The sequence below is a fragment of the Orcinus orca genome, chromosome 1 (assembly GCF_937001465.1).
Source record: "Orcinus orca chromosome 1, mOrcOrc1.1, whole genome shotgun sequence".
Classification (NCBI taxonomy): domain Eukaryota; kingdom Metazoa; phylum Chordata; class Mammalia; order Artiodactyla; family Delphinidae; genus Orcinus; species Orcinus orca.
This window is the reverse complement of record NC_064559.1, coordinates 137,036,037-137,612,752: the sequence shown is the minus strand read 5'-3', so window position 1 is coordinate 137,612,752 and position 576,716 is coordinate 137,036,037. Positions and strand designations below refer to the sequence as shown.

Sequence of the window (576,716 nt, the reverse complement as noted above, 5' to 3'; positions counted from 1 at the left end):
ATCGGCAAAGGGCCTAAGAAAAGAGATGTAGCTAATGTATTCCATCTGTTTGTTTGCTTTCTTGTGCCCTAAGACTCAGGACAAAATACCAGTTTGGCAAAGGAATTGTATATACAGGGCAGGAACAAGGTACCAACAGGGCAAAGCTGGACACACTGTCCAACCTGGGTTGGCCACGTATGAACTTGAAATCCCAAACTTCAAATCAGTCCCCAACCTCACTCCCACCACTAGCCTGGCAATGACAGGAGTATCTATTCCCAGAATGAGTTGTTAAACAGCAGAACCAATCTGCATGTTCATGTGGGCCAGTCATCGCTGCCCTGATTGGCTCAGGAGGCAACACGCAGGACTGCATTCTTGTGGTTTGCCCTTCCAGAAAGGCCTTTCCCGAGCACCACATGCTGCCTGCACTGGGTCCAGCAGAAGAGGGGGGAGGCAAAGACGTGCCCTACGGCAGACTCTGTTTTACCAGAATAATACTGTGCTTCTTGCTTTGGCTGAAGTCATTCATTTTCCCCACATGGGCCTTCTCGCGCAAGGCTTCACTGCAGGAGCTCCAGAAGACCTCTTCTCTATTTACCTGCCAGCCCGTAACAAATAATTATAGTGGCTGCCGGGTATCCTTCCAAACTGGTCGTGATCTCATTCAGTTATTTTAGCAGCAAAAAAAGTTACAGAAAACCCAAGATAATCCCAAAATCATCTGCCAGCTTTCAGTTAGGATGTGGAAAGAGAGAAAAGGAAGAAAGGATAAGCATAGGAAAAGAAGAGCAAAGAGCTCGTGGGAGAAGTTGAAAATAAGTCTTCTCCAAGTCCAGAAAGAATATTCCATTTAAGTGCTATATAAAGGTTTTCTTTGATGAGTAGTAGAGTACTGTATAAGGTGTGTTACTTTCTAGTGGCTTTTCAACCTTGTATGTATTGAAAGGTGTTTGATACCCATTGCAGACAAGGGGAAAGGGTGCACGCACTCCCACAGCGGGTCAGGGATGGGAAGGGTCTGCCAAGGCCATTGCCAACTCTCAGGTCGTATCACTGGGGGCTGCTACTTCTCTGGCCCAGGAGCCTATGGAGGCTAGTCCTGGATACATACCACCCTGTTTGGCGCTATTCCACGGAATTATATCACAGTCCTTCCTGGAAACGTCTTTAAAAAGAGAATGCAGATGAGAAATGCCCACAGGGAACATTTTCATAGCGGTCCACAATCTCAACTGGCTGGAATCTGAAGAAGGCAAAAAAAAAAAAAAAAGAAAATGGAATGTTTACCCAAATGATTGAACAGAAGATAAGCAAACATCGGGTGACAGAACAAACACACAGGAAATATGACCTACCTACCTTGGGAAGGGCTGTAGTTCTTGAATTCGTCTTGAAATGGGAGGTGGTTCTCACTGACTCTGGGGTTTTGAACCCAAGTCTGAGCAAAAGCTTCAGTCTTGATTCCTGGAAGGGCAGTATAGAGTGCAAGGGCCAAGGGCTTTTAGAGCTGGTGGAGTCTGAGAATCAGGCTCATGTCAATAGAAGTTCCAAGAACCAACAGTAGCTGGCAGCAGATAACCTCTCCAGGCTGGAGGATAGCCGAACCCTTGACTGTTAGTGCAAGAAGGTTAGAGATGGCCCAAGCCCCAGTCCTTCACTTTACAGATGAGGAAGCCTAGGTCCAGAAAGGGTAAAATCTCGTCCCAGGTCCCATAGCTGGGTAATGGCACAGCTTCGAACAGCGTGAAGGTGAGCTAGCTTTCATTCCCATCCCTCAGCCAACGTGTGACCCGAGAGCAAAGTAGTCGGGGGCAGAAGGAAGAGGAAAATTTATGGGTTTTGAGTCATTAGTAACCCTATCATTAGATACACAGTTGACATCATTAGCCAGCTAACTCTGCTAATGTCCCACGTCCTCAGTGAAAGAGGCAGTATCTGTCTGACTAAGGAGGGGACTGTTATCATTAGCCATTTGTGGCAGCCCTTCAAGGGGCTGAGAAACTAGAACGCCAGGTTGTGGGAGGATATAGACTTTTTTTCTCATTGTTTTCTAATGTAGGTTAGTTAGAACATCTAGAATACTGAAAGACCTCTTGTTTTCTATTGAAGGTAGACGAATGACAGTTATAGTCACTTAGGTCTAGAAGGACCTCAGAAATCACCTAATCCAGCATCTTCATTTTCCAGATCAGAAAACAGAGCCCCAGATAGATCCAGTAATTTAATCAAGGTTAGCACAAGCTCTCACTGTTTTGCCAACCTCTACTGTGTGTATTGGAGAAGAGTGAGGGTGGGGAAGACAGCATTCCAACAGGTCTGTGAACCTCTCAAAATGTAAGCCAGACAAAAAGTGTATGTAGCGTACTCCCCTGGCAGATTTCAATCTACATGAATTAACTCGAAGATTTAAAAATGTTAAAATTATAATCATTACCCAGCCCTCTAAAAGTGTTCAGGTGTGAATACTTTGGAGAATGGTTTTCTGTTTTCTCAGGGGTGCTGGAGCCTATGAGGGGCTAGATGACTGCTGACAACATGGAGTGGCAGGGCGGGGGAATTGGAGCCAGACCCCGAGAGGCCTCTCCTGGCAAGTGTCACCAGCTTGCCTCGATGAGCCACCCTCGTTGTTTGCAGCAGACCACCTTTCAATTCCTTTGGCTGCTGAAGTCTATACTTTTCAGTGATGGTCCAGTCTGATGACAATTGTCCACAAAACCAAGGTTAGCCAGCACTGAACCTCCTTGGCTTCCCCCAAACGCTCTAAGCCTCAAAGCCCCAGAGGTAGTTTGATGAATGAGCCCACACCCTTGGAGCTTAATAGGACTGCTATCACCACTCCACAAGGATGCCTACCATTTATTGAGCACTTACTGTATACAGTGCTCAAGACCTGTTATCGTGTTTCCTCTCCACATCAGCAACGCGAGGTAGAGGTAATGGCTCCCTGATTCAGAGATGAGGAAAGCAGAAGTTAGCCAAGGCTTAGTAACTCACCCAAGTAACTCACACGGCTAGTAAGTGGCAGAACTGGTTAAATTCTTGACTCTCAGACTCCAAAACCTCTGCCTCCTGGGTCAGAACCCATGCAGGTAGAGCAGCATCCGTGCACCCACGTTCCAGATTTCAAGCTATTGTCAAAAGCCCTCTTAGTTCTAATTTGTTTGGAACCCTGTCCTCTGAGACTTCATGTTTGTCATGCATACATATGACTTCCTTAGATTTCTCTGCAAATTTCTACCAAATAAAACCATATGCACTTCCATAGCAACACTGCAACACAAATATGGTGTGTAATCTTTGCCCACTGAAGTACACAGCTTGAAAAGTTAAAAAAAAACAACAATTACATCTGTGTACAGTTGAACTGAGCCCCATGGCAACAAATACAAACACAAACTAGGGTTCTTCTCTTTAAGACTTTTCTTCTCTTTGCAGGAAATAATGTTAGAACATCAGAAACTGGGTTGTAACACTTGTGACTAAGCAGGGCCCCAGTTCGGTGACCGATGAGCCGCCAGGGCGGGGCAGGCCCTCCCGCGGGACAATGGCCCCTGCCGGCAGCGCGCGCGTCAGACCCGGCCTGGGAGCCCTGGCCACCGGCGCTTGACGTACGCGAAGCCCCCGGGGCAGTGGCCCGGGCCTCGTGGAACCCGAGAGCCGCTTGAGCGACGGAGCCGGGTCAGCTCCACGCTGGAGGCTGGGCGCGACCTGATCCGCAGGAGCGCGGGTGGCGGTAGGGGAGGGACCGGGGATGCGGGGACGTCCTTTCCTGCAGTCGCCGCGCGCTGCCTCCGCACCCCATTCATCCTCCCCACGACCGTCCCAGGGCGGTGTTGCTTTCAGCCACTTTTCCAAACGAAATCCTCCAGCCTCACGGAGGAGAGCAACTTGCCCAAGCAGACTCCGCTGGAAAGGAGCGGGGCAGGGATTTGAATCCAGGACTTTTTTTTTTTTTTTTTTTTTCCGCCCTATTTCGCGTGGCTCCCGAATCCTAGGGCGCCAAGGAAGGTAATTTGCGCCCCTTCGCGCCCCGGGTTGTGATTCTTCTGCGAGCAGCCGCCGGGTGCACCTCCTGGGGAGCTCTGTGGGTGGAGGCATCGGCTGCGCTGAGTGACGCAGGTAAAGGCGGGTCTGTCTGTCTGAGGTCCCTGCTTCTCTTCTCTTATTCTCCCTCCTCCCAGTGCCCCAGCTGTTTAAGACTTTCTACGTCTTGACAAATGGAGATGCCACCGACATGAAGACAACCCCAAGCAAACTCTAGGCAACTGGGGTTGTGCAGTGATTTGCTCACGTTTCCCCAGGGAAGGGTCCAGCACTCACCAGCTGATGGGGGTCGGGGGTGGATTTCACAGAGTAAACGCTGTTCTCTGTGTTTCACATTCATGAACCAGAGAAACTTGTTAGGATCAGCTGCTAAAACCTGAACGCTCCTTGGCTGCTTCCTCACTGGACTTGTGCTGAGGTATCCAATTGACTACTGAGGGGACGGGGGTGGGTAGGTTGAGGGACATCCAAGTGGTGATAACAAGAAAACCTCCCATTTCTGGAATACTTACTAGGTGACAGGTGCTCTGAGAAGCTCTTGATAACATTTCATCCTCACAAATCCAGGGAGGCAGATAGTATTATTTATCGTCATTTAACATAGGAGAGTTCCAGAGCTCTAAGGGGTCGTCTGTTCTGTCCAAGATCCTGCAGTGGCAGAGCCGGTTCTGCCCAGGGCTTCGGACTCCAGAGCCTGACCAGGAGTGATTTCCCCATAGAAGGGGGTGGAGGCCACTCAACAAAGACACACACAAGATTGTGCCACGAGAGACCGCATTATTCCTCAGACTCAGGCGGACTTGAACCAGCTTTACAATATGGTGGGGGTGGGGAGGGGGAGAGGGGTAGGAACATCCCCGCTTCTTGTCCAGATCCAAAGAGGGGATCCAAGGTTCAGTCAGGAAGGCTCCTTTTTTAATCAACTGTTTTTTGTTTTCAGAACTAAAGTGAAAATGACCCAGTGAGGAAGGAAAATGAGCACGGCCTGCACTGGTCCCACAATTAAAACATATACGCTGGCCAAAGGTACATCACTCCTCCACCCATCTTCAGAGAGAGAAGGGCCCTTTTTGACCTGGAAGTCTACTAAAGCATTCCACTGGGGAATTCTCTGCCCCTACTGGAGAGACACTGTGAGAAACCCTTGTTCTTTAGAACGCAGCCGCACAAAGGGTTTTGTGCAAATACCAAGCCATGATTCTATCTATAAATGCAAAGAAGCATTAGGGATGATATGTGAACAAAAGCTGGACAGAGGATGCATGCCCAGATGCTGTCTTGGCCAGGTTGCAATTTGAATGATCTAATGCTTTCTGGCTCCTTCTTGCTTTGCTTTTCCAATTTGGTTTGAATATTTGCATTGCTGTATTATTTTTCCCTGTACAACTGCTGTTGTCTGTACACAATTAGGTCATTTTCATAGTTGGGTGAGGAGATATGGCAGACTCAAGATGAGCTGCAGCTGGTAGCTGGTTCCCTCCTGGGATGTGTATTTAGATCCCCATCCCTTTGGTCCCAAAGACACTACCTGCACCCAGCATCTAAACGTTTTAATGTAAGTCATCCAACCAAGTGGAAAGAACCACGACATCCACTGTAATGGATGGGTAAGCACATCTTGTTTCTATAAGTTGTGGGTTGATTTGCTGATCTAATCATACTGTTCCTTGGGCCAAATCTAACCCTGTATTGCTATGCTCCAGACAAAAGAAAGGACTGTTTCCTGGCGGCCTGTGGCTTCTTGGTCTGTGGAAGGTCTGCTGAGGTAGACCCTGGGCAAGGGAGAAGGAAAGGACATTAACAGGGTGAGGAGGAAGGACCAGCTGCCCCCAGAGGTGAACCTAGAAATGCATGTAGATGCTCAGGCCATTACAGAGGCTGGACTTTGAACTAGGACTCTGAAGAGTGAGAGAAAGGGGATCCCAAAGGAACGGAGGCTTATTTGGCAGATGAAAGTTGATCAGGGCCATGTTCACAAAGTGTTCTGCAATCCCTCAGTGGTGTAAACTCTCACTGATAACACGCTGCACTGATAGAGCTTTCTCAACTCACAGGAGTTTGTGGCCCGTTGGGCAAGGCCAGGACTAAAGTTTATGTCCGTGCTACCTTTGAAATAAGGTTGGGCTAAACAAATGGAAAGGACAGTCTGTGATTATGGTCACTGGGGAAGCCCCCTGACTCTTAAAGTGCTTCATAATCAGACATGACTGTACCCAGCTTACTGAATGGACGGGACAATCTCTCTGGTTTAGCCTTCTCACTGTTTTCTGCTTGTTTCCTCTCTCTGTACCTTAGATCTGAATCTGTGACATTGGCCTTGTTTCTCCTCTCTTCTTTCTTCTTTTTATCTAAACCACTCATTCACCACTCATTTACTAGATATTTGATCACCTTCGATGTGTCAGACATGTGCTAGGTGCTGCGGTTACAAGTGAGTAAGGAGCCTCTGCTCTCACGGAGTCTGCGGTCTAATGAGGGACACCCCCCATGAAGTATGATGGGTGTCATGTGAAGGGAAACCCACACTCAGGTGCTGAGTGATGGCTGAATGATGAGGCAGCCAACTCTGAGAGATGGGACACCTTACCCAAGCTCTCATAGAGGGCCAATGACAGGGCTGGAGCTAAAGAGCTCATTCGGGAGTAGAAGCCTGGCCTCTTGCCACCACCTCCTTCCAGAGCCACACTCAGAATCTTCTCCTCTGGTTCTTTCTCATCCAGTTGCACGTGCGTCATACTCACCCTTTTCCCAAGACTGAGCTATTCCCGCCTCAGTAAAATTCACATTTGTCACTAAAGCCAGATGTCCATTCCATCTCTAAGAACTGACGTGCTGATAACTTGAGCTGATAGACATAAAAGTACTTTGAGAACTAAACCACAACACAAACCGAAGTACCAAAACTACTATCTAACGTATTAATTCAATCAATGAATCAGTCAAGGGATCAATCATCAATCAATACTAGGTTCTGTGGGGGTGGGACATGTCTTCATGTACAGTATGGCCCCATCCCTAAAGGAATTTGTGGATAAGTTGGTGGTAGAGGGTTAAAGAGGGAAGAAAGTCGGCATTTATTGAGTGCTTATTTTGTAGTATGCCCTGTGCTACCTGCTTTTCCTTACAGTATTTCAGATAATCCTCACAACAATCTAGGAGGTCAGAATGATTTTTCTTAAGGTATGGATGGAATGCCCTCCCCCAATCCCTGTCTGTTCAAGCACAATGTAGCATAATAGCTAAAAGCCTTGGAACAGGACTCAAAACTCCTTGAATTCGTATCCAGGCAGTGTCAATTACTTTCTGTATGACTGAGCATATTACTCAAATTCTCTGTGCTTCAGGTATAAAGTTGGGGTGATAAGAATGGTGGCAATTTTACGCTTTGTTGTAAGGATAAGGTGACCATACATGGGAAGTACTTGCCATAGTGCCCTGGTCCAGAGTAAGCACTAGATAAAAATTAGGTATTCTTATTATTATCCAGCTCCAATCCCCCCCCTTTTTTTTTTTTTTTTTTTTTTTTTTTTTTGCGGTATGCGGGCCTCTCACTGTTGTGGCCTCTCCTGTTGCGGAGCACAGGCTCCAGACGCGCAGGCTCAGCGGCCATGGCTCACAGGCCCAGCCGCTCCGCGGCATGTGGGATCTTCCTGGACCGGGGCACAAACCCGTGTCCCCTGCATCGGCAGGCGGACTCTCAACCACTGCGCCACCAGGGAAGCCCCATTGGAAGGTTTTAAGCACAAGAGTGATGTGTTCTGTCACCCTGAATACTGGTGTGGTAATAGATTGTAGTGCTATCAAGAATGGAGAGCAGGGATCCCAGTCAGTGATTTTAGTCATTCAGGCAAGAGATGACAGCAGCTTGGACCAGCTTGCTGGCCATGAGTATGGAGAAAAGTGGAGGGATTTAGATATATTTTGGAAGTAGAAACAGGGTACTTGGAGTAGATATAAAAGGTGAAGGAAAGGGGAGGTGGGATCAAGCATGATTCCTAAGTTTTGGGATTGAGCAGCTGGGTGAACAGTGGTACCATTTTCCAGATGGAGAAGAGTAGAAGAGTAGCCCTGGGAGGGTGTGGGGTGGGAACACGAAGCAGGAGTTCTGTTTTGCACATGTTAAGCTTGAGATTACTGTTAGACATCTAAGCAGATAGATGTATATGAGAATATGGAGGAGCTCAGGAAAACGAGCCCCAAGCCAAGGGATGTTCCTATTTTGAGGCTTATGTTTCCTTCAGGATCTTCCTATAATGTAGGCTTGGACAGGGGTACATGTAGGGGACTGACCACTTCTAGCTACACACTCTGTGGGAACAGGGTCGATGTAGCTCTGGAGTTCAGGAGACTCTTCCTGGCCCATTTCCCAACTCAGCAGTGGAGTCTACAGTCTTCCAGGCCCACCTAACCCTCATGCTTTGGTAGCTGCTGTAGTTTTAAGCCAATGTGCTTTTTGAGGGAATGCCAAAAGACTGAGTACAGAAACAACTCAGTGACAAACTCAGGCGGTTCTTATGTGGGGAAGGGTGGAGAAGTCATCATATAATCTGGCTCCCACCAGCTCCCGCCCACTACCTCAGAGCATTATATCTCAGAGATCCAAAGGAGTAGAGTGTCAAGAATATGACGCATCAGAGATACAATGGAAAAGGAGAACCCAGCACGAGGTAATGACCAAAAAATGCCATAGTCCATTACATAAGCGAAAGCGAAACCTCTGAGGAACAAATAAACAAAGGGTATCATATTGATATAAAAATACAAGAAGCTCACTCTGTGGTTGCTGACATACATCATTGTGGAAATAAACTCATGTCCAAAGTGACTACAGTTAAACTTGGAACCACATGACAGGAGCTTTAGGAAGTTCCAAAATAATCAAGGATAACTTGAACAAAGTAGCTTTCTTCCCCAGGCTTATGGCTTTGGCAGAAAGGACAAGCATCCCTCTCTGGAGAGGAGGGACCACAATTCAAGGGGACCAAGTGACTCAAGAAGGAAACTACCACTGCCTTGGAAAAGGACTGTAAGTTGACTGACATTAGTTAGGATTCAGCTCTCAAACCCATGAGACTGTAGTAGAATACTTTTCTTCTCATCTACGTATATATTCATACTTGCTAAGAAATTTTTCTCCTTTCATTTCTCAGGAAAACCAAGACTGTCACTTGATCCTGTACCTGATCATGTCACTCTGCCAACTAGGAAACTCAGTTGTGGAAGGAACTCAGTTGAGGAAACTCAGTTGTGGCCCACCCTTAACTTGTAAGTACATAAAACTTTAGGTAATATGTAGCTTGTGTGACCACCTCATTGTTGGCTTAATTTTGTTTTTATACCCTTATTTTTCTTTCCCCCATTTTATGACTTAAAAAAAACCAGTATATTTAACACACCAGGTGTTTTGGAATGAAGTAGAATACAAGAAAATAAATAAACTTTCTGCCCAAACAGGCAGCATGAAAAACAGGTACCTGGTGGTGTTATGATATCTCAATGAACCAAACAGGTTCTAACTGCTGTCTGTTAGACATCAGGTAGACAGGAATCTTGCTGCAGCTATAACACGATGGCACATTAAACGTTCATGAACAAAAGAGAAGGTATTCAAGATTAGATGGGCAGAGCCAATAAAAACGATCAGCTATGCAATTCCAACTCCTTTAGGGGCTAATTTCCACCCAGCCTGGGAAAGCCTTCCAGGAGGAGCTCCTTTGGCCTGTCTAGGTGGTTCTCTTACAGAAACTTGGTTGTACCCTGGGCACGGCTAGTCCCTCAGCTTCCACCTACTGGGATCGACCAGACTCTTGCCCAGACAAGTGGGTCAGAACCCACCCTTGACCTCTGGAAAGGTTACTCTGCCTGCGATCTGATTATTCACATTTTACTAGTTTTATTCCTTTTTTCTGTTTTTAAAAAATTACAAAAGTAATACAAAGGCAATAAAAATTCAAATGATACCAAAATATGTAAAATATAAAATCAAACCTCCCCTTCTTTTCCTCTCTTCTCCCATTCTAACGCTCCTCCCCATTCATCAAAAGTAACCACCAATAACTATGGTATGAATACGTCTGGATCTTTTCTATACACATTCAGACATATTTACATACACATACATGTGCTTCTAAAGTCTGTGTATAGCTTTATTTTTTTAAAAATAATTTTTCTATTCACATTACTCTGTAACTTGCTTTTTGCAGTCAGTAAAACATTGTGGACTCTACTTCTGTTACAGACGTATCAACCACATTCTTTATAATGGCTACTGAATGAATCATGAAACTATACCATAACGTATTCAGCCTATTAAGGGACATTTAGGTTGTTTCCAATATTTTGGTAGGACAAATTAATGCTGCATCGAACATTCTTACACCTGTAACCTTTTACTTTTTTTATTCTTAAGAGCAGAACCGCTGGGTCAAAGGGTATGCATATGTATTGAATTTTGATTGGTACTGCCAAACTGCCTTCCAGAAAGACTGACCAATTTACACTTCTACTAACTATGAAAGGGTGGCCTTTGTTCACATTCTCATCAACAATGGATATTGCCGGGGTTTTTTGTTTTTGTTTTTTTAATTTTGGCAGAACTGATTGGCAAGAGCATGGTAATTATTTTAGTTTGTATTTTCCTGATCAGTAGTAAGCGTGATCATTTTTAGTCTTTTGCTATGGCTACAATGAAAGACAAACCTGAAGGAGTGGTTTTGGTTTATTTCTTTTAGATACAGATGACCAATCCAAACAGTGATATTTTCCGCTACTGATCGCTAAGAAGGTCCATGTTGGAATGTTATACACTTCCATGTTAGGAAAGTCAGTCGTAATTGAACTCCCGCGGTCAAATTGCACATGATGTTTATTCTGGGATTCACATAATGGCTTTGGCCCAAAACAATTAAAAGATGTCAGAACTATACTCTGATAATATTCCCTTGTATCAACATTATCATACTAGCATTTACAAGTAACAGAAACAACTCTGACCAAGTTATGGATAATAAGTTGATTCTACAATGGTTGGGAGCCCATGATTGGGCTAATTAATGGGATGACTGGCCCCCAGGAACCACCATGGTGGTCTCATAGCAGGCATGGTATGGCTGGGAGGTCACCTCCACACAGCAAATGTTTTAAGTTTCTTGATCTCTGTGCTCAAGAATCTACTTCTAGGGAGAAAGCATCTATTGGCTTAACTTGGGCCCCAGGAGAAGGCAGGCTCTTAATTACAGTCCCAACAGACTGAATCCAACAGGAAGAGATCCTTCTTCAGAAGGAAATTGGGGTATTGTTAGGAAGTGAAGTGGATGCTAGTCAGACAAAAACAAAACAAAAGAAACAAAACTATCCCCTACACTAATCTTTCCAACTGCCATTTCTTCTCTTTACGTTGTAAACCTTTCAGTTCCCACTGTCATCACAGACAATCTGACAGACAGCATAGCAAGCTGCTCTCACATCCCGAATGGGGACCTCATGGGGCAGAATAACAGAGACCATCTTATTCCTTGCATTTTGTGCTATGCTTGCTCAAGTACTTTCTACTATTCTGGGCCTGGGATCAAAACGCTTAAGTCTTAGAATAAGAACCATTTTCCTGAGAGGTTATAATATTGGCTTTTTCTCACTCTCCATTCTCTTTGGTTATCCTTGAATGCACAGAAATTCTGTGTATTCATTAATTCATTCATTCACCCATGTAACTACTATTTATAGAAAGCAACCTTGTGCTAGACATTGTTCTAGGTGCTGAGGGAACAGCAATGAAATGGAAAGACAAGGTCTCTGTCCTGGTAACAGATGAGACTGGAAGGAGTAAGCAAGGTTGGAATTTGTACTTTGGATTTTACCTGAAAAGCAATAGAAAGCTATTCCAAGGTTTTGGTCAGGTAAGAAATATGATCAGATTATATTTTAGATACGTTGTTCGAATTGTAGATAGATTGTAGATAGATTCTTGTTCGAATTGTAGATAGAATTGTAGATAGATTCCTGTCTACCTGATGTAGAGAATGGACGATAAGGCGATAAGAGAGGCCAAGAGACTAGTCAGAGGACAAATGTAGTAGCTGGATGAGAAAAGATGTTAACTTGGACTAGTTTGGTGGCCAAAGAGAGAAAGAGATGTGGACAGAATAAAAAGATATTTAGGAGGTAGAATGAACAGGATCCTGTAGGTGGTGGGAGTGTTAGAGAAAAGGAAAGAGTCAAAGATAACTCTGACATTTCTGGCATGAGCAACTGGTTGAATAGTGACAACAATGGGTAACCCAGGAGGAGCTGGTTAGGGACAAGTGGAGTAAAGGATGAACTAGCTGTGGGTCACACTGAGTACATGTGTGACTGTCGTGTCAGGTAAGCAGTTGGGGCAGGTCTGAAGGTCAGGAGAGAGATTCAGAATGTGGAGTTATGGGTGGTCACTAAGCCAAGGAGTTAGAAGACAGTGTCCAAGGGGAGGGTGTAGACTGAACAGAAGGGTCACCAACGTAGAACTCATACCTTCAATGAAGGAACTCTGGAATAGTTTGCGTCAGGAACGGTAACTTCTATATTCTGTGGAGCCCCACCTTAATTCTTCTCTGCTACAGTTGTCTACAGTCTCCAATACCAGCCGGCCCCTTCATTTAAGGAGGTTAATAACTTAAGCAACATTAATGGTGGACCCACCATTTGGCCCAGACCATAGAAAGATTCTCAGCTAGTTCTGTTCAGTTCCGTCTTGTTTGGAGGGAGACGTGTTCCTCGTCATGCCCACATCCTCACACAAATTGTCCAGGTAAGTCTCTCACCTTTGGTTCAAGGGCTTCCAGGTTTCCGGGGCCACTGGACACAGGGCTACACAGGCTATGGGTTGGTGTTGGTGGGATGCTGGGGTCTACCCTTGAGGATATCCCAGCCCCGAGTCCCTTCTACTCTGTTCCTTGGTCTTCATGGCAAATTTGAGGATCCTCTTCCCTTCAGACAGTCCTCTCTGGTGCCACTTGCCCCACTCATCTCCCTTCCTCACACCAGCGTTAGGATATCTAGTCATATGGAAAGACTGTACATTCAGTGGATCCTTTGGGTCTTTGTTTCTGTTTCCATCTGAAGTGCCCTTAGGTACCACGGAGAGAGAAGAAGGGGAAGGAAATACACAGGAAGCCCATTAATTGTCTGAGAACGCTGCCACACTTTCAGATGACAGGTTCACCTACAAATGTTTCAGGAATCAGCTAAGCTTCTGAAGTTCTTAATACTGCCAGGAGTAACTCAGAAGGCTGGGAGTATGGGTGGAAACATCAGGCACACAAGCTGTTGAAAACCACAGTTTTGGTAAATATATGCACCGTTGTAAAAAACGTATTTGCAAAAATCTAGGTGTTTCCAGTCCAGCCCTCCCTATTAATCAAAGGATTTTCTTGAGCTCCATGGCCCGGCCTGCGATCCCAGCTCTGACCACTGCTGCCCATGCAAGTCTCAATGAATTCCTCTCAGAGCCGCCAGACTCCCTTGGCTGGCGACTTGTTCCTCTTGGGACAGTGTTTGCCTGAGCTGAGCAGCCGGGCCCCCAGCTGTGCAGGGCCCTCTCTCCGGTAAGAGGAAACCCTTTCAGCTTAGTCCATTAACACAAACATTCAAAAGCAAACATTCAAAAGCCACAGATCGTGTTCACATAAATAAAATAGGATTGAGAAAAGCTTCACCCCCAGAAACCAAAGGGGTGTTTTAAAAAACTGCCCCTCTGCCGTCCAAGTAGGCAGGCAGCAAAGCCACACCGATTCCAAAGGCTTGTGTGCTTGGTAGAGCTGGGTGGCTGAGGCCACAGGCCTTTGAAGAGGAAATGCCATCCCTGGGACAGGCAGGCAGCCAGCCCGAGTCTTGAAAGGACCAGAGAGAAGCAGAAAGCAGTGAAAGGGAAGGGGGAGCACAGCTGGGAAGTGAAAAATGGGAGGAAGGTGCAGGGAAAATAAATGGGGAGATTCTTCCCAACTGTGCTCCCCACACCCAGACCAAAGAGTCACTAGACAGAGCAATTCACTGTGCCCCTGAGACGGAGCGGAGGCGTGGAGAGTCCTGGTCAGCGGGCACAGCTCAGAGTGACTAAGGCTCCGAGGAGGGGTGTGTGTCCTCGCCGAGGGGTGGAGATGGGTGGTGGTGTCTGGGCTGAGAGATGCCTTTAGTTTGAAAGCTTCGGAGGAAATTAACTTTACAAGGTGCCTCCCTGTCTCCCAGAGTTATTAAAAGAAAGGAGGGAGCAAAGAAGAAATGGAAAAATGGTAATACCTCAGGAAGGGCTGAGTGATCCCAAATGAAGGAAATGGGAGGCAGATTAAGTGATGAATGTGCAACCTCCCCTCAGGGAGGAAGAGCTCCGAGTGTGACCTTGTGCAAATGGGGAAAAACACACACACACACACACAAAGCACAACAATCAGTGTGGCCAAGGACAAAACACACAGAAACACATACAACCTCTGAATATCTAGGATGAATGACTAATTAAATATCCTAAGAACTTCCACGTAAAAAGTCTGTTGGTACTTCTGTCTCAACAGGGCAGCACTGAACGCTAAAGGAATGGCAGCGAGTAAGAGACGTGCTGTAAATCATGGGGTCCCGAGAAGGTACAAATCTGGGAGCCTTTGCGAGTCCTAACAATGGGGGCCATAGATGGATATCTAGACATCAATTGCTCTTCTGGTGACGAAGAGAAAAAAAAAAGCACTAGATCTAAACACTCTGCCAAAAAAAAAAAAAAAAAAAAAACAAAGTCCACTGAAGTAATCCATTTCACAGGCTAGGAAGCCAGGTGTCTTCCTATTTGTTAAAAATCTAGGATTTAAATTTTTAAAACCCTCCTGCCTGACAATAATCCTCAGATCAATCCTCGCCCAACTCTGGCAAGCCCTGTCAGTGTTTGAAAGCACCATGCCTAGAAGCTTGTGCCTGCCCAGACACGTGCACCACAACTGCCTTACATTCAAAGTTGTGTTCAGGTGGGATAGCAAATCGCAGGGTTGGGAAAAATACAGCGGGAGACAAACAGCCCACTTACGGCACCTCTTCGGTCTCTTCACTTCTAAGCCCTCTGGTCCCCTAAGCCCCTTTGGATGGCAAAGCTAGGACCTTAATGCCTCTGGAGGTGACTCAGAGTGAGTGGCCTCCTAGTGGAGGGGCACGTTTGTGCTTCCAGACAGTGCTGAGTTTGCCTGGTGGTGCAGGAAACATCTCCAGCTGGTTTCTGCTGGCTCCTTCATCAAAGCTGCTCTCTGAACTTCTCTACAGGGGAAGCCCTTGGAGGCTTAGAGTTTTCTTTACCAATTTAACAGAGTATCCTGACTGAATTACTTCAGGACAGACGGTGACCAACCAAAGTACATGAGGTCATGATGGACAGCTCCAGTCTCCCGGGGCTAATTTTTATTTTCAACTTTCTAATTATTTTGTGTGTGTATCAATAGACTTACAAACAATCAGCCACAGCATATTGAGTGTTTACCACGTGCTAGATGCTTTATATATACTACTTTATGTAATTTTTAGGCTGAGACAGGCACCATATTATTTCCTGGGTTAACTGAGGCTCGGAGAGGATGTACAGCTCGCAAGAGGATATATGACTAGAAAATCATCAGGATTTGAACTCAGTTCTATTTCACTCACAAACATGTTCCTTCAATCCGTATATTGGATTGGCTCCTGGGACCAAAGACGGATTTATTTCTGCAGCAGGGAGAAATTGGTAAGAAATCCGATGCTGAGCTGAACCTTTAACCAGTATAACTCGATGCTCTGCCTCTGACATCGACCAGCAGGAACATTAGAGAGGCAAGGTTAGGACACTGTATTTAAAAAGTTGAATAATTTCCTAAATATCTCCTAATCTCTCATTGACATATGTTGAGCCCATTAATATTTTCAGTCTACATCAATCTCTTGAATACTAGGTTCCATATGTTTATTATTTTCTACATTTATTACATTTTTATGTATCCTGAAATTACATTTACGTTTCAAGGGACGCCCTCACTCTCTATTACTCCTGCATTTAATAAATTGGTTGATGGAATCAAGATCCAAAACAAAAACAAAAACAAAAACCCTCAACTGACTGAAATGAAAGAATGAAAATAAGTAAGAATAAATGACAAGTCATGAACTGAGGTTCAGTTAGTCAGCCAACTGACTACAGAATGATGGTGAAAAAAGATGGATACTGTCACTCAATGGTCAGCCATAGATGTGGTGATCTCAGGCTGCCCAAATAGAAACATAGGGCCTAGGACAAAGGGTGGGAGAGCTCTAGTTTAGTCTACGCTGTATATATATTAAGGCATGTTCTAGACACACAGCTTTAATAGCAACAAATCAAAAAAGAATGATGAGAATGATGAGAAAACCACATTTTATGAAAAGAGACCTCTGTGTGTGTGTGTGTGTGTGTGTGTGTGTGTGTGTTGAGAGAGAAGTGGAATTAACTGTCTTGAAACATTTGAAGTTGGTGGAGCGGCTTCAGAGGGAAGAACTGGAACCAAACGGAAAGCAATTTCAAGCGGCTCAGTGTAAGGGAGAATTTTCTATCAGAACTGCCAAAACAGAATGCGCTGCCTCAAATGGTGATAAGCCTTCCATCCTTGGAGATATTCAAAAAGAGGCTGGATGACCACTTGTGAGAGATGCTTTGGAGGGAATTTTGACATTGGAGGTGGGTGAGGCTGGGGAGGTGACTCCATGACCTCTAGGCTCCCTTCCAGTTATGATTCCCTATTTAATATCTCTCACCCTTCATTCACCATCTGGGCAATCCCTAAAAAAGCCAGTAATCTCCCAAAGCTTCCATTTCCCCTTTGGTAAAACAATTACATAAAACCTGTGAAATCACAAGTTTGATGTGAAAAATGCTAGTTATATTTCACTAGGTTTCATAATTACATATTTTTTTAAATAAAAAATATTCATGAATCACATAAAAATCCCCTTGCTTAACCCCCTGAGTCACCTTTGGAGGCCCTGGACTAGTTGATCTCTATGATCCTTTTGGTTCTGAGATCCTAAGATTCTGTGGTTCTGCGGATTTCAATCATATACTTTGAAGGTCGTGACCAGGGGAAAGCTGTTTGGAAAGATGACAAGACCACTAAAAGGAGATGCTCATTTGAATTTCCTCACATTCTCTATGTCACTTGGGAAATTTTGTCATTGCTGCAACTGAGGGAAAAGCCCTATAGAATGACTGCAAAATGAAAGCAAAAAGTTTTAACTAGGATCCATCTCTCAGCTCTGCTTCTAGCGTGATTCTCAGGCTCGTTCCCCTGGTGGCACCAAAAATGGTCACAGCAGTTCTAAAGCTCACATCCCCACGTGAGTTAGCCCGGTGAGAAAGAGAGATGGAGTTCTATCATTCCTAGCGAAAATCGGAGGCTCCCTCTAGTATGGATTTCCATGCCCATTCTTGAACCAATGACTGTGGCTGAGATGGCAGAATGGGGAGGGGGGCATCAATCCCAACTAGACCATACAGCTGAGGATGTGGGGAAGTGGCTCTCAAAGGAAATGTGGAGTACCACATAGAAGGACTCAGCAACATTGGCTAGTCCAGTCTTTGGCTGCCTAACATCAACCCACAGGTTCCACACATACAGGTCACATTCCTTCCCTAAAGGGACTTCATGTGAAATCTTTTTATTACTAAATCTAGATCCAAGTCCAGTATTTCACATCAGTGTGCAAATTATGTCAAGTGACTCTTCATGGTTCAGTGATCTGTGGGTAAATAGTAAGTTCAGCCACATCCTATATATAATAGGAGAGAGAAAAGAGAACTGCAATAAAAATTCCAAACTGCAAAGAGGAGAATGTAGAACATCCAGTGGCTATCAGTCCTCACACATATTACAACCTTTTTGGACAGAAATGGCAGACTCCTCTATCTTGCAGTGAAGTGGAGGTCTGGGGCTGCCTCAGTTTCACTCTCCAAGAGGATCCCCCTTGTTTATTATTTCTGCGCAAGAGCCTCTTCATAGGACGGGACAGCTTTAAATGCCGTTACTCTTTGGTATAAATGGGAATGTATATTTGGTGGAGGAAGGGGTCCCAAGGACTGCTTTCAGGGTTGGGCAACTGTGGAGTATTTTTCGTCAGTTGAAGGTTCCTCTGTAGTATAAATCCCTCATGACTTCAGTTGGCTCCCATCTATGTGCTTCTGGTTGTGATGGTTAATTTTATGTATCAACTAGACTGGGCTACGGGGTACCCAGATATTTGGTAAAACATTATTCTGGATGTTTCTGTAAGGATATTTTGGAATGAGATTAACATTTAAATCAGAAGACTGAGTAAAGCAGACTGCTCTCCCTGATGTGGGTGGGCCTCATCCAATCAGTTGAAGGCCTGAATAGAACCAAATGGCTGACCATCCCCTGAGTAAGAGAGAATTCCTCTTGCCTGACCACCTTTGAACTGGGACATTCCTTCAGACTCAGACTGAAACACCTGCTCTTCTGGGTCTCAGTTCGAGCACTCACCCTGCAGATCTTGGGACTTGCCAGACTCCATAATCACATGGGCCAATTCCTGACAAATCTATTTCTCTCTCTACATGTATACCTTCTATTGGTTCTGTTTTCCTGGAGAATGCTGATAATACACTGGTCAATTCCATGGGTTAGTAATAAAAGTAGAGATCTAGCTGATTGATACCTTCATTTAGAACACAGGTTTGGGAAGGCTGTAAATTAATGGCTTCTGCATCTATACTGGCCTCTTTTTGGGGACAATACAATGCAATGACCTGGAGAAGGGAGGAACAGCTACTCTCCCTTTGCTGGAAAGCTGCACACCAGCTGCATCTTTTCAAGAGGCATGGATGTCCCTTTTGACAGGTTGAGGGGGGTTATAACAAGAGGATTCTAGAAGAGGCCTGGGAGATCACACTTATTCTAGGTCATAATCTTTCTTTATTGTACTTTTCCCTTCTTCCTTCTTTTGCTCAAACTAACTTAACTTTATGCAGGAATCTGGCTTTTCCATTCAGTCAAGGATCCAGACGGCTGCACTCAGTTGACTTGGATTGAAGGTCACAGGCAGAAATTGTTTCTTGTAGCAAAGCCCTATTTCATTCCTTCTTGTTTTCAGAGGCATATGCTTCAAAGAAAACCTCTTTTTCTTGTAAAAATTTACAAGGGCTTCAACCTGTAACCAATACGTTCCTACAACCTAAACTTTCTGTCCAAGTCCCTTAATGCTGCAGCCCAGGGAGACATATGGGCTGAAGGTCCCAGTATACATTAGCCAATGGAGTAACCCACTGTTACAGTACCACAAGAATTGCCAATGACCAGCTGTGTTAAAGACTGTTACTTGTCCCAATACCCACTTAATCCTCCTCCTTAGTAAGAAGAGCCATATTTTTTAATTAGGCACATTGCCAACCTGAAAAAAGACTTCTTCCCATTCCCTCGAAAGCAGATGTGGCTACATGGCCAAGTTCTGCATATGGGATGTCAACAGAAGTGCTGTGTGCAACTTCTAGAAACTGTCCTTAAAGGGCCAGTTAAGATTATTTTTCCTTTTACAGACCAATCTAATCCTTACTAACACCCTAGCCTAGGATACAGAGGGTTTCCTATCTTGATTCATCCAATTTTATAATCCAGGGGCTGTAACTTGCCACCCTTCATTTCCTGGTGTCAAATTCTGACACAGTTGACAGAAAATCTAACTTACACAAACTTGATTAAGAAAAAAAAAAAAAAAGGACGTATTGGCTAATATAACTGAACACTCCAGAGGGATAAATGGGCTTGGCTTAATCTAAACCCAATCAGCCTCCTCTGAGTTGTCACCAGTCTCAGGCAGGCTCCCCTTACAGTAGAAAAACAGGCTAACCCACCTTTAACCTTACATCTTTATAGCAGGACAGAGTCTATCTGCCTGTCCTGTAGGTCCCTCAGATTGTACCAGTTTAGGTCACCTGCACAGTTCTGAACCAAACACAAGATCACAGGAGTGGGATACTCTGATCTGTTGAGCCTGATGAAAACCCACCCTGGAGCTAGGGTTGGGCTTAATCCCATCCAAACCAGATGGCTGTGAACAGGAAGGAGCTGGTAGTTTCCCAAAGGAACTCAAGTAGGGTTACAAGAAGGGGGATGCATGTTGAGTAGCAAACAGCAGATTTTTACCATACCCTTCAATATAATTTATACTTGTACCATCACTTGGCCTAAGCTTTACAGATTCATTACTACCCTTTGGAGAAATACTAAACAAGACTATAGGAGATTACAAAATATTATAAAGTACTTTTGGGTAGACTAAGTTACAGGATTTCAAATAAAGTATTTTTTGATGGGCGAAGAAATAACTTGCTTTTCTTCTCACTTCTAAGGGGTACACATGTTTGGTAGGGGAAAGGAGGAGTTGATTGCTTAGGAAAGAAAAAAATCAAACCAAACCTCACAACTCGTCTCCTTGGCATTCAGGAAAGTGAGAAAAGAACATCTGGATCATACTCTCCCTTCGACTGTCCACACAGGTCAGCCACAAACAGTAGCTTCCTTCTTACCGAGTTGCATGAATTCATTACCTGGAAGATTGGATGCCTGCTCTCACTTGGCTTTCCTGGCCACCTCAAGTTTTTCCATTTCCAATGCATAGAAGATTTGTTTGTGAGGGTCCAAATGCTGCAGAAACTATTTACAGGCTTCTAAGCTGCACTTGCTGCGTAGGCCAAGGGTGCTGGCTGAACAACTGACCAACCTTTCCAGGGAGAGATCTGAAGAAGGTAATTTGAAAAAACACCTTCCAATCCGTCAGGAACATGGAAAAACTTGCTGTCTCTTCTATGTTGGCAGAAGCTCCAAAGCACAGCATCACAGCATCTGGTTAACCGACCACTGAAACTTCAAAACACAGAGATCAGACTCTGCTCTAGGAAAAATAAGAAGTTACTGGGCTTTAGGACTGTCTTTGCACCACAGATTCATACCATATGGACTTAAACTAGAATCAACTGTTCAGGAGCCAAAAGAAAGCATGATACCAAGAGGTGATGTGTGACAATCTCTCCTCACAGTAAAAATAACCTAGAGTGCTTAGCAGAAACCTGGGAGAAGGAAAACTTTTCTGAAATAAAAAGTGAAACCATTATTTGATAGTCCCTTCATTACCTACACCTGAGGGGGATGGACATTTCCCTTTTAAAAATCACGAGGCTTAGTTTACTTCTCCTTGGTTATACAGTTCAGAGCACCTGCTTCCATGAAATTAAGATTTAAGACTCACATTTCACTGTTTACAATGCCTTTCATTTGTCTTTTCATGGATTTTCTCCAACCATCCCATTTCCACTTCTGAAGCCATTCCCAAGATTTCCTACAGGTTCTGAGATTATACGTCCTCTCCCACGATTGTCCTAGCTCCCCCAAGCCTGTCCTGTCCAGAGGCAATGCCCGGCAGCTCTCAGTTGGATTCACCACTGTACCAAGAATATGTTCCTTCCGCAGCTCAACATAAGGTCAACTCGACAATCATTAACAGCTATCTTTGTGTCCTTATGTCCTTTCCACATGGGTCCCCTTCACAATATAGTCCTGGACAGCCATGTTCCCTGAGGTCTGCTGTAACAGCTTTGAGCAGTGTTTAACTTAGCAGCGCACAATTCATAATGCACAATGAAACAGACTTGATGCTATTATGTTGGAATCCACTGAAAGAAACTGGTGCTAGCATTAACAGCTGGTTTCAAACTAACCGAAGTGATTGAAGTCTTTATACCCAAACCAGCAAAATATGTGAGTAACATGGATGAAAGACTCAAGAGAAGAACTAAACATGCTAGAAGAAATAGCCTGCTGTCCATCAACAAAGAGAAACCTCCAAGAAAAGCGGCTTCACAAACCATGAAAAAACTGTCCTACTTTTTCAAAAAATTCATTAAAGTAGCCGATTAAAATAATTATCCATTTTTAAGTGGCAGTAAACTGTAATATTCTCTCTAAATTATCATGAAACATAGGATGACTTCAGGATGGCTTGGTGACCTGGGCAGAGCCCACCTAGGAGGCCAATTAGCCTAATGGTTAAGGAAATGACCTCTGAAGCCCGCTTGCCGTGGTTTAAATCATGGCTCGCCTAGTTACTTACATGTGACCCACCTGGTTTGGACCTTAATTTCCTTTCCCACATAAAATGGGGATGATGGTACTGTATTTTATTGACTCTAGAGCTCACATTTTAACATTCTTGATATCTTTAGGGTCTTAAAAAGGCTAGTGGCCAGGCCACAGTCATGATGTACCTGTCATTCATTGCTTGTGCATATGTGGGCTTAGTGGCTGATTCTGGTGGCACAAGTCAACATCAGCAACCCTTCAATATTGCATTCCACAGACCACCGTCCTAATAACCGTCCTAATAACAGTATAGTATTAGCATCAGCCAATCAGGAGATACACGCAGTGTGAACATAACTATGGGTTCTACATGGGAGGATCATAGCAATTACTGGTCAAGCTGGGTCTCAAAGGAGAGGGAGAGTATGCTCACGTGGAGAATATGAACAAGGAGAAAGGCACTTCAGGGGGAAAAAGGCTGGGACGTATATATGGTAACCTTTTTGTTGTTTTACAATACTGAAGTAAAGGGTGGAGATGAAAGAAAGAAATGGCTGCAATATTAGCTTGGGGCCAAGTCATGAAGAGTAAGCATTTGGTACTTTATTCAGTAAGAAAATAAAACCGGCAACAGCAGAGCTGTGTAGTAGCTCATCAAAGGCTAAAGGATGCATTCGGTTACGAAGTTCAAAATGAGTGCAGCCCACCACACTCCAATATGGAAAATGTTTACATTTTAGTTCATTTTAAAAAACATATGCACAGATACTTTACATAGCTTCCAGTTGACCAAAGTTGAAAGAAAATACTTTGTAATGAAGTACAGATCCCCAAAGGTTTATTTAAGGGTCTATTTTTATTTAAATAGTCTTTTTTTTTTTTTTTTTTTTTTGCAGCACGCGGGCCTCTCACTGTTGTGGTCTCTCCCGTTGCGGAGCACAGGCTCCGGACGCGCAGGCTCAGCGGCCATGGCTCACAGGCCCAGCCGCTCCGCGGCATGTGGGATCCTCCCGGACCGGGGCACGAACTTGTGTCCCCTGCATCGGCAGGCAGACTCTCAACCACTACACCACCAGGGAAGCCCTGGTCTTCATTTTTTGAAGCATTGTCCTCCAGTACAACTCTAATTTCAAAATCAGTATTTCTCAAATGTTCATCAAACTGGAAATTTCCAAATCCATGATGGAAACAGATTGGTGCTCTGTGCATCTGATAAAACCAGTAGCAACATAATGTCTAACACAAATGGGAAGCATTAAAAAAAAATAAAAGCCCGTAATGGCAACTCAAAGCAGTAGTGGCATCAAATAGGAACTGAAATCTCTAGTTAAAGCCAATGAAGGTTTGCAGGTTAATTTTGAATTTTACTCCTTATGCTATTTCAAATCAGAAACGTCTTGCTACTCAAATTCAAGTAAGTGTGCAGTGTACATCTGTTTGTTACTTTTGTATTCTCAGGAACAACCTTTCGTCACCTGCTCCCTACACCTTCCCCTTTTCTGATAATTTTCCCTTCCTCTGGGGGAACTCCACATCAGCTCAGGAATGGAATGTGATCCAATCTGGGCAAAATAAAAGTTCTTACTCCTAATTTTACATAACTTGCTGCCAAGCTTTGGTTATGATGATGTAAGCTGAAACTGTCAACAGCTGTCACCTACCATCCTCACCTCACTGCTTCCCACCTCAAAGAGGGCATCCCCAAACAGAAAGTTTGCCTGGAAGAGAAAACCAATCCAGGAAAAAAAAATCAGGGTCAAGTATGGGGGCTGGAAAGATGGCCTCTTTGGTTCTTTGGATCCAACCATGCCTGAATTTCCCAGTGTAGGAGCCAGTAAACTGCCCTTCATGCTGACACTAGTTTGAGTTGAGTTTCTGACACTTGCAATTGAAAGATGATTGGCTAATAATCAAAAGTATACAATATCTACCTGAAAATAAACAACACACTTTAATACAGTAATTTATGATTAAATAAAAGCAGAGTAGGCATCTTTACTTAATATTTAATGACTGATATGAAATCAGGTACAACACACTGTATATGCCAACCAAATTAAACAAAATGTATAAAGGAAATTGTTGGCCTCATAGTTATGTGTTTAACATTTTACTATACATTGTGAAATCTGAATCCCATCACTTGCTACAGAGAAACAAATTGGCTCAACTACACTTAGGAATCTTAAATAGTCTAGTAACTCTCTTTAATTCTTATTTATAATATGAACAGGTGCAAGTTTTGTTTACTGTAAATTTATGGTTATTAATCCCATATGTAATCATTAGCAATTACGAAAGGCCTACCTTCCCTTTGAAATCATTGTTTAAAAGATAAAGAAGGCCAGGTGGAACTTTTCTCCTTTTAAAATGTGGTTCGTGAACAAAATGCAGGATGTTGAACTTAACATGGGTCAGGGAGTTTGTTTATGCATCAGAATTTGTCAGGAATCCAAAATGGTGAAGGCCTCTAAAAAAGAAATTGGGTTGTAATACTACAAACTTCTAGGGCTCTCAGTGAATTATTCCAATTCACCCCCTCCAAGCAGTTGACATGGTTATTCACTAAAACACATGTTTATTGTAAATCCTGTGGGAATAAATGTGCATATTAATCAAATGAGTTGATAGTTATGTCAAGGGAACTCTGCTAGTTAAATTCTTTCCTAAGGAATAGACTATAATAATTTAAAGTCTAATAGAATTCTAGACAATAGGGATGGTAAAGATGCATTAGATCATGTAGGGGTTTTTCCCTTTCTTTTTCCACCTGGGTGGGGGGAGGGAAAGTACAGGATAAATCCTTTGATTTTTGTCCAGTTTTCAATTTAAATTCTAAACGGGATGGAACTCAACACTTTTCTTGGAAATGAGACTACATCATAACAGATTTCACTGTCAGGAAATTCCTCTCCACCCTGATATTCAGATCACATGTTCTTTTTGTGTTCTTTATCCCACTTTTCCCAATAACAATTCTATGACACATTTGATTCAATTCATTCTCTTTCTTGCCTGTCTCAAGAAGACAAACTTCACTGTTAAATTTTGAATTCCCATGTCATCGTCTCTCCAGTAATACTGTGCAAAACATAATTCTACACAAAGTTTTTGCTATATGAGGAGAAGATTCCTGAAGCTGCTTTAGGAAGTATATATATTTCTCAAATGGCAATGCCTTACTGTCTATGAATCACATTTCCACTATCACTTTTATACCAAGGGTCTTTGTGCCACTATTGTCTTTAGAGGCTCTTCTCATATATATGTACACCAAGTTACATATATCTGTGTTCTAAAAGTTTCTCTTATGCTCATGTTCTCATTATCTTTTCATATTTCTAATCTTTCCAATTCTCTTTAATACCTCTGGTTTCCTTTTGGTCTAAAACTTATTCTAATTGTAAACTAAAAACGAATTTGACTAATGTCCAATTTTGTCATTGTTTTTTTAACCATTAAGTGCACAGATGCAATACAGATGTAATAATCTTTTACAGTCATATTGCAATTTCATAACTGTATAAATTCCAATAAAACTAGGAAACTTTAATTTTAATATGTGAGATCATAATGTATAAAGAGCTGTCATAAGGTATAAATTAAGTCATGTATATACATAAATACACACATACATTCCAGTAACACTTTGATGAGTTCCAAGTGTTTTTTCTTTAGTTATTGCTAGATGTTTCAAAACACAGCATAAAACTGCTCATCACAACACCCTGTGTGGTAATGACAAGAGTAGAGTGGGAATGGGATGAAAGGCACAGAATTCATAGTAAGACACAGCTCACTGTGTGAACAAGTAAAGCCAAATTCATGAGCACTGATGGTTCAAACAATGTGGAGCCACTGATTTTCTGAAATGAATATAAGAAATAGCAGTTCATAGTATTTAGACACCCTTTTACAAAGGACATCATACTGGGTGCTACCCAAGTATAAAAGACTCATCCAGCTGTCTCAAGAGGTTAAGTTACATATAATCTCAAAGACAAGAATAGGCAAATGATGGACCAGTCCTCCTGTGGCTAGATGGTCTGCCACATGGCCTTTCTGTTTAGTGAGGTTCCACTAAAGAGAATGCCAACTTTGTGGCTGACACAGGTGATCCTTGGGTTTGGTGTTGCATCAAACTAACAAATAAAAAAAATTTCGGCCTACAGAATGAAGCATATTAAAGCCTGTGCCTTACGAGTCAATTCAAGAGACTAGAAAATACATTAAATTTTTTTTTTCAAGACTGTTTAATTATTTTTCAGAGAAACAAAAAATTCCAACCACCAAGCGACAATACCCCCAAATCTTCCAACAAGGTCCTCTGCAATTTTCTGGGAATTTTCGTGTTCTTCCTCCAAAAGAAGTGCTCAATTTTAATTGCCAATGTTCTTAGTAGATTCACCTTTCACTGAAAAAAATAAGTAAACATACAGTCAAGTGTTTATGCTGTTTCTGTTTAGCCTGTTCTGTTTTCCCCTCTTCTCTCCTCCCTTCTGATGCATACCAACAGCACCGCTCATGGTGACAGACAAACCATGTCATGTCCCAGGCAGCTGGGATATACAATTCTGGCCACAATAAATAGAGAAATGATGTCTGAAAGTGGCAATTATATTTTGTGAGGTAACATCCTTCCTGACTCTGTGGAAGACTTGGGAATGGTCACTTCTCAGTGTGGGTAGGATCCAATACTTTTGCCACTGAATAGACCACTATTATCACAGAGGCTGGCCAAGTGTGGTTGGAATAAATTTTTTCCATGATTTTTTTTAAACTTAAAATTGAGGGTCAGTATATGTTGAGTGAATGTGGGCTGACAGAAGACTAGCTAATCTCCATCTCCTTCTTTTCACAGGAAAGAAGACTCAGAGCAGAAATGGAACTCCTTTAAAGGAGCTGCCTTGCCTACAGCAAGACTATGATTCACTAACTAAACTGAGAGTTCCTTGAGGATAGACACTGGACCTTTCTTTCCTATATCTATCCCCGCCAGGGTAGCATGTATGCTGAATCAATATAACTGTAAGTTACACCAAATTTTAGGTTTCTTTTTTCAATTTGAAAAATGAGAAGCAGGGTAACCGCACCACTTACTTCACTGTATAGTGAAGCTAAAAGGAAATAACACATAAACACTTTGAAAATTGTTAAGGTTAAAATAGAGATCATTTTGCTTGAGGCTTATAGCCCTTTATCTCCATTGTGTAGATAAAGAAAATAGAGCTCAGAGAAGCAGAGTGAATGCCAAGGACCCAGCTAATAAGAGCTGATGCCAGAACCATAAACTTGGATCTTGCCTCATATTCCAGTTGCCAAGTTCCTTGGGGTACGCCGATGGTACCTAGATGTACAATTGTACCAGCAACCAAACTGGTGTCCATTGAGTCCTTTTTATGAGGAAGGTACTGAAATAGGTTCTATCCAAGATATGGTCCTGATCCTTGTGGAATTTCATAAACTCTAGCAGAGTCCTTCAAGTATCTCCACGATATTACAAGTTAGTTGTTTTCTCCTCTGGCTTTCTCTGCACTGAAACCATGATAGAACCTATTGCACTGTGGCATTTACATGTGCGTTCTTGTGCCTAAACTCCATCCCCATCCCACTGCCACACACACACACACACACACACACACACACACACACACACACACTGAAAGAGAAAGGAAGAAAAAGAGGGGGTAAGCAGGAGTGAGGGAGGAGAGAGGAAGAATGGATGAAAGGATTTATTGGCCCAAGAAGAGACTGAAGTGGGAATTCCCTGGCAGTCCAGTGGTTAGGACTCCATGCTCTCACTGCCAAGGGCCCGGGTTCGATCCCTGGTCAGGGAACTAAAATCCCACAAGCTGCATGGAGTGGCCAAAATCAAAAAAAGTTAAAAAAGAAGAGACTGATATGTAAGTAACTGCTATGCTACTATTTTCACTAATTCAAGTAATCATTTTTGGGTTGGACTCCTCAAAAGACAGAGATATTTTCTAATTTTGAGTTATATTAGAATAACGGAGACAAATATTTTGCTGGTATTTTTAAGTTAATGGGCTTTGTGCTGTTTGGCACTGCAGTTTGGGAAACACCTTTTCCTTTCGCGGCTTACTGAAGTTGCCCAGTTTTCTTCTTTTGATGGAACTCCATTCTTTTTTCCTTAGACTGAAATGTAGGATGCTTTTATTGTGTCATTTAAATCTACTAGCTAACTTTGGCAAACAAGGACCTGTGAGACAAGTAACACCATTCTGAGCACCTCCCACTGGATTGATACAAGGTGGGTGAGCAGCTCTCTACACTCTACACCTAGTGGGCTACCTTAACTGCTTAACCTTTTCCAGTCAACCCTTTTCATTCTGTAAAAAGCAAAAAGCAAGCAAACAAAACTTGTCTATTGCCCATCAGAAAAGGCAGACTTTTGAAAAAATAAACTATGGCAATCTAGACTTATAACAAACATTATAATAATCATCAAGTGTGAAAAACAACTGAATCCCAGTCCAGAAACACATTTTTCCCAAACTAGAAGAGAGACACCTTTGCTATGAACTCAAGATCAAAATCCAACATTTTTGCCTCTGGAGAGAGAAAGAATTTCAAGGCTTTCCAAAGAAAATGCCCTGTTCTTATATAACCCTCCCCCTGCATTAAGGGACCACCCTGCAGAACATCCAACGCTGTGGGAATGTACAAAGAAACAGACAACTTGAAGTGCTTACACAAAGAAAAGCATCTACAGGAAGGCCTGGCATTATTTTTAAAGTGTGTGTATTTATGTGACAACACTGATATGGTCCTTAAAATCCTGCTAGATCCTCTTTGGTTCTTTGCTTCAGCAGCCCTAAATGATCTTCTATACTGAAAGCACGAGTCACTTGAGCTTCCTGTAAATAAGCCAAACATCGTATACCCACCAAAAAATAGCAAATTTTACTTCATAAGGTTCCAAGTACACTACAAAAGTAGCCTTTTCTTTTTGCTTCATGACAGGAAGCCTTACTTCAATGTGCATTCCTAAACAAGGTGAAAGAGGAACTGTGTGTGCTGTGGTTATTTACACAGACAATGTTTGCTCTGGCTAGTAACCCACATTACTAAACAACTTTCCCTGAAACCAACATTGAGAGAGAGAGAGCTATGTGAATTATATTAAGGAAAAAGTAAGGTTTTACACAGCTTTAAAAACAAGTGAAATTGGTCATTTAGAACTGAAATTTCTAACTTAATTTGAGAAAATAAAAATGGATGTTCTCAAATTTTAAAAAATATAAAGTCAAGAATTAACCTAGGCTTCCCTGGTGGCACAGTGGTTAAGAATCTGTCTGCCAATGCAAGGGACACAGGTTTGAGCCCTGGCCCGGGAAGATCCCACATGCCGCGGAGCAACTAAGCCCGTGCTCCACAACTACTGAGCCTGAGCTCTAGCGCCCGCAAGCCACAACTACTGAGCCCACGTGCCACAACCACTGAAGCCTGTGCACCTAGAGCCCGTGCTCCGCAACAAGAGAAGCCACAACGAGAAGCCCGCGTACTGCAATGAAGAGTAGCCCCCGCTCACCGCAACTAGAGAAAGCCCATGCGCAGCAATGAAGACCCAACACAGCCAAAAAAAAATCAATTGATTCTAAATGTTTAAAAAAAAAAAAAAAAAGAATTAACCTAAAGATTTAGAGACATATAATTGATTATTAGAAACTTTGTGTGTGCCAATTAAAAATCTGGTTTCACATTGTGGCACTGACAAAATTTTGGCCACTTAGGGAAAAAAAGTAATTCTCCTATTAACTTTCACAAAGAAAAAAAGCTATCATACACACATACAGAGAAGACCTTACAATAAAGGTTACTGCCTATTACAGTCCATAATGATGGTATAACAATAAAACCTGAACCACATATTTCAAAAGATATTTTAAAAAATAGAGTTCAATCCAATCCAAGGATTCTATGGCCCTCTGGTGTTTGTTACAATGAAACTTGTCCTGTACCTATAACTCTTAGCTGAAAGTGCTATCTAATGGTTTTGAATTAAGTAAGTAGCTCTCTCTCTTTTTAGAAGTAATTTTAAAATTTTATTCATCCTCTAGAATTTACATACTGAAACATGATTAACTTAATCAGTAAATGCAGATATGGGTAAGTCACTTTATACACTAACATTTTACATATACCGTTTCTGGTTTTAATAAATTCTCCCAATTCCACTACTCACCAAAGAGGGGAAAGTATCTACTTTTAAGGAATCACTAAAATGCCAAGGAATATAGCCAAGGAAACAAAATCAGAGAAAGTAAAACCAGTCGGTTTAAAAGAAAAGGAGATAAAGGGTCAAGGCAATGGCACCAGCTTATTCTAAATGCAGTCCAAATTTTAAACACAATGTCCCTTGAAACATTTCCCTTTTCTATAAGGCAGAACACTAAAAATGTTTGTAATCTCTCATTTTAGGAATCTCTAAAGAGTTTTAATTAGGGAGTAAATTTATCTGATCATAGGCAGACTGTTACTTGAAGACTATTACCTTAAAAAAAGACAAAAACACACAAAACTCCCTAAAGGCGAAGTATATCCTTTTACAGCCAGACATTCAAACCGATTCATTCATTTTAAGTTGATAAAAGCTTACATGCTCTGAAACAGAATAGAAGCAACAGCTCAATCATATGGTTCTTTACAGTATTATCTGTAGTTACAGAGTAAATTCAGTTAGGTGTGTAAGTACAGTGGGAAAATATATAAAGACAATAATGTAATTGCTTCAGTTCACTAGAGTTATTTAAGCATTACAGGAACAAATTTACACTTACCTTGGTGAAGAACTTCCATGTCATTACTGTATTCTTTTAATACCACATGTAATGTTGGGTACTCAATGATCACTTTGTTCCTCAAATTGTCAAGGAGACTTTTGTCAGGATCCATTTCATAATATCTTATAGTAAAAAAGCAAAACCAAAAAATACCATTTTATTTGAAATTACTTGTAAATAAAATATGAGTCCCTTACATTAAAAAATTTAAATGGTGATGACATTAATTCAACAGTTATTTCCTTATAATATAGTAACTTTACCAAAATAATCAGGTAAAAGAGCTATTATTATAGAGGTCCTAAAGCTAAATCAAAAGTATATGAAATAATTTGACATTAGGAAAGCTCTAGAACAAGTCATTCATTTTCATATCAATAAGGGATAAAGGCTAACTTTTATAAAATATCTATATTTGATGTGTCATGAATTTTTCTTGGATAAAATATTGACTAGCTAAAAATTCAAATTCCTCAAATACATTTAGTTTGAGTCTTAAAAGAAAACCAAACAACTATCCCATGATAGTTCCTAGTAATATATGGTGCTAAAATGGCTACAAAATACTTTTGTAAAAACTTAATTCTAAATTATAAATACTTTCTGGAAATATATATTACCATATAATTAAATTTTGCTTTCCTTTATTTTGAAATTAAAAAAAACAGGTTTGAATTTATGAATGAGGTAAAAGCACAAAATTTAAGAAATATGGAGTTCATTTGTCATGGTATCATGACATAACCAGTAAATGTGTCACAGGTAATTAGATGGTAATACTCCTTAAAGTATGAAATTCTCAAGTCATTACTTAAAAAAATTTTTTTTTTTTTAGTTGATTAAAGTTGCATGCCCCTAGCATTCTCCCTTGCTTGTTTTCTGAGGTAGGAATAAAGGGGTGGAATTTCAGCTAGCTCACTAGGAGCTGCATAAGGGAATGTGTTGGCAAGTGACTATCATGTCACGACAAAGAGGAGAAAGTAGAGAACACCTTCACCAGTGTAGTGCAGTTCTCCAACTTTTTTTCTCCATCTCCACCAATGACAGATGATATTCACATACAAAACATACATCCCAAGGGATACCAGGCCTGACAGCTGGAACTCCATCCCTTCCCCTTCCACTCAAGAAAGTACACTGGAATACCAGTCAGTGATCAAGAGTGAGGTTACCATCGGGATACATTTGAATCTGCTGTAATTTTAAGAGTAAATCATACAAACTTTGATATTTCTTAATTAGTGACAAATTATTTGCACCATACCTTGCAGCTGACTCAGACATGCAGCACACTTACTAAGAACTCTTGGTATAGTGATTTCTCTGTGTTCTAAGTCTGTCCTGTGCAATATTTTTCCAATAAGGGAAAGCAGAAGTGCTTAACAAAGTGCAAAGCCGAGCCCATTATAAAAACTGATTTCTTTTTAAGAAGTGGGTGACAAGTGAGAGGACTTGTAAAACCAAAACTTTACTCCTGTTTGCCTGACCACATGCTCCACTCCTGGAATTAAATTCTTCATTTTAGAATCACAGAATATTTTTTATGTGGAAAAGAAACTTGAAATGCAAAATATTCAGTTTTCCTAAACCAGCCACCCTCGTGCCCATAGGCCACAGAGTGCATACATTCTTTTCCCTGTGTAATATAATACAGATGTGCTTACAATACTTTAAAAGTGTTCTTCCAGCATTCAAGGATTAAATGCATCACATTTTTTACACATTATTTCCCTTTGAAAGAAGCAGTGTTTTTTAAAAAGTTAGCAGTGATTATACAAAAAAGAGAGGCTGAATTAGATATAAAAGTATAAAATTAACTTATAAAGTAAAATATAAAGTGGATATAACTAAATTTTTCTTAAGAGAAAGCAAGACTTGAATTTTCAAATAGGAACTTTTCAAGTGGTATCCTACAAACACTTGTAGCAACTTATCTTCTGTGCATTTTAACTGAATCATAAGGCTTCTATTAAGAGACATTTCCCAAATCAGGGAATGTTTTCTATCAACACTTATTTCATTTTTTTCGTAAATAATTTTCAGTATATACCTAATGTTTTAGTCATTTTATTTCTTTTTAAAATATTAAATCTTCGTTAAGCTTCTCTAGATTTCCAAAGCTGAAACAATTAAAAAAAAAAAAAAAGAATTCTTCAAAAGCCACATGGTAATCAGAACCTAATATTAATGCTGATATAATACAAAATATGATCCCAGCAGAGGAACATTCAGAGATTCTTAAAAATTACCATGTAATAAGTTATACATTATTTCAATCTTAAAACTATAATTAATTACACTTGTTTTATTAATAAAATTGGTCCCTATTTTATGTGCCATGCAGGCTCTGTACAAAGTATTTAGAATGTAAAGATTTATGTAAGAATTTATAATGAATTACTTTAAAATATTTCACTCAAATGCAGTGAAAATCTGGTATGTTGTGTGGTTTTAATGGGAACCACTGAATTTTATTTAGTGTTTACCCGAAGATGTTGTAAACTTCTAATCACAGCAATATTGCTATTGAGTGTCAATAAGCTTCAAGGCCTCAGCTTTCCAGTCTGTCACTTAAAACAGGTCAGACTTCACTAGATAATTTTTATATGAAATTCTGAATTTCTTTTTCTACTAGGAGTGGTTACTCTTAGGCTACCATTAATATTTGCCAGTAATTAAGAAGTAAATTATGTAAACTGTTTTATAAAGAAAGGCTATTAAACACAGATGGGGTAACATTGTGTGGACATGGGGTTTAGTTAAAGGAAGCAGTAACTTTTAGTGGTTGCTTGGGTTTGGAGTCTAACACCGAGTTAAAGTCCTGGCTCCATCACTTACTGGTCTGTGATTCTGGACAAGTTACTTAACTTCTCTAGTTCCTAGTTTCCATGCTTGAAAGTGGAGATAACAGCAGTATCATTTCAGAGAGTTATTATGAGAGCTAAATGATAAAACACAGAAACTGTTAGCTCATTTACTTAAGCCATGAACACAGTTTTACAGTTGTATTTACCTAAAATAACAACGCATTCTTACAGAAACTTTAGTTCAGGACAAAGTCACTGAACTTCTTCAGTAACAAAGAATGGCACTTCTTATGTAAGCACTGAAACACTTATTTGCCTTTTTATGCATTTTGCATTTTAAACGTAGCCTTACAACTTTCCATATAACTTTCATTTTTTTATTATTTTATATTAGTTTATATTACATTTACTTCCAAGAGGCTACAACTACGTTGAATCCTCCTTGTTTCCATTATCTTGAGGCAAGGTGTAGAGTCCAGCTTGGCACTGCCCAAAACATTTAGGTGTTAGCTCCTCTGCAAGTCATTAAGTCACTGAATCCTAAGGGGCAGCTTCATCTATTTTTGAAATTTTCAGGAACTCTGGTGTTCCCATTAGTAAAAGGGCTCTGCTACCACAAGACAAACTACTTGGGTTTGAAAGAATTAAGATACCAACATTTGTCTTTTATTTTACCCTTAGGGACCCTCTCAGACATTTCCTCGTGTTATTTCACTTGCTTTACTCTCACAGGCTCACTAGCTGACCCTGCTCCAGGCAGCTTCACAGGGGCATTGTAAGGGCAGCATAGCTCAGTAGGCTAAACAGGTGTTTACAGTGTTTGACATCATACAAATAAAAGTTGTCTTGATACTCAAGGGTATGCTTTTAATCTTGGCTCTGTTACTAACTTTCAAAGAAACTGGCCAAGTTCTTGAACTTCTTTCTCTGCACTTCATTAGCAAATTAGGATTTATTTTTTAACTTCCCATAACTCAAAAGGAGACAGAGAATAATAAAAAAAAAAGGAGTCACAAACCATTCTATTTCCCACCTGATCACTGGCACCCCTTAGATCATCTCCCCTTCTATCCCCTAATAAAATACTTAAACTAAATTTGAATTTTCTCCAAATTTAACAATCTAATAGCAATCCGTAGGCCACAGAATTTTTTCCACTATAAAATAAGGTCATCTGATGAGGTGATCATCAAGATCCCTCCAGCTCTAAAATTGTACAAGTTTTGATATTTGTCTGCCAAAGGCAGCACTTAACCAATATTCCTAATAGTCATTTGTATTTATTTCTTAACTTAGGTTTCTAGGTTAAAAGTGCAACTAACTGATTCCAAACGTACACAGTTGAATCTCTTGCTGTTTAAAAAACTTAACCTTAATATAAATCAGTTTACTGTTATTCGATAGCTAAACATTTATAAAGTATGGCTCATCTTGGTATTAACTGAATTCAGTAAGGTTCCTGAATGTATTATAAACTACATGTTTTAGATTCATACTTATCAAATTCCTTTAAAATAAGTAATTTAAAAGTACTAAACTTATTTTAATAGAGCAGAAAGAGAACAGATTAAGTGAACAAACTAGCTTTTAAAATCCAAATGAAAAGGAAGAAAGAAACCAGATTGTTAATGAAGACCCAGAATAGGAGAAAAAAGATACATACATTCAAATTAAAACATATAAAACCAAACTAAGTACAGGGGTCAGAGAGTTTTTTAACTCTTCTGTTTACAAGTAAAAGGTATTATTTAAAATTTCTCCAAATACTCCTGTGTGACAATTTTTGCAACTCAGACTGTCCACGTCACATTAGAAGTAGATTGTGTCAAAGTTAAATTTTTTCTTACCTAATTTCTCTAGTTTTCATATTAAAAAGATAACAGTAGCTGAATTAGTGGTTTGCTGCACTTTGTTTTGGGACTTTTACGTAATTTATGTAAATGTGTAAACGAGGGCTCCACATACTTGACGTGGGGCACCAGTCATGAGGGGGGTAGCACAGACACATGCCTCCATTCAGAAAGCTCTACGGTCAGAAATGTGCTGGCAGATCATCCCGTCTATTGATGACAAAAGGTATGGGATGCAGTGAAATAAAGTGACTAATTACACATTTTAAAACATGCTTTAAAGAGGGCCTTACAAGGCTTTTGTTCTAGGTGCTATTTGTTCAGGCTTTCCTTATCTTCACTAGTAAGCTCAATTACTTTTAAATCCAGAAGGCTTGGGTTCCAATCTTATCACAGGTCCTTAGAAGCTGTGACTCCTCAAGGGTACTCAGTTTTCCTCATCAGTATAATGATGGAAAGGTTATCTACTCATCAGCTAGCTTGTAAAGATTAAATGTAACAGGTGAAAATGTTTCTAAAGTGTAACTTGCCAAACTGATATTAGTAATAAGACTTTATACTTCAAAGGTAATTTAGCACCTTTAGCAGGGAAATAACATACTTATCAGGGATTATCTTCATGATCTATATGATTGGCTAGTTAGTAGAAAAAGCATGAACTTTGAAGCCAAAAAGACCTGAGTCCAAATCCAGGCTTTGTAACTGTAGCTTGGTTTCTTTGGGCTAAGTCAATTTCTCAGAGCCTAAGATTCCTATCTTGTAAAGTAGAGATATAGTATGTACTTCATTAGAATTAATGCATGTGAAAATGTGAACAGTGCCTAGCTTCATTAATCAATCAATTCCTCAAATATTTATTTAGTGTCTACCATTACAGATAGTCTGCTAGGTAATGGAAGTTCATAGAAATAAACCCCACATTTTATTGGGAGTGCCAGTCAACAAACAAACTATCACATTTCATTGGGATAAGTGTCAGGACAGAAATCTAAAGCTAAGTAGATACTCAATAAACTTTCTTTCTTGTCCCTTATTCACCTCCAAATGTTCTTTCAAATATTACAGTGCCTATAATATCTAGGCACTTCATTTGCTAACTCTAGCTCTCCTCCTCCTTAATTGGTTCTTAAAATCCCTCCTCCTCCATGGATTTTCTCCTAATTAACATAGGAAATTTTAATTAGCCTTACTCTTGTTAACAAAACATATGCTTCCTCTGGTGCTAGACTAAATGCAGGAGTCTGATCAGTACAGACTCTTACATTTTCAATCTTTATTAGGAAGTATATCACTTTGGAAAATATGATCACGTTCCTCAGAAAAACTTTTGCTTAAATGTTAGTTAAATAGTTCATGAATTAACTACACCATAGAATTATATTATTTTAGAGTTACAAAGAACTTAATCTACTTTTTTTTGTCTTCCAGGTGAGGGCACTGAAGCCCTGAGGAGTATCTTACTCAGGGTTGCTCAAGGAGATGCAGAGTTAGAACTGTAAAGCCAATCTTTTGAGTTCTTCACTCAACTCTTTGCTTGTTTGCTTATTCCTCGCTCAACACATATTTACTGAGGGAGGTCTACCATGTACCAGATGCTGTTCTAGGAACTGGGAATACAATGGTGAACTATTAGGTATTCACTAGAGATGAAAAGATGAAGGATTTCTAGGAAGAAAGTACCTATACAAGGTAGAGGATAAGGGAATACACATAGAATTCATACAGTTTTGGTACGTATAAATTTCAGTGAGAGGTCTGCTTGAAAAGGTGAAGCACTTTGGCTAAAATGAAGTATCTGAATCACCTAGAAATTTCAATTAATTATGTCATTACTCTCTCTGAAGAGTATATAAAGTTAGATATAAATTATTATGTAACATAACTAGAATGGATAAATCTAGTGGATTAAGTTGAGGGTTAAAATTTATTTTCCAAGTTTTTAGAGAAAACTCTCATTTTATATTTTACATAATTCCCTTAATCAATGATCAAAATAGTACATATTTGAAATGAGATCATTACTATGGAAATTGTAGTCTTTATAATCTGTTAAGAATTTGACCATCATATCACTTTGGATCTATTTTTCAGTACAGCCTCTCAAATTAAATTTCTCAAGTTCACAGCAGCTGAAACTTCACTCACCCAACTCACTCTACTGCCAACTAGTAGAGCTTCAGCTTCCCTAGAGCTACCTAAGAGTAAACTTCCCTAGAGCTAAGTTTACAAGTCTTATCATAAAACTGCCTCAAGCAGAATGCCACATATGAAACCCATTCCATCACTGGACGTGTCATCTCTGAGATGATAAAAGTATTTAGCACCCTGTGCTACATATTTTCTTTATGTGTGTGGACATTCTTCAGGTTGATTCTAACATTTTCTAGTCCTTAAATGATCCCTTGCTTCTGCTGTTCTAGAGTCTATGTCCAAAATGTGGCCAAAGGTTAAGACCATTTTGAGCATGTACTCTTCCTGATCTTGATTCTCACTTTGGAAAACAATCAATAATCCCAAAGAGGGATAACAAAGAACTGGGGCTGGGTTCCACATAATCTAAGAACGTGCACTGTGGTCATTTATGGCGCTGAGAGGCATGTGCTATATTGCAAAGGCTTTGGAGACAGGTGGGCCTAGGTCTGGATCTAGGTTTCACCAGTTAGTGGTTACAAAGCTGCAGTCAGGGCTCTCCGTGCAACTAAACATATTCATAATGCATAATGTATGTACAGTGTAACATAATTATAGTGTATATAAAATGCTTAACAAAGTACCTAAAATACAGTAGGAGACACTCAATAAGAGGGTGTCATTAGGACTTCCCTGGTGGCACAGTGGTTAAGAATCTGCTTGCCAAGGCAGGGGACACGGGTTCGAGCCCTGGTCCGGGAAGATCCCACGTGCCGTGGAGCAACTAAGCCCGCGTGCCACAACTACAGAGCCTGAGCTCTAGAGCCCATGAGACACAACTACTGAGCCTGCATGCTGCAACTACTGAAGCCCGTGTGCCTAGAGCCTGTGCTCCGTGACAAGAGAAGCCACCGCAGCGAGGAGCCTGCACACCACAACGAAGAAAGCCCGTGCACAGCAACGAAGACCCAACACAGCCAAAAACAAATAAATATATTAAATATATATATATATTAAAAAAAAAGAGAGTGTCATTAATACTTATTATGTTCCATAAAGACATTCATCAGCCTCTAGATTTAACCCCGATTTTAAATCACCCTTGCAGCAAACGTTTTTTTGTGCGTGTATTTGGCAAAACTTATTCAGGTTCTTCACACTTTCCTGCTTATATCTAACCTAAAATAATTTCAGAAAACAATGACACTTTTGTAGATTTTAAAACAGACATCTGAAATTTCATTTAATTTCTTTACTCACAAGTTAAAATAGATATAAAGAACGTAATTTATGGTGTAGTGTAAATATTGATCGTTTAGAATGAAAATGTTACATCACTCTTATAAAAATTCACTAGAATCTAAGTAAAATGGGAATGGTACCAGTATCATCAATTTAAAAACTGCATGAACAAATTCTTCCTTAATAGTTAGAAATCTTATATAGTTTCCTTTTCTCCTTGATTGTATTTCCATTCCAATTCTCCACAGGATTTTATCTTAAATACTGATACATTTATGCTTGAAAATCTTTTACTTATAGCCCAATCACACTTCTCTGTAACAAAAATGTGTATGTAAGCTAAAAATTTAATTTTATTACCTATGACCTTAAGGCTTTAAATGTTAAAATTTCTTCTGGATTGAATAATTATTATTAGTACAAAACTGATCAAAACACAAATATATTACAAACATTTATAGTAAAACTTTACTGGAAATGCATTTCTTAATGTGATGGGTGAGTGCTGATGATGGCATCTTCTACTACATGCAAGGCTGTTTACAACTGACTCTTAGATTAAGTGATTTCCCCCATTTATCTCTGCAGAACTCATTGCTAGAATTAAATTCCAGAAGGAAAACAAAAGGAAGTTTAAGTAATCTCATCTAGAGAGCACACTGCTGTTATTCACTAACCCTTCCTTCATCACAGTTATTTTCAAGGGATCTAACTAAAAGGCAGAAATGGTCTCTGGCTATTTACATAAGACAAGGCATCTGAAAGTAGTTAATGCTGTTCTTAGAAATTCTGGAATTCCTTTAATGTTCTCTGACATATATTTAATTCTGTACCATTATTATCAAAATAATCTTAACTTCCAAGGTCTTCAGTTCTAATGGCAGGATATTTTTTTAAAAATCCTAACTTTTAACATATATATTATACATTTCCTATTTAGAGTATCTTTAAATATACTTTTCAATCATTCTCTGTAAGCCTGAAATAAGACTTAATTTTCTACTTCCAGTTCAATTAGGCAAAGGGTACAGACTAGTATCTTTAAGGATGTAGAAATTTGACTTCAAAAATTCATCCTAATATTAAATGACATATTTCTTTACACAACTTCAACAACTCAACTGAATAAACATCTACCAAATATTTATTATATAGAAAACATGCTAGACACTTGTATGGAATTCAAAAATGTCCTCAAGGATTTTATTATCCTCGGCAGTGTTTCTCAAAGTGTGGTCCCAGGGATAACTTATATCAGGGTCCCTCAGGAGGCAGAGACTTTAACAAATGCAGGTTTCTGGGTACTAGGTAAGATTGACTAAACCAAAAACTCTGAGGGTGGGCTGAAAATTGACATTTTCATCTGTCCTAGATAATTATGATGGACACTAAAATCTGAGAAGCAATGTTCTGAGAAAAGAAATACTGGTTAAATGATCAGTTGAAGAGATGCTTATGGTAAGGTAGCAAAATTGGCCAGTAGGGGTATGGGCTAGGTGAAAAGCAAGGAGGGACCTGGCAGGACTACGAGGTGAGGCAGGCAAGAGACTAGACTCTTCGAATCAACAAAGTCTGAGAGGTGGTATCTTGCAGGCAGAGTTGAGACTCTAGGAAGTCAGAATCTGAGCAAGTAATGTGAACTGGGAGGTCACTCTGCTTTAAGGTAGAAGGGGGTCTTTGCTTGCTGGTGGGTGGGTGTTAGCAAAAGTCAAAAAGACGTCAGGTGGGTCTTACTTGAGGCCTTTAGAGAGAAACCAATTTCTCTAAAAGGGCGTAGGAAAAAGTGTCTTACCTCTTAACTTCAGAGTGAATGATTTTTAAATATTTCATGTTACAGATCCAAAGAAAGTAAAGTAACCTCAGTTTTTTATTTAAAAAAAATCCTCTCAGCACGGAAATAAAATCATCCAAGAGAAATAGCTCATTCTTTTGCTGGTTGCCTTTTATAAAAAAAGAAAAAAGTGTTCCAAAATGATTAACTACAACCAGCACAGCAGGAAACAACTAATAGAATCTGCACGTACAATAGGGTAGTCCCCCCAAAAAGAGTAATAATCTTCTGTGACGTGCATGAAATCAAAGCTTAGATAAAGCTTTAATTTGGCTTGGGTTTAAAGTCTCAACTCTTGGCTCTATATGCCGATTTTGGGAAGCAGAGTAAAGGCAACTGGTTTGTGCATCAATCAAAAACTGACATGCAAAGATGCCCGTGTTTTCCACTGGTCACCTGCTATGCCATATGTATTAAACACATATCTACTGTAACATTACCACACACCTATCTCCCCTCCTTGACTGTGAGCATCTTGAGTGCTAGTCTTTTAGATGTCTATGTGTTCCTAGTGCTTAGTGCTGTGCTGGCACATGGAAGGTGCCCAATGAATATTATCTGAATAAATGAAAAATAAAGACTTCATCTTTTTTTTTTTGGAATTTTGGAATTTTATTTATTTTTTATACAGCAGGTTCAAGACTTGATCAATCTTAACCCATTGATACTTTAGGTCAAGGTTACATATCAGAAAGCCTGTTCTCTGAACAGGTGCTACTGTTTCTGAAGAAACTTTAATTAATTAATTAATTTATTTTAATGGACTGCGAAGACTTTTATTTTTATTTATTTTTAACTTTTTATTTTATATTGGAATATAGCCGATTACCAATGTTGTGATAGTTTCAGGTGCAGAGCAAAGCGACTCAGCCATACATATACATGTATCCATGAAGAAACTTTAAATTATACTTGGTAGTTTTAACAATCTCTCTCTCTCTTTCATTTTACATATTGAGAATTGAAGCCTGCAGGAATTGGCAAACTATGGTCAGCAGGCCAAATCCTGCCCATTGTATGTTTTTGTAAATAAAGTCTTACAGTCATGCCCATTCATTTATGTATTGACTATAGCTGTTTATGTGCTACAATGGTGGATTGACAACTACAACTGTATGGCCCACAAGTCCAAAAATATTTACTGTCTGGCCGTTTGCAAAAAAGCTGTCCAAACCCTGCTTTAGAGTATTAAAGTGGTATCAACACCTAGCACATAGCAGGCACACATATATTTAAGTGCATTAGTACACTACTTATTAAAAAAATTAAAACTGAATTCCTATTATGGGAAAGTCACTGACTCAGCACTGCAGGAAATATAAAGATGAAGATGCCTAAGGCAGCCACTGTCTTCAAAAGGGAGTTTATCATCATATGGGATGTTTTATTGGGATAAAATATAAGACAGGATTGCAGGAACCTATGAGAAGTTTTTGAGGCTCAAAGGATAAGGATTACATCCAGTTGGGGGGAAGGGATAGGCTCCACTGTAGACACTGATAAACAATAATCTTCTCAAAAGAATGGAGAGAACATACAGAAGGCTCATATGGAGGCCTACCACGTAAGGCAGGGTGGTGAGGGAGAAGTGAAAGATGGCTCTAAGGTCATATGCCTTGCTTACAAGAAGAATGACAGTGCCAATAACAAGGAATGACTGTCAACATTTATTGACTGTTTACTAGATGTCAGGTACATCAGCAGTCCATTTAATCCTCATTTAAAACAACACACACAGAAACACACACTAGGAACAAATGGATGTGGTGTGATGAGATCTAAACATGTTGAGTTTAAGATTTAATGAGATGTGTAAGTGAAGATACATGCAAACTAACATTTGAAGTCTGGGAGAAAGGTTGAAAATATCTCCAGATTTGGGAGTCATTTGTACAGAGATAACAGTTGATGACATCTTAAATAAAGTAGCCCCTGAAGCTTCATATTCTTCCAATGCTATTTATGTCAAAAGAAATGTAAACTAACATGATTGGGTATCTGCCCCCTTGTGGTTAGTGGTGAGTGACCTGTTGGGAGCATAGCTAATATTGAACTTAGAGTACTTCCCAGAAGTATAAGAAATCATTTGGCTGAAAGAAGCCATTATTTTTCAAAAAGTAATACGTAAGTCAACTGCCAGCCACACAGAACTTTTTTTTAAAAACAGATTTCCTCCTTTTATTGATACTAAGAAAAGTAATTTCTAGGATTAAAACAACAAAAACTCTTACATTCATTGAGTCAACTCAGCAAGATGTTGACCTAAATGCTGCAACTTGTAATACATGAATAATACATATTTACTGAGACTGATTTGCTATGTGCCTGGCACCATACTAAGTAGCTGACATGCATTATCTGGAAGCAATCTTCACAACAGTGCAATACCTTTGTTTTGATGCCCTCTTTCAGATGGGAAAACAGAAACTTAGTAACTTTCCAAGGTCTGCATCAAATTTATAACATTATTTCAAATTTATAGAAAATCTACTTTGATGTAGGTTTTTGGATAAGAGCAAAAAGGTTATTTTGGAACATCTCATAATTTGTGTTAGGTTTGAGAAGTAGTGATTTAATAAATTTAGTATTTGTAATGGTAAAACTTTTGGTCTACAAAGTCTAACCTGGAACCTCTTAAAGTAAAATAAGGTCTACTTCTCCACAGATTATGTATTCTGGAAGGAGTTACTATTTCTTGTTGGAATGCGATATAATCTTACTCTGAAGGGAGCTTAGTAATAAGGGATTAGTATAGAAAGGCCATTCTTTTTGAAAATAACATTCGAGAAAATGATGCCACTTCTACTTGAAACTCAATGTGCCCTAAGCCTCTCCAGGCCTTACCTCCATCTCTCAGAAGACAGATCCATGCCAGGTACCCCAGTCACCTTTACTTCATGTCTGTTTTCTCTGCTACAACAGAACTGTACCCTACTCAGTCTTGTATAAACCCCAATTTTTATTTATATGCCTAGGAGAGTAAATGTGCTTAATTAATGGCTTTTGAGTAAATCTGGAAAGAATCATCCCACAATAGCTTAAATCACATCTTTATCAAAATCAGGATCTTATATAAATATCAAAGCAGCAAAGTAAACACAAAAAATAGAAAATGTATCTGAATTTCTTCATGAAAGATAAATGATTCTATTAATAAGTAAAATATAGGTCTAAAATTCAATAGATTTGAAAAATTACAATTAAATGGACAGTATCAAAGCTGGGAGTATTCTAACTTGTCAGTAATAACTTAAGTTAGCAGCAATACAATGGCTGCCTCTGATGGTGCCTGGTGTTACCAACATAGGCTTTTCTGCCTCAAAACACTCATTTACTTTCTGAGAACAGAAAGCTGGTGAGAAATGATGTGGCAAGAGGGTACCTTACATGAATTCTCCTCCACTGGGAATGTAAGCTCCACAGAGACAGGAACGGTTTTGCTTGCTGCTATCAGCCTAATGTCTTGAACAACACCTGGACCACAATGGGTACTAAGTGTTTGCTGAATGAATGAATGGATTTACTTAAGAAGACATATTTACTTTTATAAGAAGATACAAATTCAAACCCTGTGTATTCTGGGAAGAAAACTCTGAAATAGATCAGCAACAAATTCTTTAGAGTTAGACATACATTCTATGATCACCTAAACCTAAAAATAAAAGTTGTATATGGCAAAGCTAAAGCCTGGGAAACATTTAAGATTGCTCTAAGCTGATCAGGTATATCATGGGACAATTGTCATAAACTCTTCAAGAATGGAAAACACAACCACTGGAAATTGGCAATACCAAGTATTTGGTAGAAAGACTCTACTCTGAATTTACTGGAATGCTATAAATCATATGATACATTTAAAATCAGAAAGCCACAAGGAAAATACATGGTTCTACCTTCTAAGTACTTTTCAGGAAATAATAAAATCCTCCTTATCTTAAATTAGAAGCCCACATTTTATAACCTATAATAATCTTACTTAGATGTTCTCTGAATGTACTTCCCTTTAATGATATAACTGTGATTAAGCATACAATCAAATGTGAATGCTCATCTTAGCCTATCTATGAATGTACTATCTGGTGAACACTGGTTAAAAAATCTTTAATTAAAAAAAATCTATTTCTAAATGTATCTCCATAGTATCTACTTGCATTATTCATGATTAGAAAATCCTAATAAAACTAGGAAGTTTTGTAGAAATTAGGATAACTATACCTTAAGGCTGACTGAACAGTCAGAAACATAAGGATGTACCTTACTCCAACTTAGGTCCACCTTCATGATAAAAGCTACCTCAATTGGAGTTTCTAACATTATTATTGCCTTAAAGTGATAATATCACTAGTCAAAGTTAAATAGGGTGGCAATTTTTAAATACAAAATTCTTAGATCTTGGTTGTAAACTTCTGCTTCCTCTTCTTTGATGGTATTTTCATATATCCTTGAGTTCAAGTAAACAACTCAAATGGGGAAATCTGGAAGACATGTTTTCTACATAGATAAGGTAAAGTCAGAGTACTTTTCATGTTACTAAGTTTGGCTCAGGTTTAGGAACAAAACAGCCTATTCTAGGTATTCCTTAAAGTCAATACCACTTATCTTTTACTTTATTAATCTATCATTCCCTCCCCTTTGGGGATTAAGAAGGTTAACCCAAGGCCCAACCAAAGTCCTTTTTGGGTTCCTAAAGAAGGAAAGTCATAAAATAAGAGAAAGTAAAGGACCTTAAAGGGACATGAAGCCCAGAGAAGTTGAGTGTCTAGAATTAGGTCATCTGATCTCACTGCAGTACGCTCCTTTAACCTTTTTTTTTGGTGAAGGTTTATCCTCTTTGGTTCTTTGTTAAAATAAAACCTACCAGTCTTATTAGTATCCTCCTGTGTTCTGGTCTTTCTATGTTCTCATTTCCTTCTATGCAACTGCCCAAAACAGTTTTACCAAATGCTCCCCTCTGGGTCATGTCATGCTGCATGCATTTCTGTCACTCTCCTAGAAAACCCTGTCTCCTAGGACAAGCTGAGATCGCCATTCCCTTTCCCTCTTCGGAGATTTACAGTACATATTTCCAAGTCAAAAATGAATGCTATCTGGGCCTATGCAGTCTGCCCTATATTATAAACTTTAAAATATTCTGTATCCTACATTTACCTTTTATCACATACAACTTTGGTTTCCTTGAATTTTAGAAGATGTTTTTTAAGAATCCATTTATCTTCTGTAGTAGTAATAGTAATAGTAGAAATAATAAAAGCATGCACTTACCATGTGCTAAATAATCATCTTAATCTCTCATGATAATCTGATTATCATCACCTCCAGTTTAGAGATGAGGAAACGAAGGCAAGTTAGGCTATGTAATTTACTCAAGTTAACATAACTGGAAGCAGGCACAGCTGGGATTCAAACCCAGATCTGCTTTCACAGCCTGGATGCTTACATCTCTAAGCTCTACTAGCAGATGAGACCAATCCTATCTAGTCTGAACTGGATCTAGTAGTTTTGTTAATGAAACGATGGAAGACAGAGAAAGCATCACAGACATTAATTAAAGATCAGGGTTTTGCAATTCAATGTAATGACACATAACTGCAGACACTGAAGGGACTCTCAGAGATCTTTTAGTGTAGTCTCCTTCATCATTCCATTAATGAAGGAACAGGGAGCCCAGTGATATTAAAACTCTCAAATCACATAGTTTCTTAGAACCTGGCTTTCTTCCATTTCTATGTAGAGTTCTTTTCACTGTGATATATACAATGGGCAGTTCATCACAGGAATTTTTTATTTCCAAAAGCAAAAACCTGAACTTTGGAACTCTGTTGTACAGAATATTTCTTAAAATAAGTTAAAATGGGATTTAAAAATCTTTCCGTTGCACATGATGTTACTTTAAAATATTCTAACCAGGGTGATTTTTCAATTGAATTTATCCTGTATTATGATAAGTGTGATTATTTAAAAATTTTAATTTGAAGGTCATTTTTAAAAGCCTAGGCTTTGTTGATTGCCAGATAATTAGCATAATAACTAGCCACTTAAGCTAAGCAAGCTACTTAATTATATTACAGAATTAGAAAACATTTAAAGAAATGGAGAGGGAAGCAATTTTACCTTACTAAATTTTGCTGCATATTTTCTGCCTTCATTAAAATTCGGACCCCAGTCTGAGAGTGAATGTAGGCTTTCAACCTGAAATAAAAATGTCATATTAAAGGAAGCAAAACTGATTTTTAGTGTATTTTAAAACTGTGCCTATGGAAACTAAGCATCTATGAGTAGTTATTAATAATACTTAAAATTTATCTATCCAAGCACAGAAACGGTGTTAAAGATATTTTTCAACCAAGGATCTGTTTTAAAAATTACCTTTCTTCTCTCTGTACAGATTAATCTTGCTAATTTACTTATTTTTTAAAAATGTATCCAATTTGGTGGCAGGTATTTTGTCTTATTGTTAAATATATGACCAGCAATAACAATTAGATTATCGGTAATAAGAGGAAAAGAAACTCAACTCTGGTAGCGGTCCCAGAGACACCGCTTGATATGTGACATGGACTTGTTTGAGTCTGGGCACCACTTTCTATGAAAAGTAGAAGATGAGATTTAACTAGAACTGAATCAGACACTTCAGAATCCACTCAGTTTCAAATTTTAACCAAAACAAGTATTCATAACTTAAGCAGGTATCACCCGGTGAAAAGAAATTCCTGCTCAGAAGCATGAATAATTCACATATTAATAGTTTCCTTTTTTGAGTGCTGCTTACTACGTGCTAGACTCTGTACTAGAACTGTATATATGTAATTTTTTACAAGCTTCGTAACAACTCCATCTAGTAAACATCATCATTCTCATTTTACTGATGGAAAAAATTAAGGTGCGGAAGTAAGTTGGTTCCTGGTCACATAGCTAATAAGGGACAGAATCAGCTATTCTAACCCAGATAGTCATAACTGAATCTTTCCACTATGCTATGTTAACCATTTTTGTCCATGGTGTGTTTCTGGACAGGAGGCAGAGTGTGTATTACTCAGTTTTATGAAGACTTGGCTGAAATAGGATTTCCTGTCTTTCACTACTTGGAAACTCAATTTTCAGAGTTTTTAGTTCAACTGTGAAAGGCAGTTTAGTTTAAGGGGTAAGAGTACAGACTCTGACTCCAGACCACCTGGATTTGAATCCTAGCTTCCCTACTTATTAGCCATGTGAAGTCACTTAACCACTTTAAGGCTCAGTTTCCCCATCTGTAAAATAGATATAACGGCAATAATCTACCTTAAAGGGTTATTGTGAGGATTAAATGAATTAATACATTTATTATTATAAGCTTCAAAGAGTAGTCTGGAATGCAGCAAACAGTGTTAAGTACTGCTGTTATTACTATAACCAAAATCCTCACCCAGAGCATCATCTCTGACTGACAAAGCCTTGAGTACACACCAAGGAAATGGGACAGAAAGTAAACAGTACAGAAACATTATACTCTAATAAAGACATGGCTTTATTTAATAAATATGCATATAGTAAATACCTCAACATTTTTAATAATTTCAGAAAGTTACAAGATTTTTATAACATACCTTTGACGAATTACAGGATCAGACTTTTCAGGATCAATGTAAGGTCTTAGGATTTCATTAATAGTTTTATCATCTGGTACTCTTCTCAACAAAAACAAAAACAAAACTTATTACTTATAATTTTCTATTAAAGGTGTTAATTTAGAATTACTAAATATTGTGGCTTTAAAAAAATAACTGAACACGGACCTTTTATTTTAGTCTTGGCAAAATATAATATCCTTTTAAGCAAAAATTACTTAGGAAAAAAGCTCAAAAACACTTCTTGGACACATTTAACAAGTCTTAAAAATAATATTTTTAGAAGTCCCCTATAAATCAATTATAAAAATACAAAGCCTCATTTAACACACTCCTGTGTTCAAAGTTGAAAAGAAAGATACCACAGTGAAGTAGATTTGAAAGTTGCAGAAATCAAAAATCTGAAAAAAAGGTTTCAGATGATGCTAGTTTCAGTGCATGTTCAAAGTTATTTATTCTAAATCATAAGACCAGGTTAAAAAATTGATACTACTCTCCCTGGAAACAAAGCATTTTAGGTTTACCAAATTTCCTGTATGTATGTATGCATATTGTTTTATACTATAAAGCTGTAGAAACAAAATTAAGACACTGTTTTGAACTAGCGATTTTCCTTAATCATTTATACATATTCATATACACTACTGTGCTACATACCCCACCTGTAAAATATGAGTCCTTTCCCTGTCTTTAGTCTGGTATGCAACCTTAAATAAGAAAGTTCTTCCCTAAAATCCATATGACAATTACAAAGAGAGGACATTTATGCATAATGTGAATATATGCTAAAGATATTATTTAAAAAGCAACTTAAAATTTTCCTAACCCAAGGAATCAAATAGTATATCACCATTCAAATTTTTAAATGACATTTGAAATGCTCATAATATGAAAAAAGTAGGATAAAAAACTGTTACGCAAATTACTTCCAATTATGAATACACATATATACATGTCTAAAATCATGTATTTTCTGAGAACACACTATGATGTTAATAGCAGCAATTTTATCATAGCAGAATTTTGGCTTATTTTTCATTTCCTATATAACCACCTTGCTTAAGATTCTTCCTCTTGATTCAGCCCTCTTGATTCTCCCTGCATCGCTCTCCTTAACATCTGTCCCCATGCTGAAGTAAACACCATCATGATTTCTGTGCTAATCATTTCCCTTAGAGCTCTACCACCACTAAAAGTATTCCTAAAAAGTATACTTTCATTTTTTTCACATTTACATATGAAAATCATACTCTGCATTCTTAACTTGTTTTTCTCATTCAACATTATGTTTGAGATTCATCCACATTGATATGTGTAGATGTAGTTCATTCATTTTCAGTGGTGTGTAGCATTGCATTGTATGAATATACCACACTTAGTTATCCAGCCTACTATTGACATCACGTTTAAGTTAACAGTTTATTTCAAATATGGAGACAAAATGAAAACAAGTGAGTTCTTAACAGACAGTCGTGATACTATACCTTTTTTCTACATACACAGCTTGACTCTGAGGAAACTGGAGCTTCACATGCCAACAGAACTGTCGTTTTCTAAGACAGAAAATAATCATGTGGAGATCAAGGCAGACAATAAAAGTCTGAACAGAAAACTGATTTCTTGAATTTTTGTTTTCAGATAATAATTCTAAAAGTATTCTTAGAATTTAACGTATTTTTTCTGCTAAAAAGTATTTTACGTGGGCCTCTCACTGTTGTGGCCTCTCCCGTTGCAGAGCACAGGCTCCGGACGCGCACGCTCAGCGGTCATGGCTCACAGGCCCAGCCGCTCCACAGCATGTGGGATCTTCCCGGACCAGGGCACGAACCCCCGTCCCCTGCATCGGCAGGCGGACCCTCAACCACTGTGCCACCAGGGAAGCCCTAGAGGCTATGTTTTTTTTTTTTTTTTTTTTTTTTTTTTTTGCGGTACACGGGCCTCTCCCACTGTTGTGGCCTCTCCCGTTGTGGAGCACAGGCTCTGGACGCGCAGGCTCACCGGCCATGGCTCACGGGCCCAGCCGCTCCACGGCATGTGGGATCTTCCCGGACCGGGGCACGAACCTGCGTCCCCTGCATCGGCAGGCGGACTCTCAACCACTGCGCCACCAGGGAAGCCCGAGGCTATGTTTTTTAAAACAATATACTTGCAAGAGATTTTAAGAGGAAAAAACATTAGGCAGAGCAGTTCGAAATTCCAAGGACTTCGCATTCTTGAATTAGAAGGCAATTTCTCATAGTTCAGGGGCTTCTGAGATCACTTTTGCTACTGCTTGAAGTTTACAAATAAATTTCCTCGTGACTAAAAATAATGAGCTGATGTCTCTGCCTGACTAGTCTGGAAATTAGGTGAATGAAGTATTGTCTGGTTGAGACCAGCTGGCTGCAGATACACTTCTGAGCCATGAGTACTTGCATTCAGTAGCAAAACAGGAGACAAGTTGGTTGCTAAGCAGAATGCACTCTGAGTTAGTCCCTTCGCTTTCAGTCTAAACTTTGGTTTGATAACAGGATCAACAGTAATAATTCACTAAATGTGTGATTTTAGAAAAATAGCCATATGCTCTATTTAACATATCTAAATTTGGTGACACTAGACACCATTCCTTTTTTAAAAAATTTAATGCTCAAAATAGTCAATCCATTACAGAAATTTAAACGTCTTCATTACATGATCGTTTTACACATTCTCCTTACTTAGAAGAAATTTCTAACAACCCACTGGCAAGTTAATTGCCAGCTGTATATCCAAGCAATGGCTAGCATCTCCTATAAAACTGTCCCTTAGCAGCACGAGCCCAAAATCTAAAATAATTTTCTTTTAATACAATCTAGCAGAGTATCTCCCACCTAACATTTATATGATTTAAGCAAATTTTTGTCTGAGGACAACTAGCATAAAATCAAGTAAAAATCCTTCTATTAGGTTAAGTAATCACAGATTTGGTTAATAACAAGACAGTTTTGAGCACTAGTTAGAGAAAAATATGCTTGATTACGCTTATGTTGATAGTGCCACTTATCACACAAGAAACAAGCATGTTAAGTTTAATATTTTTTTGGATAGAATAAAGTTGTAAAGCACCCCTTACTAATTTAAAGGTCAGATGTCTAAAATCTCAGAGGAAAAAACTTAAAAAAAAAAATCTGAATGCAAACCACAAAGTTACTGGTTTTAAACAAAGAAGTCTTCTAAAATGAAACACCTTGCAATATTTGTTATCTGTGAAACAGGCATCGCGTAGTATCACTATCAAGAGGCTGAGAGATACCACATTTCTCTCTTACTATGAAATGAACTGATTTTTTAATCTTAATGTACAATATGGTTTCTTTCTAAATATATTTGATAAGTTACATGGGGAAGAAAAAAGTTGACCAACTTGTCATCTTGTGGAACTGTAAATCATACTCAATTACCCCAACCATTGCTTGAGTAACTTCAAGAATCATTCACCTTTCTTAACGTTCAGTAGACCCTAAATACCTTCAGAAAGTACTTAACATTCCAAAAACAAAGAGAGAAAAGCCCTTGAAAATAATTTTATTTGCTGTAGTTAGTTGTGGTTATAAGGAAATCATTCATTACTTTTATTATATATACATTGCTAAATTATGACTATTATAAAAATCTTTCTGTATTTGGCCTCAGTTCAAATATGAACAAATCTGAAAAGTACATTTAGTTTTAAAAAAATATGATGTTGCAATATTTCAAAAACAAAAAGAGAATAAAAACATTTAATGTAACCATAGTCAGATTTAACCAACTTGTATATTGCCATATTTATATGCTTGAGATACTTTTCTTCTAAGAGATATAAGATTATTAATATGGTTGATGAGTCTTTTTACTGTTCCTTGATCCAATTCTCTTCTCATCATCAGAGGTAACTACTATCCTGAGGTTGGGTGTTTATTTTTGTCATCCATGATTTTATACATATATATATGTATATGTATATATATATACACATATCTATAAATAATACAGTATTTTGTGTGATATCAACATTTATTTCAGTGTTATACTCTAAATATCTTATGCTTTGCTTTTCATTTACATTATGCTTTGGAGATTTACGAATATACACGTAAATTAATTCATTAATTTTAACTGCTACATTGTATTCCATTGCATGAAGAATGCTAAAATCTATTTATCTACTCTTTACTGATAGACATTTATGATTGCTTCCAATTTTTTTACCATTTGTTCTTGTTCTTCCATATTAAATCACAGTAAAGAAAAAAATAAAAGAATATCCCCAGGGATGGGACCATCATTTACCTTTAACTGGTACACAGAACTAAAAGTTAACTTCATTGAAAAACTGCCTGTACTTTTTTACTCTATGGTAGTATAAGAGGCATTTGAGAACAGTAATGCAGAGTATAAGATTTAAGTAAGAGTGGACAAAGAGGTTGAAGGGTGTTGTATAAACAATTCCTGAAATGAGTGAGTTAATTATCTCTAAAGTAGTTCTTTAGTTTTCCTGAAATTGATGTGGTCCTGACACAGGCAACTAAATCTCTTCCTGAGTCTGAAAGAATTGAGTTTGTTTCTCATTTTTCATAAGTATATATAGTGATATATGTCCCACTTAAAAAAATACACATACATCAAAATCCCAACAACATTACTTATGAGGGGAACTCTGAGTCCCCCTCTTTTTTGCTTATAAGTTTTCTGAAAGGACAGATTTTGTAAAGGAAAAAATTAAAGAATGCTTCGGTGAGTATCTTTAGGCATATACATAACTGTTGCTGTATTTTGGATTATTTTCTAAAGATAGATTCCAAGAAATAGAATCATTAGGATAAAGCTGGGTTTCTCAACTTCAGCAGTGCTGACATTTTGGACCAGATAATTCTATTATGGTTTGAGGGGTGGACGTACGTTGTCTTGTGCATTGCAAGATGCTCAGCAGCATCCCAGGCCTCTAACCATGAGATGCCACTAGCAACACCCACTCCCTTAGTTGTGACAACCAAAAATGCTCCCAAATATTGCAAATGTCCTCCGGGAGGCAAAATCACTATTTTTGAGAACCACTGGGACAGAGGTTTAAACATTTATTATTATTCTTAATGCATTAGGACTATTATTCCCTAAATTCAATAAAATGCTTTCAACTGTAATAATGTCATTGTGTCCTTGTCGTATTTATCAACATTCTCAAGAACAGAAATACGGTACCCAGAATATTCTCGGTCACTTAGGCACTCCAAGGCACTATGTTTAGAGTTTGATAATAGACTGGTGAAGTAATGGTGGTAATCATTAAACCTAATGTTCCCTTCTGGACAACCTGATAAAGTAACAGAAAAACTGACCCCTTCTCTCTGAGTGCCACGAAACTGAAGTAACTATTCATGCACAGCAAAGCCTTTTCTCCTCCTCCCCCAAATATCAACACACACACACACACACACACACACATTCTCTCTCACAGACACACATACCCCATGCATTCTCAACGGGGGCAGCATCACCCAAAAGAGGCTGAAAACTGGTTCTTAGGAGGGTAAAAAAAATCTTAGATAGTATAATGGTTTGTGGCCCTTTAGAGGGCGCCTGTACATAAACAGATATATAGAGTATAACTGTGGTATCAAAATATCGGGGGGGGTGCAATTTAAGGGAAAATGTTTAAAAAGCCTCCTTGGGAGGCAATAATGAAAAAAAAGTTGAGAAATAGTTATATATATAAGTATTAAATGATGAAAATAAATATTTTTTATACTTGATTTTAATGAGTTAATATAGGACACTTATTTAACAACTCTTGCTTACTAGAAACTATTAAGTAAGGATCATTTTCTCCCACAGTTTCAAGAAACTAATATGTGGATGAAGACACAAATCTGGGGGGGAAGTACTATACCTACATACTCAATTATTCTTCTGACTTCATGACTTTGTATTTACAAGTATGAAGGATATGCCCCAAGCTTTTAACTACGGTTATTTCTTAACATTGTGAAAGGACTTAATTCTTACTTTATGTGTCTGTATTAAATAAATTGTTGACATAATGACTGACTAGTAGTTTTTATAATCAGAAAAATCAAAGATGTTTTCATGGGGAAGTGCAGGATGGTAGTCACAGAAAGGACAGGAATAATTTTAATATTCTTTTTAAACTTAAAAACATTTTATTATTAGAAGTGTTATTTTAAGGTGTTTCCTTTTTATCTCAGAAATTATTATCCAACCAGAACTGTCAAATGATTACTTATCTAATTATTTGACAGCTTCAAAGCTATCTTCCTCAAGAAATATGCTACGACTAAGAGTTACACATGGAGGCTGAATTCTGAGAACTAAGATTTCTAATATAAAATTTAAATGAGCATGAATATTTTTGTTCCTAAAAAAAAAAAAAAGTCACCAATTCTCATTCCACTCCATCACTGATTAACAAACATTTACTCAAAAAACACTTCTAAGGGCTCGCTAGGCATTAGGGATGCAAAGAGACTGAGGGGATGAGCCCAAAGCAGACCTCTTTTTAGGGCAGTGAGGCAACCACCAATCCACTGTGTTTTTCTTCCAAATCACTGTGAGAAGCTTATAGAGTTTCACATAAAAGAACCCTGTTCTTTATTGACACTGTACACGGAAAGGATATCCAATATACTGTAATGCCCAGAGGTAGGAGAGGGCAGAGATTAAGTGGACTCTGTTTGAAACCTACTCTTAACAAAATTTATTACTTCATGTGATCTTGAGCAAGAGACACATCTCTGTGCCTCAGGGTTCTCACAGTAAAATGGGGAGAACAGTATTTATATCATAGGATTAAATGAATACATACACGTCAAGAGCTCAGAACATAGTAATCAAAAATGCTAGTTACTATTTTTACCATTGTTATAATTTTACATTCAGTTTAATGTCCTGTGAGTTATGAAGCTCAGAACAGAAATACTGATGGGGCCTTTAACTTAGAATATTGCGCCATGAATTTATAACCAAACTCTACTTACATGGAATTCAGTGTTTATGAAACTGGACATGTGGGCTAATGCCAGATTATAAAGGGCTCTGAATGTTCTGCCAAACAATATGGATTTCATTCTGTGGTTAGTGCACTACCAACAAAGGTTTTTAAAGAAGGGGGAAATGAGGGGCTTAGAAGGAGATCTCTCATCCTACTATTTAACTCTAATAACTGTTTCTAGAGTATATTCAGGACATTAACTTTTTAGCTCTTGTTTGTAGTTATTAAGGAAAGTATTTCCTACTACTTTTGAGAAGTTCACTGACATAGTGCAGTTTAAATATGCCTGAAATTTTTACTTATGATTTTTAAATACAGGTGACTCCACGAGGTAAGCTAAAGCTAGATTTTCCACAAGTCTGATCTTCAGAGTACTATACCACTTATTAAGTTAGAAAAGCCTACAGGTTATGAAGACTACCAGTAGATCCTTTTACCAGAGAGCACTAGCAAGTAGCAATGACAATAGTTATCCCCTGGTATCCCGGGGGAATTGGTTCAGTCCTTCCCCACACTCCACTGCACAGATACTAAAATTGAAGATGCTCAAGTCCTTTATATAAAATGGTGTAGTATTTGCATATAACCTACACACACCCTTACATATACTTTATTTAAAAAAATTTTTATTTTATAAAATATTTGATTAATTAATTAATTAATTAATTAATATAGGCTGTGCCATGTGGGATCTTTTAGCCACACGCAGACTTCTTAGTTGCGGCATGTGAACTCCTAGTTGCAGCATGCATGTGGGATCTAGTTCCCCAACCAGGGATCGAACCCGGGCGCCCTGCACTGGGAGTGCAGAGTCTTACCCACTCGACCACCAGGGAAGTCCCCTCACATATACTTTAAATCATCTCTAGATTGCTTATAATACCTAATACAACATAAATGCTATGTAAACAGTTGCTGGTGTGCAGCAAATTCAAGTTTTGCTTTTTGGAACCTTCTGGAGATTTTTTCCCCCCAAATATTTTCAATCTGTGGTTGACAGAATCTGTAGATGCAGAACCTGCAGATACAGAGGGCTGACTAGTTTATTAAGTGCCTTTTGAATGTCATGCATTGTTCTAAATGTTTTATATATGTTAATTTATTTCATTCTTGTAATTCTGTGGGATAAGTGCTATTATTTACAGGTGAGAACACTAAGGTAGAGAGAAGTAAGTCACTCCTCCAACACGATTATTCAGCTGGAAGGTGGCAGAGCTGGGATTTGAACCCAGGCAGCACATTAACTCCAGAGTCTATGCTCCAATCTAGTATACTATTATGAACTTTCCAGAAATGAAAGTTCAGTAACAAGCCATGTATTTTTCTGTACTGGTAATTCAAATGGATCTCAATTATATTTTATTTTAAATATTTGCCTCCATATTTTAAAATCACTTTTAAGAGTTATAGTGGACATTTTGTCTCCTTGGCAACCCTTATCACCATCCTCGTTCCTAATCCATAACCATATTTTGATGAATGGATCCCATCCCTACCTCCAGGACTATACACTTAACTGTCTGGCTTAAGAAAATCACATCGTATGTCCTCCTGGACACAATGGTTCAGGATTGGGCAGATGACCTAGGCGGTCCACTCATGGTGAATTTCAGGTTTCCTGTTCAGTTATGCTGGGAAAGAAGCATTCCTAAATATTTACCTAAACTGTTACAAGGATTCAGCTGACACCATAGAAGATACAATGGAGAATCAGCAATAAACTGGGTCCTTGAAGATACAATTGAGTCATTGTACCTATTCACCCTGAAATCCATCCAACCTCAGAACATTTAGTTATGAGAGCCAATAATACACCCTATTTATAGCTTAAACCAGTTGGAACTGAATATTTTATTTCATGAAAAATAAAGCATCCTAACTGTTTGATACAAGGGATTAAATTTTTCTTTCTAGATGTCATCTTGCATTTCTAAGCAACGGAAAAGATAGACTAATCTGTATATTGTCAACTGTTATAAAATTTGGACACAGCAAATAATACCTGATGGAATTTCAGGAAAAAGGCATTTTGTTCCACTATGGGTTACGAAATCTTATTTTAACTTAAAGCAGAAGGAAAATCTACAAAAATGTGAAACCCTTCAAGAAAAAACAAATGTACAAAATATCTACATAATTCTTCACTCATAGGCATTTTATCTTTTTGAAATGTATTTCAAGATCAAAATTTAAAGCTTCAAACATAAACGTAACTATACTTCATAAAAATAATCCATCTATTTTATTAGGATTGGTACCATAGTAAGTGTTTTTGGAAGAGTGAATACAAAGGATCTGTGTAGTTACTTAGCATGGATTAAAATTACTGGAACTGGGGAGAATGAAAACCATAATTTTATGTCTCACATCATTACGAAAATACTTTGAAAAGTTCCAGTTATATATTATATTTTGCTCTTTTAAAAATCAGTTTCACTACTACATGATAATAGGAAACAGGTTAAGTATGTGGTACTGGCTTCAGTAGACAGTATATTAAGAAAATGGATATAGTAGGTAAAGATAGAAATGAAAAGTACATTTTGCTTCAAATAACTGTAAATACTTGAGCACTTAATAATGCAGTTCTCATTTGGAAGTGGCTAGGCAGTTTTGATTGTTCCAAGGCTGGGAAGCACTTTAGGCATATAGCAGGCGGGGACCAGAAATGCTAACCTTCCTGTAATGCACGGGACAGTCCCACACAACAAAAATTGTCCTGTTCAAAATGCCAATAGAGCCCCTACTAAGAAACACCAGAACACAGAAAGGATAGCAGATATGTGCATAACAAAAACTGAATACCAGCACTAAATGCCAGCATCTGTTTCGCATTAACTTTGGAGAAAATATGTACTATAGGAACTCTGGCAAAGGAGAAATAATGGAGAAGATGAACTACCATGTGTACTTTCACAGATGTCTAGGAAATAGGAAAGGGGAAGACATTCAAGGATTAAGAATATAACCAGCCTGGGTACATTTAGTTGAATACATTAGGAAATACATATACATACAATATAATATATAACTGGAACTTTTCAAAGTATTTTCATAATGATGTGAGACATAGAATTATGGTTTTCATTCTCCCCAGTTTCAGGTGGGGACAACTATGAAGATCCACTATTTGGTATGGATCCCTTAGAGGAACAGGAACGTATTCTGCTTAAAGTATGACTCTATCTCAACTACCTGGCATGGCAATATAAGGTCCTGCAAGGCCCAGCCCCAGTGGGGCTCTCTCCAGTCTTATCCCCTACCACTTCCCAACTCCCACCCTAGTTTCTAGATATACCAGACTACTTACATTGTCTTCAATTTGCTACTCTTTTTGCATCTGATATTCTCACCATAGACTATCTTTCCCTCTGTCTGGATAAAACCCTAGACTTAAAAACTCCTCCTTGTCCTTCAATAATTTGCTCAAATTCTATCTTCTCTTGGGAGGACTTTCCAGTCCCCAGCTCTTGAGGAATAACACTTCCCCAAGGCTGGGGCACTGAGCCCTCCTTTGTGCTCCCACAACGCTCCATGTATCTTCCATCAGAGCATTCACCACACTACGTTATGAGTTTGCTGTCTTGTCTTCCCACTGAACTACTTGAGAAGAAGGACAGTGACTTACTGGCATATAAGTCAGTGGTTTTCAGGTAGAGATAAACATCAGAATCACCTAGTGCCTTTTTTTTTTTAAATTAAAGACAAATTATTTTAGAGCCCTTTAGGTGCACAGCAAAATCAAGAGGAAGGTACAGATTTCCCATATATCCTCTGCCCCTACATATGCACAGCCTCTTCTGGTTCTTTTATAATGTAAAGATACCTAAGCTCTACCCTAGGCTCAATGACTTAGGAATTCTGTTGGTTGGGCCAACAGAAATTTGCATTTTGAAATTATCCCAGTTAATTCTGATGTATATTCTAGATTGAAAACCACAAAACTGGCACATTATTGTCCGCATCTTACAAATAAGGCAATGGGCACAGAGAGGTAAATAACTTGCCAAGAAAACTCCCTTACACATAAAAATTAAATTAAATTTTGTCATGTTTAATACAAAATAAACATTTGAAAATTATTAAATATATTATTGTTCCTCTTTTAAAAAGTAAAGACACTGAGGAAGACCCTTCATTATTTTGGGTAATGAGAAATACTTGAAAGAGATGTTTCCAACTGCCTGAAAAGTAGCAATTTCAAATGGCGGGGGGATAAAGAAAGGAAGGTAATTTTAGGTCATGGAATAGAGTACAACACTTGAGAGCTTCAGGCAGTCTATCCAAAGCCACATGAGACGACAGATTTCACCTACTGGCAGTTCTGCCTGTGACCAGTGAAGGTATCTCTGAGTTAATGACTCCTGTGGGTACAAGAAGCATTAAAAGATTCTGAGCAGGTGACCATCATACTAAAAACATGCTTTAGGAAGATGTATCTGGCATCATCAATGTGTAAGAGTGACTGAGGTGAGAAGACACTGAAGACAGGGAGAGCTCTCAGAAGTTCCCCAATAGTCCCAGGTGAGACAAGTTGGGCCTGCATGGGAGAAGACAGCTGATAGTTGCTGCGGTGAAGGAAGTGGAAAGGGACTCATTACTGAGGCATATCATGAAGAAGCAGACTCGGTGACTGAGGAGGGACTTCCCTAACTGAACCAGTATGGGGACCCTGATATGATCAAGAATGTTTGGTTTCCATTTGTATGAATGCTGGCTAACTGTTGCTGTGGAAGGATATACCCTCTGTGATGCTGTGGCATAAGAACCTCCTTCTTACCACTGTCTACATGGCCCCAGTAAGGGAATACCTGATTGACTGAGGAACCATTAGAAAACCAGTGTGAAAGAATAGAAGTGATAAGTCCTTGCTGTTGCTTTGAAATTTTTTCATCAGACTGTATCAAAGCAGTTATTGGAGAGAAACCATAGAGCTAATCATTTTAAATTAGTTAACAAGTTTGTACTGAGCACCTATTATGTAATCCCCCCAAATCAACCTCTCTCACCATGACAACTGCTAAATCCATTTCATTTTCCTTTGCTCTTTTCTAAAGTTAGTTTGCAACAAAGTACAAACCTATACTACTTATAAGACACCATACCCCCCCAAAAAAAACAAACCCACAAAAACAAAACCAAAAAACCTGTGCTTTAAGAAATGTATTGCCACATAATCGTTTAAAGAAAAAAGTGCTACTGACATTAATACAGAGGTGGATAGGTATATCATCGCAATAAAATTTGAATGCTGTAATTTTATCCAAAGAACAAAAAGTAATTAAAAAAATTTTTTTTATTTAAGTAGAGTTGATTTACAATGCTGTGCCGATCTCTGCTGTACAGCAAAGTGACTCAGTTACACACATACAGACATTCTTACAAAAAGTAATTTTAAGAATCTATAAAAGGTTATTTCTTTACAAGAGAGACATCTAGTGGCTAGCTTCTAAAATAGGACTGGAGCTCAAATAGCAATTCACACTGTTGTTTAATAACGGGCACACTTCCACTATCTTAATACTCTAAGTTTAAGAGAGACCCCTAGACAGAGAGCCTAAGAACTCTGGGCCGAAAGGAAGATAGCAACTCAGTTCTAAGCTGACAGTTGTAAAGGAATGAAGAAGGACTGGGCTGCTTCGAAATGAGGGTCGAGGTCATGTGGAGACAAACTGCCAGAAGACAAAGGTCAAAAGTTGGGTCCATTCCTAGGGAATGGGAGGTTAGACCACACAAGAGAGTACATGCCTGGAGTTAAGCTAAAGATATTATTGGGGAGGAGTCTCTCAATCTAATTCTTTTTTCCAAATGACAAGTCAAAATATATTCCCCCTCACTGCTGAATCCTCAGGTCCAAATAGCCAGGAAAATAAAACGAGAGACTTAGGCAACCAAACGAGATGTGATATTCAAACACAACCAAGATAATCTCCAGGTTTGCTATCCATGGCTTTCTGTAGCAAAACACTAAAACACAACTGAAAAGATGCAGCCATGGATAAAAACATGGAATTTTATATGACAGTATCAGAATACTTTTCAAAGACTATTGAATATATTTACAACTCAAAATGTATAATGGTCCTGCCCACATCCATCAATGTCTTTTAAAATTATTATTTAAAAAATTCATTTATTTATTCTTAAAATAAGTATTACATGCACATGGTCTAAAATTCAAAAAAGGTACAAAAGGGCACGTAATTCCCATCCCTGTCCCCCTCTACCCAATTTCCCTCCCTTAAGATAACTACTATTAATAGTTTAATATAAGTATATACGGATATAACCTTTACTTTTCACACAATGGTAGCACACAATGAACAGAGTTCTGTATCTATCTTTATTCACTTAGTATTTCTGGCAACCATTCCAATATTCATACATTTAGAGCTGCTGAATTTTTTCCCCATTTTAAAGGCGTACCATAATTTATTTAACCAGTCCACTATTGATGGATATTTAGATTCATACTACTCTTTTGCTATTACAAACAATGTTGCACCATATGTATGGTTATATATATCAGATAAATTCCTAAAAGTAGAATTGTTAGGTGAACAAGTAATTATCATGCCTTCCTGATCCATCTATCTTCGACAACTGACCTTCCCTTTGTTTGGGGCCACTACTTATTTTAGGCAATTAGGGCAACTTGGCGGAGAAGATCATCTGAAAACTCTCTCAAGGCACACAATAAGAAATCCTGGAGAAATACAGCAAACATACTGAGCTCATCAAAAAGTATGAAAAATTTTCAGGGGCCAAAAGGAAGCAGGAACTAAAAACCATAGTGGAATGTGGAAGCTATACCTGCTCTGGAGGCCTTTGCTTCCAAGTAATCAAGAGGATTGGTAACCAAAAGGCTTATGTTTCAACAGCCACTGCGGGACATGAGACAAGATACTGATCTCACATAAGCTGGAGACCTCAAACTGAGATCACTGCATAAAACTACGCAGTGAAGAGTGAACCAGAAAAATTCTGCCAACCAGCAAAGGGAGACAATGAGGAAACCTGTCCACCTCAGCTTGAGGTCTAAGGAGAGAGAAAGGTATAGGAGGTGGGGGAAAGGTTTCAATTGAGAATGAATAAGTATGGACTCCTCAAATAGGTTTGGGGTTCAAATTATTATCAGTAGTCTGATAAACTTCAGACTAAGAAATTAAAGAGGGTCCTGGATTGGTGCGATGGGTATCTGGCATAAGCAAATGCATACCACCTCCTACATGAACTTGAGTTCATAATTACATTTTAGAAAAAAACAAGGAAACAAGCCATCAAAATGAAGTCAGCAGAAACAGTAGACAGCAGTAACAAATTTCCAAGAAATTCAGACAGAATTATTTACACAAATAACAAATGCACTAAATTACTGAATAAAAAGGGAGGTTAAAACATGAGAAAGGAATACATTCTACCTAAAAGACCAGGCAGATTTGGGAAAGGAACAGAACTTCAAGAAATGAAAAGTGTAACTGAAACACAAACAAAAAGTCCACTCAGTACATGGGCTAAATATCAGATTAATTAGACACAGCTAAGGAGGGAAAGTGACTTGGTTGATACACCTGAATGAATTACCCAGAATGTAGGTAAGACCGACAAAGAAATAAAAAATTAAGATAATGTATTAGAATTTTCCAGAATTATGCAGAAAGCACAGCAAATCCAAAGGAAGATAAATCACCCCAAAGACAAAAGTGAAGAACTTAAAAGCAATTGACATAGAAAGATTGTATAAAACATCAGTGTCTCAATAATGGCAAAAGAAGTAAGAAAACAGTGGAATAAATAAACTGAAGTACTAAAATAAATGTCAACTTGAGATACTTCATATTCAGCTAAACTATCATTCAAAAGTAAGGGTGACCTATATGATTCATATATATGAAATTTTAAAACAGGCAAAATTCATCTTCAGGGTGAAAATTAGAATAGGTTATCTGAGGAGGAGAGGAGATAACTAGGAAAAACCTTTCTTGGGTGATGGTAATATTTTATATATTTACAGGGACTGGGTTATACTGGTATATGCATTTGTCAAAACTCAACAAATATACACTTAAGATTTGTGCATTTTATTGTCTGTAAATTTTATGTCAATAGGAAACGTGAGTTTCATATCTTTCAGACAACTATTTAAACTCCAACATTATTTTTTAACTGAACATACTCAATATCATGGATGTCATTCCATGACAATACATCTGTATCTAACTGTGTTTGTTTAATGGTTGCATAGAATTCCACTGTATGAAGGCATCATTAACTTAGCTCAGCCCAGGGCTACTGAGGGCTACTCGAAGCTGTTGCCAGTTTTTACACTATTAAAAACAATGTTGCAATAGATATACATGTACATATATTTCTGTGAACTGTACTAATACATTTGAGGCTAAATTCCTTGAGTAGGCAGGTATAACATTTTTAGAAAAATTGTCTTCTAAAATGACACCTAAGTTTTACTCTCAAGAACAGTGGAAGAAGAAAATGGTCTGGCTAGCTCATACCTTCATTATATCAGATATTGTTAATATATGCTTGTCAGACACATATTGTGTGTGTATGTATATGTATACATCTTTCTATGACCATCTATTCTTATCCTTTGCCCCTTTTCCTAATTAGTTACTAGTCTTTTTTATTAATGCGTAAGCACTGTCATATATGTTTAAACATTTTTTTGGAAGCGGGTCTGGTAGTCTTGATTTTATTATGGTCTTTTTTGGCCAATATTTTTTAAAAAAATATGTAAATTTAGTTTTTCTCTTTTATGGCTTTGGATGGGATGTTCCTCTCATCAAAATTATGAAAATATTCCCATATTTTTAATTTCATTTTAAGTTTAAGATTTTACTAACATAATGTTGTAGGTCACTTATTCTTCAAAAATAAACTTATTCATAGAAAAAGAGATCAGATTTCTGGTTACCAGAGGGGGGGGGGGAGGGGGAATTGGACAAACGTAGTCAAAAGGTACAAACTTCCAGTTATAAGACAAATAAATACTAGGGATGTAATATACAACATGGTAAATATGATCAAGATTGTTGTGTGTTATGTATGAAAGTTGTTCAAAGAGTAAATCCCAAGCACTCTCATCACAAGAAAAAAATTTTTTTTCTATTTCTTTAATTTTGTATCTACGAGATGACGGATGTTCATGAAATTTATTGTGATAATCACTTCATGATATATGTAAATCAAACGACTATGCTGTACACCTTACACTTATATAGTGCTGTATGTCAATTATATCTCAATAAAACGGGAAGAAAAAGATTTTAATTCCACCTGGAAGTTCCAGTAAAAAAACTGTCAAATGGCAAACAGTCTCAACCCCATTTATTGAATAAGTCATTCTCTGTATTAATTTGAAATACTATCTGATCATATACTAGAGTGCCAAATAGCCTCATGTCTATTCTCTGTTATCTGAACTGTTCATTTCTACATCAACACCGTAAAACTTTATTAAAATTTCATACATTTTAATGAGTCCAGCCTTATTACTTTCTTTTCCCAGGTTCTCCTGGTGCTTCTCCCATGTTTACTCTTCCAAATGAACTTAAGTCATTTTTATCATGAATCCCTTCCTTCTCCAAAAAAAAAATTAAAAAATCCGAAATCAAAACCAAACAAAATCCCACTAATATTTTCATTGGGATCATATCAGATTTAAAGATCATTCATTTAAGAAACAAATGTTATTTCTATAATATTGAGTCTCTTAACAACATGGTCCTTTCCCCCCATTTGTTCAACTCTTTTAAGCCATTCAGTAGAATTTAAGTTTTCTTCATAGAGATCTTTCATATTTCTTTCAATAGTTTTTGATTAGCATTGGGTGAAAGTAAACATCAAGTTACATGCCCCACGTAAGAGATGAGGCAGAGAAGTTACCTTTGAAAGAATCACAATTTAAAAGAAGTAGTTTGGGATCTGCTATAAAATAAGTAGGGGAGCCTTATATTGCACACATTTCCTTACTAAGCTCCTCTATTTTTAACAGAGAATGTCTTTTCCGTATTGGCTCAACTTATTCTTAATATAAGCATCCCTTAACTTTTCTTTGTTCATTAAAGTTATCTATTACGACATTCCAGCAAATTCACCACTCCTCTAAAATTTGTTGCTACTGATATTAAATACACTTTTGACATCACAGGCTGGTTAGTGTTATATCCCACTTTGACTATAAAATGAAAATTATGGTTCCTAGTCTTAGAAAAATTCACATATCACATAATTTTGCATATTATTTTAAGAGATTTGAAGTCATACTGGTCAAAAACTCCTACCATAAAGGATGCCTGGCTTAAAATGAACCTATGATTCTAAGGTACCTAATGCACTTGCTACCACATAACCTGCTGTTAGTCCTACAGAGGTAATTCAAGCAGAATGTGCTTTAGTCACACTTCATATGGGGCTATTTAATTGTTTTTAAAAAACGTTTTATTTTCAAGTAATTTCAAACTTTACAGAAAAGTTACAAAAACACCACAAAGAATTCTTCACTCAGAATGCTCAAAAGTTACCACTGGAACATTTAATTTTTTTTAACATCTTTATTGGAGTATAATTGCTTTATAATGTTGTGTTAGTTTCTGCTGTATAACAAAGTGAATCAGCTGTATGTATACATATATCCCCATATCTCCTCCCTCTTGCGTCTCCCTCCCACCCTCCCCCTATCCCACCCCTCTAGGTGGTCACAAAGCACTGAGCTGATCTCCCTGTGCAATGCAGCTGCTTCCCACTAGCTATCTACTTTACATTTAGTAGTGTATATATGTCAGTGCTACTCTCTCACTTCGTCCCACTTCCCCTTCCCCGTGTCCTCAAGTCCATTCTCTAGGTCTGCGTCTTTATTCCTGTCCTGCCCCTAGGTTCATCAGAACCATTTTTTCTTTTTTTCTTTTTTTTTTAGGTTCCATATATATGTGTTAGCATACGGTATTTGTTTTTCTCTTTCCGACTTACTTCACTCTGTATGACAGACTGTAGGTCCGTCCACCTCACTACAAATAACTCAATTTCATTTCTTTTTATGGCTGAGTAATATTCCATTGCATATATGTGCCACATCTTCTTTATCCATTCATCTGTCGATGGACACCTAGGTTGCTTCCATGTCCTGGCTATTGTAAATAGTGCTGCAATGAACATTGTGGAACATTTAATTTTTAAGAACTTCAATTTGTGTTTTTGTGTATACTGTAGCTCAAGCTGCTTAAACAAAGGAATAATTTAATACCTAGGGAGTAATTATCTTAGTACAGGACCAAGATTGCATACGAACAATTCCAAACCCTGAATCTCTGAAACTGAAAAATTTTCATAACTCCTCCAGCAGCAGAAACCTGACTGAGCTCATTTACAGTCATTATTTTCCCATTAAAATGTAAACATTTGTAGGTTTCACTGCAGAAATAGTATTGTTTGATCATATAATGCTGCCCCAGACCTACTAGGGATGAATATAATATAGTAAACATAACATATCCTCAAAGATTTCCAGTAAGAGAATGCAGATCGTTTATTATCATTGCACATTATCTACTAAGTGCCAGGTATTAATTTAGGTATTATTTCATTTACTCCCCTCAACAACCCAGTAAATTCGCTCTTGCCTGAGGTCACCTAACGTGAACCATATGTAGAGGCAATATTCAAATTCAGGTTTATCTCAGTCAAAACCTTAACCACTTTTGAAAGTTTAAAAAAGCATTGAAAAGAAGTCTCTTAAAAACACAATACTGGCGATGTGGGAGGTAAAAATAATTCTTTGATAAGATGTAGCATCCTCTTCTTCCCTCCTTCCAGCAAATAACACTACGATCATCTAAAATTTTTATCGTTTTCACATGAATGTCTGAGAAAACACAGATATCACAAAAAAGGTACTTCTAAATGCCTTTCTTCACTTTCCCCCCCTAAGAGTTAAGTACAGGACCATATATATTTATCTTGCTACTTATAGATCACCTTTTAGCAATCAAAATTTTCTGCAATCCTGATCTTGCCAAACATCAAGTTCAATAAGTATGTCTTCCGTATTCATCTAAATCAGTGGCTCTCAAATTTTGCCTCTCCCCACTGCCCCCATCCCAGGGGATGTGTGTGTGTGTGTGTGTGTGTGTGTGTGTGTGTGTTACCAAAATCTAGTCAGTAGAAGCCAGGGATGCTGCTAAACATCCTATAATACACACGCCAGCCACTCACGACAAAGAACTCTGTGGCTCAAAACATCACAGTGCCAAGATAACAAATCATGGAAAATGCTGAACAAGAATGAACAAAATATAGGAACACACTAAAGAGATTTCCAAGCTATCAACCAACTAAGCAGAATATTCTAAGTATGGCTATCAACTAACAGGGAATTCACCTTAATGCTTTACTATTCATCAAACATCCAAACACAGACATTTTAAATTCAGTTCGTGGCATTTTCCATTTATAAATAATAATGGGCAATTTAACAAAGAACAAATAGAAAAATTCGGTTCCATAGATTTCTATTATTTATTTCACCAAATTATTTTGAATTATTTATTTCACCAAAATAGTTATAAGAATGAAAGATCATCTTACTACCACAGATTGGATTAAGTCAAACTTCACTCTTGAATTTTAAGATATTATTCTGAAACATGTGGCCAAATATTCCATATCTAAGTAGCAATTAAATAAAATCAAATTAAAACAAAATATCATTTCCACTTTCCAAAATAGCAACAAAATTTTTTTAAAAAAGAGACAACTCAGTGCTAGTGAGATGTTTAAACAGGTATTCTCATTTACTACAAATGGAAATGAAAACTGGCTTATCCCTAGTTTATTATTACTAGCCCTACTTTATAGATGAGGAAACTGAAGCACAAAAAGTTAGGTGGCTTAGCTTAATATCACATGGCTAGGAAGCAGCTGGTTAGAAATCTGAACCCAGGCAGCCTAGCTCCAGTTTGTGCTCTTAACCACTCCATTTTACTGTCTCTATGTTTTATAGAATTTTTTTTACAACTCTTTAAAATGCATCAAAAATGACTGGAAGACAAAATTAAGGGTGAAAAGACTGGTGAAAACATTTACAATGCATGGGACAGATCAAGATGAGATATAAGCAGGCACATTAAATGAAAAAATTCAACTGTTCAACCTCTAATCAGATATGCAAAAAAGTCTAATAATATTCAATTAAAGTGCAGTATAACTAAAATAGGCACTCATACATTTTTGTGGAAGGTACAAAGTGGTACTTTTTTGGGGAGGACAATTTGGAGTTTCCTTCAAAAGTATAAATGCATGTAGTCTCTGACCCAGTAATTCCACTCTCTAGGAATTGATCATACAGAAAAAGTCACATAAGCACACAAAACAATTTATTCAAGGATGTTTATAACAGCATTATTTGTAATAATTAAAATCTAGAAATTAGCTAAAAATGTTCATGAATATAGGAATAAATAAATTAGGATATAGTCATAGTTGAAATATACTACTTAAACAAAGTGAGGTAGATTTGCATTAACAAGTAAGATGTCCATAATATATTGTTAAATAGAAAAAAGCTAGCTGTAGAAAAAAGCGTGTGCCTTTATTCACATAGATGAATAATGTTTAACTTGAGAGTCATGTAACTTTTTATACTTTTATATAAGCATTTAATATTATGTTTTACTTTATTAATTGAAAAAAGGACACATGATTAGAAGAAAACATAAAATATTATCAGTGGTTGTCTCTGCGTAGTGGAATTAAAGGTGCTATTTTTCCTTTAATTTTTTTTATGATGAGGATGTATTACTTTTTTTGTTTTAATTTTTTTTTGAGGATGTATTACTTTTACAATTGCTACTATATGCTGATTCCTTCCTACACTCCAGTGAGTGTCTAGATAAATTAATACACTAAGGTCACAACTACACAGTAGCTATCATTAGCTCCATTTTACAGATGTGAAAGCAGCTAAGAAATTGACTCTAAAGTCTACTGTGTACTATGTTGCTAAGCTCCGCATGGGAAGACACTAAAAATATAAGAAAATCAAGCCCAAATCACTGTAAATTCATGAGTAAAAGGCATAATGCAAGAAGAGTCCAATTTGCCATTTCAGAGATCTGAGGTGTTCCAAAATAACAGTATAAATTTGTGTTCTGAGCCCAGAAAATACACCGAATGTAGTATTCTTGGAAAAAACTTCCCACATACATTCATGTGTCTAAAGACCCCAAAATTAAAATTTTGAGGCTATATTAGTAGTAGTAAAACCATTCTGAATGGTTTCTTTCATAAAACAGGAATACATTTTATATTTCAGACGGCACAAACCAGTTATCTTAAATTTCAAACAAATTATGTCTATTTCTAAATATGTCAGTTTCAAAATACACAAAAGAATCATCTCATATTTGATAAATGCAAAGTATTACTTTACTCCTAGAAACCAACCAAAAAAAGGGAAAACCACCTTTACAAATATTTGTCTTGAAACATATAAAATAAGTGGATAACACCATTCTCTAATAATATAATATCTTCTGAAAAGATGGAAGGTTTATTAGAATAATTCTGATCATTCTGTCTCTTCAATTTATGTAGTAAAATTGTGAGGGAACCTTACAGTTTACCTAGTACAACCCCTACCATTATGCCGATGGAGCCCGGAGAAAAGAAGTAATTTGCTCAAGGCCTCACAGTTACTAAGAGGCTGAAGTGGGGAGGACTCACTCAGGTTTTTTGACTCTAAATCCAGAATGTTGACTTTTGAAAGGTATTATCCAATAATTTAGTGGGCTACTTATAGTACTTTGGGATCCTGTTCTTTTCTGTACTACTGGGGCCTTTTTGAACCAGCACTTTCAGAGAGCAGGAAACTCATCTCTAATGTATTATCTGTATTCACAGATTCACTACAGACTAAATGTTTTCCAAGTTCCCCTTCTTCTCCATCACTGGCTCTCAAATGAAATTCTATTTGGAATCCCAAAGTAAAAGGATTATAAAAGCCAAGCTGCTCTGGTTAAAAATATGCAGGAATTCTGCTTTGACTTATTGCTTTGTACTTGAAGCTTCTGAAATATTTTCACGGTATCTTAGGTCTCAGAGAGAAGGACAGACACGTACACACACTCTCTTCTCTCTCTCTCCATCTCTCACCACACACACACACACACACACACACACACACACACACACACACACACACACAGCAAACCCAAACTGTTATTAAAGTCACATGACATAAAATTAGCATAAGTTCCTAAATGTTTATTTCCAATTTGTGCAGTCATCTTGTCCTGTACCAATAACAAACACCTCACAGACCACACTTTGAGTAGCAATGTTCTATAGTAAACCAAACCTTAAAAGATGTTCCTAATCAAATCAGAACATCTGATATACTAAGAAAGAAGTCAGACACTTACTTCTTATCAAAAAATGTTGAATTTTCTTTCCTTTTGGTGAATCCATTGGGTAGAAGTTTTAAGTTAATAGCTTGCTTTCGAGCACGATTTTTCATAAAGTACATCTAACAACCAGAAACAAATAGGCAAATTAATATTAAAATGCCTTAAATTCCAAAAGCACGTAAAACAATGTTCAAAACGTAATAGATAAGATTTATTGAGTACTTATGTTTCACAAACTGCCCTAAACAGCAATGTCTCATTTAATCCTCACAATACTATGAGGCAGGTACTATTATTACTCCCATTTCTGCTATTTCTGAGATGTAAAGCCTACATTCAAATCCAGGTCTGTCTAATTCCAGAGCCTGTGATTTTAACCATATACTCTATAAGCCAAAAGAAGAATTTTATGGGGATTTAAAAAATACAGGTTTTAGCAATCACAGGGATTACCCATACAGTTCTTTCTTTTTTTACTGATGGTTTCATACCATAGTTAGCTATATATATATATGCCTGTTTCTATTACTAGTCAGGTAGCTTCATTCAGGGAGGAACTATGGCACTGCCTAGTACAAGGCTTAACTTAAAGTAGCCACTGATGTAGGATGTACAAAATGGGATATGAGAATTCTAGCTCTGACATGTGTTCTCCATGGATCATGTGGGTTCGTTGAGCCCATGCTAGCCCATGAAATGATTTGCCTTGCTTGTTTGGTTAACACAGTCTTAAACCTTCAACTTGGTTTACGATAGTCCAGATCTGCAATGTTCTTAGGTACCTGGTAGAATAAAGGAAGGCCTGTTTCTTCTAACTTTCAAAAAATTCCCACAAATAATATTTAAAGGAAAAAAAAAAAAGCAGTACTCAACAAAAAACAAAAAAGTATAAACAATATAAGAAAACAAGGCTCAGTGTACTGGAACCAAAAGAGAAAAAAGATGTAGCTGAGAGAGCTCCCTATATATTCAGACACTAAAAAAATCATACACAGATTACAGAACTGCTCTGCAAAATTTAAAGGAATAAAAGAAAGCCTGAAAATATGTGCAGTGAAGAGAAACTATAAAAAGTGACTCAGCAGATTTTTAAATAAGCCAAACTAAAATTTTGCATTAGAGATAAAAAAGATGACAAAATCAGGAGAGGTTAAGGGGTAAGTGTGATATAGGGAGAAGGCCTAAGCCACATTTAATGGTAGTTTTAGAAGAAGAGAGAATGAATAAAGCACAAGTAATATTTTAATAGAAATGAGCTGATAATTTCCCATAATTGATGAAAGACACTCCACTGATTCAATAAATCTAATAATTCTCAAGTAAGATAAATAAAAAGAAAGGTGCATTTTCACAGTATAGTAAAAAATGCAGAAGACCAACAATAAAAAGAATGCATTCAGAGAAAATATATTTCAAAGGCAGTTAAAAATGACAAATGACTTTACAACAATAAAAATGGAAGCCATAGACAATGGAAGAGTAATTCTGAACCCAGAATTCTATAGACAAAAATCATTTAAGAGTGATTTAAATGCCAATAATCTAAGAGGTGGCAACCAGCAAACTCTCTCTAAAGGACATTCTAAAAGATCTACTTGAGGTAGAAAGTGATCTCTCAGACAGAAAGTCTAAGATGATGGCAGAAAAAATAAAGAGCAAAGAAAGTGGGAAATATGAAGATAAACCAAAACAAACACTGACTGGATAAAACAGTAATTATTGTATGGAGACTGAAACAAAAAAGACAATTTAAATACCTGAAAACAATACGAAAAGTCAGTAGAGTGTTAAACGGAATTTAAGTGTTCTAAGGTAACTGCTGGCAAACTAGGGCCAAATCCTGCCTGCTGCCTATTTTTATAAACAAATTTTGTTGGAATACAGCCCTGTGCATTTGTTTATGTATTATTCATGGCTGCTTTTTTGCTACAGTGGCAGAGTTGAGTAGTTGTGACAGAAACCATAAGGTTTGAAAAAAAGGTTTACTATCTGACTCTTTACAGAAGAAGTTTGCCAACTCCTGTTCTAAGGTCATTGCATTGTTTAAGTACTGGCTTAAGGTACTGATTAACTTTAGATACTGATAAATGAAGTATGCATGCAATGTCTAGCCTAACCAATGAAAGGATAGAAAAAGGATGTATAAGTTCTAAACTGATAAAAATTCAAATGATAAGAAATTACTCAATTAGTCCAAAAGACAAGAAGAAAAAGAACAAAACAAAACAAAGCAAGTGGACAAATAGTACAAGTAAGGTGACACATTTAAAGTCAAATATATAGGTAATTTTATTAAAAAGTAAATGAATTTGATGATTCAGTTAAAAGTTCCAGATTGTCAGAATGGAGAAAAACTGGAACCCAATTATATGGTACTTTGAAAAGGTACACCCAGAACATAAAGATACAAAAAGGCCTAAAGTAAAAGTAAGGGACAAAATACACCATGCAAATACCAACCAAAGGACTGAAATAGTTCAATACCAGATAAAGTACACAAAAAGCTTGAGACAAAAAGGGTCACATCATAATGCCAGAGGTTAAATACACCAAGAATTTCCTGAAGTATGCATCTAATAATTTAGCCTTAAAGCATATGAAGCAAAGCTAACTGAACCACAAGGAGAAACATACAAATCCTTTTGATTTTATCTATTGGGAAATGTTAACACACCTCTCTCAGTAACTGATAGAAAAACAGACAAAAAACAAAAAAAACCCCAGTAGCACTATAAATAATTTGAACAACATAATTAACAAATCTGACCTAAAAGGAATATATTTAGAATACTAGATTTAGCAAATGCAGAATAATTTTTCTTTCCCAAGCAAACAGAGAACATTACAAAATCTGACCACATGCTGGGCCATAAACACAAGTCTTAACGTATTTTAAAAGAATGAACTCAGAAAAAATATGTTCTCTGACCACAATGCAATTAAGCTAAAAATATAAAAGGATATAACAAAAGTCAAGAGGACACATTAACAAAATAGAAAAGGAATCCACAATAGCAACTGATCTAGAAAAGAAGAGGACACAAATAAGGATTATCACAAATGATAATACAACTTCTACAGACATGTAAAAGAAAATATGAAGAACTTTATGCCAATGCATTTGAAAATTTAGGTAAAATGGAAAAATTCTTAGAAAAATGTAGTCTACTAACAATGACTCAAAAAGACAGAGAAAACCTAAATAGTCCAATAAACAGTAAAGAATAAACTTCAGAAGCCCATTAATAAATTTTACCAAACTCCCATGGAAGAAATAATCCCAATGTTAGTTAATGTATCCAGGACCAAAATGGGAGCATTCCCAAATAATTTTATGAAACTAAAATCACAATGATATAGAAACCTAAAAATACCAAAAAGGAAAATCAGAAGTCATTTCACTCATGGACAGAAATGCAAAAATGAATGAATGGATAATGTGTACATATACATAATACAACTGAATTCTGCAAAGTACAAAAAGCAGGGTATGATAATAATATACCATGCAAGTTTAACTTACAATAGAAAATTGATTAAAGGATTATTATTCATACTAGAATATTATATATTAAAAGAAGAAATAATCAAATACAGAAAAAGCATTTGATAAAATATAACCACCATTCATGTTAACATCTGTTAGCAAACTAGGAACAGACCTTCTTTAATCTAAATATCAAACTGTATCTACAAAAAATTTAAAAGCAAACATCATGGTGAAATCTTGAAACTTTTCCCTCTATGATCAGGAGTTATGAAACAAAGATGTACAGAACAGTTAATATACCAGGCCTGAGACTGTTATCCTTAGAAAGTTCTGTTGGCAAGATTGGCTCTTGGCTGGTGTCTGGGAACTTGACTGACTGGTAAATGGACCCTACACTGACATAAAACTTTTCCTAAAATGATAAGAGTGGTTCACTGTGCTGAAATTGCACAAAAATGTGGTTTTATCTGCTTCCCTTCTGGGAGTATGGAATTTGGCAAGTGCTAGGGCGAGGGTGTTTCTGCGATCAGCCCCCAATAAAAACCTTGGGCAGTGAGTTTCCCTGGTAGACAATAACTTCAAACATTAATTATCATAACCCATTGCCCGAGGAATTAACTGCGTACGATGTGACTCCAATAGAAGAGGACTTTGGGAAGCTTGTGGCTGGATTCCTACAGACTTTGCCCCATATACTTTTTCCTTTTGCTAATTTTGCTCTGTATCCTTTCACTGTAATAAATTTTAGCCATGAGTACAACTGTATGTTGCATCCTGTGAATCCTTTCAGCAAATCATCAAACCTAGGGATGCACTTCTACTTACAACATAAATATCTACTATCATCAGCACTATTTGACATTCTTGCAAGTCCTAGCTATACCTAATAAGGCAAGAAAAAGAGATAAAAGAACAAGGACAGAAGGATAGAAACAAATTGTGATGAACTGTTTATAGAGAAAATCTCAAAGAATCTATAGATAAGGTATTGGGACAGACTTTAATATGGTTACTACTATAAAATAGACAACAAAAATATCTCATTCCTAAATACCAGCAAAGAGATAATAAAACATTAAAAAGAAAACACTACTTAAAATAGTATGAAAAAATAAAATGCCCAAGAATAAATCTAATAAGAAATATACAAGACCTTCACTGAGAAAGTTATAGAGATGTAAGAACCAAATAAATGCAGAGATACAACAGTCAAGGATTTAAACATTCAATGCTGTAAAATCCAATCACTCAAGTAACTCTACAAAATAAATGCAACCCCAGTCAAAATTCCCAGGTGGGGAAGGTAGGACTGTACAATCAATAGGCTGATTTTTCATATTTGTATAAAATTACAAACAGCCTCAGCCATATTTTAGAAAATACTCCAGAAAATATTCTAGAAAAATGGCTATATTCTAAAAAATGAATGAAGTGGGAGGACTTACTTTTTCAGTGAGTTTCAGTAAAAGACTACAATAGTTTAGAGTATTGACCATTGGTGTGGATAGATAAGAGGACCACCAGAATGAACAGACAGGCCAGAAACTGACCCAAGCATATATGGATGCTTGATATATGACAAAGATGGTCCTGCAGTACAGTAGGGAAAGGATGAATTTTTTCAATAAATGATGCTAGAAAAAGTAGATTATCCATGTGGAAAATTACATAGGACCTCCACTTGACATGCTAGACAAAAATCAATTCCATGTTTACAGACATAAATGGGAGATGCAACACTGTAAAGCTTTTAGAGAAGTTACAGGAGAATAGCTTCATAACAAGGTAGGGAAGGATTTCTTTATAAACTCATAAAACTATTAACTATAAAGGAAACATACAACAATTTTTACTACATGAAAATTAGGAACATCTGTTTACCATAAAACACTAAAGAGAGTAAAAAGACAAGCCACAGAATGAAAGAAGGAATTTACAACACATACAACCAACTAACAACTAGCATCTAAAAATACAAAGAATTACTACAAACCAGTAAGAAAAAACAACTGACGAATGAAAAGATGAACAAAAGACTTAACAGGCATACCACAAAGAAGAATATCCAATTGGCCAATAAAATATTTGAAAGGTGCTCAATCTCTTTAAGAATCAGACTACAAATTAAAAATCATAATAAAATAACACAGCCATCAAATTGACAAAAACTCAGAAACTCTGACCAAGTCAAGTATTGGAGAGGATGTGACAACAGGTACACTTAAACACTACTGTGAGTATAAACTGGTATCACCACTTTGGAAAATGTTTTGGTAACGTATAGTCAAATTGAAGATATGCATAAGCCACAACAAAGCAATTCAGCTTCTAGGTATAAACCCCAGAAAAACATATGTATAAGCAAACCACAATTCCTAAACAGAAGTGTTCACTGTTTCTAAAATTTAGAAAACCCAGAGTCCATTTATTACAGAAAATCCAGAAATAAGAATGGTTCAGGAAAGGGCATAAGCTGGTGGCAGGAACTTTTGAGAAGCTGGTAATGTTCTATTTTTGACCTAGGTGGTAGTTACATGGATGTTTACTGCATAATTATTCATTAAATTGTGTATTTCTGGACCTCCCTGGTGGCGCAGTGGTTAAGAATCCACCTGCCAATGCAGGGAACACAGGTTCGAGCCCTGGTCTGGGAAGATCCCACATGCTGCGGAGCAATTAAGCCTGTGTGCCACAACTACTGAACTTGCTCTCTAGAGCCCGTGAGCCACAACTACTGAGCCCGTGCACCACAACTACCGAAGCCCATGCGCCTAGAGCCTGTGCTCCGCAACAAGAGATGCCACCACAATGAGAAGCCCATGCACCGCAATGAAGATTAGCCCCTGCTCGCCGCAACTAGAGAAAGCCCACGTGCAGCAATGAAGATCCAACGTAACCAAAAAAAAAAAAAAAAGGTGTATTTCTATTTTATGCTTTTTTATATGCATGTCATATTTCACAAAAAAAATTTTAAAAAGTAATTTATCTTTTAAGTAGAATTTAATTATGTCTAATTAAGCTTGAGGGGAAAAAAAGACTTGGTGCATGGTAATTTTTCTTTCAGATGTGGGTAATGTCATGTCCGTACCAAAAACACCAATAAAATAAACTGTTTAAAAGGTACTAAAATTCTGCAACTCCAATACCAAAATGGTATTGAAAAATGAACATAATTCCATGATGTGATTTAATAATATTATTTTAGAACAATGGCTGTTGCAAAATACTTCAAATATGTAAGTTTTTAATTTTGCATAGTGCATAAGGAATGAAAAAGGGATGAAAGTATGAAAAGTATGAAAATTAAGTATATTAAAACAAGTCCTGTTAGCTCTTCCTTCAAAATTCAATTGGGAATTTTGAAGGAATTGGGAAGTGTAATCACTTCCCAATAATTCTAACAGCATCCTCTCTGACTAGAACCACAACAACAGCCTTATAACTGGTCTCTCAGCTTCCAATCTTCCACTCTTGCCTACTCAAGTCCACTTTCCAGAGAGCAGCAAGAGGGATCTTTCAAAAAGCAAACAGGCTCAATGTCCACCCATGGCTTCCATTTTTACTTCGAATACATTAGGAGCCCTCACTAGTTTCTTTAACCTCACATTCTACATGCTCCTCACTCAACTACGCTTGTCACCTTGCCCCTGTTTTAACTCCTCAAACACCCTAACTTCATCCCTGACTTTCTTCTTTTTTTGCGGTACGCAGGCCTCTCACTGCTGTGGCCTCTCCCGTCGCGGAGCACAGGCTCTGGACCCGCAGGCCCAGCGGCCATGGCTCACGGGCCCAGCCGCTCCACGGCACGTGGGATCCTCCAGGACCGGGGCACGAACCCGTGTCCCCTGCATCGGCAGGCGGACTCCCAACCACTGCGCCACCAGGGAAGCCCCTGACTCATTCTTTACTTTTGTCTCTACCTGGAAAGTCTTTTTCCAAACCTTCACATGACTGCCTCTTTCTCATCATTCAGACTGCTGCTTAAATGTCATCTTTCAGAGAAGCCTTTCCTGACTACTGTATGGAAAATAGTACCCTTATAACACCCTCCTCCCCCAGCAAACAAACACCATTTTCATTTTCTTTAATTTCCTGTGTCCTATCTTCCAGATGCACTTAACGTTACCTGAAATTATATTTGTTCCTCTACTCATCTCCTGTCTCTCCTGCTACAATACAAGCTGCATGAGGAGAAGGACTTTGTTTTGGTCACTGCTGTATCCCTAGTAACTTAATATATTTGATGAGTGAAAAAAAAAAAGAATCTAATTCATTAGAAGAAATTCTAACTGGAAGGGTGTAGAAGAAATACTTACATGTTTATTGCTTATTGGTCTTTTTAAGAAAGCATCTCTAGAAATATGGTCTGCTGTTCTTGCCACATCTTCCAAAAATCGATAATCTACAAATATCGAAATAGAAAAATAAACAAATGATATATGCCAATGGCCAGGAAGCATCAATCGGCTATGCAGAAGATGGCTTACCACTTAGGAGATTCATTTCAGAAAACTGTTGCATTGAAACATATGCAGTTTTATCTCGAACTCCATTACATGTCAGTTCTGCTTTGTGTTTCTTTACACAGGGCAAACTGAAGAGACAAAAGAGGAGGTACTTTTACACTTTGAGGTAAAAAGGATACAGGCAGAGATAACAGGGTAGGAAATGACATACATACCTGCAGGAATAGCGCATACAACGTGGACATCTGTACTTTGCTTCTTCTGTACCACAAGTTTCACATCTACAAAAGCCCACATGAAACTTGATAAGTTATCAAATATTAATTTTACATGTTTATTTATAAACTTTTAATGCTGAGTCAATTACTCATCACAATCAATTTACAGACATGTAATCATAGTGAATAAAGTAGATGCAAGTAACTCTTATGAAATACTTGATAACTGTCAAACATCATTAGAAAATTCTCCTCTAGGAAATGACAACTACATTTACAACGTTGTTACTGATATGTAATTCAAGAAAACACGTATTAAATTAAAAAAAATCATCTCACTTTGACTTCCTTTCCTACTATAATCTGAGAATGAGATCATTCAATATTTTAACTTTTAACTATTGACACTGTTAACAATTGTGTGCGTGCACATACCCAGAAGTCCAATCCATGAGCTGTTTATTTATGTCAAAGGCAGACACACCAGAAAAAGATATAAGACCCAGGCAAATTTAGAGAGTAGCAGTTGAATCTTTCTTTCTCAACTCCTCACCCAACCTAGAATGGGCGTCAAAATAATCTAGAAATGCTATTATCCAGCATCTGTCTTCAACTGTTCTTTTAGGATCTTGGGATACTGACAATCAAACTACAGCTACTTCTGTTTTAATATGTTCGAGACAGTGATAATCCCAAGAAACTGACTACTCTTATTTCCTATGCTGCCTCATTATCACACTATAAGGAAATTAAATCAAAAGCAATAAATGTTCATAGTACCCATAGAGAAACTAGACAGTTGGGTGAGTTCAAGTGTATTTTGTCTAATTTTAACTTACTCCACTTTATCCTTGTTGGTTTTATTAGACTTTTCCTCACACCTATCCTCTCTCAAAAGAATACTGAGCCAAGAGCATATTAAGTCAAGCGAGATTCTGGTACAAGGGCTTTCTGGCCCCAAGAATTTTCACTTCCTAACTTGGCCACTGGACACTAGTACCAACCTCACATATTTTCACTGAATTTATTGTCATCTGACAAAACCCTCCCTTCCCAATCGCCCTCCCCCCCATCATTCAGGCTCCAGTGACCCAAACTGGCACTTATTTATCATTATTCCACACCCTTCTGGTAGTGTAATTTCTTTCAGTCTAGACAACAGAGAATTCCACAGCTTTATTCCCCCAATGGAAATCTCCTTGCCCTACCTTGACATGGCCAGTTTCCGCTTGGAGCCCACTGGGGGATTTATCTGAGGCTCTTCTTTCACCTTTGTATCATCCATCACTTCTTCTTTAGGGAAATACTTCTCTTCTTTTACACACACTTCATCCATTATTTCCTCCTTCTTTACGTTCTGATCAAGAAACATCTCCTCCCCTTTAATCTTCAAGCTATCTTTCTTCTCTTCCTTCACTTCCAGCCAGTCTATCACTTCTTCCTTCACCTTCACTTTCTCTTCCTTTAGCTCTGGTTCTTCCACTTTCTCTTCTTTTAGCATCAAACTACTATCCGTCTCCTGCTTCACCTCCAACGTGCCTGGTTTTTCCTCTTTCACCTCAGGCCCATCCTCCACCTCCTGCTTTACCCACTGGTCATTCCGCATACCTTCTTCCATTTCTGACCAGTCCATTACTTCTTGCTTCACAACTGCTAGGTCCACTCGCATCTCCTCTGCCCTTGGTCCATTTCCTTCTTCCCCTTCCCCTGTCTTCCCCATTCCGGTCGGTCCATTCCCCGCCTCTCCACTGCCGGCCTCCTCGGTCCCTACTGTGCCCCTGGCTCTCTCTCCATCTGACTCGAGACTTAGCCGCGCCCCTTCAGCTCCACTCTGGAGACCTCCTCCCGACGTCTCCTCATTTTCAGCAGCAAAATCCATCAGCTCAAGATCCTTGACCTCCGTTGCCACTCTGTCCTTCAATATGGCTGGTCCACGCCAATAGGAATGAACTTCTGCCTACAACACCGACAGCGGCCCACGTGTGGATCAGAGAAGCAGCAAGCAGAAAACGCCGATCCGGCGCGTCTGTCCAAACAGTCGTAAAGCAACGCTTCCGCACATTGCCGCTTCACGACTCGTGGAGCTCTTTACGGCTTGCTGCAGTCCGGCACAGATCCTACGGGATCCGCGTGAGGCTACGCCCACTGTCATCCCGCCTTCGGGGCGGGGTTTCGCCACACCCTTCCCTTGGGGAGGCCGCGCCCTATGCACGTGGCCACACGCTTCCGCTTAAAGAGAGCGTCTCCGCGCCGGGGGGCGGAGAAGCGGGACCCTCACAGCTTTGTAATTGGAAGGCCACCCTAATCTGTTCTGAACTTGCATGAAAATGGAAGAAACACCTGATATTACGCCTCTCCACGCTTCAGTTTCTTCAGCAGTACTCCAGAGACGATGGTATTACAAATCTTTTGGTTTATTTTGATGATTAAGTGTAATCATGCATGGAAATAAGCTAGCAGTGATGAAACTCAACATATGGTCGCTATTATTACTGGGAATCCTGATAGGTTTCAGGTAGGAAAGAGGGCATTAACTTTAATTCTTTCACTTCTTTGTCCGTAACAGCCGGCATCAGCCAGTTCCCCATTTACAGCATCTTACTGGATTCTCTCTAAGAGAGAGAATATATATATAGAGAGAGAGAGAGAGAGAGAGAGAGAGAGAGAGAGAGAGAGAGAGATGTTAAAGAACCAAATAAATGCAGAGATACAACAGTCAAGGATTATATATGTATATATGTGTATATATATATATATATATATATATATATCACATATTTAAAGACTGGGCCAAAAATTCAACCCCCAGGACTAGAACATCTTTAAAAAAACCCAAAACACAGAAAACAAAAACTAGCCTGGCATCCGTTTCAGTTACTTTTGAAAATTAATATTACATACTGAGCATTAGGCATTTTCACCTAATCTTTACATAATGTCTGTGAGATTCCTATTTTTCTCTCTGCATAAGGAGACTTCAAAGAAATGGATTTTTAGCTGTGGGCTGCTTTGTGCCAATCCCTCAAATCCTGTTATGGTTTGCAGGGCATTTAACTGTTATCACTCATTCACATGTTCATCAGGGAATGGGAATTTTGATGGGTGAGCAGAATGAGGAAATTTTGAAACCTTAGTTGGGGCTCCACTGATACTGTAGCGCTGGAAGGAGCATTGAAGTAAGTTGGGAAAGTTTCGTAAAATTTTTTTATGGGTTATGAGGAAGAGGCTTGCAAAGGAGTCATATGGACAGTGTTTTGTCAGTATACTTAGAGGTGCCAGCTACCCATGGAGTCAAAAAGAGCCTGACTGGTAACCCTGTTACCGACCAGGATTCTTGGATTCCTTAATCAATAGAAATTGATAGAGGCCAGATAAGAAAATCAGGCAAGAGTTTATTGGGACTAGTGCTGCAGCACAAGGGAGCGAAAACAAATAACAGGTGCCTTTGTTGGCCCTTGGGGTGGGGGTGGGGCAGGAGGGAGCTGGTTCCTTTACATGCGGTGAGGATAGGGGTGGGTCAGGGGTCCATCTGAGGGGTGGCTTAGGTGGTCTGCCTATCTCCTTGGTGGTGCTGTGTGCAGGGTGCAAGTGCAGTACCCTGCTTTTGCTGCAGACTCCTGAGAAGTGGCAGTTGGGTTTTTGGTCTTTTTGTATCTTGTTGTTTTTAATTTGCCCCACCTGCACCTGCACACAGTTATTTTTAGTCCCTTATAGTTTCTTTGTATTCTGTTACTCTTTGTCCAGGTGCAAGCACTGCAGCAAAGGGTCCCAGGTTCCACCTGTCTCAGATTTGCAGGCCAGATTACATGTTTATACTAGGAATAGGGGCTAAATGACAGAAAGAATCCATGTGGCTTTGCTAAAGACAACATTTGGGGCACGAGAACAAGAGGAAGTGTTTATTCCCATGAGAATAACGGATGTCTATTTAAAATCACAGAGAAAGTTGTGAAACTACAAATCAGACACCAGAAGCAAAAACGCTTTGGGGTATTTTGGATATTTGTCATTTTCCTACATTTGTTCTTGTAATCTGTGTGTTTTTTTCACACTCACTGGAGGGAATATCGTTAAATCAGTAAGGATTCTTGAGAGTATCACAGCTAGTCACTTAACTAAGTTAAACAATCAACACTTTAGGACTGTAGTTTTGATGGAGGTATCAGATGTTGTGGTGATGTTGTTAAATGGCAGTTTTGAAGGAAAAAGGGAACTTGAGTGGTCCTGCCGGAGAGAACTTTGGGTTTTTGGAGTATAGAGCAAGGGTATTGCCTGCAGGGACAGACATGGCAGGGACGGGGGGATGGAGTTATTTGTGGGGCTATCGTTGAATTCCTATCCAGTTCCTCAAACCCCTTTCCCTCCCTTTTCTACCTCAATGGAGTAGAGGGACAAGCCCAGCTCCTGCAGTATAGGATTGAACCTTCATGCCATCCTCTATCATCTCTGTCTCCCAGCCCTGCACCAGGCATCCATGGTGCAGCTCTCCTACTCACTTTGGGAGCTGGCCCTTTGCCGAAATCATAGTTAAGTTCAATTTAACAGCTAGAAAGCTGGGGATACTTTCTAGGAAAGCATCTAAGCTAAGACTGAAATACCATGAGAGAGTGTATGTTACGGACGGTTAAAACCATTTTGGTGGCTCAGCAGGCAGTGTGTAATCAGCTGTCTGGTTGACTATAGGGTAAAGATTAGGAGGGCCTTTTCTGATCACTTAATGGACAGGTAAGAAAGTGAAGACCCAGAGAAATAAAATGATTTGCTCAAGATTACGTGGCTACTAATGGCAGTACTCTAACAGAAAATTAATGATCTGGTCTAAGCCTTTGTTCGCACCTGAGCCTGGTTAAAATAAAGGCTGGAAAGTGGAAGTGCAGCTGGGCCCACACAAGAGGCAGGAACCAGACAGCCTGGAAGCCTGAATTTTACATCTTGTGGGCATGTGTTGTGATGGGTTGCATGTTGGGTTACTGAGAAACAGATGCTGATAGGAGTTATTAGGGTTCAATGCCTGTGAAAGGAAGGAGGAGGAAGCAGGATAGGTCAAAGAGAGAATTTAAGATGTGATGCAGGTCTGACAAATCCTTGGCCAACTTGCCGGGTAGCTCTGGAGAAAGCGTTTTCTTTCGAGTGTCCTGCATCAGGCGGAACTGCTCCATGCTTTATATCTGACCCCACTCAGTCACCTGATGCAGGCTGCCCCAGAAAGGGCGTGATCTTGGGCAGTAGGCTTCTCTGCAGCCGGAGCTGACAGCTGGAGGCTGATGACTGCACTTCTTGTGGCTGCGTATCAAGCTCTTTGAAGGGGGATCTCGGTGGCACCTCTCCATGGCTACCACAGTGTGAATGTGTGTTTGCCTCGGTGGCCACAGGGCCTTTTGTCACTGAATCAGCTTCGTTCTTCTTTCTTTAAGGCCAGTTGTCTCTCTTTTCCATGTACCTTGTTAAGAAATACAGCCACTCCACAACCCCCGGGTTTATATATCCTCAATGCGTGTAGTCATGGAGACTCACTATTGTCCAATTCCAAATGTCTGGGCAAGAGTCTGATTGGATAAGCAAAGTAAAGGGGGTAGGATCTCTTAGTGTAAACATGATTGTGGAGTTGTCAAGGAAGACCAGTTTGATCTGGGCAGTGTTCTCTGATGACAATGGGAAAAGTACTGGGTTTAAGTCTCCAAGCTACGTGCTACTAGCTATTAGTAGCCACTAGTTGTGTGACCACGCCACATCTAATTTGGTTTCTTCATTTGTAAAATGGAAATAGTTATACCTATTTAACAGAGCTGTTTTGAGAATTAAATGAGAAAATGTATGTGAGCTTTTAAACAGTAAAGCATTTTATAATTATAAGTATTATTTTCCTCATTCTACTAGTAATTTTGAAAGCTTCACTGGTGACAGCTTGTTTTCTCTTTCAGACTGTGGAGGACAAAGCTGAGATAATCACATTACCCAGTTCTCGGCACATTCTCACCATGTGCAACAATCCTTTCTTTAATGTTTTCGTCATTTGTCCATCTCCACTCTCATTACCCTCCCCCTCACTCTCATGCATTTGATATGGTTCCTTATGTAAACACGTCTTTGTGAAATACATAGTGTTGTTTTATTGTGTGTTATTTGTAACAGCTTCCTTGAGGTATAATTCACATAAAAATACACCTATTAAAAAGATACACCTATTATAAACTTACCTAACTTTAAATTTATGGAGTTGTGCAACCATCACAACAGTCCAGTTTTAGAACATTTCCATCTTCGCCCCAAATTCCATTGTTTCCATTTGCAGTCAATCTCTGTTCCCAGGCAACCATTGATCTGTTTTCTTTCTGTATAGATTTGCCTTTCTTGGAAGTGTCATATGAAATCATACAATATGTGGTCTTTTGAGTTTGGCTTCTTTCATTTAGCATAAAGTTTTTGAAGCTTACCCATGTTGTAGCATGTATTGGTAGTTTGTTCCCTTTTTATTTCTGCATAATATTCCATTGTATAGATATATCACATTTTGTTCATTCCTTTACTAGCTGATGGACATTTGGGTTGCTTCCAGGTTTGGTATTATGAATAATTCTGCTTCCACATTCACATATAAGTCTTTGTGTATACATATATATTCATTTCCCTTGAGTAGATAGGTACTTGGGAGTGGAATTTCTGGGCCATGTAGAAAGTTTATGTTTAATTTTTTAAGGAATAGTCAAACTGTTTCCCAAAATAGCTATTCCATTTTACATTCCCACTGGCAAAGTATTAGGGTTCCAGTTTCTCTGCATTTCTTGCCCGAATTTGGTATGGTCAGTCTTTTTGATTATGGGTATATAGTGGTATCTCATTGTGAATTTAATTTGCATTTTCTTAATAACTAGTAATGATGTTGAGTATCTTTTCATGTGCTTACTGGTCATTTGTATGTGAAATGTTTATTAGTGAAATGTTTATTCAAATCTTTTGCCTATTTTTTCTTATGTTATCTTTTACTTTTTAAGTTTAAAAAATTTTAAAAATGTAATACAATTTTACAAGGTTATTTTCCATTTAGTTATTACACAGCATTGGCTGTATTCCCTGTGTTGGTACAATACATCCTTGAGCCTGTTTGTACCTCGCACTCCCCAACTCTTATATTGCCCCTCCTGCCCCCGCCAACCCAAGTGGCTACCAGTAGCTTGTTCTCTATATCTGTGAGTCTTCTTTTGTGTTATGTAATAGCGGCGGGGCGAGTGCACAGCTATTAGCCCACGACCGTTAGTGCTTGGCGGGTTAGAGGTCCCACTCTGCCAACAGTCTTCATGCAGTGTTCCTCAGGGCAGAGAGTGCCGTGAGAGGCGGATCTTGGCCTTCTCCTCGGGGCCCTCCAGGCTCCCTGGCCTTGGGCCGGCGGGTGAGCTGGGGAGCCGGGGACAGGCTGAGTGCTGTGTCCTGCAGGGCTCCAGAGCCCTCACCACAGCCACCCACTGGCCGGACCCAGGCCTTGAAGCAGCAGCGACCCTCTCCCCCATCCCCACCTCTGCGACCTAACGGTGGCAGGCGTGACCATGGGTCGCAGTCCGGGAAATCCGGCACCCGTTTGGGTGGCCTGAGGAGCCTGAGGGCCAGTTGAGTCCTGGGCACTTTGCTCCCTCACTGGTGATGGCTGGGCAGGGTCTGGGACTTGGCCCTGAGGGTGCCACCAACTGAGATCTGCCTCCCCAGCTGCATCTGGGCACTGGTGGGAGGACCCAGACTGGGTACTGGACGAAGGCTCCTGGGCAGGGTAACCAGACCGCGAAGGGACCCCTTCCTTTTAGACAGGGCTTGGACCTCGGAGATCAAAAGTTGAACCTTGGGTCCTTGCCCTTTCTCGTCAGAACAGAGAATAACCTTTGTTTCAGTGGAGGTTTACAGGAACATCATGACCTATGACCTGACCTCAAAAACGAAGGATCTGACACCAAGAAGTTTGCAACAACTAACCACGCCCCTCCCTCACCTTTCCTATAAAAGGCTTTGCTAGAAGCTTTCGGGGAGTTTGGGGTTTTTAAGGCCTGAGCCATCCGTCTCCTTGCATGGCCCTGCTTTCTCTGCTCCAGACTCCAACATTTTGATATTGTTTGGCTTCACTGTGTGTTGGGCACATGGACTTGGATTGAGTAACAGTTATATTCACTAGTTTGTTGTATTTTATAGATTCCACATATAAGTGATATCATGCATTATCTGTCTTATTTCACTTAGCATAATGCCCTCCAAGTTCATCCATGTTCCTGCAAATGGCAAAATTTCGTTCTTTTTTATGGCTGAGTAGTATTCCATTGTAAAGACATACCGCCTCCTCTTTACCTGTTCATCTGTTGATGGACCCTTAGGTTGCTTCCATATCTTGGCAATTGTAAATAATGCTGCTATGAACATTGGGATGCATGTGTCCTTTCAAATTAGTGTTTTTGTTTTCTGCAGATATATACCCAGGAGTGGAATTGCTGGGTCATATAGTACTTCTATTTTTAGTTTTTTGAGAAACCTCCATACTGTTTTCCACAGTGACTGTGTGAATTCATATTCCCACCAACAGTGTACATAGGTTTGTTTGTTTTTTGTTGTTTTTGAATTGCTTAGTTTTAATTGAATGAATTCAGAATTGGGAGACTTTTTCCAAAAAATATGTGAAACTTACGCCTAAAATTCAAGGCTTTTTAGAGCCTTAGAGTTATGGTTTTTCTTTTCTCATTCTCAATGTGTCCCTCTCTCTCTCTCTCTCTTTTTTTCTGTCTCTCTGATTCTGGATTTTTTACATAACCATTTATGCATAAAGTTTTGAGCCAGGAGAAGGTAAAAAACGTTGTGGAATTCTTGGAGGTCCTTAGAATGCTATGGGTTGCTAGAGTTCAAAGTAGTTGTCTCTACTGAAATGGACAAAGTGAGACTAATTCTTTTGGCTTATCCGGAGGGTATGCATGGATTAAGTGTGATCATAGTATAGTAAAACTGTTTATTTTTAGATACATCTAAATGAATATTACCCTTCTGAGTAGTCAACTAGGGATTGCATATACTTATTTTTCTTGATGCTGTTGTTTAAAAATAGGTTTTATAACTTTTTTCTTAGATTTATCTTCTGGAATAGTTTGAATCAAGATAAAGCTTGTTTCACATATTGTTTTTGATATTTTTTTAACGTTTTTATTTTATATTGGAGTAGAGTTGATTTACAATGTTGTGTCAGTTTTAGGTGTACAGCAAAATGATTCAGTTATACATATATGTATAATTCTCTTTTTCAGATTCTTTTCCCATATATATTATTAAAGAATATTGAGTAGAGTTCCCTGTGCTATACAGTAGGTCCTTGTTGAGCATGTATTTCATATATAGTAGTGTGTATATGTTAATCCCAAACTCTTAATTTATCCCTCCCCCCACCTTTCCCCTTTGGTAAACGTGTTTGTTTTCTATGTCTGTGAGTCTGCTTCTGTTGTGTAATTAAGTTATTTTGTATCTTTTTTTTTTAAGATTCTACATATAAGTGCTATTATATGATATTTGTCTTTCTCTGTCTGACTTGCATAACTATAATAATCTCTAAGTCCATCCATATTGCTGCAAATGGCATTATTTCATTCTTTTTTATGTCTGAGTAATAGTCCATTGTATATATGTACCACATCTTCTTTATGCATTCCTCTGTCAATGGACACTCAGGTTGCTTCCATGTCTTGGCTATTATAAATAGTGCTGCAATGAATATTGGGGTGCATATATTTTTTCAAAGCATGATTTTCTCCGGATGTATGCCCAGAAGTGGGATTGCTGGATCGTATGGCAACTGTGTTTTTAGTTTTTGAAGGAACCTCCATACTGTTCTCCATAGTGGCTCTACCAATTTACATTTCCACCAACAGTGTAGAAGGGTTCCCTTTTCTCCACACCCTGTCCAGCTTTTATTGCTTGTAGACTTTTTGATGATGACCATTCTGACTGGTGTGAGGTGATACCTCATTGTAGTTTTGATTTGCATTTCTCTAATAAGTAGTGATGTTGAGCATCTTTTCATGTGCTTTCTGGCCATCTGTATGTCTTCTTTGGGCAAATATCTATTTAGATCTTTCACCCATTTTTTGATTGGGTTTTTTTTGTTTTTTTGATATTGGGCTGCATGAGCTATTTGTATATTTTGGAGATTAATCTCTTGTCAGTTGCTTCATTTGTAAGTATTTTCTCCCATTCCATGGGTTGTCTTTTTGTTCTGTTTATAATTTCCATTGCTATGCAAAAGCTTTTAAGTTTAATTAGGTCCCATTGGTTTATTTTTGTTTTTATTTTCATTACTCTAGGAGGTAAATCCAAAAAGATATTGCTGCAATTTATGTCAAAGAGTGTTCTGCCTATGTTTTCCTCTAAGAGATTTACAGTATCTGGCCTTACATTTAGGTCTTTAATCCATTTTGAGTTTATTTTTGTGTATGGTGTTAGAGAATGTTCTAATTTCTTTCTTTTACATGTAGCTGTCCAGTTTTCCCAGTACCACTTATTGAAGAGACTGTCTTTTCTCCATTGTATAGTCTTGCCTCCTTTGTTGTAGATTAATTGACCATAGGTACATGAGTTTATTTCTGGGCTTTGTATTCTGTTCCTTTGATCTATAAGTCTGTTTTTGTGCCAGTACCATACTGTCTTGAATACTGTAGCTTTATAGTATAGTCTGAAGTCAGGGAACCTGATTCCTCCAGCTCCATTTTTCTCTCTCAAGATTGCTTTGGCTATTTGGGCTCTTTTGTGTTTCCATACAAATTTTAAGATATTTTCTTTAGATCTGCATAAAATGCCATTGGTAATCTGATAGGGATTGCATTGAATCTGTAGATTGCCTTGGGTAGTATAGTCATTTTGACAATATGAATTATTCCAATCCAGGATCATGGTATACCTTTCCATCTGTTTGTGTAATCTTCGATTTCTTTCATCAGTATCTGAGTACAGGTCTTTTGCTTCCTTAGGTAGGTTTATTCCTAGGTACTTTATTCTTTTTGATGTGATGGTATAAGGGATTGTTTCCTTAATTTCTCTTTCTGATCTTTTGTTGTTAGTTATAGAAATGTAACAGATTTCTGTGTATTAATTTTGTATCCTGCAGCTTTACCAAATTCATTGATGAGCTCCAGTAGTTTTCTGGTGGCATCTTTAGGATTTTCTATGTGTAGTATCATGTCATCTACAAACAGTGACTGTTTTACTTGTTTTCCAATTTGGATTCCCTTTGTTTCTTTTTCTTCTCTGATTGCCATGGTTAGGACTTCCAAAACCAGGTTGAATAAAAGTGGCAAGACTGGCATCCTTGTCTTGCTCCTGATCTGAGAGGAAATGCTTTCATTTTTTCACCATTATGTTAGCTGTAGGTTTGTCATATACGGCCTTTATTATGTTGTTGGTATGTTCCCTCTGTGCCCACTTTCTGGAGAGTTTTTATCATAAATGGGTATTGAATTTTGTCAAAAGCTTTTTCTGCATCTATTGAGATGATCATATGTTTTTTATTCTTTAGTTTGTTGATGTGGTGTGTCATACTGTTTAATGTGCAGTTGTTGAAAAATCCTTGAATGCCTGGGATAAATGCCACTTGATCATGGTGTATGATTGTTTTAACGTATTGTTGGATTCAGTTTTCTAGTATTTTGTTGAGGATTTTTGTGTTGTGTTCATCAGTGATATTAGCCTGTAATTTTGTGTGTTTGGTATCTTTGGTGTTGATATCAGGGTGATGGTGGCCTCATAGAATGAATTTGGAGTGTTCCTTCCTCTGCAATTTTTGGGAATATTTTTAGAAGGGTATGTTAATTCTTCTCTAAAAGTTTGATAGAATTCGCCTGTGAAGCCATCTGGTCCTGGACTTTTGTTTGTTGGAAGTTTTCAAATCATAGTTTCAATTTCAGTATTTGTGATTGGTCTCTTCATATTTTCTATTTTTTCCTGTTTCAGTCTTGGGAGAGTCTACCTTTCTAAAAATTTGTCCTTTTCTTCTAGGTTGTCCATTTTATTGGCATATAGTTGCTTGTAGTAGTCTCTTATAATCCTCTGTATTTCTGTGGTGCCTGCTGTAACTTCTCTTTTTTCATTTCTAAGTTTATTGATTTGAGACCTCTCCCTTTTTTTCCTTGGTGAGTCTAACTAAAGGTTTAAGAATTTTTTTTTTATCTTTTTGGAGAACCAACTTTTAGTTTCATTGATCTTTTCTGTTGTTTTCTTCATCTCTATTTCGTTTATTTCTGCTCTGATCGTTATGATTTCTTTCCTTATACTAACTTTGGAATTTTTGTTCTTTTTTTCTCTAGTTCCTTTAAGTGTAAGGTTAGGTTGTTTACTTGAGATTTTTCTTGTTTCCTGAGGTAAGACTGTATTGCTATAAATATCCCTTTTAGAACTGCTTTTGCTGCGTCCCATAGGTTTTGGATCGTTGTATTTTCATTTTCATTTGTCTCTAGATACTTTTTGATTTCCGCTTTGATATCTTCAGTGTTCCATTGGTTCTTTAGCAGCATATTGTTTAGCCTCCACGTGTTTGTTTTTTATGGTCTTTTCTTTGTAGTTGATTTCTAATCTCATAGCATTGTGGTCGGAAAAGATGCTTGATAAGATTTCAGTTTTCTTAAATTTACTGAAACTTGCTTTACGACCAAGCATGTGATCTATCCTGGAGAACGTTTCATCTGCACTTGAAAAGAGTGTGTGCTCTGCTGCTTTTGCATGGAATGCTATATAAATAATAATTTAGTCCATCTCGTCTAATGTGTCACTTAAGGCCTGTGTTTCCTTATTGATTCTTTGGATCATTTGACCATTGATATAAGTGAGGTGTTGAAGTCCCCCACTATTATTTTGTTACTGTCGATTTCTCCTTTTATGGCTGTTAGCATTTACCTTATATATTGAGGTGTTCCTATGTTGGGTGCATATATATTTATAATTATTACATTTTCTTCTTGAATCGATCCCTTGATCATTATGTAGTGTTATCTGTGTTTCTTATGACAGTCTTTATTTTAGAGTTATTTTGTCTGATACGAGTATTGCTACCCCAGCTTTCTTTTGATTTCCATTTGCATAGAATACCTTTTTTCATCCCCTCACTTTGAGTTTGTGTGTGTCCCTCGATCTGAAGTGGGTCTCTTGTAGATAGCGTATATATGGGTCTTTGTTTTTGTATCCATTTAGCCAGTGTGTCTTTTGGTTGGAGTGTTTATTCCATTTATATTTCAGGTAATTACCAATATGTATGTTCTTATTGCCATTTTGTTAATTGTTTTGGATTTGTTTCTGTAGATCTTCTTCTTCCCTTCCTCTTTTGTTCTCTTCTCTTCTTCTTTGGTGACGCTGTTTAGTGTTGTGTTTGGATTCCTATTTCTTTTTTGTGTGTATATCTATTGTAGATTTTTGGTTTGTGGTTACTGTGAGGTTTTTATATAGCAGTACATATATATACAAGACTGTTTTAAAGTTGCTGGTCTCTTAATTTCCAAATGTATCCCTAGTATCCTGCATTTGTACTTTCCTCTTCTCACGATTGCTTGTTTTGATATCATAACTTGTTTGTGGATGATTTCCTACCTTTACTGTATGTTTGCCTTTATTAGTGAGCTTTCCCATTTGTAATTTTCTTGTTTCTAGTTGTGGCCTTTTCTTTTCTGCCTAGAGAAGTTCCTTTAGCATTTGTTGTAAAGATGGTTTGGTGGTGCTGAATTCTCTTAGCTTTTGCTTGTCTGTAAAGCTTTTGATTTCTCTTTCGAATCTGAATGAGAGCCTTGCTGGGTAGAGTATTCTTAGTTGTAAGTTTTTCCCTTTTTTCACTTTAAATATATCATGCCACTCCCTTCTGGCCTGCAGAGTTTCTGCTGAAAAATCAGCTGATAACGTTATGGGGACTCCCTTGTATGTTATTTGTTGCTTTTCCCTTGTTGCTTTTAATATTTTCTCTGTTTTCAATTCTTGTCTATTTGATTAATATATGTCTCGGTGTCTTCCTCCTCGGGTTTATCCTGTATGGGACTTCCTGTGCTTCCTGGACTTGGGTGACTGTTTCCTTTCCCATGTTAGAGAATTTTTCAGCTATTATCTCTTCACATATTTTCTCAGGCTCTTCCTCTCTCTCTTCCCTTTCTGAGACCCCTATAATGCGAATGTTGGTGCATTTAATGTTGTCCCAGAGGTCTCTTAAACTGTCCTCATTTCTTTTCATTCTTTTTTCTTTATTCTCTTCTGCAGCAGTGATTTCCACCATTCCGTCTTCCAGGTCATTTATAAATTCTTCTGCCTCAGATATTTTGCTATTGATTCCTTCTAGTGTATTTTTTATTTTAGTTATTGTACTGTTCAACTCTGTTTGTTTATTCTTTAAATCTTCTAGGTCTTTGGTAAACATTTCTTATATTTTGGTCTGTGCCTCCATTCTTTTTCAGAGATTTGGATCATCTTTACTGTCATTACTGTGAATTCTTTTTCTGGTAGATTGCTTATCTCCCCTTCACTTAGTTGTTTTTCTGGGGTTTTATCTTGTTCCTTCATCTGGAGCATATTCCTCTGACGTCTCATTTTGTCTAACTTTCTGTGTTTGTAGCCTCCATTCTGCAGGCTGCAGGATTCTGCTTCCTCTTGCTTCTGGTGTCTGCCCCGTCATGGGTGAGGCTGGTCTAGAGGCTTGAGCAAGCTTACTGGTAGGAAGGACTGGTACCTGCCCACTGGTGGGTGGAGCTGGGTCTTATCCCAGCTGTAGGCTCTAGGCTCAGGAAGACTTTAGGCAACCTGTCTGCTGATGGGTGGGACTGTGTTCCCGCCCTGTTGGTGGTTTGGCCTGAGGTATCCCAGCACTGGAGCCTACGGGCTATTGTGTGGGGCCAGGTCTTGGTGTCAAAATGGCAGCCTCCAGGAGAGCACACACCTATGAATAATCCCTGGTACCTTCGCCACCAGTGTCCCTGTGCCCACAGTGAACCACAGCTGCCCCCCTGCCTCTCCAGGAGACCCTCCAATACCAGCAGGTAGGTCTGGCCTAAGCTCCTATGAAGTTACTGCTTTTTTGCTGCGTCCTGATGCACATGAGACCTTGATGCGTGCCTTCTAAGGGTGGAGTTTCTGTTTCCCCTAGTCCTGTGGAGTTCCTGTGATCAAGTCCCGCTGGCTTTTAAAGCCAAATGCTCTGGGGGCTTCTCCTCCTGATGCCTGACTCCCAGACAGGGGAGCCTGATGTGGAGCTCAGAACTCTCACTCCTGTGGGAGAACCTCTGCAATATAATTATTTTCCAGCATTGGGGTCGCCTACCTGGCAAGTTTGGGATTTGATTGTATCATGAATGTGCCCCTCCTACCATCTTGTGTGGCTTCTTCTCTGTCTTTGGATGTAGAATATCTTTTTTGGTAGGTTCCTGTCTTTTTTGTCGATGGTTGTTCAGCAGTTATTTGTGATTTTGGTGTTTTCGTGAGAGGAGGTGAACTCAAGTCCTTCTGCTCAGCCATCTTGTCTCGCCATTTATCTATTTCTGTTCTTTTTGATGATATCCATTCTGACAGGTATGAGATGATACATCTCACTGTGGTTTTGATTTGTATTTCCCTGATGATTAGTGATGTTGAGCATCTTTTCATGTGTTTGTTGGCCATCTGCATTTTCTCTTTGGAAAAATGTCTTTTCAGTTCTTTTGCCCATTTTTATGTTTGTTTCTCTTTCTTTTAATTTTATTTTATTGAAGTATAGTTAATTTACAACGTTGTGTTAGTTTCAGGTGTACAGCAAAGTGATTCAGTTATACATAAAATTCATATACTGTTTTTCAGTTTCTTTTTCATTATAGGTTATTACAAGATACTGAGTGTAGTTTCCTGTGCTATACAGTAGTATTTCTTATTTATTTTATGTGTAGTACTGTGTATATATTAATTCCAAACTCCTAATTTATATCTTCCCTTACCTGCTATCCCCTTTGGTAACCATAAGTTTGTTTTCGATGTCTGTGAGTCTGTTTCTGTTTTGTAAATAAGTTAATTTATATCTTTTTTTAGATTCCACACATTAGTGATATCATATGATATTTGTCTTTCTCTGTGTGACTTACGTCACTTAATACGATAATTTCTAGGTCCATCCATGTTATTGCAAATGGCATTATTTCATTCTTTTTTATGGCTGAGTAATATTCCATTGTATATATGTACCACATCTTCCTTATGCATTCCTCTGTTGATGGACATTCAGGTTGCTTCTATGTTTTGGCTATTGTAAATACATTAAGTCCCCTACATGTGAGCGAGTTCCATTCCAAGAGCATCTACGTAAGTCCTGTTTGTTCGTAAGTCCAACAAAGTTAGCCTAGGTACCGAACTAATACAATCACCTCTATAGTATTGTACTGTAATAGGTTTATAATAGTTTTCACACAAATAATACATTAAAAAAAACCCAAAATAAACATTTTTAACCTTACAGTACAGTACCTTGAAAAGTACAGTAGTACAGTACAACAGCTGGTATACAGGGGCTGGCATCAAGTGAAGGCAAGAAGAGTTACTGACTAGAGAAGGTAGAGGAGGTGGGAGGTGGTAGAGCTGAAGGATCATCAGCAATAGGAGAAGGAGGGAAAGCTGCATTTTCACTCACAGGCACAGGTTCTGGTTCCTTGCCAGATTCAATTCTATCTACCCTCTTGAAAAAACGATCCAGTGATGTCTGGGTAGTAGCTCTTATTTTCTTGTCATAGATGACACAGTAGCACTGGATTGTATTCTGGACGGCTGCTGCAACCTTCGTGTACATTCTACGTTTGGGTCCTGTGCCTCAAAAACTAATAGTGCCTCCTCAGATAAAGAAAATCCTGTTGCCACTTCCTGCATTGTGAATGCCTTCAGTTCTTCAGTTACTTCTTCTTCCTCTTGTCTCTCTTCGTCATTTTTCTGGACCTCCAATTCCTGGTGCTTCTTAGCAGTACCAGCTACATCACTGCTGCTTTTATGCTTGCTTCTGGACATCCTGGGCTTGAAATAAAGATACTGTACTACTGTACCCTATACAGTACTGTACAGTAAAGTACACAAAAGCACAACCACTTGTAGAGGATGCACACACATGATGATGTACGCCAGACACTTGAACTAACTTATGTAAATTAGTTCATGATTGGACATGTGAACACACATTTGCATCTTTGATGGCCATTCTGACTGGTGTGAGGTGATACGTTATTGTAGTTTTGATTTTCATTTCTGTAATAATTAGTGGTGTTGAGCATCTTTTCATGTGCCTATTAGCCATCTGTATGTCTCTTTGGAGAAATGTCTATTTAGGTCTTCTACCCATTTTTTGATTGTTTTTTTTTTTTATATTGAGCTGTATGAGCTGTTTGTATATTTTGGAGATTAATTCTTTGTCAGTCATATCTTGAGAAAGAAGAACAGAGCTTGAGGAATCATGCTTCCTGACTTCAGACTATCCTGTGAACTTACAGTAGTCAAACTACTATGGTACCGGCATGAAAACAGACACATAGATCAATGGAACAGGATAGAGAACCCAGAAATAAACCCATGCACTTATGATCAATTAATCTACAACAAAGGAAGCAAGACTATACAATGGAGAAAAGACAGTCTCTTCAATAAATGGTACTGGGGAAACTGGACAGCTACATGTAAAAGAAAGAAATCAGAACATTCTCTAACACCATGCACAAAAATAAACTCAAAATGGATTAAAGACCTAAACATAAGGCCAGATACTATAAAACTCCTAGAGAAAAACATAGGCAGAACACTCTTGACATAAATTGCAGCAATATTTTTTTTGATCTGTCTCCTAAAGTAAAGGAAATAAAAGCTAAAATAAAAAAATGGGACCTAGTTAAAATTAAAAGCTTTTGCACAGCAAAGGAAACCACTGACAAAATGAAGACAATCTTTTGCCTATTTTTGTTATTTGTCTTTTTATTATCAAATTGTAGTAGTTCTTCATATATTATGGATAAAAGTCTTTGTTATATAGTTACCAAGGTGTTCCCCAATAATCTCCAGCTCTGTCATTCATACCGATGTGTAGAACCTTTCCAAATTGTCCCAGGATGGGTCTGTATTACCAATTGTGTGCAGCAGAAGTAATATGTTGCTCCTGAGGTTAGGTTTGAAAAAAGGCTGTGTTTTCTGTCTCAGGCAATTGCTCTCTTACTCTCTTTCCTAGATCACTCACTCTGGGGGAGATAAGCTGCCATGTTGTGAGTAGCCCTACAGGGAGGGCCATGTGTCAGGGAACTGAAGTCTCTGACCGTTCTGGGCTGAATTATGTTCTTCCCAAATTCAAATGTTGAAGCCCTAACCCCTAGGACCTCAAAATGCGGCTGTTTGGAGATAGGGCCTTTAAAGAGGTGATTAAATTAAAATGAGGCCGTTCAGGTGGGCCCTAATCCAATTCTTTTAAGAAGAGGAAATTTAGACACAAAAGGAGACATCAGGGATGTGTGCACACAGAGAAAAGCCATGCGAAGACACAGCAAGAAGGTCATCTACAACCCAAAGAGGCCTCAGAAGGAACAAAACCTGCTGACACTGTGATCTTGGACTTCTAGCCTCCAGAACTTTTGGAAAATAAGTTTGTGTTATTTAAGCCACTCAATTTGTGCTATTTTGTTATAGCAGCCCTATCAGACTAATACACTGGGTAACAAACAGCAAGGAACTGAGGCTTGATAACAGGCATGTGAGTGAGCTTGGAAGCAAATTCTCTAGTCCTAATCGAGTCTTGACATGACTGCAGCTCTGACTGACAGCTGCACTCAGATTCTTCAGAGTCAAAAATTGTGTGAGATAATAAATATTTGTTGTTTTAAACTACTAACTTTTGGGCCAATTGCTACACAGCAGTAGATAATTAATGACAAGTCCTTGTATGGTTTGCAAATATTTTCCCCCAGACTTATTTTTAACTTTCCTAATTGTGTCTTTTAAAGAGCAAAAGTTTTACATTTCAGTGAAGTTCACTTTATCAATTTTTAAAATGAATTGTGCTTTTTGTGTCACACTAATAAATTTTTGCCTAGACCAAAGTCCCAAAGATATTTTCCTATATTTTCTAGAAGCTTTATAGGTTTAGTTCATACATTTAGGTCTATGATCCATTTTGAGTTGTTCTTTAATATATACTACAAAGTAATGGTTTGAGTTCTTTTTTGCATATGGATATGTTATTGTTCTACCATCATTTGTTAAAATTATTATTCTTCACTTTTGAATTGCCTTGACATTTTGTAAAAAATCAAGTAACCATAAATGTAAGAATTTATTTCTGGAATTTCTATCCTATTTCATTGAACTATAGGTCTATCTTTGTACCAATACCACACTCTCTTGATTATCATTACTTTATATTAAGTTCTAAAATCAGATAATTAAGTCCTTCTAATTTTACAAAAATGTGTTAGCTATTCTAGGTCATTTGCATATCCATATAAATTTTAGGATCAGTTTACCAATTTTTACAAAAGATCTTGCTAGGATTTTGACAAGGATTGTATAGAATTGATAGATTTATTGGTAGAAAACTGGCACCTTAATGGTAGTGTGTTTTACAGTCCATGAAAATGTCATGTCACTCATTTACTTAGATTGTCTTTAATTTCACTTAACAGTGCTTTGTAGTTTTCATTGTAAAAGTTTTTTTGCATATCGTGCTATATATATTTCTAAGTATTTTATTCTTTTTGAAGTGATTTTGAAAGGGATTATTTAATTTAATTTTTGGATTTTTCATTGCTAGCTTATAGAAATACAATTGATTTTTCTATATGTTGATTTTGTATCCTGCAACCTTTCTAAATTCATTTATTTTATTACACGTTATATATTATATATATATATATATGTCTGATTCAATTAGCTAGTATTTTGTTCCTACGTTTTTATGAATGTTAATGAAGGATATTAGCTCTCTTTTCTTATAATGTTGTCAGGTTTTATCAGGGTTCTCTCCAAATCCTTTAACTTTTTTTTTTTATCCTTTAACTTTTATGTTTCCCATCTCTTCATTGCTTCTAGATACATTATGGGAGAGATCCCCAACGAATTTCTATCTTACTAATTTGTTATCTGATGGTGTCTAGTCGGTCAGCCAACTCATCCACTGAGTTCATTTCAATCCCCATATTTTTCATAACCAGTATCTCCAGCTTATTATTGCTTCATATTGCTAATATTCTCCCTTATCTCTTTGGTGGCATTTCTTTTACTCACTTAAAATTTCTCAATTTTTTTGGGTCCATTAATTCTACTCCTCTAGCACAAATTGTCTAGTTTTCTAAAAAAATTTCTTTTGTGGAGTTATACCCCTCAGATGCTGTAATATTTTCCTCTGTGATCTCTTATTCCCTTGGGAGTGTCAGCAACTTCAGCTGTAATTCATACTTGAGAGGGAGGATCAAAAGCCTGAGACTAGGATTGTGATTCTTCTTGTGATTTTTTTTTTTTTCAGAGGGTTCGCTAAAGGGGAGCATGGATGAACCTCAGGGTGAAAAGCCTCTTGTGTTACAGCCTGGGTTCTGCTAGTTCCATTTTGCCCTTTCAGGAAGAGAACATGCCTGTAGGTTATTTCCCAGTTCCCCTGCATTTGCCATCCCTTTTCCAAGAGCTACTGTATCCTCTGCTACTTCCTAGACCCCAGGGTGGAAGGAAGTAAAGGAGAGAACTGTTGCAAGCCAACCTGTATGCATAGTTATCAGCTTCCCCATGTTATTCTGCCTCCTTGGGCAGGTGCTGGGCTGGACCTGCTGTTTTCATGTCCACCTCGAGTTGGCGTGGGCTGTGATCCACCCAGGGTAATGTGGTTAGAAGAAGGCACAATCAGGGAGCCCATCTCTCCATTCTATTCCTTACCTCCATCAGTGTTCATCTATGACCCTAGGCTTTCCTTTTCCCACCACAATGGTACCCAACTCCCTTTCATCTCCCAGGGGTTTGTCAGTGTTTCTGAGTTAGTCTCTAAGATCCATCATTATCCTGTCACTTACATGACATCTTCAGGATTAGACCTGGGGACTCCAGGAGGTAGTAGTATTGTTAGTTTGCTATCTTTTCAGGAACTGAATTCTACAGATTGAACTTTTAAGAAGCAGTGATGGCAATGAATTTCTGAAATTACTTCAAGGGTGTCTCAAATATCTTTCCTACTGGGCTTCTCATGACATTGCTCAAATTTTCCAAGGGTGCAAGATGTTTCATTATATTCACAAAGGTTTTGTTATATTCCCAACTTTGAGGCAATGCAGTAATTCCCATATGCTGGTCCATGGACTGTTACATCACCATCACTTGGTGTACTTGATCAGAACCAGATTTCTGGGTCTCTTCCTAGAGACCAATCAAAATGGAGAGAGCTTAATAAAAATGGAGAGAGCTATTGGGAAATCTTTTTAACAAATGTCTTTGTGTATACTTCTGATGTATAATCAGGTTTGGAAACCACTTGGGGAAGGCATTACAACTGCACTGTCCACTGTCCACTGGTACCACTGGCCACAGTGGCTGTTAAGCACTTGATATGTGGTGATCCAAATAGATATGTACTGTAAATGTAAAATACTTACACTGGATTACAAAGATTAGTACAAAATTTAATAACATTTTTATATTGATTACATGTTAAAATAGTATTTTAGATACAGTGGGTTATGTATAATACATAATTAAAATTTTCACCTGTTTCATTTTACTTTTTAAAATGTAGGTAGTATAAAATTTTAAATTACTTATGTGACTCATGTTAAATTTCCATTGGACAATGCTACACTAGAAGATATTATTAAAATTTAAATTCTAATTAGATGGGCCTAACATAATGTGAATAATCAAGAATTAGCTAAGCAGGTTAGTTATTAATTTGTTAATGCGGTCAATAAATATTTGTTTCTTCAATTCACTTTCCAAACTGCTGCCTGAGCATCTTTGCAAATCACACGTCTGATAATGTCAGTCAGCTCCTTAAAATCCTTCAATGCCTAATGTTGCTCTAAGGACAAAAGAACTAAATCCTTGTTATGACCTTGCAAAGATCCCTCATATTCTGGCCCATTTCTTCTCAGCCTCATCTCTAATTACTCATCCTCTGGATGGCCAGTAAGCACTGCTTTCCTAGGGGAGCCTTCCTTAGCCACTCCTCCTCCCTCCTGCTCCAGCCTAGGTAGGAGTGTGTGTGTGTGTGTGTGTGTGTGTGTGTGTGTGTGTGTGTGTGTGTGTCTTTGTCTTTCAGAGCACTTATTTCAAATTGTAATGATATATTCATAAATATTATCATTTGATTAACATCAGTTTCTCTCCCAGATAGTTAGCTCATTGAGCACAGGGACCTTGCCTTTTTGCTCATTTTGAATTGCCAACTTGGGTCACAGTGTCTGGTTCACAACACACAAGAAGACATGAAGACATGAAGGACTTGAGCACCTATTTGTGTCATGCACTGTGCTATTCTGTGTGATTATAAACATTAAAATCTATACTCTGCCTTCAGGGAAGTCATCGTTAAGGGAGACAAATATGTGAAGAGCAATAAAAACATAGTGAAGCAAGTGTAGAAGATAGAATGTGATCTCAAGAGGAAACAGCATGCATTCCTTTGTGGGGAAATTAGAGAAGCCTTCCCGAGGAGCTAACTTGAAGAATGAGTAGGAGTTGGTCAGGAGGTCAAGGTGGGAAAGCTTTCCAGACAGAGGAATGAAAAAGTGTAGTATGTTCAGGAAACAGCAGATTAGTTAGGTATGACTGGAGTATAATGACTGATGAGAAAAGAGGGAGAGAAGGTTGACAGGTAGTCAGAGGCCAGGTCATCAAGGCCTAATAGGCTTTGCAGAGCAGCTTGCATGTCTTCATCCCATGGGTAATCAGGAACCAGATTCATTTTCTGAGCTTGCATTCAGAGGTTGGGACACAGAAGTAAGTGGTCAGGGAAGAAACCACTGGTTGATTCTGGGTATGATTATTCTTCAGCAGGGGAGCATGACATACTGTGATTTGGATGGACTTATTATTACAACACAAGTAACTGTTCCCAAAGAATTGGCTGGATCTTTTATTGGCAAAAGCATGATTAGGATCAAATAAATAAATCATGATTCAGGAGGTTCAATCATAATTGATGAGCCTTTAGAAGGATCCAACAATTAGGTCATTGCTATTAGACGAATCCAGGACCTAATACAGAAGGCATACAGTTTGCTGCAAAGAAGTACGTAGAATAGATTCCTAAAACGATTTTAGAAAAAAAATTTCTGAAAAAAAATTATAAAAATGTTTATTTTTACCTTTTAAATACCTGAAGTCTGAAAGCAGCAATTTTTACTAGCTAGACTAATAGTTATGAAAGCAAACTAAAAAAATTCTGATTGTTTTAATTTCTCACTTCCAACTATTAAACCAAAACTTGTGTTTACTAATTAAGTTTTGTACAAAGTTTTTAAGTTTTTCATTGTAGGAAGACTTGAAAGAAAAATACATAGTATTTTTCTGTGGTATATTGAATCATGTAGGAAATACTAAGAAACAATTAAAAATTATTTTAACTGAATATTTTGTATAGCATCTTGGCATTTGTATTGGTTATTAAATGGCTTAACCTCTTACAAATCAAAAACATGTCTGTGAGAAAAACTGAATATAATATCAATAAAGTTAAAGTTTTCCTTTTTTACTGAAATACTCCTTTTAATGCAAATATTTATAGTAATATTTTGAAAAAAATATTCACACCAATTACATGACAGCAAATTGAAATAGAAAAAAATGGAGCTATTTTCTGGGTTTTTTAATTAATGCAAACTATTTACAGAATAATAATGGAACATACATGGAAGAAATAAGTTATCCTGGTTACAGAGGAAGGTCAGTGAAATCATAGGGAGCTAGGTTAGAATTGTGTCTCTGCAACTTTTTTGCCATTTGACCTTGGGCAAAATCTCAGTTCTTCATATGTCAGTTTGTCTAGGATTAAATGCATTAAAGCATTTAGTACAGTTCCTCACATAAAGAAAATACCTAATATATGTAAGTAAATCATTAATATAATGATTATTATTGTTTTTCTTAGTTTTCTGTTCACTTCATTTTTTTTTTTTAATTGTATTGAAGTATAGTTGATTTACAATCTGGTGTTAATTTCTCCTGTACAGCAAAGCAACTCAGTCATATATATGAGTATGAATATGAATATATATACTCATATATATATATATATATAGAATATGAAAAAGATACATATACTCAGTTATATATAAATATATTTTTTTCCATTATGGTTTGTCACAGGATATTGACTATATTACCTGTGCTATACAGTAGGACTTTATTGTTTATCCATTCTATATATAATAGTTTGTATCTGCTAATTCCAAATTCCCAGTCCTTCCCTCCTGCACCCCTTGGCAACCAGAAGTCTGTTCTCTATGTCTGTGAGTCTGTTTTTGTTTCATAGATATGTTCATTTGTGTTGTAGTTTATATTCCACGTATAAGTGATATCATATGGTATTTGTCTTTCTCTTTCTGACTCACTTCACTTTGTATGATAATCTCTTTGCATCCATGTTGCTGCAGATGGCATTGTTTTGTTGTTTTTTATGGCTGAGTAATATTCCATTGTGTATACATACCGCATCTTCTTTATCCATTCATCTGTCAGTGTACATTTAGATTGTTTCCATGTCTTGGCTATTGTGAATAGTGCTGCTATGAACATAGGGCTGCATGTATCTTTTTGAATTATGTTATTTTTCTGGGTATATGCTGAGGAGTGGGATTGCTGGATCATATGGCAACTCTAATTTTAGTTTCTTGAGGAATCTCTGTACAATTTTCCATAGTGGCTGCACCAATTTACATTCCCACCAGCAGTGTAAGAGGGTTCCCTTTTCTCCACACCCTCTCCAGCATTTGTTACTCATAGACTTTTTAATGACTGCCATTCTGACTGGTGTGAGGTGGTACCTCACTGTAGTTTTGATTTGCATTTCTCTAATAATTAGCAGTGATGAGCATCTTTTCATGTGCTTAACAAGCCATCTGTATGACTCCTTTGGAGAAATTTCAATTTAGGTCTTTTGCCCACTTTTTAATTGTTTTTTGTTTGTTGTTTGTTTTTTGTTTTGTTTGTTATTGAATTGTATGAGCTGTTTGTATATTTTGGAAATTAAGCCCTTGTTGGTAGCATCGTTTGCAAATATTTTCTCCCAATATGTAGGTTGTCTTTTCGTTTTGTTTATGGCTTCCTTTGCTGTACCAAAGAGTGTGAGTTTGATTAGTCCCCATTTGTTTATTTTTGCTTTTATTTCTGTTGCCTTGGGAGACTGACCTAAGAAAACATTGGTACGATTTATGTCAGAGAATGTTTTGCTATGTTCTCTTCTAGGAGTTTAATGGTGTCTTGTATTATATTTAAGTCTTTAAGCCATTTTGAGTTTATTTTTGTGCATGGTGTGAGGGTGTCTTCTAACTTAATTTATTTACATGCAGCTGTTTAATTTCCCCAGCACCACTTGCTGAAGAGACTGTCTTTTTTCCCCATTGTATATTCTTGCCTCCTTTGTCAAAGGTTAATTGTCCGTAGGAGTTGTGTTTATTTCTGGGCTCTCAATTTTGTTCCGTTGATCTGATTGTCTGTTTTTGTGCCAGTACCACAGTGTTTTGAATACTGTAGCTTTGTAGTATTGTCTGAAGTCTAGGAGAGTTATGCCTCCTGCATTGTTCTTTTTTCTCAGGATTGCTGTAGCAATTCTTTTTTTTTTTTTTATGGTTCCATATAAGTTTTAGGATTATTTGGTCTAGTTCTGAGAAAAATATCATGGGTAGGGCTTCCCTGGTGGCGCAGTGGTTGAGAGTCCGCCTGCCGATGCAGGGGACAGGGGTTCGTGCCCTGGTCCGGGAAGATCGCACATGCCACGGAGCAGCTGGGCCCGTGAGCCATGGCCGCTGAGCCTGTGTTTCCGGAGCCTGTGCTCCGCAACGGGAGAGGCCACAACAGTGGGAGGCCTGCGTACTGCCAAAAAAAAAAGAAAAAAAAATATGGGTAATTTGATAGAGTTCGCATTAAATCTGTAGATTGCTTTGGGTAGTATTGCCTTTTTTTTTTTTTTTTTTTGTGGTACACGGGCCTCTCACTGTTGTGGCCTCTCCTGTTGCGGAGCACAGGCTCTGGACGCGCAGGCTCTGCGGCCATGGCTCACGGGCCCAGCCGCTCCGCGGCATGTGGGATCCTCCTGGACCGGGGCACGAACCCGTGTCCCCTGCATCGGCAGGCGGACTCTCAGCCACTGCGCCACCAGGGAAGCCAGTATTGCCATTTTAACAACATTAATTCTTGCAATCCAAGAGCATGAGATATCTTTCCATTTCTTTGAATCATCTTCAATTTCCTTTATTAATGTTTTGTAGTTCTCAACATGTAAGGCTTTCACCTCCTTGGTGAGGTTTATTCTTAAGTATTTTTTTTTGATGCTATTTTAAAGGGGATTGTTTGTTTACACTTGCTTTCAGCTATTTCATTTAGTGTAAAGAAATGCAACTGATTTCTGTATGTTCATCTTGTATCTTTCTACCTTGCTGAATTCATTTATCAGTTCTAGTAGTTTTTGTGTGGAGTCTCTGGGGTTTTCTATATATAGTATCATGTCATCTGCATATAGTGACAATTTTACCTCTTACCTACTGATTTGGATACCATTTATTTGTTTTTCTTGTCTGATTACTGTGGCTAGGACTTCCAATACTATGTTGAAGAGAAGTGGTGAGAGTGCATTCCTTGTCTTATTCCAGATTTTAGTGGGAAGGCTTTCACTTTTTCACTGCTGAGTTTTATATTGGCTGTGGGTTTGCAAAAGCTTCATAAATAGATTTTATAATGTTGAGATTGTTCCCTCTTTACCCACTTTGTTCAGAGTTTTTAACATGAATGGATGTTGAATTTTATCGAATGCTTATTCTGCATTTATTGTGATGGTCATGTGGTTTTGTCTTTTCTTTTGTTGATGTGGTGTATCACATTGATTGATTCGCATATTTTTAACTATCTTTGTGACCCTGGGATGCATCCAACTTGGGCATGATGTATGATCTTGTTTTTTTTAATCATCTTTATTGGGGTGTAATTGCTTTACAATGCTGTGTTAGTTTCTGCTGTATAACAAAGTGAATCAGCTATATGTATACATATATCCCCATATCCCCTTCCCATTTGTTTGTTTTTATTTCTGTTCCTCTAGGAGGTGGGTCAAAAAGGATCTTGCTTTGATTTATGTCAAAGAGTGTTCTTCCTATGTTTTCCTCTAAGAGTTTTATAGTGACTGGCCTTACATTTAGATCTTTAATCCATTTTGAGTTTATGTTTGTATATGGTGTTAGGAAGTATTCTAATTTCATTTACATGTAGCTGTCTAGTTTTCCCAGCACCACTTACTGCAGAGACTGTCTTTTCTCCATTGTATATTCTTGCCTCCTTTATCAAAGATAAGGTGACTATATGTGTGTGGGTTTATCTCTGTGCTTTCTATCCTGTTCCATTGATGTATAATTCTGTTTTGTGCCAGTGCCATACTGTCTTGATTACTGTAGCTTTGTGGTATAGTCTGAAGTCAGGGAGCCTGATTCCTCCAGCTCCGTTTTTCTTTCTCATGATTGCTTTGGCTCTTCGGGGTCTTTTGTGTTTCCATACAAATTATGAAGTTTTTTGTTCTAGTTCTGTGAAAAATGCCATTGGTAGTTTGATACAGATTACACTGAATCTGTAGATTGCTTTTGGTAGTATAGTCATTTTCACAATGTTGATTCTTCCAATCCAAAAACATGGTATATCTATCCATCTGTTTGTATCATCTTTAATTTCTTTCATCACTGTCTTATACTTTTCTGCATACAGGTCTTTTGTCTTCTTAGGTAGGTTTATTCCTAGGTATTTTATTCTTTTTGTTGCAATGGTAAATGGGAGTGTTTCCTTAATTTCACTTTCAGATTTTTCACCATTAGTGTATAGAAATGCAAGAGATTTCTGTGCATTAATCTTGTATCCTGCTACTTCACCAAATTCATTGACTAACTCTAGTAGTCTTCTAGTAACTTCTTTAGGATTCCCTATGTATAGTATCACATCATCTGCAAACAGTGACAGGTTTACTTCTTCTTTGCTGAAGTGGATTGCATTTATTTCTTTTCCTTCTCTGATTGCTGTGGCTAAAACTTCCAAAACTATGTTGAATAATAGTGGTGAGAGTGGGCAACCTTGTCTTGTTCCTGATCTTAGAGGAAATGGTTTCAGTTTTTGATCATTGAGAATGATGCTGGCTGTGGGTTTGTCACATATGGCCTTTATTACGTTGAGGTAAGTTCCCTCTGTGCCTACTTTCTGCAGAGTTTGTATCATAAATGGATGTTTAATTTTTTCGAAAGCTTTTTCTGTATCTATTGAGATTATCATATGGTTTTTGTCCTTCAGTTTGTTAATATGGTGTATCACATTGATTGATTTGTGTATACTGAAGAATCCTTGCATTCCTGGGACAAACCCCACTTGATCATGGTGTATGATCCTTTTCATGTGCTGTTGGATTCTGTTTGCTAATATTTTGTTGAGGATTTTTGCATCTATGTTCATCAGTGATATTGGCCTGTAGTTTTCTTTTTTGTGACATCTTTGCCTGGTTTTGGTATCAGGGTGGCCTCGTAGAATGGGTTTGGGAGTGTGTCTTGCTTTGCTGTATCTTGTAAGATTTTCAGAAGGATAGGTATTAGCTCTCCTCTAAATGTTTGATAGAATTTGCCTGTGAAGCCATCTGGTCCTGGGCTTTTGTTTGTTGGAAGATTTTTAATCACAGTTTCAATTTCACTGCTTGTGATTGGTCTGTTTATATTTTCTGTTTCTTCCTGGTTCAGTCTGGGAAGGTTGTGCTTTTCTGAGAATTTGTCCATTTCTTACAGGTTGTCCATTTTGTTGGCATATAGTTGCTTGTAGTAATCTCTCATGATCCTTTGTGTTTCTGCAGTGTCAGTTGTTACTTCTCCTTTTTCATTTCTAATTCTATTGATTTGAGTCTTATCCCTTTTTTTCTTGATGAGTCTGGCTAGTGGTTTATTAATTTGTTTGTCCAAGAACCAGGTTTTAGTTTTATTGAGCTTTGCTGTTGTTTCCTTCATTTCTCTTTCATTTATTTCTGATCTGATATTTATGATTTCTTTCTTTCTGTTAACTTTGGGGTTTTTTTGTTCTTCTTTCTCTAATTCCTTTAGGTGTAATTTTAGGTTGTTGTTTTTTGAGGTAGGATTCTATTGCTATAAACTTCCCTCTTAGAACTGCTTTTGCTTCATCCCATAGGTTTTGGGTCATTGTGTTTTCATTGTCTTTTTTTTCTAGGTATTTTTTGATTTCCTCTTTGATTTCTTCAGTGATCTCTTCGTTATTTAGTAATGTATTGCTTAGCCTCCGTTTGTTTGTATTTTTTACAGTGTTCTTTCTGTAATTAATATCTAGTCACATAGCACTGTGGTCAGAACACATACTTGATACGATTTCAATTTTCTTAAATTTACCGAGGCTTGATTTGTGACCCAAATATGATCTATCCTGGAGAATGTTGCATGAGCACTTGAGAAGAAAGTGTATTCTGTTTTTTTTGGATAGAATGTCCTATAAATATTAATTAAATCCATCTTGTTTAATGTATCATTTAAAGCTTGTGTTTCCTTATTTATTTAAATTTTGGTTGATCTGTCCATTTGTGAACGTGGTGTGTTAAAGTCCCCTACTCTTATTGTGTTAATGTCAATTTCTCCTTTTATGGCTGTTAGCACTTGCCTTATGTATTGAGGTGCTACTATGTTGGGTGCATAAATATTTACTATTGTTATATCTTCTTCTTGGATTGATCCCTTGATCATTATGTAGCATCCTTCTTTGTCTCTTGTAATAGTCTTTATTTTAAAGTCTATTTTATCTGTTATGAGAATTGCTACTCCAGGTTTCTTTTGATTGCTATTTGCATGGAATATCTTTTTCCATCCCCTCACTTTCAGTCTGTATGTGTCCCTAGGTCTGAAGTGGGTCTCTTATAGACAGCATATATACAGGTCTTGTTTTTGTATTCATTCAGCCAGTCTATGTCTTTTGGTTGGAGCTTTTAATCCATTTACGTTTAAGATAATTATTGATATGTATGTTCCTGTTACCATTTTCTTAATTGTTTTGGGTTTGTTATTACAGGTCTTTTCCTTCTCTTGTGTTTCCTGCCTACAGAAGTTCCTTTAGCATTTGTTGTAAAGCTGGTTTGGTGGTGCTGAATTCTCTTAACTTTTGCTTGTCTGTAAAGGTTTTTTTTTTTTTTTTCATTTTAACATCTTTATTGGAGTATAATTGCTTTACAATGGTATGTTAGTTTCAGCTTCACAACAAAATGAATCAGTTATATATATACATATGTTCCCATATCTCTTCCCGCTTGCATCTCCCTCCCTCCCATCCTCGCTATCCCACCCCTCCAGGCAGTCACAAAGCACTGAGCTGATCTCCCTGTGCTATGCGGCTGCTTCCCACTAGCTATCTACCTTACGTTTGGTAGTGTATATATGTCCATGCCTCTCTCTCGCTTTGTCACCGTTTACCCTTCCCCCTCCCCATAGCCTCAAGTCCATTCTCTAGTAAGTCTGTGTCTTTATTCCTGTTTCACCCCTAGGTTTTTCGTGACATTTTTTTTTCTTAAATTCCATATATATGTGTTAGCATACGGTATTTGTCTCTCTCTTTCTGACTTACTTCACTCTGTATGGCAGACTCTAGGTCTATCCACCTCATTACAAATCGCTCAATTTCGTTTCTTTTAATGGCTGAGTAATATTCCATTGTATATATGTGCCACATCTTCTTTATCCATTCATCTGATGATGGACACTTAGGTTGTTTCCATCTCTGGGCTATTGTAAATAGAGCTGCAATGAACATGTTGGTACATGACTCTTTTTGAATTATGGTTTTCTCAGGGTATATGCCCAGTAGTGGGATTGCTGGGTCATATGGTAGTTCTATTTGTAGCTTTTTAAGGAACCTCCATACTGTTCTCCACAGTGGCTGTATCAATTTACATTCCCACCAACAGTGTAAGAGGGTTCCCTTTTCTCCACACCCTCTCCAGCATTTATTGTTTCTAGATTTTTTGATGATGGCCATTCTGACTGGTGTGAGACGATATCTCATTGTAGTTTTGATTTGCATTTCTCTAATGATTAGTGATGTTGAGCATTCTTTCGTGTGTTTGTTGGCACTCTGTATATCTTCTTTGGAGAACTGTCTATTTAGGTCTTCTGCCCATTTTTGGATTGGGTTGTTTGTTTTTTTGTTATTAAGCTGCATGAGCTGCTTATAAATTTTGGAGATTAATCCTTTGTCAGTTGCTTCATTTGCAAATATTTTCTCCCATTCTGAGGGTTGTCTTTTGGTCTTCTTTATGGTTTCCTTTGCTGCGCAAAAGCTTTTAAGTTTCATTAGGTCCCATTTGTTTACTTTTGTTTTTATTTCCATTTCTCTAGGAGGTGGGTCAAAAAGGACCTTGCTGTGATTTATGTCATAGAGTGTCCTGCCTATGTTTTCCTCTAAGAGTTTGATAGTTTCTGGCGTTACATTTAGGTCTTTAATCCATTTTGAGCTTATTTTTGTGTATGGTGTTAGGGAGTGATCTAATCTCATACTTTTACATGTAGCTGTCCAGTTTTCCCAGCACCACTTACTGAAGAGGCTGTCCTTTCTCCACTGTACATTCCTGCCTCCTTTGTCAAAGATAAGGTGACCATATGTGCGTGGGTTTATCTCTGGGCTTTCTATCCTGTTCCATTGATCTATCTTTCTGTTTTTGTGCCAGTACCATACTGTCTTGATTACTGTAGCTTTGTAGTATAGTCTGAAGTCAGGAAGCCTGATTCCTCCAGCTCCGTTTTTCGTTCTCAAGATTGCTTTGGCTATTCGGGGTCTTTTGTGTTTCCATACAAATTGTGAAATTTTTTGTTCTAGTTCTGTGAAAAATGCCAGTGGTAGTTTGATAGGGATTGCATTGTATCTATAGATTGCTTTGGGTAGTAGAGTCATTTTCACAATGTTGATTCTTCCAATCCAAGAACATGGTATATCTCTCCATCTATTTGTATCATCTTTAATTTCTTTCATCAGTGTCTTATAATTTTCTGCATACAGGTCTTTTGTCTCCTTAGGTAGGTTTATTCCTAGATATTTTATTCTTTTTGTTGCAATGGTAAATGGGAGTGTTTTCTTGATTTCACTTTCAGATTTTTCATCCTTAGTGTATAGGAATGCCAGAGATTTCTGTGCATTAATTTTGTATCCTGCTACTTTACCAAATTCATTGATTAGCTCTAGTAGTTTTCTGGTAGCATCTTTAGGATTCTCTATGTATAGGATCATGTCATCTGCAAACAGTGACAGCTTTACTTCTTCTTTTCCTATTTGGATTCCTTTTATTTCCTTTTCTTCTCTGATTGCTGTGGCTAAAACTTCCAAAACTATGTTGAATAAGAGTGGTGAGAGTGGGCAACCTTGTCTTGTTCCTGATCTTAGTGAAAATGCTTTCAGTTTTTCACCATTGAGGATGATGTTGGCTGTGGGTTTGTCATATATGGCCTTTATTATGTTGAGGAAAGTTCCCTCTATGCCTACTTTCTGCAGGTTTTTATCATAAATGGGTGTTGAATTTTGTCAAAAGCTTTCTCTGCATCTATTGAGATGATCATATGGTTTTTCTCCTTCAATTTGTTAATATGGTGTATCACGTTGATTGATTTGCATATATTGAAGAATCCTTGCATTCCTGGAATAAACCCCACTTGATCATGGTGTATGATCCATTTAATGTGCTGTTGGATTCTGTTTAAAGGTTTTAATTTCTCTGTTGAATTTGAATGAGATCCTTGCTGGGTAGAGTGATCTTGGTTGTAGGTTTTTCCCTTTCATCACTTTAAATATGTCCTGCCACTGTCTTCTGGCTTGTAGAGTTTCTGCTGAAAGATCAGCTCTTAGCCTTATGGGGATTCCCTTGTACGTTATTTGTTGCTTTTCCCTTGTTGCTTTTAATATTTTTTCTTTGTATTTAATTTTTGATAGTTTGATTAGTATGTGTCTTGACGTGTTTCTCGTTGGATTTATCCTGTATGCAACTCTTTGCGCTTCCTGGACTATTTCCTTCCCTGTATTAGGAAGTTTTCAACTACAATCTCTTCACATATTTTCTCAGTCCCTTTCTTTTTCTCTTCTTCTTCTGGGACCCCTATAATTCGGATGTTGGTACGTTTAATGTTGTCCCAGAAGTCTCTGAGACTGTCCTCAATTCTTTTCATTCTTTTTTCTTTATTCTGCTCTGTGGTAGTTATTTCCACTATTTTATCTTCCAGGTCACTTATCCGTTCTTCTGCCTCAGTTATTCTGCTATTGATTCCTTGTAGAGAATTTTTAATTTCATTTATTGTGTTGTTCATTGTTGTTTTTTTGCTCTTTAGTTTTTCTGGGTCCTTGTTAAACATTTCTTGTATTTTCTCCATTCTATTTCCAAGATTTTGGATCATCTTTCCTATCATTACTCTGAATTCTTTTTCAGGTAGTAGGTAGACAGCCTTTTTCCTTTTCGTCTGTTTGGTCTGGTGGGTTTTTACCTTCTTCATCTCCTGCATATTTCTTTGTCTTCTCATTTTGCTTAACTTACTGTTTTGGGGGTCTCCCTTTTGCAGTGTGCAGGTTCGTAGTTCCTGTTGTTTTTGGTGTCTGCCTCCTACTTGTGAGGTTGGTTTAGTGCTTTGTGTAGGCTTCCTGGTGGAGGGTATTGGTGCTTGTGTTCTGGTGGGTGGGATGCATCTTGTCTTTCTGGTGGGCAGGGCTACATCCAGTGGTGTGTTTTGGGGTGTCTGTGAACTTAGTATGATTTTAGGCAGCCTCTCTGCTAATGGGTGGGGTTGTGTTCCTATCTTGCTAGTTGTTTGGCATGGGGCTTCTAGCACTGGAACTTGCTGGCCTTTGGGTGGAGCTGGGTCTTAGCGTTGATACGGAGATCTCTGGGAGAGCTCTTGCTGATTGTTATTATGTGGGGCCAGGGGGTCTCTGATGGTCCAGTGTTCTGAACTCGGCTCTCCCACCTCAGAGGCTCAGGCCTGACACCAGGCCGGAGCACCAAGACCCGTCAGTCACATGGCTCAGAGGAAAACGGAGAAAAAACAAAAGAAACATAATTATTAAAATAAAAAAAATTATTAATGTAAAAAACCAGAAAAGTAATAATAAAAAAGGAGAGCAAACAAACCAATAAACAAATCGACCAACGATAACAAGCACTAAAAACGATGCTAAGATAAACATAAAAATCAGAAAGAAGTCAGTCACAGCAAACCCGAAGTCTGCACTTGTCAGTTGTTCCCAAAGTTCACTGCCTTAATTTTGGGTTGATTCGTTGTCTATTCAGGTATTCCACAGATTCAGGGTACATCAAGTTGATTGTGGGGATTTAATCCGCTGCTCCAGAGGCTGCACAGAGAAATTTCCCTTTCTCTTCTTTGTTCACACAGCTCCTGGGGTTCAGCTTTGGTTTTGGCCCCACCTCTGTGTGTAGGTCACTCTCAGGCATCTTTTGGGAGGTCTGAGGTCTTCTTCCAGCATTCAGTAGGTGTTCTGTAGGAGTTGTTCCACGTGTAGAGGTAGTTTTAATGTATTTGTGGGTAGGAAGGTGATCTCCATGTCTTACTCCTCCACCATCTTGAAGCTGTATGATCTTTTTTATGTGTTGTTGGATTCAGTTTGTTAGTAGTTTGTTGCGAATTTTGCATCTATGGTCATCAAATATATAGGGCTCTAATTTTGTTTGTTTTTTTTGGTTGGGTACGCGGGCCTCTCACTGTTGTGGCCTCTTCCATTGCGGAGCACAGGCTCTGGATGTGCAGGCTCAGTGGCCATGGCTCACAGGCCCAGCCGCTCCGCGGCATGTGGGATCTTCCCGGACCGGGGCACGAACCCGTGTCCCCTGTATCGGCAGGTGGACTCTCAACCACTGCACCACCAGGGAAGCCCTAATTTTGTTTTTTGGTGGTATTTTTGTTTGGTTCTGGTATCAGGGTGATGGTGGTGTCATAGAATGTCTTTGGGATTGTTCTTTACTTTTCAACCTTTTTGGAAGATTTTGAGAAGGATCAGTGTAGGTTCTTCTTTGTATGTTTGGTAGAATTTGCCTCTGAGGACATCTGGTCCTGTACTTTTGTTTGTAGGGAGATTTATTTTTTTGTCTTTTATTACAGATTCTATTTTACTTCTAGTGATCAGTCTGTTTATGTTATCCACTTCTTCTTGATTCATTTTTGGTAGGATGTATATTTCTAGAAAGTTGTCTATTCTAGGTTGTCGAATTCTTTGGCATATAATTTTTCATAGTATTCTCTTATTTTTTTTGTATTTCTGTGGTATTAGTTGTGATTTCTCCTCTTTCATTTCTTAGTTTGTTTATTTGGGTTCTCTCTCTTTTCTTCTGGTGAGCCTGGCCAGAGGTTTGTCAATTTGGCTTACCCTTTCAAAGAACCACCTCTTGGTTTTACTGATTTTTTTTTTCTATTTTTAATCTCTATTTTGTATTATTTTCTCTCTGATCTTCATTATTTCCTTTCTTTTGCTGACTTTAGGTTTTGTTTGTTCTTTTTCTAATTCTTTTGGGTGGCAGGTTAGGTTATTTGAGATTTTTCTTGTTTTTTGAGCAAGGCCTATATAACTATGAACTTCCCACCAAGAATTGCTTTTGCTGCATCCCATAGATTTTTGTAAGGTTGTGTTTTCATGTCATTTGTCTCAAGGTATTTTAAAATTTTCTCTTTGATTTCATTGTTGACCCATTGGTAGTTTAGTAGCATGTTGTTTAGTCTCCATGTAAGTTTTTTTTTTCTTGTTTCCTTTTCTGTGGTTGATTTCTAATTTCATGTTTTTATGGGCAGAGAAGGTGCTTGAAGTAATTTCTGTATTCTTAAATTTGTTGGGTTTTGTTTTGTGCCCTAGGTTATGTGGTTAGTCTTAGAGAATGTTCCATGTGCACTTGAAAAGAATGTGTATTCTGTTTTTTGGGGATATAATGTCCTGAAAATATCAATTAAGTCTAACTTTCTATTGCATCATTTAGGATCTCTGTTGCCTCATTGATTTTCTGTCTTGAAGATTTGTCCATTGACATGAGTGGGGTTAAAGTCTCCCGCTATTATTGTATTCCCATCAGTTTTTCCCTTTCTGTCTGTTAGAATTTATGTGTTAGGTGCTCCTATACTAGGCACATGTATATTGAGTGTAGAATCCTCTTCTTGTATTGATCCTTTTATCATTATATAGTGTTCTTCTTTATCTTTCTTTATAGCCTTTGTTTTAAAGTTTAGTTTGTCTGATATGTGTATGGTGACCCCCACTTTCTTGTCATTTCTGTTTGCATGAAATATCTTTTTCTGTCCCCTCACTTTCAATCTATGTGTATCCTTTGCACTAAAGTGGGTCTCTTGTAGGCAGCATATTGTAGGCTCTTGTTTTTTTATCCAGTCTCACACTCTGTGTCTTTTGATTGGAGCATTTAGTCCATTGACATTTAATGTAATTATTGATAGATATTTATTTATTGCCATTTTAAACCTTGTTTTCCAGTTGATTATATGTTTCTTTGTTTCTTTTTCTTTTTTGGTTTGATAATTTCCTTTTATGCTTCTGTTTTCTTCTTTTTGATTTTTGTGAATCTATTGTATGTTTTCAGTTTGTGGTTACCCTGTTTTTCAAGTATGTTAACCCCTACCTATATCTACGTGCTTTAGATTGATAGTCATGTAGGCTGAAACACATTCTAAAAAAAGGAATCTACATTTTCTTACTCTTCTACCCCACGTTTTATGATTTTGATGTCCTCTTTTACATTTTCATGTTTACTTTGCTATTCCTTGTGTTTATCATTGCTTTCACAGAGGTTTTTTTCTTTTTGATCTGTATAGTGGCTTAATTAAGTGATTTACTTTCCAGTTGTGATTTTCTCTTTCCTATATCTTCTTGCTTCTTTTCTATGTAGAGAAGACCTTTCAATATTTCTTTTAGGATAGGTTTAGTATTGCTGTATTCTTTTGTAGTTCTTCCTTGTCTGAGAAATTCTTTCTCTCTCCTGTTCTAAGTGATAATCTTGCTGGATAGAGTATTCTAAGTTGCAGATTTTTCCCTTTCAAGATTTTGAATATATTTTGCCACTCCCTTCTGGCCTGCAGCATTTCTGTAGAGAAATCAGCTGATAGCTTTATTGGGGTTCTCTTGTAATTAACTCTTTGTTTCTCTCTTGCTGCCTTTAGAATTCTCTCTTTAACTTTTGCCATTTTTCTTATAATATGTCTTGGTGTAGGTCTGTTTGGGTTTATCTTGTTTGGGACCCTCTATGCTTCTTGTATCTGGATATCTGTTTCTTTCTTTAGGTTTGGCAAGTATTCAGACATCATTTATTCAAATACATTTTCAATCCCCTGTTCTCTTTCTTCTTCTTCTGGAATCCCTCTTATGTGTGTACTGGCACACTTTTTATTATCCCATAGGTCTCTTATGTTGCTTTCATTTTTTTTTCATTTGGCTTTCTGTCTACTGTTCTGATCTGGTGACTTCCATTATTCTGTCTTTCCGATCACTTATTTGTTCTTTTGCATTATTTATTCTGTTATTCACTGTTGTTATCTCAGCTTTCATCTTGGCAGATGAATTCTATGTTTTCTTGGCTCCTCCTTATAGGTTCTAGTTACTTTTTACAGTAATCTGCATTTTTGTCAATAGCCTTTCTTAATTCCTTCAGTATTTTCATTACCTCCTTTTTGAACTCTGTGTCTGTTTGAATGAAGAGGTCTGTTTCATTGTTTGTTCCTTCAGGGGAATTCTCTAAGTCTTTTAATTGGGAATGGTTCCTGTGCTTCTCCATTTTACTTACATTTCTTTTCCTCTGTGAGTTTAGGAGAAACAATTATCTACTGTAGTCTTGGAAGGCTGTGTATATGTGGAGGTGTCCCTGCATAGCTTGTGTAGGTTTAATATCTTTGGCTGCTTTTATTATGGATGCTTGCTGCCTCTTTCTTCACCGTGTGCTGGCTGTTATCCCCTTGATAACGGCCAGGGACCCGTGCCAATGGGGGCAGCGATTGGCACTGCTCTTGGGTCTCTCGGTGGCGGCAGCGGGTAGTGCGAGCTCCCAGGGCCCATGCTGGGCAGGGGCAGCAATTGGCGCCTGTTTGTGTGTCTTTCAGCAGCAGCCCGTGGGTGCTCCCAGGATGGTGGGGGCAGCGAATGGTGCCTGCTCCTGGTTCTCTCAGAAGCGGCAGTGGCCTGCTTCTGTCTCTGGAGCCTGCGATGGCAGTGTTAGCTCACGCCCACCCCCAGAGCTCACGCTGGTGTTGGTAGTGTCCTTTTGCCTGAGAGCACACGCAGGGAAAGAACCTCCTGTGGCGGTCCCGCCCCTCTCCTCCTGTGCCCCCCAACAATGGCGCCTTGCCTCTCTGTTTGGCTTAGGCTTCTTCCGCATACACCCCCAGTTGCCACAGTCTAGCCCCTTCAGGCTGTCTCCACGCAGCCAACCCCAGTCCTCTCCCCTCGTCTGATCTCTGAAGCCCAAGCTTTAGTATCCAGCCCCCACCCACACCAGTGGACAAGCATCTCAGGCTGGGGAGTGCAGGGCGTTGGTACCAATCATCTGTGCAGGTCACTCTCTGTTTTGTCTTCTGCAGACCGGTTGCTGCATTCTCCTCCAAGGCTCTGAAGCTCCCCCTCTGTCCAGGCTCATCTCCCTGCCAGTGAGGGGACCTCCCAGGGTGCAGGAACCTTTCCTCTTTCATAGCTCCCTCCCTAGGGTACAAGTCCTGTCTTGATTCCTTTCTCTTTTTTTTTGCTTTGCTTTTGTCCTTCCCAGTTACATGGAGATTTCTTTGCCCTTTTAGAAGTCTGAGGTCTTCTGCCAGTGTTCAGTAGGTGTTCTTTGTGAATTGTTCCACATGTTGATGTATTTTTGATGTATTTGCAGGAGGAGGTGAGCTCCATGCCCTACTCTTTCACCATCTGGATTGCTGTCCTTTAATGTTTGCCATTTAAATTATGGTATGTCTTGATGTAGGTCTGTTTGGGTTTATCTTGTTTGGGACCCTCTGTGCTTCCTGTACCTGGATATCTGTTTCTTTCTTTAGATTTGGGAAGTTTTTTTTTTTTTTTTTTTTTTTGCGATACGCGGGCCTTTCACTGTGTGGCCTCTCCTGTTGCGGAGCACAGGCTCCAGACGCGCAGGCTCAGTGGCCATGGCTCACGGGATCCTCCCGGAACAGGGCACGAACCCGCATCCCCTGCATCGGCAGGCAGACTCTCAACCACTGTGCCACCAGGGAAGCCCTAGATTTGGGAAGTTTTTGCCATAGTTTCTTCAAATATATCTTCAGTCCCTTTTTCTCTTTCTTCTACTTCTAGGATCCCTATTATGTGTTGACTGGCATGCTTTATATTATCCCAGAGGTTTCTCATATTACTTTCATTTTTTTTTTTTCATTTGGGTTTCTTTCTGCCGTTCTCATTGGGTGATTTCCATTGTTCTGTCTTCCATGTCACTTATTTGTTCTGCATTATTCATTCTGCTATTCATTGCCTTTAGTTTAGTTTTCGTCTCTGCAAATGAATTTTATAATTTTTCTTGGCTCCACCTTATAGCTTCTAGTTACTTTTTTTTTTTCTTCATTATAAAAAGAATGTAATTTTATTGCAGAACATTTGTAATATGCAGAAAAGTAGAAAGAAGGAAAATCATGTGTACTACTCAAACACATCTACTTTGTTTTCTCAAATACATATTTTTTACATGACTCTTATACTGTCTCGACTGTGTATCTTCCTTTATTTTCCAACTGAACATCATAGCAAACATTCCTCCATGTTATTAAAACTATCTCAAAGCACCATTAACATTTTTAAACTTGCATTTATCTTATGACAAAATTAATACCTATTTATTATAGAAAGATTAAAACACACAAAGAAAAAAGAGGATAAAATCCATAATCCTACCATCCCAAAATCACATTGTACTATGATGTATCACTGTCTCGATTTTTTGGCATATTTATATAGATTTATTTTTAAAACAAAACATGATCATACAGTTTGAATTGTTTTATAATCTATTTATATTTACTATATTGTAAATATTTTTATGTTAACAAATAATGCATAACATAAAAGTTACTATATAAATTCCTCACAACACTGGTTAGTAGCATTTCTTTTATTATCTCCAATTTAAAAATAGTCTCAAATACTGCTTTTCTCATGTTATTCTATGTCCTGTTAACATCCCTATTGTTGGGCTTAGGACTATTTCTAGTTCTTTGCTATTACAAATTACTTTATATTGAATATTCTTGTGACTCATTGTTAGGCTGTCACCCTGGTAAGTCTGTAGAATAGTTTTCTAAAAGTAAGATTGCAGGTCATATGAATACATATTATAAATGTTGTCAAATCACCATCTAAAAGGTGATACCAATTTACAGTCTTACGAATAAAGTACTGAAGGGCCTGCTTCTAATCATGATCACCAACACCAGATGTTGTCAATTTGTAATTACCAATCTGATAGGCCACAAATGATATATATTTTTTTAAATTTGCATTTTCCATATTTATAATGCTGCACTTTCTTTCACATGCTAATTGGTCATTTGTCCATGTTCTTCCAGTAGCCTGTTGATACCTGCTGTCTCAGACCATGTGGGCTGCTATAGTTAGTTACCACAGACTGGGTGGCTTATAAACAGCATACATTTATTTCTCACAGTTCTGGAAGCTGGGAAGTCCAAGATCAAGGTGCCAGCAGATTTATTGTCTGGTGAGGAGCTGCTTCCTAGTTGTAGACACTCTCTTCTTCCTGTGTTCTGACATCGCAGAGGGGCAAGAGAGCTCTCTGGGGTCTCTCATAAAGGCAGAGCCCTCATGACCTAATCGCTGCCCCAAAGCCCCACCTCCTAAGACCAACACACTGGGGATTAGATTTTGTCATATGAATTTGCCGGGGCGGGGGGGCACAAGCATTCAGTCTATAGCATTTTCCATCATCAAATATTTTTTCTTTTCTTTTTTTTTTTTTTTTAACATCTTTATTGGGGCACAATTGCCCCACAATGGTGTGTTAGTTTCTGCTTCACAACAAAGTGAATCAGCTATACACATACATATGTTCCCATATCTCTTCCCTCTTGCGTCTCCCTCCCTCCCACCCTCCCTATCCCACCCCTCCAGGCTGTCACAAAGCACCAAGCCAATATCCCTGTGCCATGTGGCTGCTTCCAACTAGCTATCCACCTCACTACGCTTGTTAGTGTGTACATGTCCATGACTCTCTCTCGCCCTGTCACAGCTCACCCCTCCCCCTCCCCATAACCTCAAGTCTGTTCTCTAGGAGGTCTGCGTCTTCACTCCTGCCTTACCCCTAGGTTCTTCATGACATTTTTTTTTTCTTAAATTCCATATATATGTGTTAGCATACGGTATTTGTCTTTTTCTTTCTGACTTACTTCACTCTGTATGACAGACTCTAGGTCTATCCACCTCATTACAAATAGCTCAATTTCGTTTCTTTTTATGGCTGAGTAATATTCCATTGTATATATGTGCCACATCTTCTTTATCCATTCATCCGATGATGGGCACTTAGGTTGTTTCCATCTCCGGGCTATTGTAAATAGAGCTGCAATGAACACTTTGGTACATGACTCTTTTTGAATTTCAGTTTTCTCAGGGTATATGCCCAGTAGTGGGATTGCTGGGTCATATGGTAGTTCTATTTGTAGCTTTTTAAGGAACCTCCATACTGTTCTCCATAGTGGCTGAACCAATTCACATTCCCACCAGCAGTGCAAGAGGGTTCCCTTTTCTCCACACCCTCTCCAGCATTTATTGTTTCTAGATTTTCTGATGATGGCCATTCTGACTGGTGTGAGATGATATCTCATTGTAGTTTTGATTTGCATTTCTCTAATGATTAATGATGTTGAGCATTCTTTCATGTGTTTGTTGGCACTCTGTATATCTTCTTTGGAGAACTGTCTATTTAGGCCTTCTGCCCATTTTTGGATTGGGTTGTTTGTTTTTTTGTTGTTGAGCTGCATGAGCTGCTTGTAAATTTTGGAGATTAATCCTTTGTCGGTTACTTCATTTGCAAATATTTTCTCCCATTCTGAGGGTTGTCTTTTGGTCTTGTTTATGGTTTCCTTTGCTGTGGAAAAGCTTTTAAGTTTCATTAGGTCCCATTTGTTTATTTTTGTTTTTATTTCCATTACTCTAGGAGGTGGGTCAGAAAGGATCTTGCTGTGATTTATGTCATAGAGTGTTCTGCCTATGTTTTCCTCTAAGAGTTTGATAGTTTCTGGCCTTATATTTAGGTCCACTTATTGAAGAGGCTGTCCTTTCTCCACTGTACATTCCTGCCACCTTTATCAAAGATAAGGTGTCCATATGTGCATGGGTTTATCTCTGGGCTTTCTATCCTGTTCCATTGATCTATCTTTCTGTTTTTGTGCCAGTACCATACTGTCTTGATAACTGTAGCTTTGTAGTATAGTCTGAAGTCAGGGAGCCTGATTCCTCCAGTTCCTTTTTTCGTTCTCAAGATTGCTTTGGCTATTCGGGGTCTTTTGTGTTTCCATACAAATTGCAAAATTTTTTGTTCTAGTTCTGTGAAAAATGCCAGTGGTAGTTTGATAGGGATTGCATTGTATCTATAGATTGCTTTGGGTAGTAGAGTCATTTTCACAATGTTGATTCTTCCAATCCAAGAACATGGTATATCTCTCCATCTATTTGTATCATCTTTAATTTCTTTCATCAGTGTCTTATAATTTTCTGCATACAGGTCTTTTGTCTCCTTAGGTAGGTTTATTCCTAGATATTTTATTCTTTTTGTTGCAATGGTAAATGGGAGTGTTTTCTTGATTTCACTTTCAGATTTTTCATCATTAGTATATAGGAATGCCAGAGATTTCTGTGCATTAATTTTGTATCCTGCCACTTTACCAAATTCATTGATTAGCTCTAGTAGTTTTCTGGTAGCATCTTTAGGATTCTCTATGTATAGGATCATGTCATCTGCAAACAGTGACAGCTTTACTTCTTCTTTTCCGATTTGGATTCCTTTTATTTCATTTTCTTCTCTGATTGCTGTGGCTAAAACTTCCAAAACTATGTTGAATAATAGTGGTGAGAGTGGGCAACCTTGTCTTGTTCCTGATCTTAGTGGAAATGCTTTCAGTTTTTCACCATTGAGGATGATGTTTGCTGTGGGCTTGTCATATATGGCCTTTATTATGTTGAGGAAAGTTCCCTCTATGCCTACTTTCTGCAGGGTTTTTATCATAAATGGGTGTTGAATTTTGTCAAAAGCTTTCTCTGCATCTATTGAGATGATCATATGGTTTTTCTCCTTCAATTTGTTAATATGGTTTATCACATTGATAGATTTGCGTATATTGAAGAATCCTTGCATTCCTGGAATAAACCCCACTTGATCATGGTGTATGATCCTTTTAATATGCTGTTGGATTCTGTTTGCTAGTATTTTGTTGAGGATTTTTGCATCTATCTTCATCAGTGATATTGGCCTGTAGTTTTCTTTCTTTGTGACATCCTTGTCTGGTTTTGGTATCAAGGTGATGGTGGCCTCGTAGAAGGAGTTTGGGAGTGTTCCTCCCTCTGCTATATTTTGGAAGAGTTTGAGAAGGATAGGTGTTAGCTCTTCTCTAAATGTTTGATAGAATTCGCCTGTGAAGCCATCTGGTCCTGGGCTTTTCTTTGTTGGAAGATTTTTAATCACAGTTTCAATTTCAGTGCTTGTGATTGGTCTGTTCATATTTTCTATTTCTTCCTGATTCAGTCTTGGCAGGTTGTGCATTTCTAAGAATTTGTCCATTTCTTCCAGATTGTCCATATTATTGGCATAGAGTTGCTTGTAGTAATCTCTCATGATCTCTTTTATTTCTGCAGTGTCAGTTGTTACTTCTCCTTTTTCATTTCTAATTCTATTGATTTGAGTCTTCTCCCTTTTTTTCTTGATGAGTCTGGCTAGTGGTTTATCTATTTTGTTTATCTTCTCAAAGAACCAGCTTTTAGTTTTATTGATCTTTGCTATTGTTTCCTTCATTTCTTTTTCATTTATTTCTGATCTGATTTTTATGATTTCTTTCCTTCTGCTAGCTTTGGGGTTTTTTTGTTCTTCTTTCTCTAATTGCTTGAGGTGCAAGGTTAGGTTGTTTATTCTAGATGTTTCCTGCTTCTTAAGGTGGGCTTGTATTGCTATAAACTTCCCCCTTAGAATTGCTTTTGCTGCATCCCACAAGTTTTGGGTCATTGTGTCTCCATTGTCATTTGTTTCTAGGTATTTTTTGATTTCCTCTTTGATTTCTTCAGTGATCACTTCATTATTAAGTAGTGTATTGTTTAGCCTCCATGTGTTTGTATTTTTTACAGATCTTTTCCTGTAATTGATATCTAGTCTCATGGCATTGTGGTCAGAAAAGATACTTGATACAATTTCAATTTTCTTAAATTTACCAAGGCTTGATTTGTGACCCAAGATATGATCTATCCTGGAGAATGTTCCATGAGCACTTGAGAAAAATGTGTATTCTGTTGTTTTTGGATGGAGTGTCCTATAAATATCAATTAAGTCCATCTTGTTTAATGTATCATTTAAAGCTTGTGTTTCCTTATTTATTTTCATTTTGGATGATCTGTCCATGGGTGAAATTGGAGTGTTTAACTCCCCTACTATGAATGTATTACTGTCGATTTCCCCTTTTATGGCTGTTAGTATTTGCCTTATGTATTGAGGTGCTCCTATGTTGGGTGCATAAATATTTACAATTGTTATATCTTCTTCTTGGATCGATCCCTTGATCATTATGTAGTGTCCTTCTTTGTCTCTTTTAATAGTCCTTATTTTAAAGTCTATTTTGTCTGATATGAGAATTGCTACTCCAGCTTTCTTTTGGTTTCCATTTGCATGGAATATCTTTTTCCATCCCCTTACTTTCAGTCTGTATGTGTCTCTAGGTCTGAAGTGGGTCTCTTGTAGACAGCATATATAAGGGTCTTGTTTTTGTATCCATTCAGCTAATCTGTGTCTTTTGGTGGGAGCATTTAGTCCATTTACATTTAAGGTAATTATCGATATGTATGTTCCTATTCCCATTTTCTAAATTGTTTTGGGTTCGTTATTATAGGTCTTTTCCTTCTCTTGTGTTTCTTGCCTAGAGAAGATCCTTTAGCATTTGTTGTAAAGCTGGTTTGGTGGTGCTGAACTCTCTCAGCTTTTGCTTGTCTGTAAAGGTTTTAATTTCTCCATCAAATCTGAATGAGATCCTTGCTGGGTAGAGTAGTCTTGGCTGCAGGTTTTTCTCCTTCATCACTTTCAGTATGTCCTGCCACTCCCTTCTGGCTTGTAGGGTTTCTGCTGAGAGATCAGCTGTTAACCTTATGGGGATTCCCTTATGTGTTATTTGTTGTTTTTCCCTTGCTGCTTTTAATATGCTTTCTTTGTATTTAATTTTTGACAGTTTGATTAATATGTGTCTTGGCGTATTTCTCCTTGTATTTATCCTGTATGGGACTCTTTGTGCTTCCTGGACTTGATTAACTATTTCCTTTCCCATATTAGGGAAGTTTTCAACTATAATCTCTTCAAATATCTTCTCAGTCCCTTTCTTTTTCTCTTCTTCTTCTGGAACCCCTATAATTCGAATGTTGGTGCGTTTAATGTTGTCCCAGAGGTCTCTGAGACTGTTCTCAGTTCTTTTCATTCTTTTTTCTTTATTCTGCTCTGCAGTAGTTATTTCCACTATTTTATCTTCCAGGTCACTTATCCGTTCTTCTGCCTCAGTTATTCTGCTATTGATCCCATCTAGAGTATTTTTAATTTCATTTATTGTGTTGTTCATCGTTGCTTGTTTCATCTTTAGTTCTTCTAGGTCCTTGTTAACTGATTCTTGCATTTTGTCCATTCTATTGTCCATTCTATCTCCAAGATTTCGGATCATCCTTACTATCATTATTCTGAATTCTTTTTCAGGTAAGCTGCCTATTTCCTCTTCATTTGTTAGGTCTGGTGCATTTTTATCTTGCTCCTTTATCTGCTGTGTGTTTTTCTGTCTTCTCATTTTGCTTATCCTACTGTGTTTGGGGTCTCCTTTTTGCAGGCTGCAGGTTCGTAGTTCCTGCTGTTTTTGATGTCTGTCCCCAGTGGCTAAGGTTGGTTCAGTGGGTTGTGTAGGTTTCCTGGTGGAGGGGACTAGTGCCTGTGTTGTGGTGGATGAGGCTGGATCTTGTCTCTCTAGTGGGCAGGTTCACGTCTGGTGGTGTGTTTGGGGTGTCTGTGGCCTTATTATTATTTTAGGCAGCCTCTCTGCTAATGGGTGGGGTTGTGTTCCTGTCTTGCTAGTTGTTTGGCATAGGTTGTCCAGCACTGTGGCTTGCTGGGTGCTGGTGTTAAGATGGAGGTCTCTGGGAGATTTTCGCCGTTTGATATTATGTGGATCTGGGAGGTCTCTTGTTGACCAGTGTCCTGAAGTTGGCTCTCCTACCTCAGAGGCAGAGCCCTGACTCCTAGGCTGGAGCACCAAGAGCTTTTCATCCACACGGCTCAGAATAAAAGGGAGAAAAAGTAGAGGGAATTAGTAGAAGTATGAGGAAAGAAAGAAGGAAAGGAGGGAAGGAAGGGAGGAAGAAAGAAAGAAAGAAGCAAAGAAGGAAATAAGGCAAGAAGGAAAGAAAGGAGGGAGGGAGGGAGGAAGGAAGGAAGGAGGGAAAGAAGGAAAAAAGACAGAAAGAAAGAAGATACAGTAAAAATAAAATAAAGTATAATAAAATTATTGAATTAAAAAATTCTTATTTAGAGAAAAAAAAAAAGGGACGGATAGAACCTTAGGACAAATGTTGGAAGCAAAGCTATACAGACAAAATCTTACACAGAAGCATACACATACACCCTCACTAAAAGAGGTAAAGGGAAAAATCATAAATCTTGCTGTCAGAGACCACCTCCTCAATTTGGGATGATTCGTTGTCTAAAGGAGGGAAGGAAGGAAGGAAAGAAAGAAAGAACGAAGGTAAAGTATAATAACGTTATTAAAATTAAAATTATTAAGAAAAAAAATTTTTTTAAAAAAACCATGGACGGATAGAACCCTAGGACAAATGGTGGAAGCAAGACTATTCAGACAAGATCTCACACAGAAGCATACACATATACATTCACAAAAAGAGGAAAAGGGAAAAAAATCATAGATCTTGCTCCTAAAGTCCACTTCCTTAATTTGGGATGATTGGTTGTCTATTCAGGTATTCCACAGATGCAGGGTATATCAAGTTGATTGTGGAGCTTTAATCCGCTGCTTCTGAGGCTGCTGGGAGAGATTTCCCTTTCTCTTCTTTGTTCTCACAGCTCCCAGGGGCTCAGCTTTGGATTTGGCCCTGCCTCTGCGTGTAGGTCGCTGGAGGGCGTCTGTTTTTTGCTCAGACAGGGCGGGGTTAAAAGAGCCGCTGATTCGGGGGCTCTGGCGCACTCAGGCCGGCGGGGAGGGAGGGGCACGGAGTGCGGGGCGGGGCTGCGGCGGCAAAGGCCGGCGTGACTTTGCACCAGCCGAGGCCCGCTGTGTGTTCTCCCGGGGAAGTTGTCCCTGGATCCCGGGAACCTGGCAGTGGCGGGCTGCACAGGCTCCGCGGAAGAGGGGTGTGGAGAGTGACCTGTGCTCGCACACAGGCCCCTCGGTGGCGGCAGCAGCAGCCTTATCGTCTCCCGCCCGTCTCTGGGGTCCGCGCTTTCAGCCGCGGCTCGCGCCCGTCTCTGGGGTCCGCGCTTTCAGCCGCGGCTCGCGCCCGTCTCTGGGGTCCGCGCTTTCAGCCGCGGCTCGCGCCCGTCTCTGGGGTCCGCGCTTTCAGCCGCGGCTCGCGCCCGTCTCTGGGGTCCGCGCTTTCAGCCGCGGCTCACGCCCGTCTCTGGAGCTCCTTTAAGCAGCGTTCTTAAACCCCTCTCCTCACGCACCAGGAAACAAAGAGGGAAGAAAAAGTCTCTTGCCTCTTCGGCAGGTGCAGAGTTTTCCCCGCACTCCCAGCTAGCCGTGGTGCACTAACCCCTTCAGGCTATGTTCAAGCCGCCAACCCCAGTCCTCTCCCTGCATTCCGTCCGAAACCTAAACCCGGGCCTCAGAGCCTCAGCTCGCAGCCCCGCCCGCCCCGGCGGGTGAGCATACAAGCCTCTCGGGCTGGTGAGTGCCGGTCGGCACCGATCCTCTGTGCGGGAATCTCCCCGCTTTGCCCTCCGCACCCGTTGCTGTGCACTCCTCCGCGGCTCCAAAGCTCCCCCCTCCGCCCCTCGCAGTCTCCGCCCGCGAAGGGGCTTCCTAGTGTGTGGAAACTTTTCCTCCTTCACAGCTCCCTCCCACTGGTGCAGGTGCCGTCCCTATTCTTTTGTCTCTGTTTTTTCTTTTTTTTTCTTTTGCCCTACCCAGGTACGTGGGGAGTTTCTTGCCTTTTGGGAGGTCTGAGGTCTTCTGCCAGCGTTCAGTAGGTGTTCTGTAGGAGTTGTTCCATGTGTAGATGTATTTCTGGTGTATCTGTGGGGAGGAAGGTGATCTCTGCGTCTTACTCTTCCGCCATCTTCAAGGTCCCCTCTAGTTACTTTTTACAGTAATCTGCATTTCTGTTGATGGCCTTCCTTAATTCCTTCAGTATTTTCATTATCTCCTTTTTGAACTCTGCGTCTGTTAGACTGAAGAGGTCTGTTTCATTGTTCTTTCAGGGGAATTCTCTTGATCTTTTAATTGGGAGTGGTTCATCTGCTTCTTAGAAGGATATAAATATTTAGATTTCTCTTGCACTATGAGTTTAGGAGAAACACTTATCTGCTGTGGTCTTGGAGGGCTGTTTTATGTGGCATCGTCCCCGTGTAGCCAGTGTGGGTTGACTATTTTTTTGTGTGTGAGGACTGTTTTTCGTATGAATGCTGCTGCCTCTTTCCTCAGTGTATGCTGGTCGTTATCCCCTGGATAAGAAGTGTGACTGGCGTTGTGATGACTAGAGCCTGCACTGGATATTGAGTGGGACCTCCTGTTGGCTCTGTGGTTGTCACTGCCCTGTCAGGGGCAGGGTCTGCTCCCTAGTTGTTGGAGTAGAAGCCCCCAGATACATTTCTGAGCTGTATTTTTGATCTGCAGTGTGAGGTAGGTGGGATTAGAGTACTCCCACTAAGAGAAGCTGCTGAGTATTCCTCCGCCAGAGCTGTTCACCAGTGAGTATCCTCTGCTGTGTCACCTTTCACCTATTGTGTGGGCTCACAGAGGACACTGTTGTTGGACTGCCATTGGCCCTGCCTCAACTGTGGAAATTCTGGCAATCAGCCCTGGGTGTCTTTCAGGCGTTGTTTTCACAAGGCCACCAGCACAGATTCACTGAAGTCAGGTCCCAGGACTGCAGTAGTTGTGCACCTGGACCTGCTCTGGGAGCTATGGAGGCAGCTGAGACCCTGGCCTGGCCCAGCCCCCGTGTGCACATGCCCACAAAGCCCACAGCTGTGAAGGCCAGACCTGTCCCAGCTGCGGGAGCACCCATTGTCTGTTCAGGTGTCTCACAGGTGCTGAATTTACAAAGCTGGCGGCAGAGGTGTAAATCCATGGCTCATGCAGCCACAGGAAGAGATTTCAGCCCTGCATCCTAAGTTGCATGGCTCAGCTCTAGTTTCAGCTTCACGTCTGCATATGGGGAACCTGCTGGTGTCTGCTCCCAGGGCCTGCTGAGGCAGCGCGTGGCGTGGGAGCCGGCTGAGGTGGTGGCTGGGGCGCACTTCCTTGGAGCCCACGGAGGCGGGAGCCCGCGCATAGAGAAGGAGGCTGTAATGGCAGCCCCGCCCCTCCCTTTGCATGCCACTTAACAATGGCGCTTTGCTTCTGTGGCAGGCCTGTGCTTCTTACGTGAACACTCCCAGTTGCGGCTGTACCACACTCCAGACCCTTCAGGCTGTCTCAGTGCAGCCAGCAGCCAGCCCCTCCCCGTGTCTATCCTCTAAATCCCGAGTTCCAGCACCCGCCCCCGCCCATACTAGCAGCTGCGTGTCTCAGACTGGGGCATTCAGGGCAGTGGCACGGACTTGTCTGTGTAGGTCTGTAGGCCTCTCTTTCTTCTGCCTACCACAAACTGGTTGTTGCGGCCTCCTCTGAGCCTCTGAAGTTTCTTTTCTGTCGCGGCTGATCTCCCCGCTGGTGAGGGGCCTTCCTAGGGTGTGGGAACTTCTCTCCTTTCAGCTCCCTCCCAGGGGCACAGGTCCCATCTCGCTTCCTCTTTTTTTTTTTTTCCTTTTGTCCTTCCCAGTTACCTGGAGCTCTTTCTTGTCCTTCCAGGTGTTTGAGGTCTTCTGCTCGTGTTCACTAGGTGTTCTTTGAGAATTGTTACCTTTGTAGATGTATTTTTGATGTATTTGTGGGAGGAGGTGAGTTCCCTGTCCTACTACTCCACCATCTTGAGCCCCTAAAGTTTTTTCTTTTCTAATGGATGAGGGAGATCTTTATCCCTTAATGAAGAATGTCTTTTTCATGAAACTGGATTTCCAGTGTTTGCTTCAAGAAGTGAGAAGTTTTCTTGATTCCAACTCTAAATTTGTCCTCAACTAGATACCCAGCAAAATCAAATTATTTTTAGTGGATTGTCAGTGAGATTATTTTTTGTACTTGTGTGCAGTCCTAAAATTTCCCCGCTAGGTACAGCCAAGATGATAGTTTGGACTCCCTGCCAGTTGCTCTTCTCTACAGAGGTGCCATTTGTCTAATCTGGCTTAGAATTATACCAGGACTCTGAATCCAAAGCACACAGATTGCATAATTGTGTACCTAGGCTTAGGTGACAATGACTTCATCGTACTTACCATAGCCAATTACTGTGTAGGTCAGAGTGAAAAGTTATGCTTTAATAGGACAGAGCACTATACATTGAAGGCTTAGCTTAACACTTATTTTTGAAACTGCTAGTCTTGTGTGAGAGGGCCAAACTCATACATTTTGGTCAGAAAGTGAGGTTTGCCAGAGTGCCTGCTTCCAAACACGTGTTCCTACTGCTCAAATCATTTCTTTGCCATTAGTGGCATTCGCTCTCTTTGCTTATTGCAAAGTTACCAAATGAGAAAACCACCTTTTTGCTTCCTACAGAAAGAACTACATTTCTGTTTCATTCCAGGTAAGATAGTGTGATGGTTCATTTTATGTGTCAGTTTGACTGGTCACAGGGTGACCAGGTTAAAATTTATTTCTGGGTGTGTCTGACAGGGTGTTTCTGGATGGGAGTAGGATTTCAACCAGTAGATTTGGTAAAGTAAAATGCTGCCTCCATGTGTGTGGGCATTACCCAGTCCGTGGAGGGCCTGAGTAGAAATGGCAAAGGAAGGAGGAATTTGCCCCTCTTTGCTTTCTGTCTGCATGCTTGAGTTGGGACATCTCATCTTCTGTAGCCCCCAGACTGGGTTTTAAACCATTGGTTCTCAGCCCTTCAGACTTAAATGCATTACCCCACTGGCTTTCCTGGGTTTCTAGCTTGCAGGTTGTGGGACATCTCAGCTTCCAGAATCATGTGAGCCAATTCATCATAATAAATCTCCATATAATATATATAATTAATATATTATTAATATATTAACTTTAATATAATTTTAATTACAATTTAAGTATTTAATATATTCATATTAAATATAGTATATATTTAAAACATGTTTTATTATGTAATGTTATATGTATATTATATATATTAAATCTATATCTTTATATCTGTCTAGTCATCTCTCATCAATTTATCTGTTATCTGTCATTTGTCTATCTCTCCTACTGTTTCTATTTCTCTGGAGAACCCCTAACTAATATAGATTTTTACTTTTATTGTCCCCATTTTACAGTGAAGAAACTGGGGCAATGAAGAATATATAATACACGCAAAGTCACATAGCTTACCCTCAGAGTACTCTTAAAACACCAGACTATACTGCATATAAATAAGTTGATTAAAATTTGCTTTAAGTTTAATATTTCAGGAACAAAACAAACACAAAGTAAGGAATTTCTGTTTTATATATATTTCCTAAATGATACCTAGGATACCTAGGAAATTCATTTATGTCTGTGATATAAGTTTTTTTTGGGGGGGAGGGTAAACAGAAGGTACAGCATATGAACTGAAACTAGAGTATAAACTATGGGTTCTTTCATTTAGAATCAGTCTTGGCTCCTTTTAAAAAACATTTGTGTTTCTCAAGCAGGAAATCAGACATCTTTGCCATAGCTCCATTTAAAAAATTGTGGTAAAGTATACAGCATAAAATTGGTCATTTTAATCATTTTAAGTGTACAATTCAGTTGCAGTAAGCGTATTCAAATTGATGTGCAACCATCATTACCACCCATCTCCAGAACTTTGTAATCATTCCAAACAGAAACTCTATATTCATTAAAAAACAACAATTCCTCATTCCTACCCCACTCAGCCTCTGGTAGCCTCTATTGTATTTTTGGTTTATGAATTTGTCTGTTCTTGGTACTTCCTATAAGTGGAATCATACAGTATTTTCCCTTTTGGTCTGGCTTATTTCACATAGCATAACGTTTTCAAGGTACATCAATGTTGGAGCATATATCAGAATTTCATTCCTTTTTAAGGTTGAATAATAGTCCACTGTATGTACCTACCATATTTTATCATATCATCTGTTGATGCACATTGGGGTTGTTTCTACCTTTTGGCTCTTCTGAATAATACCTCTGTGAACACTGGTATACAAGTATCTGTTTGAGTCCCTTCTTTCAATTCTTTTGGGTATATATGTGAAGTAGACTTACTGGGTCATATATGGTAATTCTATCTTTAACTTTTGAGGAGCTGCCAAACTATTTTCCACAGTGGCTATACCATAATACATTCCCACCAGCAATGTATAAGGGTTCCAATTTCTCCATATCTTCACCAGCGCTTGTTATTTTCCTCTTTTGGGGGGGATGGTAATAGCCGTCTTAATGGGTACAAAGTGGTATCTAACTATGGTTTTGATTTGTACCTAATGACTAGTGATGTTGAGCATCTTTTCATTTGTTGGCCATTGTATATCTTCTTCAGAGAAATGTCTGTTAAGTCTTTTGCCCATTTTTATTTATTTATAATTTTGGCTGCACCGGGTCTTAGTTGTGGCACACGGGATCTTCGTTGCAGCATGCGGACTCTTAGTTGTGGCATGTATGTGGGATCTAGTTCCCTGACCAGGTATTGAACCCAGGCCCCCTGCATTGGGAGCATGGAGTCTTACCTGTGGGACCACCAGGGAAGGACCACCAGGGAAGTCCCTTGCCCATTTTTAAATTGGGTTGCTTGGGGTTTTTTTTTGTTTTTTGTGTGGGGTTTTAAGAGTTCTTCATATATTTTGGATATTAATCCCTTATCGAACATAAAATATGCAAATATTTTCTCCCATTCAGTGTGATGTCTTTTCACTCTCTTGATAGTGTCCCTTTGATGCACAGAAGTTTTAAATTTTGCTGTAGTCCAATTTATTGTTTTCATTTGTTGAATGTCCTTTTGGTGTCAGCTCCAAGAAATCATTGCCAAATCTAATGTCATGAAGCCTTTCACCTAAGTTTTCTTTTAAGAGTTTTATCTCTTACATTTAGGACTTTGATCCATTTTAAGTGTTTTTTTAAATTTTTGATATTATTCCAAATGTGGGTTACAGTAATAGTTTTCATCATTTTGAGTCAGTTTTTGTGTATGATGTAAGATAAGGGTCCAACTTCATTCTTTTGCATGTGGATATCCAGTTTTCCCAGAACTATTTGTTGAAAAAACTGTACTTTTTCCACTGAATGGTCTTGGCACCCTTGTTGGAAATCAGTTGACCATATATGAGAGAGTTTATTTCTGTGCCATGACCTCATTTTGTACAAGTAGGAAATAGGCCCTATAATCCTTTTATAGGTATGCAGTAGGTACTTTCTGGTAATGTAATATATATAGTACAGAAGGTCTATGCCAGAAGGGCTATCATATATAATAAAAGGATATGGTAAAAAAAAGAAGAAAAGCAAATACCACCAAAAAAGATTTTAAAGCACATTTTTATTATAGATAGGCAAGTGTGGTTTGCTGTGGCTAATAGTATGTTTATAATGGATGTACATGCTTTTCTATATACCAAAAGGTATAATATTTTTCTTTTAATACTTAACTAACACTTCTCTGACAACAAGGAAAGTCTGAACTTGCTGAGCCTATTTTAAATAGCAAAGGACTGTTTTTGTTTTCCTGAATGTTACTTTAAAGACTGGTAAATTGAATTCTTTTAGGTCCCAACACATTAAATTTAAGAACAGTGAAAGAAAATCAATGAATAATTACAAAAACATGTAATTTCTATGAAGCAGAAATATAAAGTTTTTATAATTTAAAACATCAGCAATTTCAAAAGATTTGCTGAATTAATTAGAACTTTACAAAATATATATACACAAAATATCATCCCAGATGATCATGGATTTTTAAAAATAGTATATCACAACCCCTAAACTCTAACCCAAACCTACTACTGGATGTAGCTGGCCTACAATTTTTTACAGCAATTTAAAAATAAAACAGTTAAAAAAAACCCTCCCAATTCTCTTGTGCTTAAGCACCGGTTACAGTGTGCTGGCTTTGATTCTAATATCCACAAAGAGAATTTTAAAATAAAACAAGGACTTCACATAAATAATGTTTCACTTGTTATTATTAAGTATGTGACCAAACAAATTAAAATAAGTACTAACAACCAAAATATATCTTGATGTAACCAGTACATACACTCTTAAAGAATGACAAAGACGAATAAAGAAATAGTCTATGAAAGCCACAAGCACCTTGTTTTAGAAAGAGCATCAAGCAACACAAAAAGGCAACATGTAAGAGGTAGTGTATCATCACCGGCTAAGATGTATATGCCCACTGGGGACCTGAATACAGCTTAGTATTTGGGAAAATAAGACATATCAGACTGTGGCTTGCAATTTTTAGACAGAAGCATCGCACGTTTGGGAGCATTAGCCAGTATTGCTCCATAGTGCTTTGCGTCTCCAGCTGTCTAATGGGTACTTTGCTCTCAGACAGTCAAAAAATACAGAATATCCTGAAGAATTCCATGTTTATAAATGTTCAGTTCTAGGGAATTCTCTAAGAAAGCTCAGATCAATATAATTTTTTAAAGAATTAAATACTTATAGTCCTTTAAAAAATGCCTCGTCTCCTTCTTAGGAGGAAGTCTTTTCTTCCTGAGATTCTTTAAGATTTAGCCAATGCTTTATTCCATGCATTTCATAATATCCAATAGTACCTTTCTGTCTATATTTTTCCCTCTGCAGCAATTACCTGGCCAACAGCATGAATTCTGAACTAATTCAGAGACTTTAGAGAAAGCATACAGAACTGCTTTCAATGTAGTACTTCCGTTCAGTTTTGAGATGAGGAAGTTTTTGTACTTCAATTACTGGAAGTTGATTAGGGTCCTGGGTGTGAAAAAGGAATTTTGCTTTATGCCAGCTGCCATCTTGAATCTGTAAAATAAGAATGAAATGCTTTAATCTGTAATTGTTTCATTAGCAGCAGACAGTGTCCTTCATAGACAATGTAGACTTATTTTAAGGATTAGAAATAATGAACAGAAAGTGCCTAGAACAATGCCTGGCACAGAGTAAATGCTCAAAAAACGGTAACAATTACTATGAATAATTGAAAATATGTGCTTATTCCTTTCTCTAAATGGCATTGTGTGTTCTGATTTTTCTTTTGAGGGTTTCTGCTTCTGTTGTCTGTGGATCATTGGACCAGATATGAATTTAAAAACTGCACTATTCCTAATATGAGTAATACCCATCTGTTTTGTGTTCCTTTATTTGGGAGTGATGTTTCAGGATGGGCATTTTTCTTGGATGAAAGGGAATGAGCTAGCTCAACCTCTCTGTACTTTAGGCAGGAAATAAGCAGAATCACTTCAGTAGAAGTAAATTATAATTACATTGAATCATCTTTTAGGTTTCTTTTTTTCCATTCTGTGGTTACTGTTTATATAGTTTCTTTCATTCCTCTCTTCCTTTCCTTCTAGGCCTTTCTGTTTCTCTTTATTACTGTATGCTCTTTTGTTTCTGGTAAATTCTGTTATGGATCAAAAACTGTTACATGATTAAGATTCAAGACGACAAAATAGAGAAACACAGTTGACTAGTTTTGTGAAGCTTTTTAAACAGGAGTTTATTCATTTACTCATTCACAGAATTATCATGGTATAAATTTTAAAGTTTGAAGGAGCTTTAGAAATTATCTAAACTATAAATTCCATTTTATGTTAAGGCAATTGAAGCTCACAGAAGATAAATTACCAAAGTCACAAGCTTGGTATAATAACTAGAATAGAGTTCCCTGTGTAAGACACTGTCAGATTAACTTCATTAAATCTCAAACAATATGTGTTGAACACTAAGTACATTTGGCACAGTTGAATAAGATGTAATCCTTCATTTCCTTACAGTGCTTGGAAAATATAAAGATGAATAAATTAGTTCTGGCTTCTGAATTCTAGCAACTTATAAATTTAGTTGGGGAGAGGAGAAACAGCCATAATATAAGACTGTATATGATAAATGCAACATAAATAATGTTGACAATGAGTGCTAAGTCCCTCATTTCCAACTGGAAGTGTCAGGGAAAGCTTTGTGAATTCAGAATTTAAGATGGGCCTTAAAGTTTGCCTACAATTTCCACTTGGTTAGAGGGGTAGAGAACGGCACTTCAGAGAAAGGGAATGACCTGAATAGAAAAAAACAAAAAGTTGGAAAAGTAGAATGTGGTTGTGAAAATAAGCCTAGCATGGGGTTTAAGTGCACAGATTTTGACTTGGAACAGATTTTGATAGAAACCCAAGTAGAGCTATTCTCTTCACATATAAAATGGGAAGAATAAAAACCTACCTCACAGTATTGTGTGGATTAAATGAGTCTTCAGTTAAAAGTCCCTAGCAGTGTAGCATGGCATTGACTTTGGAACTGTACACACCTGGGGTTGATTTCTTGCTCCTCTGCTAATTAGCTGTATGACCTTGAACAAGTTACTTAACCTCTGTGCCTTCACTTTCTTACCTATAAAATGATACTAATAGGAACTTCTTCACAAAGCTGTTATAATTAAATAATGTATGCAGTACATGGTACCTATCATCTAATAAGTCTCCAATAATTAGTAGTAGGAATTGTTGTTTTTGTTATTATAAATAGATCAGGTGGACCACACTTTAGGGTACACAGTCAGTGAAAGGTAGAAAGGTAGGTTTGGGGCCTGACTATTCTAACTGCTGAATAAAGAGCTGATGAGTTTTGATTGTGTCTCAGAGATAGTCGTGAGTCACTAAAAGTTTCAGGACAAAATTGTGAAAGTTAAATTAATTTGTTGGTAATACTGATCTCTTCACCTATAGAGAGTGAGCTGTATACTTCTGTTTGCTTATGATTTTTCAAATACCCAAGAGCTGTTTATCTGAAAATGAAATGTGAAAAAGTAAAGCACCCTAGAAATGGTAAGAGATCCTAAATCATGGGCTTCATAGTACACCAGAACAGGAAACCGAGCTACTTAAAGAAATTAGGATGTATGTAAAGTGGACAACCCTATACTATATAACAGGAGTCAGCAAACTCTTCTGTAAAGGGTTAGATAATAAATGTTTTAGGTTTTGTGGGCCATACAGTCTCTGTCACACTTGCTCAACTCAGCCATTGTAGTGTGATAACAGCCCTAGATAATAAACAAACGAATGAGTGTGGCTGTGTTCCAGTCGCATATATGTATGAAGACGAGTGCTGGGCTAGATTTGGTCTGTGGATTATAGTTTGCGACACCTACTCCACAACGTAATGTTTTAAAATTATAGACTCTTCACTATTATTTAATTTTAATAGGAAAAATGGGCTGTGATTCAAATACAGATTTGTAGGGTCAGTCAATCTGCCATTATGCCCATTATTTGGTATCAGGTATAGGGACTGACAAAATGAAATAAAGCTGACTTGCCTCTATAACCTGCCTTCCATGATGTAATGAGATGCAGAATCACAGTGCTAAAAATATAGGAAAGAAATCATTTGTCTATATGCCCTATCTGCCATCTGTCTATCTATCCATCCATCCATCGATCTATGATATAATTATTTCATATGGGGAATAAAAATTAAATTTATGTATTAACACCTGTTTTGCATATAAAACTTCACGGATGAACAATGGGTGTGACAAAAGTTGATATGATATAAGCAAATAATTGACTCTGAAAAATGTACGGTTATTACACATCAGGCACGTTAAAACTTACTACCCTTCTGTATCTGTGGTTTGCAATTAAAGTCTTACTCATTATATTAATTTTATATAGTTTTATCAATTTTACGTTAGTTATATTGAACAATTCTAAAAGTGCCATTCCCTTACCTTGCAGTCATCTGAAAGCACTTTAGGTTCAAGTAGAGTGTTTTCTTCGAAAATCTGGCTATTCCATCCCTTGAAACCAATAGTCAATCCTGAGCCACTTGTCTGAGCACTTGTCCACACTGGAGTGTTTAGACAATGAATGGTGATGATATGGGTGGCTTCTGAGCTCAGTAAATGAAGGAAGTTCATCTGGACTTTTCCAACTCCAAACTCCAACTAATGTCATTGAAACAATATGCAAGTTATAAGATATGGCAATCGAAAGCCTTACAGTTTGGGGAAACCTGAAGAAAGTCTTTGACAGGCCAGGGGTGGGGCAGGGGGGAATCCCTGATTTATAGCATTTTCTGATTTCCACCCCTATGGTGGGAGTTGTAAATACTCCCACCGTGGCTGGTTTTAGGCTATCAAGGTAGTGTCATTAAACATGGAGTTCACAAGAGACATTAATAATAGGCTCTCCTGAGCAGTATGAGCTGGCTTTAGCATACTACTAGGCTACTAGATATGAACAACAAAAAAAAAGGAGATACTTTGCATAATGTTATTTAAGATGCATTAATAATTTGTTGTTGATTATTGCTTAAAATTTTTTCATAAAAATCTGAAATTCTGTCTATACTTTCATTTGAAGATTTATTTTTGAGTTTCCAAAGATAAGTTAAAAGTTGTATTAATAAATTGATTAATTTTAACTATGAGAGCCTTTACAGACAAAGACAGAATCTTAGTCTTCGTGTTGCCAGCCCCTAATGCAGTTCCAGTCATACAGTGAGTCATCAGTAAATGTTTATTGCATGAATGAATGAATGCGTGAGCAAGTATTTACTAATAAAGTGAACGATATAGGGCAACACTGGAGCAAGGAAGTATGACTGCACGTTTTCTAGGCTTGAACAAGGAAACAGATTTTTCTATAGCTTTAGACATCATCATCATCACCATCATTATTATTTTAGCATTATTCAAGCATGGGAATGGTCATAACATAAATGAATAGAAGTAGTTCCTACTGAGGAATTTATGTTAATCTCCAAACACAAAATCAGAGAAATATCAGTTATGAGGTAACAGAGAAGGAAAAAAAATAAAATGACAACAAAAAAGCAAAACTTCAGGGAAAGAAAGGAAAGGCAAAGGAAGAGTATAAAGATGAAAACATGGAAGGATCATCATGAGGAATATTAGAGCTGAAGTAATTCAAATTCCTTCATTTTGCAGATGAGAACCACAAACCTGTGACGTATGTAGCCTTTCTGAGCTTTAGTTTCTTTGTTGGTAAAGCTGGGTATAACCCCGACATGACAGGGTTGTTATGAGGATGTGAGGTGCCCACTGTCATTTAGCTAGCACAGCACCTGGCACAGAGTGGGCTCTCTGGTGGCTCACAGCATCATTCCCCAGGTTTGTAGGGGAAAAGAAATTAGAATCCAGGTTCCAGATTGCAAGTCTGCTGTTCTTTCCACTACCTGCGCAGTCTTTCTCAGGTTGCGTTTATGGATAGGAGAGATGGGAGAATTGATTCAGCCAAGGAAAGAACTGGAGTGCAGCTCCTTCATTTGATCCTGTCTTCTTTGCACACCAGTCTCTTTTCTTCCACGATAATCCAAATAAAAATCCTGCGCTGGGGCTTCCCTGGTGGCGCAGTGGTTGAGAGTCCGCCTGCCGATGCAGGGGACACGGGTGCGTGCCCTGGTCTAGGAAGATCCCACATGCTGCAGAGTGGTTAGGCCCGTGAGCCATGGCCGCTGAGCCTGCGTGTCCGGAGCCTGTGCTCCGCAACGGGAGAGGCCACAACAGTGAGAGGCCCACGTACCGCAAAAAAAAAAAAAAAAAATCCTGGGCTAAACCCAGGGGAGTGAGGATGATCGTGCATAGTTTGGAAGCAGGACGATCATGCTGCTCCTCATTAGTTCCACAGATCCCATAGGAACATAAGAATCCGCCCCTCCTCTGCTTTGGGTAACAGTGGTGAATGGCTATTGAGATGAGCTGGTGAAACACCCTAGTTAACGAAGGGGAGCGTTTTAGGAGGAGAGGGCAGTCTAATGATAAGCAGCTGGGAGGGACTGACACACTGCATATTTTAGCTGCTGCCTTTCTGTGGTGGACAAAACACACAATAGGTCCGTGTATCAGTTCTTTGTCAATGAGAAAAGTTCTTGGGAAGGCCAAGGTAGTTTAACCAGAAAAAGAAAGAAATGCAGTTTTAGTTTCTTCAGTACATGTTGTAGGTAGAACTAAGCTTTAGGGTTTAGAAATGCTTGTTATAATATCCAGTGTTACATACCAAACTAACTTTCATTCATTCTAAACATTTGGTTTATAGAATTATGCTTGTAAGAAATTTTAAATAATATCCAGTGGATGTTTAGGAGCGGTTATTTTTGTGCCCAGTCACCAAAAATAGCAAGCTTTGTGGTGAAATTCCTCTTTTAATCACGATGATGTCTTTTTCAGTAAAACTTAAGGTAACTGATTACTGAGTACAAACACTGCAGCTGTTTGGGAATTTTCTAATGAATGCATGTGCATAAAAACATATGTTTTACATTTTTAAAAGGAATTTAAAAAGCATAGTCAGTAGAGTAAGCCAAGCTAAGCCAGTCATAAAAATACATAATCAAAATGTCAAGATTTAACAGGATTATTTTTTAAAAACAAAAAATTTCTTCCTCATATATGGTAGAGAATATCTTGCTTCCATTCATAAAACTCGTAATTATTTAAAATGAAAGAATTTTTAAAATCACTGTTTACTGATAGTGGGCAAGTACTAAATTCAAAACATACCTTTGTCACAGAGACAGGAGATAAACATGTCTGACCACCAGCACTGAAATTGCAGAAAACCTCAATGGCATCTGAAGGGCATCCAAGATTTGGATCAATCCAGTATTTTCCTATTAATTTATTGTAAAACATAAAGATATTTAAATGCCATGCTAAAATATATTTGAACTATCCTTACAGATTATCATGATACTTTCAATATATTTTTTCACACTTTTTCCTTTTAAAAAACTTAGATTATAAAGATATTTACATTTAGTCAAAGAATGAAAGCGGCAAGCATTATGTAAAACCAATACTGAAAATACTGTATTTTTCACATACCTATCAATTTAAGGGCATTTTATAATTTTAATAAAAAATAACCGAATGGCTGAATCTGTTGCTTCATTCTATAGATAAGCGCAGCAACTTTAAGTGAATTGTCTAAAGTTACATAGTTAATAGAAAAGTTGAAATTAATATAGGATATGTGTGTATTTTTGTTCTATGTCATTACAGAGCTTAAAAATGAATATATATATTTAAAAACAGAAACAACTTCTTCAGTCTCCCTGAGGAAAAACATATCTTTATGTGTAATATTGATAATTAAAATAAAAGGAATAAACATTTTTTTGTTTCCAGAAGAGAAATGTGCAATTAAATGGTTATTTTTGTGCTTTCTTTTCAGATCTGTTAAGTGGAAAAAACTGAAATCTCTACAGCCAGTGTAAGCCTGCCAACCTTTGCCTCCATTGAGTGCCCAGGAGAATCAAATGGTGTGTAAAAGACTTCAAGACATATTCAGACTGAAAAGTACTGGGCTAGCGTCTTAATTCCGGAATAGCAGCCTCAGAATACTGAAATAGCACCTTATTCTAAACGCAAAGGGCAGGAATTTTTGAATGAGATGGCCCTGCCTTCTTGCATTAAAAAGGCAAGACAATCAAACAGTCTTTGTAAAATGTCATTTTCTATAATAGGTAGAAATCCTTGTTTGTTCCATTCCTATCCCACAGCAAAGATTCCTCCAGCTCATCCTGGGCTTCACCTGGTGTATCATTTTAGACTTCCACAACATCCTCGACTATTCTCCCCTCTACTATTCTACTAATTCTTCAAAGGGAAGACTTGTTGAATTGGTACTTCCAAGAGTAGGGGACTGTCACAGACAGTCCAGATAGCTGGACTCCATCCCAAGAGTTGCTGAATCATTAAATCTGGGATGGGGCTTGAGAATCTGCATCTAATTCTGGTCCACGGACTGTATTTGGAGAATCACTGATCTATTGAAATATGGAAGAAAGGGGTGAAAAAGATCCTAATACCACCTCCATCCTGTTTTTTCCCATTTCCTCAGAATGTTGAACATTTTGTAGTTTGTAGAAATTATAGCTGGGTTTTTGGTTTTTTTTTAAACCAGGATCTGATCCAGGCTTACAGTCATATCTTGATTCATCATCTCTTCTCTTTCAAGAAATAGTTTCCTACTACTATGTGAGTGAATATATTCTTTATAAAACGTTTTCCTTCAAGCAAGGTCTCATTGTTACATGGGGTGGAATGCTTTGAATGTACAATGGTGAACTGGTAGGGGCTTCATATTTTTTTCAGGGTATGCTGAGCTACAGATAAAGCACTATACCATAATACGTCTTTTATAGGCCTAAATGCTCTAACTCCAAATTGGCTCTCTTCTGAGAACACTGCTTCCCCTGCAGCTCTTTCAAGTTCTGCCACAGCCTCTGTAGCATTGTGCCTGGGTGGGGAAGGGATCTTTCTTGCTCCTCGTTGCCCCTTTCAGACCGTTCTCCCCACTTTCTCCCTAAAAACACTCCGTGGTAAAATTGCTGTCATTGCACTATGTCACCTGTTACCTCTTCCTGTTGCTATCACCAAATTTATTTCTTTGATGATTCTAGCTATCACTTTCAGAAAATCTATTTATAACCGAATTCTTCGTGATTTTCACATCCACATGGTTGATATTTGCAATACCGACTTCTCAGTGCCTCGAACTCTCTCCCACCAACGTTTTTGTACCCTTCTCCTGTCCTGTTTACTTTAATCATTAACTTATAAGGCCATACCCTAGTTTTTATTACCTACAGCTAGATCTCCTCCATGATTTCACCTCTTTTCTCATTCCAGCTCATTCCCTCTAGTGTTCTGACCCTAATAATTCTTTGATCTCATTAGGACCTACTATCCATTGACGCTACCACTTTTTCATTGTCCTTCATAATCATGTGTTCACTTCTCTTCCTGCCTAGCTTAAAACCCACAGTCCTTTGCTATGATCATTTCCTTAGAGACTTCCTTAACATTCTTGCCCTGCCTCACTTCATTGTGCTTGTCTTATAAAATCCCAGTCCTGCATAAATCCAGTTTTGTGCCTAATCTGTGCCTGTACCTGCACAACTAAATGTGCCTAGAGAAAAACACAACTCTGCTGACTGGCCTCACTTTAAATTTAAATGTTTGAAAGGCTGCCAGACAGTACTACTATGTTTCCCTAGTTCATTTCCTCTGTCACTTTCATAGTTAACCATTTGAAACCTCTTCCTATCCTCTCAAGTTAACTATACCTTTCCTTCATTCTTATTCTTGACTGATAACCTTTCAGTTTCACTGAGACAACTAAAGCAAACTGAAGGAAACTTACATAAGCTCCCTTTATGACCTTTACCCATCTATCCGTACTTGCACACATATATTCTGCCTTCTCTCTTATTATTGTGAATAAACCGTGTTCCTAAATAAGGTTTACCTTGTCCGTTAAACCTTCCATTTCAAATTTTTCCTCTCTTATTTTTTCTTTCGAGTCAGCTTCTGTTGTCTGCTGTTTCTGCCAGTTCTCATTCGTGGTGTTTTGTCAACTTGTGTGCTTAGTTATCATTGATTGTGTGCTGGGCACTATATTTGAAAAATTATTTGTGGAAATAATTTGAGCCCTAGGATGATATTATCTTTCATAGAAGAGTTTTGTTTGTTTCTATCAGGTATGAGGGGCTACTAGCAGTCTGGAATCATCTTAATCCAAGTTCACAGTTTGAGATTTTCTGAGCCATCTTGACGATGTGAAGCTAGGCTGCAATCTGTACGAATATCTTTTCTTTCCGTTTACTTTTACTCTTAAAGTGGAGCCCTTTGAAAGCCTAAGTCCCCACCTTTTGTGGACTTCAGATTCCAACCTTTGACCAAAAGCACTACTCAGTTTCTGAACACACCCAGGGCAAAAGTAGCTCTAAGTATGTGTTCATCTCTCTGCTGTCTTTTTCAGAATATTGGCTTGAAAGTCCCTCACTACTTTGTCAGTATTTGATGCTTTTAACTTAATTTTCAAAAAGTTTCGTCAGGCAAATTGAATTACCTGCTTCATTAATGGGAGTGGAAACTCTCCAGCTCCACCATTTTCTCTGAAAACCTGATACAGTTTTGACTGCTACCATTCCTCTAAACCGCTCTTGCGAATATCATCAAAGACCTTCCCGTTACTAAATCTAGTAGCCTTTCTCAGTCTTCACCTAACTTGACATCGACCCAGTAGATCCCCTGCTCCTCAGGCAAACATTTTCTTCACTCCACATTCATCTAGTTCTCCTCTTATCTCAGTGATAGCTTCTTCTTAGTCTTCTTCGCTAGTTCCCCCTCAACTCCCTGACCTCTGTAAACATTGGAGAGCTCTAAGGCATAGTTTTTAGAACTCTTTTCTTTATCTGTTCTTTAGATAGCCTTAAACAGTCTCAGGGCATTGGGTACTGTTTATATGCAAGTGACTTCATAAATTTTACCCCTAGCCAGGACCTCACACTCCTGAGTAGCCAATGACCTACTTGACATCCTTACTTGAATGCCTAACAGACATCTCAAATTAAATACATCCAAAACCGAACTCCTGATCTTGTCTCCAAACTTGCTTCTCTATCTCTTTTGACAGCAATTCCACTCTTCTAGTCCCTTAGTCAAAAATCTTAGAGTCATCCTTTATCATTCTATTTCTCTCATAACCCACATCCGAATTACCAACAAAAAACTGCTGGCTCTACCTTAAAACATATCCAAAGATTTGACCATTTCTTATCACTTCCCCACCACCAACTCTAGTCCAAGCCATCATCATCTCTTACTGGATTATTTCAATAGTCTTCTCAATGTCTCCTTCTACCCTGTCCTCATATTTGCAGTACAACACCCAGAGTAACATTTTAAAAATTTAAGTCAAGTCACGTCATTCCTTTGCTCAGAATCTTCCCGAGGCTTCCCATCTTATTCAGTAAAAGCTGGAGTCTTTTGAGTAATCTATAAGATCCTGTATAATCTGGTTTCTTGACATCTTTCTGACTTCATTTCCTACCATTCTTCCCCTTATGCACTTTCTTCCAGTCACGTTGGCCTTCTTGCTAATAGTAGAACATGCTAAGTACACGCTCAGGTTCAAGGGCCTTGCGTTTGTTCTTTCTTCCTGGAAAGCTCTTTCCCCAGATTTCCTGTGGCTTGTTCCCTCACCTCCTTCTGATATTGCTCAAATGTCACTTTCTCAGAGATGCTTCATCTACCTACTCTGTTTACCACTTCACCCCCCACCCTACTTTCTGTCATATCCCCTCTTCCCTGCTGTTTTGTGTTTCTCTACTGCACTTACAATCTCCTAGTGATGAAAGTATTTTTGGGCATAAAGACCTTTCTGATACCTTACAAGCCATACCACTTAGCTATTTCTCCTATGAGGAAGGCAGACCTTGAATTAGATTTCAGTAATTTGTATGTCCTGTAGTGTCTTTGTTCCTTTCAGTTCTATAGAATTGCATTTTTATACCCTCAAATATGGGAAAGAATCAAATTTGAATTATTGTAGGCAGCTATAACTGTAAATATTATTTGTTTTTGTGATAATCTAGGGCAGGAAATATCTATAGAAGTTAAGCATTTTATTAATATAAATAAAATGAATATTTTCACTATACTTTATTCTAGAATGGAAGATGTTTTTGGACAAACATGTATTTATACATATATATGTATATGTGTATGTGTATAAAATAAAATATGGACTACTATTCATCCTGCAGAATTAAATAACTTAGTTATTTTCAAATCAGCGTATATGTCATTGTGTGTTAAGACTAGAGTTTTTACCAAAAAATGATAACTACTAATATTGATTGTACAGCTGACCAGGTAGACCCAATAGAAATTAAAATTAAATGACATGTTGTAGCAGACAGGGTTTCCCCTACTTATCATCAGATAGTGATGGTTCTTCCACTTGCTTTAAACCTTTCCTTGATGGTTCTGTTTTTGCACCTCTGGCTAATGGATTTGGGGTATCAATGTGAGGATGAGAAAATTCCAAGAATGACAAGCCACTCCATCTTTATAGTCACTGATACTGAAATGAGGCACTTAAATTCCATTTTATGTAAAAACTAATTATAGAGGGTGTGGGAGAGAGGGCTCTATGACCTCTTCATGTTGCCATAAGTCAGGCTGTGCAGTGGAAAACCTTTTGTAAAGTGAACCCTTGAAAAAGGATACTTTGACCTCAGAAACATGTTTGCCTCTTTGAGTACGTATTTGGTTCTTGATGTTAAAATGCCTCTGCCAGGGATTTATCAAAAATGATAAGGTTTGGAATAAATACACCGCAAATCTCAAACACACTGAAACGATGAAGCAAAATTAGATATCAGAGTTTAAGGAAACCAGTAACTTACCATCTGATACTTTGTGTTCACAGTTAAGCAAATCTTTGCAGATTCGTGCTGGGTTATCTCGTGTGCCAAGAGGATTCTTGATGCTGTGCAGTAAATTGCTAAGGTAGTTCAAGGTTTCGAATATCTCTGCACTGTGGTCAATTAAGGTCACTTCAGTATTCTGGTAGCTCTGCCAAGTCATTGTGAGAATCATATTAGCAAAGAAGCTTGGAGTAGTCATTACCAGCATGTAACCCAAATGATCAACACGGAGCAAGGCAGAAGAAAAATGTACTCCTGTTGTGTGCAAGGAGTTGGGAGTAGGATGTAAAGAACAGTTTATATTTAACTATAGGCATATTTGTATGTTTTATTAATCTTGATCCTAATAAAAGCTTAAATTCACACTCAAAAGTCTAGTTTTCAAGCTGACATAAAACTTAATTACTATGCCTACTGCATAATTTGAAAAAAACCTATATTATGAATAAATAGAGCTTAAATAGGAAAAATGAGTAGTGATGATAGATAGATCCCATTTTAAGAAATGGCTAACTTCATTTAACTGTTTCTTCTATAGTACCAAATTCTTATTTTAAAAAATCCTTTAACAATATTATATTTTTGTTTTAAATGTTTTCCTTAAAAAACATCTGATGCATATATTTCTGTTTATTAAAATTGCTTACTTTGTCCTTAAAATTTTTTTCATTACTTTTAATCTCTTTTAAATACAGGCTTTGAGATAAAGTCACATTTGGGCCTCTGAAAAAAATTTCTGTTTAATTTGTAGATTGAGAGTGCTAGTGTAAATAAAGCCAGATATATTACCTCCATCTGTAGGGCAGTATGTGATTCAATCAGGGCTTGAATAGCAGCATTGATATCCATTTGTTTCTGTGTAAAACAAAACCATTTGAGATCAGCAATAAGATCAACACTGAGTGCTCTAAAGTAAAGCCTATAAATTCTGAAAGCACTGCTGTTAAAGTATACTAGACTTATTATCTAAAAGGGGTTTGTAACTCTTATGGTTAGACAGATCTTGCAAGTATTGCCTGACTATCCGAAAGGACAATATGCTGCTTTCATCCAAATCTCAAAAGTCTCCTAATTAAAACAGGACCAAAGTCTAGAGTTCTCAAATGAAAAACTATTTGTCTCTGCTGCATGAAAACACACAAAAAAGTTACTCACATGGAAGAAGAATGAAATATGATCCCCTCAGTTAATAAATTGTAAAGTGAAGAATAAATAACTGTAGTAATTTTTAACAGTTACATTCTTGGAAGGAAAATAGAATAAAATATTACTGTCCTGAGGTAGTCACCACATTAGTTTAATCTGATACTTCTGCGGTCTTAAAAACAATTTCTGAAGTTGGAAAAAGTATCATTAGTCCCAAAAGAAATAATACATCATGAATCCAATCTCCTCCTGCATTTAATAAAATATATTTTTAGAGAAAGACCCAACCTAACCATTAGTAAAAAGTCTTTTCGTATTTTATTTTTTAAAAAGCTTGGAAACTAAGAAGCATGAGTTGGGAGAAAGTTCTGTGAAATGGCATCTGTGTGAGCAAATCAAGCGATCTAATTTCTTTCAGAATCATTGTACTGCTGAGATATCTTTTTACTTGGCAGCCCATACAATAGAAACTCTTTTCAACAGATCTCTCATAACTCATGGTTGGTAATTTGAAAAACTATTTAAAATGATGGGACAATCAACAAAATGTACTCATCTTTGCCTCAACATGTGGTTTTCATATTGGAAAATACTTGACTCATTCTGCATATGTACACTGCCAAACACATATTGAGGAAAAAATGGTAAGCAAACAATACAAAACAAAACAACCTTGCCCTTGTAGAGCTAAAGTTTAGAGGTCGATAAAGGCATTAATCAATCTCAAAAATACACATTTACAAATTGTGATACGTGCTATAAAAGAAAAGTGCATGGACCTATGAGAGAAATTACGGAGTATGAAATCTGGGGGATATAAGAGATTTGGAAGGACTAGATCAGCATAGGCTTCCCTGAGGTGGTGATATTTGAGCTGAGATCTGAAGAATAAATATGAATTGTTAGGAGAAGGGCTGGGAGAGCTTTCCAGGCAGAGGTAACAACTTTGCACAAAGGCAGTGAGATGATAGAAAAGCATGGCCTATTCAAGAAGAAGAAAGGCTTAGCATAAAATGTTCTCTGCAGATTAAATAATTCTGACCATCATTCTTATGAGAATTGGCAGACTTTGGACATGGGTCACAAAAATATATTGGGACTAAATATGGGCAACTGAATTAAGTAGTAAACAATAGCCACCTTTATATTTTCCAGTTTGTGGTTAGGGCTTTGATCTTAGAAAAACTAGCAATAAGCAGTTCTCAGGCGCTTCAGACTCAGGACCCTTTTGTACTTTTAAATATTATCAAGGGCTTTAAAGAACTTATATTTATGTGCATTACAGCTTTTGATATTTAACATAGTAGGAATTAAAATATAAATTTTAAAACTATGTGTTAATTGCCTTAAAACAATAAATCCATTATATGTTAATATAAATAAACATTTTTTTAATGAAAAATAACTATTTTCCAAACAAAAAATTAGTGAGAAGAGCGGTACTGTTTTACACTTTTGTACATCTCTTTAATGTCTGGATTAATAGGAGATAGCTAGATTCTCATATTTGCTTCTATGTTCAGTCTATTAAAGTGTTAGTTTAGCTGAACTGTATGAAGAAAATCCAGCCTTAAAAAGATATGTTGTTGGAAAAAAGATTATTTTAGTATCCTTTTCAGATAATTGTGGATATTCTTCTTTGATATTCTACCAGAACTTGATAAGTGGTAGTTTCTTGAAGGTTAGCTGAAATGTGAAATCTGAAACCATATCTACAATGTATCTATTTTATATTCTTTTATATTAAAATCTATTGATCTAAAACTTTGAAAGAATCATTTACCAATGCATGATTTTAGTAAAAATCATGATTTTGGTTAAAATCATGCATTGATCATTGGAAAATAACGGTTCATGAAATAATGCAGATTTTCCAAAGACTGACACATTTCGTTATGTCATATCAAAAGATTACATTCGTTAACATCATCACCAATCTCATCAGAAAAATGTAAGTACTGGTAAGTTGTCAAACTTGTAATAGATACAAGCATTCCTCAATTGTTATTGTTGCTTGAAAGTTTGAAATTTACCATTGGTATCAAATTGTCAGTTGTTTTCCTTGAAATGACAGGCTCACTTCATTCATTTTCAAGAAAATATCTGCCAAATACTCATGTCTGAATAACATTATCATTCTGTCAAATAAAAATGGTGTTCCATGAAAAAAGCAGCTAGTTCAGTTTGCAACTGAAACAATTCTACAAGTGCTTGTATTTGAGGCAACCATTGTACTTCAATATGCAGAAATGCTTTATATGTTCTTCCATTTCATCACACAGAATATTAAAAAGATGTGTACTAAAGATTAGAGACCTAGGAGACAGCAAAATGGTGGCATAATGACCTCCCAGAATTCTCTCTTCTATAAAAGCAATGAGAAAACTGGAAAAAAAGTGTAAGAATGAAGTTTTTCAGAATTATAGAAATTAACAAAATGCTTGCAGCAACCTGGGGAGCATTTATGAAAAATAGCTTAATTTCAGTAAGGGCAGTGAGCTTTGTAAAGCTTTAATCTGTCCTATTCCCATGCCTCTCTTTCCAGCTCTGTGGTAGCCTTGAAAACCAACAGCCTGCAATCGCAGTGAAAACAAGAAGCCTGGAAACCACAGGAGGGAGCAGAATGGGGCTGGAGTTGCTTCAAAGCCTTATTTCCAGCGAAATGTCATTATTTGACCTTTCTGGTGGTTCCCTTAAAGACTTGCAGGACTGTCTTTATTTTACCTGACTCAGAGCTCACTCAGTGCAAAAAGTCTTTCCCAAGGAACATTAAAAAAAAATTTTAGATGGAATTGTTTAACTTTGTGGCTACTGGAAACATTAGAAAACAGTCGGGGCAAACAATAGGCTAAGAAAAGCTAGGGAATGAGATGTCCATAGAGATTCTAAAAAACTCTGACATATTCCTGGGAATCTAGAAGTCCATGTACATGCATAGGGCTGTGCACATGATCAGGAAAAACATAAGAAGGCCCTAAGTTCTGTCTTCTGGCTGACCTTCAGGCTCTGTGAAAATAGGAAATTAAAACTCGGGTATAGTTGTCAGTTGCCTGGCTGAGCACTGAAGGAATGCTCCAACATGCTCACAGAGACCCTTGGCAAAAACTGGGAGACTTCCTGGTTCTGGCATTTAAGGAAATCTCTCTCCAATCCTTAGCTGACCACTAAGCTAACTGAGTAGAGACTTTAGTGGTCACATATGTCAAAGAATACAGACTTTATACCTTTCGGAAAAGTCACTAAACAAACAACAAAAACAACAAGTAGCAACAATAAACACTGAGGTTGGGGTGAAGAATTTGACTTCCAGAGATGCCATTTTATATTATTCAAAATGTCCAGTTTTCAAGAAAAAAATGACAAGACATGCTGAGTAACATTAAAGTATGACCCCTATACATGGGAAAAAGCCAAGCAATCAGTAGAAATAGAAATTGTCCCTGAGGAAGCCCAGATGTTGAACTTAGTAGACAAAACTTTAGCTATTTTAGGTATGTTCAAAGAACTAAAGTAAACCATGTCTACAGAACTAAAGGAAAGTATGAAAAAGATGTCTTACCAAATAAAAAATAGAAATTATAGAAAAGAACCAAGTAGAAGAAGTTTTGTAGTTGAATAATAACTGAAATCAAAATTTACTACAGAGGCTCAACTGTAGATTTCAGTAGATAGAAGAAAGAATCAGTGAACCTGAAAACAGTTTATTGAGATTATCCAGTCAGAGTCATATAAAGAAAAATGAAGCAGAAAATGAACAGGCTCAGAGATGTACAGGACATCATAAAACATACCAATGCATGAATGATGGGAGCCTCAGAAGAGAAGAAGAGAGAAATAGGGGTAGAAAGAATATTTCAAAAAATAATGGCTGAAAATGTGCCAAATTTGATGAAAAACATTAATCTCCACATCCAAGAAGCTCAATGAATTCCCCTAGACACATCATAATCAAACTGTTGAAAGCTAAAGACAAAGAGAGAATCCTGAATGCAAAGAGAAGAGCGAATCCTGAATGCAAAGAGAAGAGACTCATCATATCCAAGGGATGAGATTTTTCATCAAAAACCATAAAGGTGAGAGGCAGTAGGATGACATATTCAGAGTGCTGAAGGAAAAAGACTATCAACCAAAAATTCTATATCCAATAAAACTATCCTTCAAAAAGGAGGAAAAAAGATATTCCCAGATAAACAAAAGCTGAGGCAATTTATCATTAGCAAACTTCCCTAGAAAAATAATAAAGGGAGTCCTTTGGACTGAAATAAAGGATACTAGGCAGAAACTTGAATCCACATGAAGAAATAAAGAGCACTGGTAAAGATAACTATACAGGTAACTATAAAAGAGAGTATAGATCCCAAACAGCCAAACAATCTTGAAAAAGGACAACAAACTTGGAGGTCTCACACTTCACTTTCAAAACTTACTACAAAGCTACAGTAATCAAAACAGTGTGGTACTGGCATACAGACAGACACATAGACCAATGGAATAGAGTGCAGGAATAAACCCTCACATATATGGTTAAATAATTTTTGAGAAGGGTGCCAAGGCCATTCCCTAAGGAAGGAATAGTGCTGGGAAAATTTGATATCCACATGCAAAAGAATGAAGTTAGACTCCTGCCTACATCATAAACAAAAATTAACTCAAAATGGATCAGATAATTAACTGTAAGACCTAAAACTATAAAACTCTTGAAGAAAATATATGGGAAATGCTTCATGACATTGGATTTGGCACTGATTTCTTGGAGATGAAACCAAAAGCAAGGTAAAACAACAACAACAAAACCCTGATAAATTGGACTACATCAAAAACTTCTGTGCAAAAATCAACAGCGTGAACAGGCAGCCAAAGGAATGGGAGAAAATATTTGCAAATCATATATATGATGAGGGATTAACATTTAGAATGCATAAAGAACTCCTATAACTCAACAACGCAACAAAAATAAGCAACCCAATTCAAAAATGGGCAAAAGACATTTTTCCGAAGAAGATATGTAAGCCAGTTTCGCCAAAGAAGATACATATAAGCCAATGAGCACATGAAAAGATGCTTAACATCTGTAATCATTAAGGAAATGCAAGTCAAAACACAGTTATCTGCCACTTCACACCCCTTAGGATGGCTGGTATCAAACAAGCAGAATATAACAAATGTGAGGGAGGATTTGGAGAAATTGGAACCCTGTGTACTATTGGTGGGAATGTGAAATGGTGTACTTGCTATGGAAAACAGTATAGCAATTCCTCATAAAGTTAAACATAAAATTACCATATGATCCAGCAGTTTCACTTCTGGGTATATATGGAAATGAATTAAAGGCAGGGACTCTTTAATCCATATGGAGTTAATTTTTGTGTATGGTGTTAGGTAGTGTCCTAATTTCAGTTTTTTACATATAGCTGTCCAGTTTTCCCAGCACCACTTATTGAAGAGGCTGTCTTTTCTCCATTGTATGTTCTTGCCTTGTCATAAATTAGGTGGCCATTACGTGCGTGGGTTTATCTCTGGGCTTTCTATCCTGTACCACTGACATATGTTTTTGTGCCAGTACCATACTGTCTTTTTTTTTTTTTTTTGGCTGCGTTGGGTCTTCATTGCTGCATGCGGGCTTTCTCTAGTTGCGGCAAGCGTGAGCTACTCTTTGTTGTGGTGCTTGGGCTTCTCATTGCGGTGGATTTTCTTATTGTGGAGCATGGCCTCTAGGCCCACGGGCTTCAGTAGTTGTGGCACGCAGGCTCAGTAGTTGTGGCTCATGGGCTCTAGAGCGCAGGCTCAGTAGTTGTGGTGCACGGGCTTAGTGGTTCCATGGCGTGTGGGATCTTCCCAGACCAGGGCTCAACCCCCTGTCCCCTGCATTGGCAGGAGGATTCTTAACCACTGTGCCACCAGGGAAGCCCCATACTGTCTTGATTACTATAGCTTTGTAGTATAGTTTGAAGTCAGGGAGTCTGATTTCTCCAGCTCCGTTTTTCTTTCTCAAGATTGCTTTGGCTATTCAGGGTCTTTTGTGTTTCCATACAAATTGTAAAATTTTTTGTTCTAATTATGTGAAGAATGCCTTTGTTAATTTGATAGGGATTGCACTGAATCTGTAGATTGCTTTGGGTAGTATAGTCATTTTCACAATGTTGATTCTTCCAATCCAAGAACATGGTATATTTCCCCATCTGTTTATGTCATCTTTGATTTCTTTGATCAGTGTTTTATAGTTTTCTGAGTACGAGTCCTGTGCCAAATGTAAAATAGTTAGCTGGTGGGAAGCAGCAGCGTAGCACAGGGAGATCAGCTCGGTGCTTTGCCACGACCTAGAGGGGTGGGATAGGGAGGGTGGGAGGAGGGCTCAAGAGGGAGGGGATATGTGGATGTATATATGCATATGGCTGATTCATTTTGTTGTGCAACAGGGTCTAGCTCAGTATTGTGACGCAGTTATACTCCAATAAAGATATATTTTTTAAAAAAGGCAGGGGCTCAAACAGATATTTGTACACCTATGTTTATAGCAGCATTATTCACAGTAGAAAAAGGTGGAAGCAACCCAAGTGGTTATCTGGATAAACAAAATGTGGTATATACATACAATGGAAATTATTCAGCCTTAAAAAGGAAAGAAATTCTGACATGCTACAACATGGATTAACCTTGAAGACATTATGCTAAGTGAAGAAAGCCAGACAAAAATGTTCAAATACTATATGCTTCCACTTATAGGAGGTATCTAGAGTAGTCAAATTGATAGAGAGATAGAAAGTAGAATGGTAGGTTTTTAGGGACTGGGGAAGGGAGGAGTGGGGAATTACTGTTTAATGGATCAGAGTTTCAGTCTTAGATGATGAAAAAAGTTCTAGAGATGACTGGTGGTGATAGTTGCACAGCGGTGTGAATGTACTTAATGCTACTGAAGAGTACACTTAAAGATGGTTAAAATGATACATTTTATGTATATTTTACCACAATTAAAAATAATAAGTAAATAAGTATGCTCATTATCCCTTACAGCTAACCATCCCACTTCTGGGAACAGGTCTTAGAGATATTCCACAAAATATGTATATGGACAAGACATGCATACTGTTTGTATTAGGAAAAAGATTGGAAACAACACCACCCATGAATAGAGGACTGGATGGATGAATAAACTGTAGGATATTCTTAATTGAAATGACCATGGTTCGTTTTCTTTGAGAATGTGGCAATGAAGAATACAGTGACTTTTAGTAGATTAGTAGTGTAGCATTTGGTACTAGATTCAAGCTAAGGTACTAGCAATTTTAACCACCAACAGTACAAATGTCAACTCAATGAAAAAGGCAGGGTTTTTTCCCCCACAATAGGCATTAGAAAGAAAAGAATGTCATAAAACTCGGCTACTCATAAAATTTTTAATTCCTATAATGCCAGTGTATTCCCAAATCCTAGCTCATGCCTGGCACATAGTAGGCATTCAATTTGCTGAATTTATTTTTTCCCAAGGATAGCCTTTAGGGAGGGCAGGCCCATAGAGATGGTATTAAGATGATTTGCCTGGGAAGTCATTCAGCAACATCTAAGTGTCCCCACCTAAGTGTGAAACTCTCATTAGGTCCAATAAGGGAATCCAAAAGAAATACCTTCCTCCATGTACTCTAGTTAGAACATATTCTCACATGAAAATCGCTTAAGGTTTATAAAAACGTGCACCAAGAATAAGGAGTTACCAGGATTAGTGGGACAAATGAAAGAAATTAGGAGGATTCATTATACCTTGAGGGGACGTAATATTCACAGTTCCTTTCCAATTTATTTGAGTAAAATGCAGATCTAGTCTGGGCACCCCAGTACTTTAAGAAGTGTTATTTTCCAGCCATCTAAAATTTTAAGATCACTCGATGGTGAAAACATTTATGGGGTGGGAACTGATTTCAGGTCATGCACCTCTCCATGGTAGAGGAAATTGCTTGTTCTAGGGAACTAGGATGATACCCGCAGCTGCTGCAACCTCTCAATTCACTAATCCAGGTTTCACAGCTGACCCATTAACTGGTATCATTAAGTTGAAAATTCCTTATCTCATTTAATGATTTTCAATTTTTACTATTTCCACTCCACACACACACACACACACACACACACACACACACACACACACACACACACACACACACACACACACACCCATACACCCATCCTTTATCCCACCAACCATTTGTGGTTAACTTTGACATCCTGTTGTAATTTTTTTTTGGTCAGTTTCTAAATATCTTACCATGTGCACTGAGGTCTGGTCATCACCCTGATAATATCCTCAAATTCAAAAGCACCATCAATATATATTCCTTTTCCTGAAACATTGCTTTTTAGCTATTCTACTTTAGGAACTTGAGCAAGTTACTTATAGGTCTTAAAAAGAGGGGGCTGGACTAGGTTAGAGGTTTTCAAACTTTTTTTATCTTGACCCATAGTAATAAATACATTTTTATATCATGATAAGGTTCACACAAACATATATTTAACTGAAAACGTTTACAAAACATATTTTTCCCTACTAGTGGTGATATACTTATTATGTTTTTTTTAAATTGAAGTATAGTTGATTTACAATGTGTTAGTTTCAGATGTATAGCAAAGTGATTGTTATACATATTATAATCTATATCTCTATTTATATCTCTATTTATCTATTATTTTTCAGATTCTTTTCCATTGTAGGTTATTACAAGATATTGAATATAGTTCTCTGTGCTGTACAGTAGGTCCTAGGGTGTTCTTTTTTTGTGCTTTTCTTAAAAATTGAGTAAAATTCACATAACATAAAATTCACCATTTTAGTCATTTTAAAGTATCCAGTTTATTGCTCTGGTAGATTCACTGTGTTGTGCAACCATTACCACTATTTAATTTCACAACATTTTCATCACCTCTAAAAGAAACCCTATACCCGTTAAACAGTCACTCCCCACATTTTTCTGTTTTAATTTCATTTCAAAAGAATGCTGAGACTCACCATGTTGATCTTATGATCCACCAACTAATGAGTGACAATTCAGTCTAAAATAATTACTAAATAATTACTAAGAAGACTTCTATCTCTAATTCTAATATGATCCTATTCCATTCTAGACATTATTTCCCTCCAAGTGAAGTCTTCTGGCTTGGAGGATTCCCACTGAAATTTTCTAAGAGTTGCAACTTGCCTGTTTGCATTTATTCATTCATTCAGTAGACACTTCTTAAGGGCTTGAATGGAAAAGAGATACAGAACACATTGCTTACCTTCAGAGAGTTCACAGTCTAATACATGGAAATGGGCATGAAAATAAATGAGTATGAATGAAGAAGGGGAAGTGATCAGTTCTATCTTGCAGTGCAACGAGGGGATGGAATTAAGAAGAGTTTCACAGAAGATATGATCATAGTTTGAGTTTAGAAGGAATATGTAGGTATTTTCTTATTGGCATGTAAACTTCTACTCTGAAAGTCTTTTTTTCAAGGCTACACTGCCACTTTCCTACAGTGGTCTCTGCAAGTCCCAGAAAGACAGTATAAAGAAACTGGGTTTCATACTGGCCAGGAACAAGGAAGACAGAAAGGAGAGAAAGGGAAGAAGGAAACAAAGAAACTAATGTTAGCTGAGTACCTATAATGTGTCAAGCACATATACTTTTTCATTTAATCCTCCTAATAATTCCTCAAAATATATATTCTTATCCACATTTTTCTCAGAGCAGAAACCTCTCACATGTCCTAATTCATTTTGGCTGTAGAGGAACACATACAAACATTTTTCAAGTGAGAGAGGGATGCGGTGCCCCAAAATTTGGCACTTCAATGTGAAAGTTTTCACTAAACACCTCTAATTTGCCAATGATATATGACCTTTTAGAACTAGTTCTTTATTAGGAAAGCAGCTATGATATATCAAAGTCATTATAAGGTGAGAAGGCAACTGATGAGGGTTTTTCTAACCCATGCATTGTGAGGATCCAGGAGGAAAGGAAGAACAGAGAAGCGGAGAATAATCTAAAGATTTAAAAAAGGACATGCCCACTGATGTTCATGCCAGGGAAGGTTTCAATCCCCATCAGTCAGATGGCCAGAAAGGGGGAGTAATTTTTAAAAAATCATAGAGAAATAGGTGTCTTGTTTCCAAGGAGACCATCTTCCTGTGGCACTTTGCTTGAAAGTTACTCCTTGCCCTGATGAAAAGCTGAGGGGAATGAAGAGTTCCTGACCTGCTGGGAGTGGACCGCAGTGATCCACCAGGTAGAACTTTCAAAGATCCAAATGATACCAGAGAAGCATGTGGAAATAAGTAAGGCTTGGAAGGCATAGGACTGGCCATCTGTTTGGACAGTGTAGCCAACAGCGGATTTCCTTTAAGCAGGAAATCTGACCAAGGACCACTGCATTTGACCAGGATTCTGATTCTGCAGGAATGGGGCATGGGTGAGGTTGAAGATAGAAGAAGACCTTTTGTAGAAAGTAGGAAAACAAAGATATTACTGAGTAGCAGAGTGGATACAACGCATGAGAGAAACCAGTCTTGGAACATTGAGGCCAGGAGATGATAGCTGATAATGAAGTAACGGAAGTATCACCTCAAAGATAGCAGTAGCAAGTTTTGGGTTGTGATTGGTCACGAGCAAATACATGAGAAGTTCCAGGGCTTCTATGGCCAGCAGCAAGTGAGAAGAGTTCATGTAAAGGCTAAAAAATGTATAACTCTGGTTGGCAAAAAAGAACATTTGAAAAAGGAGAGCTAGGACCCAGAAACAGGAAGAAATGGAGGGAGTTAGTATTTTGGAGCATTAATTATGTCAGACATTGTGCTGAGTACTTTACTTCTTATTTAAAACTCAAATCCACCCAAGAAAGTAAGAGATACCATCCTCATTTTATAGACAAGAACTCTGAGGCTTGGATTTCAAGTGTTATTATAGTTGGGAAGATTCTATATCAGATTAACAAAAGGAACAGAGGTAGGCAATAGGGATACCTTTTAACAGGGAGTTAATAGAAGAAGCTTTAAAAAATTACCTTTTTTTTTTTTTTTTTTTTTTTGTGGTACACGGGCCTCTCACTGTTGTGGCCTCTCCCGTTGCAGAGCACAGGCTCCGGACGCGCAGGCTCAGCGGCCATGGCTCACGGGCCCAGCCGCTCCGCGGCACGTGGGATCTTCCCGGACTGGGGCACAAACCCATGTCCCCTGCATCGGCAGGCGGACTCTCAACCACTGTGCCACCAGGGAAGCCCTAAAAAATTATCTTATACTAAGATAAAATAAACAAAACCAAGAAAACTTACTCTTGGGCCTGATGCTCCAGGTGGACCCTATAACATAAAAAGATTTTTAAAGTATTTATTAAGTAGATATCTCAAACCAAGCAGGCATATAAGCATCAATGGTAAACAGATATAAATGTAAATAAACTCACTGGAGGCCCTGGTTGACCTCTCGGTCCTTGGGGACCCTAGAAGAAATGGAGACAAAGCACAATATGTATATACAATGCTTTTGGTTTGGTATAAACAAGATGACTAAGATTCAGCTGCTATCATTGCCTTTTCATATGAGGCAAGTGATAGGATTCAAAGTTATTTTAGTATTTTGAAGTAATATGTTCTTGAACTCAGCTGTCACCCACATTCATCAACAAGCTGAATATATACTCTCATGTTTTGTTGATATTACTAGAAACTAAATTTATTCATTTTAATAAACTTATAAATGTAACATTTAACAATGTTAATTCTATTTTTCCTGTTATTTCTATCTACCATACAACTAATTGTAAAAAATGGAAACTTCAGTGTCCTTAGACATCTCCTTCTCCTTCAACATCCACCTATAATTTGGTTACCCACTACTGTTGATTTGACCTCCAAATCTTCCCAAAATACTACTACTCCATCCTCACAGCAACTCTCTTAGTTTAGTGCTGATCATGTGCTATGGACTAAATGTTTGTGTCCCCTCCTACATGCATATATTGAAGCCCTAATCTCCAGTGTGATGATATTTAGAGGTGGGGTCTTTGGGAGCTAATTAAATCATTGGAGCCTTTGTGAGTGGTAGTGCCCTTATAAGAAGAGACACGAGAGAGATGCTCTCTCTCTACCATGTGAGGTTATAGCAAGAAGGCAGCTAGCTATCTGCAAACCAGGCAGAGGACCCTCATTATATATATGGAATCTGTGAGCACCTTAACCTTGGATTTCCCAGTCTCCAGTACTATGAAAAATAAATATTTTTTTTTGCCCACAGCAATTTGTTATAGGAGCCCCAGCTAAGATATCATGCTGTGCCTGGACTCCTAATTTGACTTACTGACTTTCTTCTCTCTACTATGCTAACTACATTCTACTTATAAAATGGAAATCTAATCATATCATTATTTAATTAAAATCATTCAATGGCTTTTTACTGTTTAGTGGATAAAGTATAAACTTCTTTTCAGTGACAGATACCATTTACTGAGAGCTCACTATGTGTCAAGCTGTGTGCTCATTTATTAGAACTCACTGTATGCCAAGTTGTATGCTATATTTCTACTTCACAGTTAAGAAAATGGAATGGCTAAGTAACCAGCAAGTAAAGGGCAGAGATAGGATTAAAATCCAAGTCAGTTAAATACAAAAGTATATGTTCTTAGTCAATATGCACCCCTGCCTCTTCTTCAAGGTCTGGGCCTTATTTCCACTTACTCTCCCCAACCCATCCTACACTCCCATCTATAACCAACCACTTGCAGATCTCTGAATCGTCCACATTCTTTCACACATGAATTCTCCCGCATGTGCTATTTCCTCGACCAGGAATGCTTCTCCTTACCTTTTCTGTCTATTCAATTCCCATTCCTCTTCCAATACTTCTTTAAAACTATATACCCACCTTGCCACCTTCTTCTTCAACTAACCACTTCTGCATTCCATAGTACATAACAAATAGGAAAGTCCCTACAGACCTTTAAAAGTGTCTTAGTCATCCTCTCATTTTCTGGAACAGGAATAGTGCCTAATACATAGTAGGTGTTCAAAGATTGGTAACGAATGAATGAATAATGTTTAAATTAACTAGTACTGATTTAGAAATTAGAATAGTTGAAAGGTATATAGTAAAATGTGAAAAGTTATGCTGACATTTTTCAAAACGAAACAACAGTAATCACTGTTAAGAATGCTCAAAATTTAACTTACTGGATGGTCAATTGAATGTTAAGACTACACCGAGTCAAATTCAGATTATGGTTAAAAGACGGCAAAGCAAAATTTATCTTCAACTGAGTTTTGAATAATGTTAATGCTATGCTTGACTTAAGTATCTTTTATTGCCAAAGCTGTTGATTCTAAATATACTGTGACAATAAGAACAAACAACACATAGTAACTTGAAAAGGCTAGAGTACTCCAACACCATGCCTGCTGGACATTTCTTAGTTTGCATGGTTTATGATTATAGGTTAAAGCAGAAAATGCATCAGACTTTTACCTCAGAAGTGGCATGGTAAGTTAGGGAGATTTCATGTTGGAGAGAGCCTTTTAAATATACAGAGGCTCGGTCTTCCCTGGTGGCGCAGTGGTTGAGAATCTGCCTGCCAATGCAGGGGATACGGGTTCGAGCCCTGGTCTGGGAAGATCCCACATGCCGCGGAACAACTGGGCCCGTGAGCCACAATTACTGAGCCTGCGCGTCTGGAGCCTGTGCTCCGCAACAAGAGAGGCCGCGACAGTGAGAGGCCCGCACACCGCGATGAAGAGTGGCCCCCCGCTTGCCACAACTAGAGAAGGCCCTCGCACAGAAACGAAGACCCAACACAGCCAAAAATAAATAAATAAATTTAAATATACAGAGGCTCAGGAGTGAAATTGGCTGAGTAAGTTTCTCCATTTTGGATCAGCATTGTAAAAATAAACAGTTGACATTTTACTCTACTGAGCATATTTCTGACATTCGCAAAATCTCACTGAAGGTTCAGTACAAAATATCTACCTTATCTTTGACTGTGAAAAAGCATTTTGTCATAGAAAGAAGAAACTATTTTTACTGAGTTCACTTCAGCTTGTTACCCAGAACGAGTCAGATCATCACAAATATGATAAAATGAAATACTTCAACCCAAACAAGACAGGACAGGACAACCCCAATGAAGCAAATGCATAGAATAAGGCCAAGTAAAACAAAATATTATTCCAACAATATAGTATTTATTCTTTTTTATTCTTCTACCTAACCCACCACTAAGGAAAAGTGATTCACTCTCTCTAGATATTATATAAACAAGTATATAAAGAAGGTTATCATACAGTTTATAATAAGACTGCAATTGTCTATGTTAATTTCCTATGGGGGAACCAAATTAATGTGAATGGCTATAGTGGTTATTTGGCTGTAGTGAAAGCACTACCTTTGAAAATAGACTGTCTCTCCATTTAATCCCACAATTCCCATATGATCCTTCAAAAGTAACATATTTTTTTCATTAAATTTGAAAAATACTGGTAAGTGTATGTCCTTAAACCTGACTGTGTTAGACTTTGCCTTTACATAAATGCAATCTTTAGTTTCAGGATATTTACTTTAGGCTGGCTTATGTACAGAGAGCTTCCCTTTCCTCATTCTTAAACTGAGAAGCTTGCACGGTAGATGCTTAGCAGCGTCCCTGGTCTCTGCACACTAGATGCCACTAGCAACCTTTCCCTTTTCTCCAGTTGTGACAACCAAAAATGTCTCCACACATTGCCAAATGTCTCCTGGGAGGGGGAGCAAAATGGCTCCTGGTTGAGAACCACTGGTTTAGAGGGTTTAATTGGGAGTTTAGTAATATTAAATAAGATTTATTACTAGACAGTAATGTGATTAAGATGGAATGAGTGAATTCATGAGTTATGCCCTATAAGCCCTAGGGGATAACTGCGTATCAGGAATCCATTCATGTGGAATCTGTATGTGGGCTGCTCTTAAAGTAGGTGAAGGATGTGTACATACCATCTTCCTTACCCAAGCTGCTCCTAACCCTTATTTTCTGAGAGGTACTATGATTAATAGAAAAGCACAGTAGCCTGGGATTTGGAAGATCTGGGCTCTGGTCTTATCTCTGTACCTAATTAGCTGCATGTCCTTGAGGGAGCTGCTGCACATTTGGATCTCAGATATCTCGAGTGTAACATAATAGGTGTGGTGAAGATAATCTCCAAGATTCACTTTAGAACTGTGATTTTCAAGCCTTTTATCATTTTTCTTCTTAATGTTTTGTATCTGGAGAAAGAAGGTCACATACGTGTACAAATAGGGAATTTTTTTCACATGAAATGCTTGTGACAGCCATTGTCATAGGCACTCGAGGTTTCCTATCTTGATGGAGCTTACGTTCTAGCCACAGTACTTGGAGAGGATAGGTCAGGGAGGCAGTTGGAGACAGGTATGGAATATGGGTTAATTCCAAGCCTCCCTATTTTTTCTTTTCCCTTTCCACTTCTGCGGGAGCGGGGGGTGGGGGGGTGGGGGCATATAGCTTCACTGTGTGCAAACATCCTTGCTTCCTGTTAAGTAAGTCTGCTGAGAAAATATAAGGGACACATTGCTGCAAATTAAACACATCTATTTTAATACCCTTTGAGGATTCTTAGGCTATCTGAAATCACATAAATTTCCTTCCTCAGCAAACTAATATAACTATAATTTACTTACTCTGAGCCCCAAGCTTACCCTATGGTGAAAAGCAAAGATCTCAGCTGTCACTATATAATATCATGACCTTTTAAGCAAGACTTTAATGCTATCTTCAAGTTTATTCCTATATGCCTTCTATATTTGGTTTCAGTACCCCTCATTTCACTCCATGCATGCCCTCTGTTTATGACTGCTGCTTTAATAAGTTCTGCTGGGACAGTGGCCCCTTTACAAAATATCTTCTTTAACTTGGAAGAATTGACATCCAAGAAAAATAGGAAATAGTGCCAGTGTAAGCCATTTAGTCCTGAAAATGCTGTGTACCTTTTGCCCATCCTCTCACCATTGTTTCCAGTTGGCTGAAATATACAACTAATGATTTGCTTCTGCTTTGCAGCCCTCTTGGGTGCTGACTGGATCTAGTGGTATATATCTAAAGTGACTTGACAGTCCTCCTGTTCTGGCACCGGTGAAGAAGGCTCACACCTCCTCTCCTGATGCCTGAGAAGGCAAATATTCAACTTCACACAGTGATTTGGAAAGAATGTGACTGACAGATTCTTCAACATGTTTAGGGCTTATCAGGTTTCACTGCAATATACCATATAGGTTAGTTCTACATATAGGTTAGTTTTCTTCCTGAAAACTGTAATTTTATTTTCATTCCACAAGTATCAGGGACATAATAATGAAAAAATCAAAAAAGGTCCTTGTTTTCATAGAGCTTATAACCTAGTGACCAGTGATACTATTACCACAAATTTAGTTAAACTTACAGTTTCACCTCTAAAGCCTTTTTCACCTCTGGGTCCCTGAAAGAAAAAAAAAAATGTTAGTTTAGTGTTGTTGATAGTTATTTATCAAATGTAATTGAGGCTGTATCCAGAAACATGATAATTTCTGTTGGGTTTTTTCCTATCTAGCAAGACCTGTTTAGTTAAAGTTATATAAATTCTGATTTTCCTAAGTTAAAGCAAAACAAATACAATCTACTGACTCACCATGTCTGTTTTGCTATGCCTAGTTCCACCTTAAAGTGAGGGTTATGCTACTTATTCATTCAGTTAAGTCAAAACAGCTGATCTGACAATCAAAGGCAAAATAATTTAGAAAGAAAATTAAGAAAGTTAAATTCTTCTAATATTTGTTTCTCTCAGCCTTTGAAAAACCCTGCTTCCAGGGTGGTTTCCTCCTTCTCTTTTATCTTCTTTTTTTAAATTTCTCCTTCTGAGCTATATCCCATAAATTTTGATACGTTGTGTATACAGTTTCAGTCAATTCAAAATATTTTCTAACTTTCTTTGAGACACTCTGGTCCTTGAATTATTTAGAAGTGTGAGGTTTAATTTTCAAGTGTTTGGGGATTTTCCTATTATCTTTCTAGTTTACTGATTCTTAGTTTAATTCTGTTATGGCCAGAGAATATACCTTACATGACTTCTGTTATTTTAAGTTTAGTAAAATTTGTTTTATGATCTAAAATATGGTTTATTTCAGTGAATGTTTCATGTGCACTTGAAGACAATGTGAACTCTGCTGTTGCTGGATGTCACTACTGTTATTCCTGTTAATATTTTCATGTTCCTTGTGGAAATTGTGTATTTATTAAAAAATGAGATAACACTACTCATCTTTTCTGTAACCTGAATTTGCACCTTCAAAATATTAATGCTTTTCTATATCAATCTACAATTCCCACCTAACCATAATGCTTACCAGTATTTTAAAAAGTATGATATTTTAAATGAATTGCCTATTAAATTTTTTTCCAATTTTTGTCATGATAAACAGCACTGTGATAAATATCCTTGCACTCTTAAAAATTTTTGATAAAAATTGTCCTCCAGAAAGTTTGTTTGAAATTGCATTCACACTTGCAATATATGGGAGTGCATGTTTCTTCTGATACATGCTATGATGTACTATCACTTTTTGTTAATCTTGCAGGCTAAAAATACTGTTTCATTATTATTCACTATATTACTTCTTTTGTGTTTCCTATCTTGTCCTTAATTCATTTCAAACTACTATATCAACTTTAAAAAGCTGAGTTTTAAGATATCTTTACAGAACTTTTTTTATGCCCTCCTCCACCTCCAATCCAGTATTAACAACGTGGTACATATCGCTTCATACTTTTTTTCTAATCAGATATTGACACGTGTATTTACATGTGTATGGGGTGATTGGTCATTTTTTATAATGTTAATATCATATACTCTTCTATGCATCATATTTTTCACGCTTAATAATACATCATGAAACAACTGCAAGTCAGCCAAACTAGATACAAATAATTATTTTTAATAGTTGCATTAATATCCCACAAAGTGGATAGATCAGAGTTTACTCAACCATTCCTCTACAGATGAGCATTCATGTGATTTCATACTTTTTTTTTTTTTTTTTTGCCATTACAAACAGTGCTGTGAAAAAAAGCTTTGTAAAATTTCCCTAGTGTATTGGGTACTTTTATTTATATGGGACAAATTCCTCAAAGTGGAACTGCTTGGTCATAGGGTATAGGTACATATATTTTAACAAATACCTTTCCATAAAGGCTGTAATTCACATTTCTATTAGTGATAAACAAAAATACCTTTCTTCCTACAGCCCTTTCTGAGAGGTTAGATGTAATATCTCATTATTACCTTAATTTGCATTTCTCTGACTAAAAGTTAGGAGACTGGTTTTTCAAATAATTACTGACCTTTTGGATTTATTCTTCAATTCTCTACTAAATTTTCTTTTTTCATACCAATTTGTAAAGCTCTTTATATTACCCATTATATGGTATATGCTTTGCAATTACTTTTTCTCAATTATATTAGTTTTACTTATGGAATCTTTTGCCATAAAAATTAAAAATTTTCAAGCATTCAAATATGTCTTCTGTTCTTTTATAGTTTTCACATTTCCTATCTTATATAAAAGGTCTCCCCAACCCTTAAGCTATACTTTAGTTTCCTAGATGATTTTTCTGAGATTTTTAATTGCTTCTTTTCTTTCTTTTTTTTTTTTAACAAAGTCTTTGAAAGTTCATCTGAGATTTTTAAAAAATTGGGTGAAATAGGGTTACAATTTCTTATAGCAGTAGTAAGACTAAAAGGAATTTCGTCTCCCTTCCCTATCACTGTTATAGGAATGGGTGTGTGGCTGATTAATAGACGTGAGGGAAAAAAATGTAAATGGAGACTTATAGAAAAAGTTTTATTTTTCCCAAGACAAGGGATACAGTTCACTTTTTCACTTTGGATAATCGTATCTAGATGTGATTCCTGAGAAATTGTAGTCATTTGCCCTAAGCCTAATTATAAAGATAGCATTCAGGATGGCAGAGCAGATGTATGGAAATAGTCTTGGATAACATGATTAAGTCGCCAAATTAACCAAATCTGAAGCCCTTCCTAACTCTGGGATTCCCATAATGAGATAGACGTTTCCTTATTGTTAATGCCAGTTTGATTCAGGGTTCCTATTACTTGCAGTCCAAATCATCCAATGAAAATATACCATTTTCATTGTAGTTAAATTCCTATTTAGTCTGAGATCTAATTCTGGGCTCTAGCCTGTTACAATGATCTATTCTTTGTACTAACACATAGTGTCATTTACAAAGACTCTGAAGTAATGTTTTCCTTTTTGGAAAAGCAAGTCCTCCATCCCCCACCACTATTTTTTTCCACAGTGTGTTTTGGCCATTCTCAAATTCTTATTCTTTCATAGTGAGCTTTCCTTAGAAGTTTCTTCTTAGAATAGAAAAAATAGATGGAAAAAATTTGATGTACATGCTGAGCATTATAAGGGCCTTTAAGAACTATCTGTAAACAAAGCACAGTAAGATATTTTAACTGAGCCATTTCTTTATCATATTTTCCTTAACCAATTAATATTTCACATTTTTGACAGAGGAGAACAATCATTCCATAATCAGAACAGTATGTGTTCCTTAGCTTGCTGAAGAACCAACCACCCACTGAAATATGAGATTTCTCCCACTTATAACCTCCCACTTAGACTATATAGCTCTGAGTGGTAAATGCTGCAAATCTAGAGAAATACTGAGTTACACATTTCATTTTTTTAAATTAAAAAGCCAGAAACTTTGGTGGTGAATTCTTCTCTAAATTTATCAATGAGAACAGTGATACTTAATATTTGAAACATTCTCTTTTATATTTTAAAACTCTGTGTCTATAGACACAACACTTTCAAATGATTCAAAATACTGATTCCCTGCAGAGAATGAATCTTTCCTTTCCAAGCCTCAGTTTTCCTCTTGTATGTTTATACTACTGTTAGTATTGTAAAACCCTCCTGTGACCACCTCACTGTCTTATTTCTGTTTTATTTCATAGCAAGATTCCCTAAGGCCCTGGCATATGTTAACTCTCTCAGTTTCCTCTCCAGACATAGCTTGAATGGAGTGGAAAGAGCACTGCTCTTGAAGTAGGAAATATCATCTATATGATTCACTACCTGTATTATCTTAAATAACTAGGTGAACTACTATAAATGTCATCTGTTTCCTTATGTCTTGAATGCAAATAATCATACCTACTCCAAAAGTTTGAGAAAAGTTATTAAATATTTTTATTTACTTCCTTCCTCACTGAAAGCTGTACTCCGTCTTCCACTGCAATGTATTCTCTTAAAGATCACGGTTAGCTACTCCTTTCTCGAAACTGAGCTTAACCTTGTGCTTTTCTGGTTTTCCTGCTCTTCCCACCAACTATTTCATCCCTTTATTGTGGGCACTTCCAAAGACTCAAATCTTGGCTGCATGCGTACCTTTTCTTATTCTCCCTCTTTCAGAAAATGGATTCTTTCTGTTGCTTTAGTGATCACCCCTGTGCTTATAATGCTCAACCCCTCCTCCTCCACCCAGTGCTACTTTCCTTTCTCAACTCCAGTTTTAAGTGCCTACCTCACTCTGTACACCTTTTCATTACATTAGATTTCTAAGTTCTCAAGAATAACCTTCCAGATGAAAATGTACATCTGTTTTTATCCTTGCTTCTCAAATACCCAGGGTGATCCCTTGTGGATTACTCTAGAATAGGATTAAGTAAAAAAAAAAAAAAAAAAAAAAAAAAAAAAATATATATATATATATATATATATATATATAAAAAAGGAAAAAAAAAAACCTGTATTGTGACAAACTTACAGTTCTACCTGTTGGGCCCATTATACCTTCTCTGCCAAGGGGGCCAGTGTTTCCCTGTTGGGGTTAAAAAAAAAAAAGAAAACAGTCAGTCTCAATGCCAGTATAATTCAGGAAAATTCTAGAAAATTTCTTGCACAATGGCAAAATAGTCCATGTCCACATAATTCCAGTTTTTATTACAAAATCTTATGTTATTGGCAGAAATCATAGTAATTTTGATTTGATGCAATTCTGCATATTATTATGGTTTCCCATGAGGAGAATTAATCTCTAATTTCTAACAAACTGATAAATCAGCATTACAATTTTTATGTGGTGATAGCTTCAGTGGTGCCATTTTATATATGTGTCATTGCATAACAAATGCAATTACTTTATGTAACAAAGACTATGTAGAGTCATGGACAAAATTTTGAATAAATTTATTTATAAATGTTGAACAAGCAGATATTTGAGTGACATGTAGCATGGAATTGAGAGAAATGGGAAAGAACCAGAGGGCATCATTTGTGACCAGTTAAACTTCTGGCTTCTTCATCAGTAAAATAAGAATGCCTACTTCACAGGGCCATTGTGAGAACTAAATGTGAAAAACAATTTTGAAAGTGTAAGCTGCTATTTGATTATGAAGGTAACCTTGAATAAGCTGGATCTCTGGTCAACTCCTCCCAAACTAAAAATGGAGCCTATCATTTCTTAATGAATACAAAATACATGTTTTAGTTATTTTCCTTCAACCTCCACCCCCGCTACCACTAGCTTCAAATTTCAATGTTTCTAGCTCCACTTAACGTGGCATATATAAATGTGGCTATCTAACAGGATTTCTCTTTGTCCAGCTCCTGCCAAGATACAGAAAATACTCAGTGGAGATAATTATAATGCCATTCAGTCTATTGACAAATAGCTTTAAGATTAAGTTGGCTTAGAATGAGAGAAATTACCTGATACTCTAAAAAGTAAATCTAATGAAAGCACTTTTAAATATGAAGATCTACTTTAAGTGATAATTTTTAAATATGGTTCCCAAATCACAAAGGTCCACAATCAAGAGGCTTGATTTCTTATCCTAATCAAATATATCCTCTAGATGGGCTTATTACTGGGAAAAAAAAAAAAAAAGCCAAGAAAGTGTCAATCTAATAAATGTGACCATGATCTAACTCTCTGAAATAATGATTTGTACATATTATTCAGTCAATCAGATGTGGATTCAAATTCCAGCTCCTCTACATACTAGCCACATATGACTTTCAGCAAATTGCCTTTCAGAGATTTAGTTTCCCTACCAGCAAAATGGGGATAAAAGCATCTCTCACAGGATTTTTATGAGGAGTAAATGATATAGGGACATAAACTGAACGCCAGTACCTGGTACATAATAGTTTTTTGCTAAATATTAACCTAGCAAGACTTTTCACTTGTCTCTACAATGACTTAATAGGAATAGCTGCACTTATAAATTAGTATTTGTGAACTAGTTACCATAACCTTACTATTGGAGAGCTGATAAAATTTCTGGAGCTGCAAAGCAGTATAGGTTCAGATCCTGGCTTATAGAGACACAGCACCTCATATGACTTTGCTTAGGACAGAGGCTAGGCAGGCAGCCAACTTCTCTTTGACAATATAAAGAAAGGATTTAATTAATTGAGAACTTAATAAAATCAGAATGAATGAATTTAATTACTGGGGAACTTTATGTAAGAACTTAAAACCAATATTTATTACAGAGAAGCCTATCCATACATAACCCACCTGTGGATGATAAAGAATTGGACTTTACCTAAAAGCACAAGCTTTCCATGGTTCTTCAGAAATCATAAAAATAACTAATACATTTGCACCTGGAGAAATGTCGAGACGGGTCTTTAAATAAACATTTCCCATGATAACACTGCTCTTTGTATTATAGGAAATAATTTATTGTAAGAGTTAGGGAAGTGGCGTAGGATTTTAAATATTTGACTTTTCATTTAATATTTCCACAAGATAGTGGTTTTCAGTTTTAAAATTCTTCTTCAAGACTCAGTTCTCCTCTATCTGAACTGCTCTCCTTCCTCTCAGCTCTCTCCACTCTTGCCTTAGCAGCTGCTGTTAGCCGTAGAGGTGCTACTACCACAGTCAAACCAGTGCTTGGCTTTTATTTTTAACCTTTTTTCTCTTTAGTTTTATAGATCATCTCATCAGTTAGGAGAGTGTGGTTAATAAAAAAGCAAACAAACAAACAAAAACAATAACCAGTTACTGCTGGTGACTTATCTATCCTATTTACGTTCTCTACAGTTTGCAATTTCAGGCACTAAACAGCTAACTGGAGTTCTTCAGAGCCCTGACCTTTCCAACTCTTTAAGGAGTTTCTCGTTACTCTCTGGGGATACCCACCCCTGAGCAGAGGAAACACAGCTATTGGGAAACATTTTTCAAAGTGTGGTCTGAGAAGCTCTGGTCATAGACAAGCCTCCTCCAGGTGGTACATGGGGGTGGTCTCTAGTCCCTGGTTATATTAATGCTTATAACATGAAACTGCTTTATGTTTTTTATAATATATTAACTGGTATGAGTTAATAAATATATTATCCAGTAGTTACATTAATTATTTTTTTTTAAAGTAAGAACTGGGCAGTACAGGTGGTCTGTGAGGTCTTTTGCTCAAACTAACAAATGAACTGAAAAAGGTTGAGAATGTCTGCATGTGCTCTAATGAGTTTCTGTTTTAAGAGTCATTTTTTAAAGTTATTAATTTGGAGTATATTTATTTTAGAGTTCTTAACCCTAATTCCTGTAGTCAACAAAGAATCACAATATCTGGGAAGGCAGAACGACTTCATACTTACCCTCTGTCCAATAGGACCTTTAGGACCTGATATTCCAACAATGCCAGCATCTCCCTCAGGACCCTAGAAACACAATTTTAAAAAAGCCAAAATATGAACATTTAGTACATGAAATAACCTTGTACCAACGTATTAAGAATTGGCTCTTAAAAATGGAACTTGATAGTTAATGAAGTACAGGCTTAAGTATTTTGGAGGAATTGTACTGAGGTCTACAATTTACTTCAAAATACATCAAAAATGGTTGGAGAGAGGAGGAGGTATAAATAGATGGGTAGGTACATAGTCAAGCAAGTAGAGTAAAATGTTTTGGTAGAATTTAGGTAATAGGTATATAGGTGTTTACTCATTCTCTCAACTTTATGTTTGAAATTTTTCAAATAAAATGTTTGGGAAAACAGAATGAGAAGAGACAAAAGCTAATTATTCCATAAAATTGCTAGGAAAATATATAGTTACATAAGTCAAAATTAACATATTCAAACCTCAAATATATTACTCTGTACCAACTGAAATTTTGCGATTAAAAAAACAAAAGCTCAAGTCAGAGATTAAATATTGGTATTTCAACATCTGTTTTTTGAACAGATGTTGAACATTGGTATTTCAACATTGGTATTTCAACATAGCCAGAAATGAGCAGAAAATATGTAAACATACTTTGGGGCCTGGGAATCCTTGGAAACCTGTCAAACCTTGAATACCATGTTCTCCCTGCAATGTGAATAGATATGATAACCATTATTGTACGATGTTGGCCTGGTCTGTAGAATAAGTGCTTAGTGAATTTCTGAGTTGTCACCTACAGACTGCCCTTTCATGCCAGGCTCTCCACATGGTCCTTGATCACCTTGTGCTCCTCGGTGACCTCTTTTACCTGGAATTCCAGGTTGACCAGGTAGCCCTTGTTCACCCTGCGGACAAAAAAATAAAAGAAAGGTTATCTTGACTTTAGAACCTATAAACATATTGGCTTTTAAATGAAATCTAAATACTGGCCCATCCTCATGTGTACAAGGCACTAGAGAAGTCAAAATCTGCATGATCATTCTCCCCACCAATAGTTTCCATATACATAATATTTGATTACAATGAACGAGAAGTGTGGCAGCAGGGAAATAGAATTCCAGAGATTGTGGTCATGACTGTGGAAAGAGGAGGGAAGAGGGGGCCTGCAAAAGTAGGAGGAGGATAGTGGGGCTACAGAGAGAATAGTGAGGGTGTAGGATGTGTGGAGGCATTTGTATGTGATGGAACTGTTATTTTATTTGAATTGAAATTATTTTGCTGTGTTTTTCTTACAGAGATGATTCAGCTATCTGATATCAGAAACAGAGCAGAATCTCTTGAAGTGTGAACCCTGGTTTTTGCCATGAGTATCTTTTCAATTCCATCATTAAGAAATTTCAATTATCTGTTTCCCAAGATTCCTTTGATACCAGTCCTCTTTATCCCCTAAAAGTTCACTTTTAAGACATACTTTATTATCATTATTTTATTTTAAAAAGTCAAGTCCTTTTAAAATTTATTTTTATTTTGTTTTTGAAGTGAGGGTTGCAATAGCTTTTACCATTTCTAAAAATAAACAAGAATCATGTGGAGTTTATAGATAAGGTAATGAAAAATGATGCTTGGTAGACTTTGACCAAAGCTTTAAGATTAGCAAATTATCCTTCACTGTATTGAGATAAAGATACAGCTTTGGGACTTGACAAACTGGATCTTTTTTTTTTTTTTTTTTTTTTTTTGCAGATTCACGCATAAAAGGTAGGGATCTTTCTTATTTATTTTCCTAGGTTTAGCATTTGGTCAGCTATCTTGTATTTCAGTGGAAAGGGATATTCATGGTATAAACATTAACAGAACTCAAACTTTAAACAGTAAGCTGCTGGGTCATCATTTTCAGTTTACCCATATGGGTCAGAATACCTAGAAATTCTTTATAAGTGGAACTCTGAAAATCAAATTAAGAGGTAATAGTGATGAGGGTGCCAATGTCTTAATCCTAGTCTTTTATGAAATAGCATTAGATACGGGACTAGTCTCTTGGTTGTCTGGGTCAAATCTGCACTGAGATATTTCTAAGAGAGGTTTTGTATGGAAAGCCTATTGCCATGTGGCAATACTCCTGGCAATGAATGTTAAGGCAAGACAATTACTATCACTTTGACTTTAAGAAATAATCTGTACTCCTATCAGATTTATTAATTGGTTGGTTAGGTTCAGAAGTAGGGGAACAGGAAGTATAACTGAGAAAGTATGCAACTGGAAGTAAATAAGATTTTTCTGTTTTGGCAGAGAAGGTGGATGACAGAAAGGAAAGAAGAACCAAAATGAGTCAAAGAACATTTTTTAAAGCATCACCAGTCCTGGGTTTATGAGTAGTTTTGGCAAATGACATGCACTGTGGCTATCACGGGAGATGGCTGTGTCAAGGCCACACACTTTCGTTTTTTCCTAATGTGTTTTCATGTTAGCCAAATTTTATTAAAAGCTATGAGTCTTACCATCCTGTGATCTAGCCAGTAAACTCAGGGCCAGGAAGGATGGTCAATACTGCTCATCCATCAGAACAAACATGAAAGTACCTTCGGGCCTAGAACTCCTGGGCTTCCTGGAAGGCCCGATGAACCCTTTGCTCCTTGAGGACCTGGAGACCCAGCCAGTCCCATTCTTCCTGGGCTGCCTCTGATGCCCTAAATAACACAGATAAGAAATGAAGGCTGGTGCAGCTCCCAGAAAATCCATCCAGACCCTCAATAAATGAAGGAGGGGTTGGTGTTCTGAAAGCCTACTGTTGATACACTGCCCAGGTTTGGGAGTTATCCTGGGCTTCTTTCCCAAATAAGTGAAATGTTTAAATGATGTTTTGGCTCACCTAAAATCTCTAATTATAGTTAATGTAATGGTCTTGGGTTTTTAAAATAAAAATACTGAGGCAGCACAAAGTCCACCTTTGTACTATCCACCAAAGTCAGTATCTTCTGACTAAGTAGCCTAGATGTGAAGTATGTTTGTCACATTCTAACTTTTTGTGTTATACTCCTGTGTGCATGACAACTCTAATGAACATACCCTTAAGAAGAATATTCTTCTTATTGTGGTCATTGTTTCTCAATATATACAAATACCAAATCACTACATTGTACACTTGAAACTTATATGATGTTATATTGATTATATCTCAGTAAAAAAGAATATTCTAGTTTTCAATCACACATGACTCCAGAAAATTTGCTTCAAATAGCTTAATTGGGAATAAAGTTAAGTAAGAAAACAGTATTTCCTCAAAGCCAAATCCTAAAACAAAGTTGGTAAACTATGGTTTGCAAGCCAAACCCAATCCATCCCCTCTTTTTGTAGAGCTTGTGAGCGAAGAATAGTTATTACATTTTCATATGTTGAAAAAATCAAAAGAAGAATAATATTTCAAGATGTGGAAATTACACGAAATTAGAGTTTCAGAATCTGTAAATAAAGTTTTATTGGAAAACAGTCATGCTCATTCATTTATATATTGTCTGTGACTGCTTTGTGCTATAATGTCGTTGTGGCAGAGACTAAAAGGCACTCATTGCTTCCCACTACTGCTTGTTGCATTGCAAATTACAGTGATGCAATTATAACTTGACAGTGTTTTGAGAGGAACATATATTGACTCATTGTGAGATTTTATTATCAGTGCATATCTGTTGTATCAAAACAAGAAAAGAAGAAAACAGTGGGCTTTGAATGTTGTATTTTTAAGGCACAGTGGAATGTGGATTATTTTGTGATCAAATTAGATGTGAAAGCTTTATTTATTATGCAATGACACTATAGTTTTGCTAAAAAAAGTACAATATACATCAACATTATCATACCAAGCACTTGACACAATATTCCCACCTCACAGAAGTGTAACAGTTAGAAAAATTAGGAAACCTAAAATGGAGTATCTTATCACAATAAAAATTCTTCACAAAAATTTGAAAATGAAGTTGCAACTAAAGTTTCTGAGTGGCTCATTTGTTAGTCCAACAAAGTTGCTTATTGATAGATTTAATTAAATCGTGCAGCAAAAATAAACTCGTTTCTTAGCATTTTGGCAAGAACAGTTGCTTAAAATGTCAAGGACACTGGAGCAGCATCAATAGTCAATTGAAAAATAAGGCAAATGCTTTCAAGTGGTTTTCCTTGCCTCTTGATTAATCGACAGATGTTAGTAATACTACTCAGCTGTTTATTTGAGGAGTCATTGCTGAGTTTGAAGTGCCTGAAGCATTAACCTATATGAATAGTTTGTGGAGTGACTATAGGTAAGAATATTTTCAAGTAAGTTAAAACATTAAGTCAGTTCAACCTGAAGTGGTATCTGCTAAATATTTTCAAGTAAGTTAAAACATTAAGTCAGTTCAACCTGAAGTGGTATCTGCTAAAATGTGATAAAACTGATGGCAATGGATTAGCAATGGATAAGAGAAAGACTAACTAGACGAATTAACAAAACTTGTTAAAATGTTAAGATATTTAGAGCTATGTTTATTTATTGTATTATTCACTATCAGGTACTCTGAGGAAAATACTTGAATCTAGCATATGTTATCATTGACTCTTGTAAATTTAACCTTCCGTGGTTCTGTGAATTTTTTTTGTCAAAATAGAAACTGAATATCCTGACTTTCTCTAACATGTAGCAGTTTGATGGCTTAGTAGGGATAAAGTTTTATTGAGATTTTTGAGACTATGATTGAAGTTTTTTTGAATGAGAAGAACTGCCCTCAACCTCTATTATGGAATGATAAATGGCTTTAGAAATTAGATTTTGCTGCAGACTCATTTAATGCTTATCTATGAATTCAACCAAAAATTGCAGGGCAAAACAATGCTCACATGTGAAACATACTGTGATAAAGTCATTTTGATGACAACTAATGTTTGAATCACAAGTAATGTCAAACAGCTTTATACACTTCCTGTGCTGTCAAAAATTAAAACAAGAAGTGAGATCTCCATTTCCACACAAATTTGCGGTGGGTAGATTTTCTGAGCTCAAACACTTTCAGCCTTTGAAAGTGAAAAGCGTTTTCACTTTCAAAAGCATTTCTAAAGCATTTTTCAGACCTGGATGCAAGAAATTTCTATATTCAAAATCCATTTAACTGTTCACTTGAGGAGTTCAACCTATAACTTCAATTGGAAATGACTAATGTACAATATAATGACATTCTAAAAGGCAACTACCAAGAGAAGAATCTAACAGAATTTTATAAATTCCTTCCAAGCAATGAATATGCTCAATTAAAATCATATGCTCATGAACTGCAGTATTTGGCAGTACATATCTGTGTGAAAAGAATTTTCAAAGATGAAATATGTAAAACATGCAAAATCTCATTCTAAGTCACATTAACAAATGAAATTTTGATGATAGGAAACTGTAATAAGCTAAATGTTATCCTCCTTGCAAAAGAATTCTGTTTTTCTCATTAGTAGACTTGTATCACAAAAAATTATACTACATTAATATATTTTAAATTTCATAAATAAAAATTTTGTGAAAACTTATTTTCTTTCTTGTTACATAAGTTCTTAAGTAATATCCTTGATTTTGCCTCTTGCCTTCTAAACTCAAAAACAGTTATTAATATTTACAGAAAAATTTTGCTGACCCCTGTTCTAGGAGGTGATTGCTACTTTCTGAGTTGATTCCTGGGATAATAAATTGGGTCGTGTAATAGTTGTTCCATGCATTCAACAATATTTGTTGAATACCATCTATGTGTAAAGAAGGTATCATGAGAAGCCCTGTGGAGAATACAAATATAAATAAGATATGGTTTTTATTTTTAAGAAGCTTAAAATTAAGTTAAATAGACTGTAACATAAATAGTTATAATAAAGGCAGAAATGTAAAAAAAAAAAAAAAGACCAGATGAGAAAAGAGATATAAATACTAGAAAGGTGCTGAAGAGGGGAAGTTACCTTTGGTGCTAATTAGAAAAGAAATTACTGAGAAGGTAGGGTTAACTGGATCATAAGGTAAAGCTGTTTCCCTTAGAGTTATAAATGTGGTAGGAGAGATAACTGACTCCAGATACGCTAGACTCATTTCTGTGGAAGGCCTGCTTGGGAGAATAGGATTCAAAAGGTAAAGCCAATTTTGAATTTAATGCTAAAGCACTTTTCCTCTTTTTAAAAAATGTTTCCTCCAAATTATCACATATCTTTTTATTCTCTTACTAGTGGTAAAAAAATAGTTCAATATATTAAAAAATTACCTTTTCTAAGCAGATTTTCTTCATGATCACAAAACTCACTAAAATAATGAATAAAATCATTTTTTCTATCACTATCACTAGGTGCCATGTACTATGCTCAGTGCTTAGGACACAGGCTCACATTCCTTAGCTTGACCTTCAAATCTTTTTTTGTCCCAATCTACATCAACCATTTTATCTCTCACCATTTATCTATATTAGTGGCTCTCAATATTTGTAAGGAACCATTATGAGGGCAAAATCTATATAGGGAGGGAGGAAGGGAGGGGGGCATGACAGAGGGAGGGAGAGGCAAGGGAGAGCGAGAGAGATCCACATTGTGGATTTAGGATTCAGCTGGTGTGGTTCTTCCACATTGCTTGCACCTTATCCTAAGTCATTAACCTATGCTAGTTCTTTCCCTTTGCTTCTTGCTATGTGTTTTACATTGATTTGATTTAATTTGGTCTGGGAGCCTTTTGGTTCCATATCTCTGGGATAGATTATCTGGTAGTGTATTTTCCATATGAACTGTGAGAACCCTGGAGACATGAGATGGTGCCATTGTAGAGCTCATCAATACAAATGAAAGCAAATCCAGTCATAGTCATTTGAGACTGTGGGATACAGAATTTCAAAAATGTTCAGGGAAGGGACTTCCCTGGCGGTCCAGTGGTTAAGACTTCACCTTCCAATGCAGGGGGTGTGGGTTCGATCCCTGGTCGGGGAGCTAAGATCCCACATGCCTCAGGGCCAATAAACCAAAATATAAAACAGAAGCAGTATTGTAACAAATTCAGTAAAAACTTAAAAAAATGTTCAGGAAAGATATAAGTGTTATACCAATGGCCAGGATTCTAATGGGAATATGACTATAGGAAAGGCAAGTTTTAAAAACAAAATTCAGATGAATAGTGCCCTTCCCAATAAAAACAAAAAGAGGCTGAAAAACCTGAAGAAACCAGTGGCCTAAAGAGAAAGCAGATTTTACAAGGTCATAAATAAAAGATGGAAGGAAGGACATGTAAGCCAGGAGGAAAACAAATAGACCAACAAAGTCGCTCCAGAATTAAACTAGGTGAAAGTTTATAAAATACGAATGAGTGTAGAATTTAAAAAAGTAATAATGGGTTGTCTTTCAAGACTGAGCGTATCCTGTGTCTGGCTGTATTAGACAACTAGTGATGCCAATTGGAGAGGAGATGTATCACGTGAAAGATCACCCTAGATGACTTTAGGACACCTCAACATTCCGGAGTTCTAAAATAGTACCACTTTACCTCACTTTACTTGTAAGTTTAGGTATTTTTAAAAATCTTTATTCTCCAACAGAAAAAAAATGTATCTTTTGGGTGATACATGAACAATGGACATGCAAAGACTGCTGAACATTCCTGAGGTCAATAAGTATTTTTAGTGAGAATAATAAAGACCATATGACTAGTCCTTAGGGTTAACTGTACACGAGAAACTTCATTTTACTTGCAGCGCTATCAGACATTGTAACACAGCACGATAAATATGTTCCAAATCATTTACTGTTCACATTGGTTTCTTAGAGAGAAATTTGAGGAAAGTAGCAGAGTGTTCTGTACAAAGTTCCAAGCAATGTTTCATACAAGTAGAGAACAAACATTTCTTATGAATATACAGATGGATGAGTAATTCTGCTTTCAAGAGAAACAGATGCTAATCCCTAGGAATTCTTTCCAGTGTTTTCTAAATGATTTGTCTAAAACCAATCAGCAAAGCGTAAGTCACTGCGAGCAAATTTTAAAAAGTAAATAAAGTCAGCATTACCATTAATTTGTTCAGAGATGCTGAGACCAATCAATAGTTTACCTGAGTCTTAAAAAAGTTAGTAAAATGATAAGGGTACATGATGACTCATGGCCAAAATCTTTCATTATCCTCAGATAGAAGGCAGTCTCCCTGCTGAAATTGGGTTTGACTCTGTAAGAAAGTGTCAGTTTTTACAGGACTGAAGCTGATGGCTGCTTAAGCCTTGGGTTTCTAAGGAAACAAGTACTTGGATCAGTAATGACAATAATGTCAACCACAACGACAAGAGTTACTTTTTATTGCTTACTTTTTATTGCGTGTCTTCTATGTATAAGAAACTGTAATGGCAATATGGTTGTGTTGTTTTATTTAATCTGATGTCAGTTAAGGAAAGAAAAGGAAGTTGCTTTCCATTTTGACTTCCCTGTGCAGAAAGGAAGGAATAGTTTTAAGTCTGCCTTCATCCTGGAACTAAATGGAAAGATCTGGTAAGGAAAATGGGGCTAACTACACATATTAGAGGACAGACACAGAGACAAATTTTGGAACAATGATGACTGGTTTGCATTTAATAGTGAAACATACCAAAGAGAACGTTATACTGTTTGTTATTCCCCAGGCCCCTTGGTGTAGCTGTCTTATTCTCATTAGAATTAAAACAAATATATTAAGAACTAGAATGTGCTAAATAAAGGCAACAATAGAAATCCACATTTTAAAGAGGATTAGCAAAGGAATACTATCTTTAAAGTTTTAAGTAAAATGAAATTTTTTAATGTGAATTTCACGGATTTTTCAATAGTAGATTGATAAATTTAAAACTACACTGAACTTAAATTAGTTGATGTTTTAATCTAAAATAAAATTACTAGGAAAACAGTTTTTTCCTTTCCCTACAGCCAAGCACCCTCCTCTGTGCTCATAGCTTATGTTTATATAGTTACTTGCTGTATGAGAAAATAGTAATTAAAACTAATTTACTTTCTGTAGTATAAAAAATAAATGCGACGACCTAATTTTTTTTGCATAATATTAGGCAACGTAAGTACAGTATTTTTAAAGCCAGCAAACCAGTGGATTATAAAAGTAATACTTTGCTTCCTTTACTCCAAGCAACTAAAAACACTTCTGTTTAAGTAGGAATTTCTCATTTTATTTGGCTTACTAAATATATCCCTCCTAGGAAAGAATTGGCTATTTAAAAATATGTGGGGTAGTAATTATTAGGTGATTATATGCAAGGCTACATTATAATAAATACTGTAGCATTCTTAACATTTTCCTGTAGGGGCAATCATAAATAATGTGGCCAAAATGTGAGAAATAAGATTTATGAATGAGCTGTGTACCAAACTTAGGAGGTAACTTTAGCTTTGAATCACTAAACATGTTAATGCCTATGGAACTTGGAGTGGGATTGAATTGAGGCAAGTCTTAAGGTAGTGAAGGTAGGTCTGCTTGACTCAAGTCCATTCCCAAGAGCATACACAACTAACTCTTGTTCAGTTTCAATGGATACAGGCATTTCAACATTGTAATACCTCACAGAAATTACTCATTTTCATAGAACAATTGGTCGTTTATCATTCTTGCAAAATGGACAGTTTCAAATGCCATTATAATACTGGACAAAATAAGTGTAGCCTATGAAATCTCCTTTACCCAGGCCTCAGCCTATAATCACGGGACTAACAGGGAGTGAAGGACGATATTTCATCTATTCTTTGACTCTAAGCATGACTAGGCATTCATACCACCATGAAGAAATGAATGTCCATCCTTTTTTCAAAAATAACAAATCCGTACCCATACTATCTTGCTTGATCCTCGGCTAATCCTATTATCATGCCAAACTTTTTCCTGCCTGCAGGTCTTTTCATTTTGGGTTTTTCACATGGCAAGTTCTTCCCTCATTCTTAAGTACTTGGGTCAGTCTTACCTTCAGTCCTTAGCTCAAGTGTAAGCCTTCTCAGTGAGGCTGCTATAGTCTCTTCCATCTATAAGCTATTTCGCATTACACTTTATCTCAAAATCTATTTGCCATTATGCGTTCTTTCATAGCACTTCCACAATTTAGAATTACTTGATTTGTTTATAGACTACTACCCAATTATTAGGTTGATTCATATTAAATTGTGACTTTTTTTAACGTCAAAAATGGTCAAATGTCAGCAATTTCCTGCTGTTGCACGTATATTCCATGAGGGCTTTTCTTTGCCCATCTTGTTCACTGCTGTCTTCCCTAACTCCGGGCTCATATTGTAACTGAGCAGGACTCTATGGGGCCTTCCCGGGACAGACCCATCCCCCATAGCCTCTGCTTTAGCTCCCCTCTGAAGTATCTAGATTATAGTATCTGATGCACATTTCCTGAGTTGCTTTACAGATACTAAAAGCTCCACTAAATGGAAGAAATTAACTACTTGATGACCATGAGCACATAGCCCCCAGTCCCACGGGTGCCTAAGCATTGATAATGTTAACTCCTCTGACACACCACCCTGTAACCTCACCATCAACCAGAGAAGTTTTTATGAGCTAATCACATATCCTGTGACACCCCTCCCTCACCTCGCCTTTAAAAATGCTTTGCTGAAACCCATCCGGGAGTTTGGGCTTTTTGAGCACTAGCTGACCAGGACTCCTTGTATGGTGCCTTACAATAAATGTTGCACTTTCCTTCACCACAACGTGGTGTCAGTAGATTGGCTTTACTGTGTGCAGGCCAGTGGATCCAAGTTTCATTCAATAACACTGTTACGTACTAAACAAATATTTGTTCGCTGAATGTCAGACTAGCCATGAAAATTATTATGAAAAGATAGTAACTCAATAAGTGCATGCACCGTACTGAGCACTTCACATACAAGATCTCATTTGGTTCTCATAAAAACCATATGAATTAGATATTATTGTACTAATTTTATAGATGATTCTTAAGATAAGTAGCGAACACATCTTAATTTTAAACTCAGTTCCCAAAGTCATAGTTATTATGCAAAGGACATTTATTCTTCAGATATTTATTGAGCTTCTTCTAAATGGGACTGACACTATGCTAAGTGCTAGGGATACAAAGACAAATAAAACAGAATCCACCTTCTATAGAAGTTTACAAATGCCTGGGGGAGAACGACGTGAAGATCAGTAATTAGAACCCATATGAGCCATGCTCTGATGGAATCAATGTACAGAGTGTACAGAAGTTCAAGCAGGCATGCTTAACTTTGACTGGAGAGTCCAAGGAAGAGATAACAGTTCAATTGAGTCCTGAAAGATCAAAAAGTTGTTCCTCCTAGGGAAAGATGGAAGAGTCTTCCAAGCAGAGGGAATAAATTACACATACAAAGCCATGAAAGTGAGGGAAATACACAGAATTTGGGGCAATGTCTAAGAAATTAAGCATACTTGAAAAAAGTATAGCACAGTGGTTAAAACACAGGCTCTGAATCTAGATTGTGTGATTCTGAATTCTGGCTCTATTATTTGTTGTCTGTGTGACCTTGGGCGAGTTACTGTGAGTCTCAGGTTCCTTTTCTGTAAACTGAAGATAATAGCTATACCTATGTCATGGGATTTTGGTGAGAATTAAACAACATCATATATATTCAGCACCTGGAATAGTGCATGGCACATATTATTATTATTATTTTTTTTTGGCACATATTATTAAAAAAATTTTTTTTGCACGTTTTACCATCTTTATTGGAGTATAATTGCTATACAATGTTATGTTAGTTTCTGCTTTATAACAAAGTGAATCAGCTGTATGCATACATATATCCCCATATCTCCTCCCTCTTGCGTCTCCCTCTCACCCTCCCTGTCCCACCCCTCTAGGTGGTCACAAAGCACGGAGCTGATCTCCCCATCCTGGCACATATTATTTAATAATGGTTTAATAACTGTTAGACTAAAATACACAGCACATGTGAATAGCAAGGTAGAATGTATGACTGGAAATGTAAACAGGCCAGATCCTAAAGGAACAATATTCCACAAAGAGTATGAACTTTATTGGATTCGGAGTCACTGAAGCGGCAACTAGGAAGGTTACTTCCTTTAGCGAACCTTTCATTTTGTTGCTAATAAGCAGCCAGACAGGCTGAGTTCTGTCTGCTCTGGAACAGTTCCTAATGAGCAGTAAACGGGCCAAAACAAGCAGAGGGTGGAGAAGAGAGAGAAAGTAGCAATCAGGATAAACCCTAACTGGATAATCAACCCCTTAATAATCAAGAGGTGACAGGATTTGATGAATGTAGATCTGGCTGATGCCGGTATGTTTCTTCCTCCAAAATACTAAGAAATATATCTTCCTGGAAACAGAAGTTTCTTTAGGGTGACCAGCTCATAAACTAGAGAACACACAACCCAGAGGGGTGCCAGGGCTGCTGGTGTTCCTAACAGAGGCTTCTACAGTGGTCCTGCTACTCTATGCTTGGATCATGAGTGGGCTGATGAAGTGTGTTTTTCCTTCTTAGACTGGACACAATTCACAAGTGGAAAATGCAAGAATTTCAACGTTCTTTTAGGACAAGCATCTCATTTTAGACAACACTTCAGCCTGTGTTCACCTGAGAAAGTGCATAGTCAAGACTGAAAGGCCTTGGGCTTCCCTGGTGGCGCAGTGGTTGAGAGTCCGCCTGCCGATGCAGGGGACACAGGTTCATGCCCCAGTCCAGGAAGATCCCACGTGCTGCGGAGCGGCTGGGCCCGTGAGCCATGGCCACTGAGCCTGCGCGTCTGGAGCCTGTGCTCCGCAACGGGAGAGGCCACAACAGTGAGAGGCCCGCGTACCGCAAAAAAAAAAAAAAAAAAAAAAAAAAAGATTGAAAGGCCTTGATTTGTCCTAAGTCAAGCTGTTAGTTTTGTTTCTTTCCCTTTTTTCCAATAACCAATTTTATAGTTGCAGCAGTGAAAAATAAAAAAAATGGGTAAGGCTTCATTTTGATGACAAATAGATTTATGATCTTTGCAGGGAAAAGTTGTTTTCCTTTTTCATAAATGAAAACAGCATGGTAGACTCATTTACTACAGATGTGCTAAGTTGCCTAGTCTCAAAACACTCATTTATACAGAAGGAAATTCACACAGTCAACTGTGAGCCTCCCCAATACTATCCTTCAGTTATAGTCACATGACTTTAAAAAAACACTGAAACTGCAGTGTGAATGTGCCAGGAATACGTTAACTCCTTTGGCCACATCAAAAAAAAGAAAGAACATTGTTTAGGAAAATCAGGCAGTTGCATAATGCTAGAAATCCCAGAATAAATATTTTTCTCAGTGGAAAAATCAGCAGTCTTTAAAGGTAAGCCAAAAAGCACCACGGTGCCATGATTTGAAAAAAAGAAAAAACAACAACAACAAAAAAGACCAATGGAAAGATGTCCTTATCCTTGTTGAAAATATTCCAGGGAATTTGCTAGTATTACTTTCTCTTAAGCAATTTTTCTATTACCATAGTAGGTTTCAGAAATAATTATCTTAGAAATCACTTTTCCTAATGACCAGTTTAGCCACTGTACCTAATTTCACTGAACAGACTTGTCCCTTATAAAGCTTTATAACTAATTTCATATCAGATGTTCTACAGGGAGCAGAAACATTTGTGGAAAGTATTTCCGTATTCATAAATACCAATATCATGTGTAAACCTTGGGGTTGAAAGGGGATTCTTCAAGGGAAAGTTATTTTGTTTTTATTTCAATGGTTACAAAATGCTTCAATACTTATGACATCCTGATTTCTAAGTATGCATGTAAATCTTTTCTAACATTCTTTGAAAATGCTAAAAAGTAGGAGACAATGAGTTACGATCTGATACCTAATTGCTTACTAATGGAAATACCAGATGCCACTCAACTTCATGGCCCTGTGAGGTATACTGCAGCAGTATTCAACATTATTGTAATTCATTTCAATTTTTTCACCACAGAATTCAATGAGCTTTTTATACTAGTCATATATAAAGGGATATGTGGCTCAGAATCTGTTTTTTTTAATGACCTCCAATTAGAAGTAGAATAACTTACTAAGTGGAGTTAGAATATGCATGTTTTGTTATCTGACCAATTCATACTCAGATTCTTTTTTCCCTTGATTTTAAGTCTTCAGTCTCTCCATCTCTACTAAGTCCCTCTAGCATTTAAATATGGTTAAGGCTCGCTCATTTAAAAATAACTTTCTACCTTAGCCTCAGTTTCTTCTCCAGTTATTGCCCTACTTTCTCCTTCAGAGCCAACTTTCTCCATTGGATTGTCTGCATATCTTGATTTCCTCATACCCTCTCACTCCTGAAGCACTCCAATCCTTTCTGACCCCACTAATCAAATCAAATACTCGCTAAAGTTACCAATGACCTCCATATACTAAAATACAATGATGATAATTTTATCTTGTTAGATTTCTGTATTAGGTGGGGGGGTCCTTATGTGCAAACATCAGAAACCAATTAAGCAAAAAATTAACTGAAAAGATATTGAGTAGCTCATATAATCACACATAAATCTAGAAAACCAGGTTTGGAAAATGGGTAGAATTAAAAGAAGACTAGGCAGCCAGAATTTAGACACTGTAGTGACCACCGGACCAGCTGCTGGACATTGACCGCAGTCATCCTTGGACACTGAGTGCCACTAAAAGTTACTGCAACTGCCACCAGAACGGAATCTCCATTATCGCTGCTTCTGTCTTACTAACTCTGCAATGGAAGGTGTGGGTGAATATAACTGATTTCTTAGGCCTGGGTCATAGGCCTACATTCTTGTTTCAAAGAGGGAGTGGAAGGTAAGAGTCTAGATTTTTTGACTTCAGTAGTAGAAGGTGGCTTGCCATCAAGACTCAAAAAAGAAAGGAAACATAAAAATTTTTGAACATAAAAATGGGGTCAAGATGCTGAGTAGCCAAAAAACAAAACCAAAAACAGAATAAAACACATGTCCAACAAACTCTCTCATGATGATTAGACACAGTCGATGACTTTCTCCTTGATATATTCTTAAGCTCCCACGACATTACATTCTTTTTCTCCTATCTATTATGGCGACTCCGTCTCAGACTCCTTTGTCATGTCCTCTTCCTTCTTTACCTGACTTCTAAATGTTAGAATTCCTCACCACTTGGTTCTGGACCTTCTTTCCACTGTTTATCTAATATTTGTGTGTGTTTTTCTTCATTTGCTCCCTATGTCCATTCACTGCCCCTTCTCTATGTTGCTATTTGTATTGAGTCTTCTGATCCATGAACATAGTGTATACACCATTTAACATCTGGGTCTTCTTTAATTTCTGTCAGCAATGTTTTACAGTTTTCAGTATCAAGTTTGCACATTTTTGGGGGGTCAGATTATCCCATTTTGATACTACAGTAAGTACTGCTTTTTAAATGTCAATTTCTGATTGTTCGTTGAGTATAGAGAAATACAATTCTTTTTTTTTTTTTTGGTGGTACGCGGGCCTCTCACTGTTGTGGCCTCTCCCGCCGTGGAGCACAGGCTCCGGACGCGCAGGCTCAACAGCCATGGCTCACGGGCCCAGCTGCTCCGCGGCATGTGGGATCTTCCCAGACCGGGTCATGAACCCGTGTCCCCTGCATCGGCAGGCGGACTCTCAACCACTGCCACCAGGGAAGCCCCTACAATTCATTTTTGTATATTGATATTGTATCCTGCAATCTTGCTAAATTCAATTATTAGTGGGTTTTTTTTGGTAGATTCTGAAGGATTTTCTACGTAGATGATCGTGTTGTCTGTGAATAAAGACAGTTTTATTTCTTCCATTCCAATCTGGGTGGCTTTTATTTATTTTTCTTTTACTGACTAGAACCATTAGTAGAAGCTCCAGTACAGTGCTGAATGTATCATATAAATGTAAGAGGATAATAAAGATATCTGCTGGCATATGAGGCCTTGGAAGGTTTATCTCACAAACACCTACATTGAAAATACTTTTTGGAGGAAGTACTCAAATAATAATAAAAATAAATTCAGGAGGTTCTATAAGGAATACTGAAAGTAATAGTGACTAAATAGCTTAATTAAGTTTACTACTATGTTAAAAAAAGAAACAAAGGAAATAAAAAGAGAAAGTAGGTCAGAATGGCTATCATCAAAAAATCTACAAACAACAAATGCTGGAGAGGGTGTGGAGAAAATGGAACCTTCCTACACTGTTGGTGGGAACGTAAATTGGTACAGCCACTATGGAAAACAGTTTGGAGGTTCCTTAAAAAACTAAAAATAGAACTACCATATGATCCAGCAATCCCACTCCTGGGCATATATCTGGAGAAAACCATAATTCAAAAAGATACATGCACCCCAACGTTCACTGCAGCACTATTTACAATAGCCAGGACATAGAAGCAACCTAAATGTGCAGCAACAGATGAATGGATAAAGAAGATGTGGTACATATATACAATGGAATATTACTCAGCCATAAAAAACAACGAAATACTGCCATTTGCAGCAAGATGGATGGACCGAGAGATTGTAATACTGAGTGAAGTAAGTCAGACAGAGAAAGACAAATACCATATGATATCGCTTATATGTGGAATCTAAAGAAAGGGTACAAATGAACTTATCTACAAAACAGAAACAGAGTTACACACGTAGAAGAAAAACTTACAGTTACCAGTGGGAAAGGGGGGAGGGATAAATTGGGAGATGGGGACTGACATATACACATTACTATATATAAAACAAATAACTAATAAGGACCTATTGTATAGCATAGGGAACTCTACTTAATACTTGTAACAGCCTATATGGGAAAAGAATCTAAAAAAGAATGGATATATGTATATGTATAAATGATTCACTTTCCTGTACACCTGAAACTAACACAACATTGTAAATCAATTATACTCAAATAAAACAATTTTTTTTTTTTTGCAGTACGCGGGCTTCTCACTGTTGCGGCCTCTCCCATTGTGGAGCACAGGCTCCGGGCGCGCAGGCTCAGCGGCCATGGCTCATGGGCCCAGCCGCTCCACGGCATGTGGGATCCTCCCGGACCGGGTCACGAACCCATGTCCCCTGCATCGGCAGGCGGACTCTCAACCACGGTGCCACCAGGGAAGCCCCAACCAATACAAATTTTTTTAAAAATCAGAATAAGTTAAAAAAAAAGAGAATGTAAATGCATGAGAATTATAAGTCAAGATTCAAGGTAATATCAAAAAATGATGAAGGGAAAGAGTGGTTTATAGAAACAGAAGGACATGAGAACAAACACAAGTACTTGTTAGAGGGAAGATACAGTTACTGATTTATTAAACAAATCACTAGAGTTAAACAAGGACATATTTGGTTCTTAAATTTGGGGCAGCTGCCACAAGAACATCAACTGAAAGAGAATAGGTAACTTTTAAACTTGCAGAAGAGAATTCAATCTATCCAATGGAAATCAGAAAATAAGAAAAAAGAAACAAAAACCCCCAAAGATAGTATAGGACAAGGAAAATACAGAATTAACATGGCAAAATATTCTTAATAGAGGAATTTTAGATGCATTCTCTCTAAGATTTCAAGCAGTAGAAGGAGGTCTGCTATTACTGCTACTGTTTAAGATAGTATTGAGGGTCCCTATCCACCTATGTGGAAAGAAAAAAAATGAGTTTAAGAAAAGAGTTAAAGCTGCCATTGTTTGAAGATATTACCTACCTAAAAATCCAATAGGATCACAATAGCAAATTATTAGAAATAAAAAAATCCAGTTGTATAGAATGTAATCTAAATCAGTAACATTTAAGTAAGTAATAAGTAACTAGAAAATAAAATAAAAAATAAGAATACATAAGGCCTTTATTGAGGGGCCATATTGCATATTGATAAGAACAAAGAATATGGAGTTAGACTGCCTTTGTAGCTATGTGACTATGAAAGTGACAATTTTTTTTTGTATAAAATAAGGATGATAATTGTATCTATAATATTGTAAAGATTAAATGAGTTAATACAGTAAAACATTTATCATGGTACCTGGCACATACTAAGTATTATATAACTTTTTACCATTATTATTATGGAGAAAATCTATTATACGATCTTATATTGATAAGATGACAAGAATATTTTATCTCAGATAATTAAAAGGTTAAGATATTAATTTTCCCCAAATAAATCTAAGGCAAACCCAGTGATAATTCAAGTTTATGTTCTGTTTTTAAAGAAACTCAAATCTAACCTCAAATATATGTGGTAGAAGTGTAAAGAAGGGGCCTTGCCCTACTAAATCTGGGGACATAAGACAAAGCCATAGTAATAAAAACGATGTGATAATACAAACAGACCAGAGATCAGCCAACTTGTTCTGTAAAAAGGCTGGATAGTAGATATTTTAGCCCATGTGGGCCACTGGTCTCTGTTGCAACTACTCAACTCTGTCATGTAGTGCAAAAGCAGCTATCTGTAAACAAATGACCGTGGCTGTGTGCCAATAAATTTATGAATACTGAAATCTGAATTTCATGTAATTTTCATGTGCCACAATACAATATTCTTTTTATTTTTTTCTACCATTAAAAATGTAAAAACCATTTAGCTCACTGGCCATAGGAAAGTAGGCTGATTTGGTTTACCAGGTGTAGTTTTTTGACACAGGGAACAGATTGCTGATGTACACCATGTATAGAGAGAACTTAAATAGTGTTGCCTGGATATTTTCTGTTTGCCTTTTGAGATCTGCCCTTTTCCAGCCTGATCTGTGACCCAGCAGGTTCCCTTACTTGTGAGTGACATACCAAGGGCACGTGGATGGGAGGGAGCCCCCCCTTGGTGAAGGCAGTAAGGGAATGCATTGTTGGTAGTGAATTTTTTTTGGGGGGGGTGGTATTTTTTTTTAATTGGGGTATAGTTGCTTTACAATGTTGTGTCAGTTTCTGCTGTACAGCAAAGTGAATCAGCCATATGTATACATATATCCCCTCTTTTTTTAAAATTTTTTATTTTTTGCGGTATGCGGGCCTCTCACTGCTGTGGCCTCTCCCATTGCGGAGCACAGGCTCTGGACACGCAGGCTCAGCGGCCATGGCTCACGGGCCCAGCCACTCCGCGGCATGTGGGATCTTCCCAGACCGGGGCACAAACCCGTGTCCCCTGCATCGGCAGGCGGACTCTCAACCACTGCGCCACCAGGGAAGCCCTATCCCCTCTTTTTTTGGATTTTCTTCACTTTAGGTCACCACAGAGCACTGAGTAGAGTTTCCTGTGCTATACAGCAGGTTCTCATTAGGATGAACTGGGAGATTGGGACTGACATATATACACTAATATGTATAAGGTAGTGAATTTTTAAAATAATTTTTAAAATTGCTTTTGTTTTCACCATCACAGACTAGCAATTCTAAACCATGTCAGTGACAAAACAGGCCTCCCTGCCAGGGCAGATTGTTCCTATTATCACTCTTACTTGATTGAGTTTGGCTAACAGGGTGTACTGTTAGGGGACTGGAAGACAGGAGGAGACTGAAATACTTATTCCCCTGGCTCTCCCTTTGCTGAGTTGCAGTGGATTGGCTGAATCCTTCTATTGAAGGTCTCAACTCCTGCTAAATGGCTCTCTCCTATGGCAATAACTACTTTCTCTATAATTTTGTTCCCCTTTCCTTTGTCTCTTCAGGCCTATGGATTGTAATGATGCGCCATTGTTGCTATCGCTCGGGTGCTTCAGCATCTCTTCTTGGTTTTCCTTAGCCCTGCTCACATTTCTGTAAGTAGTCCCTTTATTAAACCTTCCTCAGTTGCCCCACAGTTTTTAGCTAGACTGTGATATGTAATTGGTAATAAGAGTGAAGTCAGGAAACTAACCCCACAAATGGGATTCTGAGATTGGTTTGCTCATAATCAAGGAATGCTCAGATAACTTCCTTGTTGCGGATAAACGGACACTACTAATCCGTGGTATGCAGTGGCATCATGATTATTCAAATTAGCACTGGCCATGACATTAGATTAAGTGCTGCTGGAGGGCAAAGTGTCAGAAGATCATGTGGCCTTGGCATGTATTCACTATGGTGAACATAGTGACTATAAAGACTGCGTGATCAGAGGGCAGTCTCTTGAGTGATCTAGAAAGAATACAGAGAAAGGGACAAAATAAAGGTCTTGCACGCTCAACTTAGAACATAATGAAAAATCAGAAAATCCCCACGGCAGCTTGAAGGAGTCTTTCATCTCCTATAGTCCAAGGCAGATGTGGCTGAGGACCCAAACTACTGTAAGATTTGCAGAATGTGTATACAAATACATCTTCAACTAACCAGACATCTTATGCTAAATAAGGGCACTGGGTGGAGAAAGAGTAGAACTCTAAGACAAGGGATGGGGATATTTGAGCAGATATGGGCAAGACTAAGAACTGTGAAGCTCAACTCCCTCTTAGTCTTCCTTGCTTGTGGAGATAGCCACCTGCTCAAGCATCTGGGAGCACCATTAATAGTCTGATGGATTGGCAATTTGAAGCCTTGACTCAACTACGGCCTACAGTTAATGAGGTTGAACGCTATAACTCCCCTAGAATACTGCGTAGGAAGGGGTTCAAATGCTCAGGAAGATAGAAGTGTGGAGACAGATTTATCACGTGCAATCTGATCAACCACCCTCTAACCATGGCCCCTGAAAGGGATCAAAGAACACTTCTTACCAAGGTGTTAAGAAATGTCATAAGGATAAAGTTCCCTTATTTAAATAGGAATATTGGACTCTGAGTGGTAGATTCTAGGTGACAGTGCTTTACTATCAGAGAAAAGGTAGAAGCAATTATCACACTAAGCCATAAGATGTTTTGACTAGATGTTTTGACCTGCAGAGATCTGTGCTGATGGTGAGTTGATCAGAGATCCATAGGAATTAAATATACCATATGCTAATATATTGATGTATAGGTAGAAAAATTCTAGGTCTGATGGGTATAATCCTAATTAAAGTCACTGTACTTGGGATTCATGGCCTCTCGCTCAGTTCCCAGACTCAAGCCAGTTCCTACATCAGAATCCCTTGACTGAGGGGGAGGCACGTTCTCTTTGAGGAAGAACCCTGCAATGTGGTCATAGGTGTACACAGTGACTTCTGCCCTAAGCCTTCTGCAGAGGGACATGTGGTCATTTACCAGGTGACTGAACACTGGGGAAACAGAAACTCTCAGCCTTTCTGGGGGCTGTTAGATATTGGATTTGAACTGATAATAAACCCTGGAAATCCAAAATATCATCACGGCACTCTGGTCAGAGTGTAAGTTTATGAAGGCCAAGGGATAAATAATGATAAATGCAGATTTGGCTCAATTTTTTTTCCCAAGTGGGTCCAGTAGGACTGTAAGCCCAGTTTTTGTTTTTGTATTTTCTCCAATCTCAGAGAATAGTAACAATCCCTCACTTATAAAGTAAATGCTACTGTGGTAGGAAGGGAAGAGACATGTGGAAGCCCCTGCAACTATCTCTTCCTGCCCCCTTCCCCACAATGTATACCTAAGGTAACACCACACCCCTGTAGAAAACTGTTCATATTAACCACCACATCCCTGTGGAAAATTGTATATACTATGGCCAAAAGACCTGAAAGATGCAAAAGCAGTGATCCTACCATATCCCATATCCATTTTACTCATCTGTTTCGTGCACACACCAGATAACTCCAAGACTTAAACTTACAAACTCAATTGTGTGTTGATGCCAATCACAGCTGCAGTTTCTGATATGGTGTCTTTACTAAACAGTACAGCAATTAGCAACAGCAGTTACTGACCTAGTAAAAATACTTCCTACCAACATTCCTATCAGTGAAGATGATCAGAGGCAGTTTGCTTGCCTTCACAAGGCAGAAAGAGCTGTATCACTTCAATGCCTTATCTCAGTGCTGTGTCAGCTCAATTTTCCTCTCTGTCATAAAATAGACCAGAGTGATATCTTTATAGTCTTGACATCTCACAAAATATCAGGCAGGTCCATTAAACTGAGGCCACTATGCTAACTGGACCTGGAGAGTGGAAGAGAACAAGCACCCTAAAGCTACACCAGAGGATAGGATTAAAAAGTTCATGGGAATGCTAAATGGAAGAAGTTCCTAGGGGTAGTGGTTTGGGGGTATATCAGGATATCCTCTCTAAAGTAGAGACAAGTTGTTGCACTTTGCATTGATCATCACAATAAAAGAGGCACAATGCTTGGTGAGCCTCTCTGGACTTTGGAGTCAATCTATACCACCTTTGGGTATGCTGCTACAACCCATTTACCCACTTACTGGGTAGCCTGTAAAGTTGCTAGGTTTTTATTGCAGTCAAATATATATAACATAAACTTACCATTTTAACCATTTTTAGATGTATAGTTCAGTGGCATTAAGTACATTCACATTGTTGTGCCACCATCACCACCATCCATCTCCAGAAATTTTTTTTTTTTTTTTTTTTGTGGTACGCGGGCCTCTCACTGTTGCGGCCTCTCCCATTGCGGAGCACAGGCTCCGGACGCGCAGGCTCAGCGGCCATAGCTCACGGGCCCAGCCGCTCCGCGGCATGTGAGATCTTCCCGGACCAGGGCACGAACCCGCGTCCCCTGCATCGGCAGGCGGACTCCCAACCACTGCGCCACCAGGGAAGCCCCAGAAATTTTTATGTTCCAAACTGAAACTCTGTACCCATTAAACAATAACTTCTCCAAATCCTCCTCCTCCCAGTCTCTGGCAACCTCCATTCTATTTTCTGTCTATGCATTTGACCACTCTAGGTACCTCATATAAGTGGAATCATATACTATTTGTACTTTTGTGTCTGGCTTAGTTCACTTAGCATGTCTCCAAGGTTTATCCATGTGGTAACGTGTGTCAGAATTTCCTTCCTTTTTAAGACTGAATAATATTCCACTGTATGTATATACCACATTTGGTTTATCTGTTTCCCTGCTGACAGCCACGTGGGTTGTTTCCACCTACTGGTTACTGTGAATGATGTTGTTATGAACATTTGGAAAATTTTTGTTCAAGTTTCTGCTTTCATTTCTTTTGGATATACACCCAGGAGGCGAGTTGCTGGATCATACGGTAATTCTGTATTTAATTTTTCAAGACCTGTCATACTGTTTTCCACAGCGGCTGCATCATCTTACATTCCCATTAGCAATACACAGGGTGCCTGTTTCTTCACACACTTACCACACTTGTAATTTTCTGTCTCTCTTTCAATTTTTTATTTTTTTGGATAATAGCCACCCTAGCGGTTGTAAAAGTGGTATCTAATTGTGGTTTTGATTTGCATTTTCCTAATGATTAGTGAGGCTGGGCACCTTTCCATGTGATTATTGGTCACTCGTGTATCTTCTCTGGAGAAAGTCCAGTTCTTTGCCAGCTTGCTAGTTTTGGGCGGCCCCCAACGAAAATGCTCGGCAGCAGATTCAGGATGCTGTGTAAGCTACCTTGCTATGACTAAGCAGATCCAATAATATCAGAAGGGTCTGTGGCTGGTAGAGATGCTATATGGACCCTTTGATAACCCCCACAAGAGAATCACAGCTTATACCCATAAGGTTTTGGACATAAGCAATGCCTTCTTTGTCAAATGTAATTTCCCATTTGGAAAGCAGTTCTGGGCTTGCTGTGGTTGAAGCTGAATAACCGACCCTGAGACATCAAATGACTATGTGTCCTGAACTGACCATTATGATCTGAGTGATATTTGATGCACTAAATCATAAAATTGGCTGGGCACAGCAGCGTTCACTCCTAAATGGAAATGGTGTATATCGAGACTGGGTCCTAACAGGTCCAGAAATCACAAACAAAATATGCAGGCAAGCAACTGAGACTTCCATGATACTTGTTCTACTGCTTTACCACTGCTCCTTCAGCCTTCCTAGAGAATTCCCCTTACCAGTTAGTAGAGGAGAAAAAAGTTCAGGCCTGATTTATGGATAGATCTGCATTGAATGTCAACATCTGCTAGAAGTGGATTGCCGCTGCATTTAAGCCTGAAAGATATCAGTGAAGGAGACTCTTCCCAGTGGGCAGAACTTGGGGCAATCTGTATACATAGGCAATCCACATAGCCATGTTTGGTTGTTTGCAACCAAAGAGCCCTTTTGATATAACCCAGAGGTCTAACTGGGTCTTGGAATAGCCCTGAGTGTGCAAATGGCTTCAGCATCTGGCTTTAAGTCCTCTTCATTCTTTTTTATTCTATGTGGAACCAGTGATTTGGTTTTATGCATGAGCCTTCACCCACACAGCCAATCAAAACCGTGTGGCAGATTCTAGAATGCAACTTAGACAGAATTAAAGTGAAATCAGTATCTTATTTGCATCTACCATTTTCTGTATTGGCTTTCTCTTAGCCATTATATTACTGTCCTTTAAGTATTACCCCATTAAAGAAGGATGTAGAGTTGTTAGAAAATGTCTGTTTTCTTTCTGGAAACTAGCAGCAGATAACAATCACTTGCCACATTGCTGTTTTTATGTAAGAGAAAATGGTTCATATTTTTTTAGTCTGAATCAATGTTTTCCTTTTATTTTCCAATTTTCAGTCCTTTCCAGGAAGACCTTCAGGTGTCACATACTGCCAGAAAGAAGTTGTTTGCCACAATGAAGTATTAAGTGACTTGGTGTAAAAAATGTGGATGACTTTGACCTGTCACTAGTGTCTGATGAATATCTTATATGCTAAATGTCTGAAATTCTTATTAAACATGTATATATATAAGATCCTGATTTGTATTATCCATATCTGGAATAAGTACCTGGATTAGTATTATTTTAGTCAGAAAACAAATGAATCCCTCTTCCCAGTAATTAAACAAATCTATTTGCTGTTATTAGTATTTACAATTCAGTTTCTAGCCTTATCGACTACTGGACACATCCACATACATACCACCTCCATGACTAAACCTGTGTTCACAGCAAGAAATATGACATATTTTGAAATGTGGTTTTCCTTGTTTCAGCTCTCAAAATCTTACTCAAAGCAGTAAGATTCACTCTAACATTTCCCAGTAAAACTTAAGTACAGACTCTCAGACCAATTCAAAGTGTTTTACTGTTGTATTTTTAAAACCCCACAACCTCATTTTAAGACTCTTATATGGTGAGCCTAGAGTGCAGCATCTACATGAAGGTTCAGGGCGCGAGCTCCCTTTAAGACTGGGATCTCAAATGGAAGTCCTCTTTTAACCAGACTGATGTTAATGGCAGAAGTTTAGAAAACATATATTTTAATCAAAATATCAGCCTGGCTGTCAAATTTCTCTAGGGCTTACACCCTGATGCTCTGATGTTCAGATATACTGTCCCCAAAGCAAAGAGAAACCATACTAAGCCTCCTTAAAAATATTCACCTTTCCAAATAGAATATGGCCAGATATTTATTTCTGAAATAATTAAATTGGCTGGGTCATAATTTGATACTTATTTTTAAAGAAATGAGATAATTCATCATAGTGAAAGAATAATATTAATTTGGGCTTGAGCTTTGCTACAGTCCCATGCTACATGTGAATAAACAACAAGGATTGATTCATTTAAGAAAGGAAAAACAGGTCAATAGATAATCATATCCAAAAATAGTGGAAATGTCAAAGGATAAATTTTACTGGATTACTGAAATATGCAATTAATTATTCTTGTATTTCAAATGGAAACATAACATGAGATAACAAAAAATATCTGGATTATGACGACCTTGGGAAGGAAAGAGGGAAAATGGCTAAATGAAGACAAAAATATCATTTTAAAATTTCTGATCAAATAAATAAGATAGAAATCTGCATAAAAATAATAATCTACATCACTGCGCATTGCATCACCACTAGATGAACATAGAGAAAATGTTCACACAATTTCTGTAAAATAGTGAGGCTATAAAAGTAAAGGGAAAATGATTTTGGCAGAACTTACCTTGAGTTATTGCCAAGCCTGAAATGTTCCAAAGGTGGCTTAAGACATTTGATGAACTCAAAACACAGGTTGTGTAGCCCTTAAAGTTGTTTTTTTTTTTTTCCTTTTTTTTTTTTTTTTTTTGTGGTTCGTGGGCCTCTCCCATTGCAGAGCACAGGCTCCGGACGCGCAGGCTCAGCGGCCATGGCTCACGGGCCCAGCTGCTCCGTGGCATGCGGGACACTCCCGGACCAGGGCACGAACCCACGTCCCCTGCATCGGCAGGCGGACTCTCCACCACTGCACCACCAGGGAAGCCCCCTTAAAGTTTTACTTCTTTATTGTTCCTATGTACCAGCTTTTATATGTGTAAAAATAATATAAATTATTAATAATATGGGTTATTAGTTATAAAACATCCAACATGTACTCATTGACATTCCCTGGAAATCATAAACACAATATGAACCAATGTCAATGTTAAGAAAGACAGCCAAAGTATCTATGGTTTTAGTAAAGAGACACTTATGCATAAGAAATAAAGAGCAAAGAATATTCAATCTACTCACAGGAAGTCCCTGTTTTCCTGGTAGCCCAACTTTACCAGGGTTTCCTGAAATGCCTTCTGCTCCAGGGTATCCTTGCATGCCTTTTGGCCCAGGTAGGCCTGGAAGTCCCTTGGTAATTAAAAATTACTTGGATTATAGATAGATGCTGTACAGATGTTTAAATGACAAACACTTTTATACTTATTGGGGGGTGGGAGGTTACATTCTTAAAACCCTGTCCCAGGAAAATTTTTCCTGTTTCCTGGATTCCTTAATAATTTACTATTTGGATACAACAGATCAGGTAACTGTTCCCTAAACTGAAATGCCAAGCTAATCAGCAATTTATTGTGTAACCTTTTCCGCTTTACTGTAATTTCCTGGTATTTCTCATTGTACCAGCCCATGCTCTATCCAGCTGTGGAGAAAAGATCAGCTATGTGCACCTGTCAGTTTAGGATATAGGCTGACACTCACCATCTCTAAAACTCTGTATTGTATTATTTTCCCAAGAAATAAATTACGGCTCTTTTAGTTGCCACTTTGAATTAGATAATTATATGACTGAGTAAAGGTCTGAACATTTTGTTTGTACTCTTGGGCAACTGGATTTAATCTGTAGGGAATCTCTGATCTCAATGGGCTCATAATTTATGTTCACTTTTCTTTACTTTTTTTGAACCAACACAACACAGGCCACCCAAAGCAGGCTGTTGGCTAGGGGAGACCAGCAGGAAGTCTTTGCTAATAAGCTAGTCTACACATATTTGCCTGGCCAAAGAGGAAACGGATGGCTAAGGTAAAATTAATCTTTGTTCTGTGATGAAAAGATTCAAAGCTTTTTTCTAAGACTTTCTGTTCTATTTCCCAGGAAAATGAGAGGCCGAGTTCTTCAATTAAAATCCAGCTCATGTCTTTTCAATTATGCTTGAAAATCTCTGACCTCTGTCACCATTCATTTAGTCATGACTGCAAGTTGCCTGTTTTTTAGTGGTTCACCATCAAAGAATAGTAGCACAAATCCACAGAGAGATCTCCCTGCACTGGAAAATAACAACCTTCAGTTGCAGTGACTTCCGTTTCAACACCAAGCTTGGTTTTGAACTAATGGTCATATTTTGTTCCCTCTGTGTTCCGGCATGGGTTTAAACATTTTTTTGAAGACAATCTGATTTATCCAACACGTCATAATTGGCCCCAAACTTTTCTGCTTGCTAAAGTTCTATTTAGAAAAACAATAAAGATGAAAAAGGCCTGTTACTTACAGGAATCCCAGGTTTCCCAGAAGGGCCAGGAGCTCTTTTTTTCCCCTTAGGACCCTAAAAATGTGAAGCACAGTTGTCAACTCATTGCTATAAAGTTAATTAAACTGAAGGCATAGAAAAGAACTCTGAGACCTGAAGGCTACAGCAAGTCCTACCACTAACTAGCTGTTTATCATTGGGATTGCCATTTAACTTTCCTGAGAGTCATTTTCTTCATCTGTAAATGAAAGAATTTGACTATATAATCTATGAATTTCCACCTGGCTCCAAATTCTATGATTTAAGAATTTAAATTATAGTTCTAAAAAGGAACTGAATAGATTATTTAAATAAAAGTCCCCACTTCAGGCAAGGCCTTTGTCTCCCTACTGAAAGTGGTTAAGTACTTATTTAATTAATTCAGTAAACATTTCTTGACTATTAGGTATCAGGAATTCTGTTATGTGCTGGAGATGCAAAATCAAAACTCTTGTTCACAAGGCACTTACAGTGTAGTAAGGGACATAAACCGATAACCTAAAATGTGCTTATCTGGAAGCACAGAGAAGAACATACTTGTAAATCAAAGAAAAGATCTTTATTTCCCACATAACTGCTTGTTTTTCCATGTGTGAGATATTTTAAATCATGATTGATTCAGCAGTAACGGTCTACCAGGATAGTTAGAAATTTGCCCTTGCAAATCATGCCATTATTCTGATGATATCCTAAAATTATTTTAAGAAGAAAAAGGTGTTAAAGAGTGACCTAGTTCACAAATAAGAAAAAGAAGCATATTGCCATTACCAGAAACATTTCTCAGAAATCATCAAAAGTTCTCAGAAACAGGATAATTCCACCAAAATGAGATGTTAAGTTACTCAAATCTGAACACAGTTGTACTAAAGATTCAATTTGACAACAATGACAAAATAAACAATTTCAGAAGATGTTACATCTTCTGAAAATGAGCTTAAATGTTTTAAGAAGAAATAGCGTATATAATCAGAGAGAAAAAGGGCATTTTCTGTAAGAGATAAAAATCCAATTTTGTTAGAATTCGATGATAGGGAGCTACATGGATCAAGGGTTCTACCTCCAAGTTCAAAAACTCTTTTACTTGCTTTAAAAAGTCACTAATGTAAATTCTTCCTAAGGGTAAGGAAACCAGAAAAGGGGATAGTTGGTGAACTGGGTTTAGTTGAAGTAAATACAATTTCTGGAACATATGATTCCTATAATAGATGTATCTTTTAGAATACAATAAAGAAGTAAAATAGACAAATAAAGACTGTTTTAAATATTGAAAACAATTCTGATTTCAGTTGTTTTGAATAGCACTAATTAAACAGTACATGAATTGTGATAATATTCAAATATGTTAACTGGCATGTGTTTTCTTTCACAGTATTTCTTTTTATGTAAAGCAAGAGATTTGTTCTAAACTTTTGATTTTCAAAATAGACTTTTTTAGCTTAAGAATTTCAAAACAGTCCTCTGAAACGCACGGTGGGGGAATAGTTTGAAAAGAATATATTTTTAAATACAAAAGCCTGATTTTTAAATATTAAAAGTCCATCATTGAACATAAAAAAACAAGGTAATAAAGGATTCAAGTCATAAAATTTATATCATAAAGAACATATTTAGAAGAATTATAATAATGTAAGAGAAAGTTTTTTCTACCTAAGGGGATATAAAAAATCTTCAAGTTGGATAAAGGTAAAAAAGAAGGAAAACTGTTAAGACACTGATGGGTATCTATGAGAAGAGACCTTGACACCAATCTGCCGTCAAGTTCTGGGGTGGGTAGAAACAATAATACCTGCAGAGGATACAAAATTGATACAAAGAAATCTCTTGCATTCCTATACACTAACATTGAAAGATCAGAAAGAGAGACTAAGGAAATAATCCCATTTACCATCACATCAAAAAGAATAAAATACCTAGGGATAAACCTACCTAAGGAGGCAAAAGACCTGTACTGAGAAAAGTATATGATACTGATGAAAAAAATCAAAGATGACACAAACAGATGGAGAGATATACCATGTTCCTGGATTGCAAGAATCAATATTGTGAAAATGACTATACACCCAAAACAATCTACAGATTCAGTGCAACCCCTACCCAATTACCAATGGCATTTTTCACAGAACTAGAACAAAACATTTTACACTTTGTATGGAAACACAAAAGACCCCGAATAATGAAAGTCATCTTGAGAAAGAAGAACAGAGCTGGAGGAATCAGACTCCCTGACTTCAGACTATACTACAAAGCTACAGTAATCAAAACAGTATGGTACTGCCACAAAAACAGAAATATAGATCAGTGGAACAGGGTAGAAAGTCCAGAGATAAACCCAAGCACCTATGGCTACCTAATCTATGACAAAGGAGGCAAGAATATACAATGGAGAAAAGACAGTCTGTTCAATAAGTGGTGCTGAGAAAATTGGACAGCCACATGTAAAAGAATGAAATTAGAACACTCCCTAACACCATACACAAAATAAACCCAAAATGGATTAAAGACCTAAATGTAAGGCCAGATACTATAAAACTCTTAGAGGAAAATATAGACAGAACACTGTGACATAAATCACAGCAAGATCTTTTTCAACCCACTGCCTAAAGTAATGAAAAAGAAAACAAAAATAAACAAATGGAACCTAATTAAACTTAAAACCTTTTGTACAGCAAAGGAAACCATAAATAAAATGAAAAGACAACCCTCAGAATGGGAGAAAATATTTGCAAACAAAGCAACTGACAAGGGATTAATCTCCGAAATATATAAGCAGCTCATGCAGCTCAATATTAAAAAAACAAACAACCCAATCAAAAAATGGGTGGAAGGCCTAAACAGACATTCCTCCAAAGAAGACATACAAATGGCCAACAAACACATGAAAAGATGCTCAACATCACTAATTATTAGAGAAATGCAAACCAAAACTACAATGAGGTATAACCTCATACTAGTCAGAATGGCCATCATCAAAAATTCTACAAACAATAAATGCTGGAGAGGGTGTGGAAAAAAGGGAACGCTCCTACACTGTTGGTGGGAATGTAAATTGGTACAGCCACTATGGAGAACAGTTTGGAGGTTCCTTAAAAAACTAAAAATAGAGCTACCATATGACCCAGCAATCCACTCCTAGGCATATATCTGGAGAAAACTGTAATTCGAAAGGATGCATGCACGATGATGTTCATTGCAGCACTAGTTACAATAGCCAGGATATGGTAGCAACCTAAATGTCCATCGACAGAGGAATGTATAAAGAAGAAACGGTACATATATACAATGGAATATTACTCCGCCATAAAAAGGAACAAAATAGTGACATCTGCAGAGACATGGATGGACCTAGAGACTGTCATACAGAGTGAAGTAAGTCAGAAAGAGAAAAACAAGTATCATATAATATTGCTTATATGTGGAGTCTAGAAAAATGGTAGAGATGAGCTTATCTGCAAAGCAGAAATAGAGTCACAAATGTAGAGAACAAACTTACGGTTACCAAGGGCGGAAGGAGGGGGGTTGGGATGAATTGGGAGGTTGGGACTGACTTATATACACTACTATGTATAAAATAGATAACTAATGAGAACCTACTGTATAGCACAGGGAACTCTACTCAATGCTCTGTGGTGACCTAAATGGGAAGTGAGTCTAAAAAAGAGTGCATATATGTATACGTATGCCTGATTCACTTTGTGGTACAGCAAGAAACTAACACAACATTTTAAAGCAACTATATTTGAATAAAACTTAATAAACTAAACAAAACAAAACAATAATACCTGCAGATAAGTGTGGGGATTTGGGCACAGAGATGATGGCTAGAGAGACTAAAGGCCTCACTGAGATGAACGCTAAGTTGCACTGAGTGCAGCAATAGAGTTGAAATTTCTGCATGAGATGTCTAGGCCAGGGGGCCTGAGGAAGTCTGAGTCCCTCAAGCACCTGGCATGGTATGGGGAGCAGTAGAATGTTATTTCCATGTGGCCAAGAACAGAAGCATATGGCCCTTAGAGTCTTATCTAAGGAGATCTTGCACCTGAGTTGAGAAAATAGCTGTACAAGCCAACAGGGATCAAAGAACTTTTGTCCGGAGGGCCAAGGTAGATGCCAACATGGTGGGATGATGGCAGATGGGGGCCAAAAGGGATGACGTACATTTCAGTGGATGCTAGTATGAACAGATGATGGCTAAAGATCAATCTCACTTCCTATTCCCCTTCCCTAACATTGCCACCCAGAATGTAACAGCAGACTTGAAAAGAGGATAAATGGGAAAAACTCTAAATCAAATGCAGGATATCTGAGTGGACAGAGTTAAAGGCAATCAATTGACTAGATTTCTATCAATTAGGTTTCTACCACCAGGCAGGATGGGTACTCAGGACAGAAGTTAAGTTCCATTACAAAGAACATAAACAAAATTATACTTTTTGTATACTTGAGTTTATGGCTTAAGGTTCAGATATGCTATACATGTATGTGCATGTTTTATTCCAAACATTCAAATACAAAATAAAAACAAAAAGAGTCTCATATCACAAATCAGTTACATTTTAGGGTGACCATTATGTTGGGATTATTTCAGAACAGTTAAATACTGCTCTAAAACCTAGATACATGGGTCTATCATTGTGAAAACTAGAATGTTATTAATACTCGGATGGGCATCAGGAAGCAGCTTCCAACAGAATAACACTAAAGGAAAATTATGACTATGAAAATTATTTTTAATGTATATTTTGCTATTTGTAATGGTACAATTGTGACAAAATCTCCTTATTAAATACAAAAAGCGTAGAGTAAATAACAAAACAGTCTCTGCTGTTTTTAGATGTCAATTCAGGAAAGATTTCCTTATGACAATTATTGTCACCATAACTAAAAGGAAGTAGGCTAGTTAGAGAAACGACAGACTTGCAATGGAGGTTTAAAATACATAAAGATCAACAAAGTGTAGAAGATTGGTATTTTTTTGAATTTGTGCATTAAAAAAAATCTTGCAGTTGGAATTGCTGGGTAGTGTTGTAACTAAATTAAGAGCCAAACATTACTCAATATTAATCCTACACAGAGATGGTCTGTTCAGTAGGAAATTAAAGATTGGGCCAAAGACAAAGAAAGTATGTTGTCATCTAAGGTGTTTGTAGATGATTAATTGAGTTGGTATCATAAAAAGGAAAAAAAAAATCACTCTTCCACCAATGCCCAGAGTTCAAATATAATAAAGCTAGAAGCATTCTATGCTATTTTCAAAATTAACTTACTCATATTATTTTATGTAAATATAAGTACCTCATAAGTCAACAGACTTCCTGTTCTCATAATAGGAAAGGCGAATGAATTTCATATTTATTCTTTAGAGTATATGTAAAATTGTGCTTTCTCTTTTGTCTGGCTAGCTTTGAAAAAATAGAACAGCCCACTTGAAATCAGATCCATTTAAAACAACGAATTCCATTCATTGGGATTGTACCACTTCATAGACTACAAGAGAAGGTAATCTAATTCTTTAGATAACAGAAAATTTTAAGTGCCATTATAGTCCAAACACTCATTTGTTTTTTATTCAAATGAAGCTGAAGGACAGTCATCACAATACTTTGTTAGTTCTAACTTTGTTAGAGAGGGTAGCTTTAAAGTACAAACACAGATTTAGAGAGTTAAGTCTTTTTTTTTTTTTTTTAACAAAGAAATTTAAATTCACTAAAATCTGGAATTTTGCTTTGGGAGGAAAGTAAGATTTTGGCTTGAGTCTCTGTATTTGAAAGCCATTATGGGACAGTTCACTACATTTGCATTATAAAAGTCTCTAAAAAAATGTAGTGGTTTGCAACTGGTTTTAACTTGACTTGCTCCAACTTTTTCTTTAGAGTTTCCATAGTTTCATGTCTGAGAGACCAATTAATGAATTAGCTGGTTAAGTAAAATTAATATTTAACTTAATTTATAAAAGACTTCAAAGTAATAGAAGGCTTTTGTATAATAATGGGAGTCAGGAAATAAAGTTTCTAGTGTTGGTTCTGTTGCTAACTAGTTCTGTGATCTTAGGTAACTCATAATCCCTCTGGGACCTAAATTTCTTCGTCTGAAAAATGAGAGGGTTGTCCAAACGATTTTAAAGGGCATTTCCAAATCTAAAAAACAAATTTAAAGCTTTGCAAAAACAAGATGAGGGCAATTCCGTAGGATCCACCTGGCCATTCAAAGTGTCCCTAGTGAGTAACACATAGTCAGTGATTTTTCTTGTAGCAATCATTACTATCTGAAATTCAAAGAGGCTTTTTAATGTAACCTCGGACTGTACACCAGCATTGCCCAAAGTGGGAAAAGAACTAATTCTCGTGGATTATACAGAATTTAAACCATGGCTCCTCAAGACCTTTCAGCTCCAATACCCAGGAAGAGCTGACCATATAGGCTGGAGCTGCAGCTGTCCAGTAAGAATATTTTATTTTCGTTGGCATAATTTTAACAGATACTAAGAAACATAAAAAAAATTTCTTCTTCCTGAGATACATCAAAAAAGGAAAAAGAAAACATTGAGAATATGAAAGTACTAATTGTAAAGGATTAGAAATATTAGGATCAAACCTTGGGAGAGCATTTGCATCCTTAGGCACTTAATGCAAGTATAAGGAAGTCACATGAAAGTAGTAGTAGTGTTCTAGGTTCGTGGCTTTTTCCACTACTTTTTCCAATTTGGGTATTAAAAATTCTAAGCAAATGAGACAACTGTATACTTTCTTTGAATTTCTTTTTAAAAATAAGGCTTGCCTTCAATGGGATTTTTTTTTTTAATAAATTTATTTATTTATTTTTGGCTGCATTGGGTCTTTGTTGCTGTGCACAGGCTTTCTCTAGTTGTGGAGAGCGGGGGTTACTCTTCGTAGCAGTGTGCGGGTTTCTCACTGCGGTGGCTTCTCTTGTGGAGCACAGGCTCTAGGGCACACGGGCTTCAGTAGTTGTGGCACACGGGCTCAGTAGTTGTGGCTCACAGGCTTAGCTGCTCCCGGAACAGGGCTCGAACCCCTGTCCCCTGCATTGGCAGGTGGATTTTTAACCACTGTGCCACCAGGTAAGTCCCAATGGGATATTTTTATTTATTAGTCTTATTTATTAAGGAGCCTGACAGTAAGTTACTAGGTGGTTGCCAAGACTATTTAAAATGGCTTTTGTGTGAATGAAAACCTATGTAATATCCGACTCAACTCAATTTTATTACTAACTCCCACAAATGGGAAACACAAGTATGGGTGAAGGCCGCTTAACAAATTAGGAGAAACATGGTCTCAAATTCATGACTTTTTATCAATCCTCACCTAATTTATTATTAAAATACAGTACATTTTCTAAAGAATTTAATTTTAAATCAGTAGCAGGTAAAGTCAGAATGCCATGAAAAGTAGGGCAGCAATGAAGTGATGGTACAAATTACAAATCCAGTTGTTACATAAGATTGAGGCAACGTTTATTGGTATATAGGGAAAGAGGTGGCTAAATTAAATAACTCAACAGATTTTTAGTTCGCCTGATAACAAATAATTGACTTGTGTTATGGAAAACAAATCTTTTAAACCAATTGTGAGTCTGTGTCATATAGTTAAACTATTTCTACCCCTACCTTACTACAGCAACTAAATAGGTATGACTGCTAAAATTTTGCTCTGCAGTGCTGGTTTTAAGGCTAGTTGATATTTCTGCCTGAAACCCTAAGGAAGGACAATTAGTCTGGGACAACTCTAGGCAATTTTCTCAAAGCCAGAGTAGTCTGCTGGTGAAGGGAACTTTGGATGGCAGTCGAAACACACGAATTAATCAATAATGATGTTTTAGCATAATTATTGACAAACACCCTGTTTAGAGGCCTGTGGTGATTCTTGCTCTGAAAGAATGAATGATCATTTAAGTTACAATGAACAGCAACTCCTTGTGCCCCTGTTTTCTCAAGCCAGCAATAAGTTACAAATTGTCTTAAATGATTTCAACTTACTTCAGATCCTCTCTCTCCTTTTAGTCCTTGTTCACCCCGGTCACCTGGCTCACCCTTTAATAGGAGCCAAAACAGAAATCACATATAAAGCAGACACCAAATAAGATATGTTAACATTAATGTTTTTAAATGCCAGAATTACAAAGAATGCTTTCAAAACATACTGGGGGCCCTTGTTGTCCAGTGGCACCTCTTGGTCCTGGTATACCCATGTGACCCTATGAATAAAAAAGGTTATATTATTAGAATAAATAAAGACATGTGACTTAGAGAATAGAGTAGTATCACTTAAAGTGGTAGCAAAATGTTGCAAAATTCAATTTAAATATTATAGAGATTATGCGTCTCTCTTGGAAAGAGTATAGAACATAATAGCCACTGGATATAATGATGACTGAGAAAGAGTGTAGAGTTTTTGTTTGTTTTTTTCCCATATAGGTTGAATGGTGGCCCATCAAAAGATGTCTATGCCCTAATCCTCAGAAACTGTGAATGTGATCTTATTTGGAGAAAAGGGTCTTTGCAAATATCATTAAATTAAGGATCTTAGAAGGAGATTATCTTGGATTATCCATGTGGGCCCTAAAGGAGTGATGCAGCCACAAGGGAGGTTGTTAGCCACCAGAAGCTGGAAGAAGCAAGAAAGGATTCTTCCCTAGAGCCTACGGTGGGCGCACAGCCCTGCTGATATCTTGCTTTTGGATTTCTGGCCTCCATAACCGTGAGAGAATAAATTTCTGTTGTTTTAAGCCACCTGGTCTATGGTAATTTGTTATGGCAGGCTCAGGAAGCTAATAGAGCACATAACGAATGAATAAAGAGTTTGAGAACAAATTTCTTTTATCAACCCTTTTCCAGTGTACTATGGTCTCCATTTTTACAAACTAAGGTCACAGCCATTTAGATAGTAGATTTACTGGGCTTAAGACTGGTAGTCGTTACTGCATATGCCAAGACATCAAGTGATTCTGACTTCGGGGATCTGTCATCACCCCAGTTCTCCTAGGAAGGAATGCTGGCCTACCACATTTTTACACCTTTCAAGTGTGTAAACAGAAACTAGCAACAAACTAGGGGCATCTCAGGTGAGAGTTATGTAGGAAGAATTCCACACGTAATCTCTTTTATCCCCTTCCCTACTGTCCTCTTCACTTCAGATTCCTTTCTTCCCGTGTATTACAGAAAGAATGCCATAGGAAGGACAGTTATTAGGCTCATCTCCTTTTTCTGGGCTAGGAGAAGAAGGGATTACATACTTAAGGCTAACAATATTTATTCTCACAGAAAGATCAGTTGAAGCCTTCTTTGTTTGCATTCTGTGAGGCAAATGTTCATGGTTTTAAGATTCAACTTCCTGATAAAGTAAATGAATCCTGTTTAAGGGAGAGAACAGTTGCAAGACAGAAAGGTTATTTTGGAAAGCTTTCTATATAGCACACAGCCATAACTAAAGAGAAGACGATTACTACACATGACCTTTACCAACAGAACATGAACAGAGTCAGCAAAAGTAACAGAATCAGGTCAATCAAGAGGGAGCTTTGTTCAAGTAAATATGATTATTGTAGGTCACTTATTAACCCAGCTCAGGAGAGAAGCAATTGGTGAAAAGCTGGGGTTACAAAGTGAAGTGAGAGTAAGCATACTGAGTAAACTACAAAACTTAAAACCATCATGGCCTATTATGGTTTTGCCACCACTCTATCTGTAGTTTTACAGAGACCTTTTTAGAATGATCATAGAATAGCCAACTGCCTCTCTTGGCTTTGTGATGTTTGGATACAAATCTTACGAAAACCAAACTTGTTTTCTAGGAGCTTCACTATAATTCCTTTGGTCCTTTCCACCCCAATAAAAATTGACAGACTGTTTTTCTGCAGTGGTAAAAATTATAAATATTAGGTCTTTTATAATATTATTATAAAGCTACGTGGGCAAGATTACAGGAAGTGACTGATTTTTCCTGATGATATTAGTGGTGAGATGAGTTGGATGGCCAAGGGGAGCTTGGAGAGGATTTTATATGGGAAGTGATAATAAGCTGAATTTTAAAGGATGAGTGTTCCAGGCAGTAAAGTAAAAGGAAGGCGTTCTGCAGAGGAAACAGCATAGGAGAATAAATGGAGGTTGATGTAACACAACATGTTACATGGAGAATGGATTTGAGAGGGCTATGACTGGGGATAGGGAGTCTAGTTAGTAAGCTACTAAAATAATTCAGGCAAAAAACGATGAAAGCCTAAACTAAAGTAGGGCAAAGTGGATCGACTCCAGAGGTATTTAAGAGGTCAAATGAAGTGGCCAATTGAAGTTGAGAAATGAGAGGATAGAGAAAGGAGAGAAAGAGGAGGGAGAGGAGGGAGGAAAGAGAAAGCAAGAGAGACAGAGGGAGATAGAAAGAGGGAAGATTCATTTACTAGACATCCGGATGTCTGGTGGTACTATTCACTGAACTAAGGACATAAAAAGAGGAGGATCAGATTTGGACAGGATGATGATACTACGGTTTGGGACATGCTGTGTTTTCTGTGATGATGTCCAATAGCTATTTGGATATGTATGTCTGATGCTAAGGAATGAAGGCCAAGTGAGGATTTAGTTGTTATTTTATTGTATGCAAAAAATTCTATGACCTTTGCCAAACCAAAGTAAAAAGGAATTTAAGACAGTACATAACTTATTCAGTGTATTTCTAGGGCTTTAGCTCAGTACATAATTTATTCAGTGTATTTCTAGGGTTGGCTCACATTAGTTTAGCCTGACTTAATCTGTGTGTTTCTGCTCATATCTTTAAAAAGTGAATGTTGACATTATAGTATTCTTATTCATACCATGTCCTCTGACTCTCTCTCAAGCCTCAAGTGAATTTATCTTGACCTATGTGATGTATAGTTTTCTGGATGACAGCGATTTCACTATATCTACTTTTATACTGACTAAATATTCTTATCTTGTGTATGTGATGTCCATGGAGTCAGGGACTGTGTCTTGGGTGTCCCGTGTTACATTCATAGCTCCCAATCCATAGTAGATACTAAAATGTATGCTGAAGGGACCAGAGATTTAATTATATGTAACACATAAAATGTGTCATATACAATGATGCCTAATAATGATTTTCTGATGATAATGAGCAAGACACTTTTGTGATTTTCACTTTCTTCAAGAGGAAAAAAGAACACAGGATGGTGGGAAGGATTACAAAATGTCTTTCAATTGTTCATAGCCAAATGGGAACAAAATTTTCATTACCCGTTCCATTTTTTTTTTTCTGCAAGAGGATAATCATTCACCACAAGAGTTTCACCACAACGGTAAGAATATTTGTGAACATAAAAGTGTTTTTAAAAGCTTGGTGATTATTCAACCATAAAAAGGAATGAAGAATTGATACATTCTACAACATAGATGAACCTTCAAAACATTATAAAGTGAAAGAAGCCAGACACAAAAGGTTATACATTGTATGATTCCATTTATATGAAATATACAGAATAGGTAAATCAATAGAGAGAGAAAGAAGAGTAGTGGTTGTCAGAGGTTGGGAGAAGGAAAGTAACTTTAATGGGCATGGGGCTTCCTCTTCAGGGTGATGAAAATGTTCTGGAATTAGGCAGTGTGTGATGGTTGTACAATATTGCCAATATGCAACACTAAGTGTCTCTGAATTGTACAATTTAAAATGGTTAAAATGGTAAAATTTTATGTTATGTGCATTTTAGCACAATTAAAAAAAGATTGACAATAATTCTGACCATCAGTTTACTAGAGTGAAATGATAGTGTCTACAATGCCCATATAGAAAAGCAAACATTTAACAATATCACCTAAAGCTACAACAGAATAATCTAACTCTAAATAAAGCATGGTTCCCCTGTATGAATCAAACTTGTGCTTGGAAAAACATGGAAGGGGACAAGTGTAGGTATTTCGTGACTTTGAGATGTCTAAGCAATAAAGTTACTGTGATTGTCTGGCACTAGATGGCTTTTTAAAATAGATCTATCAACAAATGATAAAATGACTCCTAAAGCCTAAGGAATAGGATGGAATAAGACAGAAAGGAAAATGTGGCTCACACTAGCTCATGAAACATCCACAATTGAAGACTTAATCAGGACTATTTATGGAATGAAGAAGGAAAAACAGATTCCATAACGAGCCTAGGGAAAAGTTTTCCTCTGATGAAGGATTTCTGAAGAATGTATGACTATCTAGAAAAATGGGGGCAGGATTTTTCTTTTCCTAGCCAGGTGAAGAGATTCTTTTCTTCTCCCAATAGAATAGTTAGTTGTTTGTTTGCCAATAGATTCGCTGATGTAGCTACTGACTGTAGTTGGTAGAGGCCAAAAGAAGATATTATTAGAACCTGATTTTCCTGAGACTGTGTGGAGAAGTTATGCACAGAAAAAGTTAAAGAAGTTTAAGAAACTTCTCAAATTATGCTGGAAGCAGTGGGTTGGTTTCTCAACCCCAAGAAAAGCTAATTTCAAGTAAATCTATTTGGATTCCTTGCATTAGGAAACATTGTAGATACAAATGTTATGTAAATTGGAGACAGAACATATAAAACCTTCTATAAAATGTTCCTCTGAAAATAGAAAAAAATATAAGATGGCCATACCCAGAATTTCACAAACATTTAGAACCACCTTCAACATTTGTTTCAAAGACAAATGAAAGTGAAAATTGGGAAGTGAAAATTGATTTTTCAGATTTCAGGCCTGAGATAAATCAGTGTATTAATGATAATTATCTACCTACCAGCTTGTCCCTTCAATCTGGCAACCTAAGTCTTCATTGCAGACATGATCACAGAAATTTTACATAGAAAGGTATATATTGGATCAAATAACCCATCAATTCATTGTTAAAAATGAATTATGTTTACATACATATTATGTACTATTATGTACAGGGCTCAAAACAAGACACTGTACAAGAAGGAAAGAAGTCATATTCAGGACTTGCCTGGTGGCACAGCGGTTTAGAATCTGCCTGCCAATGCAGGGGACACGGGTTCGAGCCCTGGTTCGGGAAGATCCCACATGCTGTGGAGCAAATAAGCCCGTGTGCCACAACTACCGAGCCTGCACTCTAGAGCCCGGGAGCCACAACTACTGAGCCTGAGCGCCTAGAGCCCCTGCTCTGCAACAAGAGAAGCCATGGCAATGAGAAGCCCGTGCACCGCAATGAAGAGTAGCCCCCGCTCGCTGCAACTAGAGAAAGCCCGCGCACAGCAACGAAGACCCAATGCAGCCAAAAATAAAGTAAATTAATTAATTAATTTTTAAAAAGTCATATTCAAATTGAGAATCTAAGATATCTTCACATTAAAAATAATTAGCAAAAACTATAGTAGCAGAAGATTGTAAAATATTTGTACCGAACAACTTCCATCAACAATAAATACTATAGGACTACAGAAGAGGGAAAGATTGCTGTTAGTGTAGACAGGGGAAAAGGGAGTTTGAATTAGATTATAAACGACAGACAGGATTTATGTAAGTAAAGATTAGATAATTTTTTGAGCAGGAAGAGAATGTTGTGAGTGAAGGAATAAGACAAGAACTATAGGGAGAGAGTTAGCAAATGACCATTTTGTTTAGCACATGACATTATAAACAGAAAGGGACGAGATATAGGGCAGGAATACAGAATACGCTCAACACAAATATGCTAATAAATAATGACACTGAATAAATTCTATACATAGCCTAATATAATTTGAGCTGATAAAGCTGGTCTCTTAAAATCCTAAGAATCGAAGAGGATAAGAATTGACATAAGAATATAATGGCATTTATCCATCCATTTGACAACTCTTTTAATGAATTTCTATTATATACCAGGAACTCTGTGTTCTAGAAACTGGGGATATAATGATGAAAAAGACAAGAGTCTTATTCTCATGGATCTTATATTTTGTTGGGGGAATATAGATGACAAAAAAACCCCAAGTGTATAAAAAGGTGGTAAGATAGCATTAAATGTCATAAAGTAAATAGAGTAATGAGATATAAAGTGACAGACAGAAAGGACAGTTAGAGAAGGCCTCTCAGAAAGTAACATTTCGGTTGAGAGCTGAATGATGAGAAGAAGCAGCAGTGGAAGGAGATGACGGTAATTTTAGAAAGAAGGAACAGAAAATACAAAGGGCTTCTTCTGGGATCCAAAACGTAAGACATTACTAATTATCTCAATGATGCTTATTTTCATTTGCAACTGAGCAGAACCACAGAGAACCCTATTCAAATTTAGAAGCAAGGTGTGAAATTTACAGTAATTACCTTATATCCCTCTGCTCCAGGCTCTCCTCTCTCTCCTTGTTCCCCCATTGGACCCTACAGAGACCACAGGCAAAAACAATCAATGGGTCTAAGTATTTGTGAATGCAGATGATACAGTTAATGTGGAATATTTTTTCCCTAAAAATATGAAACCAAATGTACAACAGTTTGTTTAGTTCCACTAAATAATTTCAAAGGATTGTATTTTAGTGACACCAAGAACTTCATAAGCACTGAATTATTTAAAGAGAATCTCATAATGATCCTGCTAGAAAAAATATTGAAAAAATGAAGTCCAAACAATGTGAATTTTCAGATGAGTAAAGTATGTTATATAAGATATCAAAATAACTTGCATTTTTACTTAATGTTAAAATGATTGAAAAAAATTTAAGCAGGACCAGTCACTTAATTAATTCCATTAATTAGAAAATATTACATTTAATCATCTTTTAAAAAGTATCTAATAGCTAATCTTACTTTACCATTCTTCATTAGAAATTATATTATTTATTCTTTACTCTGTGAAATTCTAATTATTAAGATATAAATTAACCTAAAAGAAATTATATTTATTCATTTTAATCCTTAAGGCAGAAACTAATAAACTTCTACTTTTAACTTTTTCTAAACATTCCTAATATAAAATCTTTGATATGATAAGATGTTCAAATTATCTACTCTAAAATGTGCTTGAAAAATCAATTATCACATATTAGGACCTACTGTTTGAAAAGAAACTTAAATTGAAATTATTAGCAAAATCCTAAAATTTATTATGGACCATTAATGGATAAATTTTAACTTACTCCTGTGTGGATAAAGATATTAGACATAATGTAAAGACAATAACCTCTGACTCTGCTTTAATTATTTAGAATACTCTTGGATTAATTTTCACACCTACTAGATAAAATGACCGTTGTTATACTAGACTTTTAATACATTTATTATATTTCAGTGACATTCTTTGACCCTGGAATACCGGAATCTGGGGAAAACAAGCACTACTATGCTTCACTTGCCCACATTTGACCATTTACTTAAAAAAAAAAAATTTACTGGAGTATAGTTGATTTACAATGTTGTTTTAATTTCTGCTGTACAGCAAAGTGACTCAGTTATACATATATATATATCCACTCTTTTTTAGATTCTTTTCTCATACAGGTCATTACAGAGTATTGAGAAAAGTTCCCTGTGCCGTACAGTCCTTATTAGTTATATCTGTTTTATATACAGTGGTGTGTACATGTCAATCTCAGTCTCCCAATTTATCTGCCCCCCTCCCCCTGCTTTCCTCCCTGGTAATCATAAGTTTGTTTTCTACATCTGTGACTCTATTTCTGTTTTGTAAATAAGTTCATTTGTATCATTTTTTTTAAGATTCCACATATAAGTGATATCATATATTTGTCTTTATCTGAATTACTTCACTCAGTATCACAATCTCTAGGTCCATTCATGTTGCTGCAAATGGCATTATTTCATTCTGTTTTATGGCTGAGTTAATATTCCATTGTATATTTCTGCACAATTTCCATATTTTTGTCTCTCAGAGGTTTAGAGAGACTAGAATACATTTGATAAAGAATTTAAAAAGTATCATTCCATCTCTTAATGATTTATTTCCTAAATTTACATAAGTTTTGGGGTAACTTGGAATTCTTTACATAAGTTTTGGGGTAACTTGGAATTCTTTTTCTTCAACTGAGGTATACTTGATATGCAATATTATGTAAGTTTCAGGTGTACAACATAGTGATTCACAATTTTTAAAGGTTATATTCCATTTATAGTAATTATAAAATGTTGGCTATATTCCCTGTGTCATACAATATATCCTTGTAGCTTATTTATTTTATACATGGCAGTTTGTACCTTTTAATCCCCTAAACCTATCTTGCCTCTCCCCACTCCTCCCTCCCCACTGGTAACCCCTAGTTTGCTCTTTATATCTGTGAGTCTGCTTCTTTTTTGTTGTATTCTATTCACTATTTTGTTTCATTTTTAGATTCCACATATAAGTGATGTCATACAGCATTTGTCTTTCTCTGTCTGATTTATTTCACTTACCACAATAATCTCCACATACTACATATATACACACATACACTATATATATACACACACACATGCTACATCTTCTTTATCAGTTCATCTGTTGATGGACACTTAGGTTGCTTTCATTATCTTGGTAATTGTAAACATTGCTGCTATGGACATTGGGGTGCACATATCTTTCCTGATTAGAGTTTCTATTTTTTTTCCGGATATATACCCAGGAATGGAATTGCTGGCTCATATGGTAGTGCTATTTTTAGTTTTTTGAGAAACCACCATACTGTTTGCACAGTGGCTGCACCAATTTACATTCCCACCAATAGTGCACAAGGTTCCCTTTTCTCCACATCCTCACCAACATTTGTAATTTGTGGTCTTTTTGATGATAGCCATTCTGACAGGTGTGAGGTGATATCTCACTGTGGTTTTGATTTGCATTTCCCTGATGATTAGTGATGTTGAGCAACATTTCATGTGCCTGTTGGCCATCTGTATGTCTTCTTTGGAAAAATGTCTATTCAGGTCTTCTGCTCATTTTTTAATTGGGTTGTTTGTTTTTTTGCTGTTGAGCTATATGAAATGCTTATATATTTTGGATATTAGCCCCTTATTGGTTATATTATTTGAAAGTATTTTCTTTATTCAGAAGGTGTCTTTTCATTTTGTTGATCGTTTCTGATAAAGAATTTTATATATTCTTATTAGATGAGTTTGCCTCTATATATTGGCTTGATTTTATCAGAAAAACTCTAGAATCTTTCCTGTTTCTAAAACAAAGTATACCTTTCAACCATCTCCAAAGAGTCAGATCAAAATATCAGGAGCGACTATATATTTTGATTCTTCTGTTTTAGGATTCTTTTATCCTATATTATATCATGTGAAATATGGAAAATTTAACCAATTATATTTATTTCTGTGAACTAGGCATTTTTGTTTTACCCATTTAATTTACATATAGCCTTTAAGATTGTTTTAATCAAACATGAACAGAGAGACAGTTATTCAGATAATCAAAGATAAAATAGCTACTTTAAAAAAATCATGGTTACAGCTAGTCTTTACAATGTTTATTAGAAGACTATAGACTGATAATCTTTAAAGAACAGTGGCTCTAATAACTGGTTAGATGAGTTTTGAAATCATTTGGTAACTGTGTATAAACTACTATAGGAAAGGATACAGATCAGATTTTTAAAAATCCGTTAGAAATAAATCTGAATTTGATGTATAAAGAAGTATCTGCCCTAAATGTCTAGAGTATGTGATTTTTTGATAATCTCTGTAAAAAAGTTGTTATCATGCATTTAATGCCGCAAATTAGATTTGGAAAGTTACTGTTTTAAACTTCTATACTATGCTAAGGATCTTGACCTGAATATAAAGTTTTTATATTTAGATAATAAAATTGATTATATATTTAGATTATAAAATTGCAGATTACTGCAAATAGTGCTCTTGTATAAAACCATGTTATAAAAGTAACTAAATAAAACTCCTTGAAAAGATGTAATTGGTGTTGTGAATCTATTGTAGTAACTGTGTTTTATCTTAAAACATCAAAATAATTTTAGGAAAAACCTACTGGTTCACCTCGAGGCCCAGGTGGTCCTAGGACTGTGTTATCTTCTCCTGGATAACCCTATGATGAAGATGATTTATAAACAAAACTAAATTAATAAAATAAACTTTGAAATATGAAGCCTATTATTTCCTAATATGTTATAAAATATGCAATCTGGTTTTATCTTTTTTAAATGAAGAACTTTTATCTACAAAACTTAGCACACGATAATTTATACACGGTTGTAATTCATACATGGTTCTCTTTGGAAGTGTCATTCTGCTTTAATTACATAAAAAGCACTTTACTAATTTTCTCAAAGTGTCTGTTTTCCAATGATACTACAAACCAAGAAGAGTACTGCTGCAGTTATTCTTAATTCATAAAAAATTTTACTATAAATGTATATAGTCATTTAATCTATAGTCTCACAATCACTTTCAGTAATTAATATTAGTTTTACAAACTTTTACAGATTGCAAAGTACTATAACATATATCATTTCACCTCAATCTTGAAACAACCTATCAAAGACTTTTTAATAATTTGTTTAAGTTTTTGCCCCTTGATATTTATTTTGCTTCTAGAATTTATAATACTTCCCAAGTTTAAAGTGCTTTTTTTATTCTTTGAAAATGTTTCCATACATACTTTCAGAAAGAACACATGAATTCAATGTTTAATTTTATGATAAATAAGTCAATATATTCATACACACCTTTTCTCCTTTAGGTCCTGGCAACCCAGAAAGTCCTGGTTGACCTTCATGGCCCTAACAGAAGGACAAGTAAGTAGACAGTCTCCATATCATTTGTATGTGCTCTACCTAATACCATCATGGCCACACTATTAGATATTGCACTATTCTGAAAGAAGAACAGGATTCACTCTACAGGGGCATGAGACCTAAATATGTTAGAAAGGTTTATCAGGAAATTTCATCTGAGTTTGTATATTTGGGATGACATCTTCATGGAATGTTTTATAAAAATATACACTTCTTATTTCCAATTAGAAATGCTTACCCTATATCCTGGAATTCCTGGTTCTCCAGAAGGTCCCATCAATCCTAAATGTCCCTAAAAACAAAGTAAACGTTAGAAAGAAAACAGACAATTGTTTAAATCATTAACCTTGTATTCCTATTATTTAAAATTTAGATTTTTAAGGTATGATATTTTACCTAGTCTGAAATGGGAAAACAAAACATAATTCTCCAACTTTCATCTTATTTTACTTCTGAACCACGTAAGTTCCACAAAAATATGTTTCTTTGGTTTACTTCTGGTATGAACATCCTTAATCATATTAAGATAAATACTTTCAGTTGCCAGACTGCTGTAGGCTTCCAGCAAATTCTTGGAAATATAGTTTGTATCTGTCAAAGTTTGTGGTAAACATGCATCGCTAAATACTAGAGAGTGAATTCTGATAGTTTTTAGTATTGTTATGATAGGATCAAGAACTCTGTACTCACTGCTAGTTTCAGATGCTTTGATGAACACAGTTTCAGCTCTGGTCAAAGTTGTTAAAATAGAATTGGTTGACAACTTATGTATAATATTTACCCTATTAATTACTCTTATTATCAATATCACACAGATGAGGAAACATGTAAGTTAAAGGCAAATCTGTAAATGTTCCTAAACTACTGAAAAGATAACTCAGACAACTGAAAAAAGCAAAAATAACACTCTTAAAAATGTCCTATCTTTCATATTATCAAAGTTTCCCTATCAACTCTCCTATTTGAGTCCCAAAATAAATAGGAGATAAGGAAGTTAAGGCACAGAATAAGTATGTGACTAGCCAAATACCACACTAACCAGAAGTTCTAATCAATGTAATAAGTAAGGATAATAAATATGAGGAGATGATACGATTATTTACCTAAAGAACACTGAGAATCATCAAAATTCATTCAAATGAATATAAAGTTTTAAAAAAAGGTATTTTACACAGCATGATTAGAAGATGTAATAGAAAAAGGATTACCTTAAAAACAACAAAATCTATAAGAAGCTAACAATGAACCTAATAAGATAGATGTTAAGAACAGAGATAAAGGAAATAACAAAACTTTATTGAAGGATATACAAGATATAAGTAAATAAAAAGACACATGGTGTTTCTACAGTGAATGATTCAATATTAAAGGAACTCGCTAAGTTGATTCTGAAGTTCACATGAAAGAGGAAAAAGATCATAGTAAGAGCCAAACTTTTCAGAAATATAAATTATGAAGTATTTTCCCTAATAGATCTCAAATGATACTGTAATGATACAGTTATTTAAATGGTGTGGTACTGACCTAGGAACACACTAAAAAATCGAGAAAAGAAGTGAAAACAGACCATTATTTAAGAGTAGCTTACAGTAAGGGTAGCATTTCAGAAAAGTGGGAAATAGATTGTTTATTAAATAGTATTGGGGCTTCCCTGGTGGCACAGTGGTTAAGAATCCACCTGCCAATGCAGGGGACATGGGTTCCAGCCCTGGTCCGGGAAGATCGCACAGGCTGTGGAACAACTAAGCCTGTGTGCCACAACTACTGAGCCTGTGTGCCACAACTACTGAAGCCCGCACACCTAGAGCCCGTGCTCTGCAGCAAGAGAAGCCACCACAATGAGAAGTCCGTGCACCACAACAAAGAGTAGCCTCCGCTCACCGCAACTAGAAAAAGCTGCGCACAGCAACGAAGGCCCAAAGCAGCCATAAATTAATAGATAAATAAATAAATAAATAAATTTAAATAAATAAATTTAAATAAATAGTATTGCGACAACTGGCTAAGAATTTGGGAAAAAGAAAAATTAGTCCTTTACAACTTATATCATAGCAAACAAAATAAAACAAAAACTCTGTATGCTTTAAAAGGGTTAAGGGTAAAAATAAAGCTATAAAAATATTAGAAGAAGGATATGGAAGAATATTTTTATGCACTTTATGTAGGGAAGTCATTTCTAATGAACAAATAAAACCTAGAATGTAAACAAAAAGACTGACAAATTTGACTGTAATAATTAAAACCTCTGTCCAGTGAAAGATACTATAAACAATATTAAAAGATAAATGACAGAAAGGGAAATATATTTGTAATATATTAGCAACACTTTAACAAAAGTATATTATCCAAATTATGTAAGGTATTAATGAAATTAAGAAAAAGACAACAACCTAATAGAAAAACATGTAAAGTGCATATGAACAGGTAATTTCTAGAGAAAAAAATACAAATTACTTAGTTGCAATCAGAAAGAAAGAAAATGAGACACACTTTTTCATTTATCAGATTGGCAAACATCAAAAGGATTAATATGAAGTATTCCTGGTGGTGGGCATGTAAATTTGGTGAAACCTCTTGGGAAGGCAGTTTGGAAACGTGTCAAAATTTAAAAAGTGACTATTCTTTTTAGAGAAAATCCAAAGTAGGAGCCTACTTTGAAGACAGTACTCTTTGGATCAATTCATTCTCAAGTTTATTAAAAGTTAATTACATTATCTCAACATAATAAAGCCCACATATTACAAGCCCACAGCTAACATCATACTCAATGGTGAAAAGCTGAAAGTATTTCCTCCAAGATCAGGAACAAGACAAGGATGCCCACTCTCACCACTTTTATTATAAATCTAACTAACGAGGTAAAAGACCTGTACTCAGAAAACTATAAGACACTGAAGAAAAGAAACTGAAAACAACACAAACAGATGGGAAGATATACTGTGTTCATGGACTGGAAGAATTAATATTGTTGAAATGATCATACTACCCAGGGCAGTCTACAGATTTGATGCAATATCTATCAAAATACCAGTGACATTCTTCACAGAACTAGAACACACAATTTAAAAATTTGTATGGAAACACAAAAGACCCCGAATAGCCAAAACTGATGTTTTTTTCAAGATTTTCAATCAGTTTCAAGATTGCTTGAGAAAGAAAAACAAGGCTGGAGGTATCACACTCCCTGATTTCAAACAATACTATACAAAGCTACAGTAATCAAAACAGTATGGTACAGGCACAAAAACAGACACATAGATCAATGGAACAAAATAGAGAGTCCAGAAATGAACCCATACTTCTATGGGCAATTAATCTATGACCAAGGACTCAAGAATACACAATGGGAAAAGACAGCCTCTTCAATAAATGGTGCTGAGAAAACTGGACAGCTACATACAAAAGAATCAAACTGGACTACTGTCACACCATGCACAAAAATACATTCATTAAAGACCTGAAGACCTGAAATGTAAATGTAAACGTAAGACCTGAAGCCATAGACTTCTAGAAGAAAACATATGCAGTGTGTTCTTTAACATTGGTCTTAGTAATATTTTTTTTGGATATGTATCCTCAGGCAAAATAAACAAAAGCAAAAATAAACAAATAGACAATATCAAACAAAAAAGCTTCTGTGCAGCCAAGGAAACTATCAATAAAACAAAAAGGCCACCTACTGAATGGGAGAAGTAGCAAACAATAAATCTGATAGGGGGTTAATATCCAAAATATACAAAGAACTCATACAACTCAATATCAAAAAAACAAACAACCCAATTTAAAAATGGGCAGAGGATCTAAACAGACATTTTTCCAAAGAAGACATACAGATAACCTACAGACACATGAAAAGATGCTCAACATCACTAGTCATCAGGGAAATGCAAATCAAAATCACAATGATATCTCACCTCACACCTGTCAGAATGGCTATTATCAAAAAGACAACAAATAACACGTGTTGGTGAGGATGTGGAGAAAAGGGAACCCTTGTGCACTGTTGGTAGGAATATAAATTGGTGCAGCCACTATGGAAAACAGTATGGAGGCTCCTCAAAAAATTAAAATTAAAAATAGAACTACCATATAATCCAGCAATTCTACTCCCAAGTATTTATCCAAAGAAAATGAAAACACTAATTAGAAAAGATATAAGCACCTCTATGTTCATTGCAGCACTGTTTACAATAGCCAAGATATGGAAGCAACCTAAGTGCCCATCAATAGATGAATGGATAAAGAAGATATGGTAAAAATATACTATGGCATATTACTCAGCCATAAAAAGAATGAAATCGTGATATTTGTGACAACATGGATGGACCTAGAGGTAATTATGCTAAGTGAAATAAATCAAACAAGTACAGTGTGCTATAACTTATATGTAGAATCTAAAAAACAAAACAAATGACAAACAGAAAACAAAAACAGAGTTATAGATACAGAGAACAAGTAGGTGGTTGCCAGAAGGCAGGATGATGGCAGGAGGAAAGACATAGGTAAGGGAGACTATTTTCCAGTTGCAAGATAAATGAGTCACAGTTATGAAATGTACGGTGTGGAGAATACAGTCAATAAATATGTGACATTTTTGTATGTGCAATATTGTAACTAGACATAACTAGACATTGTGGTGACTGTTTTGAAATGTATAGAAATATTGAACACTATGTTGTGTGAAAGGAACTACTCTAGGGTTGTAAGTCAATTATACTTCAAAAAAAAAAACCCAACTCATAGAAAAAGAGATCAGATTTGTGGTTAACAGAGCTGGAGGGTAGGGGATGGGAAACGGGATGAAGACAGTCAAAAGGGACAAACTTCTAGTTCTAAGATAAATAAGTACTCAGGATATATGTACAACATGATAAGCATAATTATCACTACTACATGTTATATATGAAACTTAAGAGAGTAAATCCCAAGAGTTCTCATCACAAAGAAAAAGATGTATTTTTTCTATTGAATTTTATATCTGTATGAGATGATGGATATTCACTAAACGTATTGTGATAATCATTTCATGATGTATGTAAATCAAAGCATTATGCCGTACACTTTAAACTTATACATGCTATATGTCAATTATATCTCAATAAAACTGGAAAAATATTTAAAAATCAATCACATTATATAATGTTTTTGAATACATAAGCCAAAGATAGGAAAATATTAGTAATTAAAATAAAAGAAAGTAAGAATGACCTGGAATAGTAAGATGGCAGTAAGGAATGGAACACTTAAAATGAGCCTGAGGGAAATGTTCCTCAGACAACAGATGGATTATGCAATGCTCTCCAGAAGGCCTTTGTGAAAAGTCACTTGTGACATTAAAATGGAGATAGTGAATACATACGCATTTTGCAAATAAGTTTATGAAATAGTCAAAAGACTAAATTGGATAATCTCTTAAATATTTTGCAACTCTTCTGCTGTGACTTTCTGAACAGGTCCAAATATATTAGCAATATAATTTTGCTATTACAGGTTCAAAAGCATCATGCTACCTTGTTTCCAACATCATGTAGAATTCATACAAAAGATTAAAAATTAGTAGATGTTTTGGAGACTTATCACAGCTGGTTAGAAAAATAATCTCCAGATAAGCATGTGGAGTCCAAGCATATAAAGAAAACCCATTTTCAAGTAATTTTCAAAGCAATTTGTCAACCATGACAGCATAATTTTATACAGATATTAAATCCTGATTTCAAGTACAAGGCATATATACTTTCCTACTTAGGAGTTATAATCTGATTTTTTAAAACCTTATTTCATATTTTATTTCCATTTTGAGAATTTTTTCCCTCTTTCCTCTTTCATGTCCAGAAACCACTAAGCCATTTAAGTACTGTGGAATGCTTACAATTCTCCACATCCCATGGAGGTAGATTCTTTTCAATGGAACTATTGCTTTCTCTGTAAAATTAATCAAGGGACAGAGCCTTTAGGACACGGATACATTTCTTTTCCATCCACAGTGAACTCAGTTCTGGAGACAAATCAAATACTGACCACAGCACCTCTAGTTCCTCTGGCACCTTTAGGACCACTTTCCCCAATTTGTCCAGGAGCACCTCTGCTTCCAATTTCTCCTGTGGGCCCCATTTGTCCTTTGTCACCCTGTGGATGCCATTAGTAAGAGAGAAAAGTAAGAAAAAAACAAACTTATACTCAGATTAATTAACTATATCATATACCTGAATGGCTCCAGAGGATATTCTGTAAGCAAAATTCTATAAATCGTAACTTTGCTTTAACTTAATAGTACTACAGACCACCACTGACAATAATAACATACCATCGCTACCTAGCTTACCTTAAAGATATAACTAAAAGTAATTTTGGAAAAAAGAATATTAAAAATTTTGGCCAAACAAGCAGGGAAGATACGGTGCTCATGTTGAGTTACAAATAAACCAAGTTTATTATTTTGAAATTTGTTATGCATTTATGTACGAATGCATGCATGCGTGTATTTATTCCTGACCTGAGAAAACACAGGCCCTATGAGAAACCTGTTTCTACAGAGAATTTCAATGCCCCAAAGATCTTTCTAATGCAAAAAGGCTCTAGTGTGCAGTTCTGTATACTCAGTATCATCACTTACTTGGCTGGAGTTTGTGTTTAAAAATCTGTAACGTTTTTGTATGATTTTACATCCTTCTGAAAACTAGTTACCTTCTGTTTTCCAATAGGCTAACTAATCATTCTCTAATACCAAAGTACAGCAGCTTTTAAACATTAAATGTTATAATTCATTTTCTGCATGTTGGAACCAACCTGTTCTATTATTGATAATCAAGTAGATACAAAGAAAAATTAAACAGTGATCACAGTCAGGAAATTTTTGGTTATTCATAATAATTCACAGGCTTTCCCAAAGACACAAGCTGTTGTAAGGACCTGTACTGTCCTTCTTGTAAAATCATTTAGACATAACATTATGTTTGATGAAAAGACACTTCAATATTGGGCTTATTTTCATGGGTAAGAATGGCAACTAAAATTTACCTCATTCACTTTTATCTTTTATTATCTTATACTGCCCCCAAATTATGAAAAAGATGGACTAGGTGCATATTCACAGAAATGACAGATCTGATTTTGGGAACTAGAATATGGTGTAATTTGTAGTTAATTATAGTAAATATATTCAAAACTGTTGTAGTACAATGTGAAAATCATTTTTATGTCTCACCAATACTTGAACAAATTATTGACTCTATCCAAGGATGAATTATTCATTATATTGTGCTAAATTCTACAAAGGCATCACGTTTTCTTAGTAAAATGTAAAGGAAGCAAATAAAACATATTGTTTTGTGTTTCTTTGTTAATGTATAGGAAAGATAAAATCAATCATTAACCTTTTCAATTTGGAAAAGTACAATTAAAACAAACCCAAAAACAATTCTAATATTTCTCTCCCCTAAATATTTTACTAATGTTGTTACTAAATAGCACAAATGGTATATAGTATTTTTCTTTTCTCTCTTTTCCTGTCCATGGTCTACTAAGGTAAACAGGAGAAGAAAAGGCAAAGATCTTTTCAGAAACTACAAAGTAGAAAATTTGACTTCAGATAATAAGTAATAAGGTAATAAGCACTCCTAAGTGGAATTAAATATTAATTTATACAAATGTGCCTTTTAAGCCAAATTTATCGTTCTTTATTGTTTTACCTCCAGTGCAAATGAAAACACCACAGTATGCTATGGAGCTCTGGGCACGTCAGAAGAAAGAAAACCAGCATAAAAAGACGTAAAAAAAAATTACCTTCTTCCCTGGACGACCTCTTTGTCCTGGCAGTCCCACTGTTCCTTCAGGTCCCTGAATATCGAGTATGAAAAAGGAAATACATTGTTAAAGATAGGACTAGAAAGAATGTTTAAATACTTATATCACATAATCACTGAATTGAACACTAAGTAAAAACAAGGGTTACTTCTTAACAATATTATGTTTGTATAATTATTTTAAAAGAGGTCATGATGATTTAGAAGCCCAGCTGTTACTAGCGAGTAAAGTTCATATAAACAAACTGGCCAAGAGAGACCAAATTAAACTGTTCTTAACTACAGAGGGAAAACAACTTGGTTTTAGTACACCCATTGAATTAATGATAATGTAATTAAAGTTAACCCAAATGCATCCATTTCAGCAGTTCTATGAGCTAGTATGGGTTCAACATCTTGTTGAATGTATAATATTATAACGTATATCTAACATACTGTCAAGGAGAATTTTAAAACCTCGATGAAGTGTAAGATTAAGCAAATATTATTTGATCTGTGGAAAAAAAAGGAGAGAGGGGAAATACATGGAGAGAAAAGAGACAGTCATATCAAACTGTTTAAAACAATATTTTCACTTCAATTTGTATTTTGTTTAGACAAAAGTAGACTAAAAGTTTTCAATAAACACTTTATTAAAGTAAGAAGTGGCTAAAATATTTTAAATGTCATGTGAATTTGCAGGTCAACAATGGTTAGGCTTAAATGAGATCCATAGTAAGCCAGACTGCAAGTTCTAAAATAGCTAATAATTAATCATAGCATTCCTTGCATTAGTTGGAAATGAAAATTTCAAATTTGTGTCCCAAAGCTTGGCAAACTGCAAAAATGATGCAGACAAGAAATAAATTGTGGTTTACCACTGTGCTGCAGAGGCTCTTGATAAATATTTGTTGAACGAATAAACAGATACCTAAGGAAATGAGTCATGCCCTGTGCTCCTGAGCAAATGTTCTTCTAGCTTCAGAAAGTCCGCTGAATTTAGAGGCCAAAGTGGTTAAGTTCTACTGCTGTAGTTCTAGCTGCATCCAGAGGTTGAAATGATAGTTGCACTAACATGAGACTTCTTTGTGGTTAACGTGGACTTTTTAAGAGAGGCTGATTAACATTCATAGAGGTTAACGATATGAGCATTTAAGTCAGACAGCTGTACTTTCATGTTCTGGCTCTGTCACCTAACGGCTATATGACCATAAGTAGACTGTTTGACTTCTAAAGTCCTCAGTTTCCTGTTATATAGCAGGGATATATTAATACTTCTTCAAAGGGTTACTAAGATTGAATGAGATAATGCATTCAAAGCTTAGAAAGGAATAGACATACTGAAGAGCTCAATAAATGTCAGTCCTCACTAATTTCTGTTGTCTTTTTAAAGTGCATTATGTAATATTTAAATATATATAAATATAAATATATATAGAAGATATTAAAAGGTATAATGAGCACCCATGTACCTACCACCCACTTTAAGAAACAGAAGCTACACACACACACACACACACACACACACATACAACTGTTAGCAGACACATCACCTTCCCCCCTCACTCAGGTGCAACAATTGTCCTCAATTTGTTTATCATTCACATGCATTTCTTTATACTTTCACTCCATTTGTATATATTCCCAAATATTATATGGTTATTTTGCATCTTTTCAAGCTTTCAATAAGCTGTATCACACTTTATATATTCTTTTGAAATTTTTTGAACACAACATTTTGTTTTTGAAATTATTCAGTGTCTCTACTTTACTTACACTTTTTTTCACTCCTACAGGATTACATTTTGTTATCAAACCACAACTTATTCAACCATTTTCCTAGTGAAGAATTTTTGGTAGTTTTTTTGTTTTTTCTGTTACAGATAATGCTGCAATAAACACTCTTGTACATATCACTATGTGCCCATCTCAAGAGTTTTTTGGGCGAGGGTATATACCCTGGAGTTGAATTGCTGGCTTGTAGGATATATGCACCTTTCAGTATACAAGATTTTGCCAACTTGTTCTCCAGAGTGCTTTTGCCAATTTATATTCCCAAAGCAACGTTTAATAGTTCCAATTACTCCAAATCTTCCATAATGCTTGGTACTATCAGACTTAAAATTTGTCTGTCTCAAGGGAGCAAAATGATGTATTATTTGGGATTTCAATTCACATGTCCCTGATTATTAAGGAGGAATGAATATCTATTCATACAGTAATTCAACATCTATATGTGAATCTCTAGTTCCCATCTTCTGTCCAGTATTCTACTGGGCTGTCCTTAATGTCCTGATACTTGTATTTCATTCATTCTGTATATCACAAATCTCTTTTCCCAGCCTGGAGCTTATTTTCTCACTTTGTCCACTATAATTTTTCACTAACAGAAATTTGAAGTTTTAATGTAGTCAAATTCATCAATATTTTCTTCTTGTTTTATTTTTTTAGTGTTTAAGAGATCCTTACTGCTTCCCCTTCCTCCATGAGGTCATAAAATATTCTCCAATTTAAAATTTTGATTTTTATAATTAGGTCTTTAATCTAATTGGGATTTCATTCTTTTGTGTGTTTGTACTTTGATGTGAAGGAGAGATTTGTTTTTTTCCATTTGGATAACCAATTGTACCAGTACCATTTACTGAATATTTCATCCTTTCCTTATAAATCTGCAATGCATAATCAATTTATTAAACTTTAAGTTTCAAAATATACTTAGATCTGCGTCTACATTCTATTTCCATTGGTCCATTTGTCTATCTGTGAATGAATGACACTGACTAAATGACTAGCTTCAATAATAAGTTACAACATCAGGTAGGGCAAGTTCTCCCTTTCAAATACCACTCCCCACCAACATCAACAACCTGTTCTTGAAAACTGTCTTGATATTGGACCTTTGATCTTCCACACACATTTTAAAACCACTTTTCATCAATCCAGTTATATAAAAAAATCCTGTAGAGATTGTGACTGAAACTGTACTGAACTTATAAGGAGGGTTAAATTTTTTTGATATTGAGTTTTCCTATCCATGAAATATCTCTCCATTTATTTAGATCTTTGTTAATAAACTACTACACACTTTTTTTTCAATAAAATTTTGCAAATCTTTTGTTAGATTTATTCCTAGGTACTTAATTTTTGCTGATTGTATTGGATTTTATTTTTAAATTGTATTTTTAAAAGTTTTCTGTTTCTTGCTGGTAGAAAAGAATGGAATCTTTTTTTGGTATATTAATTTTATATATAGCATCTTGCTAAACTCTCATGAATTCTAATAATCTGTCTGTAGATTACTTCTCTCATTTTACTCTACTGGCTAGGAATCTGAGTAAATGGGGAATAGAAATGGTAAATAGTAGTGACCTTTGCTCATTTCTTTTAAGTTTCACCATTAAGTATCATAGTCAATGTATGGAAGTTAAATTTTACTACATGCATTTTTTTTTTTTTTTTTTTTTTTCCGTTACGCGGGCCTCTCACTGTTGTGGCCTCTCCCGTTGCGGAGCACAGGCTCTGGACGCTCAGGCTCAGCGGCCATGGCTCACGGGCCCAGCCGCTCCGCGGCATGTGGGATCTTCCCGGACTGGGGCACGAACCCGTGTTCCCTGCATCGGCAGGCAGACTCTCAACCACTGTGCCACCAGGGAAGCCCACTAAATGCTCTTTGTTTCATCTATTGAGATGATAGTTTTTCTTCAATTTGTAAATATGCGACTTAATTTTATAATTAAAAAAATATGTTAGACCTTTGTTGCAATACTAACAGGGAATTCATAAATCCCTTTATCCTGTCAGTACTCCAAAATGGTACTGAATTCAAATACTCAGGTATCAGCTGAAAACCATGGCATGGCAATGCTACCTGCCAACCAACAATTTAGTTTAGGCATCACTGTAAGTTATATATTTAAATATCATATATTTAATATTTAAACATTATATATTTAAATATTAAGAAAAATTTGTGGATAATGCAAAAATAACAGCTCTGACATAAGTGACAAGCATAAGTAAGTTTCACAAATGTGTATAATTGAGACATTTGTTATTATTCTGAAAGATGACTTACACATTCATCTCTATCTTCAAACCTCCATTCCCTCCTCATTTTCAAGTTAATAACCTTGCTTCATATCTGAGAGATTGTAGCAATTAAACAAGAGCCATCTCCTCTTCCCAACACCCAACTTTCCAATACACTTACTTATGCACCCACATATTCTGCTTCTCTTCTCTTACAAAAGAAGTGTCTCTGTTTCTGCCTGAGGCCAGCTCCTCACTTACACGTATAAGAAGCCTATGTCCTCTCACCTATTCAAGGCTCTCACATCCCCCTTTCACTTGCACTATTAATTTTTCTCTCTTGACTGGATCATTTCCAATAGTATTCAAATATGCTAAATATTACTCATTAAAAAAATCCTTCCTTGATCTCATGTTCTTCCCTTCCTTCCTACCTTCCTTTTGTCTTTTCCATTCTCTCATTCAATTTCTCATGTACTTTTCTAGCAACATTTTCTGCTCCCCCTTCACAGAAAAACTTTTGAAAGACTTGTTTATGCTCATTGTCACCATTTCCTTACTCTCGTTCTCTCTTCATTTGGGCTTTTGTTCTTACCACACCTCTGAAATTGCTCTTTTTCAGGTCACCAACTGACTTCCATATAGCCATCTCCAATGGCTGGTAATCCAACTCATTTTATCGGAAACTTCTTTTTCATTCTTGAAACTTTTTTAAACCTTTGTTTTTATGGCAGCACACTTCCCCGATTTTCCACTTACTTATATCTCCTTATATGCTGGCTCCTTCTCTGCCCAAGCATCTAATGTTGGAGTGCCCTCTTCTCTTTTCTCTTTTTAGGTGATCTCATCCTGTCCCTGTGGCTTTAAAGACCATCTACATTCTAATGTTTCCTAAAATTATATCACCTGTCCTGACTGCACCACTGACGTTCTGATCTACCTTCAACATCTCTTCTTGAATTTCTAATGGGCATCTTAAACTTTGTGTGTCCCAAACTGAACTCTTGGAATTCCCTCCTTGAACCCCTAAACTGCTTCTCAGTTTTCCCCATCTCCTTTGTTAACAGGGCAATATTTTGAAAATTATTAAAATACTTTTCTATTTTGCCTTTTTGATTACATGGACTTCATCCTATTTAGCCCAAGGGATTCATATGTACAGGGGCTGAATATATTAAGAGATGATGTTTCTATTTTCTTTGTTTCTAACTTTAACATTTCACAAGCTGAGCCTGGGGCACCCAGCACACAAGGCTGTCTTAAACTGTAGAGAAGACACACTTTCCATTTATCATAGTAGAACTCTAAGGATCTTACTAGATGGTAGAAGGACGAGGATATGACATAGGGGAAGTAAAGAGAAAGCTTAAGACTTTTTCTTTGCCCCCAGGAGAATCTGGGAAGGCAAAGAGGGAGACAGAGAGACATTGGTGTTCAGATTTCCCTCATTCTGAGTTTTGGCAGAAAGAGACCCTTGTTCCCTACTACTCATTCAGGATTCAGAAAAGGTAGCTTTTCTCTAGCTATCACATGGTTTATGGCTATATCAATTTGGTTGCTCAGCAAAGTCAAAATGAGGAAGACCATATTGTTATATTTTCCTGAGCTACTCCTTGATTCCTATATGATGTAGAAGGGAACTAAGAAACACCTGGGGAGCTTGCATGTGTGTTTCGGTGGCCATTACTCTAGGAAGATGTGGCTCTGTAGTAAGGGCTGAAGAGCAGACTGCTTGGGCTAGAGCTGAATGAAAATCACAGCAGACCTCAGAGGGATCTAATGATTAGCAGAGGCTGACAGGCTATTTAAGCAAGGGAACACCCCCCAAAAAGAAATGAAAATTACCAGTTTAGAGACATCATCATCAAAGGCCACGAGGGTGGGCAGTAAGCAAACTGACAAGGGACATTATCACGTCCCAATCAGTGTGAATAATACCTGCCTCTAGATCTAAGGCCTCCTCGTCTCTGTCACCACAGCAAACACAGACTCAATATTAGAAAGGAGTAAAAGAGGGAGGTGGAAGATGGGTACATCTGAGAGACTAAGCATCATAAGAGTCTGAGCACTACCTAAAGAGACGACTAAATTACAGGAACAGATTAAGCTTTCAATTGAATTGGATATAAAAATTTTCTCTCTGTCTCCCCCAATTCCCCAACCACTCCTCACTAATCAGTAAGTTAGGGCTTGTGAGGAAAACCATATGAACCTGAAATAAAGAAATTACATATTTGCAAATGTGTAAGTACCAACTTGTAACCCTATTACACACTTAATGGTATGATCAACCACTCCGTTGCTCTGCCTAAAAACCAGGATTTATTCTTTATTATATTGTCCCTCTTTCTCAACATCTAAACCATGAGCAAATCCAGTCAACTCTATCTCCAAGATGTCTTGAATCTGATCATTATTTACTCTCTCTATTGCTCCCCTGCATTCCAAACCACCCTATCATTTTTTCATCTACACGACTGCCACAGACTTCTAAGTGGTTTGGTCCACTTTTACCCTTACATTCCATTTCTTCGAAATAACACAAATGATCACCAACAATGTTAATCAAGCATCTCTCCCTGTGTAAAACCTTCCAGATGGCTGTCCATTGCAAGTAGAGTAATCTTCAAACCTCTCATCATGGTCTATAATCCCCTACATGATCTGCCTCCCTCCTATTTCTCTGACATTGTGTTTCCCAGTTATTTACTATACTCTGGCTACTTGACCACCACCACCCTTTTTTTAAATAGGGCATTTAATAAATGCCCTTTCTACCTTGCAGCATTTGCATTAGGTGTTTCCTCTGCCTAGAAAGCTTTTTTTCAGATATTCACATGACTGGCTTCTTATCCTTAGGCATCTGGCTCAATGTAACCTCATGTAATCCTTCTGTGGCCATCCCAATTAAAGTAGCCCCTTTATCAGGACATTCTCTATCCCATTACTATGTTTTATTTTCTTCATAGCACTTATCACTATCAGAAATTATTATTCTTGTTCACACTGCCTTTCCACACTACATGTTGCATGACAGCAGAGACCTTGTCTGTTTAGTTCATTGTTGTAACATTAGTGCCCAGAACTGTGTCCAGCATGTAACTGATGCTTAATAAATATTTAATAAATGAATGATAGAATGCATGCCCAAAGTAGAAAATATTTAGCCTTAATCAGACAGTAGCTAGTCTGCTAGGTATTTATTTGTAAATAAATAACACCTTAAAGAACATTTACTATCTGTTGGAAGTAAAACCAAAGTTCGTGAATAAAAGGCAAAGGGTAGTGGCAGATTTTTATACTAACTTTTAGCTTCTAGGAAATAGAACATATGGATCTACTAGGAACCTTTTGCACAGTAAACTTTCGTACATATTTGAAGAGCTCATTATGTGTGAGAAAAGGGGTTACCTGTGCTCTAAGCTGCATTTTCTTCTGTCATTATAATCAGAAAGATCTCCCCTGGTTCTTCTGTTCACTTTTTTCCTCTTTAAAGATAGTTTGTTTTTCTTTTGGGGAGTGGTAAACCTCCATTGATATTAGGCTGGTTTATTTTCGTGCTTGTTCTGAAATGTGTAAGTAATATTTTGCTCCAAAATGTTGGGTTTTAAAAGTTTAACAAGACGCACTGCAACCCATTTGTATAATTAGAGGCTTGCAGAAGAGACTGGAAAAAAAAGCAGCAGTTTCTACAATGTGCATGTTTTAATAGATTTCTTCAATGATTAAAGAAATAAGAATGCTTTTAAATAAATGTCATGTTGACAGATAATAGTTGGCTTGATGTTCAGCCTACTTATAACACAGAGGAAGCATTTGGGATTCCCTACTGATTATTTTAAACTTTGTTGAGAGTAGCTGTATTGTCTCAGAAGTAACACATCACATATATTTTTTAAACAATTTTATTGAGATATAATTCACATACCATATTATAAATCCATTTAAAGTGTACAGGTTATGGTTTTTAGTATATTCACAGAGTTGTGCAACCATCACCACAATCAATTTTAGAATCAATTTCCATCATCCCAAAAAGAAACCCTGTACCCACTAGCGGTCACTACCAGTTTCCTCCCAACCTCCCCAGCCCTAGGCAACCACTAATTCACTACCTGTCTCTAGAGATTTGCCTATTTGGGACATTTCATATAATATGTGGTCTCTCATGACTGGCTGCTAGGCATAATGTTTTCAAGGTTCATCAATGTTGTGGCATGGATCAGTATATTACTTCTTTTTCTTCCAAATAATATTCCATTGTGTGAACATACTACATTAACTAATAGACATTTGTTAATTGATGACCATTTGTGTTGTTTCTACTTTTTGGCTATCATAAATAATGCTGCTATGAACATTCATGTAAATGTTTTTGTTTGAATCCTGTTTTCAGTTCTCTTGGGTATATACCAAGAATTGATGGGTCAAATGGTAACTCTGTTTTTAACATTTTGAGAGACTGCCAAACTGATTTACAAAATGGCTGCACAATTTTACACCCCACCAATGATGTATAAGGATTCCAATTTCTTTACATTCTCATCAACACTTGTTATTTTCTGTTTTCTTTTCCTTATTATAACCACCCTAGTGGATGTGAAGCAGTATCTCATTGTAGCTTTATTTGCATTTTCCTAACAGCTAATGATGTTGAGCATCTTTTCATGTGCTTATTTGCCAACTGTATATTTTCTTTGGAGAAATATCTGTTTAAAGACTGCTCATTTTTCAGTTGGGTTGTCTTTTTATTATTGAGTTGTAAGAGTTCTTTATATATTTTGGATACCAGTACCTTATCATATACAATTTGCAAATAATATTTTCTCCCATTCTATGGGAGTCTTTTCACTTTCTTGATGGTGCTCTTTGATGCATAAAACTTTTAATTTTAATGGAGTACAATTTATCTATTTTTCCTTTTATTACTTGTAATTCTGGTGTTATCTAAGAAGGCTTTGCATAATCCAGGGTCATGAAGGTTTACTCCTATGGTGTCTTCCAAGACATTTATAGTTTTATCTCTTACATTTAGGTCTATGACACAGTTTGAGTTAATTTCTGTGTATAATATAAGGGAGGATCCAACTTAATTATTTTGTGTGCGGATATCCAGTAGTTCGAGCATCATTTGTTGAAAAGACCATTCTTTCCCTCATTTAATTGTCTTGGTACATCACATGCTTTGGTAATTCAAATTTATTTTATCTATTTCTTTTTCTTGGAATTTATTTTATCCCTTGCGATAGCCAATAACACTAGACATTGTTAAGCAAAGTTTGGAAGTTATAGAGAGTGCTCCCATCAGAGACAATGTTTTTCTTCTGCTTGAAACCTTTCAGTGGCTTCTTACTACACTTTAAATAAAACCCAAATTTTTACCATGGTTTAAAAGGTCCTTCATGATCTGCTTTCTACCTATTTCCTCAAGCTTATCCAAACAACTTTTCACTATTCACTATGCTATAATAGCTTCCTTTAACTTTTCCAAAAATACCTAGATCATTCTCACCTCCACATCTTGGCCCTTGCTATTCTATCTACCCTGAAGGATCTCCCAAAGTTCTCTGCATGACTGGCTCCTTTTCACTCCTCAGGTCTCAATTCAATCCTCCCCTATCTAGAGAAGACGTTCCTCACTGCCCTGGTGTAAATAGTTTCTCTATCCATACTAGCTTCCCCCTTCCCTTAACCAGTTGTTCTTTATCATCAGCCTGTTTATTTTCATCATTGCATTTATCACAACCTTCAATGATCTTGTCTAATGTCAGTTTTCTCCATGATATTATCAAATCTGAGATCAGGAACCTTGCTCCTCTCATTCCCCATGGTGTCCCTAAGGCTTAGCAGAGTTCTTGGCAGAGTTCTCTCATTGAAAGAACTCATAAACTTCACTGAATTAGTGAATGGACAAATACATTTTAGAGAGTCACAGTTTGTAAGGCTAACATAAATTTAGAAACATCCAAGCTAATGCTTTTTTAAGGCTAAGCTTTCTGTCTCAAAAAAGCCTATATAGAAGCTACTATGTTAAATAGCCATGCAAGGATCTTTTCTGATTCAAGCAGGAAAAGAAGGAGCAAAGTCCTACCAGCTCAGCATCTTCCCTGGCACAGTCTTCTTGGGGTGTTCTGCATAGTTCCAACCCCTTTATTATGTGTAATGTGTAAACCAAGAAACCAAAGAATGACTCACCCAACAATGTACAGCTCTTTAGTGACAGAGCAGGGGTTTCAACAATTCTTGCACAGTGGTCAGTGCAGGGTTGTTTCTATTATGTGCTGTTTTGCAACACAACAGTTCAGAACAAACAAGTCTAACACCAGAGTCATATGAATCATTCAGAAGATAAGGATTTAGATAATCCTTTACTCCTTAACGCCACTGACCTCAAATTTCCAACATGATTATTTTTCAGGGCTACCAAGGAAACTGTCTTAGAAAGAAGAGTCAGGTATACTTCATTCTTTTCTAGCTGCTGATATTCATTCCTCTCATCTTTCTGACTTCATTTTTAAGAGTCTATCGGAAAAGCCTCTTAGAAAAGCGTGCATTATTTTATTTTAGCTTTTCTTAAGATATTCACCTCAACCTAATATCATACCACCCTAGACAGATGGGAAAATTAACACTTCAATAAATCCAATCAAGTTTTGTTGTAAAGGAATAAAACGAGATAACTTCATTTATATATACTCAGTTTTGGAGTGCACAGCTTCACCTCTGTTTAGATCTTAGATAACAGAATGATAGACTTTTTAAGAAATGAATGAAGGACCATAAGTCAGGCAGATGTTTCTTCTGAGAAACTTCCAAACTATTTTCCTCATATAGAGTTATACATTTAGACAACTGAATATTTTAGAACAGAACTCAAGCATAAAATACAAAATATTTTCCTTTGTTCAAAGAGTCTACATCTTGGATTTGGGAATTTGTTACTAACGTTTCTCTTGCCTTATTTTTCAAACCAGATATCATTTTCCAATCTTTTAGAAAGAAGAACATCTCTTTCTTATTTATTTTTTAAAGAATTTTTAAGGTAGCATCTTTGTGACATTGCCTAAGGAAGAATTTTTCTGAAGTGCAAAAATAAATCCAACATCAGGCCGTCTGATTAAGCAATAGTTCCTTGGATCAGAAAATTCTTTTGAAAAAATATGCTGTGGTATTTTTATTAAGTTTATGAGCTGAAAGGCATTTAAAATTCCAAGGAAACAACAAAAAGAATAAAAAAGAAACACACATGTGTTGTTACTAAAAAAGGCACCAAAGATGTGTTCAAGAGGATTATTCCTGGAAAAATTATGAAGCAGATGAAATCTGTGTTTATCATTTTTCCATGTTTTGTTTTGATCCCCTTTTTCATCTCTGCTCTGTCCATCACCATTTGTCATACTGTGTCATCCCTCTCTGGGATTTCTGCCTGTGTTGTCCTATGGCATGGTTAGGCCTTTCTTTTTTTTAAGTTCTGTGTCCCCCCCACCTCCCCCCATCAACTTTAGCGTTCTCTTAGGGAACTAAGCTAGTTGACTGAAAAATAAATCCATGCTAAAACATTAATAACTGTTTATAACTTTCTTATATAAAAACAAATTTGATAAAAATTCTCAGGACGATAACTGTACTTTCTTGGCACTTGCTACTTGGCTTCTCTGTGGGTCCAGTCCTGATGAATCCTCTAAAATAATGAAAACTACCATGAACCTTAGAAAGGCAAAAGATATGCCCAAATCTCTAGAAGTATGGCTTAGAACCTGAGGGTGAGGCTGAAGCATGTCCTTGAACCACAGAGACTGAGAAGAACATTAGAAGGGTAAGAGGAGAGGTTTCATTTGGATTGCACTGTATTTCCCCCAGGCACAGCACCACACAGAGTGATCCCCTTGGCCTATAGTTTCTCTGTGGGAAAAGGAGAACCCAAAGTGGATATTCAGCTCCCCTACTGTTGCGGGATGCTTCCAGGGTTGCCCCGTCAGGTCTTCATGAGGATCATTTGGGGAACCTGGGGGCTTGACCACTGGGGATCAGATAGAGATGGGGAAAGGGGGCATGGCTTATAGCAACCAGCACTCAAATGTTGGTGGACTGCATTCCTGCTTGTAGTAGCACCTGAGCAGAGATCCTAGCCAGGGATCTGCAGACCTTAGCTGGTGGCTCTGTCTGGCCAGGGAGCTTGGTTGGCAGTTCTGAATGATTTGTGTCCCCCCAAAAGTAGTCATACACACTCTTGAGCCTGTCATATGGCCCTGCCTGGGCAAGGGAGTAAATCTGCAACCCTGCTCAATAGCTAAGCATAGACTCCCATCCTGCTCGACCAGAAAGACTGGCCAGAGAACTTAGGCGGCTGTGGAGTCTATACTACAGCCTTGCTCAGGCAGAGAGCCAAGCCAGCAGCCCTGTCCAACTGTTGAGCATAGCCTCTGGCCTGTCATGACCAGGGAACCTGAACAGTAACCCTGTGCAGGCTTGGAGCCCAGTCTAAGGTACTTCACAGTTATGGGGCCCAGCTAACAGCCCTACCGAGCAGCAGAGTTTCACCTACGGCCTTGTCCAATTACTAAACACAGCCTGTAACCTCGCCCAGGCAAGGTAACCCCATCTTACCATGAAGCATTATCTGTGAGATGCAGCTGCAGGCCCCACTTGACCAGACAGCCTGGCAAGTGACCTCATCCAACAAAGGAGCACATCCAGTACCCAAACTGATCACAAAGCATAGTCTGCAACTCTGCCCAAACTTGGGGCACAGCCTGTAACTCCATTCAACAGTGAAACCATGTCAGTGGCCCCACCAGAACATGGAGTCCTGCCAGGGCCACATCCGGTTAGAGAGTACAACATGAGGCCTTGCCCAACTGCAGAATCCAACAAGTGCTACTGTCCTTCCAGGGAACACAGCCTGAGACCATATCCTACCAGAGGTAACTACAGAACCCAGCTAATGGCCCCATCTGACTGTGAAGTCCAGCCAGCACCCCTACCCAACGAGGGTGCCTAGTTAGTGGTCCCACTACAATGTGGAGCCTAGCCAGCTGGCCAACCCAACTGCAGAGGCCAGCCAGTGGCAACTCTCCCCTTGCCTCAGAACATGGGTAGGAACCTCACCAAACTGGAGACCTCAATAGCAAGCTGTGTATGCCCACAAACGCTACAAGCTGATCCATCCAGTTCCCCCTAAGCAAAGCCGACTGGTGAAGGCCTTTCCCTGCCAAAACAAACCTGTAAAGTCTGGTAGAGGAGACCACTTATTCAAATGTGTAAATACCAATGCAAAGATACTATGAGCATAAAGAATCAGGTAAACATGACAAGACCAAAAGAAACTAATAAAGCTTCAATAACTGACACTAAAGAAATGGAAATCTATGAACTACCTAACAAAGAATTCAGAATAATCCTCTTAAAGAAGTTCAGTGAACTTCAAGAACACACAGGTAACTAAATGAAATTAGAAAAACAATGCATGAACAAAACGAGAAGTTCAACAAAGAAACAGAAACCATGTGAATAAATAAAACAAAAATACTAGAGATAAAGATTGAACTGAAGAACTCAACAGAGTTTCAAAAGCAGACTTGACCAAGCAGAAGAATCAGTGAACTCAAAGATAAGTCATTTGAAATTATCCCAAGGAACAAAAAGAAAAAAGGATGAAAAAGAATGAAGAAAAGACTATGATACTTAAGGGACTGTGTGAAATAAAACAATATTGTGTGAATACTGGGAGAATAAAAAGAGAAAAGAGCAGAAAGACTACTTAAAGATATAATGGCTGAAAATGTCCTAAACTTGGGGAGAGAAATAGACGTCCAGATTTTTGAGGCTCAAAAATCCCAAACAGGTTAAACCCAAAAAAGGTCACTTTGAGACACATTATAGTCAGCCCTCAGTATCTGCGGGTTCCACAACTGCAGAGTCAAACAACTGTGGATCAAAAATATTACAAAAAAAATTCCAGAAAGTTCCAAAACAAAACATGAATTTGCCATGAACTGACACTGGTTTACACAGCATTTATACTGTATTTAAAACTATTTACATAGCATTTATATTATATTAAGATTGTAAGTAATCTAGAGGTGATTTAAAGTATATGAGAGAATGTATGTAGGTTATATGCAAATACTATGCCATTTTATGTCAGGGACTTAAGCATGTGCAGATTTTGGTACCTGTGGGGGTCCTGCAACCAATCCCCTATGGATACTGAGGGATGACAGTAACTATATTGTCAAAACAAAGAGATAATTTTAAAAGTAGTAAGAGAAATGTGACTCATTACATAACGGAGCCTAAATAATACTATAAGTAGGTTTCTCAGCAGAAATTCTTCAGACCAGGAGAGAATGGAATAACATCTTCAAAATATGGAAAGGAAAAAAAAGAACCTGTTAACCAAGAACACTATACCCAGAAAAGTGTCCTTCAGGAATAAAGGCATGATAAACACTTTTCCAAACAAACAAAAGCTGAAGGTTTATCACCACTAAATCTGCCTTACAAAAAATGCTAAAGGGCATTTTTGAAGCTGAAATATAACAATATAACATTGTAAAAACATATAAATGTGTGAAACTCCCCACTAAAGGTAAATATATATTCAAAGCCAGATTCTCTAATATTGTAATGGTGGTACATAAATCACTTACAATTCTAGTTAAAAAGTTAAAAAACAAGTTTATTAAAAATAACCATAACGGGATTGGTTCAAGATGGTGGAGTAGAAGGACGTGTTCTCACTCCTTCTTGTGAGAACACTGGAATCACAACCAACTGCTGAACAGTCATCAACAGGAAGACACTGGAACTCAGCAAAAAAGATATCCCACATCCAAAGACAAAGGAGAAGTCACAATGAGATGGTAGGAGGGGCACAATCACAATAAAATCAAATACCATAACTTCTGTGTGGGTGACTCACAAACTGGAGAACACTTATACCACAGAAGTCCACCCACTGGAGTGAAGGTTCTGAGCCCCACGTCAGGCGTCCGAACCTGGGGGTCCGGTAACCGGAGTCGGAATTCCTAGAGAATCAGATTTGAAGGCTAGCAGGATTTGATTGCAGGACTTAGGACAGGGGGAAACAGACTCCACTCTTGGATGGCACACACAAAGTAGTGTGCACATCGGGACCCAGGGGAAGGAGCAGTGATCCCCCCACAGAGACTGAACCAGACCTACCTGCTTGTGTTGGAGGGTCTCCTGCAGAGGTGGGGGGCGCCTGTGGCTCACCGCAAAGACAAGGACACTGGTAGCAGAAGTTCTAGGAAGTATTCCTTGGCATGAGCCCTCCCAGAGTCCATCATTAGCCCCACCACAGAGCCTGGGTAGGTGTAGTGTTGGGTTGCCTCAGGCCAAACAACCAACAGGGAGGGGACCAAGCCCCACCCATCAGCAGACAAGTGGATTAAAGTTTTACTGAGCTCTGACCACCAGAGCAACAGCCAGCACCTCATCTACCAGAGGGTAGATGCAGAAGCAAAAAGAACTACAATCCTGCAGCCTGTGGAACAAAAAACACATTCATAGAAAGATAGACAAGATGAAAAGGCAGAGGGCTATGTACCAGATGAAGGAACAAGATAAAACCCCAGAAAAACAACTAAATGAAGTGGAGATAGGCAACCTACCAGAAAAACAATCCAGAATAATGATAGTGCAGATGATCCAGGACCTCGGAAAAAGAATGGAGGCAAAGATCAAGAAGATGCAAGAAATATTTAACAAAGATCTAGAAGAATTAAAGAACAAACAAACAGAGATGAACAATACAATAACTGAAGTGAAAAATACACTAGAAGGAATCAATAGCAGAATAACTAAGGCAGAAGTGACCTGGAAGACAGAATGGTGGAATTCACTGCTGTGGAACAGAATAAAGAAAAAAGAATGAAAAGAAATGAAGACAGCCTAAGAGGCTTCTGGGACAACATTAAATGCAACAATATTTGCATTATACGGGTCCCAGAAGGAGAAGAGAGAGAGAAAGGACCCAAGAAAATATTTGAAGAGATTATAGTCGAAAACTTCCCTAACATGGGAAAGGAAATAGCCACCCAAGTCCAGGAAGCGCAGAGAATCCCATACAGGATAAACCCAAGGAGAAACATGCCTAGACACACAGTAATCAAATTGGCAAAAATTAAAGAAAAAGAAAAATTATTGAAAGCAGCAAGGGAAAAATAACAAATAACATACAAGGGAGCTCCCATAAGGTTAACAGCTGATTTCTCAGCAGAAACTCTACAAGCCAGAAGGGAGTGGCATGATACACTTAAAGTGATGAAAGGGAAGAACCTAAAACCAAGATTACTCTACACAGCAAGGATCTCATTCAGATTCGATGGAGAAATCAAAAGCTTTACAGACAGGCAAAGGCTAACAGAATTCAGCACCAGTAAACCAGCTCTAAAACAAATGCTAAAGGAACTTGTCTAAGTGGGAAACACAAGAGAAGAAAAGGACCTACAAAAACAAACCCAAAACAATTAAGAAAATGGTAACAGGAACATACATATGGATAATTACCTTAAACGTGAATGGATTAAATGCTCCAACCAAAAGACACAGGCTTGCTGAATGGATACAAAAACAAGACCTATATATACATGCTATCTACAAGAGACCCACTTCAGACCTAGGGACACATACAGACTGAAAGTGAGGGGATGGAAAAAGATATTCCATGCAAATGGAAATCAAAAGAAAGCTGGAGTAGCAATACTCATATCAGATAAAATAGACTTTAAAATGTTACAAGAGACAAGGAAGGACACTATATAATGATCAAGGGATCAATCCAAGAAGAAGATATAACAATTATAAATATATATGCACCCAACATAGGAGCACCTCAATACATAAGGCAACAGCTAACATCTCTAAAAGAGGAAATCGACAATAACACAATAATAGTGGGGGACTTTAACACCTCACTCAAACCAATGGACAGATCATCCAAACAGAAAATTAATAAGGAAACACAAGCGTTAAATGACACAACAGACCAGAGAAATTTAATTGATATTTATAAGACATTCCATCCAAAAACAGCAGATTACACTTTCTTCTCAAGTCTGCACAGATCATTCTCCAGGATAGATCACATCTTGGGTCATAAATCAAGCCTCAGTAAATTTAAGAAAGTTGAAATCATATCAAGCATCTTTTCTGACCACAAGGCTATGAGAATACAAATCAATTACGGGAGAAGATCTGTAAAAAATACAAACACATGGAAGCTAAACAATATATTACTAAACCAAGAGATAACTGAAGAAATCAAAAAATACCTAGAGACAAATGACAATAAAACACGATGATCCAAAACCTCTGGGATGTGGCAAAAGCAGTTCTAAGAGGGAAGTTTATAGCTATACAAGCCTACCTCAAGAAACAAGAAAAATCTCAAATAAACAATCTAACCTTACTCATAAAGGAACTAGAGAAATAAGAACAAACAAAACCCAAAGTTAGCAGAAGGAAAGAAATCATAAAGATCAGAGCAGAAATAAATGAAATAGAAACAAAGAAAACAAAAGCAAAGATCAGTAGAACTTAAACCCGGTTCTTTGTGAAGATAAACAAAATTGATAAACCATTAGCCAGACTCAAGAAGAATAAGAGGGAGAGGACTCAAATCAATAAAATTGAAATGAAAAAGGAGAAGTTTAAACAGACCGCAGAAATACAAAGCATCCTAAGAGACTACTACAATCAACACTCTGCCAATAAAATAGACAACTTGGAAGATATGGGCAGATTCTTAGAAAGATATAACCTTCCAAGACTGAGCAAGGAAGAAATAGAAAATATGAACAGACCAATCACAAGGCATGAAATTGAAACTGTGATTAAGAATCTTCCAACAAACAAAAGTCCAGGACCAGATGGCCTCACACGTGAATTCTATCAAACGTTTAGAGAAGAGCTAACACCCATCCTTCTCAAACTCTTCCAAAAATTTGCAGAGGAAGGAACACTCCCAAACTCATTCTATGAGGCCACCATCACCCTGATACCAAAACCAGACAAAGATACTACAAAAAAAGAAAATTACACAACAATATCACTGATGAATATAGAGGCAAGAATCCTCAAGAAAATACTAGCAAACAGAATCCAACAACACATTAAAAGGATCATACATCATGATCGAGGGGGGTTTACCCCAGGCATGCAAGGATTTTTCAATCTACGCAAATCAATCAATGTGATACACCATATTAACAAACTGAAGAAGGAAAACCATATGATCATCTCAGTAGATGCAGAAAAAGCTTTTGACAAAATTCAATACCCATTTATGATAAAAATTCTCATATTTGGGTATAGAGGGAATCTAGCTCAACATAATAAAGGCTATATATGACAAACTCATAGCAAACATCATTCTCAATGGTGAAACACTGAAAGCATTTCCTCTAAGATCAGGAACAAGACAAGGATGTCCACTCTCACCCCTACTGTTCAACATAGTTTTGCAAGTCCTAGCCATGGCAATCAGAGAAGAAAAAGAAATAAAATGGATACAAATTGGAAAAGAAGAAGTAAAACTGTCACTGTTTGCAGATGACATGATACTATAGAGAGAGAATCCTAAAGATGCCACCAGAAAACTACTAGAGCTAATCAATGCATTTGGTAAAGTTGCAGGATACAAAATTAATGCACAGAAATCTCTTGCATTCCTATACACTAATGATGAAAAATCTGAAAGAGAAATTAAGGAAACACTCCCATTTAACACTGCAACAAAAAGAATAAAATACCTAGGAATAAACTTACCTAGGGAGACAAAAGACCTGTATGCAGAAAACTATGACACTAATGAAAGAAATTAAAGATGATACCAACAGATGGAGAGATATACCAGGTTCTTGGATGGGAAGAATCAATATTGTGAAAGTGACTATACTACCCAAAGCAATCTAAAGATTCAATGCAATCCCTATTAAATTACCAATGGCATTTTTTACGGAACTAGAACAAAAAATCTTAAAATCTGTATGGAGACATAAAAGACCCCAAATAGCTAAAGCAGTCTTGAGTGAAAAAAACGGAGCTGGAGGAATCCGACTCCCTGATTTCAGACTATACTACAGAGCTACAGTAATCAAGACAATAAGGTACTGGCACAAAAACAGAAATATAGATCAATGGAACAAGATAGAAAGCCCAGAGATAAACCCACGCACCTATGGTCAACTAATCTGTGACAAAGGAGGCAAGGATATACAATGGAGGAAAGACAGTCTCTTCAACAAGTGGTGCTGGGAAAACTGGACAGAACACTCCTTATCACCATACACAAAAATAAACTCAAAATGGATTAGAGACCTAAATGTAAGACCAGACACATAAAACTCTTAGAGGAAAACATAGGAAGAACACTCTTTGACATAAGTCACCACAAGATCTTTTTTGATCCACCTCCTAGAGTAATGGAAATAAAAAGAAAAATAAAGAAATGGGACCTATTGAAACTTCAAAGCTGTTGCACAGCAAAGGAAACCATAAACAAGATGAAAAAACAACCCTCAAAATGGGAGAAAATATTTGCAAACGAATCAACAGACAAAGGATTAATCTCCAAAATATATAAACAGCTCATGCTGCTCAATATTAAAAAAACAAACAACCCAATCCAAAAATGGGCAGCAGACCTAAACAGACATTTCTCCAAAGAAGACATACAGATGGCCAAGAAGCACATGAAGAGCTGCTCAGCATCACTAATTATTAGAGAAATGCAGATGAAAACTACAATGAGGTATCACCTCACACCAGTTAGAATGGGCATCATCAGAAAATCTACAAACAACAAATACTGGAGAGGGTGTGGGGAAAAGGGAACCCTCTTGCACTGTTGGGAATATAAATTGATACAGCCACTATGGAGAACAGTATGGAGGTTCCTTAAAGAACTAAAAATAGAACTACCATATGATCCAGCAATCTCACTACTGGACATATACCCTAGGAAAACCATAATTCAAAAAGACACATGTGAAAAGCAGCGGGGGTGGGGGGTTGTGGTATGATGAATTGGGAGATTGGGATTGACATGTATACACTGATGTGTATAAAATGGATGACTAATAATAATCTGTATAAAAAAAATTAAATTAAAATAAAAAGACACATGCACCCCAATGTTCATTGCGGCACTATTTACAATAGCCAGGTCATGGCAACAACCTAAATGCCCATCGACAGACGAATGGATAAAGAAGATGTGGTACATATATACGATGGAATATTATTCAGCCATAAAAAGGAACAAAATTGGGTCATTTGTAGAGACATGGATGGATCTAGAGACTGTCATACAGAGTGAAGTAAGTCAGAAAGAGAAAAACAAATATTGTATATTAATGCATATATGTGGAACCTAGAAAACTGGTACAGGTGAGCCGGTTGCAGGGCAGAAATTGAGACACAGATATAGAAAACATATGTATGGACACCAAGGGGGGAAAGCGGCCGGGGGTGGGTTGTAAAAAAAAAAAAAGAAAGAAAGAAAGAATTCTTTTTTACACTTCAAAAAGTTAATCATAGTCCAGAATAGGAAAATCTACAGAGACAGAGAGTAAATTAGTCGTTGCCAGAGGGTAGGGGAAGGGGAGAATGGGGAATGACTGGTAATGGGTACAGGGTTTGTTTTTGGCATGATGAAAATGTTCTGGAATTAGACAGTCGTAACGATTGCACAACTTTGTGAATGTACTATAAACCACTAAATTGTACACTTTAAACATGTGAGTTTTATGGTATATGTGAATTACATCTCAATGAACCCATTATTTTAGAAAACAAAAACATAAACAAAAACAAGAACAACAAAAATAACCATAACTACAATAATTTGTTATTGGATAAAGAATACAAAAAGATTAAACTGTAACATCAGTAACCTAAAATGTGAGGGGGGAGAAAGAATTAAACACATAAAGTTTCTGTAAGATATCAAAGTTAAATTTTATCTGCTTAAACTATGGTGTTAGAATTGTAATGTATTTTATGTGAGCCACAAAGGAAAAACATGTAGTAGATACACAAGATTATGATAAAGGGTTCAAGGCACACTGCTACAAAAGTCCAAAAATCACAAAGGAAAAGGGCAAGTGAGGAAGCAATGAAGTAAGAGTCTGTAAAAGAATCAGCAAACAATGAGCACAATGGCAATAGGAAGTCCTTACTTACCAATAATTACTTTAATTGTAAATGGATTAACTTATCCAATCAAAAGACAGAATGGCTGAAAGGATTTAAAAAAAGAGACCCAGCTATATGCTGCCTACAGGAGACTCACTTAAGCTTGAAGGACACACAAAGACTGAGAGGGAAGGGATGAGGAAAGATATTTCAAGCAAATGATAACCAAAAGAAAGCAGGGATAGCTATACTTATATCAGATAAAATAGATTTTAAGCTGAAAACAGTAACAAGAGATAAGGAAGGTCATTAATAATGATAAATGAGTCAATTAATTGATAATATACAATAATTATAAATATTTATGTGCCAAACTTTGGAGTATCTAAATATATAAAGTAAATACTAACAGAAACAAAAGGAGAAATAAGCAGCAATACTATCTTGTTTGGGGACTTTAATATCCTACTCTCTAAAATGGCTACATCTTCCAGACAGAAAATTAATAAGGAAACAGAAGATTTGAACAACACTACAGGCCAAACAGACGTAATGGACATATAAAGAACATTCCATCCAACAGTAGCAGAATACACATTCTTCTCAAAAAATGTTCACATGGAACATTTCTGTAGATAGATCATATGTAAGGCCACAATACAAGTCTCTATAAATACAGTTAGATAGAAATTATATCAAGTAACTTTCCAGCCACAATGGTATGAAACTAGAAATCAACAACAGGAGAGAAAAGTTGTAAAACTCACAAATACATGGAAATTAAAAAATATTCCTCAGACCCTGAAGCCCTAGGTGTCCCAGTGGTTTTAGCACGATGAGCTCAATCGGCACTGGGTATGACCTGTCAGTCTCTACATTCTCTCCTGATGGGAGAGTTTTTCAAGTTGAGTATGCTATGAAGCCTGTGGAAAATAGTGGTACAGCTATTGGAATCAGATGTAAAGATGGCGCTGTCTTTGGGGTAGAAAAATTAGTCCTTTCTAAATTTTATGAAGAAGGTGCTAACAAACGACTTTTTTTTTTTTTTTTTTTTTGCGGTACGAGGGCCTCTCACTGCTGTGGCCTCTCCCGTTGCGGAGCACAGGCTCCGGATGCGCAGGCTCAGCGGCCATGGCTCACGGGCCCAGCCGCTCCACGGCATGTGGGATCTTCCCGGACCGGGCATGAACCCGTGTCCCCTGCATCGGCAGGCGGACTCTCAACCACTGCGCCACCAGGGAAGCCCACAAACGACTTTTTAATGTTGATCGGCATGTTGGAATGGCAGTAGTAGGTTTGTTGGCAGATGCTTGTTCTTTAGCAGACATTGCAAGAGAAGAGGCTTCCAACTTTAGATCTAACTTTGGATATAACATTCCACTAAAGCATCTTGCAGACAGAGTGGCCATGTATGTACATGCCTATACACCCAACAGTGCTGTTAGACCTTTTGGCTACAGTTTCATGTTAGGGTCTTACAGTGTGAATGATGGTGTACAACTTCCAATGTTTATCATTTTTAAAAACCAACTCTTATTAATTTTTTCTATTGTTTTCCTATCCTCTATTTCACTTATTCCTGCTCTAATCTTTATCACTTCCTTCTTGCTAACTTTGGCCTTGTTTTGTTCTTCTTTTTCCACTTCCTTGAAGAGTAAAGTTAGGTTACTTATTTGAGGTCTTTCCCTTTTTCTAATGTGGAATTTATCACTATGAACTTCCCTTTTAGAACTATTTTTGCATCTGTATTTACAATAGCCAGGACATGGAAGCAACCTAAGTGTCCATCGACAGATGAATGGATAAAGAAGATGTGGCACATATATACAATGGAATATTACTCAGCCATTAAAAGAAACGAAATTGAGTTATTTGAAGTGAGGTGGATGGCCCTAGAGTCTGTCATACAGAGTGAAGTAAGTCAGAAAGAGAGAAACAAATACCGTATGTTAACACGTATATATGGAATCTAAAAAAAAAAAATGGTTCTGAAGAACCTAGGGGCAGGACAGGAATAAAGATGTAGATGTAGAGAATGGACTTGAGGACATGGGGAGGGGGAAGGGTAAGCTGTGAAAAAGTGAGAGAGTGGCATGGACATATATACACTACCAAATGTAAAACAGATAGCTAGTGGGAAGCAGCCACATAGCACAGGGAGGTCAGCTCGGTGCTTTGTGACCACCTAGAGGGGTGGGATAGGGAGGGTGGAAGGGAGATGGAAGAGGGAGGAGATATGGGGATATATGTATATGTATAGCTGATTCACTTTGTTATATGTCAGAAACTAACACACCATTGTAAAGCAATTATATGCCAATAAAGATGTTTAAAAAATAAAGCTTATGGACTTAACAATATGAAAAAAAAATTATCTGAACTGTCAGAAAAAAAATGATAAACAAAATTGACAAACCTTTAGCCAAACTCACTGAGAGGACTCAAAGTTAGAAATGAAAGAGGAGACATAAAGGATACCACAAAAAGAAAAAGGATCATAAGAGACTACTACATACAATTATTTGCCAGCAAATTGAAAACCTAGAAGAAATGGAGAAATAGAAAGATACTACCTACCAAGACTGAATCATGAAGAAATAGAAAATCTATAAAGACCAATGAATAAGGAGATTGAATCAGTAGTGAAAAACCTCTCGACAAAGAAAAGCCCAGGACCAAATGGTTTCACTGCTGAATCATATCAAACATTTAAAGAAGAATTAATGCTAAACTTTCTCAAATTTTCCCAAAATTTTGAAGAAGGAATACACCCAAAGACATTTTACAAGGCCAGCATTACTCTGATGCCAAGCCAGATAAGGATACTACAAGAAAAAAAAATTCAGGCCAGCCAATATCCCTGACAAATAGAGATGCAAAAATTCTCAACAAAATACTAGCAAACTGAATTCAATAGCATATTAAAAGGACCATACACCATGATCAAGTGGGATTTATTCCAGGTATGCAAACATGACTCAAAAATCTGCAAATCAGTCAATGTGATGTACCACATTCCCAGAATTAAAGAAAAAAACATACGATCAGCTGAATAAATGCAGAAAAGGCCTGGAAAAAATTCAACAACATTTCATGATAAAACGTCTCAACAAATTGGGTATAGAAGGAATGTACCTCAACGTAATAAAAGCCATATATGAAAAACCCACAGCTAACATCATACTCAAAAAAAGCTTTTCCTCCAAGATCAGGAACATGGCAAGTGTGACTGGAAGTCCAAGCTTGAGCAATTGGGCAAGAAAAAGAAATAAAAGGCATCCAAGTTAGAAAGGAAGAAGTAAAACAGAAGTAAAACCATGTCTATTTGCAGGTGACATCTTAATATACAGAAAACTCTGAAGACTGTACCACAAAACTGTTAGCATTAATAAATGATTTCAATAAAGTTGCAGGATACAAAATCAACCTACTAAAACCCAGTCATATTTCCACACACTAACAACAAATTATCTGAAAAAGAAATAAAGAAAATAATCCCATTTATAATAGTATCAAAATCAATAAAATACTTAGAATAAATATAACCCAGGAGGTAAAATATCTATACACTGAAAACTAGAAGACACTGATGAAAGAAACTCAAGAAAATACAAATAAGTGGAAAAAATCTCATTTTCACATATTGTTAAAATGTGCGTACTATCCAAAGCAATCTATAGATTCAGTATAATCCCTATCAAGATTCCAGGCAGGTTTTTTTTATCAAAATAGAAAAAAGCAATTCTAAAATTTTCATGGAACCATAAAAGACACCAAATAGCTAAAACAATCTTAAGAAGAACAAGGCTGGAGGCATCACACTTCCTAATTTCAGACTTTATCAATACAAAACTATATTAACCAAAACAGTATGGTACCAGCATTAAAACAGACATATAGACCAAAAGAACAGAATCAAGAGCCCAGAGATAAACCCATGCATATAAGGTCAACTAATATTTGAAAAAATGTGATCATATACACACACACATATATGTTCTCTATGTATACAATGTAATATTATTCAGTCATAAACAGAAGGAAATTCTGCCATTTGAAACAACATGGATAGACCTTGAAAGCATTATGCTTGTGAAATAAGTCAGAGAAACACAAATACTGTATGATCTCATGAATATGTGTTACCTAACGAAACTCATAAGAACTCATAGAAACAGAGTTGTTTGGTGTTGCCAGGGATGAAGAGATGGGGAAAATAGGTGAAGGTGGTCAAAGGGTACAAATTTCCAGTTATAAGATGAATAAGTTCTGGAGATCTAATGTACAGCATGGTGACTATAGTTAACAACACTGTATTGTGTACCTGAAAGATGCTAAGACAGTAACTCTTAAAAATTCTCACCACACACAAAAAGGCAACTGTGTGAGGTGATAGATGTGCTAACTAAACTTATTATGGGAATCATTTAGCAATATTTGTGCACAAAAAATCAACAGGTCATGCACTGTAAACTTATATAACTTATATAATACATGTCAATTACATCGCAATAAAGTGAGAAAAAAATGAAGAAGTTCAATAGCATGTGTGACACATGGGAAAAGTATCTTTTTTCCTTGGATGTTAGGAAGGCTGATAATTAGTCCCTGGTTTGTTCTTTACTCAAGCCATAGTTCCACACCTTCAAATACCAAATGGACATATAAGGGAGACAAGAATGTGTGTGTATGGCTCACACTTGTGTGTGTGGGTGTGGGTGTGTAGAGGACTGAGTTCACTGAGTATTGAACCCAGCAGTACTCACCGGAGGACCCATTACACCTGGTCCGCCCAGGGGCCCTGTGGTCCCTGGTAAGCCTGTCTCTCCTTTTTCTCCATCCTCTCCAGGAAGTCCCCTTCCTCCTGGGTTCCCCTGTAACACAGTAAAACTTTTTGAGAAAGGGAAAGTAGTAAAATAATTATGCCACGCAATAAGAGATTTTTGTTGGCACATAAAAAATTACGTTTAATATTTGAAAGATTTCTCAAAAACATCTACCTTAATCATAATGTTAAAAGTATAATTTACCTTTATTCCATCTTTACCCTGGAGACCTTCTTCTCCAGCAGCTCCTGGTTCACCCTATTTGGTAGCAGAAATGTAAGATTTATTATTTCGCTAAAATCATTTATCTAAATTTATTTTTTGCCCCTGGTATCTATAGAAGTAGCAGGTTTATATACATTTATTCCTACTTCTACTTCATTTATAAGGAGTATTTGAAAGTATAATGAACATGATTTAATTTGCCTGGAATAACTCTGAAGATGATTTAAAGAGTCATAGCACTGTAATTCAAACACAAGATGGTCTCAGAATATTAATAACTTTTAGATAATTAAAGGTAATATGTATTCATTTGGTAGCTTTGGATATTTAGACAGCTATACCTATGTTTCTTAGTTCAAAGACTGTAAATACTGAATTTCATAAAATTATAGTATCTTGCTTTTCTTAATTTACATGGATTAATACGACTTAATTCAGTTAAAATCAGTGTACCGGATTTTTAAGGTCTGTATTTTCTCCCTTACAGAGAAGAGGTGACTATCAAGGCCCTGGTATATTTGGAAGCTGTCTTCTAGACACAGAACTTGTAGAAATGTAGAGCCACAATTTATGAAGCTATTAAAGAAGTACTGGCTCTCTTGCCACCTGAACTATTTACAAGTAAATTAATCAGTGTGTCTTCACAGTTGCTCATTGCTCCAACTGCTGACACTTCCATTACCCTGAACTCATACTTCCCACCCCCCTGAAAAAAAAGGGAAAATGAACAAGAAAGAAATCGAATGCAAAATACATCTCCCAACTTTACCTTTCAGTAAACAAATGTCTCTTAAAATTATCTTGGTCCCTGTTATCTTGGAAAAAAACTTACCACAGCTTAAATTAACCACTGTCTATATTAGAATAACTTCTGTAAGCTACCTCATCACAATTATCTACAATTGTGTTTGTCTACAAAAATCTACAATTATTTCTTTGAATGTTGTTAACCTGGCATGACTCTAGTTTTTTGTTGCTGTTTTTCTAAACACAATTTAGATTTCAATGTCTGTCTGTCTTGTTAGGTCCGGAAATAGCATAAGAGTTGATCACTAGTATTTGTGAATTTCTTCTTCATGCCAACATTAGTGACAATCACAGTGACTCCACACATTTGGCAAGGATTCTGCTGAGTACATCTGATTCTGAGAAAAAGGATGTGTGTGGTTAGGACTCTCAATGCTACTAAATTACAATGTGAACAGGGTTTAGCATGCAGCTTTTGAAATTATAAAATAAAGACAAATATTTTCTATAATGCACCAGAAAAGTTTATTATACAATCTTTGAAGTCTTTAGGCTGAGGCTTGAGTCTCTAAAATAGGAGGGCCAGTGCATTAAAATGGTTTCTAGTAGGCACGTACCCGTAACCCTGGCTCCCCAGTCACTCCAACACTGCCTGCAGGTCCAACATCTCCCTGAAGAAACAAAGGGAACGATTAAACTCTTTTCTACTAAAACTGCATGTCTAATAGTTATGGAGGGTATATCATGAAGACAGGAGTTCCAAAACACTATTTTTTCCTTTTCTTCAGATTAATTTATTTATGATATTTTGCTTTTTCATTTGTATTCCCTCCCATATATAACCGTATATATATATATGTGTGTGTGTATAGATATACACACACATACTTATCTGCATATATAGAGAGACAAATAATATTTTTTTCTCAGTAATATTTTATTCTGACTCATTTGAGAACACTATCCATTTTTATCTGCTGTCCTTTACCTGCTTCCAAGATGGTGGCTGTTTGCCAAAATATTGCAAATATCGGGGAGTCAATGGTGAAAGTTTAGAGACCTCCTTTACTATTTAGGAAAGTTACCTTTGCACCTGGCTCTCCTTGCAGACCAGATTCTCCCTCAATACCTGAAGGTCCCTAGAATAGAATGATTTGACACATTGTTTGTAAACATTCCTTCACCAACATAAAGGCAATAACAACCTCATAAGAAGATGGAAGTAATTTTCAGTCCAAGGATGGGATATCTATGTCCAGGAAAGGATTTTTGCTGCTCCTTTATAAACATCATGGCGTAAGACCAGATAATTTCTGGGACCGTTTAACAGTTCAAATGCTAAAACAACATCACCAGAAATCAGACCTGCTTAGACCAGTTTCTTCTAATCCTTCCTCTTGTCCTTTAATCTTTGGTCAAGACAAACTACTTCCCATTTCCTCTTCTAATTTTCTACCCTCATACCCTTACTATTCTCTGTGTTTTTCACTTTTTATTCTTCCCATCTATTTATGTTGATCCCTCTTGGAATACACTTCTTGAAAAAAAATCCATTTTCTTTATTGGTTTTATAAAATATAACACACAAAGAAGATATGAATTATATATATACATATATACGGCATTTTTTTCCCACGCCCCTTTCATGGGTGGGTCCAGTTGGGAAGATTTTGGTTGAAGCTTTTATCTTGAAAACATATAACTTCTTGCAACCTCTGGCTATTTATAAGCTTCGAGCTCCTATAATTGCTGTTGTATTGTTTTATTTATTTTTTCTCTTGGAGACATTTATCTTGTTGTTGAGAATACTCTGCCTGCCTCTCCCTTCTCTACTTCCTCACTCTCTTCTCTTACTCTATGTGTGTGTATGTATGTATGTGTACTTATACACACACAATTATAAATACATACATATGCATTCTATAATCCCCATGTTTTCAGAGTAGAGGGGTAGTTTAAAGCCATTAACCTATGATACTATCTTGACCAGAAGTTTCCTGTTTGCTTTCTGTCTTCCAGGGATTCCTCAATAGTTCTGATCCATGGGTGATAACCTTCCTAATAATTATTAGAGATTAAAATATCTCTTATGTTGTTACAGTATTTTAGATGAGAAGTTCAATTTTCCATTTTGACTCAGCTTCCACAATCCAGACTCGCTTTGCTTTTTCCAAAATAAAAGCTATACAGGCATAATAGTACAGATGGACTTATAATGAAAAGCCCCAGCCCCATTCCTCAGAGGCAACTACTTTATAAAACAATTTGTTTTTAGTTCTCTTAATGGTTATTTCTATAACCAAGAAATCTACCTCTAATTCTTGATGTATTACCTTGCTAAAAGTTTAGTTCCCTTAAAACTCCCTCCATTTTATCATCATTTCACCAATTTTTAAATAGTTATATTATTTAAAATTTTCTGTTGGTTACCTTTGTGACTTTACTGTTATAAGAGGCAGTGTATTACAGTACTTAAGAGGAAGGACTATGAAGTGAGACTGCCTGAGTTTCTGCTCTGTCTCAGAAATGATAGAATTTAATATCCTAACCTAAGGTTAAAATTATCTCTCAAGAGAGAATTCCAACTCTCTCAGGACTTCTTCCACATCAAAATTGCTTTTAATTCCCTAGACCTCGTCTATTCCCCAGTTTCGCCCAATCTGTCAGCTCCTCTCGGCTTCTTTTATTCTTAGGCTAAATCCAATAGTTGATCTTCTGATCTCTGTGGTATCTCTTTTCTTATGCCAATCTTGGATTAGCACTTTAAATTGCCTTCTCCATTTCTATTCCCAGTTGAACATCAATGGAAAAATTACACTCTTGTGCAAAGTGGCTTCATTACATATTGAGAGGCATAGTGACTAAGAGAATGGGTTGCAGAGAGAGACTGCCTAAATTTAAATGTGGGCTCTACCACTACTATTGCTATTGCACTATTATTGCACAGCTATTGCTCTTGAACAAGTTGCTTAACCATTTCATGGCTTAGTTTCCTCATCTGTAGAATGAGGATAATTGCATTACCTCATGGGGTATTGTGAGAATTCATTAATATGGTAAAGTACATAAATACTGCTAGGAACATAGAAAGTTCTCTGAAGCTGTTACCTAGTATTAACATCATTATTATTAATATAATGCAAATTCAAAGTCTCCTACTTCAGTTTTACTTTTAATAAGGTATATCTGCTTTTACATGTCTTTAGTCATTTCCCTCTTCCATTATCGTCAACCACTATTCTAAACCAGCATATTTTCCTCAATAGAAAATATGCTCAACCCCTACTCCTTATCATGACAGATTCTTGTCTCCTACCCTGTTAAAAAAAAAAAAATTCAAGTTATGAGGTATGACTTTCCCCTGCTTTTTGTAGACTCAGAGGATGGATGTGGCATAGTATAGGTTTTCAGCATTGGCTTTTGAATCAGATGTGGATTCAAAGCCAAGGTCTGCTACCTGTTAACCATTTACCTTGGGCAGAGTAGCAGATTATGACTAACATTCTTCTTTTCTTGTCTCAGGAAAGGATATTGCCATCCATCCTGTTGAAATCTGGAAATAATTTTTGACTTCTCTTTCCCATTTACTTTCCATATCCCACAAATATGCAGGTTCTCCAGAATTTATGTAACAAACATTTCTCAAATACATCCCCTTCTTACTTATGCTGACTACTTTAGTTCGGACCTCCATTGTTTCTTAACTAGTTGAATGCAACAGCCTTTTAGAAGGTATATATGTCTGCACTCTTGTCTTCTCAAATACATCTTCCCTGAGACTGCTAAAATGATCTTCCAAAAATACAAATCTGACTTTATCATTGCCCTATGCCTACCTCACAATGACTTACTGTAGCCCGTAAGATGAAAAGTTCAAGCTTCTTAACAGAGTATATAAGATTTTTCGTTTGATCTAACCATTTCTCTGTAATTTCATCTATCATCACTCCTTGTTTTGACTTTAAGCATCAAAGAATCCATACAGCCTCATGTTTGCACGTTCCTACTCATACTACCCCTTTTTCTGGAATCGCCATATCCTTATTCCCTCTTTTCATATGGCTAACTCATACTCATTCCTTAAAACTCATTACCCTCCCCCTGCCTCAACACAGACAAGTCTTCTTTTTCCCCTTATCCAGGTAAGGTTACATACCCATTGCTGTACTCTTATAATGCCCTGTGAATGTCTCCATCATTGGGTCTAACAGAAGTATAATGAGCTTTTACATGATTATCTTCTGGAATAGATTATAAACTGCTAAAGGAGTCAGGGACCATATCTCAGCCACCCTTGGACTCCCAGTGGCTACACAGTACACAGCAAGAAAGCATGGCATAATCGTGGAATTAGAGGAGGAGAAAAGTTCTATTGGAATGTGGTTGAAAAGGTCTGCAGACATTAGACAATGCAGAACATTATCATGTTAAGAAATTAGCATTTTATTAAAGGCTATGAGAGCCACTGAAAAATTTCAAGGACAAGAATGATATGACAAAGGTAAACTGGCCACAAGTAGCTAAGGAATAATGGCAGTTGGAGGAGACATGGTATTAGAGCAGAGGACTGGAGCACCGGCAATGGGGACGGAAAGGAAAGGATGGAGGTGAGACATTAGTGGGAGCTTATTCAAAAGGAAAAGAGCTGACTGAAGGAAGGGGAGTCTAGGATGACTCTCAGTTTGGGGTTACTGGGCATAAGGGATATCTTTCAGTAAGATGAGAATAAAAAGAGGAATAACAGTGGGAAAGCGATGGGCTTGGTTTAGATATTTTGAATTTGAGATGTTTGTGGGATACCTAGGTGCATACATAAAAGACAACAGGAAATCAATAACTGGAGCCCCAAGGAGAGAGGCATCAGTTAGAGCTATCAAGCTAGAGCTATCAGAATAATACTGGTAATTAAAGTCTATGTGATAATATGATTGTAAGCTGAGGAAGAGGAAGGACAGCTTCCCATCAAGACTGAGGCTAATCAGAAGGTGAAAAGCAGAATCAAGAGGGAGCAGTTTCACAGAAGCCAAGGGAGGAGAGAATTTATGCCTAATATTTTAGCACTAAAGTTAACAAACAAAAGAAATGAAGTAATTGGATTTTATAATTATAACAAGTATGGTTTATTATTCTAAAATATATCTTGAATAAGAGTCACTTTTCAATATTCTTCTATAATGGAGTGAAGGGTTAGCAAAGTTAACTCTAAATCAGTGAAGGGAAAGTTCTATTCACTTTTTGTTCTGTCATTTAAATGAACTGTTAAGGGAATTTTATATGCATAAAATTAGGTTCATACAACAGTCATCCCTGGTTTTAATAGAATTTTAGGTTTTATTTCCTGAATATGAAACAAAACACTATAAAATTATTCTTCAAAATATATATACCTAAGATATCAACTTAACTTTAAGAGGAGTCTTACAAAAAGTACTGAGTATTGATGAACTAACAAGAAAGAGCCCCAAGAAAAATTACCTCAGCACCCATTTCTCCAGGAGGTCCAGCATCACCTTGCAGTCCTCGTGGTCCCTATATTAAAACAAAATTTAGGATGTGAGAATTAAAATGTACTCTATATTTCAATTAACATATGCATATAATTATATCATATGTAATATAACACATAATACATTTATCAATGTATTACTTTACTCTCTGTATAAACAAAATTAAATCTTTAGTTGATTCATCTTTTTTTTTGTTACTAATATTAAGCTTTGTTTGGATTCAAAAGAAAAGGAAAGAAAGGACGGTGCCTTTCATTCTTTCATTCCCTAATTCACTCATTCATTCAATAAACATTTATCAAGCATCTAATAATTATGAAATAGAGCGCTAAGGGCTTTCAGAGTTATCTTATTTAATGGGTAGAACAATTATAGATCCACTTAATATTCCTGAAAAACATATGACAAACAAAACAGCATTTTTAAAGAAGCAAATATATGGTTTCCAATGAAATAAAAATATGCTTGAGTTTGCTTAATGTCATACTTTATCATAGTAGTGAGTCCAGTTGAACAATTCCTCTGTTTCATATGAATAAATATAACAATGTTTACATGGGATAATCACTAAGGTGCAATAAAATGTATGTGGGACCTTTACGGAGATCTTTTCCCCTGTAATACTGAATAGTGTAATTATAAGTAAACAAACACTGAATAATTAGCTTATGGCCTGAACATTAAGTTGCTAAACCTAAAGGATCTTAGTGTGTGAACCCATTTAACTGTCTAGAATTACTCTAGATAGATTAACACTTATTTAGAAACTACAATTTAATGCTATTTGCCCAGCCATCTAAGGAAGCTGTTTGAATTTTTTGGTCTTTCTGGAAAGACAGTATAAAGACGGTGTTTTTTCTTAGATTCAGAATATAACAAGATAGTTAAAATTCTATGAGTTTGTACTCCATCACAATTTGTGAACACCTCACTTTTAAAAAAATGTTTTAATGGGGAAAAATGTGGTATGGTTGGTTATCTTAAACTTTCTCTAAGTTGTTACACTAATGTTAATTTTAAAAAGTTTGAAAAGTATTGAAAATACCAAAAAACCCAGATTAAGTAAATAATCCTAATCCTACCATACAGAGATGACACTGTAAATATACTTGCATCTTTCCTTCTAGGTCTTTTGTGGGAGCATACTTATAAAACTTATCTGTTTTCTTTTAATTATTTTATTTTATTTATTTTATTTTTGGCTGCGTTGGGTCTTTGTTGCTGCGCGCAGGCTTTTCTCTAGCTGTGGTGAGCAAGGGCCACTCTTCGTTGTGGTGCGCGGGCTTCTTATTGTGGTGGCTTCTCTTGTTGCAGAGCACGGGCTCCAGGCGCACAGGCTCCAGGTGCACGGGCCTCAGCAGTCGTGGCTCGCGGGTTCTAGAGCGCAGGCTCAGTAGCTGCAGCGTACGGGTGCATTTGCTCGGCAGCATGTGGGATCCTCCTGGACCAGCGCTTGAACCCGCGTCCCCTGCATTGGCAGGCAGACTCCTAACCACTGTGCCACCGGGGAAGCCCCTAACTATATCTGTTTTATGTTTAAGATTCTATTTGAAATATAAATATTTTACCATGTTACTGTATTTCATAACAAAATTGTTCAATGGCTACATATTATATTCCATCTAACATTCTGCAGTACCATAATTTAATCATTTTCTTAATGCTAGACATTTATATTTTTATGTCTTCTTTACAGTAAAATTTTGCTTTATAGGATTTATTATATGCATATTAGACTATAAGTGAATGTTAAAGTCTGTAACATCAGATGACACTGCCAAATAGTTAAGTGTGTGAATAATAGAATTATAAGGTTGGTATGTAAGCATCACATATGTTGTCCTTACTCAATAGCACAGCCATTAAAGGTATTAAGAGGTCACTAATGTTTTTCAATTATGGCTTATTAAATATTATGTATAATATTTTAAAATTCATGGATTCTCTTCAGAATGTAGTTTTACCCTATTATAAACACACTGAGAGAAACATCTTTGTGCAGTAGTCTTTGTATGCATTCTGCATTTCCACCCCTGGAATAGAGTCTGAAATGTAGCATTATTTGGTCATAAAGTGAAGTCAATTTCCAGAAAGGCTGCAATAATTAACATTCCACAAGCAATGTATAAAATTAGAATCTATTTCATTGAATTCATCCTAGCACAGAATATTATTTTGTAAATTCTTCATTAATTTGATGGACAATCTGGTATCTTAAAATGTATATATGCTTGACTACCAGTGAGGTTGAATATTCTTTTTGTTATTTGTTTATCAGCTATCTGCAATATTCTACATGTTGCTTGATCATGTCCTTTGCCCATGTATTTTGGGGGTCATTTAAAAAAAATTGTAGAGTTCTTTATGTGTTGCAGACATTAAATTTTTTTCTGCCCTATTTTACTGCTAACATCTGCCCAGTTTGTGGTTTGTCATTTTATTTTAAAAATATAATGTTAAAGATAACTTTTAACCCCTAAATAAGCTCACTGTAGAACACCTGGAAATACATAAAAGTAAAAATGGGGCTTCCCTGGTGGCACAGTGGTTAAGAGTCCGCCTGTCAATGCAGGGGACACGGGTTCGTGCCCCGGTCCGGGAAGATGCCACACGCCGCAGAGCGGCTGGGCCCGTGAGCCGTGGCTGCTGAGCCTGAGCGTCCGGAGCCTGTGCTCCGCAACGGGAGAGGCCACAACAGTGAGAGGCCCGCGTACCACAAAGAAAAAAAAAAAAAAGTAAAAATGACCCAAAATAACCACTTGACCCACTTAACATTTAATGTAGCTCCTTAAATTTTTTAGTGTTTTTTAAAAAATCTGAATGGGAGAAGTTTACAGGAAACTGACTGGTTGTTGGTCTTTTTAACTAATTCTTTGGGCTTTTCTTCATAGACAACTATGTCATCTGCAAAAAAAGACAATTTTATATCTTCTTTCCCAGTCTTTTTTCTTTTCTTTTCTTGTTTCATTGCATTAGTTAGGACTTCCAGCCCAATGCTGAAGAGGAGTTTAAAAAAAGAGGGACATCCTTTCCTTGTTTCCCTGTTCTTAGGGGAAAAGCACCTAGCATTTCATCATTAAGTTAGCATTTCATCATGATGTTAGCTATAAGGTTGTTAAAATATATTCTTCATAAAGCTGAGGATGTTCCCCTTTCCTCCTAGTTTACTGTGAATTTTTATCATAGATGGGTATTGTATTTTGTAAAATTATTTTTCTGCACCTATTTTATATAATTTCTTTTTTAGTTTGTTAAAGTAATGGATTATACTAATTGATTCTTGAAGGTTGAACCAGCCTTACATACCTGGGATAAATCCCAGTTGGTTATGGTGTATAATTATCTTTATATATTAGTGGATTCAATTTGTTAATATTTTGTGGAAGATTTAAAAATATATGTTCATGAGAGATACTGGTCTGTAGTTTTCTTTTCTTGTAATAGCTTTGTCTGGTTTTGGTATTAGGGTAATGCTGGCCTCACAGAATGAGTCAGGAAGTATTTCTTCTGTTTCTATTTTCTGGAATAGATTGTAGAAAATGGGTATCATTTTGTTCCTTAAATCTCTGGTAGTATTCACCAGTAAGACCATCTGGGCCTGGTGCTTTCTGTTTTGGAAGGTTATTCATCATTGACTCAATTTCTTTAATCAATATAAGCCTATTCAGATTATCAAATTTTCCTTGTGTGAGTTTTGGTAGATTACATCTTTCAAGGAATTTGTCCATTTCATCTAGGTTATCAAATTTGTGAGAATGAGTTATTCATAGTACTCCTTTATTGCCTTTTTTACTGTCCATGGGATCAGTAGTGAAGGTCCCTCTTCCATTTCTAATATTAGTAATTTGTGTCTTCTCTCTTTTTTTTTTATTCTTGATGATCCTGGCTAGGGGGTTTGACCAATTTTATTGATCTTTTAAAAGAATAAGTTTTTTGTTTCATTGATTTTCTCTATTTTTCCTGTTTTTATTTTAATTGATTTCTGCTCTGATTTTTATCATTTACTTTCTTCTGCTCATTTTGTATTTTATTTTCTCTTCTTTTTCTGGTCTCCTAAGGTAGAAGCTTGTTATTGATTTTAGATCTTTCTTCTTTTCTAGTATATTCATTCAATACTATAAATTTCCCTCTATGCACTGCTTTCACTGAATCCCACAAAGTTCGATAAGTTGTATTTCCATTTTCATTTAGTTCAAAATATTTTTAAAATTTCTTGAGACGTCTTCTTTGAACCAGTGTTAAGAAGTGTGTAGTTTAATCTCAAAATAGTTTGAGATTTTCCAGTTATGTTTCTCTTATTAATTTATAGTTTAATTCCATTATGGACCAAGAGCATATTTTGTATATCTTTTCTTTGAAATTTGTTAAGGTGTGTTTTATGACCCTGAACGCAGTCTGTTTTGGTGAATATTCCATGTGAACTTGAAAAGAATGTATATTCTGCTGTTACTGGATTAAGCAGTCTATAAATGTCAATTAGATCCAGTGTCCTGATGGTGGTGTTCACTTCAACTATAATTTTACTAATTATCTGCCTGCTGGATCTCTCAATTACTGATAGATAAGTGCTGAAGTCTCCAAATGAAATAGTAAATTTGTCTATTTATCCTTGGAGTTCTATCAGTTTTTGCCTCATATAATGTGATGCTCTGTTGTTAGATGCATACACTTTAAGCATTATTATGTCTTTGGAGAATTGATACACTTATCACTATGTAATGTCCCTCTTTATCCCTGATAATTGTTCTTGATCTGGTCTATTTTGTTGGAAATTAATATAACTACTCCAGCTTTCCTTTGGTTAGTATTGGTACATCTTTGCCCATTTTATCTATCTCTTTACTTTTAATATATCTGTGCCTTTATATTTAAAGTGGGTTCCTTGAAGACAACATACAGTTAGGTCTTCTTTTTCTTTCTACTCTGTGTCTCTGTTTCTCAATGGGTACATTTAGAACATTGACATGTAAGTGATTACTGATACCCCTGGGTTCATACCTACTATATTTATTACTGTTTTCTATTGCTACTCTTGTTCTTTCTTTTTTGTCTTCCATTCTTTTTATTCCACTCTTTTGAAAATTAAGACTTTTAATTGATTCCATTTTCTCTCTTATTTTAGCATGTCAATTATACTTCTGGTTTGATCTAGATATATATTTTTGCTTACATAGTCCTAAAGGAATTTAAGATTGTCATGAAGATTTTAAGGTATGTTATGGTTGGGGCTGAACTTCAAACTTATATACCTGATTTTCCTCTTACCTCTTTCAGTCATCTCTGCAGTTTCATCCTCTTCTACCAACATTTATCATATGTAGCATTTCTTCAAAATTCAGCCTTAGGTCCTGTTCTTTTCTCTTTCCTATACTTTTTCCCTAGACCAATGACTCCAATATTTTAAATTTCAGGATATTATTCTGCTTTGAGCTCCACATCCAACTGCCATCTTCACAGTTCTCAAAGGCACCTCAAATTCAACATAGCTAAACTGACTTATAATCTTCCATTCTCAAACATAAATTTCTGCTGGTATTCTCAGTTTCAGTGAGTTGTATCCTTATCTCATTAATTCTTCAAGCCACAACCTTAGGAATCATACTTCACATATAGCATATCTATTTCCTGTTGATTTTATCTCCTTCTGAATATTTTACATCTATCTACTCTTTCTTTCTGCTAATCATAAACAGTTCTACTATCTCTTATCCGGACTGGTGCTGCACAAAGCTATTCTTGTCCATTCTTAGTCCCTTCCAATTTGGTTTGAGCGATCTTTACAGAACAGTAATATGATCATAAACCTAGCCTTATCCCTTCAGTGACACCCCTTTGTTCTTAGGATAAAAATACAAATATTTGGGAGTAGGGCTTACTGAGCCGCATGCGTTTTGTCCCCTCCCTCCCTTTCCATCCTCATCTTGCACTCACTTCCCACCTGGCTCTCTGTGCCACAACATGCTGGCCTTCTTTTAGATCTTTAAATAAATAAGTAGGGTTATCTCCCAGTTCATGACTTCTCTCTGGAATGACTTTTCTCCATATTTGCTTAAGTAACTACCGTTCATCCTTCAGATCACAACTCAGATGCTCCTCTGGAAGTTTCCCTAACCCCAGATTAGGACAGTTTCTTTGTTATATATTATCTCAGATCTAACTAAGTAGCTCAAATATGTGAAACAAAGCCCATTATATCCATTACGAATTGATTTCTATTTCATTTAACAGACCCACTGACCCTGTGTCCTGAATGTCAATTTTTAGTTGCTATTAAGCCATTTCAGTCGTTTATTACTACAACAATAAATCTTTGCTTGTATAAAGCCTAAGATATTGTCTGTGCTGTTGCCATAGCCCTGTTGATACACTTATCTTGACTTAAATGTGTTCTCTCTTAAGATTAGTTTTAATTCCATTTCACTTCATCTAATATTACTGGCTGAATGATTACACCTTTGGCTAAATGACCTTTGGTTAATGCTGTTTAACAAATATGCATCAGGGTAGATATAACATGCCAGACATTATACCAGAAAAGAGGACTGTAAAGGTGCAAAAAATGGTCTCTGACTTCAAGGAGCTACAGACTCTTTAGAAGAAAGAGGTATTTAGAGATTTGCATGATTTATGATCAAATGAATATTAGAATTAGGATGGCAGGTTAAGAGATACAAAGCAGAGAAAACTGAGAAGAACTTAGTTTGATAAAATCAACACCACATTTAAGATACTATATTTGGAAAAATTACGCCCATAGGCAAGTGTTTACTATTGTTTGGAGAGCTTATACCATAGGTTAAATATGTAAAGGAGGAAATGAACACAGTTTGGTAAGAAGAGCTCTTTGTTAGAATTTTCTACTTCCAACTAGCTAAATGAATTATGCAGAAGCCACCTATAAACTTTTGTGTCAACTGATGGATAAGAACAACCAAGTAGTCTGAAAGACTATTTGTAGTGTAAATCTTAGAAGCATGTTACTGCACATTACATCTGACACTATTAGCCAGAAGAATGGCTTCATAGGCAATAAAGAATACATTGTGAGAGATAAGGCATGGCAAGGTATTTCATTTTCACAATTCATTTTCTATGGAAACTCTATAACTGAGTCAGATTTATGAAATGGTGATGTGACTTTTTGAATTCTTTTTTTTTATTTATTTTTTTACTGTCTAAATTATATAATAACTTTTTTTTTACATCTTTATTGGAGTACAATTGCTTTACAATGGTGTGTTAGTTTCTGCTTTATAACAAAATGAATCAGTTATACATATACATATGTTCCCATATCTCCTCCCTCCCTCCCACCCTCCCTATCCCACCCATCCAGGCAGTCACAAAGCACCGAGCTGATCTCCCTGTGCTATTTGGCTGCTTCCTACTAGCTATCTATTTTACGTTTGGTAGTGTATATATGTTCATGCCACTCTCTCACTTTGTCACAGCTTACCCTTCCCCCTCCCCATACCCTCAAGTCCATTCCCTAGTAGGTCTGTGTCTTTATTCCTGTCTTACCCCGAGGTTCTTCATGACATTTTTTTTCTTAAATTCCATATATATGTGTTAGCATATGGTATTTGTCTTTCTCTTTCTGACTTACTTCACTCTGTATGACAGACTATAGGTCCATCCACCTCACTACAAACAACTCAATTTCGTTTATTTTTATGGCTAATATTCCATTGTATATATGTGCCACATCTTCTTTATCCATTCATCCGATGATGAACACTTAAGTTGTTTCAATATCTTGGCTACTGTAAATAGAGCTGCAATGAACATTTTGCTACATGACTCTTTTTTTTTTTGCGGTACACGGGCCTCTCACTGTTGTGGCCTCTCCCGTTGCGGAGCACAGGCTCCAGATGCGCAGGCTCAGCGGCCATGGCTCACGGGTCCAGCCGTTCTGCGGCATGAGGGATCTTCCCGGACTGGGGCACAAACCTGTGTCCCCTGCATCGGCAGGTGGACTCTCAACCACTGCGCCACCAGGGAAGCCCCTACATGACTCTTTTTGAATTATGGTTTTCTCAGGGTATATGCCCAGTAGTGGGATTGCTGGGTCATATCGTAATTCTATTTTTAGTTTTTTAAGGAACCTCCATACTGCTCTCCATAGTGGCTGTACCAATTCACATTCCAACCAGCAGTGCAAGAGTGTTCCCTTTTCTCCACACCCTCTCCAGCATTTATTGTTTCTAGATTTTTTGATGATGGCCATTCTGACCGTTGTGAGACGATATCTCATTGTAGTTTTGATTTGCATTTCTCTAATGATTAATGATGTTGAGCATTCTTTCATGTGTTTGTCGGCAGTCTGTATATTTTCTTTAGAGAAATGTCTACTTAGGTCTTCTGCCCATTTTTGGATTGGGTTGTTTGTTTTTTTGTTATTGAGCTGCATGACCTGCTTATAAATTGCGGTGATTAATCCTTTGTCAGTTGCTTCATTTGCAAATATTTTCTCCCATTCTGAGGGTTGTCTTTTGGTCTAGTTTATGGTTTCCTTTGCTTTGCAAAAGATTTTAAGTTTCATTAGGTCCCATTTATTTACTTTTGTTTTTATTTCCATTTCTCTAGGAGGTGGGTCAAAAAGGGTCTTGCTGTGATTTATGTCATAGAGTGTTCTGCCTATATTTTCATCTAAGAGTTTGATAGTTTCTGGCCTTACATTTAGGTCTTTAATCCATTTTGAGCTTATCTTTGTGTATGGTGTTAGGGAGTGATCTAATATCATACTTCTACATGTACCTGTCCAGTTTTTCCAGCACCACTTATTGAAGAGGCTGTCCTTTCTCCACTGTACATTCCTGCCTCCTTTATCAAAGATAAGGGGACCATATGTGCATGGGTTTATCTCTGGGCTTTCTATCCTGTTCCATTGATCTATCTTTCTGTTTTTGTGCCAGTACCATACTGCCTTAATTACTGTAGCTTTGTAGTATAGTCTGAAGTCAGGGAGCCTGATTCCTCCAGCTCCGTTTTTCATTCTCAAGATTGCTTTGGTTATTCAGGGTCTTTTGTGTTTCCATACAAATTGTGAATTTTTTGTCCTAGTTCTGTGAAAATTGCCAGTGGTAGTTTGACAGGGATTGCACTGAATCTGTAGATTGCTTTGGGTAGTAGAGCCATTTTCACAATGTTGATTCTTCCAATCCAAGAACATGGTATATCTATCCATCTATTTGAATCATCTTTAATTTCTTTCATCACTGTCTTATAATTTTCTGCATACAGGTCTTTTGTCCCCTTAGGTAGGTTTATTCCTAGATATTTTATTCTTTTTGTTGCAGTGGTAAATGGGAGTGCCTTCTTGATTTCACTTTCAGATTTTTCATCATTACAGTATAGGAATGCCAGAGATTTCTGTGCATTAATTTTATATCCTGCAACTTTACCAAATTCACTGATTAGCTCTAGTAGTTTTCTGGTTGCATCTTTAGGATTCTCTATGTAGAGTATCATGTCATTTGCAAACAGTGACAGTTTTACTTCTTCTTTTCCGATTTGGATTCCTTTTATTTCCTTTTCTTTTCTGATTGCTGTGGCTAAAACTTCCAAAACTATGTTGAATAAGAGTGGTGAGAGTGGGCAACCTTGTCTTGTTCCTGATCTTAGTGGAAATGATTTCAGTTTTTCACTATTGAGGACGATGTTGGCTGTGGGTTTGTCACATATGGCCTTTATTATGTTGAGGAAAGTTCCCTCTATGCCTACTTTCTGCAGCGTTTTTATCATAAGCGGGTGTTGAATTTTGTCGAAAGCTTTCTCTGCATCTATTGAAATGATCATATGGTTTTTCTCCTTCAATTTGTTAAAATGGTGTATCACGTTGATTGATTTCCGTATATTGAAGAATCCTTGTATTCCTGGAATAAACCCCACTTGATCATGGTGTATGATCCTTTTAATGTGCTGTTGGATTCTGTTTGCTAGTATTTTGTTGAGGATTTTTGCATCTATGTTCAGCAGTGATATTGGCCTGTAGTTTTCTTTCTTTGTGACATCCTTGTCTGGTTTTGGTATCAGGGTGATGGTGGCCTCGTAGAATGAGTTTGGGAGTGTTCCTCCCTCTGCTATATTTTGGAAGAGTTTGAGAAGGATAGGTGTTAGCTCTTCTCTAAATGTTTGATAGAATTCACCTGTGAAGCCATATGGTCCTGGGCTTTTGTTTTTTGGAAGATTTTTAATTACAGTTTCAATTTCAGTGCTTGCGATTGGTCTGTTCATATTTTCTATTTCTTTCTGATTCAGTCTTGGCAGGTTGTGCATTTCTAAGAATTTGCCCATTTCTTCCAGGTTGTCCATTTTATTGGTATAGAGTTGCTTGTAGTAATCTCTCATGATCTTTTGTATTTCTGCAGTGTCAGTTGTTACTTCTCCTTTTTCAGTTCTAATTCTGTTGATTTGAGTCTTCTCCCTTTTCTTCTTGATGAGTCTGGCTAATGGTTTATCAATTTTGTTTATCTTCTCAAAGAACCAGCTTTTAGTTTTATTGATCTTTGCTATTGTTTCCTTCATTTCTTTTTCATTTATTTCTGATCTGATCTTTATGATTTCTTTCCTTCTGCTAACTTTGGGGTTTTTTTGTTCTTCTTTCTCTAATTGCTTTAGGTTCAAGGTTAGATTGTTTATTCGAGTTGTTTACTGTTTCTTAAGGTAGGATTGTATTGCTATAAACTTCCCTCTTAGAACTCCTTTTGCTGCTTCCCATAGGTTTTGGGTCGTCGTGTCTCCATTGTCATTTGTTTCTAGGTGTTTTTTTGTTTCCTCTTTGATTTCTTCAGTGATCACTTCGTTATTAAGTAGTGTATTGTTTAGCCTCCATGTGTTTGTATTTTTTACAGATCTTCTCCTGTAATTGATATCTAGTCTCATGGCATTGTTGTCGGAAAGATACTTGATACAATTTCAAGTTTCTTAAATTTACCAAGGCTTGATTTGTGACCCAAGATATGATCTATCCTGGAGAATGTTCCATGAGCACTTGAGAAAAATGTGTATTCTGTTGTTTTGGGATGGAATGTCCTATAAATATCAACTACGTCCATGTTGTTTAATGTATCATTTAGAGCTTGTGTTTCCTTATTTATTTTCGTTTTGGGATGGAATGTCCTATAAATATCAACTACGTCCATGTTGTTTAATGTATCATTTAGAGCTTGTGTTTCCTTATTTATTTTCATTTTGGATGATCTGTCCATGGGTGAAAGTGGGGTGTTAAAGTCCCCTACTATGAATGTGTTACTGTCAATTTCCCCTTTTATGGCTGTTAGTATTTGCCTTATGTATTGAGATGTTCCTATGATGGGCGCATAAATATTTACAATTGTTATATCTTCTTCTTGGATTAATCCCTTGATCATTATGTAGTGGCCTTCTTTGTCTCCTGTAATAGTCTTTATTTTAAAGTCTATTTTGTCTGATATGAGAATTGCTACTGCAGCTTTCTTTTGGTTTCCATTTGCATGGAATATCTTTTTCCATCTCCTTACTTTCAGTCTGTATGTGTCTCTAGGTTTGAAGTGGGTCTCGTGCAGACAGCATATATATATGGGTCTTGTTTTTGTATCCATTCAACCAGTCTGTGTCTTTTGGTGGGAGCATTTAATCCATTTACATTTAAGGTAATTATCAATATGTATATTCCTATTACCATTTTCTTAATTGTTTTGGGTTTGTTATTGTAGGTCTTTTACTTCTCTTGTGTTTCTTGCATAGAGAAGTTCCTTTAGCATTTGTTGTAAAGCTGGTTTGGTGGTGCTGAACTCTCTCAGCTTTTGCTTGTCTGTAAAGGTTTTAATTTCTCCATCAAATCTGAATGAGATCCTTGCTGGGTAGAGTGATCTTGGTTGTAGGTTTCTCTCCGTCATCACTTTAAATATGTCCTGCCAGTCCCTTCTAGCTTGCAGAATTTCTGCTGAAAGATCAGCTGTTAACCTTATGGGGATTCCCTTGTGTGTTACTTGTTGTTTTTCCATTGCTGCTTTTAATATGTTTTCTTTGTATTTAATTTTTGACAGTTTGATTAGTATGTGTCTTGGCGGGTTTCTCCTTGGATTTATCCTGTATGGGACTCTCTGTGCTTCCTGGACTTGATTAACTATTTCCTTTCCCATATTAGGGAAGTTTTCAACTATAATCTCTTCAAATATTTTCTCAGTCCCTTTCTTTTTCTCTTCTTCTTCTGGAACCCCTATAATTCGAATGTTGGTGCATTTAATGTTGTCCCAGAGGTCTCTGAGACTGTCCTCAGTTCCTTTCCTTCTTTTTTCTTTATTATGCTCTGCAGTAGTTATTTCCACTATTTTATCTTCCAGGTCACTTATCCGTTCTTCTCCCTCAGTTATTCTGCTATTGATCCCATCTAGAGCATTTTTAGTTTCATTTATTGTGTTGTTCTTTGTTGCTTGTCTTATCTTTAGTTCTTCTAGGTCCTTGTTAAATGTTTTTTGCATTTTGTCTATTCTGTTTCCAAGATTTTGGATCATCTTTACTATCATTATTCTGAATTCTTTTTCAGGTAGATTGCCTATTTCCTCTTCATTTGTTAGGTCTGGTGGGTGTTTATCTTGCTCCTTCATCTGCTGTGTGTTTTTCTGTCTTCTCCTTTTGCTTATCTTACTGTGTTTGGGGTCTCCTTTTTGCAGGCTTCAGGTTCGTAGTTCCTGTTGTTTTTTGTATCTGTCCCCAGTGGCTAAGGTTGGTTCAGTGGGTTGTGTAGGCTTCCTGGTGGAGGGGACTAGTGCCTGTGTTCTGGTGGATGAGGCTGGATCTTGTCTTTCTGGTGGGCAGGTCCACATCTGGTGGTGTGTTTTGGGGTGTCTGTGTACTTATTATGACTTGAGGCAGCCTCTCTGCTAATGGGTGTGGTTGTGTTCCTGTCTTGCTAGTTGTTTGCCATATGGTGTCCAGCACTGTAGCTTGCTGGACGTTGAGTGAAGCTCGGTGCTGCTGTTGAGATGGAGATCTCTGGGAGATTCTCGCCGTTTTATATTATGTGGAGCTGGGAGGTCTCTTGTGGTCCAGTGTCCTGAAGTTGGTTCTCCCAACTCAGAGGCGCAGCACTGACTCCTGGCTGCAGCACCAAGAGCCTTTCATCCACACGGCCAAAGATCTGTGCCCCAGCTCATAGCGAACTTGAGGTGACTCGAGCCGTCTGGCTGCCCCGCTGTCCGTCCATCTGTCGCCTCTGCAGTCAGTCTGTCCGACCTCCCACTGGCAGGCTCGCGGCTCAGCTGATCAGCCTCCAAAGGTGCTGCCACCGCCAGTTTCCCCAGTGAGGGAGAAAGATGCGACTCTTTTTGAATTATTGGCCTAACAGCATTTCTGTCAAGTTTCCACATTTTGGCCCATTACATGTAGAGTCTGGCTTCTCTATATGGTCTTTTGTTATAGAGTTGCCCTCATAAATGTGATTTTGTGTGTGGGTGGGCAGTGTAATAATTATTATACAAACAGCAAGCCGTTCAGAAAAAAATTGAGATTTAATAATTATCTTTGCTGAAAATAGAAATATGTGAAGTTTTAACGGTTCCAGGCAAACAGGACCAAATTTGACTTTATGAAACCAGGAAGGCACTAAAAATTATATTCACAGCAAAATATTCATTCTTATAATTAGGTGCCCATGACGATTTCCAAAACATACCAGCCACAGCACAACAGGGCAATAATAACAGATAGGTAAAATATATTATACAAAAAAATAAACACAATTAAAAACACATGAAGATAAACTTACTGGTTCTCCTGCAAATCCCCTGTCTCCTGTACTCCCAGGGGGTCCTTGTAAACCCTGAATAAACAAAGGCAAAACTTGAAGAAAAAGTGATGCTTGAAAATGTTTTAGTCAGTTTCCCTACCTCAGCTTTCCCTCAAGATCCTCCCATCTAATTTTTCTGTCTACCTCTATTTGTTTTTTCTTTTGTGGAAAAATATGCCTAACATAAAATTCACCACTTTAGCAATTTTTAAATGTATAGTATGTGTAAATTTACAGTACTGTGGCATTAAGTATAGTCACATTGTTGTGCTAGCATCACCACCACTTATTTTCAGAACTTTTTATCTTCCCAAATTGAAACTCTGTATCCATTAAATAACTCCCTATCCCCTACCCTCTTTCCCTGGCAACACATGACTCTACTTTCTGTCTCTATGAATTTGACTACTTTAAGTACCTTATATAAGTGGAATCATACAATATTTGTTCTTCTGGCTTATTTCATGATGTCTTCAAGATTCATCCATTTGTAACATGTGTCAAGACTTCCTTCCTTTTCAAGGTTGAATAATATTCCCTTGTATGCATATACCACATTTTGTTTACCCAATCATCATCAATGAACACTTGGGGTTTTCTACCCTTTGGATATTGCGACTAATGCTCCTATAAACATTGGTGTGCAAGTATCTGTTTGTATCCCTGCTTTCCATTCTTTGGGGTATATACGAAGAAGTGGAGTTGATGGATTATATGTAATTCTATGTTTAACTGTTTGAGGAGCTAGGCATACTGTTTTCTATAGCAGCTCCACCATTTTACATTCCCACCAGCATAGTACAAGTATTCCCATTTCTCCACATCCTTGCCAACACTGGTTATTTTTTCTGTATATATAGGTGTGTGTGTGTGTTTAATAATAGTCATTCTGGATGGGAAGTGGTATCTCAATATAGTTTCGATTTGTATTTCCCTAATGACTAGTGATACTGAGCATATATTCATGTATTTATTGGCCGTTTGTATATCTTCTTTAGAGGAATGCTTACTCAAGTGCTCATTTTTTCATTGTGTTGTTTATTATTTTATTGTTGAGTTGTAAGGGTTCTTTATATCTACCTGTATTCTTTATATTTAATCTCCACTCGTATACAGTGACAAATATTTGTCATCCAGAATTATTTTAGATTCGGATTCTTTTATACTTTTAATATCAATATAAAAAGTTTTTTTCAAAAATAATATACTTGTGATGTATTAATAAGTATGACTTATGCCCTTATAACCTGGGAAGGCACAAAGCTCTCAGAACCTAGATGACCAGAAATGATCAAATTGGACCTCTCCAATGTTCTTTATTTTCCTCCATTTTTACATCATGTCACCTATGGTACCATAAAATTTAGTCTTAGATATGGGGGTATATTCTAAAATGGTATGTAAAACTCTAAATTAAATTCCAGGTCCTCTTTGATCCTTCCATTTAAAGATTAACTGAGCATGTACTATGTGCCAGACACTGATGACTACTAATGATGTATAAAATACTGCCCTTGTTTATTCTACATTACTGACCTTGGGAAGTTTGGCAATTATACAGCAGATCACAATTACCATTTTATCTTAAAATTGAAATATAAAAAATATGATATTAAATTAGAAGTAAAGACGTTCAGATTTCTAGCAACAAAACATCTTCTAAGTTATGATTATCAATGTTATGTTTAGTTACATATGATTGTCTGGTTAGAGAAAGGGAGATATGCAAAATCTCATGGACTCCTATTGGAGTAAGACCATGTTTCAATCATGAAAATCATCTGCTACTCATGTACTCCGGACTCCTAAATTAAGGGATCAATATAAGGGATCCCTCTGTGCCTGGTATACCAATTGAACATACAGCAAGAGTTCAGAACCTTAAATAATGTCTGCCCAGTTTGCTTTGTAAAGTGTGTTTGCACACAATATTAAGCTTAATATGTACTTGTAATACTGTTAATGGTGCATAAATGCTGTTAGGCAAAGCTATGAAATGACCTAAATGGATTCTAATTATTTTTATTGGAGATGAAGAAGAAAAGCAAAAGCTGGCACAAAATAAAAATTCTCTTTAAGGCTTTTCAGATGTTACTGAAATACATTATTTGTAGTACAACTCCTTGCTCTATGATGCATCTCAGCAATTATGGCAATGATGAACAGGAGGATAACGACTACGGTGGTTGCTATTTATTGAGAGCCCGTGCTGAGCACATAATGAGCATCATTTGTTATAAGTATAAAAGGTATCTCATTTTAATGATAGGGAAACTGAGGCTCAGAGAGGTTAAATAATTTGTACAAAGCCAAAACAGCTATAAGTGACAGAACCAGAATCTGACCTCGAATGTGTCTGACTCCAATGCCATGCTCTTCCACTACACTAAACTGCTTTTTACTGAATTCCATGAGAAATCAAGCATTCAATGTCTTTCCATTTTAAATAAACATGTTTCGAGCATCATCAAGACATTTTATGAGAATAAGCAAGGGAGTCTATAAATGTTATTTCTATTGCCACACTTTCACTGTAGGATCATGAAAATGTGTGCATTCTGCTTCATTGTCTGAAGAACGGGAAAGAATAGAGTTAATACTGTATACTTTTTGTATTGTAAAGATTATGAAATAAATGCTTCTCAAGTATTCTGAGTTACTACAGAAAAAACTATATTTAAAGAAGAAATGCTAATTGTTTCCACTTCCAATATTGGCCAAGTTGCTCCTATCAAACCAATCTATATAGAGATAACTATAAACCCAAGATAAAATATTAAAAAGGAAAGATATGAAAGCACTGAAGAAAGACCAAAAATAGGCAGGAACTAGAGTAGTAGGGTCTACACTTGAAAGAAGGAATGACACTAGTTGAGTTTCTGATTTTTTTATATGGCTTTTAGCCAGATGAGAAGCCATACAAGATGATTAAGATAAGGTAGGATAGAAACCTTCAGTCTTATTGGCATGTAGGACCTTAGGGCAGAATTTGAAGTGACCATAGATGGTGAAAAGTGGTGAAAGAAAGAGCCAAAGAGGAGCCTCAGATTGCAAATATAAACTCTGCTTATAGCTCTTGCTGACGTTTAAGGTTTGTATTGGTATGGTAGACTCCAAGTAGCTCAGACAAGGCTAAAAGAAATTAATAGAGATTTCAGCAGCCACCTACCACAGAGGAGAGAAAACTTGGAGTTTTACCAGTCAAGTTAACTGCCTGCCAAGTTAAAAACAAAACAGTACTCTACAAAGAAATATAACAGACTTTAGAGTTGCTAAAATGAATCAGTCAAAATGTTCAAGATACAATTCAAAATTATTAGACAGGGAAAATTTCCCATATTTATAAGAAAAGGAAATTAATGGAGACCAAACTCAAGATTACAAAGATGTTATTATGTATCACACGATTTTAAAGTAGTAAGTATAAATATGCTCAATAATGTAAATAAAAATGTACTCATGATGAATAAACAAATAGGAAATCCCAGAAGAGAAAGAGCATTTGTAAAAAGAAACAATGACAATTATAGAGCCGAAAATTAAATATCCAAATAAAACTTAAAAATACAATATCATAAATAAAATTTTATTGAAAGGCTTAACAAGTTAGAGAAGATAGATTCCGGTTTCCCAATTGGAAAAAACAAACAAACAAACAGGAAAAAGAAAGATTGAAATAGGAATGAACAGGGCCCCAGGGATCTAAGGTAATCAAAATGACTAACATATATTTAATTAGAATACAAGAAGGAAAGGAGAGAGAAAATGGTGTAGAAAAAAATATCCTAAAAAAAAAGTTGAAAAATTTCCAAATTTAGTGAAGGCAAATTTACACATGCAAGAAACTCAACAAACATTAAGCTGGATAAATGTGAAGAAAATCCATCTAGACACATCATAGTCAAACTACTGAAAGACAAAGATAAAGAGAGAATCTTGAAAGCAGCCAGAGAAAAATGATATATGCAGGGGAATAATGATAAAGATAAGTGTGAACTTCTCATCAGAAATAATGCAGGCCAAAAATAAATGGCATGTCATCTTTACAATACTGAATGGAAACAAACAAACAAAAAACCCTGTTGACCCAGAATTCTATAACCAGTGAAAATATCCTTCAAGAATAAAGGTGAAATAAAGAAAAACGAAGAGAATTCATCACTAGAAGAACTTGACTATAAGAAATCTAAAGGAAGTTCTGTAGGCTGCAGGGAAGTATACCACTTAGAAATGTGCATCTATAGAAAGGAATGAAGAGCACCAGAAATAGTAAGTGCATGGATAATTTTAAAAACCACTACTTTCCTCCTAAATATCTCTAATTTATGTTTCATTTATATTAAAGTAGAATTTTAACTTTGCAATATGGGGTTTATAACTTATATAGATATAAAACAAATAGAGCATATAAGACAGGATGCTGGTAAACAGCCCTCTATGGCTGCAAGTTTCTTACAATTATGTTAAGTATTACTGTATTAACTCTAAGTAGACAGAAGAAAGTTACAATGTGATCCCTAAACCACGGGTTGGCAAACTACAGTCTGAGGGCCAAATTTGGACCATCAGCTGATTTTGTAAATAGTTTTTTTTGAATAGTCATGCTCATTGCTTTATATACCATCTATGGTTGCTTTCACACTATGATGACACTAGAGCTGAGTAGTTGTGACAGAGACCATACGGCCCACAGAGTCTGAAATATTTTGTGGCACTCTACAGAGAAAGTTTGCTGACTCACGACCTAGAATAACCACTGAAAAGTAATAATGAGAAGTAGAGCTAAAAAGTGAATAGTTAAATTAGAGTGGAGTTCTCAAAATCATTCAGTGCCTGAAGAAGGCACTGCACACCACCACTGACGCCACAACAGAGGAGAAACAGCCATAAAAATGGTAGACCTAAATCCAATCACATCAATAACTACATTAAGTGGAAATGAAGCAAACACTAATTAAAAGGCAGAGGTTTTTGGAATGAATAAAAAGGCAAGATCTATCTTTAAGACATTCACTTTAAACATCAAGGCACAGATGGTGTGAAAATAAATGAATGAAAAAGATATGCCATGCAAACAGCTAGAGAAACTTATATATCAAATAAAGTAGATTTCAAAACAAACAGTATTATCAGGGATAAGAAGTATTACCAGAGATATAGAGGAACATTTTGTAATGATAAAAGGCTCAGTTGATTGGGAAGACATAGTAATCATAATGTGAATACTCTAAAAATAGTTTCAAAATACATAAAGCAAACTCTGACAGAATTAAAGAGAGGCACAGACAAATGCCAAATCATAGTTGGAGAATTTAATACCCTTAACTCATCAACTGAAAGAATACCTAGATAAAAATCAGTAATGTATGAGCTGTTATAGTTTTTATAAGATTTAGAAAACTAAAAAGTTACTCAGGCTTTATCACCTTAATAACACAATGAATCATATCCTTTCTTCTTGATTCGCCCTTTGAGTCAGATATACGTGTGGATGGAAGGCAAGTATAGGAAACAATGTTGGCCCATAGACAAATATACTTCTCCTGTTTATCTGGACTAGCAGAGTACTATATGTGTTACCAATTTCCTTGTAATACCTAGCTTTAGAATTATGACAATTTAGAGATGTATCTTTATTTTACAGATGAAGAAAATATGATCCAGAGAGCTAACCAATCTAACCAAGACTATACAGCTATTAGGAGCGTGCACTAGAACAAAGGTCAACCTGATCTCCAGTGTATCTTTCTATTATACAGCACTACCTGCTTGTTGACAGTGCATAAATAATGAGAGATGCTGAGATTACCGTGCAGGATCAAATAAATCTTTGGGGCATCTGGATTTTTTGGATTAATTGATCCAAGCTTCCCTCAGATCTCAAAAGTCTCTTTCAGTTCGATCAAGACCGAGGAGACAATGTAGATATAAAGTTAAGTAAACCTCAACAACTAGTATTAACCCATGATTTACTGTCCCTCACTAAGGTAACTTTACTCTTCCGGTAGTCTATGAAACTTGTTTGCCATAAGCTACCATTACAAAATGGTTCTAGTAACTTTTATTTGATTGAGAAAATCAAATATCAAATTTTACATTTATCCATGCATATCTGATAGGCTGAAAATGAAGGTAAAACTCTAAGGAGTGTCAACAATGTACAAAATGAGTAAGTAATTTTATTTCTCTTGGCCTCATTTTTCTAAAGTAAGAGGAATGGACCTGATAAATTCCAAATTTCTCCACTCAACTATAACATATTGGTTTTGTATACAGTGTAGCAAAGTGGAAAGAATCTCCAGAAACACCATTTACATTGATATAATAGAAACTTAGATGATGAATATTAATACTCAAGGAATGTTCTTTGGCGATGACTTCAATTAATAATATAATGTCACACACAAGTTCTTTCCCTGGATACAGTCATTTTTCTCTTTTAAGTCTCTGCTACTTTAGGTTTGACCGTTGGTAAATATAATGCTATTATGGGAAACAACCGGCACGGGGCAGCAGATTTCATAGAGGAACAAGTAAATGCATTGACATTAGTGATAATTACTACAGCAGCTAAAACATTTTTGTCCTCTCCTTTTCTGACTCTTCAGTTGCAGTATATTTAAATTATGATCTAATTTAATAACTTTAAATTATACATATATATATATGACAAATCAAAATGTCATTAAAAATTATGATTACAAATGGAATTAAAAACCCATACATTTAAGCTCATGTGCTCAAAATTATATATATATATATGTGTAATATATATGTGTGTGTGTATATATTTCTCTTTCTTAAAAAATACACTTTACTCCCCCTCAGTTAGTGATGATAACCACAGAACTTGTGTTCCAGAGAAGAAATTGTGTAATTCTGAGATTTCTGATGGTAGGAAAATATTTAGCATTATATAGTATTAAAAACTCTTAGAGCAGTGCCATGGGAAAACATGATGACACACATAGCTCCACACTCCAAGGGTGCAAACAACACTCAAGGTGAGTTAAAATGAAACTAGGCAAGAAGCCTCAAAGAAGTTTCTTGTTAGCTTTATTAATATTCTGTCATATTTACATGACATCATACCACTTTATCCTGAAATGGATTTTACAGAAAAACTATGATAGTAGAGGTGAAGTAAAAGTATCAGTTATCACCACCGGTTTATAGATAGGTACAAAAAAGCCCAGATTGAGTAAGCAATTTGCCTCAATAAAAGACTGACCCAAGGACTGAAGGAGGAAAAGAACTTGTATTCTCTCAGTCTAAAATACTGATTACTAAATAAGAGTTGTATCAGAGAATAAAGTGGATGAAATTTGCTTATAGCTTGGCAATTTTTAATTACTTACTTGTTTCCCTTGAACTCCTCTCTCTCCAGGGTTTCCAGTCTTACCCTACATAAGAAAGAAAATGCCTGGGTCAAGCAACCCCCTCCCCAAATATGAATCACACACCAAGAAAAATGGAAGATATTATATGTTCATCTTTAATGTGAAATATTTTACTACTTACAATAAGACCATAAGGCCCTCTTTTTCCTTGATCTCCTTTTTCACCCTAACAAGAATCAATACCAGGTGAGTTAATCAGAATGTGAATTATGGTCTTATACACACTAACATACACTCACATACCAAAAAATAAGACATCAAATACATAGTTCAATAATAAAAAGAATACATTTCTGTGTGTGTAATAAAAACTTTATGTATGTTTCATACTTAAACTAAGAAAAAAATTAGAACCATACTTTTATAAGGAAATACATCATTGTTTAGACAGGTAGGACATGTGGGCTCAAAAATATTTCACTGTGTATGAAATGAGAAAATAAGTGATTACCTTGGCACCTTGTATACCTTGTTCTCCTAAGAGACCATCTGGTCCTCTTGGTCCCTAGAGATGGAAAAAATATCTTGTTGTTAATTTTAAATGTTTCTTTTTTACTGTTATGCATCCTTACAAATGGAGACACTGGACTCTTTTTTAGTTGAAAAACTCCTTTTGCTTGTTTCTGTGCCATGGACACAGTAAAGACTACAGCTGAGTATATGGATGGACCCATTGGCATGGGAGAATCAGGCCAGTGTTTTCAAGATTTAATGCCAAATAGTAAATCAGATGACCGCAAAAACAGCTGATTCAGTTGTTGAGGTAGCTATAGCATAGGTTTGTTACTTGAGTATTTTGTTTATCTTATCCTTTACTCTGCAGAAATCCAGGATTTATTCTAAAAATAACTCTAAATTGACTTTAAAGTGGCTGGTTTTTTGTCCAAACAGTCTTCCTAAGTTTTATATTTTTGAAATGGAACTCTTCTCATCACTTTATTAGAAAAAGAATGCTGACTGCACTGTTCCCCGCTATGCACCTGCTTGACAGCTGAAAGATGGCAAGGGGCACAGAAAAGGAATAGAAAATGCTGCTGGGAATGTTCATGTAAATTTAAAACTTCTCAGCTATGTTGCTATCAATATTAATTCAGTAATTAGTTATGAAGAAGCATTAGTTGCAAAAGTCATTCTCTAATGAAAGAGGACAGTATATGTTCCTTGCCTAATTATAACTGTCCTTGGAAGATCTTAAAGTCCTTTGCAAGGGAATTAATTTAATTCTACAACCATTAACTGAACATATACTGTGAAAAAGGCACTGTATTAAGTGTTATGGGAATCCACATTATGAGATAAGGTAAATTATATAAATAACTATAAAATAGGCAGAGATATTGTGTGTTAAGGGCTAAAGGGATCAAAGGAGGGAGAGAGCTTTCACACGTTTGTAAAGGGTATGAAGATATTATTTTGACAGTCAGAAATCATGCTCTAAAAGAAATTCTAGATGGAGACATAGTATGAGAAAAGGGTAAAGAAGCACGAAAAAAGATACTTAAGAATGAAAAAACTAGTTTGTTTAGCTGAGCTGGTGATTACATGGAGTATTTTTTTAGTATTTCTATACAAATAAATAATTGTGAAAAGACTGGGATTTAAAACGTGAAAGACTTGAGTTTATATTTGAATCAATAAGCAATGAGGAGGTGCTGAAGATTTCTATACAAAACAGTGATACAAATCTCCCAATACAACATGCTGATTTGAAGAAGTCCCGTAGGCTTCAATATCTTCTATTGTATCCCATCTGAGGCCAGCTTAGTTTAGCTTTATACTATTAAAAAGCTGCTTACTTCCGGGAAGATCCCACATGCCGCGGAGCATCTAAGCCTGTGCACCAAAACTACTCAGCCTGTGCTCTAGATCCCGCAAACCACAGCTACTGAGCCTGCAAGCCACAACTACTAAAGCCTGCGCACCTAGAGCCCGTGCTCCGCAACAAGAGAAGCCACCGCAATGAGAAGTCCACGCACCGCAACGAAGAGTAGCCCCTGCTCCGTGCAACTAGAGAAAGCCCACGTGCAGCAGTGAAGACCCAATGAAGCCAAAAATAAATAAATTTGAATAAATAAATTTAAAAAAAAGAAATGAAGGAGAAGGTATCACTACAGACCGCTGAGACATTAAAGGGAAAATAAGGGACTACTATTGATAGAAACAACTCTTCACACATAAATTCTACACCTTTGGAGTAAACTGATCCATTCTTCAAAAGCAAAAACTCAAAACAGGTCAAGGACAAAGAGATTATTTGCATAACTTTGTATCTATTAAAGAAATTGATTTTGTAAATAAAAACCTTCTGAAATAAAAATCTCCAGACACCCCCCCCCCCAAAAAAAAAGAAAAAAAAACCCTGCTTACTGTAAACAGGACTCTCTTCCTGGGTGCCCTTAGGGTAAGTGCATACCCTGATCCTCTTGGACACATCCACAGGATTGGAGAGTCACACTCCATGAGCTTTTGCTATTCTCTGTCAATATTGTATGATACTTGAAAAGCCACTGGACTGTAAGTCATTAAACCGTAAAATCCATGTGGTTTAGATCTAAGCAAAAGTTAACTTGAATCCTCCATGATAGTAAGAGAGTGTTTGACAGATGGTATTATATCAGTAAATGTTAGATAGATGAATGGCAGATGGATGGATAGGAGAGAAGCAGAAGGACAGGCAGACTCCTTGGGTTGTGGTCCTACCATTCATGATGTTTGCATGTTCACCTATGATAATAGTACAAATCACAGGCAGAACAGCAAGGGCACACAAGCACTAGTTTCATAATGAGAGTTCTTTGTGTGGCCTCCTAGTGCAAATGTGCCTAGCTTCCCCTCCAATGTACTGTGACACAGTTGTGTGTCATAAAGTGTTACAGGTGTGCTGGAAATACTAACTCCCTCAGCCTTTGGGGTAGCAAGGAAGGGCTGGGGCACAGGAATTCCCAGCTAGATACTTTTTTCATTTATCCCTGTGGGCTGGACATATATTCTCATTTTTTGTGAGTGAAAAATATTTGAAAGGATATTTATTATGATCACATCTACAGTGGAGAATAGATTGGAGAATGGATTGATGGGAGAAGATATTAGGTGATAATTAGAATGGAACTTCATAATACTATATTCTTTCCCAAATATTCTGGTCTTTAGTTCTTTTTGATATTCCCAATGTTCACTGATTATTTAAAATATTCTCCTATAAAGGAAGCACTTTTGCATTAAACAAAGCCCTTATTTCTAAACAAAAAGACCTTGTTTAGAAAATACTGGTGAACTTTAAATAATTATGAGAAGCCATTTGGGAACAAATTAGTAAAACGTATTTGGAGGATGAGAGGAAAATAGACACTTGAAGAGGTGAGAATTGAAAACAAAGTGTCAAACCAGAAAAGAGTAATAATTTGCCCAAGGATCACGGGGAGGTTAGAAAACTGCAGAGAATATGAACTTTCCATATGACTTATCAGACAGTACAAGTGGTTCAGAAACATATCTTGCTTAGGTACATGGCTTATGCCTGGATAATCAATAAGACCTCAATTACCTAGCTAACCAAAGTAAGTATTTCTGTTTTTTTAAATCTTTCACAAAACTGGTTGAACTTTCCCACTATGAGTAATACAAAGTTGAATAAACACATTTGACCTAACCAAGTACTGAATGCTGGCAGGGTACAGACCACTAAAATGACAGAGTAGAGATCATCTTCCATGAGTTTTTATTTTATTATTTTAAATCTCATTTGGGCTAAAATAGATGTGGCCATCAGGATTATTTATAGACTGTAAATCCATAAGCCAGAAAGGAAAACTGTTTTTCAGAAAAGAAATGACAATACAGAAAAATTTGCTCTCTTTCTTTAATCTTCACCTAAAACACAGCACATGAAATTAAAGTCGTTATTTATTTATTTTGCCTATTTTCTTTTCTTTTTTTTTCTTTCTTTTCGCCATGCTGCACAGCTTGCAGGATCTTACTTCCCTGACCAGGGACTGAACCTGGGCCACGGCAGTGATAGCACCAAATCCTAACCACTGGACTGCCAGTGAATTCCTAAAGTTGTTACTTTAAACTGAGCCTTTTTCTCCCATTTGCCAACTGGAAAATGGCAGTTTAAAAAAAAAAAAAAAAAAACTTTGTTATTTGGAGGCCATGCTTTTAGAATTTTGTAATATTTTCTTCACTAGCTGTAAAAGTCAAGGTAAAGCCAAGGGAGAAAACAGAGTTCTTAAAGCCCACATATTCAAATTAATCAAGGAAAAATACTCTAAAATTCAATAGGGGTATTGAATAAGCATACGGTTTGGAATCAGACACACTAAGGTTTGAATCCTGGTTGTGCCACAGACCTGCGTGTCTACAGTTCATATACTTAAACTCTCTGAGCCCCGTTTTCCTCAACTGTGATATCTGAGATAAATGCCTCTCCTTCCTAGAGTGGTTTTGAGTATTAGGTTAGATGGTATATGTAAAAGTGCCTGGCACGTGACAGGCACGCAATAAATGGTGGTTCTTATTTCTTTAAAGAAAAAAAAAAGGATTTAATGTTTAAAAGACTTAAAGAGTGAAAGGTTTTAATTTAATTCTTATGCATAATTATTAGACAATGATGACATATTACCTCTTATTTACAGTGAATAAACTCTTAGTCATCCTGTGTATTCTTATTCTACTTCTTATCACTCTTATTCTGTCATGCTGTTACTATCCCTTGCTATAGAAGTCTCTTGTGAGTAGAAGAATAATTTAAACATCTTTGTGTTCACAATTCCCCCAAAGAATGAAACTGCAAGTTGGGAATAAGAAAGAAGAATTCTTTGTCAATAAGTGAAATTTCTAACACACAAAATGGAAAAGTATGGTTTTATAAATACAAATGATTATGAATTACATTTAAATTAATGTAGGTAGGTCATCTAATATAATGAAAACACGAAAAAACCCAACAACCTCTAAGCATGATCTAGAAGATATAGAGCTATTTTTGCTGAACGCATCACTATTTATGACACCATTTTTTAAAAGGTTAATGCACTTCCTTGATTAGATAACTTACTCTTCGTCCTTTAGGACCTGGACTCCCAGGTGGTCCTCTTGCTCCCACAGGGCCCTACATGTTGAAAATTTTAAAATCAGTTATAGAATTAACAGGAATGTTACGAGAACAGTATTTACAACCTTTCTTATGATATGTAATTCTCCTTGGGAATTCTTAAAATAAAATTGATTAGTCTCCTTTAAAAATATGCTTTAATTATTAAACAAATACCATACTACCCTCCCCCAATATTCTGCTTCTGACATAGTCTACTATTTGGAGAAATTTAATTTCTAAGTGTTTACACCCTGAAAAAAAATGGGAAGTATTTAATATTCACTGACCACATAGTTTTTAGGATGAGCACATATGGTGGTGGGAGACACAACACATAAGGGAGATACCCACTTAGCCAGTCTGATCAGTCTAATATGCCTGGTCCATCAAAGAAGCAATGGCTACTTTTGCAAGATTTCTTTCTCATTACTCTAGATACTTAACGATAATCCCATCACATAAAAATAGAATTTTTTCTGTTACCATGAAAAATGCCACAAAATTTTCCAAATTTACATGCCACAAAAAAATAGCCCTAAAAGAAGATTAAGTTGTTATTTGTTACTAAGTCAAGTACAATGAATTATTTTTATACCCAATGGTCTCCAGTGTTTAGAAGACAACATTTATTTATCTATATAACACAGGTAGATAAAAACAGTGAACTTTCACAGGATCTCAAATCTATTTCTTATCTTACATGAGTAAAAAGATTGGCAACTGTTCCCTAGATCAGTCTTCCTCATTTTAGAAGTCAATGACACATCTATCAGTATGCTGGAAGATTGGGCTTATCTTCAAAACAGAAGCTTCACAAAACAGCATAAACCATTTCTGATAATAGTTCTGCTTAGGGGATCACAAAGGCTGATATCCTTTACATTTAAGTTCACAATAACTTTCAAATTTTAATAAGCAAACTTTCTCTGTAGAGACAAGGCTTCATTATCTTTCTGTAACCACAAATGGAGTTTTTCAAAACTCAGTTTTTGAATAAAGGTATATTTTCCATGAATTTTATCAGTTTGAGAATATGTGGAAATTTCTAAGAACAACATGTTGGAAATTGTGCTTGTGATTTGTTTGTCCAATAGGTCTAAGCTTGATTACTGACTCTGTTTCCTTATATGTGGTTATTCAAAAGAAAGTTTAGATATTTTTTATTTTAGGTTGCAGAACTATACTATGAAAAGTGAGCAGTAAATAATAGAGCAAGTAGAAGTGAGGAGGTTCAAGATACCATGATATATTCTAGAGTGTTTTGCATCGACTGGGAAGAGAAGTCTTTTCTATACTTACAGGTAATCCCAGTGGACCCATGGCTCCTGGAGCCCCAGGAGGACCTGGATATCCCTATAATTTAAGCAAAAATATAAAAGACATAAATTCTCCATCACATCTAATTATTTTCATTGAAGACAAACAAGTAAATTATAAATAGTAATTAAAAATGATAATGTGATAAGATCTCCCTCTACTATCCAAGAAGTAAGAGGCCACAGGAAATGTTCCAGAGATAGACAACAGAAATAAAAAAAGTTTACATAGAAGATGGGTACACTTTTATTAGAAACTCTTTGCCTAGAAATGAAATTTGCTAGCCAGAATCACATATTATAACCTACTAAGAAGAGAATATTCATCTCACATCTCTGCAGGTTGTGTTATGCTATGAATAGATGCATATTATGTTATACAGATTGTGAAACCATATCATTTTCAGATGTCAGGGAATTCAATAATTAAGAAATGTGGGGCTCTCCAGGGGACTCGAAGACCAGCAGCCGTGTGGCTGACTGAGTCTTCATGCTCTGGCCGGGTGTCAGGCCTGTGCCTCTGAGGTGGGAGAGACGAGTTCAGGACATTGGTAGACCAGAGACCACCCGGCTCCATGTAATATCGAATGGCAAAAGCTCTCCGAGAGATCTCCATCTCAACGCTAAGACCCAGCTTCACTCAAGGACCAGCAAGCTACGGTGCTGGACACCCTATGCCAAACAACTAGCAAGGCAGGAACATAACCCCACCCATTAGCAGAGAGACTGCTTAAAATCATAATAAGGTCACAGACACCCCAAAACACACCACCGGATATGGTCCTGCCCACCAGAAAGACAAGATCCAGCCTCATTCACCAGAACACAGGCACCAGTCCCCTCCACCAGGAAGCCTACACAAACCACTGAACCAACCTTAGCCACTGGGGAAAGACACCAAAAACAATGGGAACTACAAACCTGCAGCCTGTGAAAAGGAGACCCCAAACACAGAGAGTTAAGCAAAATGAGAAGACAGAAACATACAGCCGATGAAGGAGAAAAGTAAAAATCTCACAGACCAAACAAATGAAGAGGAAACAGGCAATCTACCTGAAAAAGAATTCAGAGTGATGATAGTAAAGATGATCCAAAATCTTGGAAATAGAATGGAGAAAATACAAGAAACATTAAACAAGGACCTAGAAGAACTAAAGAGCAAACAAACAATGATGATCAACAAAATAAATAAATTAAAAATTCTCTAGAAGGAATCAATAGCAGAATAACTCAGGAAGAAGAATGGATAAATGACTTGGAAGGTAAAATAGTGGACATAACTACTGCAGAGCAGAATAAAGAAAAAAGAATGAAAAGAACTGAGGACAGTCTCAGAGACCTCTGGGACAACATTAAATGCACCAATATTTGAATTATAGGAGTGTAAGAGGAAGAGAAAAAGAAAGGGACTGAGAGAATATTTGAAGAGATTATAGTTGAAAAATTCCCTAATATGGGAAAGGAAATAGTCAATCAAGTCCAGGAAGTGCAGAGTGTCCCATACAGGACTAATCCTAGGATAAACATGCGAATACACATATTAACCAAACTATCAAAAATTAAATACAAAGAAAAAATATTAAAGCAGCAAGGGAAAAGCAACAAGTAACATACAAGGGAATCCTCATTAGGTTAACAGCTGATCTTTCAGCAGAAACTCTGAAAGACAGAAGGGAGTGGCAGGACATATTTAAAGTGATGAAAGGGAAAAACCTACAGCCAAGATCTACTCTACTCAGCAAGGATCTCAATCAGATTCAACGGAGAAATTAAAACCTTTACAGACAAGCAAAAGCTAACAGAATTCAGCACCACCAAACCAGCTCTACCACAAATGCTAAAGGAACTTCTCTAGGCAGGAAACACAAGAGAAGGAAAAGACCTACAATAACAAACCCAAAACAATTAAGAAAATGGGAATAGGAATATACATATCGATAACGACCGTAAATGTAATGGATTAAATGCTCCAACCAAAAGACATAGACTGGCTGAATGGATACAGAAACAAGAACCATTTATATGCTGTCTAAAAGAGACCCACTTCAGACCTAGGGACACAGACAGACTGAAAGTGAGGGGGTGGAAAAAGATATTCCATACAAATGGAAATCAAAAGAAAGCTGGAATAGCAATACTCATATCAGACAAAATATACTTTAAAATAAAGACTATTACAAGAGACAAAGAAGGACACTATGTAATGATCAAAGGATCAACCCAAGAATAAGATATAACAATTGTAAAAATTTATGCACCCAACATAGGAGCACCTCAATACAAAAGGCAAATGCTAACAGCCATAAAAGGGGAAATCGACATTAACACAATCATAGTTGGGGACTTTAACACCCCAGTTTCACCAATTGACAGATCATCCAAAATGAAAGTAAATAAGGAAACACAAGCTTTAAATGACACATTAAACAAGATGGACTTAATTGATATTTATAGGACATTCCATCCAAAAACAACAAAATTCACTTTCTTCTCAAGTGCTCATGGAACATTCTCCAGGATAGATCGTATCTTGGGTCACAAATCAAGCCTCAGTACATTTAAGAAAACTGAAATCGTTGTCAAGTATCTTTTCTGACCACAATGCTATGAGACTAGATATCAATTACAGGAAAAAATCTGTGAAAAAACAAACACATGGAGGCTAAACAATATGCTATTAAATAACCAAGAGATCACTGAAGAAATCAAAGAGGAAGTCAAAAAATACCTAGAAACAAATGACAATGAAAACACGACGACCCAAAACCTATAGGAATCAGCAAAAGCAGTTCTAAGAAGGAAGTTTATAGCAATACAATCCTACCTCAAGAAACAAGAAACATCTAAAATAAATAACCTAACCTTACACCTAAAGCAATTAGAGAAAGAAGAGCAAAAACCCCCAAAGTTAGCAAAAGGAAAGAAATCATAAAGATCAGTTCAGAAATAAATGAAAAAGAAATGAAGGAAACAACAGCAAAGATCAATAAAACTAAAAGCTGGTTCTTTGAAAAGATAAGCAAAATTGATAAACCATTAGCCAGACTGATCAAGAAAAAAAGGGAGAAGACTCAAATCAATAGAATAAGAAATGAAAAAGGAGAAGTAACAACTGACACTGCAGAAATGCAAAGGATCATGAGAGATTACTACAAGCAACTATATGCGAATAAAATGGACAACTTGGAAGAAGTGAATAAATTCTTAGAAAAGCACAACCTTCTGAGACTGAACCAGGAAGAAATACAAAATATAAACAGACTCATCACAAGTACTGAAATTGAGACTGTGATTAAAAATCTTCCAACAAACAAAAGCCTAGGACCAGACGGCTTCACAGGAGAATTCTATCAAACATTTAGAGAAGAGCTAACACCTACCCTTCTTAAACTCTTCCAAAATACAGCAGAGGGAGGAACACTCCCAAACTCATTCTACAAGGCCACTGTCACCGATACCAAAACCAGACAAGGATGTCACACAGAAAGAAAACTACAGGCCAATATCACTAATGAACATGGATGCAAAAATCCTCAACATAATACTAGCAAACAGAATCCAACAGCACATGAAAAGGATCATAAACCATGATCAAGTGGGGTTTACCCCAGGAATGCAAGGATTCTTCAATATATGCAAATCAATCAATGTGATAAACCATATTAACAAATTGAAGGAGAAAAACCATATGATCATCTCAATAGATGCAGAAAAAGCTTTCAACAAAATACAACACCTATTTATGATAAAAACCCTCCAGAGAGTAGGCACAGAGGGAACTTACCTCAACATAATAAAGGCCATATATGACAAACCCACAGCCAGCATCATTCTCAGTGGTGAAAAACTGAGACCAATTCCTCTAAGATCAGGAACAAGACAAGGGTGTCCACTCTCACCACTGTTATTCAACATAGTTTTGGAAGTCTTAGCCTCAGCAATCAGAGAAGAAAAAGAAATAAAAGGAATCCAAATCAGAAAAGAAGAAGTTGAGCTGGCACTCTTTGCAGATGACATGATACTATACATAGAGAATCCTAAAGATGCTACCAGAAAACTACTAGAGCTAATCAATGCATTTGGTAAAGTTGCAGGATACAAAATTAATGCACAGAAATCTCTTGCATTCCTATACACTAATGATGAAAAATCTGAAAGAGAAAATAAGGAAACACTCCCATTTACCATTGCAACAAAAAGAATAAAATAAATAAATAAGGTTTAGGAATAAGCCTACCTAAGGAGACAAAAGACCTGCATGCAGAAAAGTATAAGACACTGATGAAAGAAATTAAAGATGATACAAACAGATGGAGAGATATATCATGTTCTTGGATTGGAAGAATCAACATTGTGAAAATGACTATACTACCCAAAGCAATCTACAGATTCAGTGCAATCCCTTTCAAACTACCAATGGCATTTTTTACAGAACCAGAACAAAAAATTTCACAATTTGTATGGAAACACAAAAGACCCCGAGTAGCCAAAGGAATCTGGAGAAAGAAAAACGGAGCTGGAGGAATCAGGCTCCCGGACTTTGGAGTATACTACAAAGCTACAGTAATCAAGACAATATGGTACTGGCACAAAAACGAAATTATAGATCAATGGAACAGGATAGAAAGCCCAGAGGTAAACCCACGCACATATGGTCACCTTATTTTTGATAAAGGAGGCAAGAATATACAATAGAGAAAAGACAGCCTCTTCAATTAGTGGTGCTGGGAAAACTGGACAGCTACATGGAAAAGAATGAAATTAGAACATTCCCTAACACCATACATAAAAATTAAGTCAAAATGGATTAAAGACCTAAATGTAAGGCCAGACCCTATAAAACTGTTAGAGGAAAACATAGGCAGAACACTCTATGACATAAATCACAGCAAGATCCTTTCTGACCCAACTCCTAGAGAAATGGAGATAAGAACAAAAATAAACAAATGGGACCTAATGAAACTTAGAAGCTTTTGCACAGCAAAGGAAGCCATAAACAAGACGAATAGACAGCCCTCAGAATGGGAGAAAATATTTGCAAATGAAGCAACTGACAAAGGATTAATCTCCAAAATTTACAGGCAGCTCATGCAGCTAAATATCCAAAAAACAAACAACCCAATCCAAAAATGGGCAGAAGACCTAAACAGACATTTCTCCAAAGAAGACATACAGATGGCCAAGCAGCACATGAAAAGATGCTCAACATCACTGATCATTAGAGAAATGCAAATCAAAACTACAATGAGCTATCACCTCACACAGGTCAGAATGGCCATCATCAAGAAATCGATAAACAATAAATGCTGGAGAGGGTGTGGAGAAAAGGGAACCCTCTTGCACTGTTGGAGGGGATGTAAATTGGTACAGCCACTATGGAGAACAGTATGGAGGTTCCTTAAAAAAACTACAAATAGAACTACCATACGACCTAGCAATCGCTTTACTGGGCATATACCCTGAGAAAACCATAATTCAGAGTCATGTGTCACAATGTTCATTGCTGCACTATTTACAATAGCCAGGACATGGAAGCAACCTAAGTGTCCATCAACAGATGAATGGATAAAGAAGATGTGGCACATATATACAATGGAATATCACTCAGCCATAAAAAGAAATGAAATTGAGTTACTTGCAGTGAGGTGGATGGACTTAGAGTCTGTCATACAGAGTGAAGTAAGTCAAAAAGAAAAAAATCACAAACCATATGCTAACACATATATATGGAATCTTAAAAAAAAAAAAAAAGGTTCTGAAGAACCTAGGGGCAGGACAGGAATAAAGATGCAGATGTAGAGAATGGACTTGAGGACACTGAGGGGTTGGAACGGTAAGCTGGGACGAAGTGAGAGAGTGGCATAGATTTATATATACCACCAAATGTAAAATAGCTAGCTAGTGGGAAGCAGCTGCATAGCACAGAGAGATCAGCTCGGTGCTTTGTGACCACCTAGAGGGGTGGGATAGGGAATGTGGGAGGGACACAAGAGGGAGGGCATATGGGGATATATGTATACATATAGCTGATTCACTTTGTTATAAAGCAGAAACTAACATACCATTGTAAAGCAATTATACTCCAATAAAGATGTTAAAAAATAAAAGAAATGTGAATGTGTACAAATATTTTAGCCTGTCAAATTTCAGAAGGAACACGCCCTTTGTGGTTTAAACATATTCAAATGATTCAGAGAATGCCTTAGGAGTCAATAATTCGTGAAATTAATTAGCCTTATGGGTATATTAAACTTCCTAGTTGACAGCAATTGGAGATAGGTAAAAAAATAATCTTACAGTGCTCTACTCATAATACAGAAGTTAAAACTGAGCAAAAATTTATGTACAATGAATTTGTAGATAGCATTATGTACACCAGATCCATCACAATATATTTTCTGAAAGCAAGATTCTTTAATTGAAAATAATTGCTCATTTCTATCATATTTAGAAACTTTAATAAATGAAAAACTGCAATCTAGATATAAAATTTATCAGCTATTACTATCTTAAAGATAAAAGAATGTAAGATAAATTCTGCATTCTGCTCTTCCACGTATCAAATAATTACATTGTGACCACAAACTCATGGAAAAGTGGCAATGATGATATATGCCATATAAACTATAAGTTATATAAAAAAAAGTAGAATCCTAATTGAATTTTCTTCTTCATCCACTTAAGCTAACTTAGGATGGTTTAATTCTTCTCTTAAAACTATAGGCTCATTAGACCTAGCCATGTGAGTTGCATGCTTTTCAGTGCCAATCAGCATTCTGAATGGTAAACTGTTTAGAGCAGAAGAAAATTCTAATGGAAATTTACCACAAAATAGCATTTTTCACTTACTTAAAACTTCATTCAAGGCAATTCCACCTTTGGAATGCCTTAACTTTATTATGTTCTTTGGACACATATCTTTCAAATCACTGAGCTCTTACCATAACGCCCTTTTCCCCCTGGGGACCTAATGGCCCTGGATTTCCACGTTCTCCCTTTTAAAACAAAGACAAAATAAAAACATTGAGGCATGTTAATTAGTCATGAATGAGCTAAGCCTAGACAGGAAACTCATCCTAATTTTCAGTAATTTTTAAAATTACAAATTTTGCATTTTTACCCTAAAGTTGCTAGACTTTTAATAAAAGTTCTCTTAAGATACTTTTTAAGGGATAAAATACTAAAAAGTCTTATTAAAATGATGAAAATAGAAATTATGAATAATCAAGATTTAAAATTGAGCATGCATCGTATTCTAGTTTTGCAAGTAGAAATTCTTATAATTTTGAGACATATAAAATATAAGAACTGTAAAAGTATGAAAGCATATTGTAAAAATTAAGTGTATAACCATTGAACAAAATTTTATTTCTGTAATCTGTCCATCACAATTAAGCATAATCATGATAATCACATATGCCACAGCAGATTAAAGGTCTAAACTGATTTACATTAAAATTCCAAGACTTTTCAACATGTTAGTGTAGAAAATTTAACCTAATACAGAAGTAACTAAACCAGAATGAAAAAAGTACAAAACCATCTAAATTTTTTGAACTGATGTCATTTTATATTTGTTATATTAATAAAAAAATCAACAAGTATATATCAATCACTTTTAATGTACTAAGTGAGAGTTGGAGAGATATAACAGATATTTGACTTAGACTCTACCCTCAAGTAATTGAAAACATGACATTAACAAAGATGAATCAATTAAAGGACAATGAAATTTTAAATCATGTGGTACTTATTCTAAGCCCAGGAAGGGAAGAAATCAGGAAGGATTAGAATAATCTGGAAAGACTTTACAGAGGAGATAGGCATTTAATTGAGTAGTATAGTTTGGCTTTGAATAAATAGAGGGAAGGGGAGAGGATACTCTAAACCAAGAAAACAGTAAGAATAAGAATAGGGACAAGTATGAAATATGAAATGGGGAGCAAGAAAGGTTTATACTGGAGTATATTAGAAAATTTGTTGGATGAACTGATTAAGCCAAAATCACATAGTATCTTGACAGCAAAGTAGAGCTGTTAACAGACTTCAACAATAGGGAGGCTAATGAAGGTTCTTCAAAATGCTTTATCATGACCTATCAGAATTAGTCTTCTGCTTATAGTATGTAGGCTGGATTAAAAGATAGGGAAAGGGTAGCGTAAATATGATTGAGGGTAAATTTAACATAAACTAATAAGAGTACGTCTGAGGCGGTAGCTTTGGATTGACTATTAGAAAGGACAAATTGTAAAGAAAAAACTCTAAGACCTGCTAAAAGATTAGGCATAGAGGATGGAGGAAAAGGGAAATGCAAAGATGGGTGCACTCTATCTATTCTGGAAGACTGAAAGAATAGAGTTAGGTATAAGGCATACTGATAGAAATGAGATGATTGGGAAGAGACCAGTTTGGATGTGGGAAAAAAATGATGAATTTTAAATACTGGGTTGGCCAAAAGGTATGTTTGTTTTTTTTCCGTAAGATGGCTCTAGTAGCACTTAGTTGTCTTTAACTTCATTCGAAACAATTTTGTTAGATTGTATTATGACAGCTGTCATATCAGCATGCATTTAAAAATATTATCAAAATTGGTGAATTTTTGTGTAGCCATCTTAATACTGAAGATGGAAGAAAAAAGCAACATTTTTCTGCATATTATGCTTTATTCTTTCAAGAAAGGTAAAAATGCAACTGAAACGCAAAAACATGATTTGTGCAGTGTATGGAGAAGGTGCTGTGACTGATCAAACGTCTCAAAAGTGGTTTGCGAAGTTTTGTGCTAGAGGTTTCTTGCTGGACAATGCTCCACAGTTGGGTAGACCAGTTGAAGTTGATAGCAATCAAATCAAGACATTAACTGACCACAATCAACGTTATAGCACAATATCCAAATCAAGTGTTGAAAATCATTTCCACCAGCTTGGTTATACTAATTGCTTTGATGTTTGGGTTTAACATAATTTAAGCAAAAAAAAAACCTTCTTGACCATATTTCTGCATGTGATTCTCTAGTAAAACATAATAAAAATGTTCTGTTTTTAAAACAAATTGTGATGGGCGATGAAAAGTGGAAACTGTACAATAATGTGGAATGGAAGAGATGGTGGGGCAAGTGAAATGAACCACCACCAACCACACCAAAGGCCGGTCTCATCCAAAGAAGTTGATGCTGTACATATGGTGAGATTGGAAGGGAGTCCTCTATTATGAGCTCCTTCCAGAAACCAAACGATTAATTCCAACAAGTACTGCTCCCAGTTAGACCAACTGAAAGCAGCACTGGATAAAAAGCGTCCGAAATTAGTCAACAGAAAACTCATTATCTTCCATCAGGATAACGCAAGACCACACGTTTCTCTGATGACAAGAAATAAAAACTGTTACAACTTGGCTGGGAAGTTCTGATTCATCCGCCGTATTCACCAGACATTGCACCTTCCCTGGAAGACTGTAAAAGGCACCTGGAACAGTTCTTTGCTCAAAAATGATAAAAAGTTTTGGGAAGATGGAATTATGAAGTTGCCAGAAAAATGGGAGAAGGTAGTGGAACAAAACAATGAATAAGTTGTTCAATAAAGTTCTTGGTGAAAATGAAAAATGTGTCTTTTATTTTTTACTTAAAAACTGAAGGAACCTTTTGGCCAAGCCAATATGTTGAGTTTGACTTAAATTAAAAATTTCAGATGGAAATAACTGGAATATTATCTAATTCACTTCTAATCCTGGCTCTACTTAATTACTCACAAACAGTAGCCTTGCGTATTAGACTATCATGCTTCTGCTTTATAGTCAGCAAGGCAGGTTTCAGTCAAAGACTTGAAGTTTTGGGTTTATTACCTAATAGTTCATTATAAGATTCTATTAAAAAAAATTCAAGAAAATGTCCTTGCTGGTTTCAAATAAAGAATTACTTATTTTTTTAAAAAAAGACTTTCCTAAATTTGAAATTCAATATGGAAAATCACTCCCAAGATAATGATTTCTAGGAAATTCTTAAGCAAATTACAATTTCCATCACAATAGCCAAAAAGATCTTTGAAAAACTTCATACTGAATTCCAAGAGGATATAAAGAGTTTGTGACTGAAACTTGGATCAGGGAAAGTGATAATTTATTCTTCACTTTCAAAACTGTTTCCTTTAGGAGCTTGTTCTCATAAGTAGATTTAAATATTTTCTAGTCATAAACCTAGACCATCAATTTCATCTTTTCTCTTCCGAGCACATCATTATAGCCAAAAGAGTACTCTGCCTTTTAAAAATTAGAAACATACATGCTATCAGCTATATTTCAATACATTTAAGAGATTCAGTACAGGTAATGCATTTTAAGTTATGAGTAATTTCTAATTTCTAATTCATAAAATATCATGACTGTCTCTCCTTTGAGTTTAGCTTAGAATCCTTACTATTGAACAAAACAATGAAAGAAATTACCTTTTCACCAGTGCTTCCAGTCATTCCAACTTCTCCAGGTGAACCGACAGGTCCCTTTTAGGAAAAAATATAACAGAAAATACACATATATTGTATTACTATTATAGCATCCTGGTTTTAAATCACCTATAAACATGATGTTTCTTTCTGACTCATCCTAAATTTTATCTTAGAGTAAAATTCCTCCTGGTATAGGCATCCGGCCTAAGACTTCACATCAGAATTAATTATTCAGTTAATCAACAAATATATATGAATGTCTAATATGTGACAGGCTGGCTGCTGGGAGGCACTGAGTTTCAAATTCAAACATAGTCCCTATCCTTGTAGAACTTACAGTCCAGTGGATGTCATAAAAACTCCTGCTGTTTCTGTAGATTCTTGATGTGGATACACTAGCTTAAGAAATCATTTCTGTGACTTCCTTCTTTGAAAGCTCCTCAACACATGAGGGAATAGCACATACCCACTCGTTAATTCATTCAAAAGTATTTGGTGCCTACTTTGTGCCATGCACTCTGCTGCTTGCTGAGATTTCATTAGGAAGCAAAAGGAGATCTAGGCCCTGCCCCAAGGAGGCAAAAAGTCTTGTAACAGAAACAAGAACAACTAAATTAGAAAGTGAACATTTACAAATTATGATACAGGTTCACAAAGGAAACTGTGATGCTGAGGTGGAGAATAAAAGACAAGACCTATTTTAGGAAAGATGGTCGGGGTAAACCTGAGACCTGACATTTAAACTGAAAGCTGAAGAATAAAACGAGGCCAGCCAGCCAAGCGCAGAAAGGAGGAAGAGAGTTCTAGGTGGAGAAAATAGCTTGAAGTAAAGAATGAATTTCGCAGAAGAAGTGAAAGAAGGCAATCAGTACCACTGTTTCAGAGTGAACAACGCTCAGGGTGCCTCTACCTTTGTCTCTATGGATTCTACTTCAAGCAGTGTAGAAAGCAAAAATGGTAATGCAGAACAAGCTTTACAACAAGCGTATAATCCTTCTCCCTGACTGTCTTCAATTATGAAGTTATTTTCTTTTATTTAAAAATGTATGAAACATTTTCTTTTGCAATAGCTACCAAGCAAAGACACTATTTAGATTATATAATATTACATATTAGCATACAGAAGGTACCTGAATCATGAAAAAATGGTTTGCTGTGTTGAAGCTACCTGAAGTTAATGTATGGGGCATGATTTTATCCACAAAAATTGGGTTGGCCAAAAAGTTTGTTCGTGTTTTTCCTGCTCTTACGTAAGATCTTACAGAAAAACCCAAATGAACTTTTTGGCCAACCCAATATCTATATCCTCATCCATATCTATCTATCTATCTATCTATCTGGTGACTATGTATACATTAACATACGTTAAATACTTCCTGTGTGTCTGATTTAATCCTCATAACAACTATATTTGGTAGCATTATCATGATTCCCCTTTAACAGATGAGGCAGATGAGTTAAGAAGCTTTCTAAGGTAGATGAGTGTAAGTGGCTATTGAACACTTGAAATGTGGCTAGTCCAAATTGACATGTACTTAAATGTAAAAGGCACACTAGATTTCAAAGACCTACTACAAAAAGAATGCAATTTTTGTGCAATTTCTATCCATATCTTTTGTCCAAATTTTGCTCCTGAGGTTGCCTATATTTTTTTGTGATAATTTTCAGGAATTCTTATTCATTCAAGGTATAAACTCCTTGCTGGTTTTAGATGTTATAAATTCCTTCTTGTGATTCATCACCTGTGAGATTATTTTGACATCCTTCATTGATAGAAATCCTTAATTTTGATGTAGCCACATCCAACCATTTTTTGCCTTATGATTTGTATTTTCTGGATCTTGTTTAAGAAGCCTTCCTCTACCTTTATGTCATTAGGTAATGGGCATTCTTTTCTATTAGTGTTAACTTTTTTTTTTTTTTTTTTTGGTGGTATGCGGGCCTCTCACTGTTGTGGCCTCTTCCGTTGTGGAGCACAGGCTCCGGACACGCAGGCTCAGCGGCCATGGCTCATGGGCCCAGCCACTCGGCGGCACGTGGGATCTTCCCGGACCGGGGCACGAACCCGTGTCCCCTGCATCGGCAGGCGGACTCTCAACCACTGTGCCACAGGGAAGCCCTCGTGTTAACTTTTTAAGGTAGGTTTTTAATCCATCTGGAGTCCATCTTTTTCACCAGGGGTAAGATAGAGATCCAACTAAATTTTTTCCACATAGTGACCCAGTTTTCCAAATACTATACATACTAAAATTTACTTTTCCCATTAATTTGTGGTGTCAATCTTTTAAAAAAAATTATTGCGCTATAAATGACATACAACAATATATTAGCTTTAGGTGTACAGCATAATGATTCAATATTTGTATATATTGTGAAATGATCACCACAGTAAGTCTAGTTAATATCCCTCATCACCATACACAGTTACAGAATTTTCTTGTGATGAGAACATTTAAGATTGACTCTCTTCATGACTTTCAGATAGGCAATACAGTATTATTAACTATAGCTTCTATGCTGTACATTACATCCCCATGGCTTACTTATTTTATAACTGGACATTTGTACCTTTTGACCCCCTTCACCTATTTTGCCCACCCCTCAGCCCCTGCCTCTGGCAACCGTCAATCTATTCTCTGTATCTATGAGCTTGGTTTAAAAAAATTTTTTTTAGATTTCACATATATGTGAGATGATATGGTATTTGTCTTTGACTTATTTCACTTAGCATAATGTTCTCAAGCCTCATCTATGTTGCCACAAATGGCAAGATGTACCCTTTTTATGGTTGAGTAGTGTTCCATTGTACACATAAACCACATCTTCTTTACCCATTCATCCATCGATGGAAACTTAAAAAGGTTGTTTCCATATCTTGGTTATTGTATACAATGCTTCAGTGAACATGGGGGTGCATATATATTTTCAAATTCATGCTTTTGTTTTCTTCAGATAAATACCTAGAAGTGGAATCATATGGTAGTTCTATTTTTAATTTTTTGAGGAACCTCCATATTGTTTTCCACAGTGGCTGCACCAGTTTACATTCTCACCAACTGTGCACGAGGGTTCCCTTTTCTCCACATTCTCGCCAACATTTGTTATTTCTTATCTTTTATAACAGCCATTGTAACAAGTGTGAGGTGATGTCTCATTGTGGTTTTGATTTGCATTTCCCTGATGATTAGTGATGTTGAGCATCTTTTCCTTTGCCTGTTGGCCATCCGTACATCTCATTTGGAGAAATACCTATTCAGACCCTCTGCTCATTTTTAAATCAAATTGCTTGTTTTTTGCTATTGAGTTGTACGAGTTCTTTTTTTTTTTCTTTTTTATAATGCTATACTACCCCTTCAAGTAGCCCAATGTGTTTTCTATAGATTCTGTCAATTATTGCTGTATTCTAATGAGGTTTTTTCTGGTCATTTTTTTTATTTGTTTGTTTTAAAGAAGATGTTGGGGGTAGGAGTTTATTAATTAATTAATTTATTTTGGCTGCATTGGGTCTTCGTTTCTGTTCGTGGGCTTTCTCTAGTTGTGGCAAGCGGGGGCTACTCTTCATCGCGGTGCACGGGCCTCTCACTATCGTGGCCTCTCTTGTTGCGGAGCACAGGCTCCAGACGCGCAGGCTCAGTAGTTGTGGCTCACGGGGCTAGTTGCTCTGCGGCATGTGGGATCCTCCCAGACCAGGGCTCGAAACCGTGTCCCCTGCATTAGCAGGCAGATTCTCTACCACTGCGCCACCAGGGAAGCCCTGTATGAGTTCTCTATATATTTTGGATATTAGCTCCTTATCAGATATATGATTTGCAAACATTTTCTTCCATTCACCAGGTTGCCTCTTCATTTTGTTAATGATTTCCTTTGCTCTGCAGAAGCTTTCGAGTTTGATGTAGTTCCACTTGTTTATTTTTGCTTTTATTGTCTTTGCTTTCGGTGTCAAATCCAAAACAATCTGTGGTGCCATTTTTATAACATTTTATCCATGGCATATTTCTAAGCTCTCTACTCTAGTACACTAATTATTTCTCTGTTTTCTCCTCTTTGAAAATTCTCTCACTCATTTTTTTCTAATGTTTTTATAGCTATTCCTACTACAGAACTGAAAATAAGCACTCTAAAACAGAGTAGTACTTTAGTACTACTTTAGTACTTTAAAGTAGTACTACTTTAGACCAGTAGTAAAGAATCTGAACTACACAGGCTTTATATCTACTTACTCTTTAAATCTATATTACTGTTTAATCTGAAAACTATCCACACACCTGGAAATCAACAGGTGAATCAGATGAACACATTTAGAGTTGAGGCCTCTCAAATTTCCTTAAACCTAGGATGTTATTGATTGTAAGATGCACTATTACTTTTGTATCTCTAAAGAGAAAAAGATTCTTCCAAGTAATTTAATTCACCACTGATTGTAAGAAACATCCTAATTTTACAAATACTAAAATGTGAAAAAAAACTGTATTATTGTTAAAAATATTCACTGCTCCTTCCTGTCGAAAGAGTACACATCCCTGCATTTCTGATGTCAGCCTTGGCCATATGGCTTGCAGTGTCAATGGCAAAAATATAATCCTCCATCTTGTTGACATCTGGCTTCTCTATGTAACTTACTTTGACCAAATAAAAGTGAGTGTGTGTGGTAGTGATATGTGCCATTTTTTTTTTTTAAGCCAGTTTCTTTTTTTCCTTCTACCCTGAGGTCAGCCATGTCCCAGATAGGAGCTGCTCCTGAAGCCTAGGTGTCAGAATGCAGAAGAGATGGATAGAGCCACAGCCAACCAACAGCGGACAGAGTGCAAGTAACAAGCGAACTTGTTGTCATAAGCCACTGATATTTTGAGGGTATTTCTTTCTGCAGCAAAACTTAGCCTAATGTGACTGATGCAACTTGTATTTTAGAATTGATGAAATCTGGTACTTGTTTGCCTGAAAAACAGGTGATTTTCTTTCACTTTCTTCTAACCTATGTACTAAAGGCCCTAGGAGATGGTGGAGCCATAAGAAAAAAGGAAGCCGGGCATCTCAGTCACTTTGTCAGAGAGAGCTACCTGGTAATACCCACACTGGACTATTAACATGAGCGAAAACAACTTCTTATCAAGTTAAGCCTACAAAAATTTTTAGGTTTATTTGTTATAGCTGTTAATATTCTCCTAAAAATACATTAAATTAAATTATGTGTTGACATAAAATTGAAAACCTTTGTAATCTATCTCAATTGGCTTATTCAAAAGTTAGTCTCACAGAAATCTTTTTATAAATGAAGATGGTATAAAGTGCACTGAACCAACCTCTGGTTTCGATTGCAAATCAACTTATTCAATAAGTGCAAAATGATCTGAAGAAAATAAAATTAAACACATATTTATGTGTTCATGTAACAAGCTCTGTGCTAAGAGTGGTAGAGGTTACAAAGATGAGTGAAATATAATAAGGCGTTCATAATCTAGTAAGTTGGATGAGGAAAAGCATATTTTCTATAAGTTAAGAGAAGAAAAATAAAATCCTATATAATGCAAAGGCAGCAGAGATTATGTCTGGTTGAGAACATAAGGAAAAGCTTTACAGAGAACACAATATTTGAGGTACGGCCAACTGTTGACAAGATAAATGGTGAAAGTGTATTCAATGTAGAGGGAATGAGCTGAACAGAAAATGGGAGGTAGCAAATGATGAAACATATGTCAAACATAAAGCAAATCCAGATTGTCTGGCAAACAGGATATGTGTAGGAAAGAGACTGGGATAGATATGGTGATATACTATTGAGGGCTTTGACTGCCAAGTGTATTTGTATTTGTGGTGTTTGAAGAAAAATTTGTGTTTGTTGAAGAATCATTGTCGGTTTGAGTAAAGGAGGAATGTAATCGTATCTGTACTGAATGGACAGTAATTTAACAACACTGTGTTCAATGTGTGGAAATGGCAAAAAGATACAAAATGGTGTAAACAGTTAGAAGCTATTGTAATAGTCTAGTTTAAGTGTAATGACTCTTATGACAATGGTATCATGACTCAAAGAAACAGTAGCTCAGGGGAGAAGCCAGTGTCAGAGGAGAGATGATGAATTAAGCCATGGGACAATTATGGCTCTTAATTGACAATTATGGCTCATGGGACAATCAGAGAGTCTATCCTGAAATATTAATTTGTGAGTCCATAGAAAAATCAATTCCTGAAATCATAAGAATGATGCAGTACATACAGTAATAACAGAAGAAAAACAGGAGAGAATTTTAATGAAAATTCTTTGGAAGCAAGAGATAGAAGGAAAAACAAAAGGAAGACAGGAGAATCAGGAATGTGCAAGGAAAGTTTAAGAAGGGAAAAGTTTCAGATAGCAAGACATCAGTGTTACGTGGAAGAGTTGAGAAGGATGAATACTGAGACAAAGTCATAGGATTTGGCAATTAGAAGGTTGGCGGTGACCTTTAAGAACAATTTCAGTACCTTTTGTGTGTTTGGATGTAATTTTGCCAAAGAGAATACAAGTGAGGAGAAAGTGGAAAACAACTGTGTAGTTTATTCTTTTACGAAGTTTGACAGCAAAAAGGAGGAGGCACAATAATTGCTTGAGGACATAGTTTGAAAATTATTTTATTTAGAATCTAATTTTTGTTCTATCTGCCAAATAAAAGAAACTCATCTACAATAGAAAAATACTCTTCTAAATAGAAGGAAATTATATTCAAAACTTAATTTTTTTTGCTCTATTTCATAAAATGAGTTTTGTTTTGTTTTTAAAAGAAAACAGACTAATTCAACACATCTGTATCAGAGAGAAGATATTGGCAGGTTTTACATGCTCCCAAGGTCTATGTCCTAGCCAGTTGTCTCTAGGCAGATTCCTTGCACTGGGAATGCTTTGTGAGTTACAGAACTCACAGCAGAGAGACATGTATTAGGCAAAGGTGCCCTATAACCTTCTCTTATTGCAGAAACACTGTTTAAAAGGACAGATTATGGCACTATGACTTGTTCTAATTTTTACCCATGAAACCTTAAGTGCCACATATGCCAACGAGAGTCAAGGGCAGAAAGTTATTTGTTCAATTTTAAAGTGCTCAAATGCAAATTATGGGTATGTGGAAATGGGCATAATTTATTCATATTTTTAATCTATGGATCATCAGAAGAAAAATATGGATGGCCTCCATTTCTGTTCCTTTCAATTCATTCTTATTCATTTCAAAACAAATGTTGACATCTTTTGTATTATTGTATTAGTTATCTATTACTGCAGAACAGATTACCCCAAAGTCAGTGGCTTAAAACAATAAATACTTATCTCACAGTTTCTGTCAGTCAAGAATTCACTAGTGCTTATCTCAGAATTTTTCTGAGTTCTGGCTCAGAGTTTTTCATGAGGTTGTAGTCAAGATATGACATAAGCTGCAGTCATCTGAAGTCTTGACTGAGACTAGGGAATCCATTTCCAAGAAGGCTGTTAGCTGGAGGCCTCAGTTTCTCGCTATGTAGGCCTCCGTATGGCCTGACCTCATGGCAGTAGGTTCCCGCCCCCCCCCGCCAGGTGAATAATCCAAGAGAGAGAGTGAGCAAGGAAGAAGCCGCAATGTCTATTATGACCTAGTCACACACAGCTATTTCTGCCATAGCCTATTCATTAGAAACGAGTCATGAAGTCCACTCCACACTGAGAGTGAAATAAGACTATCTTTCGGAAGGGGGAACATCAAAGAATTTGCAGACATATTTTAAAACCATCACAATGAGTCAATTTTATTCTTGGCTTGATTTGATGTTTTATTAAGACTGATTCCTCCCAATACTTTTCTTCAGTTTTTTAACCTCTGTTGTCAAGTTAGACACTTCTGCAGAAATATTCTAAGTAGTATTAGAAGGATGTACATTTTCCCAAAGATGAAATGCATAAAATTTCATTCTTATTTCATTAGTTCTTAACTATTTATCATGTATAAGATACTATACTAGTCAATTAATAACTAAAATATAAAGCAGATAACAAAAATTTCTGTGGGATAAATCACCATAGAATATCAACGTAGGAGTCAGCAAACCATGACCCCAGGGGCTGGCTGTGTGTTTTTTGGAAATAAAGATTTGCTGGAACACAGCCATGACCTTTTGTTTACTTATTGCCTATGGCTGCTTTCACCCTATGAAGGCAGAGCTGAGTAGTTGGGACAGAGACTTTATGGCCCACAAAACCCAAACCATTTCTGTTGAGTATTTAAGGAAAATACAAAGCAGTCATTGAAGCCATAGCCTCAGCTTATAAGAATTATCAGCAATTTATACTTTTTGATCAAGAATTTTCATTAAAAGAAGTTTCAAAACACTGATTCCATGTCTAACACACATTAACAAAAAAAAAGCTTTTAGCTAGAACATGCCATGCTATGTGTCAAGAGCTAGGTAACTCTAGGATAAATGAAAACATTCACTTTTTGCAAAATGGAGTATATAATAGTCTATTTAAAGATTTTGTTAGCTAAAGTGGAAACTCAAAAAGCCTTATGTATAATAAATCACTTCTTAGAATTGAAAAGAAATACTATTTTTTCCTAAAAGTCAGTAAAAACTCTAAAATACTCAGGTTCTATTTTTTAAAGTAACCACATCCTACTTATTCACTGAAGACTGATATAAAATTAGGATATTTCCTAGTTGAAGCTAAAATGTTTAAAAAACTTTACATGAAGTTCTTAGACTTGACAATTATCTTTAAAAAGTCACTGTGCCTTCAACTGTAGTTTAAAACTACTCTATATTGTTTCAAATTTTCTTTTCAATGTAGAAACAACTGTATTTATAGGATAAAGAATTTCAGACCCCCAACCTCCTCAAATTCACTTGAAAATATAATATATAAAGCTAATTCCCTAGAATTTAGTTCTGTTTTATCTTAGAAACATATTAACTTCGATGTTTGCATTAGTACTATTGTGTTTACTCTTTGTTTAAAAATAAGAGAATTTTATAAGTCATCTTACCACAACAAAGGTAGTAATTAGTTATACTATATGTAACTGCTGATATTTGACTATTTTTTTAACCTTAAGAATGGTAATTTTTCATGGTTCAATCTAGTACAATCTTGGAGGGTCGGAGAAACAGAAGGTCAGCCAGACATGAGAAAATCACTTCAAGCACAACATGGGAAAATGTGTGTTCATAACTAGCATTTATTTCTCTACCTCAAGTTCCCATGCTTCTGTCCAAGAAGAGAATGATACAGATGGCTGTCAGTCTAGACAGATAGGAGGAAGATGTAGAAAAGTGGAAAGAAACTTTCGTGTATAACATATCTGGGTAAGAAAGAGGAATTCCTTTTTAGAAATGATAAATATGAGACAATATGAGACACTATACAATTGTGTAAGCAGGTCTAGAGCAAAAAGATATTTGAGAATCATCAGCAAATAGTAAAGAGAGTAAATGAGTCACCAAAGAAAGGATGTACATTGAGAAAAGGAAAAGGCCAAGACCAATAATATTTAGAGAGCAGGATGAAAAAAAGAAAACTTAAAGAACTGTCCTATACGTGAAAAAGAAAGTGTACTGTCAAAAGGAGGATATTGTCCATTTATTTATTTATCACCCACAATGTTTCTTCAGACCTTTTCATTTGGGGGTAATTTTATGACTTGACGAGAATGAATAAACCTTTCTGTTAATTTGTAAATACATCACGGTTTCCAAATAGCTAATCTATGGACCATTTCACTCCTATTTTCAAACAAAATCCATAAGCTAAGGATATATTCCTTTGACGGTGTGACTTGGATTAAATTACTTTAGCTCACTGTGTCTCATCCTTCACCATTTAGGAAGACATGACTTTAAGTTTATCAGTTTGTATGCTTTGTAAAGCCAGGATGATGTCCTGTCTGATACTGAATCCCCTATGTCTAATACATTGCCTGGAATATAGAAGAAAATAAATATATGTTGAATGAATGAGCGAATAAATTTGAATGAATGAATAAGTTAGATAGAGCAGCAGTAGTGGAAGCAGAGATAAGCCGCCCACATCATCCTTTAAGAAAGGTCTTGGTCTGTGTGTTCACTGCAGGGCCCCATGTGAGCTTTCCCAGGATAAGCAGCTTTAGCAAATGGGGTAGAGCTGGGTGCTGCAAGAATATAAGTGCCAGCAGACAAGGACAAGATGGCAGAGTAGAAGGACTTGAGTTCACTTCCTTTCACGAAAACACCAAAATCACAACAAACTGCTGAACAACCATTGAGATAAAAGACTGGAACCTACCAAAAACCATATTCTACATCCAAAGACAAAGAAGAAGACACAACGAGATGGTAGAAGGCGGCACGTTCATGATAAAATAAAATCCCATACCTGCAGGGTGGGTGACCCACAAACTGGAAAATAATTATATCACAGAGTTTCTCCCACAGGACCCAGAGATCTGGGCCCCATGTCAGGATCCCCAGCCTGGGCGTCTGCCAATGGGAGAAGGAGCTCTTAGAGCATTTGGCTTGAAAGCCAGCAGGGCTTGAGTGCAGGAGCTCCACAGGACTGGGGGAAACAGAGACTCCACTCCTGGAGGGCCAGACCTACCAGCAGGACTTGGAGAGCCTCCTGGGGAGGGAGGGGTTGGCTGTGGCTCACTGTAGGGACAAAGACACTGGTGGCAGAGGGCCCAGGGAATATTCATCAGTGTGAACTCTCCTGGAGGTCGCCATTGTGGCACCAAGAACTGGCCCCACCCAACTCCAGTTGGCTGAGGCTCCAGTGCTGGAACGCCTCAGGCCAAACAAACAACAGGGTGGGAACACAGTCTTACTCATCGGCAGACAGGCTGCTTAAAGTCTTCCTGAGCCCATAGCCACCTCTAAACACACCCCTTGACATGGCCCTGCTCACCAGAGGGACAAGACCCAGCTCTACACACCAGTGGGCAGGCACCAGTCCTGCCCACCAGGAAGCCTGCACAGCTCCCTGGACCAATCTCACCCACCAGGAGGCAGACACCAGAAGCAAGAGGAACCACAATCTGAAGCCTGTGGAATGGAGACCACAAACACAGAAAGTTAGACAAAATGAGATGATAGAGAAATACATTCCAGATAAAGGGACAAGATAAAACCCCAGAAGAACAACTAAGCGAAGAGGAGATAGGCAATCTACCTGAAAAAGAATTCAGAGTAAAGATACTAAAGATGATCCAAGGTTTTGGGAAAAGAATGGAGGCAAAGACCAAGAAGATACAAGAAATGCTTACCAAAGAGCTAGAAGATTTAAAGGACAACAACAAAAAATTGAACAATACAATACGTGAAATGACAAATACACTTGAAGGAATTGATAGCAGAATAACTGAGGCAGAAGAACGAATAAGTGAGCTGGAAGACAAATTGGTGGAAATCACTGCTGCAGGACAGAAAAAAAAAAAAAGAATGAAAAGAAATAAGGACAGTCTAAGGAAGGGGTCCCCCACCCCCAGGCTGTGGACTGGTACCAGTCCGCAGACTGTTAGGAACCAGGCCACACAGCAGGAGGTGAGTGGCAGGCAAGTGAGTGAAGCTTCATCTGTGGCTCCCCATTGCTCACATTACCACGTGAACCATCACTCGCATTACCACCTGAACCAACCCCCCACCCCCCACCCCATCCATGGAAAAATTGTCTTCCATGAAACCAGCCCCTGGTGCCAAAAAGGTTGGGGACTGCTGGTCTAAGGGACCTCTGGGACAGCATTAAAAGCACCAACATTTGCCTTATAAGGATCCCAGAGGAGAAGAGAGAAAGGGCCTGAGAAAATATTTGAAGAAATAATAGCTGAAAACTTCCATAACATGGGAAAGGAAACATTCACCCAAGTCTAAGAATCACAGAGAGTCCCATACAGGATAAACCCAAGGAGTAACACGCTGAGGCACATTTTATTCAAACTGACAAAAATTAAAGACAAAGAGAAAATACTAAAAGCAGCAATGGAAAAGCAACAAATAACATACAAGGGAATCCCCATAAGGTTATCAGCTGATTTTTCAGCAGAAACTCTGCAGGCCAGAGGGAGTGGCATGATAAATTTAAAGTGATGAAAGGGAAAAACCTACAACCAAGAATACTCTACCCAGCAAGGCTCTCCTTCAGATCCGATGGAGAAATCAAAAGCTTTACAGACAAGCAAAAGCTAACAGAATTCAGCACCGCCAAACCATCTTTATAACAAATGCTAAAAGAACTTCTCTAGGTGGAAAAGAAAAGCCCACAACTAGAAACAAGAAAATTATGAATGGGAAAGCTCTCCAGTAAAGGCAAACATACAGCAAAGGTAGGAAACCATCCACACACAAATATGATACCAAAACCAGCAATCATGAGAAGAGGACAGTACAGATGCAGGATACTGAAAATGCATTTGAAATTAAGAGACCAGCAACTTAAAACAACTTGTATATATATAGACTGCTATATCAAAACCTCATGGTAATGGCAAATCAAAAATAGATAAAAACAATAGATAAAAACACAGAAAAGAAAAAGCATCCAAACACAACACTATAGATAGTCATCAAATAACAAGAGAAGAGAACAAAGGAGGAAGGGAAGAAAAAAGACCTACAAAAACAAATCCAAAACAAATAATGAAATGGCAATAAGAACATACATATAGATAATTACCTTCAATGTAAATGGATTAAATGCTCTAACCAAAAGACATTGACTGGCTGAATGGATAAAAAACAAGACCCGTATATATGCTGTCTACAAGAGACCCACTTCAGATCTAGGGACATGTACAGACTGAATGTGTGGGGATGGGAATAGGTATTCCATGCAAAAGGAAATCAAAAGAAAGCTGGAGTAGCAATACTCATATCAGACAAAATAGACTTTAAAATACTGTTACAAGAGACAAAAAAGGACACTACATAATCAAGGAATCAACCCAAGAAGAAGATATAACAATTGTAAATACATATGCACCCAACATAGGAACACTTCAATATATAAGGCAAATGCTAACAGCCATAAAAGGAGAAACTGACAGTCACATAATAATAGTGGGGGACTTCAACACCCCACTTACATCAATGGACAGACCATGCAGACAGAAAATCAGTAAGGAAACAGAGGCCTTAAATGACACATTAGACCAGATGGACTTAATTGATATTTATAGAACCTTCCATCCAAAAGCCACAGAATACACATTCTCAAGTGCACATGCAACATTTTCCAGGACTGATCACAAGCTGGGCCACAAAGCAAGTCTTGGTAAATTTAAGAAAACTGAAATCATATCAAGCATCTTTTCTGAACACAATTCTATGAGATTAGAAATCAACTACAAGAAAAAAAACTAAAAAACACAATCACGTGGAGGCTAAACAGTATGCTACTAAACAACTAATGGATCACTGAAGAAATCAAAGAGGAAATCAGAAAATACCTAGAGACAAATGAAAATGAAAACATGACAATCCAAAACCTATTATGGGACACAGCAAAAGGAGTTCTAAAAGGGAAGTTTATAGTGATACAAGCTTACCTCAGGAAACAAGAAAGATCTCAAATAAACAACCTAACCCTACACCTAAAGCAAGTAGAAAAAGAAGAACAAACAAAATCCAAAGTTAGTAGAAGGAAAGAAGTCATAAAGATCAGAGCAGAAATAAATGAAATACAGACGAAGAAAACAATAGAAAAGATCAATGAAACTAAAAGCTGGCTCTTTGAAAAGATAAACAAAATGGTTAAACCTTTTGCCAGACTCATGAACAAAAGGGAGAGGACTCAAATCAATAAAATTAGAAATGAAAAAGAAGTTACAACTGACACCACAGAAATAGAGGATCATAAGAGACTACTACAAGCAACTCTATGCCAATAAAATGGACAACCTGGAAGAAATGGACAAATTCTTAGAAAGGTACAATCTCTCAAGACTGAACCAGGAAGAAATAGAAAATATGAACAGACCAATTACAGGCACTGAAATTGAAACTGTGATTAAAAAACTTCCAACAAACAGAAGTCCAGGACCAGATGGCTTCACAGGTGAAATCTACCAACACTTAGTGAAGACTTAACACCTATCCTTCTGAAAATATTCTAAAATTGCAGAGGAAGGAACCTCCCAAACTCATTCTGTGAGGCCACCGTCACCCTAATACCAAAGCCAAAGATACCAAAAGAAAAGAAAATTACAGACAATTACTGATAAACATACACACAAAAAATCTTCAACAAAATACTAGCAAACTGAATCCTACATTAAAAGGATCACACACCATGATCAAGTGAGATTTATCCCAGGGATGCAAGGATTTTTCAATATCCACAAATCAATCAGTGTGATAAACCACATTAACAAACTAAAGATTAAAAACCATATGATAATTTCAATAGATGCAGGAAACTTTTTGACAAAATTCAACACACATTTATGATAAAACCCTCCAGAAAGTGGGCATAGAGGGAACCTACCTCAACATAATAAAGGCCATATATAACAAACCCACAGCTAACATCATACTCAATGGTGAAAAGCTGAAAGCATTTCCTCTAAGATCAGGAACAAGATAAGGATGTCCATTCTCACCACTTTTATTCAACAGCATTGTGGAAGTCCTAGCCATGGTAATTAGAGAAGAAAAATAAATAAAAGGAATCCAAAATGGAAAAGAAGTAAAACAGCCACTGTTTGCAAATGACATGATTCTATATATAGAAAATCCTAAAGACGCTACCAGAAAACTACTAGAGCTCATCAATGAATTGCGTAAAGTTGAAGGATGCAAAATTAATACACAGAAATCTGTTGTATTTCTGTACAGTAACAAAAGATCAGAAATATAAATTAAGTAAACAATCCCATTTACCATCGCATCAAAAAGAACAAAATACTTAGGAATAAACCTACCTAAGGAGGCAAAAGACATGTAATCTGAAAACTATTAAGATGCTGATAAAAGAAATTGAAGATGACACAAACAGATGGAAAGATATATCATGTTCTTGGATTGGAATCACAATATTGTCAAAATGACTATTCTACCCAAGGCAATCTACAGATTCAATGCAATCCCTATTAAGTTATCAATGGCATTCTTCACAGAACTAGAACAAAAAACAGTTAATTTGTATAGAAACACAAAAGATCTGTGAATAGCCAAAGCAATCCTGCGAAAGAAAAACAGTGCTGGAGGAATCTCGCTCCCTGAATTCAGACTATACTAGAAAGATACAGTCATCAAAATGTATGGTACTGGTACAAAACCAGAAATACAGGTCAATGGAACAGTATAGAAAGCCCAGAAATAAAACCATGCACCTATATTCAATTAATCTACAACAAAGGAGGCAAGAATATGTAATGGAGGGCTTCCCTGGTGGCGCAGTGGTTGAGAGTCTGCCTGCTGATGCAGGGGACACGGGTTCGTGCCCCAGTCCGGGAAGATCCCACATGCCGCGGAGCGGCTAGGCCCTGTGAGCCATGGCTGCTGAGCCTGTGCGTCTGGAGCCTGTGCTCCACAACAGGAGAGGCCACAACAGTGAGAGGCCCGCGTACTGCAAAAAAAAAAAAAAAAGAATATGTAATGGAGGAAAGACTGTCTCTTCAATAAGTGGTGTTGGAAAAGCTGGACAGCTACATGGAAAAGAATGAAATTAGAACATTCTCTAACACTATACACAAAAATAAACTCAAAATGGATTAAAGATGTAAATGTAAGGCCAGATCCTATAAAACTCTTAGAGGAAAACATAAGCAGAACATTCTTCGACATAAATCCCAGCAATATCTTTTTGGATCCACCTCCTGGAGTAATGAAAATAAAAACAAAACAAAACAAAACAAAACAAATGGGACCTAATTAAACTTAAAAGCTTTTGCCAGCAAAGGAAACTATAAACAAAAAGAAAAGACAACCCTCAGGAGAAAATATTTGCAAATGAGGCAACCAACAAGCGATTGATCTCTAAAATACACAAACAGCTCATGCAGGTCAATATCAAAAACACAAACAACTCAATCAAAAACTGGGCAGATGATCTAAACAGATGTTTCTCCAAACAAGATACACAGATGCCCAAAAAGCATGTGAAAAGATGCTCAGCATCTTTAATTATTACAGAAATGCAAATCAAAACTACAATGAGATATTACCTCACACCAGTCAGAATGGCCATCCTCCAAAAGTCTAAAACAATAAATGCTGGAGAGGGTGTGGAAAAAAGGGAACCCTCTACACTGTTGGTGGGAATGTAAATTGGTACATCCACTACAGAGAATAGTATGGGGGTTTCTTAAAAAACTAACAATAGAGCCACCATATGATCCAGCAATCCCACTTCTGGGTGTATATCTGGAGAAAACCATACTTCAAAGATCCATGTACCTCAATGTTCATTGCAGCACTATTTACAAAGCCAAGATATGGAAAAAACTAAAATGTCCATCGACAGAGGAGTCGATAAAGAAGATGTGGTACATATATACAATGGCATAGTACTCATCCATAAAAATGAACAAAATAATGCCATTTTCAGCAACATGGATGGACCTAGAGATTATCATACTAAGTGAAGTAAATCAGATAGGGAAAGAGAAAGACAAACATCATGGTATCACTTATATGTGGAATCTAAAAAAATTATACAAATGAACTTATGTACAAAACAGAAATAGACTCACAGATTTCTAAAACAAACTTATGGTTATTACCAAAGGGGAAAGGTCGGGGGAGGGATTAATTAGGAGGTTGGGATTAACATATACACACTACTATATATAAAACAGATAATCAACAAGGACCTACTGTGCAGCACGGGGAACTCTGCTCAGTATTCTGTAATAACCTAAATGGGAAAGGAATCTGAAAAAGAATGGTATATGTATATGTATAACTGAGTCACTCTGCTGTACACCTGAAACTAACACAACATTTTAAATCAACTGTACTCCAATACAAAATAAAAATTAAATCAAATTTAAAAAAGATTTTGTTGCCCTTCTAATCAACTCCTTCAAAGTTTAGGCTTGAGCAAAGAGGCTTTCCTCCAAAGACTAATTAAAGTGAGGGTATAAAAAGGGCTGGCCACTTTTATGTAATATGGTACTACTCTAATAGGCCATATATGCTCCAGAGCTTCCTAAAGGGTTGTTTTGGCTCTCACCTCCCTAGTGGAAAGATAGAAAATCGAGCAAAAGCCCAGGATTTAACAGTCAGAGTGACAAAACTCCAGAGAAGGTTATATCTCTAACCAAGACAAGTCTGTTATGCCAAGGTCAGGGCCTTGGCTGGGGAAAAAAATGGAACCCCGACCCTTGATGGGGACACCTTGATATAAGTCCCTGAAGATTTTGAACGACGAGACTCCTTTGAACTCTATTAGCTTACAGAAGTGGTCTATCCCTCCTCATTAACGCTAGCATCTTCCCCTATAAGAGAACATATGCCCCAATTAGGATTTGTCATAAAACTCTTCTGGCCAATATGTCAATAACTAGGGGTAAATCACAGCATGACACATCCGGGAACTTGCTGTTCCTGATAGAGGGAAATGGGACTCTACCCCAAAGAATGAAAGACCTAGCCAATATGTACTGGTAGGAACCTGGAGAACACGCATGGGACTGATTCTACAGGTACTTGAACAAGGGAGCCATAACATAATATAAAAAACATAAACATAAGACAAAATTAGGTATGGAAGAGTTTATTAATTTGGGAGCACTTTTCCAAGACATAGGATTTAATACCCTGTCAAGGATATCAAGAGATTGTGCAAACTCCTGCAGTGGGTCTAAGCCGCGAGGTATGCATCTCTGCTGCTTGGACCATATGACTTGGCAGACGCTATGGTATTAGAGAAACTGATGGTGAGAAAGGAAGCCATGTAGAGCTTATGGCAAGCCTTGATAGGAAGAACACAACACAGGTTTCTGGGATTTGGGAACAAGGACATGCCACCTGTGGCAGAGAATTACATGTGTTTTGAAAAACAAATTCTAGTGTGCTACTAGGCTCAAGTAGAGACTGAGCACCTAACAATGGGACAACAAGTGACATTAGCATTTGGATCTAGCTATCATAAGCTGAGCTGTATCAGATATAAGATCAAGCAGTTCCAGTGCAATCTGGGATGGGACATGAGCAGGACAGAGGTACAAGCAAATGGAATGAATAAGTGGTCCAGATCCCCAACCAGTACCTCTTTTTTTAGCTAACACCTTTGGCTATCTGGAGGATCTCTTATGACCAACTGATAGAAAAGGAAAAAGCCAACTTGATTTATAGATGGGCAGGCTTAGCGCTATAAACTTGATTTATAGATGGGCAGGCTTAGTGCTATGGACTGAATATTTGTATTCCCTCAAAATTCATATATTAAAGCCTTAATGTTATGGCATTTGAAGGTAGGGCCTTTGGGAGGTAATTAGTCATAAGGGTGGGGCTCCCATGATGGAATTAGTCTCTTAGAAGAAGAAGAAAATATCTGGCCCTTTCTCGTGTCACCATGTAAGGTACAGAGAGAAGGCAGACATCTGCAAACCAGGAAGAGGGCCGTTACCAGGCACTGAATTTGTTGCTGCCTTGATCTCACACTGCGCAGCCTCCAGAAGTGTGAGAAATAAGTTTGTTTAAGCCACCCAAACTATGGTATTTCATTACAGCAGCCCAAACTGACTAAGGCACTTGGTATGTAGGTACAAACTGAAAATGGATGGAAGCTGCACTATAGTTTCACTCAGGAGTGCCTTAAAAGGCAGTGGCAAGAGGACATCTTTCTACTGGGCAGAGTTTCTGGCAGTGTACCAGACCATCCACTTTGTGGGAAGGAGGAGTGACTTGAGGTTAGAATATGTACAGACTAAGTGGCATTTGTGAGTGACCTGGCTGTTTGGTAAGATGCCTGAATGGAAGAAGACTCTAAGACTGGGAACAAGGTTTGAGAAAAAAGCTTTTGGATGGGTACATTAGACACAAAGTGCAAAAATCTTTGAATCAAATATGAATGCCTACCAGAGAAGGGCAAATGTGGAAGCGTACTTGGAAAGAGATAGAATGACTCAGAAAGTTGACATCAGCAAGTCTTGGTCATCAGTCACCTCAGTGCTGGATGATAGGTATACGAATGAATAGGCATGGTGGGAGAGATGGAAGGTATACACGGGGCTGACATCATGAGTTCCAATTTGGCAAGACTAAATTAACTACTGCTGACACTGAACATCCAGGCTGCCAACAACCAAGAACAACGTTGAGCCCGTGATATGCTGCCACACTTTGAGGAGACCAACCAGCCACTTGGGGGCAAGTTCACTCTGGAAGGGCCAACGATTTATTCTAACAGAAATGACACATACTCTGGGAATGGGCTGCTTTCCTACACTCAGGCCTCAACTATTAGAAGTATCTGAGGGCTTACAAAGTAATCTACCATACAGGATCCCCAAAACATTGTGTCAGACCAAGGGACCCATTTTATAGCCAATAAGGTATGGAAGTGGCCCTATGTACATGGGGTCTAATAGTTACATCACATGACAACAAGAAACTTCCCACCTGACAGAATGGCCTGCTAAAGGTGCCATTAAAGTGCGAGCTAGGAGGTGATAGTTTATGAGGATAAAGCACCATCCCACAGGATAAAAAAATATACATACTGAATCAGAGATATTTATATGGTACTGTGTCTCCATCAGGAAATATTCATTGGTCTTAGAACCAAGGGGCAGAAACAGAATTCATCCTACTTAGTATCACTCCCAATGTCTCCAAAGAGGTCCCTGTACTTTACATTTCCACAAAATGTAAGTTCTGCAGGAATGGTGGTCCTGGTCCCTAAAGAGGACACATGTTTAGCTGGTGAAAAAGTAAGAGTCCTTTTGAACTATAAGCTATGGCTGCTCCCTGAGCATTACAAATTCCCTGTATCCAAGCGCCAGCAGGCAAGGAAAAGCGTCACCATCTTGGTACAGTTAGTTCACCCTGATCATTAGGAAGAGGGAGAAGAATGATATCATTTGTGGTCCTAAAAGTAGCTGCAGCGTTAGGGGAACTAATTTGTACTACCAACTCCTCTTTTAAGTTTTACCTCAGGAAGAGAATCCACCAGAATCCTAGAGGAGCATCTCCCTGAAAGGATATGAAGAAATGGGTCCAAGTGATACAAGGAATAAACTGCAGTGAACACTAAGATGGCCCGTCCTCCTTCAAGGAAGAACGTATTGTCCAAGCTGTCGTCAGCTTCATGGTTTGCCTCAGCATTAGAGTGCCTTCTTGACCAAAGACACACACTTCCCAGGGTGGCCTATGTACAATGACTGCTTGATTTAGAGTATAAAAGCCCAACCATTCATCCCAGCATGATGAGTTACAAAGCATTCCCAGCTTTCTGTAAGGATGCTTGAGACTCAGTATCAGTTTGACTTCTACACAATCCTGCTCCCTCTTCCTCTTTGCACAAGTGTTGCTTCCTAATAAATAGCCTGTAGCAAAATGCAATCTCAGCAGTCTGCTTCTGGAATTTCCAACTCGTGCTCGCAGCTTTTCACTACCTGTGGGTCTCAATCCACTGAGGGTCATGGAATTACTGCGAAGTCTCAGTGTGTCTGTATATAGGTACTGAGAGTATAGTAAATACATAAACACACAACTGCTACTTGTTGGTCTGTAAAAACAATCTCATTCTTGAAAAGACTGGAAATCACTAAGGTAGAGTAGGTATACATTAATAAACAAAGGCAGATTACCTTTTATAACCAAAACCTGAGATTCTGGAAAAATATGTGTAATTTCTACCTGTATTCAGTGTTTTCTTATGTCTAATGAACACAAGGTGCTACTGTCATATTTAATAGTGCGGCTACTAAAGCACATACTGTAAACCTATTTTCAATGCTTGGGTAATGACTGTTACCATCCTTAGGATAAATAGAATGTTTTATCCTATTTTACTAAAAGGGAGGAAACTGTACCTTGCATACATGTTTTTGGGGATTGGGTCCCAGGTCTAAAGCATTTGGGATATATTCCAAAGCGAACCTGAGGGAGACTTTGAGATAACATCTGAAGTGAGATATTCATCCCTTTCCCTTTGTACCCAGTGATAAATCTTTTCTTGATAGGCTGAGGATGAAGTTTCTGGAGCTCACCAAAGACTGAGCACACTTTGGCAGCAAAAATTATAGCTTATTGTAATTTGTTTTCCAGCATATTTGACTTACTTTATAAAAAATTCTTTCAAATGAAGTGCACCTATATGTAGACAATATTGTTACACTGATACCTTGTGCCTAAGGTATTCAAATATACCAAATGAGGAAATGATGTAACACAGAGATTATGCTAAAGCATACCTGTTAACTGCACACAGATGATATATAGCTCTCTTAATTTTTATTTTTTCTAGAATGAGGTAAGAGTGTAAGTAAATAAAAAAAATGATTACTCACCTGTGCTATCTACTGAGTCTTTGAAACTAAGAATGTGCCTAATTAGCGCTATTAATTTAACTTTTCTGAAAATTGAAGATAATCTATAAACACTGGTGACTAAAAATTATATAGAAAGTCTGCATTCATTCACACTTTAAAAAGTACAGAAGTATCATAAAATAAATTCATTCATTTATTAGGCAACAAACATTGTTTGAGGATATAATACATGCCAGACATTAATGAATAATGTGGAATATTTTACACAGTCAGTTAAATGTAGAATATAGACAAGCACTTCATTATTTTAGAGATTCTTGATTGGATAACAGTTTATTTTGGTATCACAGTTCCTGCACTTCAGACTCTTGACATTTGGATATATAGGTTTTCTAAAAGATAGAACTAAATGGTCTGCTCAGTACCCAAATAGGGATTTCAGCCTCTGAAATTTCCCTGACAACTATTTGACCCGTATTCCCTTGGATCATACATGTAGTCATGAAATAGAAGTTCAGAATGAAGTTTTGCCTAGAGAAGGTCCGGCAATGATTAAAAGAATATGCCTGGAATGTCTACTCAACAGATGCTTTTACTCACACTTATGTTACGGGGAGCTTGAGAATAGAAAGGCAACTGGTCCTGTCCTCCCTGCACTAAATCACCTAGTAATGTTGTTCACATATTCCACTCTTTTTAATGAGTCTCTTGGCAATAAATCAAAGGTGATAAAGTGAATATCAGCACAGGGCTACCATGAAATTCTTATATTATTAGTTTTTTTAAAAATGTTAGTTGGATGAGAAAAAAGAGAAATTCTCCTACTATGACACTTGTGCGGCAAAACACTTGAATTGCAAGCTCTTCCTAGGACTCTAATAACTAGCAGGGTCATTCACAGGGAAGAATATGTGCTTATAATCACAGCACTTTTTTTTTTTTCACATACAAAGCATTCAATTAGTTCTGTGTTTTTTTTGATGCAGACCTCATAGTTATTGAGTTTTTTGTGGACTCTATCTGAAGATAAAATTAGAGTCAGAAAATCTATTGTCTGATGCCTCCCATCAATGTCTATACCTAAAAATGAGGAAAATAACAGGATGGTACTGCTAAGTACTAGTCTATAAAAGACCTGAGTTCCAGATTAGATCTTTAATTCTGAAGCAAGTCATGGGACCAGTTTGGGTCTCATTCTCCCAATTCTAAAAACACAAAGGATTAACTAGATAATCTCTCGCACACTTTCCAGTTCTAAAATTCTATAATTTAAACATAAGGAAGAGGAAAATCCCTACAGCATTTTAAGGTATTGAATATCTTTGAACAGGTGAGAAAAGATGTAATTAAAAAAAACTGGGGGACTTCCCTGGTGGCACAGTGGTTAAGAATCTGCCTGCTAATGCAGGGGACGTGGGTTCGAGCCCTGGTCTGGGAGGATCCCACGTGCCACGGAGCAACTAAGCCCGTGTGCCACAACTACTGAGCCTGCGCTCTAGAGACCACAAACCACAACTACTGGGCCTGCGTGTCACAACTACTGAAGCCTGCACACCTAGAGCCTGTGCTCCACAATGAGAGAAGCCACTGCAACAAGAGGCCCGTGCACTGCAAGGAAGAGTAGCTCCCCCGCTGCAACTAGAAAAAGCCTGCGTGCAGCAACGAAGTCTCAACACAGCCCCAAATAAATAAATAAATAAATTTATATTATAAAAAAGAACTGGAATACTTTTATTTCATAGTGACGAAGGTGTGTCTAGCATTCTGGAGCTTCAGTATTACTAAAGAAACTATTTACTGACAACATCTACAGGAGGTAGACTTTGTGACTTCTCATACATCTTACTTTATTTTTAAAAATCTCATTGTTTATTTATTTATTTTTTTTGTGGTACGCGGGCCTCTCACTGTTGTGGCCTCTTCCGTTGCGGAGCACAGGCTCCGGACGCGCAGGCTCAGTGGCCATGGCTCACGGGCCCAGCCGCTCCGCGGCATGTGGGATGTTCCCGGACCGGGGCACAAACCCGTGTCCCCTCCATCGGCAGGCGGACTCTCAACCACTGCGCCACCAGGGAAGCCCCTCATTGTTTATTTTTTAAAAGCTTATCTTCTAAATATATGTGAGCTCTTTGAGGGTAGAGCCTGTGTTCTGTTCATCTCAACGCTCCTCTCATTGCCCAGCACCTTACTTTGCACATAGCAAATGCTCAGTAAATATCTGTAGACTGAATGCATAGTAGAAATTGGGTACTGATTTCTTAATTAAAATATGGAAATTGAGGAAGTTCCTATAGTTTAATTACACATAGAAATGTGATGATCTTTACCTCTCTGGTTTAAGTTACCAAGAAAATAAGGAAGGAAAAGTGGAGACCAGAGAGAAAGAAGGGTGTCCTCAGAGACTGTCTTTCTTCTCACTTTAGGCAATGACAAATACTTTGAATTTCTCTGCCAACTGGTTGGACTATGGTTGTCTGCAAGACCATTTGATTGACACATATGACAGTTTTAGGGCTCAGGTTTAGGAGAGCATCTTTCAGATATGCTGCAGAAAAACCTGGAAGGTTTTTCTGAAAGGTGAAGATATCACTTGCCAGAATGAAATCATACTGGGTCACAGTTTCTCATTTCTTTCTTGCATTGTGATCTCCTCTTGTATCATTCATTCTTGCTGGTTCTAAGTATCAATCCTATATAGTTTGACCTCCCTAAGCAATTGGTCTATTCTTGGCTTTATTCTGTGCCTTTCAGACTGTGTATGATGTTGCTCACTAATTCTCTCCTATTGATTTTTAGATCTTGGGTTTTGGTTTTGCTACATTGTAGAATACACTGGTTAAGGTAATAATCTCACTAGTACTTTACAGACAGAAAACTCCCTCTGGGTAGAGAACAGGTTTCTGAACATTTACTGTGCTGAGGATAATCATAATAACACTGTGCTGAAAATACTGAAGCTTAATGATGCCCTACTTGCCCGTTTGAGAAGATGCAGTAATTTCACAAAAATTCCAATTGAGTTCTAGGGTTCCTCATACTGCTGACTTTCTCTAAAGATGTTAGCAAAGTGGCCCTGTATACCATAATGCTGGTAATAGAATCTTCCCTGTTACTTAACTTGGGGCACATGGAAATGTGGCAGCCCTGTACAAATACAAGTACATTCTCCTTAGAGAGAGTACCGTGATGCTTTCATTCCAGAGCACCTTTAATGATGGGAACCTCGAGACCATCACCAACTGATCTGCCAACCACTGCCACAGATGCCACATAGGTTGGTCTAATTATGGCAATCAGATATATTCTAAGCTAGATTTTGGAGAGAGGGAGGGTAGAGGGCAGTTCCAAATTTGGGTGGTTGTGAATTTTAAGAATGAAGTGAATAGACCCAGTTTCAAACTTCCTATAGGCAGTTTGAGTGACTACCTACATCTTTTAAGTCTCTGAAATGTTCTCTAGAGGGATATTAATATAGTTTTTCATAACTTATTTGTTTGGTAAATCATTGGTTACTTAGAAGATATTACAACATGTTCAACTACTGCCTCTTGTGAGCAATGCATCTGCATGTCTGTGCACAAAAGAGTTAACATAGCAGGTGTGAGACTGTTATCCTCACAATGGCCTGCTTGCAAGGATTACTCTCCTAACAATGGCTCTTCACTGGGGTCTGGGGACTTGGTTTGTGGGGGGTTCCCACCATTTCTGGCACTGATAAGAATGCCTCTTGCCAGAGTGCCTAACCTGTTTGGTCAAATAGTATGGTTTATGCTGAACACCTGCTTTCCTTCTGGGAGCTTGGAATTTTGGTATGCGCTAGGCAGAGATGCCTATGTGACCAGCCTCTAATGAAAACCATGGGCACTGAGTCTCTAATGAGCTTTCCTAGTAGACAATACTTCACATATGTCACAACTCACTGCTGGGAGTACTGAGTCCTGCGTAATCCCACTGGGAGAAGATTCTGGGAAGCTGCACTGGTTTCTTACAGACTTAACTCCATGCACCTTTTCACACTGCTGACTTTTCTTTGTACCCTTTCACTGTAATAAACCTTAGTCATGAGTACAGCTCTATGCTGAATTCTGTGAGTCTTTCTAATGAATCATCAAACCTGGGAGTGGACCTGGGGACCTTCCAAAATAATGTCCTTGAGTACTTGTGTTAATATTATTTCCGTGAGAAACGTGAACAACAAACATGAAATACAACTTCCTTGTTATCCTCTCTTTATGCAACAGCAATAACAACTAACACAACAATTGCCATTTATTAAACACCTCCTGTAAGCATACTTCATCTTAGACAGTTATTTTTCCAACCCTGACAATAAACATAAAAAGATATTTCACCTAAGTTTTACAAATGAGAAAGAAGAAATTCACGATTAGGATTCAAACCTATATTACTTCAAAACTCCTGATCTAAGATATCACACCCACTCATTCTCCTGCATATGTAACAATTATTTAAAGAACCACATTTTTATATGGTAGTTTGTTTACTTTTTAATAGTCAAACTGAAAGGGAATTACTATTTAGTTGAAATTCCTATTTTTCTCTGTAATATATGTGTACTGACTAGCCAATATGGTAAAACAGTGACTACAGAAAGAAAGAAATCCACTGTGTACTTCATGCTCTTTCCACAGGACAAAAGGGATAATCCTGGGTTCCCAAACCTTAGAATTAAGTGAGACATTAAATGTAAACTAGTTAGCACATGGCATCAACAGATGCTTCAGTAAGTATTAGCTCCTACTTTCTCATGGGTAAGGAATCGCCTTGGTGATTGGATCAACTGCTTGTCATCTTTGTCCCTACTCTTATGTGACACTGAAGTGTTTTAGATTTGCCTACCATAACTAGATGAGCACACAGTAGTCTCAGGATACACATGTGGAACTGAACTGACTCCAGCTGCCAGCAGGTTGGCAAACATTTCTTCCAGAACTCATTTACTGAATTTCTGCCATATGCCAGGCATATGTGCTAGATAATTAGGAAACTAACATGGAACCCCCTGTTTACAATCTAGTGCCCAACAGAGTGAAAGAAGTGGGAATCAGTATAGGTTACATGGAGAAGGAAAATCTATGTCAGCACTGTGTTTCCCCAATTGTATTTCTTTGTAAATTGATGTTTTTGAAGTAGTTTATTTTTTTCTGCTCAATCACTTTTTGTGCTGTTAAAATATCACTCGACATCTGTCTTGACTATGATTTTTGGATCTGACTCCAAAAGCAAGGCAACAAAAGCAAAAATAAACAAGCAGGACTATATCAAACTAAAAAGCTTCTGCACAGTGAGGGAAACTATCAACAAAATGAAAAACAACCTATTAAATGGGAGAAAATATTTGCAAATCATATATCTGATAAGGGGTTAATATCCAAAATATGCAAAAAACTCACAACTCAATAGCAAGAAAAACCTCAAACAATCCGATTCAAAAACAAGCAGAGGATCTGAAGAGACAATTTTCCAAAGAAGACATACAGGTGGCCAACAGGCACATGAAAAGATGCCCAACATCACTAATCATCAAGGAAATACAAATCAAACCACAATGAGCTATCACCCCACACCTGTCAGAATGGCTGTTACTGAAAAGACAACAATAGGAAGTGCTGGTAAGGAAGTGGAGGAAAGGGAACCCTGTGCACTGTTGGTGGGAATGTAAATTGGTGCAGCCACTGTGGAAACCAGTATGGTGGCTCCTCAAAACACTGAAAACAGAACCACCATACGATTCAGCAATTTCACTTCTAGGTATTTATCTGAAGAAAACAAAGATACTAATTTGAAAAGATATATGACACTCTCATGTTCATCGACACATTGTTTACAATAGCCAAGATATAGAAACAACCTAAATGTCTGTTGATGGATAAACAGATGAAGAAAATGTGATATACAGATATCACACAAATGTGATATCTATATATCACTAGATATCACAAGATATATAGATACCATATTTACATGATATCTATCTATATAGAGAGCTAGATAGCTAGCTAGATATATATATAGAGAGAGAGAGAGGGACAGAGGGAAACATATCGATATCTACATAAAATAGAACACTATTCGGCCATAAAGAAGAATAAAATCTTGCCATTTGTGACAACATGGATGGATCCTGAAGGCATTATGCTAAGTGAAATAAATGAGACAGGGAAAAACAAACATTTTATGATTTCAACTACAGGTAGACTTTAAAAAATAGAAGACAAACAACAACAATAAAACAAGCTCATAGATACAGAGAATAGATTGGTGGTTGGCAGTGATGGCGGGTGGGGGAATGAGTGACATGGGTGAAGGGAGTCAAAAGGTACAAATTTTAGCTATAAAATAAATAATTCATGAAGATTAAAAAATATATCAATTACTCCATGAAGTGTGACACATGTACCCTGATGAGGATAACCAATCTGTTCTTCACTTTTTTCAGGAAGACTTCTTGACTATTTTAAAGCACCTAAGCTCTGCTCCTCTATAGTAAATAAATTATCATACATTTTTTGGTATGGTATAAACCATTCACTATTATCTCCCATTATAAATTTGTTACTTTTTGAGACTCTATGATCCTTAAGGAGAGGGATGTAATCATGTCTTTCTGTATTCCACACTACACAGCAACACTAAGGACTCAAAAGATATCTTGTTTAATGAGCCATACAGCATTAAAAATACAAAGAATTGTCAATTATTTCATCTTTATGGGGTTTTTTGAAACTTTTGCTTAACATTCTTTTGCGACACAACTTTGACAATTTTTAATCTTTTTAGCATCTTCACTTCTATTTGGATTTTTATTTGATATCAGTATCTTTTACTAAACTGAAAAAGCTGTCTGGTTTCAGAGTCCTTACTCACTCTTACCACTTTATTATACTGATCTAGGGTATCTTGTTTCCATAGTTATAGCTAGATATGATCTTCATGATTTCATTCAACAGATGTTTACAGAACACCCAGCAAGTGAAAGTTTCTTGTGTTAGATAGTATGAGGGATATAAATAGGAATGTAAATGTGAACTTTTCCCTCAAGACATATATAATAAAAACAGAGAGCCAAGGGACATATATTAATATCTAACACACAAAGACTAAAGTGTTAAATATGACATAAGACTATATTTCATAAAATGTAACAGGAGGTATAGTTTATTTTCAACTGAATTATTTAGGAAAAATTCCCTACAGGTAGTGTTTGAGTTGGGTCTTTAAAGGAGAGATAAGATTTGGATGTACAGAGATGGAAGGGCAGGGCATTTAAAAGGGAACTAAGAACCTATCTCAATCACTAACCTTTGAACAAATATTTATTTAATAATACATATTATAGAGCAGGCACTATACATAAGATATAGTCCCTGAGTTTATTGAGCTTTTACTCTATCTCCTAAATATCTTTTCGTAACTTTCCCCTTTGCCACTGCCCTAGTGAAAGTACTGGTTGTCATCTCTCCCTAATACTACTACAATTACTTCTTCATTGTGTCCTTTTATCTATGATTTATCCTCCACCTTGCAGCTAGCATGGTATTTCTAATTGGCTAATATGATTATTTTACAATATTAGTATAAAGTCAGCATGTCCTACCCACAGGATAAAATGTGGATGACATATACATATACATAAAACTCTTCATTATTTGATCATTGTCTACCTGTTCAGACTCTTTCTTCCCTCTTTGCTTTTCACTATATAATCCAGTAGTACTAAACTAATAGCGGGCTTCCCTGGTGGTGCAGTTGTTAAGAATCTGCCTGCCAATGCAGGGGACATGGGTTCAAGCCCTGGTCCGGCAAGATCCCACATGCTACGGAGCAACTAAGCCCATGCACTACAACTACTGAGCCTGCGCTCTAGAGCCCATGCTCCGCAACAAGAGAAACCTCAGCAGTGAGAAGCCCGCACACTGCAAGGAAGAGTAGCCCCCGCTCGCCGTGACTAGAAAAAGCCCACGCACAGCAACGAAGGCCCAATTCAGCCAAAAATAAACAGATAAAATAAATTTTAATAAATAAATAAATACACTAATAGCAATTCAGTATATGCTGGGTTCTTTCATGATTTTTAGCCTTCGTACAGGTCTGGCCTCCTATCTGGAGTGCTGCCTAAGGCCCTACTCTATTTATAGGAAAACTCTCAACATTTATCAAGGTCCTGATCAACTGTGGATTCCTCTCCAAAGCCTTCTCCTTGATCTTACATACAGAATGCAGTGATCTTTTCTTATAGAAATACAATTACTGTATTTTAACTTTTTACACATTTCCCACTAACATATCAAAAGCAAGAACAATTATTTTTACTTTATATCTGTAGTATCTAACAGAATATTTGACAAATAATTGGTATACAATCAATGCCTGTGGAATAGTGAGAACCTCAAAAAGTCAGTGGATTAAGGTTGTAGAATAAATAAGGTATACAACATATACTTCTAATGTGGTCCTAATGTATATCATAGTGGCTATAGTTGATAACAGTGTATTGTATAATTGGAATTTTCTCATACACAAACAGAAAAGGTAAATATGTGAGGAGATGGATGTGTTAATTAATTGGATGGAAAGAATCTTTTCACAATTTATAGGTATATCAAATCATCACATTTTATACGTTAAATATCTTACAATTTTATTTGTCAATTACACCTTAATAAAGCTGAACAAATAAACTGATATAATGAAAAATTTTATTACTGGGCATTCTGAATGATCTTTAATAGTATAAAGAAGTGGAAGACCTCACAAAGAAAAAGAAAAAATGCTTAGAGGAGGGGTTAGAATGGCTTTTGGAGGAGAGGTGATGAATACAGATTTCAACCCAGTAAGTTTGAGATGCAATTTTCAACTTTAGGGAAGATTACAGGTCAGAGGAAGCTTTTGGATTTACCTTCATTCATTATTAGTTTTCCTAAACAGAAGTTACACTTCATGATTTAGGTTTTGCTTAACAAACCCTGGTCCTTAAAGAACTCAGTCTAGTATGAGAAAGACATGTAAATAATTAAGGTCAATAAATGATTACAGAAGCATGTATAAGTTGTAGAGGATAAAGCAATCAAGTTTTAAAGGAAGCGACACTTGGGCTGACTTGTGGAAGAAGAGTAGGTATTTGTAATCCAGAAAAGATAGAAAGGACATTATAGGTAAGTAACAAGAGCCAGGTGAGCTGTGACATATTGTGTCTTACCTCCCTCCAGCCATTCTGAGCTGTTTACAATACAGTTCTGCAAACATTCCAGATCTTTCATGCCTCCATATGTTTTGTTCTTATGCTGTTGTTCCCAAAGAAATGTTCTTCCATATTCTGACTGTCTCACAAGAATACATCATATTTTCAGACTTAGCTTAAGTACACTAAAGTCCTCTTAGGATACAGATGGCAAATAAATTAGAAAAATCACCTTTTACTTCTTAATTTATCTCAGTTCATCATATAAACTTATACTTACTGAAAATGTATAATATTTAAGACATGTGCTCATTGCTGTGGGAGACAGTTTTCTGTAGAGATAGTTCAAATTAAAAAAGTAACTGTGGTACAAAGCAAAATAAGTTAAGGACCACAATAATGTAGATAAAGGCTTAATGGAGGAAGAGACTGAATCTAATTTGGCAAGATCAGGAAAGACCTCAAGGTTGAGCAGATGATTTAAAATGCGCCTTGAAAGTTGATGCTAGGCAGACAATAGGAGTGGGAAAGTGAAGGTCTTTAGAGGTGATAGAAACAATGGCATAAATAAGTGGGTTACACTGAAGGTATGTTGAATGACCTGGTTTGGCCTAGTAAGTTGGGAAGTGTGAGAAATAACAACTATAAAGATAGGTGAGGTATACATTGTGGGAGTTCTTAAAAGTCAGGGTGAGAAATTCTTACAACCCATATTCTTAAGGCCTTTATAGACTGATTTCCCCCCCCCTTATAATCTACTAGGTCCCATCCCCCTAGCATTTTTGGAGAAGCTTCTACTATCTAGGTCTTTCCTGATTTTAGTGATTATAAAATTTCTAATGGTATTATCAACATACCAGAAAAACATAGATTTTGTCACATAGTTTTTCCAAAACCCATTAATCAGGAAAAAAAAACCCAAAACTGAGCATATAATCTCTGTATCTCAGCAGCTACTATCTTTCTACCTGGAACTGAAGAAATGAAAAGGTTATGTTCTTACATAAAGTTTTCTATAAAACACAAAGCTGGCTGTATTTATCGTTAGTAGAAAATCCAGATTTCATTTAATTATTCTTCCTATAGTAAAAAGAAAGAGCATTAAATGTTCCATACATATTTATGAGCAAAAATGCTGTGATGCTCTCCACCAGGCTGCTTTGTTGAATTGATGAAAAAAAGAGACGTTTCAAAAACAGAAGATAGAGTGCCAATGCAAAATATCTCAACCTAATACAGGAATAGGTATACAGGGGAATACCTATATCCTCCTGTATACAGGGGAATACAGGTCTAATGACATTCCCTTAGAACTTTGTCCAAAGTAATGACAGAAAAACTCACTAAAACTTAGTATGTGGAACTCCTTTGACCCTTAAAACAGAACTTCAAAAAACACGTACAATGTTCAGAAAAATGGTTCTAGTGAACATGTGCACATAAAGAGCAGATTTCATTGTTCTTGGAAAATATTTCCTGGTGAGATTCTTAAGTATCTGTTAAGGAAAACGAACAATAAATTCTAGTAGGTTACTCTGCATATACATGTGGTCTATATAAATGCAAATTAATTCACTATGTTCACACTTAATATACAAAATCAATGCCTGATTGCAACACAATCTGTCTGCTAGTTTGAATCTGTTTTCTGTTTTGAAAAAAATCACATTTGTGTTTAGTGATTTTTTTTTCTGTTAATAATAAATGACTAATAATAAAGCAGAACTGCATATGGCAGATTGATTTAATAAAACTGGTGTATTCCAAGTAAAGTATGACCTTCTAGAAAAGGAAAGGGCAAACTAAAGCCTGTCGGCCAAATCCTGTCCACTGTCTGTTTTTATAAATAAAGTTTTATTGGGAACACAGCCAGACTCATTCATTTACTTACTGTCTATGACTGCTTTTGCACTCCAATAGCAGAGTTGAAACGTTGTGACAGAGACTGTATGGCCCCAAAGCCTAAATATATATAATATTTGGCTCTTTAGAGAAAAATTTCCTGATTCTTGTTTAGGATGAATGTAAACCTTAAATTTCAAAATGTAGTTACATTGGTTACGTAGATCTTACTTTTTTTTTTTTTTTTTAAGTCAGAGCCACAAGATTTTTTAGTAGCCTTACTCTCAGATTTTAATTCTGCATTCACCTTCTCAAGCGGTAGCACCAATGGGAGGCCCAAGGCAACCTTAACTCTAGTCCCTACCATTATTTCCATCAGTCCCTCCTATTCTTTGATATAAACAAATGAGGTATTATCTATCATATAAATTCTAAGCATAAAAACACCACTAGATATTTTTGCTATTTTAATTGATGTGTTAATATCTAAATAAAAATAGGATAGTGCACTAATAAAAGAAAATAGTGTAGTTTCTAGGCAAACAGTGATTCAAGGGAAGTCCCCCTTCCAACCAAAGTACCACCTCTAGAGCTCTTCTATATAGAAATCTAGCTCTAAAGGATTACTGCTTTGTAGTATCCCTACCTAAAAAAATAGTAACACATTTTTAGCCAAACAAAGGCATAGTTTCTCTATCAACATATATATCTTCATGATGACTGTCAAAACAATTTTTACTTCCTTGTCTTAGAGTATCTTATATAACATGATTAGTGTTTGGGCAAAATTATGTGTAGAAATCTTTACTCAGTTTCAAGAAGTTAAATCACTTAAGGATCAAGCCTTATTTAGCTGTATATCTAGCACACAGTAAGTTTTCAATAAGTACCTTCTAATGATAGAATAAACAAAAGAAGTTTACTAGTGTCTTTCATTTTTGTTGGCTGTAAGAAATCACAATATCCTTCCAGAACACAGTACATGATGAAGAACATGTGAGATACACATATGTGTAGACAACTAATTTACTTCAAATCATAGGATAATAATTTTTAAACCTGTTAGGATTCTAAATCTTCAGTCCCAGGTTCAAATACAGAATTATATTTTAAGGATTTTTAAAAATAATCCTTAGGAGCAAATCCTTTAAAACCAAAGGGAACTAAAAAATGCTTATTTTTTTAATCAATTCTAAAATAGGTAAAGTGATCAAGTTTATACTTTCATAGTCAGAAGGCTAACAGGCTTAGTGCCCTAGGCAGTATACACACCAAATGTTTACATCTTAAAATGAGTGATGTTATTGTGACTTTGGAGGCACAAAGTTCCATTTAAATTTCTCTTTTATTTGGTTCCTTTGAAGTAGTTTATTCTAATTTGGGCAATCTGAGAGACTTTATTAGACTAAGAAGAGTACTTTTGTTTATTACTCTTTAACATGACATGTATGATAAATACCTTGTTCCCCATATAACTCCATATATGTTGGATCTCATTCCTTTTCCTACAATATTTTACTTTTTAATAGTAACTTGATTTATATTTAATAAGGATAAAGAAAAATATACTTAATATAAAATAAAGTATAGAGAGGGCAGACAGCAAAAGCAAAAAGAATTACAATCCTGCAGCCTGTGGTACAAAAACCACATTCACAGAAAGATAGAGAAGATGAAAAGGCAGAGGGCTATGTAACAGATGAAGGAACAAGATAAAACCCCAGAAAAACAACTAAATGAAGTGGAGATCGGCATTCTTCCAGAAAAAGAATTCAGAATAGTGATAGTGAAGATGATCCAGAACCTCGGAAAAAGAACGGAGGCAAAGATCGAGAAGATGCAAGAAATGTTTAACAAGGTCTAGAAGAATTAAAGAACAAACAGAGATGAACAATACAATAAATGAAATGAAAAATACACTAGAAGGAATCAATAGCGGAATAACTGAGGCAAAAGAAGGGATAAGTGACCTGGAAGACAGAATGGTGGAATTCACTGCTGCAGAACTGAATAAAGAATGAAGAGAAATGAAGACAGCCTAAGAGACCTCTGGGACAACATTAAACACAACAACATTCGCATTATAGGGGTCCCAGAAGGAGAAGAGAGAGACAAAGGACCCGAGAAAATATTTGAAGAGATAATAGTCGAAAACTTCCCTAACATGGGAAAGGAAATAGTCACTCAAGTCCAGGAAGCACAGAGAGTCCCATACAAGAAAACCCCAAGGAGAAACACACCGAGACACATAGTAATCAAATTGGCAAAAATTAAACACAAAGAAAAACTACTGAAAGCAGCAATGGAAAAAATGACAAATAACATACAAGGGAACTCCCATAAGTTTAACAGCTGATTTCTCAGCAGAAACACTACAAGTCAGAGGGGAGTGGCATGATATACTTAAAGTGATGAAAGGGAAGAACCTACAACCAAGATTACACTACCCAGCAAGGATCTCATTCAGATTTGATGGAGAAATCAAAAGCTTTACAGACAAGCAAAAGTTAAGAGAATTCAGCACCACCAAACCAGCTCTACAACAAATGCTAAAGGAACTTGTCTAAGTGGGAAACACAAGAGAAGAAAAGGACCTACAAAAACAAACCCAAAACAATTAAGAAAATGGTAACAGGAACATACGTATTGATAATTACCTTAAATGTGAATGGATTAAATGCTCCAACCAAAAGACACAGGCTTGCTGAATGGATACACAAACAAGACCCATCTATATGCTGTCTACAAGAGACCCATTTCAGACCCAGGGACACATACAGACTGGAAGTGAGGGGATGGAAAAAGATATTCCATGCAAATAGCAATCAAAAGAAACCTGGAGTAGCAATTCTCATAACAGATAAAATAGACTTTAAAATAAAGAATGTTACAAGAGACAAGGAACGACACTACATAATGATCAAGGGATCAATCCAAGAAGAATATATAACAGTTATATTATATATAACTATGTTGGGTGCATAACCCAACATAGGAGCACCTCAATACATAAGGCAACTGCTTACACCCAACATAGGAGCACCTCAATACATAAGGCAACTGCTAACAGCTATAGAAGAGGAAATCGACAGTAATACAATAATGGTGGGGGACTTTAACACCTCACTTACAGCAATGGACAGATCATGCAAACAGAAAATTAATAAGGAAACACAATAAATGACACAATAGACCAGATAGATTTAATTGATATTTATAGGACATTCCATCGAAAAACAGCAGATTACACTTTCTTCTCAAGTGTGCACAGAACATTCTCCAGGATAGATCACATCTTGGGTCACAAATGAAGCCTCAGTAAATTTAAGAAAATTGAAATCATATCAAGCATCACTTCTGACCACAACCCTATGAGATTAGAAATCAATTACAGGGGAAAAAATGTAAAAAAGACAAACACATGGAGGCTAAACAATATGTTACTAAATAACCAAGAGATCACTAAAGAAATCAAAGAGGAAATCAAAAAATACCTAGACACAAATGACAATGAAAACACGATGATCCAAAACCTATGGGATGCAGCAAAAGCAGTTCTAAGAGGGAAGTTTATAGCTATACAAGCCTACTTCAAAAAACAAGAAAAATCTCAAATAAACAATCTAACCTTACACCTAAAGGAACTAGAGAAAGAAGAACAAACTAAACCCAAAGTTAGCAGAAGGAAAGATATCATAAAGGTCAGAGCAGAAATAAATGAAATCGAAACAAAGAAAACGATAGCAAAGATCACTAAAACTAAAAGCTGGTTCTTTGAGGAGATAAACAAAATTGATAAACCATTAGTGAGACTCATCAAGAAAAAGAGGGAGAGGACTCAAGTCAATAAAATCAGAAATGAAAAAGGAGAAGTTACAACAGACACCGCAGAAATGCAAAGCATACTAAGAGACTACTACAGTCAACTCTATGACAATAAAATGGACAACCTGGAAGATATGAACAAATTCTTAGAAAGGTATAACCTCCCAAGACTGAACCAGGAAGAAACAGAAAATATGAACAGACCAATCACAAGTAATGAAATTGAAACTGTGATTAAGAATCTTCCAACAAACAAAAGTCCAAGACCAGATGGCTTCACAGGTAAATCCTATCAAACATTTAGAGAAGAGATAACACCCATCCTTCTCAAACTCTTCCAAAAAATTGCAGAGGAAGGAACACTCCCAAACTCATTCTATGAGGCCACCATCACCCTGATACCAAAACCAGACAAAGATACTACAAAAAAAGAAAATTACACAACAATATCACTGATGAATATAGATGCAAAAATCCTCAACAAAATACTAGCAAACAGAATCCAACAACACACTAAAAGGATCACACACCATGATCGAGGGGGGTTTATCCCAGGCATGCAAGGATTCTTCAATATATGCAAATCAATCAATGTGATATACCATATTAACAAACTGAAGAATAAAATCCATATGATCATCTCAATAGATGCAGAAAAAGCTTTTGACAAAATTCAACACCAATTTATGATAAAAACTCTTCAGAAAGTGGGCATAGAGGGAACCTACCTCAACATAATAAAGGTCATATATGACAAACTCATAGCAAACATCATTCTCAATGGTGAAAAACTGAAAGTATTTCCTCTAAGATCAGGAACAAGACAAGGATATCCACTCTTGCCACTTTTATTCAACATAGTTTTGGAAGTCCTAGCCATGGCAATCAGAGGAACAAAAAGAAATACAAATTGGAAAAGAAGAAGTAAAACTGTAACTGTTTGCAGATGACATGATACTATAGAGAGAGAATCCTAAAGATGCCACCAGAAAACTACTAGAGCTAATCAATGAATTTGGTAAAGTTGCAGGATACAAAATTAATGCACAGAAATCTCTTGCATTCCCATACACTAATGATGAAAAATCTGAAAGAGAAATTAAGGAAACACTCCCATTTACCACTGCAACAAAAAGAATAAAATACCTAGGAATAAACCTATCTAGGGAGACAAAAAACCTGTACGCAGAAAACTATAAGACACTGATGAAAGAAATTCAAGATGATACCAACAGATGGAGAGATATACCATGTTCTTGGATTGGAAGAATCAATATTGTGAAAATGACCATACTACCCAAAGCAATCTACAGATTCAATGCAATCCCTATCAAATTACCAATGGCAGTTTTTACAGAACTAGAACAAAAAATCTTAAAATTTGTATGGAGACACAAAAGATCCCGAATAGCCAAAGCAGTCTTGAGGGAAAAAAATGGAGCTGGAGAAATGAGACTCCCTGACTTCAGACTATACTACAAAACTACAGTAATCGAGACAATATGGTACTGGCACGAAAACAGAAATATAGATCAATGGAACAGGATAGAAAGCCCAGAGATAAACCTACACACCTATGGTCAGCTTATCTATGACAAAGGAGGCAAGGAGGTACAATGGAGGAAAGACAGTCTCTTCAATAAGTGGTGTTGAGAAAACTGGACAGCTCCATGTAAAAGAATGAAATTAGAACACTCCCTAACACCATACACATAAATAAACTCAAAATGGATTAGAGACTTAAATGAAAGACTGGACACTATAAAACTCTTGGAGGAAAACATAGGAAGAACACTCTTTGACATATATCACAGCAAGATATTTTTTGATCCACCTCCTAGAGTAATGGAAATAAAAACAAAAATAAAAAAATGGGACCTACTGAAACTTAAAAGCTTTTGCACAACAAAGGAAACCATAAACAAGATGAAAAGACAGCCCTCAGAATGGGAGAAAATATTTGCAAATGAATGATTGGACAAAGGATTAATCTCCAAAATATATAAACAGCTCATGGAGCTCAATATGAAAAAAACAAACAACCCAGTCCAAAAATGGGCAGAAGACCTAAATAGACATTTCTCCAAAGAAGACATACAGATGGCCGTGAAGCACATGAAAACTTCATGTGAAAAGCACATGAAATTATTAGAGAAATGCAAATGAAAACTACAATGAGGTATCACCTCACACCAGTTAGAATGGGCATCATCAGAAAATCTACAAACAACAAATGCTGGAGAGGGTGCGGAGAAAAGGGAACCCTCTTGCACTGTTGGTGGGAATGTAAATTGATACAGCCACTATGGAGAACAGTATGAATGTTCCTTAAAGAACTAAAAATAGAATTACCGTATGACCCAGCAATCCCACTACCGGGCATATACCCAGAGAAAACCATAATTCAAAAAGACACATGCACCCCAACGTTCATTGCAGCACTATTTACAACAGCCAGGTCATGGAAGCAACCTAAATGCCCATCGACAGACGAATGGATAAAGAAGATATGGTACATATATACAAGGGAATATTATTCAGCCATAAAAAGGAATGAAATTGGGTCATTTGTAGAGATGTGGATGGATCTAGAGGCTGTCATACAGAGTGAAGTAAGTCAGAAAGAGAAAAACAAATATCGTATATTAACGCATATATGCAGAACCTAGAAAAATGGTACAGATGAACCGGTTTGCAGGGCAGAAATTGAGACACAGATGTAGAGAACAAACGTATGGACACCAAGGGGGGAAAGTGGCGGGGGGTGGTGGTGGTGGTGTGATGAATTGGGAGGCTGGTATTGACATGTATACACTGATGTGTATAAAATGGATGACTAACAAGAAAATAAATAAATAAATAAACATTTAAAAAATAATAATAAAAAATAAAGTATATAAGCCTTTATATGCCTGGCTTTCAATAACTTCTGTGTTTTTAGCTTGTAGCACAGGATCATGTGTATCACTCATTTCCCCATAGATATAAATTTTGCCTTTTAGCTTTTATATTATAATCATGTGAATTTAAAAAAAAAAAAGTTTTGTTGCTTTTTCCTTAATAACCACTTACATGTGATTTATTCTTGGTCTACCTCTTATCACATTTGGTTTTTTGATATGAACGCTTTTCCGTAGTCATCATTTTTCCCATACTCTTTAATTTTCCTAGCTGTAGAAAAAAGTTCTATAGGACCACATCTAATATAGTATTTGCTATTTTCTTAGTAACTTATTTTGCTTTTTACAAAACGATGTCATAAATGTCAGGAAAATAGTGTATCTTATAGTCCAAAAGACTCAAAAATCCTTCCACCTTTTAAGCACCTCAACTGTTCCTAGAAATCTGCTGACTCCATTTTCTTGGATAAATCTCTTGTGTTTGAGATTTAAAAACTATTGGCATCTCATTTCTAAAGTAATAGTTCACCTTGGACCTGGTTTTAGAGAATGGTAGGGTTTTTAGAATTGTTTACTTCACTTCCCTTCAATTTACCTGGAATTATAACATTATATATCTTCTCTGTTCATATCCACTAATATGTCCACACACTTTCTGTATCTCCCCTTTTGATTTCACTGATTGATACTTTTTTTTTAACATTCTACACTTTCACAGACTTAATAGTATAGTGAAATTAATTCACTTAATTGACTAAATGATGCTATTAAAACATTTCAAAGATGATAAATGTCAAATACATGATCCTAAAACATAACAATTTAACACAAACATGTTTTTGAGATACCTGTCAAACCACCATGTGGTAATTGGGGCCCCATAATTTTCAGCTTCATACAGTAATAACAGGACAATATGTATTCATTAAAAGACAATTAGAAATCTTCACTTCACTGTTAAGAGGAAGCATGGGGATATGGAGAAGTTAGTCATAACTCCTTTTCAATCCCAGCTCCGCTACTTTACTATCTGACCTCAGACAAGTTTAACTTCTCTGAAACATAAGTTTTCTTTTGTATAAAAAAGGAATATTTCCCAGTGTCTTTTGTAAGGATTAAAAGATACAATATATGCAAAGTATCCAGCAGATCACAGATTTTCAATAAATTGTAGCTATTTTTTTATCATATTCAGGTATACATCCTTCTTGTGATGGAATGCATCGTGGATATACATTTCATATAGCTTTCCATTCTCTGAGAAAAATTATCACACCCTGCCAGGTAGGAGATATACACAGCTTTGCAGTGTGCTACAGGTACGTGCAGCTTGAAAACAGAAGGGAGTAGATGACATTTTTTAAGATAAAGGTACTACAGAGGCCCTACAGAGGGGCAGTTGATAGAATTTTACTTTGTTCTTTCTGTTTGGCTAAATGGTGCCATCAAGCCTGGGACTTTTCCTCAAGGAAATATGAGTCACTTTTTATGATTTAGGTATGTCCACATAAAGCCACCATTCTCTTCTTAATGAAAGAAAGAATGGAACTTGTTAAATAAAATCAGCTTGTATCAAGTTTGATAATAATTTCACAGTAATGCTACGAGAAAGCAGCACAACTAACCACTGTATCAAATGAGATTTTGTGTTGAGCACTTCTAAAATATTTTCTTCCAGATCCCTCAAAATCTTTTAAATCTTTCTAACCATTGATTCACAAAGATGCACTTCAAGGCTCCATTTAAAAACAGGACAAACTGATGATTTCCCGATGCAGAGAAAAGAACCTTAGAACTGGAATTAGAGAATTCACATTTGCTTACTAGCTGTGAATTTGAACATATCACATAACTTCAATAAATCTCAGTTTCCTCACTTATAGAATGGCAGTAAGATTTATCTTACAAGGGTTGCTTCAAGATTAAATGAGATAATAGGTCTTCAAAAAATAGACTTCTTTTAATTTCCCCCTCTGACTCCACCTCTACTTAGTCTTGAATGAATTGGTTATAATCCAGTTTAGAATCAGCCAACAGAAGTTCTCTGATTCTAAAGGTTTTATAATGAGAACTGGATTACCTGATTTTGAGGATTATGCATGGCCTTTCCTCTTCCTCTTCCTTTCTGTTCATCAGTCATTTACTATACACTAGCACACCAGGGGGCAGGCAGAATAACAGAGAGGACATGGCAGATCACTTATGAAATCTGCTAAATGGATAAATTAAGGAGTAAATGAGGTGAAATCAAATAGTTGGATTATATTTTAAGAGATATAAAGAGAGTCTGGTCAGAGTATAGGAGAATCATGAGGAGCTCTTCAAGTGGGCAGAAAAATGGCATCTGAATTTAATGTAATCAAGGTCACTTAATGAAAAAAAAATCCAAATTTTAGCTTTAAAATAACAGACTAGAAAAGGATCCTGGGAGTGACTGCTGATCATTTTCCAAAGACACCCCAGTTTCCTTCTATTGAAAAAAGCCTGCATAGTTTTGAGTATCATCAAAAATAAAGAAAACATAAAGTTATCCCACTCATGAAGAAGGCTGTGGATCCACTGCCCCTAAAATATTTATTCTAGCTCTGTTTGTTCCAACTGCAGAAAGACAGCCAGAGAAAAGAAGCCAAATTGGCAGATGAGAGGAAGACTAGAAAACATTACAATTCTTAGAAAAGAGTCATAGATTCTTAGAATTGGAATTATCCTTAAACATCATAAATACCAATTCCTTACGCTTCCAGAATTCTCCTGATAATCATAAATAGTAATCAAAGGTCTATTATATGCTGAGGACTGACTAGAATCATTCCCTTTTATTGCAGCCTTTGTCCAAACTGTCACCTTAAACAGATCTCAAATACATCCACTTATCTCCACTGCCATCATCTGGCCCGTCATTTTTCTCCCTCGTTTAGTCTACTGCAATAGCATCCTAACTGGTTACCCTCTTCTACTTCTGCTGCTCACAACCATGTTCAAAGTTCCCAATCCACTGCTACAGAGTGATCTTAAAACACAAATTAAATCATGTTATTGGCTTACTTAGAATACTTCAATGATTCTCCATCTACTTTAGGACCAAGTCCAAAATAATAAACATGGTCCTGAATAATTTGGCTCCTGCCTCCTTCACTAATACCACCTAATACTGCTTTTCCCTTGGTTCACCAAGGTCTATCCACACTGGCTTTCTTTCAGTTCCTCAAAACAGTTAAATGCTTTCCCATTTAGAACCATCACATATAAGAATAACCACCACCACGGCCATTACAGCTAACATTTATCAAGTTTTCACTATGTGACCAGCTCTGGGCTAAGTGCTTTAAGTGCATTATCATGTTTAATCCTCATAAGAAACTCTATGAGGTAGTTATTATTTTCATACTTTTACTGTTGAGAAAACAAATATTTAGAGAAATTAAGTGACTTGTCTAAAGCAAGGCAAGGGGCACAGGTGGGAAGTATGTTATACTGCATATTCCAGGAGCAGTTTTTTCCCCCCCACTCTTCCCAAGCTAACTCATACCATTAATTTTTTTTTTTTTTTTTTTGCAGTACGTGGGCCTCTCACTGTTGTGGCCTCTCCCGTTGCGGAACACAGGCTGCGGACGCACAAGCTCAGCGGCCATGGCTCACGGACCCAGTCGCTCCACGGCATGCGGGATCTTCCCGGACCGGGGCACGAACCCGTGTCCCCTGCATCGGCAGGCGGACTCTCAACCACTGCGCCACCAGGGAAGCCCACTCATACCATTCTTTACGGTCACAGCTCATACGGCATTTCAAAACAGTCTTCTCTCATCTCCTGATCTAAATTTGGCAACTTTGTCACAGTCTCTTAAAATTTTCATCTAGAGAATGTATTACAGTTTATAATTATATATTTTATGTGATTATTTATTTAATGTCTGTCAAACCTCTGATAGACTACAAAGTTCATGAAGGCAGGGATCAAATGTTCAATGAATGTGCCTGAATATAAATATAAATATCTGCTGGACAAATGATTGCAGAAAGTCATCCAAATCTAAGGGTGAGGTGTTGAATCACTCTATGGAAGAGTCTGAGTGTTAGGAATTCTATTAAAATATTCTTGCCTACAAAAAAAGCTGTTCCCTTATAATGTCTATCCCTTATAATGTCTGTTCCCTTATAAGGCCTATATACTGATTTTAATTCTGGTCTCTTGACCAATACTGAAAGAGTATATTCTCTTCCCTTTTACAGCTCTTCAAATGCTTTCAGCCTAGAGAATTAAAGACAGAGAGGACTGGCAATTAAGGTGGGATAATTCCAGGTTTATTCATAAAAGAATGCTAGAACGTAGAGGATAATTTCTTTGAAATTAGAGATTTAGGGCACATTTATAGAAATTAATTCTTTGCCTATAGTAAGTAAATGCAAGAGGTATATAGACATGAGATGGGACCACTGTGTTTGGCACTCTCTATCACAAATTGGGTTCTAATTTGTATGAATCTAGAAAGGAACAAAACTGGAGGAGGCTATTAAAAGGGAATTAAATGACCATACAAAAAGTTTGGGAAAAATAAAAACTAGCTATGCAATTACAAGTAACCTTAGATATCCCCAAATTACAAGACTGACATCATGAAGTGCAATCATATTTTCCCATATCTCTTGAGAGTTTTAACAGAACTCTGGATTAGATGAACTATATTGCTAAGTTTCTGAAATTAACATGATAAAATAGAAGTTGGGAATTATCAAGAGTCAAAAATATTCTTCAGGCGTTTTATATATCTTAATTAATTCACTATAACCACTAGAGTTTTTTAAAAGTCTTTATCTCCCATCCTTAATGAGGAAGATGGAACCTCAAAGTTGGAAAAGGTTGGAAAGGTCCTTTTGTTTCATAACTTATCTGATGCCTAAAACCTCTCTATAAAATCTAGGCCAAGTGGCTTTCAGCTAATATTAAAATATCCCCAGCTATGCTAATTAACTTGATGGAAGTGGGGGGATCCTTTCACTATATATATATATATATATATATATATATATATGTGTGTGTGTGTGTGTGTGTGTGTGTGTGTGTGTGTGTGTGTGTATCAAATCATCACATACATTTTAAATATCTTAAATTTTATTTGTCAATTATACCTCAATACAGCTGGAAAAAAAATCCCCAGCATGGTATAATGCTTTGGATTTTGAGATCTGGATTCTGAGTTTGGAGCTATGGGTTTAAATCTTACTTCAGCTATTGATCAGCTATGTAACTCTGAACAGGTTACTTACTGTGCTTCAGTTTCCTCATTTCAAAAACTGGAATAACAAAATGTGTCTTTTAATATTGTTTGAGAATTAAACGAAATTCCACAACATAAAATATCACATAGCATTATGCCTGGCACACAGCGAATGGTCCATAATTGTTAATTTCCCTCCAATAACAGAAATCTGCTACCTGCCAAAATAGTCCATTTCCTCTTTGGACAGCACTGGTGATGGGTTCCTATACTATGTGGAACCAGGTCCAACATTATTAAGCAAATAAAACTTAGAAGTTTGATATGTGTTATTTTAAGAAAAGATGTTCTTCATTGTTATTTTAAGTTTGGCTATAAATTTTAGTTTATATATATTTTTAAGCAATTTGCCACTCAGAAATGGCAGAATTTCATTTCTTTAAATTTTAAAAAATTTGAATGACAGAGAAATACAGATTACATTCATACTTGATGAGAAACCTTGAATAACTGAATTGATATAAATACTCCATTGAAATTTCCCTTTTGGTTAAAAAAAAAGGAAAAAAATATTCATCTTCTAGTGACTCAGGATTAAATGGTATGGCAATGATCTTTTAAGACTAAATGGATTATCTCCCTATTTTTATTAATAATTAGTGACAAAAATTAAGAGTATCAGAAATATATTGCTGTTTTACTACCAGGCTAGAAAATATATTTAATTATTTAAGCTCACAAAACAATTTTTAAGAAAATTTATTTTTATTTAAGTTGTAAGATAGGTTATAGAAAATTATATTTGCTCATTTAACTTATTAAACAAATATTGTTATTAAACAGTATGACTTTCTTTGTGGCAACCCAGCACACTCTGTAGATAAAGTCACTTGCCTTTCATTAATTTAATTCACCACTTTATATGTTATGTAGGTTCATTTGTCAGAGAATATTGTAGCTGACTTGTCCCATAGAAAAAAAGAAAATTACCCCTAACATACCTGATTCAAATACAACATGAAGCCTCCTACTTCCTCAATAATGTAAATTTAAACAAGCCAAACTTTCGAGGAAAGAAATTATGTTTCCCAATGACTTACCTCATGGTTTACTCCAATCTTTCAAATACAAAGAAAAATATCTTCCACCTATTATAATATTTTATGGTTTGATAATTTGTAGCGTTTTAATCATGAAAAATATTACGGTCAAATTTAGTTTGAGATGATCAGAACTAAATGTAAAGACCAAATATTAAATACAAGAATGTTCCTGAGATCACAAATGTAATTTATATTGGATAAAAGTATCAGTACCTGTGTTTTCCCTCATTTCTCTTTTGTAGAGTAGGTTTTATTTGTCACATCACCAATGAATTTAAATTTGTAGTGGATAAGTATTTTGTATTCTGAATTTTATAAGCAAAGATCATGCTAACATGATTCCTAAAAATGCTCACAAGATGATTTAAAAGTTGAAGAGCATAAAATAAGCTTACTGTTTCACCAATCTTCCCAATGTTTCCTTGGTCTCCTACTTCTCCCTATTAATAAAGAATATAAAGTTGCAAAAATGATTATTTTTCAAACAAGATTACTCTCAATATTGCTCCTGTTTTCATTTTAATGTAATTATCTACTTATAACCTAGAAAATCACACAGAAACTTTCAGTTATTCAAAACTCTTGTTACAGTATTTGTATGGAACGTAGTCTTTCCTGTATTTTCATTCAAATACTATTAACTTGTTTTCTTAAATTATATTCTTCTATTTATGACTTTTAATCACTTTTAAAACACTTTTACAAATAAAATTTAAAAAATGAAATATCTACTGAGGTATACTCTATAAATGGCAGAGTGGTAGGCTGCCACTGTAGAAGATACTAAGAAGAATGAAAATAAAGCCCTTGTGCGCAGGAACACTCTCTTTGCTTCAGTAGATAAGGTATCTCACAATGCTGAGCAGAACAAGTAGAACAGAACACACGCTACAGGTAAATAGTAAAGGAGTTCCTAGGCACAGGCACCCTGTGTGCGCGTGCAGCTAGAGCTGGCTTCACTGGAGAAGTAATGCATGTTCATAATCTTAACTGCAGTTCTGCCGTCCCTAAAGCGCTGAAAACCCAAAGTTTTCCCAACACATTTAGTGGCAAACTTAACCTAACTTGTGTTTATTTGATAATAATGCTTTTACCTGATCTGAGTGAGGCTACTTATAGTCTTGATATAGACTGATTAATCTGAACATCCTTACGTTTCACCATAGAAATATCAATGTGTCTAATTATGGTTGTGCTGTCCCATAGCCTGCTGGCAGTGTTAAATAAAATACAGTATGTATATGTGTGTGTGTGTGTATATATATATATATAACCTTTTTAAAATCCAAACATTAATGGTTTCAAATAATAAATTATGAAACTGTATTTGAGTTGGGTCCTGAAGAATAGGTGATTTTTACACTGGTGATGAGAAAGAGCCATTTTTAGTGGTGAGGAATGGTATGAGCAAAGGCTGAACAAAAGCACAGATTAATGAAAGTAGAAGATTAAGTTCAGGGTACCACATATAGTTAATCTGACAGGAATGTACATTTTATTTATACCAGAGATAGGAAATTAAACCATCAACTGCTGCTTAAAAATTATTATATTGCAGTGTGGGGTAGTTAAACTCACTGAACAATACTGTAGCCACTCATGATATGTAGCTACTCAGCATTTGAAATTAACTGGTCTGAACTGAAATGTGATGTAAGAATAATATACACACTATATTTCAAAAACTTTGTATAAAAAATCTCATTAATAATTTTAATATTGATTACATGTTGAAATGATAATATTCTTATATCTTGGGTTACATAAAATATATTACTGAAGGGCTTCCCTGGTGGCGCAGTGGTTGAGAGTCCGCCTGCCGATGCAGGGGACACGGGTTCATGCCCCAGTCCGGGAAGATCCCATATGCCGCAGAGCGGCTGGACTCGTGAGCCATGGCCGCTAAGCCTGCGTGTCCGGAACCTGTGCTCCGCAACAGGAGAGGCCACAACAGTGAGAGGCCCGCGTACCACACACACACACACACACACACACACACACACACAAAAATATATATATATATATATAAAAAATGAAATTAATCTCTCCTATTTCTTTTCACTTTTTTTTTTTTTTTTTTTACTGTGGCTCACATCTGTGATTCGTATTACATACTCTATTGGATGGTGCTGATTTTAAGCACTGAAACCTAATATTCATATAGGTCATCAGTTTGAAATAAACTTTCAAAGACTATAAAAATTTTCTTTTCAATTTCTGTATGCATTTAGATAAATAGTAAAGAATAAAACATTGTAGTAGTAGGTTGGAAATCCTAGTTTTTGACTGATAGTTCATTAGACAGCTTTTGTAGAAAATAATGTGGCAGGATTTTACATATATATATACAAATATATACATAATATGTATGTGTATATATACATATATATAATTAATTTTCTTTTATTTTCTCCTCCTTACCCAACGCCCCTCTCAAATTCCAACTAGGGAGATGGACCCTTTGTGATACGTAGTCTTAAGGGAGGTCTGTGTTAACAGGCAGAAAGCAAAAGTTGCTTGCAGATTACCCACATTCATGCTTTAATTTTCAAAGAGCCTGAATGTAGGAGGTGAGTTGTCTTTGAGGGCAAAAAGAGACAGAGAGGAATAATTCCCCAGGCCTAGGGAGAGAATAGAGATCCTAGAGTTCTGTGAAAGGCAGTGACCCTTAACCAACCCCCAAGTGCTCCCCAAGAGTGCAAGGTTCCCCTAAGGGAGTGCCAGGTCCTAGTGAATAGCTATGTAATACACCAAGGAAGAAATTTCAGAGACAAGTATGAGGACTGAACATTAAAGAACTTCCTTCACTTCCTAGGTAACACAGATGCCACCTAGATGCTGGTGTAATTCTAGGGAGAAGGCAGGATGTCAATAATGACTGAGATTGGTCTCTTGCCAGTTTGACTGGATGGTAGCTCACAGGTGGATTTCTTAGAGCTATTTGGCAGTACAGGGATTAAATACGGTAAAGGAGAATTAAGCCTTCTGTTTATAAATATCATGCTTCTATTTTCTGGGAGTTTTTCTATGTAACTTGAGAGTCAGGTACACATACTCTCCCAAGATAATTTCAGCAACAGACATGCTGACATAATAAAAAATATTTTAGTTCATATTTCTTTATTAATTGACCTCAAAAAGTGTTGTTTGGTTTTTTCCTTAGTTTCTGTATCACAAAAACGAAGAGTTTAAAATAAATAATGAACTCTAGCTTTAGCAATACATCTGTGATGCAATTCAATTTTTCATTGAATTTTAAATCTGTACAAATCACCAATTCTTATAAGTTATTTCCTTTCAGACCTTAATGCTGTACATATAAAACCACTGCCTTACTTTATTTTTTTTTTGTTTTTTGTTTTTTGTTTTGTTTTGTTTTGTTTTGCGGTACGCAGGCCTCTCACTGCTATGGCCTCTCCCGTTGCGGAGCACAGGCTCCGGAAGAGCAGGCTCAGCGGCCATGGCTCACGGGCCCAGCCACTCCGCGGCATGTGGGATCTTCCTGGACCGGAGCACGAACCCGTGTCCCCTGCAACGGCAGGCGGACTCCCAACCACTGTGCCACCAGGGAAGCCCCACTGCCTTACTTTATATTTGTTTGTGTTACAAAAAAATCATACAGTACTTGAAAACAAAGCAAGAAAGTAGGTAACACATTTTTTCAATATCATAAAAGTATGAAGAACACCCAATGATTATGCAGGGTATGTGCTTACTTAGACTTACTGTATATTATTGATTAAAGGACCCAGACTTAGTGAAAATACACACACACACACACACACACACACACATTTTTTATGTGAAGTTATAGTAACTTGTAGATTTCTGTCCAGTGTAATAGACAGCCCTCAGTTATGGTTTATTGTCCTGTATCTAACTACACATCTGAACATTCCTTTACTAAAATGCATATCCAATAACATAGACATAGTTATAGTCATAGATATTTATAGACATATATACAGATATAGATATAAAGACATATAGCACTTCAAATGCTATTCAATATTTGAACAAGTTTTAACATATGACTGGTTCCTTCAATTAATGAGTTGAATAAAATCTTTGACATGTGTTTATTTTATATTGTTATGAAAGTCATAACTTTATCTTTTTGAAAATTATACTTTGTAACTGGTAATAAAGTCAGTTGCTTTACCTTCGAGGCTTCTGGTCCTGATTCACCTGCATACCCCTTTGGACCTGGTTTTCCCTAGAAGAGAACAGGAAAAAAAAAAAAAGATATGTTTAATCATTCTTATTTTTGAAAGTTTCCTAATTTATGAAATTCAGACTATCTTATGAGATGAAACACTTCAAAATTATTAGATAAATACATTTCATCAAACTCATTAGCCATTCATTCTACCATGTTTGACTGTCTACTTGCCCTGCACAGCTCTAGGATAAGATAAGTTAAAAAAATAAGTCAAATACTTAGTATGTTAGGTAGTGGTAAATTTGAAGAACATCAAATTAAGCAGGAAGGGAGATATAAACTGTTGTGGTAGTTTTGTTAAAACTTTTGGTAAGACTGCCAAAAAAGACCTCACTGAGAGGGTGGCAATTGAGTAAAGACTTTTAAAAAGGCACACATTACATGGATATTTGAAGGAAGAGCATTCCAAGCAGAGGCGAAGAGCATGTGTAAAGGCCCTGAGGCAAGAATGTGCCTGTGTGTTGGAGAAACGATGAAGAGTCAATGCAGCTGGAGACAGTAAGAGAGGAGATGAGTAAGAAGGTGAGGGATAAGAAGGGAATGGGGGATATGAAGTCAGGTCATGAAAGGCCTGGCAGGTTACAGTAAGGGCTTTGGTTTTAACTCTCAGTGGCTTTAACTCTTAGCAGGCTTTGAGAAGAGAAGCACCAGGATCTATGTTTTAACAGGATCACTCTGATGTAAGAGCAGAAGCAGGGAGTCCAAAGAGGAGTCTACTGCAATAATCCAAGTGAGAGACGACAGTGGCATTATCAGGGTGGGAACAGAGGTGGCTGTGAGAAGTGGTAAGATTCTGTATGTAGTTTGAAAGCAGAGCTTCCAGGAATTGCTGATGGGTCATGTGTGGAATGTGAAAGAAAGAGAAGAGTCAAGAATGAACTCAAGAATGAGTTCATTCAGCTTTAACCTGACTAAAGGGCCAAATGATATGAGGTAGACTGTGAGAGAACAGGTTTGAAGGGTAAATTGAAAGCTTAGCTTTGGACATTTCAGTTTGATAATCTTGTTAGACATCTAAGTGGAGAGATCTTGTGGTAGTTAATGCAAGAGCAGAGCTTAGGGGTAGAAGGTTCTGAACTGAACATATAGTTTTGGAAATCACCAGCATTTTGATGGCATTTAAAGCCATAGAATGGACCAGCACATCTAGGCAGTGAGTGTAGATAGCAAAGAGCAGTCTGCAAACCAAGCCCTGGGGTACTCTAAAATTTAGAATTTGAAGAAATGAGGAAAATATGCAAATCTGCTGCCAGAGAACTAGGAGGAAGATAATACAAGTGAAGAAAGTCTTTCCAGGAGGAGAGTGATCTTGTCGAATCTGAGGGATATAAATATTGAGTAATATGAAGACTGAGAAATGATCACTGAATTCAGCAACATGGAGGTCATTAATGAGCTTCATAAGATCAACTGTTTCAGAGTGGTGGGGACAAGAATGGTTTCAGCAGATGAGGTGAGGAGAAAAATTATGTAAATCCAATACTTTTGAGAAGTTTTCTGGAAAAGGGAAGGAGAGAAAAGTAAAACCTGCAAGGAAAACCAGAGTCAATACAAATTTTGTTTTTGTTTTTAAGCCAGAAGAAATAATAGTATGTTTATATGCCAATAGGATTGATCCATTAAAGAGAACAAAATTAAGATGTAGGAGAGAGTGGGGAAAATTGCTGGATCAATGTTCTTCAGTAGGCAAGACGATGTAGTATGTAGTGAATGAGTGGAAGTTTTGACCTTACCTAGAAAAATGGCCTGTTCATCCACTAACAAGAGAGAAGGCACAGTAAATGGCATAGATACAGGGAGGTGGGATTGAAGTGATGGTAGAAACTTGTGAAAGTTCTCTTCTGATTACTTCAATCTTCTCAGGGAACTAAGATGTGAGGTAAAGGGCTAATAGAAGTAAATGGAGTTGAGGAGAAGGATAAAATAATGATTTAAAAATGTGAAAGTAAATGGCTATAGAAATAGAATTCAGAATGTTATCAAAGGGATAATTACAATGTTTTAAGCATGATGAGTAGGGATATGTCGTGATGAGAGAGAAAGGAGTAATGGAATGGCATTAGAATCAATGAATTGAAATTTCTCTTGGGACTGTTGGATTGGGTTATAAGAAAGAATGCACCAGAAAGAAAGGGGATGATGGCTGGGGAATGAGAAGTTTAAAATTGAAAATGAAGAGGTTGCTCTTACTGGTAATGACAAGGTCAAGGGTTTCACCATAGCAGTAAGTAGCTGAAGAGAGTAGAGGACAAAATCCCTGAAGGAGAGAAGGTCAATATCCTGGAGTAATCTACAGTAGGTGGTTTCTAATATCAAACAACTGATGTCTGATTACGCAAGATTTGATTAAGGAGATCACTATACCTCAACCAATGTGTTCTAGGAGTAGAAAAAGTGTGTGGGGAGATTGCTAAAAAGAATACTAATTTATAATATCTACTAGGCATTATATATTTGGATTTTATTACTCCTATTCATTAACAAGTACTCGCATATTTTTCTTTCTTAAAATAAAATAAAGCAAAACAAAACAACCCTCTGGCTCTCATTCTGTTTTGACTACTTACAAAAACTTTAGCAACTTAAAATTATATTTAGGACTTCCACCCAAAAAAGTTGTTCTAATTTTGGTCTCTGCCTTGCTTGAAATTGTCTAGTGGTTCCCTACCAAGCACAAAATAGAACAAAGGATAAAAAAATTATCCTATTATTGTTAAATATCAATTGCTCTCTAATCAATTTGCAGATATAAAAGAAGAAATGTAGTTAAGAGTCTAAATCATTACAGGACTTTGATATTTACAAAATAATTAATAATACATTTTATTCACACTGTCTGGAAAAAGCCTTAGCAGGAATATTTCTTTCATCTTTAATAATGTAATACTCAGGCACTGCAGTATATTAAGAAATAGTTATACATCATTATCTACATTTTGGAAAGAATCTCACTGGTATCAGGCATTGGCATATTTATAATCTCTTTGAAATCAAGCGATTCAGAGCATCAGTATTGGAGCTATCGCTTTTGGTCCTGTTTAAGTTCTGTCATATTATGGTTATCTTGAGCATGTTATGCTTAAGCATATAATATTAAAGCCTTATTTTTTTAAATCTAAAAATGCAGTCAATTTCTTGCAGGGTTGGTTTCAGATTAGGGATGATTCCTGTGACAAACTTAGAGCAACACTAGGCCTAAATTAATATTCAACCAATAGTAGCAACAATTAATAACAAATATTATGACCGAGTAGCCAAGAGGTGAACATAGTTTTCCTGTTTTCTAGGGAAGTAAATTTTAAATAAGGCCAATTATACTGGAGCACAAATAACAATGGTCTTTCCATTATATAACTCACCTCACAAAAAATGAAAAAAAAAAAATAACAAAAACAACTCTTCTTTTTCTTTCAATAAGAGAGTGGCAGTATATGTGCTAGTTAGGTAAAGGTGCAAAAGAAGGAATTATTGTCTCTTTAAATGTAAAAATACTGTAAGAACCTGTACAATATGATGTTCTCAAGTAAAGAGTGAGATGTATTTCATGTGAGTCTAATAATGCCTCTTAAAATGTGTTGCACACAACTTAATTACTTCATGATATTGTAAACTTTTGTCATGCATCCCCAAATTCTTAAAAAATTCATTTTCAGAACTTGAAAATATGAAATTCATGTATTACCACAGAATATTATCAGAAAAAAAAAGTTGGACAGAAAATACGTCTTATTTGCTTTCCATAATTTTACTGACAAACTCAGAAAACAGAAATTTCCAAAATATTACTAAAATGGTTAATGTATTTAGCTTCATATTACATTTTGAGAAACTTTATAAATAAATTGTACAAATTACTAAGACCGTAAGACTGAAGGAACTGAAGGAAAAAGTAAATATGTAACAGGCATAATATCATTTAAAATATCTCTGGAAAATTTTAGTTATAGGTCTATTTTATTTGGGGGGATTGTATGGTTATAGTTTGTTATAATCTTGGCTCTTTGCTATAACTTAAAATTTGGTGCCATTAAAAAACATTTACAGGGCTTCCCTGGTGGCGCAGTGGTTGAGAGTCTGCCTGCCGATGCAGGGGACACGAGTTCGTGTCTCGGTCTGGGGGGATCCCACGTGCCGCGGAGCGGCTGGGCCCGTGGGCCATGGCCACTGAGCCTGTGCGTCTGGAGCCTGCGCTTCTCAACGGGAGAGGCCACGGCAGTGAGAGGCCCGTGTACCGCAAAGAAAAAAAAAAAAAAAAAACATTTACAAAACAGTTGCTTTAAGAGAAGCATGCTTCGAAAATTATTTATATGATACCTACTCTTGGCCCCAGTTCTCCAAAGGATCCAATTAGTCCTTCTTCTCCCTTAAAAAAGAAGATCAGAACATGTCATGGCCTGATATAAGTATTTAAAAATGTAAACCTTATTCCATTTATCCTGAAGCTCTTTCTGAGATGTAATGAAAATAATACTGTGATTTTCTTGTATTTTAGAACTATATCACCCCATAATGTTTAAATTTTTTGTGTGACAACCTCATATCTACATTAAGGGGGATATGTATTGTACTACTGGGTTATTTTTCAATTGGTAGATGATATAAGTTAAATATAGAAAATTGAGGGCAGCTAAGAGTGAAAGTGATTAGGGTATCACAAAAATCAGGATTAGGAATCACTGAGATTGTGGATTATGGACAGCCTTTACCTTCTTGGTCTCAATATCTCTGACATAGAGAGAAACTCAAGTTCTTAATAGATGGAAATCAATACACATTGGTATATTAAAAAATTATTGGTACAGAACATGTTTGCTCTTGGCACATTCTGATACTTAATTCATATGTTTTTGAGTCTCAGTTCTGTCTTAAGCCTTAGAGATAAAGGTATATCAGATCTTACCCAAATGAAGCTTAATGTCTAGAGTTTCTTTTTTTTTTTTTAAGAGTTTCTTTTTGTCTACTTTACAGATCCAATATTTTTGGGATCAAATCAGTTATAATGTCATAAAATATAAAATTTTGTGCATTCTTCTAAGGATTAAATGCTGTATGGGTGGATAGAGAATAGAAAAACTTAAAACAAATAATTTTTATACTTTTTCTCTAAGAGAATTAAAAAGTAATAAATGTGTTTATTCTATTTATTGACATGTTTTCTAAACATACTGATTTTTTACCTTTAAATAAATAGTTCATATTTAGCACATCTGAACATTTACAGACCTCTTTAGAAATCATATATTCTATTTTATTTATTTAAAAACATTTTGCTCAGTCCATAATTCAATTAAAATATAATATATGGGTTAGAAATATAAAATAGACACAAATGTTAAATATAAATTCTGGTACATATAAGTGAGATTCTAGGCTCAAATTCTTCGGACATTCCATGGACACCACTACATAAATCACTTAATGAATTCAGAACATTAAAATGATTCCAAATTCCATTCCATAACTGTGAATATAAAATGGTAACTTGAAATCCTCGATGGCAAAAATTGTCCATACTAATGCAAAGTTTTCTTTGAGCAAAAACTAAAGTCCCACAAAAAATAAAAAAGGAAAATCTGAATTAAAAAATTGCTTAAAGGAACTTCATACCTGAGTTCCTTTGAGACCAGGAGGTCCAGGAGGCCCTCTATTTCCAATAAGCCCCTGTAAAGCAATATAAGGACACACAAAATTTTTAGCTCAATTAATACATTTTCAATAGGCATTAATCTCAGATGTGCAATACTATTTGGTACCACTCATTTCCCATTAGGAAGTTAGCAAAATGGGATGGGAGGATAGATAAGCAGAAAACTGCCTGCCATCCAAAAAGTTGGAAAATATATGATAAACTTACTTTTAAACAATATGTTAATGTTCACATAATCTGCTCTGTATGGAGACACCTTTTCATAAAAAGTACTCCTAAATTTAAAGCAATAGGCCCAATTGTTAATCTGATACTAGTACAATAAAAAGATAATAGAGTGTCCACAAAGTCCGAAAACAGATGGAGAAGATATATAGTGTTTTAATATCTGTTAAGAGACTAGCAAAGTCTGGAACACATTATTCATATGAAATGGTCAACTTACTTCCTTTCTTGATGCAGGCTAGTGTAAAGAGAGGAAAATTTGCAGAAGAAAGTAACAATCTGAACATGATTAGGAATTTCAAGATTAAAAGAAAATTTTTGTTAATCTAAATGCATGTTGTTAAAAATCAAATACTCTTTTTTTTTTAAATTTACTTTTTTTTTGGCTGTGTCACGCAGCATGTGGGACCTTGGTTCCCTGACTAGGGATCGAACCTGCACCCCCTACAGTGGAAGTGCAGTGTCCTAACCACTAGACCGCCAGGGAAGTCTTCAAATGCTCTTTGAATAACAATTCATCCAAGTAAATAAAACAAAAATCTTCCTATTTCAGAAAACACTGTATATCATCTCTTCAACATGGCAACATTTTTCATTTTGTTCTGTTCCCCTAACTATGCAATGTGTCAAAGTTTTAAGTAAATCTCTTTTAGAAACTACCTTTGCATTATTGCTTTTAGTAAGTCTATAACCATTAAATGGTTTTATCTAATTTTAAACTGTAACAAATAACTATGCCAAATAGCACATCTACCCATGTGACTGATTTTTAGTTTGGAATGGAGCAGAGTGACAAAACTGCATGAGAATCTTTCCTTCATGATATATCTTGGTCTATCATTGCTGTGTTCTAACACAATCAAAAAATGAAAAACTTCATCGGTTTAAAAGTCTGTAATATATTATCACAGGCTTATTCTGTACATAAGCACCATTCAAGAAACTGCATCAGTTTAGGCAATAACCTAGAAGTTTTGCACAGCTTTCTTACTTTTAATAGGAAGAGATGGATTATTGAAATGAGCGTATACTGTTCTATGCAAGTCCAACATATATTCATCTTTTTTCAGGCAAAAGCATCCTAATTTTCCTTAAGGAAACAGTCTTTCCCCATGTGGTTTGAGGGGAGGTGACTCTACCCCTGACTAAATTTAAGGGTGGATATGTGACAGGGACCTAAGTCAGCATATTCTACATCCCTAGAAACAGTGGTTGGTTCAGTAATGAGCCGGAAACCCAAGTTAGTCCAACTAAAGAAAATTTTGGACTACAGTGGAACAACTGGGAAGACAGAATAGCATTAAGGATGATGTAAACCTAAAGAGAAGGAAACTATGAAGGGGAGAGAACCTGAGAATGAAATCAATGAATTAACAAATGGAGTGATTGGGTTCTTACGATATTTTGGGGGGTCCTGTGTATAGTTGTGTTTGAATTCCTAAACTTCTCACATATTTATACAATCATATTTTAGTTGAGTTTCCATTACTTACAACTGAAAGAATCCTAACGGATACAATGACTTCTAACTCTTAATATCCAAAATGCTCTCGTAGAACTCTAAGTAATAGGTTTTTAAATGTTTAGACTGAAGGTCAGAATCAGAATGCTGCGATATTTAAATTCCACCACGGGATAGCTAATGTTTAGTTATTTAATTCATGTGTTCATTCATTTTTTTTCATCTGACATTTTATTAATTTTCTACTATGTGCAAGGTCCAGTAAAAAGTACAACATGAGGCCTGGAGTATACAAGTATAAATAAGACACAGTCCCTGTTCTCAATGAATTCATAATTTATTATGGGAGAAGGCAATTTAAAATAAAAATCAGAATACGAGTTGTAACAGAAATAGAAGTATAAGCAAAGTGAAAAGGGGGACTTAGATGAAGAAGCAAAATCTTTTCTGGGAGGATCAGAAATTTTGTAACATGTGAAAATAATTTTGTATTGAATTATGATAGGTTAATAAAACATGTAGTTAAAAATAAGAACACACCAAAAACTTATCAACAATTGCAAGGTCTCAAAAGGCATTGATAAAGGTACAGTTTTAGGTTGGAGCATATGTTTAAGAAACTGGCTTAGCTCCATACCCAAGGTGTAACCAGAGGAGGGGTGAGTTATCTAAGAGAACTAGATTCTGCTATTCCCTCACTGCAGCTATTTACCCTAGGGAAGTGGCACCCTGACTAAAAACCAAAAATAACCCTTTCAGGGAGGCAAATAAGCCCAGGTTCCTTTTTCCTTTCTCTTCCAAGACTACCTTATAATCTTAAAAGAATAAAAGCTGTATTAAGGGGGAAAAAAACTAGTTATATGCTGTTTACATGAAACGCATCCAAAACATAAAAATGAGGAAAATTAAATTTCAAAGAATGGGAAGAGATATGCAAGTGATTTACCAGCCCCAAAATAGCTGGAGTAATTATATTAACATTAGATCTAATAGGCTTTAAGGTAAAACAGATTATTAGCATTAAGAGGGTCACTAAATAATGATAAAAGGCTATGTTCACTAGGAAGAGAAAAGACAATTTTTATGCATTTAGTAACACAACTTCTAAACATATACATTAAAAACTGATAAGGATAAATTGATAAATCCACTATTAGAGAGGAAATTTTAACACATCTCTGCCAGAAATTAGTAGGTCAAGCAGATAAAAATCAGTAGGAACAGAAAAAACTTAAATAGCAAAATTAATAAACTTGATCTAATGGCCATATATAGAAAACTGAATCCCCAAATTGGAGTTTACACAGTCTTTACAAGCATACATGAAAGATTTATGAAAACTAAAAGATACCCACAAGAAAGGATATCTATCAACAGTTCTATCAATTAAAAAAGTGTAGTATATCTATGCAGTGTGTTACTATATAGTGAAAATGAACATGCTGTAATAATATGGATCAACCTAGAATGAGCTGAAAAGATTGAGTGAAAGAAGAAAGTAACTGAAGAATGTATATACAGTAAGTCCCCTATATACGAATGAGTTCTGTTCCGAGAGCACGTTCGTGAGTCCAATTTATTCCTAAGTCCAACGAAGTTAGCCTAGATACCCAGCTAACACAATTGGCTATATATATCACTGCTGCTTTTACGCTTGCTTCTGGACATCCTGGGCTTGAAATAAAGATACTGGACTACTGTACTCTATACAGTACTGTACAGTATACAAAAGCACAACCACTTGTAGAGGACACACGCATGTGACAATGTACACCAGACACGTGAACTAACTTACGTGATTGGACGTGCAAATGCACATTTCTCATCTTTGAAAGTTTGCAACTTGAAGGTTCATATGTAGGGGACTTACTGTAGTATGATTTTATTTATATGAATTTCAAAAATAAGCAAAATAACAAATATTATCAGTATATACATGGTAAAAGTATGATGAAAACAAGAGAATGGTTAACTGTTAATGCCAGAAGGGAAGAGACAGATATGATTAGTGAGGGATTCACAAGGGGATTCCCATGATCTATTTCTTACCAATAATAGGGTTTGTTTCATTAATATTTTTAAAACTGTGTACATGTTTCATATTTATCATGTTAAACACAAAAAATTTTTTTTTGAGTTTTTAAATGTTTTCATTTTTTTTTTATTGGGGTATAGTTGCTTTACAATGTTGTGTTAGTTTCTGCTGTACAGCGAAGTGAATCAGCTATATGTATACATATATCCCTTCGTTTTTGGATTTCCTTCCCATTTAGGTCACCACAGAACACTAAGTAAAGTTCCCTGTTCTATACAGCAGGTTCTCAATAGTTATCTATTTTATATGTATTAGTGTGGATATATCAATCCCAAACTCCCAATTCATCCCACCCCTTCTTTCCCCGCTTGGTGTCCGTATGTTTGTTCTCTACATCTGTGTCTTTATTTCTGCCTTGCAAACAGGTTCATCTCTACCATATTTCTAGATTCCACATATATGCATTAATATATGATATTTGTTTTTCTCTTTCTGACTTACTTCACCCTGTATGATATATACAATGGAAACACATAAAAAATTTTAATGTAAAATGTATAAAATCTGAAATTGAGTTTGAATTCCAGCTCTGAAGCTTACTAGGGGCATGATCTTAGTATCCTTATCTGAAGAATCATGTTATCATAAGCATTATAAGGTAATAAATTTTATTTGTTACAACAAATAAAATGGTACCTGGAATATAACAGAGACTCAATAAATATTATTTCCTTCTTCTTATTCACTGCACATTGATTAGTGTTTGCAACAGTTTCTGAACTGGTATTTTGCTTTTCTTCCCTATGCATTCACCAAATTCATAACAATAATTTACTATTATTATTCTTCGTAAAACATCTCTTTCATCATCTCACTCCTCTCAATATCTTCCACAGAGAAAAAGAGTAGAGCTCTTGTATGCAATTGAAGTTAAGTTGTTATCAGCTTAAAATAGAGCATTATAACCATAGGATGTTTTATGTAAGCTCCATGGTAATCACAAAGAAAATACCTATAAAACATACACAAAAGGAAATCAGGAAGGAATCAAAGCATGTCACTACAAAAAAAAAATCAATGAAACATAAAGGAAAATAGCAAGAAATGTAAGAGGGACAGAGAAGTTACAAGACAGAAAGCAATAACAATTAACAAAATGACTATAGTAAGTCCTTCCTGATCAGTAATTACTTTAAAAGTAAATGGATTAAAGTCTGCAATCAAGATTTAAAGTGGCTGAATAAAAAAAAAATCCATAGTTATATCTATGAGAGACTAAATTTAGATTTAAGGACACACATAGGATGAAAGTGAAAGGATGGAAAAGATACTCCATGAAAATGATAACCAAAAGAGAGCAGGGGTGTCATACTTACATCAGATAAAACAGACTAAGTCAAAACTATCTCAAGAAACAAATAAGGACATTGAACAATGATAACTTTCTTTATTATTTCGCCAGAAAATATAACTATTATTCATAAATATGCACACAGTATCAGAGTACCCAAATACATTAAGCAAAAACTGACAGAATAGAACAAAGAGAGAGCAACACAATAAATGCAAGAGATTTCAATACCCTACTTTCAATCATTGATACAACAACCAGATAGAAGATCAATAAGGGAACAGAGGATCTGAACAATGGCATTGATCAAATTGACCTAACAGACATATACAGAACAAAGTAGCAGAATACACATTCTTTTCAAGCACACACAAAACATTCTCCAGCATAGCTCACATATTAGGTCACAAAGCGAGTTTTTAACAAATATAATAAGATTGAAATCATACCAACTATCTTTTCTAACCACAATGGAATCAAACTAGAAATCAATAGTAGAAGGAAAAGTGAAAAATTCACAACTAGGAGACAAATAAAAATGAAAACACAACATACCGAAATTTATGGGCTGCAGCAAAAGCAATACTAACAGGGAATTTTATGGTGGTAAACATCTACATTATAAAAGGAGAAAGATCTCAAATAAATTACCTAAACTTACACCTCAAGGAACTAGAGAAAGGAGAACAAATTAAGTCCAAAGTTAACGTAAGAAATAAAATAATGAAGATTAGAACAGAAATAAGTGAATTAAGAGTAGAAAAACAATAGAAAAAAATCAACAAAACTAGAAGTTGATTCTTTGAAAAGATCAATAAAATTGACGTCTTTAGCTAGACTAAGGAAAAATAAGATAAGGTTCAAATAAAATCAGAATGAAACAAGGCAAATTAGAACTAATGCCACAGAAATAAAAAGGATCACAAGAGACTAATATCAGCAACAAACTGGATAACCTAGAAGAAATAGATAAAATTCCTAGAAACATACAACCTACCAAAACTGAATCATGAAGAAATAGAAAATCTGAACAGATCTATAACTAATAAGGAGATTAAATCAGTAATCAAAAAACTCCTAGTAAATAAAAGTCTAGGACCAGATGACTTCACTGGATAAGTCTACCAAACATTATAAAGAGAATTAATGTAAATCCTTCTGAAACTCTTCCAAAAAACTGAAGAGAAGGGAATACTTCCAAACTCATTTTATGAGGCCAGCATTACCCTGATACCAAAGCCAAATAAAGACACTACAAGAAAATAAAATCACTGGCCAACATCTCTGATGAATATATACGCAAAAGTCCTTGGAAAAACTAGCAATTGGGGGGCAGTCCAAGATGGCATCTCTTCCCATGGACACACCAAATCTACTGCTACATACGAAACAATTACCACTGAAAAAGAACTAGCTAAATAGCTCCTCCAAGACAAAGGATAAAAGAGGCACATTTAAATAGGTAGGAGAGGTAGACATGTAGTTTCACCAAAAACCCACCTCCATTAAGCAACCCACAATAGGGAGGGCTCTCATGGGTCTGGAGCTACTTCCTGAGATGCAAGGGGCTTGTGTCAAACCTTGATACCTGCACTGAAAAGATGAGGCCCCCAAAACATCTGGCTTCGGAAACCCAATGGGACTCAATCCAGGGGAACTGGGGGGCTGTGAAATCTGAGATACTCCTTTTGAGTGACTCACGCATGGTCTCACACTTCCTGAGACTCAGTGTAAAGGCAGTAGTTAGAGAAGTGCCTGGACTATATGTGAAGGAGATTCATTTATTAATCTTAAAGTGACTGCTGGAGGGGCAGGTATGAGTTGGGACTTTGCAGATGGAGGTTCTGGTGAACACCATTTTTGCACTCTCCCTATACCTTGCTAGCACAAGTGGGTGCACAGAGACACAGCCTTCCTAAAGCACAGTATTGTAAGTCAACTATACTTCAATAAAAAAGAGTACCTTAAAAGTATCATACACCAAAATCAAGTGGGATTTATCCCAGGGATGCAAGGATGATTCAAAATCTCTGCATCAAATCAAGGTGATACAACACACTAACAAAATAAAAGATAAAAATCATATGACCATCTCAATAGATGTAAAAAAAAGCATTTGACAAAATTAAACATCTACTTATGATTAAAAAAGAACCCCTCAACAAAGTGGGTATAGAGGGAATGTACCTCCACATAATAAAGTCTATATATGACAAATCCACAGTGTATATCATATTCAACGATGAAAAGCTGAAAGCTTTTTTTTCAAAGATCAGAAACAATAAAAAGATGTCCACTTTTGCCACTTTTAATCAACACAGAATTGAAAGTCTGAGCCACAGCAATTAGGGGAAGGAAGGAAGGAAGGAAGGAAGGAAGGGAGGAAGGGAGGAAGGGAAGAAGGGAGGAAGGGAGGAAGGGAGGAAGGGAGGAAGGGAGGAAGGGAGGAAGGGAGGAAGGGAGGGAGGGAGGGAGGGAGGGAGGGAGGGAGGAAGGAAGGAAGGAAGGAAGGAAAGGCATCCAAATTAGAAAGAAGTAAAATGGTCACTATTTGCAGATGACACGACACCATATATATAAAACCATAGAGAGTCCACCAAAAAACTGTTACAAGTAATAGATGAATTGAGTAGAGTTGCAGGATACAAAATCAATACACTGTTGCATTTCTATACACTCATAACCATCAAAAAGTGAAATTAAGAAAACAATCCCATTTACAATTGCACCCAAAAGAATAGAGCACATGGGAATAAATGTAACCAAGGAGGTGAAAGACCTGTACACTGAAAACTATGAGACATTGATGCAAGAAATTAAAAAGTACACAAATAAATGGAAAGATAGTCCACTACAACAGTGGTCCCCAACCTTTTTGGCACCAGGGACCAGTTTCGTGGAAGACAATTTTTCCACAGATAGTGGGGGCAGGGTATGGTTCAGGCAGTAATGCAAGTGATGGGGAGTGATGGGAGCAGCAGATGAACCTTTGCTCGCTTGCCCGCCCCTCACCTCCTGCTGTGGGGCCCAGTTCCTAACAGGCCCCACAGGGTACCCGTCCGTGGCCTGGGGGTTGGGGACCCCTGCACTATAAAACATTACTGACAGAAATTAAAGAAGACACAAACAATGGAAAGACATCCCATATTCATGAACTGGAAGACTTAATGTTCTTAAAATGTCCATACTGCCCAAAGCAATCTACAGATTCAATGCAATCCTTAGCAAGATTCCAATGGAATTTTTTGCAGATAGGGATAAAAAAAGAATTCTACAATTCATATGGAACCAAAAAGGACCCTGACCAAAACAGCTTTGAGAAAGAATAACACTTCTTGACTTCAAAACATATTACAAAGCTACAATCATCAAAACAGTTTTGTACCAGCAAAAAGACAGAGATATAGACCAATGGAGCACAATAGAAAGCCCAGAAATAAACTGATGCTTATACCATCAAATGGTCTTTGATAAGGGTGCCAAGACTAAACAATGGAGAAAAGGTAGTTTCTTCTACAAAAGGTGTTAGGAAAACTGGATATCCACATGCAGAAGAATGAAATTGAACCTCATCTTACACGATACACATAAATCAACTTAAAATACACTTACGTCAGTAAGCAAATGGATTAAAGACTAGTAATCCCTGAACCATAAAACTCCTAGAAGAAAATATAGGCAGAAATCTCCTTGACATCAGTCTTGGTGATGATTTTTGGATTTGGCACCAAATGCAAAGGCAACAAAAGCAAAAAAGAGACTACTGGGACTACATCAAACTAAATACTTCTGCACAGTAGAGAAAACAATCAACCAAGTGAAAAGACAACCTAAAGAATGGGAGAAAATATTTGCAAACCAAATACCTGACAGGGTTTAATATCTGAAATATATAAGGAACTCCTACTACCCAATAGCAAAAATCAAATAACACAATTAAACTAATGGGCAAAGGACTTGAACACATATTTCTGGAAATAAGATGTACAAATGGCCAAGAGGCACATGAAAAATTGTTCAACATCACTAATCATCAGGGAAATGAAAATCAAAGCCATAATGAGAGACCAGCTCACACCTGCTAGGATGGCCATTATAAAACAAACAAACAGAAAATAACAAGTATTGGCAAAGATGTAGAGAAATTTGAAATCTTGTGTACTGTTGATGAGAATGTAAAATGGTACAGCCACTATGAAAACAGTTCCTCCAAAAATTAAAATAGAACTACCATATGATCCAGCCATCCCACTTCTGGATATTATACAGAAGAATAAAAAACAGGATTTCAAGAGATATCTGCACTACCATGTTCACACAGGCATTCCTTATTTTATTAAGCGTCACCTTATTGCACTTCACAGATACTGCATTTTTTACAAATTGAAACTTCTTGGCAACCCTGCATTGTCAGATGATGGTTAGCATTTTTTACTAATAAAGTATTTTTTAATTGAGATATGTACATTTTTTAGACATAATGCTATTGCATACTTAATAGACAACAGTATAGTATAAACATAACTTCTGTATGCATGGGAAACCAAAAAATTTGTGTGACTGGATTTGTTGTGATATTTGCTTTGTTGCAGTGGTCTGGAACTGAAACTGCAAAATCTCCAAGGTATGTCCATAGGTGGAAACAACCTTAATGTTCATTGACGGATGAGTGAATAAAGAAAATGTGGGGTTTTGGACTATTGGATAATGGACTATTATTATGCAGCCTTTAAAATGAACAAAATTCTATTTTGTTTCACTGTGTAAATTTTGTGCACATCCTTTTGGGTGTATTGGTAAACAAATTAATATGCAAGTCATTTCTGGGGTGTCCAAATACTAGCTACAAATTTTCTATGCAGTAAACACGGTTTATATATAAACTGTAAATTTATCCAACTAATTTGTTGAAATAATTCCAATGAATTGGAACTGTTAGGACTAAGGATATCCCAAATTTATACTTTTGAGTCCAAACTAGATTTTCCCTTACTATATAGACAGGACCTCATCAATCTTGTCCCCCTGTGTTTACGTGGGTATGTTTCCTAAAACTGTATAAATGTTAAATTTCTAATCTTTGGTAATATGATATTACAAAACAATTGCTTTTCTTATGTTATTGTTCAGCTCAGTCATCTTTATATATGCTTAATCCTTCCTAGTTACTTGTGTTATTTCACTTTCTTCTGTTTTTTTTTTTTTTCCCATTCCTCTTGGTATATCGACATCTTCGTTACTAGTTTCTAAGAACTCATTTACGACTAAGGATGTTAACCATATGTCATGCAATGCAAATGAAATACCATATTTTATTGCCATCAATTTACTATAGTGTTTTGTATTTTGGTTGTGTATTAAAATATAAACATGTTGTGTTTTTAAAAATAAATAAATAAATAAAAACAACGAAATTTTGACATAGGCTATAATATGGACGAACCCTGAAGTCCTTATGCTAAGTGAAATAAGCCAGTCCCAGAAAGACAAATATTGCATGATTCCACTTATATGAGGTATCTAAAGTAGTCAGACTCATAGAAGCAGAAAGAGAGTGATGGTTGCCAGTGGTTGGGGGAGGTAGAAATTGGAGTTGCTGTTAAACAGGTATAGGGTTTGAGTCATGCAAGATAAAAACATTCTAGAGATCTGCTGTGCAAAATTATGCATATAGTTAACAGTACGGTACTGTACACTTAAAAATTTGTTGAGAGTAGATTTTATGTTATATGCTTTTTACCACAATTAAAAAAAAAAAAAAAACTTCCATGGGCTTATTAGCATTCAAGCTCCTCAACTTTATATTTAAGATCAGTCACAATCTACCTACTAACTTTTTTTTTTAAGTCAGGTAGGTTTATTTCCACACCTCCATCATTGTGTTGGTTTTGTACCTGTTGCACAAAATCTCTCTGGATTCTACTTGGCCAAATCCAACTCATTCTACTCAAATCCCGATTTCTCTATGAAGACTCTCAGAAAAATGGCCACACAAATTATTCTCTTCTCTGAGTTCCTTATCCATTTATTATGTGCTGCCTAGTTTACTTTTTAACTTTTCACACGTGGAAATCTCATGTTTCCAGTGGATTACAAGTTCCTAGTAGACAGAAGAGCATGTTTTAATCTTATTTCTAAGTAATTGCTTAACAAAGTCCATTGCCCATTGTATAACTCAGTAAATATTTCTCAGCTAACTAAATGCTGCCTGGAATATAAAATGGTTAAAATAAGAAATCTGCGAACAAAATCTTGATTTTGGAATGTGAATCTTCAGGGCTGGCTTGAGGTGACCTCAGAGAACTATTTAGGAATGCATTTTCCTCTTATTAAGTTAGTTCACCAGATCTATTATAACTAATATAACTAATCTGTTAGCTATATAGGTAAACACATAACATATTTTAATAACTCAGTGTAAAAATTATTTCCATATATTCTGTAACATAACCTCATGAATAGGTTTTTTCAAAAAACTTACCAGGGATGTTATACAACAAACAAGAACAGCCTGCTTTACCATCCTTAATTCCATAACCAAAGTAACAACATAAACCATTATGGCAACAAATAAGTTATTCCTCTGTTTACTGGAGAACAGAGAATATTTATTGGGTACTCACTTTCTGCAGTAAGCAGCAAGGGATGTGGTTTTGCTAATGTTATGGGATGCTTGAAAACAGATTGCCAAACTGTAGCTCTCAAGAAGGCTTGTTGAAGTATGCTTTGTATCTATATACACATATACGTACACACACAGTCCCACAATCAACAGAACCATAGTTAACACAAGTTTCCAATGTTAGTTTGAGGTTTTTAGTCAACTGGCAGAAAATGAGGAGAAAATGAAAGGCTTCTTTAGAGCTGTGCCAAATTGCTCTGGAAAAGTTTGCAAATAGTGTAACCACGTATTTCAAACAGAGTGTGCATGATTTTTTTGATGACCATCTTGTATAACTGAAACATAACTTGAATAATTTATATTGTCCCCACTTTCTAAAGAAGACATATATATGAAAATATAGGAAGTTTTAAGATGCTTCCATGACATAGTGTACACAACTAAAAAAACACATCAGGCAAATAGGGTCACTATGTTTGCCTCTACTTTTCCCTTCTGTTTCTAGAAACAATTTTGAGGCAAATAGGAAGGACGAAAAAGAGAGACAAAAACAGACCCTTCCCAACCTATAAAACGTAAAATAATATTCCTCTTCCTTTAAAATTCTCTGGTTATTTTGATTAAATCATCTATGATATTATATTAAAATTCAGTCATGTGTAGAAAAACAATTAGTCTCATAATGTTGGTGCTGATGAGGCTACAAGCTCATGTTTATTGAAAAAATTTAGATAAAGCAATCTAAAAAGTAACTACTACCCACTGGAAATTCAACCATTAATATTCATTAAAATGTCTGGCTTTCAGACCTTTTGTCCCACTTTCATATTGTAATTTTAAGACAAAAGGAAGTAATGAGAAGTATTAAAGATCACTATTATAATACTATTCAAAAGGTCAACTGCCTTTCTTCAGTTCTCTGACACTGTTCTTAACAAAAATTTAATAGAAACAAAATTTACAAACTGAAGAGGATTTACAAAGCCATCTTGTGTTCTTCACCTAGTATGATATGCATACTTTAAAACATAAAGTTAGGGGGTGGAGTGCAAGATGGGGTAGGGATTAAGAGGTACAAACTATTATGTATAAAATTAAAAAGTGCTACATTAAAAGGATCATACACCATGATCAAGGGGGATTTGTCCCAGGGATGCAAGGATTTTTCCATATCTGCAAATCAATCAGTGTGATACAACACATCAACAAATTGAAAACCCAAATGATCATCTCAATAGATGCAGAAAAAGCTTTTGACAAAATTCAACACCCATTTATGATTAAAAACTCTCCAGAAAGTGGGCATAGAGGGAACACACCAACAACATAATAAAGGCCATATACGACAAACCTACAGCTAACATACTCAATGATGAAAAACTGAAAGCATTTCTTCTAAGATCAGTAACAAGACAAGGATATCCACTCTTGCCACTTTTATTCAACATAGTTTTGGAAGTCCTAGCCATGGAAATCAGAGAAGAAGAAGAAATAAAGGGAATCCAAATTGGAAAAGAAGTAAAACTGTCACTGTTTGTAGATGACATGATATTACACATAGAAAATCCTAAAGATGCTACCAGAAAACTACTAGAGCTCACCAATGAATTTGGTACAGTTGCAGGACACAAAATTAATACACAGCAATCTGTTGCATTTCTATATAGTAACAATGAAATATCAGAAGGAGAAATGAAAGAAACAATTCCATTTACCATCGCATGAAAAAGAATAAAATACCTAGGAATATACCTACCTAAGGAGGCAAAAGACCTGTACTCTGAAAACTATAAGACATTGAGGAAAGAAATCGAAGACGACACAAACATTTGGAAAGATAAACCCTGTTCTTGGATTGGAAGAATCGACATTGTCAAAATGACTAAACTACCCAAGGCAATATAAAGATTCAGTGCAAGCCCTATCAAATTACACATGGCAGTTTTCACAGAACTAGAGCAAATATCTTAAAATTTACAGGGAGACACAAAAGACACTGAATAGCCAAAGCAGTCTTGAGAAAGAAAAACGGAGGTGGAGGAATCACACTCCTTGACTTCAGACTATTCTACAAAGATACAATCATCAGGGCTTCCCCGGTGGCGCAGTGGTTGAGAATCTGCCTGTTAATGCAGGGGACACAGGTTCGAGCACTGGTCTGGGAGGATCCCATATGCCGCGGAGCAACTAGGTCCATGAGCCACAACTACTGAGCCTGCGCATCTGGAGCCTGTGCTCCGCAACAAGCGAGGCCGCGATAGTGAGAGGTCCCTGCACCACGATGAAGAGTGGCCCCCGCTTGTCACAACTAGAGAAAGCCCTCGCACAGAAACGAAGACCCAACACAGCAAAAATAAATAAATTAATAAACTCCTACCCCCAACATCTTCTTTGAAAAAAAAAAAGAAAAGATACAATCACCAAAACGTGTGGCACTGGCACAAAAACAGAAATATAGATCAATGGAACAGGATAGGAAGCCCAGAAATAAACCCATGCACCTATGGTAAATTAATCTATGACAAAGGAAGGAAGACTACACAATGGGGAAAAGACAGTCTCTTCAATAAGTGGTGCTGGAAAAAATGGACAGATACACGTAAAAAAAAATGAAATTAGAACATTCTCTAACACTATATGCAAAAATAAACTCAAAATGGATTAAAGACCTAAATGTAAGTTCAGATACTATAAAACTCTTAGAGGAAAACATGGGCAGAATACTCTTTGACATTAATCACAGCAATATCTTTTTGATCCATATCCTAGAGTAATGGAAATAAAAGCAAAAATAAACAAATGGGACATAATTAAACTCAAAAGCTTTTGCACAGCAAAGGAAACCATAAACAAAACCAAAGACAACCCACAGAAGGGAGAAAATATTTGCAAATGATGTGACTGAGAAGAGATTACAAGAGATTACAAAATTACAAAATTTACAAACAGCTCATGAAGCACAATATCAAAAAAGCAAACTGAATCAAAAAATGCACAAAAAATCTAAATACACGTTTCTCCAAAGAAGACATACAGATGGCCAAGAGGTGCATGAAAAGATGCTCAACATCACTAATTATTAGAGAAATGCAAATCAAAACTACAATGAGATATTACCTCATACCAGTCAGAATGGCCATCATCAAAAAGTCTACAAACAATAAATGCTGGAGAGGGTGTGGAGAAAACGGAACCCTCCTACACTGCTGGTGAGAATGTACATTGGTACAGCCACTGTGGAGAACAGTATGGAGGTTCCTTAAGAACTTAAAAATAGAGTTGCCATATGATCCAGCAATCCCAGCCTTGGCCATATATCCAGAGAAAAACATGGTTTGAAAGGATACATGCACCCCAGTGTTCACTGCAGCGCTGTTCACAATAGCCAAGACATGGAAGCATCCTAAATGTCCATCAAAAGATGAATGGATAAAGAAGATGTCGTACATATATACAATGGAATATTACTCAGCCATTAAAAAAGAATGAAATAACGCCATTTGCAGCAACATGGATAGACCTGGAGATTATCATACTAAGTGAAGTAAGTCAGACAGAGATAGAAAAATATCACATGATATCGCTTATATGTGGAATCTTTAAAAAAAAGGATACAAATGTACTTATTTACAAAACAGAAACAGACTCACAGACTTAGATAATGAACTTATGGTTACCAGGGGGACAAAGTGGGGGGGAAGGATAGATTGGGAGTTTGGGATTGATATGTACACACTGCTATATTTAAAATAGATAACCAACAAGGACCTACTGTATAGCACAGGGAATGCTGATCAATATTCTGTAACAACCTAAATGGGAAAAGAATTTGAAAAAGAATATACACATGTATACGTATAACTGAATCACTTTGCTGTACACCTGAAACTAACACAACATTGTTAATCATCTATACTCCAATATAAAATTATTTTTTTTTAATTTTTAGAAAATTGTGAATCACCGTGTTGTACACCTGTAACTTATATAATATTGTATATTAGCTATACTTCAATAACTTTTTTTTAAAGTTAGGAAACCCTACAGAAGAAAAAAAAATTAAGTTCAATTATTACTTCCTCTTGAAGTAATTCCCAATTTCCTAAGGCAGAATCTGTTGCTCAATTATCTAGGCTCTCATAGCCCTTCACCAACTCTTTTATATAGCGTCTAACAATACTTTGTGATTTTTTTTCCCAACCTCTCTCTAAACTGTAATCTCATCAAGGGGAGGGACCATAGTTCAGAAATCTTTATCAACCCACATTTAGTACCTGGGTTAAAACATAAAAGAAACTCAATACATGTTAAACAAATGAATTACTGAATGAATGGAAAAATGAATGTGTTTATATATGCATCAAGTTCAAGTTCCTAAGTATACAGCAGGTAAGGGGCTAAATTACATATGAGAAATTCTCAACTCAGTTCTCTATACTACCTCTCTCTCTCAATGTCCATTCATGCTACTATTTCTACTTTGGGATTTGGTTTACTACTAGATATTGATTATTTCTGTCTCAACGTCAACCAGATACCACAAGCTAAATATACCCAGAACCAAATTTCTTGTCTTCCCCATCTTCCAAACCTGCTCCTCCTTCTGAGTTCCTTAGTTAATTCAATGACATCAGTAACCCAAGTCATAGTCCCAGTTTTATCTTTGACTTCTCTTTCTCCCATCACCTTCATTTAATCAGTTACCAAGTTGTATTGTTTCTATTTCTGAATTAGTTTTTAAATAGTCATTCAATCATCCACTCAGCCAATATCTATTATGTTCCTATTATGTGCTATGGATATTATCATGGTTATTGTGATATGTATAAAACCAATTAGTGTCTTTCTCAAAAAGCTTATAGTCTAATAGAGAGATAAGCAAATCAGCAGTTATATGAAGATAAGTGCTTGATAGACTTTTTTAGAAATACAGAGAAGAGACATCTCAATTAGATTTGAGAGGAACAGGAAAAGCTTCCTGGACAATGTAGCATGTGATGTGTAGGTGTTAGCTAGATAAGTAGGGCACAGATCCAGATTAAAAAAAACAGCATGCAGGAAGCTGTGAGATTTGAACAAGTATGGCATGGTTTGGTACTCTAAATAGTCTACCTGGAGTAACGCTTTTGAAAGAGCAATGGGAGATGTGACTAGATGACAACAGAGTTAGAGAGGGAGAGTAGGTCATAAAGAACCTTGTGTAAAAAGTAAAGAATTATAATCCTTAACCTGGAAGCTATGGAGATACTGAAGAATTTAAGTACAAGAATGACATGATGAAATCTATACTTTACAAACATTATTACATCAGTAGTTTGGATGTAGATTTGAAGAAATGTCAGAATGGTGGCAAGAACAATTAGAGGGCTATTACACTAATCCTGGTGAAGAATAAATAGGGCCTAAACTAAAACATTGGCAGTGAAAATGGTTCCAAGGGCAAAGATAGGAAATTATGAGTCAAAGGAGAGATCGGGATAAAGGTGATAACTGATGGCATGAGGTCATTCAGGGGTCAGGAGAGGGTTTGATACAAAACATATGTGAAATTTGAATACTGGGGAGGGGGAGGAATAATTTTTCTGTGGAGACAGAAAGGGAGGGGGAAATATGGCTGAATATGTACAGGGAGAGTTGTTAGGTGGCCAGTAGTGTTTTCAAATAACACACAGGATGCCCAGTTAGATTTGAATTTCACATAAATAATGAATAACTTTTAGTACAAATGTGTTGCAAATACTGCACCTTCATCCTCTCACAAGTTTCCTTTTACTGAATGCCATATATCTCACTTGTCTGTCTACAAATTCTGACTCATTCATCATGTCAGCTCAAGTGCTACCTTCTCTACAAAGTGTAATCTGAGTCCCCTAACCATATACTCACACAGTATCACATATTATATGTTATTCACATGGTTATTATAAAGGGTTTCCTGCATATATTTCTCTAGATTGTAAGTTTCTTGAAAGTAGGAAGCAGGACTTTTCATCTTTGTAGCCCTAGGGTCTAGCACAATGTCTGTCACGTAAGAGGCAGCCAGTAAATATTTGTTGATTGAATGAATGTTCTGTTTCACTTCAGATCTTTATAACTTCTTTTCTAGCTTTTTCTAGCTCATCTCTTTGCCTTCATTTTTTCTCTTGTTAAACCATCCTCCATGCTGACATAAGAGGTATCTTTTTTAAAACATAAATCACCTAGATTACTTTACTATTTAAAAATCTTTGATTACTCCATGATGCCCATGGTAGAAGTAGGAACTCTTCAACATGGTCTTAAACCTTCCCCACAATTTAATCCCCAAACTAAGTGGTTAAGAGCTCAGACTTTGAAATCATGTCTGGGTGAGAATCCTAAGTCACCTGATAGTTATGTGACTGAGGGAATAACTTAACTATCTATAAAATGGGGATAAAATCTACCTCATAAAGATGTTGTGAAGATTAAATGAGGTATCTGTAAAACATTTACTACAGTACTGTAGTACTTGACACGATAGTACACTAACAAATATAGCTATATTAATATCCTTTCCAGCTTCATCCCCTAACACTTCCTCTCTACTCACACTAATAACCTTCCACAGCAGCTATACTTCATAACCTGCCAGTTCTCCAAACTTCAGGCTATTTCATTGTTCTGTGTCTATTCACAATACTTTATTTGTTTACGATGCTCATTCTATGTCAGCCTGCTTGGCAAAGCTTGGTATTTAAAGGTTTTCTATGGATAATTTCTAGTATACATACACAACAACAGTAAAGGAAGTTAGAAATGATTAGGTTTCTGCAGATAGTTTGTACTATGTATAAATTCCAGAACACCATAGGCTTTCTTTTATTTTAATCAGTGGATATTTAATAGGCCCTAAAGAGTTTTAGTGGTCAGAAAACTTTCATCTATTCAGTGTAGGCTATAGGTTTTTGGGTTTTTAAATTTTTTTCACCTCTTATAAGAAATCATTTTTTCAGTTATTTACTTGCTTTGCAAATATTGTCACCCTAATCTAAGTCTAGACCAAACCAGGAAAATCATTTTCAATGACCTGAACCCAAGAGGCTGTATAAACATACTCTTACTAAACAAATGATACCAAAAGAACAACCAGACACGCAAACTACTTCCTGATTATCTCAAAACAAGCTGTACAAGGTTTTTTAAATGCACCGAGTCAGCTCAAAAATATCCAGAAATGTTCTGATATTTCTAAAATAGTTTTTTACCCATTCATTGAGATTTGACATTAGAAAACTATAGATACCATACTTTCTTCTTCTTCTGTTTTTCTTTTTCTTTTTTTTTCCTTACCTTTGATCCTTCAGGGCCATTTTGTCCAGGAATCCCAATATCTCCAGGAAAACCCTAGGGAACATAAAAATATAGAGAGTTTATTCCATAGCAAATTACTTTAAATCTATTAAGCATATAGAAATTCCCTTTGCCTTTCTTTGATGTCCAATAAAAATGATTTATTCTCCTCAAAATTTCAATATTAAAGATTAATCGTTAGGCAGTTGTCTGACATTGGAATACAAAACTTACTAAGTATACTAAAACAGAGCTTACTTCATCAGTTATTCATGAACAATCCTCAGACCCAAAGAAAATTCTCTAATCATTCACAACTTGAAAAAAAGGCAAAAAAAAATGTAACAGGTCTTTTCAGTGTCATATGGGACACAAAGCCACCCAAGGATTAGGGGAATGTACTTTGTTAGACTGTTTACTAACTAACTATATGCTAATTCTTCTGTTTGGTGAAAAAAACAATAACCCCAAAGGTTATATATCTTAACATACAGGATACTAATCAGTTTTGTATCGAACTCAACTATCTTATTCTAACATTCCCATATTCAATTGTCTATAAATAGCTCAATGTTCTTTGAATTTGTATTAACATCTTACTGGTTCCATCATTAATTAACAAATTGAATAAAATCTTTGACCCATGTTTACTTCATATTTGCCTGAAAATCATAATTTTACCTTTTCAGAAATTATACTTTAACAGTCTAAAACAGTTTTCTCAAGAAATAGAAATGGACCAAAGTGTCAGAAAAATCTGTGCTGAGAAAAGGCCAACAGTGTTGCTCCAAAATGGTTAGATCGATATTCTTACTGAAATAATACATTAGAATGAAATTCATCATGATCAGTTTCCATATTGATAATAAGCTAATAATTATAGTTTTCCTTGTATTTTGTCACAGATAAGCTGTTTCAGTGTTTCCTTCTGACATGGACAAAGGAATAAAAAGTAGGATAAGTACAAGAATCATATCTTTAAAAGTAAAGAAGGCTGCAATTAAGTATGAATGTCAGCTAGAAAAGACAGTTCATTGGAGGGGTAAATATTATGGTAATTAAAATGCCAACAAGTAAGATGGAATAGCAAGGTTGATTCTGGAAAACTCATCTTGGAAAAAAAGAAAAAATCAACAGTAAGTGATACCAACTTATCCAGTCTGGATTAGGACAGAAATGACTCCAATTTAAAACTTGGATTCTGTGGAGAAAAATATTACTTGTGGTCGTTTCTGGCAAGAGAAAAGGCAGTGGTAACAGAAAGACTGGACACAGGATCAGATTTCTGGAAGTTTTGGAACAGAATATGTTTAATACAGACATGCTGATGGCTTTTCTAACTAAAGGAAATCAGGTTCATCTATACTTTCTCTGCCTTGAGTAATTTTCCCTTATCTTTCTTTACCTGGAACACTTAAGTTTTAAATAGGAGATTAAATAATATATCACTTGCAAATCTTTCTTTGACCTCCAATACCCTGAGTTAGGACCCTTCTAAGACTCACACCATCCTAGGGTCCTACAAGTTTAGTTGATAGTGTTTTGGCTTGTATTGTTTTCCTCATCAGATTGTAAATTCCCTGAGGGCAGCTTTATCTCTTATTAACCACCATATTCCCAGAAACTAGTACAACACCTGGCACATAGTAAATGCTAAAAAAATTGATTTTTTTTGCTCTTGAATAATGATTTGTTTCTTTTGACAATAAAAAGGGACAACGTGGCTGGTGGCTACTTTTGGCCCCTCAATACCAGTTTACAACCACTGGTTCACAGCATGCTCATAGATAAATTCATAATTCCTGTCCATTCTCCAGCTGAGCCTGGAACACCTTGTCCTACTAGAAACCAAGCTGTAAAAGGTATCAAACCTGGAGTCACGTTAAAAGAACTCTGGGAGCTTGAAGAGGATCTCACCAGCCAGAAATGGGACAATATGAACTTCAGTAAGGAAAAAAATTGCAATGGATTGCAACAGGTCAAATATGATTAAATTCAGAAGTTCAAAATGATACAACAAAAAATTATTCGCATTTAGCAGATGAAAGAAAGCCAACTCATTATTTCCAAAACTGGTAAACAAAGGTGAAGAATCAAGCATTTATTCCACCTTTTCTATACATACAATAATACAACTAACCAAATAGTAGATTAGGGGATGTATTCCAGCCAATAAATGAAAAAGAAGTGAAAGAACAAGAATATCTCCATTTTGCAATCCCCTAAATGATCTAACGTATGTAGGGAGTTGAGGAACCACAACTGTTAACTAACATCACAGAATGATGATAGACATTTTGTGCTTCCTAATGAAAGAACACAATATCACCCATAGTCTTGCCAAAAACAAACAAGCAAAACTGACCTTGGCTAGGTCTCTATATGTGGCTACCAATTTGCAGGAAATACAGAGGGAGAAACATGCTTAACTACACCATGAGACTATAATCAGCAAAATCCAGGCTGTAGGAATCTCTACAGGTTAAATGGCTGGGGATCTTCAACAATTAAATTATAAAGTGGGGAAAAGGCAATAGAAGGAGAACTTGTAGACTAAAAGACACAAGAGTAAAACAAACAAGACTAAACTACAGTTTTAAAAGATGTACACCCGAGTGATAAACCATAAAAGAAAAAGAGGAACTGCCTACTTACTGCAGGAGAGATAGGCTTGTGGCTGGGTTGGGATCCATAAAAGTTTCTGGGGATAACTGGCAGTTCTATTCCTGACCTGTGTGGTAGTTATAAGAGTGTTTGTCTTATAACTGTTTGTGATATACATTTGTTTTATATAGTTTTTAGTGTCTGCGCTTTATTTTCAATAAACAGTAAGAAAAACGTTATGAGGTGGCTTCTGGATAAATATGAACTATTGAGTATATATGCATGAATATCTGCTCCTTCTTAATCATTAAAATTACAGTAAAGGAATATTTAAAAGACAAAAAGTACCAAAGACCAGGGAATAAGAGACAAAAGATGTCAGCAAATCTGTTCTTATATTATAGCCATGTAAGTTGAATATTTTAAAATTAAAACTTTATTTAAAAGTTCAGAAGCACATCAGTATAGCTATTAAAAGGAAGAAAAAAATCTCAAATAGGATACCTTTGAAACTTGGCCAGAGAATATATTTTTTTAAATAAACTGTTTTTTTTTAAATTGGGGTATAGTTGCTTTACAATGTTGTGTTAGTTTCTGCTTCACAACGAAGTGCATCAGCTACATGTATACATATATCCCCTCCCTCTTGGACCTCCCTCCCAACCCCCACCCACAATCCCACCCCTCGAGGTCACCACAGAGCACCAAGCTGAGCTCCCTGCATTATACAGCAGGTTCCCACTAGCTATCCGTTTTACACATGGCAGTGGACCTAGAGTCTGTCATAAAATGTGAAGTAAGTCAGAAAAACAAATATCGTATATTAACACAGATATGTGGGATTTAGAAAAATGGTACAGATGAACCTATTTGCAGGGCAGGAATAGAGACCCAGATGTAGAGAACGGACGTGTGGACACGGTGTGGGGTGGGATGAACTGGGAGACTGGGATTGATGTATGTGCACTGCCATGCATATAACAGAGAGCTAATGGGAATATTTTTATTATTTAAAAAATTCCAGGGCTTCCCTGGTGGCACAGTGGTTGAGAATCTGCCTGCTAATGCAGGGGACATGGGTTCGAGCCCTGGTCTGGGAAGATCCCACATGACGCGGAGCAACTAGGCCCGTGAGCCACAACTACTGAGCCTGCGCGTCTGGAGCCTGTGCTCCGCAACAAGAGAGGCCACGAGAGTGAGAGGCCCTCGCACCACGATGAAGAGTGGTCCCCGCTTGCCACAACTAGAGAAAGCCCTCGCACAGAAATGAAGACCCAACACAGCCATAAATTAATAAATAAATAAATAAATATATAAGCCAAGCATTTGAAGCCCTTTAAAAAAAAAAAAATTCCGTACCTGGTTTACCACCAAGTAAAGATCTTACCTTTTAAATAATAAATTTAAAATATAAAAATCAGAGTTAACTGGGTCAGCTGAATTTTAATGATAACCTATGTCTACAAAATAAAGTTTTTTTTTAACTAATTCATTGTTGAAAATGTAAATCAAATGACAGGACGTGGCCATCCTTGCCAAGTAGCAAAATTTCAGAGAGCTCAGAGATTGAAAGATTTAAAAATACACCATTCAGAATCTATAACTTTCATTAGAAAACTACATTGGCATGAAACTATACAGAAAAATAATTAAAAACAAAAATCTGATAAAATGCTTTATTTTTTTCATCTAAAATACTTTAGTAAACACTGAAAAGTCAAAATGGTTTCTCCCACAATGTGCTTCACTATCTAAGTTGTCACATCACAATTGAAAATATAACACCTTAGTGAGGAAAAGGATGAGCAGTCTGACTTGCAGTGCTTGTTTTAAAAATTGAGATATAATTGACATAAAGCATATTAGTTTCAGGTGTAAAACACCTGTATATAAATATAGAGAGAAATAAATGATCACCACAATAAATCTAGTTAACATCCATCACCATGCTTAGTTGTAATTTTGTGTGTGTGTGATGATAACTTTTAAGATCTGCTCTCTTAGAAACTTTCAAATGTACAATACAGTGTTATTAACTATGTTACCATACTGTGCATTACCTCCCCATGAATTATTTGTAACTGGAAGTCTGCACCTTTGACCCCTTTTATCCACTTCACCCACCTTCCCCACCTGACCCCTGCCTCCTGCAACCACCAATCTGTTCTCTGTATCTATGAGGATTTTTTGTGTTTGTTTTAGTTTAGATTCTACATAAAAGTGAGATCATGTAGCATTTGTCTTTCTCTGTATGACTTATTTCACTTAGCATAATGCCTTCATGGTGTATCCAGGTTATTACAAATAATTTAAGGCTGAATAATACTTAATCAGATTTTTTTTTTTTGCTATTGAGTTATATGAGTTCTTTATATATTCTGTATATTAACCCCTTATCAGATATTTAATTTGCAAATATTTTCTCCCATTTGATAGTCTGATTTTTCACTTCATTGATGGTTTCTTTTGCTGTGCAGGACCTTTTTAGTTTGATGTAGTCCTACTTGTTTATTTTAGCTTTTGTTGCCTGTGTTTTTGTGTCAAATCCAAAAAAATCATCAACAAGACAGATGTCAAGCAGCTTTCTGCCTATGTTGTCTTCTATGAGTTTTATGGTTTCAGGTATTACGTTCAAGTTTTTAATCCATTTTATTTTTTGTGTATAGTGTAATATAGGGGGTCAAGTTTCATATTTCTGCATGTGGCTGTCCAATATTCCCAAACCATTATTGAAGAGACTGACCTTTCCATCACTGTATATTCTTGGCTCCTCTGTCATAGATCAACTGACCACATGTGGATGGATTTATTTCTGGTCATTTTTTCCTTTCTCTTCTGTTCCAGTAATCTATGTGTCTGTTTTTATGGAAATATCATACTGTTTTGATTACTATAGCTTTGTAATATAGTTTGAAACTAGGAAGTGTGATGCCTCCAGCTTTGTTCTTCCTTCTCAAGGTTGCTTCAGCTATTTGGGGTCATTTGTGGTTCCACATGAATTTTAGGATCGTTTGTTCCATTTTTGTGAAAAATGCCATTGGAGTTGTGGTAGGGATTGCACTGAATCTGTAGGTTGCTTTGGGTAGTATGGACATTTTAACAATATTAATTCTTCCAATCCACGAACATGGAATATCTTTCCATTAATTTGTGTCTCCTTCAATTTCTTTCATCAATGTCTGTACTGTCTTACAGTAGAACTGTAAGTTCTCAACATACAGGTTTTTCACCCCCTTGGTTAAATTTATTCCTAGGGTTTTTTGTTTGTTTGTTTGTTTGTTTTGGTGCAATTATAAATGGGGTTGTTTTCTTAAGTTCTCTGATAGTTCATTATTAGTGTATAGAAAAAACTGATATTTTTTGTATATTGATTTTGTATCTTGCATGTGGTGCCTTCTTAATAGAAATAGTTTAATCACCAATTTTTATTAAGAAGCAGGAAACTCAAGTAGCTTTAAAAATAATAAGTAAAAATGTGTCTTCTGTTTTTGGACTGCTAACATTTGTTTACTGCACTGAGAAGAGTGATTCAGTATCCTTTCCAGTAAAAACATTTTATTATTCTCTAATCACTAACGGCTGAGTCTAGTTCACATGCATTTTTAAAGCAAAACCTGGGAACCAAAGCACTAGCAGATTCCATTAGTTTCCTAAGAAATCATAAAACTAAAATATTGTCATTCTTATTCTGGCAGCTGTCAGAAGTCTGGAAGCTAGAGGCTCCTAACAGAATAAATATGTGATGCTCTATGGTATATATTAAGCACATTAGTAATTCTTTAATAAGAGTGGTAAGTCTGTTTTATTTTGAAATATATAGTCCTTTCAGTTAAAAAGATAGTTAAAAATGGTAAACTGATAAATAATCCACAAATAAATAAATCCAATGAATAAACTAATTATGGTATATTGGTAAGATGAAACAACCTGGATGTGGCAACCTGGATGAATCTCAAATGCATTATGCTAAGTAAAAGAAGCCAGACCAAAAAAGAGTATATACTATATAAGTTCATTTACATAAAACTTTAGAAAAATGCAAATTAACCTAAAGTGACAAAAAGCAGATCGGTGGTAATCTGGGAAGGGTGGGGGCAGAAAAACAAAATGAGGGATTACAAAAAATGAACAAGTGTTGAGTTTGACAAATACCTTTTATATCTTGATCTTGGTGATGGTTTCACAGGTTATACGTACATGAAAAATTATGAAATTATACAATTTAAAATATACAGCTTATTATATTATAATATACCTCAATTATACCTGTACAAAACTATACAAAAATAAGTTAATTGGTATTGGGTGTTTTAGATAATCATTTGTTTTTTGGTAGGTAACAGTTTGTAATGATTTGAAGACCATTAGAGAGAAAGTAGAATTTATTCATTGAACTTGGCCCCAGATGAAATCAGTGAAGTTCAGAATTTGTATTATTTTGGAGGTAATAACACGTTCAATTATAATAGGTTAAAAGTAAAGTACATATTTGGGGAAATTTAAATTTTTCTGATATTTTATAATATAGCTTTAAATACTCTTATTATAGATAAGAGTGACATTTAGGTCATTTAACTATCATGAAAAATTTCAAGTTTTTTCATTGATTTTTATATACACTACGCATTAAATACACAAGAACACAATATGATTTGACTTAAATTTATCTTCTGAGTAGTTTATAAGTCTGAACAAAGTAGAGATGAATATATTCCTTTGAAAATAGTCATATTGAGAAAAGATAAAATTAAGAAACCATTTAAGATAGGGCAACATAAAAATTATGAATTCCTGAAGGGCAAAGTTATGCAAAGCCTTGTCTGGTGCTGGGCATACAGTACATTCAAAGTACATTCAACAAAAATTTGATGGCCTGAATTGATGAACAAATTAAAAACAAATTCTATTTGAATAATTATATTTTCAATTACGCAATTTCAAAAGTTACCCTTTGTCTGAAAAAGCAAACAACTCCACCCCAACAAAAAATAACCAACTAGTATAGCTTCTATAGATAGGATTCAAATTTTTCATATGCAAACAAGAATGAATGCATCCAGAGGGAGAGAGGTTCTGTAAGGAGAGAATTTAGTTTTGAGACATGGATCCAAAAAACAATCATAAGATTTTGTTCTTTAGTATTTGTGGAAGTACATGCCATGTCGGGAATATACTGAGTCCAAGTAGGAAAGTAATAAAAGAAGATTTAAATGACCTTTTCTGAGTGAGAATAATCTATCCAAAAGTTAATGCCAAAAAAATATTTGAAAGGACAAAAATAATAAATTCACTTTCCCAGTAAACTATAGAAACTAAACTTGAGCCCAGGGCAGTGTGCAACTGCAAATTAAGGAACTGTTCTGTCTTCACAAATAGAAAATATGAGCTTCTGGAAAAATAAATGCAGAATAAAGAATTCATCTAAGTATCTGGCTCACTTTCATTCTCTTTTGCTGTTTTAGGTCTAAAAAGCCATCAAAACCAGATTTTTTTTCATTATGATACTGTTAAAAATCTTTGCAAATGATTATTGCTATTTATATATTTCCCCTTTTGTAATTCTATATATTTAAGCAATAACTATAGCACAGCTGAACTCTAAATTCCATTTATATGTAACATTCTAAAAGCTCAGAGAAAATCCAAAAAGACAATAAAATCCTTTATGACATAGCATACACTCTCTCTTCTAAATAAAACTTTGCTTAAATAGTATTCACAGTATATTTGAAGTCACTCAAAAAAACCTACAAAGTCAATTGCAAAGGCTACTTTCATTCTACTGAAATCTACAGAAAACTATTACTAAACTTATAATTTTAAAATAATTTATTTTGACCATTATTTGATACTTAAGTTTGGATAACCTATAGTGACAAAAAGCACATCAGTAGTAGACTGAGGAAGGGAGGAACATGAAGGACAGAAAGGAAAGGTTACAAAGGTAAACAAAGAAATTTTGGGGTTTGATGGATGAATTCACTATTTTGATTTCAGTGATTGTTTCACAAGTTAAACATATGTCTAAAATTATCAAATTGTACAATTTAAATATAGGCAGTTTTGTTATATATAAATTATACTTCAATAAAACTGTAAAGCAAAAAGGTAGTTGGTATTGGATGTTCTAGATAACCACTTGCTTTTTGGTAGACAATAGCTTGCAACCACGTAAAGAACCTTAGAAAACCTGTCCCCAGATAAAAATCAGTGAAACTCATATTTCAAAATGTTTTGGAGATAATAACATGACTGTGATTTGATACTTACCTTTAGATAAATATCATTTTAGGTACTCATTGTCTATATACATGACTCATTTAGAATTCTTATGAGCATCTTTAAGAATATATAGTCACTCCTTCAAGTTGCCATGTGTCAGGCATTGTTCTTGGTACTGAACATATACTACAGAATGAAGATATTCCCTTGTTTCATAGAATGTATGATATATTCCAGAGACTCTTTACCTCAGATTCTCATTTCAGTGTGCGTAAGTTTGTGGCACGGAGTGGGAAGTTGGGTGATTTAAAAAGCTGATTTATATTGTTATGAGGAACTATCATGTATCAATCGCCCACGTTTGGTTTAAATACACAACTATGGGCCTGGGCCACTCTATGTTGTTTCTCATTCTCTCGTTTTCCAAATGGAATGAATAGTGTGGCTATTTTGTTTTCTTTCTAAAATCATATACTGATTAGTTGAGATGTAGACCTGTATCTGGGTCTCACTGAGAATGCTCCTTACCCAAAGAACCTGGCCTTGGAGCTGTAACAAATAACTGACCAATACACTGGGTTATCTTTCTCTGGAGAAGGGAGAGTATATTTTCAGCTGTGTGGGTAGCCACATGCACTATGTTACCAAAGGCATTTTAAAACCTGTGTAAGTGTGAAGAAGGGTATATACAGATATTGGGCACCAAAAATGTGAAATGTAGACAGCATTTCTTTTTATCTGCTCACCATCTGTTTGGGGAACTACTCTCTTCCCCAGTTTGCAGTGCATGTGCTTCTGGTCCCCATCCCAGTTTTTTAGGGGTATAGGATCACCTATACCCCTAGGTGATCCAAATCCTGCCAATTACAGTATTCCTGTTTCATGGCTGTTGTGATTGACTTAAAGATGACCATGTAATCCCAGTCAGATTGGCTGGAGCCTACCTTAGAATTTCTGCCGGAGCTACAGAGAAAGAAGAGTGCTTTCTTTTTGCTAAGATTGCTAACTCTTAGAGCAATATAAGCCTAGAGTTGCCAAGAGCCACCTGTTCCACGATGTTTGTAAATGAAGCCAACAGAGATAAGGCTAGAAAATGAGAGTAATTTGATTATATTCATCCAGCTCCTGTATCTAGCCAAACCTCTAGGCACATGCAGTGCTGGACTTCCTGACTACATTAGCCAGTCCTGATTTTTTGGCTGAAAACTGTTTGAATTAGGTTTCTGTCATTTTTAATGGAAACAGACTTGACTAAAACACTGAACTGTCTGCAGTTCTCTAAATACACCCAGCTTCCTCATATATCTGTTCTGGAATGCCCTTGCCCTCTGCTTGCATTTGGTAAGTCCCTACTACGTCTTCATCTTTGATCAAGCAACCATGCTTCTCAGAAGTCTTTCTTAACTCCCTCCACCCCTGAGGTTCCTTCATCATACAATTTGTTACTAACTCAAATGTATCATGATCTGTGAAGCCTTTCATAGTTCCTCTTAGTCAAAATCAGTAGCTGTTCCTTTATATTCCTACAGAACTCTGTTAACATGGCTGTTTAGTACTTATTGCACTATATTATAATTATGGACATGTTTATTCCAATATAATGTGAGCTCATGGAGGAAAATGAATGTATCTTACTCATCTTTATACCTCCAACATTTACCTTAACATGTTGCTGGAGACAATTCTCCATAGTCTCTTGAATTTCTGCACATTATGTAAATGAGGTACTTACCATTTCTCATACCAGTCTCTTTTCAGGGAATTTTGTATAGTAAACATAGAGATAGTGTCTCCCCCTATAGCAAAAGTCAGGAACACTTACTGTCCATATAATAATGTCTTTTTCTGGAACCCATTATTTTTTTATAGCTGTCCATTATAAAAGATTCAGCTTCCTTAAGCTCCAAGTTCTTCTTATGAAATGCAACCCACTGTATATGCAAAGGTCATCCAGGTCTCTTCATATCACCCTCTGGAAACTGAAGCTCAGTGAGTCAGTGCAGAAATGTTGATACTCCAGAAACTACTATTGCTGAGAGTAATAAACTATCATTTGTCTCTATCCCAGGAGTCTTGTGTCTTCTACCAGAATCTTTGAAACTGTCAGGCTAACTTGCTGGCTTGCAAACAGGATAAAATCTCAGATCCTTCACAGTCCCTGACGGTTCAGGTCATGAGGACGGGATACTGATGGAGACATAGCTTTCTGTAAGAGGAAGTATGAGGGCTTCACCAGATGATAACAGGATATGAGGAGAGTTAATGGGAATTGGCAGTGAATTTGACCAAATTGTGCAGTCAACCAGGCAATAAATCGTCCCGCACTTTATTGCCTGCTAAAAGGAGGAACTGCGAAAGATGGCTGTAGACCAAGTACTGGGAACGGGAAGCATCTTCAAAGACAGTTGCCCTAGTTGTTGCTAACTCTCCTCTGGATGGAAAGATTTCCTCCTAAATCTGGTGAGCAGCCTCAGGTCTACCTTATTGTAACAAAAGTACTAAGTACTATTATTAACAGTAACTAATAGTACTAAGATTCATCCTAGGTTGGCAGAAGATTCCATCCCCTTTCAGATAACAGTTATAGAGACTGCCACTTATACTGAGTATGAAAGGATAGAAATTTGTGACTGTTATGGACAGAAACCAGGCAAATCAATAAAACTTTGGCTGGTTTACTTGGGAGATGAAGGGGAAGATTCCATATTTTTTTCCATAATACGACTATGGTATTAGGCCTGACTACCTAGCTACTGAATACTGTGCCTCTGGTATAGCTTAGAATCAAAGGCCTTATGCAATTTGGCACCAATCTACTTTTATAACCTTATCTGTCACTCTAAACCAACACAAGAAATCTGCATCAGCTAGCCAGTTTTATTCACTGTCTGTAAATCCACCAAGCATATTACCTAGATGTCTAGCTCTGCTCATGTGATTTACCCTGCTTGGATTGCTCTCCCCTTTTCCTGCCCTTTATTCATCAACAATCTAATTCAAGATCCATCTTTTCCAAGACCCTTTCCCTAATCCTTCTATCTTATGTTAACTCTCTGTACTAACACTGAACTATAATAACTATTTATTTAATTCTCACATGATGCTGTTACCATTATTAACAAGTACATGCATATATCTTGTCTTTCTCAAGCAGGCTGTAAATTTCCCCCAATTATGGATAACACATTCTTTTTGTATATATCCCACAGTGTTCACTAGGCACAGCCTTGCACACTGTAGGAACTCAATAAACAATTTTTTATTGACTGATTTAATCACATGTTTTCTTTCAGCACTACTTTTTGAGTAACAACTAAAAACACCAAATTACTCAACCAAACTCAGTTGATAAAAGATACCAAAGATGTAACTGGTTTAAGTGAAGGGAATCCATTAGCACTAAGATCTACTCAACTAATGTAGCTGGCCACAGGCAGCCTCGTTCCAGTTAAGTTCACTTAAGTGCTAAAATGGACATTTAGAAGCACGCCTTCACTAACGAGCAGACTCTCCAAATAAACTTTGGTCTTTGTCTCTAATGAAGACCACCACAGTGGAAAAAGAGGACCCACTGCTTGGCCACTTCTGGTATCTCTGTGATTAGTGGTCTCAGCTCATTTTTACAGTAAACAACTGGTCCCATTTACCAAGAACATCATCCAAAATTCAACTATTTGGCAATCTCTGTAGCCCAGGGAGGTTAACGGCTGAATCAACAAACATTGTAACTATCCTGCTACCACATTTGAAGGTGGTTTACTGCCAGAACTGGGAGGAAGCATGTGATTAGTGCTAAAATTGATATTACCATGCTTAAAGGAATAGAAAAGAGTCCTGTACAGCATTCTCCATATGTTTTCCTTAAAAACAAAGAATGATTATGGAAAAATTTTTAATCTTATGTTTTAAAGTACATAATGTTTTACCTTGAGACACCTCTAATATTTACAGTTCTGTGAAGAGCTAAATGCACAGGTATATTTACTTCTTTGTTACAGCAATTTAATAATTCACCTAGAATAAGCAAGAAAATAACTTTGAAGTGACATTTGTTCAGATGGTCTTTAATGATGAACAATTCTCTTCAATGCCAATGGCAAACAACTTAGCCTTTACAACAAAAACTTCAGAGTGCTTTGCTTTTACTAACTTTATGAAGATTTGAATTTCCAAACTAGAAAGCGCTAGCAAGAAATATTGGCCAGTCTTGTCCTGTCTTATTGGTAGTGTAGGTGACCACTTGTATGATATGATTAATTTGAGGGGTATCAAAGTTTCTAATCAACCACAAATTTTTCCCTGCTCACTAAATGATACTCAAGACTCACTGCATTACTTTCAGGTTTCTGTTTAGTGTTGAAATGTAAATATCCTTGAGAGGGAATTATATTGCAGTTAGCTGTTAACCAGTTACTGATGGGAGTGAAATATATTTATCAGGTCTTTCTCTAAAAACAGGCTTTGATAAGAAGGGTAAATTATGGAAAGAAAAAGAGACACTGGTTGTTTGAAATAGACAAGAACTCATACCCAACAGGGAGAGAATATAGAAAGGAGAGACCAGAGACCTCAGGAAAGAAATTCTTTGGCTGTTTTATAATTTTCTCTGAGAACTACACTGATTCTAGACTATTAAAGAATGACCTGATTTTTTATTTTTAATTTTATCAAACCTAATTAATCTTGATGTCTGGGAAAAAGACAGACAGTGGAGGCTTTGACATAGTCTGAATTTAGTATTAATTTCTTGAATATAAGCTCCTTAAAGTCAGGACTTAATCTAACTCACCATTGTTTTGTGTTTTTGGTGATTAACATAAAATAGGTATCTCTAAAAGACCTCCTGAAAATGAATAATTAGAACTGGATTTTCTATAAAGGAGCCAAAAAGGCAGGGATACTCCTATCGTTAGGTGGACCTTTGGTTCTAAGGATCAGCCAATCACTCACAATTACATGACGGCCAATCACATTGTGTGTGGAGAGCATATCAGAGATTAGTGCCACCATTTAAGATCTAAAATATGTACGGGTGGCAGTCTCTATCATAGCACTGTTTAATTTGTCAGACTGGCCCATACAGAAATCAGTTTTATTCTGGAGATAACTGTAGACTACCACAGCCCCAAATGCAGCTGCTGTGTCGGATGTAGTATTATCACCAAAGCAGATGACTAAGGACTTCCCTTACATGGTGTGTAGTCACTGATTTGGCAAATGCATCCTTTTAATTTATGTTTTAAAAAAGAGACTTAAAAAATTTACATTCATGTGGGCCCCTTTCATTCTGGCAGTATCAGCAGTTCATCTTTACAGAGTTAGATACATATTTTAGTTTAAAGTGTGCCTTTCCTCTCTTTAGAGGTTTAACTAGCACCACTATCTAGGGAATTACAGAATGCCTGATCCACAGGCATGGAACCTCATAAAGCATAGTATCCCTACATTGAAGGAGGTATAAGAGTGAGCCCATGATATGATCCACGGGTCTTAATCCACCTTGCACCATCTAGAGGTAGCCAGTCTCACAGAACACTGGAACTGCCTTCTAAAGTTATAACTGAAGAACCAGCTCAGAGGAAACAATATGAAAGGATGGAGTACCACCCTTTGGGATACAGTGTATTTATTAAATCAGAGACCTCCATATGATGCTTTGTCCCTAATAGGAAGGATATATGAGTCCCAAACCAAGAAGTAGAAGCAGGTGTGGTCCTATCTGCTATCACTTCCAATAACAGTACATTTTGTGCGTTCTGTCTCCACAACCTTGGACTCTTCTGGGTTGGAGATCCTGATACCCAAAGGGGCTCTCTCTTGACAGGAGGCACATCAAAGGTCCTAACAAACTAAAAGTTACAGCTGCTACCAGGACACTTTAGACTTTTTATGACAAGATATGAGCAAACAAAAAGAGGAGTCACCAAACTGGCATGGTTAACTGACTCTGAAAAACAAAAGGAAGAAAGACTGCTTTATACAAAAAAGGCAGGAAGGAATACACATGAAACACAGGTGATACAATCAACGCATCTTGGAACTGCCTTACAGTCTTGAAGGTTTAGGTTATACTACCAGATAAGTCACCAAGACCTACTGAGGAGGCAGCTGAGGGTGAGGGGAATTTAAAATGGATAGTGAAGGAGGGAGAAATAAGTACCATTTGTGGCCCCAAAGCAGCTGGGTAGACAACAGCCACAGTCCATCCCATTAAAACAGATCAATCAGACCAAAAATAAGTGAAGATACAGCCAAAAAGTAAAGAACATAATCAATAAGGAAGAGCAAGTCACTATATACTGAACTTCACATCTGATAATAAAAATATACCTTTTTGTCAAGTTCATATTGAACAGTCACAAAAAGGGATCATATATTAGGTCACAAAGAAAAAATCAGACTGCTAAGTTCCATAAAACAGAACAGTTTATGATAACAGTGTAATGAAACAAGGAATTATTAACAAAATCAAAACCAACAGGCTCTCCCACTTGGAAATTTTAAAAAGCCTTCTTAAATAACTCTTGGGTTAAGAGGGAGATACAAGCTGAAATTACAAAATATCTAAAAAATAATGGTAATAAAAATACTCAATACCAGAATACATGGGATACATTTAAAGCAATGATCAGAGGGAAAGGCATGGCCCTTAATAGTTTTAGGAATAAAAATAAAAGAATAAAAATAAATTAAATTCCCAACTCAAAAAGAAAAAGAACAACATAAACCAAAAGAATCTCAAGAAAATAATGGAGATACCAAGAGAAACTAAATGTAAAGAAAAGAAAAAGAGAAGACAATAAATAAAAATTTCAGGGTTTTTTTGAGAAAAAAATTAACATACTAGACAAACTGAATCGAGCCTAATCAAGAGAAAAAATGAGAAAACACAAATATAAAAAATTTAACAAATTTTAAATAGCACACAAGAGAGAATTCTTAAAACAAAGTTTAAAAATCATGAGACTATTTTGCAGATTTATATGGAAGTAAATTTTAAAACCTAGGTGAAACAGCTAATTTCCTAAGAAAATAACAATTTAACAAAGCTAACCCCTTTAGAGATAAAAAGTTTAATTCTAAGCAGGCTAATTTTCACAGAAGCAACACAGAAAGGTACCAAGAAACTACTCCACAAAAAAGCATCAATTCCAGATGGTTTCACAGGAAAATTCCACCAAAGCCTCACAGGTAAGATAATCCCAGTATGCCATAAATTATTCTAGAGCACTAAAAACTAAGAAGACTTTCTATTTATTTTGATGAAATAAATATAACACTGATATCTAAACCTGACGACGTACCAAAAAAAGAAAGAATATTACAGACCAATATCACTTAGAAATACTGATGCAGCAGTACTAATGAATATTAGTATAATTAGTATTACATTAGGAAAATAATGTGCCATGATAAAGTAGAATATTTTCAAGAATGCAATAGAAAAGTCATATAGAAATAGTCAATGTACAGAAATTATATAGAAATAGTTATTATATACAAAAGTTAATAGAAAATCCATTACTATAATATACCAATAAATATATCTAAAAAGACATATATAATTATCTCTATACACGTTGAAAATATAGCAAATATCTGACTCTCTATATATATTTGACAAACTATAAAAATGATTCCTGATTTAAAGAACTCAGGAATTGATGATATTTCTTAACATGATAAAATATGTGCATATTTTAATTTTAATTTAGCATTTACTTCATGAGAAATCATTATAGCATTTCCACTGAAATGAGGAACAAGACAAGGATGCACACTACTTCCAACTCTTCAGCATTGTACTAGAGGTATTACAATGCCACTAGACAAGAGAACTGAATTAGAGGTATGGGAACTGATAAAAAAAAGTTTGAAAATTACATGAGAGTACATCTAGAAAACTTTAGAAAATCAATGGTAAAAATAACTCAAAAACAATAAACCACTAAAGCAGCAGGATGTAAAATTAACATTCAGTAATCAATAATCTTCATATACATACAAAACCTGTTAGAGAATACAATGGTAGAGAAAAATCCCATTTATAATAGCAACAAAAAAATAGGAACAAATTTAATGAGACATGTATAAAAACCTATATGAGGAAAACTTTAAAACATTCCTGAAAAATACAAAAGCAGATTTGAACAAATGAAAGACATCCATTGTTCTTTAAGAGGATGACTCAATATCATAAAAATGTCACTGCTCCCTAACTTAATTCATAGATGTAAGTCAAACCTAATAAAATATTTGCAAACCATATATCTAATAAAGGGTTAATATCCAAAATATATAAAGAACTCGTACGACTCAACATCAAAAAAATACACTCTGGTTAAAAATTGGGCAGGATCTGAATAGACATATTTCCGAAGAAGACACACAGATGGCCAACAGGTACATGAAAAGATGCTCAGCATCACTAATCATCAGGGAAATGCAAATCGAAACTACAATGAGATGTCACCTTATATCTGTTAAAATAGCTATTATCAAAAAGACAAGAAATAGCAAGTGTTGGCAAGAATGTGGAAAAGGGAACAGTTGTGTGCACTGTTGGTGGTAATATAAATTGGTACAGCCACTAAGGAAAACAATAAGAAGGTTTCCCCCAAAATTAGAAATAGAACTACCATATGATCCAGAAATTCCAATTCTTGGTATTTACCCAAAGAAAATGAAAACACTAACTCTTTAAGATATATGCACCCCCATGTTCATTCAGCATTATTCACAATAGCCAAGGTATGGAAACAAATGTTCTTCGACAGAGGAATGTATAAAGAAAATGTGAATATCATTATATCATATCTATATATATCATATATATATCTCACAAATGTGATAAATACACACAAACACAGTGAAATATTATTCAGCTACAAAAAGGAATGAAATCTTGTCATTTGCAACAACATGAACGAATCTGGAGGGCATTAAGCTAAGTGAAATAAGCCAGACAGAGAAAGACTAATATTGTATGTTATTACTTATATATGGAATCTAAAAAAAGTCAATTTTATAGAAACAGATAATAGAATGGTAGTTGCCAGGGGCTGTGGGGTGAGGAAATGGGGTGATGGAGGTCAAAGGATACAAGTGTTCAGTTATAAGAAGAGTAAGTTCTGAGGATCTAATGTACAGCATCATTACTATAGTTAAAAAAAATATGTATTATATACTTGAAGGTTGCTAAGAGTAGATCTTAAGCATTCTCACCACAAAAATTTATTGCACAGCAAAGGAAACCATAAACAAAACAAAAAGACAACCCTCAGAATGGGAGAAAATATTTGCAAATGAAGCAACTGAGAAGGGATTAATCTCCAAAATACACAAACAGCTCATGCAGCTCAATAACAACAAAAAAACCCCAGCCCAATCAAAAAATGGATGGAAGATCTAAATAGACATTTCTCCAAAGAAGACATACAGATGGCCAAAAAGCATATGAAAAGATGCTCAATATAACTAGTTATTAGAGAAATGCAAATCAAAACTACAATGAGGTATCACCTCACACCAGTCAGAATGGCCATCATCAAAAAATCTATAAACAACAAATGCTGGAGAGGATGTAGAGAAAAGGGAACCCTTCTACACTGTTGGCTGGAATGTAAATTGATACAACCACTATGGAGAACAGTATGGAGGTTCCTTAAAAAATTAAAAATAGAGCTACCATATGATCCAGCAATCCCACTTCTGGGCATATACCTGGAGAAAACCATAATTCGAAAACATATATGCACCCCAATGTTCATTGCAGCACTATTTACAATAGCCAGGACATGGAAGCAACCTAAATGTCCATCTACATATGGATGAATGGATAAAGATGTGGTACAAATATACAATGGAATATTACTCAGTCATTAAAAAGAACCAAATAATGCCAGTTGCAGTGACAGGGATGGACCTAGAGACTGCCATACTGAGGGCAATAAGTCAGAGAAGGACAAATATCGTATGATATCGCTTATATGTGGAATCTAAAAAAAATGGTACAAATGAACTTATTTACAAAACAGAAATAGAGTCACAGGTGTAGAAAACAATCTTATAGTTACCTGGGGGAAAAGTGGGGAGGCATAAACTGGGAGATTGGGATTGACATATACACATTACTATATGTAAAACAGATATGTATTCAGATATTAACTGATTCACTTTGCTGTACACCTGAAACTAATGGAACATTGTAAATCAACTATACCCCAATAAGATTTTTTTTTTAATTTAAAAGAATTAACTATGTGAGGTGATGGATGTGTTATCTTGATCTTGGTAATAATTCCACAAGGTACATCAAATCATCACATTTTACACTTTTATATATGCAATTATATTCGTCGATTATTCCCAGTTATTTCTCAATAAAGGTAAAAAATACCATAAAGCTTCTATCATTAAAATAATGTGACAATTGCACAGGAATAGACAACCATTCAAGTGAAACAGAAAACAAAGTCCAGACATAGACCCAATAACCATGGAAATGTACTTTATGATAGGGGTGGCATCTTAAAATCACTGAAGCAAAGACAAATTGCTTAACAAATGGTTCTGGGACAATTGATAAGCCATTTAGGAAAAGATAAAATTAAACATATATATCACAATATTCACAATAAAAAAACTCCAAGTAATTTGCTCAAGGTACTCAGGCTAACTCCTCAATTCTCATTCAGAAGATATCTCAAAAGCACTGTACTTTCCAGATATTAACTTAAGTCTTTCATCACCCAATTATTAACAAAAGCTATCACAGAAGTATATACCTAGGACCATCATTTTGGCCTCTAATAGGATTACTTTTACTGGATTGTACTTTGACATTATGATAGCAATCTATACTCAAATATGGAAATCACACAATACCATGAATTGTTGCCCTTCCTTTATACAAGTGATATGTCTTTATCCAAGGGAGAAGAAAAGCATATAACTGACCATGTTTCATTGTTTTGCCCAGTAGAAAGTTGAGACTCAAGTTTGCAATTCGGTTCTAGTGAACTGTACTGAACTTTGTGGCTGTATTTTGGGGAAAAGGTTTTTCAGTCTCAGCTGAGTTTTTAACACAAGTCAGAAATTGTTACTAGTCCCTGGTTCCCTTCCCTGCTTAGTCCTCACAGAACTCTTCAAGCGCCCTCCTTCTGCATGCACACCTTTCTCCCACTCTTGGGATTTAGTATCTTACTTACAGAGAACACAGACTCTATCCTATTTGACCTCTTTCAACATCTTTTTCCTTTTAAAACAAGTCCCTATACTTGTGCTATGCATAACTTATTTATTCTTGATCTTCCTTGCTTTTTAGAGAAATGCACTGACGTCTGTGAATTTCCCTCTAGGCGCTGCTTTAGGTACAACACTAGATTTTATAGTGATTTGTTACTTAATTCTAAATATTTTGTAATTTCCATTGTGATTTTTTTTCTTCTCATGATGTTTTTAAGTTATCAAAGTTTATTTTACTGCTCTTAACACTGTCAATTTAAAACTTAATTGCACTGTAAACAGAGAATATAGCCTTCTGGAGTTGAGGGTCCAGGTGTAGTATTTTCAAACCTTGTTTTATAAAGCCTAAATTATTTCATCTATTACAATTGCATCATCTAATACCTTTATGTGGATGACTATACAAACATGTATCTCTAGTTCACTCTTTTGAGTGTCAGGTCTACAATTTTCTATACACTTATGAGACTAATTTCCTGTATGTCCTATAGGCACTTCAGCCCTAACAAAATCAAAACCAAAGCATTATCTCCACCCACCCTGAGTATCCTCCTCCTTCTTTTTTATTCTCTATTTTTAGAATGGTGATCTACATTCTACATAACTGTTCAAGCAAAAATTATTAAACTTGTCTTTTATTCCTCTCTCACACAAGCTGAATGAACTGAACTGAGTGATTCAACTGCTGTGAATTATAATTTCCTAATTATTTCTTGAAGCCACCCTTTCCTCCCTATTATTACAGGCCCTCATCATTAATCCCCTGGCCTTGTATTATACTCCCAAGCAGCCTTAGTTCTGTCATCTCTCCCTCTCTCGTTCTCTCTTATCTTTACTCCTTCTACCACAATTATGTTGAAATGCATGTCTGATAAGTTCATTCCTTTGATTAAAAATCTTTGATCACTGTCTACAGGATAAAGTCAAAATACAGCACAACATATAAGATCCTTTACCTAAGAAAATTCATCTACTGTGCAAGTAGAAACTTTTCAGGCTTGATATACTGTTAAACATGCTATTTTAAATTCTTAGACATACAATTCTATTAAAAGCCTAATGTCAAGAAGTATTTAAATAGAGCTGTTGCCTCATATATGATATCCTACATCCTATATTCTTATGATGAAGAAGAAGTTATGATCTTTGGATTAGGCCCCATTTCCCAAACAGCCTGGCACCAATTATTGAGAGAATACAGGTTACATCTTTAGCCCCATCAAAAAATTTAAAATAGGTAAGGAGGAAGAATGGGCATAGGTTAGGGCTTACTACCTTGCAGGAGTCAAAGACAATGAGGCAATGCTTTGAATCATGATTGCAAATCATAAAATCTCAAAGGCAACAGAGGAAAAAAAAATTTTGGAAAATTAAGTAATAAGTAAAAACATGGCCCATGCATCCTTTAACCTGGCTTTATATAAAAGAAGAAAACGATCCAAAGCCATACTGATAACAAGGAGGTGACACAGTCCTTCCTAGGACACATACCATCTGTAACTAAAATTACAGCAGAATAATCCATGTTCATAAAATTAACCTTTAAAGATAATAAAAGATAAATTAGGTTCTGTATCCTCAGTATGAGAACACAGGTAAATATGATTCATTCCAGGAAGGTTTTCATGACAAATGATTAAATGAATGTAGGCTCATAAAAGATAAACTTATATTAATCTGTTAATTACTACTTTGTTACTAATCATTTTTATTACTCAAAACAATTTCCTTCTTCCCAGAATGATGACATCAATACATTGCTGTATTTTACCTCCTATTACCTCTCTATTATTAAAAGTAGATACAATGTAGTTTTTTAGATTTTTGAACTATCAACATCCAATACGTTTTTAAATTAGACAGTAAGTAAGAATAGGTATTTGCTAAAGAAATCAACCAACCCCGAAAGACAGCTGTGCAATAAGAAATAGACCTTACAGTTTACAAAGAGAGGGAGAAAGCACCAGGACGGTACTATTCCTAGAAACTATGCCTACTGCTTTGACACTATGGGGACTTCATTGCTCTGATTTATTTATTGTGAAGCCAAATTCACTTTCTCACTGTTAATGCTGCATCTATGCCTCTGATCAGATGTGAATGTGTATTTATATATACGCATATGTTTTGGTTTATATTTTTGAACTAGGGTGAGCTTCAGAAGCTTTACCTCTATGTAGTATATCTTTGACTCAAATAATTTTTTTAAAAAAACTCAAATGTTTCACCTCAGAAGCTTATGTCCTATGTAGTCTTAAGAAAAGAAAAAGCCCCTCTACATCAAGCATTAAGCCAAAGTAAGAACTTCAAATATACAAGCAAACCTGATATATGTGCTACAGACTTAATTGTATTTATTCTAGAATATGAGATCCAAATGATATATGCATATTAAAAAATTGGAAGCATTCTGCATTAAAAATTCAATGGCGTTTAGGTCCTGAAATTTGATTTCAAGCTCCAAGCATGTGTTATTAGTAGTCATTGTGCAGAACAAATAAATCAGCTGTGACCTAACCAGGACTATAATGCAGCTAATACCTTTTCTATTTTCTAGAGATCACTGTTGCATACCTCCTGACATAACAGAAAAAATTTAGTCCAGACTATTTTCAAAGATATCAACTTTAAAGAGAATCTTTCTTAAACCTATTATGTAAAAGCATGTTTTACTAGTCAAGTTTAATTTCTATATTTATTTAAATTAATTATATTCCCACCAACATTTTACCTCTGGTCCTCGAGAGCCAGATGGTCCTTGGGGTCCTGGGTTACCTGTTTGGCCCTAAAACATGGGGGTGGGTGGGAGAAATCAAAGTATAAACATTAATTTAATAAATATGATTTAAAAAGGAAACATATGGTAAGCAAAAAGCACTAAATATATTATGCCACACAAAGTTGTAATGACTTTCTGGCAAACAACACTCAATATATAATAATATGCCAAAGTTTTAATGACTATTCAGAAAGAATTTATAACCATCATCATTATAGAAAACTTATTATATAGAGATATGTCTATATATATATATATATATATTTACTCCTAAATGTTAGGGCTACAAACAAATTAATGGAAATCAAATCAAGGAAAAAAATTGTGTGTGTGGGTATGTGTTACCCAGAGATAAGACAGTAAACTTTGACTTAACAAAGTAGGGAACTCTAGATGAAGAACTGTTTCCAAAAATAGCCAGGGTCCTCTGTCTCTGAAAATTCCTTTCTCCTTTCATAACTATAAGGGGCCTGATTTTGTAATTAAGAATCACCTGGATTTAAGTCCTTGTTGCTTAATCTCTCTCAGCCTCAGTTGTCTCACCAATAAAACACGAATAATAACAACAGTAGTAACATTCTTACAGAGTCATTGTAAGGATTAAATGAGACAATAAATGTATAAGTGTTAAGCACAGTGCCTAGCACATAGAAAGTACTCATTAAATGTTAATCAATTTTATAACCATTAATCCTTCCCTTCACATCCTCTCTCCTCTCCTGGATGATACCTAGAATTCCTAGATTGCTTTAATCCTTTAACTAAACTTCTGAGGACTCAGTTTCAATAACTCTGCAGCCATTTTCTGACATTCAGGCTAGCAATGTGAAATCAGGGCTGGAGAAGAAGGTCCGAGGAAAGAGAAGTGGGTAAAAGCCTGCTACTAGAGAGGGCTGGTGATGCTCTCAAGAGAGGAAACTACAGAACAGGGAAGGCCGGTAGTCTGATACCCTTGTTTTCATTAAAAAATATTGAATTCATTATTTGTCATATTAAATTTCTATGTGAGTTTTAAATTTGACTTAAATAGGTCTCAGAATATATAAAATTGCTCGCATTTCTTATACATAAAATTTTATGTATAATATGGGTTTATCCACTTTCCAAGAAGTAAAGCACAGTTTTCCATATGTACTAAATTCAGTCTCGTAGAGTGCTAGAGTATCTGGACTTAAACAGTACACAGTACAACTACTGCAATCAAATCTAGAGAAAAGTAATAAAGTATTTTGCAGAACTTCACTGAAGTTCCCCTAAATAAACAAAATTATAATCCATCATACTCCATCATAATCAGTATCTAAGGGAGTCAAATTCTTAAAATGAATATTACCTCCAAGAGATAGGGATGAAGTTCTCACTGAGGCCCTCTAGTGGCAAAATCTAAACAAGACACTAAATTTACAAGCTTGAGGAAAAATCAGCATACACTAGGACTTTGTTTTCAGAAAAGTTGACTGACAACCTGATATTTAAAAATATAAATTGTGGAATAATTTTATTGATCTTCAGAAAAAATTTTCATTTTGAAAAACTTCAATGGCAAGTTTCCTTGAATGTCAATTCTCCTTTATAAAAACTGAGTTTTCAAGTAACTTTTAGAGAATTGAATAATGATTAAAAGTAAACTTCTACAAATGACAGCAACTTCTAGCTAAAAAAAAATGGAAAGGACATAATTGTATTTATTTTCTCTTTTTAAAAAAATATATTTCTTAACAGCTTCAGATTGGTAGTTTCCTCTAGTCTTTAAATACTTGCAGGGTAAAAGCTTCCCTATTCCAGAATGTTAAAATCCTTCTGGATCAGGACATTCTTTTCTCTTGAAAACATTCTTTTATGTTATAACTTAGATCCATTTGGAAACAGTATCAGTGACACCAACATTTTATATAACAGAAAACCAAAAGTAGGAGATATAAAATAAGAAAGACGTTCTCATGACTCTGGCATTCTTTGCATGATAGTAAACAAATGATTTAGATAGGCACTAACTTGTATAATTTATTTTTAATATGATTACTTATACTGTGTACGTAATTTTTCATTAAACAGGTGTCTCCTTCCATAACGAGGAAAGTCAAACAACTACAATTTTTTCTAACAATAGATAGAAACAAGTGATAAATAAAGTGAAAGTCTAAAGGCAAGGCCATCTCATAAATATTAATTCATAAGTCTCTATACTATCTTCAGTCCAAAGTATGTATATTTTGAAGATTTGATTAAAAGAAACAAAAAATAGCCAACTGTTTCCTACCAAACTAATCCCTGCTGACATTAAAATATTTTTATTAGAATAGTACAAAAAAGGTATAACACGAGCAAGCAAAAGCCTCACGCTCACCATTTCATGTTCCCTGCATCACTGCCTTAAAGAACCACATTAGAGTTTCTGGTGATCCCAGGAAAAACAAAAATTTAAGGTTTTAAGACAATGTGCTAAAGGTAAAACAGGCTGTCTTTGCTTTAGCTTAGACTAGAGCAACGTTGGGAAGCATTATTACTAAGAGAGGATTAAAGAGTCACAGAGCTGCAAGGCACCTTACATATGATATAGCCTGACTCCCATTTTAAACACGAGAAACTGGATACCATGGTGGTTAAATGTCCAAGGTCACAGCAGGTCAGTGTCAGGGCTGGAACTAAAATCTACATGTTATTCAGACCAGCAATTCCCCCTCTCCCACCCCAATAAAGATGTTATCAATATAAATTGAATCAAAGAGTAAGGAAGACATTAAAAAGTTTACCTTATATAAGCATGATATTTGACTCTGGTTTTCTCAAGTAATTAATTACAAGGCGTAAGAGAATAATATCAATTATTTATTACTTAGTATTGACCTTAGAAAATGTGTCATACCACTTCCTTTTCTTGTTATCAAAAGTTTGAAAACCCTCACATTAGAAAAAAAATGAAGATATAAGATATAAGAAGGGTCAGTCACTGCAGATATTGAAAGTTCCTTTTACGTGGTTTAGAATCATCCTTGAAAAATAGAAGCTTTTTGTTAGCTTGACCTATACTTGTGCCCCTTCTGAGATTGAACACCACGGCACAAGTCTGGGTAGATAGCTGACTGAGTGAAAACTAGTTAAGGCAAAACTCACCACCAACACGTCATTAGATAAATAGATGCCGAAAATTGTTCTTTGGATTAAATAATTCCTGGGAAATGTATATGAAATGCTGTCACTGTTAGAAGTCATAAAGAATGGTGTATGTAAAGTTACGTAACTTAATGCTGCTTCCTTTGATGCAAAAATAAACAATCCAAAGATGAGAGGGTGGAGTTAGAGGGAACATGATGAATTGCTTGGGAAAAAAACACTCTTTTATAATGTTATATTAATAAATTATGATATTATATCTAAGTTTTTGTATCTACAATCACCTTCACAGAGTTGTAATCAATATTAAAACCCTAAAACGGGGCTTCCCTGGTGGCGCAGTGGTTGAGAGTCCGCCTGCCGATGCAGGGGACACGGGTTCATGCCCCGGTTCTGGAGGATCCCACATGTCGCGGAGCGGCTGGGCCCGTGAGCCATGGCTGCTGAGCCTGCGCGTCCAGAGCCTGTGCTCCACAACGGGAGAGGCCACAACAGTGAGAGGCCCACGTACCGCAAAAAAAAAAAAAAAAAAAAAAAAAAAAAACAACCCTAAAACAATCTTAAAACATTAAAGCCCAGAACACTATGGCACAGCGGCTAAGTGCATGGGCTCTGACATATGTGATTTCCTAGGTTTTCCCAGGTGGCTAACTAACTAACTATGGGACCTTGGGCAAGTTATTTAACTCTCTGTGTCTCAGTTTCCCTAATTGGTAAAATAGGAATAATAATAGTCCCAACTTCGTATGATTGTTTTAAGGATTTAATTAGACGTATAGACCTTAGAAGAGCACCTGGCACTTTCTAAGCACTCAGTAAATGTTAGCTATAATAATTATTATGATTTTTAATATGCAGATAAATACCTTTAACTCATGTTTTAACCATTTTTCATTTAAATGTTTTTAATTATCCAGTAACTTTAGTTTTATAGCTTCTTAGGCTTCAAGTTAACTACAATACATGGTATCCTTTTATTTCAATTAATTGATGGTCAAAGGTTAAAAAAAGACAAGGAACTAGAATATTTGGGCCCATAAGAGAGTGTGACAATGCTATTTTTTCTTCCGAATGTTTCCTTAATGAAACAGATATCTGGATAAATTAAAATATTATTTAAGGTGCCTTATATTTTCTGACTTAAAATCTACTGCTTAGTTTAAATACTATCTATAATAGATCAACCAAGATCTTTAAGGCTCACAGAAATTTGGCTTTGGCCTGGGATGGGGTGGGGTGAGGAGGGTGAGATCCAATAATCTATGCAATGTGAGCTAACAACTTCAAGGATTAGCTATATTCTAAAAGTGGAGAGAAAACGCCATACTGGTAGTCTTACATCCTACTTCTTACATTCCACAAACAACAACAGGTATCCAGACTCGTGCCATAGTGTGTGTACTCCATGAATCAGAAAGAGCAAACTAAAAGTTCAAACCTACTGAAGGTCCTGGCTTTCCTCTCATCCCTGGTGGTCCAGGAAAACCCCTAGCGCCCTAAAAGAGAAGAACAGTACAGTGAAGAGAAAAACTATTATACGACAGAAGGCAGATACACCTCTATTTACAAATTACTAAAAAAATTCATGGAATTATTCTAAAATAATTGAGAAAACTGTTTTAAACAAGACTTGTAAAACCATATTGATACCATATCCTAAAAAAAATATAATCAATGATTAAAATAACGAGTACTCCTTTCTTTTTAAAGAATTTATACATTTTCACTGGCTTTTGTTGTATTTATATAAAATTAACGGTAAAAACATTACCTTGTCTCCAGGATACCCTGGTTCTCCTGGCTCTCCCACAATGCCTTGTTCACCCTGGAGAGCACAATTTCACGTGAAGACACTTAAGCAATGCAAATGTGGCAGTATTACAAGAAGGCAAATACTAGTTATACAAGAGTAATTTCTCTATTTTTCCTACTTCTGAGAAAAATTATATAATTGATAGTAGAGATTAGATCCCATATTTTTTAAAACAAGTATTTTATAAGTTGTGTGGATTCAAAAGAAAAGTAAATGTGATAAGAAATTATCTCTATGACAATGTAAATATTTAAATCACCTTATCACCTTTGATTCCAGGTAGGCCCTTATTCCCCGAAAGACCCTAAAAAAGAAAGTGATACTTTGTGACACCATAGAAAAATCAAAGTGAAATATCCATTACAAAAATAGAAACATACCATTGGGCCAGGGATTCCAGAAGGTCCAACTGGTCCCATAGGGCCAACACTGCCCTGAAAAGCAATAAGAAAGAAAGGCATCCTTGAGCACCCAACTAGAATTTAAAAGAGAACATGGTAAACTTAATTAACCCAGAATGGTTCACCTCACTAAGCTCCCACACATGCCTTATTCTTCAACTACTTCTTTTCCTTCTCACATTTATAAATCATACCAATCATTCAAATTTTAATGAGGTCTATCCTGTTTCCTGAAGCCTACTCATACGGATCTTGTCCATGAGCCTCCTTCCCTTCCTTGAGCTCCTATAATACTTACTACCCACAGCATTCATTTTGAAGTATTTCTCCAGAGAGATAATATCTTGATGATAGGGGAAATACTTTAGTGCCATGTTCCCAGGAAGTATTCAATAAATACTTCATTTGATTGTCTTAGATTTTTCTTTCACCCGTTTACTCAGCAAACATTTATTGGGCAGTTACTATGTGTCAGGCATTCCAATGATTTTATTTCATGATTTACAACTTGCAGACAATAAAATTTACCATAATTTTAGGGAAATGAGTAGTAAACAAAAGGCTCTGCTCTTCTGGGTTTCTCTCATTCATTCATCATTTAATATTTATTGAGCATAATATGTATCAAACATTGTAGTGTTGTATAGTAGTGTTGAGGAAACAAACATGAGACAGAGACACCAACGTCAAGGTTTTCAATTTAATGCTCCAAAGCAAGATTATTCAAAAACATTAACTACCACTATCATCTCCTGCAAGCAACAGACCTAGAAAAACTTCTTTAATATGTCATCTTAGAATGTAAAGGACAACTTATAAGGGTTTTTGAAAGTAAAATTTTTAAAAATAGTGGAAATCTCTTGATTGTTTGGAGCCCACTAAATTTTTGTGTTATTGATGCCTTCACTTTCCTTCTTTCTCTTGCAACCTCTCTGTGCCTGGCTAACGTATCATCCTTCACCTTCAAATACTGAGTTGTTTTAAACCTCCATTTCTTGCTTTCCAAATGTTAAGGAACTTTGAAAGGTGTATTTGAAGCAATGATGAAAATGTTGCCCTTTTTAGTTGTAATCCAAACTTCTTAGGATGGCATCCCAGGTCCTTACTACTAGTTTTCCATCAACCCTTTCAGTCTCATGTCCTTCCATTCGTCCCTACTCTCCTTTGACTTCTTCCTCCTCCAAACCCAACATTCTAGACAAAATGGGCTGTGTTCTAGCCTCTGAACATGCTCTCCCTTACCACATGCTCCAACCCTTTGAAGATACAGCTACCACTACTGGAATGTCCTTCTTCTTACAGTACTGAGAATACTGCCCTGTTTTTGGTTTTTTGTTTTCTTTTTTCTATTTTCCTAATCTGTGCATTATGTGAGAGCAGAAGCATGTTTTATTCATTTTTTTATATCTCTGACCCAAAATAACTGGCACATAATAGTTTTGAAATAAACTATGGAATGAACACTGGAGGAAGTAATCAACTTCAAAAATAAATTTAAAACAGTGATTTCCAGAGGTCTACATCCTGACATAATGGCCCATTTCTAATAGTCCACAGTTATATAACTACAAATTTCAGAACAGAAAATATGACATCTTTACTTTGGGGTGAGTCTTAAAGTCTGTGAAATATAACTACTATATATTTCCAACATGTGTAAGCCTGAAATACATGAGACTGTGAGAGGCAGAGTAATACTTTCCAACTTAATGAACAGATATGCAGTATTAATACATCATTGACAAATTCTATCAATAGGAAATAATTATTCTTATAATTACAGTGGCTAGTTTATTCAAAGTTCATAGCTTTAAAACTTATGATAGTTTAAAAAATACAGGGTTCTCGCCTGCGGAGACTAGTGGAGTCGGGCAGGAAGCTTTAAAGCAGTTTCATGCCGGGCCTTACCCCAGATTTTCTGATTTGATTCCTCCCCAGTGAGGCCCAGCACCGGTTCAAGATTCCCACGTGATTCCACTGCAGACTGAGAATCAAAGTCTAAGCAAAATGACCTTGAAGTCCTTTCGCAGAGGACCAGAGAGTACTTTGGAAAAGGACCAAATATTCTGAAACCCTGGTCTATAGTGTGGTATGTTTCTTTGTATGATTTTTGTCTATTTAGGTTTGCTTTTACCATTTGTCCTAGGGTTCTGACTGTTCATTTGTTGTTGTTGTTGTTGTTTGTTTTCTTCTTATGAGTGTGTGTATATGTTTATTTGTGTGATTTTCTCTGTTTAGTTTTGCTTTTACCATTTGGTTTGGGGTTCTATTGTTCGTTCATTTTTCTTTTTTTTCCTTCTTTTTTCTTCCTTTTCTTCTGACCCATGTGGGTGCAGGGTCTTGGTGCTCCAGCCAGGTGTCAGGTCTGAGCCTCCAAAGTGGGAGAACCGAGTCCAGGACATGGGACCACCAGAGACCTCCTGGCCCCAAGTAATATCATTCGGTGAGAGCTCTCCCAGAGACCTCTATCTAAACACTAAGACTCAGCTCCAACCAACAGCCAGCAAGCTCCAGTGCTGGATGCACCATGCCAAACAACCAGCAAGACTGGAACACAACCCCACCTACTAGCAGAGAGGCCACCTAAAGTCATACTAAGTCCACAGATACCCCAAAATTCACCACTGGATGCGGCCCTGCCCACCAGAAGAACAAGATCCAGCCCCACCCACCAGAACACAGGGACCAGTCCCCTCCGCCAGGAAGCCTACACAAACCACTGAACCAACCTCACAACTAGGGGTCAGACACCAAAAACAACAGGAACTACTTGAACAGGTTCTACTGCAGCCTGTGAAAAGGAGATGCCCAATACAGTAAGTTGAACAAAACGAGAAGAAAGAGACATATGCAGCAGATGAAGGAGCAAAGTAAAAACCCACCAGACCAAACAAATGAAGAGGAAATAGGCAGTCTACCGGAAAAAGAATTCAGAGTAATGAAAGTAAAGATGATCCAAAATCTTGGAAGTAGAATGGAGAAAATACAAAAAGCGTTTAACAAGGACTTAGAAGAATTAAAGAGCAAACAAAGAATGATGAACAACAAAATAAATGAAATTAAAAATTCTCTAGAAGGAATCAATAGCAGAATAACTGAGGCAGAAGACCAGATAAGTGACCTGGAAGGTAAAATTGTGGATGTAACTACCACAGAGCAGAATAAAGAAAAAAGAATGAAAAGAATTGAGGACAGTCTCAGAGACCTTTGGGACAACATTATATGCACCAACATTCGAATTATAGGGGTCACAGAAGAAGAAGAGAAAAAGAAAGGGTCTGAGAAAATATTTGAGGAGAGTACACTTGCAAACCTCCTTAAGAGGGGAAAGGAAATAGTTGATCAAGTCTAGGAAGCACAGAGAGTCACATACAGGAGAAATCCAAGGAGAAACATGCCAACACACACATTAATCAAACTATCAAAAATTAAATACAAAGAAAAGATATTAAAAGCAACAAGAGACAAGCCAAAAAAAAATATACAAGGGAATTCCCATAAGGTTAACAGCTGAACTTTCAGCAGAGACTCTGCAAGCCACCAGGGAGTGGAAGGACATATTTAAAGTGACGAAAGGGAAAAACCTACAACCAAGGTTACTCCACCCAGCAAGGATCTCATTCAGATTCGATGGAGAAATTAAAACCTTTACAAACAAGCAAAAGTTAAGAGCACCACCAAACCAGTTTTACAACAAATGCTAAAGGAACTTCTCTAGGTGGTAAACACAAGAAAAAGAAAAGACAAACAAAAGCAAACCCAAAACAATTAAGAAAATGGTAATAGGAACATACATATCAATAATTACCTTAAATGTAAATGGTTTAATTGCTCCAACAAAACACACTGACTGGCTGAATGGATACAAAAACAAGACCCGTATATATGCTGTCTACAAGAGACTGACTTGAGACCTAGGGACACATACAGCTTGAAAGTGAGGGGATGGAAAAAGATATTCCATGCAAATGTAAATCAAAAGAAAGCTGGAGTAGCAATACTCATATAAGAAAAAATAGACTCTAAAATAAAAACTGTTATAAAGAACAAAGACGGATATGACATAATTATCAAGGAATCAGTCCAAGAAGAAGGTATATCAATTTTGAATACTTATGCACCCAACATAGGAGCACCTCAATACATAAGGCAAATGCTAACAGTCCAAAAGGGGAAATCGACAGTAACACTGTAATAGAAGGGGACTTTAACACCCCACTTCCACAAATGGACAGATCATCCAAAATGAAAATAAATAAGGAAACACAAGTTTTAAATGATACAGTAGACCAGATGGACTTAACTGATATTTACAGGACATTCCACCAAAAACAACAGAATACACTTTCTTTTCAAGTGCTCAAGGAACATTCTCCAGGATAGATCATAGATTGGGTCACCAAATGAGCCCTGGTACATTTAAGAAAATTGAAATTGTATCAAGTACCTTTTCCTACAACAACACAATTACAGGAAAACAACTGTAAATAATACAAACTCATCGAGGCTAAACAATACACTACTAAATAGCCAAGAGATCACTGAAGAAATCAAAGAGGATATCAAAAAATACCTAGAAACAAATGGCAATGAAAACACGATGACCCAAAACCTATGGGATGCAGCAAAAGCAGTTCTAAGAGGGAAGTTTAGAGCTATACAATCCTACCTCAGGAAACCAGAAACATCTCAAATAAACAACCTCACCTTACACCTAAAGCAACTAGAGAAAGAAGAACAAACAAAACCCAAAGTCAATAGAAGGAAAGAAATCATAAAGATAAGAGCAGAAATAAATGAAAAAGAAATGAAGGAAACAATAGCAAAGTCAATAAAACTAAAAGCTGGATATCTGGGAAGATAAACAAAATTGATAAGCCACTAGCCAGAAAAGGGAGAACACTCAAATCAATAGAATTAGAAATGAAAAAGAAGAAGTAAGAACTGACTCTGCAGAAATACAAAGGATCATGAAAGATTACTACAATCAACTCTATGCCAATAAAATGGACAACCTGGAAGAAATGCACAAATTCTTAGAAAAGCACACCCTTCCAAGACTGAACCAGGAAGAAATAGAAAATATAAACAGATCAATCTCAAGCACTGTAATTGAGACTATGACTAAAAATCTTCCAACAAACAAAAGCCCAGGACAAGATAGATTCACAGGGGAATTCTATCAAACAGTCAGAGAAGAGCTATCACCTATCATTCTCAAAGTATTCTAAAAAATAGCAGAGTGAGGAACACTCCCAAACTCATTCTACGAGGCCACCAGCACCCTGATACCAAAATCGGATAAAGATGTCACAAGAAAAGAAAACTACAGGCTAATACCACTGATGAACATAGATGCAAAAATCCTCAACAAAATACTAGAAAACAGAATCCAATAGCACATTAAAAGGATCATACACCATGATCAAGTGGGGTTTATCCCAGGAATGCAAGGACTCTTCAGTATATGCTAATCAATCAATGTGATACACGATTAATTAACAAATTGAAGGAGAAAATTAAAAAATTGAAGGAGAAAAACCATAAGATCATCTCAATAGATGCAGAAAAAGCTTTTGACAAAATTCAACACCCATTTATGATAAAAACTCTCCAGAAAGTAAGCACAGAGGGAAGCTACCTCAACATAATAAAGGCCATATATGACAAACCAACAGCCAACATCATCCTCAATGGTGAAAAACTGAAACCATTTCCCCTAAAATCAGGAACAAGACAAGGTTTCCCACTCTCACCACTATTATTCAACATAGTTTTGGAAGTTTTAGCCACAGAAATCAGAGAAGAAAATGAAATAAAAAGAATCCATAATGGAAAATAAGAAGTAAAACTGTCACTTTTTTGCAGATGACATGATACTGTACATAGAAAATCCTAGAGATGCTACCAGAAGACTACTAGAGCTAATCAATGAATTTGGTGAAGTAGCAGGATACAAAATTAATGCACAGAAATCTCCTGAATCTCTATAGAGTAATGATAAAAAATCTGAAAGACAAAATAAGGAAACATTCCCATTTACCATTGCAAGAAAAAGAATAAAATACCTAGGAATAAACCTACATAAGGAGACAGAAGACCTATATGCAGAAAACTATAAAACACTGATGAAAGAAATTAAAGACGAGACAAACAGATGGAGAGATATACCACGTTCTTGGACTGGAAGAATCAATATTGGGAAAATAACTATACTATCTAAAGCAATCTATAGATTCAATGCAATCCCTATCAAACTACCAGTGGCGTTTTTCACAGAGCTAGAACAAAAAATTTCACAATTTGTATGGAAACACACAAGATCCTGAAGAGCCAAAGTAACCTTGAGAAAGAAAAATGGAGCCGGAGGAATCAGGCTTCCAAACTTCAGACTATATTACAAATTTACAGCAATCAAGACAGTATGGTATTGGCACAAAAACAAATATAGATTAATGGAACAGGATAGAAAGCCCAGAGATAAACCCATGCACATACTGTCACTTTATCTTTGATAAAGGAGGCAAGAATATACAATGGAGAAAAGACAGCCTCTTCAATAAGTGGTGCTGGGAAAACTGGACAGCTACATGTAAAAGAATGAAATTAGAACACTTCCTAACACCATACACAAAAATAAACTCAAAATGGATTAAAGACCTAAATGTAAGGCCAGACACTATAAAACTCTTAGAGGAAAACATAGGCAGAGCACTCTATGACATAAATCACAACAAGATCCTTTCTGACCCACCTCCTAGAGAAATGGAAATAAAAACAAAAATAAACAAATGGGACCTAATGAAACTTAAAAGCTTTTGCCAGCAAAGGAAACCATAAACAAGACCAAAAGACAACCCTCAGAATGGGAGAAAATATTTTCAAATGAAGCAACTGACAAAGGATTAATCTCCAAAATATACAAGCAGCTCATACAGACCAATATCAAAAAACAAACAAACCAATCCAAATATGGTCATAAGACCTAAATAGACATTTCTCCAAAGAAGGCATAGAGATGGCCAAAAAACACATGAAGGATGCTCAACATCACTAACCATTAGAGAAACTCAAATCAAAACTACAATGAGCTATCACCTCACACAGGTCAGAAGGGCCATCATCAAAAAATCTACAAACAGTAAATGCTGGAGAGGGTGTGGAGAAAAGGGAACTCTCTTGCACTGTTGGTGGGAATGTAAATTGATACAGCCTCTATGGAGAAGAGTATGAAGGTGCCTTAAAAAACTGAAACTAGAACTACCATATGACCCAGCAATTCCACTACTGGGCCTATACCCTGAAAAAAACATAATTCAAAAGGACAAATGCACCCCAATGTTCACTGCAGCACTATTTACAATAGCCAGGACATGGAAACAACCTAAATGTCCAATGACAGATGAATGGATAAAGATGTGGTACGTGCATACAATGGAATATTACTCAGCCATAAAAAGGAACGAAATTACGTCATCTGTAGAGATGTGGATGGACCTAGAATCTGTCATACAGAGTGAAGTCAGAAAGAGAAAAACGAATACAGTATGCTAACACATATATATGGAATGTAAAAAAAAAATTAATTCTGACAGACCTCGGGGCAGGACAGAAATAAAGATGCAGATGTAGAGAATGGACTTGAGGACACAGGGAGGGGGAAGGGTAAGCTGCGACAAAGTGAGAGAGTAGCACTGACATATACATATTACCAAATGTAAATCAGATACCTAGTGGGAAGCAGCCGCATAGCACAGGGAGATCAGCTAAGTGCTCTCTGACCACCTAGAGGGGTTGCATAGGGAGGGTGGGAGAGATGGGATATGCGGATGTATGTATACATATAGCTGATTCACTTTGTTATACAGCAGAAACTAACATAACATTGTAAACCAATTATACTCCAATAAAGATGTTAAAAAAATACAATAAACATCTCTGTGTGGAAATTATACAGCAACAATTCATGTAAGGAATGGAAAGGAATATTGTAAAAACAAACAAATATTTCTTTATTGTCCTGTTGTTTTTTCTATACACAATATCCTAAATTTTTGTTTCAGAAAATATATTACTGTGCACAGTCTGGCATGTTCAGATGAATGTACCTTGTATGCACAATATGCTATTTTACTTTTTAGTGACTCTGAAAGAAAAATCACAAAATAGTAAGTTTCAGAAGGTATCAAAAAACATATTCAGGGCGGAGTCAAGATGGTGGTGTGCAAAGTCACAGAGGTTGTGTCTCCCCACAAGTAGGGCACCTGCCAGACGCTGGTGGTAGACCCTGACGTCCAAGGAGATTGGTGGAACCCCCAAGCGAACCAGTAGGATGTGGCAGGACTGAGGGGGCAGTAGAAGTGGAGGCTGGAAAGGACCAGTGCCTCTAGGGTTGGCTGAGAGTGGGGAGGGGTTCCCATGCCTGGAGGGACCCTTGGGGGCTCAGATCAGGAGGGAGCATGCACAGCGTTTCCCCTTCCCAATCGGCTGGGGAAGTCTGACCAGCTCTCAAAGGCCAGGTCCTATGCCCTCAGAGGCCCCCTGTGGGCCTCATTGCTCCTGGGGGCATAGGAGGGAGGCCAGGGAGAACAGGAGGTCCAGGCCACGTGGGTCCTTGGGGAACAGGAGGGAGAGCAGGAAAGGCAAGCAGGAGGTGCCCTCCAGGACCAGAAGAGCAGGAGAGGAGCAGAGGGAGAGCACTCCACCCACTGGAACCCAGGAAGCCTGCTGGGATTGCAGGTGGGGTCCCCCACCCTCTGACACCAGAGGCAGGAGGCACGCCTGGGCCCCTTCTGTTCTGTAGAGCCTAAGCCCCACCCCCACTCCCCCACAGGACCTTTTCAAGCCCTGTGGATCCCAAGCATAGGCCCTGTCCTCCAACATCCATAGCCAATGTCTTTTCCATCTTTTTTTTTCTTTGTTTTTCCTCTTTTTTTTTTTTTTTACTACTCTCGTTCTGTTTTACCTTCTGGTTGTTGTTTCAAGTATATTTTTATTTTTATATTCTTTCTAACATATCTGTTAGTATCCTACTCTAATTTTATTTTTTACTTTGTTATTGTTCCCCCACTTTGTTTTTTCTGCCCTTTGCAGCTTGTGGGACCTTGGTTCATGAGCCTGGGTTTGGGCCGAAGCTCCTGGGATGGGAGCTCCGAGTGTGAACCACTGGACTAACAGAGAACCTCAGACCCCAGGGAATATTCATCAGAGTGAGGTCTGCCAGAGGTCCTCATCTCAGCCCCAATACCCAGTTTTACCCAACAGCTCACAAACATCAGTGTTGGAAGACTCAGGGCAAACAACCAGTAAGACAGGACCACAATCCAACTCACCAAAAAAAAAAAAAATGAGATGGCAAAAAAATATGTCACAGATGAAGGAGCAAAGTAAAAACCTACAAGACCAAATAAATGAAGAGGAAAGGCAATCTAACTGAAAAGGAATTCAGAATAATGGTACTAAAGATGATCCAGACTCTCAGAAACAGAATGGAGGCATGTACCGAGAAAATACAAGAAATGTTTAACAAAGACCAGAAGACCTAAAAGAACAAACTGAAATGAACAACAATAACTGAAATGAAAAATACACTAGAAGGAATCAATAACAGAATAACTGAGGCAGAAGAACGAATAACTGAGCTAGAAGACGAAATCGTGGAAATAACTGCCTACGAGCAGAACAAAGAAAAAAGAAGGAAAAGAATTGAAGACAATCTCAGAGACCTCTGGAACAACACTAAAGGCATAAACATTCAAATTATAGGGGTCGCAGAAGAAGAAGAGAAAAAGAAAGGGTCTGAGAAAATATTTGAAGAGAGTATAGTTGAAAACTTGCCTAACATGGGAAAGCAGATAGTCAGCCAAGTCTAGGAAATGCAGAGAGTCCCATACAGGATAAACTCTAGGAGAAACACACCAAGACACATATTAATCAAACTACCAAAAATTACGTTCAAAGAAAAAATATTAAAAGTAGCAAGGGGAAAACAAAAAATAACATACAAAGGAAACCCCATAAGGTTATCGGCTGATTTTTCAGCAGAAACTCTGCAGGCCAGAAGGGAGTGGCAGGACATACTTAAAATGATGAAAGAGAAAAACCTACAACCAAGATTACACTACCCAGCAAGGATCTCATTCAGATTTGACAGAGAAATCAATAGCTTTTCAAACAAGCAAAAGCTAAGAGAATTCAGCACCATCAAACCAGCTTTACAACAAATGCTAAAGAAACTTCTCTAGGAGGGAAACACAACAGAAGAAAAAGACCCATAAAAACAAACCCTCAAAAATTAAGAAAATGGTAATAGGAACATACATATTGAATAATAACCTTGAATGTAAATGGATTAAATGCTCTAACCAAAAGACACAGACTGGCGGAACAGATACAAAAACAAGACCCATATATATGCTGTCTACAAGAGACCCACTTCAGACCTAGGGACACATACAGACTGAAAGTGAGGGGATGGAGAAAGATATTCCATGCAAATGGAAATCAAAAGAAAGCTGGAGTAGTGATAATCCTATAAGATAAAATAGACTTTAAAATAAAGACTGCTACAAGAGATGAGGGATACTACATAATGATCAAAGCATGAATCCAAGAAGAAGATGTAACAATTATAAATGTTTATGCACCCAACATAGGAGCACCTCAATACATAAGGCAAATGCTAACAACCATGAAAGGAGAAATTGACAGTAACACAATAATGGTAGGGGACTTTAACAACATCCCACTTTCACCAATGGACAGATCATCCAGACAGAAGATAAATAAGGAAACACAAGCTTTAAATGACACAATAAACCAGATAGATTTAATTGATACTTATAGAACATTCCACCCAAAAGTGGCAGAATACACTTTCTTCTCAAGCGCACAAAGAACATTCTCCAGGATAGACCACATGCTGGTCACAAATCAAGCCTCAGAAAATTTAAAAAAAGTGAAATCATATCAAGCATCTTTTCTGACCACAATGCTATGAGACTGGAAATCAATTACAGGAAAAAAAACCTGTAAAAAACACAAATACATGGAGGCTAAACAGTGTGCTACTAAATAACCAAGCGATCACTGAAGACAACAAAAGAAGAAATTTAAAAAATACATAGAAACAAATGATAACGAAAACACAACAACCCAAAACCTATGGGACACAGCAAAAGCAATTCTAAGAGGGAAGTTTATAGCAATTCAATCTCACCTCAAGAAACAAGAAAAATCTCAAATAAACAATCTAACTGTACACTTAAAACAACTAGAGAAAGAAGAACAAGGAAAACCCAAAGTCAGAAGAAGGAAAGAAATCATAAACTTCAGAGCAGAAATAAATGCAACAGAAACGAAGAAAACAATAGCAACGATCAATAAAACTAAAAGCTGACTCTTTGAGAAGATAAACAAAATTGATAAACCATTAGCCAGACTCATCAAGAAAAACAGAGAGGATGCAAATCAATAAAATTATAAATGAAAAAGGAGAAATCACAAATGACACAACGGAAATACAAAGGATGATAAGAGACTACTACAAACAACTATATGCTAATAAAATGGACAACCACGAAGAAATGGACAAATACTTGGAAAGGTACAGTTTTCCAAGACAGAACCATGAAGAATTAAAAAACACAGAAAGACCTATCACAAGTAATTAAATTAAAACTGTAGTTAAAATCTTCCAACAAACAAAAGTCCAGGACCAGATGGCTTCACAGGCGAATTCTATCAAACATTTAGAGAAGAGCTAACACTGATCCTTCTCAAACTCTTCCAAAAAATTGCAGAGGGAGAAACACTCCCAAATTCATTCTACGAAGCCACCATGACCCTGATACCAAAACCAGAAAAAGGTATCACAAAAAAGAAAAATTATAGACCAATATGACTGATGAACATAGATACAAAAATCCTCAACAAAATACTAGCAAATCGAATCCTACAACATATTAAAAGGATCATATACCATGATCAAGTGGGATTTATCCCAAGGATGCAAGGATCTTCAGTATACACAAATCAAACAATGTGATACACCATATTAACAAATTGAAGGATAAAAACGATATGATCATCTCAATAGATGCAGAAAAAGCTCCTGACAAAATTCAACATCCATTTATGATAAAAACTCTCCAAAAAATGCGCAGAGAGGGAACCTACCTCAACATAATAAAGGCCATATATGACAAACCCACAGCAAGCATCATACTCAATGGTGAAAAACTATTTCCACTAAGATAAGGAACAAGACAAGGATGCCCATTCTCACCACTCTTATTCAACATAGTTTTGGAAGCTGTAGGCATGGCAATAAGAGAAGAAAAAGAAATACAAATTGGAAAAGAAGCAGTAAAACTGTCACTGTTTGCAAATGACATAATACTATACAGAGAAAATCCTAAAGATGCCACCAGAAAACTACTAGAACTAATCAATGAATTTGGTAAGGTTGCAGGACACAAAATTAATGCACAGAAATCTCTGGCATTCCTATACACTAACAACGAAAAAATCAGAAAGAGAAATTAAGGAAACAATCCCATTTACCATCACAACAAAAAGAATAAAATACCTAGGAATAAACCTACCTAAGGAGATAAAAGACTTGTACTCAGAAAACTATAAAACACTGATGAAAGAAATCAAAGATGACATAAACAAGTGGAGAAATATACCACATTCTTAGACTGGAAGAATCAATATTGTGAAAATGACTATACCACCCAAAGCAATCTACAGATTCAATGCAATCCCTATGAAACTACCAATGGCATTCTTGACAGAACTAGAACAAAAAATTTTACAATTCTTATGGAAACACAAAAGATCCCAAATAGCCAAAACAATCTTGAGAAAGAAAAACAGAGCTGGAGGAATCAGGCTACCCAACTGCAAACTATACTAAAAAGCTACAGTAATCAAGACAGTATGGTACTGGCACAAAACCAGAAATATAGATCAATATTACAGGACAGAAAGCCCAGAAATAAACCCAGGCACATGTGGTCACCTTATTTTTGATAAAGAAGGCAAGAATATACAGTAGAGAAAAGACAGCCTCTTCAATTAGTGGTGCTGGGAAAACTGGACAGCTACATGTAAAAGAATGAAATTAGAACACTCCCTAAGACCATACACAAAAATAAACTCCAAATAGATTAAAGACCTAAATGTAAGGTCAGACACTATAAAACTCTTAGAGGAAAACATAGGAAAAACACTCTTTGACATAAACCACACAGCAAGATCCTTTTTGACCCACCTCCTAGACTAATGGAAATAAAAACAAAAATAAAAAAATGGGACCTAATGAAACTTAAAAGCTTTTGCACAGCAAAGGAAACCATAAACAAGATTAAAAAGACAACCCTCAGAATGGGAGAAAATATTTGCAAATGAAACAACGGACCAAGGATTAATCTCCAAAATATACAAAGAGCTCATGGAGCTCAGTATCAAAAAAACAAACAATCCAAGTAAAAAATGGGCAGAAGATCTAAGTAAACATTTCTCCAAAGAAGACATACAGATGGCCAAGAGGCACATGAAAATATGCTCAACATCCCTAATTATTAGAAAAATGCAAATCAAAACTACAATGAGGTATCACCTCATACAGGCCAGAATGGCCATTATTAAAAAATCTAGAAACAGTAAATGCTGGAGAGGGTGTGGTGAAAGGGGAACCCTCCTGCACTGTTGGTGGGAATGTAAATTGATACAGCCACTATGGAGAACAGTATGGAGGTTCCTTAGAAAACAAAAAATAGAACTACCATATGACCCAGCAATCCCACTACTTTCTCAGGGCATACACCCTGAGAAAACCATGATTCAAAAAGAGTCATGTACCAAAATGTTCATTGCAGCTCTATTTACAATAGCCAGGACATGGAAGCAACCTAAGTGTCCATCAACAGATGAATGGATAAAGAAGATGTGGCACATATATACAACGGAATATTACTCAGCCATAAAAAGGAACAAAATTGAGTTATTTGTAGTGAGGTATATGGACCTAGAGTCTGTCATACAGAGTGAAGTAAGTCAGAGACAGAAAAACAAATACCATATGCTAACACATATATATGGAATCTAAAAAAATAGAAAAAAAAAGAAAATGGTCAGAAGAACCTAGGGGCAAGAGGGGAATAAAGAGGCAGACCTACTAGAGAATGGACCTGAGGATATGGGGAGGGGGAAGGGTAAGCTGGGAGAAAGTGAGAGAGTGGCATGGACATATATACACTACCAAACGTAAAATAGATAGCTAGTGGGAACCAGCTGCATAGCACAGGGAGATCAGCTCAGTGCTTTGTGACCACCTAGAGGGGTGGGATAGGGAGGGTGGGAGGGAGGGAGACGCAAGAGGGAAGAGATATGGGGACATATGTATATGTATAACTGATGCACTTTGTTATAAAGCAGAAACTGACACACCATTGTAAAGCAATTATACTCCAATAAAGATGTTAAAAAATAAAAACAATAAAACCCAAAAAAACAAAAAATAGAACTATCATATGACCCAGCAATCCCACTACTGGGCATACCCTGAGAAAATCATAAGTCAAAAAGAGACATGTACCATAATGTTCATTGCAGCACTATTTACAATAGCCAGGACATGGAAGCAACCTAAATGTCTATCAACAGATGAATGGATAATGATGTTGCACATATATACAATGGAATATTATTCAGCCATAAAAAGAAACAAAATTGAGTTATTTGTAGTGAGGTAGATGGACCTAGAGTCTGTCATACAGAGTGATTAAGTCAGAAAGAGAAAAACAAATACCATATGCTAATGCATATATATGAAATCTAAAAATTAAAAAATGGTACTCATGAACATAGTGGCAGGGCAGGAATAAAGATGTAGAGATAGAGAATGGACTTGAGGACATGGAGAGGGAGGGAGAAGCTGGGGCGAAGTGAGTGTAACATCAACATATACACACTCCCAAAAGTAAAACAGTTAGCTAGTGGGAAGCAGCAGCATTGCACAGGGAGATCAGCTCAGTGCTTTGTGATCACCTAGAGGGGTGGGATAGGAAGGGTGGGAGGGAGACTCAAGAGGGAGGGGATATGGGGATATCCCCATATTCTGCTGGGGATATCCCCAACAGAACACAGTATTGTGAAGCAATTATACTCCAAGAAAGATCTATTAAATAAAAAATTATTCATTATAAAAGACCTAGAAAAATGAAGAATTAGAAAGTAAAATGGTATGGGTATAGAAACTTCCAAGCAACATAAGACATTTTGTGGCATGTCACAAGTTGCATGGAAAATCCTATTCCTAAAAAACTATAGCCCTCTGAAAGTGATCCATGATAGGTTAATAGCTGTTTTCAGTTCCACAAAGATAACCTGAAAGTCCTTCAGCACTACCTACCTACCACACTTCTCTTCCATAAGAAGATGGAATAGACAGAAGGAATAATTTCATGTGTAAGAGTTTAGCTGAGGGTGTCAGGGATATAGCGACAGAGGCAAAAAAGCCTCCCACACAGTGACAACTAACAGAGAACTTTTGAGTCAAAGTCAGTCAAAGAAACAGAAAGACCCAAGGAAAGGTTCTTTGTGCAAAACAGCAGCCACTGGCCAATCACAGTGCATGAGTGAACACACAGTGGAAAAGACTGAATTCCATATTGGGCTTTTCAACCATTCCCACCCACTCACAGGCGATAATCACTGTCACTAATTAAGAAACCAAATGAGAATAAGAATCAACTGCATGGAAAAAAAAAATTTAAAGAAAGCAGTATCATCTCTTGTCAGAAACTATACCTGCTGGAAGGGAACACCTGAGAGATAAAGCAGAGGCTGTAGTTCTGGGCAAACAGATAAGCTGTTTACTAGGAAACACAAAAGTTCACATAATCTTTCTCAATTGTCTACAAAACCTCATCTCCTTCCATTCTGCTCCCATCACCCCATACCTCCTAGGCTGCCATGCTGCTACTCCTCTTTTCATTTCCCAAACATTCCAGTTTCCCCCTCTTCTGTGCATTTGAATACAGCGTTCTTCTGCCTAAGAGCCCTTTTCCCTTTTCCAGTCCACCACCACTCATATATAATCTTCAGAACAGCTTAAAAGACACCTCCTTTGTGAAGCGTATTCTGACTTTCTGCTATAACACAAATTGCTCCATTCTCAGTGGCTTTACTTTAGTCCATTATAGCAGTAATCATATTGTATGATATTGCCATTAGATTATAAAGCTGCCCAAAACAGAAATCTTAATTTGTAATTTTAGGTCTAGCATCTAATTCAGCATTTGATACACAGTAGGTGCTCACATTATTTTGATTAAAATTTTTAATAAATGTAGAATAGAGGAAGTAATAATACCTGCTCTACCTACTTTACAAATGAGATACACATGTGAAAGTACTTTGAAAAGTATAAGGTGCCATCTATGTCACTGCAGAAGAGATGATGACTACAAAAATGACTGTTAGTGTCATTAGCCATTTTCATTTCTGTAGAATCTCTGCGCACCTACCAAAGAGTGAGTGGAGAAAGGGAAAGGACAGAAAGCCCATTTTTACTGAGCATTATTATGTGTCAGAAACTGTTTTAAGTCCTGGCACTGAAAGATGAGTAAGAGTTAAATATTAGTCAGAAAAGTAAAGGTAAAGTGTTTCAGGTGGACAAACAGGTGCAAAGGCCATGTAGTAGGGAGGCTGCATGACATCTGAGAACAAACAGCTTTGCTAGTGCACAGAGTATGTTCTCAAGATGCAGAGAAGAACTACCAAGTTAAGAATTTTGGTCTTGATCTTAAGCATAATAACAGAACTTTAGAGCTAACCAATTTAATGCTAATAGGTTAAATCAAGAATGCACAAAGAGTATCTTTGGAGTCCAATTCTCTTCCCCTACTTCCTGTCTCTCCCCACTGATAGGACCAGTGACTACCACTTACAGGTTTAGCCCTATTCTAAGTTCAGAGAAAAAAAGTTGGTTCTTTGGGTTCCACCTTCACATAGAGCTTCTCATGACGTCTAAAGAAATCTCTTAAGATAGTATATATTTTAAGGTATTGTAAGTTTTAAGGAGGTGGTATAGCACAATAGAGAGAATTTTGGACTCTGGATGTACGTCATCTGGCTTCAAATCCGGGCTCAACGTTTATAAGCTAAGTGGTCTTAGGTTGTTCTGAGAATTAAATGACCTAACCCATGTGACTAGCACATAGAAAATACTAAATGAAAGTGAGCTGTTATTGCTGATTTTATTATAATTACTATACTAATATTATTATGAAAGAGAAAACTTTAAATGTCCTAGACTTACTCAGGTTCCTTAACACTTTATTCTATATTCTTGCCATCTCAAATGGGCAAGTTAAATCGTGTTGATTTTTACCATTTTTACCACAGTTCATGATGATTTTTACCACAGTTCCAATAACTGAACTCCTGACTTACTCCTTTGGCCTAGCTGCCACCTTCTGTCTTGGGGCAGTTAAGGTGGGGAAACAACATTAAATTTGGAGTCAGAGGACCTGTGTTCAAGTTCAAGCTAAAAATACCATAGCTATAATTTATGGCACAAAACTCCAGAGTCTTAATTACCTACTTCACATAATAGAGCAAGCTCTAAATTGATTTTTTAAATTAATTAATTAATTTAAAAAAAATTTTTTGGCTGCGTTGGGTCTTTGTTGCTGTGCGTGGGCTTTCTCTAGTTGCGGTGAGCAGAGGCTACTCTTCGTTGCGGTGCATGGGCCTCTCATTGTGGTGGCTTCTCTTGCTGAGGAGCACAGGCTCTAGGTGCGTGGGCTTCTGTAGTTGTGGCACGCAGGATCAGTAGTTGTGGCTTGTGGGCTCTAGAGCGCAAGCTCAGTAGTTGTGACACACGGGCTTAGTTGCTCCGTGGCATGTGGAATCTTCCCGGACCAGGGCTCGAACCCGTGTCCCCTGCATTGGCAGGCGGGTTCTTAACCTCTGTGCCACCAGGGAAGCCCTAAATTGATTTTTAAAGAAAATCCTACCTCAGCCAATGGTCATGCCCTACTTTTAGACGAATAGAAATAGTTTAAAGATTCTATTTTCATTAGGCTCCTTACATGTCATAAAAGTACGTCAATCTTATCTTTAGCTAGCTCAATGTTAAAGCATATGGCTCTAAATTTATCTAAAATATCTGTAATTTACTTCCTGTCATGAACCAGAAGCTTGGATGAGAGAAATATATTTATGAAGATATATCAAAAGTAACAGTCTGTTTACTCCAATGAATAATCAAAAATTTATCAGAGAGCTACATATCTGGACTACATTGTTTTGGCCTCCACAGAATTGCTTTTAAACTGTACTTTGCTGACATCAGAAACTTCAGTGAAACTCAAGAGTTGAATTTACTGTATAAAAACTGATTAAGTGAACAAATAATATAGTCACTTTTTTAAAGTACAATGAATAAGTTAGGTATTAAAATGTTTAATGGCACTGGTGAAGTCCAGCTCCTACCTTTTGTCCAGGATGGTTTTCCTAACCATTTATTCAATTTTATTTCATAGAGCCTACTGTTAGCATGTGCTTCTGTTTAGACCTATCTGCCTCTCCAGACCAGATGGTATGAAAGACTGTCTCAAAGGAAAGAAGTGGCTATTCTATGTCTTACACTTCTGGAGAAACTGAGTCTTGATTAAGTATCCTTAAGACAAATACACATACACATCAACCTGTAGAAATTTGTTATTTCAGTGTATCCTAAAGTATAATTAATTTTTAAATTCATACTACTGGTCTAATTTGCATATCTGGTGGAGAAATACATGTGAGCAAGGTTGATATTCAACAATGACACTAAAACTGTTCATTTTTGTAAAGTTTTAAAAACACATCTAACAAATATAAATACACACAAAAATATTTGATAAGAAGGATGATATCTGATACTCACTCTAAGCCCAGGAAATCCCGGAGGACCAATGCTACCTACAAGTCCCTAAGTAAGAGAAATGTGCAAAATTGGTTAAATATGATTCCAAACTACTAAGGGTATTTTCTAAAGATGAAGACAAAAATTTCTAGGAAAACATATATCAAAATTTACCTTCTTTTAGCTAACTTCTGCAACTTCCCTACTCTTATGCATCCTCCTAAGAAGTGCAAACCTCTGGTGGCAGCTTACATTCTTTAAAAGTGGCCCTGGCTTCATGCTTTTAGATACTAGGACTACCACCTAGCCTAGGATATAGATTTCTCTGTGTCTCCTATGTATCTAATAAAGGACGTGAATCCCATTAATAATCAGCATTATAAACATAATTAGCCTATATGTAGTATGAAAAGACAAGTGGTCAGCATGTCAGGTGAGAAGAACATTTTCAGATGATTTAAAACACTATGAGCACTTTTGAAGTACATTACTTAAATTCTCTAAATTTCTCATTTATGAAACTGAAATAGTAATATTTGTTTTCATTTTGTAAAGAATTAAAACTGTAATATATATATTATTACAGTTAATAATAAAACTCTAATATATATATATATGAGTTTTTGAAAATTTTCTTAAAGTACTATACAAATGTAAGAAATTACCAACTTTGTTAAATTATTTGTATGAGATTTTAAATTATCTAAATTTTTCCAGTTGATTCATGATGGGTCTTTGTGACAGTCTTAGAATCATCATTATAGTCTTTGTGATAATTCCTAATCTACTCCATGTCAGAGTTACATCATTTACAGGGTACAAAGTGTAAGAATACACCCTCCCTTTATTTTTGCATTTCAAATTCTGTTTTGAAACAAAAGTACAGTATAAAATATAGAGAATAATAAACCAATAAACTGAAAATATCCAATTTATTCTTGCATTCTAAAGAAGACTCCAAATGCTCTTCCAGAAGTATTATATTTTAAATATAAGCAGCAGACTTCAAAGAGAAAATTTTTAAATATTGTTAGGAGTCCAACCCTAACAAACTTCATGTATATTTAACTGACAAAACATTAAATAAGATGGCTTCACACTAGGTATGCAAGGACATAGATGGTATTAAAGAAAAAATGTAAATAATGCTTTACTTTATTATGCCTGAAATGGGAAGCTCCCCAGAATGATGGGCAAGAATAAGATGGTAAACATTCTACTTAAGACATGATTCAACTTTTTAACAATTTGTTTGGAAATCAGTTCTACTCTTATTTTATTTTCCAAGCCTTATAACAAATAAAACTTTTGCTAAATTCACTGAATAAACTAATACAGTTATAATTTAGAAAAAAATAAAAAAAGAAACTATTTTCAAACACTTTATTTTAAGTATAAATGCTAATAATTTACATAGTCTAAATATAGGAACTATTCCTAATTTATGATCCAAGGATTTAGTAGTTGATTCTAATTCACCTTAAAAATCTTATGAAAAGAATGTGTACATGACATATATTGGGGGACAGCCATATTTTGAGGGTAAAAAGTAAAGACATTTCTGCCTAGTGTCAAAAAACAGCATTCCATCATCATCCTTTGATAATATAATTAAACTAATTTTAGAATTTTAACTCCCTAATCTGAACATAGATATCTAAACAATCCCCCCAAAAGACTTCTCTATAAAATACTGAAAAGTAAGGTAGATCAATGACAGGTTTGAGTCCAAAAGAGCAATCACCAAATGCACAATTTTTACATGAGGCTTGTTAGTACCTTGATGTACATGAAAGGCTTTTTTCCCCATGCCCCTCCCCACAAATATACAAGTCAGTATCGTGATTGCATACTTCTAATATTTTAAATAATCAGTCATGTTTAACATGGTCAAAATAATTAATTTTAATGATTATCTCTCAAAACAGAATTTATAACACTTTTGTCTTATTTCCCATGCTGTAAAACCACAAAGTGGAATGTGCTCAGTGGTATCAAAACTCTCTGGCCAAGAGTGCTTGTCAGGAATGTGATAATGAGAATGGCAAGTACGGTTGCTATGAAGTCTTGAGTGATGTTAGACTGCAAGGGTGGACCATCACAATTTACTCACAGGACTGCCATCAGGACCTGCAGGGCCTCTGTCTCCAAAGTCACCTGGAAAACCCTGGCCCAAAGAAAAAAGAAAGAAATGCTATTAAAGCCAAAATAGATAAAGAATTCATTTTTGCTGTGTTTTCTGATAAGGAACTTAGTAATAGGAAATATTTATTTCCTAACCTATAAATTATAGTGCAACAAAAATGTGTATTTGTTTTACATAACACTTAATTGATTTTAAGTACACTATTTCTATAGTTTATAAAATTATTTTACATGCCACTCAATATATACAGAAAGTTAAGCTGGAGAAAATAGAAATTTGCTATCCATTATGTAAAGAACCACTGAATGAGAGGAAACAGAACCAAGATTTCCAGCGGACCAATCCATTAATTTTGTGCACTATTTCATGCTGTTCCTATACACACACCACAGAGAATGAAATGACTATTAATATTTAGCATATGCTTAGCACACTTACCTTGGCTAAAGGCTTTATACACATTATTATATATACACTACTTCATTTCATCTTCACAGTAGGTCAAATCAATGAGTACTAATATCCTCACTTCATAGTTGAAGAAGTTAAAGCACAGAGAGGTTCAGTCACTTGCACCCACTAATGTTGGGTGGGACTGAGCTTTGAATGCAGGCAGTCTGATTGCAGAGTCAGTGCTCGTTCTACCATGCTATATTAAATACTTTAACCCATCATTCCAAGATACAATACAACATGTAAAAACATCATTTAAGAAAAGGGAAAATGCACATAAATATTGTAAATACAAAATGCAGTGAGATTGAAATATAAGCTTCCCAAAGGTCTATTGAGAATTCTACAGTAAAACTGTGAAGGACAGTAAATTAACACACTTCCTCATTATAAATTCTATTGTAAAATAACTCAATTACTCAGTTACTCTTGCTTTATATACTCAAAGTTTTTCTCGAGAGATTTACCATTGAGTTTATCAACTTCAAAGCTCCCTTTTTAAAAGGCTACTTTACAAAATTCTTTATAATACTTATTATGAACACTTTGACAACACTCAGTTTTAAAAACTTTTAAGGCTAACAAAATAAAGTACATTATTAGATTTTTATAATCGTTTATTTAGGCAAGTCAGTATTAAATATTATGTGTTCAACAGACTGCCAATAATCACTCGTTCACTAGTACAAACACGAATGGGCTAAGTTGAAAAGATGGTTTAACAATGGAAAAAAAGATATGATGTTTCTAAGACATAGTTAACTCGTACTAGGAGTGGTTTTTCTTATTTTGTAATCAGAGGATAATGCAAAAACCATCTGTATAGTCAAACATATTGCAGCCATACCCCCTTCAAAGTCAGTTGAAATTCAGGCAGGCATTTTGCTCTCATTGTCCTTGGAAGTCAAATCCTGTTGACCATAAGCTCACAAATCTGCAATACATCATTCCATTCAGTATGAATTATTATGGGTATTTGAAAGTATCTGTGATACACACGTAATGGAAAAAGTAGAAGAAAAATACTGTAATAAATCTGAAACATGAGATGATTGATTTTTTAGATGGATCATAAGTAGATTTTCCAGAAACCCCAGTGAAATAATAGAGAATGGGGGACATACTACGTGATTCCATTAATGTGAAATGTTCAAAATAGGCAAATCTATGGAGATAGAAAGTAGATTAGTGGTTGTTGAGGCCTGGTGATGTGGTGAAGAATTGGAGAGTGACTGCTTACAATATTGGGTTTCTTTCTGAGGTGATGAAAATGTTCTAAAATTAGTGCAATGGCTGTACAAGTCTATGAATATACTAACAACCACTGAATTGTACACTTTAAAGGGGTGAATTTTATGGTATGTACATTACATCTTAATAAAGTTTTTCTCAAAAAAACAAGGAAACAATTGGTCTGAACAAGGAGTGGGAGTGCTGAAAACATCTTTGGGGACTCACTCAGGATTGCCTAGAGAATGTGCTCTTTGGGACCGACTGGCCCCCCACCCTCATCCAGTGGGAGGAGCTGCTCTCCAGTTCAGCATCCCACACAATTAGTGATTTCTCCCTGCTAGGAGAAGGGAGAGAACTGTGATTAGTTCTCCACTTATCACAAAGCCTGTATTTTCTACAGCCAGCATAAAAACAACGAAATAAGTACTTATTGATTTCAACTTCCTATTCTTTTGGTAGTTCAATAATACATATAATAAATATTAGCTGTTCAACTTCACTTTGCCCCCGAAACAATTTAGTTGAACTGAGAATACACCTACTTTAACATTTTTTATGTATTATTTCTCCTCTCACTTTACTATGCATTAAGCAGTTCATTTTTAACTCTCTATTCTAGATAAAGATATCTTTGTTTTAACCCATCTTACATGTTGACCATCGTGTCATCAATATTTGAAATAATTCCTACATTTTCTTGTTTCATGAAATATAGTACAGTTAATTCCATAAAAAGCATCATTATATTTGGCTACATATTGGACATATATTTTCTTTTGAAGAAAATCATGCCAATGTTTTATATTGTTAAATATGTCACTGCTTGTACAATGTTATTCAGTTGTTATTTCAATTTTGGCAACTATATGCATTTTTTTTTTTTACTGCAGGTAAAGCTCTGAATTCCTTTAATAAAATAAACCTAAGTATTTGCAAACATATATCTTCATTGTAAAAAAAAATGATCTTAAATGTTGGTTGTGAAATATGGAAGAGTAGTGACAAAACACTCTGCCTTCGAACTTGGAATACAAATGACACAGTTTCTACAATTTGTTTCTCCACTTGAAAGAATTTGTTGCAAAATGAAATACTAAATTTTCTCTCATATTTACTTAGTGGAAAATTATAACCCCTAATTTAATCAAACTGTGTTCTCTTAGAAATATCCTCCTACTACCAAAGGATATAATGGCCATTTTCCAGGATAATCATCCATAGGAAAGCTTGAGTTTTTGCCCTTTTTGCCCAACTTGCCAATTTTATGAATGTAATAATCATCTCCTCTGTCATACTGAGTGAAGTAAGTCAGACAGAGAAAGACAAATATCATATGATATCACTTATATGTGAAATCTAAGAAAATGGTACAAATGAACTTATTTACAAAACAGAAATCAAGTTACAGATATAGAAAACAAACTTATGGTTACCAGTGGAAAGAGGGGAGGGATAAACTGGGAGACTGGGACTGACATATACACACTACTATATATAAAATAGATCATTAATAAAGACCTACTGTATAGCACAGGGAACTCTACTCAATACTATGTAATGGCCTATATGGGCCATTACATCTAAAAAAGAGTGGATATATGTGTACGTATAACTGATTCACTTTGCTATACCTGAAACTAACACAACACTGTATGTTGTGTCAACTATACTTCAATAACAAACAAATAAACAAGTAAATAAATGGCATGCCAGAGTTGCATTGTTACTTCTGTGAACATAATTCTCTTTTTTACATTTTCACTGTTTTGATCAGTTGTAAAATTTTATTTTGTAAAGAATATGACATTTCAGGGATTTCACTTGATCTCTTCAAGTTATGAATAATTTTCTTGCTCATTTCCACTGTTTGATCAATGTAGTGGACAGATTTTGAGGTGACTCCTAATGATTCCTGTTGCCCACATCTTTGTATGATACCCTCCCTTTGTGTGTGGTGGGACTATGACTTGCTTCTTCTAACAAATAGAATAGAGCAAAGGTAATGGGATGCCAATGATGTGATTATGTTATACCATATAACAGTCCATCTTAGCAGCCTGGAGCTAGAGTCTTCCTGAGTTTGATGAAATAAGCAGCTGTGTTGGAGAGGCCACACAGCAGGGAACTGTGAGTGACCTCTAGAACTGTGGACAGTCCATAGGACCTGAAGTTGGGCTATAGCCAAATGCCAGCAAAGAGCCAGCGCCTCTTAGTTCTACAACCTCAAGGAAATGAATTCTTCTCACAACCTGAATGAGCTTGGAAGTGAACTCTTCCCCAGTCAAGCGTCCAGATGATAACGCAGCACTGACACTTTGACTGCAGAAGACCTAGTTAAGTAGTATCTGGACTGCTGACTGATGAAAACTATGAGATTTATTAATGGGTGTATTTTAAGCTTCTAAGTTTGTGGTATTTGTTATGTAGCAACAGACAGAAAACTAATATAATTGGTAATTAAATCTCCTTTAAATAAAGTCCTATTTGCAGAATTTACTATGTGGTAATGCTCAATGTAAGAGTACTCACACTGTTTCTAGATTTTAAGAATTTAAGGAAATAATCTTTTTGAAGATTTTCTACTGCTTTTAATTCTCTATTGAAAATTATAATCAATGAATAATCAATATTAGTTAAATAAATTTAAAATTTTATATTTACTTTAACATTTTTACTGTAATCTAATTAAATATCTTTTTAAAACTGCATAATTCTACAATTTCCTATCCATCTAGCTGCCTACATAAACAATTTTTATCATGCTTCATGAATTTTGTTTCTATACTTATGATATACAAAATTTAAGAGTAATATGAATTGTTTAATAATACAAAATGTTTCTCAGTCTCTGGGAATTTCTCAGTCTCAACTATTGCAAATATTGCACTAGTTCTACTACCTCTGAAGCCAAACACAAAGAACACAAAGAGAAGTAAGAAAATAGAAAGTTTGCATTACTTGAAGCAGTACTTCATTATACAAGAGCCTATTGCATTCATATTAAAAGGAGAATTAGATAAGTAAATTCATCTTTCCTCAACCGAAGTGCTTCTACTGCCTGCTCAGTCCTCATCACAATCTCAAGCAGTTTCTGTCTCTAATGTTGGCAGTGGTGCCAGCCTCAAAACTTCATGGTATTCAGATGTGACGTTATAAGAAAGAGATGTGGAGAAGAATTTCTCTGAGCCTTGAACATTATTAAAATACTTTCGTAGCCAGCCTCAAAGATGGACCCTCATGATTCTCACTACCTGGTATTAATGCCCTTGTGTAGTGACCCCCCATTTTGACTCCTGGCTGGCCTATGTGACTAACTAAAGTATAGTAACAGAATGTGACTTCTTAGGCTAGGTCATAAAAGGCACTATACCTTTCACTTTGCTCCCATGGACCACTTGCTCTGGTGGAAGTCAACAGCTATGCTGTGAAGACACTCAGGTTGCAATGTGGAGAGTTCCCCATGGGGAGGAAATGAGACTTCCCAACAGCCAGTAAGTGAACCACCTTAATAGCAGATCAGCCCCAGTCAAGCCTTCAGATGACTGCAGTTCTGCCCAAAATCTTGACTGTAACCTCATATGAAACCCTAAGCTAGACCCACCCAAATAAGCCACTCCCAAATTCCTGACCCACAGAAACTATAAGAAATAATATATATTTATTATTATTGTTTTAAACTGCTAACATGGAGCAATCTGTTACATAGCAATAGGTAACTAATACATAATAACAAGAATGGATGTCTAGGATTACAGGTCATACAATGCCAATGCTAAGTGCTAAATCCTGAGTGATAGGAAAATCAAGAGTTTTTAAAATACATTTTATTTTATTTGTTTGTGATGTACAGTGTCCTCTAAAGTGCACAGCCCAGATCAAGTTTCTCTCTTGCCTGGGTCTTATTGTACTGTTATCAAACACTAAGAACAAAACAAGTATTCTAGACTTGGTATGCCTGAATATATATGTGGTGTTAATATTGTAGACTACACACAGATACTATACTTGGTGGTATAGCTAAATATCAGGAAACAGTGGAAAACTTATTGCTTAGGGAGTCTAGTAAAAGAATTATTTTCCTAGTTCTACAAAGACAGTAGATAAACACTGAATATAAAATAACTAGAGAAACACGAGGACTAAAATAACCATAAAATACTGGTGACTATATTTATGGAATTAAAAAATAAAAGCATTGCAAAATTTTTCTGTTAAAGACTACAATTAACTATGAACACATTTTGCTCTTTCTAAAGAACAAATGTTTAGAAATAATATATTCAATCTAAAGTAGAGATAAATTAAAATTATCATAAAAGACATATATACTAAACAGGCATTAGTGATAAAGTAAACAGGCATTACCAATAAAAACAGAAATTCAACTTTTTCCAAGACGAAGCAATGAAAACAGAAGACTGCACTAAATTGTCTAGGACTAGACACACTAACATAAAACCCAGAGGTTAATTTTACACATTCTACACATGAATACATACTATTAGAAAATCCTGATATTTTAAAATCCTTCAAAGGGAAACACAATTATTGTAGGTAAAGGCTGGAGTGTAAAGTGCTCTGTGATAATCCAGTCTCTGACTCTTTCTTTTCCTTATAGGTAAGACAATTTGATCCACATTTCAAGGTCAACCATATCCTAACAGTTGAGACTAATTTTAAACTTAGGTAGGAATTTAATGTGTTTTAGACAAATTCTTGGAGATTTGGCATCAAGTCAGGCTTGCTGTTAACCTAGCTATGATCTGGGCCTCAGTTCTCAGGCTCAAGTTCCTGCCTTGCTCTTAAATACTGGTTACCAGCTTGTACTCTAGTTCTGGGAATTGGACTCTTCCTTTTTCTCGTGTTCAAGAACCAGTTTTGCCACACATTATCCCTCAATCATAAGGGTCACGCCTCATTCTTGCCATTTTCCCACACTGAGAATACAAGCCAAGCCAAACCTCACTTCCATATTTGCACTCACATTTCCACACTCCTGATTTTGATAACCTACAAGACTCTCTTGAGTTTTCCCTTACATTATCCACCCTGAAAATAAATGCCTGCCTGAATTCCCATTTGTTGGTGTCATACCTCTATGAAATCATGCTCTTCCTGGACTTCCCCAAAGTTACCAACTACAGTTCATTGGGCATCCCTCTTCTCAGTAACTGACCCGACCTTGAAGATGGGTTTAATTCAAAGTCCTGGTCTCTTCATACATCTTGTCAAGCTATAGTTAGCCAAACATAGTTACTACAGATCATCCCAGTAAAGTAGAATCCAGAAAATACATTTTTCCTGAAAGAGGCAGAATCACTGAAAAATTAATGACAATATTTTGTAATGCTCTAGCAACAGTAGTTCTTTCTTCATGAATCAACTTCAAACTTTTCCTGGGACAAAGAAAACACTGTCTCCAAATTCTCCATAAAATGTATGTATTTGAAACACAGCTGTGCAATACGTATTTAAGATTGTTTGGGGCTAAAGATAGAACTAATAACAGATGTCTAACAGAAGGATTTTATATTCTGAAATTCTAACACTGAAGTTAGAAGCCAAAATACAGTTTACTTTAAATAGACTCTTCTAACAGAAAGGTGTAAGAGAAAAGGAGACACTCCTTTCTATAGTTGGAAAAGTAAACATCTCTGAAGTCCCGGTGCCTTAAGCGTGTTATTTTGTCCACTATTCTAAGGCTGCGATACTTTGATATTCATAGGAAGAAAACTGAGTACTCTTTTGCTCTTTGTCAAACTTCAAATATAATATGATTTGATTATTTATAATCTATTATTATCAGATCTGAAAAAGTCCTTAGAAAACCTGTGTATTCTGACAACAGTTTCCTAGGTACTGTTGAGAGTCAATCCAAATCTCCAATATCATGTTACCTTCAATCCTGGAAAAATCAATTCTAGCAGAGATATTTTAGGTCGCGGAGCTACATAAATTTGCTTCAACTTACTACAAGAGACTATTGATTAAATCAATCTGGGAGCCCTGTAAAATGCTTTTTTAATAGCAGCTATAGAATTTCCTGACTGCACACTACAGAAGGAAGTTTGGAAACTTTGCATTAAAAAGAGAGCTACTTGGAATTAGTAACATATATAAAATATGAAGTTAACAAATACATATATATCCTCTTTCCCTGTGTCTCCCCTTTTTTTAAACAGCATTCTTCTTTTCCATTATAAATCAGCGGATGGTTTTATGCTTTTAAATAATTTGGTTCATATCATATGCTCCAAGAAGCTTCTCAAAGACAGTAAAACATGTAAAATAGAACAGGAGTTCTTTGGTATTTTAAAAACAGTCCTGACCAATAAAGATGGTCTACTACCTTGTTTTTAAGATCTCTAATATTAACTGACAACAAGGATTTTGATCCAATTGTGACATTATAGGGAGAGTAGGAGGGAAGAAAAGGAAGAGGTAAGAACTATAGTATCTCAATATCAAAAGGCATGAGTACACAAACACTGACTAATATGTAACTGATTACATAAGGCATTTTAAAATAATTGTGATTAGTGAGTACCTAATACTAAGATTCTAAAATCAAAAATAGTTTACAATACAAGGAAGAAAACCACTTCTCAAATGTCAACAACCCAAGACTAAGGAACAAATGAATTTGTTAATAAAACTACTTTTACATAGTCTGATCCTAAAATATACCAAATTCCTAACAAAACCAGTTTTTTACTTTTCCTGGTTGAAAAAGCAAAAACACATTATGTGACAAATATTAACTCTTATCTGCAAACTCTGAAGAAATATAGTATTTTATTTTGGGGAAGAAAGAGTTTTCTGGGAAGATTTAAAATGAAATAACTTAACACAAACATTAATGTAAAAAATACCAGTACAAGGCTAAATAATAAATAACTCAAACAACCAAAATAATATGTTATTTTAAAATGTATCCATTTTCAATAGCATTCACATAATATTTATACTGTCTAGGAGAGGATATCTCTTACCTGTAAGTCTATAATTTCATTAAAACAATATAGACATCACTAAGGAAGCTGGCTCACAACAACTTAATTCCATGCTTAGTGTTTACTCAGGGAAATAAGTGATTCTTTGGCAACCAGTATGAGCATATGATTTATAGCAACATCTTCCCAAACTTAAGCTTAGCAATATTACTAACAATTTTGGACAGGACTTTGACTACTCCCCTATATATTTCTATGCTGCACAGGTATATGATGTCATGTCAATACATATACACTTGCATATTTTTGTAAACTATTCACACCAAACATAGAGCTTTAGTACTCAGGTTAGAAACCAATACAGTAATCCAAAAAAGCTTATATTTATAGTGACCTAAACTTGGATTTTGAAGTTTTCTATGCCTACTACCTTCACTATTTTGACTATCAGAGTGTTTCATATTTTATAATACAGAAAGTGAAGTAATTTATTTTACCAGTTTCTGGCTTTAATTTCAGAGACTCTAAAAATATAAGTGTAATATGTTACATAAAATTTAAGGAGTTATCTAAAAGGAGTTACTATTATTCTACAAATTACATGTTACAATAATTATTTAAAACGGAATCATGTCCAACATGCACATGAAAAGATGCTCAATATGGCTAATTATTAGAGAAATGCAAATCAAAACTACAATGAGGTATCACCTCACACCAGTCCGAACGGTCATCATCAAAAAGTCTACAAACAATAAACACTGGAGAGGGTATGGAGAAAAGGGAACCTTCCTACACTATTGATGGGAGTGTAAATTGATGCAGCCACTATGGATAACAGTACGGAGGTTCCTTAAAGAGTAAAAATAAAGTTATCATATGATCCAGCAATCCCACTCCTGGGCATGTATCCAGAAAAGATTAAAACTGTAGTTTGAAAAGGTACATGTATCCCAATGCTCATAGCAGCACTGTTTACAATAGCCAAAATATGGAAGTAACCTATGTGTCCACTGACAGAGGAATGGATAAAGAAGATGTGGTGTGTGTATATATATATACACACACATATGTATATGTGTGTATATATATACACACACATATATTCCATTTTAAATGGAATATATATATTAATATACATATTAATTATATATAATGAAATATTACTTAGCCATAAAAATGAATGAAATAATGTCATTTGCAGCAATATGGATGGATACAGAGATTATCATATGAAGTGAAGTAATCAAAGACAAATATATGATATCACTTACATGTGGAATCTAAAAAAGTGATACAAATGAACTTATTTACAAAACAGAAACAGACTCACAGACATAGAAAACAAACTTATGGTTACCAAAGGGGAAAGGGGGAGAAGGGAGGGATAAATTAGGAGTTTGGGATTAACAGATACACACTACTATATATAAAATAGGTAAACAACAAGGACTTATTGTATAGGATAGGGAACTATTACTGTATAGGATAGGGAACTACAGTGAATATCTTACAATAACCTATAATGGAAAAGAATCTGAAAAAGCATACATGTATAACTGAATCACTTTGCTGTACACCTGAAACTAACACAACATTGTAAATCAACTATACTTCAATTTTTAAAAAACTGAATCATATGCTATGCTCAAAGTCTGAGTAATTGTATCTACCTAAAATTTGAGGAAACAAGCTCATTTACAATGTAAGACTAATCAAATTAATTAAAGGGGAGTGGTGATTATAATAAAGTACATCTTAGAAATTCTAAGGACAGTAAGTGAAATAACATGGATGGGATCCACATAGCTGTACCTTAATGAAGCACCAACCTACACTTCTAAATAGCTATGAAACCAGCAGAAGATTGGACCTAACAGTCTTTGACATATGCATAGCCAAAAACTTCTTAAATGGGTCTTTTTTAGATTTCAGCATTTCCAGGTTTCTGTATTTTCTTTCACATGTATGGTTTCTGTCAGCTCTTTATGTTGGCCTGGATCCTTTAATTCTGTTTCCGTATTTGAATATCTACTTCATATATAACAACAAATAGTATACATAATTTAATAAATGACCAAGAGAAAATGGCCATATTTGTATTCACACACCTAATATCTTTCCACGTCAAAGAGAGTGGAAATGTTATCAAAAGATATTTTCCTTTTACTATTATTAAAACAGTAATAAGTAACCATTCTTCTCATGGAATTCGAATCATCTAAATTGAAATATGTGTCTCATGCCACATAATATCCCATAATAATATGTTTGCCCTTACTTAATGTCAAAGATATCTGTAGATGATTTTACTTATAATAAACATAACATGGTGGAGCATTTATGCATAGGATAATATTCTGGAACAGTCTCTGAGGTCAACCTTGGCATAATTTGACTTGTGGTTGTAACTGTATCTTAGTCTAAGTACAGTGATTTCCTCATAAACATGGTCAAATCATTTTGTGGTAAAAACGAGAAAGTACATATAGTATACATGACACAGTACAGCACTAGACAGATTTTTTTATAACACTATTTAGGAAAAATGGAATGCATGTGTTTTTCAAATATAATTTTTCTAAGATCTAAATCTATTACAAAGGCATATATCTTTAAAGAAATAAAACTTTACAAATTTTTTAATATAAAGAACAGTGCACTCAAAAAAAAGAACCCAGTGATCATTCCATTCACTATCTTTCCACAGTTTTCTTGAACTCCTCTTTTGAACTCAATAGCATCTGTTGGATAATATTATAATTCCCTATGGAGTAAGAAACCAGAAGTTATCTATAAATTTCCATGGACGATTTTACAGTTCATTATAGAGTAGGGAAGTAGATAATACCTATACATTGTCAAGATAAAGTTAAGGGACTTCTGTGGTGGCACAGTGGTCAAGAGTCCACCTGCCAATGCAGGGGACATGAGTTTGAGCCCTGCTCCAGGAAGATCCCACATGCCGCAGAGCAACTAAGCCCATGCACCACAACTACTGAGCCTGCGCTCTAGAGCCCACAAGCCACAACTACTGAGCCTGTGTCCCAAAACTACTGAAACCCTTGTGCTCTAGGTCTTGTGTGCTGCAACTACTGAGCCCACATGCTGCAACTACTGAAGTCCACGAACCTAGAGCCCGTGCTCTGCAACAAGAGAGAAGCCACCATAATGAGAGAGCATGCGCACTGCAACCAAGAGTAGCCCCCGCTCGATGCAACTAGAGAAAGCCCACATGCAGCAACGAAGACCCAATGCAGCCCCCCCCCAAGGAAAGGTAAAGTTAATATCTATATAAGACCAGCTATATTAATAAATAAAGATGGTAGCTACTTAAGTGATATATCACAGAGACTCTGTGAAAATGTTTCCTCAGCAACGCCTAAAATTCCACCATTAAAGATTACTTATTCTGTCTTAAACTATACTTAAAATATAATTACTAATGGGTAAGGTAACACTTTAAGCACTGGAAATAATATAATAGCATAAATAAATTAATTAGTTCTTTTACTGACAGCATACTTTGGTAGGAGATGGATGAAAAAAAATCAAGACATAGAATGGAGAACAAGAATAAAGAAGATGAACTTCACCTACTATCAATTTTGAGACAGCCCAATCTGCATATTTAGATTAGATATTTGACACATAAGAGAGGTACTTCTATTGGGATATGTGTAAGAGAGATAAAATGTAAAGAATATATTAACATTCAGAAGTATAATAGAGTGTAATCAAATGAGATGGCATACAAAATATTTAACAAAGTGCTTGAGACTAAAAATTGGTGATGATGGTAATGACGATAGTACAGTTTCTGCTGTTATAATTATTACAAGATTAACTTGAATGTTGAACGTAATTGCAAGAAAACAAAATGTTTGGCTTACTTTTCATTTCTTGACAGTTTTGTAAGTTTATCTTAATACGTTAAAATCTTTAAAGTGAAACTACTCCTATTCAACACAGTTTTGAAAGTCTCAGCCACGGCAATCAGAGAAGAAAAAGAAATAAAAGAAATACAGATTGGAAAAGAAGAAGTAAAACTGTCACTGTTTGCAGATGACATGATACTATACCTAGAAAATCCTAAAGATGCCACCAGAAAATTACTAGAACTAATCAATAAATTTGGTAAGGTTGCAGGATACAAAAATAAAGCACAGAAATCTCTTGCATTCCTATGCACACTAACAATGAAAGATCAGAAAGAGAAATTAAGGAAACAATCCCATTTACCATCACAACAAAAAGATTAAAATACCTCAGAATAAACCTACCTAAGGAGGCGAAAGACCTGTACTCAGAAAATTACACAACAATGATGAAAGAAATCAAAGATAACATAAACAGATGAAAAAATATACCATGTTCTTGGATTGGAAGAATCAATATTGTGAAAATGATTGTATTACCCAAAGCAATCTACAGATTCAATGCAATCCTTATCAAATTACCAACGGCATTCCTCACAGAATTAGAACAAAAATTTTTACAATTTGTATGGAAACACAAAAGACCCTGATAGCCAAAGCAATCTTGAGAAAGAAAAATCGAGCCAGAGGAATCAGGCTCCCAGACTTCAGACTATACTACAAAGCTACAGTAATCAAGACAGTATGGTACTGGCACAAAAACAGAAATATAGATCAATGGAACAGGATAGAAAGCCCAGAGATAAACCCATGCACATATGGTCACCTAATTTATGACAAAGGAGGTAAGAACATACAATTGACAAAAGACAGCCTCTTCTAAAAGTTGTGCTGAGAAAACTGGGCAGCTACATGTAAAAGAATGAAATTAGGACACTACTTAAGACCATACACAAAAACAAACTCCAAATGGATTAAAGAACTAAATGTAAGACCGGACACTATAAAACTCTTAGAGGAAAATGTAGGAAAAACACACTTTGACATGAACCACAGCAAGATCTTTTTTGACCCACCTCCTACAGTAATGAAAATAAAAACAAAAATAAACAAATGACCTAATGAAACTTAAAAGCTTTTGCACAGCAAAGGAAACCATAAACAAGATGAAAAGACAACCCTCAGAATGGGAGAAAATATTTGCAACCACAGCAACAGACAAAGGATTAATCTCCAAAATATACAAACAGCTCATGGAGGTCAATATCAAAAAAACAAACAACTCAATCAAAAAATGGGCAGAAAACCTAAATAGGTATTTCACCAAAGAAGACATACAGATGGCCAAGAGGCACATGAAAAGATGCTCAACATCACTCATTATTAGAGAAATGCAAATCAGAACTACAATGAGGGGGCTTCCCTGGTGGCGCAGTGGTTGAGAGTCCACCTGCCGGTGCAGGGGATATGGGTGTGTGCCCCAGTCCGGGAGGATCCCACATGCCGTGGAGCAGCTGGGCCCGTGGGCCATGACCGCTGGGCTTGCACATCTGGAGCCTGTGCTCCACAACGGGAGAGGCCACGGCAGTGAGAGGCCCGCGTACCATAAAAAAAAAAGAAAACTACAATGAGGTATCACCTCACACCAGTCAGAATGGCCATCATCAAAAAATCTACAAACAATAAATGCTGGAGAGGGTGTGGAGAAAAGGGAACCCTCTTGCACTGTTGGTGGGAATGTAAATTGATACAGCCTCTATGAAGAACAGTATAGAGGTTCCTTAAAAAACTAAAACTAGAACTACCATATGACCCAGTAATCCCATTACTGGGCCTATACCCTGAAAAAACCATAATTCAAAAGGACACATGCATCCCAACGTTCGTTGCAGCACTATTTACAATAGCCAGGACATGGAAACAACCTAAATGTCCAACGACAGATGAATGGATAAAGAAGATGTGGTATGTGCATACAATGGAATATTACTCAGCCATAAAAAGGAACGAAATTAGGTCATCTGTAGAGATGTGGATGGACTTAGAATCTGTCATACAGAGTGAAGCAAGCCAGAAAGAGAAAAACAAATATAGTATATTAACACATATATGTGGAATCTAGAAAAATGGTACAGATGAACCTATTTGCAGGGCAGTAATAGAGATATAGACATAGAGAATGAACATGTGGACACAGGGGTGGAATGGAGAGGGTGGGACAAATTAGGAAATTAGGATTGACATATATACACTACCATGGGTCAAACAGCTAGTGGGAACATGCTATAAAGCACAAGAAGCTCTGCTCAGTGCTCTGTGATGACCTGGATGGGTGGGATTGGGGGTGGGGGGTGGGAGGGAGGTCCAAGAGGGAGAGGATACAGGTATACATATAGCTGATTCACTTCATTGTAAGGCAGAAACTAACACAACATTGTAAAGCAATTATACTCCAATAAAAAATAAGTTTATCACATTTTGGCCATATGTCATGAAAACATAAATCATGTTCTTCTAAGTAGTGTGAGGTAGAAGACATCAGAAATATCTACGTAGTAAGGAAAAGGATCTTGGATTTACATTCAAAGGAGCTGGGCTCAATTCTTTATCACTTTTAACTATGGGATTCTGAGCAAGTATTTTTATGTCACTGAGCCTCGTTTTCCTCACCCATATAATAGTGCCATTGTCCTATTCTATCTTCAAGAAATATTGCAAAGCTCAAAGAATAAAATGCTTTAAAAGGATATGAATATTCTGGTGAGATTTATAATCCTTTAGTATTATAATCAGGATTTTAATTATACACACCAAAGTTTTAGAAAAGCTGTTATTAAAGACAATTTTCTTCCTCACAGAGTAGAGAGCAGAGTATAGCACAGAATGTCTTACCCTAATAAATATCTTTGAATTGTAATAAAAAACAGCACAAGTGAAAAGCAGGTGGCTAATTAGCTATACTAACACAGCCAGGATAACCCGAGGATGCTTTTTCTGAACTACAGTTTTCTCATTTGTTAAATAATGGGGTATTAGATAATGTCAAAATTTCCTCCCATCTCTGAAATTATTATATTATCTGGAAGAATTCACTTTACTCGATTTTTTTTAACATGAAAATATAAGAAACTAGTTTCTGAGCTAACATCTGAAGCAGGCATTTTAGAAACCTCTAAAACATGAGGGTGAATAGTGCTATCATTAGTATTTTAAATTGTTCATGTATTTCCTGTGACATTTTAATTTTAGCACCTTGTCATGGGGATAAAGGTCTCTCCCACTGGTATATTAAGTGGTTTAGAAGTGTTACATTTCGAGTTATTTTTTAATCTAAATACCCCTTCACATTCTCAGGTATTACTGGATAGGCTGTTAAAGTGGCAAATTTTAAACTCTGTTGAATGAGATGGATTGTGGATAACAAGAACAACAACTACATTTGTAGTCTAACAGGTGAGAAATATGCATATAATTAGATTATACTCCTCTAAACCGTACCTCATAAAACAAGAATCAAATTACCTGTCTTCCCTTAAGACCCCTCTTTCCACGGATCCCAGGAGCACCCTAGAATGTGAAAAAGTCAAAAGTAAATATTTGTTCCCTGCTTCGATTGGGTTGCTTGGTTTTTTGATATTGAGTTGTATAAGCTATTTATATACTTTGGATATTAACTCCCTGTCAGTCATATTATTTGCAAATATTTTCTCCCATTCAGTAGGTTGTTTTTTTGTTTTGTTGATGGTTTCCTTTGCTGTGCAAAATTTTTTAAGTTTAATTAGGTCCCATTCATTTATTTTGGCTTTTATTTCTTTTGCCTTAGGAGACAGATCTAAAAAAACATTTTATTTTTGGATCTGTGATTTATGGCAAAGAGTGTTCTGCTTATGTTCTCTTCTAAGAGTTTTATAGTTTCAGATCTTACTTTTAGGTCTTTAATCCATTTTGAGTTTATTTTTGTATATGGTGTGAGGAAATGTTCTAATGTTCTTTCACATGTAGCTGTCCAGTTTTCCCAGCATCCAAAGAAGACATACAGTGGGCTACCAGGCACATGAAAAGACGCTTTACACTGCTAATTATTAGAGAAATGCAAGTCAAAACCACATGAGATATCACCTCACACCTGTCAGAATGGCTGTCATCAAAAAGAACACAAATAACAAATGTTGGCGAGGATGTGGAGAAAATGGAACCCTCCTACACTGTTGGTGGGAATGTAAATTCATGCAGCCACTATGGAAAAGAGTATTGGTGTTCCTCAAAAAACTCAAAATAGAACTACCATATGATTCAGCAACTTCACACCTGGGTAAATATCTGGGAAAAATGAAAACACTAATTTGAAAAGACTCAGGCACCCTGATGTTCATAGCAGCACTATTTACAATAGCCAAGATATGGAAAGCAACCCTAGGGTCCATCAACAGATGAATGGATAAATATATCCATACATGTGTATATATATATACACACACATATGGATATATGTGCTTGTGTATACACACACACACGCATATACACATACACACAATGGAGTATTACATGCCCATAAAAAATGAAATTCTGACATTTGCAGCAATGTGGATGGATCTAGAGAATATTATGCTTAGTGAAGTAAGTCAGAGAAAGACATACTGTGTGATAATTCCACTTATATGTGGAATCTAAAAAATGAAACACACAAATATATATGGCAAAACAGAAACAGACTCACAGATACAGAAAACAAACTAGTGGTTATCAGTGGGGAGAGGGAAGGATTGAGGGGCAAGATAGGGGTATGGGATTAAGAGATACAATTTACTATGTTTAAAATAGATAAGCAACAGGGATATATATTCAACAGCACAGGGAATTATAGCCATTATTTTTTAATAACCTTTAATGGAGTATAATCTATTAAAATACTGAATCAAGATGCTGTGTACCTAAAATTAATATAATATTGTAAATCAACTATACTTCAAAAAAGTAAATATTTGTTGAATCAATTAATGAGTTATTTTTTCTCAACCATCAATTTATGAAGTATGCCAAAGGGAAAAATAAGTTATCCTTTAAACTGGTGTGATATTCAGAAAAGCTTCAATGTATTATTTTAGCTCAAGTGGCCCCTTTCCTTCATAACAAAAATTCTGATTTTATTCAGAAATCCATCCCATCTGTACTTCCAAATGGGATCCCACCATTCCTCTGGTGATAGTTATTTGTCCAGAGGTGGCATGCAACCAAAGTTGGCACAACCAGACAAACAGGAAGTCTTATTTTCTGTACCCAACAGACAATTACCTCCTCTCTGTCTCCCTGTCTCTGGCTGGACATAAACAAAGGCATATTTAGCCCTTGCACTGGGAATCTTGCAATCATATGAGAAACCAGCCTTAGGATAAAGCCAGCATTAGTCAAGGCAAAGCAGAGAGAAGGATAATGATATCACTGTGCTCAGGACCATATAGTGCTTAGATCCCACCTAACCTATGGGTTTCTGGTCATAAGAAGCAGCTGTAGGGCATAGTACTTAAGTACTCAGTCTTTGGAGCCAGAATATCTATGTTCAAATCCTGGCTGTGCTCTTATTACCTATATACAGTCTTAGGTAAATGTGTCTCTCTGTATGCCTCATTTTCTTCATCTATAGTGAGAAAAATAATACTACCTATCTCACTGGGTGTTGTGAGATTAAAGGAGCTAATTCGTATGTAGTATTTGCATAGAGCCTTGCATATAGATGTAACCATTCAATAAATCATTTGCTGTTATCATTATCATTTATTTTAAATTTCCTCATTTTGAAGCCAGTTTGAAATGGGATCTTCTGTCACTTGCAGTCCAAAGTGTACTAACTGATAAAATCCCTTGAGACTTATAATCACTTTTATAAGCCTTAGGGACTAAGAAATATGTCAGAACCATGTAGCTTGGGGTTTTTGTATATACAGACAAGTTAGCAGATATCAATGGCTAAAGTAATCCATTTACTTTAATTCAACAGTGTTTAATAAATATTCATCTAATATTCTCTATTGAAAAAAGAGTTCAAAGATGAGCAATATGACTCATTTCATGAGGATTTCATGCATCTTTACATAATATAGCCAAGCATTTAAGAAAAATAATTATTTTCTAAAACTTTAGTAGCTTCAGTAAATCTCAGCAGAAAACCTAAGGATAGTGCAGATAGAATTATATAAGAACTTTTTCATATATACATGCATGTGTATATTATTGACTTCCAGAAAGAAATTTTTCTTCCCATTTGTTTTCAGGAGTGATTAGAACATTATTTTCTTTGGCTTTTCTCTACTTAAATATTTCATAACATAATAAGACCACCCAGTTAGCTATACCATTCATGGTTTTAGTGAGAATTTTGAAGTAGCCTAATAATATTAGGACATGGTACCTATAATAGGCAGAATATCACAAAAGGGTCTTATATTTATGATTTGAGACAATCTTGATATATTCATATAAACTAGTCGAAATTACTGAGTATGATTATAGGCATTGTGCCTATTGATAGTCAGTGTCACAGGGATCCTTGAATTCAAGATGATGACATTTTGCAAGGACATATAACTTTCGTTTATTTATTACATCAATTACTAGAAATAACTTCATTCCAACAGGTCAGGGAAGGATTGTATCATAAGCAGCACAGTAATTAACAATGTAAACTATATATAATCCTTTGGGTCTATAAGAAGCAGTTCAATTCTTTGCATGATAGATTAGAAACATCATCTGTAAGTCTGCTGTATTACATAGTAGTTAAGTGGCTTAGTTGTAGGATCACACTGAAGATATTGTTTGCAAGTGAAAGAAATGACCTGTGCGCTCGCCACAGGAATATCTTCACCCCGTCTCGCCAAAGACAACTAAACATTTTGATTGTCATTACAGCACATGTAAACTCTGAATGTTTCTTCTCTGTGGAGGCATTCACAAGTAACTACAAGAAAATGTGATTTAATTCACTCACTCAAAAAACTATACATTTGAAATATTCATCTAGCAAAGAATGCTCTGATTTATTTTCATTTGCAAAAATCAGTTTCCAGATATGAAAAAAAAATTGCCCAAACAGCACTTGTATAATAATAGAGTTAAATGCTAAATTCGGAATATGATTGTTTTCAAACCTGAGAATATGCTAATATTGTTTGATTCTTTTTTTAAAATTAATATTGACAGTGTAGATGAAGAAATGCAGCTAGAAATCACTGAACTGCATATGGCACTGAAAACTAGATATGACGAAGCTGGAATGCCAGAACTCTGTATGTATCTTCGTTAATTTTTATAAGTATAACAAAATATTTGGCAAAGATTCTACTTTATTCACAAGTACCTACATTTATGAACAGCTATCTTCCACTATTAAACAAAAAAATATATCTTTTGAAGTTGATTTATTACACATTGCATTGTAAAATACAAACCCTGCCAAGAGTTTCTACTCAAATTAAAGATCAATTACAAAATAAATTTTTCATAATTAGATAATATCAATTTGTGTTTTTTAAAAGTTAAATTTAAAGTTGCTAACCCTAAATATTTATATCACCTCACTTACCTAAAACACAATTCAGTAAAATTTAAGAGAGTTTAATTATAATTCTGGTAGGTGACTTTTCTTAAAGCTGGCTTGTTTCACTGCCCGACATCTGGGTTTATGAGCCCTGTTATACTTTATCCTAAGTATATCACGTTAGAAATAATATTTGAAGGAAATAGACTTACTCTTTCTCCTTCAGGTCCCAGTTGTCCTACTTCTCCAGGAGAGCCAATGAAACCCTTAAAGTAAGCAAATAATCTTTGTATTATCTCACTTAAATATTCACCCTGTAAATAATTCTAAATAGAGATACTTAAAATTTATTCCTAGTAATATGAAATTATAAGGCATAACAGTTTGGATAATCTTGTGTCTTTTCTTCTAGAAATTACAGTTCAATCTTTTCATTAAAAAAAAAGTAGGAAATGTAACTTAAGGCATAGTGGCTAATAAAAATCAACAAGCCCAAATTCTTTTCTACATTGAATATTACAAAGGGCAGAAGACACAGATATACAATTAACTAAATTGTAAGGCAGAATGGAGGTATCCAAGAAAAAGAAGTATGGAGGAGGAAGAGATTCATTCCAATGTGGCAGGAGGTAAAAGCAGTCAGAGGAGGTTTCAAAGGAGACTGGCACTTGAGATAGGCCTGTGGAGTAGATAGAGTCTTGATAAGCAGAGGATGGAGAAAGAACGCTCCAACCAGCACTACAGTAAGCAGAGACAAGATAGAGAGGACTCAGGGAGCGTTTGTAAATGGTTAACTGACAGTTTCTTACATGTAAGATGCTTTGGAGAGAAGCAGACCCATTGTGCCCTCAGGGAGATTCCAATAGGTCTGAGAAACAAGGAGTAAAATAACAATTGAAGCTACTTTATACTACCATACTTTAGTTAGATCTCACCTGTGCCAAATAATAACCTGTTTCATCAATTTAATAAAGTGTATAGTAGTTTAGAGAATGGATTAAGGAGAGCCTTAAATTTCAGACTAAGAATTTTAGACTTTATAGTTTAGATAAGAAGCTACTGGACTTTGGGGGGGTGTGGTAGTGCCCTGATGTTAAGCTGTTTTTCTAAAATATTAATCTGTGGACAGGATACAGAATACACCCAAGACAGGAAACACTGAATGTAGGAAAATGTGTTAGAATGCTGTTTCAATGGTCCAAATTTGAAGGAATATGAGTCTGGGTCACTCATTCACAAAACATCATTTTAGTGCCCACTGTGTGCCAAGAATTGGAATTATAAAAATGAATATGAAAATCAGTGCCCTCAAGAAGTTCATAGTTTATTAGGAAAAAGAGTCATACAATTGTAATATCATAAGATAATTGTGACATGATTATGTGATGTGATAAATACAAGATATAGAAGCTTTGAAGGCAGAATGACCAACTTTGCCTAGAGGGACGATTTAGGAAAGTTTTACAGAGGAGGCAACATTTAAGCTGAGTCTTGAAGGAAAGGAAAGGCATTTTATGCAGGGCTAACAATGTGTCATCAATCAATCAATCAATCAAAATAAAATGACATGGCATTTTCATAGAATTGCAAATAGTTCTGTGTGATTGGTAGGCAAGAGAGGGGGTTGGAAAGGCAACAGTGGCTACATCATGAAAAGTCTTTTATGTGATGATGGCAAGTTTGGGATTTATACTGAGCATTCAAAAAATTTAGACAGAGTTTTGATATAATCAAATTTGCAGTTTATAGAATTCATTTGGATTACAGTGGTTCAAATGGTCTTTGTATCTATCTCTAGGATTGAGGCAAAGATGATTCTAAGGTTTATACTGGACTGATAAGCAAATGGTAACCACTGATAGAAATATGGAAAACAAATAGGAAAGCTAATAGTTTAGTAGAAAGAGGATGAGTTCTGTTAGTCATTTTGAGATTGCGGTGATGAGGCATTTAAATTTAATTATCTTGGCAAGGAAGTGGAGATGTGGGACTCAAAGAAAGAGCTCATAGAGTGATGTAAGATTTGAAGGGCAGATGGGTCAGAAGACTTAAGGGTAGAACAGAGCTCTTAGGAGGAAACAAAGAGAAATTTCCCTGGACCACTGAGAGGCTGAACTGGATGGAGATGGGAGAAGAAAAATGGTTTTATGAACACAGAGGAAACCCAAGGTATAAAACAACTTGAAGAAGAGATACAGGAGGCCATTTTGACTAAATTCGAAATAAAGTCTACTTATTTTGACTTAGAGAATGGGTGCCTTTTCAGAGTAAATTTTTCCATAATAGTATACATTAAGAAAGAACTCAGGTTTTAAAAAAGTAAATGTCATTTGTACACCTAGAACAGCATTGTTCACAATAGCCAAAAGGTGGAAGCAACCCAAATGTTCAACAGATGAAAAGACAAACAAATGTGGCATATACATACAATGGAATATTATTCAGCCTGAAAAAGTAAGGATATCTTGACGCATTCCACAAGGTGGATGAATCTCAAAGACAATCATGCTAAGTGAAATCAGCCAGTCATAAAAGAATAGATATTATATGATTCCACTTAAATGAAGTACATAGAGTAGTCAAACTCATAGAGACAGAAAGTTGAATGGTTGCCAGGAGCTGGGGGGAAGGGAGAATGGGGAGTTACTGTTCAATAGATATAAAGTTTCAGTTTGGAAAGATGAAAAAGTTCTGGAGATGGATGGTGGTGATGGCCGCACTGCAATGTGAATGTACTTATTGCCTCCCGCTATGGACTGAATGTTTATGCCCCATCAAAATTCATACATTGAAGCCTAATCCCCAAGATGATGGTATTTGGAGGTGGGACCTTTGGGTGGGAATTAGATCATGAGAGTAGAGCCCTCATGAATGGGATTACTGCCCTTCTAAAAAGAGATATGAAAGAAATATGATTGCTCTCTCTGCCACATAAGGATACAGCAAGAAGGCAGCGGTCTACAAGCCATGAGGTGGGCCCTCATGAAACACTGGATCTGCCTTCCCAGACTGAAGAACTGTGACATATAAATGTTTGTTGTTTAAGTCACCCAGTCTATAGTAATTTTTATTATAGCAGCCTGAACTATGACACCAGTGAACTTACATTTAAAAATAATTAAAATGGTGAATTTTATATTAAATATGTATTACCACGATATTTTTTTTAAAAGTAAGTGTCTCAGGAATCATTTCCAAGTTTCCTGGAATAAGAACCATGGGAAGCATTTAGTTCCTGAGGGTGAAAGCTAGTTGGGTGTTGCCATAGTAAGACAAGCACTTTTCTTTGACAAGGAAAAACACCTTTAAAATTCCTATGTTCTAGAGAGTGTATGAATGAATAAGCAAAAAATAAAATAAAAGAGAAAAATAGTTTCCTTCTAATTAACTTTAATGATAAAACATCTATAATTTGTTTACTTGAAAGCCAAGCATCTGAAGGATGGGGAAGGTTTCTTTTAAAATGAAGCATCCAAAAGTATTTCTGATACCAAAACATTTACGATTATGATGACAAGCTACATGTACTTTCAGAAATATCACCTACAGGTGGCCTCAAGTTTAAAAACAGTTAACTTTTGTTTTAATATACACAACTGGAGTTTTGCTTATAAATAAAAAGAACAAACACCCTAACTGATGTACACTTCTCAGTAAACTAAATACTCAACTGAAAACTCAGGAGCTAAACCTCTACTCAACAAAGTATGCACAGAGAACTAGCACAACATTTTACAAGTAAAGATATAGGCTCCGGACGCGCAGGCTCAGCGGCCATGGCTCACGGGCCCAGCTGTTCCACAGCATGTGGGATCTTCCCGGACTGGGGCACGAACCCGTGTCCCCTGCATTGGCAGGCGGACTCTCAATCACCGCGCCACCAGGGAAGCCCACAAGTAAAGATTTTAAAGGGAACAATGCTATGAGTAATTATGTAGGTGTTTCATAAAGGTTTTTTGATAATGATTATGCTGATTCTAACAGAAATAAAATGTCAGCTGCATCCACCAAAGAAATCATATGGGGTTGTGGTCATTCTCAAAACACTACCACTAAATTGGAGTTTAGTATGTAATGAAACAAGGAACATAAAAAATAATAAGGGACTTCCCTGGCAGTCCAGCAGTTAAGATTCCACACTTCCAATGCAGTGGACTCGGGTTTGATCCCTGGTCAGGGAAGTAAGATCCCACATGCCATACAGCCAAAAAATTAAAAAAAAAAATTAAACAAAAAGCACATATGTGTTTGCTTTTTTGGACTGAAGGTTGTATATCCAGGTAGAGGCAATTTTGTGTCACCAGCAGGGCCACTAAAAGGTCGGGGGAGGCCTACATACTTCTACTTTTTGAGCCACCTAGCACGTTATTACACAAAGAAACACCAAAGGAGGGTTACAAAATGATTTATTTTAAACATTTACATTTTTAAAATAACTATCTTAACACCAAAAAATGCAGTCAAACAGTGGAGCCAGTCAAAAGGTAATTTATCATGATTTATAAAAATATTAATTCATATTGTATAGCATGTGGTATAGACCAGTAACAGGACCCAAATTAAATGAAAAACATAATCCTGTCAGTGTGATTTTATGAATTTTGTCTTTTTAACCATATTTGGAGTTAATGTCTAAAGTCTACATTTGAGACTCCTTGTGAATATGAAACCTAGAGAAGTGACTCTTCTGACTCTTCCCTCACTCCCAAAGGAAAATTAAAGGATTAAATCAATTAAATTAGTCAGAAAAGGATTAGATTTGTTTTTTTTAATGCTTTTATGAAGTCGGCCATCAAAACCTAAAAAAACTTAAAAAGGGTTACAACCTACACTATAACTGTCAGTACAAATGGGGGAAAAAAGCAACAAAAGGATGTATAATATAGTACAAAAATGATATAAAGAAGAATTAGAAAAGTTATAGGAATCACTGAAGCAAGATGAGAAAATGTAGTAAGAGAAAACTGCACAGTGCCAAGTAACAGGTCTAGGAGTTTAGCTCACATGCAGAAGAAACTCCCAAATTCTAATAATAATGATAAAATCTGCATAGAAAGTGCATGCCATGTGCTAGGCGCTGTGCCTTAAGAATATTAATTAAGCTCAGGTAGCTGTCATAACCACCTAAAGGTAGGTTTCATTATCACCTTTTAATAAGGTAAGAAAAATGAGGCACAGAAGGGTTGAACGACATCTAAGGTCACAAAGCTAGTAAACAAGGGGTTAAGAAAAAAAAGAAAAAAAAGCGGTCCTTGTTGAGCTCCAAAGCCCATGTTCTTTGTCCACTAATCTCTTCTTGCTTTCCAAATCCAAGTCAATATGTGCTTTCGGTGCAGTTTCTAATAAAGAATACATGACTTTTCCCCATTATGTTTTCACTTAATGCAAGGGTGGAGACAGCATGGGATACTAAAACAGTACAGAGCTGAAGGTGAGAAAACGCTGGTTTGAGTTCTGCTATGACTTTGTCAAATCATGTCGGTTCCATAGCTTACTGTTTTCTCATCTGTAAGATGGAGACAATACACGTGTTCTGCTACTTCATAGGATTGATAGCAAAAGAAATATGAAGTATTTGAACATGTTTAAGAATTTTTTTTAAAGTTAAGGCATCATTATAGTACATACTGTCTAAATACTTTTTGTTTTCCTTATTTCAAAAAGGTATTTAAGATAATATAAGGCAGATGTAGATTCCAGAAAATAACTGGCTTTAAAAATAGAGAATTTAAAAAAATTTTTAGTTTACTAATTTTTCCTAGAACCAGCTTTGATTTTAATTTGTGGCACACAACATAACACATCACAGTAATTTTTTTTGTTTTGCTCAATGATTAGAAGTGGCTAACAACTTCTTTAACTATTGGAAGTGCAATGGTATATGCTTGAATGTGATAAGCCTATTTCTTTCTCTGCAGATATTTCTTTACTCCAGATAGTTTTTGTATTATTATTTCAGCCTTGAGTGTGAATTTTTTGCCTATTCATATTTCTTTCATCATTATTTCTTAGGTCTATATACGTCCACACATAAATAATACTACAAATGCTTAAAGAGCGTATTTTCAACATACCAGACGTTTTGCTAGGAGCTAGCAAAATAAATGATGTAGATGTAGGAGCTATCAAAGAATGATGTAAAACCTACCACCATAAGACTGCTCTCTATGGTCTTAACAGTGAAAATATCTATTTAATAAGTGTGTTTCTTTCCAGGCTAAACCTGCATTACATTCAAAGTTTCTATGGAAGTGTGAAAATAAGTATTTTGTACACTTCATTCTACTTATATGCAAGCATACTTAACAAAATGATGAAAATGCTTACTTACTCGTCCACCTTCAGGTCCTGGATTACCTTCTGGTCCAGGTAAACCCTAGTGTGAATAAAAGGCATCATCATACTACAGTACTTTTTAAAGAGCTGTAGATAAATAGATTAATAAAAAGGGCATATAAAATGTATCATTTCACAAGTATAAACTTCAGAACTCTGTATACTTAATGAAGACTATATATATTCAAGGAATTTTAGAATTTCAGAATCAAAAGAGGCACTGTATATAATCTATAACGAATATATTTTAGATATCTAAATAAAGTAGATTAACACATTGTCAGTAACAAAAATTATTTTTTACGTTATTTCTTATTGGAAAACTGTGTTCTTTTAAAACACTTCTAATTAACTTATCTAAAATACATTTTAGGTATATAAAAAGTATATAAAAATCTAAAAAGATATTTTATATAAATGTAGTTTTCTAGTATGCTAAATGAATAATTAATTTCAAGAGTAAGTAATCAATTCATGAAAGCCTAAGAAAGAAAATTTGTTCTCTTATTAATCTACATGAAGTAGCTAGAGAAAGTTAGAAATTAGAGGGAAATAAATATGAAATGATTAGAATGAATTTTCACAACAGTATACAAAGACTTGAATCCAGTTCAGATAAAAGTATTCAGATAGTGGTATGTGTAGCATTGCCAACTGTGTCCCAAGTGTTTATAGTTGTATTATTAAAAAATGTTGCTTATCATATAGAGTCTTAACTCATACCATTACTTCGTTTTAGTCAGTGGCAGTACTGTAAAATCAGTAGCAGGGCTGTTTTAACATTTTATTAGCACACTGGGCATTTTAACTTAGAAGGTTCCATTGTATATTACATCAAACCTGTTTAAAAATCCTACTCCCATTTTAAGCAAAATTGCCTGCAGTAAAATTTTTGAAGGATTTTTACAATTTTGATATTAGAATTTTTGGAATTATTTTGTTATGAGTAATTCATTATTTAATAAAAGTAAACCAATTATCATTTGAACATTAACTCTTGAAATCAGAACATACAATGTCTTAACCAAGAGGAACATAAAAACAGAAGTTTAAATATAGTTACCTCACCTGCCTGCCAGGGTAACCACGTGAACCAATATTACCAGTGAATCCTGGAATCCCCTAAAATGAAAAATAATAAAACAGTACAACAAAGTCAAAAGAAACCCAAGGAAACAAAATTGGTGCATTCATAATACCCAAGTTTGGAAAGAATATTTTTTCCATATAAAAATACTAAGGGTCCTGCACATTGCTTATCTGATTGAAGTCATCTATTTAAAATGAAAATGAGATAAAATTGCTAAATAAAAATAAACACATTACATTAGGGACCTAAATGAGACATTGATTATTAGTAATGATAAATCTAGGGTGGAAAAATCCAGTGATACATAACCTTTAAAAAACATATTAGAGAAAGAGTTGGTACGTTTCATAATAACCAGTATCTTTATGGATTTAACTCCTTCTTGTCTCAGTCATCCTGCAACTCTCCTTAACTATTGGAGCATGGGCTCCAGAAGATAAGTAAATGGATATTAAGTGGTAAATATCTGTATCATGACATAGGTCTATCTAAATATTCACATAGTAACTTTGGATGGGAAATTCATTTTGCACTGACAACTTTGTATGCCTGATTTAAAACAAGGATTGCTCAAGGAAGGCTGATATATGGAGTCTCAAAGGCATAAGAAAGGAAACTTGTTGCAGAACTGTGTGAAAAAGTGAGAAGAAATACCTACACTCACTGGTACCTTCTTCCATTGATATATGATTCATTCATTCATTCATTCAGTTTATTCAAAGTTTATGTCTGTTAAATTTTGTGAACCAAGGAAACACCAGAAGAATATGTGTTGAGCTGTCTTTACTTAACCACAAATGGTGACAGCAGTGATAAATTTCATAGATTCTTTATTATGTAAAATTCATTTCCGGTTTGTTGTTTGGAAAAGAGATAATAAAAGACACTAGCTCTTTTGCCCCTCTGATCTGAAGTATACAGAAGAGTGTTACCTCCGGTTTAACAATAGAAATACTTTGAAATTCCTAAAATTTGGAAAATCTAGAGAAAAAACAGACCAAGAAAAAGGCAAATGGAGCATCACAGTGGAAAGTTTTTACCCTCCCATTCCATTAGACTTGTAGGCTCCTAATTTGTCCTTCTCTCCACTTTTCTCAGAATCCATCTCTCAGTTTTGTTTTCTCTCATTTCTCCCTGTTGTCTCCCACTTCCTTCCCTTGCTCCAACAATTATCATTTACTTAGCACTTTTTTTTTTTTTTTTTTTTTTGCGGTACGCGGGCCTCTCACCGTTGTGGCCTCTCCCGTCGCGGAGCACCGGCTCCGGACTCGCAGGCTCAGCGGCCATGGCTCACGGGCCCAGCCGCTCCGCAGCATGTGGGATCCTCCCGGATTGGGGTACGAACCCGTGTCCCCTGCATCGGCAGGCGGACTCCCAACCACTGCACCACCAGGGAAGCCCTACTTAGCACTTTTTTATGTGCCAATCCTACGCCACCACTTTACGTCTACTTTACATCTATGAGATAGATACTATTTTCTCCATTTTACATTTGAAGAAACTAAGATACAGAGAAGTTATGAAACCTGCCCAAGATGGCACAGTGAGTAAGTAGCAGAGCCTAGATGTGAACTCAATCTGACAAAAGTTGTCACGTGTGTGTATGCACAAACACACATATATATATACATGTGCACACATACATACATATATACATATACATACAGACACCTATACATATATATGGCAATGAACAACTTAACAGAATGTGAATAAACAGTTGTCTCCTGAGAAGTAACAAAAAATTTTCATCTACACGTAGAGAGATTATATCCTATAAATTTCAGAAACCATATTTATGTACTAGATATTACCTTATTAATATTATATAATACATATTTTATTCCTATAACAGCATTTATTGAGCACCTATCATGTGCCAAAATTCAAGAATTTTATATGTATTATCTTATTTAATCTGCTCAAACCCTATAAGGTAGATACCATTATCCCTATTTTACAGATGCAAAAAATAAGACATGAAGTGTTTGTCACCAGTGAGAAGTCACTCAGCTAGTAAGTAGAAAGCCAGAATTTAAATCAGCAAGTCTAACTCCAGAGACCACCATTCAAGGCTGCCTCCCTAGTATAGGTTTGAGGGGCAAATAACTTAAAGTAGTACTCTAGGGAAAGCCCTCTAATTATGAGACTTGCTTCAGTCTATTTACAACTGCTTCCTTTATTCCCCATCCAATTCTAAAACACACAGGCCTATATCCAGACATCCACAAAACTTTATACTTGGTTATGCCAATAGAAAAGACTGAAATAAATTTAAAAGGCTGTTTTCATTCTGTAGGTTCTGGCTAATGCCAATCACCATCCCTTTCATTAGTTTCCTAGCCAACTTCCGTTAACTGACCTCAATTAAAAAGCAATCTGTTATAAGACATAAATGAAATCTGATTTTGAACAGATTTTCATAGAGGGTGTTAAGATAACATGTAGAGATATAACACATTCCAGCTGCACAGAGAAATACACAAGAGGACACCACTGGATGACTAAATCCTGCTCTACTGGAATAACAGTAAACAAAGTCAACAAGTAAGCTTTCAGCAGTCTTATGTGGCACAAACATATTCTAAGCCAACCACACCCTAAAATCACTTGGACAACCAGAGCAGCTCAAAAGAAACTCAAAACAAAGCACTATACCTCAATTCACTCTGCATTTAAAAAATGGCTCACTTAAATCTGTAGATCGAATGGAGGAATTCAGACACAAAGTTATATCTCTACCCCTGGAAAAATCAGGAATAGTAAACCTGCCCCAATCCCACTTCTCACTCTGAGAATTAAAGCACACGCTCTGAGTCAGTCAGACTTCACTGAGAGTCCCAGCACTGCCAGCATGGGTCCTCCCTATCTCTTAGTTTTTTTCATTAGTAAAATACAATAATAATATCTAGGTCACAGGATTATTGCGTAGAGAAAAGAGAACAATGTGTAAAAATGTATTTAAAAGCAGGGGTAACTGCAATAATTCTTAGTGTTGTGGAGTATTAAATGAGTTAACATATGGAAATATTAAATAAATAATTATACTACTTGAACTTCCAGTTAACAGTAGTAGAGTTTGGCAACTAATAAAGACTCCGTAATGAAAGCTCTTATTACTGGAGCTTGCCCAGATGATATAATTACTTTCCTAAGTGTTTGCTGGCCAGTTTATAGATATGTACAAATTTTCCAGAAGGGAATGTCTCCTAGCTAATTAGTTACATTCCTCTTAATGTCCACAGTGTTTCCACAGTGAAAATGCAAAATGATTTTAGTTGTTCCTCACAGTTATCACCAATTTTGTCTTTTTACTTCTGGAAATAAATAAAATAGAAAGAACTGATTCCAATAATACATTTTCCAACCTTTAAAACTGATTTCAGACTCTTCTCAAAAGCACACCACCCTCAGAACAATGACACGTATACTAACAGAACTAGGTTATAGAACAGTTGCGAGTAAACTGGTCAGTACTGACAAATGGTCAATTTTTCACTTACTTGTGATGTGTCAGGTTTTCTTCATTGAAATCTACACAGAATTTCTGCCAAAGCAGTATTCTAGGGATTTTTTTTCCCATAAATGCTCAAATGCTTTTCAGCACTCATATGATCTTCAGGAAACTGAGATTTTACTTGCTACAGATACATATATTGCTTGCCATGACTAGTAATTAGCAATCTTGAAAAATTGTGCCTCAGGGACTGAATAGAGTGTATTGTCCCTCTTACATGAATAAAAGAGAAAACTGGTTTTATTTCTTCATTTATCTTTCCCTCAGGGATAATCCATCACTTTTCTTTCTGGAGCTCCCTTTAGGGTTTCCTGAGGCTCTTTGCTAAATCTCCAATAATGATTTGTCACCTTAGTTAGTATCTAATCTCCTACCCTTTTCACTGATTTATTCATACTGGCCTAGTATATATTCTATTGAAAACAAGAGATATGACTTTATTTCTTCCTATGACATAATGATACATTATTTTATGGTGGGAGAGAGAAGGAATAACATGATCAAAAACTAAATAGTTCCCAAACTATTTTGACTTTTACATATATGTGTATGTGTAGAATGGACAACAAACAGCAGATGTTCCATTCTAATTTGGATTGTTATTAAAATTTATTTGCATTCCTTCATGCAATGGTAGGGAACTAACAGCTGTGGATAGACTTTGGAAAACAGGAAAGCCTCTGAAACGTACAAAAAAATCAGTGCATATATATGTGTGTGCATATGAGTGTGTGTGCATGCATGGATAATCCGCGGACAGGATACACAGCATTTATGAGATTCTCACAGTGGTTTATGAACAACGGAAGTTTAAGACTGCTGGAGCACGTTAGGCAGACAGTGAAAGTCAGTCTAAGATATGAAAAAAACCCACAAGATTTAATAATAAATTAGAAGTTTTTCCTGTACTAAACAAAGTAAAAAGCATTAAGAAAAATTGAAAGAGTTACATGGGGGAAAATAATCTCTCAATGGAGTTCCCTACCGTATGTCTTTTTCACTGGAGAAGATGCAAGTCTTATAAAGGAAGAATACTTACTTGTTCACCTCGGAGTCCTGGGAGCCCTGGATGTCCTTTGAGACCCTGCAAGGGTAAAGGTGAAGACATACTATGAAAAGTAACCCCATTTGAGACAAATAACTAACCACAGTTGTCTTTCATCCCAACTTTTGGTTTTCCCATTAATACAAATGTAATTCCTACTAATCTATTTCTTATTAAGTGTAATCTTTTAAATTTAATAAAAATTTAATTTTTATTAAATAATAAATTCGTATTAGTAATTCTTAATTAATTTGGAGTGTAATTTGAATGATTTGTTATCAACTAAAATGGTTACATAGTATTGAATTTTAAAAAACAGGATCTTTTATAAAAGGCTGGCATCTAGCAATGGATCTGCTAAATTTTGCTTAAGCTTTTTAAAAGTTGGTTTTAGTTCATTAATGCTGCAACAGAATGCCCTCAGGCATAATCTGTTTGTAATTATTGAAAAACTGGCAGTTTCAGGCAGTTTCTCTAATCTAAAACATTGTCATAACATTCTATGAATGAGCGAATAAAAAGAGGCTGCTCACAGGTCCATCTGTCTAAGAAATCAGTAACAAATGTTTTATATCAATCATGCCTCAATAAAAAAAAGAAATTAGTAACAAAAAATTTTCCAAATAAGAACCAAAATCAAATCTTAGTTTCTATCACTAACACCCAAAGATATAAAAGAGATAATAACTTTTATCCTCTAGAAAGATATTCTATGAGCGAAAGAAAGGAAGCTAAAAGAAAGAAAAGGAAGAAAGAAATAAAGGACACTTTGGAGCATATTTGTACAGCTCTAATCAACAATCAGTAAATCAACCTGCTGTTTACTAGATTTTGGTGTATATAAAAGAACAAGAAAAAGTTCCTTTTTAAAAGAACCTTTTAGGATTGTAAGCAAACCTCAAAAACCTGAAATAAATTATAGTTAGTTTACAAATATCAGAAACTTCAAATTAATGTACTGCAAACTGAAGATAAGTTTTTGGGGTTTTAAGATATAGACTAACAGAGTGAAAAGAGTCATTCAGGATTAAACCCTATCACGGAGGGTTTATGAACTTGGATTCATGAATTAGAGAAGGAAATGATACTCTGGGACAATGGGGAAATTAGAAGAGGTACCTCTTATTTGAAAAATAAGGAAATGATTTAAGCAGGTTTTGAGGTGGATAAACTTAAAACAAAAGTAAATGTTTAAGTAGAGAGGTCTCTTGGGAACCAGAGAGAAGACCAGAAATGTAAGAAGGAAAGTTGGAGACAAAAATTTTTGTGTTACCTGTACATGTAAGCATATTTGTAACAAGGGAATAACAGAAGAAAAAGCAAGAGGGCAGAGGAAACGCCCTGTCCTCTGCGAGCTCTGTTATTTCATGATTAGGCTATTAGAGATCAGAGACGTGGCCATGAGAAAGGAGGGGGAAAAAGGAACGAAGGCACAAAGCAATTTCACTGAGCCACTATGTGCCAGACATTGCACCAGCCACTTCCAAATACCTCACCTAATTCTATGGCAATCCTATGAAGTAGGTATCTTCCTCATTTTTACAGGTGAGAAAACTGAGCTCTGAGAAACTAAATGATATGACCAAAGTCATGTAGGTAGTAAGGTGGAATCATGTCAGTTTGACAGTTAGATTTATCAAGAATTGAGTAACCTGCCCTTCTATTTACTTAATATGCCTATATTTGTCTCAGACTCAAATGCAGGCTGTCCTCATTCTCATCAAATGTTCAAACATTAATTTTAGACAACCAAGACAAATCAACAAAAGGAATTATATATCATAAATCATGGTATTATCAAAGTTACACACTTACCACTTGCATCTTATATACCCACAATTTCACTGAGTTTATATATTTTTTAAGATAGCTAAAGACCAGCCTAATTACAAAATAGAAGACGTACATTGTTCTCAGTTGTCCAAATGTTACACAAGATTCTCCAAATAAAATATCCACAAAGCTAAGTTTTTTCACTTTTAATAACGGGAAATAAGAAATGTCCTCAGCACTAAGATAGTGGTGGTGGCTCCCTCGGATGAGGCAGCAGCTCTAGAAGGATGGAGTTCCTAAGAGAGTGTCAGGAAGATGAGAAATGAGGAACCAGGGCGAGAGGTACACAGGTAGAGAAACTCTCCGCCATGGGCCTAGTTCCTTTTCTTTTTTATTAAAAACTGTGCTTATAGGGTCTTCCCTGGTGGCGCAGTGGTTGGGAGTCCGCCTGCCGATGCAGGGGGCGCGGGTTCGTGCCCCGGCCTGGGAGGATCCCGCGTGCCGCGGAGCGGCTGGGCCCGTGAGCTGTGGCCGCTGGGCCTGCGCATCCGGAGGCTGTGCTCCACAGCGGGAGAGGCCGCAGCAGTGAGGGGCCCACGTACCGGAAACAAACAAACAAACAAACAAACAAAAAAACAACTGTGCTTATATATTTACTTACTTGTTTTTATGTCTGTGTACTGCTGAGTCTAGCTAGCTACATGCTTCCCTTTCTTCGGCCACTATCTGTTTCTCTGACCAGAGTTTCTTCCCTCCCCAGCCCCGGTGAAACAGAATGCAGTGGTGCTACAACTTCTTTAGCTTACTTTCCCTGAAGCAGTTTATAACAGTGAACTAGACATGTTGATCATAATATCCTCTGAATGTACAACTCCCTCTGAAGAGATTCTTCCTCATCCACAGACTCTAATATAAAGGCAGCACCAAATAGTCATGAGCTCCCTCCTACTCCACCTCAGCCCCAGGAGATGGCATTCAACCTAAGGGAAGCCAATATGAAGTCTGGCCAGTAGCCTATGAGGCCACTTGGAATGGAGAGTTTTGCCTAAACAGGATGAAGCTGGGCCAATCAAATTCTTTTTTAAATTAAGTTCAACAGGAAGGAAGGAAGGAAGGAAGGAAGGAAAGGAGGGAGGGAGGGAGGACTGATTCAGGTACTTAGCTGAAGCTAGAAAGACTGACAAAGAAAGGATAAGAGGAAGAGAAGAAAGCCAAAGTATGAGTAAAAAATTTAGAGTAAGCAGAAACTGTGCTGAGAAAGAAAGTTTTTGTCAGAGGAAAAGTCAGATGACACAAAAGGGCAGATGCAGAGAGAGGAGATGAGTAGCAGTGCTAATAGAAAAGTACAGCAAAAGATCCACAAACTAATGTTGCTAGATACTCAGAGCTGCTTTGAATCAGTGCCCGCCCCCGCGAGGCTAAGTCATATTACAGTACCATTTTTAGATTCCATGGGTCCCTGATTTCCCTTAATGCTGTAGAGAGGATTGAAATAATTCTCTCTTCCTTGGGATAGCTTAAGTGTCCATTCTTTGCAATCAAAAGAGCTGAAGTGAAACAAAATGGTTTCGGTTTGGTTTGGTTTACTACTAATAATAATGAAAAGACCAAGCACACTGAGCTCTAGATCCAGTTTTGCCACTAAATAGCTATATCATGAGTTTCAAAGTCTTCATCTGTAAAATGACAGCAATGAATTAAACTACTGCTAAATCTCCTTTTAATTGCCAGCATTCTGCAATTAGTTGAATCTGTTAAAGTCACTACTTTTTTTTTTCACCTTTCATTGAATGAAAAACAAAGGCATTTATAAGAGTCAATTCAGGCTTTGAGGCATTGGAAGAATTCAAGTAACACTGATGTATCACTGAGGTACGTGTCAGAAAAAAACAGATTCAGGCTCCCATGGGCATATGACCTGAAACAAAGATGGGGACTCTGGGATGAGCAGAATGGAAAGAGAATGAGTCAGGTAGGAGGCTATTATGAGAGTCTAGGAGAAACATGATTATACATTAGATTTGAGGGCAGAGTTAGAGATGATATATATGCCCCTTAAAGAGTTTAAACTTAAGCTCCTGAACTATTTTATTCAATGTGGTATCCCCAGTGTCTAGAACATAATGCGTGCTTGTTAATTAATTGATGGAAAGATTTGGATGAATAAATGAATTGATGTAAAGACTTAGAGGAATCTGAGGGTTACTTGGGGGAAAATAGATTCTAAGTATTCAATATGATATCTCAATTCTCTTAATATTGAAATGAAAGGTAATAAGTGGGAGAAAAAATATCTTGTTATTTTTCAATGTAATAATATGTTATTGTAATATACTGGAGTTAGCACTACTATTGTATAAAAGCCTCCATTTATTCCCTAATTTGTGACTACAGGTCTCATTTGTTTTCTACTTAAATACTAGTCTGTAATATTTTAAAAAACAAAGGGAATAAGTTCCTGGGAAGAATGCCTACATTCAAGCTTTGGCATAGCTCCAATCTAAGGACGTGACATTTTATTTTTAATTTTTTTTAGTTTTTTGGCCACACCGCACAGCATGTGTAATCTTAGTTCCCCAACCAGGGATCAAACCCACGCCCCCTGAATTGGAAGCACGGAGTCTTAACCACTGGGCCACCAGGGAAGTCTCCCTGACACTTTACTTTTAAAAATTTGTTTATATTGTAGTCTTTTGAAAATACTATTTGAGTCATTGTTCTTCCTATACTCACATAGGAAAAATAACAAAAAAGGTCGAGTAACTAACAATGCATGATTTTCCTCTGATAAATATACTGAAACTGATGTAAACACATTTCTTAAGGAATGCCAATAGAAAAATATACAAGTTCTGTTTTAGAACAGATTAAAAACTCATTATAATGAGTTGTAGGGTTGTTTCAATTTTTGTTGTGATGTAAATTTGCCTTGCCAAGAATTCCAGTAATAAAAAGGGTTTAGAATCTAATTTTAATATAGAGATATTAATTTTAATACTTATTTTAACAACAATTTAAACCCTAACAAATACGTTATCAACAGGTGACCACACAGGACCAAAAAAAAAAAGAGATACAATTGAATCAAAATCAGAAATATTAAGGGATGGAAAAGAAACAAACTTCAAATATATACCTGAACTACCCCCAAGTAATTAAAATTTGGATACATAAATAAAATGTTTATCCATAAGGAAAATAGTGGTACCATTTACATACAGGGCCATCCTTGCTTTGCACGGTACTAGAGGACCATGAAACTGACCATATAAGCTGAAACCATGCCAAGCAATCTTAATAATGGGAAAAATTGCAATTGTTCTGTGACCTTTAAAAATTTTTGTCAAAATGTTTAAAAGTCTCACTGTCAGTTACCTTTGTATAGGGAAATGAAAAATATGTTAAATATTAGTTTAGTACAGTGTAATTTAAAACATTAGAAACAGTGAGAAATTAAAGTTCCATTTCTTAGAAAAAATTTATGAAGAGTAGTTTGAATAGTGCTTCTCTTGTATAAATAACCATACAGAGCAAGCATATATTCTATGTTTTGGCAAACTGTCATACTCCTTTCTAAGTGTGGGTCAGCTCCCAACATTCCATCCTTTGCACTTTCAATGTCATGAAATAGCTCCAAGAGTTCTTCTAACGTGAAGTTTTTTTGCTGTTGTAACCTCCTCTGGGACGTGTCTATCCTATTCATCACAACCCTTTCCTCTTATGTCAAAAATTTTGCCTTAAACAAAAATAATAAAAACAAGCTCGCCGTTACCAAGTTCCTCTGTCTGCATATGGAGAGTCTCTCAAATGGCAGCAGTGCCCCAGGATCAGCTATTTCTTCTATAACTCCATTTATATTTGATTCTAATTTCAATTTCTGTGTTATCACTATTTCTTTATTTCATTGTACTTTTCATCTTTGTTGACCAGTTACTTTTTCTGATTAGCCATTTGTGTAAAATGCCACATGAGTTTATCAGAGAGAAGGAAGCAAGACAGCTACACACTCTGCTGTCTGTGCATGAACTAACAGATGTGTCGTGTACAATCATCAACAGATTCTGAATGAAATGTGACCGACCACTGATCTTGATGCACATTTACTATTTATGTAGTGACTTGTAAGCTGAAGAGCCAGTAGCAAAGTTTATACTTTACACAGCTAATCACAGTGTGATTAATCTGAACCATGTTGGTGGGAGACTGGTGTTATTAAACCGTGTTAAGTGAAATTTGTCTATATTGGAACCATGCAAAGTGAGGAATGCTTGTATATATGTATTGAAAAGATTCTCGATGATATAATCTCTATGTTGTCAACTTCATATATAAATGGTTTTCTTCTTTTAACAGTTCTTTCCCCCACTAAATGCGAAGGACTTATATTCACTGAGATAAAGATTTTTCCTACAGGGCTTCCCTGGTGGTGCAATGGTTGAGAATCTGCCTGCCAATGCAGGGGACATGGGTTCGAGCCCTGGTCTGGGAAGATCCCACATGCTGCGGAGCAACTAGGCCCGTGAGCCACAACTACTGAGCCTGCGCGTCTGGAACTTGTGCTCCGCAGCAAGACAGGCCACGACAGTGAAAGGCCCGCGCACCGCGATGAAGAGTGGCCCCCTGCTTGCCGCAACTAGAGAAAGCCCTCGCACAGAAACGAAGACCCAACACAGCCAAAAATAAATAAATTAATTTAAAAAAAAAAATTCTGATTTAAAAAAAAAAAAGATTTTTCCTACATATGAGAAAGTATCTCCTATGGCATAAGACAACTTCTCTATTACCACTCTGCTTTTCTATCTTGGGCCTCCTTACATAACCTTTAGGTTTCAGAAAGGTAGGAGCATTTGTCTCTAGAATCCACAAAAATGCCAAAGAAATTCCGGAGACTAAATGATTTGCCTCTGGCACTCTCCTTCTTAAAATCCTTCAGTAGCTCTCTACCATATGATAAATGCTTTACCATGGCATACAAGTTCCTTTATAATTTGACCCCTGAATGTCCCTCAAACTTTATCTCCTGACACCTCCTACCTAACACTCCATAATCCCAAAACAAGGAACTGCTCTTGCCTCCAAGCCTTGGTTTATGTCATCACCTGTGTGTAAACAGCATACATGTCTACTAACTATAGTATCATTAGGATAACTTGCATCCTCAAGATGCAGCTCAGGGGCTTCCCTGGTGGCGCAGTGGTTGAGAGTCCGCCTGCCGATGCAGGGCACATGGGTTCGTGCCCCGGTCCCGGAAGATCCCACATGCCGCGGAGCGGCTGGGCCCGTGAGCCATGGCCGCTGGGCCTGTGCATCCGGAGCCTGTGCTCCGCAACGGGAGAAGCCACAACAGTGAGAGGTCCGCGTACCGCAAAAAAAAAAAAAAAGAAAGAAAAGATGCAGCTCAGATGTTGCCTCTTTCCCTGTTCTCTAAAAACCCCCCACCTCCACTGCCAAGAAGTTTAGAGATCCCTCAGCCGTTGCTATAAAAATTTCACATCTTAATCATTGCACTTGTTATAGCATAATATACTTTTAGTGATTTACTTTAGTATCTATTTCCTTTTTTAGACAGTAGGCTACTTGAAGGCAGGAACTATATCTTGTTTACCAATACTGGTTTCCTGAATGAACTGTAGGACAAAAGAATGTGATTAAAACAACTGCAGCATTCCAGAGTTAGTGACAAATTTTATCTCAAAACTGCTCTTTTGGTTGAAGCAACTTCCTTGTATCTTTTGCTTCTGTCTAGTCTCAGGAAGCTGAGGCAAAGGTGGGCTAACCTTATACATGATCATGTGAAAGGCAACATCACTGAGACATTAGTAGCAGATTAACTAGATCTACTCACCCTACCTAAATGGGACAAAGGGTGTTTGGAGCCAGAGGACCGAGGCAAACTAAGACAGGTGAGAAGGGTCACTGACTTGAGAAGCAACCCTTGAGGAGGAAAATAACCACTAGCACCGGGTGAAAGGGCACAGTCAATTAAACTTACGAGCAGCAATGTTCATTCACTACTAATATGTGCTTGCTATGTACCATTCACTGGGCTGAAATACCACAGTGAAAAAATATAGACCTTGCTGAAAATAATTTCCTAAAATGGAGTTAAAAAAAAAAAAACGTAAATGTGTTTTGCTATTACCAGACAATAATCTCTGTATTTGAAAAGCTCTTTAATTTAGCGCTAGGGCTTAAATTAAACTTTCTACTAGTAGTGGTTTTACATTCTTTTCAGGTGGCACCTTGTTCAGGGCTGTGACTAATTGGGTAAGCCTGATTCCTTACATTTAGAGGTCACTTGTAAGTGGAAGTGAGAAATGAAATGTGCCAAGAGCCTTCAGTTCTATTTTATTGATAGAGTAGATTACATAGATCGTGAAAACCATCTTCTAATTTATAAGAGTCAATCTAATATCTTGTTAAACAAGAGTTATTATTATTGAGCTTAAACTATTGAAGTGTGTTATACCAAAGGGCCACTTCCCACATTGAAGAATATTGCCGTGAACACTAGCATGTTAATCACATGCTAATGGGCTCTCAGCAGCCTGATAAGTTATTGATTACCTCAGCTGGCATAATTCGTATCAGGAAGAGACAGTGTAGTTAACTGGAATTTAAGTTATTTGTTTTTGCAACTTGAAACAGACTCATATGCTCATCAGTCACTTTATTCAGGGCCATGGTAACAGGCAGAAGGCTTTGTCCACAGGTGGATGGGTCTTTTCAGAAAGGAGCAGTGCTGAGCACCATCAAACTCTGGCCCAGAAAATTTCAGCTCCTATTGTACCTATTAATCTAAACAGTAACTGAAATGCCAGATGGAAGAGTAGTTCAAAGCCACTTCCCATTGTTCTCTTGCTAATGTGAATGATAAAGTCATCCTGAATTTTGTATTTTGTTCATTTTTACCAAGAGAGAAATAAAATGGAAAATGATAAAGGGAAAAAAAAATATAGACCTTGCACTTAAGGACTCCTAAATCACTCATGTATTTCCCTTTAGCCCACTGCTACTGCACTGTTATCTGAAAGCCAGTATTAAATTGTCCTTTTCTGTAATGTAATAATAGCAGTCCTTTACAGATCAGGTGATTCCAAGTATCTAATAAAATCTGTCAAGCACTACAGGACTCATACGTCAGCAATGCCTTGAGGAATACAAACAAAGGTTTGTAGCCATGTTTTGGTCAAAATAACCAGGGAAACCTATGGCAAACTAGAGAAACAGTGGCAAGACGCCCATAGCTGATTGAAAAAGAAGGCTTAAGCAAGAATTCAGAATGAGATAAAAAAAAAAAATCAACAACCATGACCATGTAAGTACTACTTGAGGTAAGGCAATAAAGTTCCTGAAGTTTTAAGAATAGGGAGTTTAACTGTTTTCAAAAAATTAAATAGAAGAATGATCCCAGGTAACTGGAGAGATTGAAGAGAATTAAATTAGAGAATGAATACCACACAGACCTCTCTAGTCTACCCACCTCCCCTTCTTCTTGGAACATACTTCCCGCACGCACACAACAGACTCCTACCCACCTCTGTCCCAAACTCCTCAAAATATTGACCAATTAACCTACATTAATTAGTACTCAGTGCTTTTTTGGGGTTTTTTTTGCTGTACGCAGGCCTCTCACTGCTGTGGCCTCTCCCATTGCGGAGCACAGGCTCCGGACGCGCAGGCTCAGCGGCCATGGCTCACGGGCCCAGCCGCTCCGGGGCACGTGGGATCCTCCCAGACCGGGGCACGAACCCGTGTCCCCTGCATCGACAGGCAGACTCCCAACCACTGCGCCACCAGGGAAGCCCCAGTACTCAGTTTTTACTTTGGCCCCATCAACTCTAGCTGTAGTCCTTCTCAACTAGTTCTTGTGGAGAAAAACAGTATGACACTAATTCTCAAAATGGTGCTAAATAACAGCTTTTTCTGAGGACACAGACATTTTTTTTTAAAACCTTCTGGGAACTGAAATACTTTCAGCCAAATGAATTTATCATTAATGTTAGGATGTCAATCAGAAGAGGAAAATATCTTTGGATGAAGGAATGTTTTCCAAGTCCCACAGAGTACACCACTTTGGTAGCCACGGGCTTGCCTGTGAGGGAGTTCAGTATGTGTTGTCTTGTTCTTTGCTTCCCCTTCCATTAGTGGAAATGGCAGAGGGCAGAGTAGATGGTCACAGTGGTGACAGCACAGCCCCTAAGCAGCAGCTTTTATGTTAGCCTTTCAGTACGAAGCCTGAACTGCAAACCGAGCAAAGGAAAACGTAGCTCTGCAGATTTTTACAGGAATATTGCACCGGTGAGAAGATGATCTATAGCGTTAACTATGGAACCTAAGAATTCCCCTTATTTCTTTCTCCGGGCACGGATTTTATTTTTATTGTTGTTCTCATCAACATTCAGTATTGCTGTACTTCCTTAGTACTGTCCTTGCTTTAAATAGATTATGAAAAGCTGTATAGGTTTTGAGTGACTGATAAATCGTAACGCATTCCATTTGATTTTTTCAGCTCTTCTTTCCCTTCCAACTTTATAAAGATGTTAACTGTGTACCTCCTATGTAATGGAAAGATTTTTTTAACTGAAATAATTCCATCAAACTAGAATAAGAATTCACACTGATTTATAATTATTACTAAAAGTATAGTAGTTGAATTGTTTGACATTCAGAAAAATATTGCCATACATTATTCATAATAATCTGTTTTAAAATGTGTGCCTCATATTTCACAATTGTTCTGAGTTATACCTTCATGCTAAGATGTGCTTAACTGCTCTCATCTGGCTTATCCTCTCGATCCCAGAAAAATTTCTTCAATTGAAATTGCTGTTAATTTTCTTACAATTTTAAAAAGCAGACTTCCAATAGTAATGCAGCAGCTGATCAGCTATATTTAAAAACCAATTTAAAAATTCATCTGGAGTCCAAGCTCAGAATTATGACTCTTGTGTTCCAACCAACACAGCATGCACTCTGGATCTAACTTATCTGATTTTTGGCACAAATTTAGACATTTAGTGGGAAGTGAAAACATACTTCAGTTCCTAGGTAAATAAGAGTTATATTAAGGTGGCTAAGTTGAGGCAATGTAACCAGTCAATCTGGGGAAACACACAGCTTGTTAAAGTGGTAATACTGGTTTTTTAAAAAAAAGTCAAGGTGTGAATATTGATTTCAGATTTTTTAAAAGAAAAAATTCAAGGGCCTTTCCTTATGAAACCCCCTGATTTCATTCTTATCTGTCCCTCTTCAGAGAAAAGCACTTTTTTTTAATATGCATGATTTTACACTTTTATATAAATACAATGTTTCACTGTTCAGTAAAGCATAAATTTCTGTAAGTTGTCTTGATAATGTATTTTTGCATGTTTTTGAACTTTATATATATTATACTATACGAATGCATTGAGGCTATTTCTTTTGTCAATGTTATATTTTTGAGATTTATACATGTTGCCATAAATAGGTAGATTTAGTTTGTTCATTTCAGCTGCTGCATGGTGTTACATTTTATGAATCTATCAAAATATATCCTTTTAAAATTTAAATATATTGGGGTTTCTACTGTTTTGTTTTCATAAACAATGCTGCAAGTAACATTTTAAAATTTCTTCTTGTGTATGTGTGTTAGAGAGTTTCTCTAAGATATATACATATGAGCAGAATTACTAAGTGTTAGGCAGTGTGCATCTTCACCTTTCCTAGACATGGCAAATTGTGCTCCAAAGTGGTTGTTCCAGTTCCATCAGCAGTAAATGAGAATTCCTGTTGTATCTCATCTGGCCAAAAGTAGGTATTTTCAGACTTTAGATATTTGACAATTGTGAAATGATACCTCATTGTTTTAATTTCATTTCCTTTATTCCTTGTAAGGTTAAATATCTTTTCACATATTAAGTGACCAATGGCTTTGCTGTTTTGTGAACTGCCCATTTTTCTATTGGGTTATTGATTTCTGTGCAATCTTTACATGTTCTGGATGCTAGTTCTTTGTTAGTTACATGTGTTACAAATATTTTTTCCCAGTCTGTGGCTTGTATTTTCACTATTTGTGTTGTACCTTGTTGTGAGAAAAAAAAAAGCCTTATTTTTAATATAGTAAATTTATTAATCTTTAAAAAAAAGTCAAGGGGTGAGAGATAAAAAGGGAAAAAGGCAGAAGCGAACCAAAATATCTACTGAAGAGTGAATAAAAATATTGCTGCTGATTTACTTGCTTTGTTATTTCTATCTCAATATTACTTCTAGTTTTCAGAACATTTTATATTAATCTTCCATTTATTTATCTCAACAGTTTCCATGAGTTGTCAGTATTTCTACACACAACTTTCTTGCAGCCACTTCAAAGACTACTTAAAGAATTGTAATATTTCCAGATACTTCCAGAGAAAAGGAATAATGATGTCATTATTACCTGTCATCCAAAACTATATTTGTTCCCTTGGCTTTCAGGAAAAACAAAATTTTACTTTCTCTTGCATTCATGCTTGAGGTAGTCAGAAGTAATCAAACTCACATATAACAAATATTGGCATAATGAACTAATACATGGGGAAACAGTATTTGAAGTTATTAAGAGCACAGTCATGTCAAAGATGCCTGGATTTGAGTCCTAACTCTGTCAGTTAATAATCATGTGGCCTTGGGTAAATGCCTTAAACATTTTATGCCTCAATTAACTTATTTATGACACACTGAACATACTATCTGTCTCAATGGGTTGTTTTTAAGATAAAAAGATACAGGGTTCAGCAGATAGACTATAATATTACACATAAGAAAGGAGCTGTTAATATTTACTGTAATAGTTATAATAATAATTCAAAAATAGTTTGATAGATAAAATATGTAATAAACTTCGTGTTTATCAAATCCCAAGTACCTTATTCATCTTTTATAATAAGCACAGACTGTTAAAAGCACAGTGGATTCAGTATCAGCAAGTATTATCTCTTGATCCTGCTGTAACTCTGAGTGACCCTGAGCAATTCTCTTAACCCCTCTGGGCTTATCTTAGATCTATCATTTACAGAATGAATACCTTAAGTTCTTGTCTTGACCTTAAGAATTCATGTAGCATTTTAGGGGTAGAACTGAAAGGATGAAGGAATAGGAGTCCCTAGGTCATAACTAATATGAACTTTTATTCTAGGTACTCCTAGAATGGATTCTGTTTGCAGGGAGTAACTCTGAGAATGACCTAGGTGGTTCAAAAATTGAACCAAAATTAGTAAATTCCATAAATAATAAGTCTGGTCCTTCTGTCTTTCATACAAACCACAGGAACAGAAAGAGTCTACCAAGCTCATTGTGAGAGTATTTCTACTGCACATTCATATTAAAGTAAGACATGCACGTAGATAGTGTGACGGAAACTTGTTCCAAGCCTGCTACGTGGAGAATTAGTTTAGGTTTAGATTGAGCCCCTATGTGTGTTTCCTGCAATACTTGTTTTTAAAAAATCTATATACAGTTTCCATTATTAGACACACTCTGAAAAGAGGGAAAGCATTCTCAGAAAAACTACAAAATCATCTCAAATATTAACACTGTTCTGAACTACTATCAAAGCATAGTGAACCGTGGATGCTTCATTTATCAGAAAGTAATTTGGTTTCTAAATACTTTTGACTAAACCTTCTCTAGAGAAAATTCAGCTATAGTTGCTAATTGATAACATAGCAAGATCCCTGACTTCTACAGTGTCTGTTTCTACTCGTTAACAACACAAGCCAGATTTTAAAAGTTTAAAAAACTGTGTAAGAGAAAAGAAGTCTGTGAAAGATATGCATCCATGACCCAGTTTGTTTAACTTAATGCTATTTCACTTTACTAGACTTATACAGACCAAAAATAATATATTCTCAATATTTTAAAATACCGATGGGCCAAGGCTCATATAATATGTGCATAAGTCCTTGGAAGATAATATCTTCCGCTTTAAGTAAAACTTCAAAGTTAAAAATGATAACCTGCTCTAATAGTTAAAATCAGTCTTTTAAAATTTTCTCTATAGTATTTCTTTATATACTCCTCTACACAATCACGACTCAAGCTTTATTTATCAATAAGTTTTCCCTTTCTGGAATGCTAATTTCATGAACCATGGGCATTATTAACCTTGGAAAGTAATGATTAGTTTGTTTTTCTCTCATACACAGTGGCATTCTTCAGGATGCAATAGCTGTATATTTAATATCAAATACAATTTATTAAGGTAATTTTCATATTATGAGATTTTCTTTGTTTGATGCTATTCATCAGTACAGTTTCCTCAGAGGTACACTTAGCAGTCAGAGGTATACTAAGCAGCATTAAACAGACAGATTCATGACTGTATGTCAAGACCAATTCTGGTAGGAACGATCACTCTGCAGTTTCATGGAAGCAACCAACAACCTCAAAGGAGTTGTCAGATTCTAAGTACTATCTAGGATGAAGACTAGTCTAAATGCCATAAGAATAATGGTGTGGTATGGTCATGGGAGGAAAAATACTCCATGAGATCAAAACCGTTTTAATCAATTTACAATCGTGCCCTGTAGAAGGGATTATGAAGGGAAGCAAACAAGGTCAGGATCCTTTCCAAAACCAGATAAATAGCTGATGGTTAACAGTTATTAACGGCTTGCTATTTTTCTGACACTCTATTGCATGGATTATCCCATTCCATGTTCCCAACAGCTCCCTGTGAAGTGGGTAGTATTATCTTCACATTTTACACATGAGGGAACTAAAGCTTAGGTTAAGCAACCTGCCCAAGGTCGACAGTACCTAGAAAATGGCAGATAGAATTTGAACAAATTAACCAGAGCCAGAAAACCATCTCCATTCTAAATCTCCCAAGAGGAAAAGAATATGACACACTGAGACACCAACATAGCTCATTATGAAGTGTATTTAGGCACCCATATCAAGTCAAATACTGCCCTCCAATATTTTGGGGCCTTTAATACCTTAGACAGAAATTTTATATCTTCTTCATCCCTTGTAGAAAATCAACAACTCAGCGTTTGAGAAAAAGACAAGCTGAATATATTGAGAAGAATTTACACTTGTGTTAATTCAGGAAACTGCACAGCATATTTTATGAAATAATTATAGCAGCTGTGTTACTATTCCTTTTTACCCGAGAAAAGGCCAACTCATATGCATATGACTACTATTTTTTACTACCTATCCCCAACCCTCACTTCTACTCTATTTACGCTTCAGGCCTCACATTCATGTATATATCACGGCAGAGCTATTATTTCCTAATAAAATTAGAAACTCTTTAAAAAAAAAAAGCCAAGTATTTTACCTACATCCAAATGTACCTCACTTCGGATATATAAAAGTTACAATGTGACTTCAAAGTTTTAGAAGTTGTTGCCCTAATAAAAAAAGAGAACTCCAAAATTCTATCAGTGACTTTCTCCTACATGTGAATTTTGTCCCCACCATTATCTGAAGGGTTTTCTTTTATTTTTCTTAAGACCCTGTCTTTGGTGGGCACCACTTCCCTGGATTAGGACAGCACCCTAATTCCTATTGCTGAAGAAAAGAATTTAAAACATTGACTTTGGGCTCAACTTCAGAATGAGATCTTAGGAGCTGAGGAGCACCCAGATCCACATGGCACCCAAATACATCAAAGTAAAACGACATCTTACCTTAACACCTTGCATACCAGGGGGCCCCATGAATCCAGAAAGACCTTGATCACCCTAAGAACAAAACACAAACAGAGGTTTAATATTATGAAAGAGAATTGAAAATTATGATTTCCTTGCTGCAGGATTTCATCTTGGACGTCCAGATCTTACTGCACTCATTTCTGATCTCCTCTATCTGGCTCAAGGTCCACCTCGTTTCTGGGACTGTTCGAGACCTTTGCTGAGGCTCCCGGCCCTTATCTCTTCTAGTGCTGATTACCTGGACAGTACTTCCCCACCTCTAAGGCCCTGCTTCTTTTTCTCTGATGTCCTTCTCTCTAGGAATGTCCTTAATTCCCAAACTCTCATCTTTCCCAAAGTTTACCATGCTTTAAAAATGTAAAGGAATCTACTTAAAAATTCTACCAGTGCTTTGTGAGGCAGCTGTGGACAGCTCAGGCCTGCCCTTCTAGGTGAGGACCTGCAGCGTGATGGGACTCCCACGTGGAACCTCATGGCATGGCTGGGGGGTGGGAGGCAGGACTGGGCTCTCGTCATGCACCAGGGAAAGGGGCACTTCTGTTTCTGGGGCTGCAGTGAAAATTTATTGGGAGGACCGTGTGTTTGACTTCACAGACCCAATTTCGCAAATTAGGGCCTTCTGTCCCCACACCCCAACCCCTTCCCCCAAATGTGATGAAGGCCTGCGAGCAGGGTAGGAAGGAGAAATTATACCAGTGAGGGGGAAGGAGTGTCTGTGGTGGGTAGAATGGACAACGACATAGAGGAGGCTGTGTGAATTGACAAGGATGAAACATGTCAAAGTGGAATGGGGGTATAATCTTAAACCAGTTTACTCGTGGTACACTTGTTCTTCGCCTCTGTTACTTTCCCTCTTCCTGCTGTGGCAAAGTTATTGTGCATGAAAAAAAAGTATGTTCTTTGAAAGAGAAAAAGAGTACTTAGTTAATAACCCTAAATAAACTCGTTAATGACTGTTTAGGCACTATTTAATTTTCAGTGTATTATCTACTTTAACATGTCATCAAATTAAACAATCAGAAGGGAAAAGGATGTTTCTGATTAACTATAAAGTGCTTTTCCATATGTTTAATATTTTAATGTTTTTTTTGCTCAGTGTTTTATTAGGAAGGCTTCCATTTGTTATGGGATGATGGGTTTATACATTTTTTTTTTTTTGACACTTATTTCTCTGATAGAAGGAAAAGAAAACTGTACTAGGAAACAGGAGACAGGAGGCTTATCTCCTACTAGCTCTAATCAAGGGTAGATCACTTGATTTCCCTTCAAAGTTTCTCCATCTGAAAAGTGAGAATAATAATATCACACTCGTCTTGTGGGAAAGGAAAAATTACCACTATTTAAAAGTTATCTTCGTTTGCCATTGAGGCCCCACAAGAAACACTTAGGTGTGCTCTATGAGAGATGTTACTTACTGGATATTACATGCAGAAGGACTAGAATCTGCATTGCTTTTATTGTTTCATCACTGATTATATATTTATTGTAAAAATAGCTAAATGTTTAAAAATAAAATTAAACTGTTTCCCAATCCCCCAATACTCATACCAGTTTAATGTTTGTATTTTATTTATTTGTATTTATATTGTATATGTATAAATATCCTGCCTCTTCAGTAAAATTGAACCTAATTGTATGTAAATATAATTTCTGAGAAATTGTTTTTAAATGTTACCATTTTAAAAATATCTCATTTTGAAAGTTGGATTTCACTTAAAGCTCAATGAAAACATTCTATTAAATCCTATATCTTACCATTTCTCCTATATAGTATTGACCAGTTAGTATACGAGTAACTCAAAAAGTTAAAAAAAAAAAAACCCACTGACATACTTCCAAGTCACAACTCGCAGGCTGAATCACCCTGTATTTTATACAGATACTGTACACATACTGAACCACCCTATATTTTGTACAGAGAAGCCACAAGGGAAGATAAAAATAAGCATCTGATAAAATGTGAATGCGTAATTTGGGGAGTTTATTTAAAGCAGTCACCAAAAGAGAGTGGATGTCTAATTTCTAAATTTTAAGAAATCAAATGTTTTATATTTAGAGATTTTTAAAGATGGAATTTATGTTTCTCAGATTGCAGAATTTTTTTCCTTGTAATAATTAAGGGACCAATGAAAATACTGTTTCTAATAATAAACTTCCATTCCTTTTCTAAATTATTTAGATTCAGTGAACTCAGTTCCAACACAGCAATGAAATTCTTACAGATCTAGATTAAATTTGAGGATTTAATTGCTAGTATAATATCCATTAATGTGATGTAATTTTTCTTATGTTTACAAGAGTTTCTGTAAACCAATTAAAGGATAAGATTTCAACCCAGTAACCACAAAAATTATTCAGGGATTTTAAAAGTTTGTGAATGTACACTACATAAACAAAAACATCCTATAACTGTATCACATTCATCAAGTGCATGTCTAAATAAAGCTTCCCAGATATATACCTAAATACTTGACCTGTATTCATCCTCACTGGAAAATATCTTCCTCTTAATAAAGATTTTCGCTGCTATCTTTACTTTGAAACATTAGTTTCTTTTTATCTAAATGCGTATGTGTATTTGAGCGCATTATGATAAAATAAAAAGCATAGTGTACTGAAAGTCAGAAAACTTAGATACATCATTAATTCATCTACTTGCTATCCACTTAAATTCTATGAATCTTGTTTTCTCAACTGGAAAAAAGATAATGATGACCGCCTCCCTCACTGTTACTGTGGGACTTAAACAAGATAAGTATGTAGAACTATTCTAGAAGTAAAGGTGTAAAATGGCATTAGAATTTACAATGGCATCCATACTAACAGCAACATTTTTGAGGTTAGGACCAAAAGTATCTTGTTCCAATTTTTTGCCCCATCTGTTCCTAGTTCACAGGTAGCACAAGGGCATGACAAAGTAGACACTCAAAAAAATTAATGGTATGATTTAAAGTGAAAAGTTGGGCTGATAATACTGTTTACTTGATTCTTCAAATATTTCTTCCTTCATTAAAATCCAATAGTTATCTATATATTCTGTCTGAAATCAAGTAAAATCTACATTTTAAAAAGATAAAAATGATTTTTAAAAGCTTGAAATATATCACCATGATTTTATTTCATGGACGAATAATTACCTTTTCTCCAGAAACAGCATGACCTGGGGAAAAACCTGGATCTCCTTTGGGGCCCTAAATAAAACAGTTATAAAACACTTGATGAAACATAAACTACATATATCATACTTCTTTGGTTGTATGCATTGGCAGATGCTACACGCATTATATGGTATTGAATAAAATTATGTATTTGAAATTGAGATGTACAAGGATTATTTACCTTATAGTGTATATTTCACTTATCCTTAATTTTAAATGTTGAGAAGATTCCTAGAAATTCCCCAGACATACCTGATTTTTCTAATCAATAAAGTTATACTACAATTGAAACATTTTTTTTATAGGTAACTGTCACTTTTACTTTTTAAATTAATTTTTATTGGAGTATAGTTGCTTTACAATGTTGTGTTAGCTTCTACTGCACAGCAAAATGAATCAGCCATACATATACACATATCCCCCCTTTTTGGATTTCCCTCCCGTTTAGGTCACCACAGAGCATTAAGTAGAGTTCCCTGTGCTATACAGTATGTTCCCCTCAGTTGTCTATTTTATACATAGTATCAATAGTGTATATGTATCAATCCCAATCTCCCAATTCCTCCTACCCCACCCCTTTCCCCCTTCATATCCATACATATCCATACATGAACCTAGAGGGTGTCATACAGAGTGAAGTAAGTCAGAAAAAGAAAAGCAAATATCGTATATTAACGCATATATGTGGAATCTAGGAAAATGGTATAGATGACCTTATTTGCAAAGCAGAAATAGAGACACAGACGTAGAGAACAAATGAAACATCCTTCTTCAAGGGAACTACATAAAGGCTCTATTAACTTTTCCATTTTTGTGACATATTGAGTTATAATTCCTATTTTAGCATGGGAAAACTAGTTATTTTTAGTAAAAGAAAACTGCTTATAATAATTCTCAAAATTTTAAAACATTATTCCAAGTTTATATATTTTCCAAAATCTTGCAATGTACATGCATTATTTTTATAATAAAATAAAAAACCCTCTAACTGCCAAAATTCTTTTTATTCTGTTATAAAAAGGTATTTTTCATACTTGGGAAATGTTATCTTTTATATATCAAGAGAAATATGACATTAGGTTTCAACCAAAATTTTTTGGTACAATAGTATTCTTTCTTTCTTATTATGCATACTAGCAAAATATCTCCTTTTCTATTTCATGCTTCATGAAATACAGAATTGAGATTCTTTATCATTCAAATTCTGACTTCATTACCATTCTTAGCTAATAATAATTTTCCATTTCTAAATGTTATTTTCATCCTATGGTAAGTAGGGAAAGTCATGTCTTCCTTCACATATTCAGGGATACTTTTTTTTTTTTCTTTCGTTCCACAGATATTTATTGAACAACTTCCTGAACACATAGGGATGAACAAAACAGGCAAGTTATCTGTCCTCTTTAGGCTAACATTCCAGTGTGAGAGAAAAAAATAAAGAATAAAAGGAATTTTTTTTTTTTTTTTTTTTTTTGCGTTACGCGGGCCTCTCACTGTTGTGGCCCCTCCCGTCGCGGAGCACAGGCTCCGGACGCGCAGGCTCAGCGGCCATGGCTCACGGGCCCAGCCGCTCCGCACGCAGCATGTGGGATCCTCCCAGACCGGGGCACGAACCCGTGTCTCCTGCATCGGCAGGCGGACTCTCAACCACTGCGCCACCAGGGAAGCCCTAAATGGAAATTTTTAAAAATACAATTTCTTGTATAGATAAGTGTCAGGAAGAAAGCAGCAGCTGGGGAAGGGAACTGTGGCCAGCCGGGACACAGAGGACTCTTTTCTTGGGTACAGTGGGAGGAACTGTCCCTGAGAAAGTGATCTGACCAGAGAATTGGAAGAGGTAAGGAAGGGAGTTGTAAATATATCTGAAGGGAGATCACTAAGAGCATCCCCAGCAGAGAAAAGAGTAAGTGCAAAGGCCTGAGGTTTGTCTGAGAAACAGCTGGTTGCCCGATGTAACAGGTGCTAAGTGGAGAGAAGCAGGCGTGCACTTCAGAGACAAAAGCGGCCAGAACACAAAAAGAATTATAGAGCCTTATTTGTGGTTTGGCTTTTACTCAGATCTGTCTTCACTTTTAACAAGATACCACTGGCTGTAGTGTTGAACAGACATTATGGGGGTTCCAAACTCAGAATACATATTGAAGGCAGAGCGGACATAATTTCCAGGACGAGAAGTGAGAGAGACAGATTGGCATCAAGTCCACGTACAATGGGAAAACAACAGAGATGGAAAAGATTGGGGAGAACAGTAGGACTGGATGACAGCTGTAGTTCTCTGTCAGACATGTTAAAAGCAAGGTGTCTCTTAGACTTCTAAGTGGAGATACTGTGTGTGCTGTTGGATGCTGAGGCTGGATATCAAAAGTCACCAGAATATAAATTGTATCTGAAACCATGGTAAAGGGTGAGACTACTGAGAAAAAGTGTAAATATAGAGAAAAGAAGAGGAAGGAGGGTGGTTCACTAAGTATGTTCTAATATTTAGAAATTGGAGGAGGAAAGACAGCAAGAGAGAATGAGGTGACACAGCATGTAAGTTGAAAGGCAAACAAGGTGATTGTGGAGCCTCCAAGTGTAGAGAAGACATTTTCAGAATGAAGGCACGGCCAACTGTGTGTGTCCACTACTGCTGAAAAAATGAGTCATGGGAGGAGAGGCTGCTGGGAGAGATGGAGGTGGTTGGTGACTTTGATAGGTGCCATATCAGTGGAGTGGTTAAGAAGAACACATGAAGGTCATGGGTGGTAAGACAGGAGCTTTGAGTAGCAAGGCAAGTAGAGAAATAAGAGGAGTACACCGCATCTCAGGAGAAAGAAGATGTGAGTTCTAAGAGAGGGCTTAGGCTTTTAAAGTTTTTTGTCAAGATGGAAACTAATATAGCAAGTTACTTTGTTGATGGGAATGATCTAGGAAAAAAGGGAGAAATTGAGTGTAATTTGGGAGAAATGCATATTTCTCTTGAGTATGCCATAGGAGATGGGGATCCAGGGTCCAAGCAGAGACATTTCAGTAGGAACAATTAATCTGGTACAACAATTTCAAAGGTAGGATATATGGGTACAGATATTAGGTCACTAGCCTTGGTAATGGGGAAAAAAATGAGAGCTAATTCTCATCTGATTGCTTCTAGTTTCTCGGTGAAATAAAATGTTAGGCTTACAGTTCAAAGTTAGAGGTGGGGAATGGTATGGGAGGGATACTCCTGAAATAGCTCTCAAACTGACTGATGAAAGAAGAAAGACAAAAAGTCCTTCATGTTCCCCAGTAAGTCTTTTCATTTTACAAATTAGAAATGAGTCTTCATTGGCAGAGTCCTATATCCAAGCACCAAAAAAAAATGTTTAAGGAAAAGGTTATTTTCCAGTCTGACCTCTTCCCTTCCACAGCTATTACCACTTCTACCACTAATACAATTTTAGATCACTCGTTACAAAATTATGAGACCTGACAAATAGCTTTAGTGATATCTTAATATTTAAGAACTCAACTCTTCATCTAAAAAAAAGATAATCTATTTAGAATTTATGAGAGATTAGAGCTTATCCCTTTATAGAGCGAATCCCTTTATAGAGAAAGAAGCAATAAGGTCCAGAAAAGTTAACTGAATTGGTTAAGACTGCCTAGAAAAGTACTGGTAAATCAGGTCAATTTTCTTTCTCATATCGCAACATCTGTTAAATTAAGATCTTATTGATTTTTATATATTTTAATCTATTATAAAGCCTAACTAATTGATTTGAGGCAATATTTACAACAAATTTAAAAGGAACTTAAGAAATGATAACCCTTGAGAAATTTGAATATAATAAAACTTTTTTATGGCCAATGTTTTTACTTAGAATTCTCACACTAAAAACTCTTCTATTTTTCGGTCCTATCTGAATTTTCTATTATATACCAACTTCCTTAATATAATTATCTTTCAGCTTTCTTGACATCATCATCTGACATTTCATCTTCCACTTTAAAAAAATTGAAAGAGTGGGAGAAAGTAATCAATTAAGCAATAAAAATCAGATGTAAAGACAGACCTTTTTCTTATTCAGAAGATTTATACACCTTGGCAACATATGTAAAGAGATATATGTCAAATCTCTTTTATTGCCACACAAATATGCTTGAGTTAATTGATTACCTCATATTCTAGAACCAGAAATTTAAGTCAGTATGAAGAAAATGCTTTTAACCTGGCCAGTTGTATACTGATCCTAGTATAAAATACATGAGGAAGAGATTATTGAACATGCCAAGTTTGCCTGAAATGTCAAGGAAGTAGGGCATACTTTTCTGCATTTAAGGATAATACTCCAAAATTTCTGTCATTTTTCTGTCTCCTTTTTATGAGGGAAATCATATTTACTTATTTGTTATTTATTTATTTATTTATTCTATGATTCCTGACACACTTTTAGCCACACTTGATTGGCTTTTCAAAAACTCCTTGGAATTGAAAATGTTTATAAATTAATCATAATTGACCTTCAATACTGACTTTTACTTACTCCTACACGACTTTTGTTGAAGGAGCTATATATCCTTTTGAGTATGAATAAGAAGAAAAGTAAGTTGCCTACATTTTATTACTCAAGGATTCCAAAAGTCCCACCTATCTTACTGATCTGCTATAGTCTAAAATCCTCATTATCAGAGTAGCTCTTTTAGACTGTTATGGATCTCCAGATGGCACTCTGTATAAGGAGGGAAACTCCCTAAGGTATTAGACCCATTAAGATGTTCAAACAAATTTATCAGATTGGAGTCCACACAATATAATGGAAAGAGCATTGGGATTTAGAGTGAAAAGACTGAACAAGTCATTTAATCTCTCTGAACCTGAATTTCCTCCTCTGTAAAATGGGAATAATAATAATACCTACTTAGATTAGCTTGAAAGATTTAGGATCAAATCCCCTATAGATTACATAGATGTTAGTAGTTAGTATTAAAAATAACAGTACTAAATACAATCATTAAAATAAATTTTACAATTATGGCCATCTTGAAAAGCAGAGAACACAACTCTTGAGTGAATTACTGACAGTGCAGCAAAATTTTAATGGAAAGAATTTGGAATTAAAAATTCAGAGTATGAATGAGCTAAATTGGTAGAGTATCATAAAGGAAACACTAAATGACAATCTTGAGGTAGCACCACTTGAATATTCTTGGCTCTAATATTAGCAATAACTGCACAAGTCCATAATCTCAATTTTAAGCACTATACTCTCTAACCAATACTTCTTATCTTTTTAGCTCACTCTAAGCCTTTATAATTTTAACAATTATTTGACCCACTGGAACTGCTAATATGTGATCCCATCATGTTTTCACTCTTTCATCCCCCACGTGGTCTCACTTCCCATCCCTAGCCAGTCTAAATACCAGTGTCTTATATTCCAATCACTTCCTTGCATACATAAATGACACCATTGCCTGTTTCTCCCTCTGTCTTATAAGCTTACCTGGAAAATCTTAAATATAAACTCTCTACCTACTCTGACCCTATCCCTAGCAGCTGAATGTGATTAAGAGAAAACAATTAATGCTGACAAATCTCACTTGAAATTCACGACATCTTACATTGATTTTGTTTTGCTTTGTCTTTTGGTGTGTCCAGTAATTGCCTCAGTCGATTGACTTTCCCATTTTCATAGACGATTATTTCATAACTTCCCTCTCTTTACTCTCAGCTGGTTATCCTGCTTTCACCTTTCACAAGTTCTCATAACCAAATCCACTACACCTCACCTTAACCTGTTCCAAAACACTCTGCCTTCATAACCAAACCCCCACATTGTCTCTCACCAGGACACTATTGGTGAACTGTCTTCCCTACATTATTTTACTTTTTACTTCTAAGATGACTGCCATCATCAAGTAAACACACTGTAATTTCTCCAATCTTAAAAACTAACTTTCCTTGAGCCCACATCTCCCTTCTCTGCTCCATTATACTGTCCCCTTTTAGAGAAAAACTCCTAGAAAGTTGTCTATGTTAACTAAAAGACTTCCTCTCCATCCATTCTCTCTTAGACCTACTCTACTCAGGCTTTTGTCCCTACCACTATCCTAACCTCATCGGTCATTCTTTCTCAGTCTCCTTTGCTAGTTCCTCTTCATCTTCCTAATACACTGAACTCTGAAGTGCCCCAAGACTCAGTCCTCTGACACTTCTCTTCTTTGTCTACATTCATCCCTAGGTGACCTCATCAGTTCCATAGCTTTAAATTCCATATATTCATTGATGACTCTGAAATGTATATTTTTAGCTATGATATCTTCCCTAAACTCCAGATTCATATACCCTTTTTATATCTCCACTTGGATGTTAAATAGTCCTCTCAAATTGAATACGATCAAAAAGGAACTCTTGGGAATTCTGGTTCAGATAGTGGCAGAGTAGCATATATGCAACTAATCCTCCTGAAGATTACAATTGTAAAGTCAGGACAAGATATGTAAAACAACTATTTGAATGCACAGGAGAACAATAAAAAACAGGGCTGGAGGGGATTCAACTCTTGAAAGAAGAAACCACACTTGGTTTAATACACATTTATACAGCCTTTCCCCTAAAGACACTTCCCAGTCTGCACAGAGTGGCTGGAATTCAAGCAGAAAAACATAAACCTTTTGGCTAATGGTATCAGAGGACAGAGTGTAGGAGTACCAAAAGGACCGCAAACTGAGGGAGAAAATCCTAGAAAAAAAGAAAGTCAGCTTCCCCCAAAGCTTGAATATAGACTTTCTTTAATTCTTGGCTGATCCTGACATGTGTTTTCATGAGCTAGATTCTAAAGAACTCAGCAGAAATCAACTAAAAGGCTGAAAGAATTAACAAATTTCAGCTGCTGGTCACTAAAGGAGAAAGTTTGGAGTTTGAACCACATCATTTTAGAAGAACATGGTAAATAGTTTGATAAATACCTTTCCATTGAAATTGAGGGAGAGTTATACTTTAGAAGCAAATACTATGTTCTTGGACTAATGGACTCGCACTAATACTATAAGCAAAACTGAAACAGATCTGCTCTTTAAAAAAGTTTCCAAACCTTGATGTGGATGAACCTAGAGTCTGTCATACAGAGCGGAGTAAGTCAGAAAGAGAAAAACAAATATTGTATATTAACGCACACATATGGAATATAGAAAAATGGTACGGATGAACCTATTTGCAGCGAAGGAAAAGAGATGCAGACATGGAGAACGGACTTGTGGACACAGGGGGCAGGAAGGGGAGGGTGGGACGAATTGAGAGAGTAGCATTGACCTATATACACTACCATGTGTAAAACAGATAGCTGGTGGGAAGCTGCTGTATAGCACAGGGAGCTCAGCTCAGTGCTCTCTGATGACCTAGAGGGGTGGGAGGGAGGCTCAAGAGGGAGGGGATATATGTATACATATAGCTGATTCACTTTGTTCTACAGGAGAAACTAACACAACATTGTAAAGCAATTATACTCCAATAAAAAAATAAAAGTTTCCAAACCTGTACAAGTTTAAGGTGATGAGGCAGTTATTTAAGCACCTACAGAACAAAAATCAAGTCTCCAAAGGATTAAAAAGAAAGGTAACAGCATCTAAAGATCCACATATCATCCACAACATGCAGTATGTAATCAAATTTTTCTAGACATGCTAAAGGGAAAATCTGACTTGAGGTAAAGAAAAAAGGCAGTCAATACAAACAGACCACAAGAGGACCTAGAAGTTAGAATTAGCAGTTGGAAGATTTTTTTTTTTTTTTTTTTTTTTTTTTTTTGGTGGTACGCGGGCCTCTCACTGTTGTGGCCTCTCCCATTGTGGAGCACAGGCTCCGGACACACAGGCTCAGCAGCCATGGCTCATGGCCCCAGCCGCTCCGCGGCATGTGGGATCTTCCCTGACCGGGGCACGAATCCGTGTCCCCTGCATTGGCAGGAGGACTCTCAACCACTGCGCCACCAGGGAAGCCCAGCAGTTGAAGATTTTATTAACTATTATAAATATGTTCAAGGGCTTAAAGGAAAAGATGATCATAATGAGTGAACAGACAAATATCAGCAGACAGATGAAAACTATATAAAAAGAGTCGACTAAAAACCTAGAACTGATAATACAGTATCTTAAATATAAAAATTTACTGGATGAGATTAACATCATATTGGAGAAGGCAGAAGTAAAGTTTAATGAAATTAAAGGCAGACCTATAGAAATTATCTAATCTGAAGAAGAGAAAAAAAAATACATGGCAAAAATGAACAGAGATCTAGTGACCTGTGGGGCAATATTAATAGTATAACATACATGGAGTCCCAGAAGGAAAGGAGAGAAATAATGGGACAGAAAGATTATTTGAAGAAATAATGGCCAAAAATGTCCCAAATTTGTTTAAAAAATTTTTTTATGGGTAAAAAGACATTCAGTGAAGCCCAAAGAAATATCTAAGGGAAACCACCCCTACAGACATCATAGTAAAGCTGCTAAAAGCCAGACAAAGAGAAAAACATTAAGACATCCGGTGAAAGTTTTCACATTATATTGAGGGGAATAAAAATGTTGGCTAAATCCTCATCAAAAACAGTAAAGGCCAAAATGTGAGAACATCAGACATGTTTAAAGTGCTGGAAGAAAAACATTCTCAACCAAGATGTTTTTACTCTACAAAATTTTTTTTTTTACTATCCTTCAAAAAAGTGTAGACAAAATAAATTTCAGCTAAACAAAAACCAAGAGAAACCATCACCAGTAGAACTGTACTCAAAGAATTATTGAAGGAATTTCTGCTAGCTAAAGGGGAGTGACACCAGATAGAAACTCAGATCTATAGGAAGGAATTAAGAGCTTTGGAAATGAAAATAAATGAGGAAATATGAATGACTCTCTTGTTTGTTTCTTCTTTTAATTTCCTTATAAGACTGATTACTTAATACAGAAATTATTGCATTGTACTGTTGGGTTTATAACGACATAGATGTAAAATAAATGACAACAGAACACAAAGAATGGAGGGATAGTAGGTAAATGTAATTGTAATGTTACAAGAGTCTTATATTTTACATGAAATATTACCATAATAACTCTAAGTAAACTACAATAAGTTAATAAGGTATACTGTAATCCCTAAAGCAACCACTAAAAATCAATCAGAGACACAGTTGAAATGCCAAGAGAAATTAAATAAAATACTAAAATATACTTGATTAACCCAAAAGAAGGTAGAAAAAGGGAATAAAGGAACAAAGAACACCTGGGATAAATGGAAAAGAAATGACAATGCAGAAGGCCAAGACCCAATCATACCAAAATTACACAAATGTAAATGAACTTAACATTCTAATTAAAAATCAGAGATTATCAAGCCAAGATAAATATAAAAAGACCCAACTATACAGTATCTATAAGAGATGCACTTTAAATATAGAAAGGTAAAGGAAAGGAAATATATATACCAGGCAGACAATAAGCATTAAAAAGTTGGTGTGGCTCTATTACTATCAAACTAGACTTCAAGAAGAGGAGTATTACTACAGATAAACAGAGATATTTGATAATGATAAAAAGGTCTGTCCATCAGGAAGACATAACAGTCTTAAATATGCATGCATCACACAAGAGCTGCAAAATACATGAAGCAAACACTAACTAAACACTTCCTAAACACTAAAGAAATAAAATCCAAAATCAGAGTTGGATATTTCAACACACCTCTCTCAGTAATTAACAGAACAACTAGACAAAAGAAAACCTAGTAAGGACAGAGAAAATTTGACCACCATCATCAGCCACCATAATCGAACTGACATTTATAGAACACTATACAGAATCTTTTGAAGTTCACATGAACTATTCATCAAGATAATCACATGCTGGGCCGTAAAATGCCTCAATAAATTTTAAAAGATTAAACTCTTCCACTGTGTGCTTTCTGAATACAATGGAACTAAATTAGAAACCAGAAACAATAAGATCACTAGAAAAGCTTCTAATTGATGGACATTAAAAAAAAAAAACATACTTCTAAATAACCCATGAGTAATGAAGAAAGCATATATTTCAACTTGAATAATAATGAAAACACAACACATCAAATTTTGTGGGATGCAGTTAAATCAGTCCTTAGAGAGAAATTCATAGCTCTAAATGCTTATGTTAGAATACAGCTAAAAATCAATGAAATATTATATGGTCCATAGAAAAACTTAACAAAGCCAAAAGTTGGCTTTTTAAAAACATTAATGGAGGGCTTCCCTGGTGGCACAGTGGTTGAGAGTCCACCTGCCGACGCAGGGGACACGGGTTCGTGCCCCGGTCCGGGAGGATCCCACATGCCGTGGAGCAGCTAGGCCCGTGAGCCATGGCCGCTGAGCCTGCACGTCCGGGGCCTGTGCTCCGCAACGGGAGAGGCCACAGCAGTAAGAGGCCTGCGTAAAGCAGGGGAAAAGGAAAAAAAAAAAAAAATTAATGGAAATGAACTCTTGATTTCCTCCCACGCAAAAACAAAACAAGTAAAACCCTGAAATCATGTTCCTCCTCATTCCAGTAGATGGCAGCTCCCACAATACCAGCTGTTCAACTGCTTAAGCCTTAGATTACCTTTGACTCCTCTCTCACACCATATAAGTGACTCATCAGCAATTATATTAACTGTACCTCAAAATACATCTAGAGTTTGACCACTTTACACTATCTCCATTGTTAAGACTCTAGTCCATGCCATCCTCACCCATAGCATGAGCTTGGGTAGACCAGTGAAGTAGTCTCCAAACTGGTGCCCCTATTTCTACCCTTCCCCTACCCCAATCTATTCTCTGTGATAGCTGGAACCATCCTCCTACAACATAAATTGCATGGTATCATCTTTCTACTTAGAACTCTCCAATAAATACCTAACACAGAGTAAAATCCAAACCAAAATTCTTACCTACAAGATTCAACATAATCTGGCTCCTGCTATGTCTCTGATCTATCTCCTACCACTTATCTCATTCAGATATTCCTCAAAGACTGCCAAGCAGTCTCCTGCCTCAAGGCCTTTGGTCTTCCTGAGTTGTTTCTATTGTTTTCAACCTCTTCTTCATCAGGATTGCAAAAATGGTGATTTTTAACTCTAGTATTCTTTCTTCATTTGCTAGCTTTTTCTGTAAAGAGAAACTCCCCTTTGACAACTATTTGGTTGCACTAAGGTTCAATTCTATAAGAAAAGCAAGGCAATTTCTTAAGAAAAAATTTATTCTTTCCCTTTATTTTTCTTCTATTTACCATTTTTCAAAATAATGACACTGTGGTATAATAAAAATATACATTTGGTCTTTGTCCCTGGTTCCTAGCACAGAGCTCCTAAAACCCTTGGAATTTCCTGAGTCACAGGAGTGTCTTTTATTACTCATAACAAGCGCTTTTCGACAACATCTGAGCTTATGCTAATGAGGTGACTGGAGAGAGGGAGCTAGAGAGCTTCAGGATGGGGATGAGTCACTGGAAAGGCTAACAAGTGACTGGAGCATAGGAATTTAGCCCCATTCCCTCCCCCACCTCCAGGGAGAGGAGGGGGTGGACATTTCTCCAAAGAAGATATACAGATTGCCAACAAACACATGAAAGAATGCTCAACATCATTAATCATTAGAGAAATGCAAATCAAAACTACAATGGGATATCATCTCACACCAGTCAGAATGGCCATCATCAAAAAATCTAGAAACAATAAATGCTGGAGAGGGTGTGGAGAAAAGGGAACACTCTTGCACTGCTGGTGAGAATGTGAATTGGTACAGCCACTATGGAGAACAGTATGGAGGTTCCTTAAAAAACTACAAATAGAACTACCATATGACCCAGCAATCCCACTACTGGGCATATACCCTGAGAAAACCATAATTCAAAAAGAGTCATGTACCAAAATGTTCATTGCAGCTCTATTTACAATAGCCAGGAGATGGAAACAACCTAAGTGTTCATCATCGGATGAATGGATAAAGAAGATGTGGCACATATATACAATGGAATATTACTCAGCCATAAAAAGAAACGAAATTCAGTTATTTGTAGTGAGGTGGATGGACCCAGAGTCTGTCATACAGAGTGAAGTAAGTGAGAAAGAGAAAGACAAATACCGTATACTAACACATATATATGGAATCTAAGAAAAAAAAAAAAAGGTCATGAAGAACCTAGGGGAAAGATGGGAATAAAGACACAGACCTACTAGAGAATGGACTTGAGGATATGGGAAGGGGGAGCGGTGAGCTGTGATGGGGTGAGAGAGTGGCATGGACATGTATACACTACCAAATGTAAAATAGATAGCTAGTGGGAGGCAGCTGCATAGCACAGGGAGATCAGCTCGGTGCTTTGTGACCACCTAGAGGGGTGGAATGGGGAGGGTGGGAGGGAGGGAGATGCAAGAGGGAAGAGATATGGGAACATATGTATATGTATAACTGATTCACTTTGTTATAAAGCAGAATCTAACACACCATTGTGAAGCAATTATACTCCAATAAAGATGTAAAAACAAAAAAACAAACAAAAAAAACTCTTGAACAAAGACATTCCAAGAGCTTCCAGTAGGTGAACACACTGATGTGCTGGGAAGATGACACACCTGGGGAGTGCATGGAAGCTCCAGGTTCCCACCCTCCACATTTTGCCCTATGCATCTCTACCATTTAGCTACTTGAGTTGTATTTTTTAATAATAAATTGGTAAACCTAATTAAAGTGTTTTCCTGAGTTCTGTGAGCTGTTCTAGCAAAATAGCAAACCTGGGAGAGAGGAAGAGATTATGGGAATCCCTGAACATGTAAGTCAGCCAAGCAGAAGTGTGAGTAGCCTGGGCAACCCATCTGTTGCTGGCATCTCAAGTGTGAGGAGTCTTGTGGGACTGAGCCCTTAAATCTGTGGAGTCTGACACTAAATTGGGGTAGTGTCAGAACTGAATTGAATTGTTGAATATTCAATTGGTGTCAGAGAATTTGACAATCTCATAGATGTAATTCCCCAGCATCCTCTAAAGGTGACCAATGAGGGTTTGTCTGTTTTTAACAACATTATAACTCATGGATTTAGAGATATTTGTTATGATTCAATCCACTACAGTTATTATCCTTAATGATGCTCAAATTATACCAATCTTTGGCTAGTGGAAGCCTTTTTAAATTGGCTCCTGAATCCTTCTAACATGAACCCAATAGATTTTGATAGCTAGAAGGAAAAAATTTTAATATATTTGTCTGGCCCTTTACAAAAAGGTCCCTACATTGCATAGACTAATAGGAACACCTCACTCTTCACCATTTTATCATACTTTACATTTTCAGAATGTTGGACTGAAAATTTTTCATAGCAATCTGACTCAGTAAAAAATTCTTAGAATGGGTCAGCATCTATACTCAACACATTTATTTAATTCACACACAAGGAAAATGGGACTTTCAGTTTAGAGAAATAATGATGGAGACATGGTAGCAGAGGGTCAAAACCAGGAATAAAACAGCACAAAGATATATTCCTTGGAAATTCAATATTTAACATTATTGATAACATCTCATTTAATATTACTAATGGGACACTGTTATTGCAGCTTATTAAGGTTAGATGTTTTCATTTAACTGGATTAAATTTGATGGAGCTATTGAACCTGACTAAAGTAATATAAGCTATGAATGTCCATGGGAAGGTTTTAAGCTGCCTTTAAGAAGCATTTTTGGGAAACGAACTATCTGGACGCAAGTAGATTGCCTGGACTAGAATTATAAGTGTAGGCTAGGGTAGGCCAAAGATCTAGATTCTGCATTTGGACTCATGTCCAAAGATCTACTGCGTAATTGATCATGTGTTAACTAATAGTAATAAAAAATGTCCAGTACCCTGCGAATAAAGTTCATATTAAATAAGTAAATATGATGAACTGTGGACCCAGAAGGCATTTGGTGGCAAGAAAAGAGTCATTCTTTCTAGCAAATAGAGAAACAGAATTCACTTCCTTGTGTTGTTTTTTTTTATGAAGACAATATTTCTACTCTTAGTCTACTGATTTCAGCTAATGATTTCAGCTAAAGAACTCAATAGTCTTTGTTTTAAATCAATTAGTCTTAATAATGCTGAAAAAATGCTATATTACCCACTAAATTTTTGTGTGGCATTTTATTCTTCTACTATTTAACAATTTAACAACACAGTTCTGAGAGGCTAGAGTTCAGTTTCACTCTTTATGGACTTTATATGTTATTATCAGTATCCAAAGGAGAAGCTGGAACCTTGGAATGGACATATTTTGTTACTATTACTAAATGAATTCAGAAAGTCTTTAATTACATTAGGTTATTACCCTACCCAAACCCTTCCTCTTTAAGGTGCTGTTTCATAAATGAACTCCTCACTATGTTAGTAGAGACAAATTGGTGTAAGGGAAAGAGTAAAACAGATCTAATTCTGATGCCAGTTACAACTGTGTTACCTTGGTTAAGTACTTACCTCTCTGAATATGTTTTCTTCTGTGGAAAGTAGAAGGTAATAAAGCCTGCTCTGAACAGTACTCTTAACCAAAGTGGAACTGAATGAGATGGCATACATAAAATAATTATATGCTTAATAACTGCTAGTTCTCATTCCCTTATGATGCCAGTGCCTTGTTTCTAATGTTAAGTCTGCTTATTGTTTCAGTTTAACATTTACTGAGTGCCCAACACCTGCTGGGCACTGGGCTGGACACAAAGGCAAGGATGAGTAAGATCTGGCCACTGCATTCAAGTAACTCAGAATCTACTAGGGAAGACGAACAGATGTGTGAAAACTCATTTTGCTCGAACAGAGTTGAGAACTACCAAAGATCAGTTTACACTTTTTGTCCTTTATGATAAATACTAACTTAATTGTAAAAGTGTAACAGAAAATAAATTAATTTTTGCATCAATCAAGAGTATGTTAGCAAAATAAGCTTTATTCTTATAAACTTTTAAATAGTCTTATAAATAGAACATATTTCTTTACTATATTAAGGTATTTTCATTCATAAGAGCCACAAGACTTTTTTTTTTTTTACTTAACAAATAATAAATGCGATACTTTCAGTAAAAGTTTCATTGCTAAATAGCCTAGTTACCTTATAAGTAGCTCCTCCAGAAAAGGGCAATAATGTTTTCTTAAGTGTCAACTACACACAAGTATTCTACCAGGTGTTTTACGTGCTTTATGCCATTAATTTATACAAGGTATATCTTTTGGTTCTGAGACAGGCTGGGACCTGGGACTCTTTGCTGCAGTGCTGCAATGCCTGCACCTGGACAAACCTCTCCTCAAGCAACAAAACACAAAGACACGATCAGGGACTAAAAATAACTATGTGCATGTGCAGTTGGGACAAATTATGGATAAAAGATACAAAAAGACCAAAAAAACCACCCCAACTGCCACTTTTGAAGAGCTGGGAGCAAAATCCAGGTACTGCTCATGCCCCCTGAACTCAACACAACCAAAGGGGTGGGCAAAACACCTAAGCCACCCCTCTGGCCCGACCCTTGGACACACCCCTACCCTCACCCCATATAAGGAACTAGCAATTTCTATTGATTAGGGAAGGCCAAGAACTCTGGTATCAATTCTAACAATTTTTATAAAGCACATTAATCCAAATATGACTGTATAAAGGTTCCATAATGCATTGTATTTTCCATTTCAGTTAAACCTTTCTAAACTTGCAATTGCCTTAATTTGGTCTTTTCATAGGTTCAGGTAACCCCTTTTGAAATGGACAGATCATTTCTTGTCCAAGCAACAAGATGAATCTTTATACAATTTCCTTAGAGGCCAATAATTCTATGTTATTCTTGCTAAACAATAACTGAAAAGAGAAAAATGCTGAAAGTGTCTTTATACTCTAAAATCCCTTAATCTAAAAGGGATTTTTGTTCTCTGAAGAAAAATAAATCCTGTGATTACATGTCAAAATTTATTGTTGAGAGAATGAAATTTGCATTTTTATTGTACTGTCTTGAATAAATACTATAAGAGGATTATAAAGTATAAGCCTTGAATGTTCTATTAATCCTGATTACTTTAAAGTGCATATTAAATATCTAGGAAAATTGGTTTCACAAACCGCATGCTACAAGCTTTACTTGATTCATTTAAGACACAGTGGTGATTTTTAACACCTGTCACAATCTAATGTCCTCCACAAATATGTGCAGTTAAAACAAATCATGGTCAGTCTTGGCTATTTTGAACATGGTTATCAAATTATCAAATTAAATATGAATTAAAGACTAATATTCAGGTCTATACAACTAAGTTCCCAAGAGGTTCAGTTAGTTGCTTGCAAATTAAAAGTGGAGGTTTTAAAATCCCTAATATATGGGTTCATAAAAATATGTTATTGGTAAACAGTTATAGTCAAAATTTTACTCACACTACTAAATATAATATTAAAGAGAAATCTTGAGATTAAGATTTCATCTCTCCTAGTTCATTTTACCAAAGACACATATTCATACCAGTCAACACTGAAAAATATCCTGTTTTTAATCTTTGGACAATGAAAATTTTTTGTTACAAAGTTCATCATTTTCTCAAGTATTTTCTCCTGAATAAGTACACACATTTTAAGAAGTCAATTAAATCAAAGGCTTTCCACTATCTCTATCTTCATCTCTCCTCACCCTATTCTCTATCTTTTTTGTTTGTTTCAAGTATCTGTTTGCTACTGGCTAAGGTAGGGGAAGGGGAGGACAACACAAACCATGTGGAAACCCAGCCCTCCCCCATTCTGTCTTCCTTCTTGTTGTGGAGATCAGGGTGTTAGCAGGACGGCAAGCCCCCTAGAACTTCAGCTCTGTGGAAAAACACGAGCTGGGTCTTTACAACTACATTAGCCTTTCACTAAATATCCTGAAAGTCCCCCCAAAAGCGTGAAGGCGAGGGAATCACAAATTTAAGAACAAACTTCTAATTTCTTTAGAAGGCATTTGTCTTTTTTCTCACTGTTACACATCCAGACTTTAGTTAAGTCTCTTTTCTCTCTGAGATACTTTATTAAACTCAAAAAATTGCTGACAGTGATGAGAAACTTTGGGAAATTTAGATTTAAAATATCTGTTATCATTATTACGTATTAATAATAATGATACTACTTATGACATGTTAACACTGTTAAGGGCTTTACTCACAATTTATTTAGCCTTCACTCCAGCCCTCTGAGGACATACTATGATTTTTCCTATTTTGGAGAAGAAGAAAGTGAAGCTTAAAGCTGCTAAGCAAGTAATTTTCTTCTAGTCATACAAATCAAGAGGGCTAAAACCTGAACCCCAATCAGTTAAGACTCCAAAACCTGTGTTCTTAAGCTCTATCCTATCTTAACCTATATCTATATGGTAACATCTATATGGTTACTTTTGAGTGAGATAATTAATAAGCAGAGTGGTTATTAATGACCCTAAAATATTCATGATGTTACTGGAAACCAAAACCCTAATGCTTAACGCATATATATAAATTTAACTATCTTTCCAATTCCATACCTGCTCTCAAGGTAACCCGCCTGGTATATATTCTTCCATCCGTTTTTACTATACTCATACTACTATCTATCACACTATTATCTACCATGCTACCACTACACAACAATGTATGCTCATATATATATACAGGCTTTCAGGTTAGTTGTTCTCATAAAAATATGAGTATCCTATAAGCATTATCCTCACAGATCTTTTTCAGGTAAAAATATTAGGAAAGTGTGGAACAGGGAAATAAATCATATTTTATTTCCTCAGTACTTATCTATACATTAAAATAGCCTTGATTTAAGGTAAATTACTCAAATCATAATCTGTATATTTCAGAGGTTTCCATATATTGCCATCATATTTTGACAATAAAGACTTTGGAATACCAAAGCAGGGCTGTGCTTGCCTTTACCACTAGCTATATATAAATCCAAGTGTGGCGGGCTCTCAGAGGAGCCTGGCTCTCTGTCGGGCTAAGACCATCTTGCTGAAGAATCATGCTCTGGAAATGACAGAGGTCCTCAATATCCCAAGGTTGGCTTTTAAAAGTTAAAGATCTTCTTTACGATACTCACTAATAATCACTCACCTTTGGACCTGGTAATCCAGGTAACCCAGGATTTCCATGTGGCCCTGGTATGCCCTGCAAATAGTGAAAAAAAAAAAAAAAAAGAAAGATCATTCTTAGCACAGATCGAGATACAAATAACAGACAGTGGTTATTATAACATTCAAATAAATATTATGTAATTCATTAAAATGGATATATTATTTTACAAAGTTCTTTATCTCTTCTGAGATCTTGGATATTTCAGTCTTGGAGAAGACTAATTATAGAGCAGAACTGTGGTTTCTGTTTTTGCTTCAAAACACTGTCCTTGAGGTGTTTACGTCCCTTATTTACCACCCCATCTCCAGCCACATTGCTTAGTGCTACTTCTAAAAGTTGTGCAGAGTAAGAAGCCTAAAAATAACAAAGTGCAGTTGTTTAGTTACTCTCCTCTCCACATATGGTAACCCTTTCTGCACTTGGGTTTTTGTTTCTGCTATCATGCATACCTTAAAGACTTACCTCATTTAATCTTGCCCCCCTACACCTGCCCAAACCACGTTCAAGCATCAACTGAGATACCACCTCATTTTTAAATCCTGGCTACACCAGCATGAAGGGATTTCTCTTTCTTACTCATTTCCACAGAAATTGGGGCATGTAAAATTTATTTGCAATTAGTTGTATATTGCCTTGGGATATTTCTGTCATTTAAATATTTTATTGCTATTTTAACTTCCTTATGACATATGTTTAGTTTCAGAATTATAAATTCTTTGAAAAGAGTCTGTTTTTCGCAGGCTCAGCAGCCATGGCTCACGGGCCCAGCCGCTCCGCGGCACGTGGGATCATCGCAGACCGGGGCACGGACCCGTGTCGCCTGCATCGGCAGACGGACTCTCAACCACTGCGCCACCAGGGAAGCCCAAGAGTCTGTTTTGAATATTACCAGTGTAGTACTTAGCACATGGCAACGTCTCGATGAATATTTGTCAATTTGGAGAGTTCCCTGGTGGTTCAGTGGTTAGGACTGGGTGCTTTCACTGCCGTGGCCTGGGTTCAATCTCTGGTCAGGGAATAAAGATCCCAAAAGCCACACAAGGGAGGCCAAAAAAGAAAAAGGAATATTTGTCAATTTGAATTCAATAACTGCTTCTATTTACTAAATACCTACTATTGTGCAAGTAACTGTGTTAATGCTTTACTTTTTAATTACTAATCCTTATAACAATGCTGCAAGGTGGTTATTTACTCCCATTTATAAATGGGGAACCTTAGGTTCACACAACCAGCAAGTAGAAGACTAAGATTCATCTCCAGAAGGTCCTCCTATACTCATTTGGGCTTAGTACCACACCCCTGCGCTCTTCAGCTACACCTCCATCTTGACACATAAATAGTTATTAATTATCTATTTATCTGTCTTTTCACTTCTGAACTAATAGAGCATTATGTTTCAGAAAGGAGAGGGGTGCTGGCAATGCAAACACTGAAGGTATATCTAGCAAGATGAAAACTAAGGGCAAAAATTAGATTTCATGACATCTCATTCGTGTAGTCTTCCAAAACAAATTTCAATAAAGCAGATGGAAAAATTTATAAGGATTAACAAATGAGTTTTTGATGTAGATGTGGGTGCAATGGGTATAAAGGATTATTTCACAAAGCTCAGTAGTGCAAGAGTGAGCAAGGACAATAACTTTAGGAAAAATTAGCATCAATGAAAGTTTGAGATTTTTAAAAAAGATCACTTGCTGGTTGTTGCCAAATAACATAGAATCTAAGGAGAGAAAAAGGTCATGCTGTGGGAGAACAGCCTTAATGGTGGAGAGGGAATGCAATTAGTGCAAAGGTGAACTCAGTCCCTCAGGGAAGTAGGATACAGGGTTTCCTGACAGAAAAGTAGGAGGACAGAAATGGTCTGCTGGCTGGAAGAGAGGGGGCAAGTTTAGAAGACACTCTGGGAGGAATGTGGTAGGTCATCAAGTATAAAGAAAGAAATGTTAAACAGCTACAACGGAGTGAGCAATCATCTTCAGCCTCATATGGACAAGATCTTGATGTGAATAGGACCATTTAAAGTAACATTTTAGGGTGATTTTTCATTATGTTGTTTATATGATAAATAAAAATCAGTAAAGAAAGTGGATCATTTATGGCATTTGCATTTGTCTTTATAACACACAATCACAATTCTTTTTCTAGCTCTGTGAAGAATTTCTGCTAGTAGAAGTCCATTTTTTTTTTTTTTTTTTTGAGGTTGGAAAGAAACTAATTCTAACACAGTAATAAATCTTTTGTTGGACCTGTGTAATGTGAGAAACTACTGCTTATCCTTAAGGCAGCTTTTTTCCTCAGGACAATTACTTTTTTACTTTATAGCTCCAATATTTTCCATTATATAATCCAGGAATGTACTATTTTAAGGTCGCCCACTCTTTTTCATTTCCCAAAGTAAATGAACCCCACCTTGGACTATCAACTGTAGATGAGATCACTTTATAACTAAGAATAATGTTACAAATAGCACTCAAACAGTCACTAATCTACAAATTTGATTATCTTTCTTGAGCATGCTCACAGAGAATGCTTTGGGGCTGGGTGTTCATACTCAAATAAACAGCTGGCACGTATTCCCAGGCTTCTCTTGAATTGGCAAAGGTAGGGCTAATTTCCTACCTTTGCCAATCCAGGGCAGATTTCCAAGGGAAGTACATACTGTACAATACTAGGAAAAAACATACTGGAAAGCTACCAGTTCTAACAGCAAGTGAGAAACGGAGGTCATCTACTTACCCGTGGACCTCTCTTTCCTGATGGACCTGGGATACCTGCTGGGCCAGAAGGACCCTTGGAAAACAAATGCCGAGATATTAGGCATGATAACAGATGCATCCTCTCTCACAAGTCTTGCTAAGAGTCTCACTCCAGGGGTCCTTTTCCATCCCTAGTTACCAGCTGATGATTTTCAAACAACATGAAACCCCTCACCCTAATCAGCAGGGGTGAGAGCTAAAACTCAAGACGTCCTCTTTAATCTGGCTAGATATGGCAGCAGGAAGTCTATGACTTATGGTTACGGCCACTGTATCTGGTTTTCACAGGGACCATAACTAGTAGTTTCGTGGGTAGTTTTTTACCTAAATTTACTTTTACTACTGAAGGAGGAATTCAATTTAGGGTTTAGAGACCAACAACTACAGGTTTTTTCAAACACATTTCAACAGAAGACTTGCCTTGAAAAATTAAAGCACTAACCATTTTATGTTCTTTTAAAAGGCTTATACCAAGGATCTGTGTAATGTGTTAAACTGTTACAATGAGATCCTTCTAGTATATTCAGTAATAAATCTGCCTTACACAAAATGCAGCATACCAGGAGGTCACTAATAAGAGTTAAATGGTTTGTAAAAACAAAATATGAAAGCAAAAACAGGTCAATTTTTAAAGTATTCTGAGTTCTTTAAATGTCACTTATTAAATATATCAAATAAGAAATAGGAAACTACTACTTTGTTTCCTCATATTATGCCTTATGTCATCTTTTTTAGCTTTAACAATCAACTGTAGAAGAATAAGTGTTCATTTGGGATACGGTTAATACATATTCATCTGTCCATTAATTTCATTGTTACTGTGCACTCTGCTGCCATGGCATTATTCTTGATGTCTACAGAGCATACGCACATTCCATTTTACAAACATTCATTCATTATTGCAGTAAAAATACTACAAGTTTTGAAATGAGACATATCAAGGTTAAGATATTAGCCCTACCATTAACAAGTAGCATGGTCTACTGATCCTCATTTTTATGTAACATTTTTATCTTTGAAACTTTCTCCTTTATTAATGCTAGTCATTTTGCAGTTTTCTAATGCTCTTTATATTTCAAACTGTCCATTTTCCTTTTAATTTTTTTCCTTCTCCTACTCCTTAATAAAAACCTTTCATGTATTCTCTAATATTAAGAGAAAAGGAATATTCTTATTCAACCACAGAAGAGTAATATTTCTGTTCTCCCTCCTGAGCCATTCAAATATTCTGCATCGTTATTATATCACTAGCTTCCATCAAAAACTCACTTTCACTTATTTTCAAAAAAAATTAAAATTCTTTTCAAATTATTTCTGGTTCTGCTGTTATCATCAGAACTTACCAGCTGATGATTTGAAGTCCCCCAAAATAAGAACTAAAAATAAAAACTAAATGCAAAATTAAAACAAAATATCTAGTTTGGTTTATTGCCCTGTCACGCTACTTTGTGACATAAGAAAACACTACTACATTCACACTGAAAAAGAAGTTAATATTACAGTTAATGTTAGATACTAAGGAGAAAAGACTATATTTTGTGTTGTGACTGAAATATTTGAATTGTTTAATAAGCAATAAATAAAACTCAATTTTAACTTGTCTTCACAATTTTGCATTTCCATATCTTTGAGAACAGGTTATTAATAGGCATTTTCTAGAAACCAGAGAAGGAAAGTAATTTTATATGACTTTTTTTATGAATTATTTTCGATAAATAAAGTACTAAAAAAGGCACTTTAACTTTCAGGTTATTGGTTATTAAGAGAAAGTATAATTCAATTAAAAGAGCAATGGTATGGCAATCATCCAATCTAGATTCAAATCATGCTTCAATCATTTACTTGCTGAATGACCCTAGACAAGTCAATTACTCTATCTAAGCCTTAGTTTCCTCATCTTTATAATACTGATGACAAAAAATTTATTTTTCAGTGTTATTGTAAGCATTAAAGATATTGTACTATATAAAATACCTGTAACTATGTCTGATATAAAGTACTTAACCAATAAACTATAGAGAAATTTTTTAAAAGGTATGGCTGGGGCACAGGCAGTACTCAATTAATGTTAGTTATAATACTATTATTACTAGGGTAATATATATACTAAGGCAAATGTATTCAGTCCTTCTAAGAGATAGTAATATCTGGTCAATTAATCTTGGAAGTCCTACATCTAAAGTTCCCTCTATAATTCATTCACTCATTCATTCATTCACTCACTCAATAAACATTAGTAAACATCAAACCCTCCTGGAGGTGGCAGTGAGATAAAAAAACACCCATTAATAAATAAACACATAATATACATTTTATTTAGTGATATGAAGAAAAGAACAAGCAACCGAGAGAGATCAACAGTGTACATAATTTATATTGTGGTATCAGAGAAGGCTTCTCTGAGGAAGTGCTAAGTTATATCTAAAAAATGAAGAGGAGTAACGAAAGAGGAGAAAATAAAATTCCAGAAAATAGGAGTAAAATGAATTAGAGCATGAGTAAAATAAAACAAAACAAAGAAAAATTACAGTCTTATCAAGGAGATAAAAGAAACCCAACGGTGTGATTAAGCAAAAGTGGAACAAAATGAGGTTGCAGAGGAAAGCAGGGGCCAGATGATATAGGACTGCATGGGTCATGATAAAGAGTTTTTAGTTTATTCTAACTGCTTTACTCTTCAGTCACTGAAGAGTTTAAGCAGATAAATGACATGATCTAATTTATATTTTAAATCAATCACTAGAGAATTTATATAAAAGATAGCAGGATGAGAACCCTCCTTCCCTCAAAACCACTGAAAACAACAAAAAACACCAAAAGAAGAAAACATCTCTGATGAAACAAGGAAAAGACCAAAACCACAAACCAAAAATATGAAAATTCTCTTCCAAATATTGAGACAGTTTGGAGTAAGGAAAGATGCTGAGAGATGACCAAAAACAAAAAACAAACAAAAAACCTCTTCAGACGTCAAAGCTTGGACAGGCTACAGATACCTAAAAGTGTATCAGTCCAGAAAGTTCATACCAACAATCCTTTAATAACAATAGTAAAGTTTAAGGAAATGGGAAAGCCACAGGACATATAATTCATGACCCTGTAAAGACCCAGTTCAAACAACCAAGAGTAAGGAAAGTAGAGCTGAAGAGGAAGAACCCATTTTCATGATCTGCAACAAATCTCCTAACTTCAGGAGATTTCTGGTTGTGAGAGGGGGTAGAAGACAAGAGCATAAATCATCATATCACTTCTCAGAGCAATATAGAGGGCTTCACGTACATGAAAATGAGAGGAGATATGTTTCTGGATAGATGACAAAATAAATATGGAAAGACGGTGTTGAAGATAGCAACTTAAATTTGATGTTGTGTACCACTACTTCCCTTTGCCTCTCCCTATACAATTCTGAAGCAAATAGTGACCCAGATAGAGTTGTCTTTATTTTAAAAATGAGTAATAACCAGAAAGAAACCAGCAAGGGACCTATGCATATTGAGGGGAGGGGAAAGTGTGAGAACAGAAACGTAAATTAAAAGTAGATGAAAACTGTTTACCAGAAGAGGAATCACTCCATGCAACAGAGAAAAAGTTCATATAGTTCATTATAGATTCAAAAAATTTCAAGATGCTATTTTTCTACAAAATGAGAGCTCAAAGAAGAGTTATAAGACATTAAAAATAACAACCAAGGTAATAAAATGTGAGCCAGAGAGCTTAAAGATTGAAAGAGCAAAAAAGAAACAATTACAGATGAAAGCCAGGTCACAAACAATAAAAACTGACTACAACTGAACAAATCAATTAAGGGATATGGATGTAGTTTAACTGAATTCACATAAAACAAAGTGGAAAAATGCAATCACATGGACATGACTGTAGAGAAGATAATAAATACTATCATCACAAAGGACATTTAACATATACTGGTATGCCTGAAGAATAATATAGAAAAATGGAAAAGAAAAATACCTGAGAATATAAGGAGAGACTTTTCTATAATAAGTAAAAATAATCTTCAGATCAAAAGAGTACCAGAAAAAACTGATACAGAACCTAACAGGTTTGATGAAATGAACTTCAAAGATAACAAAAGAACTGCATGGGCATACAGAGGAAAAACAGTCACCTACAAGTAGGAAAAATCAGGCTGGCCTCAGACTTCACACAGTAACATCCACTTCAAGAAGCAGTGCAGCAGTCTCTACAAAGTTCATCATTTCATCACCATTCACTCTCTCATTAGCTTTCTAAAATCTACCTTTAGACTTCTACACTATGCTGAAGTCAGATTCTCAAAGTTCAATAATGACTTTCCCATCAGAAGATCCAAAGGATTTCCTCCACTTTTTCTCAGTCCTCAGCTGTAGCTTTCAGCACTGCTGATCAATTTCTTCTCAAAACTCTCATCTTTGGCTTTTGTGATAGTATACTGTATTCTCTCCCATCTCTCTAACTACTCCATCACATTTCTGCTTTTTTTTTTCTTTCTTCTATAACCACAAAGCAAACATGGCTCATGATTTGGCTCTCGACTCTATGCCGAACTCCTTTCCTTGAAAATTATCTGACTCTATAGCTTCAACTATTGATATAATATTGACAGGAAAACTCCCATATCTATACCCCCTACTTTGACCTCTCTTTTTTACTTCAGCTTCTTCAACTCTTCCAACAGTTTACTGATTTGCCAACAGCACCTTAGATGTTTTAACTTGATTTCTTCTCCTAAAATCAACTTCCTCTCTTAATTATTGGTTTTAGTAATGGTATCACCATTCTCTCAATCCACAGGCTTAAAACCTTAGAAGCCATCTTGGATCCTCTACCTTTTTACTTGGTCCCTAGGTCCAATTAATTTCCTAGGTTTCTACCAAACCTTCCTTCAAAATACCTCTTGAATCCTACCTCTCCTTTGCATTTTCACCGCTGGCATCCTAGATAATGTCCTAGTCTTGTAACATCCAGATGATAACAGGAATTTCCTGTCTGCTCTGAGCACTGCCACCAGATTGACTTCCCTATTCATGCCTCTGCTTAGAAACCTACAGAATTCCCCACTGAGAACCAAGATAAAGTTAGAACTATCAGTTTGAAAATTAAGACCTCTACAACCTATCCACATCTGTCTTGGGTCTTATATTTGTCTAACATTATTCAGCCTAATATCATGAAAGAGTTTGAGCTTTAGAGGCAGAAAACCTGGGTCAAAATCCTGGCTCTATCATTAATTAGCAATGTGGTTATGGACAAGTAAACTAATTCCTCTGGGCCTCAGTTTCTTAACCTGAAAAATGAGGATAATAATATCAAACTTACAAAGTTCTTTTAAGATAACAAACGTAAAGGGCATGGTAGAGTGCCTGCTACCATGGTAAAACTCAATAAATTATAACTATTTTGGTTATCGGTAACCAAAAATTAATGAGAACTCAAATTATAACTATTTTGCTGTTTCTCCTACATAAAAGATATGCCAGTTCCTTTCACCTATCAAAATCGTATCCATTCTTTGAGGCTGACGTTCTGAAAACTTTGTCCACAAGAACCTATCCTGAACACATTCAGCCTTAAGTGATCTTTCATAGGGATCCCCTCAAAAACTATTTTTCTTCCCTTTGAAAATGTGTACTCCATATACTTAGTCTGTATCTCTCAGTGACATTTAATCTTACTTGACCCTGAGATATAATTATAAATGTACTTCCTGTGTCCCCGTTACCACAATGTAAGCTCCTTCTGAGCAGTAACTCTGTTATACATACCTTGTGTTTCTGCTTTGCCCAAGCAGAGACTAAGTTAGTATCTGCTGAATATACCAATGCTGAAACAACTATTCTTGAATTTAGAGAAGAGATTAACACTCATCACTGACTTTTTTTGAAGAAAGTAAATAGCTTACATAACTGTTTGTTTAATATGACCTGCCTAATGGCTCAATTTTATTACTAATATGTTGATAACTGTCATAGCTGAAAAGTTTATTTCTCTATATTATTCAGATTTTATTAAACCCTTTAAACATTCACACTAATAAGAGTTGCTCAATACCTATCAAATCACTGAGTAATAACCGCAAAAGAAACACAAGCTCAGCAAGTGGTGTCATCTCCTATTCTATGATTTCTGGAACTAAACAAATGTTTCAAATTTTATTTTCATCAAATAAAGGAAATACCTTAAGATATATTTTAGTCTGCTTGCAACCTAAAAAACAATTTCTAAAAACATATAAGTTGATTGTTTAAGGTATTCAAAAATATGAAAGGCAAAAACGTAATGTTCCTAATGTGATTTTAAATAGCTTTAAATGAATTTTAAGTGATTAAAAAATTTTCAAATGTCCATCTACAATTGCACCTACATGACAAAATAATTTCAGAGCTAAAAAAAAATTAGTCTATTATCTCATAGTTTTACTTAGGCATTATTAAGTAAGTGACTTGGCTCTTTTTCTACTGATGGACTGATGGGCTGACTGGCTATTTTTGTATGAGGCAGATGGAACTTTTATTAATCCATAAATGTAAATTGGCTATATCATGAAAGATATAATGAAATATGTTACTGTTTACAATTCTAAGTGAAATATTTTAATTTCTATAATGTAAGGGTTTGCTTTTCCCCAGTGACCCACTATAAAATTATCTCTATCTAAAATTTTACACTCTATTTTAATTCATTTTTGATATGATTTTGTTGAAAGTATATTTAATAATGTATTTAAAGTATTTTTATTTAGTCTACTATAACTTTCATATCCTTCTCTTAACATGACTATGCATTAAGCCTATGGGTTTTTTTCATAAAAAAGAATGCTGATCTATATTTAGCAGTTGAATTCCTGATTGAATTTCACCTGAACAAGAAAATCATATAGTTTACTCACCACTTTACCAGAATTAAGTAAGCTTTTCAGCCTTCCAATAAAAACCAAAAAAAAAAAAGTACAATATTTGACCCAGGGTTACATTCTGGTTGGATATATTACAGCAAGCATAATGTACTCATTGTAAGCCAGGGTACATCTCTAAGACAGATCTGTTCTGTACTGTTCAGCCTAGAGAATTCCTTTCAAAATGTTTGGAAAATTAGTGCATTAAGACACATTTTAAAAACAATAACTTACGGGAGGTCCAGTGTCCCCTTTTGGCCCTCTTAGATTCTCCATTTCGAGCATTGTATTAAGATCCTCATAATAATAATAATCATAAAGCTCAGTTTCATAGCTATTTTCGAAGGGATAAGTAGCATCAGGATCAAATTCACCTTCCTTCCTTAGATCAAGGTGATTATCCACAGATGGCTCATCTGTCACTCTGTATAAGGTTGTGTTTAAAGTCTGTTGCAGTTCCATAAGTTCATTAGTGTGTAGATTTGCTGTGATAGCTTTCTTGACATTCTTAATTGTATCTTGTTTTGTATGTTGAAGAATAGAGGATATCTTCTTAAATGGTGACAGACCAGTTACTTTATCACTATGTTGTGTGACATTGTCCAACACGTTTAGAAGAGAACTAAATTTCTCCTTGCTATTTTTCCTTGGCTCATTGAGGCTATGATGTGTCATTGGCAGGCTTAGGTTTGCCTGAGTAAGTTGCTCCGTGATCATTTCTTTGGCCTGAATCACATGGTTCACAAGATCCACAGCAGAGACATTCTCTGAACGAAGAGAAGTTAACTGAGATCTTGATATCTGGTGTTCTTGTTCTTTATGCACTGCCGTAGAATCATTTCTGGAATCTAGAATGCTTCTGCCTTTGGTAAGTGTGTCCTCCGACGGTACTTTTTCACCAAATCTTTTGGGCAAGAGAGAGTTTTCTGGTATCTTAGCTGGTACCATAGTTGTATGAAGAAGGCTTGTCTCAGGGAGACACTGCTGTTTCACATATCTGCAATAGTTTGCAGATGCTTCTGCAGAAGGAATAATATCCAACTGACATACTATTCCTTCAAAATGGACAGAATTATTATTTATACTTCCCAAGGTAAACACACTGTTAGAATCAAAGGTCTGAACTTCCGAAAGAGTCTCTCTGCTAAAATATTTATTTCCACATTCAGCAAACATTGAGACAACTTGATAGCTAACAGCAATGGCAAATGCGTGCCATTGCTCATCGTGAACACTGTAGTTGAAAAATACAGACTGCTTTCCTCCAAGGTATACCACTAATTTTTTAGGTAATAACTGTACTCCTAATTGCAGTCTATTTTTACTTCTAATGCTGAAGAGAAATGCATTGTTTACTCTATGTGACTGTAAACCAATTAATATTGTAAATGGCTGTTCTAAGTTGACTGGTAAAATTTTCACGAGAGGTGACTCAATATAAGAATCATTTGTTAAAAGTACACCCGATTCTGTTAAATGGACCCCCTGAGGTAATGGTGTAGATGATGATGGTACAGCAGTCACTGATGATGAATGTCTTACATCTTTGCCTCCAAGGCCTAGTTGATGAAGAATATCTATGCCTGGAAATTAAAAAGAGAGAGAGAAAGAGAAAGAGAGAAAGAATCTTACTCTTATGCATTCATGTGTTCATATAAATGTTTGAGTATACCTACAATCTTCCTTGTAGGTATCAACAGTAACCCCTAAAATAAACATGCTCTAACAATAACTAATTTCTAGGTAATGAGAGGTATGGAAAGGGAAAATAAAATGTTATACTCATAATCTGAAACACACACATACATACACCCCAATATCCCTAAACCCAAAATTTAATAAATGTTCTCTTATTCTTCCCAATTAGGAAACTTGTCACTCCAATGAATTACATGTTCAAAGATTCCCAGATAGTCATTTATATCTTTAATTTAGAACTTAAAATTTTATAACTTCTGTGTTAAAGAGAAACTAGGAAAAAAAAAAAAAGAGAGAGAAACTAGGGACATACTTACAAAAAGAAATTTTTAATTTGGAAACCATTTTATAAATTAAGTTCACACAACCATTTAAACTATAATTTTTCAGGCTGTTTTCCGTTTTACCTTCCAAGAATTTACAGGTCACATAAGAGCTCTCCCTATGCCTAATGCCTTAAGTGTGTGCTGTACATAAAGTACCCAGTCACCCTGAAAACTTCTGGACAAGAGAACTTAAATTCTTACTGTTGCTGATCATTGTATTTTTTTCTCTCCCTTCTAAATTTCTGTCTCTTCCATTTTTTTCTCAGTCCTCCAGAGTAATTGTTAATCCAAACAGTTTGTGGAGTTTCTCAATATTTATTATAAAATATAGGTTTTATATACATTATATAATTATGATTTTTCTGGTTTTCATTGTAATGTTATTGATAGTATACTGCTTATCTCCCTTACCCAATTATAAACTCTTGAAGACAGATTCTATGTCTGCTTCCTTATTGGATATCTACTATACCTGCCTTCAAATAGTTCTATAATTTCTGAATGAATGAATCTGCCCCACAGAATCTAATCAGATGTGACATTTACTTCTAGAGTTCTATAACTCTAGGACTTGTAAAAGATAATAAACTTCTCAAGGATACAGAACAGCTTAGTCAGCCATGTGATCTTTATTATTCTTTGGGTTATAAATCTCCCATTTGTATCATTGTATGTACATAATCATTTCCAACAAGAAATGTTAAATTGTTCATTCATCACTATGATAAATGAGGAAAAACAAAGATTTCTGAAGATTAGCCAGCAAGGTTACACATCATCTTAACTTTCCTTTTATAGGAAATGAGTAGATATTTGATAACTCACTTTTATTACAAATTGCAAATATAGTGGCAAATGTCCACCAAAATATTCCTAACAGCAGTTATAAATTATATGCATCTCCAGGAATTTGGGGAAATACTTTAAAGAAGCCCCATAGAAACACACAAAAAAATCTTTGACTTCTCATGTTTTAAAATCATAATTTATAAAAAAAATTTAATTTTACTCCATAATATGGCTGTTTGTTTTAACATAAAATATGAATTACCAGCTAAATCATTCCTAATCTTCAATGAAAATTTACACTTCTGAAACATAACATACTTAAACTGTGACTTTGGGTACTCTTAACCAATGCTAATTGCTTGTAAGAAATAAACTATGGAAGAAACACTGCTAATGTGAAAATCACAATGCTTAAAATATATATAATAATAAAGTATGGGAAACATGATCTGGCATTCTATGATGCCAGATCAGCTATTCTTACATAAAGGAAGAGTCAAAATTATGTGGTATGATATCCAGGGCTGCTACTTGCCCAAAGAAAACCAGTCTTTGTATTTAACCCATACTATGTACTGCCTCAAATTTCTGATTCTATTAGAATGAAATTCTACTAGAAAGAGTATTATTTTAAAACTTTAGTATACATACATATTTGATATTTATATATATATATACATGTACACATATATATATATGCTTCCTTCAATTCTAATATATATATATATATATATTTCCTTCAATCCTATTTCTGAGTTTTAATGACAAATAGCTAGGATTTTTAAAAAATCAAATGTTTTAAAGCATTAACTACACAAAAAACTTCTTGACTGAACCTTCCTTGCATTTCTAAAATAAAATCTACTTGATGGTTATATTTTATTCTTTTAATACCTTACTGGATTCTTCAAGAATATCTTATGTAGACTCTCTGCATCGATATTTATGAATTAAGACTGGCCTGTGGTTTTCCTCTTATTTCCCTTATCTTTATCTGACTATAATGTTGAACTTCATTATTTTTTATGGCCCAGAACAGTTTAAATACCTTTAAAATTCTTTTCAGAAGTTAGATAAAACTCAGTTGTAAACCAAACTTATGTTGGCTTTTTCATTGATAACTCTTCATTCACCTTCCTAATTTATTCTACGTTGATTGATTTATTCTAATTTTCAACTAAATTTTTAATCAATTTTTTAAATTTATATTTTTATATGAAATAATTTCCTTCTAGGCTTTAAAATGTATTACTCAGAGATCTTCATGTAATATTCCCTTACAATTCTTTTTGTTTCCCTATTTCTGTGGTTCTCTATATAATTTTCCAATTTTGAATATTTTGCTCTTTTTTTTTTTAAATAAGTGGCAGAGTGGCATTCAAACCCACTCTGCATCTAGAACTCTTTATTTTTTTATTTCTGGCTGCCTTGCGTCTTCGTTGCTGCATGCAGGCTTTCTCTAGCTGCGGCGAGTGGGGGCTACTCTTCATTGCGGTGCGCAGGCTTCTTATAGCGGTCGCTTCTCTTGCTGCGGAGCACAGGCCCTAGGCGTGTGGGCTTCAGTAGTTGTGGCATGCAGGCTCAGGAGTTGTGGCTCGCAGGCTCTAGAGCACAGGCTCCATAGTCGTGGCTCACAGGCTTAGTTGCTCCGTGGCATGTGGGATCTACCTGAACCAGGGATCAAACCCATGTCCCCTGCATTGGCAGGAGGATTCTTAACCACTGCTCCACCAGAGAAATCCTCTATTTGTTCGTTAGTATAACTATTACTTATTTCAAAAGTATAGCCTTTGGATTTGTTTATCCTTTCTACTATTTTTGTCTGCTTTCTGTATCATTAATTTCTGCATTTATCTTTATTATCTTTTCCTATTTTCATTTGGTTTATTTGATTCTTTGTCTAGTTTCTGGCAATGAGCACTTAGTTATTTATAGCACTTAAGCAATAAATTTCCTCAATACTGCTTTTGCTATATCCCATAGATTTTGATGTGATATTTTCATTTTGTGTGATATTTTCATTTTTGTAGTTTTCTAGAAACTATGCAATTTTTACTTGTATTTTCCCATTGAACCAAATGATTTAAGAGGAAATGCAAAATCTTCCAGTTAGAAGGGTTTTTGTTTGTTTTCTAATTTTGTTAGTAAAATCTAACTTAACAGAATTGTGATCAGAAGACAGTGTCTAATTTGCACTTTGGTTTTGAAACTTAGCCTAATAAATGGTCAATTTTCAATAGAGTTTGGTAAGCACTTACAAAGGTGTTTCAGGGCATAGAATTTAATACCAGTTGGCTGAACCTCGTTGTTTATTTTATATCCTCTATACCCTTATTTTTATACAATTAATCTTTCATGGACTAAGAGGTAAAGAAAGTCTCATCACTATTATGTCTTTTTGGCCTTTTATCTCATGTGGTCTTAACTTTATGAATATTAATGCTATGAATGCTATGCAGAGATAGTCATAAAATTCATATATTTATTGGGTACTGCACCTTATCTGGAATTAAGACCCCTTGCCCCACTTTTTGTTTGCATTTGTCTGATATACCTTTGCCCATGCTTTTATTTTCACCTACATTGAAACACTGCTTTAGGTAAAGAGGAAGGAGTTTGTTTTGTGATCTAATCTGAAAAAAATTTTTTTGAATATAAAATTAGATCTATTTACAGTTATTGATGTGGTTTGTTTAATGTCATGTTTTCCAATTTTTAAAGTCACTATGTGCTTTGTTTCCTTTGCTTTGTTTTTGTGCTTTGTTTACTTTTGTATGTAGTTCTTTTGAAATTAGAAATGTTTGTATTTTTATTCTAAAGTTGACCTTTAAAATTATAAATGTATACAATATCCCTAGCCCTCTTTAGACATATCTATTTTTCAGTGAACAATGTTTCCTTTTCTTTTTTCTCCTTTTTCCCCCTTTACCACCTAATATTAGTCAATAGGATTTTCTTAGTATTTACCTTTTCATTATTAAATACTATCCTTACAGTATTTGATTTATAAGCTTTGGATAATTTTTAATTCCCAGCTTCTGATAAGCCAATCAGCAAACTTAACCTACTTCCTGGGTTTATTTCCCCTTTCCTCCCATTTTTTTTTAGTGGTTGTACCATTCCTACATTGTTAGTTCATATGGTATTTAGATTCTGTTTCATTCCCATATTTTCTTTTGTTAAATAGAGCCAGTCTTTTGTAGCTGTTTTCTCATTTACTTTTTGCTGAAGTTTATGTTCTATTAGCTTCATCAAGAAGGGTTCATGAGAACTTTTCCTGACTTAATTGTTAGTAGTTTTGTACCTTAATTTTCACCGAATGTAACATTCTTTGTTGGTATTTTCTTTCCTTGGATATCTTGCAGTTATGGTTCCACTGTCCTTAGGTGTTGAATGTTAGGAGAGAAAAATCTGAAGTCAGACAATTTTTTTCTCCTTCTAAGTGACTCGATTTTTTAACAGCATACCCAAAAGATCTGTTCTTTATCTTCAAAGTACAGCGATTTTTTATGACATGGCTTCATATTGACCATTCTGGATAAATGTTTCCAGGCACACAGTATGCCCATTTGTTGTATAAATTCAAGTCTCGTTTTTTTGTTTTTGGGTTTTTTTTTTTAACTTCATGAATTACACCCTTGAATATTTATTTTATTCTATAGTTTCGATTTTCTCCTTCAAAAATTCCTAGTATAAGTATGTTGAATCTCCACTGTCGTCCTCTATATCATTTCTCTGTAAATGTTCCTTATCTTCAGTTCCATTTGTTTGATTTTCTCATATCTTTGTGTTTCCTATGTCTTATCTCTTCATGTTCCAATTTCATTTCGATTTGTAAAAGGGTTTTTTCCCCTACCACTTCTTTTGAGTTTTACAAGCTCACAGTTCCTTTTTTTTTTTTTTTTAGTTCATTTCCTTTTAATATCTTACCATCTCTTCCTTTTCCTGAGTTCTTATATTTCTGCTTTATGATCTTCCTTCAGAGGTGATTTTTTTTTAATGTATGCATTCTTGTTTTTGCTGCTTTTCCCTACATTTTACCTTGTTGTGTCTTTCTATGTTCGTTACTTATGGTTTCATAGCCCAGCAATTTACAGAAGGATGCTGGGAGAGAAGATGGAGGGCCATGCCTGCCAAATCTCAAAACCCAAAGGTTCCATTTCAGCATTACCGGAGTTTCCTTCTCAAATGGCTCCTTGATACAGCCCCACCTTCTTCTCTGAACCAAACCCAGTCCAGGAGGACTTCCACAGCCAGCCCCACTCACAACTCCTCTCTCCTTCCCCTGTATTCCCTTCCACTGGCATATACTTCAGAATGAATCCTTCACCTTAGGAAGCAGATTTTTACATTTTCTGAGCTCTGTCCCCACTGAGCCATTTAGCTATTATCTGTGATTCTTTCTTATACTTCCTTCTGGGCAGCTTCGGTCCTCCCCAGATCCTGTGACACTTGTTTTGTACAAAGGCTAAAGGTTAAGTACTTCAGGGTGTGCTCCTCACCTTCAGGAAGTTGGCTTTTGCTGGTGCTTTCTGAAATCTTACTATTGATTTTACTCCATAGGGCACCTGCTTTTCTCAGCAAGATTCTGGGAGTCTGCAGATTATACCAGTCCCCTAGTTTTGGTGAAAATGCAGTTTTCAGGTTCATTTATTATTTCATTCACCTTGTATCATTAGTATGATATCCAGAAACAGAAATGGAAAGAAAATATCTCATGGTTTCAAGTTTATACTGAAAGTCTATACTCATTTCACAGATGAAGAATCTGAGGTCCAGAGAGATTAAGTAACTTGGTCAAGGACACACAGCTAATGAACGGTAGAAATGGATTGCAGCACAGACTGACTTCAAAGTCTACCATCTTCAAAGTCTACCTGCCACATTGTCTCACAGCCACTGTATTCTCCATACCACCTCGTTTCCCTTGGCAAGCCTAATTAATCATGGCAGGGTTATTTCTCCCAACAGAAATCTCACAGTGGAAAATATTCTCTAGGTAGCCACCAGAGTTGGTATCTGATGTGAAATCTAATTGTTACTCTAGTTTTACCCTCTCATGTCTCACTGTGAATGTTTAGCAAATCCTTTGAGTAGATGTTGACTGAAGAGAACACAGGCATACCTCAGGGATATTGCAGGTTCTGTTCCAGACCACCACAGTAAAGTCAATATCAGAATAAAGTGAGTTACACAAATTGCTTAGTTTCCCAGTGCATAATAATTTATGTTTATACTATACTGTAGTCTATTAAGTCTGCAATAGCATTATGTCTAAAAAACAATGTACATACTTTAATTAAAAACTACTTTGCTAATTAATTAAAAACTAATTTGCTAATTGCTAAAAATTTCTAACCATCATCTGAGCCTTCAGCGAGTTGTAATCATTTTGCAAAACAGTATCAAAAACACTGATCGCGGGCTTCCCTGGTGGTGCAGTGGTTGAGAGTCCGCCTGCCGATGCAGGGGACATGGGTTCGTGCCCTGGTCCGGGAAGATCCCACGTGCCGCGGAGCGGCTAGGCCCGTGAGCCATGGCCGCTGAGCCTGAGCGTCCAGAGCCTGTGCTCCGCAACGGGAGAGACCACAACAGTGAGGCCCGTGTATCACAAAAAAAAAAAAACAAAAAACAAAACACTGATCGCAGGCCATAATATATAGAATGAAAAAGTTTTAAATATTGTGAGAATTACCAAAATGTGACACAGACATGAAGTGAGCAAACGCTGTTGGAAAAATGGCACCAATAGACTTGACTGAAACAGGGTTACCACAAACCTTCAATTTGTAAAATATGCAATATCTGAGAAATGCAATAGTCAAGTGCAATAAAATGAGGTATGCCTGTAGAGAACTGTTAAGGATAAAAAGGCACAGACAAGAGGGGTGGGGAGAACAGGAGAATAAAGAAAATGTCTTCTATCTGAATACAGAATTTTTACATTAATTTAAGCCTAGCCCTGGATACAACCAAATTGCAAATTTAAATTTAGATATTTGGTACTGATGAATATAGAAAGAAAAATCTTAGTTGTCTATAGTAAGTTACTTGTTTCATGAGTGGCTCTAACCAGGAAATCAATGTAGTTTGTGTCACTTAGGAAATTAGTTAGTATTTAAAGAATACTCTTTATCAACAGATAAAGGCACTTTATTGGATGGCTTACATTGTTTAAAGAATAAGAATAATAGCATTTATTAAACTGTTTCTATGTACCAAGAACTATGCTAAGAATTTTACTGTATTAAGCCACATAATTCTCATAACATAATGACATATGTGCTATTGTTAATCCATCTGACAGTTATAAAAACAAGTCACAGAGAATTTAAATGATTTTCCCAAGGTCACCCAACTAGGAAGTTCAGAGGCAGAATTTGAATGTAGGCAGTTCTCTAGAGCCAGTCTATTAGCATGGCAACTTTTCGGAATGCATATGTAGCCTGATGGCAGAACTGACTGTATCTCCACCTATTTGCTTCTTAAACAGAATACATCATGGTGTTGCCAAGACAACGCCTTGCTCTTTAACTATAAACATCAAGCCTAATGACTTCATCCAAACCATGGTTTCAGTAACCACATATGCTGACTCACAAACCTCTCTTCTGGGTTTGAATAACCAATTGCCCACTGAATTTATCCAGTAGAGGTTAGTTATCCCACGAGCACTTCTAACTCAATACATTTTCCCCCAGATTCGTTCCTCTTCCTTTAGTGCATTTCTCAGTGAAGATCCCCACTACCACACCAGGAGTCTGAGTAATATTTTTATAGCATAAATTATATCATGGCATTCTCCTGAACAAAATTCTTCAATGGCTTCCCATCACACTAAAAGTGCAATCCAGAGTTTTACGGGGTGCATGAAACCTATGTCACCAGTTCCCTTCTTACCTATCTCATCTCTCCCTTCATTTCATCCCACCTCTGCTCCATCCAAATTGGTCTCTTCTTATTCCTTAAAACCACTAAACTCATTTTTAACTCACAGCATTTACACTTATTTTTCTCTTGGCTTAGAATGCTCTAAACCCTTACTTCATTCTGATCTAGGCTCTAATGTGACCTCCTCAGAGAGGCTCTCCCTGGCCATATTACCTAAACTATAAAACAGTATCCTCCTTGCCCCAGTAACTCTCTAACTCTAATGTCTTACTAAGCTTTATAATTTCTTCATAACGCTGAAAATTTAGGGGAAAAAATGTATGTATATATAAACTTTATTACTTGGCTCTCTAGTTGAAATGTAAGTCCTTCAGAGTAGACCTTCATCTTGTTTTACAGTAATATTCCAACAACTAGGCCAATGACTAAAAACAAAGTAGGTCCACAGTATTGCTTGAATGAATTAATCGATCCAGTCATCTAACCCAGAAACCTGGTAATTATCTTTGATACTTCCCTTCCCGCCCATTCTCCATATCTATTCAGTCACCAAGTCCAACACAAGCCTTAGTTAGGCTCTCTTTAGTCAGATTTTAATATTAGCCTCCTAATAGATTTCTCTGTCTCTTGTGAGACATCCTTGTCCCATCCATCATCCACACTGCTGCTAGAGAAAGCTTCCTAAAGCACAGAAGAAAATGAACATTAGTTCATGACACCCCTTCCTACAACAACACATCAGTATTTCTCATAGCTTTTAGTACTAAACTCAATCATCTTATTTCTGCCCTCAGGCCCTTAATGATATAACCTCCTGCCTATATTTCTAGTCTCACATTCCATACCTTCCTAATAAACTTCACTGCTTGGCAATATCCTGTGCATATTATCACATATTATTGCTGGGAAGGTTGGCACTGACCATGATTCCACTGGGAAAGCATAACTGGACACTCCACATAAGGACTTTCCTAGACTCTTCTCCCCGAGTCTCTTCCCTAGACTGATTTTAATCTGTATCCTTTTGCTGTAATCTACCATAACAGAGTATAACAGATTTCATGAGTTCTGTGAGTCCTTCTAGAGCATTATTGAGCCTGAAATTGGTCTTGGGGACGGGACCCTCAAACTTGCAGTTGGTGTCAGAAGTAAGTGTGGTCTTTGGGACTGCCCCCAAATTTACACTGGTTTACACATTTCTTCTCAATGATTTATCCTCTCACTCCACGGTAATTCCTATTCTTGATACTTAACTTTTCCTTGAATTTCTTGCCATATCAAAGCTTACAAAAACTCATTCTTTCAGAGTCCTGGTAAGTATGTCCCTCCTTGCCAAGTTTACGCATCTTACAAGACTCAGTTCAAGTGTTACCTCCTTCTTTAAGCCTTCAGTTCAAGTTTTGGTTTGTTGTTGTTTTGTTACATACTAATAACAAATAGATCCTTTCTCAGTATGCTAATAAAAATCAGTCTTCTAGAAACATCTTAAAATGGAAATAAATAGTTCCAGTACAGCCAGAGGCAAGGATGACCATTATTAAACTTTGTTCTGCAGAAACCTCCCAGCCAAGTCCCAGAGCTCTGGAAACCAGACTCATGCATCCCCAGGTAGAAACCTGGTGGATTCTTCTGCCAAAAAACAACACTTCCCAAGAGGAAAGACCTACAGAAGGTGAAGTACAGAGATCCCTCGATGAAACCAATTAGTCCACCAGTCCCACTCACAACACACAGAGCTTTCAGTCATCCCTTTGGTGCCCCCTTCTTCAATATTAACAGCGAGCCAGGGATCACCAAGCATGTGAGGACAACCTCTAACAGACACGATGGAAGCAGGAAAAGGAACTTCTAGGAGACAGAGACTGGCTGTCACATTTCTTTACAGACCATGAAAAGGCCATTTACACACTTTTGCCACACCTTAGCAGCTGGCGATATGGACAGACATCTCCATTTTGGGCTTTGGATTTGAAACAAGTGATACAACGAAACAGACAGAGGAGAATGTGTCCACCATCCAGTGGTGGCCACAGTGGCCCATACTCCTCCTGGAGAGTAGCTCTACCTGTGGTCGTGGTCCGTAATTTCCCTGGTTTCTGTTCTTAGTGACCTGATTCTCTAGACTTCCTGGCAATTCTGTGAACCACAGAATAGCTTTCAAGAAAAACCTTTCTGCTTTTTAATAAACCAGAATCAATTCCAGTTGCTCACCCTCAAGCACCTATCTTACACTGATCTCCAAATTATACTGTTAGGTGAAAAGCAATTTGATAAGTATAATATCATTCAAATAAAAGCAAAAGCTATCTACCAAAGAAAATCAGTCTTCTAAGCCTGCAAGGCTAATGCTCAGATATAGGCACAGACACCAACCTGACTTGCCTTTCATTTAAAACCTATATAATAAGCAGTATGATATTATCACTAGCTAGGAGAAGAGAGAGACAGGTAGAGGGAAGATGAGAGGGAGGTGCAAAGAGAGACAGACAGGAAGTGGGGGGAGAAAGGGAGACAAAAAGGAGAAATTGCGTCTGCGTAGGTGCTGAAACTATGACTCATACCCAAGCATTTGACTCACTCCAGTGGCTATATAATTGACTCTGGTGGAGTAGAGTATATGCCTAAAGAAACAGACATGGGAGAGCCAATGGTTACACTTGTTTTTACAAGTACAGAGAGCCAAAGAACCATTTTACCTGTCAACATTCAACAATATTGTATCACAAACTGGAGGAACAAGGGTAGTATTATGGTTACCTTTCAAAATGTAAGGATTCTTACATTTCTTAGAAATTAGTAGCTTAAAAGATTTTTTTAATCTATTTTTAGTTAAAAAATAGAGTAATATCATTTAAGAGTGTAATAAATTACAGTATTAGTACATTATTAATTAACTAAATTAATACAAAAAGCACTTAATTTTAACAAATTCTCACTGTTTAAAATTTTCATGTATCTGGGTCAGTTAAGTCACCAAAGCTATATTCTTTCTAGAGTTTGTAGGAATGAAAAAATAAAATGATTGTTTAAAATAAAATCAGAGTTGTCCATGAGGAAGATCATACAGGCCTCAATATACTTTTCTTTTCCTTGCCAATTTACCCAAATTGACTAAATAACTAAGCAAGTGCCTAATATCCACTTTCCATTGTTCTATATAGCCTCAGCCAAATCGTCCATGCCAGAATTAAGACTCAAATATAGGCTTCTTGAATTCCAGTTCACTGAGTTAAGGAACTAAAGGAAGTTGTTTAAAACCAACTATTTTATTTTATTTTTTCAATATCATCAGTATATAGAAAAAGGAAAGGATCCAGAGTATTTTTTTCTACTAAACTTTATCGTATGCTCATCATGTATATAATAGTCATGCACTAAGCACTTTACATGTGTTCTCATTTTACCCACAACAACCTATGTAGCAAGAATTATTATTATCCTCACTTTTAAGTTTCTGATATTGAGGCTCAAAGTATGTAAGGAACTTGCTCAAGGTCACGTAACTGGTAGGCACTGGAACCTGGGCATAAACCCAGGATTCTGGCTCCAGAATACCTGTGCACCACTGTCACTGGGTATGTTAGAAGAGGAAATTTTGACTTTACAGTATTCTTGGGCTTCCCTGGTGGCGCAGTGGTTGAGAGCCCGCCTGCCGATGCAGGAGACATGGGTTCGTGCCCCGGTCTGGGAAGATCCCACATGCCGCGGAGCGGCTGGGCCCGTGAGCCATGGCCGCTGAGCCTGCGCGTCCGGAGCCTGTGCTCCGCAACGGGAGAGGGCACAGCAGTGAGAGGAATTCAGGAGAGAAGCATGAGGCATCATATGGGAGAGAGGGGAGGGTCTGAAAATCTGTATAAGAAGCTTTGAGAGCAAAACTGCAGATTAGAGCTTTCTTATGTAGAAACACTGAATCAATCCTAGCAGAAGAGGGAAAAGAAGCGCCATAATGAGAACAAGGGAATTCAGTAAAAATCTACATACTAAATGGTGAGACAGCAACTCCCCCCCTCCCAAGAACCTCTTTGTATCATTTAACTCCAATAACAGTGGCAACCAGGATTATATTCTACAAGTAAGAAATTGAAGGATTCTTCTCTAAAGAAACTGGACAGCCTTAGACACTTGCGGTCCAACAACGAGATGGTCAGCAATGTTCATTTATGACGCTCTATGTAGAATATACCAGTTAACAAGCCCACCCATGCAAAAAGAGTTTCCAAGCATAATTTTATTGCCTTGCTTTTAAATGATAACACAGGTAATATAGACTTATGAAGAATTTTTCCAACATAATAGACCAAAGCAAACCAAAATTTGTGGGAAACAAAGACAATACAGGGAGCAGAATAAAAGTTCAAAAAAATTTTTATCTTTGGAAAGCTGAGTAGATATTATATCAAAGAAACAAGAACAAAATGTTTTTTTTTTCTCCCTCCCTCCCTCCCTTCCCCCAAAATGTTATTTTTTAAGACGCAATCTGAGTGAAAAATCTCTTAAAATTTTAAATGCAGCACAAGTAAATAATTTAAATATTTGGGAATAGTGACTCATGAAAATCTGATATAAAATGTAAAGAAAACAAAAATGGGAAATCGGAGCTAAAAATAAGAAAATACGGAGTTCAATCCAGATCCGATATCTGACCAATAGAACTTATAGAAAGAAGAAATAAATATGTCAGAGAGAAAAAAACTAACACAGGAAAATTCCCAGAAAAATGAAAGATATTTCCCCATTGAAAAGGCCTAATGACTACTCATCAGAATAACTTGAAAAAACACGTTATTGCAAAATTTCAAAATATCAAGGATAAACAGCTGATCTTAAGGTTTAAAGTGGAAAATTAAAAGGTCATACATAAAGAATCAAGAATTAGCATAACATCAGATTTTTTAAGTGCAAGCCAGAAGACAATAGATGGAAGTCTTTAAAATTCTGAGAGACAACTATTTACAGCCTAAAATTCTATACCCACCCAAACTACCCTCAAGCATATGGGTGAAATAAACACATTCTCAGAAATGCAATGATGCAAGAAGTATAACACCTAAGTACACATTCTCAGGATGCTATTGGATGATATGCTCCACTCAAATTAGGAAATGGACAATGCAAAAGGAAAATATGAGTTCCAAGATACTGGATCTAACACAGATGAGAGGCATCAAATTTACAAGAAGCTTAGACAGCTACCAATCCATGGCAGAACAGAATCTTAGCTTCCAGAAGAAATATCTCCAAGAAAAAAAACTCAAATGGTTAGAGTATTTGGTGTATTTGTAAAAAAATATTTTTCAAAGAAGTTTTAAAATTCTTTTGGAGTATCTAAGAATTAGTCATAGTGCCATAGAAAACAAAACAAACAACAACAAAAAAAGGAGGAAAACTATAGAGGATAGAAGAAAAGAAGAGGGTGAAGAGGAGGCATAGAATGGTGTAAAAATGTTAAACTCTCTTCATCAAAAATAGGAAGTCAATACAATATACAAGCATATTATTAAGAACTATGGAGAGTAAAACCAAAAGAAAGTTTGGGTAAAGGATTGCAAGACTAGGTAAGGTCAAGGGATATTATTTTCTGTTATATATTTTGTAGCACAACTTGACTTTTTAAACTATATACTTGTATTACTTTTTTTTAAGTTTGGGCAACTATCATAAGCACCAATAAATATTTATATTTATTTCTGAGAAGTCTAATTTGGGATCATCTCTAGCTCAAGTATACATATTCAGCAGTATTAAGGTTGCAAATGATATTTGTAATCACTATCAAATCACAATTTCTCTGAAAATGTTTTTATAACCTCCTGATTAGATATTATATTATTGTATCATGCCAATTCAACAATAAACTATTTTAGGAAAACAGTACTTCTAAGTTTCTAATAACATACCACTACTTTCATTTCATTTTTGTGCTCAAAAGTACTAAATTTTATAAAGTCAAAGAGGTTTTTAAAATATTTTTTTTGTTAAGAACTCAAAATAAAATTTTATGAAGTCTGAAAAGATGTTCACCCTGAAATAAAAAAGCACATTTTGTATTCTGTAAATGAAATCTTAAGGTTGAAAGAAATATTTCTTTCATTTACTCCTTTCATTGCTTCTGACTTTTTTAAAAAAAAATCTATTAATAAATATTCAGCTTTCCTTATATCTTTCTTTGGGTTTTTAATATTTGGATAATGACACATTTTGTAAATTATTAAACTCATAACACTAACAGATGACAACTGTAAAGCAAAGGGTATGTGTAATGGAAAGAAGTAGGGGTTTTTTTGATGTTTTTTTTGGGTCAGACTTGACAGGCCCAAATTCAGCTCTTAGCTGGGCAAGCCCCTTCCTTGGGCCTCAGTTTCTTCATCTATGATACTACCCTACAGGTTCATTACGAGGATTAGAATCACATATGTAAAATTCCAGCAAATGACAAGACACAAAATAGATATTTAATAATGGCAATTATCCTCTTTATATTCTCTCTTGTCCAAGAGGCTTAATTTTAAAGAATTTGTAGACTTTATAGTCTAAATACCTGAGTTCAAATCTTGGATCTTCCATTTATTAGCCTGCAACCCTTGGGGTAGTTATTTCTTCTTCTTAATCTTGGTTTCAGCAATTCATGGGCATAATTATAAAAACCCTGCAATGAGGTAGTGATGAAGAAAATGTATATTCTACTAGCACAGTGACTGGTAACATAAGTTCTCAGAAACTAACAGTAATGATAGCAAGAAATTAAGAGAGTTTCTCTCCTCTTCTTGGCTACTTAAAGCAAACTAAAGCAACAGAAATGACTTGGTCAAAAATAGCATTTATGAAGTTACATGTGACCTGATTTAATGATCTTCCCATAAAAGACAGTTAGAAAATGCCTTCCGTGATACCTTTTAATTCATATATGTGGTATTCGACAATACTTAACGTTATGTCCGTTGGTCAATTTGGTCAATAAATAGAGTACCACCCCCTCCTTTGTGCCCTCTCTCTACCTACATGTATTTTGTTTACTTGTCTTTTTCTACTATTATTTGATTGACTAAATTGACAAGTGACACCTTGAATTGGTCATTGAATTGAAAAGTTGGTTCTGTCAAATGAATAATTTGGCAGCCCTGCTGATACAAAGCAGAGGAGGAAAAAAAAAAAATCAGGACCACGGTGATATTTTCTGTAGATCCAGCTTCAGGGTTTTTCTCTTTGACTTTGGCTTTTTTTTTTTTTTAACCTTTGACAAAGGCACTTGTTTTTTCACTTTGGGGCCAGACGCATTACCTTATTCACATTTCAATCACTGGCAATTAGGATATTATGGTGGCAAACAGAAAATATTATTTAAATGTTGTTTAATAAATGAATAAATTAGGGTGTATATAGATTCCCCAAACTCTATCACCATACCACCAGAGCAACTAGATAGCAAGCAAAAACAAAACAAAACCTTCAACTACTTTCTAAACCTCTCCATTTGAATTAAATGAAATCCCAAGCCCCCTGGTATTCACATTTTATTTTGTTTCTTAATGATGTAAATTTAGACGGAACATTTAGTATATGCCTGTGTTGTTTCAAGAAGTGCAAAGGTAATTCAGTCACAGTTTGCCACCCCCAAGAACTCCCACTTAAAATGAAGTCACAAGCAAAGCCTTTGTACTATACAAAACTTCTCTTTTACAGAGAGTGTGCTTAAAAAGGTAAGCAATTTCACAGACAGAAGATATGAGTAATTCCTTAAAGGTCATATTTCCCCCAAAATTGGTTTCTTCACCCTTACTTTCTCATTGTACTGGGTAGAATTTTTTATTGTTTAATGTTGAATTTAAGGTCATGACAACCTGAAAAGTCATGCACTTTTGCTGTCTGGAAGCTGACTTTTTATATAAGTAAATAAGTAACAAGGTAACATTCTTACCTTGATCTTGTGCATGAACAGCACCCCCTGACACACATAGTACAATAAAATGAAGAAGCAGTTTCCTAAAAAAAAAAAACAATTGGGAAAAACTTAGTTGGACATTTATGACCTATAAATCATAAAATTCAAAATGAACTCTAGTGCAAGATTAAGAATTAAGCTATTATTTTAATTAACACAGTATTTTAATACTCATTGGTCAAAAGCAAGGGCTCTGAATTCAAGTTCCAGCTTTGCCACTTACTGTGTGTCTTGGGCACCCTTTATATTACTCTGTGCCCTAGTGTCTCCATCTATTAAGTCTATCTCATAATGGTGTTTGAATATTAACTAAAAAACTTCATGTAAAGTACCCCAAACAGTACCTGGCACACAGGAAAAACTCAATAAATGTGAACTAGTACAGGTGAAATTATTATTAGCAGTATATATTATGTCAAATCACCATACATGTAATTTTACAAAGTATTACAGATTGGCACAAAATACAACTTATAGTCACTTAACCACAGTGATTATAAATTGATGAAACCAGTTATTTGCTTAAATGTTTTTATATAAAATCTATTTGCAGATCATATTCAAATCATTCGCACTAGATTCACGACTCGTTGGTTCTGAAAATACTAACGACCTGTAGATGTCAACACTGACCACTGTGATTAGCAGTAATTGTGAACACAGTACTCAACCACTACAAATCAAAATATTCATTCACATTGATTAGCAAGGTAAAAATACTTTGTGATTTTTTTAGTTTAACCAAACTTTTGATAGATTTTATTGATTAGTCTTCATAATTGGCTTTACCTACCAACTGAAAATCAGAGATAGTTTCAAAAAGTAATGACGAGCATACTGAAAACTATTTTATTACCTAGTTTTTCTTGCCAATATAGACTGATTCTGTTTAGTCTAACTCAGACTCCTCAAATGACATTTCTGAAAATACATTTCTGCAAGGAATGATTACAGAACCCTGTGAAAATCATTTTTATTAAGTTCCTGGTGTGCTAGTAGTAATTGGTACATATTCTATTTATCACTATGTTTTTACCTTTATCAACAGTAAGGAGCATGTTAATGTAACAAAGTAAGCCAATATAGAATTATACTATTATAATTGTATGTTTATACACAATATAAAATTATACTATTCTCTTTGCTATAATGGACATATTATTTGTATTAGAATAGTATTAAGCATTTTTTCAGTAAGTGAAAAATGTACATTCTATGGTCATACTTAAAACAGAGCACAGCTTTTATAAGACTTTGATAGAATACTTAACAATCATTAACTCTACAAACTAATCAACTGAATCATTATAGAAATTTCAACTGATATGGGCAAATAGCTGGACCATATATTTTAATGAAGCCTATAAAAGATTCCCATATATGGTGTCATCCATGAGATGGTTCTCAAATGTTAGTTTGCCAAAGAACCACCTGAGGCTTTTTTGAAAAATCCAGATTCCAGGCCGTCCCACAGTGACTATGATTCATAAATTTGAAGTGGATCCTCAGCATGTATACATTTTTAACTAGGTGATTCTAATATTGATTGCATGTGCACCAAACTCTGAGGAAAAACAATTTAGAACATTTACTATTGATAGTTACATTGAACTTAAAATAACCTAATATTTTGCTTAAATCACATGTATCTAATTTTATGACGACACAAATAAGATTTGACCCTTTAAAAAAAAATCCTTTTCTACTGCTCTAGATCATGATTTTCAAACATGAGTGGGTATCAGAATCACCTGGAGGGCTTGTTAAAAATTTCTCAGGCTCCACCCTGAGAGTTTCTGACTCAGTAGGTCTGGGGTGGGACTCAAAAATTTGCAATTATAACAAGCTCTCAGGCAATGCTGATGATGCAGATCTGGGGAACTACACACCCAGGACCACTGTTCTGGAAGAGATGATGCTCAACAGATGATATGAGGCCTACTTGTTTTGCATCTTTTTACCGGAGCTGCATAGTGGAATCACCTGGTGATTTTTAAAAACTACTAATACTTGGGTTCTTCCCTCCCCACCCCCACCCTCAGAGATTCTGATTTTAATTTGTCCCACAGGGATTTTTAAACACTTCTCAGGTGATTCCAATGTGCAACGTTGAGGACCACAGTGTGAAATGAAAATAATTTCCTTGGGTGCTCCAGGATGGATCCCAACGGGGTCTAGAGTTTGAGTAAAAGGAGGCTCTTTTCCTTTCAAATTTCTATTTTCAACTGGCAGGACGTACATCGGTAAGACTAGAAAATAGCTCAAGATTCCGGTCACTGAAGGACAGTATATCAGAATTATGCTGTTTTAACAGAAAATGCAACATGAAAGGATGCACTTCTCACCTGGCCAAAGTAATCTGGCTCACTGAGAGTTTAGAAATAACCCACAGGCACTGTTCCATCCAGAATAAAGCTAACTAGTGAAGAGTACAGTAACTAGCACTATTCACGCGGCAATTCAGCCAACTCAGACTTTCCCATGACCTCAGGGGAAAAAAATGGAAAATAAAGTTCTATTCTAGATATGTTAACAAGTCTACTCCTGACGTGAGGCAGGAAAACCTGAACACATCAAACATCATCCCTCAGCCAGGTGATTTTAGGAGATTATGACAAATCAGTTAAGCCACACCTTAGGTAAGCGCACCTATGTACTAATTTGATGACTAAGAGAGAGACCAATGATATGAAATAGTGATCTTCTTTCTCTTTTTCTAATTCTGCCCCAAACTTCTGGCCAACTGTCGGGCTATACCCCACAGGCCGGCAAGCCTCAGAGTTGCCCAATCTCTAAACTGAAAAAAGAGCCCCAAAACAGCGACAGAGGAGACATCAACGGTTTGTTGGATAGGAGATCTTACAAGTCTGAAGCAAAAGGTCCTGGAGCAACACCCGCAGCACCGTACCTAGCAGACAGCAAGCAGGACAAAACAGCAACCTTCCAGAAGGAGAAGGAGGCTACTATTTATAGGGAGGATTGACATCAGGTTGGCTCATCAGTTACCAGGGAAACCAGCGGCTGGGGACAGGTGGGCAGTTACTAATTAAGTCCTATAATTAAGAAGATTGGATAGTCATGTGAGTGAAGCAGGGCCTGGTCAAGCAGGGGATTTACAGAGAGCAAGAGAACAGCCATCTTGAATGGCCTGACCGTACAACTAAGGAAGAGCAGGAAAAGTCAAGTTCCTCACCAGGTGTTCAAGGCCCTTATCATTCAACTTCAACCTCTTTTCTTTTTTTAGCACTATGGACCAATTACATCTGACATCCCAAAGCTCCAGCCATATCATGTTATTCTCTACTCCATGGACAGACCTTGTAAGTGCCTGAAAAGCTCTCAGTCTCCACCTGTCACAATGTTCAGTATCATCAAAGCCTAATTTGAATACGTGCTCCATGAATTTTCCCATCATCCCTAAAGAGGACTGGATCTTTTCCTCACCTCTGTACTCTTGATACTTTAATTTTAACTGTATTATAGCCCATATATGTTGTACCTTTTTTCTTTGTTTTTTGTTTGTTTGTTTGTTTCTTTATTTTTCCAGTTCGCGGGCCTCCCAATGCTGTGGCCTCTCCCATTGCGGAGCACAGGCTCCGGACGCGCAGGCTCAGCGGCCATGGCTCACGGGCCCAGCCGCTCCGCGGCATGTGGCATCTTCCCGGACCGGGGTACGAACCCGTGTCCCCTGCATCGGCAGGTGGACTCTCAACCACTGCGCCACCAGGGAAGCCCTGTTGTACCTTTTATGATTAATTAGTAAGTAAATATCTGAGCAAGTAACAGGTCTTCACCTTTTATCAATTTCTTACATAAAATTGACACAATAAATATTTTTAAACAGGAACGGAATAATAGTAAGATCTCTCAATGACTGAGGAATTCAATTCTTCCCTATGAACCTAATTCTTTTAACACTTAGGAAAAGTAAAGTAAAATAAGGGTACTTTTGGTTGGATGTCCAAAGAGGGAAAGAATAATTTTTTTTAAAAAAATTCTGCTGTGGTAGGGTAAGTGGAAGTCTTCTTTTTCATTTTAACTGTTTTTTCTCATCTCTGAAGTTGGAACACAGAGAAGAGATCAAGCTTAACTGATATAATCAGGTTGATAAAGAGCCCAACTCTATCACTGAATAAAATGGATGTCTAATGAATCCAAGCTTTCTGGGAAATGTCTAGTTGAGCTGGGCTTGTTTATTTCTTTGCTTTTGCTCCCCCCTCCCCATGATATTACATTTATGATACATTTACTTAATTAAGAAAAAAATATCACATTTCCACATTAGCAGATGATAGAGTTCTCAAGGGTAGCAGCTGTGCTTTGGGCTTCTCCGCTGTTGTGTTGTGCATATCATGCTAGACATGCTGGAGTCCTTAAATAAGTTAAAATTAAAACTATTAAGTTGTTGCAGAGAAAACAACATGGTTAATAAGAAAATAACACTAGACTAGGAGTCAAAAGGCTAATCCTGGTTCTATTTCAAACTCATTCTGTGACCTTGGGTGGGTTATTTCAAGTTTCTGAGTCTTAGCTGACTCATCTATTATGTGATGACATAATATAAATTTTATATTTTGAATTCCAAATATAAAACCCCCAAATTTGTGTGTATGGCAGAATCCTAGTAATATACTGGCATTAGAGGACAAAAATCAAGCTACGTTCTTAGCAAGATGTTGTATAAATCACTATATATAAAGGGCATGTCATTTAACCACAGCTGGGGAAAGGTCCTCTTACAGTTCTGGCCAATTCTTTTTTAATTAAGTAACCTAAAATAGTCAACTTTGCTAATTTGTTCATACATTTAGTGTACCCTAATAAAAAGTCTAGTTAGTGTATTAAATATGAATATTTTTCAAATATTCAAACCATGCCTGTTTTTGTTCATTTTTTTGTATGTCTGAACCATGTGTCATTAATATAAAGTAACAGAAGTACATATACTCAGACATTTAACAAAATCAGACCAGGTCTGAAAGAAGTTAACAATATGGTAAGAAACATTCAATAAATGTTCAGCAAATATAACCCATAATATTACTGAGGATATATAACAAAATGTGAAATACTCTGTGTGTCTGGTCTGCTAGCCACATTTTCAGTTTGACATAAGCCACAGTCAAAACATGACCAGACACGTGAAGGGTGAAGGCCTCGAGGGGATCAAGCAGGAAATAGATATCTAAAGACCATACTGAGAATATTTAAGGAACTAATATCCATCCCAGGCATCTTCCCTAAATAATTCTTAGAGCCATTCAACTTTCTCTTTATCTGAAGGGTTTAAGTTACTTCAGGGGAATTTCAGGCATCTTTTTGTTTAGGGCACCCATGAGACTTTCAGGTTTTATGATATATGTCCTCAAGTTACTGATGCTCATTCCTACACAGGTTCAATTTGTGAATAAGAAACTTTTTTTTTTTTACTGAATTGGCGATTTTCATTTAAACCAATTGGAAAAAGTAGACTAATCTGAAAAACATACATGTAATATACGTCAAGAATTTCAACAATTTCTATCACACTGCGTTTACAAGCCAAAAAATTCTCTAAGTCATGACAGCTTTACAGATTTTGCTCTTTACTAGCTGCTAAGATCCAGTAATAGTAAAATTTCTGTACTTTGTTCCCAAAATAACTGAAAAACGGTTCTTATCCTAGCAGTAGGGAGTAAAGTGTTGTCAAAAACTTATACACAATGAATTCAACTCAATAGGTACTTGTATAACTAATCTAGTGTGAAACATACTAGAACTTTTGGTTAAATTCCAAGCATACAGGCAACTCATGAAATGCAAAGGAGATAAATATGCTTGAGGACTTCAAGTGATCAAAATGCCTAGAGTCCAGTCAGTAGCAGGGAAGAAATATACACTTAAAATAGTCTCTCCTTGCAGTACCACAGAGATTGTTAAACTGATTACTGCTTAGCTTAGCAAAGTTTCTGGCATACACTACTGTGAAATAAAGATTTTTGAATGAATGAATGTATCAATCTTCAGTCAATGAGACTACCAGGTGGTCTTGAGTTTCAACAAATATATAACTTCTCTGACATTTTCCACCTGCACACTGACCCCAAGATCAAAAAGCCAGGTGATCCTAACCTCTATTTATTTAGCTAAGAAAGTAACGGCTTTGCATGATCTAGTCTCTGTTTCTCTCTCCAGATCCAGCTCCAGTCACTTCTCCCCTAGAATGTGTGCCCCAACCAACTTCCTTTCTTTCAGGCCCTCAAATGCACTGTGCTGTCTCACCTCTGAGCCTTTTACTTTTCTGTCTGTAAAGCTCCATGCCTTTTCCACTTAGGTCTGACTCTAGATTTCATTGCCTTTGGTCAGCCTTTCCTTCCAGTAGTACTCCTCCCGACCTTTCCCAACTACCAAGACTGTTAGATGTCCTTCTGTGTATACCCTTATCTCATTTTGTTATACTTGGTTGTTTCATTGTCTGTTTCCTATACTAAACTGGGCACATTGGGAGGGCAGCAATTAGGCTTCTGTCTTGCTCAATCATTGTATCACTTCTGCCTAGAACCATGCTAGACACTTAACTGGAGCTCAGTAAACATTTGCTGAATAAATGAGTAAATGATGAGTGAATGAATGGCAGACTGTTAGCCTTTTATGAGAATGAAAATGAAATCGTCTTTACTTCACTTCTTACTCAGAATTACAAATTCTAAAACAAGTCACAGTTGCAAAGCATGGCAAGGAAACTAGTACAGCTGTTCAAATTCCCATAATAAAATTTATTATTCTCCTGCAGCTTCACCGATTACCAAGCAGAATGTATAAATAACACTCAAAATTACTTTCTATAAATTACAATTCCTCTCCCTGAGACATCAGTTTACTTTAAACATTTATTTGAATGCAAAGATAACTAAGCAACTTTAAAAATAGAATTTCATGCTAGCTAGGAAATAGATGTTTATATACCAAACTTTGTTTCCCCCTTTGGTTACAGAAACCCTTTAATGACCATAATAGCCTGCCTGGGAGACTTTCCGACAACATGTTAAATCAATCTATCTAACACTGACTCTTGGTTTTAATTTTTGTTTTTTATTAATTCCACAAATTCACATTAGGTAATCTAACTAAAAGCAGCCCTTTGAAATAAAATGTCTTTAAGGATCTAGTTTTAAAACTGTAAATGTTTCTGGGTGACCAATCAGAATTGTGATTTTAAAAAAACTGCTCTGGGCTTCCCTGGTGGCTCAGTGGTTGGGAGTCCGCCTGCCGATGCAGGGGATACGGGTTCGTGCCCCGGTCCGGGAAAATCCCACATGCTGCGGAGCGGCTAGGCCTGTGAGCCATGACCGCTGAGCCTGCGCGTCTGGAGCCTGTGCTCTGCAACAAGAGAGGCCACAGCAGTGAGAGGCCCGCGTACCGCAAAAAAAATTAAAAAAAAACTGCTCCTGCTCTCACAAAAAACATCACCACAAAAGGATGGTGGAAAGTTACAAAAGGATGGTGGAAAGTTAAAATCTCAGGGATTTCATGGGGCACTCTAAGGTTTAATTCAGTGGCCTGACATTATCATCAGCTAATCAGCTGCTTCTCCTAAGTCCCTTTCCCTATGAGGCCGGTAGCATTAATTTCAAACTAAAGAACTCTTAATTCTTTACAGAAACTGGATTTTTTCAAGAAACAATTTTCTCAGCTCAATCAGTAACTACCTTTCCCTACTTTGCATGTATGTGATTGGAGCTGTGAGGGGCTGCGATCTGATGTAATCTTGAATTACCATTAATTTTCTGCAGCCCACCCCCACTGGGAACTGTCATGGAACAAACTGGATATCGCAGGAGGCTGCAAGGCCCCTGGCTGGGAGCCCATCTAGGAGTGCAGGGGAGACCAGAGCCTTCACGCAGGATCCCCTACCCACCCTGATGTCTCTCCACAAGGATTTTATTTTCCCCATTCCACATAGTCTAATTTTTCCTCAGAAGTTCCTCGATGTAATCCATTCTGTTTGGTTTCTCTGCCTCCCTCCCCCCAGTCATCTGGACCCAATTTACAAACTCCAAACTGCCCAAGAATTTATGCAGGGCCTTTTCTAGGAGCGTCTGGAAGGGAAGTGTAAACCAGACAAGACAGGGGCTAGGAGCTGAAGATCTGCTTTAATCTGAGAGGTTGGTCACAACTACCATGGGGAATGTTAGCAACGTGGGCCTCGAGTAGTGGCCAAGGTAAAGCCCTAGGGCCGGAGCTGGCAGGGAGAGCAAGAAGGACACATGGATGGAGGCGGAGGCTGGACAGGACGCAGAGGACCTCACCCACCCACTCCTGGTGGCTCTGGATCCGCGGGTACCCAAGCCTCATTCCAGCGTTCCACCCGCCCTAGACCCTCGGGAAGATGCGCCAGGTCCCTCAGGATACCTTGCGCTCCCCTCCCCTCTTTCCGGGAGGGTCCATGCAAGGGACTTCACCGGAGAAAAGTGGCGAGAAACCTGCTTGGGAAACTAATGAGACCTGCGCGAGCCGCTCTGGGTCAGGTGGCTGGCAGAGTCTGGCCTCTTCTCGGACCCTGGTGGAGAAGTGTCAGGTCTCCCGGGCCCTGGGCACCTCGCCGCACGCACGCGGTTGCTGAGGTTACGAGCTTTCCCGCTCACTGAGTCACGCGCTGCGGGCGCGTGGGGATGTGCATCCTTGTCACTGGGGAAGCCGGCTGCCTGCCCAGGCTTCCAGAAGTCGGAGGAGAGAGGGCGCGAGCCCCAGCCAGGCTCGGCTGCAAGCGGCTGGGAAGCACATGTTCACACAAACACTGCCACAAGGCGGTCTTTCTCCGCACCCCGCCTCCCCTTGGCTGCACGGTCAGTTCTGCCCCCGGCCCTCCTCCTACCTACTCTCCCGAGGGGCAGCCTAGTGGCAGAGAACGACTGCAGTCGCTTTCGTCCCTCCCGCCCCCGGGTCCAGAATCAAACTTGCGTAACCCAATGACCTCTTCCAGGGGGGCCAGGGCAGCCAGCCAAGGCCATGCGCCCCACCCCACCCCCAATGTACGCGCTTTTCCGAGTGAGGCAGTGGGAGCAGGTACAGCGCCCAAAGAGAAGGTGGGGTGCCAGCCAGGGTCGGCTCGAACACTCCCCGGGAGCAGCAGCCCCGCCCCCTCCCCGCGTCCAGCCCCTTCCGCAGTGACACTCCAGTGACCAGGGCGCAGCCTGGGCCCCAGATGGGCAGCACGCTTGTTGGCCTCCTAACAACTACAGGAGACTGCCGCTGAGTCCCACGAGTCCAGGAGGGCCCTGATGCCCGAGGTTCTGTGGGCACCCTCTCCCCCTACCCGGCAACCCTGCCCTCACGCCTGTGCCCAGGTCCAGGCTTCGCGCACAGAGCCCAGGGGACACCTAAGCGCCCCAGCAATACCCAGAGTGCACGCCCCGAGAAGCACCGCAGGGAAACAGGACCTCAGCCAGGGCTCCGAGGGAGGAGAAGGGAAGGAGGGCGCGAGGGCGACGGGAGCTAGAGCCTGGGCTGGCGTCCGAGTCCAGCTCCGGAGCTGCGGGAGCCACGGCCGCCCGCGTCGGGCCGCGAGCCAGCGAGCTTCTCCTCCAGAGCCGCAGTATCTCTTTAGCATAAACTGTCTGAGAGACCCACTGGCAGGAGGCTTCCTTTCAAACACAGTATTTTACAAATTGAGGAGACAACAGGAAGATGCCACGGCTGTTCAGCGACTCCCAACTTCAAAAAAGTGCCAGGGAGCTGGTGCACAGATCTCCAACGGGCTCAGCGGATCCAGGGGGTGGGGAGAGGGGGTGCTCTAACCCCTGCACTGGCGTGTGGGCTACTTACGTTTTTGCTGTGTGGGAGACCTGTCCACGCCTTGTCCTGCGGGCTCCTAAATGCATTTGTATGCATTTGTCCGTACGGCGAAGCGCTAACGGAAAACAGAAGCCAGCTCCGAACTGCTAAGGGTGCAGGTACTGTCCATGAAAAAGGGGGGGAAAATCACATGAAAACGATGCTCCAAAACCTCAACAATAACCACAAGGGGGGGGGGGGAGATGGGAAGGAGGAAAGAAATAGCACCCGGAGGGTAGGTAGCTAGGCTCCCTAGCTCGGTAACAGACAAGTCCGGGGGGAGTCCTGCCCTGGGAGGGCGGGCGAGGAGACCTCACGGGCAGGCGGCGGGGCGCCGGCAGAAGCGGGAGCTCGGCTGCGAGTGCAGCCCTCGAGTTCACTTGCGGTTCAAAGACGACTCCGTGACTCCAGTGGAGTCCTCTGCTTTGGGCCTGGGAGGAGAAAGGGGTGGGGGGAGGGAAGGAGATGAAGTGGGGGAGGAAGTCCTTGGAAACAACCCGCGCTGGAACATTTGTCATACAAGTACACACACCCACTTCGGAAATGTAGTCCGTGCGAGGGGACCGGTGGCAACTGCAGGCGCTCGGCGTTGACTGACGCCGGCTGCTTCCCCTGGAAGAAGTGGAGCCAAGCAAATCCGGCCGGTGTTAAATTTCACCGCTCACTGACTTGCAATGACGTCACCAAACGTAGTGCACACCTCCCCCTCCGCCCCGCAACCTTCCCCCCACCCCGCGCCCGGCTGGGGCGCCCCTGTCCGCAAGCCCCTGGGCCCGCCGCGCCTGGGGCGCGCTCGCAGCCGCCCAGGCACAGCTCCGACCCTCTCGCTTCCCACGCTGTACTCCCTCGACATTCCCGAAGCTTGTAGGTGACTAGTAACCTTCCTCCAAGTGTCCATGTACCGTTTCCTTTTTCAGCAGTCCCCAATTTGATGTTTTCTCTCTTGGGTGTCTCCCATTCCCCCTTTTCTCTATCCTCTTCACACACACCTTCTGAAATCACATTTAGCTCAGCGGAGTCCTTCACTGTCCTCCGACTCTCTTGCTTTTTTTTGCAGCTATGCTTGTGGCCTACGTCGTATTATTAATTGACCGCAAAAAGTTCTCATTAATTCCTTTCCTCCCCTTCATTCTTTCCTTTCAGTCTGTCCCCGTACTACTTTCTACTGATTTTTCTCTTCTGTAATCCACTTTTCTGCCCTCTGCCTTTCTCCTGCTTACAAGCGTGGACTAATGGTCTGCAGTTATGCAACAAAAGCATAGGAACACACCTCGGCCTTACCAATTTGAATACCTTCTCCAATGTTTGTAATAAATTTCTTTTTCGATGTAAGTCCCCATTCTCTCCACAGCCTCTTCATACTGAGAAGTCTACTTTGAAGAAAAAAAAAATTTTAATTCTGCTTTTATCCTTCTCATTAATAAGACTGGAAATTCCAGAAGGCCAGGGACCTATTATCTTGCTCATCATTGTATTTTCAGCACCTAAAATAGTATTTGGTATGTCTGTTTAATGAATGACTGCTGTATACCAGTGAATATCACTTCTCCAATTTTTCCTTGTCTATACTGTGCACCATCCACAGCTAATGACCCTTCCACAGGCTGAAAGGCATCCCGCATTACATACACACTATAAAAGTTAAGGTGACCATATTAATGAATGGAAATGACTGGTGTGGCCCTTGGAATCTGGAGGATTTTTTCCTCTAAGAACACAGTTTAATCCATCTTCCTCTTCCTCAATTTTTCAACTTTCCATCTTGAAATGATTGTAGATTTACATAAAAGTTGCTAAAAAAGTAAAGAGAATTCCTGTATAGCCTTCATCTGACTTCCTCTAATGTTAATATCTTACATAACCATGGTACAATGATCAAAACCAGGAAATTAACACTGATACAATACCTAATCTAGAGACCTAATCTATAGATCTTATTTAAATTTTGTCAGTTTTCCCAAATGTCCATTGTCTTGTCCAGGATCTCATCTAGGGTCCTGCACTGTTGTTTAGTTACTTAATTAATTAATTAACAAAGATATTAAATAAATTGCCATATCTCCTTAGTCTCCTGCCCCCTGTGGAATTCCCTGTCTTCTTTAATCTTTCATCATTTTGACAGTTTTGAAGAGCACAGGTCAGTCATTTTGTAAAAGGTCCCTAAATTTGGATTTGTGTGATGTAGTCCCACGATTCAGGTTTTGTATTTTCAGCTAAAATACCACTGAAGTGATGTTGTGCCTTTCTCGGGGCATCGTATTGAGTATACGTAATGTTGATGTGTTTTATGACTAGTGATGCTAACTTTGATCACTTAGTTAAGGTGTCACATGCCGAACAGCCACTGTAACTACCTGCCCCCCCCCAACTTTTGTAACCAATAGCCATGGCTTTCTGGAATCCTCCTAGAAACCCAGAATCAAGGGAAGATATTCATTCTTAACCTGAAGAATTTCTACAGTATTCTATTCCTACAGTATGTCTATTTTTGACTACTGGTCAACTAAAAAATGACAAGTAATTTGGTTTGGTGGAAAGAATAGACTATGAATTAAGCAGATCTCAAGTAACTCACCCAATTTCTGTCTCCATTTCCTCTTCAATTACTTAAGGATTAAAAATATTTTTTTTCTGTTCACAATGTTGATCAATATTTGAAAGCTGTATGAAATGGAATTATCATTAAAATGTATCTCAGGTTCTTTGAATATAAGAAGAGAATATTTGCTAGTTAGAGTTACTAGAGCCCTTTTCATGCAGAAGCATCCAAAGGGTACGCATACCCTCAAATAGAGTACATTTGATTGTGGGAGAGGAGGCATTTGCCCAGTAAAAAAATAAACAATGTAACGTTTAAGTGATATAGACTTTTTAGGATGGTAGAGTTCAGCATAGATAAAATTATGTAATACAGGTTAACCAAAGACCATGGGATTTAGCTGGGCCTTGAAAAGTGAAGAGGATTTACATGGGTGGAGAAGAGAAAGACAGTATGCTTAGAGGGACTTCCCTGGTGGTCCAGTGGTGAAGAGTCTGCCTTCCAGTGCAGGGGACGATCCCTGGTTGGGGAACTGGGATCCACATGCTTCGGGGCAACTAAGCCCGTAGGCCACAACTACTTAGCCTGTGGGCCTCAGCTATGGAGCCCACATGCTCTGGAGCACACATGCCACAACTAGAGAGAGAAAACGCTGCACACCACAACTAGAGAGAAGCCCGCACGCCGCAATGAAAGATCCCACATACCGCAACGAAGATCCTGCAATTAGGACCCAATGCAGCCAAAAATAAAAACAAATAAATAAATAAAATATTTTAAAAGAAGATAGTATGCTTAGAAATGTTGAGTAGGAGACTAATAGCAATTGAACGAGAGGAAGATATCTGAATTATATTCAGGGGAAAGGAGTAGATTCATCAGCTTGGGTTACAGTTTTGTGCATTAGAAAGAGAGGTCGAGGGCAAACTATGGAAGTCCCTGAATGCCAGGATAAGCGTTCATTCAGTCATTCAATAAACACCTATTGTGTCACCAACTATGTGCCAGGAACTCTTCTAGGCACTCAATTACATCAGTGAACAAAATGCTTGAAAATTCTTCCCCTCATGGAGATTACATTCTATTGTTTAAATTTAATCTATGGCCAATAGGAAACATAATTAAAGAATTTTAAACATAAATGATTATGTTCCAAATTCCCATTTTAAGAAGACTGATCTTAACATCAGATGCTAAGATTGGAAAGAGAGAAGGCTGGAGGAAAAGTTCGGTGTAGGTATTGAAATATGTTTGTACTGTGAACTATGGTAGGAACAACAGAAAAGCTAAATGAGAGAATTGTTATTAAAAGGAATCAGGAAGATCTGATAACTGGTTAGATTGGGAAGGGAAGAGATACAGATGAAATTTCAAGTCTGAATGATTAAGAAATTATGCCATTGGCCAATGGCAAAAGGAAGACAACTAACTCAGTTTGAGACATACTATGTTGAGATCTTGGTAGGACACTGTTTTGGAACTACCCAAAGATCTGTTGGAGTTAGAAGCTAGACTTCAAGAGAAGGGCCAGAGCTAGAGTTTTAGACTTCTTCATTATCTGCCTAAAATGGTATTTGAGGCCTTGACAGTAGAGTCTGTTTTCAAAGATGTGAATATTTTAGTGGAGAATAGAGAGTCAAGGACATAGACTACAGAAAGTGGGAGGAAACAATATAGAACTAAAGGAGCAAGAAAAAAAGCATACAGCATTATTAAATAAGAGTACAGGAACTCAAAAACTAATAATATAGCAAATCCTTCATAATGCTTACTATGCATGAGTAGTGCTCTAATTATTTTATATATATATTAACTCATTTTATTTTCTACCAATCCTGTTAAGTAGGTACTACTTATTATCCATTTTATACAGAGGAAGAGAAAAAGTTTAGTTAAATTGCCTGAGGTCACAAAACTGGTAATGAATATGTAAACTCATGCAGACTGACTCTGGATAAAGTTGATGTTCTCAATAATTCCTCTTTCTGCCATTTTTCCTTCCTCCCTCTGTCCTTTTCTCTCCCTCCCTCCCTTCTTTTCAAGATATAACCATTTCAGGACAAGGGGCTACTGAAATAGAATATAACCTTCTGCTACAGATCCTCATAAGGATATAAAATTCAGTATATGATGAAGGTGGCATTTCAAAACTCCACAAATAAGATCTGTTTTACAAATAATGCTGAAACTACTAGGGGAAAATAAATTTATCTCCACCTCATGGTGTACAACCAAAGTAAATTCCAATGCATTAATGGGTTTATAAAAATATTTAACTCTGTGAAGATTTAGAAGTAATTATATGTAAAAATATATCTTCTTCAGAGTGGGAAAGATTACATTTATTAATTTATCTATCAAATATTTATTGGGCAGCAATAGGTTTCAAACACTGTTCTAAGAACTAGGGAGAAAAGTCATCAGACAGACATGCCTGTTCTCTGGGACTTGTAGGTTTTCAGAAAAACAGAAGTATGATTTAAAATTTTCAAGTGGTAAAATAAAAAAAAAAATACAAATGTCACCCAATATAAACAAATGAAGAAACAAATGGAAAACTGGGGAAAATATTTGTAGTGCATAGCAATTAATCTCTTTTTATAAAGGATTTTATGTTTAAATAATTATAGACTTATAAAAAGTTACTAAACATAGCATGAAAACTTTCCAAATACCCTTCTCCTCCTATGTTCCCCAAATGCTAACATTTTACCATGTTGACTTTGTTATTTCCTCCCTCTTTGTCTCTCTCTCTCTCTCCCAATTGTTTGAAAGTAATTTTCAGACATTATGCCACTTCACCCCTAAGCACTTAAATATGCATTTCCTAAAAACAAGGTTATTCTCTTCCACAGACATAGTTAAATTATCAAAATCAGGAAATTAATATTCATACAGTATTATTCTTTAATCTACATACCCATTCAAGTTTCACCAGTTTTCTCCCTACATTGTAGTAAACCTTCATCTTTCCTGCTTCAAGATCCCATGTTGCATTTAATTGCATTTAGTCGCCTTTAATCTGGAACAGTTCCTCAGTTAGGGTGGCCAACTCATCTCTATTTTTTTTTTTTTAATCTTTATTGGAGTATAATTGCTTTACAATGGTGTGTTAGTTTCTGCTTTATAACAAAATGAATTAGTTATACATATACATATGTTCCCATATCTCTTCCCTCTTGCATCTCCCTCCCTCCCACCCTCCCTATCCCACTCCTCTAAGGTGGTCACAAAGCACTGAGCTGATCTCCCTGTGCTATGCGGCTGCTCCCCACTAGCTACCTATTTTACATTTGGTAGTGTATATATGTCCATGCCACTCTCTCACTTTGTCACAGCTTACCCTTCCCCTTCCCCATATCCTCAAGTCCATTCTCTAGTAGGTCTGTGTCTTTATTCCTGTCTTATCCCTAGGTTCTTCATGACATTTTTTCTTCTTAAATTCCATATATATGTGTTAGAATACAGTATTTGTCTTTCTCTTTCTGACTTACTTTACTCTGTATGACAGACTCTAGGTCCATCCACCTCATTACAAATAGCTCAGTTTCATTTCTTTTTATGGCTGAGTAATATTCCATTGTATATATGTGCCACATCTTCTTTATCCATTCATCTGAAAAACAAACAACCCAATCCAAAAATGGGCAGAAGACCTAAATAGACATTTCTCCAAAGAAGATATACAGACTGCCAACAAACACATGAAGGAATGCTCAACATCATTAATCATTAGAGAAATGCAAATCAAAACTACAATGAGATATCATCTCACACCAGTCAGAATGGCCATCATCAAAAAGTCTAGAAACAATAAATGCTGGAGAGGGTGTGGAGAAAAGGGAATACTCTTGCACTGCTGGTGGGAATGTGAATTGGTACAGCCACTATGGAGAACAGTATGGAGGTTCCTTAAAAAACTACACATAGAGCTACCATATGACCCAGCAATCCCACTACTGGGCACATACCTTGAGAAAACCATAATTCAAAAAGAGTCATGTACCAAAATGTTCATTGCAGCTCTATTTACAATAGCCAGGAGATGGAAACAACTCATCTCTATTTACCCAACTTTCCTGCTTTCATCACTGAAAGTGCTGTGTCCTGGGAGTGCCACTCAGACAGAGGAAATCTGGGATGGTTGGTCACTTCATGACCTTGATACTTTCAAAGAGTTTAGGTCATTTTTTAAATAGAATATCAAGACCTTTAATACATGAAGATTTCTTATAATCAATAAGAAAAGAGATGAATATAGCAATGTAGAAAAATGGGCAAAAGGAATATGCAATAAAGTTGGCCCAAAACATATTAAAACATGTAATGAACGCAATTCAAGAAGTGCAAGTTAAAATAATTAAGCTCCCATTTAAAAAAAAAAAAAAGCAAATGACAAGGATTTTTAAAGAAAGTATAACATCCAACATTGATAAAGGTAGATTGAAGCTGGTACTTTTATAGCAGCTGGAGGAATGTAAATTAGGTAAAACTAGAGGAAATTTGCCAATATGGATTAAGAAACTCTAAAAGCTATATTTTTTGATCAGTGATTTTGATTCTAGAAATATATCCTGAAGAAATAATAATCAGATTCGCCCATGAAAACATATGCATAAGGATGATCATCATAGTATGATTCTATTTCTACATAAACAAATTATGGTACATTCATATAATGTAACATCATGCAACAATGAAAAAATAATGTTTTGAAAGATATTTCCTAACATGAAATTCTTAAAATATTTCAAGACAGGATGAGAAAATATATACAATACAAAATATATGGGTGTGTACAGTGTATATTATTTATCCTAGAATACAGACTTAAGGGAAATATACCAAAGTATTAATAGTAGCATAAATAATTTCTGGGTGGTGAAATTAGTGATGATGGATTAAATTTTATCCTTTCTTCTTTTTTATTTTTCTATTTTTATTTTTTATAATAAGCATGTATTATTTACATAAATCAGAAAAAAAACTAATAAAAGTTTCAAGATTGAAGGAGATAGTTGGACTGACTGGACTCCTGAGGAGTATGCGGATGGTTTAAAATAACTAACATTGGAGAATATGCTAGGGAAGAAGCTAAAAGCTATAATACATGGATTAAAATGAGTTTGTGTAGCCAGAGAAAGGCAGATCCATAAGTTGAGCTGGACTCTAGGACAACCAAACAGGTAGTCAGATACAGACTTGAATAGTCATGCCAGGAGAAAACTCTGCATTTTAAATGTCATGTTGCCAAGTTGATCTTCAAAAACCTCTGGTAATTTTTCCTCCATAATGTGTAAAAGCAAGCTGGAGCCCTCTACTGGAATGGTCTTCTAGGACAGGTAGAATTTACATTTGAAATTATAAAATGACAGGTTTACATGCCTCTATCCAGAAATAAACTTAGTGTTTTTCATATTCAGTACTTCTAAGGCTAATTTTCTGCTAACTGGATATTAATTTTCTCAAAATCATGTAGTGTAAGGGGAAAGGTTATTTTACTGATGAAAGGGATAGGCTGAATGGAAGTGGACTACAGAGAATCCACAATTAGGTTGCACGGCAACTGACAAATGTTTGCTTGAGTATCTATGGAATCTGATTTAGAAGTAACTTAGGAGTGAAGAGGCTGAGGAAAGAACACAGTAGAGAAAAAATCAAGTTTTTGAATTTCAAACGTAAGGCAGGACATGATATACACTTTTCCTTTAGAACATTTGAATAATAGTTAACACTTGGAAGTATTAAAGGGTCAAATAGAATGTCTTGCTGCTCTCGTGTTTCGTTATATTTTTGGTTCTTTTATAATAAGGTTTATGTTCCCCATCTGAAATCAGCGCTACAATTTTCCAACAATTCATGTCATATCTTTAGTGTATTTGACATGAACACTCATACAAAATGCTACAGACTTACAGAGAACGTAATTTATAGAAACGAGTGATGCAATAACGTCATCAAAAGTCAGATGAGAACAGATTGTGGATAGCTATCTGCCTGCAGCGACTCATTAGAACTGCAACTCCTACTCATGATTCTGTATCAGCACTTTCAGTTTCAATTCCTCTCATCTCACTTAAGAATATGAGAAAATTCAATATGGAATTTTGAATCGTATCTATTTGATCTTTTTCAACAATTTCAAAGTGAATAGAGGTCCCACACTTTTTCGAAGAAGGCAAAACAAACTAATGGTAAGAGTATTTTTTGAGGTATAGAAATGGAAGAAACTTTTCCATACTTTGTAATAAGATTCTTGCAATAATAATGGCAATATTTATGAAAGATCATAAAAATATTTGCTATTCCATGGAAGAGGAGGAAAAGTTAATTTGCCGGTCCAGTCCCCCAAATTAGTAGGGAAGTAACAAATGTCTACAGCTTCTGGCACATGATTGAAAGTCTTGGCATACTTTAGTAAGGGGATATCCATTTTTGCCAAAGTAAAAATTTAATATAACCCATATCGAAGTCTGAGTAGTTCCATGAGATGAAAAAGCAAAATAAATATTTTAGCATGTGTATAGAGTTCAAGCAATCATATTCAAAATTATTGCGATGATGCCAAGATTATTTGGATTCTGCACAGAGGCTGACTAAGGGCCATGTGTGGTGCTTACTTTCAGGTATTCTGATTAGTGAAGAGACCTGGAAGAGCAAAGTGAAGCTGGGATAGGAAGACAAGAAAGGAACCGATATTCCCAAGCACCTCTATGTAATGGGCACAGTTCTAGGTGCTTTAACATGTCTAATGTTACAACTATCTCAACCACCCAATGAGGAGATATTATTATATTCATTTTCTAAGTAAGAAAACTGAGGCCCTGAGAGTTTATTTTCCAAGGGCATACAGTTAATAAATAGTAGAGCCGGAACCCTGGCTCAGCTCCATCAAATTCTGAAGTCTGTGCTCTTTGGAATCCAACGATTCTCAAATTTTAGTGTGTATATAAGTCACATGAGTTGCTTTTTACAAATTTCTGAATTTTATGTCTAGAGCCTCTATGTTTGAGGTAGAGTTCAGGAATATGAATTTTTAACAGGTATTACAAAAAACTTTGATGCAGATAGGCTAATGATATGTCCAACCATTCTTGACTTAGTTACTGAACACAATATTTATTGATTGCCTGTAAAATCTTTTAATGAGTAAATACTCTTATTCACATGTACCTGGACAGAATAACTATGGCGTAATTAAAATTCCATGCTTAGATATTTATTGAATGAATGAATAAAGAGTGGCATGCCTATTATGTTCCTGGCAATGTTCTAAGACCTGGGGTCATGAAGATATATGGCATAATTACTACTCTTAAGGAGCTTATAACCTGCTAGGGAAAGAATCTAGTACAAAAAACAAACTGATATATGATAGAAAAAAAGAAAGAAAAATCAACTGGTGATATAGGGCAGCTGAGGCACAAAGGAGATAGTACACAATTCTATTGAGAGTGAGTGGGAACACGTAAAGCTCAGGTCTTTAAGAATGAGTATCAGCCAAATAGACAGGAAAGTTCAAGCCAATCTTGGACTGCCACGTGGAAGTGGCAGTGCAGGCAACAGCCCTGAGGTACAAAAGGCTCTGGCACATGATCAGGGAACTGCAGTTGGAATGGCTACAATATAGTGATGAGGCTGGAAAGATCACAGAGTATCTTTCAGGAATTTGGACTTAGCCTAATTTTCTTCTCTATCCACTAGTCTAGAAGAGTCTTTTATACTAGTGCAAATGGCCATCATTCCTTTGAAACTGAGAAAATATTTGAGAGATAAATGCTTAAACTTTGCTCATTTTAAAACAGCGGTCCCCAACCTTTTTGGCACCAGGGACCGGTTTCGTGGAACACAATTTTTCCACGGATTGTGGGGGCGGGGGGAGGGGATGGTTCAGGCGGTGATGCGAGCGACGGGGGACGATGGGGAGCGGCAGATGAAGCTTCCTTCGCTTGCCCGCTGCTCACCTCCTGCTGTGCGGCCCGGTTCCTAACAGGGGGTTGGGGACCCCTGTTTTAAAAGATGGGTCCCAGAAGTTGACTTCTTTTTGTGTTTAGAACATGATGCACCTTAGTTAGAGACACAGACTTTGTTAAGGTAATAAGGGATGCTTACTCTGGCTGCAATAACCAGGCAGGAACCCCAGGCTAATAGCTGGAAGGGTTCTTTACCTGCGGGCTTTAAGAAGGTGACACAAAGATTCATAAAAATGACTCAAGAAGCACTTTGGGATGATAACTATATACGCTTGTCACATAGCTAACTAAGGCATGTTTATATATAATAGATTACAAATGACAAAATCCTCAATCCCTCCTCACTAGGGAAACTGATGAAAAACCCTTAGCTTGGATGGTGAGAAAATGTTTCAGTTCTGATACAACATATATTTCCTGTCTCTTACCACGCAAGCTTTGTTGATCTTCTTTGCTGCCACTATTTCCTTCTCAAGTCTGTTTATGCTAGGATCTTTCTCCTTTTGTTCTGGTCCTTTATTCTCAGTCTCATGAATTTACTCAAAGGTGCATCTAAAACAGTTGGCAGAATATAATCTTCCTTTCTTGGTTTGCTGGTCCAGAAGCTAGTGAGCTCTACATAATATGTTCTTCCACGTGGATGCCCAGGCTCTTCAAGGTGCTTTGAGCCATGCGGTGCAGGAAGAGTGTTTTATTCTTTTGGTGGGAAGTGTAACATACTTATTGTAACATACTCTTGACACATTTTGCATAATACTGAGTCCACCATTCTAATCCTATACGATCCCATTCCCTTTGAGCAGAATCTCAAGATTATCCAATTTGATCATTTCACACCTACTGTAGCCTAGCTTCCTGCTCAAAAAAAAAAAAAAAAAAAAAAAACCTGGAAGTACCAAAAACTAAGATGAGCCCACTGTCTGTTAATGAATTATCTTTGCTATCCGAGTTACCTGTTTCTCATCCCTCCCATGTAATGGCTCACTATTCTAGCCATTTAGCACAGATTCTATGTTGTTCATTTGTGAAGTGAACTAAATGGAGGCTACCAATTAAAAGGTAGCTCACTTTTCTCTGGCAGGGAACCTTAATCAGTTCTAGGGTCATAGCCAAGAGACTAGGATAATCTGAGTCCAAACACCAGACAAAAGGGACACATATGTACAGCAGAGTGTCCCACTAAGTACTCTATTTTATTTTGGTCTACCCTTCGAACAAATATGTATGTGTGTGTGTGCATGTATAAAGTTTAAAAAAAATTTAAATATGGCCATAGGGATGTTTGTTACAAGGGGCAACATGCCTTATGCAGTCAAGTGTTACAGTGGCACCACCTATACCGCTGAAGTTCACAATCTGTCAATATTTCCATTTTTAAACCCTTTCTGAATGAACTCCAAAAGCTATACAGCATTAGCAGAGAGCCATTCATTTTCAAACATATATATAAAAAGTTAAATTAAAACTGGAACTTTGGAGTTTGCCTCTGAAATTTTAGGGATTTCTCTCCCGACCCCTCCCTCTTTCCATTAAAAAAAAAATAATTGCTGCAAACAATGTGCTCCTGATACCAGATGTGGTAGCATGCTGGAGATAGAAGAAAGACTGATTGGGGGAGAATTCTGTAAAGAGATATATATTTTCTAACCCTCTTAATGTTATCTCCACATAAATTTCTTTACAGACCTATTATTGTGGAGCCATTTTACGGGAGTAACAGATATTTCAGGAGTGAAAGGAAAATTTCTACTCAGATTTACTTTTCCTGACTCTCCTCTGGCAATTTCCTTCATTTTTCACAGGACAAAATTCTAGTCTAAAAGTTGTTGGGGAAAAAAAAAAAAAAAAGCAGCTTAATGTTACATCGTTTGTGTGATGCTGCTCTAGATGTACATAAATAAAATAATTTTCAAATAAAAGTTTTAAGGTATGTTAACAGATAATCGAGGTGCTTAGAATCATATTAGCACACTAAATGGCATCTCCTAATGTGAAAAAATTTTATCAAGAAATATATCCTTGAAAGTGAGTACACCATGTGTATATGTAAGTTTTTTTTAAAAAAATAACAGTACCATATAAGAAATATGACATTATTAGTACCTTTAAGCCTCTGTGTGTCCCCCTCCCCTCTATTGCCATTCCCCCTACCCTAGTCACATTCCTAATATTTTTAAAAAGTTTTAAGATTTAGGCTGAAAAAAATTTGTTGGCAAGTATACGAAGGATTACTATTTACTCAAACGCTTACGGTGGGAAGTTTTGTGAGAGATTATTTCCTTCCCCACTAGAAATAAATGCTTTGTTTTTTAGTTTCAATCACTTCTGCAGTCTGTCCATGGCTCCTCCTCTGAGGCCCATCTAAGTCTTTGCTTGGAAACGGCTCTCTCATTTCTGATCTCTCTGTGCCAGCCCTATCTGTCTGCCACAGTTGTTTCCAGGCAGACCTGAAAATAAGAGGAGTGCGTGATTAATAGCAGTACTCAATATAACTACATTTGATTCCATTGGCTCTCATCCAATAGGGAAACTGAAACCAAATGATTATATTTGACCCTCTTGTGCTCTAAAATAAGATTTCCAACATAGTCACACTTTTATTTATTCAAAGACCTCAAAGGTTTCAGATTGGCAAGAATTCCAAGATGAAATTTTCTAAATTTACCCTTTGAATTGCACCTTCTAAATTTATTTTTCGTGACATAAAATTCATAGGCTTTAATATTTACTGTGATATAATACATCTCCTATTTTGCTCAAGAAAACATGAAAGCTTATACTAATCATACGAACTAATCATGTAGAGTTACTTCCCTTCTATTTTATTTTTTTGTCATGTTTGCACACAGATTATTAAATCAAAATTCTCTTCCTGTGCACCTGTAGAGTATGTGTGTGTGTGTGTGTGTGTGTGTGTGTGTGTGTGTGTGTGTGTGTGTAGAGAGAGAGACAAGACTCAAGAACAAATTTCTCTTTCATTGCTGCTTTTTATTTAAGTCTATTTATCCAGCTCTTATTTCCACTTTTTAAATTTAGGAAGTGAGTTGACTGGAAGGCATTAGTTGGATCACATATAAATCATTTCTCTTCTCAGAGAAAATTTTAGTCGTGTTTAAAATCCCTTTAAGGGTTCTAACAGCTCTTTAAATTAATGGAATAGTTTGTGTCAATACTGAATAAAACTAAATGAAATGTAAACACACTTTGATGTTTAAACTGTCTCAAAATTAGGGATTTAGGATAGTATGTGCCCACTGTTATCACTGATCGTTTTCTTCTCAGAGATTAGTTTTTTTTAATTTCCCCACCCTCATTACCACTATTTCCAGTGTGTAAAGCAAAGTATCTGTAGCCTAGGGCCAGAACAATATATTCCGGAATATATAATCAAGAGGAAAGTATTTAGAATTCCCTTAGTGCCAGCCCAAAAAGTATGGAGCATTACTTTGGTTAAAGAAATACTATGTGTGGACAGAAAATATTTAGGAAATATAAGAAATGGAAAGAATTAGACTGTATCTTCAAGGATAACCAGCTAATTCTAGGAGAGACGGATGTTCTTCTTAAAAATCTTTGGTTTGAATAAAATGCAAAAGAAACAGTGTTGGACGGCAGTAGATGAATTTCTCCCCCATCAGCATTTTATAAATGAAGGCATATGAAAGGCAGGATTTTTAAGCACATGGTCCAGATTGTATAAAGGACTGTTTCCATTATGTGAAAGCTGAGTAGCATTTGAATATCATGAATGAATATCTTCTTTGGGTGGAATGCTTCTTTTAAATACATTGTGATATTAAGCACATGTATGGAAATAATGGATGACGGTTTCAGTATTATATAGACATCACCTTTGTTACATGATACTTCTGAAAGATTCTGCCAGCTCTGTTACTTTTGGCTTGTGAAATCACATAGGTTTTTTAGGAAATCCACAGGAATGCGTAAAATCCCCTGCCCACTCTGGATGAATCAATTTTCTTTTCGTGTACCTATATTTCTATAGGTAGGTCTATAGCTTATAGCTGAAAAAGTCCATGTGTTTGCTATAGGAAGTGTGGCCTTAGCCCAGTATGGAATCAAATCCTAGCTTTGCCACTTAGAAGGCATGGGATCTCAGGTACATTATTTAATCTCTCTCAGCTTCAGTTTTCCCATTTGCAAAAGAAGGGTAATACTACTATTCATGTTCATGTGGGTGCTATGAAGATTAAATGAAATAATCCATGAAAGGTGCCAAATAATCTCTGGCACATAGCACATGCTCAATAAATGTTACTGCCTCCTAACCATCCTATAAGGTCTGCAATCCAGGTACTGTTTATCCCAACTTTACAAATTATGAAACAAACTTGAAGACAAAACTAAAGTCACAGAGCCAATGACTGGCAGAGTCATATTAGGATCGCAGGTCTTTCTGATGATGATAATAATAACAACAGTAGTAACATTATTATTACTATCATTAGATAATTACTCTCATGCTTATTGGTTGTTTGACATTTTAGTCTAAGACTTAAAACATACTTAACAAATGGTGTCCATGATTAGGAAATTGAATTGATTCATTGTGCCACAATAAAGAACCAGGGCAGAAGTTTCTGGAATTGAACATATTGAGCAGCTAAAGATTTCAATTCCAGGAATTTAAATTTGTACATTAAAGATAAACCTTTTTCTTCCTCATGTTGGAAATTTGCTTCTTATCTGCAACCCTATGAAGCTTACTTACACTGAAGGCAGCAAATAAACTGTCCTGTCACAGAGGGAAAAAGCTCTCTTCCCCAGATGCTTGGTGCAGGCCCTGTTTTTACTTGGAAACAAAACAAAACAAATGCTGCAATTACTTGAGCTATCAGTTTAAACTGGGACCCATCTGCCCTCAAACCTCCCCAAATGGTAACAATTACCGTTTTAATGTTGGTAACTTGCCACTAATCAGACCTGTATTTATAACCCTGTAAATGAATGTGTATTCACATAGCTAGCTTACATGCAAAACAAACATTCCTATTAATCCTAGATTTTGTGTTTGCTTTGGACTCAGCCAGTTCAGCAGGTATTAGCAGGCAGAGCCCAAGTCTGTGCTATGAGAGACATATTTCAGTAACACAGACACTACTTAATACTGGCTTCTGAATCTAATATAGTCAGGAGAAGAAAATCTCTCGTTCCATTTGTTGGCTTCAATATTTTTGAACAGGTATGAAATATGTGGGAATGGGGGTACAGGGCAGAGTATGATATTCCTTTATAAGTGAATCAATATTGATCCAAGGTAAGGTTCTAGAGGGGTTAGTGGAAAGAATTGTTCAGATACACATGTGCACACACATACACAAGCTGTGATTAATGTGAAGTCAGAATGAGTTCACAAAAGAACAAGATCTGACAGACTAATTTCATTTTTGGACAGGTTGGCAAAACTGGTGGATAAAAGGAGTGCATTTTGATTCAGTATATCTGGATCTTAGTAAGGCATTTGACCAGATTTTTATGATAATCTAATGGAAAAAAAAGATAAATATGTTTTCTACGATGACACAAGCCAAAGAACTCAAGGGATGTTAATTAAAAAATAGATATCTTCATAAATATCTTCTAGCACATCATAGGGCTCTGATTTTGGCTCTTCCCAAGTCAAAGTTTTCAGGTTCTTAAGTGAAGACACAGGGGACATTTGAGGATGCTGAGCAAATTTGGAACTGATGTAATGTTGGGATATAAAGTTGGGGTGACCAACTTGTCCCAATTTGCCCGAGACTTTCCTGGTTTGAGCACTGAAAATCCTGAATTCTGAGACACCCCTCGGTCCCAGGCAAACCAGGGTGAGAGTCAGCCTGTATTTGAGCAGTGACTAGAAGGTGTAAGAAACCACCAGGCAGCACACAGGGAGGCACTGACTCATGAGAGAGCTGAGTGTGTTTGAGGAGCTACAAGTGGCTCAGGTTTGCCAGAGCAAGTGTTGATAAACAAGAACAGATAGCTAAGAATCAGGCTCTAAAGGATCTTTCTTTTTTTTAATTATAGTAAAATATATAGTAAAATGACCATCTTAACTATTTTTAAGCGTACAGTGGCTTTAAATACATTCACATTGTTGTACAATAATCACCACCATCCAATCTCGAACTTTTGTCATCTTCCCAAGGTGAAATTCTTTACTCATTAAACATTAACTTCTCCAATTTCTCCCTCAACCAGGCCCTAGCAACCACTATCCTACTTTTTGTATCTATGAATTTACCTACTCTAAGTACCTCATGTAAGTCAAATCATACAGCATTTGTTTTTTTGTGACTGACTTATTTCACTTAGCATGATATCTTCAAGGTTCATCAATGCTGTAGCATGTGTCAGAATTTCCTTCCTTTTTAACTAATTGTATGTATATACCACATTTCATTTATCCATTCATCACACCCATCCACTGACGGACACTTGGGTTGCTTCCACCTTTTGGCTGTTGTGAATAATGCCACTATAAAATGGTTATACAAATACATCTGTTTGAGTCCCTGCTTTCAGTTCTTTGGGGTATATTCCCAGAAGTGGGGCTGCCGGATCATATGGTAATTCCACTTTTAATTTTTTGAGGAAGCACCATACAATTTTCCATAGTGGCAGCACCATTTTACATTTCCACCAGCAGTGAACAAGAGTTCCAATATCGCCACATCATTGCCAATATTCATTATTTTCTGGCTTTTTTAAACAGTAGCCATCTTAATGGATGTGAAGAGGTACCTCATTGTGGTTTGATTTTCATTTCTCTAATGATTAATGACGTTCTTCACCTTTTCATTTGCTTATTCGCCACTTTTATATCTTCTCTGGAAAAATGTCTATTCAAGTCTTTGCCCATTTTTTAAATTGGACTGCTTGTTTGTTGAGTTGTAGTTCTTTGTATATTATAAATAACCATCCCAATGGGTGTGTCTGTAGGATTGTAAATGCCATCAAATTAGGATTATCCTCTCACAAGATGAAACCATTAGGAATTTTGAGCAGACGGTGTCATGAAGTTTAAATATTAGGTGGTTCACTCTGGAGAAGTTAAGGAGAAAGACTGAAGGGGGTGAATGCTGAAGCAAAGAGACCATATGATTATAAGCTTTTATAATTATATGTCAACAAACAATGAAGACCTTTGGTGGTGGAGTTGGGGAGGTAGAGAAATACATGAGATTTTAATATGGCATAATCAAAGGGCTGCATGATTAATGGACTGTGAGTGGGAGAAACCCAAGACAACTTCCTGGCTTCTTAGGAATACTGAGTGGATGGTAGTAGCATCACTCACCAAATTCAAAAGTCCAAGGAAGAGTAAAATAAGTTTGGAATAAACTGAATATGAGGTGACTGTGAGGTAGCCAGGTAGACATGACCTGGAGCTCAGCATAAAAGGCTGGGCTTGAGATATACTCATCACTATGTAGGTGAACCCTGAAACCACAGGTTGTCCAAGGACAGTGCGTGATATAAGAAAAGTATATTGATTTCCGAGAAACACCAAAATTTATGGGCTTGGTAAAAGAAGAGGAGCCCACAAAGAAGAGCAAGAAAGAATATCCATGAAGGTAAAATCTACAGGGATACAATTTCAGATCAATATAAAAAGAATGTTCTACAAATTAGAGTTGTCCAAAAAATGTGGAAAAATCCTCTTTTTTGAAAGTGAGTTCCCAGCCCCTGTGGCTGTTGTCAGAAGCAGGACAACGACATCCCTGGATGTCACCGGAGGGATTCATTCCCTGCTGAGGATTTGGTTTCCATGCTAAGAGTACACTTTTTGGTGACTAGAAAAACCTACTGCTTCATCAGAAAACAATGTGAATTGAGAAAACCCTGGGAGATCTTTACTAGTTTAATATTTAAGGTTTCCAGGACTGACTGAATTCATTAAGGAGAAATACATGAGCCTTTTTTAGTCTTCCAAGTCAAGGGCTAGGCATATCCCACTCAGAAATTGCTGCAAATATTTTGGGAATATAAGCCAAAACAATAACTGTGATTCTCTTATAAATAATGTTTGCTGAAAGACTCAGACATACTGGCCAAAACACTTTGGTTCCAGTAAGAAAACTTGCCAGCATTTTGGAAGACAACTCCCCCAGTGTCAAAGAAGGGGGCTCAGTGTGTTACAGTTTTATTTAGCTGTTAAATATGAATATGGGAACATAATGAATAAAGGAAATATGAATAAGAGTATAAACCAGAATTACTCTTGTTCTCTGTCCCAAATCATAAGGTTTACAGAATCCTGAGAGAATGGAAAGCAACAGAGTAAAACCTCTCCAAAGAGCCACCCGATAAATATCCCATCTTCTGTCTAGAAGGAAAGAGCAACCTTTGCCTGTTAAGTCCCCTATTTGGTTCCGTAATTCATAACAAGGTCCACCTGCCTCAACACGCTGACTGACAGCACAGCTGCATTCTGTCAGACAAGGTCTGCTCCCGGGACCCACCAGACCTGGATGAAGTTCAGATCACCCGTTACTATAATCCCATTGTTGGTTACTGAGGAATTGGTAACTGGCTTTCCAAACACATGCAGAGTCTGGGAATCATCTCTGCAGTCTACACATAGGCAAAGCTGTTTGGGAATGAAGGCAATAAATCCTTGTTGTCTTAAAGTCTAAATTATTCATTTTTGACACCCCCATACGCACCCCTGCCTGCGAAAGTGAGGTTTCTATTAAAACTGCACCATTTTAATATCCTTTTGGGGTCAGTGAGGATTTGAACCCTGCCTCTATGATTTATTAGCTGTATAACCTTGGCTATTTTTGCCTCAGTCAAATGGGGCTGTTATGAGAATTAAATGAGTTAAAATACATAAAGAGCTTACAATAGTGTGGGTACACAGAGCTCAACAAATGTATGCAGGCTATATAAAGGTTTCTGTACCTATCAATTTAAAGAATTCCTCAAACCAACGGATGCTTTTCCTGAGCAGGCAATGGAAGAAGACCAAGGTGCTTAGAAAATTAGTCTTTCGTTAAAAGTGTAAATAGGTTGCCTCATTTGCTGAACTATTGGTGTGAATCACCTTTTCACACTTGTTCTCCAGGGTCTGGGGTCTCCAGTTTTTTTCTGATGAGTAGCTATTTATGATATAATGACATCCCCAAAATCTTCAGCAAGCTGATCTGTCTGGGGTCCTTCGAGTTCCAGGTGATGAGAGGTTTGGAGGCAGGAGAAAACCAATTGCTAAGAGCTGATATCATCTAGCTTACTGACTCAGTATTTGAACTAAAGCATCTTTCTATTTTAAGCTATCACCATGATCATTAAATCATGGATTTTTAGACCTGGGAGGGGACTTTGATTCTTATCAAATCCTACACCTTCATTTTATATGTATATAAAGAAACTGAGACACAGAGATGCTAGGTCATTTGCTCAATATTTCTGAACAAATAGTGGTAGAGGACTGAAATCCATCCCTCCTGATTCAGTTCCCTCATTCATACTTTTATACAACAAATACTTCTTAGATTCTTATGATGTGCAAGATATTGAGAGTAAGGAAGTGAGTAAAACATCTCAGCCCTCAAGAATCTTATAGCCTAGAGGAGAATTCTACAAAGTAAATGGACCATTATCCTACAGTGTGGTAAATACGAAGTGCTATAATGTTGGGTGGAAAGTGTAGAGGGGCTATAGTTGTTATAGTCTACTGTTAACATCTCATCATCACTGAGGAGGACCTGATCTATATCAATGCTGTCTTAGGCTCTAGGGATGCAAATGTGAAAAAGCACAATTGCTGTCCTCCAAAGGTCATAAAGCTTATCACAAATACAGTACAAAGTATCACATTCCATGTTATATGAGTGTTGCAGAGAGCACAGGCTAAGGGAATGTAGAAGACAGAGAGTTTACCAAGGGATGGGACCACTGGGGGAGATGAACATGACATTGGACATTGGAAAAAAATAACAATGGGAACTGGTCATGCTGTGCTCAGAATTTAGTGCATGATGGCAGAAATGTGACACTTCCTATGTCAAATCTGTTTCCTTCCCCAAACAGGATAGCTGTTCTCATGACAGTCTTCAGAATTTACAAGGAAGAGCTTAAATGTGATGTACTTGAAGCATCCCTTCCTCTGCCACATGTCTTGTTTTCTCTGTGCTTCTTAGTTTATCTTCTCTTTAGGATTCCTTTTATATTCAAATGTATTTTACAGATTATTCATTCATTCCCTTCTCAATATCCACTCAAGCTTTCCCTCAACAAGTCCTTTTCCTAATCCTGTCTCTTAAGAAATATTTCAAAACAGACTGTATTTTTCATATTACACTTTGACATTTTCCAAACATAATTCAACATGTGACTTTTAAGTAAAAACAGTTTTCCAAATAGAATTGTCACAATGTTACTATTAAATATTTTCCAACCATATAGGTGTGAATGTGAATTTGAAAATAAGTATTAAAGTCTACCGAGTAAGTGAATAATAAGAAAACATTAATATCAAAATGCCTAGACATTATTATCTAAACTTGGATAAACCGGGATTTTTTCCAAATCAAATATGAAATCATCAATCCAAGATGATTAGGAGAAAAATGATGTAATAAAATCAACTTTTCAATAGCTACGGCATGTTGCATTTCTTAGGAATCCTCAAAAGTTTGTTTAAGAATGGCCAAAGCAATTGAAATTAAAAAATAAAGTACCAAAACAACTCTTTGAAATCATATTTCTAAAAATTCATAAATTTCTCCAATTCTCTACATTATTTAGGGAAAAAGTTACTTTCCCAGGAAGGAAACTTCACTTTAAAAAACCACTCTAGTATTCCCCTTGCTAAGAAATAAGCCAGATGGTTCCAACACATGGAATTTTACTTGGGAAAAATTCAGAAACACAGGGAAACTTCAGTAACTCTTTGGTACTAACTACCACTGTGTGATTCCTAGAAGTTTTTTTCTTGATGAAAGATGAGCAAATAGTAACCAAGGTCTACTAAAAAACTAAATAAACAACCTGGAAAGCGTCAGCAAGTGGTTATATAGAATTAGTACGATATTCTAGAAAGAACCTGGACTGGGATCAAGTTACCTGGATTTGCCACTTACCAAGCAGAAGAGAATGGATTCCACAGATATGTTCTTTAAATGCTTCACTTTAAGTATACCACTTGGTATTTTTGACAAATGTATATTCCTGTGAAACCATCACCCCAAACAAGATATGGCATATTTCCATTGCCCTAGAAAATTCTCTCATGCCCCACTGCAGTTAATTTCCTCCCCCATCGCTGCCCCAGGCAGCCACTGATTTTATTTCTATAGCTTCACCTTTTCTAGAACTTGGTATAAATGGAACCATATAGCATGTATTCTCTTGTCTGCCTTCTTCTGCCCAGTTGTTTCTGAGACTCACCCATGTTGTTGTACATTAAATTTTCTTTTTGTTGCAGAATATACTCCAAAAAGTGCTGTTGGGTGCTTTGAAGCTTATAGCAGAAGGTGAAATAATTCATAATTCATTTAGCTAGCGTGGTAACCATTAGATAGTAGGCTGCTTTAAAGTCTGCATTTTATTTACTTGTTTGTTTATTGACTGATGGACTGATTGACTGATTTAAATTTCTGGTGCCTAACTCGGTGCCTAACCCATGGAGAATGTGCTTCACAAATCTTTGCTATTGAGTGAACACCAGGAAAACATACCTGTTCCAGTTAACTTTGGCAAGGGGACTCTAAAGAAAGGTAACCTGTTGGCATTCCACCAACTTCAGTCCAAACTGCCCTCATGTGCTTTCCTGAGTACTGGAAGGAAGTAGGTACTCTTTACCAGAGAAACAGATGGTTGCCAACTTTGAAACTTGAATCCTGGCCTCATCAGTTACTACTTAGCTGTGTGACAATGGACAAGCTACTGAATGTCCTGGGCCTCAGTTTTCTCATTTGTAAAATATGGGTAATAATTATACTGACTTCATAGGATTATCACAAGGATTAAAAGAATAATAGCATTACACATGTGCTGGGCACAAAAAGATTTTAATTCATAGATATTACAATTATTATTGTTGTTATTGAATAATTTTAAGGAGATATATTAATAAGCACGATAGTGCTTTAAAATGCCAACCAGTAGCTTCATAAATGCCAACCAGAAGCAATAAGTACACATAAGTTGGTTATTAACCAAAAATCTGACTATTGACCAAGTTTTTCTTCTAGAAAATAATAAATTAGTTCTTGTATAAGCAATGACTGTGAAGTGCTTGGAGGTATTCTCATGGCTGAAGTAATGTATATTTAATTACTTGATAACTATGGTTGTCTGAATTGTGTCTCCCCAAAAGGCTAGGTTGAATTCCTAACACCCATTACCTATGAATGTGCCCTTTTTTGGAAATAAGGTCTTCACAAATATAACCAAGTTACGATGAAGCATATTGGATTAGGGTGGGCCCTAAATAGAATGACTGGTGTCCGTATGAGAAAGGAAAGAGAGATAGTCAGACACAGAGACACAGATACACAGGGAAGAAGGCCATGTGATGATGGGGGCGGAGACTGGAGTGCTGCAGCTGAAATCAAGGAGCACCAAAACCCCTAGAAGCTAGGAACAGCTAAGGAAGGATCCTTCCCTAGTATTTCACATGGAGAGCATGAGCCTGCCAACACCTTGGCTTTGGACTTTAAGGCTCCAGAACTGCAAGAGAATACATTTCTGTCATTTTTTTTAATTGAAGTATAGTTAATTTACAATGTTATGTTAGTTTCAAGTGATTCAGTTATATATATATATATTCTTTTTCAGATTATTTTCCATTATAGGTTATTACAAGATATTGAGTATAGTTCCTTGTACTGTATAGTAGGTCCTTGTTGTTTACCTATTTTATATATAGTAGCGTGTATATGTTAACTCCAAACTCCTAATTTATCTACCCCCTCCTCCCTGCTAACCCCTTTGGTAACCATACGTTTGTTTTCTATGTCTGTGGGTCTATTTCTCTTTTGTAAATAAGGCCATTTGTATCATTTTTTTAGATTCCACATATAAGTCGTATCATACGATGTTTGTCTTTCTCTGGCTGACTTACTTCACTTAGCATGATAATCTATAGGTCCATCCATGTTGCTGCAAATGGCATTATTTCATTCATTTATGGCTGAGTAATATTCCATTGTATATATGTACCACATCTTCTTTATCCATTCATCTGTCAATGGACACTTAGGTTGCTTCCATATCTTGGCTATTGTAAATAGTGCTGCTGTGAACATTGGGCTGCATGTATCTTTTTGAATTATAGTTTTCTCTGGGTATATGCCCAGGAGTGGGATTGCTGGATCATATGGCAACTCTACTTTTAGTTTTTTAAGGAACTTCCATACACTTCTCCATAGTGGCTGCACAAATTTACATTCCCACCAAGACTGTAGGAGGGTTTCTTTTTCTCCACACCCTCTCCAGCATTATTTGTAGACATTATAATGATGGCCATTCTGACTGGTGTGAGGTGATACGTCCTTGCAGCTTTGATTTGTATTTCTCTAATAATTAGCGATGTTGAGCATCTTTTCATGTGCTCATTGGCCATATGTATGTCTTCTTTGGAGAAATGCATATTTATGTCTTCTGCCCATTTTTTGATAGGGTGTTTTGTTTTTTAGTTATTAAGTTGTATGAGCTGTTTGTATATTTTGGAAATTAATCCCTTGTCAGTAGAATCATTTGTGAATATTTTCTCCCAATCTGTAGGTTGTCTTTTTATTTTATTTATGACATTTTTGTCATTTTAAGCCACAGAATTTTTGGTGCTTTGTTATGGCCACCTTGGGAAACTAATACAGTAACTTACAGAAAAGGGGGGGGGGCATTTTTTTCTTCATTTTTTAAGTTCATTGTGAAACAAAGCTTTAAAAAATATCCTTAGTTGGATTTTGTTCAAAATATATGGTTTGTAGGCAGGAACGCCACATTTCATTTTCCTTTTTAAATTTTTTGGAGGGGAATAATACTATAAACTATGGAAAGACAACTACAAGAAGAGGTGTTTTAAACATGGGGATATGTTTAAGTAATGTTACTGATCTTTAAGGAGTGTGAGTTACATTCTAATACTGTGGAAGTTCTTTATAATTTTTTTCCAGAAGACAAGGTTTTTGAACTCTATGTGCAGGAAACCATTACATGGGGGAAAATATTGCTTTATGGGTCTTTGGCTGGGACTTTTAAGTGGTATGTATGAGAAAACACTGAAACTGGGGGAAGGGAAAGATGTTATAACAAAGTGATCTTGTATTAAGTTCCAAAATGCCAAATTCTAGGGAGTGTTAATAAACATCCTTCAAATGCATTCTTATTCAATTCTTTTTGTTCACATTTCCGGAGTTGGTTTTACTTGTGTTAAAAAAAAAAAAATCTCCTTTGGAAATAAAAATCCAAATTTCAACACAAAGCCTTTCAACCAAAAGCACACAATACTTTCTAAGATATCACAGTTCTAGTTAAGATAGGTGACACACGACCACCTCCCTAAATTATGAACACACAACTGAGGTCATTAAGTAGGAGTATACAAAATTTGGGTAAGCAGGCAGCATGAGGAAGAAGAAAGAGCTCTGAAGTTATATAAAGTCCAGACAGTTAAAGGACATTGGCCAATTCAGTTTCATTTATTTTACCTTTTAGTTTCCTCACCTCTGTAATGGGATAATTCTTACCTCCATTGGATCTTGAAAGAATTATTTGAGCTAAAATACACAAAGTGAATAGAATAATTTCTAACGTTCACAGAAGCTCAATAAATATCTTTCCCTAATGAGAAATAGGCTGGGGTAAATCTTTCTAATCTATTTGGTCCCTAATTCCTTCAACTGTAAATTCAGCAGGTGAGAATAGATTGATCTTCAAGATTATTTTGGAGGTATGTTGGCTAAGGTATGCTTTGCAGTTGAGCAGCCATTGCTATGAATCTCAGCTGTGCTCCTTAATTGCATTTCAATCTTTGCCAAGTCCTTTTACCTCTTGGAGCCTTAGCTGCACCAACTGTAAAACAGGGAGTAATACCTAATTGAAAGGATCATTGTAAGGACTCAATGAGAATAAAATATTGGAAGCACCTGGCACAAAGCACGCACTCGATAAACATTAGTTCGCTTTCACTAGATCAGTGGTTCTCAAGCCGTAGCATGAATCAGAATCACCTGGAGGGCTTGTTAAAACACAGAAGTGATGCCCCATAGTATCTGATTCAGTAACTCTAGAGTAGAGGTCCCAAAATTTGCATTTCTAACAAGTGCCCATGTGATGTTCCTGATCATGCCTTGAAAACCAATGCCCTGGATCAGGAGTTGGCAAACTATGGCACTTGGGCCCAATTTGGTCCACTGCTTGCCTTTGTAAATAAAGTTTTACTGGAACATACATGCTCAGTGTTTTACATATCGTCTAGAGCTGCTTTTGTACAATGGCCAAGTAGTTGCAACAGAGACTGTGTAACCCACAAAGCCTAAAATATTTGCTATCTGGCCCTTTACAGAAAGGTTGGCAGACCTGCTCTAGACTAGCATGTGGTATCCTTTCCAGGGAGTTTTAGGGCTCTGAAAATTTGTTTAATATTTCTTTTCTGTCAGGAGGCTTAGATGTCTTCCCAAATAACAGAAAACATGACCTTTGTAAGCCTGAAGACTTAATTAACTGAACCCACAAAAATATAATGGTGTTCTTGCATAACATAGTTGTTAAGAGGCCTCCTGGATTTGAACCCCAGCTTTGGATAACTTATTTTACTTATTATATGTTAAATGGGATACTAGCACTTATCAGGTATATCATGTATGGTATTATAAGGATTAAGGAGAGTTATACACTTGCAGCACTTTGAAAAGTCCCTGGCATGTAGAAAACCCACAATAAGTGTTAGCTGCCATTGTTATTGTTGTTGTCATCATTATTATTATTAAAATAACCTTCAGGGTGTTTTGTTCACTGAACCATATTTTCCCTTCCAGATGTTTCAAGCTTTTTAATTAGTACATGACATTATTAAGTGTATTCATTGTGTTTATCACAGCAATGCAGCCACTTTAAAATATTTGATCACAAATTTTGTTATCTCTAATAATTATCAAAAGCAAAGAGACAGAACTGCATTTTTACAGGGGTGACTCATTAGAATTAATGACAAAATAAATAAGATGGACCTTACCCAAATCCTTGCTTTTCCAGCAGTCCTTTGTGGAGCCTTAAAGGCCTTTCTGAAGTGGGAAGGAGATCAAAGGTCCTTTAAATCAAAAAATCCAGCGTATCATTCTAAGGAATCTCTGTGTTCAAGCTTAAATTTCTGTCCTGAGTTGTTTGTTCTGAGCCTGAGGTTCTCCAGAGAAGCCTTGGGGAATAAGTGTTCTTTGGGTTCTTTCATGGGGCTGTTTTGCTTGTAGACCTTTGCCTTCCAATAATATTTGAACTTGAAGTACCCGAGCACACAAATGATGAAATATAGAGGCTCAGTCCATGACATGAACACAGCACCAGTTCACTCTCTTTCCCATCCTGTCCAAACTGTTGTCTGGCTCTCACTCAACGTCACATCCCCACTCTTTCTTTTACCCCTTAACAGTGCAACAGTCTTAGCGTTGAGCAGATCTACACTCAGTTCCTAGTTTTTCCTCTTAGAAGTTGTGAGCCTGCACCTATATTTCCTCTTTTCTAAAATGGGATAATGTAGGTATTGTAAATATTAAATACTAGAGCATATGACAAGTGCTCCGCAGAATTCCTGATGTGTATAAGGGCTCCACAAATGTTACAGGTTTGTCTTCCACCCTCACCACACTCGCCAGTTTTTGAAACTGTGTAATGAGACCTTGTAATGTGTCTTAGTCCTTTAAAAATGGTTTCCTAAATAATAAGAATCTGGGTCCTTTAAGTATGAGTGTACCCTCACTCAAGGGGAACAGCCAACAGTGAAAGAATTAAAAGCAACAGGGGCTAGGTGCAGCCATTCCTTTAAAAAGGTATTTCAGAGAGAGCTGGAGAGGCAAGAGGGCCAGAGGAATCTTTTAGGTTGGGATAAATTAATTGCTGCTTGGGAGCAATGAACTACTGTGAGAGAAGCCAACTGGTGTTGATAAGGCAATTAACACTTGAGTTAAAAATAGTAGCTAAATTCAAGTTGAAACAGATGGGGATGAAAGCAATGAAAATGCCCTAAGGCAGTTAAAGGTGCAAATAAGGTGAACACACACATATTTTAGGAAAATGAACTGCTAAATTAGTAAGGGTACATAAAAGATTTTAAAAAACAAGCCTTTGAGGGGGTGGGGTTGGAGTCAAGCTGGCGGTGTGAGAAGATGCCGAGTTAGCATCTCCCCGCAACTAGGGTGCCTGCTGGCCACTGGTGGGGGACCCTGATGCCCAAGGAGACGGGAGGAGCCCCCAAGTGAACCGGTAGGATGTGGGGGGACTGGGCGGGGAGGAGAAGGGGAGGCCAGACAGGATCGGCACCCCTGAGGCTGGGGAGATCAGGAGAGGCAGGTGGGAGGGACCCTCTGGGAAGAGCAGGTGAGGAGCAGGGGCAATTGCCCCACCCACTTGGGCCCAGGGAGCCTGCTGAGCCCCCAGGCTGGTATCCCCCCTCCAAAGTCTCCTCCAGGCCACGTGGGTCCTGGGGGCATAGAAGGACCCCTGTGGGTCCTGCTGGGCTCCCAGGTAAGGTCCCCTGCCCTCTGAGACCAGGGGTGGAGGGCACACCTGGGCCCCTTCTGTTCCTTGAGACTAAGCACCACCCCCTACAGCCCCCAGGGCCTTTTCCAGCCTTGTGGGTCCTAAGCATAGGTCCACCACCCAAACCTCACCCTTGCTTAGGCCCCACCCTCCACAGCCAAGGCCTTTTCCCTCTTCTTTTTTCTTTTCCCTCCTCCTCTTTTTTACTATTGTAGTACTGATGTACTTTCCTGTTGTTGATTCATCTATATTTTTATTTTTATATTCTTTCTAACATATCAGTTTCCTAGTCTAATTTTATTTTTTACTTTGTTATTGTTCTCTTGTTTTTCTTTTCTTTTTTTATGCCATCCCACGCGGCTTGCAGGATTTTGGTTCATGAGCCAGGGGTCGGGCCGAAGCTCCTGCGCTGGATGCTCTGCGTTCCAACCACTGGACTAACAGAGAACCTCAGGCCCGAGAGAATATTCATCGGAGTGAGGTCTCATGGAGGTCCTCATCTCAGCACCAAGACCCAGCTCTACCCAACAGCCTACAAACTCATGTTGGAAGCCTCAGGCCAAACAACCAATAAGACAGGAACACAATCCCACTCATTTAAAAAAAAAAAAAAAAGGAACATCAAAAAAATATGTCACAGATGAAAGAGTAAGGTAAAAACCTACAAGACCAAATAAATGAGGAGGAAATAGGCAATCTACCTGAGAAAGAATTCAGAGTAATGATAGTAAAGATGATCCAGAATCTCAGAAATATAATGGAGGCACAGATTGAGAAAATACAAGATATGTTTAACAAAGATCTAGAAGAACTGAAGAACAAACAAACAGAGATGAACAACACAATAACTGAAATGAAAAAAAAAAACACTAGAAGGAATCAATAACAGAATAACTGAGGCAGAAGAACGAATAAGTGAGCTGGAAGAGAAAATGGTGGAAATAACTGCCGAGGAACAGAATAAAGAAAAAAGAATGAAAAGAATTGAAGACAATCTCAGAGACCTCTGGGACAACACTAAATGCACCAACATTTGAATTATAGGGGTCCCAGAGGAAGAAAAGAAAAAGAAAGGGTCTGAGAAAATACTTGAAGAGAGTATAGTTGAAAACTTCCCTAACATGGGAAAGGAAATAGTCAATCAAGTCCAGGAAGTGCAGAGAGTCCCACACAAGATAAATTCAAGGAGAAATACCCCAGGACACATATCAAACTAACAAAAATTAAATTCAAAGAAAAAATATTAAAAGCAGCAAGGGAAAAACAAAAAATAACATACAAAGGAATCCCCATAAGGTTATCAGCTGATTTTTCAGCAGAAACTCTGCAGGCTAGAAGGGAGTGGCAGAATATACTTACAGTGATGAAAGAGAAAAACCTACAATCAAGATTACTCTACCCAGCAAGGATCTCATTCAGATTCGATGGAGAAATCAAAAGGTTTTCAGACAAGCAAAAGCTAAGAGAATTCAGCACCACCAAGCCAGCCTTACAACAAACGTTAAGGAAACTTCTTTAGGCTGGAAACACAAGAGAAGAAAAAGACCGCCCAAAACAAACCCAAAACAATTAAGAAAATGGTAATAGGAACACACATATCGATAATAACCTTGAATGTAAATGGATTAAATGCCCCAACCAAAAGACACAGACTGGCTGAACGAATACAAAAACAAGACCTATATATATGTTGTCTACAAGAGACCCACTTCAGCCCTAGGGACACATACAGACTGAAAGTGAGGGGATGGAAAATGATATTCTATGCAAATGGAAATCAAAAGAAAGCTGGAGTAGTGATAATCCTATAAGATAAAATAGACTTTAAAATAAAGACTGTTACAAGAGATGAAGGATACTACATAATGATAAAAGGATCAATCCAAGAAGAAGATATAACAATTATAAATGTTTATGCACCCAACACAAGAGCACTTCAATACATAAGGCAAATGCTAACAACCAGGAAAGGAGAAATCTACAGTAACACAAAAATGGTAGGGGACTTTAACAACACCCCACTTACATCAATGGACAGATCATCCAAACAGAAAATAAATAAGGAAAGACAAGCTTTAAATGATACAACAGACCAGATAGATTTAATTGATATTTATAGAACATGCCACCCAAAAGTGGCAGAATACACTTTCTTCTCAAGTGCACATGGAACATTCTTCAGGATAGATCACACCTTGGATCACAAATCAAGCTTTGGAAAATTTAAGAAAATTGAAATCGTATCAAGCACCTTTTCTGACCACAGTGCTATGAGATTAGAAATCAATTACAGGTAAAAAACACAAATACATGGAGGCTAAACAGTGTGCTACTAAATAACCAGGAGATCACTGAAGAAATAAAAAAATACATAGAAACAAATAACAACGAAAACAAAACGTCCCAAAACCTACAGGATGCAGCAAAAGCAGCCCTAAGAGGGAAGTTTATACCAATTCAATCTCACCTCAAAAAACAAGAAAAATCTCAAATAAACAATCTAACCCTACACTTAAAACAAGTAGAGGAAGAAGAACAAAGAAAACCCAAAGTCAGTAGAAGGAAACAAATCATAAAGATCAGAGCAGAAATAAATGAAATAGAAATAAAGAAAACAATAGCAAAGATCAATAAAACAAAAGCTGGTTGTTTGAGAAGATAAACAAAATTGATAAACCACTAGCCAGACTCATCAAGAAAAAAAGGGAGAGGACGCAAATCAATAAAATTAGACATGAAAAAGGAGAAATCACAAGTGACACCACAGAAGTACAAAGGATGATAAGAGACTACTACAAACAACTATATGCCAATAAAATGAACAACCACGAAGAAATTGACAAATACTTGGAAAGGTACAATTTTCCAAGACAGAACCAGGAAGAAATAGAAAATATAAACAGACCTATCACAAGTAATGTAACTGAAACTGTAATTAAAAATCTTCTAAAAAACAGAAGTCCAGGAGCAGATGGCTTCATAGGTGAATTCTATCAAACATTTAGAGAAGAGCTAACACCGATCCTTCTCAAACTCCTCAAAAAAATTGCAGAGGGAGAAACACTCCCAAATTCATTCTACGAAGCCACCATCACCCTGATACCAAAACCAGAAAAAGACATCACAAAAAAAGAAAATTATAGACCACTATCACTGATAACATAGATGCAAAAATTCTGAACAAAATACTAGCAAACAGAATCCAACAGCACATTAAAAGGATCATACACCATGATCAAGTGGGATTTATACCAGGGATGCAAGGATTCTTCAATATATGCAAATCAATCAGTGTGATATACAATATTAACAAATTAAGGAATAAAAACCGTATGATCATCTCAACAAATGCAGAAAAGGCTTGTGACAAAATTCAACAGCCGTTTATGATAAAAACTTTCCAGAAAATGGGCATAGAGGGAACCTACCTCAACATAATAAAGACCATATATGACAAACCCACAGCAAGCATCATACTCAATGGTGAAAGACTTAAATCATCTCCACTAAGATCAGGAACAAGACAAGGATGTCCACTCTCACCACTCTTATTCAACATAGTTTTGGAAGTTGTAGCCACGGAAATCAGAGAAGAAAAAGAAATAAAAGGAATACAGATTGGAAAAGAAGACGTAAAACTCTCACTGTTTGCAGATGACATGATACTATACTTAGAAAGTCCTAAAGATGCCACCAGAAAAATACTAGAACTAATGAATGAATTTGGTAAGGTTGCAGGATACAAAATTAATGCACAGAAATCTCTGGCATTCCTATACACCAACAATGAAAAATCAGAAAGAGAAATTAAGGAAACACTGCCATTCACCACTGCAACAAAGAGAATAAAATACCTAGGAATAAGAAGGTGAAAGACTTGTACTTAGAAAACTATAAAAAAGTGATGAAAGAAATCGAAGATGACATAAACAGATGGAGAAATATACCATGTTCTTGGATTGGAAGAATCAATATTGTGAAAATGACTACACTACCCAAAGCAATTGACCGATTCAATGCAATCCCTATCAAACTACCAATGGCATTCTTCACAGAATTAGAACAAGAAACTTTACAATTTGTATGGAAACACAAAAGACCCCGAATAGCCAAAGCAATCTTGAGAAAGAAAAATGGAGTTGGAGGAATCAGGTTCCCCGACTTCAAATATACTACAAAGCTAAAATAATCAAGACAGTACGGTGCTGGCACAAAAAGAGAAATGTAGATCAATGGTACAGGATAGAATGCCCAGAGATAAACCCACGCACATATGGGCACCTAATATACGAAAAAGGAAGCAAGAACATACAATGGAGAAAAGACAGCCTCTTCAATAAGTGCTGCTGGGAAAACTGGACAGCTACATGTAAAAGAATGAAATTAGAACACTCCCTAACACCATACACAGAAATAAACTCCCCATGGATTAAAGACTTAAATGTAAGACCAGACACTATAAAACTGTTAGAGGAAAACATAGGAAAAACACTCTTTGACATAAACCACAGCAAGATCTTTTTTGACCCACCTCCTAGAGTAACGGAAAAACAAACAAACAAACAAAAAAAACAAATGGGACTTAATTAAACTTAAAAGCTTTTGCACAGCAAAGGAAACCATAAACAAGACAAAAAGACAACCCTCAGAATGGGAGAAAATATTTAAACAAATGAAACAACAGACAAAGGATTAATCTCCAAAATATAAAAACAGCTCATGGAGCTCAATATCAAAAAAACAAACAATCCAGTTAAAAAAATGGGCGGAAGACCTAAACAGACATTTCACCAAGGAAGACATACAGCTGGCCAAGAAGCACATGAAAAGATGCTCAACATCACTAATTATTAGAGAAATGCAAATCAAAACCACAATGAGGTATCACCATACGCCGGTCAGAATGGCCATTATCAAAAAATCTAGAAACAATAAATGTTGGAAAGGGTGTGGTGAAAAGAGAACCCCTGTGCACTGTTGGTGGGAATGTAAATTGATTCAGCCACTATGGAAAACAGTATGGAGGCTCCTTAAAAAACTAAAAATAGAACTACCATATGACCCAGCAATCCCACTACTGGGCATATACCCTGAGAAAACCATAGTTCAAAAAGAGACATGTACCACAATGTTCATTGCAGCACTATTTACAGTAGCCAGGACATGGAAGCAACCTAGATGTCCACTGACAGTTGAATGGATAAGGAAGCTGTGGCACATATGTAAAATGGAATATTACTCAGCCATAAAAAGAATCGAAACTGAGTTATTTGTAGTGAGGTGGATGGACCTAGAGTCTGTCATATAGAGTGAAGTAAGTCAGAAAGAGAAAAACAAGCACCGTATACTAATGCATATATATGGAATCTAAAAAAAAAAAGAAAGAAAATGGTACTGATGAACCTAGTTGCAGGGCAGGAATAAATATAGACATAGAGAATGGACTTGAGGACACGGGGTGTAAGGGAGAATCTGGGGCAGAGTGAGAGTAGCATCGACATATACACACTACCAAATGTAAAATAGTTAGCTAGTGGGAAGCAGCAGCGTAGCACAGGGAGATCAGCTCAGTGCTTTGCAATGACCTAGAGGGGTGGGATAGGGAGGTTGGGAGGGAGGCTCAAGAGGGAGGGGATATGGGGACATATGTATGCATATGGCTGATTCAGTTTGTTGTACAAGAGAAACTAACACAGTATTGTGAAGCAATTATACTCCAATAAATATCTATTTTTTTTTAAAAAAAAAAAGCCCTCTAACCATGGTATTGCATAGGTAAAAGAATGCAACATATAGTATTAAAGAATTTACTTAGATTAAAACACAGGGGTGGGTGGATAGCTTATTCCTACATCTGTACAGTACTGCTCCACTCTAAAAGCAAGTCAAACTATCTTACCAGTATTTCCCCAATTCTGTGTTTCCCGATGGCGGCCTAGGAATTGCTGGTGAAATCTCCACAGGCCTGTCCATCGTTGCAGTGGATCCGAAGTTGCAGAAGAAAACCATGATCTGCACCTTTTTCTCAAGTCAAAACCAAACTCTGAACCTTTAGCTTTAAAGATAAAGCTCTACAGCTCAACCTTCATTCCCCTTTACTTCTCTGCTCTCAACCAGATACGACTTTTTTTTCCGTTCCCCGGTGACCTTCTATTTCTTGGTTCCTGGTTACAGAAATTGCCTTCATCTGTCCATCTCAAACACGGCAACCCCTTCCCTGACATGTCTAGAAAGCAGCAGAAATTACCTTGAGTTTCAGTGTTCCTATATGTCACGATAGATGATTGAGAGGTGACCTGCAAACGTCTTAAACTCGTACAAAGATGTGTCACCTTTTACATGACAATCTGGTCTCAGTAACACCTCACTAGCACGTGCCGGAACTTCATAAACACACGTTGATGTAAAAATTAAATTAAAATGATTAAAACATAAAGTAACCCATTTTTCTCCTAAACAGAAAAGTTTTAAAATCTGAGGGCAGAAATACTTTGAATTAAATATTAACTTTATAGCAGATTTTTCAAGTAGTTTTATAGATAATATCTTGGAAAGTTTCCTATAACCTTCAAAGGAACAACCAGAACCTCTAAAGGTGCTGGAGAGCTGAATTAAGGATAAAAGGTTGAAATAAGCTTTGCCTGCTAGAGAATGTGGTACTTACACATTCCTCTGGTTTGGAGTTTAAATTTCCACTCTAACTCTAATTAATGAAGAATTCAAAAGGCAAGGAAAATTTGACTAGGTTGGTTTAACCAACAGTGGTCTGACCAAGATTTTTTTTAAACCCAATTATTCCTAATTTATTGCAGAATCTTTCTTCCTGAAAAGGGTTTATGTTCAATTGTCTGTGGACTATAATGAGGCTGACTATACGTTAGCTTATTTACTGTGTAGATGTTGTAGAAACATCTTAGAAACACCTATGAAACATAAACAATGACAACAACAAACAGTTCAGAATTGATCTAATATCCTTGGGAATTGAACTATGGTGTCGGGGGGCGGGCGGGGGACAACGGGTGTGGGTGTTGTGAAACCACTGAATGAGAGAAGAAAGCCCTGAGACACTACTGAGCAGAAGTGCTGAAACAGTACCCTTTCTTCCACCACTGATGCCTGCCTTGCATGGCTATTAATGTGTAAGTCATTCAGTCTTTCAAGATCAAATCATGTTTAACTTCTCAAAAGAACTGGCTCAGTGGCAGAAAAGAATTTATCAAGAGGGTCAATTACATAATGATCTTAGGACAATGTGTAAAAAGCAGCCTAATGATTACAACGATGTCTTTGTTTTACGGCAGAACTTCTTAATTGTATTTGGCCTCCTTGATGACTGGCGTCGGAATACACAAACAGCTGTTTTCCATTTGTGCTCATTTGGTACATTCCACACAGTCCATCAATTGTGAAGGTCAATCAATCAATTCCCCAATTTTTCAACAACCACGGGGCCCGATAAGACATGCTTTCTTAAGACAGAACTGTTTCACTCCGTAACCAGCAGTAATTTTACGCTAGCCATGTACCTTCCTCTTCCCCACTAATATATTTTTTTCCGTTGCCTTTAGCACCCATGACTAATAATACCAAGTGCCTGATTTCAGGCTGTGCACTGTTCTCATCTCAACTTTATTAGTTCACCCAAATCCTGTTTCCCTGAGTGAACATCACACGTGGCATCTTTTATAAATTAGCGAGTTGGTCATATCGATTTAGAATTGTGTAACGGACGGTAGGATAGAATCTGTGTCCAGTGCCCCAAGTCCACCCCCTTCTCTCCCATCCACTCTGGGCCCTCACTGATCAAAATTTTATGTTTCTATTGTTGAACAGGCTGAAAAACACGTTCCATCGTGCATATATTTGAGTAGATAATCCTGCAGGGAAAAGCTGACCATATAAATCCACGATAACAATATTCTCATAATGCATTTTGCATCTCTCAATATGCAATATGCATCTCATAAGGCGGAAAGGTTAAACATTGTGAGAAACTTTTATTGATTTTCTAAAAAAAACTACAGTTGATTTAGCTTGTAAAATGTCCAATAAATCGGTTTACAAGCTAAAATTGGTTTAGCTTGTAAAATGTCCAATAAATTTTCATCAAATACCATTTAAATTACAGCAAGTCAAACACCCTCTAATACAAGCTAAAACTAAAAAAGAAAAAACCTAATAAAGTATTTTAGATATTAAATTTTAGCAAATACTGCTTAATTTGGCATGATGTAGATAATTTAATCCTATAAACAAATTAATGGAATTTCAAATAAATGTATGATCTATAAATTTGGCAACAGAGGGAATAAAAGTGACACTGGCAAAAATTAGGATAAATTAAAACACATGGGGAAACAGAGATGATGCAATCTTCCAACACTGAAGAAATCACATGCAAGTTTTATGGCAAATAAACTTAAGGGTGCCTCCTTGTGTCAGAATTGTAAGGTGGAGAATGCTGACATCAGTACTAGAGAACTTCCAATGACTAAACTATGGCAAATGACTCCTGTTTCATGGGAGAATAATATTCATTGGCTATTATTAGTGATACCTGTGAACGTGACACCTTCCTTCCATCACTTAGTTACTAGAAAAATGAGACTATTCTAAAGCAATTCCTCTGCAGTAACATAGTTCATGGTGTTTCCCTAAATCCACACTACATGAAGATTCACTTTCACCCTATGTTCTTAAGAGTTATGCTGCCTCTGATCAAGGTGACCTGAGGATCTTCCTCTAAATTAAAAACTCCAGTTCCCATTAATGGGGCTCTGATGTTGGCCCCTAAGGGGCTTGATTAACTTGATTAACTCCTAATCAAGTTCACGTGAACTGTCACCCCCTCAGTACCTGTTCCTCAGACCAGATTTCTATCTTGATGCCAGTCCTTGTCTGATCATGGTGTTCTATTCCTTCACCTGCAAACTGTACTTAAATGAAAAGATTTATTGTTTTTAATTGCTCAGCATGTAAAGAAAGGCTAGTGAACTCAGCTATACAGTCTGAACTTCAGGCAGCAAGCCAATTCCGAGATAGGTTTCTGCAATCAAAATTAACTGCAATAGTTACTGGAATAAAGAAAAAAATGTGGAAGTAGAGGTTAACATCATAAAAAGAATAGAAGAACCTAAGGAAAAAAGTAGATCTCCCCACCTGTTTTTTCCTGTTATGTCTTTCAAGAATCTTTTTGGACGAGGAACCAAGACTATTTCCCTGGTTACAAAGCCTCTATATCATTAAGGCAAAGTTCACTGTGGACTTTCCGTTCTAGAAGATTTTATTGGCAAATGTCGTGCTTTGATATTGTGTGTGTAGTGTGCATGCTGGGCAATTTGAAAAAGACCCTGGATTCTCCAGGGCTATCAAATGATTAGACTTTTTTTTTCCCTGAACCTAAGCATCAACTTCCGAAAAACAGATTTTTTTTTTCTGGTATCTACTGTCGTACCACCTGGACATTGTCAAACGATTGTCTCACCTGTTTAAATGAAACCCTGATTTTAGCCCAGGTTTGGACCTTATCTTTTCCCACCTCAAACCATCACCTTAACTCATCAAACCACAAGAACTCACCTGCTTCTTCCTGGAATGACCGACTGACCCCGCCTCGGATCCCACTGGCTTACCTGGGCTCCCAGTCCAGGCCTTTGCTCTGAGTCTTGGAATTCCTATTACTGCTTAGCTCATCACCATGACAAGGTCTGCAACACTTCAGGCTTCAACTGCCAAGAATCCTGCTTCAGACTGAGTGGGTCACGCTGATTATCCTACCAAGACCCATGGCTTCTCTCTGAGGAAAAAATATACCACATGCTAATAGCATTAGGGAAATAAAAAGGTTGGACTAAATAATTTCTAAAATCTCTGTCAGATCTAAATTCAGGGTTTCACATTTTACAGATGAGAAAACTGAAGCTCAGAGAGGTTGACTCTTCAACAAAAAGAGAAAATGTGAAGTCGCCCAGTGACAAAGATGGAGGTACCATCAGAGATGTGCTGGTAAATGTTTAACACAGATCTCTGGAGTTGGGGGGTGGAGCTGGGATGGAGAAAAAAGTCCTGATTTACAGCATTTCTGTGATTTAATTCTGTGATGGTCTTTTCTAAGGCGTAAATACTCCTATGATAGCTGATTTCAAACTACCAACATGAATCAACCAGCTGCAAAATCCCTTAAAATTTAACATTCAGCTCTTGGGATCTGGTACCAGTCAGCTCCAGCACACCTCCAACAAAGCTCTGGTTTTATAGTGATAATGATAATGGAAGGACCACTTACTTGGTTCTATTTCTAACCTTTACAGGTAAGACCACTTAACCCCAACCTGAGAATATGACACCATTCCGGGTTCTGAGATTAATCCTGTCCCTAGACCCCGGGAGCAAAGGCCTTAAGGTTCACTGACTGAGCACCGATTTCTTCAGGGTTCCTCGAACCCCTGTTCCCTGCCTCGCTCTTTCGTTCTGTGTTAGAATAGCCAGGCTCCTCAGGGACTGGCTTTCTGGTAATTAAAATCCATCCCGAAACACACTTAGGAATTTATTTTAGTCTAATATTTTATCCAGTTGCACAGGTGAGAACTGAAACACTGAGAGAGGCAGCTGCAGTTGAACCAGGGAAAGCAGGCATGGGGGTAGTGTGAGAAATGCTCATAATGAATAAGCTTCCAGATCTATAGCTGCTATAGAAATGTGTTGTTTCTAAAGACATTGAGCTCCTTTATCTTCTTTTACTTCTGATTTATAAAAGACCAAAAATGCACAAAAGCCTTTGATGCTGAGTCAAAGAAACATCAGAGTTATGTACCTCCCTCTTGAACAAAACACATTCCACTATGATGTCATCAAAGATATACTGAATTCAAAATGTAGCCTAGGAAACTCTTCATGAATAGCTATGATTTTGAAACCAGAATTTAAAAAGTACTGACTCTGGCACAAAGATGAATGAACAGTCATATTCACTCACAATCACAAATCATAGTTCACTGAGCAACTTGCTAACAATTCTGAAAAAATCAACCCAACATCAGAGAAATAATGAGAATGCATCTGACAAATGAGCTATTATGAACACCTTTAAAATTATAGTTGTGAAGATCATGTAGTCACATGAAGAAGGTTTATGATTTGTAAGGTAAAAAGACATAAAATTGTGTATCGTTAAGAGTATCATTAAGAGTATAAAACTATTTTTAAACGTACATAGGAAAAAGCCCTAGAAGGAGAAAGTTTAAATTGTTATAGTATTATTTTTTCCTTTTTTTTCACTTTCCAAATTTTCTACAACGTAGTTATGTTATTCTTATAGTGAAAAAATGTCTAAGTTAAAAACAAATAAATAAATAAATATTTCACAAGCATCCTGGATCCCTAACCAGGACCCTGACCACTCCTCTGAACACCAAGAAAGCCCTGCCCTGAATGGGACCCTCTCTGTGTTCTTGCAAGCCTTGTGGCAGCCCTCATCACATCACTGAAACCAGAAATACACTTCAAATACCAAAAAGACTTGGAGCAAAGTGAGGACATTTGAAGTGAGTCGTTGTCATTTAGGTTTTTTCTCAACTCCCTGCTGAAAGGCCAGGCACCCTTCCCTGTCACACTCTCACTGCTATGGAATGCCTCAGCTCGGGGACAGTCTGCTGTGGATCATTCCCTTCCCTTACTACGGTCTCTGGACCTTTGTTCCATTGTTAACTCACTTCCTTACATCTTTAGTCTCTTCAAACCCTTGGGCCTAGAGAAGGACTTGCCCTTCTCCTGGCTTCCCTCAGTTGCTTCCAAACCTCTCCAATCCTCCCCACTCTAGTAAAAGCTTCTCCTTCTTGAGGCTGTTACTCCGCTGTCCCACTTCCATTCTTTCCTGGTAATGTCATTTACTGTCTCCGGAAGGCATCCTCACTTTCACTGAAGACTCTGGCACATGGCTCACTCTCTCCCTCTTTCTCCCCACCAGCCAAATCCGGGTCAATACTTTATCTGCATTCTCTGTCTTATACCTGGGTGGCTAAAACTGCTGAAAAAGCAAACAACTCTGCGAAGTGGAGTTGCTACAAATTTGTGATCTCCCAGCTTGGTACTATCTCATTCATATGTACTGGAGATGGAAAGAAAGGTCTTTGGTAAACAAAGTAGCAACTTACATGGGGTCTGTGCCACTATAAATTGATTGTCTCTCAGTTCCAAATTCACCCCGCAAATATATGCTCTCTGATAACGGATGGAATTGCTTTAAGCATTTCTCTGTTAAAGTAAGCATGATGTTAAGCTTTCTCAGTAGACAGCGCTGGAGCAGCATTGCAGGACGAAGGGGCTCTCCGGAGGTTTCTGCCGGTAGCAAGGTGGATCAACAGGGTGGGTGTGAGGACATCTGGTGGTACTCAGCCCCGGCCATTCACCCAGAAGGTGCTGTCCCTCAGGGACACTGCACCCCCATCACGGCCTGATGATCATGTCTGTGCTGCCCTCTCCATACAGACCTCGGGCCTCCTGCTGGCACTGACTCCCTGATTGAACTCACTCCCCTCCCCAGGGGTGTTTCCCATAGTCCTCTCAATGCTGTGCTCCTCCCAACCTCACATTCCACCCCATAGGGACACCAGGTGTCCACCCGGGCTGCAGGAGGCCTGGTGTCCCACTCCTACTGCACTGCACACCCACGCAGTGGCCACCAGCTGTGGCTCGCCAGCCCTGCCAGCACTGCAGAGGGCTCATTACTGCTCGTCTCTGACTGCAGACCAGCTCTGGCCAGCAAATCAGCAAACTTCTCTGCCATCCGGTGGGTTCAAACACACATTTGTCCAATGAGATATGAACCGCACACTTAGGGAGAGGGCCCCCTTCCAAGTTTGCCCATCTCCTTCGGCCCTAGGATACCATAACGAGTATTTTTAAAAACTAAAGTTACTCTACTATCACAGTTTAATAATTCTTTATATTAAACTACCCCTGTTTAAATCACCATGTGGTTTCAATGTCCCAACTGAATCCAGACTGCTAGAATCCAAGAACCAGTCACTTTATTTATACAGAGAGGATGGAACTTGTCAGTGGAAGGTTTGTCTGCTTCCATGTCTTGACATCCTACCTAGTCTTCCTCCTATTGCTCTCTGCTTCCACCCCCCACCACTTCACTGAAAATATTCTCTCCGGGATCACCAATGACCTTGTTGCTAATTCTAATGGACGGCATGTTGGACCTCATCTGATTTGACGGGTCTGCTCCATCTGACACTGACTGGTTGCCTTCATTTTGTGACACAACATTTCCTGGTTTCTTCCTAGTTGACATTTCTTTCTCAGTCTCCTTCACTGGCACTTCTCTCTGCCTGTTTCTTCAATGTTGATGTTTTTCCAGGATTCTGCGCTTGGTCTTCCTCTCACTCCCTGTAATTTCTTGTGTGACTTCTTCTCTTCCGGTGGTTTCAACTCTCGTTTACATAAGACACAGTCCAGATCTGTATGCTTCACTTAGATCTCCGACCTGAGCACTATCTTTCCTCTACACATTTTCACCATGACTCACAGGCAATTCAAACTCACCGTTCCCAAACTTAAATGATCCTATTCTCTGCCAGATCTATTTTCCTCCTCCATTTTCTGCATCAGTGAATAATACCACCAGTCACCTTGCCCAAGGCAGGCACCTGGCTGTTATCTCACATTTTCTTTCCCTCTCTCACTTTCAAAATCCATCAGTCACAAAGTCCTATTGATTCTCCCTCCTGAACAGCTCTTGAATCTTCCAACTTCTTTTCATCTCTATGACCCATATTTTAGTAAGGGCGTGAAATCTGAATGAGTAAGTAGGAAACTTGTTCAGAAAATAAATGGACAACAGGAGAGGGTGCCTTCCAGATGGTGCTTACAGCTTCTGCAAGAGCAGAGAGGCATGAAGCAGTGCAATCTGAGTCCATGTTTTCTTTACCATACCTGCCATATGGTTAGTCTTATGCATCAACCTAGCTAGGCTATAGTACCCAGTTATTTAGTAAAACACTAATCTAGGCGTTGCTATGAAGATATTTTGTAGATGTGGTTAACATCTATAATTAGTGAACTTTAAGTAAAAGGAGATTGTCTTCAATAATATAGGTGGGCCTCACCCAATCAGTTGAAAACTGAAAAAGTAAAAACTCAGTTTTCCTGGAAAAAAAGATATTCTGCCTCAAGGCTACAACATTAACTCCTTTTTGAGTTTCCAGCCTGCTGGCCTGCTCTACAAATTTCAAGCTTGCCAGTCCCAACAACTACACCAGTCAATTTCTTTAAAAAAAAAAATATATATATATATATATATGTTATTTATATATATTTGTATGTGATATATATAAAAGACCCTATCTATCTATCTATCATTTCCCTGGAGAACCCTGATACATCTGTAAAATTCCTTCACTTGGCCTACTTGAATACTTGATGGTCAAGCCAATGGACAGATCTATCTCAGAGTTTCAGACTCTGCCATTTAAATTCACCCATGTTCAGCTAAATCACAAGATATGAAGACCAAAGATCATGTTTTTCATACTCTATGTATGAAGTCATGTGGCATTTGTGATAAGAACTATACTTTTTAACAGCTGGAGAAATACTTTGTTGAAATGTTTGGTTATGAGAAAGAGAAAAAACAAAATATGTCAAGAGAAAACCAGTTTGGTTATCAGTCAATAAATTGGCCTGCCAGTTTCAGTAGAGACTGGTAATTAATTTCTCCTTTGTGGAGAAAAAGAAAATTTAACTAGTTCAACACTCAGATGGGAAGAAGTCAAGGCTAAATTCTACTTTTGGCTACTGTCTTAATATCCCCCCCCACCTTTTTTTAAACAGAGAAGCTGTGGGAGCAAGGAGGCAGTGAGAAGTATCTTCCTACTGGCACATTTCATTGAATTTCTGGGGTTGAGAAATAGTAGAAAGAAAAGGTCTTGTCAAGTTAGCATCTGTAGCAGGAAGGAGAACCCATTAATACTGTCCAACTATCTAGTGATTTGAAGAGGACATATTTGAATTAAATTACCCTCCAGAGATGATTTGGACTAGTTCAGTGGTCATCCACATTTTTGCAAATGCAAAGAAGTCTGCTTTATAACAACTCCCCAACCTGAAATGTTACATCATAATCTATACTGAGGGAGTTATCCCAAGCACATGATCTTTACTCAAGAAAAAAAAGGCAGAACCACTGACCCCCAGAAATGGTGCTGTGACTCATGACAACCCCACAGTGCCTGCATAGAGCTCAGAGGATTCATTCCTTTGTTCATTAGTCAAACATATATTTTAGAAACTTTTTGTTTGTTTGGGCGGGGGAGGGGGGTTTGCTCCACTTTCAGGGTAGAGGCAAGGAAGAAAAGCACAGGAATTCTTTTCAAAGATTTATAGTTTTGAGTAGAGACATGCCAATTTTAAATTAAACAAGTAGACTAAAAAACTTTGAGTCTAATATTGTTTGACTTAGATTTTTTAGCTTCTTAACAGTTCCTTGTACTTAGAATGTGCATTGAAATACTTATGGAATGCATTACCTGAAATGTAATCCAATTATCAACAGAATTACATTAGAAATCACAAAGTAAGCTCAAGAAAACCATAATAATAGTATAACAATGGAGAACTGAAAATTTAGGGTAGGATTTAAACACATTAATAACTCTGTCTCAAAAAGGACCTTCCAAATTCAGTTTTCTTATCTGAAGTTTTCAAGTAAAATTTGATTTGACCTTTTTCTTAAAGATCTAAATTTGCCAAGCAACCAAGTTTGTAGGTCCTCTGCTAGTCTTACGACAAATGTCAGTGGTCTGTTGTGGAAAGTTCCATTTCTGAGTATCATCTTACCATTACAACTACCTCACCACCATTTTAATGTTATAAACATTCTGGAAAGGCACAAGGAGTTAGCAAAATAAGGTGTAGAGCACTTTCTTAGCACTCAAACATATTTTTAAGTTGAAAGGATAAAAATTAATGAAATTTGTGTGGTGGTGGTAACTCTAAAACATTTTTGATGGGAAAGCTAGATCATTACACTAACCTGGAATCCATGAAGGCTATGGTGCTACATATAAATAAAAGGCTTATCTCAAAACTCCACTCGTGGAATCTCAATCTACTCCACACAAAGGCATAAATGATGTTGCCTCAGTTCTGACATTCGTGGAAATCAAATAATATTGTAAGAGATTTAAATGCAACGACACAGACTTGGTTATACTATAAATATCACAAATGTTCTCATTTAATGGGATATTAAGTCCCTAAGAATAGCATCTTGACATATTGACAATGGCATACTGACACACGACAGGCACTTGAATGTCTGCTAAAAATATTAATTAAACAAGCATGTGATTGCTTTTATGTAATGGGGAAAACTTTTTCAGATTCTTTCATTATTTGGCAGTTGTTGGTCACAATTAGCACAAAAATTGGTATTTCAGCTCAGTTCCAGTTGAAATAACCATCCACTATTGGAGGTCCAGCCATGCATTGGTTCTGCGTTAGTTACACATTAATGAAGGATTGTTTGGCAGTGCTGTCAATTCTGGACCCTCAAATAATTTATATAGTTATTCTATCCATTGCTGAATTACCAATGCTATAGGTGGATTTGCAACTGAGAGACCCTCCATCTTTTTTTATGACTGCACCATCCCCAGAAAGGAGGGAACTGCAGGGGCACTATTTGCATCTTGATAGCAGCTGAAGTCTTGCCAAGAGCCTTTCTCAGGAATGGCTGCTGTGAGGATGAGTCATCACCCTCGTTTGGAGGGGGGTGAGGATGGTGGCTAAGAGCATCTCAGCTTAGCCTCTGTTCCAGAAGGAGGGAGGATACTGAAAGTAGAAGGAGTATGATGGGTGAGAAAGAAACTGCATGTAGCTGTGGCTATCAGCTCCTAAAAGGTTGGGCTGTTCTCAAGTGTCACCAAAAAAGAACCAAAGGTAAAGTCTGTGAACAACCGCAGACATAACAAGAGGCTGGGAAACAAGACTTGGTCGAAAGGTTTAAGGACTGGGATAATTTATTCTAAAAAGAGACGCTGAGCAAGATGTATTGGGGGCTATGTATGACTCAGTAGGAGGAAATAATTCTACGGTTGACTGAACACTTACGCAATGAGCCAGGCATTTTCACATACTTGATCACCATTTTATCTTAATACTAACCCTAAGAAGAATCACCTAATGGATGAAGAAACTGAAGCTCTCAAAAGTTAAGCAATGTATTCAAATCACACAGCTAATACGGACAAAGCTGGGATTTTCTTTCAAGTCAGCTTGACTGCCACAGCCTTTCCCTACATGGCAGGGATTGCTCTGTAAAGTACCCTATTCACAGATGGGTTACAATCCCAGAAGGGTAGGAGGTGGTCTGTATAAACATCTGATCCAGCCTCTAGTTGCCTTGTGTCGGCTAATGGCAGCACCAATTGCACCTCTCTTTATTCCTTCCTACCCAAAATAGATGTCACACTTATTGCCAGGCTATAGAAGGACTTTCAATTCAACTCTCTCAGTGACTCTAAGACATAATGGTGGTTTCTACATACAAACACACACCCCTCTCAAAGCGCTTGGATCGAGGTCATATACTTTAATAAAACAGTCAGTGCTTTCCAGTAAAGAAACATAAGACCCTGACTTGGTAAGTGTTTCCTGGAGAGTTAGAGAAGAAAATGAAATTGAAATAGTCACTACCATACAGGTGCTTCAGGCAGAGTCCAATAATGGTAAATCAATAACAATCGCCCTGATCACATCCTAGAGCCACATGTAGCACCATAACAAAATAATATTAGCTTAGGTCTGACATTCCTAAAAACAGGAAAAGCAGATAGGAAAGGACAGGCAGATAGGAAACTGGGGTCACCTGGTCCAGTTCCTACAGCATTCATGAGCAATCTGCCACCAAATGATCTTGGTTTAGACAAAACCAGGATTAGAGTCTATATTTCCCAACTACTCTAAGATTATCCCTTTAGGCTCCCATACAGTATTAGTGCTTCCCCGGTCCCAGAAAATGTCAAGACTCACTCCCATTTACTCTCATTTATTCAATTTCTTCAGGTCAAATACATAAGCTCTACTGTCAGTCATCTTTCCACTTATATTCCCAGCTTTAGTCCCATATATCCTATGATCCAGCCCCACACCACTCCATGCTGTTTCCTGAACACTCCACGCATGCTCACGCCTACGGACTTTTGCTCATGCACTTTCCAGGGCCTGGAATTTCCCCACTGCTTAAACTGGCAACTCCTATTCACCCTTCAAAACCCAGCTCAAAATAGTCATCTCCGTAAAAACTTCCAAACCCTGTGGTCAGTGGCAATTAATGTATAAATGTAGTGTGGCATTTATCATGATATTATAATTCCCTACTTCCAAAGAAATGCATATGTTTATTACATACACTGATTGTAAGCAACTGTGCCACTTTCTCATCTCTATGCTCTATTCCTTTCTCTGTCACTTGACAGCAGAGGCACTTTCCCTTAGGAAGTACTTGTGATTCTGGAGCTCTAAGAAGAGTCATGAAGAATGGGAAGCAGGAAGCTAATCTCTTGGGACTTGCTTTGGGTTTAAGACAGAGATAAGTAAAGGAGACTCTGGGTTTCTACCTAGATTATACTCCCCAGGTTACCAGACTTGGAAAAGAGGCAGCAGTTGAGTGCAGAAACCCTTTCTAGAAATGAATCCTACATTTCTTTTTTAACTATCCTGAGACTTGAACTGGAGCTTACATGAGAGTGAAAAAACTTCAACGGCTGCCACACGGTCACATTTAATTAATACTTGTTGCATTGGCTTGAACTGAAGAAAACTCTCTTGACAGTATGTAAATTTTTCATACAGATCTGGTCTTAAGTAAAACTTTCTTATGCAAACCCCAAAAGCTCCTCTACCCATGTCCCATTAGACTCCTGGGGCAAAGTCTCTGAAGGGTCCCTGTTATATGAGAAGGAAGCAAGTGATTTCCAAGCATTATCCCCATGGCCGTGATTAGTTTCTGCAGCTGGGTAGCTAGTTAGCCAGCAGGTGGGGAATGATGAAAGTGAAATTCAGATGCTTGGGGAATAGATTTGAAAATGCCCGAAAGCTCAGGCATTGCCTGGGGAAGGAAGACATCCTGGAAAAATGTTCTGAGAAATTCAAATAAGAATAATTCTGCAGTGTAGACAAGTGGGAGAAAGATACTGGGAGTCTGGAGGCGATTAGGAAGGTGGCCAGACAAAAGATAAAAACTGAAAATTGAGAAAGCGCCTAAATCAACTCTGCTTGACTTCTCAAATTTTCTCTAGGCGCAGCCTTGCTAACCACACATCTAAGCCCCTAAACTGCTCGTCACAAGTCAGAGAAGCAGGTATGTGACTTATAAAAGCCTGAACGAGCCCACTCTCATCTGAGGGTCCCTTATGTTCTTCCTCCCGAAGCTCATCAGGGATCCCAGCACCACAGAGAGTTAGAACTGCCTGTGACCTGAGCTGCCAGCTGGCCCAGCCCTCGGGGAAAGCAAAGAAAAGTCAAGTCTTAAAGAACTTCAAGAATGTACTCAAGGTCACACTGAAACCCGTAATCTCATTCTGGACTTCCTATGCCCTATACTGTCTTAATACTTGAAAAATACTAAGAAGTTTATACTAAAAATTATTTAATAAAGCACCGTATTTTCAAGCATAGTATTCCTCCTCTCAACTTCTGAACATACCTTCCTAGGTCATAACCACCCTTTGCCCTGAACAGACCACCTCATCCTTAAACGCCCTAAGGAAGATGTTTTGCTGGTTGAATCTACTGGCTTCATGATGGGTTTGAGAATACGTTTCAGTGCATTCACGTGCAGCATAATTTGGCGACCTGAGTTCCAGTCCTGGCAAGGCTCTGTGGTAGCAGCAGCCTCGCTGAGTCTTGATTTTGCCTACTGTAAAATGAGGGCAATAATATTTACCTCATGGAATTTTTGTGGAGATTAAATCTAAAATGAGCAGAAAACATTTAGCACGGTGTGAGGCATTAATTCTCATTAATGCTAACATTATTTGCATGCCCTTTCTTTTGCTTACATTGCTTAAAGTTTCCTTATTTTCTTTCTTTTATATCAGGTACTCAGTTTCCACCCATGTTTGGTGTGTCTTGCTTGGTTTGCTTTGGATCTGTCATTCATTTTTTCAACAATAATCTATGAAGGGCTACTATGTGCCGGGCACTGCTCCTAATAATGGGGATGCAATAAAAAGGCAGACACAGCTCTTTGCTCTAAAATCTTCTTCCAGGTGACTGTGCTCACTGATGGGGGCTCTCTGATCACTTTGCTCTGACAACATTACGTTTTTAACATAGCAGGTGTGACATCTACTTCATGTCCACATCTCACCACCAAAAAAAAAAAAAAAAAAAAGGTATTTTGGATGCTATTATTTGGGGTATTAATTAGGGCTGCTTTAACAAAGTAAAATGATTATTTTAAGCAAAGCAAAAATGTATTTCTCTCTTATGTGGAAGTCTAAGCTGTTAGGTGGTTAGGGGCTGGGATGGGGTCATGACTTTGCTACTTGAGTTGTCTAGGGACCAAGATTTTCTCTGTTTTACTGCTTCCACATCTCCTAGGGTGTAGCCTTCATTCACTGGTCAAAGTTGGCTCTTACAACCACATCCATTCCCAGAGGAGCTCGAGGGCAGTGTCTTTTTAAGGGCATAACTTGGGAACTGCACACATGCCTTCCACTCTCATCCCATGGACTTCTCAATCATATGGTCACTCTTAGCTCCAAGGGAAGCTGGAAAATGTACTCTCTAACTGCATAACCACAGGCCCAGCTAAAACTCAAAGACAAGTGGATATTGGAGGTCAACTCTTGGTACCTGTTGCAAACAGAGAGGTGGCTCTCCCGTGAAGGAAACTAGCCAACCAGCTAGAACCTCACAGATACAGGAGCCTCGCTAGACCATGAATGAGAATGACTCCACTGTTATGTAGGAACATGTTCCTGCATCATTCATACACGTGCTCTCTGCATAAACCATGTAATAGGGTATTTTCAGCTTTTGTTAAAAGAAGAGTTATTTATGTTTTGAGGATGTTTCAGTAGTAACATTGAACTGGCTGTTGCCAGATACTTTTTTAGAACAAAAAAAGCTGTTACAGCCACATCAAATCTAAAATGCATGACATTATTGCAAAGAGAATTACTGCAACCTGTACTCTTCTCAAGGAGCGTGACTGATTAACTCCTAGACCTATTGGACCATGAGTAATTTCCACCAGTCAGATCTCAGTCACTAACAGACTTGTTAGTTTACTTTATCTCTCAGAACAAAAGCCATAGTAATAGATGTTGTAGCATTTTATGTGAGCAACATATATATTCATAGATACAAGAAATTGGCCAATTTTCAATTAATGAAAAAAGGTATGACCTTTACAAAATTATCTCCTACTGGAGAGACAAGAACATTTGACTCTCTAAATATAAAAACTTAAATTCAGTAACTTTGGACAAACACAATGTGGCCACATATATAACCTTCTCTTAGCGCTTTGCTAGCCCCAGAGTTGCTTCTGTTTACACAGTACTATTTAGCTATCACCTTGAATGAGAAACTGAAAAATGCCAGAGGAACATCATGTTTTCTATCATTGCACACTAAGGCCCTGTGACAGCACCAATACTTAACATCTATTGAACTCTTACTATTCTAAGCACTTTACATAGATCATTTCATGGGATCCTTACAATATCCCCATGAGTTACGTACCATTAACCGATTTTACAGGTGAGAAAACCGACCCACAGAGCTGTTAGGTAACTTTCCCTGAGTCATCCAGCTAAAAGGTGGCCGAGTCTGGCTTCAAAGGCCACACCCTTGACTACACAACTTTACCTCTTGAACAACATATGGCCTCTGCTGACCCCTTTACTTCTTGCCACTGCCAGCTCTGCAAACTAAGCTCCAGTTACAATGAACCACTTGCATTCCCTGACACATGTCCTGTTTCTCCTTGCCTCCTTTTCTTGAAATGCCCTTCTTGCAGCCTCTTCACCTGGATAACTTCCACTTATTTTTCAGATCTTGCTCAGATAGCTTCTGCAACCAGCAATAAGTCTTCCTTGCCGTCACCTACGTCCAACATAAAGTCCAGGATGGGTCTGTCATTTACGCACTTCCATTGACCCTATACTTCCACATATCTGAATCCCCTATCCTTTACGTATTTGTATGTTCTCTGGGAAAGAAAGATGCTTGAATGCAAGAATTCTGTCATGATGGCAGCATTGTGGCTTACACATGGGAATGTATACAGGGATGGATCAGGAGACCTGACACTTAAAAGGGATGTCTCCCATACTCCAGGGAAGTTTCTATTTTTCTAAAAAGATTGCCACTGAAAGAATATATGTTTCACAAGAACAGGGACATTTGTCAGTTTTATTCTCTGATGTACCACTAGAGCCTAGAAAAGGGCCTGGCACCTTGGAAAAACTCAATAAATGCTTGTTGAATGACACAACAAAATAAAACTCATCTATATTTGTTAACAATGTCATTTAGTTGGAAAAATGTTACAATGAAAAGCATTTTTACATTAGTGTTTATCTAGAGTTTCCCAATCCTCATCCTCTTATTGGATACAGATATGAATTAATTATTGATTTTATTTTTTACTGTGGTTTACAAAGATGCATGTATGCAGACAGATTTTGCTAAATACATACTATTTTACATGTTTGAAGAACTTCCAAGAGTACATTCTAAATTATTCATAATTTTTATTCAAAATAATACATACAGATAGTAAAAAGTGGGGCAATAAAAAAAATACCCATGATCATCTCACCAGAGTGACAATCACTTTTAATGCTTTGGTAACCTTCAAGTCCTCACATTATTTCCATTTTTTTCTCTCAATCTGTACACATACATGATATATGCATGATATGTGTGTTATATATATCAAATATATATGTACAGATTGAAAGAGAAAATACATATATTCACATATATGTATATATACATGTATTTAAATATACACACACACATACACATATATATGGTTTTGCAAATGTATTATACATACATTTTTATAAATTCCTTAATTCACTTAACAATTTATTATGAACATGTTTCCGTGCCAGTAAACATTTTTCCGCACTGCCGTTTAACCAACTTTATGGATTTATCCCCTACTAGACAGTAATCAACTTGATATATCTGGTCCAATGGTTTATTCCAAGTGAGGATAAACACAGTAGGCCTCAACAAATACCTGTCGAATGGATGAGTGTTATATTTAAATCTCTAAGCATATCCTTGGTGATTTTCACTGGATGCGGTTTTTTTCAGGCCTAATGTCTCAGTAGGGGCTCATTCACCTTTGAGTGATAGA

At 36.7% G+C, this 576,716-nt stretch overlaps 2 protein-coding genes across 3 annotated transcripts; both read right to left on the bottom strand.

Annotated features, from left to right (window-relative positions):
* Positions 1-22,711: 22,711 nt before the first annotated feature.
* Positions 22,712-81,047, bottom strand: ZNHIT6 (zinc finger HIT-type containing 6). Of its 2 annotated transcripts, none has more exons than XM_004262979.3 (10): positions 80,209-81,047; positions 78,998-79,063; positions 78,804-78,910; positions 78,633-78,718; positions 70,842-70,945; positions 49,883-49,951; positions 48,378-48,458; positions 46,906-46,983; positions 30,932-31,056; positions 22,712-26,544 (listed from the first exon to the last, which is right to left on the bottom strand). In XM_004262979.3, the coding sequence occupies exons 1-10, from the start codon at positions 80,877-80,879 to the stop codon at positions 26,510-26,512; spliced, it is 1,422 nt and encodes a 473-aa protein (XP_004263027.1). In that variant the 5' UTR covers positions 80,880-81,047; the 3' UTR covers positions 22,712-26,509. The 2 variants fall into 2 exon arrangements, 1 of the variants encoding a protein (XP_004263027.1); XR_004484383.2 differs by lacking the exon at positions 22,712-26,544 and adding an exon at positions 33,773-33,875 and having other exon boundaries at positions 80,209-81,043.
* A 52,140-nt stretch (positions 81,048-133,187) lies between these two features.
* Positions 133,188-525,703, bottom strand: COL24A1 (collagen type XXIV alpha 1 chain). The gene is made up of 60 exons (XM_004262981.3): positions 525,095-525,703; positions 515,267-515,331; positions 497,882-499,230; positions 490,736-490,789; positions 487,979-488,032; positions 469,878-469,931; positions 466,717-466,770; positions 451,280-451,324; positions 446,702-446,755; positions 445,629-445,673; positions 439,510-439,563; positions 435,286-435,330; positions 419,214-419,267; positions 417,122-417,166; positions 398,155-398,208; positions 398,034-398,078; positions 397,733-397,786; positions 397,404-397,457; positions 392,800-392,853; positions 369,996-370,049; positions 350,950-351,003; positions 349,661-349,705; positions 345,283-345,336; positions 341,516-341,560; positions 295,626-295,679; positions 292,131-292,184; positions 285,173-285,226; positions 283,835-283,888; positions 279,230-279,283; positions 278,900-278,944; positions 278,737-278,781; positions 271,358-271,411; positions 257,576-257,629; positions 253,186-253,239; positions 252,718-252,771; positions 251,333-251,386; positions 251,069-251,176; positions 225,112-225,165; positions 223,348-223,455; positions 217,568-217,621; positions 217,261-217,314; positions 216,564-216,620; positions 212,915-212,968; positions 206,789-206,842; positions 206,625-206,678; positions 198,617-198,670; positions 197,373-197,480; positions 173,503-173,610; positions 171,721-171,828; positions 171,575-171,628; positions 170,915-170,977; positions 168,078-168,131; positions 163,684-163,719; positions 158,673-158,708; positions 158,542-158,568; positions 146,890-146,955; positions 146,080-146,248; positions 140,381-140,490; positions 137,588-137,803; positions 133,188-134,667 (listed from the first exon to the last, which is right to left on the bottom strand). Exons 1-60 carry the CDS (start codon positions 525,148-525,150, stop codon positions 134,521-134,523), a joined length of 5,124 nt encoding a protein of 1,707 aa, XP_004263029.1. The 5' UTR covers positions 525,151-525,703; the 3' UTR covers positions 133,188-134,520.
* Between the last annotated feature and the right edge of the window lie 51,013 nt (positions 525,704-576,716).

Coding starts and splice junctions, on each gene's coding strand:
- ZNHIT6 (XM_004262979.3), bottom strand. CDS start 80,879: ATGGATTTTGCTGCTGAAAATGAGGAGACGTCGGGAGGAGGTCTCCAG. Junction 70,946..78,632: donor GACCAATAAGCAATAAACAT/GTAAGTATTTCT, acceptor TCTGGTTGTTAG/ATGTACTTTATGAAAAATCG. Junction 26,545..30,931: donor CATGGAAGTTCTTCACCAAG/GTAAGTGTAAAT, acceptor TATTTTTTTCAG/TGAAAGGTGAATCTACTAAG.
- COL24A1 (XM_004262981.3), bottom strand. CDS start 525,150: ATGCATTTAGGAGCCCGCAGGACAAGGCGTGGACAGGTCTCCCACACA. Junction 488,033..490,735: donor CAGGAAAGAGAGGTCCACGG/GTAAGTAGATGA, acceptor CACTATTTGCAG/GGCATACCAGGGCCACATGG. Junction 349,706..350,949: donor CTGGTCTCAAAGGAACTCAG/GTATGAAGTTCC, acceptor TTCTTTTTTAAG/GGAGAAGAAGGACTAATTGG.